This window comes from Phyllostomus hastatus, unplaced genomic scaffold, assembly GCF_019186645.2.
Source record: "Phyllostomus hastatus isolate PE091 unplaced genomic scaffold, TTU_PhHast_1.1 phas_contig_402, whole genome shotgun sequence".
In the NCBI taxonomy this organism is placed as follows: domain Eukaryota; kingdom Metazoa; phylum Chordata; class Mammalia; order Chiroptera; family Phyllostomidae; genus Phyllostomus; species Phyllostomus hastatus.
The window spans coordinates 3227959-3669457 of NW_025333873.1; the positions used below are offsets into that span (position 1 = coordinate 3227959).

The 441499-nt window shown below is 53.4% G+C and overlaps 19 protein-coding genes, 1 long non-coding RNA gene, 2 other non-coding genes and 2 pseudogenes across 46 annotated transcripts; 8 read left to right on the forward strand and 16 right to left on the reverse strand.

The window, feature by feature from the left end:
- Nucleotides 1–651: 651 nt before the first annotated feature.
- CAD (carbamoyl-phosphate synthetase 2, aspartate transcarbamylase, and dihydroorotase) lies at nt 652–24527 on the reverse strand. Of its 6 annotated transcripts, none has more exons than XM_045844445.1 (45): nt 24261–24527; nt 23858–23997; nt 21863–21992; nt 20235–20377; nt 19944–20085; nt 19570–19741; nt 19181–19366; nt 18882–18994; nt 18234–18379; nt 17838–17969; nt 17460–17693; nt 17106–17327; nt 16743–16931; nt 16353–16477; nt 16058–16188; nt 13372–13484; nt 12659–12903; nt 12208–12454; nt 11882–11980; nt 11467–11691; nt 11202–11384; nt 10781–10999; nt 10340–10507; nt 9395–9577; nt 9186–9290; nt 8547–8786; nt 8246–8327; nt 7811–7977; nt 7487–7651; nt 7239–7370; nt 6852–7053; nt 6297–6487; nt 6067–6207; nt 5766–5867; nt 5239–5335; nt 4869–4928; nt 4541–4585; nt 4269–4438; nt 4085–4159; nt 3331–3543; nt 3033–3158; nt 2696–2851; nt 2500–2601; nt 2210–2304; nt 652–2089 (listed from the first exon to the last, which is right to left on the reverse strand). In XM_045844445.1, exons 1-45 carry the CDS (start codon nt 24340–24342, stop codon nt 1987–1989), a joined length of 6738 nt encoding a protein of 2245 aa, XP_045700401.1. In that variant the 5' UTR covers nt 24343–24527; the 3' UTR covers nt 652–1986. The 6 variants fall into 6 exon arrangements, with proteins under 6 accessions (XP_045700401.1, XP_045700400.1, XP_045700406.1 ...); XM_045844444.1 differs by having other exon boundaries at nt 4269–4441; nt 24261–24526; XM_045844450.1 differs by lacking the exon at nt 4869–4928 and having other exon boundaries at nt 5248–5335; nt 24261–24526.
- A 167-nt stretch (nt 24528–24694) lies between these two features.
- Nucleotides 24695–29105, reverse strand: ATRAID (all-trans retinoic acid induced differentiation factor). Its single transcript, XM_045844456.1, has 7 exons — nt 28933–29105; nt 28152–28273; nt 26381–26452; nt 26101–26172; nt 25879–26000; nt 25264–25361; nt 24695–25036 (listed from the first exon to the last, which is right to left on the reverse strand). The coding sequence occupies exons 1-7, from the start codon at nt 29029–29031 to the stop codon at nt 24932–24934; spliced, it is 690 nt and encodes a 229-aa protein (XP_045700412.1). The 5' UTR covers nt 29032–29105; the 3' UTR covers nt 24695–24931.
- Nucleotides 29106–29208: 103 nt separating this feature from the next.
- Nucleotides 29209–42602, forward strand: SLC5A6 (solute carrier family 5 member 6). 5 transcript variants are annotated; one of them, XM_045844454.1, is made up of 17 exons: nt 29209–29345; nt 29861–29927; nt 34513–35058; nt 35420–35485; nt 35817–35868; nt 36249–36316; nt 36619–36773; nt 37106–37246; nt 37456–37585; nt 38098–38186; nt 38535–38647; nt 39219–39286; nt 39642–39728; nt 39877–40058; nt 40265–40368; nt 40594–40709; nt 41079–42602. In XM_045844454.1, the coding sequence occupies exons 3-17, from the start codon at nt 34666–34668 to the stop codon at nt 41229–41231; spliced, it is 1917 nt and encodes a 638-aa protein (XP_045700410.1). In that variant the 5' UTR covers nt 29209–29345; nt 29861–29927; nt 34513–34665; the 3' UTR covers nt 41232–42602. The 5 variants fall into 5 exon arrangements, with proteins under 5 accessions (XP_045700410.1, XP_045700408.1, XP_045700409.1 ...); XM_045844452.1 differs by having other exon boundaries at nt 29315–29453; XM_045844453.1 differs by lacking the exon at nt 29209–29345 and adding an exon at nt 29494–29647.
- On the reverse strand, nt 33024–33810 carry LOC123822472 (annotated as a pseudogene).
- A 3005-nt stretch (nt 42603–45607) lies between the features above and the next one.
- On the forward strand, nt 45608–52167 carry LOC123822418 (annotated as a pseudogene).
- A 19541-nt stretch (nt 52168–71708) lies between these two features.
- LOC123822419 (sodium-dependent multivitamin transporter-like) lies at nt 71709–72492 on the forward strand. Its single transcript, XM_045844327.1, has 2 exons — nt 71709–71819; nt 72190–72492. Exons 1-2 carry the CDS (start codon nt 71709–71711, stop codon nt 72490–72492), a joined length of 414 nt encoding a protein of 137 aa, XP_045700283.1.
- Nucleotides 72493–72561: 69 nt separating this feature from the next.
- Nucleotides 72562–79457, reverse strand: TCF23 (transcription factor 23). The gene is made up of 3 exons (XM_045844548.1): nt 78633–79457; nt 77662–77904; nt 72562–76267 (listed from the first exon to the last, which is right to left on the reverse strand). The coding sequence occupies exons 1-3, from the start codon at nt 78852–78854 to the stop codon at nt 76088–76090; spliced, it is 645 nt and encodes a 214-aa protein (XP_045700504.1). The 5' UTR covers nt 78855–79457; the 3' UTR covers nt 72562–76087.
- Nucleotides 79458–88732: 9275 nt separating this feature from the next.
- On the forward strand, nt 88733–90040 carry PRR30 (proline rich 30). Its single transcript, XM_045844328.1, has one exon. It carries the CDS (start codon nt 88733–88735, stop codon nt 90038–90040), a length of 1308 nt encoding a protein of 435 aa, XP_045700284.1.
- A 1256-nt stretch (nt 90041–91296) lies between these two features.
- On the forward strand, nt 91297–95223 carry PREB (prolactin regulatory element binding). 2 transcript variants are annotated; one of them, XM_045844308.1, is made up of 9 exons: nt 91297–91659; nt 92249–92441; nt 92638–92858; nt 93048–93128; nt 93231–93355; nt 93553–93726; nt 93867–93939; nt 94130–94289; nt 94474–95223. In XM_045844308.1, exons 1-9 carry the CDS (start codon nt 91525–91527, stop codon nt 94566–94568), a joined length of 1257 nt encoding a protein of 418 aa, XP_045700264.1. In that variant the 5' UTR covers nt 91297–91524; the 3' UTR covers nt 94569–95223. The 2 variants fall into 2 exon arrangements, with proteins under 2 accessions (XP_045700264.1, XP_045700265.1); XM_045844309.1 differs by lacking the exon at nt 94130–94289.
- Nucleotides 95174–100683, reverse strand: ABHD1 (abhydrolase domain containing 1). The gene is made up of 9 exons (XM_045844307.1): nt 100207–100683; nt 97305–97465; nt 96789–96971; nt 96551–96596; nt 96304–96416; nt 95996–96169; nt 95840–95888; nt 95577–95742; nt 95174–95453 (listed from the first exon to the last, which is right to left on the reverse strand). The coding sequence occupies exons 1-9, from the start codon at nt 100480–100482 to the stop codon at nt 95242–95244; spliced, it is 1380 nt and encodes a 459-aa protein (XP_045700263.1). The 5' UTR covers nt 100483–100683; the 3' UTR covers nt 95174–95241.
- Nucleotides 99611–117833, forward strand: CGREF1 (cell growth regulator with EF-hand domain 1). 3 transcript variants are annotated; one of them, XM_045844315.1, is made up of 6 exons: nt 99611–100018; nt 115430–115541; nt 116549–116614; nt 116700–116770; nt 116894–117018; nt 117233–117833. In XM_045844315.1, exons 2-6 carry the CDS (start codon nt 115435–115437, stop codon nt 117641–117643), a joined length of 780 nt encoding a protein of 259 aa, XP_045700271.1. In that variant the 5' UTR covers nt 99611–100018; nt 115430–115434; the 3' UTR covers nt 117644–117833. The 3 variants fall into 3 exon arrangements, with proteins under 3 accessions (XP_045700271.1, XP_045700270.1, XP_045700272.1); XM_045844314.1 differs by lacking the exon at nt 99611–100018 and adding an exon at nt 104617–104767; XM_045844316.1 differs by lacking the exon at nt 99611–100018 and adding an exon at nt 106082–106209.
- Nucleotides 117834–118924: 1091 nt separating this feature from the next.
- KHK (ketohexokinase) lies at nt 118925–130118 on the reverse strand. 4 transcript variants are annotated; one of them, XM_045844310.1, is made up of 10 exons: nt 129704–130118; nt 126071–126187; nt 125639–125780; nt 123783–123917; nt 123453–123587; nt 121587–121659; nt 120731–120877; nt 119592–119680; nt 119305–119462; nt 118925–119206 (listed from the first exon to the last, which is right to left on the reverse strand). In XM_045844310.1, exons 1-10 carry the CDS (start codon nt 129741–129743, stop codon nt 119121–119123), a joined length of 1122 nt encoding a protein of 373 aa, XP_045700266.1. In that variant the 5' UTR covers nt 129744–130118; the 3' UTR covers nt 118925–119120. The 4 variants fall into 4 exon arrangements, with proteins under 4 accessions (XP_045700266.1, XP_045700267.1, XP_045700269.1 ...); XM_045844311.1 differs by lacking the exon at nt 125639–125780 and having other exon boundaries at nt 129704–130103; XM_045844313.1 differs by lacking the exons at nt 123783–123917; nt 125639–125780 and having other exon boundaries at nt 129704–130064.
- Nucleotides 130119–130606: 488 nt separating this feature from the next.
- On the reverse strand, nt 130607–138445 carry EMILIN1 (elastin microfibril interfacer 1). The gene is made up of 8 exons (XM_045844626.1): nt 137844–138445; nt 136802–136927; nt 136098–136318; nt 132987–134954; nt 132511–132627; nt 132046–132063; nt 131743–131880; nt 130607–131364 (listed from the first exon to the last, which is right to left on the reverse strand). The coding sequence occupies exons 1-8, from the start codon at nt 138011–138013 to the stop codon at nt 131027–131029; spliced, it is 3096 nt and encodes a 1031-aa protein (XP_045700582.1). The 5' UTR covers nt 138014–138445; the 3' UTR covers nt 130607–131026.
- Nucleotides 138446–144372: 5927 nt separating this feature from the next.
- On the forward strand, nt 144373–145537 carry OST4 (oligosaccharyltransferase complex subunit 4, non-catalytic). Its single transcript, XM_045844417.1, has 3 exons — nt 144373–144378; nt 144482–144619; nt 145290–145537. Exon 2 carries the CDS (start codon nt 144483–144485, stop codon nt 144594–144596), a length of 114 nt encoding a protein of 37 aa, XP_045700373.1. The 5' UTR covers nt 144373–144378; nt 144482; the 3' UTR covers nt 144597–144619; nt 145290–145537.
- A 141-nt stretch (nt 145538–145678) lies between these two features.
- On the reverse strand, nt 145679–165574 carry AGBL5 (AGBL carboxypeptidase 5). Of its 8 annotated transcripts, XR_006786346.1 has the most exons (17): nt 163911–164026; nt 163468–163558; nt 162546–162806; nt 162153–162324; nt 161668–161831; nt 160916–161093; nt 160461–160639; nt 159575–160031; nt 158922–159091; nt 158470–158605; nt 157607–157806; nt 155970–156184; nt 148566–148721; nt 147238–147350; nt 146898–146944; nt 146285–146415; nt 145786–145918 (listed from the first exon to the last, which is right to left on the reverse strand). XR_006786346.1 is itself a non-coding variant. In XM_045844409.1 (16 exons), the coding sequence occupies exons 3-16, from the start codon at nt 162758–162760 to the stop codon at nt 145747–145749; spliced, it is 2574 nt and encodes an 857-aa protein (XP_045700365.1). In that variant the 5' UTR covers nt 162761–162806; nt 163468–163558; nt 163911–164026; the 3' UTR covers nt 145679–145746. The 8 variants fall into 8 exon arrangements, 7 of the variants coding, with proteins under 7 accessions (XP_045700365.1, XP_045700366.1, XP_045700369.1 ...); XM_045844409.1 differs by lacking the exon at nt 146285–146415 and having other exon boundaries at nt 145679–145918; XM_045844410.1 differs by lacking the exons at nt 146285–146415; nt 163468–163558 and adding an exon at nt 163624–163677 and having other exon boundaries at nt 145679–145918.
- Nucleotides 164411–164483, reverse strand: TRNAA-AGC. Its single transcript has one exon. It is a non-coding gene; the product is annotated as a tRNA-Ala (tRNA).
- Nucleotides 164843–164931, reverse strand: TRNAY-GUA. The gene is given in 2 exon segments: nt 164843–164878; nt 164895–164931. It is a non-coding gene; the product is annotated as a tRNA-Tyr (tRNA).
- A 4471-nt stretch (nt 165575–170045) lies between the features above and the next one.
- Nucleotides 170046–178571, reverse strand: TMEM214 (transmembrane protein 214). Its single transcript, XM_045844530.1, has 17 exons — nt 178097–178571; nt 176983–177182; nt 176262–176412; nt 175851–175985; nt 175526–175608; nt 174933–175038; nt 174740–174821; nt 174361–174462; nt 173846–173987; nt 173306–173397; nt 173006–173054; nt 172699–172812; nt 172348–172468; nt 171719–171815; nt 171432–171588; nt 171148–171287; nt 170046–170946 (listed from the first exon to the last, which is right to left on the reverse strand). Exons 1-17 carry the CDS (start codon nt 178239–178241, stop codon nt 170820–170822), a joined length of 2043 nt encoding a protein of 680 aa, XP_045700486.1. The 5' UTR covers nt 178242–178571; the 3' UTR covers nt 170046–170819.
- Nucleotides 178572–181361: 2790 nt separating this feature from the next.
- Nucleotides 181362–225644, reverse strand: MAPRE3 (microtubule associated protein RP/EB family member 3). Of its 2 annotated transcripts, XM_045844461.1 has the most exons (7): nt 225481–225644; nt 185814–185941; nt 185048–185193; nt 184233–184434; nt 182798–182952; nt 182518–182670; nt 181362–182255 (listed from the first exon to the last, which is right to left on the reverse strand). In XM_045844461.1, the coding sequence occupies exons 2-7, from the start codon at nt 185932–185934 to the stop codon at nt 182187–182189; spliced, it is 846 nt and encodes a 281-aa protein (XP_045700417.1). In that variant the 5' UTR covers nt 185935–185941; nt 225481–225644; the 3' UTR covers nt 181362–182186. The 2 variants fall into 2 exon arrangements, with proteins under 2 accessions (XP_045700417.1, XP_045700416.1); XM_045844460.1 differs by lacking the exon at nt 225481–225644 and having other exon boundaries at nt 184278–184434.
- Nucleotides 225645–240860: 15216 nt separating this feature from the next.
- Nucleotides 240861–318562, reverse strand: DPYSL5 (dihydropyrimidinase like 5). The gene is made up of 13 exons (XM_045844715.1): nt 318446–318562; nt 284895–285159; nt 262432–262590; nt 260948–261127; nt 260255–260323; nt 258551–258595; nt 256988–257063; nt 255751–255907; nt 251250–251391; nt 249950–250092; nt 248235–248442; nt 245248–245416; nt 240861–243500 (listed from the first exon to the last, which is right to left on the reverse strand). Exons 2-13 carry the CDS (start codon nt 285153–285155, stop codon nt 243415–243417), a joined length of 1695 nt encoding a protein of 564 aa, XP_045700671.1. The 5' UTR covers nt 285156–285159; nt 318446–318562; the 3' UTR covers nt 240861–243414.
- Nucleotides 318563–324953: 6391 nt separating this feature from the next.
- Nucleotides 324954–332869, reverse strand: CENPA (centromere protein A). Of its 2 annotated transcripts, XM_045844569.1 has the most exons (5): nt 332555–332869; nt 327404–327510; nt 326945–327022; nt 326493–326642; nt 324954–326123 (listed from the first exon to the last, which is right to left on the reverse strand). In XM_045844569.1, the coding sequence occupies exons 1-4, from the start codon at nt 332709–332711 to the stop codon at nt 326508–326510; spliced, it is 477 nt and encodes a 158-aa protein (XP_045700525.1). In that variant the 5' UTR covers nt 332712–332869; the 3' UTR covers nt 324954–326123; nt 326493–326507. The 2 variants fall into 2 exon arrangements, with proteins under 2 accessions (XP_045700525.1, XP_045700526.1); XM_045844570.1 differs by lacking the exon at nt 324954–326123 and having other exon boundaries at nt 326607–326642; nt 327345–327510.
- A 4176-nt stretch (nt 332870–337045) lies between these two features.
- On the reverse strand, nt 337046–352363 carry SLC35F6 (solute carrier family 35 member F6). Its single transcript, XM_045844573.1, has 6 exons — nt 352146–352363; nt 343509–343581; nt 342609–342780; nt 342130–342342; nt 341239–341349; nt 337046–339771 (listed from the first exon to the last, which is right to left on the reverse strand). Exons 1-6 carry the CDS (start codon nt 352220–352222, stop codon nt 339302–339304), a joined length of 1116 nt encoding a protein of 371 aa, XP_045700529.1. The 5' UTR covers nt 352223–352363; the 3' UTR covers nt 337046–339301.
- Nucleotides 352364–374584: 22221 nt separating this feature from the next.
- Nucleotides 374585–411045, reverse strand: KCNK3 (potassium two pore domain channel subfamily K member 3). Its single transcript, XM_045844719.1, has 2 exons — nt 410620–411045; nt 374585–376702 (listed from the first exon to the last, which is right to left on the reverse strand). Exons 1-2 carry the CDS (start codon nt 410900–410902, stop codon nt 375756–375758), a joined length of 1230 nt encoding a protein of 409 aa, XP_045700675.1. The 5' UTR covers nt 410903–411045; the 3' UTR covers nt 374585–375755.
- On the forward strand, nt 410772–425838 carry LOC123822622. Its single transcript, XR_006786382.1, has 3 exons — nt 410772–410848; nt 420329–420467; nt 424412–425838. It is a non-coding gene; the product is annotated as an uncharacterized LOC123822622 (long non-coding RNA).
- The last annotated feature ends 15661 nt before the right edge of the window (nt 425839–441499 follow it).

Genomic DNA, 441499 nt, shown 5'->3' on the forward strand with positions numbered 1-441499 from the left:
AGGAAAGCCTGGGGACGGGTAGTAACATTAGTGGGACAGGAGAGATCTCAGCTCCCCAGAGGGGCTGATGGCCTTATAGCCCGTATCACCCTTGTTCGAACAGCAGCGCCTGTGGTTATGAGTTACTCTTTCTGTTGGAACCCATATCCGAACCTCTTGGTCTGGCTCTTCACACCCTCCACCCTAACTATGCAGAGTGGGAACACCCTACCGGGGCCGGGGTGCATCTCCTCACTGTGCTGCAGGCTCGGACCTTCCACTCCTGTGTTCAAGCTTCTCCCAAAGTTTCTCCATCCCCCTCCCACCCACCTGCACAGAGCACCCCCTCCCTCCTCAGGCACTCGTGCAAACCCCGGCGCTGGGCCTCCCTGAATCCAGGTCTGTACCACTCTTTTCTGAGAACTGGCTCCCCCGACACGGTGGACTTGTCCTCTGGTTGGCTAGATTTGTGTGGCTGGTCTCACTGTTGTTTTTTTTTTAAAGACTTGTTTATTTTTAGTGAGAAGGGGAGGGAGGAAGGGAAGGAGAGAAACACGCCTCTTGCACATGCCCTGACCCAGGCCCCACAACCCAGGCATGCGCCTTGACCAGGAATCGAACTGGCAACCTTTTGCTTTGCAGGACGATGCCCAACCAACTGAGCCACACCGGTCAGGGCTGGTTCTTTTTATTTTAATGGAAAGATGGGTTTGAAGTAGTCCTGTGTGTGATTCTAGCCGTTACTGGGTAAGCCACCCAACTTTTCCGAAGCCAGTTTCTGCATCTGCAAAGTGGTTGGGAAGCTGGCATAAGATTGTGCGTTAAGTTCTTGCTCACACTTTCAAAAACGAGTTTCTTCTCCTTTTCCTATCGCCGTAACGTGCCAACAGCACTCTGCTCGGAGGAGGCTCTTCCCGGACGACGCTGGAGCGGTCTGGACCGCCACGTGCACACGTGCTCGCTCAGTCGAGTCACCGATGGATGCCTCACGCCTGAGAGGCTTCCGGACTGAGGGGAGGACTATCCTGCTCATCCTCGCACTCCCCTCGCACACGATGCTCGTGCCCGGAGGGTGCTAAGTGGAAGTCTGTTGGGTCAATACATGCCTCTGATGCTGCCGAAGTTGGTGGAATGGAGCAGCACAGCTCGAGCGATCCGTGGAAGCCCTAACGGGCAGACGTGCGAGCTACTCCACTCCAGTTCCCTACCCCAGAGTTTCCGAGCCAAGGCGCTCCTCAGCCCTCCATGGCACCCACCCCCCGCCCCTAGTCCCTTCTGAAAAGTCCAGTGTCAGGGGGAGGCCCCCAGGGATAATAGGTAAGCGGGGCTCCTGGCGGTGCTGGCAGCTGAGCTCCGAGGCCAGGCTGGGAGGACGCAGTGGCTGCCTCGCTGACTGAAGGAGAGGACTAACCCGGCAGCCGAGAGAAAAGGCCCGTGGGGTAACGAACCTCACCAGTCCGGGTCTGGCTGCTCAGCCTTCCTTTCGCCGTGAGTCACACCGGGACTTGGAAGCGCAACTTAATTGAGGAAGGAGGGCTGGACACCTATCAGCGTAGCTCAGGACGGAGAGCACCAGCAGAACAGCCTGTTCTGGCCCCAAGCCCCAAAGGGCTGCGACTCCGACGATGCTGAGCTTGGCTGCTCAGCCCTGGCCAGGGCAAGAGCCTGCCAGTTCTCATTGTCTAGAAGAGAGCTCTGCTTATTGCACTTAGCGTCCTCTGCTGAAGCCAGAACCACCGTAGGGAAGCAGGAACCAGAGGCAGCTAAGCTATTTATTAAGTCAGTAGAAAAACTGTACAGAATCAAGGTACAACAGGGAGACAGGCCGGCTCTCACGCTGGAGAGCTCGAGTCCGGCCCAGTGGCCGAAGTGTGGTCTGCACATGCGTACCTATGAGCCTGTGAGCTACCCACACGCCCCAGAACATCTACTACTAAGTGTGCTGCCCCCGTGGGGGGCACTGGATTCCGCGCCCAGCGGCTGGGCCTGAGGCGGAAGAGCTGGGCCCTAGAAGCGGCCCAGCACGGTGGCCAGCAGGGCCATGCGGATGTACATGCCGTTCTCGGCCTGGCGGAAGTAGGCTGCGCGGGGGTCCGAGTCCACCTCCACACTGCGGGAGAAGGAGAAGAGTGACCGTGAAGCTCTCGATGGCTAGCCAGGACTGAACGCCCTCCCACAGCCAGCGCCCCCCCCAGCCCCCCGTGCATCCTCAATTCTGATGGTGTGTCACCTTATCTCGTTGACTCGGGGCATTGGGTGCATCACCACCATCTTCTTCTTGGCCCGGGTCATGATGTGGGGAGTGAGGATGAACTGGCCAAAGCACTGTGAGGCAGACGGGCCCGTCAGCACCCCAGGGCAAGGGTGGCCCTGAGGACACGAGCCTGGGCTGGGGCCCCCCAGGCCCCCTCCACACCCACACGATGTTATCACGACCAAGGGACCATGACCGAGCTCCAGGGGCCCAGCCTGCCTGGCCTCCAGCCCGGATGCCCGACAGCCCCCAGCCCTGGCACTCACAGCTTCATACTCCTGGGTGGAGCCAAAGCGCTCCTTCTGGATCCGCGTCATGTAGAGCACGTCGGTGTCGGGCAGCGCCTCCTCGATGCTCTCAAATTCCTCCTGGAGGGCGAGGGTGAGGCCAAGGCAGGGTAAGTGCAGCACTGGGTTCTGCCTGCCTGACCCACGCGTGCCCCACGGCCTTCCAGGGTCTCACCTGCTTGGTGCCGCGGGAGGCCACAAAGGTCCACACGCTGGATGGCATGCGCAGGCTGGGAGGTGCCACGTAGCGCAGGCTGACACGGTACTGCGTGAGCAGGCAAGCCAGGGAATGCACCGTGCGTCCATGCTTCAGGTCCCCCACCATCGTGATCTAGGGGAGGAACCCAGTCACCAAGAAGGCCTCCAGACTGAGCACCCCCCTTCCCATTTCAGAGCTTTCAGCCTCAGCACCAGGACGCAGGCCTCCCTGGTGCAGTAAGGCCCGGCATAAAGGAACTGCTTCCCAGCCGCCTCCCTCGCCAGACCTTCCCTGGGCAGGCCTAGGCCCTCACCGTCATGCCGTTGACAGTCCCCAGCTCCTCCCGGATGGTGAAGATGTCCAGCAGGGCCTGGGTGGGATGCTCTCCCACCCCGTCCCCGGCGTTGATCACGGGCCTCCGGCAGTGCTTGGCTGCCAGCTACAGGAGGGGGCACAGGGAAGGAGAGTCCTGGCTTCTACACCTTCCTGCCTCAGTCCCGCTCGCCCTGGGCCCCCTCACCCATCTGACCCAGTCTTGAGACTTGCAGTCACAGGAAAGGTCAGCAGAAGGGCCCTCAGGCCCCTGGCACAGGTGCACAGGCCGGCCTCACCTCCACTGCTCCAGGCTGGGGGTGCCGAAGCACCACGACGTCAGCGTAGCAGCTCATGGTCTGCACGGAGTCAGCCAGGGATTCACCCTTTTGGACGGAGGACGTGGCTTCCGAGAAGCTGAGCACGGCACCCCCCAGCCGGGCCATGGCGGCTGCGAAGGAGCTGCTGGTCCTCGTGCTCACCTCGTAGAACATGGAGGCCATCACCTTGCCCTGGGGGCGGACAGGATTCAACGTGTATGTGTGTGTGTGTGTGTGTGTGTGTGTGTGTGTGTGTGTATGCACACATATGCATGCATCTTGGGGGACCCACAGGCCGCTGCTGGCCTTCGTCCCACAACCCTCCACTTACACAAGAAGAAAGCTGAGCGAATCCTTCCCCCCAAACCTCCCCGTGAACTGAACTTCCACTGTCTACGTTGCTCTGAGCTAAAGGCTCTGCCCCCAAAAGGCCATTACTAGGTGTCTGAGTGAGACACACTCTCTGGGAGAAAAGGGAAGACCCCAGCCCTCTCCCTCGAACGCGTCCGCACACACCCAACGACCGGGTGAGGGGGCTGCTATCAAGGCTTTGTGAGTTGGCCGCAGGTTGATAGGAGGACAGACAGACAGGGGGACCCGGAGCAGCAGGCCCTTCCAGAGCAGAGAAGCCGAGTTACAGTGGGAGGTTCGGACTCACACAAGGGGCTTACGGCAGGGGGTGGGAGGCCCTGCCGACAGACTGGGATCGTCAGCCCACAGCCCTGGCCCTGACCTTGAGGATGTCGAGGCTCCGCTCCTTCTGCACCATCATACGCAGCGTGTGTGCCACGTTGAAGAGGTGAGACATCTAAGAAAGATCCCGAGTCAGCTGGAAAGGAGAGGTCCCCGGAGCTCCTAGCCCCAACCTGCCAGATCCTCAGAGCTCTGGGTGTTCCCACCCTCCCTCCCCCAGGCACCTGATCCTTGGTGAACTGCTGGACGGACAGGATATGTTGGCCCACTAGTGAGTGCAGCAGGGGTGAGGTCTGGGGGTGCAGCAGGCCAGGGGGCCCCAGGTTCTGGGGCGACGCCTGTCTAGGTACTGGTTGTGGAGGGTAGCAGGTGCCATCAAGGGTTCCCATCAACTCTGCTGTGAGGGACCGGGCAGAAGAGGCGGGTCAGAGAGCTCCTCCTACCCAAGCCGGATCAGAGGCCCCGAGGTGAGGCCTGTTCTGGGGGAGCCTCTCACCTGGCTCAGCTGCCTTCCGGGTCGCCTTTTCCTTTGGCTCTTCAGCTGCAAACGGCAAGAGAACGGACGGACAGATGTCAGCCTGCAGCCGAGGTCTGCGAGGAGCCCCGGTGCCCCAGGACTGAATCACAGTGTCTGTTAAACCGACTCACACCACAGTAGCTCTAGCAGGTTAGGGGAGAGCAGGAGGTACTAGCAGCTCCGGGGACACACACATGATTTCCCACGGGTGTCGCTGTGTGTGAGCAGTGCTCCCCTCCCCGGGCCCTCCCAGGTGGCGAAGGCGTCCTAGGGAAGGGGGATGGCTAGGCTCACATCAACAGGCCACCTGGATTAGCCCATGCTCTGCTGCCCCGTGGGATCCCAGCTCCCGGGCACAGGAATGCAGCTGCCCACAACAAGAAAGGGCCTGTGAGAAGAGGCTGGGGGGGGCGCCTACCCTCCACAGGGCAGACAGATTCAAGCAAAGGCGGGTACAGTGGGTCAGACCGGGGTGTGGGGGTGGCGGGAAGGACAAGGTGGGTGGACAAAGAGGAGGTGCTGGGAGAGGGGGGCCTGGATCAGTTCCTAGGCCACTGAGCCCCCAACCCTGGTCCATCCAGGACACTGGGGGTGGGGGGGTGGGCAGAGAGGGGCCTGTCCATGCACATCTCTAAGTCCAGGTGGCCCACCCCCCACATGATAGGACGCTCTCTTACCAGGCAGACCTGGGTCGGAGGCGCGGTGGATCCGGGGTGGCAGGTGGAACCGGCCGTCGGGAAGCCCAGGGATGCCCCGGCGGGGCCTCTCGGGCGTCTGGACAGGAAACATCGGTCTAGTGTTTTTCTGAAAACTACTGACCCGACCCCTTCTCCAATTCACCCCTCACGAAAAGCCAGGCTGCTCCCTGTCCGAACGGACCCCATTCTCCAGCACCGCCCCCATCACTACGCTGTCCCCAACAGGGGCAGACACGCTGGCCTTCCGGAGCTGTGTGCTAGCCCCGTGACGGGCCCCAGCTAGAGCTCTGGTTGGGTTAATGGGCTTGTGTTTCCCAGAGGTAGCCTCCTAAACTGGGACTTATTCTGTGTTTTGTAGGAGACAGAGAGAGGTGGGTGGTGGGGATTTTAACTGTCAAGTGCAGAGCCTTCTGCCCCTGAACCACCAATGAAAACCCTTGTGCCCTTAGCCCGGCCCTGGCTGCAACTCCTGACACTCCCGCCCCAGCCCCCAGCAGTGTGTGTACCGTGGTGACCTCACTGGCGGCAGGCGCGGAGGGTGCGAGCTGGGGAACAGCTCCCTGAGGCCACTTGCGCACATCCTGTCCATAGCCTGGGGGCACCAGAACCTGCGGACGGGAGGGAGCGGGGCAGTGAGGAGACAGCCTGGCTGGGACTGTGAAGGAACGTGAAGCAAGGAGAACAATGCCCTGGGGGACCTGTGCCCACTCACGGAGAGGGCAGCTGGAGGGGACAGTGGCCACACAGACGGGCTGTGGTGGGACGAAAATGACACAACCAGGGTGGGTGCAGGCCACACACACACACCTGCCCGTCAATATAGGCGACCTCTCCTCGCAGGACCACGCGTCGAACGGTGCCTTTCACCTTCTGCCCCTCGAAGGGTGTCCAGTGGGCCTTGGAGAAGGGCATGTGGCTGGGGACTGTCCACTCGTGCTCCAGATCCACCTGTCCAGAGTCGCGGGCTACATTAGGGCAAGGCCGCCCCGTGGAAGAGACCGCGGGACGGAGAGTCCCCCACCGGGCCACCCCCGTACCTCCACGTAGGTGTCCTCCTGCGGGGGCAGGTGGAAGATCCGCCGGGGGTTGTGGTGCAGCCGCTGTAGCAGGTCGTCCAGACTGAGCCGGCCCTCGCTCACAGCCGTCAGCAGCAAGGGCAGCATGGTCTCGAGCCCGGGGAAGCCAGGGGGTGGCCGGGGCCCACACTTCTCCTCCAACGTGTGGGGAGCTGGGAGAAAGAGCATCGCCCTCAGCACCGATCACCCCACGTCTGGGGAGTCACACCGACCGCCAGGACTGCCCCTTACTCCCAACACCAATTTCTGGGAACCAGAAAATAGGGAAAGAGGGACTATTGCCATCCTCTGGGCCACACTCTTTACCCGTACTCTCTCATTTACAAGTTTGCTCATTCGTTCTTCCAACGAACATTTATCAAGCACTTGTCACAGACCAGGCAATATGTGAGAAGCTGGGGAGCTACATAGGTCAGGTCCCAGTCTTCATGGAGCTGGGGTCCTGGCCCAGACCCCCCGAGCGGGGCACAGGCTCTGCTGGACGAGTTGGGGGGGATACACTGTGGGCCCTCTTACCGTGATCCGAGGCAAAGCAGTCAATGACAGCCATGTTCTCCCACAGGGCCTCCACGTCCTGGCGGGAGCCAAGCTCAGGCCGGACCTCCCCCTTCCCAGGCCCCAGGCGTTCCAGGTCGTCGCGGCTCAGGAACAGGTGGTGGGGTGCCACCTCGCAGGTCACGGGCAGCCCTCGTGCCTTTGCGGCTTTAATCAGCAGGATCTGGGGGGAGAGCGGGGAGAGCTAGAGGTGCGCCCCTGTGCCCTGCCCCACGAAGCCCCCACAGCCAGAAAGCCGAGGGCTCTGGCCCTAGGCTCGCCCAACCTGCCACTGCCCCTGGGGACTCCCCCAACCTCCTGGTGTGACTAGGAAAGCAACTGGGCCCCGGGACCTCCGGGGTGGCTCACCTCTTCCTTCCGTGCCACGTGACAGATGTGCACTGAGCGCTGGGTCAGCTGAGCCACCATGAGGATGGCGGCCACACTCTGCCGCTCTGCGTGGGCCACAATGGGCAGGTGGCAAGGCCAGGTCTCGAAATGCTGGGGGCAGAAAGCGCCGTCAGGGAGCGCCCATCAGAGCCCTCGTGGTTCCTCGCCGCTGTCGGCCCAGCTGCCACGGTGGGCTGGCCGCCTCCTCCCACGTGCCCACGCCCTACCTCCATCCACTGGGCCACACTGTCCAGCCGCAGCTCAGAGAAGGTCTCGTTGAGGTAGAGCTTCAGCCCTGCAGCAGACCCCGCCACGGCACCCAGGGTCCCTGCATTTTCCGACGAGGCTCCGAGGAACAGGGCAAAGTCACAGCGGGCGCCAGCCTCTGCCAGCTGGAGAAGACACATGACACAGGGCCTGTTGGCGTCTGTGCCAGCCTGGCACCAGCAGCCTGGGCCCCAGGGCAGGGGCAGGGGGAGCAGAGCTCAGGGAGGTGGCGGAGGCTGGTGGGGACACGTGGGTTACCACGAAGCACGAGTGCAAAGGCTCACCTTCTGGGCCAGGGCCAGGGAAGGGGCGTCGATGATGGGGGGCCGGGTATTAGGCATGGCGCACACCATGGTGATGCCGCCGGCCAGAGCAGCAGCTGTGCCCGAGGCAAAGTCCTCCTTGTGTGTGCCGCCCGGCTCCCGCAGGTGCACATGGACATCAATCAACCCTGGGCGAGCGTGGAGGTGGGAAGATCAGAGGAAGATTCAGGGACACGAAGTACACCAAGGAGGCGGGTTGAGGCGGCAGGAAAATACAAGTGGGTGGTGCAAGGTTCCTCAGTCAAGGGCACCCAGATGGAGGGATAAGAGCCCAGAGGGACAAAGCCTCTGGGGCCTCCACGCTCTACACAGCCCAGGGCAGGGCGTGGGCCCACAGCCACGTTCACCACACTGGGGTCTCTGTGCGGCTGTGCCAGCGTGCAGGAACCGACTTACCGGGTAGCCGCACAAGCTTCTGGGAGGTCATGCAGTCGACGTGCACCTTCATAGGAGGGGCGGGCCCGATCTGGCCCAGGGCCTATGGACGGAAACTGTGGTCAGCCCTGACGTTAGGGCATCCTGGGAGCTGGAGGGAAGGAGGGGTTTCCCACACACCCAGCGCCTCCCTCTCTCTCTGCAGCCACAGAGCTTGCTTATTAGCGTGGCTGCTTCACGCTGAGGTCTCCTGGCCGATGGCACGCTCCCTCCTCCCCCATCAACACTGGCTGTCCCCCTCCCGCGCCCAGGTCTCAGTCACCTCCACGAACAGTTTGGTGCATTTGATGTCAATGATGAGGGGCACGGAGAAGTCAGCGGCCAGGCGTCGGGTGCGGTAGCCCTTGGTGACAAAGGAAGACAGACGGCGGCCCCCAGCGCCGCGCATCGACAGGTTAATCACCAGCTCAAAGTGGTTCTCAGCCAGCTGCTCCAAGATGCTTCGCTGTGGTGGGCACTCCCCATCCACGGCCTCCTCAAAGTGCCAGTCAACAGCCGTCACCTGAGGCCCAGAGACAAGGTCAGGGGTCGGGAAGCCCAGCCCGAAGGGAGGGGAGGTGGCCCGGGAGCCCACGAGGAGAAGACTGAGGACCCACAGGGTGGGGACATGGGCCGCTTCCACTTGCTGGTGGCAGAGTCTATTTCTTAACTGGAAAGATATCTCTAAACTTGGTTACCAAGGACTCTGTGCAGGACGAGCACCCCCCGGACCCCCACACACATACATTGAGACCAAATTCTGGAAGAGAATTTACCAGAATGCTTTGCTGCACATTCTACTTTCTCTGCAGAGAACAGACATGATTTGTCTAGTAACAACAGAAGCACAGGAAGAGGAACACTTTGGTGCTTTTGAACCCCGGAAGGAGGCGGCGCAGGGCGGGCCGTGTGGCCCCCGTACCTTGACGCCGTGCTCCGTGTAGAAGTCAGCAGTGCCCAGGCTGGCGTAGAGGCTGTAGCCCAGGCTCTCCAGCAGCCGCACGGTGGGGAGCAGCTCGCTTTTGTTCTGGACCGAGCAGGAGGAGGGTGAGGCTGTGTTTCTCCCGCCTTCCCCGCCAAGGTCGGGCCATCTGCCCCCATCTCTCTGGGTGCCCCCCTTGGGCGCTGTACCTTATAGCTGCCAATGGTCAGCAAGATGTTCTTCTTGGGGATCTTGAAGCCGGTGCTCAGCATGGCCTTGAGGTAGGCCTCACAGCGGCTCTCCCCAAAGCCAGCCACTTCCCCGGTGCTGGTCATCTCCACGCCCAGCACCACGTCCGCACCCGCCAGGCGGGAGAACGAGAACTGGGGCACCTGGGGGAGCAGGATGTGCGAGAGGCCAGGGTGTGAGAGACCCGCCTCCCCGCAGTGGGAGAGGCAGCCCCGGCCCCCTCTCCTTGGTCCCGCCCTGCTGCTGCTGCCCTGTGCCCACCAGCCAGCTGCTCCCTCAGCGCTCCAGGGCCTTGCCTCGGGACAGCTCCTCAGCAAGCTCTGCAACTCCAACACCCTAATTCAAACGCCACCTCTCCTCTCACACCGTCCCAGGTCGCCCTTTTTGGAAGTGGCACCTGCCATCTCTAAACTCCTCTATTAGCATTTTGTTTACATCTCCATTGTGTAGGCTTATTACAGGCTGCTCTATAAACAGCCTGTTTTTGGACCCACCTTCTCTTGCCTCCCATTTCAAGAGTGTAACTCCTCCAGGGGCATCCAATGTACGGCCCGCGGGACCACATGCAGCCCGGGATGGCCATGAATGTGGCCCAACACGAAACCATAAACTTCCTTAAGACATTATGAGATTTTTTTGTGATTACGTGTCACAACGTGTTTAATGGGTGGCCCTGGACAACTCCTCTTCCTCCGGTGTGGCCCAGAGATGCCCGGAGGTTGGACACCCGTGCAGAGGGACAAGGCCTCCTCATCGCTCTCACGGCCGAGCAAGGCTCAGCCCGCAGTCGGTGTCAGGTTGACAACTTGACCAACAACCTGTGCAGTGAGGGAACTCTGTCCTGTTGTCTGTCCTACTGTCTCCCTGCAGCTGACCATGAACCTCAGGGTTTCAGACCTCCTCACCTTGACCCCCACGACTCCAGAGCCGGTCATGAGCCCCACAGGCTCCACCTCTTCCCCCATGATGACCCGTGTGGCTAAGGCGACCAGGTCGACACCCAGCGTCTTGGAGACGAAGGGAAAGGAGCGAGAGACGCGCACATTGCACTCGATGACTTTCAGCTGGTCGTCCTGGGGCAGAGGGGATGCGTCAGGCCTTCCGCAGGCTGGGTTGCGGACACTACCTCCTGGACCTCAGTGCCTCCCCTCGCTCATTGCTCTGGGGGGAACCGACCAGGTGAGAATCCCTGCCAACACTGTGGGCCCTGGCTGCAACCGTCCCTCCAGCCTGCCTGCCGATTTTCATGGGGGGGCAGGAGAGTGCAGGGCTCCCTGGCACCGGGGCCGGTACAGGACGAGGCGGTGCCGTGGCCCGAGTCCCTTCCTTTAGCCCCGCCCCCCTACCTTGGCAATGAGCTGCAGATTGAAGGGTCCCGTGACCTGCAGCTCCTGGCCCACGGCATGCACGATGGTTTGGATCCGCTCCAGTGTTTTGGCAGTGATGTCTTGTGGTGGGGTCACCAGTGTGGCATCCCCGGAATGCACGCCCGCGTTCTCCACGTGCTCGGAGATGGCGATGGCCACCACCACACCATCACAGGCCACGGCGTCCACGTCAATTTCCTGGTGAGGGGCGGTGTGCAGGGCGATGTAGTGCAGGGCAAGGGCCTTTCCCTCCCGCCACTTGCCCGGGGGTGGTCCCTTCCCTTAAGAGCGCTGGTACTGCCCATCCTTCCCGGCTCACTCCCGTAGGACCTGAGGGGGGAGGGCCTCCTCTAGGGCTGGGAGCCTGCCCTCAGAGACGTCTGGGTCTGCAGCCTCCTACCTTGGCCTCCTGGATGAACTTGGAAATGACCACAGGGTGCTCCTTGGAGACGGCTGCGGCACTGCTCAGGAAGCGCTCCAGGTCCCCGTCGGAGTAGGCCACGTTCATAGCAGCACCGCTCAGCACATAGGAGGGGCGCACCACGCAGGGGTACCCCACGCTCTGGCAGAACTGGCGAGCGGACTAAGGGCACAGGGAACTTATTAGCTGGATTGGTCATACTCCCCGGAGACATCCTCCAGCCTCCCACCAGGCGCCAGCCCACCTCAAGGTCGCTGAGCTCCCTCCACTGAGGCTGGCTGATCCCAATAGTGTCAAGGAGCCGGGAGAACTTGAAACGGTTCTCGGCTGAGTCGATGGCTTCGGGGGAGGTGCCCAGCACCCGGCACTGCTGCCGATGCAAAGCCATGGCCATGTTGTTGGGCAGCTGCCCCCCCATGGAGAGGATCACGCCTTCGGGGCTCTCCAGCTCGTAGATGTCCATCACCGCCTGCGGCGCAGGACGAGAATCGAGTGGTGGTGACCAGTGGGGTCGGGGGCCTCAGCCTCCTGGCCCACTGCTCCTCGCCCTCCACGGACACCCCTGCACATCCCACAGCTTCCTAGGAATCTTAGGTCGGCCAGCCGCTCCCGCCTGACCCTGGCCTCTGGGGCTCAGGGGCGGCCCTCAGCCCTCGCACCTCGAAAGAGATCTCATCGAAGTAGAGTCGGTCACACATGTCGTAGTCAGTGCTGACTGTCTCCGGGTTGTAGTTCACCATGATGGTCTTGTACCCCATCTGCGGCGGAGAGGGGATGATGGTAGGTACGAGGCGTTGGAAAGGGGACACGTGCCTTGGTGAGACACAAGGCAGGCGAAGGGGACCCTGCCCCCAACCCAAAGCCCTATAACAGACGTGAAGAGTGGCGATGAACAGAAAGTGCCAGGATCAAGCATGGCTGGAAGGCACTCTCTGCAGCCAAACAGAAGAGCAGAGAAAACAGCACGAGAGACGGGCGCTTGGACCTTTCGGAGCTGCTGGATGCAGCCCACGGCACACCAGTCGAACTCGACGCTGGAGCCGATCCGGTAGACGCCGGAGCCGAGGACCAGGACGTGAGGCGTGCGGAAGGTGAGGTCGTGGGTGGTGCTCCAGTACGTCAGGTACAAGTAGTTTGTCTGGGCTGGCCACTCAGCCGCCACCGTGTCGATCTGTTTCACCGCCGGGCAGATCCCGAGCTCCTGGCGCAGCTTGCGAACAGCCAGCTCGGTGCTGGAGGAGGAAGGGCAGAAGCATGGGCCCTGGGAGCAGGGTACATCTGAGCGGGGGAGCAAGACCCCAGGGCAGGGATCACAGAGGAAGACACCCTAGGGATGAAGGCCAGAGGCCTCCAAAGCCCCCCACTCTCCCTCCTTTCTGAGGGGGAGTGCACTGCCCCTTGTGTCCCGGCCCGAGGCCCTCACCGCCCTCTCTCACCTCAGGACCGCGAGGGCAATCTGCTTGTCTGAGAAGCCCAGGCGCTTGGCCTGGTGCAGCAGGCACGGGGGCAGGGGCTGCCCGCGGTGCTGCTCCAGCAGCTGGGCGTGCGCCACGATCCCCTTCATGCGGTGCAGGAACCAGCGGTCGATGCGCGTGAGCTCGTACAGGCGCTCCACTGAGTAGCCGGCCCGCAGAGCAGCCGCCACCACGAAGATCCGCTTATCTGTCGGAGTCTCCAGCTCCTGACGGGGAGAGGGCAGACAGATGGAGACAAGGGATTGTGCTGCGGCAGGAGATGGCAGCCCTGGAGCACAGTGTTCCCGGTCTATTGTCAGCACCTCAAAAAGCCCGAGAGCGTGACTGCCATCATCATCTCGGAAAGGGAAACTGCAGGCCGCAGCAGAGGCTCTGCAGCTGCAGAGGCCTGGACACAGGCCCTGGCTCTGCCGCTTCCTGCCTGAGGGGCCCTGAGCGTGTCCCGCAGCCTCGCGGAGCCTCAGCTGCCTCATCCATGAAGACGAGTCTCGTGACACGTCCTCATACAGTGACAGCTGAGATGGCACCACGACATTTTCAGCAAAGAGAAAACGCAGCGAACAGTCGTCCAGCAACGACTGCCGCCACTATTCCTGCCGACGGGCTCTTGGGCTGGGGACAGAGAGTAGCGAGGTCCGTTTCAGGGGTGTTGGCGGGGGCAGGGGGCCACGTACCATGTCGCTGACTGGCTTTACTGTGTGATCGAAGCCCACGCAGTTCTCGTCCACCATGCGCAGAGCCTTCTGGAAGGCCTCCTCGAAAGAACGCCCAATGCCCATGACTTCACCTGGAGACACAGGATGTCAAGACTGAGCGTCTGGGGTTGGGGGAGGGGAGCTGCCCGGGATGTCCATGGTTTGCAGTCAAATCTCCAGGAGGCTCTCAAGTCCAGCCCTGTGGTGGTGGTGGTGGATTCATGGAGTTCCATTAATGAAAAAGCTTAAACTTTCAGCTCTTCTCCCCTACGATTTTCATGTTTTGTTTGTTAGCGAATATGGAATTAAAATGCTCAAAACGGACATGCAGGTATTACAACATGTTGCAGTTTATCACAGCGGCCCAACCATTGACAGCTATCCAGGTGTTGGGTTTGTTCTACTCCTCCCATGAGGACGCCATCTGGAATCGGACTTATGCCTGAAAACTAAAAAAGTCTGGATAATCGGAGGATGAGCCTGTTTACTCACTGAGTCTACCCAGAGCTAGTCACATTTACAAGTGTCACTTCAGAGTGTTTCTTCCTGGATTTCTGTCATGTGTCGGTTTCCCACACGGTGACAGTGCACACGTAATTCCCACTTCTGTAGTGCACAAGTGCTGTGCAATGTACAGGAGTGCACCCTGCTGTCTTTCCTCAGCATAAGCACGTCCCCACATTGCTCTGTGGCCGTATTATCGGCAGTTTGATTCCTGCATGATTTACCACAATTTAACTGCTCACTCGCTGAAGGACATTTAGCTCTGCAGTGCTTATTCTCCTGAGTGAGGCTGCGATGTTCTCTGTGCTTCGGTTAGCTCCGTAGGATAAATTTCCAGACGTGCAGGGGCCAGAGGTAAGACAAATTTCCTGGCTCTTGGTAAGTATTAATTGCAAGGGAAGTTTGACCTTTGTAATACAAAGTATAAGTTTAACCAAATTTCTAAGTGTGCGTAATCATTTGAAACAATTTTTGCTAATAAGCAAAAATACTGTCTCATTTACCTCGATTTCTATTTACCAGTAAGCGGGAGCCTCCCCCGAGTCTGCTCACTGGTTTCCTCTTTTGTAAGTTTTGTTCGTGTCTTCTGGCAATTTACCCTACGGTCTTCACGTCTTTCTTACCAATTCTTTATTGACAATGCTAATATTTGTTTTTGTGAAAAGAATTTACAGCACAAAGGTGCTAATGGTAGTGTTAAGAAAGTAGATTATGAGTGATTTTTAACTCCTTTGTAATGGGGTTATATTATAAATGCTTTTATTTTGGGTAAAAGAAAACCCCCAAACACACCTGTTGCATGCCTAGAGAAACCCTAAAATCATACATATGTCCCAACTAGTCTCTGTGTGACAAGACGACAGGTGACCGATGGGTTAAACCGTCTTTTCTAATGTCTTCATGATAGATGTGTATTACTTGTGCAATGGAAGTTACCCAAGATCACATTCCAAGAATACCTGAACAGACAATAAAACACTGAAATGTCTCCTCTAGGAACTCAATCTCGGATCATCTTACTTTCAATCCACTTCTTTTCGCCACAATTTAATTATGGCTTCATTCCCATGTTTATTCCAATTTTCATGTAACAGAAACTCATCTCCAGAAGGAACAACTTGGCAGTCTTAGGAGATTTCTAAAAATTCTGAAATAATATCCACGCTTAAAACTTAACTTGTTTAATTGAAGGCTACTCCTGCCCTCAGCGGAGATCTGAGCACGAGAAGCACTCTCGTCCTTCCCTGGCGGCACTTCGGTCCGCGCGCCTGCTGGTCTGGGCCGAGACGTCCAGAGGACAGCCCACGGCAGCTTGAAAGGCCCCCGCAAGGAAGCACGCTGCCTCCAATCCGGCACACTGCACCACTGCCCGGAGGGTGCCCCCTGCACCCATTCCCTGCTACCTACTCAATTTCCTTGTTTTTATGGGGAAAAAAAAAAAAAAGAAAAAAAAAAATCTCTGAAATTCTGCTCTGATCTTACACGTTGAGCTAAAAAAACAAACAAACCTCATTTAGTGACCACGGCAGAAAGTGCCCAGAGACGGAGGAGATACACCAAGAATGCCCGCCACGGTGCTGACGTGGGTTTAGAGGGTTGGCAGCGGCCACGGTCTGCCCCAAGTGCCGGAATTTAAACTAGCCAAGAAAACAAACAGTAGCTGCCATGAACAGCCTCAGGGCCCTGGGCAAAGCGCCACAAAATGCTGTGGGCGGGGTTTCGTGGAACCAGCCTCACTGGGACGGAGGAGCACTAGCGACCGGGCCTAGTTTTCCATTCGGGGCGCAGCGCTCTCTCCGGCCACAGCACTTTCCTTTCGTGGGCACCTCGGTTACTCAACGGTAGAATAAGAACGACGGGACCGCCCTGAAGGCTATCGCCCCCTCCCAGAGATTCCACCGTGCCATCTGGGCATGCAGGTGGCGTGAGTACTCTGACATAGATTTCCAGATGCCTTTGATCCCCACTCCTAACAAGAACTACTATCCCAGTTTGAAATGTTAGCTCTGAGAAACGGTGTTCCCAAGAAGCTGCTGCTACAGACGCTGAAAGGCCATGCCAGGGAACGAACCCCATGACATTCTACATTCTTGAGACCGGTGGGACCCTGTGGGATGATCTGGGGAGGGGGAGGGGGGGTCTCTTGGGGTTTGTCTCTCACCGACGCTCTTCATGCAGCTTCCAATCTTTGTGCTGACACGGAGGAACTTGCTGAGGTCCCAGCGAGGAATCTTCACCACGCAATAATCCAGGCTGGGTTCAAAGGCCGCGGTGCCCCCTGTCACCGAGTTCCTGGGAGCCATCAGGTGGGGGTGCCAGAGGACAGAGCAAAAGACATAAAGGGTGAGCTTCCAGATAGCTCTCTCCACCTCCATACATCCGGGCCAGTGTTCTCTTTATAGTCCCTGCCCAGAAACGTCTGCTTTACCTCCCTGATCTCCCCCCCAACCCTGTACCTGAGATCAGGCAGAGGGATGCCCAGGGCCAGCTTGGCTGCCACGTAGGCCAGTGGATAGCCTGTGGCCTTACTGGCCAGCGCAGAGCTGCGAGAGAGCCTGGCATTCACTTCGATGATGTAATACTGCAGAGAGAGAGAGAACAGAGCGTCACTGGGTAACTGGGCTAGAAGGCCCGCCTAGGAAAGATCTTAGAAAGGCAAGCAAATAAAAAGCCCTTGCCTAAGGGAAGCTAGCAAAAGCGCCCTACCCAAGGCCCAACCCTACCCAAGACAATGCTGGCTTCTTCTCCAGTCTGTAGCGCCAAAAAGGCCTCTTGGCCTTGAGGCCTCAAAATTAGGGTTGGAAGCCCAACAGCTAGAATGCTCACCCTGGGACCTAGAGTCTCACCTGCTCAGACTCGGGGTTCAAGGCATATTGCACATTGCACTCCCCAACAATTCCAAGGTGCTGGGTCACCTTGATGGCTGTCTGCCGCAGGAGCTGGTACTCTCTGTCATTCAGTGTCTGGCTTGGAGCCACCACTATGGACTCACCAGTGTGGATGCCCAGCGGGTCCAAGTTCTCCATGTTACACACCTGGAAAGAGAGGGTCCCAGAGAGGTCGGTGCCAAAGGGGGTCAGGAGAGACAGAAGGCTGCATCCATCCCGGGCCTGAGGGACACTGAACGCTCCAAGGTCTCAGCCCTGGCCTCTGCTCTCACAAGGGCTCATACCGCCCAATACCACTCCCACCCCATCTCCGCCGCTCACCGTGACACAGTTGCCGTAGGCGTCTCTCACCACCTCGTACTCGATCTCTTTCCACCCCTTCAGTGACTTGTCTACCAGGACTTGGCTGGTGTGGGCAAAAGCTGGGGCCACGAGGGCAGAGAGCTCCTCCCTGTTCGATGCAAAGCCTGAGCCCAGGCCACCTAGGGCAAAGGCCGCGCGCACCAGCACAGGGTACCCCAGTCGCTCGGCAGCTGCCTGGGCCTGCAGCGAGCAGAAGAAAAGAACCAACAGGTCAGGCCTTGACTCCTGTGGCTCGGAGGGTGCGTGGACCCAGAGAAAATAAGACACAAAGAAAACGATGCCATTCTGCCTCCCTCCTACCACCTCTCCAACCTGTTCAAGGGAGTTTGCTGCCTCGCTGGGGGCCACGTGCTCGCCGATCTCGGCCATCCTGGAGGCAAAGGCGCGCCGGTCCTCAGTCAGCTCGATGGTCTCCACGGGGGTGCCCAGGACCCGGACCCCGTACCGAGCCAGCACCCCAGCCTTGGTCAGCTCCACGCCACAGTTCAGCGCCGTCTGGCCCCCGAAGGTCAGCAGTATGCCGTCTGGGCGCTCGTTGCGGATCACCTGCAGGGGGGGTGGGGCAGCAGGCATTGAGACCTTGGGGTCCAGAAATGCAGCAACGGAAATGTAGCAAAGAAACCCAGCGTGAACACTGGATCCCCTGCCCACATGGGCTGCCTCCTCAGTCCTGTGTTACCCTGGTCATACCTGGGTAACGTAGTGAGGTGTTATGGGGAGGAAGTAGACCTTGTCGGCCAGCCCCTGGGAGGTCTGCACTGTGGCGATGTTGGGGTTGATCAGCAGTGTCTGGATGTTTTCCTCCTTCAGCGCCTTGATCGCCTAGGGAGACAGCAACGGCACGTCAGCCTCGGCTGCAGAAGCAAGACTGTAAGCAGTCTCGGGCGGGCATCTCTCTTCCTCTTCTTGCTCCCTGTGCTTAGTCCCTGACAACCGACTTCTATCCCTCAGCCCCTCACCTTTCCGCACATTCCCCCGACTGCCTCCTTCATTTTCTTCCCACAACCAGTGTTTATACCTTTTCCTGTAAGACTCTATCCATTCCTGAGGCTCACACACCCAGAGGGGTGGGTGGATGTGACTTACCTGGGAACCTGAGTAGTCGAACTCTCCGGCCTGGCCGATGGAGAGGCCCCCTGAGCCCAGGATCAGAACCTTCCGTGGTGGGGGGAGCCCAGAGCCTGGGCTGGGAGTCCCAGGCGGGCAGAGGCGCTCAGCGAGTCGCTCTCGAACTACGGAAACAAAGGAAGTCACAGACGCCCTGGCCAGACGGCTCAGTTGGTCAGAGCATTGTCCCAATACACCAAGGCTGCGGGTTCCCTCCCTGGTCAGGGCACGTGCAAGAATCAACCACTGAATGCATAAATATGAGAAACAAATTGATGTTTCTCTCTCTCTCACCCTTCCTCTCTCCATACATAAAATCAAAGAGAATAAAATGAAAGTCATAGCCTGTTAGAACTACACATTTAAGAGAAACCATCTGGATTAACCCCCCCCCCCAACTTGACAGAAGAATCCAGAACAAGCCGTGCCTCTAACGAGTGGCAGAGTCAGAATCATGACTTAGGAGCTGCTTCCAGGACAAGTACCAATAAATCATCTTGAAGAAATCATCTTGGTCTGGCTGCCTCCCTAGCCCGCCCACTCTGCCTCCCAAACACGCATCAGTGGGTCTGGCCTCGGGCCAGCCCTGTTCTTCACTCCATAATGCAGCTCTACTCAGGTGCTTACCTGTCTGGCCCGCAGGGTTTCCAGCTACGGCTTCTTTCACTGTTTCCAGAAAGATATCAAAAAGAAGCTCCATATCCGAAGGGCCAGCGTGGTGCTCTGGGTGAAACTGGACACTGTCGAAGGGATTGGGTCACAAAACCCGTCCCCATCACTGGCCTGGGCACGGGCAGCCCCGGAGGTGGGGAGAGGGACCAATGGTGGGGAGCCCCACTATTATGCTTTACTCTTTGGTCTTCAAGTCCCAGGAGGCTTCAGAGCTGGACTCATGCGGCCACCCCGCCAGAAGCACCCAGGCTCACCTGAAGAAGGGCAGGCGGTCGTGCACGATGCCTTCGTTGGAATGATCGTTGGCGTTGGTGAAGAGAGGACGCCAGCCCACTGGCAGCGAGTCTGTTTCCACGGCAAACCCATGATTCTGGGACGTCAGAAAGCAGCGCCCGGAGCCCACCAGCAAGCACGGCTGGTTATGGCCTCGGTTCCCGTACCTGGAAACGGAGGCGTGCTGAGTCACAGGCCCCTCCCACCCTCCTTTGCCGCTGGACCGAACCCAACTAACTCTCACTGATCTCAGGACTCTCGCCAGCCCCGCTAGGTCTGGGCACTAGCAAACACCGACTCTGTGCCCGTTCCCCAGACGCCCCACCCCTCACGTCAGCCGTGCGGGCCCACCTCGCTCCGTAAGTCCCACCTCATCTTGTAAGTCTTGGCCCCGATGGCTAAGGCCAACAGCTGGTGGCCCAAGCAGATCCCGAAGACAGGCCGGGGGTTAGGCTCAGACAAGACACGGCTCAGTGCGGATATCACATTGGGGTAGGCGGCGGGGTCGCCGGGGCCGTTACTCAGGAAGAGGCCCTCATATTCTGGAATGGGCAGAGAAGAGGACATGGAAACCAGTCTTCCGCTAGAGACACATGTGAAGCCCTCACCATGTGAGCAAAGGCCCCATCTCCATGTTTTCACCGAGACTCACGCTGACTTCCAGCGATTACACCAAGGGACGACGGACCTTCCACCCGTGCTGTTTGTCTGGGGCCCTACAGAGGAGAGGCCCCGGCCACTCACCCTGGCTGTCCAGCGCGTGGTTCCAGGGCACCACTGTGACCTCAGCCCCGCGCCGGCACAAGCATCGGATCTGATTATACTTGAGGCCGCAGTCCAAAGCAAGGATCCGAGGGGTACCCCCTGCATTGAATACCCGTGGCGCCTGGGAAATAAAGGGCAACAGCTGGCCGCGGCGATCCGTGGGGACAGACACGCACACACCAACCCTCACCTTTGGTGGCCTCTTCTGAGTCTCCCTCAAGTGTCCTCCCCGGTTATGGGCAGACTGTAACCACCGCGCTGCTTCTGTACCTCAATGGAGACCTCTGGCACCAGGGGGCGGGCGTTGGGGTCCACAAATGACAGGGATAAAGGCTCTGTCCCATCCTGCACCAGCTTTCCCAGCAGAGACCCTTGTTCTCGCAACTTCTTAGTCAGCTCCCGAGTGTCCACTCCTGTTGAAACAGCACGCGCTGAGAGATCGCGCTCCCCGACCCCGTCGCACGGGAGGGTAAGACGGTGAGGAGCACTTCCGTCCCACAGCCCTCAGCCACACACAGCTGTTCCCTGGGCATCCAAGTCCTGGGCCACCCTGATGAAAGGGCACTACGCTCAGGTACGCTCGCCAACAATATCACACCCGAATTGTACCATGACTCTAGATCTATCGGTTTAGAGAAAGAACATGCTGCCCTGGCTGGTGTGGCTCAGTGGACTGAGAGCCAGCCTGCAAACCAGAGGGTCATCAGTTCAAGTCCTAGTCAGGGCACATGCCTGGGTTGCAGGCCAGGTCCCCAACTGGGGGTGCATGAGAGGTAACCACACATTGATGCTTCTCTCCCTCTTTCTCCCTCCCTCCCACTCTAAAAATAAATAAATCAAATCTTAAAAAAAAAAAAAAAAAACATACTAAATAACACTGAAAAGAAAAACTGACCTGTTTTTGTCAAATAGGTTACAAGGCCCATAGATTAAAAAGATATAACTAAATGTAATATATGGATGTTTAGATCCAGATTCAAATAAACCATTAAAAAAAATTAAGATAACTGGGAAAATGTTAAACCCTGCTTGGACATTTAATGATATTAATTAAGGAATTACTGTTAATTTTTTTAAATGTATGATGTTGCCCTGACTGGTGTGGCTCAGTGGGTTGGGTGCCATCCTGCAAACGGACAGTTAGATTCCTGGTCAGGGCACAGGCCTGGGCTCCAGGCCGGGTCCCTGGCTGGGGGTGTGAGAGGCAACCGATCAGTGTTTCTCTCTCTTTCTCCTTCCCTTCCCCTCTCTCTAAAAATAATAATTTTTTTAAAAAGGTATGATGTTATTTGGTCATGTTTTTGTTGTTTTTAAAAAAGATTTTATTTATTTACTTTTTTAGAGAGAAGAGGAGGGAGAAAGAAAGGGAGAGAAATATCAATGTGTGAGAGAGACATGGTTGCCTCTCACACAGCCCCAGCTGGGAACCTGGCCTGCAACCCAGGCATGTGCCCTGGCTGGGAATCAAACCAGCGACCTTTCGATTCGCATACTGGTGCCCAGTCTGAACCACGCTAGCCAGGGCTTGTAGCCACATTTTTAAAGGATTTCTTTTTTCATAACTATTTAACTATTTGTGGATGAAATGACACAATGTGTGAGATTTGCTTCAAAATAATCTGTGGGTTATAGTAGTGGTGATATAGTAAGTTTAGCCCTGAGTCGGTGGCTAAAGAAGCTGGGGGTTCATTATGTATTTCTCTCCTTCTGTATGTTTCAAACTTCCCCCATGAGCAAGAGCTCAGTTCCTTGCCCCAGACCCCAATCTAAACCTTCAAATCAGGTTCGTTTTTTCACAGCCTTGGAGTCAAGTCCCAATAGGGCACAGAGATGTGCTCTTGACTCTTTCCATCCAGGCACCCGAGCTCTGCCCAAACACACTGGTGTCCGCACCGTACCTTGCAGGCCAGGTATGCCATGCTGCTGCAGCCACTCGTGCAGAGTGCGGCTGGCACTCCAGTGGCTGGGTGTGGGGCAACACTCTCCCACCACCAATCCTGCCACATGGATCCCCGAGGATTCGAACCACTGTTGATGGAAGGAAGAGACTGTGAGTAGCCTAGGGCCGTATATCTTCCTATGTCATCTTGCCCTTGCATGGCACGGACCCCTGTCTGGTACATCGGCCACACTGAATCGTTGCTCCTTAAACACACCAAGCACCTCATGCTTTTGCCCTTTACCAGCAGTGCTGCCCCCGACACGAAACACTGAACACATGGGCCCAGGGTGCCTGATTGTTAATTAATCTTCCTTTCTCCTTCCTTTTCTTTTATCCAAAACTGAGATCACAAACCCCCTTCTGTGAAGCCACCCCCCTCACCCCACTGCAGCTTGTGCCTCCTCCTCAGAGCTCTCCTAAGCTCACTTCCTTTCCATTGTTCTTGCTATTTACATGGTAGTATGAATGCCTTTACGTCTTCCTCACAAAACTATGAGCGCCTCAAGATCAAGGTGACTGATACTTGGTAGCAGTCAATAGACATTTACTGAGTGCTGGGAAAGAAACAGTGAGCATGAAAAAAGACAAGGTCCTTAACAGTCACAGTGTTAATTTGTTATGTTACTTAGGGAGCATGAAAATTAACAAGGTAACATGTAAATAAACAAGATCATTATTACAGAGTGTGATAGAAACAGTGTATGACAGGTAGATGCACAATAGTTTACTACATAAAAATAAAGGTTCATAGAATAATACCAGGGATGATTATACCCTTCCCCTTCATAGGGGAAGTTTGAAAAGGTAACACAAATTTGTCATCCAACAGATAAGCACTTAATAACCAAACAGAGAAACAGGTCACTTATGTGGGAGGGAGTGACATATTCTATTACACCTGCTGCATGGAAGATTTAAAGAAAGGTGGATATTGAGACTGTTATTTAGGGATTGGAAGAACAGGTTGGTAGAACCCTCTGTGTCTAGGACTCTGTGCACATGGACAAGTGTGTTTACAACATAGGAGCCACGAAAGCATCCGTGGTGGGCTGGTGGCTCTAGGAGGCCTTACCCTAGTTCTATCAGGGCCTCGATTCTCCAGGTTTATTAAACCAATTTTGTCAGTGTTTCCAGTTAACAAAGCTGGAGATCAATAAACGCTGACCAAGTTACTGCATTATAAACTAGAATGCCGTGTATTCATAGGTTTGTGATGAGGAATGGTACTTTCCAGGAGTAACACGTGTGTCCCTCACCTAGAGTTTCCTCTCCCATGTGGAAGGCAAACTCGTAATGAAGGACTAGTGAGCCTGGAATCAGGACAAAACAAGATTGAGAAAACCTGCATCTAGGCTATGGTGACTTCCCCTCTTAACTTGTGTTTCTTTATTCTTTTTATTATTGCCTGAACTCTCAGAGGACAACTTAATTTGCAAATTCCAGGAGAGGAGGGATATGGGAAACCTCACTGGGAAAAAGCTGAGTTTTCTTACCTAGATGTAAGAACTCTACTGACAAGTGGGAGAAAACGAGGCAAGGTAAGGAAAGTAGGTTTAGAAAATAATCATCAATTTCATTGGTTTGAACTGGGACCTGCTGTCACTGGAGAGGGTGTGACCCTAGTTTCCAGTCTCTTTCCCATTGATCTATGTGATCTATGTAATCTGTGAAGGGAGCAGCTCCCTTCACAGGACTCTGCTGCTAAAAAATCTTAACTGCTTCCTTTTTTTTTTTTTTTTTTTTTGTCATTGGTTCCTAACCGAGGCGCAGGCTCGGGCGGCTGTGCTGCTCAGGGTACTTAACAAGCCCGGCCCAGCACTTATTTTATCACTTTGGTATCTCTGTCCACTCCAGGGTGCCTAGCAGAATGTCGACGTTTTCACTCCATGAACAGTTAATAATTACTAATTTGATAAGGAACACAGATAGAGAGCGCATCGGGTGTGGCTACCTTGCTGAGACCGAACTCATCCACTTCATCTGCGGGGATGCCATAGTTGCCGATCAGAGGATATGTCAGCACTAAGATCTGCGATTTGTAGGAGGGATCAGTGAGAGCCTCGGGGTAGCCGACCATGCCGGTTTGAAACACTGCAAGAAAGAGGCAGGCCTGGGGCTCAGGCAGGGCTCCCTTCATACATCACCGGCCCACACGATGAAAATGCCCCAGTGGAGGCTGCCTGAGCTGTGAGAGATTGAAAGGGCTGGGTTGGGGACTTGGGAGCCGAAAGGCTGGGGGGAGGGGGCGGGGGATTGTGCAGGCGGGAAAATGGCGGGGTCTGGACAGGGCAGGCTGGGCAGACAGGGCCAGCAGAGATTGGGATGGGGTCGGCAGCCGGACCGGGCTTGCTTACCCACTTCTCCGGCAGTCGACACAGCGGCCCCAAAGGCCTGGCCCCGCAGGACCAGCCCATCCTCCAACACCAGGGTCGCCATGGGAACGGAGCTCAGAGACGTGGGAAAATAGAGCTGGAAGCGCAGCAAGTTTCTGCCTTTGATGGAACCACGTGGACCGTGAGCCCAGATCGGTACACGTGGCTAGCGGCCCCGAGCGCCCGAGTAGGCAGCGGAAAGCGCAGAAGGCCTAGGCAGGCTGGGTGGCGGGCAGACTGCGGCGGCGCGGGAAGCAGGGGACGTGGAGGGCGGGGCTGAAGCGTAAGGGGCGGTGCGAGGGCGCAGACGGAGTTACCGGCGCCCTTCTTCCCAGGGAGAAACCGGTGATACAAAGCCGATACCCCCCGAGGAGTCTCTCCCACCCCAACCAAGAAACACACAAAGTCAGGGCACCTTCCCTAAAAATAAAAAAAAAGTTTATTACAGTTAACAGCACAAAAGGGAACTGGTACTAGTCCACTCTCGGGTTGGAGTATAATTCTCCAGCACTGTGCGATGTTCCATCTTCCTTCCAACCTCGGCCTCAGCCTCAAGGAGGACCCTCTGGCCAGTCCGTGTCGGAAGCAAATGTGCCTGGCTGGGCTAAGATAGATTGGGACGTTCTTTAGGTCAGCAGCAAGACATATGTGGTTCATGAAGCCTTGGCTTTTCGGCGTTGGGTCCCCCAAAGCAGGATGGAGATGGATAATGTGGTGGATCCCAGGATCCCAAAGAACATAAGCAGCGAGAACGAGCCCTGGGAATAAAAGGATTAAAAAAAAATTCCTCATACAGGGTTACACCAAGGGCCACATCCTAACACCCAGTTCTTTCCTAGTATATCCATCCCCTCATGCAGGGCAATTCTCTTAGTTTCCTTCACTAGGTGATTTGCATCAGCTCCTGGTCTTTCTGCTCTTCTTTCTGGGAGGTTTTTGCTCTATGCATTTCTCTTAACCCTAATTAGAAGGTTTAATTTCTCACCTGGCGCATACACTTGTAGCCATGGAAACCATCGACACAAATACACTGCAAAAGGCCTGGACCATCAGGCACACAAGATCCATTCTCAGGACATATTTCTGGGAGTCAGAGAAAAACAGAACATCCCTAGATCTCATTAGACATTTCTCAAATATCTGCTTTGAATTCTCTCAATTGTTTCTATGTCAAAGGAAAGAAGACTACAGATGTTCAGAGCATAAATAATATTTCAAGACCTTTTCTTTCCAAGCGGTTAGAGCCTCAAAAACCTACACAAAAGGTGTGTAAGCAATTTTACTGTCTTTCTTAGCTAATGGGGAGAATATAAAGGAAGAAAGGCATAGCCCCACAGGGTAGTTCAGTTGGTTAGAGTGTCATGCAGATATGCCAAGGTTGCAGGTTCAATCCCTGGTGAGGACACATACAAGAAACAACCAATGAATTCAGAAATACATGGGACAACACATCAATGTTTCTCTCTCCCCTCCTTTCTCTTCCCGCAAATCAATAAAAATTTTTAAAGATTAAAAAAAAGAATTTAAATTAAAAAAAAACACCCCAAAACAAAACAAAGGCGGAAAGGGGTCCCAAAAGGGTGGAGGTGAAACAGCATACCTGCATCCCCAGTGCTATTGCAAAAGTCCCTTTGCCCTTGGCAGGTTTGATAGTTTGGGTAAGACGTGACAACATTCCAGGCATTAATACCTCCAGGACAGTTGACATCTTGTGGTAGTATCCTGAACACAACACAGGCAGTCTTACTATGCAACCCAAAGTTGCTGAGCTCACAGCACCGCCTACCTTTGATTTTCTCCTCAAACCCATACCCTTACTCACAGCGTCTGGAGCTGGGTAAAGCCACGGAAGGCGTTGGCCAAGTCATCCTTGAGGGGGTTTGCTTGCAGGTCTCTGAAAAGCACACACCGTTAGCATTGTGCTTTAGGAAAACATCCTACCGCCATTCACGCATCTTCCTGGACCGGTATTCCAGTTCTCATTCTGAGTTGTCCAAGTTTAGACATCAGCATTCCAACATCTTTTTAGGAATGCATCCTCAAAGACTTTCCCATCAACCCTTCGCCACAGCCATGTTTTGATAGGGAAAATAACCACTTACATGATGACAGCAGTATGTGCCTGAGAAAAGTTTGGACCAGGGTCCTTCAGAGAACAGTTCTGGAGATCCAGCCTGAGGAAATAAGGTAAGCAGTGTAACTTTGTGTCTCTCCTCTTTAACCACTACAGGCTAATGCAACCCCTTTTCTGCTAATATTAGTTGAACAGCTATGTTCAGGACCACAAACTAAGTGCTGTAGTAGATGTTTTAATTCGGCACAGTCCAATTCAGTCACCACTAGCTAGCTACATGTAGCTATTTAAATTAATTTCAATGAAAAACATTCAGTCCCTCATTTGCATTAGCCACATTTCAAATGTCCAAGAACTACTAACATGTAGTTAACAGCTATGGAGAGTACAGATATGGAACATTTCCAGCACAGTAGAAAGTTCTTTGTGTCTGTGCACATATTGGAAGAAATTTCTTTGTTGTATGGATTAGTGAATCTCACATTATGCTATGATTCTCAGATTCACAAAGGACCTTCCAATGGAAAAAAAAATTCAAATCACATAAAAGAAAGTTTTTTTCCAAATGCATTTCCTACCACAGTTTGGATATAAACTACTGGATATTAAGGACCATGCCACATTATTTTCTTCAGTATCTACTGCTGTCTGTTCCTTTATTCTACACATATTTATTGAGTGCCTACTAACTGCAAAAATTTGGAGTATCAAAACAACCCCTCAGTATCTTAGCTTTCAAAAAGCTTACAATGTAGTAGAGGAACATGATCACCAAAAGTAAAAACAATATAAACATTAAATTATAATATGAAAGAAATCACAAAACAGTATACAAATAAATTTGAGCAGTAGACACTAAGGATTAGTGGAAGTAAAACAAATATTACTCTGGTATTTAGTAGTAAGGAAAATTCACAAAAGATGTTGCAGTTAAAGAATGGACATGACTTTATGTGGTAGAGGAAGGCAGTTTCAGGTAAAGAGAGAAGCCTGAATAAAGAAAGGTACAATACTTTCGGAGGTAGACCGAAGCCAGACCCTCATAAAGGGTTTGAGTGGACAAATAATTGGAATTCTAATTTTAAAGCCACAGCGTGATAATGGAAGAAATTTGGTTTTCAGAAAGTTTAACACAGAGAAGTATTTAGGTAGGTTAGGGAAAGAAGGGAATGGAAACAAGACATGATATCTCGAGTCTGAAGCGAGGGTGCACTCAAGAGGAGATGTGAACAGGAAGCTAGAGGTACATCGCTTGGAGAAAGGGAAAACGATACTAAAAGAGATCAAGTTTTGGTAGACACCTACATGGTGGGTAAAGGTAAAGCTGGAATAATTACGTGGATTCTCGAGAGGGTAAAAGGAAAAAATGCAGGACTAACCTGGATAAGAGGACAGGAAGAGGCATGTGCCTCAGAAATAAACATAAATTAATCAGAAAGGGAAAAAATAACACACATTAGCATACTGTCCTGGAGGCTACGGGGTCTTTTCACAGAGACACACAGTAAACAATCAAAAGATATGGGAATAAACAAACAAACAAAGCTCTTTTAAAAAGCAAAGCCATAAAAGCCTTTAAAGTAAAACAGGCAAAAATTAAAACTTGTTTGTAATTTCAACCAGAAAGAACTGTTGACCCAGTCAAAAATGCTATAACAGATTTAAAAGACTGAGAATCCTGGTTAATATGCCTCCAAAAGAGGCACAAATATTTATCCCAAACGCCAATCAGGCAAGCCTTGATGAATCTAGGTTGGGAACTCTTTTCCACTATCCAGGGATGCCTTTTCCTCCCTCACCCCAGAATGGCGCCCTTCTGATTCAGGCAGCAGCGGGCTCGCAACTTCAGCTCTGGTGTATGCTTACAGTAAGAGGCCACTTCTGACAAATTTCGCACACTCCCAGGGCAACGGACGCAGATCTGCAGAAGAAACAAAACTATTAGGACTTCAGAGCCAGGAACAAACAGGAATCAAAACTTAACTGCCAGTACACCTCTCCAGAATTCCTCTAACACACAGAAGGGAAGTGTCCTACCATTATATCAGGTTTGACTAGATGATGCATTTCTTCCCAGGCGCTAAATTAGCGCACCAGACTACGTCCAAGGAAGGCCCTCATCTTTGAGGATTACTACCCGAACACATAATATTACGTTCTCTCCAGTGACTTTCTCAATCTGACAGCCCTGGTTCGTCCGGATGTAAAAGGACTGCAGGTACACAAAGAACTCATCAAGCATTACAGAAGTACAGTCCTGACACCGTACGACATACGACTTTCGTGCCTGGAGAGACTGAGAAGAGTCAAAAGACTTTTTTGTAGAAAAAACTTAGTTCTTCAAAGATTAAGGAGCGAGGAGGTCAGAGTGCAAATGGACGTGGGCTGGGGCTAGGACGCAGGGAAACCTGCGCAGAGTGAGTAATCGTAAGCGGGGGGCCAGCTGGGCCAAACGGCTGGGAAGGCCTCAAGGGCGAAATCAGAGGTGCTGTCCCGCTGCGGGGAGCCGAGACCAGGCGAGCGCGACACCAGCTGGCCCAGCACCTCTGCTTCAGTCCGACTTCTGACTTGCTTCTGTACCTCGGGTTGCGCCAGATCCCTTTCCACGCCCAGAGCGAGGAGCAGGGCGGCAGCCCAGGGTAGCGGGATCGAAGGACTGCAAGGACCGCGAGGGGACATTTTTCTGCTCCCTTCGTCCTTCTCAGCAGCTCGCGAGACTAGCGCATGTGGCTCCGCCCCCAGGGGGCGTGGACTAGTGGCGCGGGCCAGTAGGCCGGGGGTGGGGATGTTGGGTGCCGGGGTTGCTGTTGCTCGCGGGGTCAGCTCTATGCTCCGTGCGGCCCAGTCCTCGTCGGAGGAAACTTGGCAGACCCGTTTCTTTCTTCCTCTTTAGCGAAGGCCTGCCAGCCGCCGCTCTTTCAGCCCTGCGTTCCTCGCGTCGGACGCCGAGGTCGCGTCTCCGCAGCCTCTCCGGGCTGCTCCTTCAGCCCTCAGTAAACATGGCGGGGCGGGCAGGGGGCGGGACCCTGCTGTCACTCGGCCGGCGTGCTGTGGGCCGGGCTCTTCGGCGGCGGCCGTACCCAAACGTGGAGACTTGGCAGGTGGGCCGGACCCGGGCGAGCCGGCACGTTGTGGGCTGGTACAAAGAGTCGCCGGAGTTGCGCCTCGGAGCTGAGGGAGGGACAAGGAGGAGAAGGGCGAGTTTTGCCTGTCCTCCACCTTGAGGGGCCCGGGAAAATCCTTGGTGCGGGTGGCCAGGTGATAGTGTTCCCGCCACCTCGCACGCGGAGGGAAGGTGGGAAGCCAGGAAATAAGGAGGGTGAGAGTGATGGAGGAGTGAAAGGCGAAGGGCAAAGCCCGGCGGGAGGGGACGAGCCCGGGGACGCCTTGGGCACTCTATACCCTTCACCTCGGTCCGGAGACCGACCACGCGGCGTGCGGAGCCCTGGCGAGGAGGTAGGGCCAGGGTAGATGCGTCCCTAACCCCTCACCTCTTTTGCTTTCCCAGAGAAACGGAGCCATGCTGATCTCAGAAAGAGCGACGGGACCTTCTTAGCCCTGCCAGAGCCACGGAGGTAAGGGGAAGGCGAGCCTTGGTCCCGTCTTCCAAGGTGCAGGGTGCAGGGTGCAGGGTGGCGATTGTGAGTGAAGCCGTGCCTGGAGGGACTGGGTATGAAGGCTTTAGAAATTAAAAGTTAGCATCACGTTTTAAATTAAAATTAGCATTTTAATGAGGGGTCCCAAAGCCTTTCAGACCTTGAGGAATTCTAGGCGCAAGACCAGATTTTGAAGGAATATTTTTTGGGACGTTTTGTCTTGCTGTGGCCCCCTTCCTTTTGTAGCAGTCAAAGCGGTTCCAGTGAAGTTTGTGACTGAAGTTAGGCTGGGGTAGTGGGAGAAATTTTCTTGTTTTAGGCATTTGAAAAGGGCCCCACCCTGACAGGCGATTGAGCACGGGCCTGCAAACCCCAAAGGTCGCTGGTTCAGTTCCCAGGTAGGCCACATACTTGGGCTGTGAGCAGGTCCCAGGTTGGGGACGCACGAGAGACAAAAATATATATATATGAAAAGGGTCCCATTTGTGCCCTGTGTATTCCAGTTTTCTTTTTTAAAGATTTTATTTATTTATTTTCAGAGAGAGAGGAAAGGAGGGGGAAGGAGAGGGACAGAAACATCAGTGTGTGGTTGCTTTTTGTGCGCCCCCTACTGGGGACCTGACCTGCAACCCAGCCATGTGCCCTGACTGGGAATCGAACAGGCGATCTTTTCATTCACAGGCTGGCACTCAGTCCACCAAGCCACACCAGCTGTTCCAATTTTAATGAAACAACTCAGCTCTTACTTTTGGTTCATGGCCTCTCAGATGCAAGTCCACAGGGTTTAGATCAGTGTAGAGTTTTAGAAAGCTACTAACCTGTTCTTAGAATTATGTCTGGTTAAGACTTTGTTGCTGGGTCAGGTTTTTCCTGCCCTGTCCAGATCGCTGTCTTCAACATCTGGAAGAATTTGCCACACCCCATACAAACAATTCCATCAGGGAACCCTGCCGGTTTACCCTAGCAGTTCCCAGTTCTCTGTGTCTGTGTTTTAGTATACTGGAATCTTTATCTCTCTTTAACTACCTGCCCATCCTCATCACTAATCTTTTATCACTACACATTCTTATCTGCTCACAGCAGCTATCTTTTACATTCCAGTAATTTCCCTCATCTCTGTCATGGCAGTAAAAAAAATTTGCTGGAGGAGTGAGAAAACTTGAGGTGTCACAATTTACAAAGTCCCAGGGCATCTTTAGGTTAAACCAGAGTGGCCTCCTGGGAAGGTGGTTCTGAGGACTGACATTTGTCACATGTGATCCAAGAATCGCCAGCTTTTATGTCCTCTTTTCATTGGCCCCAGGAGGTTTAGAGTTCAGGTTTCATCTGTGTGAGGCCATATTATTCCAGCTAGACAACATCTGCCTAGAGTGACAGTGTGGGAGAGCCAGGAGACAGCCAGGCGTATCTGTTTCCTAGTGGACAAGAACAGAAGACATAGCTTATAATGATCTGTGACTACGTTGGTTGAAATTTAAGCTTAGCTCCAGGAATGACTGACTGCAGTTAACATTCTGCTTCTGTCCTCGTTCTGGGGATAGCGAGGATGGAGCCCTGGGTGACTAACCTGTTCTGCCTGCAGATAGGACTGTATCTTCCTCCTGTGTTTTGTCTCGTGCTGTGTGACCTCCAGCAAATTCTTTGACTTCTGTAAATCAGTTTCCTAGAGAATGTTTGTGTAAAGTACCTAGCTTGAATTGATGGTAGTTCAAGATTGGTAGCTATGGTTATATCTTCACTTATTTTAATTATTTTTTATTTATCATAATTAGTTATTAGTAATGTCTGTAATGTACACAGCATGCTGCTGGGTTACATAGCAGGTGTTCAAAAATGTTAAATTGTCATCATGTTAAGCCATCTAAATTAATGTCCTCTTCTCTTTTTTCCTCATACCAGTAAGTACCCTAGGGCAGTGGTTTTCAACTGGTGTGCTGCAAGAGGCACACCAGTGTGCCGCAAGAATTTTTAAAACATGCAATCCCTGGCTTTTGGTTACGGGCACTGACCTCTTTTCCAGATTGTCAAATAAAAAAATGACAACAGTCAACACAGCAGTAGTCATCTGGTGTGAATGAATCAAACTTCTACGTATTTTTTTTGGGGGGGGGTCAGGCGTCAGGTCAGCAAAAATATATTTTTTTGGTGTGCCACAGAATTGTAGTAATTAGTTTATATGTGCCATGAGATGAAAAAGATGGAAAATTGCTGCTCTAGAGGATGGTTTCTGAAGACAGTACGGAGAGTGGATGGATGGGGAAATCAGTAGACCTGGGCTCTGATCTAGCCTTTGACAATAATCAGCTCCGTGGTGTTGACAAGATCAATGAGTCATCTACGTCTCTGTGTCCTTTGTAAATGAGGGTGTTGTCTCAATACCTAGTTTTATAATACTCTGACCTTGTCCTTGTTCTAAGGATAATGGTATATCTTTTGAGGATTAGTATTTCTTGTGCGGGAGTCAGAAGAGCAACTTCCCCATCTTCTCTCAGCCCTTCCTCTCCAATTCCCTCTGGCACACAGTGTCAAGTATGACTTAGAACGAAAGCCTAATCCATCCAGGAATGTTGTTGACTGTGAGCTCCCTGCTCCCCATTCTGGAGCTGGAGTTTGGGGGCCCTAGGGTGATAGGGCCATTTGGAGCACAGCAATTGGTTCCCTGAAGGGGCCAGAACAAATAGCTTCTGAGTTTCACTCCGCCCCCAACTCCTGGTCTCACTGTAGCTACTTACGGAGCCAGGCTGTCGGTCTCTGGCCAGCCCCAGACACACAGCCTCTCCAGGCAGCTCCGCCTCAGAGCAGGGATTGCTTCTCTCGGTAAGGAGTTTGTCCCAGCAGGATAGGGCCACTCGCCCTGGTTGTGCCTCTTGCCCTAGCTCCCTGGCTGGTGTGCTTCTCCCCAAGTTCCCGTAAGTGTTAACTCTGAACCTCTGGCTCCAGGATGTTGCCCTCTCCCCTTTTTTATATCCCACAAGAAGCCATAACTTTATTAGTGATAGAAACAGTACAAATTTTAAGCAAAGCTGCAGTTAGTCTTTTGAAACACCCAGAAAAGGGTCCTTGTTTTTTAGGCGGTTATATTGTTAATCCCAAAGTAGCATTTATAGTATCATTACTGCTGTTCTTCAGGGTTTGGGCTGCCTTAGCTCTGGATACAGTTGCTTGTTACATGACCAATTTTATGTCCTTAATTTTCATACTTGTTTCATCAGTCTCTTCCTCTTCACTTTCCTCTTGCACAGTTGGAATCTGTGTGTTTTCTTGAATGTTTGAGACAACTTAACCTTGAACTTTGAGTTTCTCGGCAGCTGCAAACTGTGCCTGCTGAGGTAAATCCTCAATCTTAGCTTCCCCCCAAACTATGTAGGTATCTGAAGCTGGGCTCTTGTAGGTCTGGTTTTGTGATGACAAAGAGGATACTCTTAGATTTTTAACCACGACCCCCAGTTTCACTGCGCTAACAGCTCCCCTTCTCAGCACTGACACCTTATGAGATCGCCTCCCCCGCAGCCCCAAACTCCAGTCCAGGCATCCCCAGGTCAACCACTCCCTTCTCCCAACACAACTAGGTAAGCCCTGACACCTGCCTCTCAGCTACTCTACTGGTAACGTGTGGAAGACCCAGTTTAGACACAGTCTCATGTGCCTTTTCACTCCAGCTCTGTTTTGCTTCGCTGGCTGAATCTTCATCCATTTCAGCTGCCACCACCAGCTGAGCTTGTTGTGTGGCTGCTGGTGTGGAATCTTGTTCCTTGAGCTCTGGGACTGATCAGACATCGCTGTCAGACTCCGCGCTCCAGGCCTGGGGCTGTGGCAGCTCCTGCTATGCAGCAAGGATGGTTTCTGTGGCTTCACTGGGCATTTTGTGTGGGGAACCCCTCTCCCGTTGAGTCCCACCCCTCTTTCCAGAGCTGCTAGTGACTGGCATTACTGGGAGAGCAGCTGAAAGGCAGGTGTCAGGGCTTACCTAGTCGTGTTGGGAGAAGGGAGTGGTTGACCTGGGGATGCCTGGACTAGAGTTTGGGGCTGCCGTGGAGGTGATCCCATTAGGCATCAGTGCTGAGAAGGGGAGCTATTAGCACGGTGAAACTGGGAGTCATGGGAGCTGAGGCTGGGGGAAGAGAGGAATGGAGGAAGCCATGCTTTTGTTATTAGTCTCCTTTTCTTCTTCCCCGCTGGGCTGTGGCGCCAGTTTGGGCTCTGCTGGCTCAGTACTCTGTAGTGACTGGGTTCTTGCCTGCAGGAGGGGGCGGGGCAGTCTGCGAAGAAACATGGGCTACAGTTGACTCTTATTTTGTTGTGGGGTCAGGACCTAAGAAGTGTCTTACATTTCATAGCTCTGCGTGTTCAAGAAGGTGTTGGCCAAGTAGCTGTCTCCTGCCTATTTCATTCTTCTGCTTCCTACCTCCTTTTTTCCCTGCCAAGTTGCTCCTAGGGCTTGCGGGCTTTCCAGGTCTGCCGCCGAGCTGGCTGGGCCAAGTCTGGTGGGTGTGGGGTGCGCAGGCCTGAGGGTGGGTGGCCGTGAAGGCAGGATAGGCCTGACTGGGGGCTGGTCCCTTTGCAGGTCACCCTGGACAGTGTCACTTGGTGGAGGAGAAGGACTGTGAAAACTTGGTTGAGAGCCAGGTAGTAGCCACTTGCCTGCCATTGCCAAGCCAAGTGGCAGCCCAGAACCCAGGAGCAGCAAGTGGCTACAGGTCCTAGACACAGAGAGGACATGAATGTGGGGGTGACCTCCCCCGCGCCCCTCCCCACAGCCACAGACCCAAGCATGGTAAAACCTGCCTTCTCCCTTGTGGACTACGTGGTCTTCATCCTGCTGCTGGTTCTCTCCCTCGCCATCGGGCTCTACCATGCCTGTCGTGGCTGGGGCCGGCACACCATCGGGCAGCTGCAGATGGCCAACCGCAAAATGAGCTGCCTTCCCGTGGCACTGTCCTTGCTGGCCACCTTCCAGTCGGCCGTGGCCATCCTGGGCGTGCCGTCTGAGATCTACCACTACGGGACCCAGTACTGGTTCCTGGGCTGCTCGTATGTCCTGGGGCTGCTGATCCCCGCACACGTCTTCATCCCCGTCTTCTACCGCCTGCACCTCACCAGTGCCTACGAGGTGAGCTGGGGGGAGGGGCGGGGCGCTCTGGACCCTCAGGCTCAGGCCTAGAGGGGGAAGAGAGCACATGTGAGGGGGCTGGGCCCTCCGATTCCCTCCGCCCACTGAGGGGCAGGGACACAACATCCCCACGAACTTTGAACATCAGACACGAACTTTGAACGTCAGACAGGTCGAGTGCTTATGGTTCGTTCCGGGTGAGGTCGGCTTGGGGCTCCTGTGCTGAATGGGGCCAGAGTGGATGTGAATTGAATAGTCTCCGATGTTTCCAGACCTCTTGAGGAAATTATGTATGAATTGTGGGGAGTGGAGCGAGGTGGGGAGAAATACCTTGTTGTTGTTGTTTTATATTCCTACTTAGTACCTGGAGCTCCGATTCAATAAAACTGTGCGAGTTTGTGGGACCTTGACCTTCATCTTTCAGATGGTAAGTGGAATGAGGCTGGAGCTGAGCCTGAGGCACGGCAGGAGACCTGCGCTCAGACATGCTGAGGCAGTCGGAGCCTTGTCTGCTCTCAGACTGGCAGGATTGAAATCCCTGCTAGCGGTCAGTGTCACGGATATGTCCAGAAGCATCCTGCTTTCCGTTCCTTCCAGTTCCACAGATGCTGTGGTGGCAGCGAGCCAAAATTTGGAAGAAGGGAGGAAGCCTAGGTGAAAGGAGGCTGTTGGACATTGGAGCTGGGGTCCCTCTTCTCTCCCCTGTCTGCCCACCGTTACCTCCTCTTCCGCTCACGTTCTCTTTCCGTGCTCAACAGGTGATCTACATGGGGGTGGTGCTCTATGCGCCGTCGCTGGCCCTCAATGCAGGTGAGGCTCAGCCCCTGGCTCCCAGCCCCAGCAGGCTGGGAAGGCACCTTTTGGAGGGGTGGGTGGAGGGGAGTGTACAGGAAGGAACTGGACCTTGGCCTAGGAATCATTTCACCGCATGGCCCTTGGCTGGTCTCCCCCAGAGACGAGGGCAGGCTTGCTTCACTTCACTGGAAAGCTAATCAAACATTACCAGGCCCCGTCTGAACTGGTTAAACACCACCTTTTGGTGGAGCTCTGTGCACATTGTTTTCCACTGTGGTGAATGGTTTATTTCATCCTGAAGGACCAAATGCTTTGTGTCTTACCAGGGCTGCTTTGGCCTCCCCACTGGGAAGTCCTCTTCCAGATACGGGAATGTGACTTTTGTCTCTTCACAGTGACCGGCTTTGATCTGTGGCTCTCAGTGCTGACCCTGGGCATCGTCTGTACCGTCTACACCGCCCTGGTGAGTGCAGAACGTCGTGGGGAACGAGGGGAACAGAGGGAGCAAGGAGGTGGAATGGCAGGAAAGGGGAAGGAGGGATGAGTGAGATAAGATAGGCGAGACGGTGGAGTGAAATTCTAGGGCGAGATGTAGGAGAGGGGGCGGCCTGTGATGCTCAGGGAGGGGGTGGGGTGCTGTCCGCAGGGATTCAGCAACTGTGTCCCTGGCGGCAGTGTAATGCAGTGCCCTTGCTGGCGGTGTCGTGTCCTCACTGGTGGAGGGTTCTAAAGACGTTTGTGTCAGACGTGCTCTTTTTCTTACAGGGTGGGCTGAAAGCAGTCATCTGGACAGATGTCTTCCAGACACTGGTCATGTTCCTAGGGCAGCTGGCGGTCATCGTCGTGGGGTCGGCCAGGGTGGGCGGCTTGGGGCATGTGTGGGATTTGGCTTCCCGGCGCGGCCTCATCTCTGGGATCAAGTAAGTATGCCCCTTGCCCTGGCTGGGGTCTCCAGTGCTCAGGAGCCGAGCCTGTCCTAGGGCCTGAGCTCGGGGTTAGAGTGAAGAGAAGGCAAGCCGTGGAAGCCTTGGGCACAGCATGAGACGGGTGGGAAGCCAGCGCTGCAGAGGCTGATCACAGCGGGGCAGCTGATGGTTAAGGAGGGTCAGAAATTTTTGGTGCCTGGAATGAAGCTCTGGGTTGGAGAAATGAAACCCTTCCTCCGACCTGCTACACCGTCTCTTGAGTCCACCCAGTGCTTGCCATCAGTAGTTTCTCAGCCCCTCCAGTGACCAGGTGGCGTTTATTTCAGCCTAGACCCAGACCCTTTCGTGCGGCACACTTTCTGGACCTTGGCCTTCGGAGGTGTCTTCATGATGCTGTCCTTGTACGGGGTGAACCAGGCTCAGGTGCAGCGCTACCTCAGCGCCCGCACGGAGAAGGCTGCCGTGCTGTGAGTGCGGGGACAAGAAGATGGGGGAGCGAGGGCGGGGTAAGGGAGTGGGCCCCCGTTCCACAGAGGCAGTTTGGGTGCGGACAGGATGTCAGAGCACCGCCCACCCCCCACTGGGGTCAGGATGCGAGTGTGCTTTCTGGGGCTCAGGGACATGCTGAGGGCACCTGTTAAGCCCCACCCTCGTCTGACCCTGGCCTCTTTTGCAGCTCCTGCTATGCGGTCTTCCCCTGCCAGCAGGTGGTCCTCTGCATGGGCTGCCTCATTGGCCTGGTCATGTACGCCTACTACCAGGAGTATCCCATGAGCACACAGCAGAGTCAGGCAACCCCCGACCAGGTGAGAAGGCCCTTCTGGCCCCTTCTGTGCCCAGGAGGGGCTGACCGGGGCCCCTTAAGAGGAGTGTCTGGGTGGCTACAGAAAGGACTTCCACCCCGGGGGGAGAGCAAGTAGATTTAAATTTTTTTTCATGCTGGGATTCTGTTGATCTAAATGTGAGGACCCTAGCCCTGAGCACCCCACCATCACCTTATCACATTGCTCTCACCCTGCTGGGTGGGGACCTGCCTTCATTGACTCACCAGTGTGCACCACCTAGTCCCATGAAACCCTCCCAACAGCCTCCTTCCATAGAGAACAGAGGCTCAGTGAGGTGGCCAGCGCGCTCGGATCATACTGCGAGTCGCCTCGGAGCTGGGGGACGAACCGGGTGCTCTTCCCAGAGCCCATTTCCCCTCCTCACCGTGGGGCCACTTGCAGCACTCGGCCCCTCTTCCTGGCGCTCCCCGCACAGTGCGCCCTGGGGAGGGGCTCCCCTCTCAGGGGCCTGTGCGCTTCTGCTCTGCCCGCAGTTTGTCCTGTATTTTGTGATGGATCTCCTGAAGGACTGGTCAGGCCTGCCCGGACTCTTCGTCGCCTGCCTCTTCAGCGGCTCCCTCAGGTACCCTCTCCGGCCGTTTCCCTCCGGCTGGGCGCGGCTGACCTGTCCTTGGTGGAGGAGGGATTTCTCGTTGTGCCCACCCATTGGGAGGTGACAGGGGACAGCTCATTTGTGTAGGACGGAGCATGTCCCCTCCAGGAGGAGAGTTGACCTACTAAACGAAACCTGTACCCTACTCAGAAAAGGACAAGTGTCCTTGCCTTCCAGGCCTCTTCCTCGGCTGCCACGTGTGAGGAAGGCTCCTTGGCCTCACGTGTCACCCCTGCCTTTAGGGTGCGCTCCCTCAATAGGGTCCCTTGTCAGTCTTGTTTCTCTCAGCGCAACTGGGCTTTCTCTTCCTCCTTCCAGCACCATATCCTCCGCTTTTAATTCCCTGGCCACTGTTACGATGGAAGACCTGATTCGACCCTGGTTCCCGCAGTTCTCAGAAGTCCAGGCCACCATGCTTTCCAGAATCCTTGGTGGGATTGTGCTTCCTTATCTCCTCAGTCATGCTCCTTCTTTCTTTTCTCTTTTTAAAGATTTTACTTTTTTATTATTAGGGGAAGGGAAGGGGAGAAACATCAATGTGTGGTTGCCTCTCGTGCGCCCCCCCCCCCGCCCCCACACTGGGGACCTGTCCTGTAACCCAGGCATGTGCTCTGACAGGGAACTGAACTGGTGACCTTTCCGATCGCAGGCTGGCACTCGGTCCACTGAGCCACACCAGCCAGGGCCTAGTCATGTTCTTTCAAAGATGCAAACAGTGTCACCAGTCTTCTTTAAAGCACCAGCTGTAGCCTGGGCTCAGCACTTGCTGGTTACTGAATGAAGCACATTGCCTTGCCCACTGCTCAGGGTACTGCCTGGTGAGCTCTCTGAGTCAGATGGGGGTGCGGACAGGCTGGGAGGGACCTGGAGCTGGGGCGTCAGGCAATGCGCCCTGTGTCCAGGAGCACAGACATAGTGGTCCGGCTGGGGAAGGAGCTTCGCTCTACTCCCCCCCCCCCCCTTTAGCGTGTTTACTCACATCTTGTCTCCTCTTTGTCCCAGCCTTTAGCTACGGGCTGCTTTGCCTGGGAATGGCCTATATTTCCTCCCAGATGGGACCAGTGCTGCAGGTAGGTAACGACTATGGGGGGAAAAAAGCAATTCTGGGGGGAGAAAAGAGCAGACTGAAGCTGGGAATTGAGGAAGACAGCTGTTATGAAGGGAATAAAATAGGGACAGGTATCAGAAATTCCCTCCCCTTTGACGGGCTGCCACTGGCCGTGAACAGACTCAAGTAGCCAAAAGGCCCAGAATCATTCCTGGGACATTGTTGGCTCAGAGACACTGCAGGTCAGCTCCGAGGAGAGCCCGAAGCGCTTTCCCATCCTCACCCCCGGCCCTGGAACCCTGCCTCGTGCTGGGCCCAGGCCGAGGAGGCGGGCTCTGGCTCAGCCTGCGTGTTCGTTTCCCACCCTGTCTCCGCAGGCGGCCATCAGCATCTTCGGCATGGTGGGGGGGCCGCTGCTGGGACTCTTCTGCCTCGGCATGTTCTTTCCTTGTGCCAACCCTCCTGTGAGTGACCCCTGTGGCTCCACAGCCCCGTGTAGAGATGGGCCTGGGGGTTGGCTTGGCAGGGCTCTCACCGTGAGTTCCGGGAACTGCTGTGGCAGTTTGGTAGGGCTGGCGTCGTGACAGGAAAGTGCGCTGTGTGTTTGGGCAGGGCGCCATTGTGGGCCTGCTGGCTGGCCTCATCATGGCTTTCTGGATCGGCATTGGGAGCATAGTGACCAGAATGGGCTCCGGTATGGCATCCTCACCCCTTAATGGGTCCAGCTTGTCCCCGTCCAGCAACCTGTCCACCATCACCATGACCACGCTGATACCCTCAACCACCCCCTCCAGGTGAGTTGGGTCTCACTGTCCCTCTTTCAGGAGAATAGCTCATTTTTGAGGGACTCCCCAGGGGGCTTGCTAGGGAATGGGCCACCAGAAGCCTCGGGGAAATGTTGGGTGTTGGATCTCCAGACCGTAGGTCCGTGCAGGTGGGTGGAGACGGGTGGTCAGAATACCCTGTCAGAGAATCGTCCTCATTGCTCTGTTCTCCCCAGGCCCACGGGGCTGCAGCGGCTCTACTCCCTGTCGTATTTATGGTACAGCGCTCACAACTCCACCACGGTCATTGTGGTGGGCCTGGTTGTCAGCCTCCTCACTGGTGAGAGGGTGTGCGATGGGGTCGCGGGAACACAGGGTGGGCCGAGGGAGGGCACTCGGGGACTCTGGGCATTGCAGGGAGAATTGACCCTTACCCTCCAGGCTCCTGGTTTCTTTAACAGTCGGGTTTCTGGGCTGAGTTCCAGGAGGTGGGAACCCCAAGAACAGAGGGCTTGTTGGGTTGTACACTGGTTACTCAGTAAGACTCAGGCACCTTGACCCTCAGGGGGAATGCGGGGCCGGACCCTGGACCCTCGGACCATCTACCCAGTGCTGCCGAGACTCCGTGCTCTCCTGCCTGTGTCCTGTCGGAAGCGACTTCACTACAAAAGCTACAGCCAGGTAGCACCCACATTGTCACATCGCCCCCCTCCTCCCCTCTCCAGACTACCACAGGGCCTTCCTGGCGCCCTTCCCTCCCTCTGCTTTCTCCCCGCACCCAGCACCCCTGTCCCTGATGGTGTGTCTGAGCCTGGACCATCCTGCAGCAGCTGCCCTGGCTCCTGCCCACGGGGCAGCGCTGCTGGGCGGGCAGAAGGGTCTGAGTGCAGAGAGGCTCACAGCGTGCTGGCCCCTCCTCTGCTCCCCTCCTCGTGCCACCCCCCTTCTGGCTGGGGTCCAAGCGGGCTCTTCCCCCTTTTCTGCGTGCCCTGCTTCCCCGGTCCTGTGTCCTGCTCCTCAGTCTGCTCCCTTTGCTCTGCCTGTGCCCAGGGCCCCTCTGTGGACACCGCGGGGTCCCCGGAGAAGATGAGCAATGGGACGCTGAAGGGCTGCGGCGACAAGGAGGCCGTGGCCGTGCCTGAGGAGGGCCCAGTCTGCCAGGGCAGCAGCCCCACCTTCACCCTCCAGGAGACCTCACTGTGACGTGGACTCGAGAACCAGCCCTAGTCTCCTCTGTGGTACAGGGAGGGCCTAGTTGATGTGTTCTGCAGGGACTGGATGACCTAGCTTGCACCAAAGGACCTTGTGCCTAGGGGTCTGTGCTGCGGTAGAAGCCTCCAGGGAAAGGGAGGTATGAGGACAGGACAGGACAGGACTTTGCCAGGAAAGAGGATAGCAGGGAAAATGATAATGGCTTCTGGGAATCCCCTGGGAAAATGGTAATGGCTTCTGATGGAACTCCACCAAGCTCTCTGAAGTGGATGGGAACCGCAGTGCAGGTTCCAGCTGCCGTGGGGCCTGATCTGACAAGAGTGACCGCCTCTTCCCTAAACTAGCTGTTGCTCCCCTCCTGTCCTCACCTAAATACAGATCCTGTCTGCCACTAAGGGCCTCTGTGACCCTTATGTTCAGGTTGTCTGTGACACCCAAACCCCCTCATTCTTACCTGTCTACCTCCATTTTTGAGAGGGAGTTTTTGGTGTTCCTGGGAGGCCTTTTTGGATAGACGGATACATTCGTCTCCTTTGTGTCGAGTAGGGGAAGCTTTCCACCTCACTGCCCCAGCCCCACCTCTGATGGGCACTTGGGGATGGGGCAGATGTTGATCCAAGAAACCAGGCATGACCAGGTGCACTGTGAAATACCCATCTTGACCTCTGAGCCACACTGCCCTAGTACCATTTTGTCATTTGTGCTCCTGTTAACGTTCGGAGTTTCTCCCCCACATACCTTTGTTCCTAGGGAATAAAAACTAACATCGGAACTGGAATCTGGGCTCCTGTGCTGTCTGCAGCTGCTCTTGTCCACCCCAGCCCCAACCCTGGAGAGGTCAAGAGCCCTCATTTCCCACACATAGATCTGCTAAGGAGAAGCAAGACTAGCTGTGGCTCTGTGGTGTTTACAGTCATGTCCCTGGTGTGTCTGCAGGGGGCAGCATTCTGCTCATCAGGGCGAAGGATGCGCACTCTCTCCACTTGCTGCTTCTCATCCCCTGTGGCTCAGTCTGTCCCCTTGTTGAGTCCCAGGAATGAGAAGCAGCAAAGGGAGAGAGTGCATTTCTTCACCTGCTGCTCTGAGATTTTCACTTTTGAGGGTAGAAGAAGAATGCTGCTATTTGGCTTTACAAATAGAATATCAATCCCTGGCTGGTGTGGCTAGATGGATTGAGTGACGGCCCGCAAGCCAAGGGGTCGCTGGTCCGATCCCAGCTGGGGCACACGCCTGGGTTGCGGGCCAGGTTCCAGGTCGGGGACGTGCGAAAGGCAATCGATCCGTGCATCTCTTGTACATTGCTGTTCCTTTCCCTCTCTCTTCCCTTCACCTCTCTAAAAATAAATAAAATCTTCAATTACAGTTTACACTCTTATTCTTTAAAAAACAGAGTACTCAAGGTGGACTTACAGTGTCTGTGAGACATGGTAACACTGTTCACTGCCACCCACACCCGGCCTCTACCGCCACTTCGTCCCATCCGGCTGGCCGGCAGCAAGTCTGCACAAGCTCCTTAATCTTAGGATTTAAGGGTATCTATGGAAAAGTTCTACAGCAGAACTTTACAAACTATAATCAAAGTTAAAGCAAATGAATTCTCTTAACTATCATCAAAGTTTTACTTCTGAAATGATAAGAGGACGTTTATTGAGAAAGTCACAGAGGTCGTAGAAGTGAGCCAGCCGGGCTGCGTAGGCTCAGGCAACGAGACACAGAGGCTGGAGAAGGGCCCTCGGAGCCCGGGAGGGAGAGGGCAAAGGTGAGGTGCCTGCGGGTGTGTGGGGGGGGGGGGGTTGAGGGCGTGCCCCAGAGAGAGTGCTCGAAACTTTTCAAAATATATTTTACTGATTTTTTTTTTTAGAGGGAGGGAGGGAGGGAGAAACATTGGTTTGTCCCACCTATTTGCATTCATTGGTTCCCAGGGACTGAACCACAGCTGTGGTGTGGTGGCATGATGCTATAGTGCCCAGCTGCCTGGCCACAGCTTCCTTTTTTTTTTTTTTTTTCTTTTTAAAGGAAGTGTTGAAACATTCCCTCCTTGAGATCACGAACAAGATAAAGATGCCTGCTGTTACAATTTCATTTCTTGATTGTACTTGACATACTTGATATTCTAGTCAGTGCAGTCACACAGAAGCTCAAAACAGGGAAAGTGATGAATTTGACCATATTGAAGTGTAAAACTTCAGTGAAAGACACCATTAAAAGTGAAAAAGACAACATAAGAAAGTGGAGAAAAATCGGTGTCACATGCAACTGACTTAAAGAACATGTTATAAAGAACATCTCGTGCCCCGGCCAGGCAGCTGGGTGGGTTAGAGCGGTGTCCCAGCACACCCAGCTTGTGGGTACCGTCCGCCGTCAGGGCACAAGGAACAACCAAAGAATGCGTAAATCAGTGGAACAACAAACCGATGTTTCTCTACCTTCCTCTCTCTCCCTCTCTGTAAAATCAATAAGTAAAAACTTAAAGACCACCTCACAATGTAAAAAAGACAAACTATCATGTTAAAAATGGGGAAAAGATTTGAACTGACATTTTGTAAGAGTTAATGCAAATGGTCTATAAATGTGAAAAATTCATTCCTGTTAGTAATGAAGGGTATGCTAATTAAAACAAAAATGAGATACAATTATATACTTGGTTGGCCAAAAATGACTTTCTGTACAGTTGGGAGCCATCGATTTGATTCTCATTGAAGTTTTACTCATTGCCTTGGTACCATTGCTGCAGTGTCCGCAGAGCAAAAGGAGCACATTACATCCTAGCATCGGAACAGAATGGTTTTAACTTCCATGATAAATAAGGTCCTTGATAAGTTCCCAGGGAACCCCAGAGGGTTCACTGACCTCTCTAAAAATGGTTGCCCTAGATCAGGAGAGGTGCAGAATCTTTCATAGCAACATAATTACCCCAAACTGGAGACAACCCAAAAGTCACTAAAAACTAGTGCTACTATATTCTCACAAGAGTGCTATGCAGCAATGACAAAAAATTAAACATAGCCACACATGTCAACCAGCTGAAGTGTTTTAATTCTTTTATCGATTGATTTTAGAGAAACACTGATGTGTTGTTCCCCTTATTTACACATTCGTTGGTTCATTCCTGGGATGTGCCCTGACCAGGATCAAACCTTCAACCTTGGCGTATAGGGATGAAGTTCTAGCCAACTGAGCTACCAGCCAGGACAACAAACTGCAGTGTCATCCATCAAGGGAGTCATAGAATAAAACACTGTGATCTCATTCGGTATAGCTCAGAACAAACAAAGGAAGCTCTGTCGTTTATGGATCCACATGAAGGTGGTAAAACTATAAAGAAAAGCCAAGAGGGTGGTTACTTTGAGGGAAGAGGGTGAGTGATATCATTAAGGAGGGGCTTTGTAGATGTTAGTTCTTCACGGGGTGGGAATATAGTAAAGGTTCACTTTAAGCATGATAAACATGTTTTATGTGCTCCATGTGTATCTTGCAATAAAGATTTTACTGTACTTGTGGAGGATACCGGCCAGCAGTATCCATCTCCGCTGCTGATGTTCGTCAACATGCGAGAAAAACATACACAGAGACAACCAGGTCCTGTGGGGGAATAGGAACAGCAGGGCCACTCCTCACGCGGGGAGCCCGCCGCTTGGCCACCCTCCCCGGTGGGGAGAGGGCGCCGTTCTCCCTCCGGAGAGGCTTCTTATTGGTTTCGTTTGAATAAGAATTCAGGTAAAAGCTCATTACTCATTGCTAGGAAGTAAGGATCAAACAACAGATAACAAGGAAGTCTGAGGGCCTATTTTGAGTCAGGATCAAAGAACTGTAAAACTCTGAGGAACAAACTTACTTCTTCCTTGGACCCTTATCATTCAACTGAGAGCATTCTAAACAAAGCAGGTTTCACGGGATTTTACATATTCTTTCTTAGGCCTGATCACCTGGGGAACCCGCCCTCTTCAGCACAGTGCTACACCACCCTGTCATTGTTTCAGGCTTAGGTGGAGCAAGGGAACTAAGGCAACCAGGAGATAAGGAGATTTTCTCCCCGACGATGAGGACTCAGGCTATGTCAAAGCCGAGGAGCAAGGGTCCATCACCCCCTTTTGCTGTAGCTCCCAAAGTCCTTTCTTGGGGGCCTCCTACGTGATCGTGCCTGTCTTAGGTCGTTCCCCCCTTGGGGAATCTTACCCGTCATTGGCTAACCGACCAAGCACTGGGGTTCAGTTATGAATGAAGCAGCAGAAGCAGTGCTTCTGCCAGGGAAATAAACTTTTGTCTCCTTGCTGGCTTACGGTCCAAGGCCACTCCTTCAGCCTTGGCCTTGGTGGGGGTTACAGCTTCTGATACCAGGCAGGGCAGTTCCCAACATCTACTGATACATGATAGTCATTGACATAGCTCGTTTCCAGGACATGAAGAAGAAAGGCAAGATGAGGGATCATGTGATATGCCACCTTTTGTGAGTGATGAGAAAAATGGCACAATGTTTGTGCACACTGACTGTCTCTGAAAGGGTACAGGAGAAACGAGTTTGAGTATCTTTTTTTTTTCCCTTCTTCCTCCCCCTTCTCCTCCTTTTTGGGTTTGGATTTTTCTGAAATTCCTGGTCAGAGCCTTCATCAATTGAAATAATGGTCAAGATTCTGCATATATTCTGGATATTAATTCGATACAACAATTTTCTCTCACTCTTTCCCTTTTCTTTTAACTTTTACTATAGTATTTCTTTGAAAAGAAGTTTAAATTTTATGACAACAAATCCTTCGGGGTTTTTTTTAATGGCTCTGGGTTTTGTATCTTATCTAGGAAAGCATTCTCCACCCCAGGATTATTATTAAAAATAACAGTTTAAAGGCTTTGAAAATATTTTAAATTTTTTCCTAATTAAGAAATTTAATTAAGGAGTTTAACTATGCATGCCATCCGTGTTTGAGATGAAGAAGCAGGAGGTTCAGTCTAGTATTTTCCTCTGATTGTTAGCCAGTCATCTCACGTGGTTCCCTGAAAAAGCCACTCTTCCCTCACAGATTTTAAATGTCCTCTTTATTGTAAGCTTCATTTGCACACGTACTTGGATCTGTTCTGCACGTTATTCTATTCCACTGATTTATTTGTCTACTTTTATCCCTTTCATTTTGTATTGCTAAATCTAATCTATTTGTACTATATCTATATATGTTCACATTTACATTTTCACATATAGGGAGAATCCCCACTCAATAAGTTTATTCAGATTTTTTTGACTGCTATTGAACATTTTCCAGAAGAGAAGCCAAATTCTTAAATTCCAATTTAACAATCCTGTTAAGATTTGGTTGGGATTGTGTTAAATTTATATATTTAATTTGATTGTCCTGGATGGCGCCAGCACAGAGTGGCTTTCCGGGCAGAGTGTCCTTTGTGAGTTTCATTTGATTCTGACAGGCAATCCAAGGAGGTGTAGCTTTGTCTGAACTGTGAACGTGGGTGGGTGTCCTCAACACCCAAAGTCGGACAAGTCGGACGGTGTTTACAGCGGGCTCATCTCTCCCTCTTTGGACGGGCACTATAACTAAAGAAGCGGCAGGCACACTCAGATGCAAAAGCTCCACCTAACTTGCAATATTTCTTTTTTTTTTTAATATTTTATTTATTTATTTTTAGAGAGGGAAGGGAGGGGGAGAGAGAGAGAGAGAGAGAGAGAGAGAAAGAGAGAGCGAGAGAGAGAAACATCAATGTGCAGTTGCTGGGGGTTATGGCCTGCAACCCAGGAATGTACCCTGGCTGGGAATCGAACCTGGGACACTTTGGTTCCCAGCCCGCGCTCAATCCACTGAGCTACGCCAGCCAGGGAACTTGCAATATTTCCATGCAGAGATACAGGAGTAATCCTAGTCAGCCTCTGCTTGACCACCTCAGCATACTGAGAGATGCTGTGCATTTACTCTGCAAAACATACTGACCAAAACCCACTAAAACCCCAGAACTAACAGGCTACTCTCTGAAGCAGCCACACACATGATGTGGTTCCCACTGGTTGAGTTGTACACGTGCCAAGAATCAGTTGCATTTTTTTCCTCCAACCTGAATTTGCCAGTTGTGCCTTTTATTGTGATTACTTACAGTCACCTTGCTGTGAAGTGGGAGTGATGTCCATGTTCCCCTGCCCGGGTCCAGGCTCAGGGGGGTCTCAGGGTCCCCAAAGGATGCACAGCACAGGTGAAGCGACTGGAGCGAGACACCCGGTGGAGTGCCGGAGGACAGCCAGGCTCTCTAGGCCTGACCGACTCGAGAAAAATGAATCTTTATTTTTATAGGGGAGGTTGTACAACATTCAATGCATAGTGTGATTATCAAAACAGAAACGGTTACCATAGAAATAATTTCTAAAAACAGAAGGTTTTACAGATCAATCATGTTAAACAAAGAAATAACTGAAAAGTACGGGAGGTCCCACAGATCAACCATATTAAACAAAGGTTATTTTGACCAAGAGGGTCATCAATCAGATAGCCAACGAAGCTATATGGGCACAAACTTTCAGGTGCCAATTAGTAACTAGGTGTCTATTAAGATTCTAGGGATTGGTCTAAATTAGAAGGGTGCAAGGGGTGATTTATAGGTATATAGAAATCAACTATTGTCCATTGAAGTTAAATTTGTCTAGGTTAGGTAACTTTTTTGCCTAGGATTTTTAAATATACATCTTGGGGGAGCCATGTTTTGTGTTTGTTTCCATGTATTGAGATGAATATTTTCAACTAGAACTCCTTGCTTCTTTACACTCCTGTCTAGGGTATGGGAGGGGTAGCGGCTCTAATAAATCTTAAGCTTTTGAGTGGTGACTCCTTAAGAAACATTCCTAGCAACAGCTTCCTCCAGTGTTCTGGCAGTTGGTCTGCCCATAGTTTAATTTTGTCCTTAACTTCCCAGGTGGGGGAAGCAGGCAGCATTAGGGTTGTTAGGGATTTCTGTTCTGTGGTCAGCAAGTCATTTCACGCAGAATCAGAGACATCATGCAGATTTTTTGTTATAACGCACAGGTATCTAAAAATCCCACCACCTATTGCTCGCAGGGACAGGCACACAGGAGGAGACAGACAGGAGATCTGGCCACAGTCGCCTCTGCTGTGCAGATGCGTCTCATCCGTCCCGACTGTGTCAAGGGTCGGCTGTCGGTCTGCTCCCGACATTCCCCACTGAGTCTGTGTTCCTGGCTGGGTGCTCCCTAGATCTCCAGTGACACTGGACGTGGGGTTCTACTTTCCACCTCTATGGTTCTGTGTATTTTGAATATTTCGTATAAATGGAATCATAAGATATGTGGTCCTTTGTGACTGGCTTTTCTCACTTTAACATTTTCAAGGTCTGTCCATGTTGTAGCATGTGTCAATACTTATTCCTTTTTATTGCTGAATAATATTCTGTTGTGTGAATATACACCATTTTCTTTATCTGTTCAACAGCTGATGAACATTTGGGTTGTTTTCACTTCTTGGCTATTGGGAATAATGTCGCAATGAACATTCATGTACAAGTTTTTATGTGGATGTGCTTCCAATTCTCTTGGTTATAGACCTAGGATTGGAATTGCTGGGTCATGTGGTAACTCTATGTTTAACTTCTTCTGTGTCAGGAACTCTCTTTGAAACCCCTACTGTCCCAACGCCATAAGGCTCTGCTGCGCCCTTGCCAGTGAAATGGGTGTCCTGCCCCAAAGCCCATTTCCTCCTGGGGTCCCTTTCTGCTTTGGAGACGGGCATGGTTGGTGGAGCTGCAAAGGAGGTTGGATAGTGAGTTTTTTCTCTACAAACATGAGTGTACCAATGGAGCTGGCCAGCCAGAAAACACGATGATGTCCCGTGCCGTGTCTATCAATAAACTGGCTACTACATTGTGGCACAACCACACATTAGAACACTCTGCGGCCCTTGAACAGAGTAAGACAGCTTAAAAAATAAAGATGTTCCCCCGACTGACGGGGCTCAGTTGTTGTCCCACAAAGTCAAAGGTCACTGGTCGCGGTGTGTAGAGAGACAGCCAATGGATGTTTCTCACCCTCTGTTTCTCCCTCTCCTCCCCCCTCTCTAAAAACAGATAAATAAAGTAATTTTAAAAAAAGTAATGGCCCTGGCTGGTGTGGCTCAGTGGACTGAGCCCTGGCCTGCAAACTGAAAGGTCACCAGTTCAATTCCCAGTCAGGACACATGCTGGGTTGCAGGCCAGGTCCCCAGTTGGGGGCGTGCGAGAGGCAACCAATCGATGTGTGTCCCACAATGGACGTTTCTCTCCCTCTCTTATTCCCTCCTCTCCCCTCTCTCTGACAATAAATAAACAATCTTTAAAAAAACAATGATGTCAAAGGATCTCCAAGATATGACGCATGTGTATCCCATTCTGCCGTTTATATTTTAAAAGGAGCTGTACGTATCCATATATCTGTCCATGCACACGGAAGGCTGGGAGGCTCCACGAGAGACTAATAACAGTGGTTACTTCTAGGGAAGGAAAAAGGGGACTAGGAGGGGATGGGGGCTCGCTGGTCTGAATTCCGTATATGCCACACGCATACATAATTTATTCAAATTATTTAAAAATAAAAATGTTTGCCATACACACAAATTGTGGCTATTAAACATTGGGTAAATTTTGTTCATTTTAGAATGTTTGGAAATAACACCAACAAACTGGGTATTATTTACATTGTGATGAAAAGTGACAGCACAGATGCCATTGATGTTAATGATGCCTCAGGATCACCCACCTCGACTCCTGGGTTCAAGGTTGCCTTTCTCACACCCACAATCAAGAAACAGCACCATCTGTTCCATAAACTTGGCCTGCCTGGCTAGCACTTCCCTGTACAGCTAGTAACACTGGGGACATAGAGAACTCAATAAAAATAACTCTTCCATCCTAGGAAGCAAGAAACACTGTCTCCTACCCATCCGCCCCATGATCTGTGGGAGGGTTTCTGAGATTCCTTTGTGAGAAGTTGAGAAAGACACATGTGATACTACTAGGCCAGTGCTGTTATAATAAAATAATTATGTCTGGGTAGGATAAGGTTCTTTAGCTGAGACAGCTGAGACTGGGGCTATCAAAACCTGCTGAGTGAGATTCAAAGCACTTTCGGCTGAGTCACTTAGGATGCCTCCAGCAGCATAAACGGAATACCCACCTGAAAGAGGCTCACGCAGTGAGGACACCGGAAACAGGAAGTCTGGAGAACAGAATCCAGAGCCGCCTTCTTCGCCTTCTTCGGAGGTTTACCAGTGTCAGGGCTCTGGGCCAGTCTCCCACGGTGACAAAAAGACCTCTGCTGTTCCCTGCACCACCTCTTCCATGAGATTATTTCAGGCAGGAAGCATGAAGCAGTCCCACACTGGTTTCTGTGTTTTTAATCAGGGAGGGAAACCTTTCGCAGAAGCCTGCAGAAGATTTCTCCTCTGGGATGACATTGGGCAGAACTGAGTTATACACCCACCACACACACCAGTCACTGGCAGGGGGAAAGAGATCACCACGTCTGGTTTAACCAATCACAGTTCATTTTCAGAACCTGGGGATTAAGATTGTCTATTCCTCGTTTCCCTAAAATTTGTTTATAACTGGTTTCATATATATATATATATATATTTTAAAGAAATTTGATCCATTTCCTTGTCAGTTTTTAAAAATTTTTTAAAGATTTAATTAATTTATTTTTTTAGAGAGGGAAGGGAGGGAGAAAGAGAGAGAGAGAGAGAAACATCAATGTGCGGTTGCTGGGGGCCGTGGCTTGCAACCCAGGCATGTGCCCTGACTGGGAATTGAACCTGTGATACTTTGGTTCACAGCCCGCGCTCAATCCACTGAGCTACACCAGCCAGGCCTTGGTTTCCTATATTTTTATTTGCTAAATCAGACAACCCTACTGGGGACACCCCCATCTTTCTTAAGTCCATTGCCAGCCAAAACTTAACAAAATCCAAGTTCCATTGGCAAGAAGAGGAAGGTAGTGCCTAAAAGAAGCGATCGACACCCCGTCTCACGGCTACACGAGATTTCCTATGGCTCCCATCAGGAAAGTCCTGGTTCATCTCTCTGCCCCTCCCAGCATGACAGACAGCCACGCCCCCGAGGGGTGATGGTGAGGGCTGGAGTAAATGGGTTTGGCCGTGTTGGGTGCCTGGCCACCAGGGCTGCTTTTAATGCTGGCAAGTGGACATTGTTGCCATCAATGAACCCTTCATTGACCTTACCTACATGTTCCAGTATGAGTCTACCCCTGGCAAGGTCGATGGCACAGTCGAGGCTGAGAATGGGAAGCTTGTTGTCAGTAGAAAGCCCATCTCCATCTTCCAGGACTGAGATCCCACTAACATCAAATGGGCTGATGCGGCGGCTGGATATGCTGTGGAGCCCACTGGTGTCTCCCCTGCCGTGGAGAAGGCTGGGGCTCACTTGAAGAGAAGAGCCAAAAGGCTCATCATCTCTGCCGCTCCTGCGGATGCCCCCATGTTTGTGATGGGTATGGACCACAAAAGGTATGACAACTTCCTCAAGATTATCAGCAGTGTCTCCTGCACCGCCAACTGCCCGCCTCCCCTGACCAAGGTCATCAGTGACAACTTCAGCTCCGTGGAGGGACACACGACCACAGTCCGTGCCATCACTGCCATGGTGAAGACCGTGATGACCTATTTGAGCAGCTGTGGTGTGAGGGCGGGGGGCTGCCCAGAACGTCATCCCTGCCTCTGGCCCTGACAATGCTGTGGGCGAGGCCATCCCTGAGCTGAATGGGAAGCTCACTGACACGGCCTTCTGTGTCCCCACCTACAAGGCATTGGTCATGGGTTTGAACTGCCATTTGGAGAAAGCTGTCAAATATGAAGACATCAAGAGGTTGGTGAAGCAGGCATCAGAGGGCTCCCTCAAGGGCATCCTGGGCTATACTGAGGACCAGGTTGTCTCCTGAGATTTGAACCCACTTTTCCACCTTCGATGCTGTGGCAGGCATTGTCCTCAGTGACCGCTCTGTCAACCTCTTTTCCTGGGATGACAATGAATTTTTCTACAGCAGAGGATGGTGGACCTTATGGTTGAAATCACTTCCAAGAAGTAAGAGCCCAGCCTCAATGAGAGGCCCAGAGCAAGAGAGACACCCTCAGCTGCTGGGGAGTCCTTGCTGCAACTTGACCCCCGACACTCTGAGAACCTTCTGTCCTCGAAAGTTTCCACCCTGAACCCCTGAGGAAGGGGAGGAGCTTAGGGAGTCCTGTGTTACCATGTACCATCAATAAAATACAGTGTACCATCAGAAAGGAAAATCCTGCTTGACATGACCCAGAAGATCATAGTTTTGTAATATAAAATAAAACCTAGGCCCTGGCCAGGTAGCTTAGTTGGTTAGAACATCATCCTGATATCCCAATATGCCAAGGTTCTGGGTTCAATCCCTAGTCAGGGCACATACAAGAAACCATCAATGAACGCATAAATAAGTAGAACGGCAAGTTTGCCACTCTCTCTCTTGTCCACAAATTTTTTTAATCTAAAAAAATTATAAAATAAAATAAAACCTAAATTGCTAGGGTCAGCTGGCAAAGACAGTGTCAGATTAGTTAAAAATAAGATGTGTGTAGGGCATGTTACAACCTGCAATTTAAGTTTGTGGCACCCAAAGTTTTAAAAGCCACCACCTGCCTTGTGAGTGTTCTGTAGCTCTGTCAGGGCAGCTAACGAAGAGGGAAATGCCAGCCCCGCTGTTCCTGGGCCCCCGAAGCTTCCTGGGTGTGGAAGATGGGAGCACTGCAGCCTTTCCGGAGACCCCTTGGGACGGAGGAGCAAGGCGCTGCAGAAATAATGACAGAGAGCAGGTGTGATTCCTGTGAGAGTCAGTGCCGTTTCAACACTATTTTTACCCGTTTACGTCAGGGGATGGTTGTGGCGTAAGTAACAATTGTTACTTACTGGGGCTTGAACGTTAGCGTGACTACAGGATGCTGCTCACACACACACACAGACCCGCAGCTCCCTCGCCCAGGCACCAGCTTGCCGCTGTGAGTGGGCTGCCCAGGTCCCAGAATCCTGTGTGAACCCCCTGGTTTGTCAGACCCCCTTGGATGCTGGCCCAGGCTGCGGACGAGAATTCTGGCTGCCAGACCTGAAACTATGTGACAGCTCTCTTACGTGTGTCCACTCTAGGAGACAAAAATCTGAGGGCTGGCATGGAGATACTTACTGGGACCATGTCACGCAAACGCCTATGCGTCCTGAGGTTGGCCAGAGGTAAATAAATAAGTAAATAAGAAGTATATATACATATGAAGTGTATGAATGAGAAAATAGTATCTATTTCCTAACTATATGTTTCAGACTTGTGTAAGTAGACTGAATGTGCGCTTACCTGTTCCCTCCCAAATCTTCATCGTATAAAAGTAAAGAATTAAAAAGACCATAAAGCCCTGGCTGGTGTGGCTCAGTGGATTGAGCACCAGCCTTCCAACCAAAGGGTCGCCACTTTGATTCCCAGTCAGGGCACGTGCCTGGGTTGCGGGCCAGGTCCCCAGTTGGGGGTGTGGGAGAGGCCACTGATCGATATATCTAGCACACTGATGTTTCTGTCTCTCTCTTTCTCCCTCCCTTCCCCTCTCTCTAAAGAGTAAATAAATAAAATCTTTAAAAACCCCATAAACTCTTAGGGTTAAGAGAAGGGAGAAATAATGACAGGGGTCAAGAGACGTCCTCACAGTTTTGGAAAATGAAGGCGGATGGAGGAGCCATAACTACTAACGTGCGAATGTGGAGGCTTAACCCTAAGGGGGCTAGTGGGAGGGGTGCTGCGGGGGGCAGGGGAGGGGGGACACAGCGACAGAGAGAAAGTCCGCCGTCCCAGCGGAACACAAGAAAGGGGCAGCAGCTGAAGACGCAGCCTGTCCCTGGCAACCATCCATCGGTTCCCTGTCCCTAAATTTTTGCCTTTTCCACAAATTTACATAAATGAGATCATGTAATACGTGGTCTTTTGAATCTGGCTTCTTTCATTCAGCACAACGTACTTCAGAGTCACCTGCGTCGTCACCTTTGTGTCAATACTTCCTTCCTTTAATTGCTAACCAGCGATCCATGATATGGACGGGGCACAACGTGTTGGACTGTTTCCAGGTTTGGGTGGCTACACACAAGGCTACTGTATACAACATGGGCGGCGGTTTTTCAGCTTTGCTGTGAACACGGGTTTTCGGTTCACTTGGGGAAATACCTAGGAATGGGATTCTTGAGTCGTGTGCTATGCGTGTGCTCACGCCTGTAAGAAACCTCCACACCGTGCCCCAGACGGGCCTTCCTGTTCCGCATCGTATCAACAATGTGTGAGAGTCCTGTTTCCTCCACGTTCTTGGCAGCACTTAGTCCGTCACTTTTGTTTTATTTACTTTAAAAAATTTTAGCCGTTCTAGCAGATATGGGGTGGTATCTTCCTGTGCTTTTTTTTTCTAAGTGCAAAATTCAGTGTTTTTTAGTATATCCACCAAGCTCAACCATCACCACTGTGTGACTCCAGAACATGTCCATCACTCCCTGCTATGGACTGAATGGCTCCCCAAACGTATATGTTGAAGCCTTCTAGCCCCCCACCGTGAAGGTGTTTGGAGATGGGGCCTTTGGCAGGCGATCAGAGAGAGATGAGATCAGTTGGGAGGAAAGGATGAGACTGGTGCCCTTACAGAGGAGGGAGGAAGCTGTCTCACTCTCTCCTGCGCACACGCCAAGGAAAAGCCCTGTGAACGCACAGCGAGACGGCGTCTGTCTGCAAGCCCAGAGCGAAACCTGCCTTGCCAGCCCCTCGATCGTGGATTTTCCAGCCTCTGGAAGCATGAGAAATAAATTTCTGTTGTTTAAGTCATCCAGTCTACTGTCTTTTTTTATGGTGGCCACAGCTGACTCAAATACCTCACAAGAGAAACCCCCCACCTCCAATCCCCTCATGCCGGGGTCCAGCCTCGGCGGGGTCTCGGGGTCCCCGAAGGATGCACAGCACAGGGGAAGCGAATGGAGTGAGACACCTGGTGGGGGGCCGGAGCACAGCCAGGCTCTCTAGGCCCGACTGGCTCCCTGAGAAAAGTCAATCTTCATTTTTATAGGGAAGGTTATACAACATTCAATGCATAGTGTGATCATTAAAACAGAAACGGTTACCATAGAAATAATTTCTAAAAACAGAAGGTTTTACAGATCCATCATGTTAAACAAAGAAATAACTGAAAAGTACGGGAGGTCCCACAGATCAACCATATTAAACAAAGGTTATTTTGACCAAGAGGGTCATCAATCAGATAGCCAACGAAGCTATATGGGCACAAACTTTCAGGTGCCAATTAGTAACTAGGTGTCTATTAAGATTCTAGGGATTGGTCTAAATTAGAAGGGTGCAAGGGGTGATTTATAGGTATATAGAAATCAACTATTGTCCATTGAGGTTAGATTTGTCTAGGTTAGGTAACTGGTTTTTTGCCTAGGTTTTTTTATTTATACATCTTGGGGGAGCCATGTTTTGTGTTTGTTTCCATGTATTGAGATGATTATTTTCAACTAGAACTCCTTGCTTCTTTGCACTCCTGTCCAGGGTATGGGAGGGGTAGTGGCTCTAATAAATCTTTAGCTTTTGAGTGGTGACTCCTTAAGAAACATTCCTAGCAACAGCTTCCTCCAGCGTTCTGGCAGCTGGTCTGCCCATAGTTTAATTTTGTCTTAACTTCCCAGGTAGGGGAAGCAGGCAGCTTTAGGGTTGTTAGGGATTTCTGTTCTGTGGTCAGCAAGTCATTTCACGCAGAATCAGAGACATCATGCAGATTTTTTGTTATAACGCACAGGTATCTGAAAATCCCACCACCTATCACTAGCAGGTTCAGGCATACAAGAAGAGATAGACGGGAGATCTGGCCGCAGTCGCCTCTGCTGTGCAGATGCGTCTCATCCGACCCGACTGTGTCAAGGGTTGGCTGTTGGTCGGCTCCCGACACCCTCAGCCCCCCATCCTCTGACTATAACTAATCTACTTTTTGTCTCTATATGGATTTGCCTATTCTGGGCAATCCTATAAATCAAATCACATCACACAATGTGCAGCCTTTGTGTCTGGCTTCTCTCACTTAGCGGAATGTTTCCAAGGCTCACCCATGTCGTAGCATGCATCATGCATCAGTAGTCCATTCCTTTTTGTGGCTGAATGATATTCCATTGTGTGGATGTATCACCTTTTGTTTACCTGTTCATCTCTTGGATATTTAGGTTGTTTCCTCTTTGGGCTAGTATGAACAATGCTGCTGTAATTATTTGTGTACAAGTTTTTGTGTGAACATGTTTTCAGTTCTCTTGGGTATACCTGAGGAGCAGAATTGCTAGATCACATGGTAACTCTATGTTTAACTTTTTGAGGAAAACGCCGAACTGTTTTCCACAGCACCTGTGACCTCTCACAGTCCCCTTAGTGGTGTACTGAAGTTCCAGTTCCTCCACATCCTCACTGACACTTAGCAGTGTCTGTATTTTGATCACAGTCATTCAGTGGGTGTGCAGTGGTACATAACTGTGGTTTTAATTCACAATTCCCTATTAATGCAGTTGAGCACTTTTTAACGTACTTATTTGCCATCCATATGGCTTCTCTGGTGAAGTGTCGTTTCAAATCTTTGCCCGTTTGTTATATTGGTTTGTTTTCTTTTCATGGAGTTTTCAGAGTTCTTTAGGTATGTTGGATGCAAATCCTTTGTTTGACATGTGATTTGTCAATATGTTCTTCCCATTTGTTAATTGTCTCGTTATTCTCTTAAGAGTATCCTTAACAGAGTAAAAGTTTTACATTTTGGCAAAATCCAGTTGGTCACTTGTTTCTTTTATAGACTATGCTTTTGGTGTTGAGGCAGGTTAGTAAGAAGCTAGCAGTGAAAAATTTGCTGGCAAGTGGAATGGGGAGACTGAGGCAAATCGCTGAACAAACTGAGCAATTTACAGCCAAATAATAAACCCGAGGGCTTATCTTCCCCAACGAAGGATGTTTAGGAGCAAATAGGTTACACATTCCAGACGATGCTGGGGCAGAGTGACCTCAGTCTGGTCGCTCTTCAGTGACATTCTTTGAAGGTGAAACTCACCAGAAAATGACCTCGCTCCCTCTGGGTGCTCATTTTGGTGCATCAGCATACCACCTGGAGAGCTAATTAACATTCTGCTGAGACCTCCCCTAGGTTTCCGGCCTGTGGGAGACAGACAAAAGCCCTCCAAACAAAGGGTGCTAGCATGCCCTTCTGTAGGGCATGCACTTTTTAAAAAACAGACTCGGGGACCCCCACGGGACTTGCAACCAGTGGAACAGCAGACAGCAGACCCCTGAACCTGTCTCCAAGGCCCCTTGTCTCTGACTTTTGGGTGAGCCAATAGCAGCCCCGCCTTGGCTCACCCTCTTCCTATCACGTTTCTAGGGAGCCAGAGCAGCCCCGCCCAGCTCTCCCTCCTGCTTCTTCTGTCCGCAGCCCTTCCTGGCTTCACTGTCCCAGCTTTAACGCATGTCCTGTCAGAATCACCTGGACGCATGTTGAGACACCTTTCTTGCGTGAGGTCAAGAATCCACATTACCTGCTGGCCCCCGGGCAGACGTGCTCCAACCTGGTCCCTGTCTGGTAACAATGTCAGTTCTCAGAGCTTTTCGCCTAACTCCAGGTCACAAAGATCTTCTCCTGTCTTTTCTTTAAAAGTTTTTTTGTAGTTTTAGATGTTACATTTAAATTTATATCCATTTTGAGTTAATTCTGTGTAAGGTGGAAATTATAGGTTGAGGTTAGTTTTTTGTTTAGTTTTCTTTCTTTCTTTTTCTGGAGGTTCATTTTTTCCAAGTGGATATCTAGCTATTCCACTGCCATCCATTGGAAAGACCATCCTTTCTCCATTGAATCGTCTTTGCACTTTGGTCGAAATCACTTTCGTTGGTCAATTTCTGGACTCTCCGTTCTGTTCCATTCACCTATATATCTGTCCTTTAACCTACTGTGTCATTGGTTCTGCTTTTGATAATAAAGTAATTGCAATGAACTGAATGTTTGTTCCGCCCCCCAAATTCGTATGTTAAAATTCTAACCTCCAGTGTGACGGTTTTAGGAGGGAGGGCCTTTGGGAGGTGATTAGGTCACAAGGGTGAAACCTCCATGAATTCGACTAGTGCCCTTGTACAAGGGATCCCAGGCAGCTCTCTTGCGCTGTTTCCACCCCGTGAGGATACTACTCGAGGATGGGGCTTAGCAACCCAGAAGAGGGCCTTCACCAGAACCCAGTCGTGCCGGCATCCTGATCTTGGACCGCCAGCCTCCAGAGCTGTGGGAACACATTCTGTTGTTCATAATCTGTCATACTTTCAGTAGAGCAGCCCGACTTAACTAAGACGGAGACATTGGTCTCCTAGACGGCTTGGTATGTGTTCTCTTCCTTGTCCATTGGCCTTTTTGTCACATAAACTGTCCCTCTTTGTCTCAGGTATTTTTCAATGTCCCAAAGTCTACTTTGTCTGACATTAATACAGCAGCTCCAGCTTTCTTTCTTTCCCCAATTTTTTTTATTGTAGTAAACTACACATAACATAAAACTTACCGTCTTAACCATTTTTACGAGCATAGTGTAGTGGTATTAAATATACTTGTACTGGGGGGAGGGGTGGGGAGAAAATACAGACAACTGTAATTAAACAATAAAATAATTTAAATATATGTGTGTGCATATAAATATATATTGAGTGTGTACATATATATACACACACACTCATACTGGTGTTCGACCAACACCACCACTGGAAAGGACAAAGCTGGCGCCATTTGCCAAGCAGGCCTACAACCTTGTTAAACATGATGCCATTCTACTCTTCTGAGCTTCTGCCTCCAGGACTGGAAGTTACTGGAAAGCAAGAACGACCATGGCTAGCTGCCCCCCACCACCACAGCCGCAGGCAGAAGATGACACTGGAGCAAACTGCAGCTCATGCAAAACCACCCGAAACCTCCAGTGTCGCGAGGCCCTCACAGCGCAGGAGCCACACCACAGCAGCCACGGCCCTTCTATAATCCAACTACAATCCATTTAAAAACTCAAACGGCCTACATTCCACTGCTGGTGTATCTCTTCACACCATGCCCTCTCCTCTCTTGGAGAGTGAATAAGAATTTACTCTGCACTTTCTCCTCTTTGTGAGTTCTTTTACAGCCCACCACACTGAGCCCTAACACCACCCATTTCTAGCTCTCTTTTCATCTTGCAAAAACTCGACCCTCTACCCATCAGTCAGGAACTCCTCATTTCCCACTCCACCCAGCAGCCTCTGGCAACCACCATCCCATTTTTGTCTCTGTGACTTTGACCCTCTAAGTGCCTCCCATAGGTGGAATCATACAGTGTTTGTCTTTCTGTGACCGCCTCATTTCACTGAGCTGAATGTCTTCCAGGTTCATCCATGCTGGAACATGTCATAGAATTCCCCTCCTTCTTAAAGGTGAATAATAGTCCACTGCATGTATACGCCATGTTTTGCTTATCCATTCATCACCGTGGGTTTACTTCTACATTTTAGCCTTTCAAATCAGCTAGCTGATGGCATGGCTTCTCTTGCCCAGCCAGAGCACATTTTGAATGGTGGATGAGGTGCTGCAAATGTTTAGTGACAGCATTCCACTTTAATCTCCATCCCTGCCCCGCCTCTCTGGTAATACACAACCACCGTGTTCACACATTTCACATGAAATAAACTCACGGTCATTCCGTGTGGCCGGGAGGATTCCCATCAAGCGAGTGTGTGGGAAATGTGTTGTAACATCCTGCATGGAGGCTGCCAAGCAGCCATTGCACCATGTTCTTCTTCCTGGCACTTCAGATGCTCTTTAGTCACCCTTCCGATGTAAAAACAGTTCTCTGCCAATTAGTTTTCTCTAAAAGAGACAGTCCTTCTGAGATACAGAAACACACACTATTTTTGCAATTGTACACATAGGACTCAGCAGTCATAGGGTAAATTTCAAAAGTTTCTGGATACTGTTTTAAGAAAACAGGATTCTGTTTCATATCATACATAGCGATTTGCCTTCTATCATCTATAATGCCACTTTGTTGCGTCACTGCCTTTGCTTGGTTTAGCTTCCCACACTGAGCAACTGTCAAGCACAGGATCTTTTATTTATGTATTTTTATAGATTTTTAGTTATTTATTTTTAGAGAGAAAGAGAGGGAAATATCGATGTGAGAGAGAAACATCCAGCGGTTGTCTCTTGCGCACCCCCAACCAGGGACCTGGCCTGCAACCCAGCCTTGTGCTGAATGGGAATCAAACTGGTGACCTTTCGGTTTGTGGGACGATGCCCAACCCATTGAGCCATACCAGTCAGGACTAGCACGGGATCTTTCAAGCTGTCAGAGTTGGCCTTTGGTGTCATACCCAGTCAGGGCACATACCTATGTTGCAAGTGAGTACGGGAGGCAATCGATCGATGCCTCTCTCTCACACCGATAGTTTTCTTTCCCTTCCTCTCTGTCTCTAAAAGTGGTGAAGAGCCCTTGGCCGTGTAGCTCAGTTGGTTAGAGCATCATCCTGATAGGCCAAGGTTGCAGGTTTGATCCCTGGTTAGGGTACATACGAGAATGAACCAATGAATGCATTAAAAAGTGGAACAACGAATTGATGTTTCTCTCTCTCCCTTTTCCTTCCTCTCTCTCTCCAAACTCAATCAAGGAAAAAAAAAAGAATTCTTTAAAAGCAGTGTTCTCGAGTGAGGATAAAAAAAAAAAAAAAAAAAATGGCTGCGGCAATTCCAGACCGTGCACGAAGACTTGATTTCCTCCAGCAAATAAGAGAAGGCATGCTCCTTCCCGTGCCTCTCTTTACATTAGAGCAGACACTAAAACCTCTTAACCCACATTTTAAGACCATTAAAATGTCATATTAGTGGTTATATTAATAATTCCTTGGCGAAAGGAAGAAACCCGCAAAAATAACTACAACTCTTTTGGCAAACAACAGAGTTCCAGACACTTAAGTAGGTACAGATTCCAGACCGACTGCCCTTTTCCAAGATAAATTCATTGGGAAGGCTTAGAGATTGGTAGCTGCACTCTGCAAGGCACAGTGTGAAACTTTTGGAGGCCAAATGCCTACAAGAAAGCTCTCACAAACAGCAAAGACGTTTTTAGGATTACAGAAAACGAACGAGAAGATTAGAAGACAGTTGCACAGGTAAAATTTCTACAACGGAGTCCCTTTCTTGAATGTAGGTCGCTCAGCTCCCCCTGACTGGATGTGTCTTCGACATCCCTTCCGGGGCGGGGCAGAGATCTGCATCGTCTGTAGGGCTCTGGGGCGGTTAACGCTGGGAACACATACATGGAATCACACGATATGTGGCCTTTTGCGTCTGACTTCTCCCACCGAGCGTGTTCCCAGGGCTCATTCATGATGCAGGCATGTGCTGTTGTGTCATTCCCGGTTATGGCCAAGTAACACTCCCTCGTGTGGATATACCAGCAGTCGTTTATCCGTCCATCACCCGATGGACTTTAAGGTTGTTTCCACTTTCTGAATAAGGCTGCCATGGACATTCATGTGCAAGTTTTTACTTGAACACTTGTTTTCAGTTCTTTTGGGTGCATACCAAGGTGGGGGGTGGACTATCGGGTTGTACCATAATTCTATGTTTGACCTTTGAACATCTGCCAAATTTTCCCATAGCAGCTGCACCATTTCACATATGTTATATGGGTTCATGTTTAAAAACTTATTAAGGTTTAGTTTCTGGCCCAGAACAGGGTCCACTAGCAATGTCCAAGGGTTCCAATTTCTCCACTTCCTCACCAACACTCGTTATTTTCTTCATTATTTTTAATTATGGTTATCATAGTAGATGTGAAACAGTATTGATTTGCATTTCCCTAATGTCTAATGATGTTAGTTATTGTTTCGATAGTTGATTTGGTTGTTTTCTTTCTAGCAACTAAAGGCATCCGACTGCAGCCAGTGCTTCCGGTGAAGGCGGTGGTTAAAGCAGGCGGCAGTGCAGCCGACGCCCTAGTGAAGCTCTGAGTCCTCGTATGGCCAAGTCGGGGATCCAGCGCAGAGTACTCAGCGAGGTGGACGCAGGGATGGCGACGCTCCTGCCGATCTTCACGAGTGCCCCTCAGGGTATTACGGACCTGTGAATGGTGCAGGACCCAAGCGCAACTCAGGGTCCACACTCCCTGCTTGTAATAACTCCCTCACTTCCTCTGAAGATGAGACACATTTGTTTGTGTTCCTTGAAGCAATGCGCATAGAAAGTTCACCCAGAAACTCTTTGGACCATAGTTCTCTGTTTCTCTTTTTAAAAAGTAGGTGAACCAAGAACCAAATAACCTAAAAGGCATACACTTTAAAGACTCACTTTCCCCTTATTCCCTACATAGCTAGTTACCATTCCAAGAAGTAATTTATTGGTGTGTGTGTCTCTCTCTTTCTTTATGCAAATACAAACAGAAGTCATATATGTTCTGGGAGCATAATATACAGCATGCCAGTTTGTACTTTTCTGTTTATCCATTTAAAAGTCTATCTCAGAGATCTTTTTATAGTAATGTCACAGCAATATCTGAGACCTGTTTTCTCACAGGGCATGTTGTCAAACTTCTGGATTTTGATCAGTATGATAATTGAAAATAATTTTTTGGTGGAGTTTTCATCTTTATTTCTCTTTATTACTAACAAGTTTGTCTATCATTTTGTTTTTTAAAGGGTATTTGTAACCCTTTCCTGAGATCTGCCTGTTTATATTCTTTCTCCATGTTTTATTGGGTTGTTTGTTTTTTTCTTATTGATTTCTATGATAAAGACAAATCTCTTTAAATGTTAGGGAGACTATCAGTACGCCCACGACCACGTAAATACTGTTATGAGATAATAGAAAATGTATAAAGAAGGAACTCAAATAGTTCTTTGATTTAATGTTGTTTTGTTAACAGCATTGATGAGACACCTAAGAAGGTGATTCTTTTTTTTTAAGATTTTATTTATTTTATTTTTAGAGAGGGAAGGGAGGGAGAAAGAGAGAGAGAGAAACATCAATGTGTGGTTGCTGGGGGCCATGGCCTGCAACCTAGGCATGTACCCTGACTGGAAATCGAACCTGCGATGCTTTGGTTCGCAGCCCGTGCTCAATCCACTGAGCTATGCCAGCCAGGGCAGAGGGTGATTCTTGTGTGTATGGATTAGCCTATTGTAAAACTGGTTTCACTACACATTCTTTCCCTTAAAGTAGCAGAACCTATTGATGAGTTAACTGAGGACTTAATATATATTGGTCTTTGCCCCTGGGTCCTGGCCCAGAGCTCCTAAAGCCCTTGCAATTTCTTAAATGATAAGAGCACTAGAGGCACCTTTGGTTCTAACAAGGTGACTCTGGGTGAGCCCCGGGTCAGGGCAGGTCGCCAGAAAGCTCAAGCTGTGATTAGAAGCTTAGAATTTTCAGCCTCACCTTTCACCCTCTAGGGAGGAGCTGGGAAGTCCCATAAAATCCCAATAGTAAGGGATTCCATGAGCTTCCAGGATGGCAAACCATATTGAGAGGGCAACAGATCCCAGTTCTGCCCTTTGGACCCTCCCAGTCCTCGCCCTAAGTATCTCTTCTTCTGTCTGTTTATCTGTATCCCTTATCATATCCTATAATAACCCCGGAAATGTAACTAAGTGTTTCCCTGAGTTCTAGGAGCCGCTCTAGCAAACTAATCAAACTAGGTGAGAAGGTCCACAGCCAGCTGTTTGGAAGCACAGGTGATAACCTGACTGGCACCTGAACTGGCGTCTGGAGTGGGGGTGGAGTGGGGTGCCGTCTTGTGGCACTGAGCCCTTACCTGTGAGATCTGGTGCTGTCTCTGTCGCGTCAGAATCGAGCGATACTGTAGGGCACCCAGCCGGTGTTGGAGACCTGCTTATCACTGTGGGGGAAAGCCCCCACATACATTTGGGGACCAGGAGTGTCGGAAGGGAAGTGTGTCCTGTGAAGGCCGAGGAGGCACCCAGGAGGAAAACGCACAGTAGCGAAGAGCTGGGTTTTCCCTTAGGTAAGAAGGGAAAGCTGAGGTGGGATTTTTCCCCCTTGGCAACTATTGTTCATTTTTTCATTCACCTTGGGACTGTGCTTATGATAGGGGGCTCAAGAGTTGGAAATTTTTAGTTTAAGGTAAATAGTTATAAGCCTAGTTGGTGATGAGTATGTTAAAGCTATTGGTCCAGGAACTGAAGGAGTGACCCACCCTGACTCCAGGAGACCAGAAGCCGTTCCACCTTTGTGCCTCAAGGCTCCAGCGACTCAAGATGGTACCTGAGCCTTCATCCTCCAGGGTGAGATGACCACCGCCCAGGACAAGAATGCGGTAGTTTTTTAAATCAGATGAACTTTTCTCCGAATTCCAAACCCCTTACCTATGCTTTGTTCTCCTTATAAAAAGGGCCGTTTAAAATTGGAATTTAGGGCCCTGGCTGGCATAGCTCAGTGGATTGAGCACGGGCTGCAAACCAAAGTGTCACAGGTTTGATTCCCAGTCAGGGCACATGCCTGGGTTGCAGGCCACAGCCCCCAGCAACCGCACATTGATGTTTCTCTCTCTCTCTCTTTCTCCCTCCCTTCCCCCTCTAAAAATAAATAAACAAAATCTTTAAAAAAATGGAATTTGAGCCCTGGCTGGTGTGTCTCAATGGATTGAGCAGATGCCCAAGAACCAAAGGGTCGCTGGTTTGATTCCCAGTCGGAGCACATGCCTGGGTTATGGGCCAGGTCCTCAATAGGGGCCATATAAGAGGCAACCACACCTTGATGTTTCTTTCCCTCTCATTCTCCCTCCCTCCCCCTCTCTCTAAAAATAAATTTTAAAAATTTAAAAACAGATGTTGGTTTAAAATAAAAAAATAAAAATGGAATTTAAAATAATCTGTTAGGGTATGAACCCACCACTGTCTTCTCAGATCACCAGCCACCTAAATAAAGATCCAATCCCTGTCTCTGCTCATTGGGTTTGGTATGTGACTGACAACGCCGGTCTTTCCCGGTTTCCCTTACAGTGATTTTGGCCTTGTTAATTTTCTCCATGCTCCATTTACCTTACAAGTAAAAGGGAAGGGGCCAGGGAGAAGACAGGGAAGAAACAGTTGGTTAGGAAATCTAGAGAAATATTTCAAGGACAGAGGTGCCAAAAGGGTCAAATGGTGCTTAAAACAAAACAATACACGAAGATGAGGCCATCAAACGAACCGGTTTGGCAAAAAAGGAGGTCGTCAACAAATGACCTTCCCAGCGCGGTTTTAGAAGTGAGTTATTGATGGATGCCTGATTGGAGTGAATGGGTGAGGAAGGACAACAGAGAGGGGGTTTGTTTGTTTGTTTCGTTTTGTTTTTAAGTTTTGCTCTGCAGTGGGGCAGAGAAATGTGGTCATGAAAAATACATGCCGGCGGGGGGCGGTTTCCGGGGGCGTGCACAGGTGGACTGGGTTTGTTCTGACTTTTGATGGTTGGTACAAGCAGTGGGGAAAGAGCCCTGGGAGATCCGGGCCCATCAAGGTCTCAGCCCGCGTAGTTTTGCTTACGAATTGCACAAACTTCTTGTTCCTTTGTTGGGCAAGCTCTGCACACATGTTTACAATCTGGTTAAAGAATCAGCCCTAGCGATGACGTCATTAAATACACATGTACACAGTGGTGGCCACAGTAACAGCACGGCGCTGCAACTCAAATTCATTTTCCTCAGCAACTTATCTGGAAGAAAGACGCCGTTTTCCATTTACAGGATCAAAAGAAGCCCGGCCCTGTCGTGTCCACAAAGGTTGCTGAGACCGCAGTTGTGCTCCCAGGAGGAGGTCACAGCGGTAGAGACCCAGGGTGTTCTGCTGTCTTCGGCTCTGGTCGATTTCTGTGGCCACGTCGAGGAGCCATCCACGATCAACCAAGCAAGGATGTGAGGATATGCCAACCTTATCAACCATTTTGAACTCCTGAGGTTCCCTTTATATCTTTTTTTTTTAATCCTCACCTGAGAACATTTTTTTTTTTTCATTGTTTTAGAGAGAGAGGGAGGGAGGGAAAAACATTGATTGGCTGTCTTCTTGTACATGCCCCGACTGGAGATCGAACTTGCTACCTGGTTATTTGCCCTTGAAAGTGGAAAAAACAAAGAAACAAAGAAACCAGCATTCGTGCTGCCTGTCACGAACTGCACCCAACAAGCAGAGGCAGGGGCTGAACCTGTACAGATGCTTTATGCAGATGGCCGGCAACCTGAGAGGACAGTGGCGGGTTCATCCCCTAACAGACCATCTTAAGTTCCATTCTAAAACGGCCCTTTTTATAAGGAGAACAAGTGTAGGTAAGAGGTTTGGCATTCGGGAGAAAGTTAATTGGATTTAAAAAGCTGCAGCATGCTTGCCCCCTGCGGTTGTCTTGGAACCGTGTCCTGGGCAGTGGTGGTCATCTCGCTTTGGAGCACAACGGGTCAGAGGCCATTCGAACTGCTTGCAGCCCTGAGGCACAGAGGTGGAACTGCTTACGGTGTCCGGGGGTCAGCGAGGGTCATACCCTCAGTTCCTGAAACAGTAGCTTTAACATACGCATTACCCACTAGGCTTATTAACTATTTACCTTAAACTAAAATGTTCCAATTCTTGAGTCCTCTATCACTCTGACTCGGAATTGAACCCACAGCCTTTCGGTTTACAGGACAACCCTCCAACCAACTGGGTCACACCGGCCAGGGCCCTGAGATTCTCTGTTTAAAAGAGAAATGAAACTCAATTCATTGCTGGTCAGGAGGCCGGTCCGATGCCAAACAACGGAATCTTGGTCACATCCGTTTACGAGCATTATTTTAACAGAGGGAGCTTATTAACGAGGCCCTCAAAGGCTGAAGGAAACATAGAGGTGGCAACTGAAGGAAGCCCAGGAGATGTTAGGGTTAACAAAGGGAAGAAGTGGGGGTCACTGGGATCCAGAGCTTGGAGGAAGAGCCTGAGGGGAGGTGGAACCCAGAGGAAGAGTGCTGGACAGTTGGTGCCACGTGTTCAGGGGCACAGTAAAGGCTGGTTCTGAGAAGTGGGGGAAGCTGGAAACTCGAATCTAGTTCAGCTGCCAAGGTAAAGAGCTGTTGCCACTAAGATACTCCAGGTGCCTGATGCAAGTCCCAACTCGCCTCCCGCCTTGCCGGCTTCCTCTAGCGCCCCCTACTGGCGGAGCCTCAAAAGGTGCCGGTGACGCGAAGAAACGCAGTTTACAGAAGCCCAGCTCCAGCAGCCTTAGGGGACGAATACTCGTTTCCAGTACCAGGCTGTTATAGATAATACTGTTTTGAGCATTACTGTACATATCTTTTGATGTACTTGTGCACTCACGTTTGGGGTTATACACCCCAGAGTGTCCTTGCTGGATGAACAGGTTCATTTACTAACCAATCTGGTGAATGCGTGGTGCTATCTCATTGTGATTTCAATTTGCATATTTCAAATTGCTATTGAACTTGACCAGCTTTGGCCACCTGGATATCCTGTAAACAAAGGTGCCCGATCAAGTCTCTAGGCCACTTACAGTTTTCTTACTGTTCAATGAAGACTTTTAAATATATTCTTAATATAAGCCCCTTTTGATTTTATGTATTGCAACTATCTTCTCCCAGCCTGTGAGCTTGCCCTTTTCACTCCCTCAGCGGTGTCTCGTGATGAACAGGTGCTCTAGTGTGATGTAGTACAATTTATTGGTCTTTTCCTTTAGGGTTAATGCTATTTGTGTCTTCTTTAAGAACTACTTTCCTAAAAGAAAAAAAAAAGAACAACAACAACAAAAAAAGAACTACTTTCCTGCCCTAGCTGGTGTGGCTCAGTGGACTGAGTGCTGGCTTGCAAACCAGCGGGTCGCTGGTTTGATTCCCAATCAGGACACATGCGTGGGTTACGGGCCAGGTCCCCAATAAGGGGCATGTGAGAAGCAACCACATACTCATGTTTCTCTCCCTCTCTTTCTCCCTCCCTTCTCCTCTCTAAAAATAAATAAGTAAAATATTTTTTTAAAAAATTTATTTATTTTATTCTTAGAGAAGGAAGGGAGGGAGATCAAGAGAGAGAGAGAGAGAAACATCAATGTGCGGTTGCTGGGGGTTATGGCCTGTAACCCAGGCATGTGCCCTGGCTGGGAATCAAACCTGCGACACTTTGGTTCGCAGCCCGCACTCAATCCACTGAGCTATGCCAGCCAGGGCTGAAATATTTTTTTAAAAAGAATTATTTTCTTATTCCAGAGTCATGAAGATATTCTCTTACATTCTTCTTTTTCTACTTTCTGTCTCTTTGTTCATATGCACTGAATTCTGAATAATTTCTCCAGACCTATTTTCTGACTCTCTAATTTGTTTTTAACAGTTTCTAATTGTCCACTGGGTTCCTGATGAAAAAATATATTTATTTTTAATTTCTACGACTTAAATTTTTCCCTAATTCTACCTGTGATAGCTCTTGTTCCTGCTTTGTCTTTTCAAATTACTCTTTACTTCTTTAAACATATTTAATATCTATGTTGCACCTGAAAATGAAACCATCTGCAGTCACTGCAAGTGTGAGTTTACAGCTCAGTGTCTCTGCTGCAGCTGGCTTATGGCGGCACATTTCCTTTGACTTCTAGAACTGCTTGCTATGAATTTTGAAGTTTGTTAGAATGTTATCCGTGGGAATCTTTCAAATCCTGGTTTTAAAGCACGTTCTTCCAGAGAAGAATGTTACTTGCTTGTGCCTAGAAAATCAAGGGCCCTTGAAATTGTTGCCTTTGTTCCCTCCGCCAAAGTTTAAGGGTTTAGAAATCCCTGAGAGACTCCCCCCACTCCCACCCTGAGCCAAGACCTATATGAGTAAGAATCCTTGTCTCTCTTTTACACGCTGAGGGTGTTGCCTTTTGGGGATCCCAGCTTGATGACAGGGTCTCTGACCCAATATACTGTTTTGTATGGGCCTTGGGCTTTTTCTCTGGTCCCCAAATTTGGTGTGTTAAAATCTGATCTGGCCTTGGGCACCCGGAGTCTGCAGGTGCTGCCCCGGCAACACTGGCCTCGGTGCTGGCTTACTGTTTTTGGATTTGTGCTCTTGTTTAAAATCCCTTCTGTTATTCCCTTCCCTTATCTTTCTGCCAGCCCAACAATGCACTTAATAATATGTTTGTAATATTTTACCCATTATTTTGAATGTTTCTCCATGCATCCAGTCCACCATATTTTCAGAAATGAAGTCCAACAGTTTCTCATAGAAAACACGTCCCTCGTGCAGGAGTCCTATACAGCAAGTAATTTCGTCAGCAGTAGGGCCAGTACGTGTTACAAACCCACGTTGTCTCTTTCCTGCTCTATCTCTTCATGTTTGTTTACAATGTCTCTGGAGAAATTCCTTCTCCAACTCGTGTAGTTGCCATAACTGAGCACACATTGGATGAAGGCTCTATTAGAACAGTAATTATTGCACAAAATAACGAGACGATTATCCAGGACCACACTAAGTTGGGGAGAAATAAAGGCTGCAGGAGAGCTGATCTTTGACACCCTTCTATCAAGATCAAAGCCATCTTCTTTCAAGATCTTGCGATTCAGAAAGAGCCAGGTGTTGTTTCCAATTAGATGGTCTCCCTGATTGGGGGTGCACATTCAAGTGGAGGAGAGTTTGCCAAAGCTGGAGGGAGTATTTCGACACAGAGACTTTGTCAATGGAGTCTTGATGGGCAGCTTTTGAACAATTCCAGTTCTGACCTGTGCAAAGGTCATCCTTGCAATGCGTTAAAGAAAAAAAAAAATCCTTGGCAATAAAGCTGCCAATCTCTGTGTCTTTTCTAAGCTGGAAAGAACATTTTCATCCTCTTAAAAGGGCTGAAGGAGGACCAACATGTAATGATCGACTTAGGATTTTTACTGTTTCTCAGAGGCTGCTGAGGGCTCTTGCTTCTTTTCATGAGCACGAGGCCAGCCCTTTTCTGTTCCAGATCTTAAACGAGCAAGGCATTAGTAACACACCCCATCACGTCGCCGCAGGGGTTTCTAACGGCTGGTTTTGTGGGAGGGTTTGCAATATCAAGATCTCTTCTACAAAGCGGCACTGCCTCTCACAAAGAGCTATTCAGTCTTCTCCCTCACTGCCCCGCCCCACCGTAGCTCATACCTAACAGGAACCCCATGAAAAATCTGTTAACCTGTGGTCCTGTAGCTATCCAAATAGACCCCAGAAGTTCGTAAGTTCTTAGTAACGCCATTTTCCCCCACGGAGAGTTCCACCTCTCCAAGGCACGAGCAGCTATTTAATTTATAGCCATGTATGAGGAGCCCACCTGTCTGGGTAGGTATTTCTATGGCAACCTCCCAAAGTAAAACAGGTGCGTCCTGGTCTGCCCTTATGTCCAGGGAAACAGTGGCGGCGGCAGGTTGTTGCCAATAGGCACTTGGTGAGGCTGGTCGCAAGGGAGCCTCCCTCCCTGGCCAGTTGGTGGAGTACCACAACCGTGTTTGCGGGGCACGCTCCGCCGGCCTCGGCTGGAGAAAGGAGAGGAACTTCGCTCGCGGACATGCCCCACGCCTGGCAGCCCTCCCAGTGCCCCGGCCAGTGGCTTCTGCGATGACATGCAGTCTGCCCGGCAGGCTCTGCACGTGCCCGCACAGTTACAACTGAGCTTTGTTTCAAGTTCTAGTTAGTGGCACTTTCCAGAGCATCTCAGGTCCTGACAGTTTTATATTCAGCTGTCGTAGATGTTGTTTCAGCTACGCCTGGTTCCCTCCCCAAGCCCTGTGCAGAGTCTGCCCCTTGGGAGAGTGACTGCACTTTCGCCAGAACGCCAGCGCCCAGGGCCTCCGCCCGCCCCGGCGCCGTTCGCCGTGGTTTCTGGGGTGGGCCGCACAGAATCTATTTCCATCCAGTTTGGGCCCCACCCAGGGGCGCTGACCGCCCCGCCTGCCTGCCCTGCAAGGCCTCAGGGTAACTTGGTATTTAGGCCAGCCTGATTTACTCAACCATTTTTCTCTGTCCGGGAGGGTTGTTTCTATTCTGATGACTAGATCATGATTTTTTATAATTTATCATTAGGTTAAAAATAAAACCCTCAGTCACCTTTGCCCCTTCGTACCGTCTCAGCTCGTGCAGTGGCACGGTCCTCAGTTCCTGCTTCTGTCCCCACCCCTGTCTCACCCACGCCTGCTGGTCGGCTCTCCCCTCCCTCAGACAGGTCCTGTCAGTGCACAGAGCCCCGCCTCTCCTGCCCTCTTGTCCTTCCTTTCGCTGTTCAGCCGCTGACCCCTGGCTGAACTGGGTAGGGGGGGATTTTCTCCAAATTTGAGGCTCGGGAGGCAAGACCCCCAGAGAGGGGAAGTGCCCATCTACACGTCCCCCCTCCCCCCACCCTGCACAGAGGTAGTTGTTTGGTACACTGGTTACTCAGTAAGACTCAGGCACCTTGACCCTCAGGGGGAATGCGGGGCCGGACCCTGGACCCTCGGACCATCTACCCAGTGCTGCCGAGACTCCGTGCTCTCCTGCCTGTGTCCTGTGGGAGGCGACTTCACTACAAAAGCTACAGCCAGGTAGCACCCACATTGTCACATCGCCCCCCTCCTCCCCTCTCCAGACTACCACAGGGCCTTCCTGGCGCCCTTCCCTCCCTCTGCTTTCTCCCCGCACCCAGCACCCCTGTCCCTGATGGTGTGTCTGAGCCTGGACCATCCTGCAGCAGCTGCCCTGGCTCCTGCCCACGGGGCAGTGCTGCTGGGCGGGCAGAAGGGTCTGAGTGCAGAGAGGCTCACAGTGTGCTGGCCCCTCCTCTGCTCCCCTCCTCGTGCCACCCCCCCTTCTGGCTGGGGTCCAAGCGGGCTCTTCCCCCTTTTCTGCGTGCCCTGCTTCCCTGGCCCTGTGTCCTGCTCCTCAGTCTGCTCCCTTTGCTCTGCATGCGCCCAGGGCCCCTCTGTGGACACCTCGGGGTCCCTGGAGAAGATGAGCAATGGGACGCTGAAGGGCTGCGGCGACAAGGAGGCCGTGGCCGTGCCTGAGGAGGGCCCAGTCTGCCAGGGCAGCAGCCCCACCTTCACCCTCCAGGAGACCTCACTCAAGCCCCAGGCCTCCGGCCACACTCTGCCAGGCACTCCGCTGACCCCAAGCTCTTTGTCCTCAAAGACCAAGACCGATTCACTGTGCCTGCCCGAGGCGGAGGGCAAAGCTGTCACACACAGGGCCGTGGGGCGAGGGGGGATCTGTCCTTGACCATCGCCTGGAAGAGCTTTTGCTTTTGTGAGTTATTTCTAGTGACAGTCACCATATCAGAAATGAAAATGATTTTTAAAGACTATTTATTTTTAAATAGCATTAACTCACTCTGTGTGAACATATATAACAGTTTTCTGAAAAATAATTGCTTTCCACGTTGGAAAATATTTAGTGAGAAGAGTGGCGTTGCTTTACATTTTTGCAAACATCTGTCATGTCTACTGTAACAGACAGCTGGACCCTTCTGTCAGACTCTGCGTCCCATCTGCTGTTGCAACAGCGCATGTCATATGGTTTCTGGAAAATTCCATTACACTTGTGAGAGGATAGGTGTGGAAAAAGGCAAACGGCATCTTATGAAAATAGTTTCAGCCACTGAGAACATGGAAAGGGTCTCAGGGACTCCGCCCTGCCCTCTCGAGGTTCCCGGCCTCACTCTGAGCATCTCTGATCTGGAGCGGGGGTGAGCAAGCGTCTCCTGTGACTACTGAAGGCTTCACAGTCATTCTGTCGCAGCTGTCCCACTCTGCCGTGGCATCAGGAAGCAGCCACAGGTGATACGTACACACATGGGGCTGACTGTGTCCTAATGAAAACTGATTTACAGGAACAGGTCGAGGGGGACTGGATTTGGCCCACTGGCCATAGTTTGCCAACCCCTGATCTCGAATCTCAGCTCGCAGGGTCCCTGGGTTTCGGGCATGTGACACAGAAGGGAGAGGAGAGTGCCATCTGACTCATCCTGGAGATGAGACAAGGAATTTTTCAGAGAAGGCTGGGTTTACTATATCTAATTACTGTAGTTGCCAATTTGGTAAGCTCTGCAGCCTCCACCTCAGCACTTAGATAACGCTTGGCCAGCTCTGCTGCTCCCACAGCCCAGCTGAGCCTCTGCCCTCGCTCCTGTGGCGCATCCGAAAGTGGTGCACACCCGGCCCCGGCCCCGCTCCGGGAAGCCGTCCTCTCCCTGCTGTCCCCAACCCTCCTCGAGTCAGGGGCACCGGGGCTGGCCAGGCGGCACAAGACCACCAAGCAGACCAGCCGTCCCTCTGAGTCCTGAGCCAGGCCGCCTTGGTGTCATTTTGTCATCTGTGCTCCTGCTTCCTTTTGGAACCTCCTTCCCACACACCAGTGTTCCCAGGGAGTAGGCGCTGTCTTTGCACCTGAGTGTCAGCTGCCTCCACCTGCCCTTGTCCACGCCACGCCCCCAGCACTGGTCGGAATAAAGAGTCTCCCACGGGGCAGGTGTTCTTCCTTTGCTGCAGAGGCAAAAGTGGTTACTCCCGGCTCCGGTGTGTTTGTGGATCCGAGTCTCCGAGCTGACACTTCCTCTGGTCATGCTCGTTCACCCCCGTCCTTCCCTGGACTCGACCCGTGCCCCTCTCGGCCCTTGTGCTCCCTGCGCTGGGTGCTGTCTGGCTGGGGAAGATGGCCTCTGGACCGCCGGGACTGTCCGGGCACTAAGGGACACGGCTTTGCCTGGAAAAAGCCTGAGGCAGCCTTAGAAAGTGTAATGATGGTGGCCCCCAGCCAGCCCCTCAGCCCCTCACTAGCTTCACCTTTCCTTTGCTCTCCTTGTCCTCTCTTCCAGGGTGACACGGTCACCCCCCGAAGGACGCAGGCTTGGGTCTGAGCTGGGCAGGTCGGGGTATGCTCCCAACCAGAGTCCCCTCGGTTGTCAGAAGTCTCATGCTCTAGGGGGGAGCCCCCACACGCACACACCCAAAGCCAGCTTTCCCAGTTTCATCCCCAGAAAAACACTGCATGCCACCGGCTTGGGAAGAAATTCATCTGCCCCTCTTCCAGTCACCCTCACACTCAACCAGGAAGATACTGCTCTTTGGCTTTAAAAATAGAACTCTCGAGCTGGACTTTTATGGTCTTGTGAAGAAATGGTCTCGTGCCCACCCACACCTGGTCTCTGCCCTGGCCGGCCCCGTCCAGCTGCCCAGAAACAGCTCTGCACAAGCTCTCCGGGCCCCTCAGTAGATTTACGAGCTCGGCCTTGGCTGCGGCCTTCTCCCATGGCTCCCGGCCACAGTCCAGCTGCTCTCCCACATCCAGTGCAGCCGTGGCTAGAACGTTCTGTGTCTCCTTTCCTGCCTCCACCCCGACGTGCTGAGTCACCCCATCAGCCCCCTTTCCCCTGCTGCCCTGGCTGGCCCTGTGGAAGGACAGCAACTCGTCACACCAGCGACCCCAGCCGCTCCCAGCCTGCCCCAAACCTCGTTCATTCTCCTGGTGGGGCTGCTGGCTCTGTCTAAGGCTAACCCTGCTGGGACTCTATTTGTCTTGGCCCACCCCCTCCCACTCCGAGGCCCTGAAGTTCCCCCAAAACATGGCTCCTGCTCTGTCTGGACTTCAGGCATCTGGAAGATCATTTCCAGTAAGCATAGACTCAGTGATTAGTCCTTAGATCATTTCCTTAGGACCAGAGGTAAACTGCACCGGAACTATCGGATTCCTGGCACCCTAGGGCCCGACTTAGGGAGTGCCTGGGAGGGCAGTATGTGGGGAAGGGGCGGAGCTGGCCCTGGAAAGGTCATTTGTAGACAGATTGTAAAAATAACTCCAGAGCCAGTGAGGCCTTCGTCCAAAATCACTCAAGGAGCCCACTGAACCCGGGCCTTGTTTTCCCTGGAGGTTAGGTTTCTAACATAATGGAAAAAGAAGACTACAATTATTATTCCCTGGAAGAGATACACCTTCTTCCAAGGTCCTTCAAGGATGTAACTGACTCCGTCTGCATTCTTCTTGAGAAAGGCCTCAGGGTGCCAACTAGCTCAGTCAGGGTGGAGCTGCCTCTGGGCCGAGATCGTCTCAGACTGGGCAGCAGGGGATACAAGCGTTTCTGGGAGCTGGAATGTGCGCAATGCGAGCTTTGTGGCTGAACCTGTAAATATAACTCATATCAAGAGAAGCGGGCAAGGGTGCAGGGCCCAGCGAGGGAGAAAATGTCGTGATGAGGGGCATCTGGAGAGGCCGCCATAATGCAGAGACAAGCCTCCTAAATTCCTTCCTGCTTCTTTGACATCCGGCAAGCACGTCGTGGCAAAAAAACCGACCACGTTCCCTTCTTCAGCTTCCCCTCTGGTGATGTGACCCCAGCCCAGCCCAGCTCGGTTCACACTCGACAGCTGCCAAGAGCCAGTCTGGCCTGCAACTGTCCCGTCAGCCCCTGCGGCTGCCGCCACCCCAGGCTGCTACCTCTGCCCCTGTGCAGGAAGGCCTGTCTGCTTGCGATCTCCAGAGGGTTTGCGGGAACTTTAGGGGGAGGGGAAGCAAGGGGTGTTGCCCTAAATCGGCTTCCAACCCCATCAGACCACTTCCTCTCCCATTTCCCTTGCAGCTGCCGTGGAAGAGCCACCGTGGAGTCACCCCCTGGGTGCCAAGGATGGAGACCCACTCCCTGGTGCTCCTGAGTTCTCTCCATCACAGACGCGCCCACGGCTTCGCCTGATCTGCAGGCCAGAACCTGGGAGCTGAGTCAGATCCAATGGCTAAGAGTCAGAGTGCAGACAGGCAGGGCCTGGTGCAGAAGCCAGGCCCCTAAGCTTGAGTTGCATTCTAGGAAGAAGGGTGAGCATGAGGATCATTTGTCCCCACAAGCTGGAGAGAGTGGCCTGGTCGGGAAGAGAGCATCTGCCTCTCCAGAGGCTCGGGGCCTGGCCTCAGCCTCCTTTGCTCTTTGGCCCAAGGTGGCGGCTGTGGTGGAGTCAAGGCCAGAGCACTCCAGGCCTCCGGCATAGAGACGGGACCGCATGGGCCACTTCTGCAAGACACGGAGACAGAAGGTGAGACAGAGCAGTCTACTACAGCCCCTGGTGGTTCTCAGCACCCAAAGATTCACCTTTCCTAGCCTCCCTCCCTGAGACCCTCGCCTGCTGCGACCGCTCTGACGGCAGAGGACTCTGGCTCACCACACACTCTCCTGCCCACCTGAGCCTGGCAGGGACGCACTTGAGGAGCCGGCTGAGGAGCAAGGTGCCCAAGAGGAGCCCCGGCAGTGAGGAGGAAGATGCCGGCAGACCCGGCTGCAGCCAGGCTGGGGCTGGGGTGTGGGGAGGGCCAGGAAAGACCCCCGATGCCGAACTGTCCTGACCCCTTCTCTTGCACAGCAGCCCCGCACCCAAGTGCCTCTGGCCCCAGATGTCAGTGCTGCCCACGCCCTCTAAGCTGGGGACCTCCCAAGACTGTCCGTCCTTCCAGCAGGGGCTTGGGCAGCCCCAGAAGATACCCTGAGGTCTGCCCTCCTCTTGGCAGCCCCTCCACCTGGGGGTGAGGGGACACTGCCCCTGCCTACCCAGCTGCACTGACCAGCTCCCATCTGTGCACTCCTGAGCGTGTTATCCATCGCTTCCTCTGGGCGACGGCCTTACTTTGGTCACCATCTCACTGGGCCTGCGCGGGAGCCGTGAGCAGGGGCAGTGGGGAAGTGGGGGCTCTGAAGTCAGACACCCTTGGGTCCAACCTGCATTCAGCCGCTTCATCTCCCTGAGCTTGGGCTTCCCCATCTGGAAAGCAATCGTCCTTCGGTTCGTGTGTGGGTTCAAAGGTAAAAATGCGCTAAAGCACTTAGCCCAGCTCCTGGCATAACTTTAGCATCCAAATAACGTTAGCTGTCACTGAGATGGTGATTTATTGCTAGCTGTACCCTTCATTCACACTCTCATTTCACGCCCTGGAAGAGGAGTCAGGCCGATGGCGCCCTTCCTTCACACCCGACAGAACAGAGGTGCAGGGGAGTTGGGCCGCAGCCGGGTGAGTGGTGCTGCCCCCCGCCCCGCCCACCCTGCCCGGAGCCTGGTGGCTTCTAGATTGATGCTTCTTAGACTATTGTTCTCCCAGAGGGGGCTCTCTCCTGCGACAGAAGTCCAGGAGACACCAAGGCCTTGCACAGTGGGATGGTGCCCTCCCCCCCAACTCCAGGCTCTCCCGGGTGCAGCTTCCTTTCCCAGGCTCCAGTCCTGGAACCCGCTCCTTTCTCTCCCCGTCATTGGCCCGCATAGCTGGGGCCTCCATGGCTGGCCCTGCTCTTGGAGGAGCCTCATTCTCATGAAGTCATTTCCAGTCACCACTCCCCACTGCAGGCAGAAGGACCCCGAGTCCAGTGTCCCTCCCACCCAAACCCCCTTCGCTGAGGCCCCGGCTGGGCCCGTGACCTACCTTGAGAGGGTGCAGGTAGCAGAGTCCATGCAGGAAGGGTGGCCAGGCGGGGCCGGGCAGCTCCTGGCCGAGTGTGCGGGTGAGGTGGGCTATGTAGCTGGTGGCCAGCACCAGCACATCCAACTTGGAGAGCTTGGTGTCAGGGGGCACGGCAGGCAGAGCGGCCTGCAGGGTCAGGAAGGCCTGGCGCAGCGTCCGGACCCGGCTCCGCTCCCGTGCTGCGTTCTCGGGACTGGCCTCGCTCTGCACAGAGGACCCCCAGTGAGTGAGTCTGACTGGACCCCCATCCGTCTCTGGCTTCTAAGGGCAGGCTGGTGCAAGGTCTTCTGCCAGCGCGGTAGCACCCTGAACAGCGGGGACCGAGAGCATCACCCCGTTGTGTCTGTTCTGGGCCCTGCTCTGCCTCACAGCTGAGTGCAGGCCTTGCCTGGGGTCAGAGGGAACAGGATGGCCTAGCTCGGCTCAGAACCTGCTCTCCTTCTAATTCTCCACTGCACCTCATCCTGGCCCTCCTTCTGTCCACACCCAAGTCTGCAGCCTGCTTATCGGGGTGCCCTGGGGTGCCGGGAGCACAGCGCCCTGGCCTGCTCCGTCGGAACGACCCTTGGCCCAGCCAGGTCCCGTGAGGAAGAGGCAGCTGTGCCGAAGAGGAAAAGACACCAAACTCAGGTCGAATCACAGGCTGAGCTCCTGGCCCTGCGGCTGACTGTGGCTTGGGATCTTGGGAGATTCACACCCCTCCTCCCGGCCTCAGTGCTCCCGTGAGAAGTGAGCCGGGCCAGGTCTCTCAGCCACACTCTGGTTCAGGCCCGCTCGTGCCAACCACCGAAGCATGGGGCCTTAGAGTCCAAGGGCCAGCGTCCCCTCTTTAGAGTGCGGATGCTAACACTGAATGACGCGCTGCCTTCGGAGGTGACCTCTCTCCAACCCCTGCCTCCCCAGCGCCCCCTGCAGGGCCAGTATTTCCTTACCTTGCCACGAGACAGGCTTCTGGTCCTGGCCCCTCTTGGGGCAGGGGCTGCTCTGCTCCACCTTTGGCTGCTCCAGCTGGTCTCTTCCCACAGGTCCTGCCTCGTCCTGCTCTGGCGGCTCCTCCTCCTGTCGGTGCCTGCTAGCAACCTTGGCCTGGCCTTCGCCGGGCTCTGCCCCACTCCGGGCATCGTGGGCGACCCTCTGGCCTTCCTCTGTGACATGCCACACCTTAGGGATGTGGTGCCACAGCCCCCAGGGCGGGAACACGGTGCCTGAGGGAGCCTTGGGCTCAAGCGAGCTGGGGCAGGCTGGTCATCCCACCAGCAGTGTCTACATCTGAGGGAGCTGGCGCCAACTCAGTCCTGCTCCGGGAAAACCGCCCACCCGGCACAGCCCCCGAGAAAAAACTCCTGCCTGCCTCCCAACCAGCGGAGGGTGGGGGTGCTGGATGCTGGGAGTGGCCAAGCCCTGGGGGGAGGCCCCTGCTGGAGAAGGCAGGAGGATGGTGGGAAGGGAGCTTCTTCCTGGAGGCTCGCCTGACCCTGACAGCAGTCCTACGATAGACCTGCAACTTCAGCTTTGGGGTTCAAGTTCATGGAAGGGCCCTGGACCTCCTTCTCTGTGCCAGAAGCCTGCCTGCGCACATGCCAAAAGGACTTTTCCTCCCCTTGCCAGTGAACGTGACCTTCCAGCCATGGGGCACTACGCCCTAGGCTCCAGGCATACCTCGGATTTTCAACCCAGTGCCTTTCCTTCTACCTGTCTGTCCCTGCAGAATACCTTCCTCCAGCTCTGCCAGGGGGAAGGGCTGTCCCTCCTGCAGGTCACAGCCTTCACTTGTTGAAGCCGCAGAGCCCAGAGCCTGTGTCTTCCCGTCTGATTGGTGCGCCTGCTCCTGCAGGACCATGCCCCGGCCTGTTTCCTCACAGTTCAAAGTTCTCAGATCAGTCCACACCAGCCAGCAGTGTGCTAAGCACTTTACTTGTATTGCCTTTATTTCTCAGATCAACCTTTTAAGAAAAGAGGCTGACATCCTCATTGTACAGATGCAGAAACTGAGGTATCGGGAAGCAAAATAACTTGCCCAATGCCAAACATCCAGTAAGTGATGCAGGTGGTATGAAACCCAGGCAGCTAGTGGACTTGGAAGGCTGCCCTCGCCCTATACGGTTCTACCTTGGATGACTTACTCACCTGTCTGTCCCCATGCTAGACGTGAGGTGTTTGAGGGCAAGGACCAGGATGTTTGCTGAGGGCATGGTATCTGCCACGTGGCTCGTCAGCAGGAGGCAGGCTGAAGAAACAGCGAATCTGCCACGGCAGCCCCTGCCTGTCTTCAAGTTACCACCTCTGCCGGCAGCAGGATTGTCTTGCACGACCCTTGTCCCTCAATCTGGAACTCCAGGGGAGACAAAACAAGTACAGGGAAAGTACAGAGGGGACACAGGTGGCTACAGATACAGTGAGGCAGACACCCAGCCAACCGGAGGGAAAGGGACAAAGAAGACACACAAAATTGACCCGAACTTCCCCCAGGAAGGAAGAGATGTGAGGTAATGGACAGAACAAGACAGATCTCTACATAATGACATGGAAAACCTCCCCGAGAGGCACCGTTAAGTGAAAAAACCTGGTTGTGAATCAGTCAGTGTGTATAAGAAGACCCAGCCAGGATGAAACACATACGGGACATACACACTCAAAAGCCCACAGAAAACCAAAGCTGTAAGTGTATGCACGTATGTGAACATACCAAAAAGATGCACACCAAGCTTCCCTCCAGATGCAGGGAAGTACACACACTCCTCAACGCGCGGCACTCAGAGTGTTCGGCACACACAGGCCGATGGTCAGTCTCCCCCCACCTCCCTTCCTTCTGTTTCCTCGACCCCGTTCTCGTCATTCTTCCCTATCAAAGGCAGCCATCTCAAACCGTTGGATGTATATTTTGTTTGCATGTGTGGCGGCTTGAAAATAGGTACACAACTTCTTTGATATCCCCCTCTTCAAAAGGCGAAGCCTGACTCCCTTCCTGTATGAGCTAGGCTTAGTGATTTGCTTCTAACAAATAGAACACGGTCAAAGTGGACTCGGTTCTCAAACTAGATTAGGAAAGGCAGCATAGCCCCTTGCTCACTGCCGAATCACTCAGGTTCCTCCTGTCACTTACTCTGGGAGGAGCCAGCTGCTGGGTCACGAGAGAGCCCTGAGGAGGGGCGCGCGTGGTGAGGAACCGAGGCCTCTCACCAACTCACACAGGGTGAGTGCATCTCCTTGAAAACAGATCCCCGGCCCCAGTCCGGCCTTCTCATGACTGCAGCCCTGGCTGGAAGTTTGAGTGCGACCCAGGACAGCCCCTGAGCCAGCGTCGCCCACCTAAGCTGCTTTAACCCATAGAATTCCTGACCCACAGAAGTCATGTGAGATAAACGTTTTGGGTTTTTTTTATTTTTGCTTTTTTTAATATATTTTATTTTTTTATTTTTAGAGAGGGAAGGGAGGGAGAAAGAGAGAGAGAGAGAGAGAGAGAGGGAAAGAGAGAGAAAGAAACATTAATGTGCGGTTGCTGGGGGTGTGGCCTGCAATCCAGGCATGTGCCCTGACTGGGAATCAAACCTGCGATATTTTGGTTCGCAGCCCGCGCTCAATCCACTGAGCTACGCCAGCCAGGGCTTATTTTTGCTTTTTTAAAAGTTATTGATGCCCTGGCTGGCGTAGCTCAGTGGATTGAGCGCGGGCTGCGAACCAAAGTGTTACAGGTTCGATTCCCAGTCAGGGCACATGCCTGGGTTGCAGACCATGGCCCCCAGCAACCGCACATTGATGTTTCTCTCTCTCTCTTTCTCCCTCCCTTCCCTCTCTAAAAATAAAATAAATAAAATCTTAAAAAAAGTTATTGATGAGAGAGAGGAAGTGATTGATTTGTTGTTTTACTCATTCATGCATTCAGTGGTTAATTCTTGCACGTGCCCTGACTGGGGATGGAACCTGCGACCTTGGTGTATTGGAACAATGTTCCAACCAACTGAGCTACGCTACCCTGCCAGGGCTTGAGATAAGACATGTTTATTGCTGTTTAACTTTGGTGGTTATTCGGTAAGCAGTATGTGGTAGGTTTTATTAAACCATGTGCATTGTTGTATGAATGAATTTTAAATTCAGTAAACGATCATACATTTATATTATAATATATAACACAATACTACTTATGCATTCAGTATTGTACTATATACTTCGTTGTTACTTCTTCCATTCAAGCCTCTGTTTTAAGTCCCTTGCTTCCACCTGCCGCAGAGGACGCCACGGTGTGCACCCATCACATTTTGAGCACCCACACCCCCAGGGATGAACCCCCAGATTGCCTCCAGCTCCTCATCGCCCCGAACAGTGCTGTCACGAATACCACTGAATCCAGGTAAGGTTTAAAAATATGTATGTCCGGGAGCAGAATGCCGGACTAACTGACTGAGTCCAGCTGGGGGGCCTTCCAGAAGGGCTGCAGGCCTGCCTGCCCGACAGCACCGCGCGGGGCCCCACAGCCTCACCACCAACGCCTGGCGTTAACCAGAGTCCTGGTTTTACAGTTATTGTAATTTGCCCTTATCTGATTACTGATGAGTTCAAGCACCCTTGGTGTGTGGTGCTTGGTGGAGATTCAGTTTCACTTTTCTCCATATAGGGAGCCAGTTTTATCATCGCCATGTAGGGAGACTGTTTTCCCGACATCATCCCCTAACCGGCCCACTCTCTCCCTGCTAGGCCTCAGCTCCCACCTTACCGTAGATTAAGTTTTCGTATATGTTTGTAAACAAAGTTTGTAAAGAGCTCAGAAACTGAGCTCTTTATTTTGTTCCACTGATCTTTTTGTCTGTATTTGAGCCAACATCATGCTGATTTTATTATGATGACTTTGTAGCATGTTTTAATATTTGGTAGAATAAAGCTCCCCTCTTTCCTCTTATTTTTCAAGGTTGGCTTTGTTATTTCTGGACCTTTATTTTTCCAAATACATTTTAGAGAAAGTTTATTGAGTCCCTGAAAATTCAACTAACATTTTGACTGGGATTTCACTGAATCAATGGATTAATTTGGGAAATTCACCATCTTCATACTTTTAAGTCAATTTTTCTAAAAACATGGAATGTCTCTTGCTTTATTCCAATCATCTTCTATAGCTTTTACTAGTTTTATAGTTTACACCACAAACATCTGTGTATTCCTGCTTCAGTGAAATTGTTTATAGTTTTATTGTACTAAATAGCTCATCGTTTTTGTTGCTCTTGCAAATGCTTTTATTCTTACGTTACCTAGTTGATTATGGCTATAAAAATGCTAATAAATTTTTAAAAGCTTGTCTTGAAACCAACAACCTTGTTGAACTTCATGAGTCTCTAAATCAACTCTGTTGGTTCTGTTGGTTTTTCTAAGTAGATATAATAAAGACAATTTTATCTCTTCCTTTCCAATCTTTATAATTCCCTTTTCTTTCCTTAGAGCATTGACAAGGGCTTCCAATACTGTGTTAACCAGAAATTGTGATCGTGGGCACCCTTTTCTTCTAATCTTAATGTATCTATATCTTCTCCATTAAGCATACTATTTGCTGCAGGTTTTTCTTTTTAAGATTTTATTTATTGTTAGAGAGGGAAAGGGAGGAAGACAAGAGGGAGAGAGGCATCAATGTGTGGTTGCCTTTCAAGCGCCCCCTACTGGGGACCTGGCCCAAAACCTTGGCATGTGCCCTGACTAGGAATCGAACCAGCAACCCTTTGGTTTTCAGGCCAGCACTCAATCCACTGAGCCACACCAGCCAGGGCTGCTGCAGGTTTTTTACATATGACCTTTACCAAGTTAAGGCAGTATACTTCTATTCCTCATTTGCTAAGAGGTATTTGGTGTGTGTTTTTTTTTCAATCATAAATATGTGTAGAGCTGTATCAAATGTTCTCCTGCGTTGATTGAAATAATCATGATTTTTCTCTCAGCCAAATAATATGCTAAATTATGCCCTTAGATTTTCTGATGAACAGTCTTCTTGAAGTTCCTGTGATAAATCCCATCTGCATATGATTCATTTTTAAAACACACTGTCCTATTCATTTAGTTCATATGTTATTTAGGATTTTTGCAACTATTTCATAAGTGAAATGAGATTCTAACTTTCTATAACTATCACTATTTGGTTTTGGAGTCAAACTTACACCAACCTCATCCAACAAGCTGGGTAGCTCTCACTCTTTCTACTTCTTCAGACAGCTTTTTACACAAGACAGGAGCTAATCCTTCTTGAAAGTTTGGTGGAATATACTTGGGAAACCACTGGCCCTGAGTTTTTTCTCTGATGGATAGAAGAAGAAATTGTAACTTCTATCTCGATTTCTTTCGTTTCTTATTGGTTAATTCAAGTTCCTTATTTCTTCCTATAAATCTTGGGTGTTTTCTATTTTTCTATAAATTTGTCTACTCCATCTGGTAGCGATAGGGGACAAGAACAGAAGCCTTCCCCCTCCCCTTCTGGAGCAGTCACCCGCACCTCTCCCAGTGCCTCCGATGAGATAGAACCCCCTGTGAGCTCCACCACTGCCAGCCCCAGATGGGAACCCACTGTTACTATTTTCTCATCTCCCTTATGCCTCTAGATAGACTCTCTTTTTTTGTTCTGTATTTCATTTGCACCAGACTCTCTTTTTGTTCTCCATCAGTGTTGCCAGAACTATGCTTAATTTATCAATCTTTTCAAAGACTAGCCTTTGAGTTTAATCTTTTGCATCTTTTAAAAGTTATTTATTTAAAAATTGTGCTAAAACACATAACATAAAATGTACCATTTGAACCATTTTAAAGTGTACAGAAACTCCACTGGCATGAAGTACCTTCACATCGTTGTGAAAACATTGCTGCCACCCCTCCACAGCAATTTCATCATCTTGCAAAACTGAAACTCTATACTCGTTAAATATAATAACTCCACATTCCCCTACCCCTAGCACCGGGCCACCAGCACTGAACTCTCTGTCTCTCTCTGAATCTGACTACCCTTAAGTACCTCATATGAGCAGAATCACACAGTATTTGTCCTTTTGTGACTGGCTTATTTCACTCAGCGTGTCTGCAAGGTGCATACATGTTGCAGCACGTATCGGAATCTTCTTCCTTTTTAAGGCTGAATAATACTCCATTGTGTGTCTACATCGCATTTGGCTCATCCATTCATCTCATGGACATTGGGTTTGTTTCTACCTTTTGGCTATTTTGAATAATGCTGTTACAAACATGCATGTACAAATATCTCTTTGAGACTGTCCTTTTGATTCTTCTGTATATCCCAGAAGTGAGTATACCCAGAAGTGAAATTGCTGAGTCATACAGTAATTCTATTTTTAATTTTTCGAGGAACTGCCATGCTGTCCTCCACAGTGTCTGCACCATTTTACATTCCCACAAACAGCGCACTAGGGTTCCGATTCTCCACATTCGTGTGTATGGTTCCACTTCAAGCATCCACTGGGGGTCTCGCAACATGGCCCCCGTGGGGAACAGGGACCATGATGTGCCTCTTCCAGATGTCTGCATGTTCTCCAAAAGCTGTTTTACTCGAACTCACCGGTACCCACTGAGGTCATCCGTGTATTTCCCTCCTGAGCTGACATCCGTTTTGTTCAGTAACCCAGTTCCAAATTGTCCTGGCAAGCAACCACACACTGGCTGGTTTGAGATTCTAGAATGTATCTTTTTTCCTTGTTTTTGAATATTGACCTATCTGCAGTTGTCTGACTCCTATCTTATAATCGTGATTTCTCCAAGAATACTCCGGTAGCTCTGCCGGCAGCCCCTTCCTACCATATTATAATGTACAGCCCAAATGAAGAAGAGAGAGAAAAAGTGCTTTGTTAACTGTCCATTTGCCCATTTGTTCATCCTCTCAACCCACATCTGCAGATTTCTGGAGAAGACACGCTGCATCGCATTTGAAAGAACAAAACACGGTGTTCTTGCTCAGGTGTGGAGCAGTCGGGGTGGGTAGTGTGTGGTAGATAAAGTCTACAATGGGAACAACTAGCAAACACAAACTACTGTGTTACAATGTCACTGCTTCAAGTTGGATGCCAAGTGTCTACCTCACACCATATATAAAAAGTAACTCAAAGTGGCTCTGGCTGGTGTGGCTCAGTAGACTGAGTGCCAGCCTGTGGCGAACCAAAGGGTCACCAGTTCAACCCCAGTCAGAGCACATGCCTGGGTTGTGAGACAGCCAGGTCCCCAGTAGGGAGCGCTGGAGGGGCAACCATACATTGATGTTTCTCTCCCTCTCTTTCTCCCTCCCTTCCCCCTCTCTAAAAATAAACAAATATATTTTTTAAAAAAATTAACTCAAAATAAATCACAGACCTAAGTGTAAGAGCTAAAACTAAAAACTCTGAAAAGAAAATTTCACAGCAAATCTTTGTGACCTTGGGTCAGGCAATCATTTTTTAGATAAGACAGCAAAAGCAAGCAAGAAAAGAAAAAAATACATAATTAGACTTCATCAAATTTAAAAACTTTTGTGCATCAAAGAAGACTATCAAGAAAGTAAAAAGATAACCCAGAGAATAGAAGAAAATATTTGCAAATCATATGTCTAAAAAGGGACTTATGTCCAGAATATATAAGAACTCTGACGATTCAACAATAATACAAAAATCTGATTAAAGGATGGGCTAAAGATTTGAATAGACATTTCTCCAGATAAGAAAACAAGTGAATAAGCTCATGAAAAGATGCTCAACATCACTAGTCATTAGGAAAATGTAAATCAAAACCACAATATCATACTACTTTATATCCACTAGGATTGCTAAAGTCAGAAAGACAATAGCCCTGACCAGTGTGGCTCAGGTGGTTGGACATTGTTCCACAAAGCACAGTGTCGCCAGTTGGATTCCTGGTTAGGGCACCATCCTGGGTCATGGGTTCCGTCCCTGGTTGGGTGCATACAACAGGCAGCCAATGGACCTTTCTCTCCCACATGGATGTTTCTTTCCCTCTCTTTCTCCCTCCCTTCCCCTCTCTAAAGATAAATAAGTCAAATCTTAAAAAAAAAAAAGATAGACAATAACATTTGTCAGTGAGGACAGGAAAAGTCAGAACCATTACTCCTTGCTAGTGAGATTGAAAAGTAGTACAGCTAATTGGAAGAAAGTTTGACAGTTCCTCAAAATGTAAAACATACACTCACCACGTGACTCAATAATTCCGCTCCTAGGTATCTTCTACTCAAGATAAATGAAAACATATGCCAGTGTTCCAAGCAGCCTTGTTCATAATCGCCAAAAAAGTAAAGACAGCAAAATGTCCACCAGTGGATGAGTGAGAAAACAAAATACGGTATATGCATGTAAAGGAATATTATTTGGCAATACAAAGGAATAAAGTCCTGCTACATGCATGCTCCAACATGAATGAACCTTCAAAACCTGTGAGTCGAAAGATGCCAGACACGAAAGGCCACACATTGTGTGACTCCACTGACATGAAATGCCTAGAATATGCAAATTCGTGGAAACACAAAGTAGATTTATAGTTTCCAGGGACTTCGGGGAGAGGAATGAGGAGTGGCTGCTCATGGGGATGGGATTTCTTTTGGGAGGGGATCCAAAAGTGTTCGAAAATTAGATTGTGCTGATGGCTTTGCAGCCCTGTGAGTACACTAGGAAACAGTGAATCACACACTTTAAATGGGTGGATTGTGTGGTATGTGAATTATATCTCAAAAAAGCGGTTAATAGTTATTAAAGTATGTAAGTACATCCTAAGGGGGCTTGGGGAGCAAGGGAAAATGGGAAATTGAAGGGAGGGTCCAGCCCAAATAGGCTGCGGGGCTCAGGGGCACCTGGAGTGGAGGGAGTGGCATCTGGGTGGAGAGCGGAGGTGGGGACTTCCACCTGGGGGAGAGGGGACTGAGTGCCCGGAGAGTTTCGTTTGCTTCAGTTTTGTCAAGGGCTGGCAATTGGATGGTCTCTGAAAGAAGCTCCCAGAGCCTTGAGGTGGAGAGTCTATGATGTCAGCACCTGACCTTTGTGACACAGTCCCTGGACGTCATGGAGAACTGCCCCCAGGAATCGGGGCTCTTAGCTCCCAAGAGGGGTGGCAATGCCACCCCTTAAACAAAGTCCCAGTCTCTCAGAGGCTTTCACCAGCTAGGCCCACCGCCCCTGCTGCTGCTGGGTGTGATAAGCCATATCGGCCAGGGCCAGGCTGAGCCAGAGGACATTAGCATTAGTGGCAGTAAGGGGTCACGGGGACGAGAGTGGCAGGAAACCAGGATGCTTACAGAATCCCCGATTCGGGTTTAGGAGAACAAAAGCCTGGAACGGAAGACCTCCATCTGGCCGAAGGAGAACCGAAGACAAGGCTCAGACAGAAATCTGGGCCTCGGTGAGTTTAGGATAAAGGATGCTGGGGGCGGAGAGGGGTGGACCCACTCTTTGGTGACCGATGCTCTTTCTCCCAGGTCCCCTCATTGCCGAGGTGCCTTGTGAAACACAGCCCAGAGGGGCCCTCGTGGGTAAGAGCTTACCATAGCAGCTACCCTCGATTCCCAGTCTCATCCCAGCCCCCATACCCCACACCTCCTTCTTCCACTCCACACCCCACCCCCCTATTTCTCTCCTCTTCAGCTCCGACCTTCCCTGGAGCACTTTGCCAGCTCTTTCGACCCCAAAGGTGACACAGGTTTACGGCCCTAGTGAACCAGCCTGGAAATGGCACCTGAGGCAGAGCCAGAAATGGACCGATTCTCCCAATATCTGGGGCTCTGTTTCTTTCTCTACAGGTCCTATGGGCTGTGTCTTCCTCCCTGGCCCATTCAGATCATTGCTGCTGCCCCGAAGCTCCCGAGAGGCAGCTGTGGTTCTCCAACCCTCCACATCCCTCATCCATGGCTGACTGCAAAGGAGGGAGAAGCCAAGTTTAGATCCAAGCTCCTGCCCGAACACCCAGAGAGCCTGGTGCCACTGGGCTGGGGGTCTCCTAGGCTGCAACCAGAGACACTGGTCCTGATTCTGCCAGGTCTCTAATCTCTGGTCTTGACGCCCCAGTCCTTTCCGGATTCAAGGCCATGTTGCCTCAAAACAAGGACCAAGTGCTGCTACAGAACACAGCACCCTCTGGGGTTCCCCCTCAGAGCCCCTCACAACTCGTGGACTGCCCTCCCCATAACCTCCAGCCTCTGCCTCCTCAAAAATCACTCTCTCCCTCCCTCCCACCTTGCTCCCCTCCTCCACAGTCCCACTCTCCTGGCTCCGATTTCTATTCTTCTGACTCAAATTCGGACTTTGTACTACATCCCTACGCGTCCTCCTTCCCAAGATCCCCCGCTTTCTTTCATCAGAATTACCCGTCTGTCTCCCTTTCACATTCCTCCGCTCCCTCCCACCAGCTACACCCTTCTCCTCCCCCTACGCGCTCCTCCAGCCCCCCTCAGCCACAGAACTCCTCTCCCCCACACTGCCAGTCTGGTCCCAACCCCGGAGACCTACCCAGCTCCACTCTCACTTCCCCGAGGCCCAGCCTGCCTTCTCCGGGGATCCATTCTAATAGACAGGCATGGCACTGGCATCAGTACCACGACACCAGGTCCCCTGGGGTGGTGGAGGGATGCGTGGCAAGCGAGAGGGACGCTGCAGAGTTCAGGCACCCAGGAGCCCTGGCCCAGGCCCTGGTGGTTCACCTGGGGCACCACCGTATTGCGCACGACCTTCGGTTACTGCTTTTGCAGCGCCTGTGGCTAGGCAGAACCGGCCCGGCTCCAGTCGTGGAGTATCCCATATGCCTGGTGTGTCTCCGGCCCCGTGGTCCCTCTTGCCCCATGCCCAAAAACAGGACTGGACCCCGGCTGCTTGCCTTTCCCCAACTACTGCCCTGTGCACAGGGCCAGGAATCCAGACCACTCCGCATAGGCATCGGGTTTGGCCTCCGCCTGCCCCGTGGCCAGGCCAGGGCTCTGCATCTCTTGCCAGAAAGAAGACCAGAGGAAGTAGGACTTCAAGGCAAGGCCCCTCAGGCCCGTGGGTATCAAACCGAGGCTTCGCAGGCCCCAGCAGTTCCAGCCCCAGCCTCAGCAGCTCAGGCCGAGGCAGATTCAGCCCCAGGCAAATCCTCCCAGACCGGGAGCCTCAGGTCTGCAGGCTTTCAAGGGCCAAAGTCTACTCAATGTCCAGGACCTCCACCTCAGGCACCAAAACAGGACACTGTCTCCCTGAAGCCCAAGTTTTCCTCAGTTCCAAAGACGCCTGCCTCTCCAAAGCCTGTTCTACAAAAGTCACCACCCCAGTTCCAGAGCCACGGAGGATCCCTGGAGCACCTCCTCCAAACACAGCAGTTCCCACCAGGCCCCAGATCTCAGGAAGTCCCCGGCACACCCTGAAGGGCTGGCTGGCTGGAGGTCAGGTGTGTTCTCGAGCGCTTAACCCAGGAAGTCCCTTGTGGAGTCTGCTCTCCCCTGGCTGAAGAGGAACAAGGGCACTCGAGGCCCCGCTCAGCCTTCCATGTATCCAATAAAGCTTCACACTGCAAAATTCGCATCTGCGCCCTGCTGAGCAGACTCACTGGGTACCTACAGCAGGGCCAGAACCCGACAAGGGGCGGGGGAGAGTCAAAGGACATAGAGTGGCCAAGAAGAGTGAATGCCATGTGTCTGAAAAGGCAGGAGGCCGACAAGGCCTGAACACCTGGGTTGTACAGAAAGCCCTGGTTGGCCCTTCACACATTTAATTCAATTTGATGAGACAGGAGATGGCATCCCCTGGCATCCCCAAACCTGAAACAACTGGGTCCCTCCTTCTGGGTGCACCTTAGGTTAACGAGGGTGCATGCTGATGAGGCCAGGGGAACAGCAAGAAGTGTCTCTTGCAGGAAAGGGCACTCCTAGCATTCCCTTGCAGGAAACCAGGACCCTAGATAAGATCTGTCCTGCTGGGGGTCAGGTTGCCTGCCTCTGAAGATGTCACAGGGAAGCAGCCCCCACCCAAAAACCCTGGAGGGTTTACTTATTTTTAAATATTTTTAGACAGAGGGATAGGGGCAGAGGGAGAGAAACGTCAATGCGTGATTGCCTCTGGTGCGCTCCCCCACTGGGGACCTGGCCTGCAAACCCCTGACTGGGAATCGAACCAGCGGCCCACACCGGCCAGGGCAATTTCGGGATTTAAAGCCAGGTTTGTTTTCAAGTCCGCATTGCCTCCATTAAGAGGCAGGAGACACAGGTCACATTTCCAGTGTATGAGCTTGGGACAAACCACTGCATCTCCAGGGTAAAACGTCAAGGCTGTGCTTGTGTGAGGTCTTGAATCGGTCTTGAAGGTAGACAGCCCTAATCCAAGGATTTCTTTATTAAACCTTTACAGCACCGGGGGTCTTATCCTGGCCTTTTCCGGGGAGGCCACAGCCCTAACGCAAGGATTCTCTCTCAACCTTTTTTAACTTCCCGCCTCCTCCAAAATCACCAAGGCTGTTCCAGCGACGCGAGAGCTCCCGACTCCCGCCCCGCAGAAAGATGGCGGAACCTGACGTCACAATGGGGCGGAGAACAAAATCCTCGCGCAGGTGTTCGGTTGCCGCTGACCAACTAGTGCTGACGCGTATTGGCGGCTCTGCGCCTGCGCGAGGAGAGGGCACTAGGCGCGCTTGCGTACAAAGCGTCAGCGAGACCGGGTTTGACCGCCCGGGGCGGAGATAGGAGTTACCGTGTGTGTGGTTCGAGAGTGGGCAACGTCGGGGGTGTGAGAGGGGTCGGGAGTCCTCCCGGCGGAGACCGAGTCGGGTTCAACAGCGGCCAGGGCAAGAGTCGAAGGCCGGGAGCGACATGTCCTGGGTGCTGCGGTGCGGACAGTGAAGTGCGCGGCGAGCGGAATGGGTCGGCGCCGGGCGCCAGAGCTGTACCGGGCCCCGTTCCCGCTGTATGCGGTTCAGGTCGACCCCAGCACCGGGCTGCTCATCGCTGCGGGCGGAGGAGGCGCCGCCAAGACGGGCATAAAGAATGGAGTGGTAAGAGCGCAGTGCCACTCTGTCCGGGTCACACCTTGGGCAGAGGGCGATTCCGGGAGGGTCGCGGGGGCGGGCCGCACTCCAGCTCCCGACCCTACCGCTGCCCAGTGGAAATTCCTGGCAAGCCAGGCATCCCGACGCGAATTTCAGCGGAGAACTTAATCATAGGGCGATTGAGCGACTCCTAAGGTAGAGTGAAAACTAACAGTGCTGCTTAGGCGCTTTAGCTCCACCGCAGGAGCAGCCCCGGGGGTCTTATCCTGGTCTTTTCCGGGGAAGCCACAGAGGCCGCCGGTCCTCCAACAGCAGCGACGGTGCTGCATTTGGCCCTTAGGCTAGCTTTTCTTCACTTTCCTAAGCGTCGCCCATTAACTCTGTGAACTGGAGGCAATGCTCCCAACCCTGCCTTGCTGTACAGATTGGTGAGGTTCAAGACAAAAGGGGGGGGGGGGGCGGTAGAGAAAGACTTGTAAACTAAGAAATGCGGTAAACAAAGGGGTAGGGTATCAGATCCTAGGATGCATGTTTGCACTTGGGGTAAACCCCGGACAGCCCTGGATCTTGCTCAGCCCGCTTCCCTCTCCCACAGCACTTTCTGCAGCTAGAGCAGATTAACGGGCGCCTGAGTGCCTCCTTACTACACTCCCATGACACAGAGACACGGGCTACTATGAACTTGGCCCTGGCTGGTAACATCCTTGCTGCAGGGCAGGATGCCAGCTGTCAGCTCCTGCGCTTCCAGATCCAGCAGCAGAAGGGCAAAAGCAAGGCAGAGAAAACAGGTGAGAAGCTGGCTCTCTAGCTTTGGGAAGAGTGTTAATTGAGTCAGATCACTCTGATCTTGGCCTCTGAAAAAGTGGGGCTGGAAGTGGGGTTATGGTAGCAGGGGGGAAGCTGGGTGTTCACCAGACCTGTAGAGAGGGGGCCAGTATTATTAGCTATAGAAGCCTGGAACCTGGTGGGCTCTGTGTGTTGCAGGCTCCAAGGAGCAGGGGCCTCGGCAGAGAAAGGGGGCAGCCCCAACAGAGAAGAAATCTGGAGATGAAACCCACCAGGAGGGGGCAGAACTGAGAGTAGAGAATTTGCAGGCGGTGCAGACAGACTTCAGCCCTGATCCACTGCAGAAAGTTGTGTGCTACAACCATGAGAATACCCTGCTTGCCACTGGGGGCACGGATGGCTGTGTTCGTGTCTGGAAGGTATGGTTCGGGGGGTTAGGGAAGGGTGCGTGTTAGCAGCAGCATGACCAGAATTGTGAGAAACTGAACGTGGGTTCCGGGAACTTGTGAGGGAAATCTGCACTGAGTGGCCCTTGGGAGAGAAGAGGGTGGAGGTCGTGGCACTCTTGCTGGGTACCCAGGCTGACCATGGTGGTGGTTTGACTGTAGGTGCCCAGCCTGGAGAAAGTGCTGGAGTTCAAAGCCCACGGAGGGGAGATTGAGGACCTGGCTTTGGGGCCTGATGGCAAGGTGAGGAGGGGAGAGGGTGGAGAAAGTAGGGGGTTATGCTGCTCATTTTCTGTAACTGGATCTTCTAACTGTCCTTCCTTTGGGATCTTGATTCCTGACTAGTTGGTGACTGTGGGCTGGGACCTCAAGGCCTTCGTGTGGCAGAAGGATCAGCTGGTGACACAGCTGCACTGGCAAGAGAACGGACCCACCTTCTCTAACACGCCTTACCGCTACCAGGCCTGCAGGTGGGAAGGTCCTGGAGGGGGGCCAAAAGAGGCTCAACCTAGATGTGGTGGGGGAGCAGGAAAAGACTGGGGGGAGCTGGGGAGGGTTGTGGCCTTGGCGGTGTGACCTCAGGCCTGACCGGGACACAGGAGGGTACAAACTCTTGAGCGGGGCTGGGCAGGCCCCACAGGCTCAATGGCTTCTCGCCGGCTCCCAGGTTTGGGCAGGTTCCAGACCAGCCTGCCGGGCTGCGACTCTTCACAGTGCAGATCCCCCACAAGCGTTTGCGCCAGCCCCCACCCTGCTACCTCACAGCCTGGGACGGCTCTACCTTCCTGCCTCTTCGGACCAAACCCTGTGGCCATGAAGTCATCTCCTGCCTTAGTGTCAGGTTGGAGACAGAGCTGGCTCGGCTGGGTGTGAGGGTGGCTGGCGGAGCAGCAGGAAGAGCCCTGCCTGGGGGCTGTGGCTAGCGAGTGAGCGTTGCTCTACGGGCCTCAAGGACAGTGCGCATTTTATTGTTTGTTGCAGTGATTCGGGTACCTTCCTAGGCCTGGGCACGGTCACTGGATCTGTGGCCATCTACATAGCTTTCTCTCTCCAGGTAACGGGCAGAGGTGGGCACAGCCCAGAGGGCCCTTTGGGTGGGAACTCTAGGCCTTCTTCTGCCCTGGGGGCAGGAAGGAATCTGGCCCAGCCTGTAGAGCGAAAGCTTTCTGGGGTGTGGGGGCATGCTTTCCAGAAGGAATGTTCCCAGCTGGGGCTTCTCTCCCTCATTTTCCTCCTGTCGCCAGCGCCTCTACTATGTGAAGGAATCCCATGGCATTGTGGTGACGGATGTGGCTTTTCTACCTGAGAAAGGTCGTGGCCCAGAGCTCCTTGGGTCCCATGAAACTGCCCTCTTTTCTGTGGCTGTAGATAGTCGTTGCCAGCTGCATCTGCTGCCTTCACGACGTGAGTCATCGGGGTGGGCAGGTACCACCCAACCTTTATCTGTAGCAAAAATTTGCTTCCTGGAACAATGGGCTGCTTGTTTATAGCCACCTGCCCTCTCCGTGGATGGAGTCGGTCGAGGGTTCTGTTTGCTGGGCTGTGAGGCCCTTTGCCCACTGACTTCTTCTTCCCTCACCCCCTGCAGGGAGTGTTCCTGTGTGGCTACTGCTGCTGCTATGTGTCGGGCTGATTTTTACGACCATCCTGCTGCTCCAGAGTGCCTTTCCAGGTTTCCTTTAGCCTCTTGCTCCCAGGGAGTCAGCGGCCTAGACCCAGCCACCTTCTGGACTAAAGTGGAAGCCTGGATGCCATTGCTCACTCCACCTCTGCCTGGGTCCACAGCTGAGGTGGTCTCTGATGGGACTTGACGGAACTGTCTGCCCTGCCCAGTTAAAGCTTGACTGTGGCCCTGCGTGACTCTTGAGTTCTGGGAAGCCTGTGTTCATCATCTTTGGATCCACCCAGGACAGTGGTGTCTGCAGCCCAGGCCACAGCACCTGCCTCCTCTCCTCTGCTCACTGGGGGCTCCTGAGCTTATCCTTTCTCCAGAAATATGTGAAGATACCCCAGAATCTGGAGTCAGTGCTGTCCTTCCTGCAGAAGCAATCTGTTTCTCCTCCTCCCTCACAACCTGGGGCCAATTGCTCTTCCCATGAGCCCATTGCACTTCCTGGGGCAAGCACCGGCCTGGGACTTGGCGTGAGAGAAAGAAGGGGCAAAAGGAAGACCCAGGCAGTAATCTGTGGGTTGAGCTGAGTAGCTCTAGGCCAGCCAGGCTAAAGATGCAGTAAGTTCCTAGGTGGTCCACCCTACCCTTGAGAACAGGGAAAGTGAACCTCAGCCCATTTGACAGGAAAAGCTGATATTTAATAAAAAAGGGAAAACTGAACTGAGACCCTAAGTGGCACTGTTGTCAGCTCTTGCCTCCCTTGGAAGTTGAGAGAGCGCCGAGGCCGAGCAGCTCTGCCGGGTGCTGGAAGACGGCTTTGGCGTACTGGTGGAAGAGGCGGCTCATGTAGCAGTGCTGCCAGGGGAGCAGCCCTTCCAGGAAGCCGATGTGGCCACCCTGGGCTGTGACGAGCAGTGCGACATGGGGAGATTGCTGGGCAGCCTGTAGCGGGAGGGCTGGGGGAGAGGGTGGAGAGGAGGTCAGGAGCCCAGGCCTCTACCGAGAACCCAGGCTCTCTCCACTTCACCTCACGGCTCACTGTCCTTGGCGCCTAAAGCATCGAGATTGAGCATGCTCACCATGGGCTGGGGAGAAGGGGTCGTCAGCTGCATTGAGGCAGAGCACAGGTGTCTGGATAGCACCTACTTTAGTTCTTGGGCTTGCTGCGTGGTAGTATGTAACACAGTCTTTATATCCAAAGGCCACAGTTGTGTAGCGCTCATCAAATTGGCGGATCGTGCGGGCCTGTGGGTGGTGGAGGGTGGGGTAGGCTAGGATAAGGGTAGGGAATAGGAAGATACTGGAAGAATTGGGTGGAGGAAACGTGGTTGAAAGACTATACCTGTAGCACAAAGTCTACATCGACCATCTTTTCCATCACCTTTCTGTTCCTGCAAAAGAGAGCACGGGTTTGGCCCTGCTCCTCGACACTGGGAGGACCTGGCACGTCTGCCATCCTGCCCAGTCTGCTGCCCCATCCCACTCGCCGAGACCCTACCGGTCCACAACTTGGCAGAGCCCCGCAGTGAGGCGCTGATTAAAGAGCAGTGAGTTGAGTGGGGTCTCCAGGGAGCTGGTGGTCTCAAAGGGATCCCAGCATGCAGACAGAGTCAGTGCCGCCACCAGCCCTGCAGCCCGTCCGGTCCGTGCCAGGTGGTTCAGCACTAATATCCTGCAGGGTTGGGCCAGTGGCCGTGAAAGAAGGGCTTGCGTTAGTGAGTGGACGAAGGAGGCGGGCGGGGAGAAGACGAGGAGGAGGAAACAACGGGAGGCCTGGCGTTGGGGTTAAGCCCAGGCAGCCTTTACCCTCCGAGAGAGATCCCCACAGCCAACAGCGGAGCACGGGGGTAGCGGTGCTTTATGTGGCTCACGACCGTCTCCAGATCCTCAGTGTTGCTGGCGCAGAAGGCCCTGTGGGTCTGAGGCAAACCAGGTCGTTGGGTAGGGAGGGAACCCCGGGCCAGATGGCAGAAAAATGGGAGGGCAGGTGAACAGAGGCCAGGGGCCAAGGGTCTCCAGGGAAGGGGTGAAGAGCCGTTACGACGGTACTCACCAGCAGTCCTTCCCCACGGCAGCCCCGGTTGTTGAAAACGACAGCCCTGTGGCACACACAGGTGCATTTTAGCCAGACTCTCCCTAAAAGCCGCTCCTCTTCGGCAGCTTTCAGAAAGAGCCCAGCCAGAAGGTACCTTTCATAGAGCACCACCTCCCCATAGCTGTCAATCTGAATTGACCTCCCTGTTACCAGTTCTTAGATACCACCCCACCCCTCTGGGTTGTGCCATCCTTACCTATAACCGTCCCTCAAAGCTTGGTCAGCTAGGTGCAAGATGTAGGTGGTCTGGCTACTGCCCGTTATCCCGGGAAGCAGCAGTACAACGGGCTGCGTGGCGGGGGTTGGGTGCCGGTTGCCGCCTGGCCTGCCGGCCCAGTCTAGCAGCAGCTGTCCTCCGTCTGGGGTCTGGAGAACTTCACTGTGGTTTGGGGGAAGGGGCACCCCGATACCATTAGGAACTCTGTGTATTTAAGAGGTTTACCCCCGCCCTACCAAACAACTCCCATGACTTCCCATTAGCATCGTGTGAGGGCATACATCTGGCCAACCAAGGCTTTAACAAAGTGTAAAGGGGACAGAACAGGTTAAATGTTACCTCACGGGCAATTAGGTAGCCCTCCACAGGGCCACTCCCGTTGTTACCCTCAACACACTGAGGTAGGTGGGGGCCAAGATTGCTTTAATCTCAAAAGAGGTAGACAGGGTTCCCCTGTACTTGCAACTTGGTGTTGCCCCTTCTGACCCTTCTTACCTCCAGTAAAGGACTAGAGGCCGAGGCTGCAGTATGGCTCGGAAGATGGTTTGTAGCCGCCCCTCAAAACACCACAGCGTAGGGTAGAAAGTCTCCACGGTGATTGGACAGTGTTGCTCCAGGAAGGCCAGAAACCGGGACCCTGTCACCAGTCGAGGCTTCTGCAATCACAACACAATCTGCCTCACTCTCCCGATTTTTGTGCCAAGCCAGTGAGGGCGCTTGACACCGGTGACCCCTCTCCAGAGGGCATCCTGGAGGGCACTGCTGCTGCTGGCGATGAGAAGTCTAGCATACCTCGGTCTGGAATGGCCGAGTCACCTGTTAACATAGTCCAGCTAGAGGCCGAAAGGACTGTGGTCCTGGAGGGCCACCTCTCCAGGACCGACCTTGCACTGGCTCAGAACCAGGGCTGGGAGCTACCGCAGCCGACAGGGGCTGACCACCCCCCCCCCCAGCCTATCCGTGCACCACCCCACTGTGGAATTAGCAGGTAACGTAGGTAAACTGCCTGGCCGATCCTGGCAGGAAGGGTTGGGACCCCAGGCAGAAGCTCAAGAAATGCAGCACCGTTGGATCTGTGAGCTTTGCCTCGCAGTTGAAGTTTCCACACTGTCAACCACTGTCATCTTCCCAAAACAAGCTCTGGCCACTGGCTCCCCCTGATTTTAGCACCGCGTTGTTGCATACTTCTATTCCCTACTGGGTGTGCTCACCACTGAAGGGCGTCTTCCTACGCAGCACCTCACTTTCTCCCTTGGGCCCCTGCCGTTAGGCCACATGAGCAGATCTCTTCCTTCACACCAGCCAGGAAGAAGATAACACTAGATAACTAGTGTTATCTAGTTATCTAGTCACTAGATAGGGCGGGTGGGCTGAGTGGGCCCTGAGGCTGACTTACAACCCCTCTGCTTGGTGCTCCCGGGCAGACCAAGGGAGTGAGGGGGACTGGCCACATAGAGGGCTTCTGAAGGAGTATGCTGTGCAAAGCCAAAAGACTTCAGACTCAAGAAACAGAAACTGCGTTTCTGTTGCAGGACCTAAGGAACCCGAGGACCAGACTCTTAACTCTTCTGCAGTCTTGGTAGCAGAGGAGTCTAGCTAAATCGTGAACTAGAGAGGCCAGGTTGGTAGTGCGACTGCTGTGAGATGTGAGTTGAACCCTGGTTCTCGAGCCCTGGGATAATAACACCTGTGATTCATTCATTGTGTGCTGCATGCAGGCACTAGGCTAGGCCCAACCTTATGAGACAGGATACGTTATGAGTGAAGAAACTATGGCTCACAAAGAGATGTGGTTGTTTCCCAAAACCACACAGCAAATGAGGCAAAGCAGAATTAATAATAGTTATATCACCACTAATACTAGTAGGTAAAATTTGTTCAGTGTTCTTTATGCTCCAAGCATTGTGCTAAGCATTTTACATAATAACGTCCCGTGATCTTCATAACACCTCTTTGAGACAGGTAATGTGATCCCTCTGTGGATACAGGTTTGAAAGCCAAGTAATTTGTCAAAGGTCCTGAAGCTTGCCAAGGCTAGTTAGTGGGGGAGCTGGAATTCCAACCCACGTCTAGAGTTTGTGCTTAGTCACTGCACTGCATTACTTCCTAATCGCCAAGATTTTCTGTTGTCACCAATTTATTAAGTCCTTGTCAAACAGCTCAGTAGTGCAGAATAAGGTGCCAGTAAATTAGGTGACAGGTTTGATTTATGTGGGTTAGTTTCACTTTAACTATAGTGAAGTGTTTTTTGACTCATTCCTGAGAATCAATACCCGTCCATCGTGCTGGGCAACCCAAACGCCATGTCTTCAGGGCATTCCACAGTGACACTTTCCCTGCATGTTAATCAGGACGGAAAAGTCAAGGAAGGGTTTGGAGTGTGAAGTGGCAAAGGTCTGACTTCAGTGTGGCTTGTCGCAAAGGCAAATGTATAGTTCAGGTCTGAAGTGAGTGATTTTCCAAATCAGACATATTGTATAAAGTAAGGACTTATACAGTATTTGTGAGGTTTGAATTTTTTAAGTTGTTTTATTAAGGCAGACTTGTTTTATAAAAAAAAATGCACATGAATGCTGAAAGCTCTGAAAAGTCAGGTAACATTAAAATTCCCTATTGATCTGTTTAAAGGGCTTGAATCAATAGATTTCTTGTTAGACTCATTTACTTGGAACAGAATTTAATGAGGATAAAAAGATTTAGATTTTTCTGGATATGTAAATTAGGTATTTAATCTACATTTCAGTGAGAATATAATCTCCAAATTCATCAAAATCAACGCTTCAGAATTTTTAACTGCACTGTACTTGGAGAGCCTAGAACTTAAAACAAGGCTGAATGAGCCAGCATAGTTAGGGTTATCCATTAATCCTGAGCCAGAAGGGAGTGGAACTTCCCCCAGCCCTGAAGGACGCAAGGCCCTGCTATCTGATGGGGTGGTGTTGGGAGTTGGCCACAGCCCCGCAGGCCTCCAGGGTCCTTCATTCAGTGCAGCTACTGAGAAACGTAGCTATACTGCGGAAAGGAACGGGAAAGCCTAGTAGTGTGCACGTCTCCCTGACGCCGCAGGACGCCTTCCACCCGTCTTTCCCCGGATGTCTGTGCACGCCACAGGGAGCAGCAGCCCTCTGATGCCGGCAAGGCCCAGATGCATGGGAAGCATAAGAGCTGCAGAGAATCTAGGCAGGCAAAGAAATGACTCTCCTAAGGTGGTAAGCAAAGAGGAGCCTGGCTGGAGCGCAGGGCCAGGGTCTCGGTGGGGTTGAGACGTCCAATTTCACCTGGGGCGGGAGGCCCAACCATGCCAACTCCCGCAAAAGGCTTGAGCTCCGGGCTGGAAGCTGTCCCCTAGACCCGAGTACCCGCTACCCACCAGCCAGAGCTCTGGACCCTCACCCACCTGGGGCACATATGCCCAGTAGTAGCCCAAGTAGAGGGCAGCGCCAAGACCCAAAAGCAGAAAGAACAGCTCTGTCCAGGTGCCGCTCGGGGAGAAGCTCAGCATAGTGCTGCTGGGTTTTGACTCGCAAGTTCTTGATTGGCCCCAGCACCGTGACCGTGACTTGTAGGCCTGCAGGTACGCGCCCGGACCCACCCGTTGCGCGCTATTGGATGGCCCGCGCAGGTCCCGCCTCCACTGCCCGGGGGGGGTGGGGTCCAGTGACCCTGGCCCCATTCGCCGTGTGTGAGCCTTGAGGGGCTGCGCTAGGACCGCGAAGGGTTGGGGGTGCTGCGTCCGGGGCCCAGAGGTTCGACCGCGGAGCCGAACCCGAACCGAGTGACTTGCAAATGGCTTCCGCGCCGCGCCTCCCCGCCTCCTGCTTCCGCGTCGCGGTCACTCGCGGGACAGCCCCTGGGAAGGACCGGCGGCCGCCCCTGCCGCCGCCATCTTGGTGAGGGCCCCTCCAGCCCCTTCCTGGCGCTCTGCCCGGGTGGCGGCAGGCGGCGAGTCAGGCAGCCTGGTCACCTAGGACACAGCGGCTCCAGGGTGACGTTGTGCCGTGTCACACAGAGTACAGCCATGCACAGTGACCTTTACTCTCGGGACATGGCCGGTTCCCGTGGTAACCAACACCCTTCCCAGTGGTCCTCACACTGGACACACCGGGCGCGCTGCAGCACTCACTCCATAGTCACATAATCAGGCTTCGGCTACGGAGTGGGCAGTGGGCGGCTTACACATGGTCGCGCTTACACACACACACACACACACACACACACACGAGTCAAAGCCACTCACACAATGTCACTCTGTGTGATGTAATCCCTGTCAAGGAAATACAGCGGATACTTGCCCCCCACCCAGCCTGTACCAGGCACTCGGTGCACCCCAGGGGTGCCGTCCCTGTCTTCACCGGACGTGGAAACAAGTCAGCCACAGGCCCAGTGGCTCTCAACCTTGACTGAAGATCGGAGCCATCGGGGGTTTTAAAAACTACCAGTGTCCAGGCCCCAACTCCAATATAGTTGGTCTGCAGTGGAGACTAGGTAGCAATGTAACTGAGAAGTTCTCTGGAAGATTCCAGTACGCGGTCAGGGTTGAACCCCTGCGGTGGGGTGGGGTGCTAGGTCAGGGAAGGTCCAGCTGCAGGGGGAGGTGGAGGAGGGTTCCGGAAGGCCATGGGATTGGAGAAAGTGTACCCAGTATTAAATGACAATGCATTTTAGCTGAAACCGAAAAGTGAGGAGTTTCCCAGGCAAGGGGGAGGCAGGCAGAGTAGTTGTTCCAAGAGCGGAAACAGCCTAAGCAAAAGCCCAGATGTGAGAGACTTCTTAAAGGAAACGAGAAATTGGGTCTGGAGCACACGAGATGGTCAAGGAGCCGGGTGTGAGTAGCTACATAAAGATGTTCGAGTTTTTTCTAAAGGTGGAGAAAAGCCAACAGAGTTGTATGAAGGGGCGGGCAACATGATCGGAGTTGTTTTATTTTTAAAGATTTTACTTATTTGTTTTTAAAGAGAGGGGAAGGGAGAAAGAGAGGGGGAGAAACATAGACATGTGAGAGATACGTCAACTGGTTGCCTCTCACACCCCAGCCAGGGACCTGCCCGCATCCCAGGCGTGTACCTTGACCGAGGATCAAACCCAAGACCTTTCGGTTCTCAGGCCCGCACTCAATCCAGTGAGCCACACCAGCCAGGGCCAGAGTTGTTTCAGAAGAATCATTCAGGGTACTTGGAGAATGGGTGCTGTAAACAGAACTTCGGCAGAATGATGGCTGCCTGGATGGGGGGGGCGGGGCGAAGCTCTCCAAGCTGGGAGGCCGCATTCACAGTCGGTAGGAGGTGTGGGGAGAAGAAGGAGTCATGGATGGCCCCAGCTTTTTGACTGCCCTGGTTCACGGATGCGTGGCGGTGCCTGTTTCTGGGATAGGGAAACTGAGGGGGGGATGGTGCAAGGGATAAGGGGACACACTCTGGCTCAGACACTTAGAGGCTGGGGTGCTGGTAGGTGTTCTAATTGTGTTTTCTTGGATCCTGTACTTGTCTGTTTGGTGTTCATTACCACTAAGCCAAACTAATGGCCAAAGTTGTTTACATCACCCCAGAGTAGGACTCTGGATAGAGTCACTACTCTGAGCCCTTCCCTCATCTAATGCACACACACCAAGCCAGCATCCCCTCTCTCCTGAATGGATACAGGGCCAGGTACCAGACAGCTAGGGACAGCCCCTTTCCTCCAAAGTCCACCAGAAATATTCAAACTAGCCAGTCCAAAGGTGTCTTCCATGCCCTGCCTTGCCTTTCTCACTTAGTAAAGGCTGTGGCCTACATCCTGCCCTTGCTGCGTCCTGCCTCCTGCCCTGCACTGGTGCTCCTCGCTGTGGGCCTGTGGGCAAGCGGTGCCTCTTATTTCCAGAGGAACTGTAACATCCATCTTTTCTTTCAATGGCATTGACCTCTCCATGTTGTCACTCCGTCACCTTGATGAGTTAAGATTCAGGCACAGATCAGCAGGCTGTTCAATTTCTGATGTAGTCTGGAGCTTAGAGACTAGAATGTGAGGATTGGTTGTCATTGGCATTTAGATAATACATTAGTTTGCAGGGTTGCTGTAACAAAGCACCACAAACTGGGTATCTTAAACAACAGAAGTTTATTATCTTACAATTCTGGGTACTAGAAGTCCAAGATAAAAGTGTCAGCAGGACTGGTTCCTCCTGAGAGCCGTGAGGAAGAATCTGTCCCAGGCCTCCTCACTAGTTTCTGATGCTTTGCTGGCAACCTCTGGCCTTCCTGGTCATGCAGAAGCTTCACCACAATCTCTCTCTGCATCTGTACATACTGTTCTGTGTGTGTGTGTGTGTCCACAGTTTTATATGGATACCAGTCATATTAGGAACCCACCCTACTCCGGTAGGATGTCATAGTTACTAATTATATCTGCAGTGACTCTACTTCCACAGATTACATTCTGAGGTAGTAGGGTTTAGGACTCAAACACATACATTTTGAGGATACAATTCAACCCATAATACAGAGCGATGGCAGTGACATGAACAGATGAACACAAGGACAGATGGAGAGTGAGGAAACCGCCCAGAGGAATTCTGAAGCATGGAAAAAAACTAAGAAGAAATGACTATAGAGAGAAAGATGGTGCTGATTAAACCAATGAAGACTGTGATCCAAGGAGGTAGTGTCCATCAGTGTCCACCCAGGGAAGAGGACAGGATGATCTTGGTGAGAGCAGGGGTGGATGCTGATGGGAAGCAGCTGTTGGAGAGGCAGAAGATGAAGATTCCAGAGAGATAAGAAGTCCATTTATTCAAAGAACTAAATCCTGCCCTGGCAGGATAGCCCAGGTGGTTAGAGCATCGTCCCGATACACCAAGGTTTCTGTGGCCCAGGGCACGTGCAGGAGTCAGCTGGTGAATGCATGGATGGGCAGAACAACAAAATGACGTCTCTCTCTCTCTCTTAATTCCTCTCTGTCTCTAAAATCCATAAAAAAAAAAAAAAGAAGAACTAAGTCCTTGGGCCAGTGGATGAGGATGCAGTCTGGAGCCTTGGTGGCGGACCGACACTGTGACGAGAGCAGGACACTCCATTTTGACCACAGAGCTGCGGCCACACTCTGCAGCACTCTGTGCCAGCCAATGACTACCGCCATCGCCCTCAAGATACTCTCCCCAGACCAACCCCCTCTGTGTCTCATACGGAGCCACTTCCCAACGATGTGCATGGTCACAGCCACACAGTGACACTGTCACTAGAAAGCAGCAGGCACTGCTGTCACTTGAGTATCTCAAACAACTCAGCAAGAGTTCACCCAGACAGCCTAACACACATGACACCGACATCCTCCGGCATGGTCGCACACAGTCAGTCACACATCGGCCATACTCTTTCAAGCTCACACTATCACACTGGTCACGCAGTCACACAAAATACCGCCTACTCTGTCACAGGCTCGCCAAGCACACAGCCACAGGCACCACTCGCACCCGCACACATTAACAGTAAGTTGCATTCTGTCTTGTCCCTGCAGGAGCGGCACCCACAGCATCGCCGCCGCGAAACAAACACGCTTGTGATTCACGCAGCCTCACCATCTGCCTCTTAGTCTCGCTGTCTATCTAGTTGTCAGCCTCTCTCTCTCTCTCTCTCTCTCTCTCTCTCTCTCTCTCTCTCTCTCTCTCTCTCTCTCACACACACACACACACACACACTCACACACACTCACACACACTCACTTTCGGGGGACCCAGCGGAGGAAGACTGGTGGAGGCTGCGGAGGCCGGGTTCCCGGGTTCGGCGGGTCAGGGTGGGGCGGCTGCCCTGCCCTCGAGCTGGCGCCCAGGACTCTGCCCGGGCCAGGGCGGCGGCTGCGGCCCGGAGGGCGACGTGGAGCGGCCACGTGGAGCTGCCCAGGGGCGGGCAGGGCGGCGAGGAGCTTGGCCCACAGCCGCGAGCGACGCCGAAGCCGCCCCCAGCCGGAGCCTCCCCGCGCCGCCGCAGGTGGGTCGGAGCCCCTGCCCGGGCCGGCGGGCTGCGGGTGCCGGCCGGGGACCCCCACCCCAGGCGGCGGGGGCGGCCCCCTGGCCTCTGGGTCTGGATGCTGCGGGCATGCCCGGCTGCATCCGCGCGGCCGCTGCGGAGGCCCTCGCCTCCGGGGAGAGCAGGGGGAGGAGGGAGCGGGAAGCTGGCGACCCCCCTGGGCCTGCCGATGAGGTTTCGCGGTGATCCAGGCGCTTTCCCTCCGGTTGTCTCCGCTGTCGCCCTGGCCGCGCCGGGGAGAGGGGCGCCGGCGGGAGTCTCAGCCGCATTTGACAGATGAAGAAAAGGGGACGGGGAGGCGGAGGCTGTCACCCTGCTGGAAGCGGCAGGACGGAGCCCGCTCCCAGCCACTGGAACCCTGTGGCTGCCACAGCCACTGCGCGTTTTCTTGGGCTGGGGGTGGGGGTCTGGGGCTGGGCGTGGGAGTGGGGGCTGGGGGGGCGGGGGGGCGGGGGCACTGGGCTGGGGCTGGGGCTGGGGGGTAGAAGGCGGTGCTGGGAGGCACGGGAGGCACCAGAGAGATAAGTAAAGGGAGAAGATTCAGTCCCGAATAACTTCCTGGCGGACTTAGCCAGCAGAGGAACGGATGCCCTGGGAGGTGCTAGGCTCGCGCCCTGGAAAGTCAAGCGGAGGCTAAGGCATCCCCCACAGGGATGGCGCGGAGGAAGCTTTTGCGTTGGATGGGAAGTTATGAGGGATGCAAGGCCCCTGCCACATCCTGGAGCCTCTGAGCCGCTCACGGAGCATCCGCTGGCCGCCAGCCATTTAACCTGCGTTACCCGCGGCATCCTCCCCACGCCCCTGGCAGGCAGAGGCAGCTCTGTGGCCTTTTGTGGCTGACTTGGAAGTCAGGCGGCATCATTTCATCTACTCAATAGAAGTGGGTCGTTAAGTCCAGCTCGTGCACGAGGAAAGGTGCGTTAGGCTTGAGCTTTTGTGGGGCAATGTCCAAGAATTCGTAGACCTGCTTTTCAAACGGCTCAGTTGGCTTCGCGAGTGAGTAGTCTGGTGAGATGTGGTGGGTGCTTCCCCTCTGCGCCTGAACTGCTACCACAAGAGGTATTCTTTGTTCTCTGAGAGAAGACGGCTGCTAGCGGATGACATGTGAAGCCTGAGGAATAGGTTGTGACAGCCCGGCGAGATTGAAATTACTCCAGAGCCTCCTGTTGGCCTAGGTCCCGGCAGCAAACAGATGGGGAGGAGAAAGCAAATGCAGTTTTTCAGGTGGGGAGACCAGGATGGTGGGTGTGTGTGCAGCCACTGCAGACAGTCAGGAAAACTTCCAGAAGGAAAAAGGCCAGGCATTGTGCTCTACACACCTTGTCTCTGGAACCTGACCACACACCCCCGCCCCCCCATGAGAGGTTACACGTGGAGAACTTGAAACACAGAAGTCACAGCTGGTGAGTTGCAGAGCCTGGATCTGAAGCCAGACAGCCTGAGGTCGGGACCCAGACTCTGGGCTTGTGCCACCTATTCCTTAGCGCTTGTGCGTTTCTCTGTCTTCCTCTTAATCATTGATTTAACATTCGTGTATTCCCCTATTTGTGCATTTGCAAGCTTTAAGGAGAAAAAGTAATTCTACTTTATATTAATTTATAAGATTGCGCCTCACATATAGTAGGTGCTTAACAAATATGAGAGAAATGAATACCATTTATTGTCATTCTACAAACTTACATTTACACTTTCCTTCCCTACGAATGTTCGCCCTCCTGGTCTTTGTCACCAAAGGTCTTAACTTCTGCTGGCGCCTCCCATGGTGTCCTCTGTGGCATCCAGGTCCATGGGCCATACCGTTTGGCATTCCCCTTCTGGCCCGCTGGCCCTCTCAGTCATTATGTGCCCCTCCTTCCATCTTGGAGCCTGGAACCCTCAGCTGACCCCTGCACGCCCACCCCTCAAACCAGTAGCACTGAATACAAAGAACTGAGTGAGGTAGCCATTCACCTAGCCCCTCCTTCAGCCGCTGCTTCCTGACTGCACAGGTGCTCTGTGGGCAGGGCCCTCTGTGTAATCTTCCTGGATCGGGCACGAGTATGCAGTTCTTGGACTTCCACCCGGTCTCCTTGGGGTTTCTATGGAGATTCTGTCTTCAGGCCCCGGCTGAGGCCCAGGTGCTGGTGAGCTCCTCCCCACTGAGAACCCAGGTAGCCCGGAGCCCTAGCTGCGTTCCCTCCTCTCCTCTATCATTTGTCTCCTTATGGTATCTTTCATGATACAGAAGTTTAACTTTTTAAAAAAGATTTATTTATTTACTCGTTAGAGAGAGGGGAAGGGAGAGAGAAAGAGAGGGAGAAAATATAAATGTATGAGAGATACATTGACTGGTTGCCTCTTACACACCCCCAACTGAGGAACGTAGGCTGCAACCCAGGCATATGCCCTGACTGGGAATCGAACCTGCAACCTTTTGGTTTGCAGGCCAGTGCTCAATCCACTGAGCCACACCCAGAAGTTCAAACTTTTGACATGCTCAAATCTGTCCATTTAGCCTTTAAAACTTATGAGTTTGAAAATCTTGCCATGTTTGGTGGCTCCGTCACATAACATGACTTGCTTAGCCAGTGCCTAAGTGTTCCCCCCAGTTGTTTTCATTTCTCTGATGAATTAATAGCATAGCTTGTAAGTACTCTTATACCTAACTTCTTTCCCACTCATATTCTTCTTTATGTGATTCCCAGGATGATATTGTTGGATCAGTTTCACAACAACTAATACACTTTTGCAGATTGCTCTCTAGAAACAGTTAAGGTTTATAATTCCTCACACAATATATGTTAATATTTACTGGTTCTTTAATTTCTTTAATAATTATTGGACTAAAAAATTGCTATTTTTTGCATCAGTTTTGCTTTTAGGTTTTTCTAGGAAATTGACTGTATCTGCTAAGTTTTCAAATTTCTTCTTTCTGTAGTCATGTTCCCATTTTCATTCCTAATATTTTTTTTCTTTTTTCTCCACCCTTTATTCCCCTCCGCCCTGCACACCCCCTCCCACCTGCATTCCCCTGCTTCCGTTCATGTCCATGGGTCACACACACAAGTTCTTTGGCCTCTACATTTTTTATACTATTCTTAACCTGTCTATTTTCTACCTACCATTTATGCTTCTTATTCTCTGTACCTTTTCCCCTCTCTCCCCCTTCCAGTCCCTGATGATATCCCTCCATGTGATCTCCATTTCTGTGATTCTGTTCCTGTTCTAGTTGTTTGCTTAGTTTGCCTTTGTTTTTGTTTTAGGTTCAGTTGTTAGTAACTGTGAGCCTATTGTCATTCCACTGTTCATATCTTTGATCTTCTTTTACATAGAAGAAGATCTTCTTTGATCTTCTTTTAACATTTCATATAATAAGGGCTGAATAATGATGAATTCCTTTAACTTGACCTTATCTGGGAAGCACTTTTTCTGCCCTTCCGTTCTAAATGATAGCTTTGCTGGATAGAGCAATCTTGGATGTAGGTCCTTGCCTTTCATGACTTTCTAGCCTCTTCTTGCCTGCAAGATTTCTTTTGAAAAATCAGCTGATAGTCTTACGGGCATTCCTTTGTAGGTGACTCTTTCTTTTCTTCTTGTTGCTTTTAAGATTCTCTTCTTATCTTTAATCTTGAGTAATGCAATTACGATGTGCCCTGGTGTGTTCCTCCTTGAATCCAACTTCTTTAGGACTCTCTGAGCTTCCTGAACTTCCTGGAAGTTTATTTCCTTTGCCAGATTGGGGAAGTTCTCCTTCATTATTTTTTCAAATAAGTTTTCAATTTCTTGCTCTTCCTCTTCTCCTTCTGGAACCCCTATGATTTGGATGTTGGAATGTTTAAAGTTGTCCTGGAGGTTCCTAAGCCTCTACTCATTTTTTTTTTTTAATTCTTGTTTCTTCCTTCTGTTCTGGCTGAATGTTTATTTCTTCCTTCTGCTCCAAACTGTTAATTTGAGTCCCAGTTTCCTTCCTGACACTGTTGGTTCCCTGTACATTTTCCTTTATCTCACCTTTCAGAGCCTTTATTTTTTCCTCTAATTTGCTACCATATTCAACCAATTCTGTGAGCATCCTGATTACCATTGTTTTGAACTGTGCATTTGATAGGTTGGCTATCGCTTCATCGCTGAGTTGTATTTTTTCTGGAGCTTTGATCTGTTCTCTCTTTTGGGCCTTTTTTTTTTTTTTTTGTCTCAGCTTGCTTGTTACGTAGTAACGGGTGGGGCCTTAGGTGTTCACCAGGGCGGGGCAACTCCTAATATTGTTTATTGTGCCTTTTTACTTTGTTCTTAATGAAAGTTGTCAGAACTTTGTCTCTGTTATTAGTCCTTTTAAAGAAACACCATTGTTTGGTTTTGTTGCTCCTCTCTATTGTATTTTTCATTTCTGCTTTTATTATTTCCTTTCTTTTAATTTCTTTAAATGTATCCTGTTTTACCAGCTTCTTGAGTTGAAAGCTTAACTCATGAGCTTTAGCTTTACTTCTACTGTAAACTTTTAAGTCAATCCGCTTTCCCTCCAGTACTGCTCTAGCCATGTGTCTTGTTTCGATGCACATTTCCCAATATTATCTGATTCTAAGTAGATAACAAGTTCCATTATCTTCTTTGATCCATATGGAAGTGTGCCTTTTAAATGTCTCTATATATGAGATTTTTCACACCATTCTTGTTGATTTCTAGTGTAATTGCATTTTAGGTATGTAACATAGTGTGAGCCTAATTCTTTGATATTCATTGATCCATACTCTGGCATCCTACTTGTAGGTTTTTATAAATATTCCACGTGTTGAGAAGACCATGCATCTGCTAAGTGATTGAAGTGGGATTCTCTATTTCTCCATTAGCTCAGGGTTATTGAATGTTTTATTCAATCTTCTATATTCTTAGTAATTTTTAGTTGGCTTAATTACTGAATGAGATACGTTAAACTCTCCCACCATACTGGCTGATTAGATTTTTCTCCTTGTAGTTATGCCGGGTTTTCTTTTTAAAGACTTTATTTTTCCTTAGGGCAATTTTAGGTTCACAGCACAACTGAGAGGCAGATACAGTGACTTCTTGTTTCAGCCCGTACCCACACACGCATAACTTCCTCATTACCATCATCCCTGCCCACCACATGGGACATGAGGACCTGGTGAACCTATCCCGGTCATAATCCTCCAAAGTCCATAGTCTACCTTCGTGTGCACTTTTGGTGTTGTTTGTGCTGTGGGTTTGGACAAATGCGTAATGACCTGTATTCATCATTATACTCTCATACAGAATCTTTTCACGGCCCTAAAAATCTGTGCCCCGCCTATTCATCCCTTCCACCCCCAACCCCTAGCAACCACTGATCTTTTTACTGTGTCCATAGTGTTGCCTTTTTCCAAATGTCATATAGTTAGAATCATACAGTGTATAGCCTTTTCAGATTGGCTTCTTTCACTTAGTTATATGCATTTAAGGTTCCTCCATGTCTTTTCTTGGCTTGATAGGTCATTTCTTTTCAGTACCGAATGATATTCTGTTGTCTGGATGGACCAGTTTATTTATCCATCCACTTATTCATCCATTGAAGGACATCTTGGTTGCTTCCAGGTTTTGGTAATTATGAATAAAGCTGCTATAAATATCTGTGTGTGGGTTTTTTGTGTGGGCATAAGCTTTCAGCTCCTTTGGGTAAATACCAAGGAGCACAATTGCTGGGTTATACAGTAAGAATATGTTTAGTTTTGAATGAAGCTGCCTAAGTGGCTTCCAAAGTGGCTGCATCATTTTGCATCCCCACCAGCAACGAGGGAGAGTTCCTGGTTTCCCACGTCCTTGGTAGCAACTGGTGTCCTCCGTGTCCTGGATTTTGGCCATTCTAATAGGTGTACAGTCTTATACCAGATTCTTTGAGGTGTTATTAGATACATACAAGTTTAGAATTATATTTCCTAGGGGATTAACCTTTTGTGCATTTTGTAATAAAACTCTTTCATCTATATAACACTTTTCTTCTTAAACTCTAGTCTAATGATGTCATTAAAGCTACGCCAGCTTTCTCTGTCTACTATTGCTTTATATATATCCCTCTTCCTTTTTCTTTTTTTTTTTTTTTGCTTTCAACCTATCTGAGTCTTTATTTTTTAGGTTAATCTCTTAAAAATTGCATATAACTATTTTGTTTTATATACATGTTGGTAGTCTTTATTTCTTAACTAATGAGTTTATACAATTTATATTTATTATGATTACTGATATATTTGAATCTACTTACCACATTATTTTATGCTTTCTATTTGTCTTCCTTTTTATTTTATTTTTGTTTCTTTTTTCTCTTTTCCTGACTTCCACTGCATTTATTTTTTTTTAATTTTAAAAAAGATTTTGTTTATTTTTAGAGAAAGGAGAAGGGAGGAGAAAGAGAGGGAGAGAAATATCAATTATGGTTGCCTCTCATGTGCCCCACACCAGACCTGGCCTGCAACCCAGGCATGTGCCCTGACTGGGAATCGAACTGGCGACCATTTGGTTTGCAAGACAGCACTCGATCCACTGAGCTACACCAGCCAGGGTGAATTGATTAAAAAAAATCCATTCATTTTATTCTATGCTGGTTTGAGGTCATGTATTCAATTTCTATTTTTTTAGTGATTATCCTTAAAATGTTTACATGTTTATTTAACAAAGTTGATCCGTATGTCTATTCTCTTCCCAAACAACCATTGTCACCTTAAATCTTATTGTAGTCTAGTACACTAGTGCAATGCACCTTTTCTGCCTCATGTATTAACATAATTATCATAGTTTGGGACCCTAACAGGATCATTTTTCTTTTTCCTGAAATAGATCCTTTAGAATTTTTTCTAAGAATTCATAATGAGAATTTTATTTTTTAAAAACCTTTATTGCATTTTTCCCATTACCATTTAGTCCCCTTATACCTACCCACCCCCAGATTTTTTTTAATGAAAGAATGTTGGTGGTAAGTCCTCTAATTTATTTAAAATTATTTTTGTTCCACCCAATTTCTCAAAGATAATTTTGCTGAGAATAGCATTCTAGAATGGCAATTTCCCTGACCCTCCCCCAACAAATTGAAGTACTGTAGTACTACTACTATACTGGCATCACTGTCACTGTTGAAAAATCAGCTGTCAATCCTCCTTTTTAGGTGACTTGTCTTTTCTGACTGCTTTTAAGACCATCTCTTTTTCTTGGTGTTCTCTGGTTTCACAAAAGCTCTAGGTATGCGTTTCTGTTTATTTAATTTGCCTGGGACTGTTGAGCTTCCTGGACTGGCGTATCAGTGTTTTTCCAACATACTGGGAAAATCTCAACTGTTATTTCTTCAAATACTGCTTCTATCCAATCTTCTCTATCATCTTCTCCATCCTCCATGCCACTTAAACTTTAAAATATATTTTGCATGTCTTTTACTCAGTGGACTTGTGGAGGTTCAGAACTAGGTACTTCTGTAGTACTTCTGTGGTACTCGGATTGTTTTGAGCTAAAGGCAACTTCAGCTGCAGCTCAGGAGAAACTTCCACCCTCCCTTGATGACCTGGAAGGATTTGAATTAGGGACCTTGCTAGCAATGGGAGAGTTTCAGAGATAACCTCTTTTGACCTATCTACTGGGCAGGACAAACTTCTGATTACTAAACACCTGCTCTTCTTGTCCTGCAAGGACCCTTTGAAACCCCAATGTGTATTACCTCCTCCCTAGCTCAGAATTCCTATATGCCTGATCTCCCTTTCTCTCTCTGAACCTCCCTTTTGTGGGGGGGGTCTCTGACTGTCTCATGTATGTGAAGTTCCCATACATATATATACATATATATATATATATTTTAAAGATATTTATTTATTTATTTTTAGAGAGAGGGAAAGGAAGAAGAAAGAAAGGGAGAGAAACATGGATATGTGAGAGAGAATTGCCTCTTTCATGCCCCCAACCGGGGCCTGGCCCCCAACACAGAAGTATGCCCTGACTGGGATTTGAACCTGGGACCTTTTGCTTCACAGGCCAGTGCTCAATCCATGGAGTGACACCAGCCAGGGCTACATATATTAAATGTGGTTATTTTCTCTTGCTGGTCTGACTCATGTCTGATTATTAGACCAGCCAGAAGAACTAGAGAGGAGAGGAAATTTTGTTCCTCCCCCACAGACTGTGTTCTGGCTAATATATTCACATCTATTTTCCATTTAGTTAATTCTCACATCATCTGTTTAACCACTCATTGCATTTTTTTAAATCAATCTTTCCTTTATATTTGTATGTTATATTTGGTTCATCTTCAAATCTACTGGTTGTTCTTATGCTTTTATTCCTTTCTCATAGTTTAAAGCTTCTCTTTAATTTCTTAAAACATATGAAATATTCTTTATATTCTGTGTGATAATTACAATATCTTTAGTCTTTGCAAGTCTGGTTTTGCCTGCTCTTGTTTAGCTGGCTCTTATTCACAGTGTCTTATTTCCTTGTATACTTATGACTTTTGGCTGTGAATTCATGCTCCTTGCGCATGACTCCTTGAGCTCCTTGAGCTCCTTGCTCAAACTTCCCCTGTGGAACTTCTTTGAGCCCTGGATTGGAGTTGTGTTGTCTCAAACAAGGTGCACATTTTTTCTGTCCGTCAACCAGGGGTGCTATCAACCAGGTACCACTTCAAAATAAATGACCTGCTCTAGGTTCTTGAACCACAGAGGCAGCGCTAACTTGGCCCCAAACCCACATTAGAGCAGGCTTCTTACACATTCTCCGGGAACATATTTTTCTCCTTCCTACCCAGCTCCAAAGTCAAACAAAATAAGCATGACTCTGTGATGCCCTTCTTCAGAGTAAATTTACTTTCTGTTCACCCTTAGGTGAGATCTGAGCTGTTTGAATCCCAGCTTTATGTGGGTAATCTCCTATTGGTCTCCTCCCATAGCTTGGGTCCAGGCCTTCTCTCTGGTCTCCTCTATCGCACAAAGCGCCCAAACTGGTAGCTCCAAGTTCACTGGGGTTTGGTTTGCTGGATACTCTTGAGGCAAAAGCCGACTTCCAGCTGACTTTTCCTTGGGATTACTGGTTTCACTGTGCTTTTGTTCTGAAAATTTCTTGTTTTCTTGCCAGCTCATTGCATTTGAAAAGATACTTTCTATTTTTATCCAGCTCTGGAGTTACTTGCACTGGGACATTTACTAGCATTCTCCCAGACATGGAGGCCTGGCTGTTTTTCTAGTCCCCTCTTTTACTGAAGGGTGTCCACTGTGGTGGGACCTCCAGGGGCCCCCAGTTACTATGGAGATCTCAGTTCCAGCGGCCTCCCTGGTGTGCATGCATCCCAGACCTGGTCTCCTCCCCTGGGCGCTACAACTAAAGCACACGGACCTAGGCTGCCGGCCGATGTTTGTGAACCCCTTTGGGGCAGCTGTGGCTTCAGCACCCATCTAGCCTCTGGGGACCGTGCAGACTCGGGATATCCTTGGGGTCAGCATATGCATAGAAAACTGCAAACAGTTTCGAGGACTCTAGGTAGCTTCACCTTCGTGGGGACTTCCGTGTTTTGCTGCTGCGTCCTCAGGGCAGCTCTGCTGGCACAGTGACGGCCAGGTTCCCACATGTGTCTTCCCGTCAACCAGATGCTCGCCGCTCTTCCATCTCCCGGGAGGCTGATGTGCACCCTCGCAGTGGCTCTGAAAGTTGTCAAGGTCACGGAACTCTTTCAGACTCTGCCGACAGCTATGGATCTTTCTCCAGGAAAATCCAGTGCCGGCCACTATAGGGAGCCGTGTCAGAGGGCTCCTCATTTTCTGCCCAGCCCATGCACTCAGTGATTTGTCTACCTAGAGGTGGGCGCGGGGTCTCAGGCCTCAGCTTTGCTGGGCCTCTGCTCCCTCAGGAACTCACATGGTGTGTACACAGCCTGGGACTAAGCAGAAAGCCTCACGCTCCGTGGTTTTGATTGAGCCTCTCTGTGTTTGGCTGTTTTCATATAATCAGGTGACTGTGTTGCCAGTGGGCCTATACAGGGTAGGCCTAAGGGGAAGTTTTTGTTTTTTCCTTTGTATTGGCATCTGATTTCCTGTTTGCACTTGGTAAATAGCAGTTCCTGGGCCGCTGCTGGCTTGACCCTGGTTTATTATGTTTTCAAGCCCCTACCTGAGTTTAGACCTATTTCAAGGAGTCTGAGCCTCTTTTGATTTGTTCTTCGGTGAAATTTTAATAAATGCTAACTAACAAGATGCCTCTCTGTTTAACTCCTGGTCTTCTTGTGACTCTCTGCGCTTCCAATTTGGCTTTTTTCTTGACCTCTCTGAGCTAGCTTCCATCTGTAAAAGCAGTAGACCAACCTGGATCGGATGTACATTTGTAACCGGCCCCCCGTGCCCCCCCCCCCACCCCCGCCCCGTGAGTGCCTCGGGGTTGCAGGGCAAGAGGAACGGGGTGCAGGGAGGGGCTCCAGCCACAGCGCCACTTCCACCAGAGCAGGCCTCTGTGCATGTCCCACACTGGATCTGGAGTAAAATTCATTTTGAGCAGAGCTCCATGGGGATCACTGATGCCCCTGTGTTCTGCGGCCTGAGCTGCAGGTGGAGGCAGGGAGAAATGTTCCTTGTGTGACCCACTGGTCCCCACTCTGTGGCAGACACCACCCCCCTGACTCCCTAACTCTGCTCCTAGGAAAGATGTTACCCGCTCCAGTCCCAGGGAAGATGCTACCTCTGACGATGAGGATGTTCGTGCTGCTGCTGCTGCCCCTGAGTCGGGCCGCTCCCAAGGATGGAACCATGAGGTAACGGGATCCAGAGGTCGGGGCCATGGGTGGGGAGCGAGGGGCCTTTGGAGAGTCCCAGGCTGTGGTGGGCCCCTCGGGGAGGCAGGCTGGGGTGTACGCTCCCTAACCTCTGTAACCCTTCCCACTGCCCTCCACCTCTCTGCCTTGACCCTGTTCGGGTGCCCCACACAAAGTGGGCACGCAGTGGGTGTTTGCCGGATGCATTTGGAGCTCAGGAGCTCCAGGGAGGTGTGAAGCTCAGGGGAGAAGCTGTGGGCGGGGAAGGGGCTGCTGTCCTCTTATGGAGACCTGAGTGTGGGGGCTCCGAAGAAAGAGAGGTCGTTAGCATGTCATCTCCACTTTCTTTGACTAGTTTTTCTTGTACCTGTGCAGTGTGCATCCTGGGCAGGGTGGGGGGCAGACGCGGGACAGCAAGGGCTGGCAGCAGTGACTGAAGCTGCTGCAGCAGCTTTGCCAGCTCCGCTGCCCTCACGGGTCTGGGCTGACTTGGGCGAATGGGTAGCCTCGCTCAGAACTGAGAGCCAGTCTGGGGCTTTAGAGACTGACCAGGAGACCCTGAGCAGACTGAAACTCCGAAACCAGCACGCATGCCCTCAGCCTGGGGGACCAGGGAGTCCAGTTCGTGTCGTTGTGTCAGTCAGCTCTCTACCAAAGTGGGCTGTGCCACTGAGCTTGGCCAGACACTCGCCCCTCGGGCCCAGAGTCAGAGAACTGTTGCCCCTCACTGCGCTGTCTTCTTGGGTCTCCAACTTGTATCGGTAGGTGCGGCCTCATCCAGCCTCTGTCCGACCAGATGTTTTATGGAGCTTTTCCCTTCCCACTCAGTTAGGAGTCTGCAGACACCGTGTCCGAGGGAGGAAGGCTCTGCTCCTGAGGACAGCAGAAGGGCCTCCTCCCCCAAGGGTCTGGGAGAGAGAACTCTGCCAGGACTTTGGGGGTGGGAGGCCGGTCCACTGGGCCCTCAGGGAGGCTCTTGGTGAGTCTGGTCCTCCCCTCTCCTCCAGGCTGGACTCCGAGGTGCAGCAGCAGCCCCTACCCAACCCCTTCCAGCCAGGCCAGGAGCAGCTCCGGTGAGTAGCCTGGGCTGGGGGCCTGCGGGTGAGGCTGGAGGCGGTGGACCAGCCTCTCGTGGGCTGACCAGCCGCTTCCCATCAGACTCCTACAGAGCTACCTGAAGGGGCTGAAGAGGATGGAAGAGGACCCGGAGCACATGACCCGGGAGCAGGGTGAGGGCTGGGCTGAGGGGCTGGTGGACGGGCAGCTCAGGGCGGCCAGAGCTGGGGCTGACGCCTCCTGCCTCCACCACCTGTCCCTCTGCCGCCTCTTCTGACCTGGCTTCTTCCCCTTAGTCCTGCTCTACCTCCTTGCCCTCCACGATTACGACCAGAGCAGACAGCTGGACGGCCTGGAGCTCTTGTCCATGTTGACAGCAGCTCTGGCCCCTGGAGCCTCTGACTCTCCTGCCACCAACCCGGTAAGCCCTGCTGGATGGGACCCTCCCCCTCCTCCCTGGAGGAGACCAGCACCCTGGGGCTTTGGTCCTTTTCATCATGACTCATGTGGTGAATCCCCAGGAATGCTCAAAGCCTGTAGGACGGGGGTGGGGGCAAGGGGGCATTGGGAGGGTCAGGGCTCCGGAGACCCCCTCTGGGCACTGTGGACCCCATAGCCACGGGGCATTCCCACAGGTGATCCTGATGGTGGACGAGGTACTGGAGACTCAGGACCTGAACGGGGACGGGCTCCTGACGCCTGCGGAGCTCATCAACTTTCCGGGAGAGGCCCCGAGACACTTGGAGCCACAAGACGTGGGCAGACAGTCCCTGTTGGCTAAAAGCCCGTCAAGACAAGAAACACAGGAAGCCCTGGGTCTCAGAGAAGCAGCTGGGGGACAGGTGGAGGCCAGAAAGGAGTCCTCGGAGCCTGTACAGGAGGCTGGAGGAGAAGCCGCAGGCCCTGGCGGGGAGGCTGGGGGACAGGCAGAGGCCCTGGACACCGGAAAGGAAGCAGAAGGGCTTCTGGGAAAAACGCCGGAGTCTCAGAACACCCCAGGGGAGTTTGAGGTTCACGCGATACAGCTGGAGAATGACGAGATATGAACCTTGAGGATCCAGGTTTGTGCCCCTAGAAGTCTCGGCGCCGGAACATAAGCTCCGAAGGGTGGGGTGTGTATGTTGGGACAAGGACCACCTCTTGCCCCCTTCCTGGCCCCATTAGGTGGCAGGTCTTTCTGTGCAGCTCACGGAGACCCTAAGTTGAGGACTGAATAAAGGAATGAAAAAACTCACCCCCCTGAGCCATCTGTCTACTGGTCTAGCCCAGCCTCTCGGGGAGCAGGGATTCAGCTTTCCCAGCATCCCCAGCTGGTGCGGAGACACAGCAGAGGAGGGCTCCAGGCCGCAGCCAGCTGCAGACAACCTGGAAGAGAGCTCAGCCTCTCCCCGTCTCCCTGGGGCCCGAGCACACCTGTGCCCCCCTCACCTGGTGTCCAGACACCCAGTGTCCCCTGCAGCTCGAGGCAGCTCTTCCCCATCACCCTGTATCTCCCCCACCCCATAATATTGACAATATCCACCGCTGGTCAACAACCTAGTACACACCAGCATCACACTGGGCATCTCGTATACTGTGGGATTTTAGCCTCTCGGCAGTTCCACGAGCAGATAGAATTAGCTCCGTTGGACAGATGACGACATCGAGGAAGCCTGAGTGCAATAATGCACCCAAGGTGACACAGCTAATTAAGAGGCAGATCTGAGTTCAGTTCTGTCTGCGGCTTCGCACGCCCTGCTCCAGCTCCGCCGCCGCGTCAGCCCTGGTCTCCCCCAGGGACAGCAACAGCTGCATCCTGGGTCACATCTGTGGCTGAGACACTGCCTTAACTACCAGGCGGCTCCCAGGGCGGAGTTCCCAGGCTTTGGAGCGGTCACTGGGAAGCTATTTTTGGACGGCACAGGCCCCACCAAACCACAGAGTAGGCCCCCTGCCTGCTGGCCTGTCAAGCTGTCAGCCCGAGCCACTCCTGGGGCCACGGAACTGGAGTCCTGGGACAGCACAGGGGCCCAGAGGGGCTTTTCTCATGATCTGCGGTTGTTTGGAAGGTTCCCGGGGGTCCAAAGAGTTTAGCATCCTCCCTGGCCAGGATGGCTCCCTGTCACCGTGGATGCCTGAACTGGGCCCCCACCACGGGCACAGCTGGTGGCAAGCCTGGGGCATTCCTGCTGCTCCAGCCTGGGCAGCCCCTCCTTTGGGCCTGGGTAGGGAGGTGGGCGGGGGGAATGGAAAAAAGTGGGGGCAGGGCTGTAGCATCCAAGCCCCCAGAAGCCCTGCCAGAGCAGTTTGGACGCCGAGGACAAGCAGACTGCCAGAAGGAAGCAGGCTCCGGGGAATCAGATTTATTGGCTCTGTGGCCTTGCAGCGTGCGACGCCAGGACGCAGGCGGAGCCCTCCTCTGCCCCCGATCTGCCCGGGAGCAGGGCTGCCCGGCTGCCAGGCTGGATGGAGGGGAGGCGGCACTGGCAGTCGCTGACGGAGGCCCCCACGGGGGTGTGTGCGGTGCCTCCCGCTGTGGGGCACTCACACGATGCCGTCGAAGCCCTGCAGGCCACACTTCTTGCCGGCCACCTGGCAGCCGAACCTCAGAGCCTCCTGCATGCTCTTTCCTGGAGGGAGGCGGGCGGGGGAGGGACGAGTAGCTGACTCAGCCTGGCCGTCTGCACAGGGCCAGGCCCCGCCCGGTGCCTCCTGCTGGGGTACTCACCCTGCGACAGGCTGAAGATGACCGCGGCATTGAAGGTGTCGCCAGCCCCCAGGGTGTCCACCACCCGGGGCGGCGGGAAAGCATCCGAGTGGAACAGCTGTCCATCGGGGCCCAGGGCGTCGGCGCCCTCCTCAGCCCAGGCACAGATCAGCACAGCCCTGCAGGACCCTCCGCTCAGCTGGGTGCGGCCCCCTGGGCCCCGGGCTCACGCCCCCCTCCCCAGGGCAGACCGGAGCCCAGGCTGGCTTGGTTCCCACAGCTTTTCTTCCTGGAGTTCCCCAGCTCACCCTCTCCTCACACGACTGTACAAGCCCCTCAGGGCCTCCACCGCTGATCGGAACCCCAAGTGCTTGGCTATGTCTTTGCTGACAAACACCTGTGGGCAGTGGAAGAGAGGCTGACGGTCACCCAGCTCCAGTCCCGGCCCAGCCACTCCCCGGCAGCAGCCCAGCATCGCCCGCCCACGATAACCCTGCTCCTCCAACAGGGCCCCCCCCCCCACCCCCAAGACAGTATTCCACCGCCTCACAGGGACACGTTTTCATCCTTGCTCACGGTCTGCCAGAATTCAGCCCTGTCCACCGGGACACACACCCTGGTCTGTCTGTCCTACCGTCAACGAACTTCTTCCGACCCAAAACCCAAAGCGAGCCTTGAGCGCCATCTTGGGGTGACATCTAGCATTTCGGCCAAGTGAAACTGCCGGCGCTCCGGAGCATTTCTGCTTTTGTTACGTTTGTTTTCCTCTCACAACTCTGCCCTCTAAGCCTGGCTTCTTCATTGAACAATCCAAGGGGTAGGGGCTCAGAAACTCCCTCAACACTTGCCACACAGTACAGCCATCCGAGACAGCGTTGTTAAGAAATCCTTGTGCCCAGGCCCCACCCCTGCCACACAACAGGCATCCACATCTTTTATCCCACATCCCAGGCTGGGGGCCAACCAGCTTCCGCTGAGTGGCACTGAGCTTGTCAACCAGATTCCATTTAGACCCTGCTCTGCTCAAATCACCTTGTGCAAGTCCCCTTCCTATCCTCCCTCACCTGCTAGTGCCTCCCACACCCTGTCACTCACCCCAGAGTCAAAGGACGCCTGGGAGGACAGTCCTGTCCTCTCACTGGACAGAGAAAAAGACTGAGGAGGCCCAGGGAGGAGATGCTTCCACAAAGGATTGCCCTGTCCAAGCCATTTGGCTACCTACCCTCATACCTACCCACCCACTGGGGCAGAGAAATTCTCCTTGGCCACGGCCGATGGCTGCACCGGAGCCCAAAGCGGGGAGTGGCCTCTTTTCTTTGTTCCCTCGCTGCTAACACCACCAAGCCCTGAGTAGCTAGCCATCCAGGAGTGGCAGGCAAGACAAGGGAATGTTCAGGCTCCTTCTAAGAACCAAATTAGCTGCATGTGGCCAGGATAAGATGCTCACCACGTCTCCATAGCCAAACAGCGGGAACAGCTCCTCTCGGGGCTTCTCCACCTCCACGGACACCCGGATCTTCTGCCCCGGAGGCTGCCGGGCATTGTGCTGGTCTATCCGCTGCAGCATCTTCACCTGCTCCGAAGCGTTCCGGCCCTGGGCAGGGTGGGGACGCTCAGGACCAGGTGCGAAGGGCCCAGCTGGTCCAGCTCCTTCTTCCCTCCCTGCTGAAACTCTGGGTGAGGGGGGCGGTGGGGGGCGTGGTGGAGGCTGGGCTAGAACCCCATCCTCGATCTCAAAATTCTAGAACTATCATGGACCTTAGAGGCCTTCCCATTTCACAGATGATAGATGAGGAGACTAAAGAATGAAACAGATTTTTCTTGCCCATAATAAGTTAAACAACAGGGCTAGGATTAGAACTCAGGACTTCTTGGGATTTTTCTCCTCCCTTCTGGACTCCAAAGCTTCTCTGGCAATGGAGATTCTAGTTCCCTGTATTTGGGAGCTGGGTTGGGCCTTCCCCTTCCTGCCTCCCAGAGGTCAGGCCTCCCGCAGCCAGGCCCCTGCCAGCGTGCAGGGCCCGGGCGCAGGGCAGCCTGTGACACAGGAAGCACGGGACTTCGCCTGAGTCAGCATCCTGCTTCTGGCGCTGCCTCCTGCTGTGTGACTTGAGTAAGTCACCCAACCTTTGTGGGCCTTAGTTTCCTACCTAAAAACATAGAGTAGGATGATGGAAAGGGGACGAGGAGGGTCGTATTTATTGATCACTAAGGCACTTCATGGTTCAAAGAAACCAAGAAGGGGGCAAAACACGAGGAGGGGCTGGCAGGCTGAGCCCTTCGAAGCGCAGGAAAGGGCTTGCCTCAATGTGGATCCACTTGAACCGAGTCAGATCGACTTTCTCAAAGTCCAGAGCAGAGACATCTGGCAGGTTCCTAAGTCACAAGACAGAAAGGACAAAGAATGGCATGGTGAGGATGGCCAGGACCGGGGTCCCCAACAGGCTGCTGGGGCCCTTACGACCGGCCCTGACAAGCACGGCAGGAAGCTAGATCTACAGCACAGGCTTCTGAGGCTCAGCTCCGGACCGACTCTGTCCCTAGCGGACCTCACAACTACTCCTCGCCCCACTCGACGCCATCCAGAGAGGGCATCGGAGGCAGTCTGCTCGCACACCCCTTTTGGTGTTTGGGGCTGTGATGTTCTCTAAGGGCAAACAGTACCTGTCTGTTGGGGAGCCAGTTTTGTGTGCCTTGGAGACCATACCTCCCAGAATGCCCTAAGAACACTGAGGACTACAGTTCCCAGAATTCCAATTGCCAGCAGCACACTCCGCTCCCAGCGGTGCCCCAGGAAACTACTAAGGCCTGGCTGCTCTGCCTGGAGCTCCGGTCTGGTTCCACTCACTCCTGGCACCACAGCAGGGAGTTCGGCAGCTATGTGGTGCAACCGTGAGGTTAAGCTTAGCGCTTGAGGATGAGTTTAATTTGGCTAAGTTATGGGTGGACACCCCACAAGGGTCCATCCACCTTGACCTTCCTTGGCCAGAGACCTACACACAGCCGAAGTCCTGTCTGTATTGCAGAGCTGAATCCTTCTTAACCAGCTGAGCGACCTGGGCCTTTCCAAGGCTGCTTTCCCCATCGGTCAACGGGGCCCAGACCCCCAGCCTCGCAGGCACCCTGCGGGTTTTTGGAGGGGATGCGATGCCTTTGGCTGTCCCTGCATTGAGGACGGCGAAGAGCTCCCGTCCTGTGAATACGCATGCTGCATCCTTGATGGATGTTGCTACAGGCTGTCGCTTAACGGGCAGATGACCAGGGCCACCTGATGTGAATCTGTCACCAGCGTGCGTGCCCACTCACTCGCTCGTTGGGGCACACAGAGCCCAGGGACCGTGGGCCGAGAAGCCTGTCCTGGGAGGACGGCCCCTCCCCTGATGGAGTGGTTGTGCTGGGCAGTCAGGATGGCCTGAACCGCAGGGCGGCTGAGCTGGGGCCACTCAGCCCCAACACAGCACCTGACAGATACCTGGTTCTCAGTAGCTACACCCCTGAGACTCTTCAAGAGGGAGTCTGGGGGAGATGAGGAGAATCTGAGCCCCCAGGGCCTCCCCCCAGTACCTTGGGCCCTAAAGGGATCCCCTCCCTGTCGTTTGGCACTTCCCTGGACGACCCTAATCTGCTGACCCCGTGCCCCCTCATCAGTGACTGCAGGTGGGGTGTGGGGTGTGGTCCGGCTGCATCTCGCTGGGAACTCAGCAGGGCCTCGTCTTTTCTGAACCCCAAGCCCCAGATCCTTGGTGCCAGGCTGCAGGCTGGCCACTCTGAGGCTGACCCTGGAAGTCCCACTGGGTCCCCGCCAGGGCAGAGGATAGTTTGAATCACATCTCCCGCCCTTCTGTCCTCAGAACAATGTCCCCACACCCAACCCGGGCTGCTGATTAATGAATTATGGAGGAATCACACCATAAATTACGTTTTGTGCAGGCACGCCTGCCCATCCTCGGTGCTGACCAAGGCCAAGTTGCCAGGCAGAGCGAAGCCCTTCCCGTCCCCACCCCCTCCTCCCCCTAATTGAAAACAATTCAGAAAGCACTGAGCAGTCGGGCATACGGACAATTTCTGGTACAGAGAGAGGCCCCAGAGGGTGGGCAACTGGGATGCCCATGGTGGCAAGTGAGGGAACTGATTGGTGGGTGTGGCAGGGTGAGGCCAGGGGGCCTTACGTGTCATACAGCACAATGGTACGGGAGCCACTGGAGTTGTTGACGATGCAGCAAGAGCATGGGGTCTCTCCCCTGCTCTGCCAGGCCACCTGAGACACGTCCACACCCCGCTGCCTGAAGTCAGCCACCAGGAAACTTGGGGTGGAGCCCGAGCCAAGGGAAGGGCAAGGAGACACAAATTAGAGCCTACAAACGGCCTGAACCTTCCACGGGGTGGGGAGGGGTGCCGGAGCATATGGGTGCTGAGCACCCCTCTTCCAAGAGGAGATCCTGTTCTGGGAATCCAGTGATGGCGGCGGCAGCTGGCGAGGCGCAGACAGGTGTACAAACCTGTAGGCGTGCAGGATGGTGCGGCTGCCGCTGGCCTCGTTGACGATGACCGTGGCGATGGACATGGAGCCTGTGGCCTGAACGACCATGTGGCGTAGGTCCACGGAGTAGCGGCGGAAGTCATCCAGGACAAAACTGCCGGGCAGAGTAACCCGGGGGGAGATGCAGTTGACAAGGTTTGGGGGCTGGAAGGTAGCTGGCAGGGCCACGAGGGACTCAGGCTGCAAGCAGAGGGGGCCAGGAGGGAACTAGGAATCACCAGCTGTCACAGGCTGTGCGAGGAGGAGGGAGAGGCAGGAATGCATAGGCGGAGCTCAGCGAGAAATGCACCAAGGGGCATTGTCTTCGGTCCAGACTCGAGGCAAACTCCAACCCTGACACTGCCCTTCACTTTGACTCAAGCTGGGACGGATGCGCTTACACTCAGACAGCTGCCGGGGCAGACTTGGGGTGGTGGCCCGCGCCCTCTTTGACACAGCAGGGGAGGGGACCGTGGCCTGTTTCATGCAAAGCCCCGGCAGAATTAACAATTACCAAGGTGATACTTTGCCCACCAGCTGCCCTCAGCACACCCACCCCCGGGGCACTCTGCTCTCTGAAGTCCCTTCCAGCCCTACAGTGAGTCCTCTCACTCCCCACCTGCTGGCCGGGAGGCGGTGCTGCCTTGGTGTGCCCGCTCACTGCCCTCTCCCCTCGCACCAAGGCGAACCCTTCCGGCCAGGGAACGGGCTCCCGGTGCCTGATGCCCCTCGGTGTGGGCCTGAAGACTGCACCAGCAGGGGGACAAGGAGGCCAGTGCTACCCTTCCGGGCCGTCTCTGGAAGGTCAGTGTCCTGTGCCCAAGACCTGGCATCACGCTGGCCAGCCACCATCCCAGCTTTTCTCACTATGGCGGACCCCACTGATGGCAACGCCAAAGCTGGGCAGTGCAGATTTGTGCAAAGGTGAAGACAATCACTCTGGGAGAATGGAAGGGAGCAGGAAGGGGGAGACCAAACGTGAGACGGAACGACTCCATAAAGGAAGCCACGGGAGCTGAGCAGGGCTGGCGAGGACAAGACACTGGGGGCATCCCTCAGCCATGGGGTTACCAGGAGGTGGAGCCAACTCAACAGCCTGTGACAGACACGAAGTCAGGACACTGGTCCCTGTCTTACACCTTGAGGGCCCTTTAAATAGTAGCTTTCCCATAGCATAGAACACATGGTTGGTTTACCAAATAACTTTGTGTACCCACAGAGCCCGGCACATGGCAGGTGCTCATTAAATGTTTGTTGAGCCCACAGGACAATTTGGAATGGCCCAGCCATCGGGGTGACTGCTGCAGAAAGGCAGGTCCACCACCCTAAGTAAGGACCAGTCTCACCTCCAGCTGGGAGGGAAGGCAGCTGCTGGAGAGGGTTAATAAGCGACCAGCTGTTGGCCCCGGGTCCCTGTCCCACTGCACAGACGGGCTCTCGCCCCAGTGTGCTTCCTGCCAGTTCCTCAGGGAAGGGAACCTGGCTGTGGCCGAGGGGGCTGGGCGCTCGCAGCAGTCCCCCTAAAGCAGGGTTCAAAGGGCTGTGCTTCACAGGCCAGCAACCTGGAACCTGCCCCGGTGCCCACAGTGGGCAAAGTGTGGGTCTGATAAGCCCTCGCTGAGTCAGCAGTGCCAGAGGTCAAAGAACCCGTGGGTGCCCGCCGCAGCCATCATGAACGGCACGTGGGCCCCTTTCGGGCTGCAGCCTCTCAGCCATGAGCTGGGAGGCATGGGTCTAGGCCCAGCTCCAGCACGTGGTTCCAAGGTGCCCCCGGCCAGGGTGCTCTTGCTGCTTCAGGGAACAGTGGGGACATGAGCACTGGCCCTGCCCCCTCACCTGGGAGACTGTGAGCCTGGACCTTCGGACCATGGCTGCCCGACACCCTTGAGGGAGGATGGGTACATGTCCCTAACTGCCTCTGCCTCAAGCACAGCCGGGATGAGGGAGTTAAGAAGGGCAAAGTCACATCCACCGAGGCCTGTTGGAAGCAAAGAAGGGGAAGGTGGGGGAGCTGAAGCAGGCTCCGGAGGGTGGCCAAGGAACCAGGCTGTGGAAATGAAACCTTTCGCAGGAGCAGCGTTAACATCTGAGGAGCGGGCAGGCCACACCAGGGAGGCTCGGGAATGCTGGCGCTCCAGCTGCCCACTTCGTCCCCTCCCACCCAGGTCTGGGGGCCACAGCCGTTTCTTACAGCCCACCCACCCAGGGTTAAGACTGCCTTTCCCCCCACCCTGAGGGCGGGCCTCCCCTGCCCCCTCTTCAACTCACTCAGCAGCAAAGCCGGGGGCCAGCGAGCCCATGAAGGCGCAGGGAGCCCCGAGCAGGGAGAGGACGGTGCAGGAGTTGGACGCGTTGCCCCCGCGCTGCCACCTCTGGGACAAGCACCTGTAAGACACAGTGGGGGGTCCCTGCAGCTCCAGCAGGCTCGTCCTGGGGTGAGCACGGCTGACCTCGGTGCCCTAGGGAGGGCCCGCAGAATGTGAGCGCTAGGAGAACCCCCCCAGAGGGCATCCAGGCCAGTCTTCTCGTTTCCAGGTGGGCCTCCAAGGCCAGCCAGGGCTGTCTCCCTAGCCCAGGCTAAATTCAAGTTTACAGCAGTTAATTTCTATCCCCACCTATTCTTATGACATCAGGAAACCACTCAGTCAGGTTCATTACAATTTGGGGGTTTCGGTCCCTGCGGGTTAGTGTCTCCTCAGTGTCAATGGCCCACCTCCCCCAGGTGGAGCCGCTGCGTCTTCGGCCTCCTCTTGAGAGCTGGATAACGCCAGGTGCCACTTTCCAAAGATATCAAATCTACTACCCGCTCCTGTCTCAGGAGAGTTGCTTTGATAATAACTCAGGGTAAACTGAATAAGAGAGGTGAACCTGGGCTTCGTGATCATGCAAGCAGAGGGGAGCTAAATATTACCATGTCAAAAGCTGAAAAGCCCTGGCTGGAGTGGCTCAGTGGATTGAGCATCAGCCTTCGAACCAAAGCGTTGCCAGTTCAATTCCCAGTCAGGGCATAGTAGGGGGTGCATGAGTGGCAACCACACATTGATGTTTCTCTATCTCTCTTTCTCCCTCCCTTCCCCTCTCTCTAAAAATAAAGAAATAAAATCTTTTTCTTTTAAGTTGAAAAGATTATTGGGTGAGTATCCGTTTTTCCTCCACCTTTTTCATTTATTTGTTTCCTTTTTTTCAACTTTATTGAAATACAGTTGACACATAACGTTTTGTAAGTTGGAGAAGCACAATGTGATTTTGATATACGTACACGTTACGAAATAATTCCCACAATAAGGTTAACTGACACTTCCATCACCTCACATCACTTTTTCTCCTCCCTCTTTGCTGAAAGTCTAACAAGAGGAAAACAACTCAAAGTACATCTGTTTGGCTTCATGTCATCTTCAACAACAACAACGAGAACTTATGCGTACAAAGTCAAACCACTTCGGTGATTTCTCATTTGCGCTCCAATAACACTGCGAGGGAAACAGTGCAGGCTGCTATTTCTCTTCTCCCAGCTCCAAAATAACAACAACAACAACAACAAAAACAACAACAACAACTGTGGCAGGTTATAATAAGAGGAACGAGTACCAAAGAATCACTCCTTAAGGGAAATAAGAGCATCAGAATTTTTGGACGAAGATGTACTTGTACACAAAACTTAACCCTGAGCTTCCCTTCCGCCTTGGGAAAAGGGAACCACCATCGTTTTAGAAAGAAAGGTCTCTCACGCTACGAGCTTTAGAGAAATTCTCACTCGGAGAAGAGAGAAGAGCCTGGGGTGGGGGGGTCTGCCTTGCTCGAAGTCACCCCGCAGTTAAAGACAAAGCTGGCGTCGGAACCCAGGTTCCCCGCTCCCACACCACTGCAACGCACTCTGTATTTGTGAATGGAAGGTAGTCAGGCCCCAGCTAGGGTGAGGTTTCAAAGAATGAGTACATACTTCTACTCTGTGGAAACCCCTCACAGTCACACCGATACCCAACTCGATGTGCAGAAAGGCTCTGCTGAACACAAAGGTGCTTTCTGGAAGGCTCTTCTCGGCCTGGTCCCTGGGAGGCAGGGCCATTCTTCAGGGGGCCGGCCCAGCACCTGGGGGCTGCTCCTGAGAGTCCCCAGCTGTCTGTGGAGCGCAGGCAGCCTGGGACAGGTGGGGCTGAGATGGCCGAAAGGGACTGCCCCCCCCCCCACCCCCAGGCTTGCTCATCTGGGAGGCACGACAGCATCCAGAAGCTGGGCTGGGCGCGATGGGAGCACACGGGAGAGGCCCTCAGGACAACCACAGGCTCTGCAGAGGAGCAGAGCGGTGGGTCTGGGGCAGCGGGAGGCCCACCCTGAAGGGCAGGGGCATGGGGAACGTGGGCAAGGTCTCTTCGGAGCGGCACCTCACTGCGCCTGCCTTCGGAAGCAGCCCCAGGCAGAGTGGCAGGACCCCCCCCCCCCCATTCTAGCATTCTAGCCTCCATGGGGCACCAGGTCTGGTTGAAAGAGGCACTCGGGTCTTCCTCAGGCCCGCCACAGTCCTCAGGGGACCTGAGGCTCCGAGGTGTGCACTGCTGCCCTGAGAGCAAGCCTAGCTCCCCTCTGGGCACCCTGCCCTAGGGCCGTCTTCATGTCGGAGAGTGGGCGCACCCTGTGCCTCTCTCCCACTGCCCCTGCACCCCTGGCAAGAGGCTCTAACTTCTGGCAAACAAAGCAGCCCAAAGCAAAGGGTTGGCTCCACGAGACGGGCAGCAGCAACGGGAAAGAGAGCACAAGAGATAGCGGAGAGCTGGGACACGAGGTTCGGACTTAGGAGGCTTGGGCTCTGATCCCTGCTCCGCCATGCACGGACCTCATGGCCTCACAGAAATCATTTAATTTCTCCACATCTTCCATATCTATAAAGAAAGGATCTGACTGGTCCTTTCACACTTCCCACGGGCTGCCGTGAGGAAAGTGTGGTAACACGTGTGACCGTGCTGGGTGAGCACCGTCTGGTCTCGCCCCTCAGCCTCACGGCTGGGAGTGCTGTCGCGTCTCGCTGAGCTCGGCCTTGAACTGGCCTTTCATCCAGGTCTTGACTGAGACAACTGATAGCCGAGGAGCAACTCTTCGTATTCCAAACATTGGCCTTTCCCAAGAGAAAGCCCTGTACTTCGCCCACAGAAGTGCTTTCCTGGGATTACAGCATAACGGCGTAGTTCTTATCAAGAGTAAATATAAGAACCAACAAACTCTCCAACTTCCACCAGACAACCGAGTTGGATGTTTTTTCTCCACTACATTGCCAACTGACTTGTGTAAAAAGGACTTCTGGTAAACTCCTTTCGGAATTTAGCACCAGGGAGAAGTCTGTGCTTGCACATGCCTAACCCACAGCACTTTAAGGGTCATCCCGGTGTCTGCAAGCCCTGAGCTACAGTGAAGTTCAAATGCCATGGCTTTAAATCTTCTTGCCCATCTAACTAACAATACATACTTCTTATTGTAAGCTGCCTCATTTTTTAAAGGAAATAGATGAGGCATATAGGTGGCAAATAAATTAGAAGCAAATGCTAATAAGAGGCAAGGGCATAGGTCTTGTTAGGAAACAAACACATCGGTCCTGCTTGTACTAGGTGCGCGTCCTTACATAAACCACTTCGTCTCTCAGAGTCTCTACTTGCTCGTGGGTAAAATAGGGATAATCATGCCTGACACAGTCCCGGGGGTGACATGGGAACTGGCGAACACAATGCTATCTGGAGCCTGGGTCTTGTCACTAAAGGACTCCATTCTTTCCCCAGGTCCCAGACACAGAGCAAGGGGCATGGGCTCCCGAGGACGGACTCGCATGGCCCCAGCCCTGCAGTCTTGAACGCCAGGCACAAATGCGGGGCTGCCGTGGCCCTTGGGGTCTCTGGGGGGCCCGGGCGCCCCTACCTGCTGTCCGAGTCCTCCTCCGGGTACTTGTCCACCACATTGATGATGTCCAGCACCACTAGCCCCACACATAGGATCTGCTTCTCTTCCATGAGGTCGCTCCCAGTACTTTCTGCCTGCTGGGCTGCAGGGATTGCTCCCGGACTCTGGCTCTTATTCTGCAAGATTACGTTCCCGCGCCCCGAAGCCGCCCTGGCTCCTCCTCCGAGTCCCGAGCTCCTCCCCCAGGGATCCTCCTGCAACGGCAGGGTGTGCAGTGGGGTGCAAAGAACGCAGTAGGGCCCTAACTCCCTACACCCACCGACCCAAGAGGGCCTGGAAGCGCAGGCCCGATGTCTTGGTCCCCCGGCCTCGCTTTAGCAGGTTGCGAGGCCCAGCAGTTGGTGACGCCTCCCACTTCTCGGCCTCAGTTTCGTTGTGTATCAAACGGACTCGGTGCTAATGCAAACCTGTCTAAAGCATTGCTAGGCAACCTCATGACTGCAAAAAAAAAAAAAAAAAAAAGGGCTGTAGACCCTTGCTCTGCCGTCTCCTGCATCACCGACTCCCACTCTACCCACTAGACCCTTGGGTTTGAGCTGGCCTCTTAACTGCGGCCTCTCGGAGTCGGAGTCGGCTAAAGCTTTGCAGCCTGCCTGCTCCCCAGGCACAGCCAGTCCCAGCCCGGGGCGGGAGGGGGCGGGGTGACAAGGTGAGCGGCGGTCACGTGACCAGAGACTGCGCTCCGCGCCCCCTGGCGAACACTCGCGGAACTCGTGTGACCCGGAAGAGGGTCCCAGTGGGGCGCTGAACCGCCCACGCTCCTAGCGGCTGGGCCACGCTGCCAGTCTGGAACCCGTGGCTCCCCCATTCTGTCCCTTTGTGCTCCTGTGTACCCCCGAACATACTAAAGCAGACAGATGGTGTATTTCGTTTTGTTCTTTTTTATAAAAACCAAGTGTCTTTATTCCTGAATAGTTTAGTATGGCGGTGGGAGCCCGAGCACCCTCAGGAGACCCGTGGAACCCAGGAAGTCGGCCTAGAAGCCAGTTGGGGGGGTTTCTAGGCTACCAAGATCTGCTCCTCCGCAGCCGGGTCCTGCAGGGGACACCGGTCAGGCCAAAAGTCTGGACGAGGGGACTCCGGAGATCCCAACCTGACGCACTCTGTTCGTGGGGAGTGGAGAGGAGGCTGCACCGGCGCCTTTGCTGCAGCGGGTCTGGAGACGGGGACTCGCCGAGGACTGGGGTGCGGAGCCAGTGCCCAGTCCCGCGCGGGAGCCCGCCGCCCCCCATGGCTCTTTTGCAGGCAGAGACGCTTCAGGCCGGTCGACCTGCCCCCTGCCTACGCCTGTTCTAGCTCCAGGTCCCCGTAGAGCAGGGCTCCGCTGAAGATGGTGAGCGGCTCCTCTGAGTGCGCCAGCTGCCCCATGACCAGGTCGATGCAGACCGTGTCGCCAGCCTGCAGCGGCAGGATGAGGCTGAAGACACCCAGGGCGCCCGGGCTGGGCTGGCTTTCGGCCACGGGCTTATTCTCCAGGCCCTCAGGCTCGTAGCCACCGGAGTCTATGCGGGCCACGCCCAGGTTGGAGCGGGACAGAACAGCCTCTACTTTCTCGTGCCGGTGCCCAGTCAGCACTGCGCTCAGCAGGTAGCGTCCGGCCAGTGGCGCGGTGAATATGCCTGGGGACAAGGAGGGCAGTCAGAAGAGACAGGTGGCAGGGGCTGGGAAGGCTTCCGGACTCAGAACTCCTGGACTAAGAGCGGTCTTTTCCCTTCTCTTCCACGAGAGTGTAAACTCCACGAGGGCAGGACATGCGGGTGTTTTGTTCATTACCGCATCCCCCGCACTCAAAACAGGGCCTCGGCAGGAGCAGGCCCCCAGTAAAGAGCTGTTGAAGGAATGACTGCCCCCCGCCAAGCTGTGGTAAGAATGAATAAATGCAAGAAAGAATAGGGTTCTCCCCAAATCAGAGCGTGAAGAGATTCACCTTGTCTCAAGGGGCAAGAATGAGGCCGTGCCACTGCACAGCTTCTCTGCCCCCATCCCCCAGTGCTCACCGGTCTCTGGGTCGTAGTAGTCCCCGTCATTGAGCAGGACTCTGTCGAAGGGCACTGTGCCTGGTTCAGACCGGGGCAAGCTCAGGGCAGCTGAGAAAGCCACCCGGGGCACAGACACTGCGGGTGCCCCTTCCACTCCTGAGTGAGAGTAGGGTGGCTGTCAGAGTGGATGCTCAGTGCAGAGCTGCCCAGCCTCCTCCCCTCCCCCTCCCCCTCCAGAGTCTCTACTCCAGGGCTGCCTGAGGCCTTCCATCCTCTGCCCCGGGTTCAGCTCCCCTCCTCCAGCACCAAATGAGAACTTACCCTGTTCACCTTGGGGCCCTGTGGGAGGAGGAAAGGGAGCAGTGAGAGGTGGAGCGGCTCGCTCTAATTCACTCAGCAAACACCTGCTGAGCCTGTCCAGCAGCTGTGCTAGGTGCTTGCTACACAGGCTCTAAGGCAGGAATGGGGGTACCAAGAAAAGGAGGAATAGGTCCAGGCTACTGAACTGCTGGGCCTGTGCGCTTAGCCCCCAGCCTTTCACACCTGACCCAGTGCTTGTGGGCTCAACCTTGGTCTTCAACTCAGCAGTGAGGCCGCCATATCTAGTTGGCCAACACAGTGACTGTCCCAGCTCCTAGTCACTTTCCTAATCACTATCAGCCATTTAGGACCCCCAATTTGTGCCCCTTTCCCCCTTTCCCTGTCAAGTTCAAAGGGGAATGTCAAGCCTGGGGCTGCCCCGAGGGGCGGTAACCTTGGCTGTGGCAAGGATCTCTGTCCACATACCTGGTGGCCCAATGGGCCCCTTTTGTCCATCCTTGCCTGGAGGTCCTGGAGGTCCAGCAGGGCCCGGGGGTCCCTGTACTCCAGGAGGCCCTGGGGGCCCAGCCTCACCTGCAGGCCCTACAGTGACAAAAGTCTGTTGAAGAAGAGCCAGAAAAGGAGTTTCCAAAGGACAAAGAGGGAGAAGCCTCCACAGACAGGTTGATGGGATCCCTCGCTGCCCACGCGGGATACATGGTGGGCAGAGCAGCACCCCACCCCCACCCCCACCCTCAGCCTGGTCTGAGCCACCAGGGGAGGGCGGGGAGCTGGGGCTCATCAACAAACCAACCCTGGGACAGTGGTGGGTCTGCAGTTCATGCTGGGCCGAGCAAGGCAAAAGTAGATGAGGTTAAGGCTGAGCTGTTGTGACGGAGGGAGAAAGGACGTGAAAGGGGTTCCCCCCCACGACCACCCCAGGCCTCCTCTTGCCCCCTCACCAGTGAGGTCCTTCAGGCTGAGCTGGTGAAGCTGGTCCTCCAGGAGCAGCAGCGAGCTGTTCAGGGTACTGAGTCGCCTTCCCAGGCCCGCCTGCCCTCCCAGCAGCTTCTCCAGCAGGGCTGCCTGTGTCTGGCTGGTGCTGTTGGTTTCCCGTAGCCCGGCCCAGAGCCCCGCCACATGTTTGGAAAGGCCCTCGCGTAGGCCCTGCAGTCCCCCAGCCACCGTGTCCAGCCGCTCACAGACTCCCTCCAGACGGCCCAATCGCCCCTCTAGGCTGGGGCACCGGCCAGCCTGTGCCTGTCCCTCCTCCAGGCCTCGGAAGCGCTCCTCACTTTCCATGACGTGTTCTGTGGCCTCCTGCTGCAGCCTGTTAATCTCAGAGATGATGCGGTCCTTGGTGGCTCCCAGGTCCGCCAGATCAGCGCCCTGGCCCTCCACCGTGGTCTGGAGCTCGTGCAGTGAGTCGTTGAGGGAGCTGAAGGTGAGGATGACTTCGGAAAGCTCTCCTTGCAGGGCCTGTAGGGCTGAGCCGGAGCTGCCCCCGAATACGCTGAAGCCATCTAGAGGCCCACGGCTTGGCCCCCCAACACCTGGGCCAGCCCCAGGGCTCCGTGGAGGTAGCAGGGGGCAGGAGCAGCGCTCCACCCCATCCCGAAGGCGGCCCAGTTCCTCTTGGACGCCACCGCAGGCCCCGCAGCCCTCGTCCCCACGGGCCTGCAGCAGACCCTCCAGCTGGCCCAGCCGTGCAGCTGTGAGGTTCAGCTGAAGTGTGAACTCTGCAGCTGTCTCATCCTGAGCATCAACACGACCCTGGAGCTGGCCCACGACCCCTTGCAGTCCCTCCAGCGTGGCCTGCCGGGCCTCCCCGGCTGCTCCCACCTTGTGCAGGCCCGAGATCGCCAGCCGCAGCTGCCCCTCGCTGTCTAGCACCCTGCGCTCCAAGGCACTGAGGGTCTCTCTGACCTGGGAGTCCTGCTCCCCCAAGGCTCCAGAGCAGAGCTGCCCACATGCCTGCACAGACCCCGCCACCTGCTCTTCCAGCAGGTCCAGCCGGCCACCTAGATCCCCGCTCACATTGGACAGCAGCCCCTCCAGCTTCTCTAGTCGGCCCCTGGCAGCAGGCAGCCAGTGACTCAGTCCCCCAGGACGCCCAGGCCAGCCCTCCACCTGCTCCTGCGAGGGACCCAGGGTAGAGTTGAATCGGTCCTCCAGGCGGGAGAGGCGGGATGCTAAGTTGGTGTAGCCTGGGGGATGGCCTCCGTGCCCCTCTGCACCTTCCAGCTCGGAGCCTCTCCGCCCACTCAGCACTTTCACTGAACTGGCCACGACCTCCAGCCTCCGATCCAGCTCCGCCAGTCTCCCGCCCAGCTCCGGAGGGCAGCATTCCTGAGGGGGCCTGTGGCCCACAGCCTGCCTGGCCAGCTGCCGCTGCCGCTCCTCCACAGAGGCCAGTGACTTCTCTAGTCCACGCAGCCGCTCCCGGTCCTCCTGCTGCTGTCGGCGGAAGCCATCCAGTCCCGCCAGACACACGGAGCAGGACTCTTGCAGACGCCGCTCCATCTCCCGCAGCAGCTCCTGGCTGTGGCCAGAGGAGGCTGGGGCTGGGTCCAGGGCTCCTCCACCACCGCCGCCTTGGCCACCACTGCTACCACCACTGCCACCACCACCACCACCACCGCCACCGTGATGGTTGTTGAGGTGGCCCAGCTCCTGGTCATGGGTGGAGACACGCTTGTCCAGCAGCTGCAGCTGCTGCTGGATCTCGTTGAGGGTTTCATGCACACCAGGGCGGGCGGCTGCGTCTGCTGGCTGCTGCCTCCCATTAAAGGCCGCCTCCACGGCCTTCTGGACATCTTCTGCCAGGCGCCCACTCAGTCCCTGCAGGACATCCCGAAAGCCCTGCAGCTCCTTGGTCAGGCTTTGTACCTGCTCCTCCAGCTGCTGCACCTTCTTTGACTCCCCGGGACCTGGCAGAGAGAGGGAGGACATAAGGCAGAGGGGCCTGTCTCAGTGCTTGGTGCCCACCTCCTGCTCCAGCTCCCTAGCTCCCAGGGCAGAGGTCCTAGCTGATTCAGCCACCCCTTAGCTGGGTGATTTGGACAAGAAAAGACAGAAGGAAACTCTCATTCACTGAACGCCTCTGGGCCAAGTCTTTGCGCCTTATAACAGCTTCATCGGGCAGCTAACATTAGCTGTTCCCATTTTGTAGATTGGGAAACAGAGGACCGGAGAGCTTAAGTACCTGGGCCATGGATTACAAGTTAATTAAGTGGCAGAGCCGAGGTTCAAACCCAGGTCATCTGTCTGACCACCAAGCCCATGCCCTTGTCACTGCCCAGAGGGCCTCTTAACTTTATGGAGACCGTTTCCTCATCTGTGAAATAGGTATGACACTATGTCGCTCCCTCAGGGCAAGTGGGGTGGCACCGTGGGCTGCAGGATGGTGGCTGTCCCTGTGCAGCACCTCCACACAACGCCACAAGGGACAGTGAGGTTCTGCGGTGAGCCTGTGGAGGCTCTCGCTGGATGGGGGAGAGTCAGCCAGAAGTTCCTGTTTCCATAATTACAACATGGCTTTCTCGCTGGCAGGCAGACACGGCACATCCGCACATCCGCACATCCGCAGTGCCCGGCACACAGGCAACAGGGCAACAGGGACCGCTGCATTCTGGGACCTGTGGTCTCCAGAGGCCACCAAGGGGCCTGGGACCTGTAGTCAGCTGCAGTGCATGCTAGGACTTGTAGTCTCAACTGTCCGGCCCCTTGGACCAAGCTTCTGAAGGAATTCCCCCTTCTTCCCGCAGCTGCTCCCTCCTGGGAAGTATCTTGGCCACACGTGGGCGTGCATGCGTGCGTGAGCACATCCACTCTCTATGCCTCATTTTTCTCCGGCCCCTCCGATCTCTCCGTCTGGTGTGCACACGCGCGCACACACATGCACAAACATGCGAACGCACACGTACACACGGGCAGGGAATCTGAGGGATCGCATTAACTCTTCTCTGTCCCTTCTTTCCTGACTCGGAACATTGGGATTTCCCCAGCAGCCTGGCCCCACATTTCCAGCCCACACTGTCTCCCACTTCTTTCTGCGGGGGTCCCACACTCACCTTCCCCGCCCAGCCCACTCAGGTGGCTGCCGGCACTGGAGCCGGAGAGGTTGGGGCGGCCCGGCTGGGGCCGGGGCCGTGGCGTGGCCGGGGCAGGGCCCAGCGCGGGGCCGGGGCTCTCGGCACAGTCGTCACCTGAGTACCCCTGACAGCACCTCCACTCCATGTCCGTCACCGTTTTGTAGGCCACGCGGTAGCGCGGTCGGAGGAAGTTGCGGTACCTGGGAGAGGCGGAGGGAGGGTTCTTTGCTCCTCGCTGTACCGTCAGTGGCCGTGGCCCCTGTCCGCAGAGGTGGGCAACTGCGGTGGGCAAGGCCTGTCCCTCAGGTGGGTCCCCCTTACCGTTCAGCATGTGGTCTTGCTCAACTGACAGCTGTCAGCTTGCTGGCCAAGGGCCAAATTCCTGTCCCCCCGGCCACCCCCCACCCCGTGTCCTGTGCAGGAGCCTTGAACCCCTACCCCCCTCGCTGAGAGGACTCGGCCCAGAGAAGGCATTCTGGGGCTGGCGGGGTGGTCTAGTGAAGTGTGCCCTCCATGTCCCTCCAGCCAAACCGCCGCCTCGGCATCTCCTCTAAGTGGCTCTGACTGCAGCCCCTGGCCCTGCCCCTCGCTACCTGCCTCATACAAATTCCCTGAGTTGGCTGCCCGCCTGCTATCCCAGCCTAGCCCTCACCCAGCGCCCACTCCCCAGCGCAGGGGCTCACGTGATGCTGTGGGTGCACTGCGGCTGGCCCCAGGCACAGGGCTGGTAGTCGGGCTTGACGAAGGTCTCCACTCCATCCTCAAGGATGCAGCTCACTGTCCGAGTCACCACGTAGGCACACCAGTTCCTGCAGGCACAACCCACCTAGGCCTAAGAGCCAGAGACACCCCCCCCCCAGGGGAGGGCTCCGGGGCTCCCAGAGCAGCCGAGGGATGGTCAAGGATGAAGGACCCCCGGGGGCAGTGGGAGCAGGGCTCTGGCGGCGGCGGCAGCTCCCCCCACGCCTTCCTGTGCTGCCAGAGTCGATAAAGACTTTTCAAGACAGGAGAGGAGGCACAAAACGGAAAACCACAACTATGAGCAGTTGATCCTCGTGGCTGGGGAGTGGGTCCCAGGGAGCCTCTGAGTTCACCCATTCATTCATGTCCCTTTTCTGTCTCAGCCTCCAGCTTGGCGTGGCCCTCTGGTGACTCCCCGGATGCCGGCTCCCACCCACCCCTCAGGGGAGAGGACCGGGAAGGCAGGGGTCCAGCTCAGGGGGAAGCAGAGAATAAGCCGTTGACAGGCCCTGTCCCCCTGGGGGTTGCGGTTCTGCACCCTCGGGCCCGTTCATGCTGCCTCCGCTCAGCGTCCGGCTGGAGAGCCGGGAGGAGCAGAGCAAGAGCGGCGTCAGGATCACGGGGGACTGGATGGGACAAGGAAGCCCCAGGAAGAGATGGATGGAAGTCCTGCCGGAGGATCCCAGGCTGGTACGCAGCTGACAGGGAAGCCGGGCCCGTGCCCTTCGGGGCAGCCTCCTTGGGCACCCAACTGCAGGTCCCATGGGGGGGGATGCGGGAGCTGATTCCCCTGAGGTCAGACAAGGGTACCTATCTATTCAGGGGGCCCTGGAAACACCCAGCAAGAAGGTGGGCGTGTGAGGGGTCATCTGATGGATGGGCTTCCTCTCCTCCTCTTCCCTGCCTTGGGGAGGTAGCCAAAGCGGGGCCCCCAATACCCACCTTCTGACCCACCCTCCCGTCTACCTTCAGCCACACGCTTACCTGTGGCGGCTGGCAGGCCGGCGGGCGCTCTGGGCCTGGGGCCCCCCGGGGCTGAGAGCCCCACCGTTTCCTGTGTAGAGGCTGTAACCCCGAGGAGGGTAGCTAGCTGCCCCCACGGCTGTGGTCAGTAGGCAACAGAGGTAGCAGCTCCAGAGGGTCCTGGGGGCCATGGTGGGGGCGCTCCGCTGTGGCCCTCAGAGGCTCATCCCGCCTGACCGCTGGCGCCTCTGCCCGGAGCGGGGATGCTCGCTGCTCCAAGGGTCGAGGGTCGGGTCCTGTCCCCAGCTTCCTGCCGGCAGCAGCCCCCAGCCACACGCCTCCTCCGTGGCCTCCTGGCCTGACCCCTCTCCCCTCCTCTTTCCTCCTCGGGCTCCCGCCTGTCCCTCCCTCGGTTCCTTCCGTTCCCCTCTTCTCCACCTCTGAGGGGAGTTTGTTCTCCGTGCCCCGGCCTCCTGTGCCTGGTCCCTGCCCCTCTCAGACGCGGCTTCCTGGGCACCCCCTCCCACTCGCCCCAGCTGGCCCTCTTCTGGTCTCCTTATCCCTTTTCCCCAGTGACCGGATCCCGGGGATGACAGGACTTTACCCTGTGGCTGTTCAGAGGCGCAAGAGTGGCTGTGCGGGGCGGGCCCTGGCCTCCTGCCTCCCTCTCTTGCTCACTCCCCTCCCTTCCCCCCTGTCTGGCTGGCGGTCCAGCCTCCCCCTTCCTCCCCCCACCTCTCCAACCATCCTGCGCCACATCTGCTTCTTGTTAACTCCGGGAAAGAGAGGGAAAAAAAAGGAAAAACAGAAATGTGGAGTTGCCTCCGGGCTTGGGGCCAGCCTCTCAGACGGGCCACATGGAGTGGAGTCGGGGCCAGGGCTGGGGAGGAGGCCCAGGGCTGGCCGCTTAGACAGGGAACAGGAGCTGGAGCCACAGGTCTCCTGGGGCTGGGGCAGGGCTCCCCTGGGAGGGAGGACCTGAGAGGGGGCCCCAGAAGGGACAGGAAGAGGGAAAGACACAGCTGGACATCACTCGCCATCCAGTCCAGCTCTCTCCTTTCACAGATGTGAAAAATTGAGGCCCAGAGAGGGAAAGTAACTTGTCCAAGGTAACACAGCAGTCAAGAGCAGAGCTGAGATTAGACTCTAAACACCTAGGTCAGTGACTTGGGAGGAAGAAAGGGAATAGGAGAGGGCACTGAGCTAGGGGGAAGAAGGGAAAAGGACTCCTGAGGTCAGCAAGATGTTCAGAGAAGCCAGAAGAGGAAGGAAGGGATCTGGAAACGGGGGAGCAGCTTTCTGTCAAGTATGGCGAGAACAAGCACAAGAGAAGATCCATTCTTTTTTGTGGTTGTTGTTTTTCATCCTCACCCGAGGATGTGTTTATTGATTTTAGAGAGAGGGGAAGGGAGAGAGAGAGAGAGAGAGAAACAATGTGAGAGAGAAACATCAATCGGCAGCCTCCCTTAGATGCCCCAGCACCCTGACCAACTGGGGATCGAACTTGCAACCTAGGTGTGTGCCCTGCTGAGCCACCGGGCCAGGGGGTGGCGGGGAGGGGGAAGAAGAGAGAGAGAGAGAGAGTCTGTCATTCCTAAAAGGCCAAAGGAACAGGGGCCCCAGACTAGTTCTGGCGAGGGGTAGGCCCTGTCCGTGCAGCACAGGAAGTCGCTCCCTAGCCTGAGGCCCGTCTGAGAGCCTCTGTAGCAGGCCAGGCCCCAGTCAGACTCAGCGCTCATCCTGGCCCGTTGGCGCCTCCTGAGATATGGGAGTCCGTCAGCTGGCCCCTCTTCCTCAGCCGGCCCCTCTTCACCAGCTGGCCCTCGGTGTCGGTGTCGTGCTCTGGACTGGGCCCCCCTGGGTGGCGGGGCCCTCAGGAGAGCTCGGCGGAAGCACTGGAAGAGAGTGCCGGGTGCTGCGCGCTGGCGGAGGTGCCCAGGGCAAAGGCACGTTTGTATGAGACTCAGTTCTGGGGAATGGGACACAAGCCCCCAAACAGAGAACCGGCACAAGGCAGGACAGACGGAGCGCCAAGAGGGCCAGACAGATGCATGCGGCCGTTCTGGGGCAGAGGAAGGGAAAGGCAGCTGGCTGCTGGGGGAGGCAGAGAAGAACCCTGGGAAGACGCAGAACCTGAAGAGTGTTGGCGGAAAAGAGCGAAGAACAGAGGGGAGAGGTTTCAGGCTGTGGAAAGTGGTCTGCCTCAGCGTCCTCATCTGTCACGTGGGACTAACAACAGCACCCTCCTTCTGAGGTCTGTGAGGATTAAGTGAATACATGCAAGGCATTTAGAACAGTCCGGCATGTGGGAAGTGCTCAGCGTACGTTAGCTCTTATTTGTGTCGAGAAGAAGTGGCAGAGAAGGCGACTGTGGAAAAACCAGGGAGAGCCTCCGGTGACTGGCTAAGGGCTTGGGCCGCACGGTGCTGAGTAGGGGTCAGCGCACGCACAGAGGGAGGACGCTGTCGGCAAGAGCGATGGGCAGGGCACGAGGATGCCGGTCCCCATGGCCCCTTGGAGCAGTTTGACCACTTTGAGCAAGTCCCGTGACCCCACTGGGGGTCTGTTGGCTAAGGCCCCTTCCAAGTTAGACGTTGCAAAGCGATGCAGACCTGAGAGAGAAGGTTTGGTGACCACCTGGGTAATGAGGGGCCGGAGGGAGGGAGACACCGGAGAAGATTCCAGAGTTCTGGCCAGGGTGGGCGAGCTGAGAGGAGAAGCAGGTCTGGAGAAAGGAAGATGACCTTATTTAAAACATCCAGGCATCTCACTTGATTGTGCTTCACAGATGCTGCCTATTTTTTTACAAATTGAAAATCTTGCAAATTTTAACAAATTTTACTTCTTCCGTCAGCAAAAAGATTATGGCTTGCTTTACTGCGATGCTCGCTTTATTACCATGGTCTGGAACGGAACCTGCAATGTCTCTAAGGTGTGCCTGTACTGAAGTCAGGATGAGATGAACACATCTCAATGGAATTAAATGGCCAGGATATGATTAGAAATGGGGGGTCTTGGCTCTGGGAACCACCTGCAGGGCGATCACTGGAAGCCATGAGGGTGCCACCAAATCTTCAACGTGACTCTGCGTGAGCTGCCTCTGAGGTTCCTCGGCCCGGAATGGGGTCCTGAGGGCGGGCAGGATGTAAGGAACAGGCAGGGTGGTGAGAGTGCGCACTGGAACCGGCAGGAATGGAAGTCTGTGGCCGCCCCTTAGAGGTGCAGCGACCAGCACGCGGGGAGACTTGCAGGAAGTGGTCCTGGGAGACCCCGAATTCAAAGCTGCTGCCAGTGGAAAGTTCAGCTTTCAGCATCAGTTCTAGGCCTGGCCCTGGCAGGAAGCCAACCGCTTCCCCACAGGTTGCCCTGGCTACTGCTGTGGGTTTTCTTTTTCTGCTGGTTCCCCTCTTCTCTCCCCTCAGGGGGCCTCTGGCAACCTGAAGAGTCATCCCAGCCACCTTATCACTGCCCTGCTGTCACCCATTCCTTTGCCTGACACTTTAAGTTTAAAAATCTGTTACGTCTTGCCCTGGCCCAGCTGGATTGAGAGCTGGCCTGCAAACCAAGGGGTCACTGGTTCAGGTCCCAGTGTACGGCCCATGTGCCCCTGGGGGGCATGCAAGAGGCAACCACACATTGATGTTCCTCTGCCTCCCTCCCCTCTCTAAAAGTAAATAAAATCTTTAAAAATAAAAATCTGGTACATTTTAAGTGTGTCAAGTCACACATGTTGGCTTTGAGACACAACTGCAGTAGGTCACACATCCTGTAGTCCTATAATGAGGGGCCATGACCTAGAGACTGACATGCATGTCTGTGAAATCTCAGATGAATCGGTGGCCCTGGGTGCTCTGGGGAGGCCCGGGGTACAGGGCAAGCAGGGTGCAATGGAGACCGCGGTTAGAGAGAATGCAGTGTGGTAGCTGTGGTGCTGGTATTGGCAGATAGCCACGCTTTCCAAAGCAATTGGATTCCAAAGAATTCCTGAGATCAAAATAGGCTGCGTCCGTGGGGCACTAGGACAATATCTCTTTTATAGGCTCTCCAAGGGTCTAGCGCAGAAGGCTATACTAGGAGCTAACTCTGTTCAGTCAACCAGCGGTCCAAGCAGGGAGCTCAGGTGCCCAGGGCCAGGACGACCAGGGGACACCGGCAGTAGGGAATGTTTTATGTCTAACATTGTCTGTCGAAAGACTGAATATTGGGAAGGAAGAAGAGGGAAGTATGAACCGGGTCTTGGGTCATGCAAACCCCGATGGAAATGGAAGCCTGTGGGGACTCCTGGGCACAGGGCCACCCCTCCTCAAACGCACAATTCCCTTTTCCTCCCATCCTCCCTACACACGCAGTCCTGTAGGTGCCAACCGCCCTGGACTCGGGGGCCAGCCCCCTTTTCTCAGGCCTTGTTGCTTTTTCTCTCCTGAGTTTAATCCTGAACTTGTCTTTTGCTTGGAAATGTCACACTAATCACACAGTAACCCCTCCAGACAGGTTTCACCTGTCTCATTTCCCACATACTCTTCCCCCAAGCTTTTGTCAAGTTTTATTAGTTCTTAGCTGAGTCTAGTCTGGTCCTAGAGACCATTTTTTATGTCAGTTCCTCCAGCCACTGGACCAAATGACCCATTCAAGGCTGATATAGTCTCACTGACATAGGCACAGGTAGTTCTGGGAGATGAAGGACATTTCTGGGCAGTTCTAAAATAAATCCTTTTCTTCTTGTCCCTGGCCCAGGATAAGCTACTGAGTCCACAGTCTGACACACAGCATGGAACAGAGAGTCAGGGGACCCTGTCTCGAACCAGTTGTAGAACCTTGGTCAAATCAATGACCTCTGAGCCTCGGTCTCCTTCTTCATAAAATGATCCTGAAGGCGCCCTCAGCTTTGACAGTCTGGGAAACTGGACACCTGGCTCAGCTGGTTTCAGGACAGCCTTGAACATCGGAAGCGCCTCATGCCATCTGCAGTCTAGAGCGTCTGCTTTCCAGGGCCTAGTGCTGTTCCAACAGTAGGACGAAGATCTGGTTGGACTTGAATCTGCTTCAAATTTCCAGGAGACAGGAAGCATAATGTGTGTAATCCTTTAAGACCGTGAAGACCCTCACTCTCCCGGAACAGAGCTTGGAACAGACTGATCACCGAGGGACACCTGAGGAAGTACATTCTGGGGTTTCAAGGTTATGTGGTGGAGACACGGGCTTGGGACTTAAATAGGAAACTTCTGGGAAATGCTGGGTAGGGGCTGGAGGTGAGCGGGGGCGACCAGAGGTACTACAGACTACTACAGGCAGAGACTGAGTTTAGGAGTCACTGGGCTGGAGCATGGAGGACAAATTGCTGATGGTCTCAGGCCACAGAGGGCCACTCTGGGCTAGTGTACCCTAGCTCACTGTACATACAGGCGGCACGTTGGTCCCCTGATCCAGTTGTTCCAGACCCATAGCAGCTCCTGTAGTTTTCTTTGGCTCCAAGAGGCAGAAGCGTCCCCTGAGCCCTGGCCCCCTTTACCGCAAAGCAACTGGCTTCCATTACCCTGACAGCTCCAGAGCAACAGCCCAGCCCAGCCCGGCCCCCAGCCCCCGGCCCCAGCCTGGCTCAGTGCCGTTCCCTTTTATGGCTAAACTGAGGGAGAGCAAGGAGTGAGGGGGAGCAGTTTCTGGCTAGGCAGAGGGTTGTAGAGCCCCAGAGCGCCTCTCCCCTCACTGGAAACCCTCCGACATCTACCCAGTCATCTCTCTTCTTTCTCCTCCTCCGTGACCCATTCTGATCCGACCCCACAACCCTTTCTCCTCTCTCCCCTCCCTAACATCCGGGGGGTGATTTCCCACTTGGCCGAAGTCCCAAAGTTTGGGTTTAGATTTCAGGAGGGTCCGCCCTATTTCCGACGCCTACTTCTCAGAGTGGGGTGGTGAGGAGGAGGCAGGGTAGGGAGGCACTGGTTAAGATCACAGGCAGGATCGGTCAGCTTGTTGGATGTGGGGCAGAAAGACTGGTCTGAGAAGAGCACCCAGTTGCCCCAGCCCTATCTCCATTCTGCACCGCCTCTCATCGCTCTCCTCCCCTGCCGGGGCCAGGGAGGGGACCCTCACGGCAGAGCCCAAAGGAAGCACCTGGTTGGGCCGGGCCGGGAAGCGAAGGGTGGACAGCATCGCGGGGGGTCAGGGCAGGAAGCGGGGTCAGAGTCTAGGGTCAGGCCGGGCCTCTTGAACGGCCTGCCGCCGCACCCTCCCCCTAGCGCACCCCTCGGTCTCCGGGGAGGCGGTCACAGCGCTATTAACCACTTCCCCAGCTGCGCCAGCCGCGGCCAGCTGCGACCAGCTGTGCCTTGCGCCCCGACGCGTGGTGTGTCTGCGCAGCCCCACCCGAGACCCCGCCCCCTGTGAGAGCGCAGGAGGGAGCAGGCGAGATAGGCAGGGCTAGAGAGACCTATCACTCTGCGCCACACAGCCGGAAGTGCCTGGCCCGGGACAGAGCTGGTGCAACAAACTTCCGGTTCTGGTCTCCTACTTCGAGCTAGGGCGCAGACCGCGTCAAAACCAAGCCCCAGCTGGTCAGGTGAGAAGCACGCAGGCGCGGCCCACGGCCCATTTGGTGCTGGCTGGGCCGGGGAGGTGAGGACGGGTCCGGTCGGAGGCTCAGTCCGTCCTTTTCTCTGCAGGATGATTACAGACGTGCAGCTCGCCATTTTCGCCAACATGCTGGGCGTGTCACTCTTCTTGCTTGTCGTTCTCTATCACTACGTGGCCGTCAACAATCCCAAGAAGCAGGAATGAAAGTGGCGCTTTCTCCGCCCCAGGTAACTGTCCGGGGCTGTAGCGCCCAGCCCCTGGAGAGTGGAGTGGCGAGGCCTTGCCAGGGCATACAGGGATCGAAACTTCAAGTCAGAAAGTGTTGGGCCACGCACGATACAATCCAGAACCGGGCCTCTGTATCTGCGCAGGGAAGGGCGAGCTTTGCACGGCCCTGCCCCTCGCCCTTACACTGTCCCCCTGCTAGAATGGGGGTAGGTTCCCTAATTCCCCTCAGTCCCAACTTCAGGTGGTCCCCGGACGCCCTAGTTGGGGGAGTGAGTACAAGGAGGCCCTGACACCGCTAGGAATCAAGAACTGAGGATGCCACTCACGAGTGAGCATTTGAGCTCTTCACTTAAATAGTCCTCACTTTTCCAAGGTTATTTAGACTTATGTTTAGGCAGATATTTTTGTGTGTGAGGGATTGTAAAGATACAGAATTCTTGTTCCATGTTCTGGGGCAAGGGGCGCTGAGTAGGGATCGGCGACTGTAGACTCAAGTCCTAGAGCGGGGGTCGGGGGGGGGGGTGCGGCTGGAGGGCTTGTAAACAAGCCTTAGGTGTGGGTCAGAGTGTAAAGCGGCGAGAGGCTGGATGGGCGTGGATTCCTGAAGGATCTCCCCAGGGGAACGCTGCAGCGTTTTCCTTACCTCGGGTCTTTCCCCCTCTTTTCTAGGGTTCCAGGAAATAGTCTGAGGCAAGATGGAGGGTGTGAGGGGCCTTCACACTTCACTTCATCCCTTCTACCCAGCACAACATGTAAAGCAACTACACCTGGATTTTTCCAAACAACTTTTATTTCCTCAAAGTCTTCCTTAACCCTATGGAACAAGAAGCTGCCACTGAGTAGGGCCCAGTATAGGGGCTTTCTTTTCTACTCCCTCCCCCCCCGATATAAAAATATAGATTTTTTGTGGTCCCAAAGTCTTGTGCTGTTGAGGGAGGGAAGGGGTGGCATGTTCCCTGCTGTGTCCTGTCTCAAGGTGACGCTCTGCGATGCCTCAGGACAGTGTGGCTGGCATTCCCAGGAGCTGCCGTTGTCCCATGGAATCAGCAGCTGAGGGAGGGGACTAGCACATTTCTCACTGTGTCCCCCATCTTGTGGCTGTGTCCTGGGCATGAAGGTCAAGGCATCAGATCCGGGGAGAAACAGTGAGTGGGGGAGATTTAGGGGCAAAACAAACTTCAGGGTGGCCCAAGGGCCCCCCGCTGTAACAAGTCCGAGGCTGGGAGTCAGAGGGACTGCAGGAAGTAGGAGAGAAGGCAGGGGCAGAGTGGGGCCGCGGGGGCCCGGCCCGAGGCAGCCTGCAACAGAGAAGAGAGGAGTCAGGTTGGGAGGCTGCCCTTCTCCTGGTGTGGCGGCCAGGGGCTGGGAACGAGAGCGGCGCGGAGGGTAAGGACAGGCCGGGTGACTGCTGCCCGGTGTTCTGATGCTGGAGCCGGCAAGCTCCTGGGCTTTAGTCCCTAACGGCTGTTTTCTTGTACACTGGAGTGGAGACTGAGGCCGTGATGGGGGGAGGGATCAGGGAGCTAGATTTTAAAAGGACATTTAGTCTTGTTGGGGTCAAAGGGAGTAGGGAAGGAAGATGATGATTCTGAATGGCAGAAATGAGAATGAAGGGTAAAAAAAAAGGTGGGGTGAGGGGTGAGGGAATGGACCCTCGGGCTCACCCTGGTGCCGACTGGGGTCCTGGCTCTGGCTTACTGCTCTCCCTGGTCCGGGGGGTAGGGGATGTGGGGCCCGAAGAGCCTCTCATCCCTCTGCGAGTCGGCGGTGAGCCCCGGCCCAGCCTGGGCCTAGCCTGTAGATAGGGGATGGGCTAAGAGGCTGGGTTCTTCCATGAATATTTTTGCTTCTAGAGTTTCCATGAGTGAGGGTATGGTATAGCGGTCAGCACAGGTACTGGGCCTTGAATTCCTGGGCACTGCCCCTAGCTGTGAGGGTAAGGCAGGATACTAAGACTCTAGGGTTCAATCTGTAATAACTATATGTTGAGTCTTATTTAACTAGGGGAGGCAAAAGGATCTGCCGTTTAACCTCCGTGGCCACACTACGGCCAGGATCTGGCTGAGTAGAGCAGTACTGTGTAGAAAGACGTTGGGGGAGTGGTGGGTCTTCGTTAGGGCCTTCTGTGCCTCGGCCTGGCCAGGGCAGCTTAGTGCTTCACCCATCATCCAGTCACCTTTTGCCTGTTCCCAACTTTAGCCAACCTAACACAGGGATCGGGACTGAATCAGAGTTGGTGGCACAGCTGTTCCTAGGAGCAACAACCAGATGTGTTACCTGGGGAATCCGGGACCCCTCCTGGCGGTAACTCTCCTCGGGCAGGTCTGGGCAGAAAGAGAGGAGAAGCTAAGGGCAGGGGCAGACGAAGCCAAAACTAGCAGGCTGAGGTTGGGGTATATCCAGCAGGAACATGGGTTGGAAGCAAGCAAGAGACCTGGCTGAAGGACACGGGAACACTGGACAGACAGGCACTCAGACACCAGAGCAGCTCTGATATGGGTGGGGACAGGTAAAGCAGTGCTAGGCCTTCTCCCACCTGCTACCCCGCCGAACAGGTCCTCGCTGGGCTCTGCCAATGCTGTTATGCTGCGGGCGGGGGAAGACCTGACGACGTTACCTGCATCCGGGTCCTGATACAGGGGATCCGAGGTCCAGTTCCTAGTAGACTTTTCCCAATCACCATGACAGTCTCTGGCTTGTCCCCTGAGGACAGGAATGAGCAGCTGTTTCCTAGGGAACAAAGAAAACTGATTATCAGCCCTGCCTGGTATGGCTCAATGGATTTGGTGCCAGCCTGCAAACCAAAGGGTTGTGGGTTTGATTCCTAGTCTAGGGCATGTGCCTGGGTTGCAGGCTAGCTCCCCAGTAGGGGATGTGCAAGAGGTAACCACATATTGATGTTTCCCTCTCCCCTTCTCCTCTATAAAAATAACTAAATAAAATCTTTTGAAAAGAAAGAAAAGCAAACTGATACCAGGCAGGGACCATAGAGAAGCAGCGGTAACTTCCTTTAGATCAAGGTTTCTCAATATTGGCAACATTGACATTTTGTGCCGTTGTGGGGTATTTAGCAGCATCCCTGGCCTCTACCCCTTCCCTGTTTGTAACAAATCAAAAATGTCTCCGGACATGACCAAATGGAGTGGTTCTCCTTGGTGGAGAAGCTTGGTATGCTCTAGTCTGGTCCGAGGGGTGCAGCAACAAATCAGAGCGTGCGTCAGCACTCACTCAGACTAAACTATGAATCTATAGACCTCAGAGCCTGTTCCAATCAGATGTGTGAGCATTTCAAGATCAAGTCGGCAGTACCCACAACAGGCGGGTTGAGGGCTGCCCAGTGACGAGAATTAACGGACTAGGAGCAGCAGGCTCTGAGGGAAGTACGAGATGCTGGACTGGAGTCTCAGAAATCATCCTCATCCAGTCGCTTATACAGCTGGGACATAATGAAATGAGAGCAGGCGGCCGGGCTTTGTGTGGACAATATGGTCGCACGTGTGCAGTGACGATGGGAAAAGCCTATGCTTGCTTTCACGCTGCAGTGTGTCGGTGTTGCCCAGCTCTCGCAGTCAGGGAGCTGCAATAAGGTAAGAAAAATCCTGAGGTTTCTCAACTGTAAAAGTGGGAATTAACTGAGAGGGCATGCTTAGAGCAGTCCCTGCCATAGAGTAAATGCTCAGTAAATGGTAACTGTTATTATACCAAGACATTCATTAAATTCCAGCTTCCTGTACCAGGGCGTGGGTGGCCGGGGTTTAGGATAATCTGGTAAGATAACTGATGCCCCTAGTCTGGAGTGGCCTCTGTTACATCAAGTCGAGGAGGAGGACCAGGTCAGGTGGTGATGAAGCTGCAGGGGTTTCCTCAGGCCTGGTCAGGAGCCTGCTCCACGCCCTGCGTGGTAAGGAAGGACGCTGACCAACCTGGATCTGAGTGGGCACCAACCTGATATGCTGAGTGAGTTGGGCAGTAGGCAGGAGCCCATGTTGCGTGAGGAGGCTGGGCCAGAACTGGGTGGAGTTGGGGACGGGGCCAGGCTGCTTGAAGTCTGGCGATGTGCTTGTGGCTGCTGTCGCTGTCTCCTGTCCTGGTTTCGGGGCTCTGCGTGGAAGGGACACAAGCAGATAAAAGGACAAATAAGTGAGGCACTGTCACTCCACTGCCCCGCTAGCTGTCCTTGGTCAGAAGAGGCCTGTCGTCGAGCCTGTCATCACACCGGCACCCCTTGTCTGAAGTGTATCTGAGATGAGTGGAAAGACCTCTGATACCTACTGCAGTTACCCAGGTCTGGGCCAGCCCTCATGTGCCGCTTCACCGCTCTGGAGATAACGAGCTCACCCAGCAGTTCGTTCTTCTTGGCTTCCTAGGCTCTCCTCCTCCCTCCAACGGCTCCTCTTCAACTACCCTTCTGCCCCTGAGCTGGCGGCGGCTGCCCACTACTCATTTGCTCCTTGGTCCTCTCCTGCTGAGCACACCGTCACCTCCCAAGTCTCCCTCTAGCCCGTTCTCCCGAACTGCAGCTCTAAGGGTCCACTGGACAGTTCTGCCTGGCCACCTTTCACGACCCAAACAAAACCCATTTTCTCCCCCCATCCTTTTGTTCTATGTTCATGAAGAATCTGCTGGAAACGTCGCTTCATCTTTCAACTCTTCCCTCACGCTGAGATTTGTGTTTAACCCAGTCAACAGTCCTGCCTCTGCCTTCATTTGAATTCCCTCTTTATTCTCCCCTGCCATTGACAGTGTCCAGACACAGGTCTTTCGTTAATTCAGGCTTTTGAAAAAAATTCCCCATCAGTCTCTTCCCTTTTACAAGCCATCCTTTGCACAGGTGCTGGAAATTGTTACTCTGAAACACAGACCTGACCCAAAAAAAGTCCTGTTGGCTCAGACATGGGGGAGATAATGAAGATCTGTTACAGGACAGAGTCTAAACCTTTGCACATAGCATTCACATCCTGCTCACTGCGATTCCAGTCTGCACGTCCGCAGTGGGCTGCCGAGCGGTCCTGCACGCCCTCCGCTACAACCTCTGGGGCTGCTAGCCGTGAGGCTCCTCTGCAATGTCTGTTTCCTCCTGGACAGCGTCCCATCTCAAATGTCACCTCTGTGAGGTCTCCTTGACCAGTACAGGTAGGGTGCATTGTTCTCTCTTCATTGTTCTTTGTTTACCTGGCTAGTAGTTGTTTACGGTTTCTGTCTTCTTAATTAAATTAGTACATGTAAAAGACTTAAAATAGTACCTGGCATATACCAAGTACTCAATAAATGTTTGCCAATATTCTAATTAGAATTTGAGTCTAACACTGTGTATCCCAGTGCCTGTTGGACAAAGACCTTGAGTGTTTTGTTTACTAAAGCGCAGACACCCACTGTAGACCACGCACTGGCTCAGTCCTCGGCCCAGGGCCTGTGGTTATGCCCCCCGGGCAGAAGCGGTGACTAGATGGGGAGGAAGGCTTTCGGGTTTGGCGGGTCCTTCCTCAGCACAGAGGGGTGGCCGGTGCCAAATGCTCCCGAACTGAATGAGCTATTAGCATTCATGGAGCTGAATTCGATGGAAGTGTCAGGATGCCAGCTGACACCTGATGAAGCAACATATGTCACATGTGAAAAGCCTTAAGAAGTAGGTGACAGTAACTTCATCTTGTCTAGCTACACTGAGCAGTAACTGGCAGTAATAAGGCAACTTCTGGGAGGTCCCAAAAATTAAAAAAAAAATGATACTTACATGAATAAGGACTAGAAGAAAGGGAGAGATCTGAAGATGGAAGTTACTCTAACTTTGAGTTTGCTGAGATGCTGGGTACCAGTTAGTGTCTAAGACTACAGCCAAGGTTCAGAACAGCCAGAACTTAGGGGGCCAGTAAGAGCTGGTACAGCAATGCCAGTAAGACAACAGAAGTCAGAGAAGCAAGCCCACAGTCAGGTAACCCGAAACGTTACCCACCACCAATGACTTGGGGATGCTGTCGAACCCAGGCCTGGGCCGTTCTTTGGGTAAGACGGATGTCACCGTGATGTCCAAGGGACGGTACACAGCAGGCAGAAGCAATGAACTTGGTAAAGGGGGAAACAGCAGGTTTCCAGATGGCCTGAGAAACCTCCATACACAGAAGCACATTGAAAATATACTAAGGGGTGAAGCCTCGCCTGTCCCAAGGAAGGATGAGAAAGAACAAGCAAGGATGGGTGAAAGCCTTTGGGACTTGTAGGGTCTCACAAGAAACTGTGTGATACCCAAGAAGGTATGAAGCTAAACAAGCAAATGATGTAAAAAAAAGTGTGAAATGTAGGGATCATGGGAAAGATACTAAGGCTACAACTCAGGAGTCCCGCCCCTAAGGAGTTTCAGGATAGAAGACAAGGTCTGGTTTAGGGGAGAAGCCTGACTGGGAAAGTGGAAGGCATTTAAAGATAGCATTTCAAGTAATAACAGACTCTCTCGAGACCTGACCAGGCCTGCCTGTGAACTTGGCAATGTGAGCACACAGCCGTTTCTCGAGTTTTGGCTTTTGGCCTACTTAGTCCCCTCAGAGACAAGAATTAAAGGGAGGAGCCCCAACCCGGTTGTTTCTTGGTCCCGAGTGGTAGAAACAGTGGTTTAAGAGTGACACATGATTAGCTCTGTTTCCAGCGGTTGTGAGGTGATGTATTTTATTTATTTTTAGAGAGAGGGGAAGGGAGGGAGGGAGAAATGAAGAAAAACCTCGATGCAGGTGAGAAACATCAATTCGTTGCCTCTCACATGCTCCCAGCTGGGGACCCAGCCTGCAGCCCAGGCACGTGCCCTGACCGGGAACCGAACCGGCCTCCTTTCTGTTTGCAGGCCGCAGCCACGGCGGCCAGGGCGTGAGGTGATGTTTTATGGTAACCAGCTGTGGGTTCTACTTTGGAATGTCAGGGTAGTCCTGAGAGGAAGAGCTAGACTGACCTCAGCACTGTATGAACCAGAGTGGGTGTTCTAAGGTCTCAGATGAACAGGGGCAGGTGTATGACTTGTGCCTAGGTCCTGCGTCATCCCCCCAGACACCCTGGGAACTCTCCCGAGGTGCAGCAGCCCACATCTTACTGAACCCCCGGGATGACTGCAGACCTGATGCATGCCCCCCCCAAGGGGTGGGAGGGTGAGACAAGCATTCATTCACCTCCCAGCTTGTTGCCTTTTATTTGTTCAGCAAATATCTGTTGATCATGCAGTGCCAGGCACAGTGCTAGGTGGTGAGGGAATAGATGGATGTGCCAGGAGACGTCTCCTGCCATCGAGTAGGTTTGGCTGTGCTGTTTAGCACGAAGCTTTTGTTTGCAGTGGACAGAGTAGAAGTGGTGACAGTGGAGAGGCCCTCTTCCTGTGTCCTTTGACTCACTTCTTGAAGGACCTCCACCCACCATTGGACTTGAGCTTCTCTACCAAACGCTATCAGCTGAGCTCAGATATCACCGAGCTCAGAGGCTGGGAAACGGTTCTCGTAACCTCAGGTGTAAGCGCCAGAGCTGGGAGGAGTGAGAGTCGCGGTGACAGGACGGCAGCTGAAGACTTCAGCGTTAAGTCCCTGGTCTTCTACCCCAGTATCACACCGGGTGGCTTTGAGGGCCAGGGCATATGTTTCAGTTTTTAAGACTGCTCCTTGAACCCAGGGCTAGGACTAATCTGGATTAAGTAAGGCATCTAGGGTGCACAACGTAAGGAGGCCCTTGCCTGAGCCTGAGAGCATGTGCCTTCTTAGACTGTGTGTTCTGGGCATCTCACTGCCCCTGCGCCACCCCCCCACCCCCAGTCCTTGCCCTGTTTTCGTCAGTACATAACCAGTAAGAGGTGCCGGTTTACCTCGCCGCCCTCCCCCAGTCCTCCTCTGAGCTCTGTTTGCACCCGCTATCGCTCCGGTATCCTGCAGACTTTTGACTGCCTCACTCCATCACTGCGTTAGGTACTTCCCAGTGACCTTCCCTCCTCCTCCTCCGCAGCAGCTGCTGCTAATGCCGTCTTTGCTTCTGAGCCAGTGCATGGGAACTTGACCACAGGTCTGGGAAGGCAGTGCTCACAGCCTCTTTGGCAGCAGGGGAGGAGGAGGTAAAGAGGGTCCTGGCACTGTGGTCAGGGGCGCCAAGAGTCCAGGCTTCCTCAGAGTCCTCCAGCCTTCTGCCCCGGGAACATTCCTGTTCGCCGCAAGTTGGCTACTAGACCCCTGAACCTCTGCCTTAAGCTTCTGACTGGGCTGCCTAGATCTTTCCTGAAATTCCCTGGATAGCCCAATCTCACGTTTTGTTCTAGCCAATAAAGGATAGTCACTAATTAAATGTATAAACGTGATACAACTTTGTATACATTAGTGGAAATTTCCTTCTAAATAACTTCACAAGACAAAAAAAATCCTTTATCAAATTGCAATCCCATTTTGGGGTTTGGAAAGCATAGCTGCTTTATAGTTAGACCTCAGGGGCGTGTTCTTCCTGTCTCGGAACACCGAGTGTGTTCCAAGTGTGTCTAGATGAGGCAGAGGCCAAGGAGCCAGATGTGCGCACCAAGGAAATGTCCCGAAGCTATACTACAGACACGTCACACTAGACAGAGAAGTTGTTCCAAGGGCCCAAGACGCCAAGTCCAGACACCACGGTTTGCGTCCCTGTCCCGAGCCAGGGCAGGCTCCCGTCCTGGAGTCGGAGCAGGGACTTGAGACGAAGCAGCAGAACCGCAGCACCGGCAAATGCCCAAGAGAACACAGGAGGCGAAATTCCCAGGACCTGACCTTTCACTCCTCAGATTCCTGGTTTGGTACTGTTAGCAAGCCTCTTGACCCCTCTACTTTACAGACATAGTTTTTTCAGTTCTTACAAATATTTACTCAAGCCCCTGGGATGTCTCTTTACTCAAACCAGCTCTCTGTTCTGGCTTCTAAGCTCATTCACCCTGGGGAACACAGCTTCTCCCTTGGCTTTACCTGCACCTGTGTGTGGGGGACTCCTAGGTCCCACCCAACGTCACCGTTCGCACAGCTTGGCCCTTCTCTGCCTGCAGAGCGTCTCCACATAGACAGTCCGGGCTGTCCACGCAGGTCTGCGGGAGACGGAGTCACAGTGATAGGATTTTCCTCCCAGCAATGCCCTGCGTCACCATGGTCTTCTGTCTGAGCTGGCAGCCCCGAAGCTGAGTTTGTGTCTCTTCCCGCATCACTGAGCCCTGCCACTTCCGTTTCTAATACATGTGTTCGCCTCTCCTTGCCCAGCCCTGGGACAGGCGCCGGTCTTCTCGTGTATAAACCCCTCCGAGGGTGCCGCCTCTGCTTCCCTGCCCGGTATGTACGGTTCAGACGGCTCTTTTCACGTCTTTCCTTTATCACAACTCTCTTGTTCCCATCATCCTCAGAAGCACATCTGTCTTGTTAACTCATAGTCATTGTCTTCAAGACATGTCTTCTTCCTCCCACCTCTTTTCACCTGACCTCCGCAGGAAAGGGCCTGGCCCCCGAGCCAGCGAGTACGCTTTTTGCCCTCTCTGCAGAGCAGCGCCGGTCCTGGCTGTCTGTCTCGTCTCTGGAATGTTTTTGTCAAACCACAGACCGCCACACATTCGTCAAAGTCATTTCTCAACTAAACATTTTTCGGCTAATTGCTCTTGTGTTTATCTGTGACAGAGGCTTCCCGAGTCCCCTGAATGTTTATAATGTGTGTGTGCTTCTATGTTGTGTTCGCTGTCCTCTATATCCTATTAAATTTCAAATCAGCCAACTAGGAATCACTTTGTACTGACTATGCCTATTTTCTGTTAGTTGGGGAAGTAACAGAAACACAGTTCACGTCCCTCACTCAAGGAGCTTAATACAGCGCTCTGCATTGGGAGGGAGACAGGGAGGGTGTTCAGAACTGCCCGGAATCCTCCAGTGAGGACCCAGAGCAGGCTCTTTCCTCCTTCCCTTTTGTAGGAAGGGAGGGAGAGTTTACAGTGCTGATATTCCTTCCCAAGAACTATGAGTTAGGAGGAAAAGAAATGAGAAGGAAAAAAAAACTTTATCCAGATTTAAGATGGGAAACTCGGGTATACCAGGGCATGAAAAACCTACATGTGAACAACCCTGCCACTCAACAGCTGTGCAGCCTTAGACACGGCACCATCAAACAGCCTCCGTTTCCTCACTGAGAAAGACACCAACACCGTTCAACCCACAGGGTCCTCGTGAGGGTTAAAGGAAATATATGTGATGCTGTTTTGTTCACTGTTTAGTGTTACTTAAATATAAGGCACTATTATCACTTCACTGCTCCTTCAAGCACAGTAGGCGAAAGTGCCCTTTTCCAGTGAAGACACACTCTCAAGGAGTGGGGCCCAGAACAGAAGCCGAGGTAACTACGGTGCAGGTTGCAGGTCGAACATTGCACTGGTCAAAGCTGGGAAGGACCGCTGGCTCTCTCCTCTGTGGCCGCTCTAACTAGTGCCTGTTGCTGGTGTGCACCCAAAGCTGAGGCGCAGGAAGTGCTAGCAAGGACGAGTGCAGCTTGGAGACCAGGAAAACGTAACACTTTACAAGCCTCCGTGCTCTGGCAAGGCTTCCGTGCTCTGGCAAGGCTTCCGCGGCCCTTAAGCTGCAGACAACGCTGACCTGTGGTTCCATGTGCTTCCACAGGTGGCGCTGCTCCAGCCTCGCCCCCAACGGCCGAGAAATGGCTCCATAGTCCTTTTCTCCTCTTTCCCTAAAGGACCCTCTGTTTCTGGAATACACTGTGACCCAGAATCTCTTGTCTTATCAGGCAGGGTCTCATGAGGCCAAACTAGGGCTACTGATGCCAGGCTGAGCAATTGTGGCCACTGTTGGAAGAGGCTAGCCTGGTGCATTTAAGCCTCCAACAGAATCCGTCTGTAGTTCCCTTTTTCTTTGGAAAAGTTGGAGTCCTTTTCGTAACACTTTCTGAGCAGGCTCTGAAGCCAGGAACAATTTTGGCTCATAGGACCTGGGATAGGATTCTCCGCCCTTCTACACTGCTGTAGTTTGGGCTGTGAGGGCATTCCTTACGCTTCCTCCCACAAGACGGCCTGACACTGTCGTGGAAGTGGGGACTCCACGTCTCAACGGGCCCTGCTTCCCCTAGTGGTTTACACTTAGAAGCTCCCGTCTCCCAACACGTGCTGGAGCGCAGACACCCAGGACACCCGCCTGTGCCGCACACAACACGGCTCTGGAGCTCGTGCCGCAGGAAACACCAAGGTCGCAGGAGAGGCTGCAGATTCTGCTACAAACTAATTTTATTGATTCACTCCTTGGCACCAGTCCAAGTGTGTATCTTGACGCTCTCACTGCCCCCAACAATGCCCCAAACAACTGAACACCTGTCGCAGGGGCTCCCAGACTAGCTTACCTCTCACGGGGCCCAGCACCCGGTGGCTGACCTTTTGGGTGCTAGAGCCCAGGCCTGGCAGCCCCGCAGACCGGCTGCCATGAAAAGGAAAGCTGGGGGAGTTCTTCATCTGTGGAGAGTTTTGCTGGCTGCTGCTGCTCCCGCCAGCACTTGTGCCAGTGCTAAAACTGCGCCCTCGGCTCAGCGTGTTTTCAGAGCAGGAAACAGGCAACCCGCTGCAAAGAAGCACGTGGGAGTTCACTGTGGGCCGGGGTTGCGTCCCAAGTCTCTCCCCGTGGTCTGGTGCTCAGTAAACCTTCACCTCTGGCGTGAAAAGGCACAGAAACTCATTCCATGGGAGAAGGGAAGAGTTCTTATGATGCCTGAGGTCTCTAACCTGGGCACACCCACTGAGCTCAAGAATGCCTAGGAACCCTTGTTCATATATATACATGCTCCTGCAGAAAACACCAAGAGCCAGAGGGCCATTCCTGGGCTGCTTCAACTCCCAGGAGATTCCTCCCTCATTGCCTTGGTGAGGGCCTTCGGAGCCCTTAGCCAGGCATTCATGACAGCCAGAGGCCAAGCACCCCTCTCCCCACCCCCCACGACTTCGTGCAGGGCTCTGGAGCACGGAGACCCCTAGCCTGGCTTCAGGTATCTGGGAAGTGTGAAGTCTGTCCGGAAAAAGGCCAACGTCCCTACCCAATTTAATTTTCTCTCTTACATCTCTCAATTAACCACATGGCATAGAGTTTTAAAGATAAAAAGATATACAGAGAGAGTTACCTATATATTTAATATACAAGGTCTGTCCAGAAAAAGTCCAGCCATTGTTAATCTAATGAGAACAGTTTGCATGACATTGATGTAGCCTGGCAGCCAAGGAGAGTGGACTGGAATGCGCATGTGTGAACAATGACGACTTCACTGCACTAGTCAGTGGGGGCAGTAGGTACCATTGAGTGAGCTTGTGTACTGTGTGGCCGTCACATTCAAAATGACTGAGTAGAGCAAAGAGTCTGCATCAAATTTTGTGTTAAGCTCTAACGCTTCTCTGTGCAAGCTATTTGGATGATTCAGAAGGTCAAAGCTGTGGACACCTGGCAATTGGCAGCTTCATCACAACAATGTACCCACTCATGTGTAAAGCTTTGTGCATTTTTGTGTGTGTGTGTGAAACATCAAATCACCCAGGTGACTCAGCACCCCCTACGGCACCCTGTGACTTCTGGCTTTTCCCAAACTAAAATACCTTTGAAATGGGAGAGATTTCAGACTATCGATGAGATACAGGAAAATATGACGGGGGAGGTAATGGCGACTGGAGAACTGTGTGAGGTCCCAAGGTGCCTACTTTGAAGGGGACTGAGGTGTCATTGTCCCATGTACAGCGTTTCTTGTATCTTTTTTAAAAAATGCCTACTTTTCAGCTTACATGGCTGGATACTGTCTAGACAGACCTCGTACATAGTTCAAAATAAAAGGGAAGAGGATCCCGTTTTCAAAAAATGAACGAATCTTACTAATTTTAACCTACTCTGAAAATATGTGGTCCTTTTGGAAGTGGGAAAGGAACACAAATCCCTGGGAGTTCCTTGCCCTGGAGCCCTGCTCCACTCTCACGCCCTTCCCCCCTTCCGCCCTGCTGGTCTTACTTGTTGGCTTTGGGCGGAGTTCGAGAGCCTCTCTTCTTGACACCCACGTTCACAGTGCTGCTCAGGCCCCGAATGCCGCGCACATGTTTCAGCATCCAGGCCCGGAGGTTCGTGAGGCTGCTGTGCTCCGAAAGCACGATGCGGGGCCACGGGTTGCACTCTGCCATGTCCAAAGCCGCAATGGCCATCGCTCGTCCCACCTGTGGGGGTTGCTCGGCTCAACGTCTTGGTCTTCCAACCAAGGCCGCGGTGTTGGGGAGGCGGTGCACAGCACAGTGGAAGGGAAGGAGGCCAGACCTCCTATTTGTCCCATGGGTACTCTTAACTTTTACGCTCAGGCTAGGCTGTTCATCACAAGTGGATTTAGAGTCACTTCCTCGTCACTGTTCACTTGGGGGCCCTCATCCATTATAATCTGGGACAGGTGTGCTTTCTGGCGGGCGCCAGGAAGCTGTCCCAGCAGAAACCACTTGGATCTTTCCTATAACCCGCAGCTCTTTCTACTCCTCTCGTGTGCCCTAGGACACCAGGGACCACCAAGATCACTGTAGAGGGGGTGATTTTAGCCAGGAGTGAACTAATCCATATTAGGAAGACAAGCTCAGAGGCCAAGAACCTGACTTAGACATACTAGGGGGTTCTCTGTGCTGGGGGGCGCCGGCGTCAGGAAGAGTGCCACTAGCACCACCCTCTGAGTACTAGTGCAGTCAGGGGCCTGCTCTGTTAGCTGAGAAAATAACCACTGCGGCGAGAGGGCGACAGTGGCGAGCCTCTCTCCAGGGGACATGAGTCAGGCAGCAGGCACAAAGGCTTTCCCAGACTCTGAGGGTCTCCTCTTCCCCATCTATCCCACGTGCTCATACCTGCTCAAACAACTCCATCGTGTATCTGGAGGGGAAGGCCGGCGGGGGCGGGGGGCTGGCACGACCGTTGTCATGGCAGGCGGGAGGGATGCTGTTTACTGAGCGTCCAGTGTTGTAGTTGCATTCGAGTGTGTAGCTAGGACACAGAGACCCTTATCAGTGTCCTACCTGGGCAGAATCAGGACAGAGCTACGGGGGACAGCCTATGTGGTCTAAAAAGGACAAAAACAGGAAGTCCTAATTTCTAACGACCAGCAACTGATCTCAGCACTGTATTACACACCCGAGAAAGTCCCCAAAAGGCGGAGTCCCAGACTAACACCAATAATGCTAATTGCGGGCCTGCCTTTGGAGAAGACTTGGGTCGTTCCCTGCCCCTCAAACCCCCTGGACTGGGTATTGCTTTCTTTAGGGAAGTGATTTCAACAACCGTATCTGAGTTTCCTTCCAACCTGTGGACTATCCCTGAGGCTTTGTAGATCGCAACCCGGCCACTTCCCTCCTTAGACTGGCCGTCTCTGCGGTCTCGGGCATACATGTTCTTCTCTGAGAAATTGCAGCCCTGGAAGTCGAAGTGGGCTGAGTTCAAGGAGATGAGCTTTGGATACAGCATATTTTCCACCTGTTTGGGGGAGGAAAAGAGGAACTGAGAAGAAACAGAGAAAGAAGGGACAAGGGCAAGGAAGAGATGGCAAGCATGGGGCCATGTGACTTAGATACCTTCACAACCATCAGCAGTAGAAGCGTTTCTTGAGTTTTCACGGAATGTTTGACATTATTTCCAGGTGTTGGAAAGGTGCAATTCTACCTCTTTTTAAGCTCTGAGCTTCTTCTCTCCAATAATGCAAAATTTTCCTTCTCCCCTGGTTTCCCAAACTCTAGAAAAGACTACGATGCCGACAGCGTGACACTCTTGCAAGGTCATGGTGTAATTGGCCCCAGTGCCATCCCTTCTTGGCCCTTTGTGGCTTGTTCAGAAGTCGTCCACCTTTTGCGGCCACAGGCCTTCCTGCCAGAAGGTCACCTTCCCTCTGTTCACGGCCTAACCTTTATCTCCCAACCTGCGACACTCCCCACCCTCACCCTCAAGTCTGCGGGCTCCTACCTGGGTGCTCTCATCACTGAAGCTGTTCCCATACATGAAGCAGCCCCTCTTGGAAGCGTGTCCGTGCAGGTCCACATAGTAAGCGACCCCACTCTCTGTGGGGGGGATGGTGTCGGGGGCTGGCTGCTCAGCCCCAGTGGACCGTTGCGGCATGATCCACACGCTGTGCTCCTTCTCTTCTGCTGGCTCAGTCTGCGTCCAGGCTTCAGGACGATCCCCATTGGATGACTGCCCAAGGTGAGCCTCGTTTTGGAGATTGTTGGCTTTCTCGAGGTCAGAAAGGGGAGCTGCCGGGGGGAGAGGAGGACTGTGCTCTTGCCCAGAGGGACCCTGGGAGTTCAGGCGGGAGTGCACGTGGTGGTAGAGAAGCACCGCTTTCGCCCCGTAGATGGCCGGGTGCAGGGCCGCATCGGGCTTCAGGTACTGGCGATTCAGATTCACTCCACGCGAGTCTGTGCTGTGGGGAGACAAGGAGCTCAGAGCTGGTTTCCCTGCGGCAGGGTCCCGAGGGCTGCACAGCGAGGGAGACACTAGCGTAGGTGGAAGGGACACTCTGGGAGGCAGTACACAATGAGAGGCGGGAGCGGCTTCAGGAAAGAAAGAACCGAGGACAGGCCCTCTCCTCGCGCGGCCACCACATCTGCACCGAAGCCTAAGGAGAGCTCCCGGGTGCACCTGCGGCTATGCTAGCTCTGCCCCGCCCGGAGCGTGCCACTAGATGGAACCCCACTCCTTCTCGGGTCCCTGGACAGTTACACGGGCTTGCTCCTGTTGGGGTGCAAGAGGGCTGGGGACACAGGAGGAGGTAGATGACAGGCTGACAGTACTGAGATGTAGGGCATGAGGGACACCGGACCAGCCCAGAGAGATTGGGGAGGCTTCTCACCGGTAGTGGCCCCGGACGACACCATCAGGGTTCAACATGGGAATCAGCTTAAAGACAAAGAGGCGACGTAGGGTTTGGGCCCGGGGATCATCAGGCCGAAGGATGAAGTCCAGAAAGCCATTGAAGACAAAGCTAGATGGCGTCTCCCCAGGGTGCACCCTGCTGCTCAGGAAGAATACCTGACCGGAGAAGAGAGCAGTCATTAGGTCAGTCACACTTCGGTTCCACCAGAACTGTGCCGAGGGCGGGGGCAGGGGGTGGGATGAGGCCGGAATAGCAGCCACTGGATTTCCAGCTGGCTGAGTTGGTAAAGTGGAGTGGCAGCTGTCGCACTTGTCCCAGGACGCAGGCAGAGGCTGTGTCTAAGACGCCTAGAGATGACGAGGCCTTAAGCTATCAACAGTGCCCAGACTGGGGACAGGTCAGGGTCCTGCCTTTATTCTACTCCCACTCACCCTCTTGCCCGTGAAGCGGAATGGCCGGGGGGTGCTGATGTCAGGGAACAGCTGCTCTAGACGGGGCTCTCGATCTTGGCGAAGCCCGTGGCAGGAGCTGATCGTTAGCAGATCTACACGAAGTCCATCCAGGGAATAGCAGAGGGTCTCCCGGTGGTAATAGATGGTATCCAGGGGGCTGCAGGGGTAAAACTCATTAAGCCAGTTGAAGTCCCTAAAGTCCTAGCAATAGGTGGGCCTTGTCATGTCCCCAGGATTTGCAAGATCTGGTGCTTCACCCTGACCTTTGGGGCCTTACAGTTCCTCCCAGTGTGAAGGGAGGCCGAGGATCTGGACGGGTGTGCGCTGCCAGAATGCCAAGTAGAGGACGGGATGAACTTGCCCCCCCACCCCCCACCCCAGTTTATGGCTCTGGAGGACGGATTGCTGTGCACAGACAAAGAGAGCTGCCCTTTATTGGGACAGAACAAAGGTGTGCTGAGCAATGGCAGTGCTGGCCAAGTTCTGGATAACTGGCGGGAGCTGGGATAGTAAGGGCCTGACCTGGACAGGTGGGTGAGTAGAGTAAGTGGCGGTATGCTGAGCAAGGTCACACAGAAATGTATTTGTCAGAGGTACCCAAAGTCCCACATTCTGTACAGAGAAAAGAACTGATGAAGCTTTGGTTCAGGGCTCTGAGGGTAAGTTCCAGAAGTAGCGGAGGTGCTGTCTGGTCCAGGAGCGTGTGGCAGGAGTCAGAACGGGCCTGGCACCTGCTGTGGGTAGGGTGGCTCTCCAGAAAGCGCTGGTCTAGCTGGTTCAGTAAATCCTGGCAGTCACTGTACGAGAAGGGGTAGCAGAAGGCGAAGAAGGTGGTGGCCCCGCGGCCCTCCACGAAACGGTGAACGAAGGAGAGCACAAACTGCGTCTCTGTCATCTGAGCAGCAGAGGAGGAAAGGGGGGGGCCAACAAGCCATCAGTGTCACAACAAAGATCCCATTGAAGTCACCAGAACTGGTGACCTCACACCCCCACCCCATTTACCAACTTCCCTCCCTCTGAGGCTTCCCGTGTGACAGCCAGCTCCTCTGAGGTCTCCTGAGGCAGGGCTCATCTTGGACCCCTGCTAGCACTGCAGGCGAAGCTGGCACTGACACCCGGGGTCCTGCCTGCCTAGTACTCAGTACTGAGTCCTCTTCACTTTCCCTCCTCCACCTTTAGCACCCAAGTCTTTCTTTCCTCCTCATGGACAACTTACCTCAAAGGTGGGCCGGTCTCGAATGCGTTCCCAGCGTGGCCGGGTGGGCAGTGTACGCACAAAGGGGGCCATGCCCTGGGAATACAGCTTGCTTTGCTTGTTCATGTTCATAATATTGATCTTGATAAGTTTCCCTGGAGATCCTCCCCGAACACTGAAGTAAAACCACGACCTGAAGGCCAGAGTTGGAGAGACGGGTCATTAGGTCCGAGAGGGTTGGAGAGAGGACGTGTAGGAGAGTAGTAAGGAGGGAGGGAGGGAGGAGGGCTGGAAGAGAAGGCAGGGTGGGTGGTGTGTCGTTATGAGCTATAAGTCAAAGGGCTGACCACGGGTTTGGGGGCAGGGACATCCCCTCTCTGTTCCTTCTTCCACCCTCCTGCACTTTCCTCTTACCTGTTCCCATTCTCAAATTCTGTTTCAGCACAGTCTGGTCGGGTCCACACGTTGAACTCATAGTCGGGGGAAGAGGCAGTGCTGCCGGTGGGGGCTAATGCCCCCCCTGCTACTCCTTCCCCATCACTGGACACAGATTCCACCTTCTCCACGTGGGCGAGGTTCCCCGAATCAAACCGAGAACTGAAGAGCAGCCCCCCACAGCGCAGCTCCATGGCGGGGCTGGGAACGCATCCTCCTGCCGCACTCTGGCCCTGAGAGCTGGGGAAAAGGGGGCGTGGGTTAGGGAGGGGAGAGAGGAAAAATGAAAACGAGCTTTTTGGGTATCTCCAGATAAATGAGAGCTACTCTTAGGGAGTGCCCTAGGAAGCAAGAGGCTCTCTCCCTGCCAGAAAAGGTCTTCCATTGAAGGCCAAGCAGTATTCTGTCTCCAGACTAAGGGTTACAACTGACCTGAAAGGACTCCATTTTACCACAGCTTGGCTATTCCAAAATGAAATATTCAGTGGCTTAACTAGGTTCAGAGAAATACTAAGACATACTAGACTCTAAGCTTCTTTGAAGCCCAAAATTAGAAAATATAATTAGGTCAGATTGCCCAAACCTAGCTAAGATATTGATATACCCACCGCAACACATGGCCATCTTGAAAGAGGGGCCATTCGGGATCTCTGCTTCCTAGACTGCACCTCCCCCGCCTCCCCAGCAAAGCAGAGTGGAAAGAAACAAATTTCTAAGTTTGAATGGGCAGCTTCTTGTCTCCACTCCTTTGTCCTCACTAAGTACCGACCAGGCGCTCTTCTGTTGCTCCCCTGAGCCCTGGAAGGGCTGGTTTTTCCTTTTTTGTTTTTCATTATGGAAAAAACTAGAAAAGTGTGGTCTTGACAAGCCAAAGGAAACTGGGCAGAAGCCACTTGCTCACCTAGAGACTGCAGCTCAATTCCAATTAGCGCACAGGTCTGTTTCCACCCTTCTCCAGCCCTGTAAGCACTGGAGTCCCTGAACAGGCTACTCTGGTAGTTGGGGTGAATAATGGGTGTTGTCAGTACCCCCCAAAAAGTGGCTGGTCGAGACCCACCTGGGGACAGGGGGGTGACTTCTCGACTCTCAACTCTGAAGGACTCAGCTGGCCCTGGGCGGGGTGGGGTATGGAGGCATGGAATAGGTCAAAACAGACTCACAGTAGAGGGAGGGCGAAGAGGCCGAGAACAGGGGTCAGAGGTGAGCCCACCGGAGTGGGGGGGTGGGGCCGGGAAAGCAGGGTCGAGGGGCGGGTGGGATTCCAGAGGGGCTCGGGGCTGAAAGGGCAGAGAAGGGGGCGGCGCCGGGGCGGGCGGGGCCCGCACTCCACGCGGAGCCCCTCACCTCTCTCTGGGCCGGTGATCCCGCTCCCTCTCCCGCTAGCGAGGCGCCACCTCGGGCCCCGGCACCCGGGCCCTTTCCCCAGGACCCAAACAAAACCCTAGCGCCGCGGTGCCGGGACCCCGCTCTGCCAGGAAACAAGAAGTCTCGCGCCTATTGGCCACATGTACAGCTGGCTACCCGCCCAGTAAAGCTCGCTGCCATTGGCCAGTGCGCAGGGCTCCCTTGCACGCGGACCGGTGCCTGAGCCAGTGCCGTTTGGGGGCTCGGCCCGGCGGAAGGGTTCTGCCCGCGTTTTCTCGGAAGATAGTTAACGGCTTGCCAGTGGAGAGGAGGGAAACACAAAATGACCAGGAAGTAAACTGGAAAGGACTTACCTTCAAATAAAAAGGACAAAGTATGAAAGTTACCACTGCCTGCCGTGTCTCAGTGTACTACAAATGCGCCACCGGTTCGGTGATTTCCCGCTGAAAGGGGATCCTCTAGCGTGGGCAAAAACTAAGTGGAGGATGCGGGCATCGATCCCGCTACCTCTCGCATGCTAAGCGAGCGCTCTACCATTTGAGCTAATCCCCCGGCTGTTACTGGTGCTCTTCCCTTTACCCTACAGGTTGTTGCAAGCTGTGTACTAACCGGTAGACCAACCAAAATTCAGAATATTTATTTAACACCAGAGTACAGCGGAATCGTGGGCAAAACTTTAAAAAAGCAGGAATAACTACACGTAAGCAATAGTAATAAAGCCTTGTTTAAACTAAAACACATGTGAATGTCTCTGCATTTAACTCACAACAGGGTTGTACTGTACGTACCCTGACTACTTATTACAAATATATTTTACCGAACATCGGCTACTCACGCAAACTCAGTCTGCCTTTTTCCTCATGAGAGGACTGAATTAAATGGAAGTTAAAAGGGAAAAAAGAGACCCGAAGTCCTTCGAGCCGGAATCGAACCAGCGACCTAAGGATTGCCACAGCTCATCCACTACAGTCCTCCGCTCTACCAACTGAGCTATCGAAGGCTCGGCTGTTCCCGTGTTCGGCCGGCTACCCTCTAATACTTACCCAGGGCTCGATATTCGAGATGTTTAGAACTTTCTAGAGCCCAGACTCCACCTTCTAAAGAAGCTTACCCCGGCCGAGCCCCTCCAAACCACACAGAACAGAGCAAGCCGGAGACTATAGTGCGAGGAAAGCACCCGCTTCCCAACCCAAATGTCGGAAACGCGGGCAATACACTTCCCTTCCGTTTCCCTGCTTTCCACAACACCAAACAATACACAGACACCCGACACCCGACACCCAGCTTCCCCGCTCCCCCCCCACCCGCCCTCATTGGCTTCTATGGTATTGCTGACGCTTAGAGATCCCGCCCGCAACCCTAAGTTTCTGCGCAGCATTGACCAGCGGGTCCAGTGCGCGTGCTTGCTCTAGAATTGCAAAGCGCAAGCCGGGTTTGCGGCTCCGACCGCTTGCTTTTGCTATTTCGCGTTTTCTCGGAGGACGCCAATAAAATCCTACTGTTTTCCTAGTGTGAAACGCATTCACTCAATCAATTAACCAACGTTTTGTCAGGATCTGTCCGTCCTGACCAGGGCAAGAAAGATACAAACCGTGGAGCTGATCGAGGGCTGCAGAAAGGAGCGGGATCCGGTTGCGCCGAAACCCCGCGCTGCGGGACTGCGGAGCGGGCGGGGAGAGGGGCCCTGGGGCAGGGCCAGGCCCACTGGTCTCCCGCCCCTAACCGGCCCGGCCCCCGCCCCTATCCGGCTCACACCTGCACCTGTCTCCAAGGACCTGCAAAACCAGCCCGCAATCCATTGCCCATTAGAAGCTCCCAGGCTTTAAAAATAAAGAAACCAACCTAAAACCCAACTCTTCTGCGAAGCCTTGCTGGTGGGATCGGTGTGCGGGAAGACCTGGCCTCCATTTCCAGTTCTGGGGCCAACCTGAAGTCACGATGCCCTGGGCAAATCCAGGTGATGATTTCAAGCCCCTTGCAACTCCGACATTTCATGGGTTCTCCTAGTCTGAGCTTTAAATCCGAGGTCTGTGAGATCGTTGAGCACAACGCGGCTTTGTGCCCACCCGCAAAGCAGGAGGTTAACATCTTGGTTTAATTCTGCTCTCTTGCTATCCCAGAGCGTTAGCTTGGGGTGTTTAGCACTTGTTTTTTTTTTTAGGGGTGAGGGCTGGGAACAGAGCTGGGTAGCAGAACATATTTATGTTGCTTTTTATTTTTATTTTTTGGCGAAATTCACATAACACCATTAACAATTCTAAAGTATGAACAATTCAGTGGCATTTAATACATTCACAATGTTGTGCAAATTTCCACCTCACTCTTGTTTCGAAATTAGAACAAAATCCGTATCCTTTAAGCTATTACTCCCCACCAACATCCCCTGGCAACAACGAGTCTGCTTTCTGTCTGTATGGATTTGTCCATTCTGGAGATTTCATAGAAAAAAATCATAAAACATGACCATTTATATCTGATTTCTTTCTCTTATGTTATTGAGACTCTAAGTTGTAGCTTGTATCAGTATCACCTCCTTTTTGATGGCTGGATACTATTCCCTTCTATGGATGTACCACATTGTTTATGCATTCAACTGTTTTGATGGACATTTGGGCTATTTCCATCTTTAGGCTTTTATGAGTAATGGTTTTATGAACAATCATGCACAAGTTTCTATGTGGATATATGTGTTCATTTCTCTTGGTTATCTATCTAGGAGTACAATTGCTGGTTTTCAAGGTAATTGTATGTTTGACTCTTGGAGGAGCTGCCAGACCGTTTTCCAGTGTCTGAACCATTTCACATTCCCCACCAGCAATGTGGGAGGGTTCCGGTTTCTCCACTTCCTTGTCAATACTTGCTTTCTGTATTTTTATTATAGCTGACATTTCAATAAATTAAGCTCAATTAATTACAGGCATTTTATTATGTCATCACAGGTTATTTGGAATCATTTGAATTGCCATTTCTCATCCTTTAGTTTTACCACAATTTTTAAACATATTCATCTTTTTGTCAGATACAGTTTATATCCAAATTTTCATTGTTAATACTCCTACATTAAATGTTCTGGAACATAAACCTTTGTACATATTTTTACTCTTCTATTCTCCAGAATATATATATATATCTGGAGAATATATATATATAGTTTTTGTTAACTTTTTAAAGTTATTATTTTTACATATTTACATAGTTGGGAACCTCACATAATTTTGTACAAAATTATACAAAGTCTGAATATATTTTTAGAAATGGAATTACTTGGTAAAATAGTATGAAACTAAGATCTTTTGATATTACCAAATTACTTCCTAGAAACATTATATCAATTTCAATCATAGCATTCACTCAGTATATCAATTTTAAAAAATTCTTTGTTAATATATGCAAAAGTGGTATCTTATTTTAAATTTGCACTTTTTAACCAATGAAATGGTTAAAAAGTATAGTTTCAAGTCTATTGTTCATTTGCATTTATTCTATGAATTGTCTTTTACCTGTATTTTTATTATTGTTTTCTTCACTTATTGATTTGTAAGAGTCCTTTAACATTAAGGTTGTGTTTATGATAAGCTCATAAGTCCTTGATCAACACAGCAACTTGACCTAACAAACATACACAGAACATCCTACCCGACAGCAGCCGGACACACATTCTCCTCAAACAGACCAGGAACGTTCTCCAGGATAGCTCACATTAGGCAACAAGTTTCAACAAATTCAAACAGACTGAAATAATACGAAGTATGATCAGTGTGAACTGTGAACTTCAGAAGACAATGAGGCGTCAGCGTGTGGGAGAGGCTGAACAAGAGCGAGGGCAGGGGCCATGTGCTTTTTGCTCAACTTGGATGTGAATTTAAATCTGCTCTAAAAAATAAAGTCCATTAAAAACTTAATAACTGGCATGCTAACACAGTAAAAAAATTATACCAAAGCACACCCAAAAGTATGTCTGAATTCAACTTTTTAATTCATAGGCAGAATATTCAATATTCCATAAATATTCACTCACACCCTGAACCATAGAAACTCCCCACCACCTCCAAATTTCTTCTTACACCTCAAGTCTGGGGCAATGAAAATACTTGGTTTTAAAAGAAAAAAAATAGGAAAAGCAAAGTCCTTTGTCTCCTCAAGCCCTTTTGGGAGCAAAACCATGGATGGTATGCACAAAAAGGATGGATCACTTTAAGTGTTCACTTAAACTCAAACTCCTTTAGGAGAAATGAGACATACTAAAATGCTGAGGTCATCTAACCACTGTCATTTCTATGTCACTGACAACTGGGTTATTCTGGGGTGGGGCAGGGGAGGCACATCCCTCTCTGTGTGAAACACTCCACCCCAAGGGCGGTGGCATTTGAGAATGGACCAACAATGCTACAGGTGTGAGACCAGTGACATTATCTGCCTGGCCAGGTTCTCTATCTATAGTAAGGGCGGCTGGCCCATCAAGCTGGCCTGCTGTACAGCTGACGCTGTAGACTGAGTACAAATAACCAGAGGAATCTGGAAACGTATTTTGACTTAGAAAAACAGAAAGAAGTGTTTCAAATGAGTCATGTTATACAATTTGCAGGTCCACACAATTTGTAATAACTAAAGTTAGTAAGAGATAACTGTATTTAAACTGCCCCTGTTTTATGTCACGTTATCTGTAGAACTCCAGCTGTGTGTGAAAAGTCAAGTTACAATGTCCAGATGTGACTCTCTGAAGTGTCAGTGTACTTCTGTTCTTCCCGTAACACCAACAGTCGGTGTCTGTCTGTCAGCACCCGAGTGTGTTCCACTAGTCCACACTAGTTCAACGCGCTGGCTCGGTTTGGATTCCTGTTTGTTGAGTTCTGCAAAAATGAAACATCTGGATGTCTGGTATAGCCTTCACGGCCAGCAGGTGCAACTTTGGATGCCGCCTCCTCTGGCAGAGGAAAAATTCTGGGCAATCCCAATATTGGGTCAACCAACCGCATCTATTAAACAAAGCCAATTCAGGTGTCCAGTGTCCTTGTGAGAGGCCGTGGGGACCTCAGTTAACCTAAGTTGAAAGGAAATGTTGCACCCCAGGATCACATGCCAGAAATGAAATGAACCCAAGGTACAGTACACACATTAAACCCAATGAAGCACTTCTAAGTGGCGTTCTATGAAATGCTGGATTGAGAGAACTCTGCCCAGCAGCCTTGGCTGGACTCCATGTCATTGTTGGATAGTGTCATCACTTTCTTTCGCTGTTGCCAACCCAGGATCACCACACCAGCCCCTTTTTCTACTTGCCTTGAATATAGGCCAGTTCCAAAGCTTCACTACTAAGAATCAACCCCAGTTGTTTCTCCCATCCAAGTACTAACCAGGCCTGACCCGTCTTAGCTTCTAAGACCCCACTTGTTTCCGACTGGGGAGGAAGGAGTGAGGAAATGGCACATGTCCTGGGACCCTCGGACAGTCCTGCCCTTGTTCTTTGCCAGGCCTGGTCTCCAGTTTCTGTGAAAAAAGGCCATGGCTGCCCCTGGGACAGCAGGGTTCTGCCCACGCGGGCCATTTACTTCCCAAGGAGTAACATCCTAACAAGGAAAGGGAGCAAAAATGAGTGGGCAGTGCACCTCTATTGCTTCTATTTTGAAACATTCAGGAAACATGAGATGGAAACTGAAAACCCGTGCAGTTGACATACAGTCTCAAGTCAAAAATTAGAAGCGAGTTTCATGATAAACCCCTGACCCCGAGTTCTTAAGTTCCAAATCTTTCACTCACTGCTTTATAGAATAAACCAATTAATAAAGTCCTGGCAAGGAAGAAGGCACCCCAGTTGCTGGCCAAGAATTCCCGTAGGAGACTCTTCCCTGCTTTTCCCAGCATAAAATACATCAGCTGTCGAGGCCAATCACAACTGGGACACAAACTGCAGCTGTGAGACGGTACAGCTGGGGGAGCAGGACGGGACGGAAGTGCGTCTAGAACCCCCGCCAGGCCAAGTTCAGACCGACGGGTGTGGGCTTTCCTGGCCAGCTCGGCTACTGCCAGTGGCTACAAGGCCTAGGGGGGCAGGGGGCATATTTTGTTCTGTCCACAACTATGGGGATTCCTGTGTGAGGATTCAGAGAGGATGGCTAGAAAGCAAATCTGTGTCCTTTATTCTACCTAGCAGGCACACCCAGGAGCCAGATGCTGAATCCTGCCTCGACAGGCTGCTGGAAGGTTCCCGGGGCCCGAGGCACACGACTAACTGGGCTCTGCTCTCCAGACAGGTGGTAAGGTAGGCAGTAGGGAGAGCAAGCATCTGGAGGCAGAGGACCCCAGCACTGACAGGGATGGCGAGGGAGTCGGGTGACGATGTGAGGGCAGTAAGGGCCTTGAAGGGCCTGGGCTGGGCGTTTCAAGGCGAGAGGGCTTCCCACCCAGGCCCCCGTGTCCACACTGCATGCTGCCGTGCCCCATTGTGCCCTTCTTCTGGAAGTCCCTTTCCTCTTCCTGCCGTGGTGAAAGTATGGGAGCAGAAACGATTCATCGGGAACCAACACAGAAGCCACTTGCTGGAGTCCACCTTCGGGGAGGAGCTGTCTGGGGCTTCAGGAAGGAGACGGCAGGCAGGAGACGAGAGACGAGGCCAGAGAGGCCGCCAGCCCGAGGGTGGAGGCTGGGAGCTATGCATGTGCAAAAGGCCAGAGAAGGGTTCGCTGGAATCGGGGGTTGGAGGCCGAGATACCCCCCGGTTCAGGAACCCCTAAAGACGGAAGAACTGGTGCAGAGGCACCTGGCCACTTGGCTAGAAGACAGAACTCAGGCACCAAGTGAAAAAGACCCCACACAGAACTGCCTCCCTCTGCCCCCAGCAGTCTCAGATGGCCCGTCTCAGGTAGAGCCCAGTGGCCGAGGAGGGAGGGCCTATTGCTGGGATATCGTGGCAAGTGCCCAGTCCAAGAAAGCCACTGTGATGTCCTGTAGGCAGAGCCAGGTCCAGCGGGCAGCCTCGCTGAGCTGTGTCTTCACGCAGTCCCAGGTCACCTCACCTCTGGGAAGAAAGGAGCACGCAGGTGGGGGCGGGGAAGTAGTGGTGTGCGGCTGCGTCAAGTCAGGAGGCCGCCGCTCAGCCCTACACCAGCGTGGCCAAGGGATGAGCAAGGGGCAGGGCGGAGTGCGAGACTGAAGAGGAGCCTGGAAAAAGGGCATGGGGCCCCCGTGCTCCTGCGGGAGCCCTGGATGAGAGTCTCACCTGCAGGCCTCGTGGCAGCGCTGCTGGGCCTGGGCCAGGGCCTCCAGCAGCAAGTGCCACAGCGGCAGCAGCGCGCGGTGGTAAAGAAGCAGGAGCAGCTCCCTCAGGGAATGGAGCAGCTGGGTCAGGACATCAGGGAGCTGGAGCACGGAGAACGAATGGGGTTAGGGTGCCCGGGGAATCCATCCTGGCCCCGAGGACCCAGTCCACTGGGGCTGCCCCTCCCCAAGAACTCAGCTCCTGGGGAGACCAGCCCTTCTCTGACCTCCCTGTCTCTGGCTTACGCTCTGGGAGAGGATGGTGAGGCTGTCACTGAAGCAGGCACAGTGGGCAGAAAGGAAGCTGACTGTGGCGTTGATGTGGGTCCAGGCCAGCTGCAAGCTGGGCCTCACCGTGGTCAGCAGGTGAGAGCCCCAGGCCGGCAACGTCGCCTCTAGCCAGCTGTAGGAGACCGGGGAGAGAGGGGCTGAGCTTCCTCAGGCAGCATGGCTCCCCCCACGGACTGTCAGTGCCCTCACACTCTGAACGCCCAATCCCTCTCTCCCCACTCCCCTCCCCGGGAGGTGCTCACCTGTAGCCTTGCAGGCTGTAGGCGTAGATCTTGGCACACGCTTGTTGGCCAGCAGGCAAGAAACCGGACGACTGAAGCAACCGGCCAGAGAGGGAGGCTGGGTAAAGGGGGCCTCTGGTGAGCTGGGAAGTGGGGGGAGCGGGCCGAGACTGGGCAGACAGACACTGTGGGCTCCAGAGCACACTGGAAGGGGCGGCGCAGGCCCCGGGGTGGGGGGCTGAGCCATCTCCTGCTGGGCCCGGTGAGCAGGAGCGGTGCAGCCAGGTGGAGCCCTGGACTGAGGCATCAGAAAGCCTCCTGTCTGGCGTCTGCGTTCTACTCACCAGCTGTGATCTTAAAACTAATGGATACATCTTTCTGCACCTCAGTTTCCTCAAGAGTTAGAAAGGCGATAACACCTACTTAAGTGAGACCATGAACACGAGAGCATCTCTATACTGCAAAGCACTTGTTCAATCTGAAGTGGTAATGTCACAGTTGTGGACACAAGTGTCTGACTGAGAAGCGTTTGTTCTACAGCATCAGAGCAAAACTGTGCGGGGGCGGGGGGGCGGCGGGAACAGAGGTGCTACACCCAGCTCTACCCCCCACCTCCACACTGCCTCCGTTGCCTGAGGATCCCTGCTTACCCTGGAAAGAGCTGTGGGACCGGAAGTCGTGGCACAGGAAACCTACGACAAAGATCAGCACCAGCAGGAGCAGCCGCATCCAGGGCAGCCGCCGGAAGCCCTGAGCCTGCTGCAGCAGAGCCTAGGAGGCGGGCAGGCAGGAGCAGTGGTCAGAGGGAAGGGGCAGGTCTTGCCTCCCAGGCAGGCCTCAAGTAGGACTCCCAGGGCGAGGGGCCAGCCCCCATGTTATCCCAGAGGCAGAGGGGGCTCCAAGGACAGGTGGGGCAGGAATGCGACACAGGCCCAGCCTAGGGTGTGCCAAGACAGAGACGCGGAACAACGTGTGGGTTGGGGAGGGCCGCGTGCCAACACCTTGCAAGCGGCGTCACAGGGGACAACATCCTGGTTATTACAGCTGCCTTTCCTCAGCAGCTCCTGGTTGGTGAGGCTGAAGGATTGAATGGTTTCTTGCAGAGACTTCTGTGCCTACAGGATAAGAAACGTCTCGGCTGAGAGTTAAGATTTGGCCTGTGAGGGAACCCTGAGACGCCACCTTGCTTTACTTCCCAAGTCAAACGTATCAACAAAGCGCCTTCTCAGCGGAGCGGGGACCGTGGCCGGGGGTACGAACCCAGAACCCAGACAAGGCTCTGCCTGCCATGTCCTTCCAGCTCCTTACCTTCTTGGGGATCTGCTCCCAGGACCTGAGCAAATGCTCCAGCAGCAAACTGTGGGGGAAGCACAACCCCTTCGGATCAGGGGGCCTACTTGGCCCCTCCCACCCTCTGCCAAACCCCTGGCTGCTTCAGACTGAAAGACTGCACCCCTCCACCCCCCCGCAGCAGGCGAACAGCGTCACAGAGGCCATGCAGCAATGTTCCCCTCAGCCTGAGAGGCATGAGCCTGAGCAACAGTCACAACTGTCCCCCTTCTGCTTCTAGGACAGGGACAGGCTGGGAGGCATGACCCCACCACCTGCCTGGATTGTGACAGATGCTTAGAGTACAGCTGCCTCCAGACACTGGCGCTGAGGGGGTCCACCTTCAGGCATTCGGTCAGGCTGCTCAGGAGCTGCAGAGGAGACGGGAGCGGGGGAGACAGACTGCTGGGCTGGCGCTGGGGCAGGGGAGAGCATTGAGAAGCAACCCCCTGCTCCCAAGTGAGACCAAGGAGGCAACATTCCCACTGGAATGGGCGGAAGGGTGGAGAAGTCACGCCCACACCCCAGAAATCTCAGAGGCTGTAAAAGGGGAGGCTGGGGCCCTGAGCTAGACCTTGAGCTCTAAGATCACTCGTCCGCAAGGGGGAAGACACGAGAGACAGCCAGATGGGGACGTGCTGTCCTTTCAGCTCTGTTCTTCTAAGGGTAGAACATGGCGGAGTGGGGCAGGAGGCTGTTGGGAGCGAGCTGAGGGGTGTTCGGGAAACTGGTCCCTGAAGGCTGGGCCTTTGTCAGCAGATGGTGACCTCTGCAGCTGACCCCTGGAAGGGAAAAAGGAGCCTCCTGCCATTTCCTCACCTCTTTCTTCATTGCTGGAGGGCAGTTAGGGGTGGCTCTGGACAGGAAGGAGGGGAAGTAGATGTGCAGGGTGGATTCCGGCTTCGCCCCAAATGCCAGCACCTTCAGTCGGGGGTAGAGCTGACACAGCTGCTCCTGCAGGCTGGGGCAGGGGCGGGGAGGGGAGCCAGGCTTAGGCTCTCCATGGAGTTTTGTGCCCCGCCCCCTCTGCCTGCCTCAGAGTCCACACCCTGCCCGAGGAGGGGGCGTCTAACGACCTTGTAGGGGCTCTGAATTTTGTTAGACTCAGAGACTCCCTGGAAAATCTGTTGAAAGTCATGGACCCACCCCCCAGGAGAATGCCCACATGCCAACCACACTCAAGGGTCCATCTAGTTTCAGGGGGTTTCCTGATTCCTTGAACGTGCAGGCTGAGACTCTTAGATTTAGGGTGGCTGAAGAAGGGACAGGAATACACTGCTGCTTCTAACCCCGCGCTGGGACCCTTCACAGCAGGTGTGTCCAGGGTGGCCCACCTGGGTGTCAGGGAGTTGTTGGGCATATAGGCGAAGTCCAGAAGTGGGAAGAAGTCCTTAGGGCCAATCATGCCAAAGCCCTTGGTGAGATTGGGGTGCATCCTGCGTGAGAAGAAAGAAACAGGCTTGTTGGGGGCCCCCACCCAGGCCGTGAGCTCAGCTAAGACCAACATCTAGGAAGGAGGACATAAACACTATCCCGTATCTCACCCCTTAGCAGCACCCTCCCCTTCCTCCCTCACCACCACATTCTGAGCCGGGAGGAGTTGGTCCTGACTTTCCTCGAGTCTGTGAAGACCAGGATCCCAGCGTCCCATTTTACTGAAACAGCCACTTGGAGACACCTGGGCCCTCCCCTTGCTGTCCCCCCACGACTCACAGAAGCAGCCGATCCAGGTATGCAATGGCAAAGGGGGACAGGCACTTGATGCCCAGCACAGGCAGCATGATCCCCAGCCACACTGTGGAGACAAAGGTCGGGGGGGAACCTCAGGCTTAGACCCACTGAAGGCATTAAAGAGGGGCTTCCTGGCTCTAGGCCCATCCCTCTCCCTTCCCCGTGGCCTTGTTACCTCTCAGTCCCTCGGTGAGGTTGGCAAAGCCTGCTTGACCCAGGGCCCACATGATGGTCAGGCACTTCGTTGGTTGGTTCTGGTGGGACCTCAGCAGTTCTAGGAACTGAGGAGACCAGCGAGAGAGGCAGGATGGGATAGAGCAAAGCATCAGGGCCACCCTTAAAGCCAGGCAGGAAGAGAGCTGTCAACTGGGAGAGGAGGACAGGCCAAGGGGCGGTGGGCGCTGAAGCAGTGGGCGCTGAGGCAGTGGGCGCTGAGGCAGTGGACACTGAGGCAGTGTGGTGCAGTCATTCAGGGCATGGGCGCTGGCACCAGACTGTGGCCCTCACCCACGCTTGCCTCTTGCTAATGGACTGGCTCTAGGAAAGTTACTGAACCCTTCTGTGGCTCAATCTTCTCTTCTATCAAATGAGAATAACAGGAATACCTGCCTCACACACACACAAAACACACGGTAGGTGCTAACAGTGTCAGCTGTCACGGCTGGTCTTACAGGGCCCTCTGCTAGCTCTCGATGGGGCCCAGCAGTGTACCTGCCCAGCGCCCCCAGCCCTAGCCGCCTGGTGTCCCCACCACCACCCTGAGCTCACCTTGCCCAGGTTCGTGGTGGCAATCTTGGGCTTGTCTTGCAGAACAGCCTGGATACAGATTCGGTAACCGTGCAGTGACTCCCCTGGAGAGATGCACATTCTTAGGCCCACACACAGGAACAGGCTCCCGAACCTGAAACCTTCCTGCTGGCAGCTGTGAGCCCCGAACCCAGGCCAGCAAGTCCTAGCCTCCTCCTCCCTTTCCCCAAGTGTCAGGGTGAGCATGCTTCCCTCCTGGAAATGACAACCCAGCCGCTCCTGAAGCAGGAAAAAGGGAACAGGCCCCCAAGATGGGGCCGGGCCACCCCTCGTGGGCCCCTTGTACCTGGCGTCTTATCCAGCTCTTGCAGCATGGTGAACAGACAGTGGTCAAAAAAGAACTCGAGAGACCCCGCTGCCTTTGCCAGCAGTCCTCGGATGACCCCACGCAGCTCCCGGCTCACCAGGCTGTAGGGATAATCTGGGGCAACAGGCCTCCACGTGAGCGCCCAGGGCGAAAGCCTCTGCCATCTGAGCACACTGGTGTGCACCCTGAAAACGGGGAGTGCAGGCAGAGGTCGCAGCCTCCTCCCGACCCCAATAAGGCCCAGCCACGTTCATGGCCACGATGGTTTGGGAATAGCTCCACCCATGAAAGTCAGTGCACTGGGGTCTGTTACAAAGTAATGTGCTTACACGTAGCCATTTCAGAATTTTCTTGAACCTGTCTGAGCCTGAGGGAGTTGAGAGAACTAACCGTGAGTATGCTGGCTCAGTGTGGGTTCACTTGGAGGTGCCTGGAGCTTGTAGTTCAGATAGCTGGCCAGGTCCTTCAGCCACACGGATGGGTTCCCAGAGAACACACTCTGGCTCTTGTCCAGTTCCTTCTGTAGAGCTGCCACGTCCAGCTGCCAGGGATACAGGCCGCCCATGGTCAGTTGTGGGTGAATTGCAAATGCAGGAAAATTGGGCAGAGGTGGGAAAATGGTTGAACTAGGCGGTGGTCAGAAGAACAAAGGTGTCTGCTTTTAAACGTAAGTATGTGGAAGGCCACAGTTTTGCTGCACCCAGACCTTTAGAAAGTGTAGGACAGCTGGAATTGCTAATCTCAAGGCCCAGCACTCTCGGGCCTCTCACAGGTTCAAGGGGGAAAACAAAGGACAAGACGCACAATGAAAGATCACGGCTTCCCAGGGGCAAGGAACCACAGGCAGTTTCTCTAACCTCTTCCTGGTATCTCTGGGTTTCAAGGCTCTCTGCTCACCAATCCATGTTTCCCTACACAATTCTGACTCCCTTGTTATCCTAAGAGCAAACATTCTAAGCCTTGGGGTTTCCACCCTTGCCTGAATGCCTCCTCTCGACCAACAGTGTCCCAAACCCCACAGGTCCCTCAGCTGTCCGGCCCCCTCTGCTCCTTTCACCCTCCCTGCACCCCAAGCCCTCCTTCTTCCCCCCTGAAGTCTAGGCACACTCACAGCTTTCAGGGCCTCCTCCAGGCTGCGGAAGCGGCCCTGCTTCTGGTTTTGGTTGGTGAGGGTCGGCGCCTTCTTAGTCTGCTTTTTGTTCCCGGGTTTCTTGGGCTCCACAGCAGGGGGTGGAACCTGCTCCTTATTCTGCTTCTTTGAGATCTTCTCGAAGCCCCTCTCGTAAAGGGTGCTTGTCGTCTGGATGGGAGCTGACAATAGGCAGAGAAAGGGGGGCCATCCTTGAGTCAGGAAGAGTGGTCCCTTCTCCCACACTGTCACCTAACTCATATCCATGGAGGAGCGGCCACAAAGCCCCTCCTTGCTGTCCTGCTGAGGGAGCAGGCCAGAGAGCCCTTTTGGTTGCTTCTTTCGGTCAAACAGCTTCACAGAGATGAGGCCGCTGTTAGGACACCAAAGTAGGAGGGCACCAGCGGAGGGCTGGAGGCAGAGGGGCTGGCTTCTCTGGCGAGTGGTTACTAGTCTGGGAGGTCAGGACTTTTCCGAGTTGGTTCCACCCCGGGCCCTCTTGGTTCGGACATGACAACTCCGTAATCAACAAGTGGCAAACCTTCTCCACTGCTCTGGGAGACTTGGAGGAAAGAGGCGCCAGGCGCCACTTAGAATACGGCGCGGTGGGTGTCTAGCGTGTGCGGTGGGTCATTTCTCCCGGGCTGGGCCTCGGGTCCGTCCGCCCCTCACCCCACCTGCTGGCTACTTAAGGGGGCCGCCCGCGACAATGAACCAGAATGCCTCTTCCCAGGGCTCGGCCCCCTGCCCGGAGAGGCAAGCAAGGGCCGGTGGCAGCTGGTAGGGTGGGTGCCGTCAGCTGGGCGTCCGAGGACCGGCATCCTCGTGCCTTCGGACAGGTGGTCCTGGGCAAGGCATCTAACTTCGCCGGGCCTCGGTTCACTGGTCTGCAAAGCCAGGACGGCAGCATCCCTCGCGCTGTCTACCATGTGTGAGTCTCCCGAGACACAAGGCAAGGGGAGCGCTCGCCGAACCCGGGGGCGCCGGTCGGCGGAGAGCTGGCGCCGGGAGGAGCCGGGGTGTCCGGCTGCTCGGTACGCCCCAGCAGGGGCGGGCCCGGGCCTGGGTCCGGGCGGCGGGCCGGGTGGGTACTCACGGGTCAGGTTGTACTTCCACACTCCGTTCGCCTCCCCGAGCGCCCGGCGGTCCACTCCGCCGCCTCGCCCACTGCTGCCGGCCCCGGGCCGTCGCCCCTTCTTCACCACCTCCCAGCGCCCCCCACCCGCCGCCTTCGCTGCCATGGCTCAGACCCTCCTGTCCCCTGCGGCCACCTCCCTGGGCTTTCCGGGGTCGGTGTGGACTCGCCGCGCTTTGCCACGTCCCCTCGCAGAGCCTCGCGGCGCGAGATGGCACCCGCAAGGCAGCCTGGGACTTGTAGTCTTTCGTCTTTGCCAGGTTATTCCTAGCGAGGGGTCGGGCGGGGGCTCTGGGCTCCTTCGCAGCAGAAACACCCAGGCAAAAATGTTGAGTCGCGAGGCTGATACATTCAGGAGAATGTTCTGCAGCAGCTACTGTGTGAAGGCCACTGCTTCAGCGGACTTGGAAATTTAACTGTCGCGGTTTGCCTTTCTCGGAGTGTGCCAGAAGAAGGATGGACTGGACACAGTTCTTTTCACCTCCAGGAAGAGTTTGTAGATTAAATGCTTCCTTCCTTCTAGGAAAGTGTTTGTTTTCTATTGCTAGTGATTAAACTTTGAGGTTAATGAGCTATAAAAATCTACGGGAAGGAACAAGGAAGAGGGTGGAACTTTAGGGAAGAGGTCGTTTTGGCAGGGTGGAGAGTGGAGAGTCCCGACAGCAGGCAGAAAAGTCTGGGACAGCCAAGGCTGGGTTTCCCCTTCCAGGCAAAGGGAAAGAAACGGCTCTGGCTCCCACTGCGGTCGGTCCCAAGTCCCAGATGCGGCAGGGAAGTGATCAACAGCCGCAGACCTGAGGAACCTCTCAAACGGGTTCCTGCACAGACATTCACTACCCCTGGAGGGCCTCCTGCCTGCTTGTAGTATCATGTAAGACCACGAAACCTGACGCATCCCTGCTGGGGTGAGGCGGGACGGCCAAATGAAAGTAACTTATCACAGTTAAGGAAATGTGCTGTTCTGTGTACACTCCTACGTTTGAGGATGAGATTCATACCTGCCATACTGAGGTGCAAGGCTGGCCAGGCTTTACAGTGAGATTTAAGAGAGTCCAAACTCCCACAGGACGGACAGCTTAGGGAGTGACGAATTCCTTAGGAAGGGAGAGGAGAGAAGCTTCCTGAAGGAGATGGCATTTGAGATGGGTCCTGAGGAATGGGAGAATTTTCATGGGTTGGGGATCAGGACAGATGGAGGGAACAGGCCAGTTGTATGGATTTATTGATTTAAGCAAAGGCCTAGAGGTGGGACCAGGCAGGGCAAGGCAGGGAAATGGGAAGTGGTTTAGTGTGGCAGTGCTTAATGGGATTTTGGAGGTGATGAGATTGGAAAGGTGCCTTGCCAGCCAAATTTGGACTTAATCCTTCACCCTGGTGACACAGCTTAGTAAGAAGCTAGGAAAATTCCTTGGCAAGTGGAATAGGGAAGCTGAGACACATAGCTAAAAACAAAAACAAAGACAAAAAAAACTAGCTGAGCAATTTATAGACTAGTACAGAGGGTCACCAGGGAGGTAGGCCTCCTGGCAGAGGGGCAAAACTAGGGAAACAAGGACCTTACCCCCAGGGTAACCTCTCCTCCCCTGGCCTCCCTCCCTAGAGATAACATCTGAGTCTCGGTTGTATGGGGTTGGCCAAGGTTGACCAAAACGTTCATTTAGTTTTTTCCCTACGATGGCTCTAGTATCTCCTAGTTGTCTTTAACTTCATTCGGAACAGTTTTGTTAGATTGTATTGTGATAGCTGTCATATCAGTATGCATTAAAAAAAATCAAAACTGGTGAATTTTTGTGCAGCCATTTTAATATTGAAGATGGAAGAAAATATGCAACATTTTGGGCCTGCTTTTATTATTTCAAGAAAGGTAAAAATGCAACTGAAATGCAAAATGAGACTTGTGCACTCTATGGAGAAGGTGCTGTGACTGATAGAATGTGTCAACAGTGGTTTGTGAAGTTTCTTGGTACTATTGACATTTAGCCAAATAATTCTTTACTGTGGGGCTGTTGATGCACTGCAAGATGTTTAGCAGCATCCTTGGCTTCTACCCACTAGAAACCAACAGGAGGAGATAGCTAACACATGGTAAAAATGAAAAATATGTCTTTTATTTTCCAGAAGAAACTAAACGAACTTTTGGGCCCGCCCAGTATTTCAGCTCAGGCCCAGAAGAGCAGCAAAAGCAGACCAGCAATGCCCCCAGCTGCACTGAATAAGGACACCCTGCCCTGGCCCCGACCACCCCGAGGCCGGCCAGGAGCCCGAGAGGACACACCTGGAAAGCTGATGATATGTTCCCTGAAGATGAACATTGGGCAATGCTGACCAACTACCTTAGCCTTTTACAGTACCTACCTGGGATAATGGAGGAAAAGCCTTTTAAAATTACTCATGGGGATTAAAAAATCATAAAAACCAATAAAAATAGGCAAGAAACTTGGAGAGAGAGAGATGAAATGTGACCAGAATGTGTGTGTGGGGGGTCAAGGAGGAGAAGTGAAGGAGGGGCGGACAGTTGCTTGTTTTAGGCATCTGCCTGGAGTCATCAGGGACATGGAGGTGGTCTGGAAGAAGGGTCGTGGAGTGGGGCCACGGGAGAAACAGCCCCAACTGTACCTCAGGAGGGTGAGGAAACAGCCACCAGGACTAGCCTGAACCCAGAGGAACCTTCTGGAGGCGATGCCTCTGTGGTCGTTGGGGATGAGTAAACCAGGAGTCAGGAGGTGTGGATTCTCATCCAAGTGTTTAGCACCCTGAGTGAGTCATGTTACCCGTGGGCCCCAGTTCCCTTCCTCGTAAATGAGGGTGCTGGGCTACCGCCAGCGCTCTGCGTGGACGGGCCTGGCACCCACATTCATTCTGTGCCCTCAGCTCTTGCTGGGCTTCCAGGACCTTTGTCTTGTTACTACGGCCCTCTGCTGGGGACAACCTGCGGTCTCGCTGATGCACTTCTCTGCCAGGCAACCGCCCTCCCCCGGTCGCTTCACTGGGCTGCCCGTCCTCACAGCCATGGCCCCAAACTTTGTTCCTCCTCAGGGCCTGGGGGTGGGGCATCCATGTCTCCCCTTGGAGCCCTGGCACCAGTGTTGGGAGATAGGGCCCAGGTCAGGGAGGGTGGCGGTGGCACTGTGCTCTGCAGCCATCACTTTGTTTGGAGAGGGGAGCTCGCACTCAAGGTAGCAGAGCATGGAGACCCGGCTGGCTTAGCTGAGGGAGACAAGGCACGAACTTTTACCACACGAGTTTATTTAAATAAAAGTGAACACATATGCAGGCTGGGTGGCCCGAGCGGGCAGGGGTGGGGGCCGGTGGATGGGAGGCGGACGCACAGAAGGGTCTCAGGGAGTCTGTGTGGTATGAACGGGCTGTGGAGGGAGTGGCTGGGGGCCTCGGGGCAGTGCTTGCCTTTGGGGCTGGGGAAGGGGCGAGGAGGGGGGTGACTCTGGTGCCAGGAGGTCATGTTTATCCCTCGCATGCTCCCCTCCCACTCCCTGACTGCCCGGGGCCTCGGCACGCCCACCTCAGTCCCCTGATCCCTCTCCTGACATCAGCCTTCCCCTCAGCTACTGGGGAGTCAAAAGACAAAATAAATAAGAATCAGTGAGTCCTGCCATGGCCCGGCAACAGGGGAAGGGAGCCAAGCCAAGCACACTGCCCCGGAGCCCGTGCTGTGAGCCCTGGGAAAAGAACAGGTAAAGTGCAAGGAAAATCCAGTAAGTAAAAATATACCAATGACTTTGTCAAATATACAGCTGCTGGCTGTCAGGGGAGCGGGTGGCCGGCTGGGGCGGGCGGCAGGAGCACCCTGGGAAGTGTTGGCCGACACAGCACGGAGACAACGGAAATAAATAGGGGTGGGGAGTGGGCAGGCGTCCCACCCACTGGGCCAGGGCCCCTGCCTGCCCACCTGCCCCATCCCCTCGAGCCCCCCTTGCTGACTCCCCAGTGCTGCGGCACTGACACAAAGCACCCAGCCGACCGGCTGCAAGGGAAGGATTATAATGTGGGGGAGGGAGGGGAGGCGTGCAGTCAGCCAGGGCCAGGGCCGCCCTCAGTACTCGTCCTGGTCGTCTTGTTGGTGCTCCTCAATCTCGTCGTCCTCGGGGGGTGCAAATCCTTCCTGGAGGCGGGAAGGGAGGGGAGATGGTGAGGCAGGCAGGCCGGGCCAAGGATGTGGGCTTGTATGGGGAGACTGGGAGCAGGGGCCCAAGTTCTAGTCCTGCTTTCCCTGCTAGTCAGTGCTCTCCGTGACTTGGGCTCGTGACTTCAGCTCCCTCCCCTCATGGGTCCATGCTCTCCAAGGCTCCTTCTGGTCTTAGGGCTGGTGGCCAGGGGTGGGCCCAGTGGGTCCCTGGACAGGAGCAGGGGAAGGCAGGGCTCACCTCGGTGGCGTAGAGGATGCTGATGATGCCCGAGATGACGGGGCTGTTCTCGCTTTCGTGTTCCTGGCAGATGAGCTCGATGTCCCGAAGTTTGCTGAAGTAGAAGTCGCGCTCCTTCTCCAGCCCGTCCACTGTCAGCTTCAAGTCCAAGAGCTGCTTGGGGCGAAGCGGGTGTTCAAGCCAGAGCTCCCTGCCCCAGGCTCCCCTTCCTGCCCTGACACCCCAGGGGCCTGGCTGCTGAGGCGGGGCTGTCTCAGCTCCCCTGGCCCGCCCCGCTCACCTGCTGGTTCAGTTCGAGAATTTGGGCGTCGGTCTCATGGCCGCCATTTCGGGCTGAAGGGGGATTCTTCCGGAGGATGCAGGGTGGGGCCACGTTGCTCAGTCGGCCAGAGGTCTGCATGTTTTTGGGGCCTGTAGGGGACGTCCTCTGTGGAACTGCCCGGGGGAGAAAGTTCGAAGGGGGCCGTGTGAGCCCGTGGCTCAGGTGGCAGGGGACCGCCTGGTGTGACGAGTACAGCGGCGGGCCTCTGCAAAAGGCAGGCACGCATGCCCTCCCCTCCTCTCCCACTGGGGGGCATCTGCGTCTAGGCCTCAAGCCACGGCCACACTTGACACCACAGCAGCTGGGCAGCCCCGCGGCAAGCCTGGGGACGGCGGGGACCACGGGGAGCGGATGAGGTGGGAGGCGCCGGGAGGGAGGAGAGCAGGTCTGAGGGAGACATGGGGGGAATGGGGTGGGGGACTTGGGAAGTGGGGCTGGGAGGGTCGGGGGCCCTCTTGGACTGACCGCTGAAGCCTGAGGGACAACAGCTGGGGCTCGAAACTAGCTCTCGCTGGGCCTTCCCTGACCGACGTCCCAAAGCCACCCACACGGGGGACCTCAGACTGTCGGGACTGGAGGAACAAAGGAAACCGGCCCCTGCCCCTATCCCCCCCGGGGCTCCCGGCCTCAGGGTGGGCTCTGTGCCCTCCGTCGGGCCTGACTCGGGGAACAGCATGCTGTGACCACGTGTCCTCTAGCCGGACAGCTCCCACACAGAGCAGGCTCCTAGTGCAAAGCAAGCAGGTGAGGGGGGCCGGCCCGGCGGGGTGGCAGCGCAAACGGGAGGGCTCTGCTATGACGGGTTCAGATGCGGGCTGGGGGGACGCTCCTCTCCCTGTCTCTCCCAGCCCCCGTGCCCCGGAGGCCGCACTGCTTCGTTCCCTTCTCCCCTGGAACCCAGCTTTTCAGAGACTCATCTCCGGAGGCCTTGGGGCTGCGGGCCTTTGGAATAGGGGAAGGTGCAGACACGCATGGCGAGCCCCTGTCCCCAGGCGTCCAGTGGGCAGGGGACAAGAAGGATGCGCAGTGCTGGCACCAGGCCCTTGGCCTGGCTGGGCCCGGACAGAGGAGCTATGCCGTGTGCTGCCCCGTCATCCCGAAGCAAACACGTTGCTTAGCTCCTGTTACAGAGGGAAGTGCCCTAGGCCCCCACCGCCAGCTGCCACCTCGGCTGGTGCCAGTGGCTCTCCGTTTGGAGCCAGCTTTGGAGCCCTCTCCTCCCTCCTGTGGCTCCCCCAGGCTAAGGGGGCAGCAGGCGGCGTCATCTGAACTCCGTGATAACAGTCTCCTCTAGGCTGGCAGGGCCGGGCCGGGTGGCCCAGGAGGCGCTCCTGGCTGCAGAGCCCTGCCGGCCCGGCCCCCCACACTCCCTCCCCCGGCTCGGGCACGTTACCTGCTGTGCCAATGAGTTTCTTGGATTTGTTGAAGATCTGATCACCTGGGTTAGGAGGTGGCGCTACGTCCTGGCCCTGCCGCGCCAGCAGAGGGTTGTATTCCTTTCCATCATAGTTTGCGTCAAAGAATTTCTTAAACCACTGAATAAATTCAAAATTATCTTGGAATTTTCCTTTCACTAATTTCTCTACGGGAATGATCTGAAATAGACCACATAAGCAGAGAGCTTTAGCCGCCTGAGGCCGGAGGGCTGCCTTCCTCCGTGAGAGGCCCCTGCTCTCGCCACAGCCAGCCCCGGGGCTGCCGGCTCCGCTGCCGGGCCGCCCTCCCGTGGCACCGGAACAGGTGGGGAGGCTGCCGGCCCCCGCCTGGGATCCAGAGACAGCCCTCCTCCAGGCAAGGAGAAACCGTGTGGGGAGGAGTCCCTTGGTGCTGCCGCCTCCATGTGGGGTGGGGGCTGCTGGAACCAGGGGCCTGGGGCCGTCGAGGCAGTAGAGTGAGCAAGAGACTTTCTTGGGCCCTGGAGGAGGAACCTGGTAGGAGCAGCACACGGAGCCTCAACTGCTGGGATGGACAGGGTCCAGAGAGGAGGGAGGGGCAGGAATGTCACCAGCACGGGATGGGAAGTGTAGGGATTTTCACTGTGCCTTGAGCGGGGTGGGGGGGGCACACTCCCTCTGGAGAGCTGGGGGTGGGGTGGAGAGAGGCGTGAGAGCCGGACGACCCTAGCAGCCCCCTTTGCCCCGCTGGTGGGCCGTCCTCTTCCCCAGGGTCACACAGCTCCTCAGGGCCCCTGGGAGCACAGGCACCTACTTTGTCAACACCCATCTTCTTGAAAGCTGCTTGCAGCACCTTGAAGTTATGGATGTACTCGTGCTCCAGCTTGGCCTGGAACTTCACCTTCCTCAAGTGCACGCAGCCGGGGAAGAGCATGTCCATGAACTGGCAGTAGGCTGCCCCTGCGGGGAAGCAAGGTTGGCTGAGGGTCCGGCCGCTCCCCCGCTGAGGCCGCGTGCCTTCCCTTCAGCCAGGCCCTGTCCTGGCCTGCTCCCCCACAGCGCCCCTTCTCCTCTCTTCTCTCCTCGTTCCGGGGCTGCGGCCAGCCCTACGTGCAGGACAGACACAGCCAGGATCCCCACAGCGTTCCCAGAATAAGGGCGATTAACTATTTCCTGATGCAATTGCTATGCACCGCCGCAAACGTAATTTAATCTAACAGCAATCCTAGGGAGATGGGTGACATCATTTCCATTTTACAGGTGGGAAAACTGCGGCCTAGCGAGGTGCACCGCCTCACCCAGGGTTGTGCCACCAGAAGAGCTGAGACTCGGACCCAGAGTGCTAGAGGAACCTCGTGCTGTTAACCTCCGGCTTCACTGCCTATCCCCACGGCCCCGGCCCTCCTGCAGCCCTTCCCTGTGTCTCCCCTGCTCTTCCCGGTCCACGGAGACCCTGGCTAGCTTAGGGCTGTGCGGCTCTCCTCCTTCACTCTAGTTACAGGTGACATTCTCCGCTGTGGCTCCCGCCTTCCCCCCCCTCCCTTCAGCAGGGCCCATGCCCCCCATTCCCAGCCTCCTACCTGAACAGAGCTGTTCTATCTTGGTGTAGTTGAGGTGCAGGGAGTCGTTGACCCATGCAAGCATATCATGGCGACTCAGATTCTCACTGGTCACGGATGTGGAGTACACATTGACGGCCATACCCCAGCTGCAGAGAAAGGAGTGGTGAGGTCAGCACCAGGGCACTCGTGCTGGGCTTTAGCTGTTCAGGAATGCAGGCGGCTGGTGACCCCCGGGGAAATGAGAGGCGTCTCCCTGCAGACAGCCCTGCGGCTTCCCTCCCGGAGAGGGGCACCTCTTCCTTCTTTACACATTTGACGATTGTCTCCTAGATGCTAGGGTGTGCCAAGATCTATTGCAACAGAATTAAGTGAAGTGGTTTCTACCTTCGAGGAGTTTAGAGACAGGCAAACCCCCACAGCAGGGCACGCACAAAGGTCAGGGATGGCACAAAGAAGGGGGCGATCGCTTCTGATTGGCAGGGTCAGCAAAGGCTTCAAAGTGGAGACGCTGGAGCAGGGAGGGAGCGGGAATTTTCCAAACACACGGAGGGACGGGGTACAAGGGCAAGCAGGCCCCACGGACCAGTAAGAACAAAGGCATGGCTTATTCCAGGGCTCCGAGCTGCTGGGCAGGGCTGGGCTGCAGGTTCCGTGCTGGGGCAGGCCACAGCGAGGTTGGCAGGGAGGATCTCCAAGGGCTTTGTCTGCTGTGGGGCGGAGTTTGGGCTTTCTGTTTAGACAACAGGGAGCCATTAGAGGTGTTTAAGCCGATGTATCCCGACCAGATCTGTGTTTTAGCAAGCCGGCTGACCTCCGCCTGACTTCAGGTCCCACATTCCTGGCAGCCTGTGGTCTGCTGGCTGACCCGGGGCACCTAGGTTCCACTTGCCCAGAATCTTCCCTTAAAACATGCTTCTCCTGCTGTATTCACGATCCCGGTGACTGTCACTACCAGTCGCCCAGTCACTGTGTTAGAGACCCATGGGGTCATCCTGGAGAGCCTACTCTTCCTCGTCCTGGTGTCTAATCAAGTCCCTCTGCCTTCCCAGCGGGCCCTGCTCTGCGCCACCTCTCCTGCCACCTCGGGGTTACGCAGACACTCTCTCCGGCCAAGGCCCCCGGAGACCCCCAGGAGGCCTTCCAGACTCCGTCTGGCCCTCCCTGACACGGCTGCAGTCGGCAGCTCTCTAAAAGCAGCCCCGGCCTCCTCCCTCCCCAGCTTAAAGCCTTGCAATCAGCAGTCACGCACTGGTCAGTCACCCGCTGGCCAGGTCTGCCTTGCAGTCTTGAACTCGTTAACACTCACAGTGTTGGAAACATTTTTGAATCAGTGCCCGATATTTTAAAGTCGGGCTGTTTCACACAAACAGTTTGGGATTTCCGGCTGCTTCTGGCGATCCTGGACCTATGTATGCTCCCTGCACAGCAACCTATTTTGGAGCTGAGCAGAGGCACCCGCTCTGGCTAACAGGTGGCAGCCCCTCCCCCCATCTCCCAGCAAAGGCCACGTGTCGGCACTGCTTATCACTGACATGCACTGTTAGGGGAAGAGGGGAGTCCTTCTTGTAACTAGGCTTTATCAGAAACGGAGAAACAGAACACGGACCGAAAGGACTGCGTACTTGAGAACTGTGACGGTGTGTAGTTCTGGGGTGAGGACTGTGTCTTGAGGTTCACTACGCAGAGTGCCCCGGAAGGGACAACACACCCGCTTCCTTGCCCCCAGCTGCTGGGCTTCCTCATCGAGTCTGGTCTGGAATCCAAGGTGAGTGGCACAGAGCCAGCCCCGTGCACCCCCGAGGTTCTCACCAGGGCAGCGCCTCAGACTCTCCTGCAGAGACTCCGCCGTAGGCGGGGTGGGGCCCAGGAGTGTGCGTGTGTCTGACTGTCTATAATATCTACTTCCCTGTATAATAGATAACCTGTGTATAACTGTGCATAACACACTATATAATACACTATGTAGAACACATATATATTTACACACACGCAAATACACACACACACATATTATATCAATGTAATTATGGCAGGTGATTCTGGGGCGCGAGCAGACCAGGTGTTGGAACCGCGGTCCTCCTCTGAAACCAGGAGCAGAGCCCTGTCCCTACTCCAGACTGGCTCAGGTTCGCCAGGGACGCTGTCTCTGCCCTGGCTGGGGGTGGTTTTTGGCCCGGGAGGACTCGTCCGAGGCGCCCAGGGGTCTCTGAAAGGATTCTCTGCCATGCTGGCTCGGAGACCCTGCCCTGGCCAGGCAGCTCAGCTAGTTGGACCGTTGTCCGGATAGGCCAAGGGTTTGGGTCGAATCCCAGGCAGGGCACACACAAGAGTCAACCAAGGAATGTGTAAGTAAGTGGGGCAACGAATCAGCGGTTCTCTCTCTCCCTTCTTTTCTTTAAAATCAATTTGTTAAGAGAAGGCCATTAAGGACACAGCTTTCCACTTCCTTGACCCCTGTCACCCAGGGAGGGCAGGATGCCCTTTAGCTCTCCTCTCGGGGACTCGGCCCCGCAAATACAGCTACCCTACGGCCAGCAGGTGGCAGCCAGGGCCTGAGCAAAGGCTCCTTTAAGTACTTCCCCCTCCTGTGAGCCCCTCTCCCTAGCTCCATGGAGGAGAGGAGAGCCCTACATTTGACCTGGTCCCCTAGAGAGGGAGCCTGGAGGGGTCAAAGGGGGTGGGGTCAAAGGTGGTGGTGCCGGGGCAGGGCCTGAGAGGACCAGCTGGGGCGGCTCAGAGGACGGGGTCTGCTCTCAGACTCTGGACGGAACTACACCAGTGTCCCCATGCCCCAAAGCCACGTGTTAAACTTATCAACACATCCAACTTCTGAGGACTTTGTTTTTTTTTTTTTTAGACTGGGGGCTGACTCAAGCCTAGACTGAAACCAGATCAGCCTCTGGGGGCAGAGGTTTATAAAGCATTGGTCCAAGCATCTGCCCTAAGTGCACCAGTTGCCTCCAATTAGAGTGGAGATAGTCTGAAAAGACTGTTAAGGTTAACGTGCCCAGTACCAGGGGCCGCGTCCCGCTCCCTGAGGTAATGGGAGGCAACCCAGGGCTGCTCCGGTGGGGTCTGCCGGGCCAGTGCCCACGTTTCCGCCGTCACCTCCGGCACACGGTGACTGCAGGAGAGACAGCCCTGACCTGGTTGTGGCACGTGGTCCCAGGGCACTTGAAAACCCCACTCAGGATCAGACCGAGGACGTGACCTTGGGGACAGCCTGCTCGGAGGGGTCTCGACTGCTGTCACGTGTGCAGTCACGGGAAGGAGAGGTTGAGGGGGACAGTCTGGTGGCACTGAGAAGCATTTCCCCACTTAGGCCTACAAGCCTCACGGTGCCTTCACTGACAACAGTTAGCTCTCAGCAGGAGGGGTGGAGCTCACGGTCACTCTGCAGCCTGAGGCTGTGCAAATGGTCATGACCGAACCTCACCGTCCTGCGGCCAGAAGAGTTTCGAGAGACCATGCAGCTTCTTCCCAGATTCGGAGGGCTGCACTTGGATCTGGGGATTTATCCTCCTGAACCATAAATGAGTGTGCATGACTCTGAAATCTCCCATTTCATATGTAAGAACCTTATCATCAGACTAAATCTAGTTTTTGCTCTTTAAGTCTTCAGTGGAAATCTATCTTCCACAAACATGTCTTAAAGATAATTCAGGGCCCCATGGTCTGCTCCAATTCTCTGGTCCCTAGAAGACTCCGGTGCAGTCCCCAGGCCTCCGGCCCCCCGCCCAGTGTGGCCACGGAAGGCACCTCAGACCCCGCAGCCCTGCAGGGGGCGCGGGGCTGCCTCCTGTGGCCCCAGAATGCCCGGCTCTGGCTGGTGCGTCTCTCCACACGGGCCGCTCTCCTTTCTCGGACAGTGAATAAAAACTTCACTCTCTCCACACTTTTCTCTTTGTGAATTCTTTCACAGCCTGCATTACCAACCACCCTAACATCTCGGTGGCCCTTACAGGGACATTCCCCAGTTCTCCCTCGCCTCTGCCTCCTGAGACTTGTGAACAGGGGGACAGGGGGCAGCGGAAGTTCGACCTGGGCTGACCCCCAGTCCTGTGTCTGCGAGGTTCAGAGCAAGGATCCTAATGCGCCTCCGTCTCTCTGGACTCTGCGGACCGCCTCCTCCTCACCCACCTGCACGGCCAGCAATCACCCCGTTCCCAAAAGCCGTTTCATTAGCCAAGTCTTTGTTTGGAACGTCCTGATCGAAAGAGTCATGCCTGGGCTCTGGACAGCACCAGAAAGCCTTAAGGAATTCAGGTTGACTTTCGAAGCCAATAAGAGCCCCTTGGAGAAATGGCCCGGTACCTCGCTCGCTCACGTGGTTTATGGCAGTCTTTCCAGGACTGGAAATTACTGGGAGCAAGAGCAGAACTAACCACTCCCTACAGCCGCAGGCGGAAGGTGACATTGGAACAAACTGTTACAACGCCCCATCAGCCCAGGGGCCACACTACGGCACCCCCACCCTTCTTCAGTCCAATTATCGTCCATTACAACCCCTCCATGCTGGTGTATCTCTCCACACTATGCCCCTCTCCTTTCTTGAATAAAGACTTTATTCTCTAAGAAAAATTAAAATTAAAATTAAAAAGAATACATGGCTCTCTAGTCAGACCACCTGGGTTTTAATCTGGGTTCTACCAAGTCCTAGCTGCTTGACATTGGGCCTCAGTTTCCTCATCTATTAAATGGGAACAGCAGGCCTGACCAGTGTGGCTCAGTTGGCTGGGTGTGGTCTGGCAAACCAAAGAGTCACTGGTTTGATTCCTGGTCAGATCACATGCCCAGGTCGCAGGTATGGTCCCCGGTCCGGGCATGTATGAGAAGCAACCGATCAATGTTTCTCTGTCCCATCACTGTTTCTCTCCCTCTCTTCCCCTCTTCTCTAAAAAGAAAATAAATAAATAAATAAATAAATTTTAAAAAATGGGAACAAGAACAGACCCCACCTCATGGAGCTGTTATGAGGACTGAGTAAGCCACACACACACAGTGCTGAGCAGAGCCTGGTACACACTGGTGTCTGGTAAGTGTTATCAGCATTACTGGGCCAAACACTGAGAACTCAAGGGCACTTGTTTGAGAAGCAGGGGCCCAGCACACATCCAGGTGCGGGCGTCCAAGATGCCAGCCCAGAAGGGAGACGGACTACTGTGCTTTTCTCTGCTCTTTCTGCCTGGAAAGAGCCATCCAGGCTCCTGGATGTGGGCCCGGGACCACCGTACCCCCGACTCCCGGCTTCCCGAAGATTCCACTTTGTAGATGCCGTCCTACCAGCCGGGAGAACCGGAACAGCTGCCGCGGGATCCGAGGAGGAGGAGGAGCTCTGTGGAGCCTGCCAAAACGTTTCCGGCTCCTGACAGGGGGCTATGCCCATTGTCACTGGGCTACCCCTTCCTGTCCAGGCCCAGCGCGGCTGAAGTCACCTGTCTGGGAAATACGCAGAATTGCTAGCCCTTGCCCTCGTGGATCACACATCCAGGTTATTCTGGGCTGCACGGAGGCAGCGTGTGCTGGCAGGTGTGAAGGGTTCTGAGGGACGGAGGGAGCCTGGCGGGCGGGTCACAAAGCCCTGGCAGACCCAGCCAATCACCCTCTTCTCACGGCTGAGCACAGGCCTGACTCATAGGGAAGCTGGGCCTCTCGGAGCTCAATTAGTCAAAGGCAGAGAGTGGGGGGCAGGTGGGGTAGTTCTGGGCTCCAGGGAACCAGCACATGCCCACCCAGCACGGAGCTGGGTGGTGTGGGTTCAGGTGGGGACTGGAGCTCTTCCACGATTCTGTTCCCAGAACACTGGGAGGGCGTGTAGCTCTTCCTTGAGATCCTGAACCCCACGGAGGTCAACGACGAGTCCCGGACATGACCTGCTGAACAGCAATCTGAACTCTTAATAACGAGGCTTTCCCAGGCTGGTCTGGGTGTTGCGGCCAAACCCCCTATAGCTGCTGTCCCCGGGAAGGCGTCCTTCGGGAGGTTCTGGCCAGGCTGCTCGAGCTGACCACAACTCAGAGGGTTAGGGGAAACCCAGCAGGGGCGTAAACAGAATTTCTCACTTGCTAAAATTAGTCCATTTCAGTAGGGTCCTTCTAGGTGGGCAGACAGTACGGTAAGGCTTTCTCCCTGAGGGCTCTCCACTGGAGTTCTGAGGGCCTCAAACACCTGCTAAGTCAACAGACCTCCAGGGTGGGGGCCATCTGTCAAACCAGGGCGGCCGGCAGCAGACTCCTGGAAGCCGTGCCGTGTGGCGCAGTGAGGTTTAATGGCAGAAGATGTGGCTTGGCTGGCAGCGGGCGCTGCCACTTACTGGCCGGGAGACTCTGAGCAAGTGGTTTGAGGCTCCCACTGAGAATGGGGGTGATGATGCTGTGGAGCACAGGGTTGTCGTGAGGTTGAGGAGGGGCCCTGTCCGAGGGAGGCGGAGGTTCACCAGCACTCTGACTTTGGGGGCTGAGCAACCTCTACAGCAGGCAGAGAATTTGCAAGAGGGGAAAGGAGGGAGAAAGAGTGGGAGAGAAACACTGACGTGTGAGAGAAACATCTATGGTTGCCTCTCACACGTGCCCGACTGGGAATTGAACCTGCGACCTTTCAGTTCGCAGGCTGGCACTCAGTCCACTGAGCCACACCAGCCATGGCTGATGGGCATATCTGACTCACATTCTCCTCTCCAGCACCCTGGACGAACTCCCCAGAAACTTCTGATCAGGGTCCTCAGCAGGGATAGGCCTGGCTTTCAGCCGTGGCCCTCAGGCAGAAAGACAGCCGAGCTTTTGAAGTCTTGTGGCCTATTTCTTTAATTAGCATTGGCTCAGGGCCCTGCACACAATAGCTGCTCAGTAAATATTTGTTGAATGAATGAATGAATGAATGAATGGGAGAGGTTCAACCACAGTGTGGGGTTTCATAGGTAGGCTCAGAAAGGGTGGTTTTCTGGCCTCATTTCTTGTTTGTCAACCCGAGGAGAAGGGAGGAGAGTAGAATACCAGCTGTACGCTCCAGCCACATAACCAGACGCAGCACGCAGCCCCTGGACACTCCGCAAGAGATTTACAACACCTCTCCCTCTGATGCAAGTGAGAGAGAGAGACTGTATAACAGGGTGTTGCCAGGCGCCTCGGAGCAGGGTTAGGGTGGTTCTCGGAACAGAACGTGGTAATCTGCTGGGAGCCCGCCTGGGTCAGGACACAGGGTGGGGGAGCCCCTCTGCCCCTGGCCTACTTTGGGGGGTGGGTTGCTGGCTCCTCTGCAGCTGGTCTGAGGATAGAGAGGGAGCAGGGCCATGACGTGTTGGGGAGAGAACATTTGTTTCTCCATCCCCAGTGGGCCTGCTGTTTCCCAATAGCCCTTCACGCTTCCAAAGCACTCTTCCATGTCTGGGGGGCACATGTAAGCTGTGTTACATTATTTTCCCTTAAAACGATGTTTCTTCAGACTGTGTGGCTTACAGTAGTCGTTGAGCAAAGTGGTGCGTTTGCCCTTCCTCTGAAGCAGCTGCATTCATCATTGTTCAGCCTTCTTGTCCTTGACCCCAGGCCCAGCCCTTCTCTGCTCTCATAGCTCTGCCACCCCACGGCCACTCCCTCTCAGAATCCTCCAGTTTTATTTCCTTGCCTTTTTGACAGACTGTTCAGATAATCCTTTAACCTTTCCACCGCTGTGTCTACTCTGGCGATGTCCAGAACGAAGGTGACCGTGTTCGGTGTTAGGTTTCCTGTCCCCTCTCTCACCCTCCGAGACCCCGCCCACCTGCCTGCCCTGCAGGAGGCCGGAGGCCCCATTAGCAGCGACGTTCAGGAAGGGGCACCCGAAGGCTTGCCTAGCTTCACGCAGCTTCTCTCTGGGCCTACCACGGTGCCGAAGTTCCCACCACACAGGCCGCTCTCGTGGATTATAGCGCTTGTCTCCAAAGAGCCTTAGTTATTATCTTGATTTTGCATATAAGGAAATGAAAGCTCTGGGTTCAAGAGACTTGCTCAAACTCAAGATCAACCACCGGCGAGGCCAGAGCCCACGCCCAGGCCTCTGGGCCCAAGCCCTGCGCTCCTCCCAGAGCATCCATCACACTGGGGCAGAGGGGAGAGCGATTCGATTTTGCACAGCCCCAGTCACGATGGCTCGCTCTGACTCAAGCCCCTGAGCATTGGGAGAAGGAAAAGACAATTTCAAAGGTTTTCCACTGCAAGTGTTTGCTGAGCACTGCCACAGCGGGCTGAGCACTCCACGAGGCACTGCGAGGACACAGTGTCATTTTAAGGCACGGTCTCGTCCTTAAAGGGCCTTCGTTTGGCTGAGGACACAAGTCATCATGAACCGAGGGGCCCGAGAACCAGACTACTTGAGGCACTACCCAGCGGAAGGCCGCCTGGCCCCCAAGTGCTCCAGGGGAGTGAGTACGAAGGACGAGGGCGGCTCAGCAGTCAGACGGCTCCTGGGGGAGTGAAACCTAGCTTGGGCCTTTAAAGGTAGCAGAGTGGCAGAGAACAGTGAAGAGAAAGTGGAAAGTTTGGGACATGGGAAACATGTTTATCATGACTTTTGTTTTTAAAAATGAACATAAAGCCAATGACCAAATTGTAGAGGAATGCTAGGGGACACGATCAGGAGAGGAAGTGGGGGAGGCAGTGGCGTTCCCGGAGCCAAGGGAGGGACCCGTCTCAAGGGGGAGGCCACCTGCCCGGTTTAATGAAGTTACCAGGCTGTCGGTGGAGAAACGGGCATCAGATTGTGCAAGGAGCGAAGAAACCCTGAGTCACTCTGCTGGAGGGTGAGCACGGGAGCTGGACCCGCAGACACTCTAAGGCCGGGTCACTCGCCCACGAGGATGCTGGGAGGGGAGGTCAGGAGTTGGTCATCCGGGTCATCTGTGCCTGCTGAAGCACGGCAGGTGGACTGGAGAGTGGCTGGGTGCGAGGTGGAGGGCACCTGGCTGCTTTTAGTGCAATTTGGAAGCGATACACAGATTTCTCAGAAAAGCTGGGTTCTTTATCGCGACATCTCACCCCTCCTCTTCAGAGTTCCCGCCCCGCCCCCGAGTTCCAGGTCTCAACTGTCCAAGGAAGCCAATGGGTGCAACCTCACGGTCTTCCCAGAGCTTCCTACCACACTGTGTCTCGAAGGAAAAGAAAGAACGGGGAAAAATCTAAATATAATAATGTCTTAACTAGGTTGAATGTTTTAAATATTAATTTACCATTCTGTGTAACTGTGGTTGATCAGAACCGCTTTAGATCTCTGAAGATTACTAAGGCAGGGTAGACTAAACAAAATGTATTCCTGAGCACTTCAAGAGCCTCAGACTCCCTCACTCGTCTCTTGGAGTGTGTGTTCCAGGCGCTGAGCCAGGCGCTGAGCCAGGCCCGGGGCCCGCAGGGACACTGGCTTCCACAGCCCTGGACGAGTGAGCCCCAGCCCTGGCCCCCGAGGAGTTCACGGACTGGGGTGTGAGCTGGACGAGCGAACAGAATAACCAAAGTTCAACACGTTACTCCACAGCCCCCAGAGGGAGGAATGGCACGCGGCTTCCTGGGTCAGGGAAGGCCCCGTAGTTTGAGTTGGGTCTTGAAAGAGAAGCTCATCAGGCAAGCAGGGAGTCAGGAGTCAGGAGTCAAGAGGAAAGAGGAATGGGCTGGGAGGGGGGAAAGCACCACGGACAGTTCACCCAGAGTGCATGTTGGGGGCAGAGGGCGATGTGGTGAGAAAGGAGGACGGAATCCACACACCAGCTGTGCGGGGAGGTGAGGGGCTAGTTCGCCCCGGGGGGAAACTCCCCAAGGGGGTTTTCCATGTTTGTAACACCACGAAAATATCTGTAACAATACTACATTTAAAGTAACTGAGCATAATTTCCAGATTCAAATTACGGCAAAGGAAATCACAATGCTTAGAATAACTGCATAAAATTTATAATTCTTGAGGCTTTATTTTTTGTAGTAAAAGCTGAGGAGATTCCCAAGTGTGCTGGCAGAAATCAGGGCTCCTATCAATTTTTATAAACTCTTTATTTTGAAATAATTTAGACGCATGATTGCAAAATAGGGCAAAGAATTCCCATGTATCTTCCTTCAGCTTCCCCAGTGACATCTTACATAACAATTGTTAAGGCCAGGAAGTTGACATTGGCACATTATTAACTCAGCTACAGACCTGATGTGGATTTTATCAGCTTCTACATGCATTTTTTTTGGTGTACAGTCTGTGAAATTTTTATCACATGTACAGATTCATGTAATCACCCCCTACTAGGACACAGAACTGCTGTACACCCTCCATGAAATCTCCTGATGCCAGCCCATCATGGCCACGCCCCCTGCCAGAGGTTACCCCTGGTAATCACAGGTCAGTTTCCATCACTATAATTTTGTAATATATTTTTAAGGGTTTTATTTGTTTATTTTTAGACAGAGGGCAAAGGAGAGAGAGAGAGGAAGAGAAGCATCAATGTGTGGTTGCCCACTGGGGACCTGGCCCACAACCCAGGGATGTGCCCTGATTGGACATTGAACTGGTGACCCTTTGGCTCTCAGGCCAGTACTCAATCCACTGAGTCACACCAGCCAGGGCTAATTTTGTAATTTTAAGAATGTTATATAGGCGGCCCTGACTGGTGTGGCCTAAATGGTTGGGTGTCCTCCCACAAAGCAAAAGGTCACCGGTTCAATTCCCAGTTAGGGTACACACCTGGATTGTGGGTTTAGTCCTGGATCAGGGCACGTGCAGGAGGCAGCCAATCAATGCTTCTCTCCCACATCGATGTTCATCTACCTCTCTTTCTCCCTCCCTCCCCTTCCCTCTAAAAATAAATAAATAAAATATTAAAGAAAATAGAATGTTACATAAATAGGATATACAGTAACATTTTGGAGATTGGCTTTTTTTTCTCAGCATAACACCTTTTAGTTCCATCCAAATTGTTGCATGCATTAGTTTCTTTTTTATTGCTGAGTAGTATTCTAAACAGCAGTGCAGGTGTGAATGTACCACACTTTATCTGTTCACCTGGTGAAAGGCATCTGGCTTGCTTCCAGTTTTGGGCAACTACAAAAAAACCCTATCAGAACTTTCCTTAGTTTCTTCCTGCTTTGTCCATGAGAGTCTCTCTCTAGGCAAGATCTCTCCACATTTCCCTGCTCTTTGGAACCACAAATCAGGTTGCGGGTTGTAGATGGAAGGCCCAGGCATTAGGCTGGTGGCAGGAGACTGAGGAAACACAGGTGTACAAGCAACTCTTTAAACTATTCCCATAATTCTCAGTTTGTCAAGGTCTAAACCTGTCTGTGCCTCTGAAAGCCAGATTCTTGCTGCTTTTTTTTTAAGAGTTTATTTATTTATTATTAAAGAGAGGGGAGGGGAGGGAGAAAGAAAGGGAGAGAAACATCAATGTGTAGATACCTCCTGCACGCCCCGTTACTGGGGACCTGACTTACAACCCAGGCATGTGCTCTGGCAGGGAATTGAACCAGTGACCCTTCAGTTCTCAGGTCAGCACTCAGTCCACTGAGCCACACCAACCAGGGCCAGATTCTTGCTTCTTACATGCACTTACACTATAGCCCGGATTTGTGAATTATCTTCCTGGTGAGCAGCTCACTTATCTACCTTTATTTTGAAAGTCCTGGCATAATTTCACCAAGGAGATTTTAGGATTATAGTGGACAATTCAGGGAGCCTTCACTATGAACAAAGTTGAGAGAATAGTTTGAAACATCCAATTGTTTGAGGATTATTGGGGCTGAATCCAAGGTTCAGAATGACCTGTCTAAATTTCAACCCAAGCCCTAGCTGGTGTGGCTCAGCAGTTTGAACACTGGCCTGCAAACCAAAGGGTCACTGGTTCGACTCCCAGTCAGGGCACGTGCCTGGGTAATTGGGCAGATCTCAGGAGAGGGTGTGCGAGAAGCAACCACACATTGATGTTTCTCTCCCTCTCTTTCTCCTTCCCTTCTGCTCTCTCTAAAAAATAAGTAAATAAATAAATCTTTTTAAAAATCATAAAAAAATAAATTTCAACCCAAACGTGCACAAAATCCTCTTTAAATAAGAAGCTAAAGAAGGATGAAAACAGAAGTATAACAAAGGACCCATCACGTCTAGAACAAGTCCTTGTAACAGCCCTACCCTCAGTCAAAACACCCAGCGGAGGGACAGGGGCTCACGCGGGGCCGCATACGCGGGACAGCCATTCCCTGACCGGAACCCAGCGCTCTCTCTCCTCCAGTGGCTCCCGAGGCTGCGCGTTTTATAGCTGTAGACTAAGTTCTGCTTTTCCTTTTAACTGTTTCTTTTGACTGAAATAGTCAGTAATTGCTTGCCTTCTTCTGGGAAAATCAACAGCATACCTGGAGTGTTTTGCCCCAAAGATCTGCTGAGGCTTCTCCTCCTTTTCGCACGCCCTCAGCCGCAGCCTCGAGGGCCTCGAAATGCCCCGCGATCCTTTATGGGGAAGACCTTCCGTGGGAGCCACAGCTGAGTAAGCGCTGGGACGGACTCTGGTTATCTGTTGTTCTCTTTCAGAAAGGGCGTGAGATTTTCCAAGGAAAGTTACAGTTTTGTCAAAGTGAAGTTCATCACCAAGGACCCGATTTTCCCCAAGGAGGAAATGCTATATACTTCTGACAGACTACAGGCCATTCAAAACTCTTCACCTTTTCTGAAGCTATCACACTCCTAAGTGAACCGAGTCCAAGGTGCGCACATCGCTTCCTTAGGAACCTGGACAGGAAGGGGTCTTCCGTGAGCTCACCAGCCCTTCAGCAACCTCCCACTCCGGGCTCACCCAATTACCATGAGCACCCCTACCTCGGTGTGCATGTGAGGGCTGCACAAACCTCGGGTGTCACGACTCAACTTCACAGGACTCGCCAGACGTCAACAGTCCGCTGCGGTCTCCCCCGACTTGTGGCAAAACCTCCTCACCTCTCCGACGGGCAAGAGCCCCAGCGGCTAAGCTAGGGGGGGCTTCTGCACACCTGGCATGAGGGTCCCTTTTAAGCGTGAGGGTATTTCATGCTGCACACCATGGGTAGCTCACCGAAAACATGCACGTCTCTCAGTAAACAGGCCCACCGCTGGGGAAATCCTGTTACTTTCTCCCCGCATATTTCTATTTGTGGTGATGATGCTCTGAATCCTGCTGCCTTACTTTCAGACGTCTTGTTTTCAAAGAGGCCATTTGGGCCCACCGGGGTCCGCGCAGGAAGAAGAGGCTGTCACAGAATTCCGGCAGCAGGAGGACTGGGCCTTGACCGAAGAACCGAGCTCTGGCCACTCTGGACCCCAGGGTTGCGTTTCCTCTCACGACGCAAAGTTTTGTCCAGACCTCACATGTCCATGAACTTCAGTGTCTCCTCCTTTTCTCTCCTCGTGGTGACTGTACTGACGGTAGCTCCTCATGCTCGGGGTGTCCCCTCTCTGGAGGTCAGGGGAAGGTCCCGAAGGGACCACCGAAACAGAACCCTTATCATCTCCTTCCTGGAATCAGAATTTGGGAACTTCCCTTATTTCAGAGGGGGCCGGGGGGGGGTGCTGGGGGACTGTGCCCATGTTCCTGTGGCGGCAGGAGTCCTGCTTGGGCTCACCCTTCGCGCCTCTGCTTGCGCACGGTCATGTGCCCGCACACGGGGTGCTGAAGCACCCAGTATGTACATGTGTGGATAGTACGTGGGTGGAGACACACCGGCCGGAGGAATCCTCCTCTCATCCACGCGAGGCTCCTTGCTGACCAGGACTGCGCAGCGCAGCTGACTGCTGGCTGTCGGACAGTGATGACTTCGAAGTGACATGCAGGGACCACTTACTCCTGTGACCACCCACCCAGGACACAGCAGCAAGTTGCAAAAGCAGTTTAATATGATTAAAATTCCCCTAAAATCCACTGCTATTTGTCTTCTCAGTCTTCTCGCTGCTACAGATCGTGAAGTAGGCCCACGAGGCTGGCTACCTTCCCTGAGGCACAGCAGGAACATCTGGTGTGAGTGGAATGTCGCCGTGGGGAGGGCTGTTTCAAAAGAGGCCAGACACCAGGTACCTCGTTCCCCGACAAGCCAGGATGGCCTTGAACTAGGACTAAGATAGGACAAATGATGACTCCACAGCGGCAAACGGGCTTTCAAAATAAGGATGGCCGAGTGAGGTGCCTGCTCACCAGAAACACGAGTGCCCTGCAGTACCTGTCAGGCGGAGGGCCAGGCCGGCCTCCTGAGTGCACAGAGCACCCGGATCCTGGCACTTCCAGGCGGAGGAGGGTAACGGTGGGGGTTGGCCGAGGGTCTCAGGGTCCCTAGTGGTTGCTGGGCACTTGGCAGTCTGGTCAGGGCTAGTACAAAGTCAACTCCATGTAACAGTCATAGGATGACCGCTTAACAGTAAACAAGAACCTGTTATTGAGGGTGCAGGGAAATGTACTCTTTTTACTTTTTTGAGGATTTTTTAGAATATAGTTTAGGGCCAAGTCAATTACATGCCAGGAAGCAAAATCTCAGATGCTTCCTCGAAATGTACTCTTGGAAATATGGTTGGTGAGAGTGTAAAATTGCCTTTTGGAGGGCAATTTGGTAAAAAAAAGAAATTGTATTAAAAGCCTTTATGTTTTATATACTCGTTGACCTTATTTCTACTTCTCGGAATTTTATACGAAAGCAGTAATTGTGGGTGTGTATGAAGCTTCAGATACAAGCATATTTGTAACAATGAAAAACTGGAAACAAGTGAGATGAACGATACAGTAACGAGTTACTGTATAAATCACGGTGCACCTAAACCACGCAGCTGCTTAGGAGAGCAAGGCTGTTGGAGGCTGTGTAGTGGCTCTTGGGCACGGCGGGCCGGCTGCCTCAGCACCCACTCCCAGCGCCCCGGCTCCCGGCCGGTCTCCACGGCGGAGCCTCCCCAACACACAGGCACACGCACCTCTCCACAAAGAGACCCGGGGGTGGCGAAGGGCTCCCCAGGTGACTCTGGTTTGCTCTCCAACCTGTTTGAGAACCACTTCCTTCTCCTAACCCCATCATGAATGACGGCTTTTCCGTCCCCATTTATTTTTTCATTTATCTCTTTATATGACTATAAAGTCACAGAATATTTTACTCAGTGGGTTATAATGCATTACGACGATTTATTTTGATGTTCACATTGTCCCAGCTTTGGCCACTGGGAGCTCCTTCCAGCTGGCCCCTCTTTCTGACCCGTCCCCACCATTCTTGGAGAAGTCCTTACTTTCTGGTGCAAAAATATGTTCGAGGCTCAACTTATACTTTCCTTGCCTCAGTCTTGGAACAAGCCATTTCTCTAAGGATTCCTGGTCCTTTTTTTTTTCTTTAAAGATTTCATTTATTTTTAGAAAGAGGGGAAGGGAGGGAGACAAAGAGGGAGAGAAACATTGACATGAGAGAGAAACATTGATCAGCTGCTTCTTGTGCGCCCCCCAACCGGGCACCGAACCTGCAACCCAGGCACATGCCCTCACAGGGATTGAACCAGCGGCCTTTCACTTTGCAGGAGGGTGTCCAACCAACAGAGCCAAACTGGTCAGGGCACCCTGGTCCTTTTAGGGAAGAGTGAAAATCACTTTTGGAGACTTAAGCATCATGTTAATATTTATGATAAAAGAGGACCGAGTACAGTCAGGAAAGAATAAGAAAGAGCCCGCTCTGTGATTATGACCGATAAGCAGGGGTAAACAATTATGAGCTGGAGCCTTTTTAAAAATAAAGTTTTACTGGAACACAGCTACGCTCACTCATTAACCTATTGTCTACGGCTGCTTCCATTTTACAGCAGCAGAACAGAGACTGTATGGCTTGCAAAGTGTTACATATTTACTATCTGATCCTCACAGACAATGTCTGCTGACCCTAGCTAACAAGTATCTACAGGTTACAGGCAGGATCACCTATCAGAAGGAGTAGTGTGACTCAGAAATACGGCAAATAAGACCAGTATGTCTTCCCAGATGTTACAAGGTTGTACCTTTGTCAATGCAAAATAAGCCACAAACCTGGAAAAACTGCAATGTCTCACGACGTAGCCTCTGGTTGTAAAAGCAATTATAGACAGGGGGAGTGGCTACCGTGGAGTGTAGAAAAAAGGACGGCTGGGAAGTAGAACCGTATCAGTGCAATTTTAACATTGTCCAGTGGAGTGGCACTCTGGCGAGTTGACATCGGTATTCTGGTCACTAGGACAGTGTCTCCTCCAGTGGAGAGGGGAGAATTAATCAAGCCTGACTACAGTGCAGATGACACACCATTTCTGAACGCCTTCCAACTCTATTTGCCTTGACTTTGTGCTTGCAACGCAAGCTCTGGTTCCCTGTCTGATTTCCAAGACACCATCATACAGGGAAGACGCACGTCCCTCGCTGTATTACATTTACTTTCTGGTACAAATGTGCCTGAGCAAATACATGTAAGTCAGTTTTCTCAGGCCTCAGTGACCTTAAGGAGAGCTGATCATTAAAATACCAACTCTAAAGACACGAGAGATTAGATCCTGAACTGTGTCAGCTCCCTTAAAACACAACTCACGATAAAACAGCCTGATTGATCATTACATTTCTCTCAAAATGCGCGATGCAAAAGTATGCTGAAATGTTGGACAGCTCCCACCCTCAAAGATTAGGCCTCCGGCCAAATCCTGAGGTATCCTGGAAGCGTTCTTCTAAGTCAGTGTTCTCAAGATTTCCATTAGAGTTCTGTCTTTCCTGGCAGACATGACCTTCCAGACCCAGCCAGTGGTCCGGACCAAGCTGGGCCTGCAGCCGTAGGGCAAAGAACCAGGGCTGCCCTACTTCCCAGGCCCAACAAACATGAGCGCTGGCGAGTCTGAAACCGGGGTAGAGGGCTCACCCCTGGTCCTCGCCACGCCCTCCCACTGGGCAGGGAGCCACACAGAGCGTATTAAAACTCTCATATTTGTCTTTTTAATTCCAAAGCTTGGCTCAAAGTAGGTGCTTAATGTCTGTTGAGTGATCTGTCTCCTCTTCCCGCAAACGATCCATCTCCACCTCCTAGAACAAGTCACTATTTTTAAAAAATTATCTGAGAACATTACTCAGTGAGAATGAGTGTCCTATTTCCTCTGGAACATGACTTTAAAATTGTGTGCTTTTTCCCCAACTGGCGAACTATTCTTTATTACTGATTTTCTTGACAAAAAGTTTTGCTGTAGCTTGTAGGTATAAATATAACCAATGTAAACACATCTCATTTATTCTTCGCCCTTAGTTGCAGGAGTAGTATCAGTTTCTGATTTCCCCAAATCATGACATTAGACAATCACACACACCTGTGTCTCAGAGGAAGTTGGCCGAAAGGAAGGACAGATGTGGGGTGGTGGTGGTGAAGGTCAGGGAATCAGCTCTCACATGTGTGGACGAAGAAGGTCAAGGTGACAAGTCTAGCACGATTTATGACAGCGAGTTATTTCAGTAAGGGGAGGAGAGGGGGAACGCCCATTAATTTCAGTGGAGTGGAGAGAACACAGTTATTGTCTGTGAACCTCTGGCCTGATTAAGAGTTCCCGAGTCTGGTAAGGCTGGGAGGGGGTGCCTAGAAGCTGCCAGGGCCTCCCGGAGAGATGGTTTAGGTGATCTCATGGTTGCAGGATTCTGGAGGGACAAAGATAGAAAGGAGATACTATGGCAACTGCGTGAAAACGAACTCATTTCCTTTTTATTTCTGTGGGGCTCTGCAAAGTGAATGGGGAGTTTTAATTATTTATTTTTTAAGCAGGGGCTACTCTGGAGCTGGCAGACAGGGATCATAACTACTGAAAGCCGGGACTTTCAGTGAAGCCAGTGGCAATGACCCACAGGCCTTTTGTGGCCAACTGCTACCACCCCCAAAGGTCCCTTCTCCCCATCGCCACCGTCCGTCAAGCTCTTTATCTAGTGATCAAGGCTGTGGGCAGTAATGGTGCAGTCACACTGTCACTTCCTTTCTGCTTTGTCCTTCTGCCGGGGTGACATGCCGTGTGCTGGGTAGGCTGTGCCTCAGCGGCAGAGGCAGACCCGACTGCCCCCGGGGCTGACCAGCCAAGCCTCCCAGACTCTCTGCTTTAGAGCCCTTCAACCCCGTAAATGTGCACTGTGTGCCGGCCGAGTGTCAGGGCCAGTGGGACACTGGTGGCAGAGAGATGAACCGAACAAGGCCCCACAGCGTGGAGAGAGACATACGGAGACATATACGAAGGCCAGGACAGCAATCAGTTCTTCCCTGGTAATTATTTGAACAATTATTCTCTGGTAATTAAGTGTTATTGAATTTGAAAAATTGTGAAAGTGGTATTAAAATTCAAATAATATAGATGTGTATAAAATAAAAAAGCAAAATCTCCTGGTATCGGGTGTGTGTATTCTTCAGACCTCTTAATGCACATGTTCAAAACTATACACACACACATTTTTTCCATTGTTTAAAAAAACAGAATTAAAATGTAAATATTCTGTGACTTTTTTTGCTTTGAAAAATATGGTCATTTTCTATGCAGGGCATACAGAGTCACCACATTCTGCTTCTTGGCTGCATTTTCATTTGTATCCAGAAATAATTAATTTCTCTGAAAAGGTTAGGGAATGCTTTGGACAAAAGGTGGTATGTGACCTGGGCCTTGAAGGAAGAGCTGGAGTTCATTCAGGAGTAGGCAAAGCCACGGGAAAACGCTCCTGATGCCTGCGTGGGCAAGGGGCTGGAGGGAGAGGTGGTTGGGGAGTGGGGAAGGGCCGAGCACATAAGAGGGTGTGCAGACATACGGCATCTTCTTCGGGGACCACCAGCGGCCTGGTGAGGGCATGCTGTTCCTTACATTTTGATGTGCAACACAGTCACCTTAGGAATTTCTTTTCTTTTTTTTTTTAAGATTTTATTTATTTATTTTTAGAGAGAGGGTAAGGGAAGGAAGAAGGGAGAGAAACATGAATGTGTGGTTGCTTCTTACAGTCCCCACACTGGGAACCGGCCCGAAACCCAGGCATCTTCCCTGACTGGGAATCAAACCCGTGACCCTTTGGTTCGCAGGCTGGCACTCAAGCCACTGAGCCACAGCAGCCAGGGCAACCTTCGGAATTTCTTAAAGCTGCAGCTGCCCCACTCCCTACCTCGAGATTCTGATTCAGCAGGTTGGTGACTCCAGAGTCTCTGCTCTCCACCCGCTGCACCAGGCTGCTTCTCCATCCGTGACAGTGAGCAGCCACACCGTTCTTCACACGAGCAAGGCAGAGGGAGGCCCTGAACGCCCCCGGGGGGCAGAGTACGAAATCTTGACATCCCTACATTTTGCTCTCACTTCGCCATCTCATTCTTTGCTTCCAGCATCCTCTTCTGCACCAACTCTTTACATTGTAGTTTCATATCATCTCTCATCTGAGAAGTTTAAGGTACTCCCAACACTGACCTCATGACTGGGCAATGGGGGCAGGCAATAACTCATTTTAAAGGAGGATAAACAGACACACCAGCAAGCTCACTTCCCTACCACGGAGGGTCGACAAGCCAAAGACAGAACTCAAGGCTGCCTTTCATTCTGTTCACGAAGTTATCGCCCTTTCCCCTGGATTACGCGGACTCTGTGTCCCTTTGTCATTAATCGAGGCAGTGCATGGAAAACGGCCTGCACAGCGCCCAGCTCACGGCAGAGACAAGTCATTTCTCTCCTTGACCACAACCAAGCCGGGGCTGCCCAGGCACTCCAGAGTTTGGTGGGCATTTCATGATGTTCTGCAAAACAGCCACCAGAAACCCACAGAGGCTTTCTTCTAAGGGTGCCAGGAAAAACTTGAAAATGCCATCAAACAATGAGGACAGCTGCACCTCCAGGCTTTGCTCCCGTGTCAGTAGGGGAGACAGGGGCGCTGCCATTGCACAGCTGGCGGACAGCGGGAACAAGCAATGAACAGGGACTTCGCAGCACGCAGCGGTGCTGAGGTGGTGTGCAACTCTCTCCTAGGTCCGAGGGGACACGAAGGGAAGAGCAGGATTACCTTTCTGCTAAGGGGTGGCAAGGGTCACGTCTGACTTTGGATGAAGCCTTTCAAGCCAAGAACCGCCACCCATTACCTGAAGAAGGAGCACTCTCTAGAAGAGAGCTTCTCAGAATTGAGGGTGCACAAGAATCATCTGACTGGCCTACTACTAACGCAGATCTCTGAGCCCACCCTCAGTGGGGACAGTGCTAGGCTGGAGCCCAGGAATCTGCACTTTCATAGGCTGCCGGTGAGTCAGTTGCAGGATCACACCTGAAACCACCCTGCCCTAAAGAATACACGCAAATACCCCATCCACCTGCTCCTGTTAACCCGCCACCACTGTTAACCAGTCAGTGGCCTGCCCAGCACAAAGCTGAGTCACGGAAAGCACATGTTCTGTTTGTTTGTTTTTTACATTGCAGTGTTCCTCATCTCCAACAACTTTGGTCTTCTTTCTGGTTGGATTCCAGAATCTCAAAATAGAGTAAAGCAACTTGGGGAACAAACACAATGTCAGTCCAGAAGTTATCCAGCCATGTAATATGAAAAACAGAGACATTTATTGAAGAAGATACAAGATACAAGAAACATTGTACACAGGACAATGGTGCCTCATTCCCCTCAAAGTAGGCACCTTGGGACCTCACACAGTTCTCCCAATGTCATCATCTGCCCTGTCATATTTTCCTAAATCTCACTGATAGTCTGAAATCTCTTCCCTTTCAAAGGTGATTTTACTTTTGGGAAAAGCCAGAAGTCACAGGGCGCCAAATCTGGGCTGTAGGGGGCTGAGTCACCTGGATGATTTGATGTTTTTCAAAAAAAATGCACAAGACGTGATGCATGAGCAGGCACGTTGTCGTGATGAAGCTGCCAATCACCAGTTGCCTGTAGCTGTGGCCTTCTGAATCACCTGAATAGTTTCCGTGGAAAAATGTTCAAGCTTAACACAAAATTTGATGCAGATCCGTTGCTCTACTCAGTCATTTTGAATGTGACGGCCACACAGTACACATGCCCACTCAATGGTGTCTACTGCCCCCACTGACTAGTACAGTGAAGTCGTCATTATTTACATGTGTGAATTCCAGTCCATTCTCCTTGGCTGACAGGTTACATCAATGTCACACAAACCATTCTCATTCTATTAACAATGGCTGGACTTCTTCTGGACAGACCTTGTATAAAGAAATACACTGACTTTCCATATGGACATTGAAAAATATTTCAATGAAGGGTCGCAGCTATTAACGAGCACTTAGTTAATTGGTTTCTTCTGTCGCCATTGAAAAAGCAGCTAAATGTATTCCGTGTTCTTTCCTGATAATCACGTACAAATTCAGAAAAAGAGCTAGAGACTAGCACAAATACTATCTCACACCGTCACATTCTGCTGAGAGGCTGGAAGGGTCCTGCATGAAAAATCGTCCAGGAGGAGCCCCTGCTTCCACCAAGTCAGGGCACTGGTTCTGTGGAAGCCACTGGTGCCATATCACCGCAGCTGCTTAGACCAGCAGGCCAAGAGACATGCCACGTGACAATGACCCTGGATGTCAGAACTTGACCTCCGGCAGGCCCTTCTGCCTAGGGTGTGGGAGTAGAACTGTCAGCTGAGAGGTGGCCCCGGGGTGGTGGGTTCTTTTGGTCCCCTACCTTGAGCTCTGTCCTGTGAAGACAGCAAGTACCCAACAAGCTGCTTGTTTTTAAAGTGAAATTAGTTGATTGGCGTTTCGGGTCTTGGTGTTATGAACAGAGGAGCTGAAGCAGAATTAAGCCATTAATTATTTGGCAGGATTCCAAGGCGCTTACCACAACACCCCGCATTTCACGGGCAGGCAGGACGCCTCTGTCTCACGCCTTGTCCTGGAAGGGAGTGTGCGTGGTCGGGGACACAGACGTTTCTGTGCTGACAATGCACTCTCCTCTGATCCCTTTGCTGGCTGTCAGATCTCTTTGTAAAACTCTGTAACTTTATATTCAACCACCAGAAAATTTCCCAAAATAGGCACACAATGTTTCCTAGTAGATAATTCTAATGTGGAGAATTAAGTCTCTTCCCCAGTCCCAACTCTACCTCTTTGAAGTCAGCGTGCCTTTCATCTGTAAATATGAAAATAAACATTAATAATGAATGCGCTCCCATCCTCTCCAAGTAGGAAGTTTCATTTACTTCTGAGGAAGAACTGATCATTTCCCAGAGCTAGGAGACAGGCAGAAGCAGAACGGGAACTCTTGCTTTTGGTGGTCTTGATGCAGAGGCAAGCCGCCTCAAGTAACTCCATTTGCCTCCAAGAACAACTATCACTGGGTTGCTCCCCCCTGAGTTCCCGCCTCTTGACGGAGCACTCCTGGTCCCCTCTGAACAACACCCCCACGAACCACTTCCGTCCTTAATGAAGGGAGCCGTAGTATCTCGCACATGCCCTGTAGCTCTCCCGGCACAACGAACTTGCCCCATTAACTTCGAATCCCAGTACCAGGCACACCTTTTGTGACTCATCCTTCAGCTCATCGCAGAGGGCTGTGTCTCCACAGGCACCAGCTTTACGACTGGCGGCTGCATACCATGCCCTCAAAGGCCCATTCAGCTTCGTCTGTCTGACAAGCACCGAAGGGGAGTGCAGTGCAAGGCCCCCACTCCATACACATCACCATCATCTCAGAAGCTTAGCGGGAGAACTCCACCTTGCCTAGCTCACATGCATACGCCCACCCTAACAGCACAGCTGACACTGGCCTTTCTACATCGTCTGCCTGTAAGAGCCTGTGAGGGCAATGCATTCCATGTCTCCTGCCTCTGCATAAAGAAGGGTTCCCTTTGCTACTGCTGTTCTCGCGTCGAGGACCAGCATCTAACTTGAATGCTCGGGGATGTGGTGGACAGGGCCAGCACGCCTACCCGCACCTGTCAGAATCACACAGGTTGTGGCAGGCCCCCCGGAGAAGTCCGCGTCGTCACTCCTCGGACCTCTGAATACGTTACTCTCAAATGGTCGCGGGGCTTTGAAGGTGAAACTAAGGGTTCTGTGGTGGGAAAGTCACCCTGGATTACCCAGGTGGGCTTAATGTAATCACAAGGGTCCTTGTAAGGGGAAGCAGGAGGGTCAGAGGGAAGACGCGACGATGGCCGCTGAGAGCGGGGTGACGCGGGGCCACAAGCCACGGAGCGCCGGCAGCCTCTAGCTGGTGGGAAAGGCAAGGGGGTGTTTTCTCTTGGATCCCCCAGAAGAAACAGCTTTGCCGGCACCTTGATGTTGTTAGCCCACTGGGCTGTTTCCCGTGGCTGCTTTAACCAATTACCGCAAGGTGGGTGGCTTCTCACAACAGAAACTGGTCCTCTCACAGTTCTGGGGGCCAGGCGTTCACACTCAGGGCGCCAGCAGGGCTGCGGAATCCCTCCGAAGGGTGCGGGGGAATCTGTCCGCTGCCTCCTCTGGTTTCTGGTGGCTCCCGGGGTTCTGCGCCTGGGGCCACGTCCCTCCAGGCTCTGCCTCTGGGGTCACACTGCTTCTCCTTTTCTCTCCCCAAATGCCCCCCGTCTTCCTCTTGGAAGGGTGAGTGTGGTTGCACCTCGGGCCCACCCAGGTCCTCTAGGGTAAGTCTCTCCTACTGAAGTTCTTAACTTAATCACACTTTTTGTCATAGAAGGCCATTTCATTCTTTTTTGTCATGTAAGGTAATATTCACAGGCTCTGGGAATTAGGAGTTTTTTTGGGAGCTACCATTTGGCCCACTACACGCACCGACAAGGATCTTGGACTACTGCCCTCTGGAACCACAATCAGTCTGTGTTGTTCTAAGCCACCGAATGCGTGGTGATTTGTTACAGCAGCAACAGGAAACTAATACACGCACGGATCACATCTCCTCTCGCTTGGACTCTCTAAGCTGAGGAGTCTGCCTGTGTTCTCTCACCCGTGGAGCTCACTCTGGGTTATGTCGACTGCCCTGTGGCAATGGCACTCGTCTGGGCCACGCCTGACACGTGGGCTTCCCCTGTCTACTTCCGACGTGTTCCTTCTGCGAGAGTGGCTTCACCCACTCAGATCCACACTGTCAGAACCCTCCTTGGCGAGGTGTTGTACACGGAGCAAGGTGTACAGATGAGAATCTAGAACCAGAATATTGTGAAACATCTCATGAACCGGGAGAATGGCCCAGGTGGGACTGTCTGGCTTCCAGGGCCAACATCCTTCCCCAGAGGGGAGGAAAAAAAGAGTTCCAACGCGTCCTAACCTGCCTCCGGGCTGAAGCACACCCGTCTAAACAGCACTGCGCAGCTGGTGCCAAGGCTAGAGAAGGAAGATTACAGTATCTGGGAAGTCCCTTTCTTCTCTTTTCCAAATGTTTTAGTAAACTTAGGCAACTAAGCCAGCAGTCCTGCACTTTAGACACACGTAGGGCAGTCTGGCTAAGGCAAAGTTTTATCTGCTCTTGCACAAGTCACTGCCCCTGTGCTTCAGCTCCTCCGCCGGCGCCATGAAAGCATCTCCCCGGGGTGGGCTAAAACAAAGTTCCCTGACGTGTTATTTCAGGTTCTTGGAAATAGTGCTACTGGGGACAAAACCAAAACCAAAACCAAATATGTGACCTGGGCAATGGGAAATGCTTTCCACATGTAGCTGGCCCTGGGACTTGGACATGACCACTGGAAAACCCCTAAATGGATATGATTCTAATTTCGTTAACGGCTGGAAGAAAATGCAGTAATAACGTTCACCATAGTCGAGAGCAATGGTGGCGAACAGTTTTCTGAATGGAGGGCCTTGGGCCGGTAATCGGGTGGGAAGAGAGGCAGGAGAGGGTCCTGAGGCTGCGTCGGCTGGACCAGCGCACACCGGCATCTGGGCTGCGTGTGTCCTTGGGCGGCTCGGGGACAGGCCGGCACTAGAGACCTCCCGAGCCAGCTCTTGATGTCACATTCTCATTTATTCTTTTCTATCTTTTCCAGTTTTTCTATAGATAAAAAACAGTAAGAGCCCACGTTTTCAAAAAGAAAGCATATGTTACATGTGTGTAGGAGAAAAACTGGAACATTCAACAAAACAGCGGCAGGGATTCTCTTTGGGGGGCAAGGCTACGGAAGGTTTCTCCTTTCTGCTTCACACATTTCTGTAGTGTTTTCACCTAAAGATATTTTTAAGGCAATTCTGACTTACACTTGTTACCCCAAAAAGGGTTTTTTTGACGAGTGCTACACACTAGAGGCATTAATTAGACACACAATGCTCTTAAAAGTTTCTCTGAAAATATGGGCAAGGTGACAGTGATTTCTGAGAATTTTTAAAAATTCTCGGGAAAGCGAAAGCACGGATGCGAATGAGGGCGTTTGGATACTAGTGTGAGGGTGAGACAAGTGATAGACACTCTCACGACAACTGAGGGCTTTGCATCCATTTGAGTGATCTCTGTCCAAGCCCCAAGTCCCCGCGGAGGAGGAGGGACAAGCGGGGGAGGTAGCTCCTGCTCCAGGCCGACCCTAGGGCAAAGGCTCCTCAGCTGTTTGCGCGGCCTCCCGCCTCCTGCCCTCAACAGCCCGACTGCCGCTCAGGTGCCTGGGAAAGCTTCACTCAACAGCTGAGAGGCTGCCTCTTTGGAGAGGCTGCTAGGAGGGGCTGTCAGTTCCAGAAAATCAAGTTGAAAGCAACGTATAAATTGAGCTGTTTCAGCTGACAGCTCTGGGAGCTCTAAAACAACTAGCTACTCCCTCGCCCCTCCCAAAGAGGTTATCTGTTCTGGGAAGCAAGCAGCCTAATTTCCACAGAATAGCCAGATGTTGGCAGAACCGTTCAAATGATGAACTTTAAAGAGAAAGGGGTAAATCAGACCCCCTAAATATTCCTGACAAAGCCTGTGCCACCGTTGGGTTCCCAATGCCCTCAAGAGGGCCTCAGAAGCACAGGTCCTCTTGAGTTATGAGCTTCAGTGCATCCGAGAACAGTCCCGGGCCAGAGCAGAGCCTGGCTGCGTCTTGCTGATGGGGCCTTCCAGCCCGTGGGAAGTTCTCTGGGCTACAGTCAGAGGCTTGCTACGTCGGGGAAGGCACAGGTACTCATTCCACCTGTCGGTAGACCGGCCAGTTCAGACAGACACCTTGGGAGCAGATCAGCCCTCCGGGAGTGCTGGCGTCAGGGTTGGGGGTGCTGCAGGGGGCAAAGGAGCTCTGGAGTCCACAGTGGGACCCAGTGGGCTCCTGGGCCAGGACCTGGTTGCCCATGACTAGGGGAGAGGGAGGGGAGCCCTTGGGGAGGTTACACTAGACAAGCCGACTTCCCCTTCACATGGGAACAGTCTGTGTGGCAGGTTCGGGTTCTGAACGGCCTGTCCCTACCTCACTAGGAAGTCACCTCTGCCCAGGTGAGGCCTGCGGACTAGGGTAGAGGAGTGGCGTCCTCTTCTCCCCCTTTCTCTGCGAGGAGCTGGTGTGGGCTTCCTGCTCTCCAGGGCCGCCCCAACCGGGAGACGGAGAAGTCACAGAACTCCTTCTGGCACTCTTGTCCACCCGGGGTGAGTGGGAGGCCCCCTCGGGCCGTCACTGCAGCCGCTGTCTGCTCCTCCCAGGAACCACCTCGCAGGCGAAGGATGACAACACTGAACAGCCCTCGGAGATACGCGCGTCCGGCAGTCCTTCACTGGGCCTCCATTGTGTCCAGGTCTTACGTCGGTGAGTCAGTCCGTCTCCGTCGCTGACTCACAGAGCTCCTTATGTTATCCAGTGAAACGGATCATCGGTAATCAAACAATCACACAAGTAAGTGTATAATGATAGTCACATTAAGTGCTATGGAAAAAAATACAGGGCTGGAGTGTTTTAAAAGCGATGGCTTTCAACCTTTTAGTCGGAAATACATTTTACATTACAATCCAATATATATACAAGGGTAACGCATGCATATATATAATAAAGTTTCATTAAACAATTCTTACTCTTACTGTAAGCAATGCACTGATATTTTCTGGTCTATTCATTTAAAAAATGCTGGTCACGGAGGGGAAAAAACAAACAGACCTCACAGCCACAGACAACAGAATGGTGACGACCAGAGGGAGAGGGGGCGGGGGAGGAGAACGAGGGTGAAGGGGGATAGATGGCGATGGAAGGAGACCAGATTCGGGTGGCGAACACACAGTACAATGTACAGGTGGTATATCACAGAACTGCACACCCAAAATGTATATAATTTCATTAACCAATGTCACCCCAATAAAATCAATTTAAAAGAATGCTGGTTACAACCTGATACACTGATGCACGATGAACTAATGGCTGGGGTACACGACCCAGTCACGGGGGCCCCAGCTGGAGCGGAGCTGGGGCGCAGGTCGTGGAACACAGCCCTGAGGGAGTGGCAGTAAAGCCGCGACGTGAGAGGCTGAGGACGGCCAGCCAAAACAAGCCGGGAAGTATGTTTTCGGCAGAAGGATGGCACATACAAAGACCCCTCACTTTATAGAAGAAGGAACTGGGGATCAAGGAGAGATTTGATTTCTTCAGGGTCATATAGCCCCAAGCCCAGGTCTCCAAACTCCAAGTTCAAGGTTCTTTAAAGTACTGCAGCCTATCAGATGTAGCCTTCCTCTTCATTTTACTAATTATGGGTCAGGGACTAATTGTTCTCACCCAGCTCCCTAGGAGAAGAGAAAAGAACAAAGGCAGGAGGCTGTGTTTACGAAGAACCCATTCAATTCTCCATGCCAAACAAGCACCTTAGCGCCTCCCCCACCTGGCGCGAGGCCTGTGCTGCAAGCCTCTCCGTCCTTCCTGGTGGGGCCTGGCAGGGAGCCACGCTCCTGCTCAGTCCACGCTTCAACGAAAGGCCGCTTATGGAATGCCCCAGCGAGGCTGAGACCCAGCCGCAGGGCCTGGAAAGAGTGCTGAGTATTGGTCCCGGCTTTTCCATCTCCCCATGTTGATGCTGCCCCTGACTTTCCACGTGTTTCCCCCCTCTCTTGGTCCCCTGCTGTCTGTCCTGGTGACTGCCGTGCACGGTTAGCCGTGCAAACAAATGCTCGACCCATGCAGCACGAAGGTAACATGAACCCTGCGCGTGAAACACAGGCCACGGCCCAGGGAGTCAGTCAGGGTCAGGGTCGAAGTGGATGGCCTAGGAGGACGTGAGAAACAGAGGGGTCAGAGGAGGCACAGACCTCAGGCCAAGTTTCGAAACAGGCCAGAGAGAAACAGGGCAGGGTTGTGCTGTGCAGTTGCTCAGCCTGTGCGCTGCAGGGGGCAGCCAAGGAGGGGAAGGGATGGGGTGGGGAGGCCAGAACAGGACCCGCACTCACAGCACTGCACTCAGGCAGGGGTTCACCTGCCGCCTGGAGGGGGAGCCTTCCCTCCCAGAGGCCGGAGAGGACTGGCTCAGTGGGGCGGCTGGTCAGAGAGTCCGCAACAGCCGGCCCCTCACAGGGCACATGGAAGACAGGACTGCCACTCGCGGGAAGGTCTGCCTCCTCAGGTTTTAAACCTTACTCGTGTGGGGGATGACGGCCACAGGCGCCACTGGCTGACAAGCAGAGACACCTCCCGGTTCTAGCCCCTTTTCCAGCCAGACTCTGCGATCCCCTCCACCTTCTCCTCTCCTTCACCAAGCTCCCAGTCATCCAGCCACACCCTGCAGGCACAGCCTTACTCCTGAGATGTTAATTAGTAGTTTAAAAAATGTTACTGGTAATACATGCCCACGTAAAAAATATCCAAACATTACACAAAGGTAAATAATTAAAAGTAAGAACAGCCTCTCCCAAGTTTTTAAATTAGAATCTTTCTCTGTCAATAACCTCCTGACTGAGCATTCTTCTCACTGCAGCCTGTAATTACTCTGCCCCCTCACTCCGCTGACAGCCAGCGCCTGTCTCGGGTGTGCAGTGCTCCCCTCCACCTCTGACCCCGGGGCCAGCCGCTTTCCTGCCGAGTTCAATTCTGCCTCCTCAGGAACCTGGCCCCAAACGTGCCGAGCCACCCCCCGCAGCATCCTGACGCTCCGTCACTCACTGCTGCTTCTTCGGGCGAAAGGACTTCAGAGACTCAGCCCATTATGAACTCACGAGTCCAGCCCAGCCCTCACCCCGAGCAACAAGACTCTTATTCATCTTGCGTTCGCCCAGGCTCATTTCTCACAGTGGTTCATTCAGGCCCTCAAGCCCTCACCCCCTGCCTCAGCAAGCGGGGAAAAGGTCTTTTCTTAGCAGGAACTCCAGTCACCCCCCCTGGACTTCGCCCTGCAAGTCGGGGGTAGAAAGAGCTGCACCCACTCCTACCAGTCTCAGGGGAAGGGACCCGCCCCGCCCCTCCCCTGCAAAGTTACCTCCTCCCTGGTGTCCTCAAGGTCATTCCTCTGTGCTCCCTTCCTCTCTTGCACCTGGATCCCTTTCCTCAACAGTTTTTCCTTATTATCAGAAATCATTCCAAGTCAACACCAAACTCCTATTCCAACTGTAAGTTGGTTGGATCACGATGGAGAACAATGTATAGTAAGCCTATTTAGAACAACAACAACAACACGGAAGCAACCTAAGTGTTCATCGATGGGGGAAAGGATAAACATGTGCCCTGGCTGGTGTGGCTCAGCGGATCCAGCACCGACTGGCCTTCGAACCAACAGGTCGCTGGTTCGATTCCCGACTGAAGTGGTTCTCTCCCTCTTTCTCCCTCCCTTCCCGTCACTCTAAAAAGAAATAAATAATAACAAAGTTGCATTGTAAAAGTGACTCAACACTCCCACCTGCCTTATAAATAATTCTGTTCCTGGTGATCTTATAAGAGAAAATGTCACACACACACACACACACACACACACACACACACACATTATTCTTCCATAAAAAGAAGGAAATCTTGATGTGTATGACAACACGACAGACCTTGAGGGCTTTCTGCCAAGTGAAATAAGTCAGACAGAGAAACACAAATGCCATATGGTCTCACTTATATGTGAAACTAACTCATAGCTACCGAGAAAAGAACGGTGGTTGCCAGAGGTGGGGTGGGGGGAGGCGGCGGGGGGGGGGGTGGTGGTCGCAGGGTACAGACTGCCGGTTATAAAATAGCTAAGTCCCGGGGATGTGACGTGCAGCATGGTGACCACAGTTAGCAATACTGTGTCATACGTTTGAAAGTGGCCAAGAGCATACCTCTTAAAAGTTCTCATCACAAGAAAAAGAAATCGGTAACTGCGTGTGGTGATGTCCGTCAACTAGATTTACGGTGGTGATCACCTCACAGAATGCACGCACACGGAAGCGCCATGTTGTACACCTGGAACCCACAAATGCTACAGTCTCTTCCATCTCGATGAAAAAACAACAGCGACACTGAGTGTGCCCTCTGCCTCTGTAATTCCACGCTGTGGGATGTGTCCAAGAAAAGCGACTCGGGCAACAACGTGCAGAGTGGAGATATTTACACTTGCAAATTGTTGGAGATACCCCCACTGCCCAGCACCAGACCGGCGGCTAAGCCTGCTCTGATATCAGCACCATGGGACACCACAGAAGGAATGGGGATTTGGGGTGACAACCATGAATTATGTTGATACAGAGCAATCGGCAGACAAAGCACATTTTATGCACAAAATATTGATATATATAAACAAAATACATGCTTCTTACAATCTTGTATGTTTTCTGATAACAAATAGAATTATTTAGAACAATAAAAAATTTGATCCTGACTGCTGTGGTTCCGTTGGTGGGGCATCATTCTGCAAAGCGAAAGGTTGCCCGTTCGATTCCAGGTCAGGGCACAAGTCTGGGTTGTGGGTTTGGTCTCTAGGTCGGGGAGCGCACAGAGGCAACCCAGTGATGTTTCTCTCCCTCCCTCTCTCCCTCCCTTCCCCACTCTCTACAGAAATAAATAGATATGCAGATAAGTAAATAAATAAGAAATTTGATCCCACTGCTCCGGTTACTGTTTTTCCTCCCTTCCCTGCTGCGGCTGTCTGGTGACCATCCATTGCCTCTGCCTTCTCTCTACCCAGTGTCCCCCTGAACGCTGTGCAGCCCGGCTCCTCCCGCAGTGTGCGCACTGGGCTGGCGGCGGAGCAGTCCCCGTGATTTCCTCCTGGACAAACCCTTCAGGCTAGTCAAACTGGCAGCACTGAAGCCCTCAGCAGCTTCTCTTCCCTCGAGACTAAGGTCCCCACATCTCTTCACTTTTTTCCTAATTCTGGACAGTTCTCCGAGTTTACTATTTGGACCTCTGGTCCTTGCGTTCTGTACCCAAGACCTCCGGATAGAGCCCCTTTCAGGGAAGCCCCATCTCTGCTGTGCTGCTGCCCCCCACACCTGCAGCCCCATCCCAGCCTCGCCCTCGGCTTCCGGTTCCGTGTGATCCAGCCACAGACGTCTCCAGCGGCCCCTCTGGTTCTCCATGTCTAAAACTAAACTCATCTCCAACTGTCTCTTCAACTTCCTAACTTCTGGTGAATGTCACCAGTGTTGTCCCAAGCTCAAAACCAGCTCATACCCTCAGTTTGGTAAGGGCGACCTCCTGACCGCCCCCCGCCCCACGCACTCCCGCTCTTCCTCGGGGAGGCTGTGCCCTGCGCCCTGGCTGTGGAAAGCCCTCCCTGGCGTCCTGCCTGCTCACTTTCACGGCAAGCTCAGGTTCTGCTTCCTTGGTGACGTCTGTTCTGATTACCCCAGTTCACAATGATTATTTTCCTCCCAGAATCCTTTTTGAATTACACTGTGTAGTACCAACAATACACAACACACTGTTCTTTCCATTTCTTTGGCCTGAACTCTCTTACGCATTCACCAGTGCTCTGGCGGGCGGGATCCCGCATCACCCTGCACCGTCAGCTCCAGGGTATCTCCCGCTCTGCAGCCTTCCTGGTGCTCACGGGCTCAGGACCACTCTTCCTCCTGGGTCACCACGGCACGCCCGCCCATCGCTGCTGGAGTTCCCATCCCCTTGTGGGGAGTGACTCATATCACTTGTGTGTAGCTCACGCACCAGAGTGTCAGCTGAGTGTCCTAAGGGCAAAGACTGTGTCTCCCGCAGTAAGCGCCACAGATGCATTCATGACGTCTGGTGTCATACACACGAATCAGCCCACCCATCCATCTTATCTTCCACACCAGACTGCCATCTCCTTGTAGACAGGGGCTGAGTTTCATTTCTCTTGCACCCCATGGTGATTAGGAAGACAAGACAGGAAGGACGTGGCGGGTACTTACTCAGGGTGTACTTAGAAGAGGCCTTGCGAGGGCAACATGCAGACTTACACGAATGACCTGTAAACCTGGAAACTATACTTGCTGGGGAATACAAGTCTTATCAAGCCTCAGAACATTGCACCTTGCTATTCTGGGGCCAGCATAACACCTCTCCATTCTTAGCAGTGGTCCTGTCACTTAAAGGTGTTAATAGGATGCCAACCCTGGGAGCTTTCTGCTGCGAGCAGTACCCATCTAAAATCAGAACAAATCAAGAGACTGAATCAGAGGCCCTGATAAGTGGCTGGAATCTGCAGGGAAGGGGGTGGGCGGGGGGGGGGGCAGCAGCTCTCTGCCAAGTGTCTGGTGCTGCAGAAAAGTCTGGCTACACAGCGCACACTATACCGCCGGAGATAAGCCCTCAGCGAAACACTCCTCCGATGGGAAAGGGTATTTAATTTCACCCAGTGGTCCAAGGCCTGCCCCTCTCACACCCGACACACGTTAGTCCAGCTACATAGGATCCTGCTGACTCAGAGCAGCTAAGATGTCACATGTAAATTACAAGGTGACTAGGACAACACCCACAGGAGGAGAGGAATGCTCCTCCGACAGTCACTCTCTCGGAGCAGCGGAGCGTCTCCAGCAGCCCTGCCTCAAGACTTACTCACTAATAATCCCAGGCGGCAGGGAGGGCCTCCACCCCGCTCGGCACCAGTGCTGGGCAGTCAGAACCACCGGCAAGAAGGGGCAGATCCTGCCTGGCGAACACCTATCACAGTCCAGGCTGAGCTGTGGGACGGGCCACATGGCCCTCAGCTCCGCGGCCCAGATCCCCAGCCCTCAGAGCTGGGCACACTCCACCACCAGCAGGAGGCGGGGACCGGGACCAGGCTGGGCCACCGAGGCAACATACAGCGTGTGCGTGTGCGTGGATGGAAGGGATGAGGTGAGAGGGCAGCCCTCCCTCCCGTCACACTCAGCAGCACTGGGGCCCTGAGGCAGCAAAGAAGGAGGTGCCCCGCTGGCCGCTGCAGAGGGCTTCTGCCCATCAGGCGGCCGCCGGCGGGCACTCGACCTTCTCTGTCCCTGGGAGAAAGGGGGTCTCTGAGCCGATGGCTGGTCAGGACACACCCAAGGGCAAAGGGAGGGAGGTGGCTGGAGCAGGCCTGGGCACAGCCTTTCCAAATAGTTCCCACAGGTCCACAGCCACCAGACTCGGAAGTCTCAGCTCAGGCCCCCGAGACAACGGGACCCGGGGATGCGGGGAATCTGAAGAAATGGGGGAGGAAAGCCCACTCAAAACAGCCCTGTGGTATTTAGGGTTTTACTAAAACCTGGTCAATTCTGATAAATGAAAACAGTAAAAGTTAAGAGACGAAGTAAACTACTTTAAGTCACCTTCTGTTCATAAATCTTTTAAAATCTCATCTGAGTCAAGACAGATGACTTTGGATAGATGGACTTGAGTTTTTAGGCTGTGTTTAAGTCACAGGCCCACACAATAGTACGTCCGGCACACTCTCTCTCCAACAGGGAGTGAAATAGTTATCTAAGGAACCACCTTTGAGCCCTAGCTGAGTGGATTGAGCGCTGGCCCGTAAACTGAAGAGTTGTCGGTTCGATTCCCAGATAGGGCACATGTCCGGGTTGTGGGCCAGGTCCCCAGTTGGGGGCATGTGCGAGGCAACTGATGGATGTATCTCTCACACATCAATGTTTCTATCCCTCTCTTCCTCCCTCTCTTCCCCTCTCTCTACAAATAAATAAATAAAATGGTATCATTCTTGACGTACTATTTTACATCCTACTTTTTCATTGATGATATCAAAAGTTTCTGATATCAATAAATATCCTTCTAGAGGCTTTGTAATGCTTGTGCAATATTTCATCTAGGTGAACCTAACCAATCCCCAATTGTTGACCCTTTTGGTTGTTTCAAGTGTTTGATATTAGTAACGTTGCATTAGTAAAAATCCTTCTACAAGTATTTCTACATACACCTCTGGTTTTCTAAATAGTCCTGGAGTGACAAGTTCTGTTCTAAGGATATGTGTCTTTTCCAAGTTTGTGGTATATATTGTCAGAATTACTGAGCAGATTCGAAGCCACGATTCTTGGTTATTTTAAAATATCACACAGTGGTATGTATTTCCTAGATATAGAAATCAGTTGCAAGAAAAAAATAATCTTAAAAGCAGTCAACACACTTCAGATAGGCCAAGTCTTTATTTACTTCAGGAAAATGAAATGTCTTGAAACACTGATATTACGCTAAAAAAGCCTAGCAAAGTTGGTAGGGCAAGACGCTTGTCAGAACAGTATCCAGGGCTTAGAACAGTATAGGCCAGTCAACTCTACAGAGAGAAAAAGCCGTCTTGGCCAAAGGGTGCCTCACCAACCTCCGCCAACTGTCTCGCAAATGTGTACTCTCAGCCAAAGGGAAGATGGGCTGAAGGAATGTAGGTTACTCAGCAGAACCCCTCCTAATTCCCGGGTAAGCGAGCACGCGTCCAAATGATAGGTGTGTCATCTTTCTATAATAAACAGGACATCTAGCTAGGAGACACAAATAACCAATACGTGAGATGATTAAAAGCCCAATAATATTTAACAGAGTTGTCATAGTTTATCAGTAATTCTTAAGAGAAGCACTTAATACATCTGTGTGAAAGGTGTGCTCTACCGGCCAAGTTGTATCTAAAACGCAGCCGCCGTAACGGTGTGCCAGCACGTCAGCCGGGGTTCCTGGGAACTTCAGCCCTCTTGATGTTAAGAGGCATGGGTTTTTCATCCAGATCGTACGCTCATATGGTCTGAGGCTATTTGTACAAAAACGTACTTCCTGAAAAACAGCCACTGCCAATTCCATTGGTCTCCATTAAATTGCAAAAGCATACATGATTCTTGTAAAAATTCACATATAAAAGCAGACATAGCCCTGGTGTGGTTCAGTGGATTGAGTGCCAGCCTGCAAACCAGAGTCGCCGGTTCAAATCCCGGTCAGGGAACATGCCTGGGTTGCAGCCCAAGTCCCCAGTGGGGGACACTCGAGAGGCAACCACACACTGATGTTTCTCTCCCCGTCCTTCTCCATCCCTTCCCCTCTCTCTAAAAATAAATAAATAAATAAAATCTTTTTTTTTAAAAAGCAGACATAAAGTAAAAGTTCCCCTTTGAGTCTCTTTTTCCCTCTACCACAACCAAATCCCATTTCCCAGAGGTAAACACTATTGAGTTTCCTTTTTTCTGTTTTCTTCCAGTCTTTGGATGCTATTCCTGGATATTTTCTTCCCTCATGAAATTTACAGGAATTGAAACTCATTTGTGTTCTCCCATCTGAATGGCCCTGGCTCATTAATTACTTGGTAGTCTGCCTTGAGCCCATCTGGAATCGCTGCCATCCAAAATGACCTCCCTTTCCCTCTGCTCACTGGCGAGTAGGTTTCCCTCGGAAGATGGATGGCTCCTGCCCCTGGCCCTCCAGGTCCCCTGGTTGCAGGAGCCGATCTGAGCAAAGTCACAGATTAAAGCTGCACCTCTAACAGCAGAGGAAGTAAATGCGGGCCATGTGAGCTTTACTCACAAGCAAGAGCTCAGGGGCTTTTCCATTTCAAGTTAAGATCACTCCCCGGACTGGCCTCCCCACTGGGAGGACCACCCGCCCCCACCACGCACACAAACACGAGTGTGTGCCCTTCCAGTCCACGGCTCCAGCTCTGCCAGTCTTTCAGACAACCAGGTCAGCTGAATACATGGAGACAAAGGGGCATTTCATATACTCTTATTTTGGCAGTTAGAATAACACTGCGAGTGCCAGATCTTCACGGGACAAGTCTCTCTGTGCATGTCAAACACACCGAGAGGGCTGCTGGGAGCGGGGGCTGCTGAATAGAGAGGGTCCAAGATGGATTTAAGTCACAATAAATTTCGAAAGCGTTCTTTATTATTTTATGCTTTAGTAATACAAAATAGTGATTGCTACTTCTTATTAAGCAGGTACTCTATAAGCTTTCTTTCATTTCAACCTCACAGCCACCGTGTAGAACAGTTATTTCCGGGCTGGCAGGTGAGGAAATCAGTACTCAGCGGACCCACAACTCGCCCGAGGCCACACAGCCAGGAAGTGAAGCACTGGAGTGGATCAGGAGTTCCCGTGGCTCCCAGGAGCTGAAGAAGCTTACATGCTGGGAGCTGGAAGAGGATCCAGCTTCCTCTCCTCTCGGCCTTGCCTTTTGGAATGCAGCAGCCTCACCGATAGGAAGTTAAGAAGACTTCAAACACCCACCTCCACATTTGCTTTATGTTAGATGATGCAAGTTCGAAACAGAACAACCTTCCTGAATTCGAAAAGCGTAAGGCCAAATTATTATTTTTAAGGTGGCAGGAATAAATATTTAATTAGACAACGCGCCACTGAATTTTGCCTGGCTTTGCAACATCTCAGACAATAAAACAAGTCCTTGTCTACAGGGCTAATTACAGATGACTAAATGATTTTTAATAAAACCTTCTGGAATATTAAACATGAGGGATGAAGCAACATGGTATTGCAGAACAGCTCTAGTCTGGCAATCTAGGTTCTAACCCTGACTCAGCCACTAATAACCAGCAATGTTTATGTGCACAGTCTACATAGTTTACAGTGTTTTCACGTACTTGCTCCATTAGTTGGGTGACCTTGGGCAAGTCACTTAACTTTTGGAGTCTCGCGTCAAAATCTGGATATGAGGACACTGAACCACACCACTGGAAGTCCCCTCCACTTTTAACATCTTGAGGGAGTGGCACACGTGTCTTTGGATCTCTACAAATGTGTCTGTAAGCAGATCAGGGCAGGCGCGTTCTGGTTTATACAAATTCTATTTTCTGTTCAGCTTGTGAAAGATGGTGCTTGGCTAAATCGAAGTATCACTCACGAGACATTGCTCCCAGCTTCCCAGGTAGTTCGCTCGACTTCAGGAAGGTACCATTAAGGCCCTGGGCTGGATGGGAAGGTTCCCCACATGGGAACTTTCCACTGTTCAGTAGCCAACTGCCACGCCTAACGCCAGCCAATCATCGTAGATACGTGGCTTGGTGGAAGGACTTGCAGAAATCTGTCCTCACAGTGCATGCATCTCAGGATGCTAAGTAAGTAATGGCATCATCACGCACCAAGGAATGTTATAAATATCATTCTTTTTCAGTCCTAAGACACACCAAGCCCTCTTTCAAGTCCTGCCACTCACCGGCTGTTTTCACGTTCCAGAAATCAGGATGCACCTTAGAACAACAACACATACTTTGATCTGATAGTGTTCAGTTATTTTACCTAAAAGGTGTTGGTAAATTACTGGTGTGTCTTAGAGTCAAGGAAATATAGTCCTAAAAAACCACAACATAGATTACACAGATTTACTTCTAACTTGGTTCAAATAATGTCTCTCTCCCCGATCTTAACAATCAATGTTCAGTAACAACTGTATAGGTAATGTGTAAGAAACAGGTATTAGTCCTGTTTCCCAACAGCTGCAGTTTAAAAGGCATTCCATCATTATCTCATAAAATACTGGTATGGATTTCAAAGGCAAATTAGCTCATATAAAAACCCATGTGATGCTCTGAAAATTTACTATCCCACAGCAAATTGGAAAGGGAGCATTTTACTCACACCCTCTTGATCTATCTGGCCTTGACACATTTTCTTGCTTCTTAATTCACAACCCTCCACCCCAGTAATATTGCTGATTCCCAAAATACCCTTGACCCAGGAGGAGCAGCTCTCCAGCACAGCTGTCTGCTCCTGCCCTGCCCGGGTATTTCCGTGAGCTATGTGACACAGAGAGGACCACACCGAAGGAATGTAACTCTCAGGCCCCACAGTTCCCATCGCCCCACGGGCAGGTGCATCCCGCCAAACCCCAGACTGGCATTCGAAACAGAAGAAACTGCGCCGCTGCATGGGGGCTGTAGTTTTCCTGAACTCCATCTCTATGTTTAAAACTAGGGCGACAGCCGTCTTTGCTACTGTAAACTAATCTGATGGGCATGGGGGTGGGGAGTGGCTCTGAGGAGGCTGCCAATAGGCCATGAGTGAGCAAACTCAAGGAGCAAAATCGTTATTTCTCACCGTTCGCAATCCCAGAAACTCCACGTGAGAGGTTCCTTCAGCATGGATTTTAGGAGTAAACCACCTACTTCTTTTGCAGCCTGGAGTGAAAAACCACAAAGCCTCATGCAGAGTGTAACTGCTTCATATTTACACATATTTTTCTAACAGTACACTGAAATCTGGAAGTCAGGGGGAAAAAATCAAAGGAACTTGGCAATGAGGTGCACACACAGTAGTCAGGAGCCCTCGAGTTGAGGCACGTTTATTGAGACAGCTTCCGGCTGTGGACAACAACTCTGACTTCAGCTCCGTTTCTGCTGGAAAAATAGTTTGGGATCTGCCTCTAACCCAAGATCAGGGAATGTAAGACAGGCAGGTGGATGGGGAGCAAACATCACCCAGGGAATCACCCAAATATGCTAGAACCCCTATCAGGTGTCAACCCCCACAGAGACTCACAGCTGCAGGAGGCCAGGGGTACAGGCCTCCTGACTAGCTCAGTTCCTCTCCAATCCGCACATGTTATGTTAAAACTCACTATTACCCACTGGGTTACCCCATGGAATTCACAGGCATCAAAGATCAAGTCCTGCCACAACCCCTCAACGTACAAACTGTAAGCACTTGCTACGGATAACACCAGGCCTGTCTCCAAATCTCATAGTATACCAGGGTGATTCTACAGGGGGGGAAAAGGGCATTTCAAAGAGTACTGCAAGATGCTTATTCACGACAACACACCGCAAGCGCAAGAACTTCAGCTCCCACACGCAACCTCCCCCCCTCCCCTTCTCCACGGTACGCGCCAAGGCAATACTCAGCCCACTAGCAGGCCACCGTGACTAGCCGGTGTTCACTCAACAGAACACGGCGGGGCTGAACCCTTCTCAGCAAAATTATTCCGAAAGCCCCACAAGCTCTCAGCAGCCAGTGAAAACGGTCCGGACCTGCTTCCCACCCCAGCCAGGGCAGGAGCGCGTGAGTAAGAAACCTGAGGCCCCGCGGTTTGGGCAGGCCGTGTCCCCCTCCCCCAAGTCTCCCCTCGCTCTCTCCCTTGTCACTCTTTTTCTGGCATAGCACTGGGGAAAACCAGAGAGGCCGGAGATGTCAGGCCCGCGAGGAGTAGGGAGAAGGAGCAAGGGCGGACGGGAGGCAGTTGGGGGGACAAACCAGGCCGGGGCCGAGGTGCGGTAGCGCCGCATCTCGTGCAGAAGGACCCCCCGAGGTGGGTCTGGAGGGAAAGGAGGGGAGGGGGAGTGGCTCGCGAAGGCCTGACGGCGGTGGCCGCAAGAAGCCGGGGAGAGCGGGATGCAGGGACCGAGGCGGGCGAGAGGGAGACGAGGTTGGGGGGCGGGGGCGCGGGTAGAGAGGCGAGGGGGCAGCCCGGTTCCCCTCCCCCAGCCCGGGCCCGGGCCTCCCGCTGACTCAGCCCCACGGCGTCGGTCGCCTGGACGCGGACTCACAGTGCGCGAGGCGGCTCCGGCGGAGGCGGCGGGGTAGGGGACAGGCGGCGGGGACGCTGCGGCTGAGGCTGCGGCTCCGGCCGGCGGCTCCGGGGCGGAGGGTCCTAGCAGAGGCCGCCGCGGTCTCCGGCTTCAACGCACAGAGACTGCGGGGGACGAGAGCACTGCGCAGGCGCGATGCGGCCACCGCTGTCAGTCCGAGCGGGGCGGGGCCTGGGCACCCGCCGTCTCCAAGGCAACCAGGCGGCCTGGGAAGGACAGCCCCTACCTCCACCTTGTCGTAGCAACAGCGGCAAGAGATGGGGGGCGCCAAGAACAGTCCTTCTAGATTGCCATAGCAACAAGAAGAAGAACCAGCTTCATAAATTTACCGCGGTACCGAGGGAACGCTCTTACCTTGTCACCATAGCAACCGGGAACAGCCCCTTCCTTTTTCCTTAGCAACAGGGTAACAATTCCTTCACCCAGCCCAACTAATCGCAGAAGAAACAACCCTTTACACCTGATTCCATAGTAGCCAGATGACGATTCCTATCTGTCTCACAGCTACTGCAAACGAAAAAGTGGAGAATATTTCCTCTCTTTCAACACGAGAGCTAAGGCTAGGTATTATCTCCACTTTTGGTTTCTGGCTTTGAATCACAGCCTGTTACGCTAATCCCCAAATTCGATTTTCCTCTGCTTGTATTAAATATTCCTTATTTCCTACCAGGAAGTCCACACTTTTACTCCTAAATTGAGCTAAGAAACAACCTTCTTGTTTCTCTCCCAATGCATTTGTAAACAGTTCTTGTTTTTTCATCTCGTCCACTTGCTGGTTCAGATTCTACCTCCTCGCAACCAGCTCCCTGCTTAATCTGTTCATTGGTGTTCCTGAATCCCATGTCCAGGTCTGCTTGTATGGCTCTCCTAGATCCCTTGCCTGCCTGTCCATGCCCACCGTTACTGTCCTTCAGCGTCCTGCCCAGGGTGCCACTTTGTTCACCCCCTTTCCAGTTCTTTGTGCAGATGACTCCTGGCTCTCCCTCCTTCAGCCCCGACTTCCATGGATATAAAGAGGTCACCTGTGTACTCACATTCTACAGCATTGTCTCTGGGTTATGTGTCTGTCCCCAGTCAGACTATGTGCCCCTTGTGGGCAGGAACTCTGTGGTCAGCATCTGGGGTACAGAATGGAACATACTGTGGAATTCCAATAAGGGTTTATGTAATTGAATCAAGTGAAGACAAAGATTTTTCTTCAAAGATTCTTCAAACACTTTCTTGGACCCCGGACAAATGGGTGAAGGGGGTCAAAAGGTAAAAAGAAAAAGAAAGATTTTCATTCTTCCTCACTTTCTCTGACCTAACTGCCCTGGAGTCTCAATGAACAGTTTCCTTATAATTACATATACTTAATCTGTAAGCACTACTGCTACTACTATAACTCTCTTGCTTCCTTAGCTCTCCGTCTGAATGCCCAAACTCTAGTCATCTGTTGATGGAGACTCTGGCATTCTTGATTTCCCGAGTCCTCACCTCTAGCTAGTCTCCCTTCTGCAATATCCCAAATGTTTCCACTGAAGTAAATTTCCTCACTGGGCACTGACCTCCTCCACGATCCCTGCCACCTTCTATAATCAGTAGCCTCTTCACACCTTACCATTCTAATTGCTTTCCAACCCAGCTTGGATGGAGCCCTTTGGGTGATCATTGCTGGATTCTGCTGGGCTTGTTGAAAGGCTGGAGATGCTGCATTCTCTTGGGATGACTCAGAACTAGGAATTTATAGGCCAGCTTTCTTCCCCATGCCTCCCTGTCTAGCTCTCAGAGGTTCCACCCCAGGAATATTAGTGTCAGTGGGCTCTGACTGAGCTTACTTTCTCAGGGGAGAAGGAGAAGACAGCTAATTACAAATAGAGTTAAAAAAAAAGAGAGGGACACAGTCTACACTGACTCACACCCCTGTCCTCCATCCAAGACAACTCTCATAAAGGGGAGGACAAATCTGTTCCTAGCAGAGGACAATTCCCAGGACAAATCAAGGAGTTAGGAGAGTGAAAACCCAGGCTACACTTTTTCTTCGCCGCAGAGCTGGAGAACTGAAGGTGTTCCTAAATGTACCTACAGGGTGTCTGGGCGACACAGAGACATGGGAAAATTTCAGACTCAGTTTCTTTACTTGTCCATTCTGAAGTGCCAGCTCGGCCCCATGGTTGAAGGTACAGACTTGAGCGGTGCAGACTACGCTGAGGAATCCCAAGGACAGACTGTGCTCCCGGAAGCTCCATCCAGTCACCACACGTGGGATGGAGGACCATTCCTGCACGCATTTGGCCTAGGTTCTCCACACGTTAACATTTTGCCATGTGCCAGTTAGCTCTTGCTACAAAACAGTTCACTGCAACTTAGTGGTTTAAAACAACCACCATTTTATTATCTCCGTTTCTGTGGGATGGGAATTCAGGAAGAGTTCAGCTGGTTGGTTCTGGCAACCCTTTTTATGACAGCCTCAGACGGCACTTCTGCCCTATCCTATTGGTGGAGAAAACCATAAAAGACTAATCTCAAAGGGAGGGAACACAGACCCCGCCTCTCAACAGGAGGAATATCCATGCCGCCTAAGAACATGTGGATGAGAGACACTGTTGCAGTCATCTTTGGAAAATAGGATCTGCCACGCTCTACCCTCTGATGACACCAATTCACACCCACTCATCCCCTGATGCAAAATACACTCACCACCCCCCCTCGAGACACCCCTAGTCTCGTTCCATAATAGCATCGACGTGAAGTCCAGGATCTCATCATCTAACTCATGTGCCAGTGTGGGTAGGGCTCCTCAGGTCCAGCTCCTTGAGTACCATCCTGAAGGCATGTGAAGTAAAAAGACGTCATTTGCCCCATGCACACCTGGCATATTTTCTGGTGGCACAGACAGGATAATTGCTGCAGACATCATAATTTCAAAGAAGGCAAAAGCAGTGTGCACACGCAGCAGTTCTCAAACTCAGCCAGGCACGTGCCGCCAGGTCCTGGTTTAGAGCTTGGACTCACAGCCATTTATTTATTTATTTATTTATTTCAGTGTGGACATGGATCCCCTCCCCAACCAAGTTGGTTATAATCCTTTCCTACAATTACTTGTTTTGATGCTCAGTTTGTCACAGGTTTGGCCAGTGAAAGAAACTTCAAGCTCCTGGGGCCTTTGCATTTGTCCCATCATTCTTTGAACATTTCCTTGCTTCCTGGCACAGATGTCTCAGGCGCACCCTGTCCCCTCCCGGCCCCAGGCCTAGAACTGGCCACTCCCCAGGGAGCCATGGGTCCTCCTGACTTCTCGGCATTCTTCTTCTTTTTTTTTTTTCCGTTTTTCCTTGCTCCCTAAATCTTCCCTCAAACAATGATGGTTCCCAGGGTCCCCATCTCAGTTTATTCGCGATTCCCTCCATTTGCACTCCATCTGCAGTCCCATCTACCGCCTCGACTCTGGATCTGTGTGTCCGTTGCCATCAGTCCTTCCAGCTGTCAGACCTGCACACGTGATTGCCCTCTAGACATGCCCGACCCCGTGTCCCTCAGGAAGCTCAAACTCAGCGGGTGTAAACTCACTCAGCCTTCCCCCCAAAGCCTACTTTTCCTATCTTCCTTATTACTTGTAATGGCATCACTATCCAAGAAAAAGAGGGAGATCCTAACCACTTGAGGGAGATCCTAACCATCTTCTCGCCAACTGCCTGTAACAGAACAGTCTTCTAGTACTTCTGTTCCACCTTTAAATGGCTTTCAGATCTTTTCTGCTTCTTTATCTCCATCACCTTTACCATCTTTTGTCTGGATTATGGCAGAGACTCCCACCTGCTCTATCTGCCTCCTGTCTCTCCTATGTTTGGCCCATCCTCAACATGTTTGCCAGAAGGCCCTTTCCAATAGGTAAGTCTTATTGCACCACTCCCCTGCTTCAATTTCACGGCTGCCCTTCTCAAACTGGCCGAAGTGACTTCTGAGCATGGCCGGGGATGGGGTGGGGTGGGTGAGGGGGTCCCTGTGAGGAAACAGAGTGGAGAAGGAATGGAATAGTTACCTCTCCCTCAAGTTTCATTTTCTGAAGAATGCAAGAATCACATGATTTGAAAGGCAAGACTTTTAGCCCTGGCTGGCATAGCTCAGTGGATTGAGCGCGGGCCTTGAACCAAAGCATCGCAGGTTTGATTCCCAGTCAGGGCACATGCCTGGCTGGGTTGCAGGCCATGGCCCCCAGCAACCGCACATTGATGTTTCTCTCTCTCTTTCTCCCTCCCTTCACTCTCTAAAAATAAATAAATAAAATCTTTAAAAATAAAAAAATTGAAAAATAAATAAATAAAAGACCCTTCCATTAAAAAAAAAGGCGAAACTTTTAAAGAGAGTCTGAACTCAGACACCTCCGTGCCTGTACTGCTTACTGCTTTGGGGATTACTTGAGCGGAAAGCTTGAGGAACACTGGCTTTAAAAGGTAAGACTCCTTCACACGGTGGGCAAGCTCTGTTACAATCCGGCCGCTGCTAACCATTTCCAGGTCGCCTTCCATTCCCTTTAGGCCCCAACCTCATTATCCCTCCACCTGTGTGCCAGCCACACAGGGCAAGCCCTCGCAGTGGCCGAGCAAGCAGTTCTGTCTGTTCCGTGGCTGAGCCTGCCTGACCGGGTTCACCCTGCTAGAAGTCTCTCCTTTCCCGTCATCGGGAAAACTCCTACTCATTCTCCAAAACCAGCCTTAGAGTCATCTCCTCGGTGACACCGTCACGGACCTCCTCCGGAGAGTTAACACGCTACACTCTCTTCGGCACCAGACGCTTTCTACAATCATGGTTCCCACCGCATGGTGTTATCATGTTGTTCACATCTCTCCCCGCCAGGGGTCCTCACCCTCAAAGACTATCTGATTCAGCACCCCACGTGGGACTGAAGACAGCCAAGCAAGTTAAAAACGATCTGACCTGTCTGTACTTTTCCCTGGGTGACTGGGGAGGCCAGGTGGTGGAGGGAGTAGAAGAAAGTGGGTTAACTCTGGCCAGTGAGGGTTTAGATTTTAGATCAGAACCCGCAGGGCGGTCCTGCCTGGGTGTGAGCTGGAGGCAGGGCAGAGCTGTGATGCTGGTAACTGTTAACGACGGTGTTCATTATTCATTCGAAAGTAGCTGAAAGTGGGACAGGACACTCAAAGAGGACTGATTCCTACACACAGGAAACCCTTGACTTGGTTTTAAAGTTTACAAGGACTTGTGTAAGCAATATGTAATTTTACTGAGGAATGCATTTTCATCACACGACTTGCCAAAAATGAGCCCTTATCTAGAGAGTGAATCTAACCCTCCACCCTGCTGGAGCCACGCTAGCATTGGGTCCAACATTTCCTGGTTATGTGACCTTGGGCCTTGGCGTTTCTCCTCTGCTGTGATGGTTAAATGCGATAATATAAGAAAAACGCCCAGCAGTGTCTCGTACACAGCAAATACCCAATAAATGGTAACTCTCAGTAATAACCGAAACTTTCATTAGGGTCAAGAGGTCACTTGAGTTTCCTTCTCAGGTGTACTCTGCTTCACTATACAGGAAGAAATATGCAAATTTGGAATTTGCAAAGGGCTTAAGACAAACCTCCTGTGAACATTAACGACCCACTGTATTCAGAATGAACAGCACCTCTTGCCAGTGACTTAGATCTCGAGAAGCTACCCTGCTTTTTGTGGAAGACGCCCACCATGATGGTGAGGTGGGTGGTGAGGACCTGGATTAACTCTGATGAGTTCAAGGTGGCCTCAGGGTCCCCGGACACTTCTCTTTCACCCCTCTCAGGCTTTGCATCAGCACCAGCTGCCCCGGCTGCTCAGTGGGCACAAATAGTGCCTCTCTTCCTAGTGATCACCAACTCGAATGTCAAGGCCAACTCATGCAAAGGCAGCATCAGACAGAGGTTAGGAGCATGGGTTAGGGTGCTGCATGGACTTGAGATGAAATACTAACTCTGTTACTCACTTGGCCTGTGGCGTGCTATTTAATTCAGTTTCTTCATCTGTAAAGTGAGGATAATAATAGTACAGACCTCAGAGAGTTAATATAAGGATTAAGTGGGGTCATGTTCATCAGGCGCTTTGGACAACACTTGGCATGTTGTGGGCATTCAGTAAATATTATTGGCTAGTACTCTTATTTTAAAAGTGAAGTGTTACATTCTGTGTATACATCTTCCCAGAGCAGGTGAAGTTCATTGCTTTCATGGCAATTTGAATTGTCTCTCTCCCACGTTGTTTCTTATTTATAAAGGGGAAATAGCATTCGTTCAGCCCCCACTACAGCCAGGCATGAAATGCACACCATTTCCTATAACCCCCCTGGTCATTTCCTGAGGCTGGCAGCATCTCCATGTTCACAGTTAGAAGCAGCGGCCCTGAGAGGTTAATTCACTTGCCTAAGATCACACAGCTAGTGAACACCAGAAGAAGGGTTTGAACCTAAAGCCAAACATCTTTCCTTACTCCATGCTATCTGCGCCTTCTGTACTGTAATTACTTGTCAAAGTGTCTTTTTCCCAAACCAGTCTAAACGCAGGGGCTGCACTGGCTCCATCTTTGTACTACCTAACACATGCCCTCCAGGTGTTCTGCCAGCACGCATTAGATGGGAGGTGGAAAAGATGTAAGTAAACCTAAACTACTGATCTAGTGTCCAGATCAATTAAGATGCTGAGTTAAATTTACATTGAGGTAATTAACAAATCATTTTTATTTTTTTAAATGGAGAGCGAGAGGGAGAGAGAGAGAAGGGGGAGAGAAAGAGAGAAATGTCAATTTGTTATTCCTATTACTTATGCATTCATGTGGTTGATTCTTGTGTGTGCTTCGACTGGGAATCAAACCTGCAATCTTGGTGTGTTGGGATGCTCTAACCAACTGAGCTGCCCTGCCAGGGCACAGATAACATTTTTAGTGTAAGTGTGACACAGACACTATTTGAGACACATCTACACTAAAAACACTAAACATTATTTATTATATAAAATTCATATTTAATAGAGCATCCTTTATTTTTTTAAGATTTTATTTTTTAAGTTTGTTTTTAGAAGGGAAGGGAGAGAGAAGGAGAGGGAGAGAAACGTCAATGAGTAATGTTTCTCTCGTGTCCCTGAACTGGGGAACCTGGCCCACAACCCAGGCATGCTTGGGACCTGGAACCAAACCAGCGACCCCCTGCCTCACAAGCCGGCACTCAATCCACTTAGCCACACCGGCCAGGGAGCATTCTGTATTTCTATTTGCTAAATGTGACAACCCTGAGATAGGCCTCGCAAGGGACAACTTCTCCAGGGGTTCTCTTGGTACAAGAAAGGCTGCTATGGCCTCCCATCCACACTCAAGACTGACCAGATCCTGAGCTGCTCTGGGGAGCTGGGATTGAGAACATGGTAACCTAACATACCTGCTTTTCTTGGGCTTTAACCTGTTCACGGGAAAGTTTTAGGGTCAAAGAAGTAGCCACTGATGAGCTTAAAGCGCCATCTGGAGGCCTTTATGGGTAGTACAGTGGTCAGGGGCCATCTCAGCCACCCAAGACTTCGGGGAGCAAAGCCAAACAAGGAAGAGAGAGGGTAGAAGGGGAGGCCGGTCTGGAGACAGGCAGGGGAGTGTACACCTTCCTGGAATTTTCAGTTTACAGCCGCTGCTCTGGCGGCCCCGGGAACTGAAGGCACGGGCTCTCCGAAAGAGGGCGTTGCTCAGGGCTTCCCTTTCCCAAGACCCTCTGCGTCTCCAGCTGTTCCCCAGGCCTCGCAGTTGCCTGCACCGTTTTACATTCCCACCAGCAGTGCACGAGGGTCCCAATTTTCCACGTCCTTGCTAGCTCGCGTTCTTATCTGTCTTTTTGATGATTACCATCCTAGTGGTCGTGAAGTGAAATCTCATTGTGGTTTTGATTTGCATCTTCCTAATGATGAATGATGAATGATGTTGAACTTCGTTCACAGGCTTATTGGCCGTTTGTAAATCTTCTTTGGAGAAATGCCTATTCAGATCTTTTGCCCATTTTAAATTGAGTTGTTTATCTTTTTTATTATTGAGTCATAAGAGTTGCTTATATATTCCAGATACAAATCCCTTATCAGGTCTAAGATTTGCAAATACTTTCTCCCATTTCGTGGGTTGTTGTATCGCTTTCTTGATAGTGTCTTTTGAAGCATAAAATGTTTTAAGTTCCGATGAAGCCAGAGCAATCTAGTTTTTCTTTTGTTGTTCCTGTTTTCCCATCATATCTATGAATTCATTGCCAAACCCGAGGTCATAAAGATTTACCCCTGTGTTTTTTTCTAAGAGCTTCAAAGCTTTAGATCTCACATGTAAGTCTTTCATCTGTTTTGACTTAATTTTTTAAATTTTATTTATTTATTTTAATTGTTGTTCAAGTACAGTTTTCTGTTTTGAATTAATTTTTACATGTGTGTGAGGTCAAGTTCCAGTTTTATTCTTTCGCATGTAGATGTCTAGTTGTTTAAACACTGTTTGTTGAAAACTGTTTTTACCGATTAAATCACCTTGGCATGTTGGTCAAAAATGAGTTGACCATGGACACATTTTTAAAGAATGACTTTCAGTCCTCTTTGGGGGCTCCGTCCTCGTGCCAGTACTAAACCACACAGTACTGTTTTGATTACCGTTGCTTTTTGAAGCCAGGACGTATGATCCCTCCAACGTGACTGCCGTCTCTCTGTCCAGTCCAAAGGGCAGCAGTTTGTCCTTTGTCCTCCCCTCTCTTGCGGACCCAAGAATCATTGTTGATTTTTCAGCCTGTCCAGTTCTTTGCTTGTTGTTAGGACGGAGTAGAGACTTCCAAACTCCTTACATGCAGTACGGGAAAGTGCCATAAGCACTTTATGGTATATCTATTACACTCAACGCAAAGCATTTGAATCGAGAAAAAAGATACATCTCTAGTATTTTACTGGACAAACACTGGTTCTTTACAGATGCATGTTTTGTTACTCTTTCAAATAGACTTTTTGAATTTTGCTTATAACCATAACATCATCCACTCTGCTTCCCCGGCTGTGTCTGGAGGTTTTCTTCTTTCCTCTTCCTGGGTTTTAAAAAGCCCCCTCCTTTACTAGCCGTGAGCCAATTCCTGGAAGGGGTCTTCGTTTACACCCACGGGTATAAGAAAGCCTATCCTTTCAACTGTTAAGCAACAGAGATGTGACAGTCATCAAGTTGCCACTTGGTGAGGCTTTCTTCCTACCTGCGTGCACACTGTCAGTAAATGGAAAAACTTAACTTTAAATTCTGCACCTGTGGTCTTTTGGGCAACATTGTAACATAGTTGCGGCAGAAAGTGGCACCACATGGAGCCCGATGCCGGTGGCAGAGGGTGGCCAGATGAGGCCCGAGTGCACATGTGGCGAGACCTGCCCACGTCCCACTCTCCAGGCATCTTCCATGCCTCCCTTCTGCCCCTCGGGTGCTGTGGTTCGGCGCCACCCTTGGGTGGTTTTAGTTCAAAAAGCTTTGCCGCATAAGGTAGGCACTGGCATTTTGATTGGACAATTTTTATTGTGTGTGTGTTCGGGAGAGGCTGCCCTCTGTATTGTAGGATGTTTTAGCAACATCCCTGGCCTCTGCCCACCACATTCTGTCACACCCGTCGACCTAGTTTTGACAACCAAAAGTTGTGTCCAGACATTGCCAAGCATCTCACGGGAGACGAAACCCGCCCTGGCTGAGAGCCGTTGGGCTGGACTGACTAAGTGGGTTGTCTCAGCCCCAGGGGTCAGAAGGCAGCCCCTACCCCTGCTGAGACGCGGTTCAGACATTATGAACCCTAATCTATTACAGTTGTTTAAAAATTGGAAACAGTATAGCAGAGATGTCCAAAATTACCACCTCAGCCCGATCGTTCCTGTGACCGAGATGCCAGATGGAGGCGTGTGTGGTCGCACTGAAAAAGTGAGAATTACAAAAGGAAAGCAAAATCCTTTCACAGCTTCCCATACAGACCGATACCCAGGAGAAAAGACAGAACCATTTTTGTGGACATCAAGTAAAAACTGTAAGGTGCTCCCAAAGCATAAGCCCAAACCCTCACGACTTAGACAAGATACCGGCCTGGACTGTGCCCCCAGACCACACTGGGGAAAATTCAACCGTGAAGGCCTGGCCGTTGGGAAATTGAGGGCTTCCTAGGCCTCAGCAACCCCCACGTGGGGCCCCTGGTGCTAAGACACCCCGGGGGGTCCCTGCAGATTTCTCCTCCTGCGGACACCAGGAGTTCTGTTGGAGCACTCTGGGACAGGGATAGGGCCTCCAGACCCTGCCACCGAACTCTCCTTTCCCTGAGGGCCCGAAATGCCGCAGTCCTCCCTCACGGACATTGTTCCCCAGCGCCTGCGGCTCCCACCGCAGTGGAGGGATGGAAGGCTGACCCCGGGAGAGGACTAGTTTACCAAGACCTGCTCCAGCACTTGACATGTGGCGTCTTTGGAATGGACCAAAGGGAACATCTGGCCGCAAGGTGAGCCTGGACTGCAGACCTTCAGAGGCTAGTTCCCGACCAGGAATCTAATACAGCAAGAGGCACTGAATAGGTGTCGACATTTAAATATGCATGACCGTAAGCGACTGGTTTTCATTGTGAGGCTATCTTTGATTTATGGAAGAATCTGTTCCCCCCCAAAGGGGCTCAGAGAGCTGTAATTCACAGAACATGTTGTTCCTCTGTAGAAACAAAAATAGTGTTCAGTAAGCCCAGGGTCTCCAAAATGATTGTTTACTGTTAATAGTAAATATGTGGAGAATTTGCATTTTGAGGAAAATAGTCAACACATTTGTGTGATTCAAGCCGGAAAGCCGATATGACAGCTTGAGTGTATTTGGGTAAAGCTAAAAACAGTTAATTAAGAGACTGGTGTTACAGAGTGGAAATAAAAAGTGTGTGTGTAAAAAGGCCTAATTTTGACCCACGTGTAAAGGGCATTTTAGATAAAACCTTAAGAGCCTATGCTTATGTGAGTATCTCTTAACCTTGTGGCAGTCTAAGATACTAATATCTTCTTGCTCTCTCATTCAAAAATGAAAGATTTTACAGCTGACACTGAATTTGAAAAAGCTTCTAACTGGGGGGGGGGAGTCATTTAGCACACATCCGCAAAATTTAGTACAACTCATAGTATGAGATACATAGTATTTAGTTGGTCAAGGAAATTGCATATCATAATAAGAGAACCGTGTAGCTCACAAAAGGGAATAATGCAAATTTAAAAAGCTATCCCAGACTTTACCCAGGCAATCAAGGTCAACTTCAATGGTGACAAATCAGGTTGATGTAGGAGTTTGCAGCATAAATGTAACGTAGTGAAAAGAATGCTTCTGTGGCCCTCCTCCTGAAAACCCATTGACACCAACCAGCTTAATTTTGTTTGTTTGTTTTGAGAGATACCGCAATCAAATTCCAAGAGAGGAACATTCTACAAAATACCTAACACTACTCAAAACCATCACGGTCATCAAAAATGAGGGAAGCCTGAGAACCGCCAAAGCCAAGGCACACCGCCCCCCCCCCGCCCCTAGGAGACCGCCGACCAGGCGAGGTGCTCTGGACGGGGCTCTGGGACAGAAGGAGGACGTTCGGTAACAGCTGAAGCATCGGAACGCAGTGTGAGCTTTAGTTCAGGAGAGCGGATCAGCACTGACTGTCTCCTTGGCTGCAACGGAGGCACCGCACTGACGTCAGACGTCAATCACGGGGGCGCTGCGGACCTGCAGACGGAGTGTGGGAACTCTCAGCGTTACCATTCCAATGTTTCTGCAAAGTCAAAATCGGCTCTAAAAAAGTCTAGTTTTTTAAAACAAGAAAACTATACAGGGGCAGAATTAAGGTAAAATTTAAGGAAACCTTAACATGCAAAGGATTTAATGTGTTCAAACATTTTAAAGGAGGCAGAATCCATTTGGCTAGAACTCGTATGTGAATCTTGCACTAAGAACCATGCGGATGTGCATGGCCCAGACGGTGGCACAGTGGGGACTCTGGGACCTAACTTCGGAGGGTTGAGCCACGTGAGTGGGGTCAGCCAGCAGCTCTTCCCTGCACCCTGTGGGAGCCGACTCGCCTCGAGGACAAGACTCAGAGCCAAAGCCCACGAGGACTAAGACCTGGCAGAAAGTACAGAATCGAGAAAATAGAGATTTTAAAGCACCAACACCATAGTGTTAACATGTTTGTAGTGAGAGAGAATCTGGCCCTGGTTGGGTGGCTCAGCTCATTGGAGCATTGTCCTCTACACCAGAAGGTTGTGGGTTCGATCCCTGGTCAGGGCACATACAAGACTCAACCAATGAATGTATCAATAAGTGGAACAAAAATTGATGTTTCTCTCTCTCTCTCTCTCTCTCTCTCTCTGCCCTCTTTCCTCTCTCCCTAAAAATCAGTTTTAAAAATTAAAAAAGAGAAAGGATCTGCACATATTTGGCATTTTATATATTTGTTAAAGAAGATTTTGGCTTATTAGAGTGAGTGCCTCGTGACTAATTTTACATGTGTAACTTAAGACTTACGACTTTAAGTTGAAATCTTACTGAGTTTATGCTTAGCAGTGAAACATCCAAACCAACCCTTAAGCTCACTATTTTTATAAGCTTAATTTATTAGATTGGTAAAAATTATTTAGCATTCAGGAAAGATACTAAAAAAGGAAAACGAATTTTAAATCTTGTTTAAAATGTAAAGTGTTTAAGTTTATAAGGGGGATCAAAGTCCCCTTAAAGAGAAATGACAAGCCTCGGTAGGCTTACAGCTTTCAATGGGACAGTGAGGTCTGTGAGCTCAGCTGAAATCTCAGGAACGTGCCCCCAGGCCTGCACCGCTCCGCAGCACCCGCAGCCCCGAGACCTCACGAAGCCTCGGGGAGCTGTGCGCAGACTCAGGGCCGGTCCCAGGACACCCGTGTCCCCACCCACTCCAGGAGCACCCACTTTCCCCACTCCCACCGCACATGGCCCCTCATCGCTCAGCGATGGGAAATTGTAACTCCTGGGCAGGCGTGTTAACAGTCTAATGAATACATAGGTGCACATAAGGTGACCGTGACATTTGTTATCCAAAGCAGGACATATTTGAAAGTGGGAGGTGGCACTATTAATAATTGTCCTAGGACAATAGACTTAAACCAGAACTGTCCTGGGCAAACCAGGGAGGCTTCCTGCAGGTCTAAATGTGTGGTTTGCAAGTACACAAGGGGAAGAAAGCGAAGAATCCAACTTCCATCCTAAGACCATGTCAAACGTCAACAGAATGTTAGATCTTTTAATGTTTTACTGGAGAAGTACTAAGAGCTCTTCAAATGTGTTATTAGCAACACTGTTGAACAGCCTTTTATTAACCTAGGACTATATAGGTCTGTCTACCCTCCCTGTGGCATGATGTTTTTTCTTCCTTCCTGGGGTGTCTCAAGACCATCCCTCCTTCCCCAGCTACAATTTCTAAAGATTTCATTTATTCATTTTTAGAGAGAGGGGAAGAGATGGAGAGAAATATCAATGTGTGGTTGCTTCTCTCGTGCCCCGTCCTGGGGACCTGGCCCGCAACCCAGGCATGTGCCCTGATTGGGAATTGAACTGGTGACCCTTTGGTTCGTAGCCTGCACTCAATCCACTGAGCCACAACAGCCAGGGCTACAAGGCACTTCTTAGTGTCAGGTTGGACCTGTGTGTAAAAACCAACCTGTAATTCTGAGTAAAGAAATGCAGGGTGATGTTTGCCTAGCAGCTGGCTGGTTCTGGGTTCCCAAAATGCAGATTCTCAGGCTTGATCAAGCCATATTTTACTGTCTGTGATCTTTTCTATTACTACATACACACACACACAAAGGCATTAAGTGTGTTCCTGGGTACCTTTTATTTTTTTTATCTATAAGTCACCTGCGACTGCAACATGGCCTGCCAAATGTGTGCTCGCCGCATTTTTCATCTGAACACAATGGATTTTTGGCAGTTAATCAAATTCTAGCGTGCCTCCATGTTACAGGGAAACAGTAACACAGATGCTCTGGCTCAGGACCGTCTTGGGGCCTCGGCACCCTGCACGCCGGGTCCGGGCGCCTCCATCTGGCTCGGGAACCCCACCGGGGCCTGTGCACACAGCTCATTTCCTTACAAGCCAGTGCTTCGCCCTAACAGCGGGGCTCCGGGTGTTCCTTTGGCCTCAGCCTGCCTTTGCTTGCAGGAGGCTCGCTGCTTTGCTGAGAGCTGGGAAGGTTCCCCTGCCCCAACCATCTCCCTGCACGGCCTAAACCCCCTCACTAGGGTTTGTCTTCTGGGGCTAAGGAATAAGTACAAGTATGTCTACAGCACTGGAAGCAACAATTCCACTCACTCCTCAGTGTGAAATCATTAGAGCTGCGCGTTCCTCCCAACTTCTGGCTGAGACCTGGAGAAAGGGCAGAGGAGTCTCGTTGCTAGTCGGCTGGGGTTTGCAGGTGTTCAGGCCAGTCCAAAAGTGAGGCTCTGGGGAGCTGGAAATAGCCTGAAGGTCCCACACACTGGCCTCAGGACCATCTTTTGTCATGTGATTTTTGCAAGGCCATAGTCCCAATGCCTAGAGGGCCCGCTGTGGGAAGACGGTTTCCAAAGTGGTAGCTGTGAGAATAGGTGGCGTGCTTCCCCCTAACTGTCCCTGTTTCAGGTACCTCAGCAGCGTTGTCCCGGGAAATGTGGTGCCACAAACCTTGGCATTGTTCCCACCAGGAGACAGAACTAACTGTGAGCTTCTGGGCCCCCAAGGCTCCCATCACTCAACTTTTTTTTTTTTTCCAAGCCTGCAGACCCTGCTCAGGCCCCCTGGAAGCTGCCACCTGCCGGCACGGGCGTGGAACACCGAAGCCGAGTCTTCTTAGCAGCTTCGGCGTCCCCCCAGCTACTGTAGGAGGGGTCTCCGCCGAACCCCCTCTTCTTAGAAGAAACACAACCGAGACTGAGTGAGAAGTAGCTACAGTTTAATACAAACCTGCACCAGAACACGATGTGTCGGGCTGTTTTGTTTTGTTTTTGCCTCAAATGGGGGGCCAAAGCACAGGACCGTGTGTTGTCTTGGGGTTCACACAATCTTAGCACCATGACTTTTACAGAGGAGTGAGGAAGTCACTTGGGTGCTGGGGGGCTGGAGGCTCCGTCCCGACCCCAGGCTGTGCCTGCCGCCTGGGCAGCTGGAGGGGGTTGGGTGTTTGCGTGGTTCTGTGGTTTCTGGGTCAGTATGGGAAAAGCCCTCGTCACGGCATTGGCTTGACAGAGACCTACTGTGGACTCCTAGCACTACACACACACACACACACACACAGGAGCACAATTTTCTGTAACTTAACCCCACACACCTAGAGAGCAGCTAAGGCAAGAACGACAGTATTTATTCAGCAAGTACAAGACCAGTTTGAGAGCTGCATTCAGTGCAACCAGGGACCCTTTCATTCCAAGCAGGGAGGAGCCAGCGGTGCTGGAGGCAGAGCTGGCCGGAGCTCTGCACGGGGGCAAGGAGTGGGTGGTGGGGGCTGGCCATTTATTTGGTTCCTCGACCCTCCCTCTGATTTTCACCTAGAAGCTGCTGGGCAAGGGTGGGGTCTGTGTCAGGGTCGGGGTGGATGGAGTGGAAGGCCATGGCGGACCGCTCCCAGGCGTGGTCTCCCAGATCCCAGGCCGTGCATCTCTCAGGTGGAGGCACTCGGAGGAGGTAAAGCTTTCCTAGCCCAAGCAGGGACGCCCTGCCCGTGGGCCGCCACCACTGCTCGGCTCTTTGGCATCTGCCCAAGTCCCATGACCCAGCAAGGGCTGGAAGAGAGAAAGATGCTGCGCGCTGCACCACGGGGTCAGCGTCAAGGTGTCCCTGGCCCGGACCCTGGCACCCATCCCTGTGGCTGCCACCCTCCGTGAACGCCTTTGCTGCCTCTGCCCCCTGGGCTGCGGTCTCTGTCGTCTCAGCCCCGGAGTGAGGAAGATGAGCGTGAAGCGACAAGTGAGGGTGTGGAGGCGGCTCAACCCGCAGGGCAACCCCCCCAACAAGGAACTAGTTCTGGCTCACACAGTGAAGATGCATTAGTTTGTCCAGGACAAAAACCTACCTATCTGTGCAAAACAAAGCAAAATGCCTACCAGGGTGGTGAGTCTTCTAACCGGTTACACTCTCGGTAGGGTCTACAAGGGCCATCATCCCACTCGTCCTCTCGACGGCCGGGGCGGACAGCCACGCTCCTAAGGGTGGTCACGGACACCTCCGGGGTCAGAAGGCCTAACCTTCCCGGGCCTCGTCTTTGAGAGGGGGAGAATAACGCATGCCGTGCTATGAGAAGCAATGGAGAGCTCGTGTATGGAAGTGCTCTGAGAACATGAGAAGCACAACAGAAATGTGCGGGGCACAACCACTAGCCCAAGAGCCCAGCAGCCACGCGCCGCCTGGGGCCTCACACAGAACGTGCAACGTGAAGTCGCTTCTTCGAGGGGAGGACGAGGCTTCCAGAGGGCGGGCAGCTGGGTCACTTCCCAGTTCATCAGGGTGGAGTTCACCCAAGCCCCTAGTGTTTCCATGGAAACCCCCTGGCCCTTTGGAGGCAGGGAGGGCCCAGCTGGATGTGGGAGGCGGCGGCGGCCACAGCAGGTGAGGGCAGGGTGCTGAGCGCAGGAGACTGGAGCCCCGGCGCAGCAGTGTGGGTTGTACAGTCAGGTCTGCTGGGCTGGTCTCCTCCCCTGCACACACGGGCCGGCCCCCTCCCCCTAGCCCTGCTCCCCCTCTCTTAGCAGGCACCAGGCGCCATGCCAATCACACAGGAGGAGCAGCCAGGCCTCTGTGTCCCCAGTAGGGGGAGTTTACAGGAAGCTGGGTTTACAGGTGGTTGGGGGCATTACTGCTGGGAGTGATCAGGGCCAGAGATGGGCAAAGGTCTCCTCGCTCCCCAAAGGTCCCCAGGGCCAGCATCCCGTGCACCCTGTCAGAATCTGGGGAACTAGACCAGGAGGGGGAGGGGTGGGCATAGGGCCTGGGATAGAGCCTGTGCAGCCTGGAAGACTCCTGTGGGGAGAAGGGGGGCCTGCAAGTCCAGCGGCCTCCCCGACCCGTGTTCCGGGCCGTCTGGTTGGTGTCGAGTGCAGCGTCTCCTAAGGTCCACATCTATTCCTGTTTCTATGCTATGCTAGTGACACAAAGCACCGTTATTTCTCACGGGATGCACAAACAAGTTGAACCAAACCACGGCGCAAACCAAACGTGCAAAACAAATCATGTACACGCGCCCGGCACCAGCCTGGCACCCCGCCCAGCTAGCTCTTCTGGGCGCGACTCGCGGAGGGCGGGGTGGGAGGAGGAAGGAGCTGGCAAAGGGTGCAGAGTGTCCCAACCACACCCACACCCAGGATGTCCCATCCGCACCCACACAGGGCCGGAGTCGCGTCAGGGAAAACGGGACATTCTGGGCATGGCTGGGCAGCCAACACCTGTCTAGCTTGAGAAAGGTGACCCCGGGGCCTACGGGGGTGGGGAAGGGAGTCCTTTTAAAGCACATATGCTAAAGTGCTCCGGACAACTGGCGGGTCAGCCAGGGGCAGGGCACTGCAGCCTGGGCCTTCCTGAAGCCAGCCCGTGGGGGCAGGGGAGAGAGGAGGGGCTGGGCCGGACTCTATGCGTTGGGCTCTGTGCATAGTGTGAGCTTCCCGGGCCCCACGAGGCCGGGCAGGGAAGGACTGCAGCAGGAGGAACACATCTCAAAGTGCCTGTTAGGGTCGGCTCGAAGCACAGTGAATCGCGTGTCAGATGTGGGGAGGGCTCCCGGGTCCTGTGGCCCCTCAGGTGGTGAGCTGCCCGGCCCAGCCTCTCCCGCCCCTGCAGCTGCGGCTGGAGGGTGTGCGGGCTGGTGGCAGCGGTGCATCCTTGCTTGCGGGGGCTGGTTGGTGCCTTTACCAAATGCCGCTCGACCTGCCTCCAGGGGGAGCAAGGATTCGAGCCGAAGCTCGCTTTGGAACGTGGTCGTCAATCTGAGAACCTGCAGGGTAGGAAGCAGAGGGTGAGCTGGGCTGCTCCCGCCTGGGTCACAGAAGCAGGGCCTCCTCTCCTGGTGGAGGCTGGGCAGCCCTCCTGGGACAACTCCACCCCATTTTACAGATAAGGACACAGGCTCGGGGAGGTTGAATAACGTGCCCGATGCTACAGTGTGCGAGCAGCAGAGCCTGGATTTGAACCCAGGTCTTCCTGATTTAGCACCTCCATGATTAACTGCCCTACTATGCCACCTTCACTGCTCCCAAACCTGGACATACGGTCTCTTGCCAGGAATCCAGACTGTGGACTGGACTATTAGTGAGTGGGCCTCTGTCTATATGCCTCAGGGAATAAGAGAGAAAGAAGGGAGTTCCCATTGTTTTGGAAAAACAAAGAAGCACACTCCAAAGGTCCCCACGTCTAGAAATCCCAAGACTTATTTAGAAGAGGAGGCCCGGTCCCCCAGGGAGCGCAGTGGGATAGCCTTCGGCCCGTCCCATCCTGCACAGACAAGGTTTGGGGCAGAGGGAAGGTGGGAGGCTGCCTAACGTGGGCCGAGCCCGAGAGCTCTGCCCCGAGACCTGGGGTGGGAGCAGGGGCAGCCAATGGCCAGTGGGGCCCGAGGCTCTGGGCGCCATGCCCAGGCAGCCAGGGGAGTCCACACGTCCAGGATTGGCAAGGCCGAGGGCCCACAGACACTCCACACCCCGGATTCCTTTCTGACTCCCGTCACTCGTGTCCTGTCGCTGGTGAGAGTGGTAGTGACCCTCAGGGTTGGGGAGCAGTTATCTGGGTATTGAGAGGAAGAGGAGTGGCGAAGAGGAGCCCTCCCCACAGGCTATCGGGTCCTCAAACAGGAAGCACGTGACGTCTGCCCGTAGCTGCCCTGAGCACACAGTTGGCCACAGAGGAGGCTCAGCAGGTAGCCCTGGGGTTAGTCCTCTCTCAGGCGAGGAGGGTTTGTATGCAGGTCTCATGCCACGCCCCCACCCCGCCCCACCCCGCCCCCAGGGAAACGCAGAGCTCCCAGGGGATCTGGGTCCTGTTGCGGTTCTGCCTAGGACGGCACTGGCAGAGCAGACGCATGCTGGGGCTGCGCCTGGGTGAGACCCGCAGGCTGTTCAGGGAGGTCCGGCCCCCCTTCCCAGTGCTGTCCGTTTCCATCCAAGTGCCTGCAGGACCAGCTTGTTCTCCACTGAAGGTTACCATCTCTGCGGCAGTGACCACGCCCCCCACCCCGCCCTTAACTACTGCAGAACGCCTGGGATTCGAGCTGTTGACAGGAAATTTCCTGGGCAGTCACATCCCACACATTACATACACACTGTATCACATGTAACACAAACCCTAGCAAAAAAGGTGAGGGAGGAAAGAGGAAAAGTGAAAAGCCAGGTCTTTCAGAGAGGCCGGAGGAGAGCGGGGAGGGGAGGGGGAAGGGGGGTACCGTCCCACGTGGCACAGAGAGGGTTACCCTTCCTGACCTCGGACCTTCTCTGGGCTGCCATCCGTGTGCACGGCCCTCCAGAAGCTTCCAGGGACCGAAACAGCAATCACGCGGAGATACTCCTGTAGTCCAGGCCTGTTACGGTGGCGCACAGGGACCAGGGGAGCCCTGCTGCCCCCCAACACTTGTGTGTATTTAATAGTGGACTCCACACTCATCATTGGCCATGCGATAGGGAAGGAAGGAAGAAGACAAGAGGACAAGCAGCACCAACCCTACTGCCTGGCTGGGCCGCCCATGCTCTTACCAGAGAGGCTGAAGCTGGATTCGTGAAGGTCCCTCATGCCCCCGTGTCGGGTCACGGGCCGGGTAGGAGTGTCTGCGAGAGGCGTTCCCATCTCTTTTTTCCCAGGATGCACAACCACAGCGACGTCACCCAGGTAGGGAGTGCGGTCCACTCCCCTAACCTTTAAGGTCTGGGGTAGGGCGGAGGAGGAAAGGGGAAAAGGCATCATCAGAGCCCAGCCAGCCCAGCCGCCCCCGCCCCCCCCCCCGAGCCCCCGCCCATCCTGGACCCGCCCCCGGGGCTGGCAGGACTCCAGGGCTGCCGTGCAGTGCAGGCCCCAAGTTACGGGAACAGAGGCTTCCTGTACCCTGAGCACCAAGGGCGGAGAGTTCTTTTCCTCTACCTGCTAAGTAGCACCTGTGCGTGTGTGCCCGTGCCCTTGCGCGTGCGCCGAGAGGAGACTCTCCCTGGGTCCCCCCCAACACCGGTGGAGCCCCTTCCGGGCGGCAGCCGGACTTCGGAGGCATCCGGCCTTCCGGAACAGCCTTCCTGTGGAGCCGCGTGGGTCCCCTCACTGGCCCGGCTACAAGAGGCCCCGCCTTTCACTGTGATCCCGCGGCTTCGCGGGGACAGGGGCTGCCTACAGCTGATTTGTAGACCGGAGTCCCCCAGGAGCAAGGCCAGCTCCCCGAGTGCTCACGAGGGCCACGAAGCTAAGCGCCCGCACTCTGAGAACAGGCTGCCTGGGACCAGCCGCGGCCCCAGAACGCCACGCTTGGTCGGAGCTCTTTCAGCCTCTGCCAGGCTGCCCTTGGGTGTCCACTTCAGGGGTCGGGGTCCCAGGGAGGGGCAGGAGCAGAGGCCCTGGGAGAATCCTGGTGACTGCCAGCAGAGCTGACCTTTCCACTTTTACACTTTAGATCATTGCTGTTCAAATATCAGTTTTATGTGCCTCTACTTGGTCGAGAGTGGAGGGACCCCAGCAATGGCAGCACCTCAAGGCCCACCAGCCTGTGACTCAGGACCTCGGTGGTCACAGACACTCACGTTTCCTTCTTATGCCTTTAGGAATTCAGGACTCCCGCCCTGCCCTGTCTGCCCGATCACTTAAAACACCATGTGGCTCTCAGACGGACAGAGGAAACCAGCATTGCCTGATGCCAGCATTCCCCTCGCCCGCCTCACTCTCCCTCTCAGAGTGCGCTGGGCCGGAGGGTGGAGTCAGGCTGGGGTTCTTGTGAATGAACCTGTGGCAGGGGCTCCACTGAGGACCAGGCTCAAGGTGAAAGGAAGTCTGGGTTAGGAGACTGAGAGAGAGCATGACGGCCAACCTGCTCGCCACCCCACCTCATGGACACGTCCCTCCTCCAGTCCTTGCGTCGCCCCAGGGCCGGGGCTCACGGGCCAGCAGGAGCGAGGGTGTTCTCAGAAAACAGGGAGGGTGGAGTCTGGAGGGGTTACTACTGAAAGCCTCTGGGTGGCCGGCTCCAGGAGGGACCCAGGGTGGCACAAATCAGGATGGCCTGAGGGACTCAGAAAAGGAGCTTGGCTTTTGCAAGAAGGATTAGAGAACTAAGATAATAAGAAAATTTGGGTGAAGAGAGGTCACGTGGCCACTCACTGGCAAGCGTGCCAAGCCAGAGGCAGCTCTTGTAAGGTCTATTCCTTAGACAATATGCAGCAGATTTCCAGAGCTCAGTAATGTGGCGGCTGAGTCTATTTTCAGCCACGGTCCTTTAAATCTCCGGTGCCCTGCTGGGCGTCGGAGCCAGCCGTGAGTGGAGAGAATGGGGCCTGAGAATGGGAAGCCGATGCTGATCTGTGAGTGGTCACAGCATGGGGAGCAGGTGGAGGGTGGAGATCACCTGGAAGCGGCCCAGAAACCGTGGCCCCTGGGCTGCTACTCAGGGCCTCTGGCGAAAACACACACGCACACCATTTCTGGGTCTCCCTCCCCGGACAGAAAAGCAGCGGCTGACAAGGCCAGACTGTGTAGGTTCCCCGACTCCCACAGAAACCATCACTGCCACTACCTCCAGAAGACAGGTTAAACACCTGCTGTGTGTAGAGGACTGGGATATCCAGGACAAAAGGGACAAACAAACAGGACACGGGAGACGCTGGGTGAGAACATTTTAAAAAGTGTTTTTAAAGGACTGATATCTCTTAAGTGTGACATGCCTACAGCAGTGGCACCCCAGGGCCCGGGCAGGAAAGGGCCGTCCCAGCCAGGGAGCGAGGCATGGGACTCCCAGGCCCACACGCGATGCATCTGGGAGCGTTCGCCCATTTAGGTGGCATCTGCAAATAGCCAGGCAGGAGCGTTCTGAAGCCCCAGTAACACGGCTTTAGGCCAGAGGGCGGGGGGGGGGGGGGACAAAGAGCAGGGTGCTTTTGGCTGTCTCTCTGTCAGACTTGCTGTTTTCTGATGACGTGGCCGCAGGCTGCAGCCCCCGGAGCTGTCCGTGTGGATCCAGGACTGGCTCTCTAGGGCAGCGCTCAGCCATACGGCTGGACGGCAACCCCCAAGCAATGGGGGAACAGCCAACCTTCTTCCGGGTGCGACCCTGGAGATGTGAACTACTCCAGACCCGGCCCGACCACTCCGTGTTGGGGGGCCCAGACTCCCAGAGCCCACCCAGCCCACTGCGTTCGGAAGGGAGGGGGGAGGTTTCAGAGAAAGAGCAACTCCAGGCCGTGACAGGGACCCCTTGCCCTGGCGGACGGCAAGGATCCTCCCGGAGACCACATGTGGGGACAGCCAAGCACAGCTCATAGTATTCGTTCAGCTCCAGGGGAATCGGGGACCCTCCCCAATACGTTTTACTTTGTCACAGGCGCTTCCTCCCTACTAGGTATCATTCCCGAAGTGGCCACTGCAGGCAACAGGATTCGGTGGGAAGAGAGAGTGAGGACGTCTCTGAGGTTTAGAGCCATCGTGGGCGGGGGGTCCCCGACGGGGGCCGCAACCTCCGCTCACACATCTTCCTCCCCGCCCCTCCCCTCACCTTTTCTCTCTGGACCAGCTTCTTGTAGACGGTGTCCGGGAAGGACCGCAGGGGACAGAACTTGCCGGTGCCCTCGGCGCACATGAAGACACCGTTCTCGTACACGACCCGCCCCCGGCTGATGGTGACCAGCGGCACGCCGTGGCAGCGCATGTTCTCGTACAGGTTGAAGTCTCCTCCCTGCACCTGCGTGCTGGCTGAGATGGTCCTGGCGGGGAGGCAGTGGCGAGAGAGAAAGCTCTGAGAAGAGGGGAAGTTGCTGCAGCTTAATGGGAACGGAAGATGTTCAGGGGGAGGGGGTGATGCTCGGGGGGGAGGGAAGGTGCCCAGTGAGGAGGAATGATCCCCAAAGGCTGGTGGTTGTGGACTGAAGTTTGTAGCACCCCCCCCCAAGTTGATATGTTGAAGCCTTAACACCCAGTACCTCAGAATGTAACGGTATTTGGAGTTAGGGCCTTTAATTAAAGCTAATTACAGTAAAAAGAGGTCACTTGGGTAGACCCTAGTCATTTCTGACTGGCGTCCTACTAAGAAGAGCAAACTGAGACACCAGGAGGGCGCACGCAGAGGACATGCGTGTGAAGAGGGGAAGACAACCTTCCACACGTCAAGACGCCTTGGAGCAAGATCAACCCTGCCGACACCTTGGTCTCAGGCTCCCGTGCTCCCAGCTCTGAGAACACAGGTTTCTGTTGTTTCAGCCCCACAGGCGGTGGCACTTTTTAAAGCAGCCCTGGCAAACTAATGCACTGAGGAAAGAACTCTGGGGGTCTTTCCTCTAACAGGCAGACCTCCAAGGGAGACCGGGACCAGCCCCTGGGGTCAGGGTGCAGAGTGGGGCTCCTCAGGCCCTAATGGAGGGGAGAGTGTTGTGGGGGAGATCCTGGTGGTGCCTGGAGTGAACTTTCTCTACAATCCGACTTTTATTTTCCATGTCCCAGCACATTTTTGTCTGTCTTGTACCCTGCTGGCTTGTGCACCTAGAAAAGGACCTGCGAGACAACAGCATTTACCACACACAGGGGTGGGCAAAGGTAGGCTTACAGCTGTCAGTGTGCAAAAGCTTATTCTTGTATTATCATTGATTATTATGTTATTTATTATTATTATCAACCAACTTTTACCCACCTTTGTATTTGTTGACTGAATGAACTTTAATGTTAAAAAATGATTCTCATTTCTCCTGCCCAAATCTCCAAGTAAAAATGATGCTCTAGCTTTGGCTGGTGTGGCTCAGTGGATTGAGCGCCAGCCTGCAAAGCGTCACTGGTTCGATTCCCAGTCAGGGCACAAGCCTGGGTTGCGGGCCACGTCCCCAGGAAACCACACATTGATGTTTCTCTCCCTCACCTTCTCCCTCCCTTCCCCTTTCTCTAAAAATAAATAAAATCTTAAAAAAAAAACAGTGAAACGAAAATAAGAACTCCAGGTTTGTGCGCTTCCCAGGGCGGTGCGTCAGGTCAGAAGAGGTAACGACGTGAAGTGGCTCTGAAACGCCACCAAGCGCCGCGCGGAGGGAGCGGTTCACTGCTGTGCTCCCAGCGCCCGGGCTCTGGGAGGCCCTCAAACGCGTGTTAAATTGAACACGCCCCTCTCTGGGCTGGAAGTAGTGCAAAGATGATATGCCTTTGGAGTCTTGTAACACAAGTGCCTTAACACCCCCAGCCCCCCAGCCCCCCAGCCCCCCGGCCCGGGAGCCCAGCAGCAGGTTTTACTTGGTGGCTTCCGGGTCCCACACCACCACGTCGGCATCGGCTCCCGGGATGATGCGGCCCTTGCGCGGGTACAGGTTGAGAATCTTCGCGGCGTTGGAACTGGTGACGGCCACAAAACGGTTCTCGTCCATCTTTCCTCCAACCTGAAACATTGCGGGAGCGTCAGCCAGGCCCCCTGTGTGCCTCCCGGCGCCGCCCCCTGCATCCCCCTGGGCTCTGGCCCACGGTCTTCCAGGCGGTCAGAACAGTGGTGCTGGGGTGGACACACCGCGGGCGCCCTTTCCGGAGAGCCGGCCTGCTTGGCTTGGCTCCAGGACCTTGCTTGCTTCTTTCTCCTTCACGCGGCAACAACAGCGCATGGGCCCTTGTTCCAAAAGGCTGCCTACCTGGTAGAAACTTACCTCCTGGACGTACGACCAGCTCTGCCCATGCGCCCTCTACGGAGGAGCCAAGAGCCTCCCTCCTCCGCAGAGGGACATCTATTCTGTGCTCTGGGAAAGCACCCCACTGCCCCACTCCCCCCGCCACCCACCCTGACAGCACGGTGGACTCTCTGCAAAGAGGGTTCCAGAGCCATCTCCTGGGTCCTCCCTGAGCTGGTGGCTTGGGCGAGGGCATCAAACCTCCTTGGGCTCCTACTCTGGGCGGCGCCTGGTCTGTGACAGGTTAAGACCAGCAATGCATGTTCTTCACGGGCAGAGCAGGCGGGATTCTAATGAAGTCCCAGCCCCTGTCTTTACTGAAAAGTAGCTGAACAAGATATATCAAGAGCCTTAAACACGTTCATATCCCGTGGCCCGGAAATCCACTTCTAGGAATCCGTCCTCAGGAAACAATCAGAAGAGCTGGCACGTGCCCATGAGCAGAGAGAATCTCTGTAGCATCACTTTTAGGGGCAAAAAGTTGAAAGCGCTGAAAGCTCTAAACATCAGGAAAGGGTTAACTGAAGTACGGTACCGCCGCTGGAGAAAATATTGTTTAACCATCAAAAAAGATGTTTCTAAAGAATTTTCACTGATAGAGGAGGACACTCAAGAGATGTTATATGAAAAAAAGGGATGAACCCAGCTATTAAAACGCAGTACATCATAGAACTAGGAAGAAACATATTAAAATGTTAAGTTCAATTTCTGGGTGTGGAATTATGGGAAAATTTTATACTAGGCCTTATTAGCTTTCTGATCAGGAAAAAAAATGTTTTCAGTTCTCTTTTTGAGGGAAACAGGAGCTGGGGTGGACCCGCCCTCCTCAGGGCGAGACTCCGCCCAGACCCGAGTGGGGAGGGGCCTAAGGAACGTACCACGCCTCTCTCCCAGATGACGCTCATGCGGTCCTGCACGCCACTCACGCCGTGCGGGATCTTGGTGAAGTCCTCCTTGCCCATAGCTTTCTGCTTGGTGGTGAAAGGCCGGTGGTCTGACGCCACGATGTTCAGAGTATCGCTGGGTAGAGAGAAGGGTGTGCCCAGTGAGGGGAGCAGGCCAGGGTCCCAGAGGGTGGTGACAGGTACAGGAAAAAAGTCTGTGCTTAAGAACCAGGCAAAGCTGACTTCAACCTCGGCTCTGCTACTTAGTGGCTGTATAACCTCTAAAGAGTGATTTAAACTGCGAGGACCTCAATTTCCCCATCTGCAGAGTGGAGCAGGTGCCGAGGGTGGCGCGGACCATCAGTGTTGCAGGAGACATCGAGGCTTTGGGACGGTGACTTTTAAGGGTAAGGATATTGGGCAGAGAAAAACTGAGCTTAAGAGTTTAGCTAGAGTAGAGGGAGGAGGTGGTTTTACCGCCATGAAACCACGTGAAAATTCCCTCTCATCCCCGCCCTCAAATCCCGCCAGTCCCTGCTGGCAACAAGCACGTGCTTGGTAAAACACGCAAGTTCAAATAACTCTAAGCCTTGGCCTTCCTAGGATGTGGGGACTCTAACGGCCCAGAAGGGGAAATGAGGGACAAGACGGAAAAGACTGTCTGGTAAGCCAGCAACGGTGTGCAGGTCAACTGGGTCGCTGTCACTGCCAATGACCACCATCCTCAGACGGTTCCTGAGGCCGGTCTCCACGCCAGGCGGTGGGTGGCCAAGCACGGCCAGGCCCCTGAGGGGCTCGTGAGCTGACTGACTACGGACTTGGGGCTGAGATGACGGTGAGAGAGGGCACGCGGTGGCAAACACTCTGCCTGATGAGGGAGGCGGCCAGCTGGCCCATGCTCAGAGACTGCCGGAGGCCTCAGAGATGGTGAGGGGCAGAGAGACATTTCTGTGTCATCCAGGCCACCAGAACAGCTCAGGGGGGCAGGGAGGGACCTGAACGGAGCACAGAGGTCACGTGAGACAACTGCTTGGACCACACACCGGGGACCTCAGAGTCTAATTCTGCTTGTGGGAGGCACCAAAGCCATGTGCACAGGGCCTTCTAAGGTGCCCGCTTGGGAAGGGGTCTCTGGGAACAGAGGGCATTATTTCCCTTGGTTGAAGGGGCCTGTCTAAGGCTCTCAGATGTCCTGGTCAGGCCGCATAGAGGGCTTTCTCCGCTGGGGCCCGGCGGGGCTCATCAGTCACAGCTAAATGACCGATATTCTTGGCCAAGTCCGCAGTGAGATGACTCAGCTCTCCCTGCGGCTTGGGCTGCTATCTCCCCAGGCCAGAGACACTGTCAGACCCTCTCAGAGCCTCCTTTCATCGGGCAGAGGGTTTTTCCTAGGGTCCTCCAGGGCTCCCCACACTCCCCAGGCATGCACCAGAGATGCATGGGATCTTTAGGTTTCATGTTGTGCTGGGGGTCCTCCAGACACCTGGGCAGGGCTCCGATCAGGGGAGGCACCCGTCAGTGTCACGGGCTGAGGGTCCCTGACCCTCTGGGCAACTGGCTCAACTCCCATTCCTTAACCGGCAAGTCTTATTGAGCACCCACCATTCCTTTCGGGTGCCCCCGGGCAGGTGAGAATGGGTGCAGTCGCACATCAGGAGGGCCTCTGAGGTTTCCCAGTGCTGCCCTGAATCTGGGCGATACAGAACACCCACCCCTACTCTTTCAAGTTTAAAATATGACTGGCTCTCTTAAGTAAAATTTTACATGTTCAAATGAAAATAATCTGGTCCCCTTAAGAAGTCAGATTTTAAACAGAGGACAAATCCTTACCTCTAGGGGTACTTTTTTACCCTGACCCATCCTAAGAAGTCACATTCTAAAGTAGCTCACCATGCCCTGGCTGGGGTGTGGCTCAGTGGATATCGGTTCACAGTGGCCTGTGAACCAAAGGGTCGCCGGTTCGATTCCCCGTCAGGGTACGTGGCTGGGTTGCAGGCCAGGCCCCCTGGTCAGGGGTGCATGAGAGGCAACCACCTATTGATGTTTCTCTCCCTCTCCTTTTCTCTCCCTTCCCCTCTGTCTGAAAATAAATAAATAAGACCTCTAAAAATAAATATGTAAAGTAGCTCATTAGGAAGATGCTCACGTTTTCTTACAGGAGCATAACTGGCGTCTGGGCTTCCTATCAAGTGTGTTGTATAATATCAACCATCACCAAAAAATGTGTCATGAAAACAAAATTACAGCAATCATAAGTTCCTATAAATAATTAAAATATTAAAACCGTGCTCCAGACTGTAAAATTGCTCATGTTTACCACATGCACCAATGAGAAAAGGGATTCAAACTATTCTCATAGTAGTTCACGTGAAGTGGCAGTTCTGTTTAAGTGGATAGAATGCATTCAAATAATTTAATAAATCTGGCAAAACAGGCTGGGTACAAAACTCCACCTCCTCAGTGACTAGTCCCCTTCCCCCCGCCACACCTGCCTGCGTGTGCACATCTGGGCACTGTGGTCTGGGTGGGCGGAGCACTCACTGCGTCTCTCTTCTTTCAGTGCATTTGCCTGTGGTACGCAGAGGTTTTTTAAAAGATTCTTTGACCTTAGAACCGAGCCCAAATGATTATAGTAGATCCTTGATACTTGTTTGTTCTTGTTGTGACAATAACGGTTTTTCCCAACAAAAAGCATTTTTAAAAACAACAGCTGACCAAGCGTTTATTTCTCTCTTCATCCTCTCTTACTCTCTCAATTTATTTAAATCTGCTTAAGAGCCCTGGCTGGTGTAGCCCAGTGGATTGAGTGCTGGCCTGTGAACCAAAGGGTCCCCGGTTTGATTCCCAGTCAGGGCACGTGCCTGGGCTGCAGGTCAGGTTTGGGGGTGCATGAGAGGCAACCACACATTGATGTTTCTCTCCCTCTCTTGCTTCTTCCCTTCTTCCCTTCCCCTCTCTCTAAAAATAAACAGAATCTTAAATTAAGAGCTGCTGGTGCTCAGTCTCGGAGCAAAACTATGGTCACTGCCACTGTGACACCTCCAGGGGCCGCCATCACCTGGCCCCCACACCCCACACCACCCTTTAGGTCATTAACACAGCAGGATGCCAAGTGGGAGTTTCCTGGCTGTTGGCACCCAGGACTGAAAACTAAGAACATGGGTAAAATAAGGGCTCCGTTACCTAAGACAGCCCCCTTCCCCTGGGGCTGGCCGCCTCCCTCGGCTGCCCCCCACCGTTAGCCTGGGAGAAGTTTATCGGCACCCGCCCCCCAGGTCCATAAAAGCAGAAGACCAGGGAGGGGGACTGAGCTGTTGGCAGAATGCAAGTCCTGTGGCCTTTTTCCCCTTTCTCTTCTCATGGCCGAGGGGTGCTTGCCTGCCCTCCCCCCACCAGTCTACCTCAAAGTCAAATGGGGGGCATTTTCAAGAGGTTCGCCTGTGGAGCTGAGGTGAGAGCAGTGGGCATCTGGGTGGGAGCTGGACCGGGGGCCTGCCTCTGGGCCCCGGGTGAGGAGGTCGGTGGCCTGGGGACAGCCCACCCTCCCCCGCAGGCCTGGCTGGCTGAGTTTCCTCTGAGCCCCAGACACCAGGGGAGGTGGGCAGGCTTAAACTGCCACGCCGGGGTCCTTGTTCTCAGGGACACTGCTAGTTCTGGAAGCTGGAAGGTACAGGTAAATGAGGCCAAGCTGGGGTACGCCTCCTACATCTGGGGACCGTGTGAGGACGGCACAGGAGAGCCCAGGCTGGGCATGCGCCCTGCACCGTGAGGGCCCCAATGGCTAGTCCCTTTCAGCCCGAGGAGCCATGACAACTAATGCAGGACTGCAGGTGGGAGCTTGGGTGTGGAGAAGAATCGCCCCACCCCATTTACTCCCCGTCTCTCTCCCCGTCCCAGTCCTGGGCTGGGGTTGGTGGCGGGGAGGGGAAGAGACTGACTTTTGAACTGAACTGGGATTTAATAACCAAAAGGGCAGAGAAGGCAGTGGCCTCTGCCCCAAATGTCCCCAGAGCCGAGAAAGAAGGTGTGAGCAGTGATTGAGACAAAATGAAATCTTTTCACACGTGAGCCCCACCGCATCCAGACGGTCACCAGGCCATTTCCTGTGGAGTGGGATCCCGAGGGGAAGAGCAGCACCAGAAAAAGAGCAGCTGGCCAAGAGGAGACTGGAGGGAGAGGAGGAGGGATGGAGGGAGAAAGTGCAGAAGAAAGAGGGGAAGGGGGAGGAAGCGGCACAGGAGAGAGGCACGCACCGGAGAGAAGACTGCACGGGGAACAGGGTGGGGAGGCAGAGGTGGAGACACAGAAGACGAGGCCCACATCTATTCCAGGATAAGTCTGAGGCCACACCCTACAGTTTCCCGGCAGTCTCCAGTGTGAGCTACCAGTGTCCTCTGGAATTCTGGACAACCGCCGCTCACGGGTTTCCCGGGAGGGCCTGCGCGAGAGTCAGTGACGGGCTACGGGGCTGCGGGGTCCTGCGCGGGCGGCTTACTTGGCCAGCAGGCTCATGAGGTAGGTCGAGGTGTTGGTGTCCAGTCTCAGGGGAGGCACTGTGACGTAGGCGGCCGCGTGGGACCAGTCCTGGTGGTAGTAGTGTAAGCCTGTCAGCGTGGCGTGCGCGGTGGTGGTCTCGGCCAGCACGACCTTCCCTGGAAGGAGGAGAAGGGTCAAGCCGTCACGAGGAAGCCAGGGAACCTGTGGAGTCATTGGTCTGGGCATCTCATGTGACAGGTAACAGGTGAAGTCAGAGAGGAAGGGACTTGCCTAAGCTCACTCGGGTGTTTTAGAGCGCAGCTGGGTTCAAGGCCAGGGTGCTCGCTACCTGGACACTGAGTCCCCTCCAAGTGAGGGGAACGGAAGGGCAAAGCCACCGAGGCGGGACAGCACCGACAGAGCCTCATGGGCACAGGTGCTGGGGCGTGGGTGCTGCAGGGTGCAGCAGGAGGACGAAGGGCTGAGGAAGCCAGGCCAACGGGCAGTCAGGACGGTTTCCTGAGCAGGCAGGTGCTGTGAGCCCCTTCGGGAGAACTGCTGGGGGAGGGGTCTGTTGCAGGGGCTAGAGGGCAGGGAGACGAAGGTGGGATGGCCAGGAGGCAGAGCAGTGGAAAGGCTAGAAGCCCTCGCTCCTGATGTATGACCATGACTCTCAGGTTTATGACCATGACTTTGTCTCCCCTGTCTGCAGGCCCTCACTCACTGGCACCCCGACCAGGCCGGCACTGTGAGCAAGTACAGAGCCTTCAGGTGCGCTCTGGTGCTCGGCAGCAGGAGTCCCTTCAGGTGCTGCGCTCGCACACAGGGGGCTGTAGGGGAAGCGGGGTCCGCACACTTATTTCTCTAGGGGTGTCCCAGGATCCCCTGAAATGTCCATTGGACCTGGTCCAGGATTTCATGCTGGTTAGTTACCGAGGCAACCACTCGTAAAACCCAAAAGACCATCAAGATATCAATGAATGAGTCAAAGAAAACTTCAAAAGTTTTGCCAGGCCTGGAAGAGGTGACAGACACTTCCAAGATGCTGCTATGCATGCAAATGGACAGGGGGACACCGGTCCTGAGGGACTGAACCGGGGCTAGTGCAGGTCGCTGCTAGGAAGACAGGTGGGGAAGAGGGAGGGCAGGCATAGGGTCCGGCCTCGAGAGCCAGCTGCGGGGTGCGCGGAGCTAGGGCATCTATCTGGCCCCAGCCCCACCCCGAGTGCCCTGTCCATCCCAGCTCAGGGACTCACCTTGCATCTTAGCAGCTGCAATGACATCGCCGGCCGAGATGCTGGACACGTTGACCAGGTAGATGGGACAGTGAGTCTGAACACGGAAACACGGCGGGAAGGAGACAGCATCAGCCCCACAAACCGAACGGGCACCCATGTCGCCCTGGCACCTCCCCCGGCATCGCTCAGCCCCACCCCCAGGGTGCCAGTCTCACGCTGGGAGTGCAGCCCTGGCGGCCGCTGCACACAAGCCGCAGGAGAAGCGTGTGCAGCAAGGAGGGGCAAGCCGCGCCAGCACCAGGGCCCAACCGAGGATGCATGTGGGGCAGGATGTCGGGAGCTGAACCTTGTGTTTTCTACCAGCCGACAAAGTTTTTTTTTAATAACTTAAAACTATCTTAGTTTGATAGCCGTGACTGTGGTGACTCAGAGATAGTTGTATTACATTCCGTGTTAAAAACGGCAGTGGCTGCTGCTGAGAGCTGCCTTGTCAGCAGACAGAACTCGCCCTGGAGCCAACAGAACACGGAGGGCTCAGCGTCCAGAGTCTACACCAGACAGGGCCGGTCTTACACAGAGACACCCGGGTTTCATGTCGATTAGCTGTCTCTCCCCCAAGCTGTGTGACCTCAGCCCACGGCTCAGCTGCTCTGGACAAGCGCTGGAGTGGAAGGGGAGGGGCTGCCCTTTCGCTGTTCAGACCCTTCCACTGGGAAGTCGCTGACACAACGACAGTGGAACAATGTCCTCATCCAGCCCCCAGATTCATCAGCTGCTGACGGGAGACCGTGTTTTCCCTAATGCTATCCTCAGGCCTTCCGTGCGTGTCGCACTCGGACAGAGAGTTTAGGAGCCGCCCCGAGTTTGATGTACTTGGCACTGGTTTGTAGCTCTGAGACCAGCTGGATTTCCAATCTCGCCGTGTTCCCCCGGGGATTCCTAACAGCGCGCCCTCCTGTTTACATCCTTCCAGGGAGCCTGGGTCTTTCCAGGAGAGAGATTCTCCAGCAGGAGTCGCCGGCAGGCTTGCGAAAACACAGATGGCTGGGCAGTGCCCCGAGCTCCCGATTCGGTGGGCTGCGTGGGGCCGGGAACTTGCATTCCTACGTTCCCGTCTGTAACCAGCGACACTGCTGCTGCCGGTCCAGGGATCACACCTGGAAGGCCAGTATCTGAGGAAGGGAACTCAGATGATCTGAGCAGATCACTCCAGTGACGTCAGAAAGAGAAACGGCCTTTGCACAGCGCTTTTCCTCTCACCACTCCTTGGTGAGGACTGATGCCGTCACCCCAATTTTAGGTGACAAAGCAGTGTAACAGAGCCATCGAGTGCCTTGCCTGCGAGCGAAGGCTTGTATCGGGTGAAGGCCCTGCATCTCTGGCTGGATGCCACCCCCACATGCACCAGCGCCCCAACCCCCCTCACCAGCACCCTGTCTCCCTGGGGAACCTTTTCCTCTTGAGCAATGATGCTGGCACTCAGGACAGAATGGGACTCTGCTGGACAGGTTGGTTTCTGACCCCAGATTCAAGAACAGACTTAGGGTGAGCGGTGTGGGTGGAGGGGTGGGGCCTACTCACCCTGTTCGCAATGGTGATAACTCGGTGGGTGGCTTCAGCTTCCACCTGTTAGAAACGAAGGACAGGAAGAAAACAAGCGTCACCGTCTCTCCCAAGCGAGCCCACATGTGGCTGAGACCCACCTCCTCGCAGGCACGCTGCGATGTCTGGCACAGAGCCAGAGGGGCCAATGGCACCCACCGGGCTGGCCTGGGTGCAAGCTCTGGGCCGGAGCCCAAGCTCCAGCCCCCTCTGCTCACCCCGAGAGAGTCCTAGGGCTAGGTGTGCCGGGCGCACCCTCGCTGGGTGCTGTTGGGGCCTCACTGGAGTGGAAACTAAAGCAAACGGAAACCTGGAATTCCATTGCTCCCTGTTTCCTGGTGTATTCAGTGTCTCCGCAGCCGCCACAGCACGGTGGCCAAGGAGCAGCATCGACTGACCTCAAGCTGGAAACCAGCCGAGAGCAGGGTTTCTGAACCTCGGACTACCGACATTCCGGGCCGGGCAGTTCTCTGTGACGGGGAGCTGTCTGGGGAAGGTGGGATCTTCAGCAGCATCTTTTGCCTCTACCTGCTGGATGCCAGGAGCACCCACCCCTCAGCTGAGATCATCAAAAATATCTCCAGACAACGACAAATGGCTCCTGGGAGCCAAATCGCCCCCCGCTGTAGACCCAGGACCCTCCCCTTGAACCAACGGATGACAATGACGGTCATTGTTGCTATTGCTGCCACTCCAGCCAAGCGCTGCTCTTCCACTTGTGTAACTGAACGAGTCCACTCCTGTGCCCACCCCCCGCCCACCCCGGCCTCACAGGTGCAATATTTACTTTGTTGAATCAGGTGCATCTTTCTTGGGCAATTCTTAGGTGTCAAAGCGGGAGCTCTATTCAAGGACTCTGGCAGACAGGGGCAGACCGGGGGAGAAGGAAGGTTGGGACCCCTCCCTCCCAGGCTGACCCACCATGGCCCGACTTGGTTCTTGTCTTATGGAAATACTATCACACACTGCCTCCAGCTCCTCACCCCTCTCGGCCTCCCCATGGGTCCCTCGTGGACAGCCAACCGCTACTCGGCACTTCAGGCTTTGCAGAAATGCAAAGCAGCTTTCCCCTCACAAATGGCCAGGGTCATAGGGCAGGAAGGCATTATCTGTCTAATGCGGTCCCTCTAGAGCAGATTTCTTTATCGGGGGGTCCTGAGGGATTTGTATGGGTGTCCTGCAAACCTACACAAGGACAGAACCGGCGGGCAGAAGCAGACCAGGGCTCTCGGTGAGCATTCCAGTGAATAATAAGGCACTGGGGTGGGGGGAGGGAAACGGAGCGGAACCTCTGGTTTCGGTGGGGAAGAGTCCAAAGTTTTCCTCAGATACCTAAAGAATCTCATCCCCCAAACGCTGAGTCACTGGCTTATAGCCTGAAATTTCTTCTAACGTCTGAAGAGACAGACCTTTTCAGTCTGTCTTTTCTCTCCCAACCCAATTTTGGGCACAGCCGCCCCTGGGGTGCTCCCATTGTCTCCCTCAGACCCTTGCAGCCCGATTCAAAGGAGGCCACGTCAGCCTCAGCCGGAGGCAGCTGTCCCTGGAGAAGCTTCCCCGGGGACCTTCACCCGCAGAGAAAGTGACGCAGCACCACGGACGTTTATGGGCGTCTCCTCCGCCCTAAAGACCCTGTGGATCTCCGGAGAGACGCCGCCACGGACGCACGGGGGCCTTCCTCACCTCTTCCGGGCGGCTGATCTCAATGCCTTCCGGGCCGGTGATGCCCAGATCCAGCGCCTCCTTAGCGCCCTGAATAACGGCAAAAGGTAACACTGAGAGACTCGTAGAGACATCAGAAAATACCAAACCCAGGGGCGGCGAAATGTGCTAGACACGGCCCATCCGAACAGGCTTGCTGCACCTCTCGCTTGCTCCGAAGAGAGGGCCGAACAAGCACCCGCTCCCGGTCGGGAAGGGTCTCCCGAGCCTCGCTTCCCCATAATCAGTGACGTCTTTCCCTTTTGAAAATGCAGCCCCATAACCAGAGACCGGGTCTGGGACACCAGAGACAAGCATTTTTTTTATTGATCTGGAAGTCAGACTTTCCCTGCTGGAAATCTCATTAAAACATTTCTTAGAGCTGCTTTAAATTCCTTCGCTATAATGGAATTTAAATAGAGCATTAGAATAAAGACATCATTTAAGACGCAGAACCCCTTCTGGACTCTAAAGAGAGATTCATTTTTCACAGACAGTAGGAGAGTTGCAATTTCCTGGCAGAGATCTGTCATCCGGGGCGTTAACTTGTACGGCTGGTTCTGTCTGAGCATCGTGGGGTAGGCATGGTGGTCAGGAGTCACCCCGAGAACCCTGGCGCCCCGGCCCCCTCTCCCTTCCCCCTCCCGTCCCCCCCAGCATCCTCCGCCGCCTTGCCTCGGCCACCAGCTCTCCGTTCTCGGCGTGGACTCGGGCGATCGCCCCGATGTCTCTGCAAGCGTGAAACACTTGGTACAGCTCGCTGTCCCGGAGCATGTACAGGTCCTTGTAGGTCATGAACATCTGGAACGAGTTGACACCCTTCTCCCTCACCAGCGTCTCCATCTCTGCCTTCACCTGGGGAGTAACACGCCGAGGCCACGTGAGCACAGGCGTTCAGGAGGCGGACCCGCAGCTGCCCGCTGGGGCGGCGGAGATGCGGCTCCGCCGGGGTGGGGGGTCGCCGTGTGGGGGTCACCACCCACCACCTGGCAGCGTCTCGCTTTCCCCGCAGCTCCCAGGCTGCTCCGCGGTCCCGTGAGCAAGCGCAGGAAGACGTACTGCGAAAACTGTCAAGCATGACACACACACAGGAACTGTACTGTCACCCTCTGGGCCTGCCCCTCCCACCATACAGGCTTGTCCTGCGTTTCCGACTCCGCATCGGCCTTACTCACCACTTTTATTCCTGTGGCCTGTCCCCCTGACCCCATAAAATGGTATCACAAAGAAGACACAGTAATGCTTAAAATTCAGAGGCCCGGGGAAAGATCTAACGCAGGAACAAAGCTATGTGGGTAAGCAGAGTCACCCTAACATTATTTATATTGGGAAAAAATGGAAGCCACATTGGCCCATGAGAGGCAGGAAGCTGAGGTTCCCCTGCTGGACATCCAGGTTGCTTCCCTGGGGTGATAAGCCATCAAACTCCAGGAAGAAAGCAAAAGCTACCTGCATGTATATGTGTTTTCAGAGAGAGCAAAACTGGGACTGTGGGGAGAGCAAAACTGGGACACGGGAATGGACGCTGGGCCTGGGGCAGCTGGACGACAGTGAAGCCAGGCGCCTGGGGCACGGGCTGAACTGAGAATGGGCTCGGAGGGAGCCAGCCGCAGCCACGCACCACGAGCAGCCTCAGTCGGGGCCTCGGAGCAGGAGCGGGGTCCCAGTGAGAAAGAACTGCCCTGCGCATGCGTACCAGGCAGCCCTGAGCCAGGCCGGGGCTCCCTGTGCTGAAACCGCAGCTCGGTGTTGTCGCTCTCAGCACAAAAACGTCTCGGCCTTTGGAGCCTGCCCCTGCCTGAGCCCAGCCCTCAGCAGCACACGCAGCAGGTGTCAGTGGCACCTAATGTCCGGCACCAGGGGAGGCCGAAAGCCCTGGGGTTGGGGCAAGGAGCCAGTGCGCTCCCCATCTCAGACTCTGCGAAACCCGGCTCCGGCTCAGGCTCAGGCTCTGGCTCCGCAAACCCAGCAGGGCAGGCCCGCCCCCACCCACTGCCTGGCGGAGCCCTGAGTGCTTCATCTTTTGGCATTTGGGGGAGTTAGGAGGGTGGCGGGAGGCGTGTCCCACGCCTGCGAGAGAGCACCCCACCCCACTGGCTCCCGCCAAAGGGCCCTCTGCCTAAAGAGCATTTGTTCATCTTTCAGGATCCCATAGTTACCTTTGGGGCCCACCAGGTGATCCCCACGTGCAGGGCGTAGTCACAGCAGACCTTGGGGTCGGCCAGCCCCCGGCACTTCTCGTAGGCGTCCACAAGGGAGGTCTCCTTGTCCGGCAGCACGTGGCCGATGATCATGGTGGTCCCTCCGACGAGTGCTGCCTGAGGGGGCGGCAAAAGCAGTCTCGTCACCTCTCTTCCCCCACCCGAGACTCCCGCACGGGGAGGCACGGGGTCCTCAGGTGGACACGCAGGACATCCACGGACCCTACCACCCAAGAGGCTGAGGTCCGAAGGCAGCAAGGTTTGGGGAGCCTCACGCTGTCTGAAGGCGCGGGGGCCGGCATGTGGCCACCGTCACTGTGGGCCCAGCACACAGACGCGCTGCTTCCTCACCCCGGGCTGCGGCTCGGCGCTGGGAAAACCAGTGCGCGTGCTGCCCAAGCCCTCGGCCGCCCCGGCTTCCCAATGAGAAGACCCCGGTGCACATTTTTTGGCCAATTTGAATATACAGGTGACAATCAAATATCTATATGTGATATAATATAGGATACAATACAAAAGATGATCAGATGTTTACTTACAATAGTTACTCATTTAGTTGCACATAAACACTTAAACCATAATAAATAAAACGTTAATTTGGATGCATTGTTTTGTTTTATGCTCTCAGATGTCATGAAATAATTCTACTTCAAGTTTTCTTTTGCATCTTCAGCATCGGGGTCCTTGTCTTTAGTTTTCCGAGCGCATTAACTTCACTTCCATCCATCTGTCTGAGTTTATCCGTGAAAAACTGTCCTACTCACAATCTCCACAACATACCACTTAGAAAGGACGCCTTTGAAAAGCCCCACGTGTGGCCACAAAGCACACCTCCAGGAATGATCACTAAACCTGTGTTAAAGATCTCCCCATGCCTGGCCCCCCCACTTTTGTTTAAAACCGAAGTTGATCGGGCAAGTTCCACAAGTTTCCAAAACCAGAACTGACCAAAGGCTGCTGTTCCCGGCTCGTGAGCTAGTCTCAAACAAAACTGCATTAAAGTTAAACTAATTGAGACAGGACCCCATAATATGAGAGACTTTCGGGGGGCTCTGATGATATGAGGCGCCCCTCTTTTTCCTGGCGAGTAGAAGGTCCATCTGTTCGGGTCCGTCCTCCCAGTGACCGGGAGTCCAATCCAGGTTCCACCCCCGCTCTTCCACTCCCAGCTCGGTGACCTCGGCCAGGTGCCTCGGCCTCTCTGAGAGGCGGATCCTTTACCTACGTGGTGGGGATAGCTTCCTTCCCGGAGAGCTGTGAGCGTCAGGTGAACACCACTCATAAAGTGGACTATGTGCAGCCTTGTCCTAACGTGTGTGTTTAATCACTCAGAACTTAGCGGTTTGTCTGCGTTCTGTCGGAGAGAAATGAAATCGTCTTAATGATTTCGTGCTCCTCTGTTCAGTTAAGTCCTTGATCGCAAACCAGAAATATTGCTGGGGAATATGGACCGGAAAGAAAATTAGTTCAGTGGCCAAAAAAACAATTAAAATGAAAATTCTCGCAAAGTTGATTTTCCAGGCTGATTCTTGGTGGGCCAGGCTGCCGTGGGAAACCCAGGGGTCTGACTTCTTGCAGAGCCTAAAGCGACCACCAGAGGGCGCAGTCCTGCGGCACCTGTGGAGGAAGCGTGCCGAGGGCGGCGGAGAAAGGGACAGAATGGGGAGAGCAGCAGATTGTAGCTTTACTAGCTGGCTTCTATTTCTGACTTGGCTGGATTGTGCTGGGCTGATTCATCCCCATAGCAGGTGGTTGTACTCTACGTATTCCGTCCTGAAATGCGTTTCTTGCTTTTACACATGGACATGAGGGTGCCTCATATATTGGGATTTCAAACACTAAGTTATTACATTTTTCTGTGGTTCCGGATTGCCTTTCCTTGCACCCTCCACCCCAGTAAGACAGTAGCCTTAGATAGTAAAAAAGGGAACTCGGGAACAGGAGTGTAATAAGACTGCTCTTAAAATCTGTGGGTCCCAGAGCAGGAGTGGAAAAGGAGGTCCATGCACCAAATCTCTAAATCGTTAAGTGACAGATCTGGCTTACACAGAACACAGCCCAGCCTCTTACTCAGCCAGCAAACTGCCACAATGACCACGAGGCCAGGCCGGAACTTAGACTTCTCGGAGGCCCTGCAGTTCTGAGCTACATTGTAGGGGAAGCTGGCCTATGGCCTCTGCACCTGCCCCTGGCCCACACCCCCTGACCCAGGATTCAGATTCATCCTGCAGCCCCCAAGTCTAAGCTCTGCTCACCCCACCCCCCAAATGCTGCCTTTGAGCCCAGGCGGGCACCTACTGGTGGTCTGGCCCGGAGGAGGACAGACTTAGGCCCTGGAAGAGCTCAGGCCTTCCCAGGGATTCCAGGGACCCAGAGTGTGGTCTAGGCAGACATGCTCTGGGCTCTAGGCAGACATGGCCCCTCTTGCCTGGGTCTCAGCATGGTCACAGAAGGGGTTCTGGGAGGAGTCGGGAGCATCGGAGGGTGGTGCTGACTTTCCCACTTACTGCTGCGTGCCTGCTCTGCACCTCCCCCCTTGGGGGCCCGGAGAGGGTCACATGGGAATGGGTGGGAGAGCACCGACAAGCTGGGAGGGGCACATAAATATCTGGAACAGTGACTTCTGCTGTCACGCAGGCCTCAAAATAAGACTTGAATGGAATCAGCAAATACTCCGCCAGCTGCAGGTTCAAGCACGTGCTTCCTCGCTGGCGAGAGAGCCACGGAGCTGGCGTTTTAAATATGCACGGCTCCTGCCCACGGGACGAATGCCCATGGGCTCAGTCTCCTCGGGAACGTGATAGCACAGATGTGACAGACCTCTTCAGTGTCACCCCCACAGAACAGCCCTGAGGAAGGCGACAGCACGCGCGACCCACTCCTGCTCCTCGGGCTTCCGAAAGGTTTATGTTTACGAGGATGTGACTGCTGAGTGCTCGCAACTGTTTTTATGCAAAACGGTGCTGGCTAAGCAAGCTGTGGCAGATCTGCAGTGGAAGTCAACAGAAATGATGCTCGCGGAAGCTAAGCTATCGTGTCACGGAAAAGGGGTGATGTTACAAGGAGTGAAAGAGGCAGAACTCAACATGTGTATCCAAGATGCTGGAGAACTGTGTTTGAACACACACACTCCCACGAAGCACTATGTTTAAGCACACCCCCTACAAGAACAAAAATGTTTGAACACACACACCCCCACAAAGGACCAAGAACAAAAAATGGAAGGAAATATACCAACACATTTAACAATGACCGTTTTGGGGTGCTGAGATTCTGAGCAATTTACTTTTTATAATTTTCTGAAATGTATTTAATAGGATACATGACTTTCACAATATACATTTTAAAATAAATTTGGAGGAAGCTGAAACTGTTTAAAATTTGGTTATGCATTTAAAATACTTTTAAAGTTATGAAACATTTCAACCATATAGTGGAAATATAGAAAATAATACAACATATACCCATGAACCCACTAGTCAAATATACGAGGTTAACATTTTTGCTGTATTTACTGTGTCTTTTTTTTCTAAAAGATGAGATAAACGATTCCCAATATAACTGAAGCCCTCCTCCCCATTCCCATGCTTCTCCCCGAGGTTGATAAAATTCTCCCCCACCCATGTTTTTATGCTTTGACTATACTTGTTTTATAAGTTTTAAAAATGTATAGAACCCTGACTAGTGTGGCTCAGTGGGTTGGGCGTCATCCCAGAAACCGAAAGGTTGTGGGTTTGACTCCCAGTCAGGGCACATCCCTGGGTTGCCAGCCAGGTCCCGGGTTGTGGGCCTGTGAGAAGCAATTGGTTGATGGAAGGGGGAGAAAATAAAATAAATAACATTCCCTCTCTCTAAACATAAATAAAATCTTTTAAAAATGTATACAAATGGTATCGTATTGTCCATTCCTTTTGCAACTTCCTTTTTTAAAATTCAATATCATTAAGATTTATTTATGTAGACTTATCTCATCCATTTTAATTCATTGTATGAACACTCCTCCAGGTATGGAATCATTTCCGAGTTCGTGACATTTACTGCCAGGCACGGTGACTGGAATCAGAAGAGCATCTATCGTAGATGAACAGATTAAGGGCAACTTGGTCCCTGAAGAGGGAACACTAGCGCACTGAGAATAGACAAATACATGGGTGTGCTTTGCAAACCAAGTGCAGTGCGAACATCTCTGCGTTTCTGAATGCAGTTGGGAGAGCCATCATTTGTTCAGATGGATCTGCTTCCCTGGGAATTGCTGAACCACGTCCTTTTCCTTTCACATGAAAATGATCCTCCCAAAGTACAAGAGAAGGAAAATGAACAGCTGGATGGTTTCTCTCCCTTCTCGTCAGGGATCTGTTGGCTGCTTACTGACCCTCTGGAAGGCCAGCTCTCTCTCTTGTTTTTTTTTTAAAGATTTTATTTATTTATTTTTATGGAGGGAAGGGAGGGAGAAAGAGAGACAGAGAGAAACATCAATGTGCAGTTGCTGGGGCTGTGGCCTGCAACCCAGGCATGTGCCCTGACTGGGAATCAAACCTGCGACACTTTGGTTCGCAGCCCACACTCAATCCACTGAGCTACACCAGCCAGAGCTCTCTTGTTTTTTTTTTAAATTAAAAAATTTATTTTATTTGGTTTTAATATTATTGTTAATATTTTATGAAAGCAAGCATTTAAGCACCACCACACCTTGGGACATGAAAAACTCCCCTAAGAAGGACCTGAACATTTATTTCACCAAGCGAGAAGGTGCACGTGTGGTCCTTAGAACCAAGCCTGGCACTGAGATAGCGCATCCGGCTCCCTCCTCCCCCACCCCTGGTACTGAAACAACCCCCCACCCCACCTGGCAGGCAGGGCCAGTTTCCTGGGCTTGTGGCCCAGGCAGTCCCACAGGCCCTGCATTTAGAAGGGCTCCATGCTCAGTGCCCTGCTGTTGCCACCTTGAAATTCTTATTAATACTCTTTTAACAAGGAGTCCCTCGTTTTTATCAGCAACACTGGCCTGAACTGGGGAGACCGGGCTCTTAGCAGACTTCCACTGGTCTTCACTGACAAGTCAGCCAGCTCCCCGGGGCGGGGGGCCAGGACGAGGACCCTTTCTCTGGTCATTCCCTTCCCGGCTGCCTCATGCTGACCACAGCCTCGCCCTTTTTTGGAGTCTCCCCAACGCCTTCTACCAAATGCCCCTTTTCTTTGAAAAACAAACAAATAAACACAACACACTGACCCCCACCCCCCCGAGCTTTTCTCCAGGGCATCCAAGTGATGGGTTCCGCGGGACCATCCTCCCCGTCCCTCTTCTGGCCACACACGTTTCTCCAGGGGTTTCTTGACCCATCATCTGCAGCCTGTTGAGCTCCTCCCGCAGCTGACTGGTTTTCTCCAAACTGTACATTTGCAATTCGTTGCGCCCTAAACTTGAACTTTCCACTCCTGGGGTGCGCAGCCTCTGCTACCTCATGAGGGCTCGGTCCTGACTGAGCGATGCTCTCACTCCAAGCGTCGCCATTTTTGAAACTCACACTTCATTCTTCGACCTTTCTACACGGGAAACGGGCAACGTTCAGTCCACAGTACGCTTTGGGAAAGGGACCTTTTCCCACACTTACTGTCCCTGTCCCTTAAAGTCACATTATGTAGCTAAAGGCAAAAGAGCACAGCGACGAGAACCAGACTTGATGGCAGGCAGATTAAGGTCTGAATCCCAGCTCCAGCCCTGGCTCCCTGTAGACCGGGGGCAGGCTACTGAATCTCTCTGAGTTTCATTCCCTGACTTGTGAAATGGGGTGATGACACATCCCTTCTGGGGTTACTCTGAGAATTAAAGGGGGTGAAGGATGCATGTAAAGCACCTAGCATGTCCCTGCACACAGTAGGAGCCCAATAAATAGCAGTGATTTATAACACTGTGATAACACAGTTAACAGATATGCATCGTTTCTGGCAGCACGAACGTGCTGTCTGCCATGTGTACAGGACGCTCCGGATGAAGGGAGAAATGCAAGCACCTTGAGGGAGCTTAAGAGCCCATTTGGCAAACAGGACAAGAAAACAGTTCGCTTTTAATAGAAATGACTTCAAAATGACAAGAGTCCGTGGCATCACCAGGTAAGGTTCCTCATAATGACCGCAGCATCAAGTTCAAAGGAGCAGAGGACGACGGGAAGGACGCCTTAGGATGGGTGGGCTGAGAGCTACACGGTGGGCGTGACGGAGCACGCAGGGCCCGCAGGCGGCGTGGGGGAGCCGGGGCGCAGCTGGAGGAGCGAGAACAGGCTGCTCCGCTCTGGCTGACGCAGGTCTGGCCGGGGCCACACTGAGTGCGTGCGCCTTGTTGTGCACCTGGATTCCCTCTGGTCGGCACAGTCGAGCCACTTGTGCTGATGGAGGTGACAGTCATGAGGGAGCTCGGGGAGCGTGGGGTTCGGAAGGAGTCTGGCCACACCCCCCTCCCTGGACACGTCGGTAGTCCCAGCAGGCTTGTGGGCGGAGGAAGCCAGGAAGTCAGCCTTGGGAACCTGACTGTGGCTGCGGCACGCGAGCTCAACTGCAGCGCCGAGGTGCCAGGCCCCAAGTCCAGGGACGGGATGGCGAGACACGCGCCTGTGACACCTGCTTCCGGGAAGAAGCGAGGTTTGACGACAGAAGAGGGGGTAGTGTAAACAATGGGGGAGGTTTTACGCTGTGTGGCTGAAAAAACACTATTAGGAGAGGAACAATCGAATTTAGGGGGAAGAAACTTCCAGGCATCCTGAGACAGAGCGGCTGGAGGGACACTAGGGTGGAGATGAAATCTCTAATTACGACCAACATCCACTGAGCATTTCTTCTGTGCCTGTTTGATTTTCACAACGGCCCTGTATAATGGCCCATCATTATCTCCATTGTTCAGATGAGGGGTCTGAGGGTTGATATTCATACCTACTAGGCTGAGAGAGACACCTCCTCCCATCCATCGGGAGGGGGGGCAAATAAGGGGAGAGGTGATCAGAGGTGACACAGAGGAGAAATGAAGACGCCCAGTTCCTCGGTCTCAGACTTCTTAGCAAAGCAGGAAATAATGCCAACATCCCGGAGGAAAGGTTTCAGGGAAATCAGGAGTATTGGTCTGAGCGTGGACGAGGCTCGGGAAGACCGTACGGGAGAGGCATGCAGAGCTGACAAGTACACACCGTTGTAACGGGCCAGGTCTGCAAAGCCAGGAACAGTGGCAGAGAACCCGGGCTGAGAGGCTGGGAACCACTGAACCAGGGGTGGCTGGCAAAGGGGTCCAGGCGAGGTCCAGCGTAGCCAACCAATGGGGAGGGGTCCCAGAGTTTGACATTTACGTTTTTAAATTAGTTAGAAATGCAGTGCAATTCTCTGACGGTGTATGGAAGCAGGATGCTTGGGTGGGAGAAGCCTCAACTCCGGAGCCTGGAGACCTGGATTCGAGTTCTGACTGCACCGCTGAGGAGTCCTGTGGTCCTAGGCAAGTGAGCGCTGGCTCGGGAAGATGGGGTGCCATTGCCGGAAGGAGGGTTCCCTGGGAGGGGAGTGGGGTTCTGGTGGGTGCACCGAGTTTGGGGGAGGTGACGGAGGTGTCTAGGCTGTGGCTATAAATGGGGGAGTCATCAGTACCTGATTTGGTAGACAGAGGTGGCTAAAGGGAGGTGAACTGGGATAGGACACTGAGAGGCAGCCACACAGGGAGGACTGAGAAACATACAACCAGGAAGGAGACCGGGCAGAAACTGCGAAGAGGGAGGGGGAAGCCCGGGCCGGGACGGGTTACGGAGGCCGAGCCAACCTTCCTACCGAGGTCAGAGGCCCCGGCTCACTGGCTCCCGGGGGAGGTGCGCTGTTCTAGCGTCAAGGTGCAGGCCCTCCCGAGAAACACAAGGTCCCCTCCCTACAGGTGAGTGACTCAGGGCAGCTTTGGGGTCTCAGGGACAGTGAGCACATGGGCTCAGAAGGCCTTGATTTAAGCCTGCCTGGCTCCTGCCCGACAGGGAGACCCTGGGTGCGCACCGCACTGCCAGCCGCCACGCACTGAGAAGAGAGGAAGGTCTGAAGTTCACATGAAACCCCCGTGTGCCTTCCTCCCTTCAGCCTCATTGTAAAGAGCAGGACTGACTGCCATGCTGCAGGGAGCAGCTGGGGCGTGCAGGGGTCGCGAGGAGGGGTCACAAGAGCTCCTGCCCCCTTCCCTCTGCCACACATTCCTAAATGCAAAGGGGAGCTGGCTTTCTCCAGGCTGCTCATGCACCGGCGCTCATTGGGCAGCAGAACCACCAGGCCAGCCCGGCAAGGCTAATTTCCAAGGATCTGCAGGGATCCTGGGAACCAGGATGTCACTGCAGGAGAGGCCATGGCAGCAGGAGAAGCACCCCTACTGCAGACACTTTTGGAGGAAACTGGACCTGAGGGAACCTTCCAGAGAGCTGCAAGCCAGCCCGAGGGCCTGGTCCCTTTCTCCCCCAAAGCACGCAGCGTGGGTCATCGGCAGCTGCCGTCACCTCATCATCACAAACACCACAGGGGACACGGTTCATCACCTCGGGTTTTGGAGTGAGCTGAGACCAGGATCTAGGTATTTTTGCTCCAAATCCCATACTCTTCTGTAATACTGAGGACAGATCTGATACTGCTGAGATAGTAAATAAACCCTGAATCTCACAGCCTGGGGGGATCCCCCTGCAGCAGCTTTGGGGTCTCCCAGAGGGTGCCCTGGAAATAGACAACTGATAAGGACGTATATAAGCATCAGCCCTAACGCTTCTCATTTTGGAACTAGGAATACGTGATTACCGACCAGTGGAAGGAATGTGAAAACAGGCATGGTTTTATCGTGAGACTTCACGCACATTTCCATACTTAAGACTTTCCCTTTAAACTCTGGGATGAATTGTGTTCCCTCCCAGGCACGGCTGATTAGCATGTCCCAGGGACACAGGAGCAGCCTGGTAGCGAAGAGTCGAAGAGTGACACCACCTCACGGAAGCCACTGGACCACGGTGGCAGTTAGCTCCTGCACCGAAGTCACTTTCTGGAGAGAAAGCCATAGTTATGGCTACTCTGTGCGAAGTTCTTAACATTCATTACCCCACCGATCCTCGGAGTGGCTCGGTCACTGAGAGCAGGGGCTCAGACACTCGCACCCCCACGCCCACAGCAGCACATTCAACACAGTGTCCATACGATGGAATACTATTCAGCCTCGAACAGGAGGGACATTCTGGCACAGGCTACAGCATGGATGAACCTGGAGGTCATCACACTAAATGAAATAAGCCAGTCACAAATGGACACATATTATATGGTTCCACTTACGTGAGAGACCGAGAGCCATCAAGTTCACAGAGACAGAACGTGGGGTGCACGGTGGCTTCCAGGGGCTGGGGGAAGGTGGGAGCGGGAAGTTAGTATGTAATAGGCCAGTCATTCCAGCTGGGGAAATGAACAAGTTCTGGACATGGATTACTGGCGTGGCAACATTGTGAATGTACCTAATGCCCCTGAACTGTACACTTAACAATGACGAAAAGGGTAAATTTTATGTGCATTTTATCACAATAAAAATGTGATTCCGTGGGGTGCAGGTTGCTCTTACTTCACAGATAAGGACACAGGCTGGGAGGACTTCAGCCAGAGTGAGTGAGTGAGTGAGGGCCATCAGATTCTAGAGCCCCCAGGTTTCCTGTACATTAAGCTGCTGCTTCTAGAGCTCCTAGAGCTGGCCAGATGGGGGGGGGGAGGGGGAGGGGAGGGGAGGGGGATGTGGGGGGGGCAGGACTCCTGGCTCCAAGATCCCTCCCTCAGAGTGAAGTTGCGCCTCACTGCAGTTTGGAAACAGAGGGGTAGGCGTGGCTCGGGCTCGAATTGCAGGGCTAAAACTGAGCATTGTGCCAACATGGAAAATTATGAAATGAGGAGCTCCAGGCTTCTCTCTAATCCAGAATGAATATCTTCACTGCTGAGCATCCAATTTAAATTCATTGTGTTTAATACAAAGCCACAGTACAGAGCCGGCTGTCTCCCGACTTGCAGTTGCCATGGAGACTGGCGATGATCCTCAAAGGGAGTTATGTGGCACAGAGAACGTGGCTGCCGGCTTCTGAGAAGCCCAGGGGCCCGGGGAAAGCATTCGAAAATAGAGCCACACAGAGGGGCCCTTTGTCACCCTTCCTCCTTAGCAAAGCCCCCTTTGAATCCCAAAGTGGGAAAGTTGACAGGCCAGCAGGCCACGACCACCTTCATGAAGAAGAGTCCAGGCTGCCCACAGATGCCAGACAGGAGGGACTGGTCAACAATCCAGAAATAAACCACATGTAACCCCACTTGCTCTTCTTCCCTGTGAGAGGCCTCATTTTGGTCCCAAAGCTAAGTGACAACAGTGCCATCAGACTACTGAGAGAGGCTGCCCTGAGTCCCCCCTGCACACTGGCTTGGGGGACTGGGGGGCCAGGCAGACCTGTCCCTGCACTCACTAGCCTGGCGAGTCACTTCACTTCCTGGAGACTCAGCTTCCCCGCCTCCCTGGAAAGGAGGGATACTAAGTCAGGCCTGCTTGAGGGGACTTTAAAGATCAAAATAGGCATATAAGAATAAAGAAGTGCTCGGACAAGTGGGCCTGGGGTCCAGGCAGGAAGCTCAGCAGCCCCATAGTAGGGGCAGGGAATGGAAGTTCAAGTGCAGGTCCCTTGGGGAGTCATGAACAGCCAGGTGCCACTTGGGGGGGTCTGGGATCCTGGAGCCCCTCAGGAACTCAACAAGCAGAAAAAATATCCTCTTTGGTGGGCCCCTCAATCTAGGGCTTACAGGTGCAAAACCGGGGAGCTCTCCTAAACGTGGGTCCTGGAGTGTCGTAAGCCTGGCAGAGCGAGAGCCAGGGCGCCAGACCAGGCAGGAGGAGCCACAGCCCAGGCCGGTGGTAGCACAGGGCGCTAAGCTCGGAAACGTGGCGGGGGTAGAGGAGAGGGTGGCAGTGGCTCTGCAGTGAGAGCTTCAGTCCACGGAAGTTTTACCCTAATCCAGTCCTCTTAGGATCGCCAGTCCACCCCTGTTCGCCACTGCCTCTCAGTGGGAGGCAGAGAGGGAGCAGGATGCACACTTCCCCGAGACATCACCACAACTCACTGTGCATGAGGATGCAGGTCAGGGGAGGATGACACACCTACACCGACAAGCAGCCCCGCAGGATGATGTGCTTGGGGACCTCATCTGGACGCTAACACCTAGTCCGGGTCCTTTTTTACCACGTGCTTGATTAGTACGCTCAGTTCACGGTTCTCCTACGCTTTTGGTTTACAGCCTGCACTGAAAAAAGTTTGCTTGCAAGGGCATAGGAGAGTCAAAACAACTTTGAAGAAGAACAAAGTTGCAGAACCTACAATACCTGCTTTCAAATCTTATTGTAAAGCTATGATAATCGAGACTGTAATATTGGTGTAAAGATGGATGGACAGATCAAAAGAACAGAAAGGAGAATCCAGAAATAGACCTGTATGCATTATGTGGTCGGCCGGTTTTCGGGAAGGGATAATCTTTTCAGCAAATGGTGCTGGACAATTGGATAGCCATACGCAAAACCCCTGAGCCTTATCATACACCACATACAAAAACTAGCTTAAAGTAGACCTAAATGTAAGAGCTATAGTTATCAAACTTCTAAAAGAAAACAAAAAATTCTTAGTGATCTTGGATGTCACAAAAACTTCTTGATTACAGCACAAAAAGTGAACTATTAAAAATCCAATAAAAATCAACAAATTGAACTTGAAATTCAAAAATGGTTGCTCTTCAAAAGACACTGTTAAGAAACATAAACAGAGTGGTAGAACTGTTTGCACCCCATACCCGACACATGACTTGTAACTAGAACACACAACTCTGACAGCCCAATAAAAACAAGACTAACAGCTCGAAACATTAGCAAACAAGAAGTTTTAAAAATGTGAAGACTGCACCACAGACACAGAGAGGGCACATTAGCCGTTAGGGAAATGTAGGTGAAAACCACACCACACCACCACTCGCACCTGTTAGCACAGGTAACATTAAAAAGACTGACCGACCGTAACAAGTGACGGCAAAGACGTGGAGCCTGGAAGGAATATAAAATGTCACGACAGCTTTGGAAATCAGTTTGACAATGTCTTTAAAAGCTAAACAAACACGTTTCTGCTGCCCTAGGCATTCCACTTCCAGGTAATTATGCAAGGGAGATGGAAGCGTAAGTATACTCATCACTTACACAGATGTTCAGAGCCGCTTTATCTGTTTTAGCCACAACTTAATAACGCTGAGAGAACTCAGACCAAACAAGGCATACATACTGTATTATTCCATTTACATAAAAATGTGAGAAAACAGCCTAGGCTGCTGTGGCTCAGTGGGTTGAGTGCTGACCTGCAAAGCAAGGGTTGCTGGTTCAATCCCCAGCTGGGGCACATGTCTGGGTTACGGGCCAGGTCCCCAGTACAGGGCATGTGAAAGGCAACCACACACTGGTGTTTCTCCCCCTCTGTCTCCTTTCTCCTCTCTCTAAAAATAAATAAATAAAATCTTCTTTTAAAAGTGAGAAAATACAAACCAATCTGGTGACAGAAAACAGATCAGTGGTTACCTGGGGTGGGGAAGGGTTACAAGGGATACAAAGAAAATTCTGGGGGTGACAGGTATGCTTATAATATTAATGGTGATGGCTTCCCAGTGTATACATATGTCAAAATGGATCAAATTGTACACTTTAAAAATGAACAGCTTATTGTATGTCAATTATAACTCAATCAAGTTGTTGAATAAAAAAAGTAACACATTTTTTAAAAAATGGTGGCTTCCTAGATTAGTTAATCACGACCTCCTTCATTCTATATATATTCTTCCCAAGAATAGAGTTCCCAACATACATCAAGTTTAATTTCACTTTTTAATATTAATTAAGAATACCATGGAGAGTTTAAATCTAAGCAGGGAAGTTATTAATGGATTAGGGGATGAACTCATTAATATCTAATGATTGCTCCTTCCAGCTCTAAAATTCTGTGTATTAGTGAATGTGAGTGTGCAAATGTGTGAGCATGAGTATGTGCAAGTGTGTGAGTGTGTGTGTAATATGAGAGATCAACCCTGGCTAATGAGAAAGTTCTCACGATCGTTGGCCCATAGTTTTATATTCGTATAGTCACTAATTAAAGACCCCACAGCTAATTTTTAATTAACTAGAGACAGAAAAGGACCACAAGGAGGAAGAAACACGGTTGGCTGCAGTGATGACAACCTGAGGGAACAAGAAGGCAGGAATCACCGGTGGAAATACGGTGCCGGCCCACATCTCTACCTGTTCCTGAGCCATTCTAGGGCCCTTACACTCAATACAGGAATACGGCAAAGCTCAGGGAAGTCTTGCCATAGAGATATTGCCAACTGAGACTTTTGAAGCTTTCCATAATATCATACTCAAATATTTCTTGAAATGTTAAAAAAATATGCAAGCTTTAAGAAAAAGAAAACATGGAAAGAATGCCATTCATGTACTACATGCATCACTGAGGTATGTGCACATAATGTGTTTTCCTTCTTTTTTCCCTTTTTTTAAACCCCCAAGGATGAGAGGATAAAAGCAGAACTTGTACGAAGTATGAACAGTTTTCAAGATGCCTGGGCTCCACCACAGAGGGTGCGTTTCTCTCTATTCTTTAACCAGAGGTTTTTAAAAGGCCATTGTCTCTCTGTAGATAAAGTCTTTGCAAATACTCTCGATTGTAAGAATGGAGGAGCTGCTTGGACTCCATAGGGGATTCTTTCCAATACTAGATGTGGAAACGTGTAAGAAACGATAGATCTCCTCTCTTCCATTTGTTCTAAGAAGGGTCGACCTGGCCTGCATTTTGGCTTGCCCACCGACACAGATGCGGTATAAAGGTTGCCGGCAAGGTCTTGCTAATGAACAAGTTAACTGATTTGAAGCAGGACACCTTTAAATAGCTCTGACGCCTGCAGAGTTCAGGACTGGCTATTTCTGCTTTTAAGAAAGAGAGAAAGTTGACTAGAAGTCACCATCATTACCATCGGGATCCACATGGAATCTAAAGCACACACAGTCAGCCCTGGGAGTCAAAATGGAATCCAGATTTTTTAGTTTCCATTGGACGCTTAGCAGTTTAATACCCAAACTCCCGAGGAAACCGCGCAAACGGATTTTCCAGGGGTCAGTCCCCGAGCAGCAAGATCGATTTATTTACTTAACAAGCACTCGTATTATGCTTCGTAAGCACCCAAGACTATTTTAAGTTCTTTACAAAGAGTCGTTCGTATTCACAAAATACTAGTGTAATCTCCATGTTTCAGAGACGGACACTGAGGGACAGAGAGATGAACTCACCCAAATCACACAGCTAGTAAATGTGGCGCTGAAATTCAAACTCCTCCTGAGTCCTCAATTCTGCGTTTGTAAGGGCACGCTACGCTGATGTTCCTCTATTTCTGGAGCAGCTACTATATGTTTAGAGCTATGCGAATTCTGTGGTGAGTCATGAGTTAAATATAAATTTTGGTCTTTTCAGGCTGGTGTGGCTCAGTGGATTGAGCGCTGGCCTGAGAAATGAAAGGTTGCGGGTTCGATCCCCAGTCAGGGCACATGCCTGGGTTGCAGGCTGGGTCCCCAGTTGGGGGCATGCAAGAGGCAACCAATCGATGTATCTCTCACATCGATGTTTCCCTCCTCTTTCTCCCTCCCTCCTCTTCCCTCTCTCAAAATAAATAAATAAAATCTTTAAAAAATTTTTTTTTGGTCTTTGCCCCTCCGAGAGTGTCCAGTCTAGCTGAGAGATGAACTCTGCACAGGACACACTGTGAAAGCCCCAGCACATTTCGGTTGGTGGCAGGAAAGGAGGAGTCTGGGTGTAAGAATGTGGCAGGGATGGGGCAGGCCTGGAAGGAAGGGTTTGTGGGTGGTGGGGGCGGGAGGGCCGCGGGGAGCATGGACCTTCACCGGGGAGGGGCAGGGGTGTTCATGAGAAAACCCGCCTCCTGACGGATCGGCACTTGCTGGGGAGCAGCTGGGAAGGGTTGGACGGAGCACGAGGTCCGATGGGCGCGGCCCAGGGCGAAGACCCAGACATCCAGGCCTGCGGTCTCGGTCAACAGGGCGCCACTGCGGGTTCTCCAGCAGGGACATGGCATGAGGCACAGGATGCTGTGAAGCAGAGGACGGCCGAGGTGACATTGGATGAAAAAGAAAAGGTAAGTGTGGGATCTTAAAAAGGTTTAAGCAGGAGATGTACCAGGGCAAAACGCCTACGGGACAGCCGTGTTTCAGCATGTGACCGCCGTGAGGCAGGCCAGTGACTCCCCGTGACCCAGCCTCCGCACAGCCCCCTCGAATTCAGAGTGGGGGGAGCCCTGTGAATGCGGGCGGTAGCACGCCCGTGATTAGGTTGTGTTGTATGGCACAGCCGACTTAAAGGAAGGGAGATCATCTCAGTGGGCTAGTCAGGTGGGCTCTTAAAGGGGCGGGTTCTGCCTGTAGAAGGAGGTTCTGAGTCAGAGAGGTTTGAAGCGAGACAGGGATTCACAGTGACAGGGTCTGTGTCGCTGGCTTTGAAGGTGGAGGGGCCATGTGGCCACCGAGGCCGACAGCCTCTGGGAGCAGAGACGGGCCCTTAGCCGATAGCCAGCGAGGAATCGGGGACTTGAGTCCTTGAACTGCAAGAAGCGGAATTCCGCTACCAGCACGTGAACTCGGCAGAGGACCCCGCGCTCCGGTGAGAGCGCAGCCCCGCTGGCACGGTGGCTGCAGCCCTGTGAGACCCTGGGCCGAGGTGAGAGCCCAGTCCCTCCGTGGCCAGACTGCAGACCTACAGAACTGTGAGCTCATAAACGGGTACTGTTTTAAATCGCTAAATTCGTGGCAATTTGGTACAAAATAAGCGAAAACGAACACAGGCCCCGTGCGGGTACGAGGTGCCACCGGAAGAGGCGGGGGAAAGGAAGTCCTCCCAGGTGGCCGGGAGGGGCAGTCACCCCGCGAAGCGCTCGCGGAGTTCCAGGGCGACCGCGGGCGGCTCGGAGAAGACAGACCCCAGCCAGCACGGCCGGACCAGAAGGGCGGCAGGGCGGCGGGGAGAATGGGCGCCGGGGGGCAGCCTCTGGCGGTGCACACAGGCGGCACCGGCGCTAGACAGCCCGCGGAGTAATTCCGCTGCAAAGTCCCAGTGGGCGGATCCAGCAACCTTAGCGACCGGCAGACGGGCAGCCTAGGCCAGGCCTGGGGCCCGACCTTTACCGCACGCGTCCTCTGTGCCAGGCACCCTGCGCAGTGTTTTCCATGCATCACCCGGTTAATCCTCACATCACAGCACCCGTCGGTAAAGGGTAAGAACGTGGGCTTGAGGGCACTGACGTCAGCGTTACTCCCCCAGTGGGGAGTGGTGCTTTATAAAGCTTCGTCTTAGCTGTCGGCCGGTGCATGTCAGTTCCGAGGTGTCTTCCTCTGGTCCAGGCAAGGTCACTGTCAAGGAAACTGTGTGTGTGAAGCCCACCAAGAAGCCACAGACTGTCTGAAAGCCGGGACTGTCCAGCTCCGGGGTTTCAGGAGCCCCTGAGTGGTGTGGTGAAAAGGGCCTCAGACCGAGAAACTTGCATTCTGGTCCCACTCCCTGTGGAGTTTGGGGCAACTTCTTCATCCTCCGATCAATGGGAAGGGGGGACCAGATCTCCATGGTCCCTTCCAGCTTTATACAGACACATGTGAACTTGGGAACATCAATCCATGAGCAAGATTCTGTGAGTCTAGATCCCAATAAGTAGAAAATGTTATTGCAGAGCTTTACAAAAGACTAAAAAGACGTTTTAGTCGGAATGAAACAGAAATGGACAGAATACTGGAGTCAAGCAAAACGAAGGGGAGTGAGGAGCATTTAAAGATTTAATTCCAAGACCGCAAAGGCGAAGAGCACAGCCTGCCCAATGGGTAAATGGGAGCCTTGGGGAGGAGGTTGGCAGGCAGGGCACCACAGGGAATCGTTGATGTCCTAGCCCGTCACATCTCAGGACTCCACGGGGGAGGAGAGGGCGTGTCAGGAGCCCTCCCCGGGAGCTGGGATGCGGCCAGCCGTCCTGGCTTGCTTACGCCGTCGGACATTCCCTGGGCAGACGGCACGCTGGCCGAGCGCCCTCCCGGTGAGGAGCTGGCTCCCACTGCAGGCTGACTGCAAGAATAGATGTCCTGCTGCTACTGCGTTTGAGCTGGTGGGAGGTTGTCTCTGTGACCAGATGGCTCTGGCACAGGCAAGAGGGAGTCTCTGGGCCCTCAAAGAAGAGGGAGAGACCCAGCCAGACTTCCGTTCGATGGCACCTCTGCCGCGGCCAACTTCTCTCTCACGGAGGGTTTCCATGGGACATAGACAGGAGGGCAGAGCACAGGGCCGGGGAAACTTAGCAAGTACAGGGCGGGGTTTGGGAGCCCGATGATGGGACCCTGGGATGCAAGCAGGAGAGAAGCAAACGAGTGAGACTGGCAAGGCGAGGCAGGCCCATGCTTTCAGAAAGGATTCAGAGGTCAGCCTGGCATGTAGGGGGAGGGTCAGTCGGGCAACAGAAGTAACGGGCAGGTCGATGTGCTGGTCAAAATAGCTGAGAAAGTTCCTTAATAACGTGCCTGCCGGTGTTAGAATCATCAAAGATGCTTTAAAAAAATACTGATAGGGTCCTGGCCAGGTAGCTCAGTTGGTTAGGGCATCATCTCGAGATGCCAAGGTTGTAGGTTCAGTCCCCAGTCAGGGCACATACAAGAACCAACCAATGAATGCATAAGTAGAACAACACATCAATGTTTCTCTCTCTAAAATCAATAAGTCAAAAAAAATACTGATGAGGGAGAGGCAGACCCAGAGACATTGATTTCATTGGTTTGAGGTGGGGCCTGGACACTAGTATCATTTAAATTAAAATTCCCCCAAGTAGTTCCAATGTAATTTGCTGCCAAGGGTTGAAAACCATTGGCCCAGACAGTGGTTATTAATATGCTTTGGGGGGAGCAGGAGGCAGGAAAGGCATCTAGGAAGCTTGTATCCATCGTCCACGCCTACCCCCACAATCAACCTCTCTCAGTGAAGGGGTAAGGGGTTGTGCCTGTAGTTTAAAAAGCCTGGTTCTGATGTTCCCACCGGCCGTTGCAGAGAGCCCTCGGTGGGGTGCACTAACAGCCTTTATTATGTAATATGAGATGTACACTAAGGAATAAATACAACTTGCAAGTTAAGCAGAATAATAATAAAAGACCCCATGACCCACCTGTAATCCTAGACCTTAATTGACCCAGCTGGTGTTACTGGTTCTCTCTCCTCCCCTCGTCCCCCTGCCCCTCCACAGGAGACAACCTCTGTCTTCGGTGGAGCCTGCGATAGTAACAAGCAGGTGGTCCTGGCACCCGTGGAAACCCAGGTACCGGGCCTTGGGGAGGATGTGGGGCGTGGGAGGAGGCTCAAGTGACCAGCTAGCTGTGAGCAGGAGCCCCAGAGCCAGGGGCGCCAGGCAGAGCCTGCCACAGCCTCCGACAGAGGCGCAAGCAGGCAAAGCGTTTGTTAAGGGAGCGCTGGAGAAATCCCTTTAGACCCAGCACAATGGAGACCCAGATGCTCTCGGAAAAGCCAGGCTTTCAACGGTCTTGTTTTCCCAGCCTTGGCTGGTGCTGCCAAACTGACAAGCCTGCAAGAGCTTAGGGGGTGCAGAGTTCAAGGTCCCACGGATCTGTCAGACAAGAACAAAAAGATGCAACTTGATCTCTCCTTTTCTCTAGGCTAATCACGGGTGAGCTTTTCCTTGGGATTATTATTATTCCATTATGAACTCAGGTGCTTGAAGTGACTCCACTGCTACCTTTCTTAGAAGGTCCTAAGTAGGTCAGTGGCAATTTATCAGGGTGCAGCCTGTGTGCGAGAGCCCCAGGCCGTGTAAATAATTAAACCCACACGTCCCTGGGAGCAGTGTTGCAACAGCAGAGCGTTTTCTCTCCCCAGAAGACTGTCAGGAACCAGAGGAAAGAGGAACCCAAAATATCCAGCGGTAGGAGCACCAGTGTGGAGGGGAAATCCTGGAAGGGAGGGGGTTCCGGGGCAGGAAGCCAGTTCTCAGGAGGATGGGAGGCCCCGGGCAGGACTACTCTGGGTGGGGTCCACGGAAGGGGTCCGGGAGGACAGGGCCGTGGCTGTGTTACAAAACAGAACTCAATGTGAGCAGGGGGACAAGGGCAAGGTGCAGTCTCACTTAGGGGATGGATATGACTGAAGGATCTGTTTAGGTGACACTAGCAGCCAGGGTGGCCAGGGTGTTCTCCACATTCCCTACAACTAGGGCCTGGCACCGGTTAGGGCTGGGGTGCCTGAGGTAGCCTGAGCCTGCAGGCACTGGGAGAACTGGGGCCTTCAGTCACACGGGGGCTTTTCTGTGTTTTGTAGAGGCAGCTGCTTCTGCGGACGAGAGGCCTGGGGAAGATCAAGACTTACCCACCACCTTGCACCGAGACACACGTGCAGAGGCCTTCATGGGCTATAAAGAGCTAAAGGCTCTCAGGGGAAAAGCTGTCACTGCGGGCTAATGAGGCCCTGGCAGATGACAGTGTAGAAAACAAGACAAAAGAAGGCCAGCCTGCCTTCCGAGGGTAGTGACACTGCGGCATCCGGCCCTGGGCTAAAGGTCTCCCAGGTGGGGAAAATAACCAGAAAGCTACATTTAAAAAAAAATTGATTTTAGAAGGGGAAGGGAGAGAGAAACATTGATTTGTTGTTTCACTTACTTACGCATTCATTGGTTGCTTCTTGTATGTCTCCGACTGGAGAACGAACCCACAACCGTGGTGACACTCTAACCCCTGAGCCACCTGGCCAGGACCAAGCCACAAATTTTGGTGCAAGGCCTGAGCATTGCCACAGAAGGGACCCAACATGGGCTGGTGTGGGTATCAGCATCGTGCTGATGATAAATATTGTGACCTCTCTCACATGACGGCTGGGAGTATACACCGTTTCCATCACTTTGGAACATGATTTAGCAGTATCTCCTGAAGCTAAACATATGTTACCTATGTCCCAGCAATTCCACTCCTGGGAATACGCCCGGCAGAAACGTGTGCAGAAACGTGTCTGCCAGAAGACACGTATGAGAGCGCTCACAGCAGCAGTGTTTGCGATCCCCTCACACTAGCAGCTGCCCAGGTGCCCACAGGCAGCAGAATGAGTAAGCGCTCTACGTGGTACATGGTGGAGTGGAGCTCTATAAAGCAGTGAGAGTACATGACACACGACAACGCGGGGGAATTTCACAAAAGCAGTGCTGAGCCAAAGAAGCCAACACAAGGGTACACACTGCCTGATTCATTTACACAACAGCCAAAAGCAATTTATGGGGAATATACTAAAGATCACTGACTTCTACACTTTAAATAGTAGATTGCATGGTATGTGAGTCATATTGCAATTCAGCTGTTATTTAAAAACAAACAAACTGTGGCATTAGAAGCCAGGACAGTGGTCATGTCTGGTGAGGAGCAGTGACCGGAGGAGGCGCAAGGAGGGGCTTCTGGTGCTGGCAGAGTTTGGTTTCTCCATTTGCGTGCTGGTCACAAGGTGTGCTCAGTTGTGACGATGCTGTGTACTGAATATTTATGCACTTGTTGGTGTTTATGCTGCACTTCAATAAAAATAACAGCCATGACCACAAACAACACCAGCCCGGCCTGGCCTGGTGCATGGGATGGTGGGCCAGGTATGCTCACTGACTTCAGAAGGCACCGACTGCAAGAAAACTCTGCCAGGGTATGAGGGTGGGGCTCCCCACTTCACCAGTGAGGCACCACCTGCAGGGCCCAAGGGCAGTCTCAGGAGAAAATAGGGAGGGTCTGCCTACCCCCGCTCTTCCCCCGGCTCAGCTGCAGTGGGCAGGTGTGGCCCCAGATGCTGGAGAATTAGGCTTAGAAGCACCCTTGCCTCAGCACAGCCTTCTAGGGCTTGGTCCGTTGCTCCTGGATTGGGAAGGGGGCATATCCTCAGGGAGACGTTAAGGGCCATCTGCCTGAGGTGGGCTGGCCCATGGAGCTGTGACCCCAAGACCAGCCCCTGTCTGTTCCAGCAGCCCCGACCATGCTCTTTGGGGGTGTGTGTGGGGGGCCCTGTCAGTGGTTGTCGGCAGCAGGAGTGGCTGAGCCCCCAGGAAGATGGATCCCGGGGGCGGGGCGCGAACCCTAAGCATGGAAAAGGGCTCCCTGAGAACTCCAGGCAGAACGGGGTGGGATTTTAGGGTGCAGGGGCAATGCGGATTTGAGGCTGTGGGCTAATGAAGAACACAGGCCTGCAGCTGTGGGACCAGGAGCTGGTGGGTCCTTCTCGCCCAGGAAATATTACAGGCCAAGTCCTTTGTAGATCAGACAGGACAACAGGCCGCTGCCAGGGGCAGGGGCTGGTGGCCCTTGAGATTCTGACTTAGTTCTGCATTTAAAAAATCTTCACAGGTGACTCTGCTGCATAGCTGGGTGCAGAGGAGGCCCGCATGAGTAAGCATCCCTCAACTCATTCACTCAACAAACACTCACTGGGTACCTGCTCTGGTTCCAGGTCATTGGGCCTTTAAGACGCCCATCATCTGGTGCCTAGGGACAGGCTGGTGTGTGAGAGGTAATTACAATGCGAAGAGGTGACAGCAGTGACAGAGGTTCTGGAGCACGGTGGCAAGGTACAAGAACCCACTCGTGTTTCCTTTTGCAACATGTAATGTCCTCCTGATCCATTTGTTTCACACGTCTGCATTTTTGTACCTTGTATTCAGGAGCATGCAGTCATGGAGGCTCAGCTCAGTAACTTCAATACGGTTCATGATAACGCCCCCTGAAAGAGGACCCACTACCGGGATTTTTCACGCTGTTTTTAAAAATAGCAAACAAGCTAGGAGAGATAATAGAAGATAGTACCAATAGCCATGTTGGTTTCATCATTTCTGCCACTAAAATCGTCTAGAAGAAACATGTATATTTTTCACAGTCTTTAGGGAATTGATTTTGCTCTTCATGAAGGAGTCCATCAGACCAACCCCCAGCCCCTGGCACATACACAGACAATAAAACACATTGGCGAATTCTCTTCTTCCCCTCGGTCTGTATTACGTAACATAAAAACATAAAACATCAGTTCCCAGGCCGGGTACAGAGGTAAGTAAGCAATGTAATCCGCAAAATAGGCCTCAATGCACCCTTTTCTGTAACCATGGCAATCCATGACATCTAGCCTGGAGTTTCCAATTTTAGTTGCCAGAGTGGCCCCCCGAGAGCACCCTCCTCCTCTCAGCAATGCAGTGGGGACGGCCGGTTCACCCGGGCCTGGTCTGGAGCAGCCCCAGAAACAGAAGAAGCCGAAGGGGCGGGCCCCTTCGGCAAAGGGGCGTGTTACCTTGGTCCCGTGGTAGAAGTCGTCCACGCAGGTGGCGTTCATGAAGGTCTGGTGGAAGTGGGTGCTGGTGTCGATGCCGCCAGGGATCACCAGCTTCCCGGTGGCGTCGATCACCTTGGCCCCTCCGGGGATCATGAGCTCGCGGCCCACCTGCTGGATGATGCCATTCTCGATGTAGACGTCCGCCTCGTGGGTGCAGTCGTCGTTCACCACCTTGCCTCCCTTGATGAGGATCCGCACGCTGGCCGAGTTGGCGAGCATGTTCCTACGGGAGGGGAGAGGGGTCAAGGTCAAAGTCCCTTCCCACTGCCACCGAGGTCCCAGCCTTTCCCATCAGAGCCCAAACTCTACGGTTAGAGTTCAGTGAGTAGGGATGAGGAGGGAGTGTCTCCACAGCCTGAGGACAATGGTCCCGCAGCCAGGTGGGCCCCCTGACCTCACAGTGGGACTTCCTGGGAGTCACAACACAGTGGCAGGCAGGGCGGAGCCGGGGCCTGAAGAAACACAAGTGTTTACCTTCCTGAAATGCCGTGCGGGCTCTAAAGCCTTATCGTATCTACTATCTCGATTTGTTCCAGAGAAAGCCTGGGGACTGGCATTTTACAGGCGAGAAAGCCGAAGCTGCCGAGTGAGGCATTTATGGCTACTAAGGAGCTGAGGCAAACCCAGATGTCTTGTATGGCCGACGTCCCCCACAGCACGTGGTCCTGAAGATATCGGGGGTCCTGGGGCGTGTCTCAGAGAGCCAAATTCCCCAAACCCCACCGCTGCTTAATTCACATCATTCTTCAGAGGGATTCTGCTCCAGTTCCCCCTCCTGTATTTGCCTCAAAAAGTCTGCTACCTCCGCTGGTTGCACATTAGTAAGCTCATCTAAGGAGCTTTTGGAAAGGAGCTATGCTCAAGCCCCACCCCCAGAGATTCAGATTTTTATGTTCCAGACTGGGTCCCCAGGGTCCATATTTTTGAAAGCTAGAGAATTTCCTCAAAGTCACACAACTCGTTTGTAGCAGAGTAGGGACTGAAAGCCACACGGTTGTCTTCAGAGCTGTTACGGACAGAATGTTTGTGTCCCCTGAATTTCCAGGGTGGCTGTGTTAGGAGCTAGGGCCTCTGAGGATGTTTTTAAGGTTGAACGGGCTCATCAGGGTGGGGCCCTGATCGGACAGGATCAGTGCCCTCTTAAGAAGAGACGCCAGGGTGCTCTCTCTGCGTCCCCCTCCTACCCCAGCACCGTGCACATGTCCAGAAGACCCCGTGAGGACACCACGAGAAGACAGGATGGCCATCTACCAGGCAGAAAAAGAGCTCTCATCAGAAACGGACCGTCCTGGCATCTGACTCAGACTCCCGGCCTTCAAACCGGCGAGAAATAACTTCCTGCTGTTGGCGCCCCCTTGCAGTCGACAGACAGCCGACATTCCTGTGCTCCTCACCTCCCCCAGGCATCGCATTAGCACAGCATCCCTACAGCTCTCTCTGCTAGTCTTCGCTAAACTAAAGGGAGAAAAGACGTTGCTGACATCCTTTTCCACAGCCTCTCTGTTGTCTGTGTCCCAGCGTGTGCATAGAACAGAGTGAGGTGGTTGGGGAGACACCTTGGATGTCTCACCCCAGGGAGAGGCCCCCCAGAGGGAAAGAGCCTGAGCCCAACTGTTAAAATGCACACTCTGAGCCCTGCACCAGCCACCGGCTGTGAGTGTGTCCCTCTGCTCCGGGGGGGACGGCACATGCAGACAGCATTCCAGTCAGGGGTGGTGGTCCAGAGGGGGTCAGTGTCAGTTTCACTAATTTGTGATTGATGCTTCGAGTCACCCATTTTACTCCAGAGCATGAGTTAGCTGGTGAGCCAGCACCTGGCCCGCTGGCTGACTTCATGCTGTGGAGTGAAGGTTTATGTTCCCCTCACATTCGTGTGTTGAGGCTCTAATCCCAGTGCGATGCCATTTGGAGACGGGACCTTTGGCGGGTATTCAGGTCAGGAGGGTGGGGCCCTCATAACTGGGATTGGTGCCCTTGCAGGAAGAGACATGTGATCTCTCTCTCTCCACCACATGAGCACAGGGGAAAAGACGACTGCCTGCAAACAAGCAAGAACGTCCCCACCAGGAACGGAGCTGGCTGGCGCCTTGGTCTTGGATGGCCCGGCCTTCGGAACCGGGAGGAACACGTTTCCGTGGTCCAGGCCACACCGCCTGTGGTACTATGACGGCAGTTCACGCTGGCTGAGATGCCACATGAGGCAGCAATGAACAGTATAATCCAACCATCACGAAGTAACTGCTGGGCCCTCAAATAAATGTCACCGCCTGGGAAGACTTCTGGCTGTATCGCACATTCCCATTTGTTTAATCAAAAACTTTGATCATCCAGCTATTTTGTCTATGCAAATGAAAGAATTCAAACCATATGTCTGTCCTCCCAGGCAGAAATAAAAAAATGTGCCAGATAGTTGAATGCTATCAGAAAAACATAAGTCAGAGATATGGAATTCTAGAGCCGTCGTGCTTCGAGTCCCCCTTTCAGTCTGTTGGACTTAACCAACAATGACCTTGACTCAAGGGAACCACTCTAGGACTAATGGGGTGGTGCTATGCTGCACATATAGGGATTTAAATTTTTTTCATTTATTCAAGGAAACAATGATGTCCCCGATAGCAAGACGGTGGATACATCTGACACGCCAAGATTTATCCGAATGCACACACTCGCACCCCCATTTCCTGATCCTGTGGCACGGGCTCCTTACACTCCGGTGCCAGTGAGGAGTTCGGTGACATGCAGGCTGGAGAAACAGGGACTTCTGGGTGGGGGCGGGGATAACGCTATAACTTAGGAATGCAGTCTTTCATGAGAAAGCCTCTTCGTGTTTAAAATAGTAACAGTTACTACTGCTGTCCAACAACTTTTGCTGGATACCAGAAAACCCCGGGCACCGCCCGCCCTCCCGCCTTTTGGCTGCTGTTGAGCAGCTCCGTCATGGAGCGGAGCGGCGCAGGGGGCTTCCTGCTGAGGGGAGCGAAGGTGACAGCTGCTGCTTCTTCTTGGTCATGACATGCACCCCCCCAACACTCCTAGAAGGCGCACGGTGTTAGCCCTGCCAAGGAAATGACAAGCCCAACCCTGTGATTTGGAGCTGCCTGCCTCTGTCATCACCTTCCCCAGCTCCCCTGCGCCTGCAGGGAGGTGCGAGACAAGGAGAGCCTGTGCGGTCTGTCCTGCCAGCAGCTCAGCTGGAGGACGCCGGGGGACCCGGGGGCTCGGCACAGACGCGGGAGGCCAGGATGGCGCACAGGCGACACTTCTTGCAAAAAGACCTTGACATCAGTCTGATAGGGACTGAATGAGGACATACATTTCCTCTCAACAGGCGTTGGTTTGGGACTCACATTTCCTTCTGGCAGAGTCCACAGAAAAACGTGTGATTTTACAGACAATGGTAACCGTGGTACCGAGGAACATAGGTGGCGAGGGCTACGCAACTGCCCGGTGACAGGAAGGACCTGTGGCACTTAAGCCAATCATAAGGGCAGACCGGGGTAGCGCGTGGAGGTGTGGAGGAGCCAGCCGAGGGCACTGGGGATGCACTGAAGGGCCTGGCTTTTCTCTCACTCCAGGCAGATAACGTTTGCTAAAGGAGCAAAGGACAACATACGGCAGTGGTCTGGCAAAGAGAATGAAAACACGCAGCTATGCTTCTTCTTCTGATCGGCACTTAGGGAAGAAGGACGGGTGAGCCGTCCCCAGAGGGGCTGGCGGGCGCCACACCTGCAGGGTCCTGGGCGACTCGGGCACGGGAGCCTCTCTGAGCTGGGAACCGGGAACCAGCGGAAGGCTGGACAGAGCGCAAGGGCCAGAGTGGGGAGTGGGAGGTGAGTGGGGAAACAGCCAAGCGTTAAAGTTCATACGTTCGATTTAAAAAATAATAAACTGCTCTCTTAATAGTAAAGCTCTAGACAATCTTAACGAATATTAAGGCACAGTATAATTTTATAATTAAGTCTTAACCGGCTCCATCAACTCTTGAGTCGACCTAATGAGATTTATGATCCACACGTGAGGTACAGAGACTAACGCCACGCACATGTATGAACTCACCATCGCTGTCGAAGTCCCTGCACCCTCTTCGTCCCACTCCACATGCCTTCCTCAGGGGGCACTACTTCCCTGGCCAGTGTGTGAACTAATGACTAGTAACAGTTAGGTGACAAGTTAAGAGGAAGAAGACGAGATCGCGGCTGTCACTGTCCCAGGCCCACCAGCCGTGACTCTTCACCTGCCCTGACCCATTTCTTCACCACCTAGTCCTCTGCTTTCCAGAGAAGGCAGGCATCCGAGAGCCTAGTCTCACAATGCCCGTAGTGCGGGCGTGCGGGCATTCCAACATCATTATCCAAGGGCCCGCCGGATCATTTGTGCTCCGGGGATGTCCACAGGCAGCGCACCCAGCCTGTCCCAAACCAGCTGCACCATCTCCACCCGCCACCCTGGAATCTGGGGCTCCGCTGAGCTCCTCGCCAACTCAGGGCGGCGTCAGCGTCCTGCAAGGCTGGTGGAAGTGGTGGGCCTGATTTTGGTCACCTGGGAGTTTCGTGCAAAACATTTTGAGGTGTTCTGTAAGTAGAAGCCAGCCAGCCTCGGGAAGAGCAGCTGGGGAAGGTCCATCCCTCATCTGGAGCCCAGGCATCTCCACAGACTAGTGGGGACCTGAGATGCAGGGCCTGGACAGGAAGAAGGGCCGCTCGGGCTGGCGGGGAAGCACATGGAGGGCAGACAGGCTGTGGCCGATGTCACACCCACCCTGAGACACATTCACCCAGGGCTGGGCAGGGCAAAGCCCCTGGGTGCCGGGTGAGGGCTGGCCCAAGGTGCTCGTAATCCGGGGTCACGTGTACAAGACCATAAAACAAATGAGTCTGGAAGACGGCCACCACCTCTATCCCCGCATAGCAGTGAAGGGAGAATGCGCCCAATGGGTCGGGAGAGCGCAAGTCTGCAGGAGCGAGCCCAGCCCCCAGGCCGCCCACCCAGGGCAGTTAGAGGAACAGAGGGAGGCCTGCCCCGGTCTGTCCAGGAGGTGGGCGCCGGCACCGTGAACAAGGGCTTGCCCCTGAGAAAGCGTGAAAACAAGCTTGGGACCGAAGAGCTGCCACAAGCGAAGCCCAGAAGCTGGCCTGGCTTCTGGGCAGGTGCATGTAAGTCCAGCGGGAGTGAGTTCTTAACAGGCTAAGATCAAGTAAGAGGTTTTAATCCCTCGGCTTCGGCGGACCTGGCCCGGCCCCGTGGGGCTGGGCGGGACGAGCAACCAGCAGCAGTGTGCGGGGGCAAGAGCGGCATTCCAGAGGATTAGCCAGGAGAGGGTGGTAAGGCGTGGAGCTGCAGACCACTTGTTCACCCCGATCCTCGAGGAGAGAAACGGGCAGCTGTCGGCAGACAAAGCCAGAATGAGGGCAAGTGTGCGGACAGGCTTCTCTGCGTGTTGACCCGGCCCACCCGCACAGGCCTTGGCACTGGGGCAGCAACCTAGCTCCTCGAGGTGCCCGCTCACTATCTGGGGTCAGGAGCTGTTGCACTCGAGGCTCAGGGGGACCAGGCACCCCGAATAGCAGGAAGTGCAAGCTCAGTCCCTACCCCCCCCCCCCAACCCCTGCAAGCCCAGCGACTGCAGGGCGGAGGGCGGTGCGCACAGGCTGGAGACCAGAATTCCTGACTGAAGCTGGAGCCAGGAAACCCCAGGCCTCTGGTGACCAGTAGAGTCGCCACCAGCTGCCCCTCCCCCTGGCTGACCCTCTGGCAGATTCCTCAGCCTGCTGCGCTCTCCGTGGTCCCCCCAGCTGTCTCCAGGCCCCAGAAGGAATTCCATTCCATCGCTGCCCTTGTAAGGGCAGCAGCTGCGGCTCCCAGGGTCCCTAGTGGCCCAGAGGGGGTTTCCTAGAATGCCAGCCCCAGGGCAGAGGGGCCTGCACCCACAGCCACTTCAGGGGTGGCGGGGGCGGGCACAGGCCCATCTCAGGCTAAGACCTGCATGCTCAGGTACAGGCTGGGGAAAGTCACAGCAGGGGAAACAATGCGTTTTCCTAGCCAGGAAAGCGTCACGAACCTGGGCTACCCGATAAAGTCTAGAGTTAGGGAAGACATTGAACAGAAAAATAATACTTCTATTTTTTTCTTTTAAACTGAAAATGAGTACGAATTACAGTCATCTACAACATCATGCAGACAATGGAGGGAAAGAAGCAAGACACAAATAGTAAATGCGGTATGATTCCATTCCCATAACATTCAAAATCAGGCAACAGTGAATGGCAGTGTTCAGGCCGAGTGGTAGAACATGAAGAAAACCGAGGAAATGATTATCAGGTAAGTCGGGGTATGGTCACCTCTGGGGGCGCACTGTGGGGCTGACTTTGGAGAGGGCACCAGAGGAGAAGCTTCTTGAAAGCTGCATCCACTCTCCAGTCTTTTACCTGGGGCCGGGGGCGGGGGAGGTGCACAGGTGTGTGCTTTAAAGTATTTGAACTCTACGTATATTTTCTGCTCTTTTCTGTACGTATCTTGTAAAACATTTAAAAATTTAAAAAAACAGAACTGCATACTAGTAAACTTTTTAAAGACATTTTTTACTAGCTTACTAAGAAACTAGTACAAAAATGAAATGTTCGATTCCCAGTCAGGGTACATGCCTGGGTTGCAGGCCACGGCCCCCAGCAACCGCACATTGATGTTTCTCTCTCTCTCTCTATCTCCCTCCCTTCCCTCTCTAAAAATAAATAAATAAAATCTTTAAAAAAAAAAGAAATGTTAGCTATTATCACAACCACATAAGCACATGCACACAAAAGCCAGACCAGCTGAAAGCAGACAATGGAGCTTTGTGTTAGGGGACTGGAGCTCATTTCCCCCTCTGGTTTTCCACGCTTTCTCTGTAAGATTATATTGATTTTACAATAAAAAGTAAATATGGTCATTTTAAACCATGCACATACATTTATATTGTTTGGAAAAAAATTGAAGTAAGATGAAAACTTTTGGGAAGTCTTGCCTTCACCTGCCACCTTCTGGAAGATTTCCAAGAAGCCCAGTACTCTTCCTTATTTCCTAAATAAAGACGACTTTCCTAAAGCCCAGTCTCCTTCCTTATTTCGACTCAGATAGGTTTCAGAAGGGCGCAGACTTTGCCTTGTGAGGTGACTCCTTTGCAGAGGTCCCAGATAGTGCATCTTGCACTTAAAATGAGCTTCCCGCTCTCTCTCCCACCTGCAATGCTTTTAGCTGCCATCGACGTCACTCCGCTCACGCTTCCCACTCAGCGACACCCTCCCTTCTGTGCCCCTTCTGTGCCCCTTCTGCCACTAGCTGCCTTCTCAGGGACCTGACCCCCCTCCGTCACTGAGCCGAACAGGCATTTTTACCCCGGTCCAGAATTCCTGGAGCCCGAGGAGCAGCCCTCATCGGTGCTTGTGGAAACACATGAGCAATGGAACCAGCTTTGAGGAGACGGGCAGCCAGGTGGGTGGGCCACCGGGGGCTTGCTCATTGCCCTGCCAGGGACAAACTCACAGAGCCGGGCTCCCTCGGGAAGCACCGTGCCAAGGGGGCACCCACAGGAGACTGAGAGAAAGGACTGGGGGTGACAATGACCTTGTGCCCCCGACTGGGGCAGCGGCACCACCAGCCCAACGGTGTCCGAGGTTCGGAGGGCCTATGTCAGAGAGCAGTGGGCGGGGGTGGGTGGGAACACGACGGATGCGAGGGGGGCGTGGGCAGGAAATGGAGGGCGCGATGGTAGGGCAGGGCCCGGAGCACCATACTTGGCCTTGGCCCTGGCCCTTGGGCTGCATGACCGTGGGCCGGCTCACAACCGCCCAAGCCCGTCTTCTCAGCTGCAAGGTGGGCACCACCAGCGCATCCTCGCTGTTAAACTCTTCAGGTGTCAGGCTCATGGGGCATTTCATACAAACCTCCTAACAGCCTTTTGAGGTAATCAGACATTATTATCCCCGTGCTGTGGCTGAAGGAACTGGGTTGGGATTTGTACCAATTAGACTGGAATTCCTTGAGAACAAAGCCTAGGCCTTCTTTCATCCTTCTAAGGGCCTGGCACGCAGAAGGGACCCCTTACATGCTAGCAGAAGGACCGAAGGAGGACTGATCAAATGAGACAGTGGTGTGAAAACACTGTGTGTGTGTGCCGGCCACAGTAACAGGCTATTAGTGATGGGAAGGAAGGCTTCTCAAGAGCTCTGTGCTGCCCTGGAGGGTGTTCTTGCAAAGCCCGGGGCAGCGGAACAAAGCAAGCAAGCATTCCCGGGGAGGGGGTGGAGTGGGGGAAGACTGGAGGCAGAAGCAAGCAAGATTGGATTGGGAATGGCAGGCAGACTATATATATACATGCAGCCCTGGGGCGGAGAGGTAAGACTGAGATGAGGACGCAGCTCGGAGAGCCAAGGTGCGAAGTCAGGGAGTGCAGAGCCAGAGGCTCAGGCTTCTCCAGGTGAGCCGGAAGGTGAGGGACAGCCTGGAGACTTCAGAGCGAGATGCAGGGGAGGGGGATGAACCGGGGCTGGTCTTCCTGCTTCTTTACCTGGCCCAGGTGGACGCATGCAGGGGTTGCGGGGAGGGCAGTGACTGCGGGGTCCAGGGGAGGGCCGGGGGATCAGCATCTGCAGTAACCCAGGTGTGAGGATGCAGCGGGTTAATTAGCAGGGGCCGCAGGATGGAAGAGGCAGGAGCAGAGCTGGGCAAGGACTGACCCCCGGAGCTCCTGTGGAGGGACAGGGAAGCGGACTGGGAACGACAGTGAGAATGGCGGCGCGGGGAAAGGGGCCGCGCGTGCGGAGACTGGTGGGGGCAGATGGAGACCAGCTGTCAGGACGCCTGTGGTCTGTGGGAACCAGTAATAAAGCTGACTTCAGCTTCTCTCTCCAGGAATCCTTCAGATCAGGGGTGTCAAACTCCTTCTCACCGGGGGCCACATCAGCCTGGCGGTTGCCTTCAAAGGGCCAAAATAATTTTAGGACGGTATAAATGTAACTACTCCTTAATTGTTAAGGAGCTGAAATTACATTCGGCTCTTTGAAGGCAACCACGGGGCTGGTGTGGACCCCGGTGAAAATGAATTGGACACCCCTGCTGCAGATCAGTCAGAAGACAGTAACTGACCCCATCGCCCGAGGTAAGGGGGTAACCCAGAACATGTACCCAGTGTTACTAGGGCCTATGAAGGCCCTTAACACGTGGCATTTAATTGAAAGCACAGCACACCTGCCCCGGAAGGTGGGATGCTGTTTCCACTTGCCAGACGGAGGTGATGACGACCCCGAGTCATACGACTTCATGGAAAGGAACAGAAGTGGGGGGGATTCCACAGAACCAGAAGGTCCGAACCATGCTAATGGGCGAACTCTTGGACTTATGCACATGCTGAACATTCAGGAGACGCTTCAGACAAGCAACCTCAGGCACCGTCTATTCTACCTACTAACTCTGTTCCTTAGCAAAGCCTCCTCCGATCAGGCCCCTGTCAGCTACCCGAACTATGACATCGCTATTACCTGGGTGCTTCTACTTTGTCTCCAAGCCTCTGCGCTGTTAGCACATTGCTAAGATGCAAGGACGCAGACGCAGGCTCTGCTCCTGCCACACGGAACTATACTGAGTGCCAGGAGCTGCACTCAGCCCCAGGAGCTCACGACTTCGAAACAGGAAGAAACACAACACCCAGGTTCCCGTGGGAGCGAAGAGAAGGGCTGTGTCAGGTCCAGAGAAGCACTTCTCTCTGACGGGGATGGAGGGCGGCTTCTCAGAGGGAGTGCCTGTGAGCGGAGTCTTGAGGGACGCTTAGGAGTGCACCGGGGGGGGGGGGGGGTGAGGGCAGACCCAAAGGAGGGCAGGCTAGACGGAAGCCAGCACAGGCACCGAGCTCGAGCCTTCGGGGTGGCCGGTGTATTGGGTGGATGAGGGTGGCGAGCAGGGGGCAAAATCAGCCAAAGGCTGGCCAGAGGCGCTGAGAGTGTGGACCCGCTACTGCGGGAGGCTGGGAGGCTTGCTGGTCTGGGGTAGCAGGCAAAGGCCTGACCTCGTTAGGGTTGCCTTTTAGGTAAAACATAAAGTACTGAAAGAAAACGTAGAAAGACATGTCTCTAAGTTCTGGATGGGGTAGCTTTCCTTAGCATAATCCAAAGCCAGAAATCATAAAAGACAGAATTGATTTTGATAGGACTATATCACAATGAAAAACTGTGATATAACAAAAGATATGGCAAGCTACTCTTAATAAAGACAAGTAAAAATGGATTATGACATGTTTGCAACCTATCACCGAGGATTAATATCTGCAACATGCAAGCGCACTTATAAATCTTAAGAGAAAGACAAATAAATATTTCAATATAAAAAAACAGGCAAAGGATACGAATAGGCAACCCACAGGGTTGGGTGGGGAGGGAATAAATAGCTAATAAGCAAACGAAAAGAGGTCCATCTATACTGATGATCAAAGAAATTCGAGTGGAAACGACAAGAGGGCATTTTTCACCTATCAGAATGGCACAGAGGACAGTGCACAAGGCCCAGGGCACGTGAGAAAAGCAGGCACTCTCTCCACTGTTAGCGGGAGCTGAAACTGACACAGTGGCACCTGAAGGAAATCTGAAAATCTGGGTGAAAACTTACAATGTGCATTCACACCTAAGATGTCTCCTAAGGAAATAATTGGACCGTTGCCTAAAAATGTATTAAGTGGGTGTTTCGCTGCATCGTTGTTTATAACAGCAAATGTGTTTTGAGAACAGGCTTAAGGTCTGTCGAGATGAGGGCTGTTTAAATACAAGCGGTATTGTCGCATAACAGGAGGCCATGCAGCCATTGAAAAGGGTTGTGTGGGGCTCTATGTGCTGACACGGGACACTGACCGTGACCCAGCAGAAAGAAAAGGAAGCAGCCCATGGAACAGGACCCGTGGTGTGGGTATCTTCTTGTGTATTTATATATATATATCCACATATATCTATGGAAACTCACTGAAATATAAGCGAGCTTTTGGCATAAAACATTGGGGAAGTTATTAACTGTAGGTGCCTCAGGAAAGAATCATAGCAAGACTCAATCTCCCTGTACTATTTAATTGTAAAAATATTCTTACAGCCCTGGCTGGCGTGGCTCAGTGGACTGAGTGCCGGCCTGCGAACTGAAAGGCTGCCGGTTCAATTCCCAGTCAGGGCACCTGCCTGGGTTGCAAGCCAGGCCCCCCCCCTTCCATTTGGGGGCATGTGAGAGGCAACCAATCGATGTGTCTCTCGCACATCGATGTTTCTCTCCCTCTCTTTCTCCCCCGCTTCTCCTCTCTCTAATAGTAAATAAGTGAAATCGTTTTAAAACGTTCTCATAATAAACCAGCTGCGGAGCCAACCACAGCTCTGGTGAAGGGGCAGCAGCAGCGGAGGGGGCTCTGAGAGCCTGCACGAGGGCGGGCAGTCCACGAGCAAGCCAGCATCTCCGCCACCGATCTGTACATCTGCTGGCCCGCGGGGCCTCTCCGCTCCGATGGCTCGCTCGTCCTTCACACTCGCCACACCACAACTAAGCGAATCGTGCTCTGTCTCCACACGGCTCCCCTCCCAGTGTCCCCCACCCCAGTGAAAGACACCGCACGCGCACCCCGGGAGCAAGCCAGCACCGGGGACATCACCTTCAGTGAGGAGAGCAAATGACAGGGCCACCGCCACAGGCAACAGCGACGGCCCCCTCCCTCCACTCCGTTTCCCGGGGCCCCAGACGAGGCAGCGCCTTCTCAAGGGGCTGCAAGCTCAGAGCAGAACAGCTCCTTTAACTCGGTCCACCTGGCTGCTGCTCTTCTTGACTGAACAGTCAGAGAGATAGAGCAATGGATTGTTCAGGGTTCAAAGGCTTTTTCTGGGAAAAAAATGGAGACACCTTCATTCACGTAAATAAAGAGGTAATGAGGCTTTCCTCGGAACCCTGGCTGGGCTGTGGAGCGCCTGCCGAGTAACTGCCAACAAAGGAGACGAGGCCTCCACCTCTCGGAAACATAAAGGGGGGTGATGGGGAGCCCGGCTGCCCGCCTGCCCACCTCCTCCACCCCCAGTGCCAGCATTCCCTCTTCACCTGCTCCTGCTAGCTGCAGTTGGAACTGATGACAGACACCTAATTACTTTCATAAAGACAATTTATTCCCTTCTGCTTCCCAGAAGGGCTGGCCAGGTTCCCGAGGTTCCAAGTCCCTGGCGGTGCCCTCCCCGTCCCCAGCACAGGCCAAGGACCGGTCCCGGAAGGCGGGTCCAAGACTCGAGTCCGACGAGCGGAGAGTCTGGGGCAGGACTCCTGGTGCCGGACAAGCCCGGCTGTGCTCCAGCTCTCCTGCTGCTGAGGCTCGGGCCCCAGATTCCACACCAGAACCCGGCCCCTGTGCCCAAGCCCCGACTGGTAAAGGGCCCACTCTGAGCCGCAGTCTCAGGAGGTCGGCACCCCCTTCCCAGCTGCCCATAGCCTTCTCTGGGAGGGCCAGGGCTGCCCACCCGGGTCTGAGGCGCCTCCCCCGTTGGCACGCTCTCCTGCCACCCACGCCTCCTCTCACCACCTGTGCCCACATGCCTGTCGCCCTGCTATGCCCACCCGTTTCCTGCCAAATGCCCGTCTGGCCTCGCTGCCAGCTGTGGTCTTTGAGGTCACCGGTTGTTTCGCCCAGGGGAACGGACTCCTCCTGTGCCCGTGACTGGCGGTCCCCTCGGCTCGCCCATTCCAGTCCTAGCCTTTCCCCATTGGCCTGATTCTGTGACGGTTCATCGCGACCCATTGCTTTGCTGACACCTGGCGGAAGGAGGCAGCTTACAATATTAAAACATGCTTAGGTCAAGAGGAAGGTGTAGGTAAACACACTGTATCTCCTTGCACAAGCACGGAAAGAATTACAACTAGAACTAAAAGCAAGGAACACCCAGAACAGTCAGAACATCGAGCTGTGTGGAAGGCTGACAACTAAGGGTTTAAAGAAGCCACATCCATCCAGACGGGTGGGCAGGGCGGAGAGGAGGAGAGGCATGGAGAGGTGCGGAGACATGACGTGGCATGGAGAGGCGGTGGCAGAGGCCCCACGTTCACGAGTGGTGGGTAGAAATCTGGAGGGATACCTTGGGAGCAAGCAATCCCAGCCCCAGGCCAGACCACACAGCCTAGGGCTCCAGCGCCAGAAAGATAAATCCCCATAACTTCTAGCTGTAGAAACCAGTGGGGTTTGGGGGTGTGGAAGACAAAGCCAGATTTTCAGGATACTCCGCTTGAAGGGTCAGCTTGGACTTACAACATATGAAGACGCACCCCCTCTGGGATCCAGCACCAGGGCAACCGCTGGAAGGGCACCAGCCGCATGTGGGGAGTAAGGGAAGTGACTGGGAAAAGAGTGAGTGCTGGGCAAACCCCCAGAAGCCAGGCGGCAGCACTGTCCCCCCTTTGAGCCCTCCCCCCACACAGAGCCACGAAGTGGTGAAGTGGGTTGCCCTGCCCTGTGATTACCTAAGACTCCATCCCACCCAATTTACGGGTGCCTTTTCTACAATAGGCCATGCTACTAAGACAGGGAGTCAAAGCAGCTCTACCTAATACACAGAAACAAACACAGGGAGGCTGCCAAGTTGAGGAGACAAAGAAATGCAGTCCAAATGAAAGAACAGAAACAAAACCCCAGAAAAAGAACTAAACGAATTGGAGATAACCAACACATCAGATGCAGAGTTCAAAACATTTGTGATTGGGATGCTCAACAAACTCACTGAGTATGGCAACAGCATAAAAAAGACCCAGGAAGGCCCTGGCTGGTGTGGCTGAGTGGACTGAGTGCCGCCCTGAGGACCAAAGGGTCGCCAGTTTGATTCCCAGTCAGGGCACATGCCTGGGCTGCAGGCCAGGTCAGGTCCCCAGTAAGGGGTGTGGGAGAGGCAACCACACATTAATGTTTCTCTCGCTCTCTTTCTCCCTCCCTTCCCCTCTGTCAATAAAAAAATAAAATAAAATCTTTAAGAAAAAAGACTCAGGAAGGAAATGAAGGTTATACTAAATGAAATAAAATTCTACAGGGAACCAAAAGTGGAGGGGATGATGCCAGAATTCAAATCAATGATTTGGAACATCAGGAAGAAATAAGCATTCTACTAGAACAGCAAAAAGAAAAAAAGAAAAAACGAGCCTCTGGGACATCTCCAAATGTACCAACATTAGGGATTCCAGAAGAAGAAGAAAAGCAAGAAATGGAAAAGTTATTTGAAAAAATGAAAGAAAACTTCCCTAATGTGGTGAAGGAAATAGACATACAAGTCCAGGAAGCACAGAGTCCCAAACAAGTTGGACTCAAAGAGGACCACACCAAGACACACCATAATTAAAATGCCACAGGGTTAAAGATAAAGGGAACCTTAAAAGCAGCAAGAGAAATGCAGAGTTACCTACCAAGGAGTTCCCTTAAGACTGTCAGCTGATTTCTCAAAAGGTACTTTTTAGGCAAGAAAGGGCTGGAAAGAAGTATTCAAAGTGGTAAAAAGCAGGGACCCACATCTAAGATTACTCTATCCAGCAAAGCTATCATTTAGAATGGAAGGGCAGATAAAGTGCTCCCCAGACAAGATAAAGGAGTTCATCATCACCAAGCCATTATTACCTGAAATGTTAAAGGGACTTAATTAAGAAAAAGAGGATCAAAACTATGAACAGTAAAATGACAACAAACTCACAACTATCAACAACTGAACCTAAAAAAACAAAGACAAAAATAAATTAAGCAAACAACTAGAACAGGAACAGAATCACAGAAGGAGAGATCACATGGAGGGTTATCAGCAGGGAGGGGGGAAATGGGGGAAAAGGTACAGGGAATAAGAAGCATAATTGGTAGGTGCAAAATAAACTGGGGGAGGTTAAGAGTAGTGCAGGAAATGGAGAAGCTAAAGAACTTACATGTACGACCCACGGACATGAACTGAGAGGGGGAATGTGGGTGGGAAGGGGTTCTGGGTGGAGGGGGATAAAGGGGAGAAAAAAGGGACATCTGTAATAACATATTCAATAAAATATCCTTAAAATGGCAAATGAGCACATGAAAAGATATTCAGTATCACTGATTACCAGGGAAATGCAAATTACAACCATAATAAAATATCACTGTTCATTAGAAGTATGAAATATGACCATCAGAATGGCTAAACATAAAAGGACTAATAATATCAAGGTTAGAACTGGAACTCTCACGCATTTCTGGTGGGAACATAAATGGCGCAAACAATCTGGAAAACACTCTGGCAGTTTCTGTTGAGTTAAACACACACTCACCAAACTACTGGTAGTCTCTAAGTATTTGCCAGAGAAATAAAAACGTGTGCACACAAAGACTTCTAGTAACTTTTCATCATAGCCCTAACTTGAAAACAACTCCAAAAGGTGAATGAGTAAACAATTTGTTAATACAGTACTAATTCCAAATAAATAAGGGAGTAACACTCAGCAACGAAAAGCAAGTTGCTCCCAGAGAATGGGAGAAAATTTTGCAAGTCATATATCTGATAAGAAACTTATTAAGAACTCCTACAACTCAGTAATAAAAAGACATGTATTTATAACCCAATTTAAAAATGGGTAAAGGATCTGAACAGACATTTCCCCAAAGATACACGGATGGCCAACAGCACAGGAATGATGCTCAACGTCATTAGCAATCAGAGAGATGCCAATCAAAACTCGAGGTACCACTGCACACCCACTAGGATGGTTACACTAGAAAAGACAGGTAGTGAGTGCTGATAAAGCTGTGGAGAGAAGCTGGGACCCTCGTGCACTGCTAGTGGAAAAGTACAAAAACACAAGCCCCTTTAGAACACACTGTGGCAGTCCCTCAAAGAGCTCTAGAATTACCATATGACCCAGGAATTCCACTCTTAACTATATACTCCAGAGAAATAAAAAACAAGTCCTCGCAAAAACTTAGGCATGAATGTTGGTAACAGCATTATTTCTAACAGCCAAAAAGTGGAAACCACCTGAAAGTCCATCGACTGGTGAATGGATAAACAAAATGTGGCAAATCCATATAGTGGAATACTAGTCAGCAATAAAAGTACCGATTTATGTCAGAAGCCAGTCACAGAGGGCTACCTGCTGAAACCAATTGTCGCTTAGGGGCTGTGCAAACACAGGCAGCAGAGGCTGGGTTTGGGCCATGGGCCAGCAGAGCTTCTCAGTTTCGGAGTAACTGAAATTTTTGGCTTGTTAATTCTTTGCTGTATGAGACAATCCTGTGTGTTTAAGGATGTTTAGCAGTATTCTTACTAAACATCCTATGCCAGTAGCTCTGACTTGGTTGTGACAACCGAAAATGTCTCCAGACACTGCCATATTGTCCCCGAGGGACAAATTCGCTCCTGGTAGAAAAATATTGATCTACATTGATAGGGCACTGGTTGGGGTGGGGAGGGTTGAATAGGAAGAGGCACAAGGGAACTTCCTGGAGAATATTCTCTATTTTGATTGTGGTGCTGATTTCTCAGGTATATAACTATGTCAAAACTCTGAAATGTACACTGAAAATGATTGTGTCTATTGCATGTAAATTATACATCAACAAAGTTTTCTTAACAATAACACAGACCGGGTGGGGTAGCTCGGATGGTTAGTGTTGTCTGGATACAGCAAGGTTGCAGGTTCGACCCCTGGTTAGGACACATACAAGAATCAACCTATGAATGCCAATGCATAAACAAGTGGAACAACAAATCGATGCCTCTCTCTCAGATAATTTAAAAAAACAAAAAAACAAAAACAAAACAAGGACACATTAAAGAGAATTGCTAAAGGGAAATCAGAAAAAGAAGAGCTGTAAGTTAGCAGGAATTGAATCCACCGCTAAGCTTCTGGGCAGTGCCAGCAGCAGCAGCAGCGGTCCAGGAAGGGGACTTCTCATCGTTGCACAAAGGGAGGCTGAGATTCCCCCCCCGCCCCAGGAAAGGCCGTTGAGCCCCAGGTCATTGGCTGGTCTCCCCCATCCCAACAAACACTCAAAATAAGGCTTCCCTCAGAAAGTTTTAGAGAAAGTTGGTCTGCTTCCTATGTAGATGAATCTAGAAGGAATTTATTGGATTACTATTTAAGGAAAATAAGGAACATGACAGATACATTTGACTGCCGTTTTGCAGAAGGCGCAGAAATATTTTTTTCTAATGGGCATTTTTAATATGGAGCACCATCAATAAAAGCCCAGGGAAATGCCATTAAATTGTAATTTAGGGCTGACATTTCTGGGGAGTGTGAAAGTGATAAGCCCAATTATAAATCTACATCTGGGGCTCTAACCTGCACCGTGAAGAGAATCCAGATACACCCTGCACGTGCTCTCGCGGGAAACGGTTAGAAAGGTGTCTGAATGTGGCTGCTCTGGTTCAGTCACACCAACCCGGTCACCACCGAGATCAAACTCATGCTCCCTGACGGCCTCTGCCCTCGGCCTGGTGTTCAAAGGTGTGTGTGTGTGTGTGTGTGTGTGCGTGTGCACGGATGGTTTCAGGGAGTTTGCCATTCCGACAGAAACGAGACCGACTCAGGAGCGAGGAGGCGGTCCCTTTTTCAGTTCGCTTTCTGTGCTACCGGTCACATCAGGGGCAACGTCTCAGTTGGCAAGTGCGTCCCGTCTAACACCCAGCCCTTGCTGAGTCCCCCTGGTAACGAAGCGAAGAGCGAAGTGTGGATTGTCGCTGGAATTCAGTAACATTGCTCAGCTTCCATTGTGCTTCTTGTTCTAGTAATGTACTTACGCATGGCAAATGTTTCCATGTATGATGTTGATAATACTTAAAAAAATTAAAGTAAAAAAGGCAAAACTATTTAAAGAAAAATATTAAGCATCAACCCCATAGATGGCATTCCCCTATGAAATGCCAGGAGGAGGGTATATGCAAATGACACAGGAGGGCAGACTAGACAATCCTCTTGGCCAGGAGTCTCTAAGCTCTTTCTGTAGAAGGCCGGGAAGGGAACACTTTCGGCTTTGCGGGCCACTCTTGGGCTCTGTCACATGTTCTTTTTCAAGTAATCCCTTGACGTCGTAAACGCCAGGCTTGGCTCCTCAGGCCGGCGGGCCGGCAGGACACTCGATGGTTTGCCGCTCCTGCTGCGGGAGCTGTGCTTCCCGAGAGTGGCCGCCAGCCGCGCGGGGCTCTTGCGCACTCGAAAAACGGCTAGTCTGACGCCTGAGAAACGAAACATTTAATTGCACATTTTAAGTGGCTAAGGCACTCCGCAGCGCAGCTCTAGCCAATGATTAAGGGAAAGTGTAACTATTTCATACCAGGGTTAAATGGCAACCATCGACGGAAAGCTAACTGCCTCTCGACCTTGACTTTCCCGGCCTCGACCAGCTCCTCGAGAGCCGTCAATAGGTTACATTGTGATGGCAACTCACAGGCATTTTAGTCAGGAATAAAGCAGGGCAGCCTTCCCGACAACGATTATTAAACAATGTTTGTCCTTTCCTTAAAAAATGCAGCCAGATGGGAAAATTAAATCCTCAAGATAAATATGGAAAAAAGAGAGAAATTATGTTATGATTGTATGCCTAGAAAAACTAAGAAAATTGGTAAGATAACAGATTATAAGATAAATATAATAAAATCAATGTACTTTTTCCTATACTAGCAGCCAACCAGCTAGAAATAGAAAAAAAAAGTTGTGTTCACAACAGTGAAAACCACTGCAGGACATTTACAGAGAAAGAATACAGCACGGAGCCTTGGCTGGCATAGCTCAGTGGATTGAGCGTGGGCTGTGAACCAAAGGGTCGCAGGTTCGATTCCCAGTCAGGGCACATCCTGGGTTGTGGGCCAGGTCCCCAATGGGGGCCACAAGAGAGGCAACCACACATTGATGTTTCTCTTTCTCTTTCTCCCTCCCTTCCCCTCTCTAAAAATAAATAAATAAAATCTTTAAAAAAAGAGAAGAAAGCGCAGAGAACGGTCCAGAAAAGGCGAATCTAAATATAAAGCATTTTCTCTATTTTGGTCTTTTTTTTTTTGTTTCGTGGCTACCCAGCACCTGGAATGGGAACAGGAGTGACTGCAAATGGGCCGGAGTTTTCTTTTTTGGGTGATAAAAATTTTATAAAATTAAGCTACATGATGACTGCACAGCTCTTTATACATATTAGTGATCAGTGAATTGCACACTTAAGGTGAGTGAATTGTATCGTATGTATTTTATACCTCCATACAGCTTCACACACAGGCGCACACACACAAAACTAAGGCACAGATTCTTATAGACCTTCTCAAAGTACATAAAATAGCAACTGAACAAAATGAAAGAAATATATTCTTAGATGGGGGAAGCTAATAGTAGAAAATGTCAGTTCTCCCAAAATATACATAAAGGTAATGCAATGCCTATTAGAATTCCTAATGGGCTTATTTAGAAATGGCTAACAATGAAATCCAGAAGTTAAGAAAATTACAAAAAAAAAGAAAGAAAATTACAAAAAGGAATGCCCCGGAGGAGGTAAAGGACTTCCTCGGGAGTAGGAAAGATGCTGCGTGAGATTGCTGCAATTAAAACTGTGTGTGTCAGCATACGATTAGACAAAGAAGGGAGCGGAGCAGAACACGGCGCTTGGTAGCAGATCTCAACTACACCCAACAAAGTGATTTTTCAGTCTGGCGGGGGAAGATGGATGGGGCTGGCGTCGCTGGCTATTTGTCTGGGAGAAAATGCAGTTGGCTCCTACTCTAGCATTTCCCCAAATCTGTGACCTATCTGGAATTTATTTCAGTGTAAAACATAAAACCATAAAAACATGAGAAGAAAGCCCAGGATACTACATGTACAACCTAGACATAGGGGAGTTTTAACTCAGTTGGGAAACGCAGAAGTCATAATGGAAAAGTCAGACTTCTGACTTCATACAGAATTTTAAAATGTGGTAAAGGAAATGATATCATAGAAATAAGTCAATAGACAACGCATAGCCCGGGAGAGCATACGCACACAATGACTCTAAGCTCTTACAAACTGATAAGAGTGCAATCACGAGAAAGACGGGCACAGGACAGCAGTAAGTGGTACGCAGAAGAGCAAATGGAATGAGTAGCCACATGGAAAGAGAAGTCCAACCTCTCCAGCAATCAGAGATGCAAAGGAAGCCACGAGGAGGTGCCACTTCACACCCATCAGGGTGGCAAAGCTTCCAGGGTGAGATACCTGGCACTGGCAGGCTCGGGGGAGGCGGGAGGGGGGCAGGCAGGTTGGGAGTGGCCATGGGGCAATGCTGATGGAAATGTGGATTACATGCTTTACAAAAACAGCATCGAAAGGCCTCTATTAAAATTTTAAAAAGATCTCTGGGTCAGCAACTCCACCCCTAGGACTCCACCCACAGAAATAAAAGCACGAGAACATAAGAGGGCAGGTACAGAGTGGTCCACTGTGGCGCTGTTGGTAGGGAAAAACAAACAAACAAACAAACAAACAAACACACAAACACAAAACTGAGCACCGGAAACAAACTGAGTGCCCAGCAAATGGGAATGGGTGCAAACCCCGTGGTACCATCCAAAGGATAACTCCTGCCTACTCGCAGCACTTCAACACTAACCATCTGGAGCTGGTGCAGACCCTCCCAGGGTAAAAGCTCAGTCCCACCCACTGCGCTCACTGCAGGTGCCAGTCTGCCAGTCGCACGTCCCAGGCTGTCACCTGTACTTCCTACCAACCGACTCTAAATCAGAGGCTCCCACCAAACCCGTCTTCCAGTTTGATAAGTTGCCAGGAGGACTCTCAAAGCTCAGAGACACACTTTACTTACTGTTACTGAATAAAACCTAGGAACAGGCGAACGGAAGAGATGCACAGGGCAAGGCCTGCAGAAGGGCCGTGGGGCTGGTCCTCTCGGGGCTCACCACCCTCCCAGCACCTTGACGTGTTCGACCCGGAAGCTCTCCAAACCCCTGAGGGTTTTTACGTGGACACGATGGATCGATGGATCGATCATCATCGGCCATGGGTGTGTAACTCCATCTCCAGCCCCTCTCCCCTCCCCAGAGGTGGGGTTGGGGGGTGGGAAGTGGGGCTGAAAGTTCCAACCCTCTAATCACCAAGTTGGTTCCCTTGACAACCAGCTTCCATGGCTCGGAGAGTCACCTCATTAGCATAAACTCAGGAATGGTTGAAAGGGCTTATTATGAATAAGAAAAGACGTTCCTCTTACCCTCAATCAATCAGGAAATTACAAGAATTCTAGGAGCTCTTTGTCAGGAACTGGGGATGAAGATCAGGTATATATATATATACATATATATATATATATGTATATATATATATGTATATATATATATTTATTTATTATATCACCATATCACATTATGCATGCCATAGGATATTATGCAACTTTTTAAAAGATCTATACCAACTGGCTTAAAGCTTCTTCCAAAGTGCAACAAAAAAGACAAACTGTAGAGATGACAGATTTTACCAAAGTGGAAATCCAATACATATATCCATGACATCTGTTTGTAATGGGATTCCATTCTGGTAAAATGAGTAAGGGCAAAAACTACCTAAGCATGTGTCTTTATCCAACATACAATGATGCACAAGAAGTAAAAACCATGGTGAAACACCCATTTACACCGATTACCTGGGGGTGAGGAGGTGGTACAGAGTTGGTGGAGAGAAGTAGAAAACAGAAGAAATGAGAGAAAGGGAAAAACATCCATTTTAAAAAGAAAGATAAAATAACAATTAAAAACAGAATGGATGCCTTCGTGTGTGTGTGTGTGCATGTGCGTGCACTTGCTCGCATGCACGCCTACACAAGTAGATGCACCAACAGTCACCAAAATACAAATGGTGGCTACCTTAGGGTCGTGGGGTTTCAGGGGACTTCTACTTCATTTTTCGTACAATGAACATTGCTTAAATTTTTCAGTGACTATAAAATCAGAGGCGGGGGAAGCGACCCCGCCCTTTTAAGGCCACTCACACCAAGCCACCGTGGTGTACCGTGCACATACCTCCTTCTAGTCCTTACAGCACAGTGCGATGCGTGAGGACAGCAGGGTTCGGAGTGGTTCAATAACTCAGAGGGATCACGCAGATTACTCGTCAGTGTGAAAGGCGAGACCTGCACCCAGATTTCACCCCTGCGCACTGTACTCTCACGTTACGGGCCATACTGGTCACAGGGCATTTACCTTCTCTCCGGCCAACCCATGTGCCCTTCACCCGCCGGGTGCCCCTCCCTGTCCTGGTGGAGGGCTTCGGAATGAGTGCTGCAGAACCCCCCACATCTCCACCTCTGCTAGCACGGCAGGCCATGATCACCAGGGTGGGAAGGCCTGTACGTGGGGGATCTTTGTGTTAACAATTGCGTTCATACTGGGCACGGGGTCTTGTAATGATGAATTTGCTGACCACTGCTTAGGAGCTGAAAACCACAGAGAAGCCCTGAGCTATGTTTTCCAGGTTCTTGACTGTCTCTTCACTTACAGGGTCTTTCTCGTGGGCCATACCCATTATGATGCATTTTTATACAGTAAAATATGCACTGATTACTCCAAGTTCACCATATACTTAAAAACCAAAAACCCAAAACCTACCTACACATCTTAATCGAGAACAGAGGATTCTACAATTAAGAGGAAAGATCTCATTTTCTGTGCTATTTATTGGCTATTTGCAGCATGAAGGATGTGAGCAAAGGCTCTCAGAGAAAGAATTAGCCCTGCCTGGTGTGGCTCAGTGGATGGAGTGCCAGCCTGCAAACCAAAAGGCCGAAGGTTCGATTCGCAGTCAGGGCACATGCCTGGGTTGCAGGCCATGACCCCCAGCAACCGCACATTGATGTTTCTTTTTAAATCTTTTTTAAAGATTTTATTTATTTATTTATTTATTTACTTACTTATTTAGAGAGGGAAGGGAGGGGGAGAGAGAGAGAGAGAGAGAAAGAGAGAGAGAGAGAGAGAAACACCAATGTGCAGTTGCTGGGGGTCATGGCCTGCAACCCAGGTATGTGCCCTGGCTGTGAATTGAACCTTCGACGCTTTGGTTCACAGCCTGTGCTCAATCCACTGAGCTACACCAGCCAGGGCCCCAAATAAAATCTTTTAAAAAAAAGAAAAGGGGGATGAGACTCACTATTTTAAAACTAACTTTAAAACAGAAAAAAGCACATTATATTTATGCACAGGATTTTGTTAAACACAGACTAAACTACATATATTTTGAAACTTATCATTGTCTTCATTGATTTTCACCAGTAAAAAAAAATCTCAGAGGGTGGTGTGGAAGCCCCAGGGAACTAGAATATAAATTCTCGCAGATAAAGACAAGTTTTCCTCAGTGTACACCCTCTCGGGCCCCATTCCTGTTACTCACCTGAGCAAACAGACCCACGGAGGGGGAGATCCAGGAAGAGACGGAGCAGGGGGTGGGCGTGTGCTCGGTCGCTCCTGCCCACCCTCAGGCCGTCCTGGGCCCTGCCCAAGCCTTTCCAGTCTGACATCTGCCAAACTCATCCTTGGCCCAGCCTGCAGTCTCACACCCACCCCTCTGCCCGAACGCCCTCGTCCCCCAATCCCACCAGAACGCCTTATCAGGGTTTTTCTTAAATCCTCACCCGAGGATATGTTTATTGATTTGGTATTTGATACACACACACACACACACACACACACACACACACAGAGAAAGATGGATGTGAGAGAGAAATATTGATCAGTTGCCTCCCACATGTACTCAGGGAATCAAACCTCCAACCTAGGTAGTGCCCTGACCAGGAATCGAACCCGAAATCTTCTGGTGCTCAGGATGACGTTCCAACCAACTGCGCCGACTGGTCAGGGCTAGAAAGACCTCTGAGTACCTCATGGCCAGAACTCTCAGCCTCGCTCACACCCTGCCACTTCTCCGACAGTGGTTACACAATCTTCAGGGTGGTGCCTCCCTCCACCCTTTCTCTTCCCACTGTGCTGAGTTAGCACGGTGCCTGGCTAGCGGCAGATGCTCCGGAATCTTAATCACCTCCCCCTTTCATCACCTAGGCAAAAAATCCTGCTTTCGGATTTCTACCTGCTCTGGATAGAGACATAAGGAGGCTGTCAGGACCAGCGAGGCCGGCCCTTTCAGACGGGGCCCAGGAGGGCGGCAGGAAGTGAGCCTTGGAGCAAACGGGGTGCCTCTTCCTACGGCACGCTGGTGGGTTCCACATTTTAACTACACATAACTTCCAGAATTCTTGGTAACTTCATATCAAAACAAAAAAAAGGTATATCATGAATTAGAGTGCAGACATTGTATTACTTTTTAAAAATATATTATTTATTTATTTATTTTTAGAGAGAGAGGGAGGAAGGGAGAAAGAGGAAGGGAAACATTGATGCGCAAGAGATATATTGACCAGTTGCCTCTCACGCTCTCAGCTGGGGACCTGGCCGCAACCCAGGCATGTGCCCCAACTGGGAATCGAACCACTGTCCTTTTGGTTCACAGGATGGCACTCAGTCCACTGAGCCACACCAGCCAGGACTGTATTACCTTTTTAAGATAAAAAAATGAGGCTTCAACCGCCACAAAAGGCCACATATGATTTCATCTATATGAAATGTCCAGAAAAGGAAAACCATTCGAGATAGAAAGTAGATTAGTTGTTTCCAGGAGCTGGGAGGTGGGGTGGGGATAGGAGGGTGGTGGAGGGGTGTGGGGAGTGATTGTTAATGGATAGGTTTCTCTTGGGTGATGAAAATGTTGTAAAATTAAAGTATGGTGGCAGTTGCACAACTGTGTGAATACACTAAAACCCACAGAGTTGTATACATTATGGGTGACTTCATGGTATGTAAATTGTATATCTCTAAAACTGTCAATAAGGCTTCAAGGACGTTCTGAACTTGTACCAGAATGCTTCGCGCTCAGACCCCAGGGCGACCTTTCGGAAGCAGTCACGGGAAAGACTGGAACCCCAGCCTGGCCCACAAATCAGGAAACAGGTTCCCAGGAGGGCACCGGGGCACAGCGATGGGCCCCGGGCTCCAGACTCCCCCCTGCTCCTGGCCAGCAGCTGCACGGAGCCAGAGTGAGTGGGGCTCAGGTGCCAAAGCCTGGCGCTGATTCTGGAAGTGGGTCTGTGAAAATTATGTGAGCATATGGACAGGGTTTGTAGAAAAAGCAAAAATCACATTAGCTGTATTAGCAAAATGGCCTATGGGTGATTTTACAATTGATTAAATGTTAGAATGTTACATTAATACATTTTAAAGTATAAAATTAAGTCCCATATTACAAAAGGTATGAAGTATTTAAGTGCATAAGGGACTCAGAATTCAAGCGGTAAATCTAGGTTTTAAGTTTGTCTTTTTTTTTTTTTTAGAAAGGGGGAGGGAAGAAGAAAGAGAGGGAGAGAAACATCAATGGGTGGTCGCCTCTCATGCACCCACCCCTGGGGACCTGGCCTGCAACCCAGGCATGTGCCCTAGACTGGGAATACAACCCTCGACCCTCTGATTCACAGGCAGGCACTCAACCACTGAGCCACACCAGTCAGGGAGTAAGTAAATCTAGGTTTGAAAGCAATGATAAATCTGTCCTCACTCACTCGCTTGTTTAAGCGCCAATATCAAACATGTTAGGGCATGTAACAAGAGAACATCTTTCTCAGCGCCAAACCTGGGCTGTGAATGGGTCTCACAAAGAAAAATCAGCCAAGTTAGGAATTCATGACTGCTCTGTCATGGTCCTTTGGCGGCACAGGTCTCATGACCACCGCCCTATCGTTACGACAAATTTGCCGGCCTCCATCTACTGAAACCTTGTTTATCACAGCCTCGGGGATGCAACAGGCTTGCCTGGTACCCACAGTCTGAGGCCCATTGTGCTCATCGTTCCGCCTCATCTGTATTGTTTTTCACTATCCACTGAGCTTTTTCCACTACAATCCATTTGTAAAAATCACTTCTGTTTTAAGTCTTTTTAGAAAGCCACAAAAATGGGATATATGCTATACTTTGAATTTCCCATTAAGAAATATGAACTTTATGATTCCAAGCTGAGACTTTGGAGGCCTTTTTTAGGCCACAGAAATCACACAGTTCAGAACTGTTATCTGACCTAACAGAAGAAATACAAAGTAGCAAACAGAATAGAAAACTCACTTGTTCATCTTGGGCAAGGCTGACAGAACCCCTCTGGAATGATCTTTAGATCCATGTTGCAGTTACAATCTGATTCTCATCTTTTCCTTAAGAAACAGGAGTAAGGAAATTGCTACAGCGAGACTCAGATCGAAGCACGGCCATTTAAAAATGTTCATTTCAGCTACCACGGAGTCAGACGCAGCTTAAAGTTCTATTTTTTTGCTGAAGAATGAGCTTAAAACAAATCTCTGAACAAGCCACACATTTTACCCACCTTTAGGGTTTCTAAAAATAGTTTAATCACAGCACTGCATACCTCAGAATTTTTTTTTTTATAAATTCACCATTAATCTTACTATTTAGCATGGTCTACTAAAAACACAACATACGCATATCCTAAACCAGTAATTCCATTCCTAAGTACATACCCAAAAGAGACACACATGCCCTGGCTGGTGTGGCTCAGTGGAGTGAGTGCCTACGTGCGAGGTCGCAGGTTCAATTCCCAGTCAGGGCACATGCTTGGGTTGTGGGCCAGGTCCCCAGTGGGGGGTACACAAGAGGCAACCACACACTGATGTTTCTTTCCCTCTCTCCCTCCCTTCTCTCTAAAAATAATCTTTAAAAAGGTTTTTTTAAAAGAAACACATATGTTCACCAAAGGACACATGTTAGAATGGTCACAATAGCACTATTCATGATAACCCCAAACTGGAAACTACCCAATACCTACAACAGCATAATGAATTAAAAAAGCATGGTACACTTACACAATGAAATGCTATATAGCAATGAAAATGAGCAAATTAAATGTAACACTGAGCAAAAAAAGAGCCACTTATGAAAGAGTGCCTCACTCTATGATTCCATTGTAAAAAGTTCAAAAACAGGCAGGGCGGACCTATGCTGGGTGGACCAATGCTGGGCAGAGTCAGGACAGTGGTTAGTGACCTCGGAGCAGGAGTAATGACTGGGCGGGGTTTAGGGGGCTTCTGGGTACTGGAAATCTATGTCTTGGTCTGGTGCTAACCACATCTATGTTTAGTTTTCAGAAATTTATTAAGATAAACATTTATGATTTTGTATGCTTTTCTGTATATGTTATACTTTACTGAAAAGTTTTCAAAAACCTATTTTTAAAACACACCCTCACCCGCCCCCCCCCCCAAAGTCACCATTTTATGTATGCCTATTGTCCACTTTTGGTAATATGGCAGATTTAAAACAATCCAAGGAACTGCATTCAAGTTGAGTTTCACAGGTGTTGGAAACAGGAGCAAAAGCATATTAAATGAAAAAAAAGAACAGAACGAACACATCACCTCACAACAACCCAACTGGTAAAGTGGTGGAAATAAGAAAGCAGGAGACCTCTCGGAGAACAGTGGTTCGAGCTCGGCAGAAGGACAAAGGGCAGGGCGGGGCCGGACAAAAGCAGGGGGAAGAAAGGCCCAAGGCCTGAGAAACCAGAGCGTGCCCACGGCGATTTGAGGTCAACAAAGGGGCCGTCTGTAACGGACACTGGAGTGTCGCGGAGATGGTGCGGCTGAGCGCTGGGCTCTGCCGCCCTCCGCAAGGCATGCGGGCGGTGACAGACCCGAGGACTTTGCTGAGCCAGCAAAGATGCACAGATGTCGGGGGTGGGGAGCGACACCGCCCCCAACTCACAATGCAGATGCGCCCCGTTTTTTTCAGGAAAATCTAGTCATTCATAAAACCTATATATCATGTGGGCAAAATTTAAATGCGGAGCCGGGGTCTCCATGACTGGGAAATCTTGTAAAATATCACCAAATCATTCAGTGGTTGATTCTTTCAATATTGTCTATTGAAAACACACTCAGACCACTACTTCGTGCTTGAGGCTCCTTGGTGAAAAAAGAAGCTCAAATTCTATTTGAAACTAGGTGAGAAGCACTATGGCATTGCTCCTTGCTAATGTATCTTTAGTTTATTGTAAATCTGATACCCAACGTGTAAGGTTCTTTGCTTGGGGTAGTGTTTAAAAGAGTGGACCCCATGATGGTTAGTTTTTTGTGTCCATTTGGCTAAGCTATCGTACCCAGTTATTCAAATACCTATCTACAAGTGTTGCTGTGAATGTATTTTTTTTGTAAATGTGGTTAACATCTACCATCAGTCAACTGGAAGAAAGGGGGGATTTTCCTTGACATTGTGGGTGGGCCTCGTGCAATCAGTTGAAAGGCCCTAAGAGAAAAGCTGAGGTTTCCCTGGGGAAGAAGAAATTCTGTCTTAAGACCGCAGCCTAACCTCCGGCCTGCCTGCCTGCCTGCCCGCCCTGTGCCTGCCGGACTCCTCAGCCGCCACAATCACACAGGCCAGCCCTTCCTGGTTCTGTTTCTCCAGAGAACCCCAACTCACACAGACTCTAAGCAGACTCCTGGGTTCGAAGCTCAGCTCTGCCACTTCTCTAGCTGGGTGGTTTCTGTACCTCTGTTGCTTCACCTGCAAAATGGGACTAATAACTAGCACTCAACTCGCAGGAACTAAACAGAACCCCCAACACAGAGTACTAGTACTCTGCAAGTGTTTGTTACATGAGTAATTCCGTGGTGGTGAGTTTACTTCTCAGTTGGAGAACTTGAGACGTTTTTATTCCCAAATATTTGCAATGATCTCCTTTCCCCCACACCAAGATCAGAACAGCCTCAGCACCGACAGCACCTCACCAGCCTCAGGCGCCTCTTCATTTAGACGGAGCAGGAGCAGGGTGACGCACCAGGCCAACTCTGCACACGGCCATGACTCGGCAAAGCTGGGGTCGGGGCACTTCGGGACCATTCTGAACTCTGCAGCTTCTCAGCTGCTGCCGACAGCTGTGCTGAAAGAGGCTCAGACTCAGCACAGAGCTATTTCTACTATTTGCAAAAGGGGGAGCTTCAGAAAGGGGTCCTAACAAATTCTCCCTGTTCCCACGGTGGATGCCCACTGCAGCCTGCCTGGTCCCTTGGGATGAAAGATTAAATGGGGAATCCAAATGCTGTTTTTGTGAGCACACGTTCTGGAGGAAGAGTGTGATGCTGGTGCCGATGGCGATAACGAATCTTCACTGAGCACATGCTTAGTACCAGACACTGCCCTCGGTGCCATGCATGTATCAACTCATATTATCCCCATTGCACAGGATCAGAAACTGAGTCCCTGAGAGAAAAGCAACTCACCTAAGGACAGACAGGCAGAAAGTGGCACAGTTGGCATTGGCATTGGACCCCAGGCTGTCTGGCTCAGATGCCTCGCCCTCCTGTACATGTTGCCTCTGAGCCTGGACTGCGGGGGGCAGGGGGGTCCAGATGGGAGGGGGCGCGGGAACAGGCGCCAGACTGAGCTGTGATGGACGGGAGGGCGGGAGGGGTTCTGGGGATGCTATGGTTAAGTCAACTTATGGTACGTTCAATGCGTTTTAAAAATTGACATAAAACAAATCATAAATAATATTCCATCATGAATTTCTTTTGTTAAAGTATATGATGTGTCTGCTCTTATAATGTAAACATTAAAGTTCATTAAAGATTCATACTATCATTTGAACCCTCATCTTCACATAAAAAATTTAAGGCAAAGCAGTTCTGAGGTGATTTCTCGTTTACTCACTAGAAACGCAATAAAATCAAGCACCTTACTTGTTATTCTCACTTGATTTCATACGATACCACCTTCTTCCCACAGGCTTTCACAGGCAAAGATTTTCTGTATCACTGTTCTCTTACAGGATCCTACAAACTAAGCCCTGAAAGACTATTCTGAAATATTTTCTTATAGCTCAGAAAGAAAAAATGTGTGCGTAAGATAAGATTCCACGAGAATTTGGTTAAGTTTTACACCGGAACGACAGACTGGGTCTTGGACACTCTTTTCTAATAATACCTACTTCTCTGGTTCTCAGCGTGTATTAAATACTAGTTTACCCCATAGATTTGTTCACAGTTGTGATAGCCTCTGGCCCACAGTTGCCCAGAGCTAATGACGGATGGCGCCGAATCCTGGCTTGGAGGAGCTGCTAGCAGGGAGGGGAAATTCTCAGAGGCCCGTGGCAGAAGGAAGACAGAGAAAGGTGGGGGTACCGACATGATGAAGCTTATTCCAAGTTCCCTACCCTAATTCTGACCAAGTGTGTGAACTTGCCTGGCTGTGTAACTGTTTCTAGAGGAGACAGCGTGCACTGCACTGAGAATGGTGATGCCGCCCTGGTCACATCTGCATCCCGGAGAGGCTGTGCTGGAAACAGCCAGGTCTTCCCGCCCTGTGAACCTCTCCTGCATACCCAGCCCAGGCCTCCAGGCTCTTGGAGATGAGAATTAGGGATGGCACCCCAGAATCCTGGGGACATGAAGCCCTTTTGAGGGCCACGTGCCTCTCCCCCCCCGCCCCCGGGCCCTGTCTCCCAGGCAGGGAGACTGTCACAGGAGGAGGGAAGGCAATGCTGCTTTCTCTCCATCTTCCCTGTGGCAACGGGCTGGCCATCGGGCATTCCTCATCTGTGAACTCCCCGCCATGAGGAAAAGACCGGGTTGGATGCTCACACAGGGCCTTGATAGAATACACCCTTAAACAAACCCCTAAAATTCTTTCCAAAAGAATAAAACAAGAAAACACCTCCTCCTAAAACTTTTTCCCTTGGGCAATGACATGAAAACACATCTCCCATTGGCACCTTGCCACAAGAAACACCCTCAGCACCAGAGTTCTGGTTTTTTAAACTGGGATACCTGGTTTTCATCTACACTGGAGACAGGGAGATCTATTTAGCTAAACACATACAATGGCAACATTCCAGCTAGTCCTTCCACACTGGTTTCGTAAAGTCTGAGAGCCACCATCCTTTTAAACCTGCAAGACACAGCTTACGGTACATCCCAGGCAAGAGACCTTCCCGCCACCTACTACCATACAGTATGGGCCAGAGCAAGAGCCCCACACACCCCTCACCTTAAGTATCGACCTGGTTAAGAAAGACAATCTTTCCAGGCTAGGTTAAGAGAGCCAAAGGATGCATCAGATAACTTAATGGCAAATACAAGCCACATCGATTAGTGCTATGATGCAGCCATTTAGCTAAGCTTCCTCCACTCTGGAATAAAAATGCTTTTGTTTTGCTTTTTTTATACTAATGAACGACAATTTAAAGTGATAAACCTCATGCTAAAGAGTCACCTTTCATACCAGCTAAACAATGATTGAAGAAAACCTGCAAAACAGAATTCTGGCTTGGGGCTGGCCTTTCACACGCCGGGGCACCGCAGCCTGCCGTGAAAGGTGCTCAGACCGCCAGCGAGACTGTCTGAGTGCCTGGCAAGGGCTGTTGATTCTTGTTTTGTGTTTCCACTGCTGTTTATCTGCTTTCCCATGGGCAAGCAGCCACCTGCTCCCACAGAGCCGTCCCTGTCTTAGGTCAGCAGACAATACCAGCGAAATCTGCAAAGGATCGAGGTACCGGCTTGGGTGTGGCCACTGGCAAAGCCAAGCCCTGGTCCCCGGGCTGCGAGCTCTAAGACCAGGAGCCGCACCCTCGGCCGGTCATCTCCAAGGCAGCTTCTGCTGATTTGACCAGAATCCCCACCAGCCTTGACTGCTCCCTCTAGGAACGCACAGCAGGCGATGTGGCCTCCTCCTCAGACAAAGCCAGGTGCTCAGGGAACCCGCTCTGCGCCGAGGAGACCTCCGGGTCACCGCCCGCCTGGTCGCCATGCCTTGTCTCAGCGGCTGGTCTACCGCGCGGGGCAGGGAGCCGGGCCGCGACTAGAAGGCACCGAGGCCGGGAGCGGCGGCGGTCTGCCGACCCCACCGGGGTCTGGGGGGACGCGCGACTCCCACCCGGGCATTAACGGCGGAGCGGGGTGCCTCACACACACCCCACGACGAGCACGTGCCCCGAGATTGCCCCGGGAGCATTTTCTGCACCAGAAAATTGCACACGAGGTCTAGGGGGCCCTAGCTCGCCATCGTCGTCGTCGGGCGGAGACCAGTGACGGCTATTGTTCTCCTGGTGTCCCCGGGCGGGAGACGGCCCCGTTCCACCTCCCCGGCAGCATCTGCCACTGGACCGAGCCTTTCAGCTCCGCGAATTAAAGGGTGTGCCTGTGGCGCTGCGGATTATCACAAAACCCTGAGTCCCCACGGGCTTGCGGCAAGCCGGGAGACAAAGCTCCTTGGGGGACAGTCCAGACGGGTCCGGATCCGCGTCTGTCTCCCGGTCCAAGAGCTACACCCAGGCGGCCACCGGGACCTCCAGGCCCCGCGCCTAGAGCTGGGTGTCCTCACCCGACAGGCCCGCCTCCCGGCTGCCTGCCCCTCCCTTCCCTGGAGACCTCCCTCCTCCGTACAGCTCGAGCCTCTTCCTCCCTCGCATCCACCCTCCTCAAACCCAGACGGTCTCCACCCTCCTGCATCTCCCCTCGCCGCCTTATTCATATCAGCCCCAGCTTCGCCTCGCGCCACCTGCAGCAAGCTCCCTCCCTCCCTCCCCCGACCCGCCCTCCGCGCTCTTTTCTTTCCCCCTCAAACCCTGGCCTCCACCTCCCCCTCCTCCCAGGCCCAGGCACCTGTCCCACCCAGCTGCCCCATCTCCCCATCTAGGCTCAAACGGTGGCCTCGTCTCCGCCCCTCCCATCCCAGCTTCTCTCCAGCTCCGACTACTGCCCCCTCCCCAGCCAGGCCTGGGGCGTCACTGTCTCGCCCGCCCAGCTCAAGGCTGCGGGTAGGGCTCCCGCCGTGGACTCGAGCGAAGCTGAGGGTCTTCTCTTGGCCCGGGCAGCGCCAGGCGGCCTTTGTGGTTCAGGCAGGTGCCTCGGAGGCGGCAGGCGAATCGTCCCAATGCGTCCGCTCCGTGAGCCGGACGGGTGGAACGGGCCGCCGGGTCCGGTCCAGGCTCGGCAAATCCCATCCCGAAGGCGAGACAGACGAAGGGCGTGTGGACGTGCGGGGACCGGGGACAGCGCCGGGCTAGGGGCTCGGGCAGGACGGGCCGGCATCCAGGGAAGCCCCCGCCCAGCCTTCCAGCCTTTCGCTGCACCTGGGCGAGCGAGGCCGGGCGCCGGGGGTGTCCTACGAGTGAAGCCCTTTCAACCGTGCCGCCTACTCACTCCAGTTCTTTGCAATCCCACGAGCAAACATTAAACGCCTACTGTGAACAAGGCACCGCACGCCGTTCTGTGGGCGTACAAAGAGGACCGCATTCAGACCCCGGTTTATCCCCGCCCGCCGCCCGCAACTCCAAACCATCCCCTCACCGCGTTCCCGGCGGCCCGGCCCCCGGGCGCACACCAGTCCCTGCCCTTTTGTGCACCTCTCCGAGAAACAGAGGTCGCGAGACGCACGCCCCAGGCCGGGGAGGAAGAGCCCCCCGCCCGCCCCGCCATCACCCACTCTTCCGGGATGCTGCGGCTGCGAAGGTCTGCGGGTCCGTCCGTCTCTCCCGGGTCTCGCCGCGGCACCGGAGCTGCGGGTGCTCGGGGCGGCGGCGGCGGCGGCGGCTGCACGCGCGCTCGCTCGATAGCCGCCTAGGCGCGCGGGGCGCTGGAGTCCCAAGCCGCGAGCGGGGGAGGGGACGTGGGCGGTGGCTGGAGGCCGCACCGGCCAATCACAGATCCGGAGGCCCCTCCCCAGTTCCCCCACCTTGCTCTAGAAGGTTGGGGGAGGCGGGAACGGGCGGCGCCCTGCATCCTCCGCGCCTCGCTCGGCCACCGCCTTGGGACTACAACTCCCGGCAGACCCTGCTGCCGGGCCGGGGTCCTTGAGGGGACAGAGGGCGCGGCCCGCGATCCGCCGACTCCCCCTGTTGACCTTCCCTGCGTTCCTCTGGGTTTCCATGGTGACTCCCGATGGTTCACAAAGCGCTGGCGCTTGGACGAGCTGAGGCCTGGGTCCCCAGGAAGGCTGCAAGGAGCGTCCCCAGGACGGACCGCCTCCCACCCTCCTGCAAAACCCCACCCGAGGGGCTGAAACAATGCCTGGTCGCCGCCTCTGCGGGGCGGTGCAGGCGGGGCTCCAGCCTCCCGGTTCCCGCCGAGACCCAGTCCCACGCCTTCGAAGTGGGCACCCAGCGGGATTCCAGGATGGAACGAGCAGAGGCGGTTATCACGGGGAAGTGCTCTCACTTACAAAGTGGACGGCCACTCTGGGCCACCTGCGTTCGCATCTTCCCCCTGCTGTGGCCTCCACCCGAGTTCGCTCCGGGTGGCGCTGCGCTGGGGCTTCTCCGTCCAGAGCTCTCAGAGTCAGCTGCCCGTCCTGACACCCAACTTATTCAGGGGCTGCTGAAGCCTCTGGGAATGTGTGATAACTCAACTCACAGTTACTTCACCTGTTTTCTTCGTGTTTTAAAAGTACATATAATTTACTTATTTAAAAAAATATTAAAAGAGAGAGAGGATCATTACGCCCTGAATGCCTCTCAAGACTTTACCGTGTGTTATTTAATGTAATAGTTTGCCTCGTTTCACTGAACGTCACTCCAAAGGCACTGCTACTGATAAGATGCTAAAATGCAGCGCTGAGTCCTTGCTTCCAACCCCATCCCGGAGTCCCTGGGGAGCCCCACTGAGCTCCTGCAAAGACCCCTCCTCTGCCGCGCCGGAGAGGGGGTGAAGACGAGGGAGCTCCCCTACTGCAGCCGCACAGCCCCGAAAGGCGCATTCCTCCGCGGGAGGCTTTCCAACAACATGGTGTTTCGCTACTCTGGAGAGCGCCCCCTCCCCTCTCAGCAGAATGTACAGGCGTGCTGGCCCGCAGAGCCCGCGGAGGTGAGGTGGCCGTGGGCCGCTCTCCTTGCTGTCCTCTGCGGTGGGCTCAGGGCCTGGATCGGGCCAGGCTGTGACGTTTGGGGGATGCACTCCTGGATCATCTCCCAGGGGTTTCCGCACCGCCTGGGCGGAAGGTTTACTTTCCTGCCCTCTCCCTACCCTCACCCAGTCGTGGGCTCATGCAGGGAGCCCCCAGATGAGCCTAGGGTCCAACCCACAGCACCCATACCCCAGGGGAGCCTAGGATGTGGGTGTGAAACTTGGGGGAGTCGCTGCTCCTTTCCCCACTGCTTCATGTTGGGGCACTGCCCTATGAGTTTCTCCAGGCGTTGGCCAAACTCCGTACTGACCCAGGGGTTTAGGCAAAATGGATCGCACCTCGGGGAGGCAAATCGGATCCCAGATCTACCTCCCCGCAGCTGCTGCGTCCTCCGGCACGGTCCATACTGCACTTTTTGCCTGAGGGGAGGTAGCCCTCTAGTGGCAGTCAATGTTTTTTCAACATTTATTGGACAACGTTTGGATTCTTGCTTCTTTGCTTTCCTGGGCAAAAAAGAGCTGCCCCAAAGTCATCTGTTGACCTGGGACATTGATGAAAGTCGCACCCAAACCCGAGATTGTAAATGTCCCCAGTAGTTTATTTTAGCTTTATTTATTTAGAATCTATTCTCTCTTTCCTGGAAAATAGAAAGAACACAGAGCTCAGGGTCACACATCCCTAGGTTGGAATCCTTGCGATACTTTCTGGGTACTTGACCTTGGAGAGTTACTTAATCCATCTGAACTACAGCTCCCCCACAGGATGTGAGGATCATAATAATTCTCTTAACTTTGTTGTGATGATTACAGGAGGAAATGCATAAAAGGGCATAGCACACCACCTGGCATATTAGCATGCACTCAACAAATGTAGCTATTATTATTCATCTACTCAACAACAAACAGTTATCAGACCAGCGTGAGGGACAGAAGAAAATGACTCTCCTGTTATAGCAGCCACAAAAGACAATATGTTTGACCTTTATTATAAAGCGCCTATGAGCAGTTTACACAAGGCAGAACAGAATTCAGGCAGGAGAGAAATCAGTTCTGAGCAGATCATCAGGGGATGGAGGGACTGAATCTGGATTTTCCCCAGATGTTGATCTGCTGGAGGGTTCTAAGCAGAGGTCTGAGGTTCCAGGATGAAGGAGTCAACGCTTGTGGGTGGAGAAGCTGAGGGGTGTTTGGAAGGCAGCTGAGGAAACCCCATAGCTTGAAAATCAAGTCCGTGAAAGGAGATGGTGGGAAGAGAAGGGACATTAAGGTAGGCTGGTGGGTGTTGGGGCCAGTCTCCATGAAGTTCATGGCTACTGGCTTTTATGAGTAAATGTGTTTGGAGTTCCACTTGCCTTAACCACAAGCCTCTGGATACTGGGCGAGTGAAGGGTCACCATAAAAGGGGGAGGGATGAAAGACTGGTAGGTGTTTTTAGAGCACATCATTTAATCCTTCCCACTCCACACAGCAGGTGGCATTGCCCATGCCCCACAGGTGCGGAGACGGGGCTTAGAGAGGTTCAGTGACTTGTCTGGAAGGTCACACTGCTGTAAGTAGCAGAAGCAGGTTTCCAAACTCCATCTTCCCGACGCAAGCTGGGCCCTTCCCGCATCCCCTCCAGAAGGCTGGCAGACGGTGGGGACCGTGAATGACTCTCAAGGAAAACCTGTGCCAAGTCACGGCACCCAGGTGGTCCTTCCTTTGCAGTTTCAACCTGTTCCTCCTTGAGGTGCCCTTTGAGAAAGGGTGTTCTCCAGCATTCCTAAGGAGCTTGACGTTTACCTAGCCACTAAAAAAAATGGTGAGCCAGCAGTCAAATCTCTATATGCAAGTCAGTGCCATAGGGTAAGATCCCCCAAAGAGTCTGGAAAACCCAGGCAGGGGGGCCATGGCGCAGCAGCAGAAGCACTGGTTCTGAATCAGACTGTAGTGAGCTTGAACCAGACACGTACTGAGAGCCTCAGATGCCTCGTCTATAACCTGAGCTAACAGTACCCATCTCTCAAGGCCACGGCCAGGGTAGACGGTGCAACACCTGCAGCGGTGGGCCTTTCAATGTATGATATGTATTATAACTTGGGCAATCGAGGAGGGTGCTTGGTGAGCAGTTGCAGGAAAGGGTGATGGTAAAAGTCTGCTTGCAGGCTCAGCAACAGCCACTGTGGATAATCCAGGGGAAGCTTGCGGGGAGAGGACAGGCGAGGGTGGCTAAGAGGAGGGGCAGCAGGGGAGGGGGTGGGGGGAAATTCTCCCAGCTTGGAGGACAAGGCGGTGCTTGTAGAAGAGGAAGACCATCCCACGGAGAGCAGGAAGCTGAATGCGAAGGGGATAAACATGGACATGTAGAAGGATCGAAGAGGGGGAGTCCTGGGGAAAGGGAGAGGGGAAGAGACTGGGAACACAGACGGAGTGTGGGGGTACCCTGGGAAGGAGACAAGGGCAAACACAGCAATGCACAGAGGACACCTTCCAGCCTGAAACTGGCTGGAGTCCCAGAGCCTGTCCGGGACTGTAGCTCAGTGACTGGGGCAAGTCGCTCAGTCCCTCTAAGCCCCAGCCACAGAGTCCCTTGCAGCTCCTGGGGTCCAGCAGATGGGAGGGGAAAGCTCCTCACTGAGGAACTGTGAGGATTAAACTTGGTGATGCTGGGAAAGTGCCTGGCACCCAATAAATGGCAGCCACTGTTTCAGTTAGGGTTCCATGGTCATGCCCTCAGGGAGGCCGAGTAGCCACATGGCAGAGGCAGGGCTTGACCATGGTGCAGACCCAAATCATGGGAATGGACACCCCAGTACCAGGTGAGGAGCACAGTCATGTAAACAGGGTGGTGGCCTTCACAAGGAGCCCCAGGGTGCATTGCAGGATGGTTCAGAGGGGAGCAGTCTTGGGGGCGAGGACTTGGTGGGGCTCAGAGATTTTAAGGGATCCTGAAAGGTGGTCACCAGCTTTGAACGAAATTGGTCACGCTCAGTTCCAAAGTGCGGGGACTAATGCACCATGACACCTTGAATTTATTCTCTGCTTTTCTGCCAAGAAGATCAAAGCACTTCACAATAATTTCCTCTACATTTTCCTGAGAAAGGAGCCAGTGGGGGGAAAACCCTTTTCACCTATGAGCTACGTTTAACATCAATCATCATCTTTGACATTTTATAATTCCTTATGGGGACCTGGCTTCTGCACGCTGGGGTGCACGCAGCCTCAGCAGCGCTCCAGGAGGCAGACCGACAGGCGGGATTGACGCCGTCTTACAGACGGGTGCTCTTATAGACGGGTGCGTGGGAGCCCAGCACCTTAGCGCCTTTCCCAAGTGAGACTTCCTGTCTCACGGCTGCACACACACTGGTATTTCCCACCAGGCGTCAAATTCCACACAGACCCCAGCAGGGCCAGCCCCCCGGAAGGCCTCTGAATGGAGCAGCTCATGACAGTGCCACCAGTGCCCCTGCCTGAATACATGGGGACGATGGAAGCAGCCCGGGCGGTGCTGAGCAGGGCCAGGGCTGTCCTGGCTGCAGGGGTCAAACTATTTATTTGTTTATTTAAAACATTTTATTTATTTCTTTTTAGAGAGGGAAGGGAGGGACAAAGAGAGAGAGACATCAATGTGCGGTTGCTGGGGGCCATGGCCTGCAACCCAGGCATGTGCCCTGACTGGGAATCAAACCTGCAATGCTTTGGTTCGCAGTCCGCACTCAATCCACTGAGCTACGCCAGCCAGGGCTTATTTATTTTTTTAAACAGAGGAGGGAGAAAAAGAGGGGGAGAAACATCAATGTGATCTACCCCACCACCGGGAACCTGGCCCACAACCCAGATATGTACCCTGACTGGAAATCAAACTGGTGACTCTTTGGTTCATAGGCCGGCCCCCAATCCACTGAGCCACACCAGCCAGGGCCAACATGGTTTGTTTGTTTGTTTGTTTGTTTGTTTGTTTACAGTTGTAGCCTAATTTAACTGCCTGCACAGCTGTGGTCAGTGTATGACCTAGCTGGATTCATTTTCCTTCAGGTTCTCTCCTGGGCCTGCCAGTGGAAAATGCTGGTGGGGGCCTGGAAAGTGGGAAGAACAAGGAGACATTTTCTTTTTTAAAGTTTCAAAGGGCCTTTGGTGGCACAGCAGCCACGGAGGAAAGGGCTTCCCCAGTGTGGGTGGGGTCGGAGCTGGGGCTCCTCTCCTGAGCTCTTGCTCAGCAGCAGCATGAGCGTGCGTACATGGGGCTCCAGCGCAGTGCCGGCCGGGCCCTGCTTCCAGGGCCCCGCTGAGCTGGGCTTGGGAGTGGGTAGCTCCCCGGGTTTTGAATGACAGCTCTCTTCCCTTTTGCTCTCCCAGCCCTCCACAACTTTATTGTGACCAAATCCCTTCCATTAAATTCCTCTGCTTGGGGCCCTGGCTGGTGTAGCTCAGTGGATTGAGCACGGGCTGGGAACCAAAGTGTCGCAGGTTCGGTTCCCAGTCAGGGCACATGCCTGGGTTGCAGGCCATGACCCGCAGCAACCGCACATTGATGTTTCTCTCTCTCTCTCTTCCTCCCTTCCCTCTCTAAAAATAAATAAATAAATACATAAATAAGATCTTAAAAAAAAATTCCTCTGCTTGAACTATCTAGACTGGTGGTTTCTGTTTTATGAGTAAACACTGACTGACTGGGATGCTATAAAAGATAAGCAAAAAAAAAAAAAAGGAGTTCTTGTATTAAATACGTGAAAGCAGAAGTAACAATTGAATGGAAAGGTTAGAAGACAGTGTTGATGGAATCACCCAGAAAGTAGAGATAAACAAAAACAAAAATCCAAAAATGTAAGTGCCCAGCTGTTATATACTGTTGTTATACTATGTAATAGTATGTAACATTGTTATCCTACAACAATAGTGTATAACCCTGTTGTGATATGTTACTTTCCTCATGTGACTGCTCCCACCTCCCGCCTGGCATGTGAATGTGACACGTGGACATGTGCTGGTTGAGGTGGTGTCCCGGTTAGTGCAATTTGGGAAAAAAGCTAGAGAAAGACAACAATCTTCTCATTAATAACACTCGGACAAGAACTTCAAATATATTCACAGATAAAATATATTAAAAAAATAAATACATTCGTACATAGACAAGCTTTATTTGAATACCTGCATAACTACAAGTCGAGGTCAAACAAGAAGGTTTTCCCAAAGGGTTCATTTGTATTAAATGATAGAAGTTGGTCCTCCCCTTTAGTTTGTCTCTGAGTTCAGATGACTAGTCTGCCCTCACTCATCAGTTCGACTAGACACAAAATCTAAGAATCTTCGGGTAGCATTCCCTATTTGTCTGGAAATCTCTGAAAGTGCTTTCAGCTACAGGAGAAGGGCAAGGTTCTCACCGCTCGTGTGCTACTCCGCTGGAGACAAAAACACACCCCTCGATGCTCATTTAAATTTTAGCTGTTTGCAAACAGTGTCCAGAGAACTTCATGTTAACGCGCAAAATATACATGTATGCTTTAACAGTAACTTTGCTTTAAACATTTTTCATTAAAGAATTATTTTTATTTTTACTATCTCTCCACGAAGAATTTATAAAAATATCTGTCAATACATTAAAACACTTGAAAATCTGGGAATGAAAAATTCTAAAGTATAAATTGTGCTACATCCTCTGTGATTTACAAATAATAAAATTCTACAAGCTAGAATTTCTGAGTGATCTTGATAGAAATTTACTAAGAAGAACCAGAACATCAAATCTTGATTTTCAGTTTTCACCCCAGATGAGTTCTGGAAAAGCTGTAACTTGAGGCAGGCGCAGGTCGCGCAGGCCCCTGCTGGCCGCCGCTGCCGCCGCCGCCAAAGCTGACCAGAAGGACAGAGGTCTGTGTGCGGACGCGCCAGGCTCCGCCCCGCAGCTGGCCGGAGTGCTCTTCTCTTGTCTTTCCCCTTCCGTGTCAAACACAAGTAAATATACATATGGTAAAAGCTTTAAATGGTCCAGGAAGATCTCAGACAGTACGCAGATATCAGCAAATCTGATGTCTCCAAAATCACCAAGCAGCCATAGGAATAATTTACAAACTGCAGTCAGCCTCGGAGGCCCTCTGTCTGGAAACAGCCCCCAGGCCCCTGGGACCACGCTGACTTTCTTGTCCGCGTCCTCAGCTGCAGAGGGAAGCCGGGCAGCGCGCCCCTTTTTAAAAGAACCAGTTACAAAAGCAACATGTGCACTCGACTCAGAAACACCAAGTCCAGCCAGCACCTCGGACTCCCAGCCGGAGTCCCTGGTATCTTCCCTGAAATGAAGGAATCTCATTTACTAACAAGGCATTTTCAAAACTAAGAAAACCTTCTCTTAATCAAAATGAGGTTGCCTGGTCCTTGTAAAATGGAGAAGCTTAACTCGGACAGACATTCGGGTCGTCTGGTCATTACTTTAGGGCGTGAACCACAGCGTCCCAAATATTCAAGGTAAAACCAGGTCAGACTTCTCAAGAACAAAGGGAAGGCAAGTCGGCAAAGGACTGAGGATGGAGTAGAGACGGAGTGTCTCTTCAGAGACACTCGCCCCTCCCCACTGATGAGGAGCCCAGTGCCCCCTCCCCACTGACGAGGAGCCCAGTGCTCCCCCGCCCGCCCTCCTCTGGTGAGCTGGACACGCATACCGGGGCAGGGGCAGCTCAGCCGAGCCCCTCCTCGATGCCTCGGATCCTCCTGGCCAGCTGCACATCCTTCGGGAAGAGGGTGACGCGGCCGGCGTGGAGGGAGAGAAGGTAGGCGTCCTCAAAGAGATGCACTAGAAAGGCTTCTGCCGCCTGCGGACGGAGACAGAAGCGGACTGATGTAGGCAAGGCTGCGCGGCCACTTTCCCCCCGGGGGGCCCTGCTGAACCTAGTCTCCGAGGGCTCCAAGGACCGAAGGAAAGACTGTCCCGGAACGAGACCGAACTGCCTGGGTTTCTGCTACCACCAGACCAGGCCCAGCCTCCAGACCCTGGGTGTTCTTGGGGCTCTTTTCAAGGAGGCTTGAGTCAGCGTGAAGCACCCCACCGCCAGCCCTGTGCAGTTCCAGAACATCCCATACTTGCCCCTCCCCCATGGCACTGTGGCCCCCTTACCTCCTGGAGGGCCAGCAGGGCGTGGGCTTGCCAACTGAAGTCCACACCACGAGTGAATTTAACACATATTTCTCTTGCCTGTGAAGGAGTAGAGATGGGAGGCAAAGGAGAGTGGGGGTGGGGGGTGGGGAGCAGAGTGAAAGAAGAGACTCCAGGGGAGATAAGACTCTCCAGTGAGCCTCCCGGGAGGGGAGGGGATCTCCCAGGGCGGGGCAGGGATGAGAGGGTTTCATTTACATAGTCAAAGGACACCCTTTCGAAGGTGGTGGGGGTTGGAGATTAATTCCATAGAGAATTGGAAGGACCCTTGGCGGGCCCTGTCTTTTAGAAGATAAAGAGTCCCCTATCAAGTAAGAGGTCCCTTGGCCATTTGGGCAAGAGACAATAGGGTCCCCAGTACCTTGGACATTTAAAGAAAGGACGCAGCCTAGGGGTAGGCGGGCAGCCCCCAGAGCTCACCAGGCGGCAGAAGGGGGCCTTCCTTAACAAAAGGTGTGTGCTCTTCTGAAGATTTTTGATCTCCCTCAGAACCAGATGTCTCCGGTACCGACGACGGAAGGAAGGGCCTGAGCAAAAAGAGTCAGGTCATGCAGGTGAGGTGCGGGGGGTGGGGGGGGGGGCAGTAGCTTGGTGGCTGCACAATATGGTTCACAACAGTGGGGTTCTGTCTGTTTTATCCACTGCGGCCAACTTCAGCGACCGGGAAACAGACAGCAGAGAGGTGCTAAATAAATACCTGTTAAATCACCGGATGATCCTTGGAGGGTCTTACTGACCCTCGATAGCGACCCCTTGAGGGTTTGAGGGTATTATCTTAAATGCCTTTCCTGACTGCCAAGCCCTTGCAGCTGATGGGTCACCTCCTGCGGCCAGGCTCCACAGTGCTTGGGACACCTCTTCCGCCTTTCCCGCCTCGACTGGAAACCCAGTTACTTTGTTTTAAGGTCTTTGTTTTACTTTATCTTTTGGAGCTGGAAGGAATCTCAGAGAGTATCATACAGTTCCCTCGTCCTGGTTACCCTCAAGCCTGAAGAGGTGAGACACGTGGCCGGAGCTCATTAGCAGCCACGGTGGGAACCTTGGAAGCGGCATAACTCAGCACCAATGCCGGGCCACTGGGCTCGACGGCTAGTTCCAACAATAAAAAAAAAAAAAAAGAAATCTTAAAAACCTTCCCAAAAGTAGAAATAAAAAAATTCCAACTCTCTGACTAGAAATTAAACATACAGGCGTACAAAAAATAAAAATTTTTCTAACTCTTGTGCTAAAGAGGAAACGTAATTGAAATGAGCGTATTTAGAACTGACTAAAAATAAAATTTTACATCTCAAAACTTATGAGATAGCCCTGGCTGGCGTAGCTCAGTGGATTGAGCGTGGGCTGCGAACCAAAGCATCGCAGGTTCCATTCCCAGTCAGGGCACATGCCTGGGTTGCAGGCCATGGCCCCCAGCAACCACACATTGATGTTTCTCTCTCTCTCTCTCTCTCTTTCTCCCTCCCTTCCCTCTCTAAAAATAAATAAATAAAATCTTTAAAAAAAGCTTATGAGATAGAGCCAAATAGTACTAGAAGAAAGTGTGTACCCTCGAGATCTGTTAGAAAACAAGAACATTAAAAGATATCTGACCTAATTGGTCAACCCAAGTTTTAGGAAGAGAATTAGTAAAACAAGCCGAAAGAGCCTTGACCAGTTGGGCTCAGCTGGCTGGGCATCGTTCTGCAAAGGGAAAGGTCATCGGTTTGAGTCCGGTCAGGGCACGTGCCTAAATTGCTGGTTCGGTCCTGATCATTGAGGGTGCGTTAGAGAGGCACTTGATCAGTGTTTCTCTCCCTCCCTTTCTCCCTTTTGCTCTAAAATACATACATAAAATCTTTAAAAAAAAAAAAGAGCCCCGGCGGGGTGGCTCAGTTATTTGGAGCATCATCCTGTACACCTAAGGCTGCAGGTTCGATTCCCAGTCAGTGCACATACCTAGGTTGTGGGTTCGATCCCAGGTCAGGGTGCATATGGGAGGAAACTGATCAATGCTTCTCACATCATTATCTCTCCCTTCCCCTCTCTCTCTCTCTTCCCCTCTCTATAAAATCGCTAAACATATCCTTGGGTGAAAAGGAGAAAAAAATTTTTAAGTAAGCCAAAAGAAGGTAGAGCCAAAGAAATATTCAATAAAATGAATTAACGAAAAAAGAGTAAACCAGAAAACATAGAGCTGATCCACAAATTAAATCAAGGACCAATAAAAATAAATGAACCTCTGATAAGTTGAATGAAGAATAAAAACAGAAAAAAAAGCCCACAGAAACATTTGGAAGGGGAAAATCAGCTTCAGAAATGTTACTCAAGGGGCACCCAAGAACAGAGAATCCACACCAAGTAGTTCAATAGAAGGGATTTAACCCAGTGACCTCATTGCAAAGGGTCAGAGGGGCTGTAAGAGCAAATGGGGCCGGTGGGGCAATGCAGAGATGCCCCGTGCCGAACAGCTGGTGGTGCGGATTTTCTCCCTGGATTGGGCAACATGGGCCAGAAAAGCAGGGCTGTGTCTTGGGCACTGGTGACATTCAGGAGAAAGAGGGAGGCACATACCCAGCGACTGGCACCCACCTCCCTCCTCATCACCAGTTAGCAGCCTGGGCCCTGGAGACGCCTCTAATACACAGGCAGCAGTCACAGAGCAGGACGAAAGGTCACATTTCAGAAGGCCAACACCATGAAACGAGAGAACGAAAACTCAACAAACGAGAGGAATCCAAGTCCGCAGAGAGAAGGGATAGAGACTTGGGGAGAAATGTCCATCAGAACCTCGGGGTGGGGGGAAGGGGAGATAGGAAGCCACAAGCCAGGAACAAGCGGTTAGGGAAGGCAGCCGAAGAGACAGCTCGTGGGAAAGGATGGGATTAGACATTCGGTAGTTGGGTCTGGAGTGCCAGCACGCACTGGGGTGATGGGAAGCCACGGAAGAGTTTTAAGCAGGGCAGAGAGGTGATGTGCTTACATCGTGAAGACCATTCCAGCTGTCGTGTAAGGAAAGGGGCACGCGTGGAAGGGGGGTAGCGGCTGGGCTACGATGCTGGTGGCTTGGACCAGGCTGGAGGTAAAAAGTGGGGTGGCTAAGGACACAAAGTGGAGGCAGAATTGCCTGGACCTATGTTTGGATTGGACATGGAGGTGACAGAAAAGGGCTTCTCCCAGGTTTCTGGCTGGAACACCTGGGTGGGTAGTTGTGCCATTTACTTAAGCGGGGAAAAGTGGGGATGAAGAGGTGGAGGGCAGTCATCAGAAGTTCAGCTTTTTCAGTACATTTAGTCTGATGCTCCCAGGAGCTCTCGGGAAGACAGGCAGTTGGCTGTAGGCATCTGGGCTGGAAACAGGGGTGCGCCAGTTGTCGATGTGTGAGTGGTACTGCAGTCGTGGGAATGGCGGGGGCGGGGGGGGGGGGAGACCACCTGGGGGAGGGGAAGAAGACCAGGGACGACCAGCATCCAGTCACCAAAGAGAGGCGGCCCGGCAGCAAGAAACGCCGAGTGGGAACTGCGGAGTGTGTGGTGTCACGGAAGCCGAGGGGACAGAGTGTTCCAGGGACACAGCGGTGCACTGTGTCAAATGCTTCTGAGAGGCAAAGTGAGAAAAAAGCACAAACACGTCTATTGGGTTTGGCAACACAAAAGCAGCTGCTGACCTTGGCAAGAGGAGTTCAAGTGCACTAGAGGTAGGGGTAGTCGGACTGAAACTCGACGAAGGATGATGGAGAAGGCGGGCAACAGACAGTGTGTGCAGACTGGAGTCTGGCTGTGTTAAACAGGGCAGCGCTGCAGGGCCACAGAGAGAAGTGGAGACTATGAGGGAGATGGACTAGGGGGATGAGGACCCGCCTCTGCCCTTTGTCTTTACACCAGAAAGGGCGGAGCCTACTTGCAGAGTGCAACCGCTAGGACTGCGAGTTTAATTGTGAGTGCAGGTGAAGAGGATCACACAAGCTCCTGGGAATGTGGGAGAAGAATATGACCAAGGGCCCAGTGGGAGGAGGAGTGGCTTTGGATAGGAAGGGGGACAGCTAGGTTCCCCGTGTGAGAAGATAAGGGGAGTCCAGTCTAGAGGCAAACTCGTTGCCAGCTGAGAGCAGGATGGGGGTCTGCAGTCGTAGGGGTTTCGAAGAGGCAGAACAAGGCACCAACTAGTCATCGGAGAATGGAAAAGCAAGACTGCTAATAGTGTTCAGTGTCGGTCTGAGATAAAACATTTAATGTAACCAGGAGTAGAGAGATGCTTCTATACAGGAAGGCAACAGCAAACATCATACCTAACGATACTTCCGTTAGAATTACAAATGAGACAAAGATGGCCAAAATGCTGCTCTTACTTTAATACCAGTCTCAGGGCCTCACTAATACAATACAATAAGAAATGAAATGGCCCTGGCTGGTGTAGCTCAGTGGACTCAGCACAGGCTGTGAACCAAAGGGTCGCCGGTTCGATTCCCAGTCAGGACATGTGCCTGGGTTGCAGGCCAGGTCCCCAGTGGGGGCTATGTGAGAGGCAACCACACATTGATGCTTCTCTCCCTCTCTTTCTCCTTCCCTTTCCCTCTCTCGAAAAAGAAAGGAAATATTTTTAAAAAGAAATAAAATGCATACAAATGAAAAAGATTCAAAAGTCATTATCTACAGACAATATAATAGCCTACTTAACTTCAATAAAATGACTAAAAGATTATTAGGATTAACAAGAGAATTCAGCAAGTGGGCTGGGTGCAAAGGTTATTGATATTTAGGAAAGAAAAAAACCTCCCATTCACAAGGGCAACATCCATGAACAATCTAGAACATGCTTTCTCCCACGTAGCAGAAGGCAAGCAGCCCACACAGTGCGGCGTCTGGTCCCCAGCCTGCAGCCCAGGTACGGAGGCCCGCAGGCCGGCGCTCCGTCTGGGCGCACACCTCCCGAAGGGAGCAAGGTGAGAGCTCTCTGCCGGAGTTAAGAGCCCGGGTTAAGGCTCAACACAGCCCCTCACGGAAGGAAGAACAAACAAAACGAACCTAGAAGGCAGGGCATCTAACAGTAGAACTGTTGTTTGAAATAATCACAAAAAGCAGCCAGGAATTTCGCAATTAAACACACACACACACACACACACACACACCCCAACTTGTTGAAAGCCTGTGCCCGCCAGAACAAGCTGTGCGACCTTCTTCACGTCACCTGGCCTGTCAGCGCCTAAGAGTTCTCATCTGTAAAATGGTCACAATATAAAGCGGAGATAAACTCGCGTGCAGAGTTTAGCAGCACAATGCCTAGTTAGGGGTGTGCACTCAATAAATGCGAGTAGCATCAAGAATTAGCATTAGGAGCCGGGTAATCTGGGCCAGACCTCTCTCCTCCTCGGAACTACCTTCCCCAGTCCCTTGCACGGCGTTGGAACTTGGGACCTGCCGCTAGCGGATGCTGGAGGGCCTGCGGACCAGGAGCCGGGAGATCGGGCTCCTCCAGGCTCAGCAAGGAGCCTCGGTTTTCTCGTCTGTGAAATGGGCGCCCGCACTCGGCCGCGTCCAGCTCACAGACAGGCTGCTGGGAGGCCGGCTCGGAGAGACAGGGGCCGAGGTCGGTTACCTCTGGAAGGGGGCGGACGTGGGGTGCCGGAGGTCGGACGTGGGGTGGCGGGGGTCGGACGTGGGGTGGCAGGGGTCGGACGTGGGGTGGCGGGGGTCGGGCTAGCGGTGCGTCTCCTTGGTGTTTCGGTCTTGCGCTTCCGGCGGCGCGGGCCCATGGCTGACGCGGAGGGTCTCGGCCCCGCGGTTCCTTCCCCGCCTTCTGGGTTCGGGGGTCGAGGCTGGTGTCCAGGTCAGGTCTAGGGGCGCCCCGGCCACGTGCGCCCGCAGAATAGTGCGCCGACGGCACTGTCTGGGATTCAAACGGCCCGCTCTGCAGAGTCGGGCTGGCGTTTTTTAAAACCCGAATCCTGCGACTCCCAGTGGCTGCGGGGGAGACCAATGAGAGCACAGGCAGAGAGGGTAACGGCGGCGGTGATAGGGAGAAGAAGCGGAGATCTGGCCGGATGGACGGTGCAATTAGCCAATCGACACTTGGAGAAGTGAAAGGAGGAGGGAATTTCTCCCGCCCTCTACTTGTGGGAGGTGCCCGTGAGACTCACGTCCTCGGGTGCCCTCTGGTGGAGGAAAGAGCAGCTCAATTCTGGAGATGCAGCTGTGATTGTAGAGCGCTTTTCTCTAGACAAATCACTTTGCTCAAATATATTGTGTTTTGCCTTATCAACCCAGTGATGGCATTTAAAGATGAGGAGAAGACCAACAGAATGTGACAACCCCTTGTCGCGCCTGTGACACTGCTAGGAACACCTTGCGAATATGACTCAGAAGCTGGTTTAACTGCATGTACGTTATTGATGATTAGGGTCCTGGCACAGCCAGGACTGGGGCTCTGTGGATGGGGTCAAACCATCCAGGCCTCAGCAGGGTCACACTCTTCAGCATTACAATATAATTAATAGGATCGTCCCATGGAAACGTCACCCTCCCTTCCTGTTGCAGATAATGGGCATTCAGGTCAAATGTACAACTGGGTAGTGAGCATAAAGGGGATTTTACTTTCTAGGCTGTGCTTTCTTGCATTATCTAAATGTTCTACAGTTAACATGTACTATAATCAGGAAAAAGGTGTTTACAGAATTAGCGATTTTGCAGAACCCCCGGGGTTCACTGCAAGCACAGTGGAAAACGACTGCTCAAAAAATTAAACATAGAATTAGCATATGATCCAGCAATTTTACTTCTGGGTATATACTCAAAAGAACTCAAAGCAGGGACTTGAAAAGTTATCTGCACACTAATATTTATAGCAGTGTTATTCATAATGGCCAGAAAAGTCCAAGTGGATGATTACATAAACAAGTTGTGGTATAAACAATACAATGGACTACTATTTAGCCTTAAAAAGATAGTAAATCCTGGCACATATTACAAGGTGGATGAACCTTGAAAGCATTCCGTTAAACAAAATAAACCAGACACAAAAGAACAAATATTGTAGGATTCCACTTGTATGAGGTGCCTACAACAAATTCATAGACAGAAAGTAGGGTGGTGGTTGTCAGGGAAGAGGGGGTATGGGGGTGGGGGGAAAGGAATGGGGAGTTAGTATTTAATGGAGACAGAGTTTCAGTTCAGGAAGATGAAAGCATTCTGGAGGTGGATGGTGATAGTCGTGAACAATGTAAACATTATTTAATGCCACTGAATACACTTAATAATGGTCAAAATAGTAAGTTTTATGTTGTGTATATTTCACAACCAGAAAGAAATAGAAGGGGGGAAAGGGAAGGAATGTCTAATTGAATCCTTTGAGGTGCAATCAAATCACAGAAATATGATTGGTTGTCAGTGATCCGGGTCAACACAGAGACAAGAAGTGTGGCACCCCCAGTCCTCAGCACCCACGAATCAGACAAAGCAAATCTTCACTCATTAATTCTGCTTTAGACATAGAGCTCCTACCTTGCTCTATTGGAGTAGAAAAAAAGGTAGAAGAAAGGATTTTTTAAAAAACCCTTACCAGAGGATATGTTTATCGATTTTATGTTTTTAAAGCTTTTATTTATTTTTAGACAGAGAGGAAGGGAAGGAGAAAGAGAGGGAGAGAAACATCAACGCGTGGTTGCTTCTCATGAGCCCCCTACTGGGGACCTGGCCGGCAACCTAGGCATGTGCCCTCGTAACTGGGAATCAAACTAGCGACCTTTCTCCGTTCGTAGGCCGTCACTCTATCCACTGAGCTACACCAGCCAGGGTGGTTGTTTATTGATTTTAGAGAGAGGGAAACGGGAAGAGAAACATCAACATGCAAGAGAAACATAGATCAGTTGCCTCCCATATGCACCCACCTGGGGACGGAACCAACAACCTTTTCATGTACAGGATAGTGTTCCAACTAACGGCCACTGGGCCAGGGTGAGGGTTTTTTAATTATTTTTTTTAGATTCCACATAGAAGAGTGATCATACTGTATTTGTTTTTTTCTGAACGAACGTATTTCACTCAGCATAATGCCCTTGCACTAGCAATTTTCCAACCGCTTTCATCTCATGGCACACATAAACTACTTACTAAAATTCTGTGGCACACCAATGAACATATTATTTGCAGATCTGAGCAAAAAAAGATACAATTTTGATTCATTCGCACCAGATAGCTATTCTTGTATTGGCTGTTGTCATTTTTTTAACTTGACAATCTAAAGGAAAAGAGGTCAGTGCCCCTGACTAGTCAGGCATTGCATATTTTAAAAACTCTTGCAGCACACCAGTTGAAAATCACTGCTTTACACAATAGAAGGTCCTCCAACCAAGGCCCCAGAAGGTCGGTCTTCTGCTGGAATGCTCTTCTGCACATGCTCTCTGCCATTTCCACAGTCCAGACCCTAATCAATTAGTGGTGATCTTACTGGCCTTCCATACTTCCTAATGCTACCCAGATCTGTTCCCATATCACAAGATGACCTTCCCAAACAGCCAATTTAAACCATGTCCCTCCCTTACCTAAACCTTCCCTGGGCACCCTCGTCTTCAGAGCCCTGACGCCTCAGCAAAGCCCGAAAGGCACAGCACTATCTGGGCACCTGCCCCACTCTGGCAGGGCCTCTGGCCACTTATTGCCAGGCATGCCAGTCTACTTACCTGCGGTTCTCGAATACATCACCTTGTGACACAGGTTTCTGTGCTTTTTGCAAGCTGTTCCCTCCTCCTGAAACACTTCCTCTTTCTCTCCCCCCAACACTGCCTGCCCAACCTTCTGCACCCCATCAGGTGGAGCTCTCTCCGAGTTCCAGGCAGGTAGCTGATCTCTCCTGCACCACCTGCCCCGTGCCCCATGCAAAGGCCTCTCGTGCACAGCGGGCTGTGCTGGAGTTCTTTATACCTCCGTCTCTCCTGTTTTCTTTGGTGGAGCCACATCAAAGAGCACATCAGTTCTCAATAAAGTTTGAATTCTGGGACAGAAATTCCTCATTAAAATCTTTTTTGGACAAGAGTTCTTAAAGAAGAAGGGTGATTTATAAACTTGCGTGGCTACAGAGAGAATGCCCAGCTGACTTTGGGCTTTGAAAGGCTGTAGTCAACAAAAGGCCAGACAGCCTCTAAACCAAGACCAGTACAAAAGGGTGATACCGGTCTAGAAGTGGGTTGGGAGAGGAACGCATTAGGAATGCTGGGAATTTTGCCTTTTTGGGGGGTAGCCCAGGTCTTGAGAGGTGAAATGACTTGTCCAAGGGTCACCCAGTCAGGTAGAGGCGGGGCTGCGGTCACAGCTCCGACTCCTGACTCTGCTGCTTTCCCCTCTACCACGTGATCCTTGGCTCCAGTCCTCGGCCCTCCTCACCAGGGGCCAGAGCTCTGACCGCCCGGACTGCTGTTTGCTTACACTAGGCAGAGACCTTTGGACAAAGTGAAGGTGAACAGAACCTGGCAGGGCCCTAAATTTCTGCCCTGTGGGCAGATTCCTGGGGAGAGGAACCTGAGGGGTAGCTCAGGGCTGGCAGGCAGCCCTGCAGGAAGCCCCAGGACTGCCCTGTGAGGGCCCTGGCCTGGTCAGTTCACTACAACTCGGAAGGCTTAAATTACACTGTGTGTGAACCAGTGTTTACAGAAGTCTATCAGTCAATCCTGATTTGGGGGCTCAGGGTCTCCACGCCAAACTCCTGCCACTCTGGGCCTCCTCCCTCCGCTCAGAGCGGCAGGGTCACAGCTACGGACGTCCCCTACAGTCCCCCAGACTCAGCTGGAGGGTGGGGGTCCTCACCCTCCTGCCCACGTGACCAGCACCACACAGCACTTCTCGAACTCACCCTCCAAAGCACCCCTGACAAAAGGCCGGAGTGAACGCGTCCTGGGGGGTCGGAAGGGTACCTACTGCCAGCATCAAGTCTTCTTCTATTTGATCCTCTGATCTATGAATTCTGTGTTCCACCACATGAGGGTGTGTACAGTGAAACACGTCTTCTGAGCAAAGTGGTGCACCCGTGTGCTCAGCAGGGACCTCAGTGCCCGAGAGACCCCCTGGTGGACAGAACAGCCTCACATGACACCCCACGTGCATTGGCCTTTACAAGCCTCTGCAGTTTATTAATCTTGGATAATTTTCATGCTCACCCTGCCGGAGGGAGGCCGGCTTCTCCACTTCCGACACGTGCAGACCCAAAACTCCAGGAGGTAAAGCGATCTGCCGGAGCTGGTGGCCGGCCTGATGAGGTGGTCCCCCTCCCCACGCCCTGCCACCCCTCCAGTCCCATGATAAATCCCCCCAACCCTTCAACGCTGAAATCCACACAGTCCCCCATGGTGGCACTCGGATACAGGCGCAGTGCTCCCCGAACACCCCCTGAGCGGCGTGCTCGGCTGAGGCACAGGCTGGGCACCCCCTGCAGAGAGAGGGCAGCCCCGGTTTCCCGTACAGGCTCCCCCTGGCCACGCTCCCTGCGGCAGGGAGGGATGGGCGAGGGCTGAACCGGGCATGCGGCTTTGCCGTCTCTGGCGGTGTGACCTTGGGAAGTTCTTTCCTCTCCCTGGGCGATCGTTTCTTCATCTGAATAATGTATGAGGGGCTGGGTGACTTCTGTGCTCTGGTACGTCAGCGCTTTTCCAGTAACATTCTAGAGGCGATGCCCAGGGCGGTCCCAGCCCTGGCACTCCTTTCCTCATTAAAGAAAAGTCCGTACTGCCAACTTCCCCCTTTTAACATAAAGCCTAAAAACAACATCCTAAGGTAGTTTTTTTGGACAAGGCGGCTGTCGTCCCTGCCATGTCCTCCTGCCTGGGACACATACCTTGGCCTAGGGACACTTGGGGGCCCCTGGGGCCCAGAGCTGCTGGGATGAAAAGACCTTCTTCTCCCAAAGAACCTTAATAACCTGTTGGATTCCCATGCAGCCTGAGGGTTTTCTTGTCAGAGATTCCTTCCCCCAGAACCTATTCTAAGGAAGGCATTTGGTGTTTTATGATTGAGCCGCCCAGAAAAACGGCCTGAGGCTCCAGAAATTGCCACAAAATGAGGAGGGCCACTCAGCTCCTTGGGGTCCCTGGTGCCAGGGCCCTCTCTTGTGGGGGAGGGGAGTTACTGGGAGGACACCAGCTTGTGACGTTTCTATCCCACCCACAGGAAATTCCCCCAAAGACCCAGAGTGAGACCAGTACCAGTAGGTAGGGCTACAGACTGGGAATCAGGCAAACCCTTCTTGAATGCCTGCTCCACAAGGAAATCATTTAACCTTCTTTGGGCTGCAGTTTCCTCATCTGCACCCACCTGTGCAGGCAGTTACGCAACAGAATGAAAGCCAAGCACTTCGTATAATGCCTGGGCTACCAGAATTACTCCGAATGGTGGAATCCTGGGCAACCCACCCCCCTGGAGGGTGCTCTGCGGGGTCAGGGGGCTGCGGGTGGGGCTGAGAACCAGCTGTGCTCTAGGTCCCAGCCCGTGGCAGGATCACGTGGCTACATGGCCGGAGCCCAGTGCAGGACACCCCTCTTGCCAAACAACTTATAATTCTGGGCTTCAGTTTCCTCACCTTTAAAACAGGAGGTGCAGAGTTCCTAAAAGCTGCCATCGAGGGCTGCCTGGAATTCCCCTGTGATCTCCTCCAGGAAGGGAGGCCCTGAGGGGTGCGAGCAAGGTCACCCGACACCAAAACAAGCCTGGAGAGGAGGCGCTGTGGGCAGAGAGGAGCCGCCACTCCCTTCCCAGGTTGGTAAAAACAGGCCCGCAGAATGGGCCCAGCTGGGCTGGAAGGTGCCCAGGCCACAGTGTCAGCACCATCCGCTTTTCAGAGCAGGGCCCCGAGGCCCCGAGCAACGAGGCTGTGGGCTGGGGAGCACACCGAGCCCGAGAAACCCAGGGCTCCAGGCAGGGTTAGGGGATACCTTACAAGTTTTTTAAAAAAATATGGGACTTAGTTCTGCTTTGAATTTGCTCGCTGACCTCCCTTTTTTGGAGAATTAATTTTGGCTTGATTTAGAAATTCCTGGGGTTATTAGTTCCTGCAATTCCACTTTGCGATTTTGCTCTAGTGCTGCCACAGGGGCCTGGGGGCCTGAGGGCCTGGGGGGAGCTTGGTGGGGTCGGTCACTGCACTCAGGCCCGTGGGGGCTGGGTAACGCCTTTCAGCAGGAGGTGCTGACACAGGAGGACTTGGGTGTCCATCATATTCTGAGGCGGCAGCTGTCCTGGGGGTCTGTGGGGAGGGGCAGGGCGAGACCTCGGGGACGGGGACCTTGAGGCTCACTAGCCCGTGTGCCTCAGCCTCAGGGTGAGCGAGGTCCATCCAGGTGGCAGCAGAGGCCCCGCAGGAGGCTCAGCTGGTGTCGTTGATGGCAGTCCGCGAGGCATCCAGCAGTCTCTCTCGCTCGCCCTCGTCTGCTGGAGGCTGGCCTCGGGCCAGGCGGGCCAGCAGCGGGCGGTGCAGTCCGTTGTAGAGGGCCGTGCCCATCAGGAGGATGAGGAAGCCGAGGATCTGCAGCGCGTGGAAGGCCTCCCAGCCCAGGGCCAGGCTGAGAGCCCAGATGACGACGGTCCGCAGGCTGTCCAGCACCATGCGGGTGGTGGCACTCAGCTCCTTGGTGACGCTGATACCCGCAAAGTTGAAGAAGGTGATGCTGCTGATGTTGCCCAGCAGCGCCAGGGCGATGAGCGGCTGCCGGCCCACTTGGCAGAAGGCGTCCAGCGCATCCTCCAGGGTCCCTCGAGGGTTCCCGCTGAAGGAGCCGGCGGGGATGTAGTACATGGGCACCAGCAGCAGGGACAGGATCACGAAGCCGAAGAGGCCTGCAGGGGAGGGGGCAGCACGTCACACTCTCCGCTTGGCCCCGCCTGCCAGCCTGGGGGGTCCGCAAGGCCTCCCCTGATCTGCTGCCACCCCTTCCTAGTGGCCCTCCCACTAGCACCTCCCACCAGCACGGTCCTGGAGCCCAACGGCTCTAGCTGTGGCTCTAGCTGCACCTTCTCCACATCAGTCTGCCTTTCCTGACTGGCCCAGGAGTAAGAAATATATTGTGCCCTGGCTGGCGTAGCTCAGTGGATTGAGCACGGGCTGCGAACCAAAGTGTCGCAGGTTCGATTCCCAGTCAGGGCACATGCCTGGGTTGCAGGCCATGGCCCCCAGCAACCGCACATTGATGTTTCTCTCTCTCTCTCTTTCTCCCTCCCTTCCCTCTCTAAAAATAAATAAAATCTTTAAAAAATTAAAAAAATATATATTGTGACCAGAATATGTGTGCACAGGCACACACACACACACACTTTCACAAAACAAGAGCTATCCCTACAGTGTATGCTGCTGTCGGATACTTTCAAATTCTAGCCTGTTCATTTAGAAAAGAACTGCTGGTGATCACTGCTACAGCGCTCACCGCTGTGGAAAACATAGCTCTCTCATTTGGAGCCATTGGTCTGTGATAAGGAGCTGAACCACAATGTAAATCAACGCACTGCTTCATTCAGAAAGTCTTGTTAGAAAGAAAATGAGCAGAAACAAACAGTACGCTTGCAGATGTCACTGATTAGTTGATTAACATCCTGCCACAGCTGTCAGCTCGCTGCGGAGGGGCCACAAACAGCACCCTGGCCCGCCCACAGGCCATGCTTCCTAGTGTGGCTCCAATGCTCCCTGCTGGTCTCATATGTTTAAAGCATAATTTTCATAGTGATTTCCCTGCTCAAACACCCGTGATGGTCCTTCCCTGTCCATCACTTAAAGTCTAAATCCACTTGCCTGATGTTCCAGGTTCTCCACGGTACGATCTTGACCTGATCCTTTCCCAAGGCATCCAACCTGCATCTCACCCGAAGGATTCCTCACTAGCTTCCAAGCTCAAGTCCAGCCCCCCGAGTCTCCGCTCCGCCTGGAGCGCCCTCCTTCCCACTCTGCCTGTGGAAACCGCCGCTCAAACGCCACCTCTCCTGGCCCAGGACGCTCAGGTACGCCTGGCAGGGGAGACGCCACGTGAGAACAAGTGGTCTGCGCTCGAACGCTCTGCTTGGTCCTTCCTTGCTGGTCGGCTCCGGGGAGAGGCTTACGACTAGTTCATCTTCAGCCCCGTGCTCCCTGAGCTCCTGGCCACGCGCAGGACCGGTGCCAGAGGATCTGTACACACACACGTGGTGAAGGGAGGGAGGACAGGGCAGGATGCTCACCCCCTCCCGTGGTCCCTGCCCTGGACCTGCGCCCCTACATGCGCTCCGCTCCCCGGGCTACCGGACCAGTGCCCGCCCCCAGCCCCCGTGCGCACACACCCTCAGTGCCGACGGCCCGCAGGGGGTGCACGTTGTGCTTGTAGACGAACTTCTCCTCCAGCACCATCTGGATGGCGACGATGACCTGGGCCATGATGATCAGCAGGTCCCCTGTGGGAAAGCACCAACCGGGCCGGGGGTGAGGGAGGCAGGGACACAGCAAGGCCCCAGGGCTGGTGGCAGGGTGGCAGGCCCAACGCTGAGGGGAGACAGCTCCCACAGGGACAGGACAACAGCCCCTGACTTTTGCAGGCACCACACAGTCATGGCTGCCCTCCCGCCCGGCCCCGAGGCCACCGACAGGCGCAGCAGGTGGACACGGCAGGTACTGGCACACACTCTGGGCACAGGCCCCAGAGGGTCCAGAGGCCTGCACAAAGGGGTGGGCGGGTCTTTCGAGCGGCACAGGCCTGGAGACAGACATTGCTGGTTTAATCCTACCTCCAAGCGACCAGGGCGGTCGCTTCATTGCAAAACGGGCTGCACTACTTTCTTTCAGGGGTTGTGGGGATGTGAAGACAAACACAGCACCCGGCACCAAGCTGGTCACACAGTAAGTGCTCAATAAACATTCATTTCTCTCCTCTCCCAAATGCAGTGGTTTGTGTGTAGAGAGGTTCATCACAGCACAAGCCTCTGCCTCCTCTGACATCCAGCTCCTCCCCTACCCATTTCTCAGGCTGCAGGGCCTCCGGCCTTCCCCACACTCTGTCGGTCAACTCAAGAGCCAGTGCATGCCCACAGCAGCCAGTCCCCCGCGCCCTCACCCAGGGCTTGGCCTACAGCAGAGCTTGTCGAAGTTTGTTGAATGACTCTGTGCCGGGCTCTTAGAGAGGACAGGACAGGACAGGACAGGAAGGGCAGCCCCCAGGTCCCCGCCCCCGGCCACACCTGTGATCACTTCGCTGAGCTTGTGCTGGTCGTCATGCTTGCTCAGGAGGTCGGCCAGGCCCACCACCACCAGCCCCGCGATGGTCGTGAGGATGCCCAGCCACTGGCTCAGCACCAGCCTCCGCCCCAGGAAGGCCACTGAGAACAGGCCCGTGAATATGATCACCGCTCCGCGCAGCATCTGGAAACTGGAGGCGCTGGTCATGTTCAGGGCTAGGAGAGGACAGACACCCGGCATTAGCTCCCGAGGGCCGAGGCCGTGTTCACTTCGGTGTTCTCAGGGCTGAAGGCACGCCTCCCACAGCGTCTGCGCTTGGTAAATCTTGGGTGAGTGTGATCTGTGAACGCCTGTGGGAGACGGGCAGGTGGGGGTGAGGTGAAGATGAGCTGGGGGTGGCGGTGGGGGCGACTGCTTCGTCAGTGGCCCCCGTGGGTCGTGGGCCTCATGGAGCCCTATTGCTCCTGGCCTTCCTACCTACCCACATACATGATGCTGGTCCCGGTCATGTCGCAGAGGGCCGGAGGCAGGAAAAGAAGGGGGTTGAAGGGCTGCTGGAGATCTACGCTGGCGTCCGGGTGCCTTGCAGCTCTGCACCGGAGTAGGTAGAAGGCAGCCAGGCAGGAGAACTCCCCCAGGAACATGCCCACGGCCTGCAGGGACAGAGCCCGAGGAGTTTAGAGCTGGAAGGAGGACCACCTTTAACACAACGTTTCTAACACAGCCTTTCTCCCAACGAGAGCTTACCTACAACCCTAACACACACGACAGGCCAAAGCAAAGCCGCTGAGTGCGGGAGGCCAGAGGCTGCCTCCTGGGTCTGCCCCGAAGCCCCTTAAACATCTTGACACAAACCCTAAGGCTGTGCAGGGCCCCGTCTGAAAACCACCGACATAGGCCAGCCCCAGGTCAAGTTCCAGATGGAGAAACTGAGGCCCAGAGAGGCTCAAGAACTTATTCAAGATCACGGAGCAAGTTGCTGGCAGAGCTGGGCTGGAATGTGGGTCTCCCGCTCCCCAGATGAGCAGCGAGGTGCTTCCTGTTTGGGGTGCCTGCCCTGTTCCGGCGGGGCCTGGGCTCCCCCAGTGGGTGGAGTGCAGGTTTTGCCACAAGGGTTGATGTTTTCCAAATGCGTCCTGACTCACACGTGGCGAGGGCTGGCCTCGCGGTGCCCAGGGCACGACTGCTCGCTCAGGCCTCTCGCAGAGGCTGTGCCCCTGCCCCCTTCCAGGGCCACTCGCTCTCTGGCCTCTGTTCAGGGGAGGGAGAGCGAAGAGGACAGCTCTGCTGGGAGCAGGGGAGGGCTCCACTCCCAGGTGGGAAAACAGCAGGGCCTCCGGGGCCCCTGGCCTGAGGGGAGGTGGGAGGGGACGGCAGATACCTGGAGGAAGGGATGCTGGAAGCTGTGCTCCTTGCTTCCGCCGCAGCCCTGGGCCACGAAGTTGTCTGCCCACCTGCAGCAGGGAGAGAGAAGGTCAGACCCACGGTGCGGCGGGTGCCTGTGGACAAGCTCGCTCTCTTCAATGCCGAGAGGCCATGCGTAGGGGGCTTGGCCCAGGGTGGGGTTCCCTCTCGAAGGGGCAGTCTCCATGGCAAGCAGCCTCCCACCGGGATTGTGGGTAGAACGTGGGGGCCTGGGGACCGTCAGCTGAAATGTCATGAACCTTTAACTGACATGAAGCATTCCCTCAAATGATGAATGCAGCACTGCAGGCCTGCGACTTGGTAACACGGAAATCACAGCGATTCTCATTATCACATTGGAGTCATTGCGGATATTGTGAAGTATCATTTACACTCATCACTCCAAAATATAGTAATTAGATTCGCTGCTTATAATTGTATGTGTTATGAAGTGTATGAACTTATGATATTACTATATCACAAATCTGCCTTTTTAATGTTTTGATAACTGAATTTCTGTAATCTGCAGTCTTTTATTTGCATTTTTAAAAGACGTATTTATTTTTTTTAGAGAGAGGAAGGAAGGGAGAAAGAGAGGGAGAGAAACATCAGTGTGTGGTTGCCTCTCGTGCACCCTCCCCTGGGGACCTGGCCTGCCACCCAGGCATGTGCTCTGACTGGGAATCGAACCAGAGACCCTTTGGTTCACAGGCTGGCACTCAATCCACTAGCCACACCAGCCAGGAATATTTGCACCTTTTAAAACACGACTTTAGGCCTCACCAGATGATCAAAGGGCCCACATGGCACAAAAATATCAAGAGCCACAGGTCTACAAGGGCACCTGGGCCCCAGGAAATGAATGCCTGACAGAGACCACCTGGTCATCTTCAAGTAACCTGAAGGGTCTGGAGGGTCTTTCTAGTGCAGACTGTAAAGCAGGTGGCAAGTGTCCGGCACCAGCGGAGTGGCCTCCCTGCCAGCACCCTGGCAGACGGCATAACTGGTTATGACACGCTTCCCCACTCAGCCCACACACAGGCCCGGAACCCTTCACCGCGCAGCCACCACCAGCATTCTGCATTGTCCGCCGTCTGTGCGCTAGAGCTCCGCCCCCAAGTTTCATTTTTGATTTTTGCTGGGCTCCCTGGTGGCCCTGTGATTTAGTCCGATCTCTTTCATTTCAAAGCCCTTCAGATCTCTGGAGACTTCCCACCTTCCGAATCTTCTCATCTCCGGGCTAAACAGCCCCAGCCTTCCTGACCTTTCACTTCCCTGGCTGCCCACTTCTGGAAGCGCTCTGGTGGGTCTAGGCCCAGGGCCAAGGGCATGTGATCCGGTCCAGACTGCGCCTGGCGAGAGAGCGGCCCCTCCCTCGGCTGCACATCCTGGTCAGTTGACATGACTCGGACTGTGTCCGCTGACTCGTTAGTTGACACAACTTCAAGGGCATCGCGCTGCTGACTCTGGTCAATGCAGACCCGGGCGCGGCTTCGGGTGGGCACTGACCTGCAGCCTCTGCAGCGCCCCCAGCAGGCAGCGGCTGTCTCTACACCGAGTCAGGACTTCACCCTCTTACACGTCTGCCAAGGGCGGTCACACTGCAGGGCCCAGCCCTGCTCCAGTGGCCTGTGCACAAGCCTGCGCTCCTAAAGGGCAGGGGCGCCTTCTGCTTCCCGTGTCCCCACAGAGCCCCAAGCAGGGGCCACTGGTTGGTCGTGCCAAGTAGTTAGGGTCTGAGTTTGACAAACATCCTGTCCAGAAATCCTGTCCTCGCTTCTCTGCATTTGGGGAGGGAACAGGAGGCTCTTTCCCCCAGCCCAAGGCAAGGGCGTCAGGCCTGGATGCGCGAAGTGGGAGGGGCAGGATGAGCCGTGGTGGAGCTCCTGGCCAATGAGAGCGTAGCACAGACCTGTGAGGGGGAGACTCCATCTGCTCAGAGATCTGAACACCTACCCCCCAGGGAAAGTCAGCAAACAGGGCTAAGGCTTATCTCACCGAGGGAGACCCGCACCTGTTCCCCGAGATGTGGAGTGAGAGGGGCAGTTAGGAGGGCGCGTGGTCCCTGGGAATGACCACGCCCAAAGGAGAGCTGCAGGGCGGGGAGTTCGGACAGGACTGGCTGGGAAGGCAGAGAGAAATCTGGGTCCGGGGACCAGGCCAACACCAGCGCCCGGACCGACAGAGAAAGGAAGCCCTCCCTGCAGAACGAAACCACCTGCTGTCTGGGGCATTGCTTCTGCCTGATCTGCCACAGGTTCTCGTTCCTAGGTCCCCAGGGAGGGCAGGGCATGGGAGGTGGGTGGGGGCCGCAGACACACCGTGGCTCAGGGCAGGCCTACTTTACCACCAGGCTCACTTTTGCCCCCGGGAAGGCCTGGGCAAGGCAACTGAGCGAAACAGAGGAAAAGTGAAGAGGTCAAACTTCACCAAGGGCACAGAGCCAACTTCCCCGGAGCAAGTGAGCAGGTCAGAGAGGTGGGATTCCTGCGGCAGGAGCCAGGGCTCCTCCAGGAGGCGTAAGGGAGGTCCTGCCAGGTCCATGCGGCCAGCGGGTGGCTGTGGGACCCCTCCTCGTCTGCTCATTCCCGAGCAGGGACTGGCAGGCTCAAGAAGACCCCCAGATCTAGTGGTGGATCCACCTGCAAGCCCCCCCAGCCCCCCACAACTACTGCCTACACAGCTTACAGTAATGACAACTCACATCTGTGTCACTTTCTGGATCCACAGTCACTGTCCCCTAAGAGTGTGAGTCTAACACCCAGCAGCTTCCACATCGCTCAAGCCTCTGCTTCTGGCACATTACTATACAGACGCTCAAACAGTTTTTGGCCGAATGAACGAGACTTCCAGATCCCTCCAAGCAGACGGGCAGATACTACACAGAGTCCAGAAGCAACGTCTCAAGAGTCCTAATTTTGCACCTGGTCTGAGGTGCAAAGCTGAGTGGGACAAGCTGAGCCTGTCTTTTCCCAGGGTGGGACACCGGGTGGGGGGCTGGCTCTAGGGTTGGTGCTGAGCTCCCTTCCTCCTGCCCCAGAGGGCTGTCTTCTCCAAGGGGTAGGTCTGCCCGAACAGGTCGGGGCTGGCGGCATTCCCAGCTGGGGAAAAGGAGTCTTCTTGTATCTGAGGGCCTGGGGACGGTGCGTGGCCCGAGGGATTAGGTGTCGCCTGGAGCGTCTGCCCTCCCCAGCCTCTCTTCAGGCCAGAGAGCAGGTCAGGCTGGGGAGGAGGTCAGGCCAGCAGGCACGCTGGGAGGAGTCAGGCTTCTCTCCCGGCCCAGAGACAGACTTTAGTTCATGGTGCAGGCACCGAGGGGCCTTGGGCGGCACAGAACAAGAGCCAAAATCCAGCCGCAGTCCATCTGGGGATGACAGCAATGACCCCCAAGGTGGGACAGCACTCGGCCATCTGCAAAACCTGCCACTAAAAGGTTTTTATAAGCAGAGGATTCACTGGGCACTGACTTGGTGCCAGGCCTGTGCGGAGCACTTCATGTGGGTGGCTTGTCTGGTTTAGGCCTCGCTTCAAGGATCCTCATCCGACGGACGGGGACTCCAAGGTGAGGGGCGGTGGGGTGGAGAGAGGCGCATTCAGGCTCACCCAGTCAGCGACAGGCAGATCAGGCCCAGACCCAGTGCTTGAATTTACATTCGGAAAAGGCAGCAGGCTACTCGGAAAGCTGATTTCGAGCCTCACAGGCTGGACGAGTTATAGTGTTCTTACCATAAAATGGGGATAACACCGATGAAGTGTCAAAAGTAATAAATAAGATACACAAGACCTGGCACATGGCAGGTTCTTTCCTGCCCCTCCTCCCTGTTCCCCTCCATGGAGCGGCAGCCACAGCCCCTTGTGCTAAGTCAGGCTTGGCTCTAGCCCGGGGGCTTCTGGGAGAGCAGCCATTCTCTGGGACCTGCCCTGCTGGCTGAGGCAGAGGTGGCCGGGAGGCCTCCAGCTACTGCCCCAGTAGGTCCGTAGAGCCCCAAAGTGCTGCAGGAGGGGGAGAAACAGCCATCACGCCCTGTCATGAAGCTCCTTATTACTTGTATGAGGGACCAGACAGAGCTGAGGAACAAGGCTTTTGAGATGCCCAGAAGGGCGGGTGCCCAGGAGTCTCCGCCTCCAGCTCCACACCCTCGTCTCCCCTGGCTGAGATGGGGAGGAGCCAGCTCTGCAGTTGCCCCGCTCCATTCTCTGTGGATACTGTATCCAGGGAAAGCCGTGGCCTCCAGGGCAGGCTGGGCAGGGCTGCCCTCGATGCCCGGTGAGTCACTATACACATCCTTGCCCAGGCAAACCCAAAGCTCAGCATTCTGAGAGCGGAGAGTATCTGCACATGGGCTGGGGTGGCGGAGTGAAACGGAGGAAGTGGGTGATGTGGCTGCCTCAGACCCGCTGGCTGTGTGGCCGTTCCCCGCAGAATCTCTGCCGTTTCCTCTTCAGTGCCCGGCTGGTCAGGCCCAGTGAGTCAGCTGCTCTCTCCCGCAGGGATCTGCAGCAGGGCTGCTCCGCTCTCCAGGGCAGCCCTGGCTCGTGCGGTGACAAGTGAGGACGAGCCCTCTCATGTCTAAGTGCAATGAGAACACCTTCCCCAGTAGATCATAACCCGTGTCTGGGGGAGAGGTGGGAAGTCACGCCCATTTTACAGATGAAGCTGAGGCTTGGAGAGGCCCTGTGACTCATCTGGTCCCACAGCTTCCGGGTCTCAGGCTTTTCCCACTCTCCTGCGCTACCACACCCCCCGCCCCCCCACGCCAGGCTTTCTCCAGCTGGCCCAGGAAGCCTTTGAAGCAATTATCCCATGCCAGCTCATGGGACCCAAGGGTGGGGGCAGCAGCCACGGCAAAAGTTAGAGCTGGCACAGAAGGGATGATGAGAGTCCTTCCTTAATAGGGGCCCAGTGGTCCCAGCCCGCCTGCCACTTTCCTGGCAGGGTCCCTGGACCCAGTGGGCCTGGCTGGTGGAGGGGAAGTCACCCCACGGCCCCTCCCTGGCTGGGTGAGCTTCACATCGCGCAGACGTTTGTTTAGGAGGGGATCTGAGCCTTCCTTAGTGAGTGTCTACTTGACCTTGGCTCTTTACACGCAGAACCCCGGCTGGCTTCAGGAGAGCAGGGCGCAACCCCGGGGACAGGCGCTGGGTCAGGCAGACAGACCGCAGCAGTGCAGAGGAAGGCGAGATGTTTGGTCTCCAGGAGCCACATCAGCAGAAGTGCCTGGGGTGGAAGCGGCCACAGAAAGGAGAAGGAGCCACTTCACAGGAAGCGGCCCTCTGCAAAGACCCAGTGACAGGGCCAAAGGGGCAGCCTGCTGGGTGGGTTACCCTCCCGTGGGTATGTGACGCCCACCCCCACCCCAGCCAGAGCACGCCCATCTCTGCCTGCAGCGCCGCCTAACCTGCTGAGTGGGCAGAACGGCCCCTCCAGCGGGGGGCTGACCTGTGGTCACAGCAGGCGGCACGTGCTCCTACTCACTTCCTCATCCCCTCTCCTTCGTCCTCCCAAGGAGCCGGGGAGGGAAACTCGCTCACCTTCCGGGCCAAGGAACCGCAAGAGGCTGCTAGAGACTCTACACCTGAATCTTGCATGGCCTCTGGCTAGAGGGGGAAACCAAGCAGGGTGCCAGCAGGGTCCCCTGGGCTGGGATGGAGGCTGGTTGCCCAGCCCCAGGGGGAGGGTGCTCTGAGAGAAGGGCAGGGAGGTGCCACTTAAAGGATCGCCCCTTCCATGGGCACCTCTGTCTGTCCTTGCCTGGGGAGATGGGACAGAAGAGCCCAGGGGAGAGGGACTCCAGGTACTGCAGTCGGAAGTAATGGGGTTGGGCTGCAACGCTGAGACCCGGGTTCTGGTCCCGGCTCTGTGTGACACTGGCCAGCGGAGTCACAAAAAGAAACTTCTCTTGGGACTCAACTCTAAATTGTGGGGATGAGAATGGGTGATTTCCACGTTTCTAATGACTCCAAGTGCCTCGAAAAACGGCCAGACGCGTCCCCAGCGCCATCCCACAGTGGTGATTAACAGCATGGATCACAGAGCTGATTATTTAGGCTCAGATATAAACTTTCCAGATGAGTTAAACTTGGGCAAGCAAGTCCATCTTCCCACGCCGGTCTCCTCATCCAAGGACAACGAGTCCGTCTACCTCACAGGGTGGTTCCTGGAACTCATTAAATTAACACACGACAGGCGGCCAGAGGAGGGCCTGGCACGCGAAGCTCCGTGTGGATTAGCTCATCAGCACTTGCCATGATCGCGTTCTTGTCTGTCTGTCTCCCCCGCCCCCCCCCCCCCGCCCCGCCAGAAGCTGCGGGTCAGACTGTGACTTCAAACTGATAATTAATTCGTATCGGGATGTATGCAGCCACTTTCCCAAGTTCTTTCTCGCCGAGAGCATCCTTCTCACAGTCTGGCCTTAGAACACGATTTAGAGTCCAATTCCGGGGCCCGTCTCAGGCTATCAGGCCGAGGACAGATCAAGGGTTGGGTCCCACCCTGGGAGACTCTTTCCTGCCTCTCAAGGTAAGGCCCCCTGAGGCTGAGGATCCTCTAGCTTCCTACCTGACCTGTTTGGAGCGTTTTAAGGAGCTGAGTCACTACAGTTTACCCCGGTACTCACTAGCAACCTCATCACTCCTTAGGGACAGCAGCCCTGGCAGCCACGCTCTAAGCACCTGACTGAGATCTTGGCTGATGCTACAGACCGATGGACAGTGACTCCTTCTGCTGCGTTCAGATCCGAACCGGAGATAGGGGCCCTCAGGGTGAGGCTCCTGTACAGCTAAGGGCTCACGCACGGCAGGAGTGACCTTCAGGAGGCCGCAAGGCTCGGGACACCAGCAGAAGACAGACACAGACAGCTGACACGGAGACAAGGTGGGCCCCGCCCAGAGCTCCGCTTCCTTTGGAGAAGGGAGGCCATTGCCAAGTGTGAACACATCTGTCTCCTCCACCTCAGGTTCTGAGCATCTCAAAGGCAGGGACCATCTTTGAGTCACTTCTGTCTGCTTCCCCGAGTCCAGACAGGGCCTCACACCCTGTAGGCACCTTATACGTGCCTGCTGAGTTGAACAGGATACTTCTCTCCCTGACCTCTCTTCAGGGCCTTTCTCACCTCCCTGATGGAGTATGCTAGGAACACAAGACTCAAAAACGAATATGCTAGGACTAGCCAAGGAGCACAGGCCAGAAGGTGACTAGGGTGACTCCCCTTTAACTCTGGAGCCTGGCAGGGGAGAGGCAGAGGTGAGGTCTCACTGGGAGACCAGTCTCCACTGCTCTCCATGCGTGCCTGGGAATCGGTTCAGAGACAGGCCAGGCTCTGGGTCCAGGGGCTCTTCGATGGTGGGCAGAGGGAGGGAAGGCCCTGCTCTGAGGTGGGGGCAGAGAAAGAGGCAAAGGGCTGCCAGAAGAAGGGGCTGCCGCCTGGGCCCCGGTCCTCCTCGCACATTACAGAGAAGAGGCTACGTCGGGTCCCTCTGCCTGACAGCCCTGGGTCCTCAATCCCCAGCCTCCTGAGGACCGTTGCCCTCCCTGTTCCAGCAGCACCGCACCCTCACACATCATGGCTGACCCGCTCGCTGGCCTACCTGCCCTCCCTGTCGGGGTGAACGGCACTCCTGTGCTCTCAGAAACCCATTGTCTCTTGAGCCTGTGGGTCAGGCCTTGCAGCTTCATTCTGCACCTGGTCTCTCCCACCTGCCTCTTCCTTTCCCACCTCCTAGTTCCCCTCATCTACCACGCAGCAGCCTTGGGGTGGTTTTCCCCACACCAAACTACTCTTCACCTTGACCACCAGGTGGGTCATCATATCACTGTTAGCATGTCACTCCTCTGCTCAAAAGCCTCTCTCTCTCTCTTTTTGATTTAATCTTTATTGTATATTGTAATTCTTTATTGTATTGTATTCTTTCCCCCATTACTATTTAGTCCCCTTCTACCCTCCTCCTTCAAAAGCCTCTCTTTGATTATGGGATAAAATCCAGCTTGGCCATTAGTTACAATCTACTGTCATCTGGCCTTGCTGTTCCCCGCCTCGATGTCCCCCGCGCACCCCCGACCCTCCACACATGTAAACTCCAGCTGTAACCCTTCCTCCGTGAGGGTCTGAAAGGGCAGCCCCTTCTCTGCCCCGCAGCCCTCTACGCTCACCGATCACTGGGCTTCCATGGCCTCTACTGCAGCTCGCAGGCACCAGTCTGGGAGCCTCCTTCCACCCCCACCCACCACTCCCACAGCTCCTGGAGGGTAGGGCCTCCAACGCCACCATTGAAAGGGGTACTGGAGAGGAACTGGTCTAAGTCTCCCGTTTAAAGATGAGGAAACAGGCGCGGAGGCGTGGGGTGGCTCGCCAGGATCAGGCACACAGCGAGTCAAAGCCGGGGCTCGGGTCCGCCAGATGCGGACAGGAACCCGCTCCACGGTTCCCCAGGCCTCATACCCCTTGGATGGTACATAAACCAAGTGAACCGACCGGAGAGACTGGACGAGCGGGTAAAGCTGGGAGGGGGGAGCTGAGGCGTAGGGCGGGGAAGGTGTGCGGGGGTCGCCAGCGCCCGCGTGGGCTGCGGCAGGCCCCGCGGAGCCCCCTCCTCTCCCCGCTGGGCATGAACTCACTTTGCCGAGAGTGTGTTGATGGAGCCGGTGACGAGCATGAGCCCGGCCAGGAACAGCTGGTACTTGGTCCACGCCATGGCGGCGGAGGAGGGGAGCGCGACACTGCAGGGACCCTCGCGACCTCCACGGTCACGATAAACTGCAGCCCCTGACCCGGTCACTCGGGGGTCTCGGGGCTAGCGCTTCCGGGCCGGGCGTCACGTGACCCGCCCGGGTCCCGCCCCCTGCCGGCTCGCCCCGCCCCCCGCCCCGCCCCGGGAAGGCGCCGGGTCGGGAAGCTGCGTTAGCCCAGCCCTGGTGCCCAGGTTCTCCAGGGCTGGAGCCCGGCGCCGTTTCCCACGGGCTAGGTCTTCTTTAGGAAAGAAACTGATGGGATGATGCAATGAGGATGCATCTTGGATGTTAGAGCGTTTTGTAAACCGTTTAGAGAGGCTGAGCGGAATCATGTCAGAGGCAAACGACAAAGTGTTCCTGTCCAGTGTGGCAATCTCCTCTTCACATGGAACCCCGGGAACTCCCAAGAGGCCTGGGGATTTTCTCTAGGGATCCCAGCCCGCGGTGTTGTTCACCTCTTCCAGAGAGGTCGTGTAGGAAGCTAGTCCCCGCTCACTGTGAGACCATATTATAGCTAAGGAAATGAAATTTAGAGCAGCCCAGTGATTTGCTTATGATCATGCTAGTGAGTGACGGGGTGAGGAGCGGCATGCAGATTCTTCAGTCCACTGCTTCTCGTCGGTCCCCAAGGTGCTCAGAGGCAATCGCGGCAGAAAGACCTGGGTTTGTTTGCAGGAGCTCTCGGGCTTTTACAACACTCCTCCTGGTTTTCAGGCCCCCGCTGCACTCTGTCCTCCTCTCCAGCTTTCTAGTCTGCACCCCATGCCTGTCACACCACAGGCTGGAGCCCAGGGCCTTCCAGGAACCGCCTCAGACCCAGCGGGCACATTTCCCGAATGGCTGCAGATTTTGTTACTGAAGCTGCAGAGATAGGGCCTGTTTGCCAGCTCTTCCTGCTTACCTACCCTAAGGCTGAACTGGTGAAAATGACCAACATTGAATCAGAAAAACCCTCAAGGAACCTCATGAGCCCCTTTTATTGCAGGGAGACCTGCTGTAGGAGGTCCCCTGATAGACAGGGAAGGGGTTTCCCAGAGGAGGGAATGGCACAGACCTACGAGTGGGTGTGCAGAGTGTCTGACCCGCAGACCATCCGGCACTTTCCTTCTCTGGAGCCTTTTCTCACAAGTCGGCGGGGAGAACGGGAGACCCAGAGGAGGTTTCTTCTGAGCTTCTTGTCCTCAACAATATCACGAGTTTCAGGTGACTTAAAAGGAATTAATTCAGTTATCCAAAGATAATTACTGAGACTCTGGGGTCTGTAGAGGTGAGCGAAGCACAGCCTCTGTCGCAGGGGGTGGGTGGGTGCAGCCCACACCGGCCGGACAGCCCCATCGCTTCCGGAAGCAGTTCCTACAGGTCACAGTGACATGCTCTATGGGGCTCTGGACCACCTTTCCCCCGTGTCCAAGCCAAGGGCACTATCTTGAAGTAAACATGATTAACGATCGATAGTGTCACCAGCCCGACATGATGTCACTAGTAGCGTGGTCTTTGTCTGTCTCTATAACCACATCATAAAATGAATTTTAATTTATTACCGGGTTCTGATCATCCATCAAACTGCTGTCCCTGGAGCCAGGAGACAGGAGGGTTTGTTTGGAAATGTACGTTTAGCCCACTCAGTGCCAGGCCCAGAGCCAGACGTGAGACCCCAAAGACAGCCCTCGAGGAGTTCGGGATTTTGTGGAGGAGACGGGTGAGCACCGGGGTGGCCACGTAGCAACGTGGAGGAGGCAGAAGGAGCTGGGATAGGCATGGGGTTCTTCAGGAAAGGCAGGGGCGAGGGCATGGCAGTGACCATCAGAGCTGTGCTGGAGCCAGCACCCCCATCTGTGTCCGCTTGTGCTGGGGGCTTGACTGCTGTGGTCTCCGCTCTCATAGCCGCCCTGTGCACCGGAGGTCAGGGGGGATTCGAGCAGGGGCTTGACGAAGGAACAGAGTTGCTCCAGGTGGAGAAGAGGGTCATGCGGGGCAAAGACCACCACATGGACATCATGGGCAATGACCTACAGTGATGCTCCCAGTCTCGGCCAGCCTGGCTAGACTGGGCTTTATAGGCGAAAATCAGGGTTGACATTAGTGTCCTCAGGTAGCTGCGAGCCTGGGGTTGAGGCCTTGCAGCCTCCAGATTCAGGAATTCTGAGAGCAGTAGAGAAGGATCAGCAGAGAAGGTGCGTTCATTCTCAGGTTTTGCAAAAATAATCCTTTGGGTTATTATTTAATTGAATTCAGGGATAGAGGTTAATGTATATGTCGGATACAAATTTACCTCATAAATTTAGACACTGTGATTTCCTGGATTCAATAACCTGTCCACGATGCAAACCCAAGACCCTGCCGAGCCTTTTTAGAGGGTCAGAGGTGGACCGCTTCTCGGCCTTTTGGCTAAGATCAAGTGTAGAAGGTCAGAGGTGGGCCAGCCCCTTTGTGGGGGGGCTTCCTAACCGCTCAGATGTGACCGTCCTGATTAAGGACTACTGCTTGCCTGCAGACCATGAAGGTTGGAGTTACATGAAAGGGAGCAAATTTTCAGCAAAGGGAGGAAATTTGCTGAACATAGGGTTGGTGTGGTGGACAGAGATGGAAATTTCTCCATCTCTGCACCCCAAGAGGACAGAATCTTCCCATGTGGAAATGACATCTGAGCAAGTTGTCCAGACTAGGGGAGAGAGAGAGGGATCTGGAAGGGATCTGTTACTTCGAGCAAAGTGACCGTGGTTCCCTCACTCAAAGCACTCCTTTCCTGTTTGTAAAATGGGAAGAATAATATTCACAGCTCATTGTGTGGAGGGAGAGAGGACAGACGTGGAAACGCTGCATTGGGGGAGGGGGAGCATTGGGGGAGGGGGAGGTGGCCATGGGAGAGTTAGTTCAGTTGCTGTGAGGTCAGGGCTGGGCTAGCAGATCGGGTCAGAAAGACCCGACACCCCAGACACCCCAGGCTGGGCGTTAAAGGGCACTCCTCGCGACTTGTGTAAGTGCCTCTTTTCCCACAGTCAGGGACATTTTGAACAAATTTGTACGTTCCCCTCCAAAGAGCCTCTAATTTCCAGAGTCAAATAAAACACATCCATGCAAGCCCCTGCATTTGTATTCAAAGCTTACTGCCAGCCTGTGGCTCGTCTGAAAGATTGAACATTTCCTCAATCAATTTAATCACATCCTGGATTAGTCGAGGATTGTTTTTTTTTTTTTTATCCTGGGAAGGACAGAGACAGCCCAGCCAGACAGGTTTTGTTTAGAACAAGTGTTTGCTGTTTGTCCTTGGGCGAAATCCCTGCTAGGTAGCCTCTAGCAGGAGGTAGCTTCCTCTGGCAGGATGGGCAGGTGACAGGTTAGTCAAGCTCCTGAACCTTCTCCTTGGCCCCTCTGTGTGCTTATAAAATCTGGTTTTAGCAAGAACCCTGTAAAGTCACTTAAACCAGGACACCGCACCTCCCTGTCTGATCTCCTTGTCACCTTGTCCTCAACTGTCCCCATGGGGATGTTTGACGGCCATGACCTGCCTTCAGCGTGGATCCCGTTGGGTCAGTTTAGCCACGTTGACCTGTTCCCGCTTCATCATTTTCCTCCCTTGACCCCACCCACCCTGCTATTTGGCCGTAGATGACACCCGCCCAGGCTGCCTTTGGGGCTGAGGTCTGGATGGCTCTGCAGAAACGGAGGTCCCTTTCCCCCACTGCAGTATCATTTTTGTCGCTTTAGCTACTGTCTGGTTCTGGGTTTTCTTTGGCACAGGACTGCGTATCCAGTTGCCTCTCCCAACACCGTGGGCCCTTCAGGGCAGCCATCGGAGGCTGTGGCTGGGGAGAGGAGCCGGGGCCTTGGAGGGAGGAAGGCAGGGTAGGTCCTGGCTGTCTCCTGGGGGAGACATTGGGACAATGAGACCAGGCCTGACAGGACCCAGCCAGGGAAGGGAATGAGGACGGTCGGTATTGGTGGTGAGGAGGTAGGTACTGTTTACCAGGTCTTTCAGGCGGATTTGGTGGTTTGTTTCTATGGTGACTGACTAGGATAGGATCAGGAGTCACCTGCTCCTTCTAGCTTCAGGCCCTCATAAGGTCATTCTCAAAACTTTCCCCTTTGCCTTCCTTTCTTAACGTGAATCCGCCTTGGGGTGGGTCCCTGGATCCTGGAAGCCCGAGTATGGCTTGGTCCTCTGGGAGCAGGATCCAGTCAGATCCAGATGAAACCGGGACTGCTGCTTAAATTCGATTCAGATCAGAAATGAAAATGAACAATTGTTTTAATGTAAGTATATTCTCCATATCGTCTGGGAGCATATACCAAACAATGATTTATTATTTATCTGAAACTCAAATGTAATCGAGCATCCTGCATTTCATTTACTCGGGCGGACGGCCCCACGGGCCAGGCACCCAGCGCTCCGAGAAGGTGGACTGTGACGTCAGCGGCTTGGAATCCGTGCGTCTCAAGTGCACGTCTTCCTTTGAGTACGCTGTCGAATAAGCTCACGGTCTTTTCTTCCTCTGATTCGGTGAAGTCTCTAAATGGACACCAGTCCCCTAGGAGGCGAGTCTCGCACTGGGGGACCCTCAGGTCCCTGCGTGCAACGCCCTTCTGATTGGAGATGAGGGACGGCGGCATCTACAGGGAATTCCGAGGCAGGCAGCGGGGAGGGCCCTGCCCTCTTGCGCCGTTTCGGGGTCTTCTCAGCTCCCGCGCAGCCCAGGCATGGGTGCCCCGGAGGAAACGTGAAACAATCCAACCCTCTTGCTGTCCAGGTGAGAAAGCCTTGTCCCAGAAAGGAGGCGACTTGCCCACGTCCGTAGTGAGTGGTAGGTGGACGCTGTTATTTATTTAGATTTGGTGTTATATTAATTTAGCTTAAGCTGAATAGTAATACAATACTGGGCGGGCCTCTAAATGCTTCATAACATTAAAAATGATACAACCTGCGAACAAACGACTGAAAAAAAATTTTTTTGAAATATCTGGGAGACACTGAACTTGGTTTCCCAGGAAAGGGAGTTCTTGCTAATTTTACTGGTTGTGTTAGTTTTCTGTTGCTGCTTTGACAAAACACCACAAGCGTGGTGGTTTACAAGGACACAAATTTGCTATCTTACTGTTCTGCAGGGTAGAAGTCTGAAATGTAGTCTCCGGCCTGACACTAGGACCGTGTTCCTTCTGGAGGCTCCGCCAGGGTGCCCGCCTGCGTCCGCGGCCGTGTGCAGCCCAGGATGGCTGTGAACGCCGCCCAACACAAAACCGTACACTTACTTAAAACATTATGAGATTTTTTTGTGTGATTATGTGTCGCCATGTATTTAGTGTGTGACCCAAGACAGCTCTTCTTCTTCCAGTGTGGCCCAGAGACACCAGAAGGTTGGACGCCACTGCAGAGGAATCTGTTTCCTGGCTTTTTCTAGCTCCCAGAGGCTGCCTGTGCCCCCCCGCCGCCGGCTGCTGGCCCCACATTGCTCAGGCCTTTGTTTCTCTGGTCACATATTCTTGAGTCTGCCCCTCTTGCCTCTATTAAAAATTTTTTTTAAAGATTTTATTTATTTATTTTTAGAGAGAGGGGAAGACAGGAAGAAAGAGAGGGAGAGAAACATCGACATGTGGTTGCCCCTCACACACCCCCTACTGGGGACCTGGCCCGCAACCCAGGCATGTGCCCTGACTGGGAATCGAACCAGCAACCCTGCAGTTTACAGTCTGGCACTCAGTCCACTGAGCCACACCAGCCAGGGTTGCCCCCATTCTACAAAGACAAAATCCTTGCGATTTCATTGGCTGCATCTGGATAACCCAGGATAACCTCCCATCTCAAGAGCCTTAGTTTAATCACATCTGCAAAGTCCCTTTGCAGAGGCTGCGTAAGGCGATGATGGGGGACACAGGAGTTAGAAAATTTTAGTTGAGGTAATAGCTAATAAGCTTAGTAATCAATGAATGTAAAAAGCTATTGTTCCAGGAACTGAAGGCGTGACCCACCCCAACTCCAGGAGACCCACTGTAAGCAGTTCCACCTCTGTGCCCCAGGAGCACTGCAAACCATTCAAGATGGTATCTGAGCCATTGTGCTCGGGGGTGAGATGCCCACCACCCAGGACACAATTAAAGACCACCTCCCAGGACCCAGATAAAAGGATGCTGCAGCTTTTATCTGATTAACTTTTCCCCTGAATTCCAAACCCCTTACCTACTCTTTTCTTCTCCTTATAAAAAGGGTCGGTTTAAAATGGAATTTAAGATGGTCTGTTACGGTGCATAACCCATTGCCTTTTCAGATCGAGGGCTATGTGAATAAAGTGCCCATAAAGATTAAAGATTCAGTCCCTGTCTCTGCTTATTGCCTCTGGTGGTGACAAGAGACACAAACACTGGCTTTTCCGGTTTCAGGAACACATTTTGGGAATTAGGACATGAACACCTTTAGGGGGGCCATTATTCTGTCTACCACATTGTGATAGAGGCTTCCTGATCACATCAAACAAATCTTGAGCTATCAAAGAGTGAAGCGATTACCAGTGAAATGATTTGCTTTAAAATATTCATTATGAACCGAATGTTTATGACTCCTCAAAATTCATTTATTGAAGCCCTAACCCCTTTTGTGATGGTGTTTGGAGGTGGGGCCTTTGGGAAGTAATGGGGGTTATAGTAGCTTAGAGGGTGGAGCCCTGGTGATGGGATTAGCAGCCTGATAACAAGAAGGAGGGAGAGTGATCTCTCCACGTGCACTCGTGCACTCGCCAAAGGAAGGGCAGACTGCGAAGATGGCACCCGTAGTGCAGAGTGCAGGCGAGAGCTCTGCAGCAGACACGGGGGCCAGCACCTTGATCTTGCACTTCGCAGCCCTCAGAACTGTTCTTAAACTACCCAGTCTCCAGTAGTTCGTTGCGGCAGCCTGAGCAGACTAAGACAACTGTAGAAAAAGAAAAAGAAAAAGAAAAAAAAAAAGGAAAACCAAGAGCAAAAAATAGGAGACAAGGAAACCAGAAAGATGGTGGCTGTCGAAGCTGAGCTTTGGGTACGTGGAGGCTCACTGTACTATTTTCTACGATTTTCCACACGTTTGACATTTTCCAGGATAAAAAGTTAAATACTCAATCTTTATGATACTGGTATATGAACAGATAGATAAATACATGGACAAGGATAGCAAGTTCACAATTTCTCCCAAATACAGGTAGGAATTTAGTAAACAAAAGCATGGCATTTCAAATGAGTGGGGATTATTGGAACAGTGTTGAGATAATATGGTAGCTACCTGAAAAAAAGAAGATTGTATTTCTGCCTCTCACCTTACACCAAAATCATTCAATGTGAGAAAAGACTTGACTGGGAAAAAAACTGTAAATTTTCTAGAAGAAAATATGGAAAGCCATTTAAAAAGCAGTAGTAGTTCCGAGGTGGGCAAGATCTTCCCAAGTATGATACCAAACCTTGCAAAAGGGAGAAGACATAGACTCAGAGATATACGAGAGTCTGTGAAAAATATTTGCAACTCACGTTGTAGTTCAAGGGCTCATGTGCTCGGTAAGGACCGATGACCCTCATATAAAGAGGCCTTAAACATCAGTATGACAGACAGACATTTCTCCAAAGCTGGTATTCAAATGGCACATGAAAAGATGCTCAACCACATTAAACCATTAGGGAAGCGCAAATCAAATCACAACTACCACTTGGCTATAATGAAAGAAATGGAAAACAACAAGTGTTACAGAGGATGTAGAGAAACTGGAATCCTTGCGCACCGCTGGTGGGTGTGTAAAACGGGGCAGCTGCTTTGGAACACGGGCTGGCAGTTGCTCAAAAGGGGGAATGCGGACTTGCCGTATGACCCAGCAATTCTGCTCTGAGTTGGTACCAAGGAGAAATGAAAACACAGGTCCACCTCAAAACCTGTACGTGAATATTTAGAGCAGTGTTATTCATGATGGTCAAAGAGTAGGAGCAACTGGCAGATCCATCAACTGCTGAACGGATAAACAAAATGACACATGATATTCGTGGAATATTCACACAATGGGATATTAATCAACCACACCAAGGAATGAAATGCTGATACATGTTACAACATGGCTGAAACACGAAAACGTTATGTTAGAGGAAGAAGCCACTCACAAAGAACCACACTGCATATGATTACATTTGTGTGATCTGTCCAGAATATGCTAAACTATGGAGAAAGATTAGCGATTGCTTAATTGTGGTGGAGTGAGTACGGTGTTCCTTTTGGTGGGAAAGACAAGATGTTCTAAAATGAAATTGCAGCAATGGCTGTGACTACACTAAAACCACTGAACTGTACACTTTATGTGTACACATTTGATCATATGTGAATTATATCTTAATAAAAGTATTAAAACATTGAATACAAACAAGACCAGAAAAACAAAAGGAAAATGGACAATGACTATAGCCAGACAACCCAGGGAAAAGAAGACACTTCATTTGACTTTACTCGTAAGAACAATGAAAGTTAAAAGTACAACGGATACCCTTTTCCCCTACACAGTTGTTAGATGTGAAACAAAATATGGTGATGTGGTGTGGGCCAGGCTGGAGGAGATACTTCGAGCACTGGTGGTGGGGACCGAGGACTGAGGCAGCGCAGCCTCCGAGGTGGGCAGTGTAGCAGCGTCCGTGCTCGCCCTTTGCCCCAGCGTGGAGCTGTCACGTGCCCTCGGACTGTTCGCCTCCAGACCTGCTTTATGGGAAGTAATGAGGCCATAGGCATTTGCACTCTGATGACGTGGCGTTGTCTGGCATCTGACACCACAGTGAATCATAAATGAGAATCTCAGCAGTTCCACTTCCTCTTCTAGAGGTTTTCCCATGTGTGTCTGTTACAGCATCATATGTCCGTCAAAAGGAAAGGAGTTAAATAAGTGATAGGACCTCCATATACAGCACACAAGGAATGCTATTTGGCTTTACAGAGGATGCTCTTTTTAAAATGATCTATCCATTTATTGATTGATTGATTGATTGATTGATTGATTGAGGTAGGAGAAGAGGGGAGAAAGAAGGGGTAGAGAAACATAGATGTGTGAGAGATACATCAATTGGTTGCCCCTCTCATGCCTCCAACTGGGGACCTTGTCTGAATCCCAGACTCATGCGCTGACTGGGAATTGAACTGGCAACCTTTCGTTCACAGGCCAGCACTCCATCCACTGAGCCACACCAGCCAAGGCCAAAGAATGCTCTTTACATGCTGATGTACAGTGACCTCCAAGGCAGCTTGTGTCCTGTGTAGGAAAGGCTACCATTTGTGTAAAAATTTAAGAAAGCAGTTTAAGACATATGGTCTCTGGACAGACATGTAAGAACTGATGACCATGGTTGCATCTGGGTGGTGGAGGCTGGGGTGAGAGTCTGACTTTCCACCGCATACTCTTTTTGTACCTTTTGGACTTTATACTCTGTACACCTTTACCTATTCAAAAATGGTAGACAGAATAAAGGGTGCAGTGCTAGGGAGATGGTGTACCCTGCAAAACAGACCCTTCCTTTACTTTTGAAATGATGGGAATTGAGAGCTGCTTCCAGCCATGCAGCTTCCCCAGAGCACCAGGGGAGTTTGGGCAGCACGGTCTTGCTGCCCGAGCTGCATCATGGTCCTGGAGACTGGACACTAACTTGCTATGTGCCTATGGGTCGGTTACTCTCCCTCTCTGAATCTCAGCTGGACCACTTGACAACCTAAGAGCCTTCCAGATGCCAGGCTCTGCTCCCGCAGGTCCGCCAATATGAGATTCACTTCACGGCCACTAGGTGGCGTGTTGTCCTTGCTGCTAAAGGCAAGGCGCTGTGCCTGGGGCCCATACCTCTTTTAAAAACTGAGTCACCGGGTTTTGAGCAGCACCAAGGCAGTCGGTGAGAGCAAGCGCCTCACAAAAGGTGGCAAAAGGGAGAACCAAGAAGAAAGCGGATGGTTCATTTTCTAAGAAAGATTGGTATGATGTGAAAGCACCAGCTATGTTCAATGAAGAAACATTGGGAAAACATCAGCCACAAGAACTCAAGGCACCAAAATCGTCTCTGACGGTCTTAAAGGTCTGATGGTTTTTGCAGTCAGCCTAGCTGACCTGCAGAATCAGGAAGCTGCATTTAGAAAATTCAAGCTAATTACTGAGGCTATTTAGGGCAAAAACGGCCTGACTGGTTTCCGTGGCATGGGTATTACTTAGCTGAGACAGAATGTGCTTCCTGCTCGAAAGATGGTGGACCGCGGCTGAAGCTGGCGTCGATGCCGCGACTACTGATGGGATCTGCTTTGTCTATTCCGCGCTGGTTTTACTGGAAGATGAGACAATCCGTTTCGGAAGACCTCCTGCGCGCGGCATCAACAGGTCTGCCAAATCCGGAAGACGATGATGGAAATCTCGACCCGGGAGGAGCAGACAAATGACTTGAAAGAAGTGGTCAATAAATTGATTCTAGACAGCGTTGGAAAAGACATAGAAGAGCCTTGCCAATCTATTCGTCTGCTCCGCGATGTCTTTGTTCGGAAGGTCAAACTGCGGGAGGAGCCCAGGTTCCAAGTGGGGAAACTCACGGCGCTTCACGGCGAAGGGAGAAGCTCTGGACGAGCTGCTGGGGGTGAGGCGGTGCGGCGGCAGAACAGGCTGGCGGCCGTGAGCCCCGCCCCCCGTCCGAGAGTCCGTTTAAAATCCAGACTTTCAGCCCTGGCTGGTGTGGCTCCGTGGATCCAGTGCCGGCCTGGGAACTAAAAGGTTGCCGGTTGGATTTCTAGTCCTGGTGCAAGCCTGGGTTGCAGGCCAGGTCCCCAGGAGGAGGTGTGTGAGAGGCAACCACACACTGATGTTTCTCTCCCTCTCTTTCTCCCTCCCTGCCCCTCTTTCTAAAAATAAATAAATAAATAAAACCTTTAAAAAATTAAAAAATTCCGACTTTTAATGGTGACAAATAAAAAAAAACCCTTCTTATGAAAAAAACTTAAGTCACCTGAGGGAATTTTAACATAAAAAAAGCAAACCCACAGTAGTATCGGTAGTATCTTGGGCATTGTAGGGTAAGTGATTCAAAGAGGCAGAGTAACAAAGAAAAAAAAAGAAAGAAAGAAAAGAAAAAAAGAGGGCTAACGGCTACGCGCTCTGGGCTCCAGCAGTGGAGGATGCGGCCAGGTGTCCCTGACCAGGAGGCAGGTGGACCGGCTTAAGGGGCTGGTGGGAGCCCGAGCCTGGTGTGAGGTTTCATCCTCCCTGTCAGTCCAGGATGCCTTGGCCGAGCGGACAGCCTTGGGAGGCATGGGCCGTGGCGTCACGGTGGGCTGATGTGCTGACCTCTCTGAACCCTTGTTTGGTTCCCATCTGTGGAATGGGTGCAGTCGTCATAGTGGCCTTATAGCGTTGACCCGGCAAATCAGCTCGTCTGTAGCTCTCTTGGCAGTCTGTCCCCTTCGCATGCTACGAGAGGTCGGAAAGTGTGGCTGTTGTGCGCACAGAGAATGGAGGAGACTCCTCTTCAGAGAGCACCTTCCCCGGGGGGTCGGGAACTGCGGCACGGAGTCCAGAAGGGAGGCACGGGTGCTTCTTGGAGGAAGAAGTGCCCCGGTTCGAGGCAGCAGAATTCCAGGCTATTTTGGAGACGGAGCTAAGCGCTGCTGGGCTCAGAAGGCATTCCCTAGTCATCCAGTGTCGATGGTTCCCAGATTTTACTTTTTATGGGGACATGCGAGGAAAGTGCTGCGTATCTGTGCTTAAAAGCAGTTCTGTTTAAATATTATAAAATGTAAACTCTATGGAATAAGAAGGGACGATGGCCTTTTAAAGAAGTTTTGGCCAAAGCCAGCATTTGAAACTGCTGGAAATCAGCAGGGCTGCTAATGTGTAATTTTTAGCGACTCTGGGCAAAATGACCTTTTCTCCGAAGCAGAGATGGGCTTCCGCGGGAAGGGGCAGGCGGGGTAACTTCATGAGGGAGAACAGTCTTCTTGGGGTGAATAAGGACCCTGGGGGAGGGGCATCAGGCACCTCCTTGCTCTCTTTCCTTGCTGATCGGCTCCCCAAGCTATGCGCCTGGAGTAAGGGGCACCTTCTTTTTTCCACCCAGAGAGGCTGCTTGTTTACCAGGCGAGGCTGTGCCTTCCAGAAGGCACTCCTATTCCCCGGGCCGCCCCAGCTTGCTTTAGCCCTGGGAGAGTGGAGGGGAAATTCATTTTCCCTTCTCCAAAGTGGTCGGGCTGGTTGCCCTTTGCTGACATCTGTCTGGCTTGTGCGGCAACACCCCACGGGGCCTGCCTTTGCTTGTCACGTCCATCTGCCTGGAGACAGATCTGGCATCGTGTGACATTGGTGACAGTATGCTTACAGCCATTCTGGGTCGAGTGGGCATTGGTGGCCTCCCCACTGCGTGAGCCATGTTCAAGGCCTCTGCACCTTGTTTTTTTATAGAGCTTTTTTTTTTCAGATAACATTGACATACAGTAAACCGTGCATATTAACAAGTAGAATTTGATAAATTCAGTGTATGTACCTATGAAACGGCCAGCACAGGCAGACAGGGACAGTCTCGAGCACCCCAAACCTCCCCTGGGCCCTTTCACAGGCCCCTCCTGCTGCCGCCCCCCTCCCCAGGAACTGTGGGCCTGCTTTCTGTCCCTCTTGGTCAGTTTACACTTTCCTCGGCTTCACAGGAGCGGACTCCTATAGCACACATTCCTGTTCCTGTGACCCTCACTCCGCGTAGTGACTTGGGACTCGTCCCCGCTGCACAGACCACCGGTGCCCTCCTTTGGGTCGCCGAGTAGGAGGTCGTCCTCGGCACAGGCGCACTCAGCTGGACCACCCACTGCCCTGCTGTGGACCTTGGGGCTGTTTCCGGTGTCTGGGTGGTACAAGCTCTGCAGCTCGTGCTGATGGGGAAGGAGCACTAGCCAGGGAGCCTGGAGCCCCGGCTTGGCCACCCGCTCGCTGCATGCACGGCCCCTCTTCTCTCTGAGCCTCATCGCTTGCTTCTGAAACATAAAGCACTGGACTCGTGGTCGGTTTCTCAAGGCCCTCCAGTTCTGACAGCTGCTGCCTGTGTTTCTGCATCGTTCTGGCACCCCATGGCCCAGCCCCCCTCAATGTGCTCAGGGTGACAGTGTGGCCAATGGGTGGAGGCCCGGACTGGGCAGGGCCTGGGTGCTTCGGACACCGCACTGCCCAGGCCTCACTCTGGCGCTCCAAGGAGGAAGTCCTGGCTGCTCACCAGTCCCACTGGACCAAGGCTGGGGAGTCTGGCATTTGCGAGGACTACCTGACGGACCCATAAATCCCTGCAAGGCTTGCCCAGGCTCTGCTTGAGCACCCCAGTGGCGGGTGTCTGCCCCCTGGTGGGCAGAGAGCTGACCCTCCATTTCACTGGCCCTGGGGGGCCTGGTGGGGGGCGGCAGAGCTGGTTCTGCACCTCCTCCCTCTCCCTGGCCGACTGGCCACCCTCCCTGCCTCCCAGCAGCCTCAGCAGTGCCCTACTTAGACCCCGGGAGGAGGGGTCTGCCCATCTGTTCCCCGCGCTGGGCTGCAGGGGGCGGGGTGGCCGCACGTTCACATCGCATCTGCGGTGCCAGATCCGGAAGATTAATCCCAGATCACCCGGGTCTCGGGGACACTGGCGTGGCTTCCCTGCCGCCTGATGTCACTCCGCCAACCTGCTGCTTCCCCCTGGCAGGTCAGGAAGGACTGTGCTCAGGCTTATCCTGTCTTCCAGGGGCTACTGAAGCAGCAGCTGGGGCCCGTTGTCTGGGAGGGGCACCTGGGAGGAAGAGAAGCCAGTGGCACAGCAAACCGGAGCACGTGGTGGCCAGCGCGGAAGGCGGAGCACACAGCCTCAAGGTCAAAACCTGGCTCTGCCACTTCCTGGTTGGGGGACTTTGGGCAAGTGATGTGATCTCCCTGAAGAATCCCAGTGTCCTCACCCAGGAGACGGAGCAGCTGTGCCTGTTTCCGCAAGGCTGTGCTGAGGGTCTGGTGACACACTTAGCCCCCCTGGTTCCACAAATATTCTTTGCTCTGCGTATCACGGCCCCGACTGACCGGGGACCTTGGACGTTTCCTATGGCAGATTGCAGTTCTCGGGGTCGTCCCAGGTGCCCCAGTGACTGTCCTCCTGCCTCCTCCCCCAGGGACAGGCCCGTTGCCTGAGACAGATGCTGAGGCTGAGCTGTGGCGGTGACTGGAGGGCAGTGCCCGGCTTGGGAGCTGGGGCCGGGGTGGGGGCGGGGCGGGCCCGAGTGAGGTGGTGGGAGGGAGGGGCTGAAGGCTGAGCCGGGCAAGGACCCACCTGTTTTCGGGAAGTGCCCACGCCCAGCCCAGGCCCCTGACTTCCAGGGGGGCGAGCGAACGGTGGACTGGCGCCCAGCCACCTGTGAGCTTTGATGAAACAGACAATTTTGGAGCACAGATAAAAGGAAGTGGTAAGTAGCCGGTGCCAGAAACAGTTCACCAAGAACATGCCGGCATATGTGTCTCCCTGAACTGAGGGTCCTCTGTGGGGGCCTGTTCTCTTTGATGTTTTCATCAAAGGCTGGAATAATGGCACAGAAAGCCAGATTATCAGATCTGTGGGTGACACGGGCCCGGGAGAGAGCAGGACGGAACAAATGGGGGAGCCAGGCTCCAGCACCTGGAGCATCATCAAAAGCCGGGGGCCGCGCAGATGAGCTCCAGTGGGACTAAGTCGCTGAGACGTTGCCCTGACATTAGAAGGAGAGACTGCCCGGCTTCCGTGCAGGAGAGGCCTGGCCCACGGGGTGCATGGAAGGTGCACATTTTTCTCTTACCCTGGAATTTGCTAGCAGAACACACACCCAGGGACAGAGAGAGGTCCTCAGGCCTCCCTGGCCCGGACAAGCAAGCAGGAGGTCGGAGAGGGGAGGGAGGGTCTCTTTAGTTGTGAGTGGTGAGCCCGGGAGAAGAATGCTGTGGTCCCCCACTCCTCCAGCCTAGCCGGGTCGGGGCAGCAGGCTTCCCGCTGCAAGAGGGGGACCTGGCATCTTCTTTCTGGGTTGGAGGTCTACTTTGGAGACGAACTTGCTGTCCTCCCCTCTGCCCGTAGGAACAAGGGTAAGGAGCACTGGGGACAGGTGGCTGGGTCACTGGGGGACTGTCTGTGCTCCCACTGCCTGGGATGGTCAGGATATGTGAGTGTCCTCTGGGCCAAGTGGTCACTGGAAGGTGGCCGGGGCACTTTTGGATTTTTACAGGAGTCCACCCAGGAGGGCTGCTATGGAGCTAGAGGAAGCTGGGGTGAGGGCGAACCCCAAGAGCTGGAGCTCTGGGGACCTTGAGTGACTCTCTGTGAGGACACTCCTGGGCGGGCTCTGCCAACCCCACAGGAACCCTGGAGGGTGGGCACTCGGAGTCAGGCCGCCTGGCAGAGTTGGGGGGTCCCATTGTCTTTTCAGTCCCTCTCCCCTCTGTGGAGCAGCCGGAAAAAGCAGGCGGGCTGAGGGATGATCTATTCTGGGAGCAGGAGAACATTAGCATTCAGATGGATTTGAGATTAAAGTTTCCAACTGGGCTAGACTGGACTGGACCTCCTGACACCCAAGAGTGACCACAAAGCGTTGAAATTGGCCCCAGCTGTTATTAAAGAAACAAGGATGGCAGACTCAACTCAGTGTGGCTACTATGAAGGGAGGGGAACAAGGCCATTTCCCCCTTGTGGTCTGGCGGGTTCAGACAGGGCAACGATCCTGCGGCAGGAGCCAGCGCGCTGTGGCCTCGGGCTGTCAGTGAGGGAAAGTGCATTGGGGTCCCTCACTTCCCCTCTCCTGTGAGAAGGGGTCCTGAGGAAAGGGGTTCCAGGGACCATTCAATGTCTCCTCCTTCTGTCATTCACACTGTGTCCACGATGTCCTCTCTCATGGTCACAGGATGGCTGCCACTGTTCCAGGTATCACGAATGGACCTGGCGGTCCAGCTGGAGGAGAGGAGCACTTCCTCCACTGTGATTCCTTTTAGGAGGAGAGCCTTTCACAGGAGCCCCAGCAGAATTTCCCCGAGAACCCATTAACCAGAATTGAGCTCTCTCACTCCTAATCCCATCTTTGGGAAGATGCCTGGGGTACCCCTAATTAGCTTTGCCTCTGGAATGGGGGTTGGGGAAGGGTGAGGACCTGAAGAGTGTCAGCTCTTCGTCACCAAGGCAGAAGGGTGCAGAGATGGCTCTTGATTAGATAACCAATGGTGTCAGCCACCTGACAAACTCCAGTGGCGGGGTGGGGTGGGGGGGTGGGCTGCAAGCTCAGTGCGGTTGCCTACAAGTCAGATGCATGCTTAGGCTGCATTAATAGGACACTAGCATCCGGAGCTGGCTGGGCCACACACGGTGTGCATCAGGCTCTGAACCGGCTTTGGGAGGACGCTGAAGCTCTTCCAGAGAAGGCAACCAGGCTGGTGGGGGTGGGGTAGAGGGGTGGGTCTAGACGCACTGTCTGGAGGGGTGGGGCGTTTAGCCTGGAGAAGTGAACTGTCACAATAGAATAGGGCACTTGACTTGGAGAAGACTGGGAGGCCCCTGTCCATGAGGGGCGCCATTCTGAATCCACGACAGAGGGAGTTCCTTCATGTGGCCCCAGCGGGCACGGCCGGAGCTGGAAGCAGTTCTCATCTCACGAGAAGGAAGACACTTATGGCTAGTAGAGCTGCCGCTCAGTGAACGAAGGGGCTGCCTCAAAGAGTGGGGGTCCTCGAATCGAGGCTGTAGGACCTGTTAGGGGAGCTGCGGAGGCGATCCTTGCTCTGAGTGGTGGTGGGGGGGGTGGCATGGCACAACTGAGCTAGATGCATGCCAGGCAGGGATCTGCAAGGAAAAGTGCCTGAGCATTGGAGTCAGAGGGTCCCCGGGGGGGGGGGGGCCTTGCCACTTGATAGCTGTGTGACCTTGGGCAAGTCACTTAACCTCTCTGAGTCTCAACTTCCTCATCTACCAAAATGAGGGTGACTGCCTGTCTCGCAGGGTGTTTGTGAGATTTATTAAGTCTATGGGCACATAGTAGGTGCTCAGTAATGATGGAGCCTTAGTGCTCTGGCATTTCCCTTAGGAGAAAAGCTGGCACTAGTTGTACAGTAGCCCCCGGCAACCAGAAGTTTCCAGAGGGTCTTTTCTGGCCTGGAATGAGGGCAGAAGGAGAGTTTTTACCTTGGGGGTGAGGACAGGGCACACAACAGCAGCGCCCCTGGACCTGTGCGAACCGGAAGGACAGTGCCACTCGGAGCCCAGGGCTGGGGCCAGGACAAGTCCAGGAGTGTGGGCCTTCTTCCTGCCGCCCTGCTCCAGCGGCCAGACCAGGCTATTTTGAGGTCAGGGAGGCCCTGGTCACGCGCTCCCTCTTCAGGGAACAAGAACCGGGAGAGCGTGTTGATCAGGGCAGTTGGCCTGGGTCAAAGGCATGACCTTTTCTCCAGGAAGGGCCAAGGTCAGGGATTGTTAGCCGGACATTCTGCTGCCCTTGGTTCAAAGGCCAGGGCTCTGGGCAATGCTGGACAGAGGCATGTGGTGGAATGGGCAACATGTTTATAATTCCTTGTCTTCTTTCACTGATGGGTTCTGCCAACCGCGTCTGCCTGGGGGCTCCGCAACCCAGGGGATCCAGTTCGTCAAGCTGTGTGTGATACTCGCTGGGCTGTGCTGCCAAGAAAATGCCTGGTGGTCTAGTCAACACTCAGAAGCGGAGGGGACTGTGGGACAGACCCTCCGGACCCTGGGTCTGTCTGAGCTTCAGTGTTCTTGTCTGCAAAGTGGGTGTGTTCATCCTTACCAAAGTCACAGACTCATCCAGGGACTAAATGGGAGAACAAAGTGAGAGAGCTTTGGAAACGGAAAACGCCGTTCATGTGGATTCTTGGGCAGTTCATGACCAGAGAAGATCGTGGAGGTCAATTCTACTGCAGTCCCTGCCCTAGGGGGGCAGCGCCACCCGCCAGGCCCCCTCCCCTGCAGCTGGGAGGCTGGGGGGTGGAGATGCGAGTCTCTCAATGTTTGTCCAGACCTAGATGTGGGAAATTTCCAGCATGAGAATGACTCAACTGCAGAGATTAGCAGCTTTCTTCTGAAATCAGAGTCAGAGAGGCTTGGGCCCTCACTCTGCACGCTGGTGGGGGTGGCGGGGGGAGGGGAGGGTGGAAAGTTAGGCCGTCTGGGTACTAATCCTGGCTACACCATTATCTTGGTTTGTGACCTTGAGCATTTCACTTCCTCTCTGTAAACAAAACTCCTTGCCTTTGGAAAAGAGGAGCTGGGCCAGGGGTCTAGAGACGAGTGTGTGTGTGTGTGTGTGTGTGTGTGTGTGTGTGTGTGTGTGTGTTTCTTCCCAACCTTTGACAGAGGTGGGGGCAGTGCCTAAGGCTGTAGTTCTAGCACCGCTGTCGTCTGGGCAAGAGAAGGGGATGGTGTCCATCGCAGCCTGGGCTCTTCGGGGGCCCCTCGGAAAATGGGGTCTAACTGGCTTTGGGAGTCGGGGGGCGGGCATCAGCTTCTCAGGCGATAGCGAGCTGTGCCCCGGAGAGGGGTGACTAACAGCCAGCGGGGCAGGTACTCTTCCCTCCGGCAATCTGTCTGTCCTGAAGAAGTCCTTCCCTGGCTTCCTGGGATGAGCTGTGGGAGGCTGTCGGGCTTGGGGCCAATGTGGAGCCTATGAAAGAGCTGGATCCTAGGTCCTAGGTGTGGTGGGGCAGGGATCTGGGTGGGACAGGATTTCTTACCTCCATTGGAATCTGCCACCTTTGACATTTTAGGTGACATTTGAAGTGACAGCCTCCCCTCTCACCACGGTTCTGCACAAGAAATGACATGTCCCACAACAGCTCTGCGGCTTCTGGCAAACCTTCGTGGAAGACTCGGGCCAGCCTGGGGACAGGACAAAGGGAGCTGGGTGACTGCGAATGCTTCACAGCCACTGCGCCTGGGCTCAAACGCCCGTTCTGTCACCAGCCCACTGTCCGATCCCGGCTCTGAGCCTTGGCTGCAGCTGACACATGACGGAGAATAAAATATGCGCTTGGTAATGTCACGGCCTTCAGTTATAGAAAGGCTTATAAACAGAACTCTTTTTAGAATTTGTGAAGGGGGAGGGCCGGCCTTCTCTCTTCATCAGACGAAGAGACTTCGATAGACCAGCATTCCCCCGAGCACGCTCAGTGGAGTGTAGGACAGGAAGAGATACCACAGACACAGAGGGGCCGGTGTTGGGCAGGGCTGGGCAAGGCTGGGGTCAGCTGGGTAAACAGCCGTGTTCGCTGCCTCGCTTTTCAGAACCTTTCTACGCTCAGATGCCGTGTGACGTTCTGTGCGTGAGTGACATGCACAGAGTTCCCCCAGGTTCCTTGGACCCAGGAGCCCTCTCCCACGAGGAGTATGGTGGGACACGTTTGGGGGCGAGCTGTGGGTGCAGGCCTCTTCCTGTCTGGGCTCCCAGGAAGCTTCTGTCTCCATCACGGACACTCACACGGTGTAACCGTATCAGCCAGGATCTTGGTATATTGATGCCCACCCCCACTCTGCTTTTGGCATTGCTGTACACATAATTTTTAGTGCAGGATGCCTCAGATGCTCTGTGGAAGTGAGGAGGGCAGGCTGGCATCACCTGGAGACAAAGAGCCCACGCTAGGACCAGGGGCAATTCTGAGCCCTTAGGAGCTGTGGGTGGGGTCTGGCGTGCAAATCACTGCTGCCACAAATCTGATCACCCTTCCGGGATCCCTTTGAGCTTTGGTTATTTTGTCTTGGATGAGGAAGAAAGGATGGCAAGCGTCAGCATGTTTCTGTCCTGCAGAAACTGTTTAAGAAAGTAAAAGCAACCTTGTACTGGTCACTGCTGACCTCAGAAATGACATTTCTGCTGCCGTGGCACTAAGAGAGACAGAGGCAGCTCATTGGGCCGTGGGCAGGAAGCCCAGGCTTTTGATGAGGTGGTCTTAGGTGCAGGTGAACCAATGGGAGCTGAGGCCACAGGCCAATGAGGACTCTGTCCCGGGAGCCTGCCTGCAGCTGCAGGGAGCAGCCAGGAGCACTGTCACACCGTGTCCCGCCTCCTGGGGTGGGGTGGGGGGAGTGGTGGTGCAGGTGCCACTGCTTCTTTCTTTGATCCTTGAATCCCCAATAAATAGTGCGCGCTCTCTCTCTCTCGCTCTCTCTCTCAGTTGACTTATGTGGGTGGGTGGGAAGACTGGGAGAAAGTGCCCCGACCCCCACGCCCTTTATTTCTCAAGTGTATTTCATTCTGCAGGAAGCAAACCATTAGTGGGGAGAGAAATAAATTTAGTAGGTCATGACCAGCATTCTATAGCCTAAACTAGAACAGAATGTGGTAGAATGCCTTGCCTGTAGGAGGGGTTAGGCATTGCTCCAAAAGGAGAGGTAGGTGGGTGCAGGGCTGCAGTATAAAAGGCGTTACTCTGGGTGGCACTCAGCGACATCTCGAAGCCGATTCTGGCTAGCTGATTCTGGGGGCTGGCACCAGCTGGTCAGGGGGCATCTGCCGTCCGGGTCTGCCCTGGGCTCCAAAGAGAGGTGCTTTTGATGTGTGTCCCTTTGAAAGGGGCATTTTTTGTGTGTGTGTCAGTCAAGTCACCAAGCCTGGAAGGCCCTCCTGGAAGGAAAGGGCCTTCCCACTCCTGGCTGTCACTGTCAGCTGGAGGGTGTCCAGTCAGACTCTGCAGGCCGTTAGAGAAGGGGGAGCACTGGACTTGGCACCCCCAATTCTGGCTCCAATCCTGGGCCTGCCGCTCACTGCTGTGTGACCCAAGGAGAGTGACTTACCCTTTCTGGGCTTCAGTTCACTCATGTACAAGGGGAGAACTGGACCAGGTGATTGTTTTTCTAAGGTTTTGTTTTGTTCGTACAGTTGTTCCAGGGCGACACAGAAAATCTGGGTCTTGAAGGAAATCACAGAAAGGAAGCCAGCACTGCCCCCAGGCTGCTCCCCAAGGAGAAGCCTCTGGCAGCAAGGGTCTAGCCGGCTCACGGTGCATCGGCTAGGTGGGTCTGCAGACCCTGGCAAGTGTGTAGCGGTGGGGGTGGGGCCGCGGATGGCCGCTCCCTGGCATCGCTCAGGGTCTGCGGCGACAGAGGCAGCTGAGTCGGAGCCTGGTCTCCATGGACAGCATTTATTAGGCGCCATTCTCAGTGTGAAGACAGATAGGCAGGAGGGGCTAAAAGGAGGCCATGGCAGCCGCAGCCTTTGGGGTCCAGGGGCTGCCCGGGGTGGGGGTGTGGGCGTGGGGGCATGTCACCCACACATATTGCATATTCTGTGGCAGTGTGCCCAGGCATAAGGCATCGGGGAAGCAGAAAGGCTGCCTGCAGCGGGAGGGGCGGGGGGAAGCGACACTGGCCTTCCAGGTCCCTGGGAGAGACCCAGCCGGAGACCAGAGACCGGAGGCCGAGCAGTCTGCCTGCTCAGCCAGGGCCGGTCAGCCTCCTTCCCCACCAGCTCCCTGCGACTTTGGTTGTGGCTCCCTCGGGACTGACAGGACGGGACCCCTCGAGGGCAGGGTCACACACAGGACAGAGGCAGCCAGCACTGCTCCCCACTCCGGCACAGACACAGAGGGCACCCCCGGCTCCTGAGCCCTGCTCTCCTTGGCACGTGGGCAGCCAGCTCCTCCACACTGAGACAGGACTCACACACAGGCCGGGCCAGACTTCTTCCCTCCCGGGGTTCCCAGAGGCTGAGAACGTGGCCGGGGCTGGACTGAGGCCGGGGCTGGACTGAGGCCGGGGCTGGACTGAGGCTGAGCGCCCTGTGGGCCCCTGCTCCAGCCTTCCTCAGTGCCAGGGGTGGCCTTGCTTAGCAGTGTTAAGGAGCTGACATGGGAGGAGCATGAGGGCAGTACTGAGGGGGGAGAAGCCCCTCAATCACCCTCTGATGCTATCCCGAGTCACGGTACCAGCTCCAGCCGTGGGGCCCCATCCACTGCTCTCTGTCTGGGCTTCTGGGTTGCAGGTGGGGTAGGCAGTGGGCACACCAACTCCAAGTCCCCCAGCTGGGAGGAGCATTCGTTGCTGCAGCCTTAGCTTATCTCTAGCCCCTTGGGACACGGGCACCAACACTGGCCATGGGGTCAGGGATAAGGTCCCTGTAGGACATGCCATGCTAGCCCTCTAGGCCACTCTGTCCAACTCCCAAGCTTTTGGAGCCCCAGCTTCCGGCCTTTTCTCCGTCAGACCCCGCTGCACTTGCTTTGGTCCCACGGCCCCCCCTAGTTGTAAGCAGGCAGTCTAACTCAGGGGTCCGGCCCTGCCTCAGGGGCTCATTCAGAGCCGTGCCTCCTGGCCATGCAGCAGAGGCTGAGTCGTCCCCCCCCCCGCCCCCCCCCCCGGGCTCAGTCCCGGGAACTGGGCCCATTTTAGGTCCCAGGTGCCCGCACGACGCCAGTGCACAGGGCAGGGGCTTTGCTTTCACGCGTGGGCACAGCAGCCGAAAGAACAAGCACTCAGCCCGGCAGCAAGCAGCCTGGGTTCTTGTTCCCCTTCGCCTTTTGCTGTCTGCGTCCCCTCGGGCAGGTCCCCAAGCCTGTCTGTGTCTCCCTGTTATCTGTAAGGGGGTGTGAGAACTCCTGCCCTGGTGACCTCACTGGAGTGCTGTGGGGCTCAGATGATGAGTAGTCAGGGTAAGGTTTTCAGAGGCTCACACTGACTCCAAAACTTACTGTGTCCGAGTTGGTGACCAGGACGGCAAGCAGAGACCTGTTTGATCCAAGGGGAGGGTCTGGAAGGCTGGGCTCCACCCACCCCCTTTGAGAATCTGACGGAAGGCCACTTAGTTCTCACCTGCCGCGGGACCACCCCGCAGACAGAGGGCTGCTGCCTCGGCCCTCCCTCCGCTGCCCCTCCTGTAGCTGCCTGCCCTTGCTTCTGTCCGCCTGCCCTCTGGGGTCTAGCTTTAGGGACTGCTGGGCTTCCGCTGTCTCCATAACTGCAAAGCCATGCAAAACAACACAGAAGGTGGTGGGAGCTTGGGAGACACAACGGGGGTGGGGAGGGATGAGGCGAGATAGTGGACTGAGGGGGGGTGACCTAGACAAAGACACCCTGGCCTTGAGAGCCACGGGAGGGTGGGAGACCTGGCAGGAGAGAGGTATAAATAGAGATGCAAACGGACGAGGAACACACACGAAGTCCCCTCTGGACAGAGGAGGTGGGGGTGGGGTTGTCTGGGTACCAGCAGGGCCTCTGAGAACCGGGGAGCTCCTTAGATTTCTAAAGGGATGGGAGGCTCCCAGCTTCTGCTTTCCCCTCCCTTCCCCCCAAGTTTCACATTTCTCGGAATTTGCAGGGCACAGATAGGGGCTCCAGGGGTCCTCAGAGCCCCAGCTCCTGCTGGCTGGTGCGAGCAGGCACAGTCGGAGATGGGTGGGGGAGATGGGGAGGGTGGTGAGGGATGTGTAGGTGGCCCACGGGCTGAAGGCGGCTGGGGTGGCCCCCTTGCCGACCCCTGCTGCTCCTCCGACCAGGAACCCCGCCCAGCCCGCGCTCCCAAACGCTCCAGGCCCCGCGGGACGTTCACACGGAGCTCCTGCGCTTCATGAGGCCGCGGAAGGTGGACAGGCTGTGCAGGCCTGTGGACACGGAGCTGATGGCAGAGCGCTGCGCCCCGCTGCACAGGCAACGGTGCGAGGGCGTGTCGCTGTAGCGGCCGCCCCCTCCCGGCGACGAGTGGCTCTGCTCCACGCACGTGTCGGACGTGGAGAGGTCCCGCGGGATGATCATGGGGATGGAGTACTGCAGCTTCTCGCGGCTCTTGTACCAGAGGCACGAGCACATGGACTGGAAGTGCAGCACCTCGGCGTAGACGTTTCGGAAGCCGCCGCCGCCACCGCCGCCGCCACCACCGCCTACCGCGGCCGTGGAGGAGGCGGTGTCGGTGGTGTGCGCGCTGCCATCCGCGCCCAAACCGCCGCTGCCGCCGCCGCCGCTCCCGCCGGCCTGCCCGTTGCGCGTGAGCAGCGCGCGGTGCTCGGCGTCGCGCTTCTCGTCCTCGGCGTTCATGGTCATGAAGCGCAGCACCACGAGGTTGAGGAAGGCGCCGATGACCGTGAGGCCCGTGAGGATGTAGACGAAGCTGAAGGCCACGTACTGCGGCTGCGTCTGCAGCGCCTGGTCCTTCTGCAGCGCCACGTAGTCGCCGAAGCCGATGGTGGTGAGCGTGATGAAGCAGTAGTAGTAGGCCTGGAAGAAGGTCCAGTGCTCGTAGTAGGAGAAGGCGGCGGCGCCGATGCACAGCGTGCTGATGCACGAGAAGAAGCCGATGAGCACCATGTTGGCCATGGACACGTCGGCGCGCCGCATGCCCAGTCCCCTCTTGGCGCGGTGCAGCAGGTACTTCACAAAGGTGTTGATGCGCTCGCCCAGGCTCTGGAACATGACCAGCGTGAGCGGGATGCCCAGCAGTGCGTAGAACATGCAGAACACCTTGCCGCCGTCCGTGCTGGGCGCTGCGTGGCCGTAGCCTGGGGGAGAGCAGTGGGAGAGGAGAGAAAGCAAGAGTTACGGCGCTGCCCTTCCAGAAACCCTGCCCCGCCTGTCTTCTCTGCCCTTACCTCCCCCACCCTGCGGGGTCTGGCCTCTCCTTCCTTCTAGCCAAAGAGAGGACACACACAGTTGCGGACATGTACTGTGCTAGCTCCTTGCTGTTGCTTTTCGATGACTCTTGTGTCCACTCCGTAGAGTTGGTAGAAGGTCACACTGTTTGGAAGCAGAGCAACCAGGGTTTGACCTGCTTGGTTTCAAAGACCTGACCTGGTTTTTTCTGCCTGGAGAAGGAGCTGACCTGTGGGCTGTTGGGAACTTCGCCCAGAGGCAGGGGTGGTGTGCAGGGTGCTGGCAAGTCGGTGGGGAGATCTGGGCTCTAGCTGGTGCCTGTGCTTTGCTCCCATTCCTTGTCCTCTCTGGGCCTCAGTTCCCTTGACTCTTAAGAGGGGAAGTTTGTACTGAACAGCGCCCGACATCCTGTGATTCAGCGTGGAGGGAGGGAAACTGAGGCATGGATGGCTCCCTGATGACTTCCCTTGGAGACACGCCCCTCCCCCAATATCCTGGAGGCAGCTGGCCCCCCAGTACCAGCGAAGGAGAAGGGAGACAGTGCCTTCTCCTCACTCACTCTGCAGCTGGATGAGTCAGTGCTCCAGCGTCCTCATCGGCCCCCAGTCTGGGCCTCAGGGCCACTCTCCATGCCTGGCCCCAAAGCAGGGTTCATCCTCATGGGGGGAGTGGCACTGTCCCCATCCAAACAGGAGCCCTGGGTGTCCTGGCAGATGTTACTGTCACTAGCAGAGACCCCTTGTCTCTACCAACTCTTGTCCCTACCGACCCCATCGGCCCCACCGGCCCCCACAGAGCCCAGGAGCCGGGCAGAGGCAGTGTCCCCCCGAACCCACCATCAGATGGCCTTCAGCAGCGAGTTCTGCCTGGAGACCAGGAGGGGAAAGGACCCTGGGTGGGAACTCGGAAGACCCGGGCACATGTTCTGACCCTGTCCCCAATGGCTGTGTGACCTTAGGCTGTTACTCCCCACTCTCTGAGTGCGTTCCCTCATTTGTCAAATGGAGACAACTGGTCCTGGTCTTCTTCCTGCTTTGGGCTGTTAAGATATTTATTACTTGTATTAATGGGATTATTATAATAAAATAATGCTGGCAGCCGTTCCATTTTTCCCCCCTTTCTAAGCCTGCTCAAAACTTAACCAAATGCTGCTTCTTCCATGTAGTTGTTCTGGGTTTTTCCCAGCTGGCAGCGATCGCTGCTTGGAGTGGCACCGAATGTTCAGCTTTGGACTCCAGGCCAATACTACGCCCCTGCCCCCGCCCCGCTCTGCCCCCAGGGCCACCAGCCACACACAGACAGTGAGACACGAGCTTAGGGCGGTAGGGTGGGCACTGCTGGTTCCCGCCGTGTTCCTTTCCAGTCCATGCCCAGGGGATGTGCCCAAAACACGTCTGAGGAGGCAGGGCAGGGTGCTGTGTGCTTTGGTGTCTGATCTGCATTCAGATCTTCACTCTGTCATGGACTGTGTGTGTGTATGTGTGTGTTTAAACCTCTCCAGGCCTTTGTCTCCACATCTGTAAAATGGGGCTCATGAGCAGCACCTGCCTCACAGGACCTTTGGGGAGAAATGGTGAGATAACAGATTTAGCACATGTAGCCTGGGGCCTGGTACATACAAAATGCCCAGTAACAGCTTACTCTGACGCGTAATGGGCGAAGACCCAGATTGCCCTCACGTTGCCAAGAGAGCGCCTGGGCTGGGGGTCAGCTCAGTTCCAGGAAAGTGGGCATCTCTGTCAGCCCTAGGTCATTGGAGTCTTAAAGCCCAGGAAGGTCTGGGGACAGCCGCTGGGGTATGCCAGGCTGTGGGCTACTCTGAGAATGGGCTGTCCCGTCTCCCTAACCCCAGCATCGAGCTGGCGACTGTGTCACCCTTTGCCAGGGGCCTGGACAGCTGAGCTGCTGAGCCACCATGCCTGCCCCTCCACGTCTCAGCAGAGTGAGAACAGATTGTGCTCGCCAGCTCAGCCATGGCAGCCAGATCACAACTCACCTCGACAGCTGGGCAGGCCCCGAGCCAGAGCCGCTTCTCATCCCGTCCTTCCCTGTCCCCCAGGCCAGCACACCGTGCAGGGTGTGGGGGAGGGCCTGGCACTGTGGGTGGGGCTGGATAGGGATTGGGCGGCACGGGCTCAGTCCCAGCCTGACCACGTGCTGGTTGTGTGACCTTGGGCAAATCCATCCCCCTCGCTGGACCACTCTTACCTTTGTGCACTCTGGGGGGCGAGGGGAGGTGTTGAGCTACAGCTGCTAATCCCTGCCCTGGCCGCCTGGCAGAGCAGCCTTCAGGGGGAAAGGAGAGACTGCATGTGAAAGGACTCTGGAATCGGTGGAGTTTCTGACAGAAGCAGCAGTGGGGGGACCTCACGGGGAAGCTGGCCTGAGAGTGCAGTCCCGGGGTGGGGGAGTCTCTGCAGGGCCAGGCAGCCACATCCCACTGTCAGGGCGAAGGACCCCCTCTGGCTAGCACCACCCCCATGCCCCATGTTTGTTCATAGGCCATGACTTTGCCCGGCCCAGCATCCTTTAGGAAGACCCAGTGTGCACCCACCTGGTGGCCTTGCTGCCCTCAAAGCGCCCCAGCTTCAGGGGCACTCTCCCCGATCTGAACACAGCCCACATCCCAGCAGACAGGACGGCCGCCTTCTTCCCCCACGAGGTCCTCACAGCGTCCTCCTCCCCGCCTCTGCCTGCCCAGGTCCTGAGTGCCTCCATGCTTTCCCTGTCTCCCAGCCAGAAGGGCCCGCCTCCTGCTGAATGTCACGATTTTCAAAGCAAGCCGTGCATCCAGGCTTAACCGAAGGCTCCGCTCAGGCCAGAGCCTCACGCCTCACTGCGGCCACTGTCCTGGGCAGGGTGGCCCCAGCCTGGGTGTGCCTTACCCTTGGGGTGCTCCCCGGGCCCACCCTCATTTCCTACCACAGGCTGGGGCTTAAGGTCTTATCCTTCAGGTCCATTTTTAACTTTAATTCTCAAGAACGTCCCACTATGAGGTTATTATTATGACCCACTCCATTTGCTAGTAGGAGTGCTAAAGGCTGGAGAGGGCTTGCGCGTTGGCCAAGGTCTCTAGGACTTTCTGACTCATCACTCATTCCGATGCTTCAGAGCCAGTTCATTGCCCAGGAAGGTGACTAGGATGGGAAATGGGGGCCCCAAGAGGGGAGCCCTCCACTTGGGGCCCCGTCACTGGGCACCGCTCCGAGCTGGGCAGGGCGGGAGTGGCAACAGCAGCACCGCGCCCAGGGACTCAGACGCTGCTCCAAGCATCGGGCCCAGGGTCAGCACACCCCTGCCCCTTCACCTCTTCCGCTGTCACTGGGCAAAAGGGCAAGGGAGCTGTGAGGGCCTGCTTACGTGGGCGCTGCGCTTGGAGGGGAGCCCGCTGGGGTGGAGCCCTTCCCAGGGGACCCTGGAAGGTCTGGGAAGTGACTGGGAGTTTGGTAAGGCCTGTCTGCCTGCCAGCCGGCCCGTTGCCTGCCTGGTCGATGTCCATGCCGGGCTTGGGCTTACGAGGGAGAGCGGGGCAAAAGGTAGTTGCCGTCTTCTCCCTCCTGTCCAGCCCTGCGACTCCCGGTGAGGGGTTCCATCTGTCCTCGTGTATCACTGATACACACAGAGGCTGCCATCTGGAGACCCTCCTTCACACTATCCAAGGGACTGACCAGCCAGAACTCTTGCCCAGACTCCAGCTGCCACTTCTCAGAGCGCCGACCAGGGCTGTCCCCACCTCCTCAGCCCCAGCCACCCTGCCCAAATCCTCCAGCAACTTAAAGGTTCTATGGGCCAGAGAGGCCCTTAGTCCTATGGCTCAGTCCTTATATCGTGCAGCCAAGGAAATGGAGGCCCAGAGAGGGAAAGTGACCTTCTTAAGGTCACACAGCTAGTGAATGGCAGAGCCAGGACTATAACCCAGCATACTGAGTTCTGAACTCAATGCTCTGTCCTCTGGCCTCTGGCTCAGCACGACCAGGGCTGCCCTGTTCACTCCACCATGGCCCAGCAGTCCCCGAGAGGGAGCGCCTCGGCTAGGAGGGGCTCCTGGGACCCAGCTGGAGGCATGCCCTTCGCCTGAGGAAGCCAGGTGCTGGACATAAATATTCCTTATGAACATCTGGGGGCAGGAGGAAAAGCGAGAAGTGACACGGGTGTCCCTGGGCCCCAGTTCTCCTGCTTTCCTCCCAGCGTCACCAAGGAGCTCAGAAACCAGCCGGAGCTCTGCCTTCTAGGGAGATGCAGAAGGCTGGGGGCCCAGCCATGCCTCCTGGTGGGCTTTCTCTCCCTGTGGCCCGTTTCCTTCTAGTCAAAGTACAAGTGACCAGTCTGAGCCTTGGTGATGGCCTCGGCTGGACAGGGCTCAGCTGCCTGCTCCCCACGGACCTCAGATGTCCACTCTCCATTGACTCATGTGCCCGCCTGCCTGTGTGGCTGAGCTCATGCCACAAAGCCAGAAGGCTGGCCACAGCCTGGGGCGGGGAGGGAGCATGGGGCTAGGAGGCAGGAGATGGGGGGAGGGGCGGGGTTCTGACTTGACCCTGACCGTAACTAGCTTTGTGCCTTGGGCAAGGCCTTTCCCTTCCCTGGCCTCAATTTTCCTCCTCTGTGACAGGGGAGGACAGGACAAGAGAAAAGATTCCCACCTTTTTTCCTTGCAGTGGGTCCCTTTTATTATTTTTTCCTGTTCACTTATATAAAGCCTCAATTTTGAAAGATCTGATTTATGAAGTACTATGTGTTGATCAGGGCAGTGTAGCTGCTACATAGAACAGGCACCAAATAAATAACTTGGACAGCAATAACTAATTATTTTCCCATCAAAATCAATTAAGAACACGTCCGCCAATCACCACCTTTGACTAGCATGGGATAACTGGTTTTATGAGACTGAATCAAGGTATTATGACGCTTTTGAAATACTGAAAACAGGTATTTCTATTTTCTGCAGGGGATCTGGGCAGATCCGTGCCGTAGATGCGAGTCCAGCCTTTGGGCCAAACAGCTCTCCACTCCGGCTGAGGCGCCTCAGCTGACGGCCTCGTCTCCCTCGTCCGTGGGGCGGGAACTCCACCTCACAGGGTTGCCGTGGGGATTGGGCGCGTTAGTAGACTTAAAATGCTTAGGGACTTGGGATCAATAAATATGAATCATTAGTATGAATATTTTGATGGACTTTTCAGTTCTTTTCAGCATCCTCATTCCAAGATAGTGTTTCCCAAAGTGAACTTCCTGGAAGACCGGTTTCACGGACAGTTAGTAACTGTCGGGTGAGAAAAGAGTTGCTCGGTTAAATGAAATTGGAGGAAGACTGAATTTAACAGCATTTATTGTCATTTCATCTGTGTCGGCTTTATCAGAGCCATATACCTGTTTAAATACACGAGGTCAGTCCAAGTTGGGAGAAAAGGCTACATTTCCCCACTTGTTTGACCTTCCCACACTTTCCTCACAATGCACGTTGCTAGACAAGGGTTCCCCAGAGCACAGTTTGGGGAACTCTCCTCTGGGGCATCAAGAGCTCTAAGCCCTTCCAGGACCTGAGATTCTCTGATGTCCGTCTCTGGCTGGCTCAGCCCGTCTGTAGATCAGGGGCACGTGGCCTGGGCAGTGCCTGGCTGCAGCTGTTTCCTGGTTCCCTGCAGACCTAGTTATCTAGTGTAAATACGGGTACTGGCCGGGCTAATGTTTGCCCGAAGGGAAGATGGAAGAGGGACCTGTGGCTTGAGGTCCCCAAAGACTGTGAACTCTGGGCCGAGCTGGGCTGATGCAAAGCTGGACACGGGGAAGGGGCCTGACCTGAGGGTGCTGCTTGGGCCTGGGACCCCGCCAGAGAAGAGTGGGGGTGGAAGGAAGCAGAGGCAGCTCCAGGGGACTGGTTGTAAGACACAGCTACCCCAGAGGGGAGCCGGGCTCTCCCTGAGCCGGAGTGGCACCTCAGAAAGGCCCACCAAGGGCCCTGCCTCCTCAGGGGCCTGAGGCACGGGCAGGGAGCTGCCCCCTTGCTCTGGAGACAGCAGCAGGAAGTAGGATGGGGGCTCCAAGAAGCCTCAGGGGTGCGGTCAAGGAGACCAGGCAGAAGGCAGAGGTGCCCAGGCCCTCAGGAGGGACAGAGGGGGCTGTCCTGCTTGGTGCAGTGAGGAGAAGTACGAGCCTTCTCCCTCCTCTAGAATCCAGTGCAGATGCCTCCTTTTCTAAGAACATTCCTTTCCAGAGCTGGAGGGGCCCATCTGCCCACCCCCAAATGCCTGGAACCTGTGTACTCAGGTTTGCAGATGAGTCCGGCAGAGCTTGAGCTCCTGGAGGGCCAGCGAGTCCCCTCAGTGTCCTGCACAAGGCCTGCTGGGAGCAGCGGCTCAGCCAGACAGCCCCAAAGTCTGGCATGTGGACAGGAGAAACCTTCCCTTAGACACCAGCAGGGGACGGGGCGGTGGCCTTGGCAGAGGGCCTTCGGTGACTCATACCTCCTGCCCTCCCTGTGGCCCCCGGGCCCTCGCAAAAGGGGATCAGCTTCAGGCCCTCGGAAGGAATCCCCCCTGCCCGGGGCCTGGCTAAGGCCTGTGCTAGGCCTGGGAAACCACCAGGGCCTCAAGGACCTGGGCTCAGGGGAGGGACCAGTGTGCAGAACTGGGTCTGGAGTTTGTCCCCTCCAGGCCAGAGCTCCTGGGAAGGACAGCTCTGGAGCACAGCACCCTCCCTCCCTCCACCCTGCCCCTTTCTAAGGCCTCTCTTCCCATCTTCCCGGCTACTCTTCCAGCTCTTCTCCCCACTCCCCACCAGCGAGTTCTCTCTTGTGCCTGCTTTCCTCCCGGACTTTGCAGTGCAGGCCCACAGCTCTCTCGTCTCTCTCTCCTTGAGCTCGCTACCATCCACAGGTGCTTCTATTACTCCGATTCAGGGTCGCCTGGTATGGAACGGCCTTCATCACTCCCATCCCCCACCCTCCCCAGACCCACAGGATTAGGGGGAGTGGAGGGGGAGGGTGCTGGTGTCATGGAAAATCCCTGCGGCAGCCAAGGTCAGTGTTTGTAGACACAGCCTGGCCTGGAGCCAGGCCCGCCTCCCCGGCCAGCTCCCTCTGGCCTGTCCCAGAGGATGGCTTTGCACAAGGGGCCCTTCAGGGGCACCCTGGGGCTGCTCTGGGTGCCTGAGGCCAGGGGCTGCAGGGGCAATCAGTTCTGAGTGTGTTCAACTCACTCATTTTATAGATGGGTAAACTGAGGCCCAGAAGTGGGCAGGGAGCAGCTCTAGGTCAAGGTGAGTCCGTGATAGAGCCAAGACTGGAACCCAGGGCCCTCTGTCCCAGCTCAGTCCTCCCTGCAGAGGGGGTGTCCTAAAGTCTGTTCTGGTGGGCCAAGGAACAGTGAAGGCTTCCAGTAAATCAAGGGCTGGACTTGAGGCTAGTGACGGGGCCAGATTAAGTAAATAGACCCAGAGGATCAAACCATGGTCCTTGATCTCAAAACACTTCCTGTCTGAAAGCGAATCAAATGAAATAGCTCAGTGGAAGCACTTTGAAAGCGTCCCAGACAAAAGAAGAGGTTATGATGACACAAATGTTGTAAATGCATGGCAACAGTGGGAAATGTTTTCAGAAGAACTTAAGACAGGGGCTGAAGGAGGGCTAGAGGTGGGGAACTTCAGTTGGTGTATCAGGAAGGGCTTCACGGAGGAGGTGGTCTGGACCCTGAGCTCTGAAGGATGGACGAGAAACACAGGGTTCTGGCATAGGGAGCGGCTGAAACAGAGACACAGTGCAAGGGAGATAGGTGGAGTGCTGGGGCAGAGGAAATAGACCTTTCTGAGGCTGGCGGGCGCTCTCACATATCGGTGGGGGGGGGGCGCGGAGGGGAACGGCACACTCAGGCAGTCAGCTTCACGATACGCACTGGGGACCTTAGCCATGCGTCCACCCACTGAACCTGCAATGCCGCTTCTAGGAATCTATGCTGGGAAAATAACCAGAGAGCGGAACAAAGATTTATGAACAAGAATATTTATAGCAGCATTTTCATTGTGAAAAATTGTAAACAGTCCTAATGTTCACGATAGGGTTTGGTTAAACATATTAAGGTATATTTATGTGTTGAAATATTGTGCAGCAATTAGAGCGCTGTTCTTGAGGAGTCTCTTAATTACACAGAAAACCACCACAGAATGTTAAATAAAAATGGTAGGACGGAGCCCTTTCCGTATGATGGGATCCCACACTGATTATAGAAACATAAAAAAAGCGTCCACACACACACACACACACACTCTCAGAAAGAGAAGCTAGAAAGAAATATACTAAAAAGTTCATAGAGTTTATCTCTAAAGTATGGGCTCACGATTAATTGGCATTTTCTTGGATATATTTTATGCTTCCTACAGAAACCTACCACTTTTATAAGTAAGAAGTAAAGAGTGTTATAAACGGAACAACAGCAGAGAGTCTGGTTTCCCTGAGCAGAAAGCTCCCTGGGCGGGGAAGGTTGGTAAGGTGGGCAAGGGCTACAGTGCGAAGGGCTTTGAAAGGCAGGCGCAGGAACTCCAACCTCAGCTTGAGGGCAATGAGGAGTCACTGACGGCTCTGGAGGAGGGGAGGTGCATGTCAAAGAGGTATCGAGGCGAATTTTCCTGGCATCCCTGTGCGGGACTTGGCAGTGGGATACGGGGAGCAGGAGGATTCATCAGGAGGCCTCTGCAAGGTCCATTGTCAAGGACTCAGCAGCGCACTGAGCTCGGGAGGGGAGGGGAGGGAGGAGAGCGTGGACACACCGTGTGTGTGCTGCTCTCGCATTTGTGGGTTCCAACTGTAACCTCCCTGAGGGCAGGGGTTTTTGTCTCTTTTGTTGTTACTCTAGTCCTCGCACCTAGAAGAGTGCTTGGCTGGCACAGAGCTGGCATTTGACAAATTTATGCTGAGAGAGTGGATTAAGGAGGGGAGGCATCAGAGACGAGCCTGAGGGTGGAAAGGGGTGGAGACAGGGAAGATGGACAGAGCATGAGAGGCCTGGAGTGGGCAGTGTCATGGAACAGGGCAGCAACCCAGGTGTCCTGGGCTGGGCACCAACCTGGGGCCCGTGGGGCGTGTTCCAGGCCAGCTGCTGCACCAGGTGGCCACGGCCCATGCCCGTTGTCTGTCTGCATCCTTATGACCAGCTGGACAGGACATGTGTGAACACAGAACTTCTAACAGATTGGATCTGGTGGGGTTTTAATTACATGAATCCACCAGGGACAGCCTGGCATTGAGAAAGGAATTCTACGGCGCGATTTAAAGTGGACTCAGCCATCTGCTGAGACGCCAGCCCTCCTCTGCACGCTTCTCGAAAGGCTGTGCCTGTAACTCTGGCGCCCGGCTGGCCCGAGTCCTACACTTACACTCTCTGGCTTTGCCCGTTTTATTCACGGAGGAAAAGCAGGTGCCTGTTGGCATCTCCTTGTCAGCTTTCCCCGAAAGGGGCTGACCTGCCCCCAGCAAGGAGCCCTACTGGGTCATGGGGCACAGCGGCCAGCCCAGGGCTTCCCTCTTGGCTGCACCATGTGTCCTGGAGCCGAGCCTGCCCAGAGGCTGGCTGCCTGAAACCTCACCCTTTGGGCCGTGTTGCAGGGGTGGGGTGGGGCCCAGAGGGGCGAGGGTGAACAGGGTTAAGGAGCACCCAGCTGGGAACTGGAGGCCTGGCTCCCATCCCAGCTCTGCCCCATCTTGCTATAGTCCAGGCAGTGGAGAACTTTCTTCTGTATAGAACCAGGCAGTAAATATTTTAGGTTTCATAGTCTGTATGTTAACTACTTAACTGTGCCATTATATGAAGAAAGCAGCCAGTCACACACAAATGAATGGGCGTGGCTACGCTCCAATAACACTAGTTATAAGAACAGGTCGGGGGTCGCGTTTGGGCCCCGGTTTGCTAAGCCTATGGCGGGGCCTTTGGTGAGGCGTGTCAGCTCCTTGAGCCTCAGTCTTCATACTTATCAAATGGGAAGTTAGGTTAGAAGGTTATTTCTGTTGAACAGATTGCTAGCTCCCTGTTGGATGCAGTGTACAACACACAGGCCCGAGGAGAGAGATGAATGTTGAGTGGGGTCTGGAGCCCCAAACTGCATGTGGAATTGGTGTCCGCAGCCCATCGGAGGGCCGCAGCTGCATTTCCACATTTCCGGGCACTGTTCCTGTTTTTATTTTCCCTCCTGATGGGCTTCGACTCCTTCATCAAAGCTCATCTCAAAAGTCACCTCCTCCGCGAAGCCTTCCTTGATCCCACCCACCTAAACAAATGAGCATTCCTGGAGCCCTTGTTCATCACTCACAATGTTCCAAACACTCATCCATTCAACTAACAGACGTTTCTGAGTCCTTAATATACACACCGCTCTAAGTTCTGGAATACTAATAAATCCTGTGTTCCACTTCCACAGGGCTTTGCCATTTACAAGCAATTGTATGCCTTCTATTGTGTGAGTTCACACATCCTTCCTGTGGGAGAGGTGTTGTTGTTATTATTATCCTATTTTACAGGTGTGGAAACTGAGGCTCGGAGACATCAGAGGTTTTATCTCAGCCCATAATGCTAGAACTGCCCTTGAAATTCTAAGGCAGCTCCCCGTTCACTGTGGGTGGCTCCCCCAGGACTCCTGCACAGGGATGGACGTCGGAAGACCTGGGACCTGGTTCTAGCTGTGCCACTGTGCCGCCACAGGCAAGATCCTGCCCTTCTCTGGGCCTGGAGCCTCTTCTCTGGAACATGAAGAGGCCGGAGGAGATACTCTTGGGGCCCTGCAACCTTCTAGGGTCCTGGGCATCTGGAGTGGCCATGCGCCCTCATCCACAAACAGTGGAGAAAGCAGGCATCTCAGAGGGACTCTTTGGTTCTCAAAGTAATGGCACTGAGCCTTTGGGTACGCAGTAGATCTACAGCGGCTGGGGCCCACGTGTCTCTGCAGAGCTGTCCCAGTTGGCACAGAGCAGACGCTGTGGACGGGGTGGGGGGAGGGGAGGGCCGGAGCCGGGCCAGTCTGGTCAGCGCTGCTCTGAGTAACATGCCCCCAGTGGAAGCAGAGGGGCAGCCGGCGTCGGCTCTTGAGAGACACAAAAAGCGCGTCTCTTCCACTCCACTTCTATACAGCCTCCGAGCACCTGCAGCCACGTGGAGGCAGGAAGAGGGGGCCGTGTGGCCCTGCCTGAGCCTGCCTGGACGGAGACCAGCCAGAGCGCTCAGGAAGTCTCCTTGGTCCTTCGGTTCTCCCTACTGACTGCTGAGCCCTGAGGGGCCCTTACCCCACCTCCGTCTCACCTAGAGACCGGTCTCCTGGGGCTTTGCACCTTTGCTTAGTTCAGCTGCTTCTTCCTTCTTTCTTCTTCCCTCTTTGCTCTTCCTCATTACCTCGTTTTGTCCTCTAAGTCTCCCTCTGGGCACTGAGGACGGGGATGGCATCTGGGACCTTTCAGCAGCTCCGGGAGCCCACAGCAGCTGACAGTAGTGGTGGTGGTGGTGGTGGTCAGTGGTAACAACAGTGGGGGTGGTGATAGTGGGGAGCGATCAAGTTCACGTCCACTGAGCATCTGTGCACCAGGCACTGTCCTGAGTGCTTTAGTCACGGCCTTTCATCGACTCTTCAGAAAACATTTTATGAGCTAGGTATTATTTCCATTTTACAGATGAGGAAACCGAGGCACAGAAAGCTTTCTGTAACCCATTCTAGGCCACGCAGCTGGTGAGAGGCTGAGTCAGGGCACCAGCCCAGGTCTGTGGACGTGTGCAGCCTGACCGACGCCGGGTGATTAGATGCCGAGTTCTGGGCAGCAGGGGCCCTGGCTGCCCACCGAGTGGACTGAGCCGAGTGGCTGGGTGACTCGGACAAGGCCACACAGGTGTGTGGCCGAGCCAGGCCTTCCTAGGCCAAGTCCTGCTCTCTTTCTTCAACTTCTCGCTGGCCTCCAGGGTCTCATGGACCCAGGGACTGGGGTCCTTGGCCCATCTGAGTGTGCTTCCTCCACCTAAAACTCCTCCTCCCTCTCATCTGAGCCCTTCTTCCAAGCAGCTTGGCCTGAGAGTGCACTGGCCGCCCCAGGAGGTGCGCTCCACCACCCTGAGCCAGCTCCAGGAGAAGGGATGTGCCACCTGGAGAGGCTGAGGGGGCGGAAGGAGCCCCAGGGAGGCTGTAACCCTTGGCTGCTCTCGAGAATATCAGCTGGAAAATCAGTGAAATGAAAATGGCTTCATTCCCTCTTAGCTTGTCTTAATTTATTAATTGAGCAAACATTTCTTAAGCACCTACTGCTTTGTGCCAGGAACTTGACTAAGTGCCGGGAGAGAGGAAGCAGAGACCAGGATGGCTCAGCTTTGCCCTCTGGGAGAAGAGACACTGCGGCGGCGGGCGAGTGAGAGAAGGCTGTCCCTTAAGTACAGCCTGGCCCCAGGGCGGACTGCGTCTGAGCCAGAGGGCCACACTGCGGGGCGGGACCACGGCGGCCACCTGGCCAACACTCCCGGGACTGGGAGCGTGGCATGCTCTGCTCCCCGTGGCCTTCAAAGGTGGCCCTGGACACTTGGAAGCATCGTTTAGGGGAGGCGTGAATGCCTGGCTGGTCCGAGGAGCTGCTTGGTCCCAGCTGTCACCGGGCATTGGATCAAGGTCACCGACTGAGGACAGGCTCTCGTTTCCTCCCTTTCTCCTCCTTCTTCCTCTTCTCCTCCTCCTTTTACCATTCACTATTTTTAAGTAAACCTTTTCTCTCAGAACAACTTTAGGTGTTACAGAATTATCGTGAAGACCTTCCTTCCTTTTTTTAACACTCACCGCCCCCCCTGTGTTGACGCATCACCGGCCGCCGCCGTGCGCCCACCTCCATCTCCGCTGCCTGCTCCCAGGAAGGCTCCCTCCCGCTCTGGCCCTCGCGCATCCCCAGCTCTCGGCTCTCCACACCGCATCCCTCTCCGCCACTCGCTCGGCCTCCCTTGGCGCACACTCCCTGGCATGTGTACCCCTCTCCTGATGCACAGCGATGGCTCTGCAAGCAAAGGATGTCTCCCTCTAGCCAGTCTGCCTGCGCAGGATGTGGGGAGGGGAGCCGGCTGGCCTGGGGTCATGCTGGACACCGGACAAGGCTTTTGGGAGGTGGTCAGGGCCCAGGCCCGGTCCCCTGCCTGGGGACTTGCCTCCTGGCCTCTCCTCTGTGCAGCTGGGTCTGGGGTGGCAGGTGGGAACAGGGAAGGGATGGAGTGAAGAAGAAGGAAGGGGAGAGAAAGCGAGGGCGTTCAAAGGCCAGAACAGAGCCTGTGCTTCCTCTGCTCTTAATGCCTCTCCCGGTAATGGCAACAGTACCAGGTGATCCAGAGACCTGTACTTTGTCAGTGTTCTCTAATCTTCACTCTGACCTTCAAGATGGGCATTATTCACTTCTTTTTGATGAGGACACAGAGACGACTTGCCCAAGGTCAGACCGATAAAGGTTGACAAGGCTAGGATTCAACCTAGATCTTTGGACATTTAAGCCCCCGCACTTTCAGGTGCCCCTGGGACCACTCACTCCACTGCCGAGCGTGGTGTCCTGCAGGCCATCACCCTAAGGCCAGTATGAACAGACCCCCAGGGCAGGATCTGGTTGCAGAGTCTCGGTGCCCTGCAGACAGTGGGCGTTCTGACCCCAGGAGTGGGAAGATGGTGTCCCTCACCAGCCCCTCCCCATCTAGGTGATGAACCCAGAGGTGGAGGGCCAGTCCTTTCTGTCCTAGGGAGCAGGCCCTGGAGGCCCCCAGGGATGTGTCAGTAAGGCCCTGCACCAGACATAGCAGGAGGGGAGGAGGGGGAAGCTGGAGGGTGGGCGGTAAGGGCACTGGGGGCGGCCCCCGATGGTAGAAATGCCTAGGGTGCCTGCTCCCTTCTTGCCTCTTTGGAGCTCTTCTTGCAACAACCCTACTCAAGGGTGGGCCTAGGCAGTGCTTTTGTACCAGGTGACCCTGGCCCAGGTCCCAGTGGATTGGGCCAGAGATGGACCCCTGATCCAAGAGGACCCAAGCTATTGGCTGCACTGAGCCAATCAGGTTGTCTCTCCCAGGTACTGTGATCAGAGGCTGAGTGGCTGGTCCTAGCCAGGACCAGGGTGAGCCGATGTCACATGCGAGTCAGCGTGACAAGGGAAGAGGAGCTAGGGTGATCGGGAAGAGCAGAGGCAGGGACGGTGTGGCCTGAGAGGGGGAGAGAGAGGCCTGGGCTTCTGACTGCGGGCCTTTGACACTGGCTAAGTGATACCGTTTCCTTCCTGAAGTCCCATTTACTCGCAGTGGTCCAAGGGGGTCACTGTGCCCAGGCTGAGCGCTAGCCACTCCAGTGAGGGGGTCAGGCTCCCAGCGCCGCACCCAGGTGTGTCTGCAAGGTGAGCAGCACAGCAGAAGGGCCCCAGCTGGGCTCAGGGGGTCCACATGGACGCGGCCCTCTACAGAGTTTAGGAGCATTCCCGTTGGTCTCCATTCGACAGGTGGGGACAGCAAAGCTCGGAAACACTGGGTCTCACCCAAGCCTGCAGCTCCAGTGCTGGCCCTGGGACCCAGGTGCCCCGACTCCAGGCCCGCTGCTTCTCTCACAAAGCGTCGCACTGATGCTTTGACCCCCATCTAACTAGGTAGCTGCGTGCCCTTGGGGGTTAGAAATACAGTGTGTAATGTACTTAGCATAAGACCCGGCACGTGGAGGGACTGAGGAAGAAGGGGCTGTTATTAATTGGATTATTTCCTAAAGTACAGACCTGAGCTGCTACTCACCACTCCGAAAACCTTCCTTAGTTCCCCGAACGCACATAGTATAGTCTGAGGGCTTCCTGGTCCAGCTCGAAGGCTGGCCATCCACAGCCTCACCCATCCCCTACCTGGCCTTCCCTCTCCTGACTCTGGCCACCAACCTAGTCCCCTCTGTTGCAAGGGTTCTCTGCACCTGTCCATGGATCACCTCTGAGGACTTCCTCATGCAGTTGGGGGCTGTCTGGAGCTCCCTCCCTCATCTCTTCTGCCCCACAAGGACAGCTCCAGGAATACGTTCCCCTGTCCCCCAGCTTCGCGTGGAGGAGGGGTCCCTCTCCCATTGGCCCTCCTTGCTCAGTGTCCATGGTGGCTCCCCAGCAGACACATGAAGCCGGTTTTGGTGAATGGATTGTGTTTGGTGGGGAGGGCTTGGAGCTCACGTGGCCCCGTGGGCCCTGTCTCCATCACCTGCCTCCCCACTCTCCTTTCTGGTCGTGGCTAGTGGCCCAGAGAGATCTGGGCTGGCAGGCAATTTGGCAGCAGATGCCAGGAGATGTGAAGGAGGTTTTTCTTAGGCTCGGCACCCTCCCCGGGGCTCAGAAGCTCAGATGGTATAGGTTGGCATACGGCCCAGGAGGAGAGGGAGTCCCGGCAACAGGGACTTCAGCCTGGAGGCAGCTGCCAGGACCTTCTCGCCTTTTGAGCCAGCCTGCAGACGTGTCCCCTCCTGCACACGCACTTCAACACCCCGCATGTCCCCGTGCTGGCCTCTTGGCACAACCCCCTCCACCGCTCGGGGCAGAGTGTGCAAGAACCAGATGGGCTACGGGGCGAGCACGCCCAGGGAGGCAGGGCAGCCTGCATCTCCCTAAAGGGAGGAGAAGCCCCCACAGGACCTGGCCTCTGGGCCCTGATGATCCTTCAAGATCTACGCCATTAGGAATCTGAAGAAGCCACCAAATCCAGCCCTTCCCCCACACAGGCCCAAAGGACCTGAGAGGCTCTTCTCAGAGGCTAAGATTCCACCACTCTCCATGGAAACACACTGCACTCAACCCTACGCCCTGTCTGTTGCAAACACTCGTTAGGCAGAAGGAAGTGGCCAAGGCTCAGGCCATCCCTGCTCAGCCTGTCTTCAGTGGAGATAGCAAGCAGCTGTCCCCATCCTTGGGGACACTGCCCTTCACCAGAGACACAGAGGCAGACGCTCATTCCCTGCCGGCCTCCCGCTGCCTGACTCCCCCTGGGCTTGCCACCCCTCTCCTGACCTCTGGTTTCCCAGCCTTTTCAATTATCTCCGCTACTCCACCCGCCGCCTTCAAGCCCTCCATCCGCACCGCTGTTCACAGCCCAGGATGGGACCACAGACTGGCCGGGCCAGAGTATAATAAGAGCATGACTTCATGGCTCCTATGGCTTATAGAAGCTGCCTATTTATGCGTTGGTGTCCTGAGCTTGCTTTTTATGGTGCCAAGAGCTCTAAGCTGGGCAGTGGCCCCAGGATCCAGGCAGTGTCCCCAGGACCCAGCTCTCTCCAGCTGCTGCATATAGTTTGCCGTGCCTCTCCCTCCTTCCCCTCGACTCCAATGTGGAATCCGGGAGAGCTGGCTTTTTCTGCACTTGACTTTATTCAAATGATTAAATGCCTCTGTCACTGCTCCCTCCTCCCCAGTTCAAAACAATACCAGCGGACCTTTATATAGTGCTTACTATGTGCCACCTGCTCTAAGCCAGTTAATCCTCAAACACCCTATTCGGTAAGTACTATTATTATCCCCATTTAAAGATGCAGGAATGGAGCGACAGAGAGATTGACTTGCTCAAGGTCATGTAGCAAGTACATGGCAAAGCCAGGCCTTCCCCATATGGCTTCTTTTACTCTCTGTTCTCTTTGCTTTGCTCCCTTCCCCCTTCCCCTGTCTCAGAGGAGGCCGGGTGTCCCGCTCCAGGCTGGTCCCCTCACTGTCCTCTGCAGGGACCCTGTGCTCTTCCTCTCCGCCTGCTCCTGGAGGTTACCCGATTGGAGGGTATTTTCAAAATGTCCTCTGCTGGCTCCTCAAGATGGGCCTCAAGTCTTTTTTATTTTTAAGTTTATTTTTTATTGTATTTTTTTCTCATTACCTTTTAGTCCCCTTATACCCCCCCTGGCCTCAAATCTGAGAGAAAAGGAATGGCGGGGAGACAGAAGGAAGGAAGGGGGCAGGCCTCCCGTGCCTCACCCGCCAGCTGTCCCCACTTCATCCACTGGGACTGGTCTCCCCAAGAGCATCGGTAATTTCCTGGGTCCCAGACCCGGTGCCCTGTGGCCAGGGCCGCCCTAGCTCCACGACACTCCGGGACACAGGAGGACAACATGGGCCCATCTGGGCAGATGCAGCCCTGGGGGCGCCCAGGTGGGCGAGCGGGCTGGGCTGGAGCAACGCACACCCCTCAGCTGATCCCTCTGCGCAGCGCATGCCCGGGGCCGTCCCACACGGTGGCCTTGGCCGTTGGCTTCCCCGTTCTCCTTTATATTCTGGCCACACTCAGCCCTGAGGGCCAGTCCTCCTCCTGTGGAAGCCCAGCCTTCCCGCTTTCCACTGGTCCTTGGCCGTGTCCCCGCTGCCTCTGCTTCGTTCTGCACTCTGCCTGCGAGCAGGGGCCACGGCTTTGCCTGGGCGCTCCAACGCCGGCTCCAGGGAGAACCCCCTGGAGGAACCTGCCCTCTTGCCCTGCTCCACGCGGGGCCTCTCTGTGCCACCCAGTTTCTGAGATGTTTTCATTCCTCGGTCAGCCGGGTGCAAACTTCGTCTTTCCCTCCTCTTCTTCCCTCACACCAAGTCTCTGCCATCGCCCCTCCCCTGATTCTGCCCTTCCTGCTCCTCCAGCCACCCTCTCCAGGCTGGGCTCGGGCGGCAGTTCCTAACCGTCGTCCCCCCGCAGCTCCCAGCCCCCTCTCCCCTAATCTTCCCCACATCTCCTTCCAGCTTATGCCTCACTCGAAACACGCCACTCCTCTGCTCAAAAACCTTGCATGGCTCCCCAGTGCCCAGACTTGCAGCCTGCTTTTGACACCCCTGCCGCGTGTCATACCTCTGCAGCCTCAGCTACTGCTGTGCCCCCTGCCCCCACAAGGGGACGGGTTTCAGGGCTAACTTTTGGCAGGTCTCAGGGCGGGTGGGGAGGGGGTGAAGGGGACAGAGGAGCCTCAGACTGGGAGTCACTCACCCAGAAGAAAGGGCCTGGCTTGGAGGGGGGGTTAGCAGAACCGTGGGGGCAGCACGTAAGCAGGCAGGGGGTGTTTGTGCAGCATTTTAGTTTGTCGCTCACTTTTAAGGGTTTGACAGTCGGAGAGGCAGACACCACTGTCACACACCCCACTGAGAAGTGAGGGCGCTGGGGCTTGGCAGGTGAGGTGACCCGGTCAAAGACAGTGATGTGGGGGTTTCCTGGGGGTCCCCCACTGCTGGCCCACCTGCTCCCTGCAGGCCCGGCCCAGGCTTTGGGCACAGCAGGAACCTCCTGGCTGTGCAGTGAGGGGCTGGTTGACTCTGGCACTCAGTGGGGGCCTTGGGGAGAGGTCAAATTTTGTCCTGATCCATTCCTGCCCAAATTGGCGGGAGCACCTGGCAAGGGCAGCCAGCCAGCCATGTGCCAGTGTTATTTTAAAAATAACCCAGGGGATGTGTGAGAAGCTAATTACTGCTGCAGCCCCCTCTCAGGGCTTCGGGAGAGTGGCTGGGCCCCAGGTGCCCGTGCGTTGGGTTCCGCCTGCTCCTCCCTTCCAGTGGGGAGCCAGGCAACTGGCCCTCCCAGAGCAGCCTGGGGCGGACGAGGCCTCAGGATCTGATGGAGGAGCTGGAGGTGGCTCTGGACATCCTGGGCGGCCTCCCCGAGAAGCTGGGGAGCAAAGGGGGCGCCGGGCTGGCAGAGAGCTCCATGCCCTTGCTCCTGCCGGGGCTTCTCTACCAGCCGGGTCTCCGGGCCTCATCCCCGTTTCCCACTGGCACCACTCAGGCTCCAGAAGGGACTCCGAGGTCCAGAGTGCCCTTCCCCGCCGCGCCGCAGTGCCTGTGGTGGTGGTGGTGGTGGGCAGGTGGCTAGTCTTGCCAATTGCGTCTCCCTGTTTAAGGCTCCCAGCCACCACTTCTCGTCCGTACCATTCTCTTGAGAAGAAGTCTGAGCCCCATCTTGCCCCACTGGGGTAAGGATGCATGGCCTCTCTGGCCGCCCACTCCTGGCTGCCTCTTCAGGCACCCTGGCCTGGGATCTCCCGTCTCCGGACCCTCAGGGCCGAGCAGGGGCTGAGCTGCCGGCTGGCCAGGACTGAAAACCCCCAGGCTCTTCACAAATGGCAGTTAAGGAGGCAGAAGCCACACTCCCATCCCACAGGCCCAGGCACTAGGCTCTCAGAAACTCCTGCAGGCCCTCCACATTGGTGCGAGGTCAGCTTGCCCATATGGGGTCGGGGTGGGGGTGGGGGTGGGGACATGACGCCCAGCTTAGGATGCAGCCAGGACAGATGTGCAGGATCAAAGAGAAAAGCAGAGCTTTCGGGGAGGGGGGCGGGCGGGAGGCGGAGGCCAAGACTCCTGGGAGCTGGCAGAAGTGATCAAAGGACAAGGATGCGCGGGTGGGGGGAGGGGAGGTGGGCAGAAGCTGCGAGGAGAGGCAGGCGGAGCTGGCAGCTGGGAGGTGGAGGCTGCTGCACAGTGCGCAGGGACTTCGCTGTCACACGGGCCTAGACTCAGGTCCCTGGCTGGATGCCCTGAGACGATAACCTTGCTGGGCCTTGGGCCTCATTTGCATAATGAACATAATGATAACTGCCTCGTGGGCCACTGCAGGAGGAGGTCTGCAAGGCTCTTATGGAAGGGCCTGAAACCGATCGGTGATACTGCTCTTTCCCTCCCCGGCCTTTCCTGGACCCTGGCTCTTCCGTTCAACTCCAGGCTGGACATGCACAGAAGACTCCCCTACTGTCCTCACCTTCCCGTGCTCTTGGGACGCGCTGTTGAACGTCACACCGTCTCTGTGGTCAATGTATGTCTCTCTCCAATGGCTACCATGTTGCCAAGCCCACTGGTTCTTTGTCTGAGGCCATCTGACCCCATGGACAGCTCTCTTTCCCGAAACACTCCTCCTGGCTCCCACACACCGCACTTCCCAGGTGTCGTGGCCCCCCCCCCCCCCCCACCCCCGCTCCCGTCCCCTGGCAGCCCCTTCCGCGCTCCCCCTGCTGGTGCTGGAGAAGGGGCTGGCCCCGGGCACCTATCTCCCCAGCTGATCTCATTTAGCTGCATGACTTTAAATATTATTTCCACCTGATAACTCCCAAATTTATCTCTCAGCTTTGGCCCCTGTCCCTTGAGCTGCAGGCTTGTCTCTCCAACCGCCTTCGTGGATTTGTAACAAGCACCTCAAGATTAACCTGCGTGTCTAAAATAGAAGTCTTAAATCTCATCTTTTTACCAAACCTATTATTCTCCAAGTTTTATTTCCCTGCTCAGAAGATGCTTACTGTCCACCAAAGCCCATCACTGACGGCCTTCTCCCCCTGACTCCCCCCGCCCTCTCCCCGCCTCCTCTCCAGCACAAACGACTCCTACCCATCAGCAGGGCGGGGCCACGTCTGCCTCGCAAACACGCACTCAGCCCAGCCCCCCACCGTCGCCGCCAGGTCCAGCGCTCCATCACCCGCTCTCTCGAGTCACGGACCCGCAGGCAGCCCACCCAGCCTCCCAGCTGCCCTCCCCTCCTACGCCCCTCTCGCCTCCACAGAGCAGCCGGGGTGCTCCGGGAACATTTAAGTCACAGCATATACAGCCCTGCCTGAGACCTTCCGGGGACTTCCGTCCCACTTAGGATAAAATCCAAGCTCTCGATAGGGGCCTCCACGGCCCCACAAGACCTGGCCCTTCCCAGTTCCCGCCTCTTTGCTCAGGGTGCTGTACCCACGCCGTTCTTCCCGCCCCCGTTCCTCCAGCACCCCAAACTCCTGCCTGCCTGGGGCCTCTGCACTTGCTGTGCCCCCAGAGGGCTCTTTTCTGACCTTTGCATTACACAGCGGCCCCCCCACCCTGGAAGGCTCTCCCAGACTGCCCATCCCTCCTCCCCATCGCTCTTTACACATCCTCGTGTGGACTGACTCCTGGCGCTTGTTACCACTGAGATGACGGTTTATTTGTGACCATAAACTTTCTTGACTATCTGCTTCCTTGGAAGTGTAGGCGCCATGAGGACAGGGGCTGAGGCCCTGAGGCCTAGAATGGTGCTGGCGCATGGCATGGCAGATGCTCAGAAAAACGGAACAGAGGGACAACCGTGGGAATGCCTGGAGGAGTAGAGTCAGGAGGCCTGGGTTTGAGGACTGGCTCTGTCACTGCTCCTGACCCAGCAACAGAGCCCCAGTGGCTGGGGTGGGCCGCTCCCCATCTCTCCCTGCACCCTGTACCCTGCCCTGGGTCTCAGTCTCCTCATCTGGAAGAGAGAGAGGTTGGAGTGAACCTGTGGTTCTCAAGGAGCCCGAAGGACCCCAGGCACTGCCAAACTGAGCCCTGATCCTGCATGGGCATGGCAGTGTCTACCCCCTAAACTGACGCCCCTCCAGCCACCAGCGGAGGAAGATGCTTGCCGTGACCTGCGTTGGCCTGTGTATGTTCCGCAAGGGGTAACCGTGTACTATCCCTTAATGTTCTGAGATATCCAACCATTGTGAGGACCCATGGGGCTCACGGTCTACCAGGTCCCTGGTCTGGCTGGGATGTCCAAGGCTGATCCACGAGCAGGACCTTAGCTCCCAGGGCCCTGGGAGGCTCTGAGTCAGCCCAGGGCCTGGTCTGCAGACCCGGCCACCAGTGCACTCTCCCGGGGCCGGCTTGGGTCCGGGGCAGCCTGGGGAGTGAGACTGCCTGCCACCTCTCTGCGGGCTGCGCCTGTCAGGAAGCGCTGGCTGGGGTCAGCCCACTCTCAGCACCGTGGTTCTCTCCCACACCCCACCCAAGGGCTACTGTGGGAGCTGCCTGCGTGAGCGGCCGCCCCTTCTGGGTGGGAGGCTCCTGCGTTCCAGCTGCCCCAGGGGCTGGGGCAGTGCACTCGCTCTGCTGATAGCGGGGCCTAGGCCACAGTCAGAAATGCTTTCTTTCCCTAAGGGGTGACTTGGAGGTCCGGGACAGAGCTCTTTTCTTGAGATTGGACACAGAGGAAGTCGCTCCAGGGCTCAGCCAGCATGGGGTGAAATGGGGACAAGAGGGTGACCTGGGGGAGCGTGCTCCCTGGGAGGGGCTGGGAGAAGCGGAGGTCCTGCAGAGGCCACCTGCACTGTAAGGGTCCTGCACACTGCCAGCTCAGTCCTCGGCAGAGAAGCCCAGGTGGGCTGTGACTTGCCATGGGTGTCACGGCCAGGTGGTAGCAGAGGAACAATGGAGGGGACCGTGTCCCCCACTTTCCCCAGTCAGCTGCACAAAGTCAGCAGTCACAACCCTGAGAAAGTCCGAGGAGCCCCTGCGAGTGCACGGGACAACCCTGAGGGGCAGGCGGGCACATCAAGGCCTCGGGTGCCCCAGGGAGAAGAGGGTGCTGAGGACTCGGGCGCTGAGCTGAGCAAGACCCCGGAGAGAAGCAGGCTGCCCTGGAGTCTGGTCCGGGCGCCTTCCCTCTGGCCCCCTCTGGAGGTGCACCAAGGACCTCGAGCAGCTCTAGAGGGGCTCACTGTCTCACTATTGCGGGGGCAAACCCACGAAGTGGGCCATGTGGAAGAGGGCGCCCCATGGGCTCAGCCTGGCCCCCTCCCCCCTCCCCCCTCAGTGTGTTCCCAGGCGACGGAAGCGCACGTGGCTGAAGGCGGCCCCTGGGCGGACTCCCTTCCCTGGGGCTGGTGGAGAGCAGGCCGAGATGAGAGCCACGGCCGGCCGTGAGCCGTGAGCGGGAGATGCAGCCTGTCCCCAGGGCCCCCACTGAGGCTCCCAGGCCCTGTTCTTCCCAGAGGAGATGGGGGAAACAGACCTTCTCCACGGACCTTCTCCGGGGACCACCCCCGGACCCTGATATCCCTGCCACCTGGCTCATTCCAAGCCGCTTTGGCTGGTGAACCCCCAGGGTTTTTCCCCAGCTGCCCCTGGAGTGTTTCTTAAGCACCAGAGAAACCCAGGGAGGAAATGCTAACTGCTCGCAAGGGGCCCAGCCACCCCGCTGCTGAAGGCCGGTCTCGAGAAGCTCTCTGCTCCCCTGTGCCCGGGGGCAGATGCTCTCCCCTGGGGACCGGTGAGAGCTCACAGCCTCCTGGGAGCAGCGCAGCTCTGATGAATCCACTCTTGGGGGCTGGGCCCTGACCCTCACGGCTCTGGCCCACACAACGGATGCTCCCGGGACAGGCTCCCTGCCAGCACACAGGGACCATCTGACCCCCGTCCCCAGGGTACTGGTAAGTGGGTGAGTGGCCTGTCACCCCCAACAAGGTCCCCTTTCTCACTCACTGGCCACTCTTAAGACCCTCACTCCGTTCCCATTTCTAGTGCCAGGGTCCTGTCCCACTCAGAAGGGTGGTGTTGGCGTGGAACCGGGGCCACTCTGTGACGACGCCACTCCACGGCCCTGCCTTTGGCCCTCTGTGGGCTGACGCGTGCTTCTCAAATGCACTGGCGTCCATACAGGGCAGTGACCTGCCTTCAGCCCTCGGGAGAGAGCTCGGTATTAGGGTTGGAAGGCCTGGATTTGACTCCTGCTCCCACAGCTACTGGCCCTGGGTCGCAGGAGGTAACCTCGTGTCCTCGAGTCTCATGTCTCTGTTGGCAAAGTGGGAACCCTGGCCCCTACAGCCCCGGGTTGCTGTGCGGCCCTGGAGAGGACCCGGACGGCCACGTGCTCCATAAACCAGGTGCTCTGCCTGCTTTGTGCAGCCCTGTTCTGCCAGCTGTGTGACTTTGGGAACATTTCCTAACCCCCTGAGCCCAGGGTCCCCCTCTGTAAAACGGGGATTATATATAAGAGTGCTGCCGTCCTCAGGGACTGAGGGCTCAGTGAGACGCCTCCGAGGGAATGGCGGGCAGCCTTGGTTCATGACAGTGGACGCCGAGGCAGGCTCTGTGGGGAATGTCGGGGCTGAGATCTGGACGCAGCAGTCCAGGGGAGACTCCTCCGTTGCCCTGATCTGAGACTGTCTTCTGTCTGGAGCTGCCAGCCCCCTGCCTGTTCCCAAGGCCTCGGGGAGCTCCCCTGCACCCCAGGAGGACCAGCCCCGTCCCAGAGGAGAGGCCGCCTCCTGTCTGAGAGCCTGGCGTCCCTCTCTCCGAGCCATTCCACTGGGCCCGATCATTTGGGTCTCTGGAGAGAGCCCCCCACGGGTCCTGTGGCCGGCAGGCGGGAATGTGCCTCTCTGGGTGTTTCTGGGATAGTTATTTCTGCACCGGAGCTGTGGTCAGGAGAGGCCCTGCACATTCCTGACCAGGGACACGGATCCCGCGCCAAGCTGTGGAGCCCTGAGCAGAGACGAAGGGGGTGTGGGAGTCGCCTGAGGCTGCCCTTGCAGAGAACATCCACAAAGTGTCATCTCGTTTAGCTCCGCACGGTCCCGGGGGCTCCCGCACGCCACCCGTAAGACCGGGCTTGGTCCGGGCTCTAGAGTGGACCTTTGGTCCAGAATAGGAAGCGTATCGGGGGGAGGGGGTGGAAGCACTTCCTGGGGGCTGGCTGAGGTCTGCTGAGTGACCAGGAGAGGGTGAAGAGGGGCCATCAGGATTCAGGTCGTCATTACCCTCTGGTTCAACTGGAGTCACGGGGGCACCCCTGAGTTCAGCTGAGCAGACAAGGGCACCCACTGTTTCAGCAGGAGCCGTGGGGACACCTACTAGATCCGCGGAGCTGCTGAGGGTAACCATTAGTTCAGCTGGGGTCATGGGGACACCACCGGCCAGGATCCAGGCGGTGCCTCCAAACACAGGTTGGAGCCTCTCACTTCCCTCCTGCAGCACCTGTTAAATCAAGTCCATCCCCCAGAGTCCAGCACTCAGCCCCTGCCCCCCCCCAACCCAGGGCCTGCTCCTGAGCACCTTTCCTTGGCATGCTCACGCCCTTCAGCCAGTCGCATGCTGTTCCCGCACCCTGGAAAGCGCCGGCTGCCCATCTTCCCCTGCCGGAGTCCTCCCTCTCCACTCACACCTGCCTGAAGCACCTCCTGCTTCCGGAAGCCTTCTCGCGTCCCTGTTCTAGTCGCCCCACCAGGATGTAGCATACATTCCATTCAGCTCATAGTTTCAGGATTCTGCTGGACCAGAGGCTCCCTGGGGAAGGATCTGGGTCTTAGTTTTTCATTCTCTTCGTGCAGTGCCCGGCACTCAGGGGAGCTCAGTGATTTTTGTAAACTGGCTGAAATGAAGGCTGACCTTGGTTCTAAGGAGACTCAGAGGGTCTGGGGACCCCCAGGACATGCCCGAGTCCCCCTTTGGCTGCTCTAACTTTCCAGGCTGCCCCCTTGAAGATCAAGAAATCAAAGCATCTCACGGTTGGAAAGAGTCTTAAAAACCATTGAATGCAGCCCCCCATCTGCTCTGTGGGGGCAGAGCAGTGTGATCGTCTCTTTGATGTGTCGACTTGGCCAGGCTGAATAAAGCCCCTGGTCATTTGGTCAAACACTAATCTAGAGGTTGCTGTGAAGGCATTTTGTAGATGTGATTAAAGTCCACCATCAGTCGTCTTTAAGTAAAAGAAATCATCCTAGGTAACCTGCGTGGGCCTGACTCAATCGGTCGAAAGGCATTAAGAGTTGAGCTGGAGCTAAGGGTTCCCTGAAGAAGAAATTCTGCAGTGGACAGGGCCTCTGCTCATGCAGGGAGGAGTTCCAGCCTCTCCTTCCTGATGGCCTGCTGTATGGGTTTTGAACTTGCCCAGCCTGCCACTTGATCGTGTAAGCCAACCCCTTGTAATACATATCTTAATATATATATATATCTCCTACTGGTTCTACTTCTCTGGTTGAACCTTGACTGATGATACAGGTGACCTCTGCTGCATGCCCATCCTGTGTCTTTTGTATGCTTCCTCTGATGGGGAGCTCACCACCTCTTAAGATGGACCAAAGATGGTCCATCTTTGGCCAGGTTCAACTCTAACAAATTCTAAAATATATCGGACTTAAGTCTTTTTATGGGCTCTGCCCACTAGTACTGACTCAGTCCCATGTGGCCCATCAGCCCCAGGCTGATTCTTTTACCTTCCGAGGGCCCAGCAGAAATTGGAAGGCGGCACTCACACTCTGCAGGCCGGCCCCACCGAGTGCCCATCAATTGACATGCTGCTTCCCTCCTCTGACCCTCCCCCTGGGCTGTTGCTGTGCCTCTGGAAGTGTGCAGACACATGTGGCCTGACACATGTAGGAAGCAGTAGGCTTGTCCTGCTACCTGCATTCCACACTGGAGCTGGCAATAGGATGAGTGCATCTTGTGGCCATAGGACCGGGCGAGTTCTATGGGCCTTTGCTGTCTGGGTCCCAGGCCACAGAAGAAGAAGTGAGCCTGCCCCTCTTCTTCTAATGGGGGCTAGAAGCCTCCTACCCTGAGGCTTTAGGTGGATGCCACGAGGGAGGGGACAGGTCCCTGCCTTGATGTTTAATCTGCTACGGATCCAAGGCACTTCCCTGCCAGAGTGGGGAGGAAAGGGGGGACAGCTGAGGGCCAGTGGATTCTTGTTTGGAGGCTTCCCCACGGGCCAAGCCCTTTTCTATCCCTGTCCATCCCCCCTCTCCACTGCCCCTTCTCCTACGCACAGGGACTGTACAGCACGTGGCCCCGCCCAGGTTCCAGGGCTGGCTCCCGTGGGGCCCGTCACAGCCCCGCTCCCAGCCTCAGAGAATGGTCCATTAGCTCTGAGGCCATTGGCTCTAGCATTTCACGACCAGATTCCTAAGGATTTTTCCAGTTCTAAATCTTGTTGTTCTTAAAACCGTGGTCCACATGTCTGTGTATTTCCAGAAATCAGGTCTCCGGGTTATTTAGATCCTTGCTACTGAAAGTGTGGACCACGGATCGAAAGCATCAGGTATCTTGGGGCCCTGCTAGAAATGCAGAGTCTCAGGCCCCATCCCAGACCTGCTGAGTCAGAATCTGTATGTAAACGAGACTGACCAGGTCATCCCCTGGATCTGCTGTTGAGAAATAGTAACATAGAAAATTCTGTATCGCTGAGCTAGCCTGTATCAGTTCCCCTTGTGGTATAGCTCTGTACAGACGGGAAGACTGAGACACACTAGGGAAGTGTTTTTTCTCCCATGAGTACTGGGGCAGGTGTGCGGGGGGAGAGAGGAGGGGGAGAGAGATGGAGACAGAGAAAGAAAGAGAGGGATGGAGAGAAGGAGAGAGAGGGAGAGAGATAGGAAGAGAGAATGGGGGAGAGAGGGAAACAATTTGTCCAAGGGCCTCTCAGGGCAGAGAAAGAACCCCATTCCTACATTTCTAGCTCCTAGACCAGGCTTCTGCCTTGTATCCATAGCAACCATTGCCCCCTTCCCAAAGAGGTCCTTGGGTGTCACTGGAGGAAGCAGGGAGGGGGGTAGCCCCAGCTTGGCAGGGGTCCCAGGAGGCCACAGGACCAGGAGGCCTGGAGCTGTTCACTCTAGGCAGCAGCTCTGACTGCTGCAGCGAAACGGGAAAGCGAAAGCGTGACTCGGGGCGGTAGCTGGGGTGGGGGGCCCCAGGCGAGGAGCAGGGTCAGCTCCTGCACGACGGGCAAGTGTGGACAGACGTGAGGCAGTGGCATTAGCTTGGCCATTGGCTGCTCTCTTGATGACCTCGAGAGGCACTTGACAGGTGACTCTCTGAGGACCAGAGGCTCACAGAGGGATCAGGGGGAGGCCCAGGGCCAGCAGAACAGCCCGGCTGGCAGCTTGCTCTCTTTTCTAAGAGCGCGTGGGGCACCCAGGAACATGGGGTGAGGCTTCAGCAAGCGGGGCTCCAAGGCCAGCTCTGATGACAGCGACACGCGCGGCCTTTAGCGAGCCCCCGTTTCGATCTGAATTGCAGCTTCGGCGCAGGAAAGTGAGAGGGCTGGAGCTAAAACTCGACTCCTCTCTGGGCTACCTGCTGTACCCGCAGCCCCAGGGGCCACAGCTAGAGTGCCTGCCCTGCGTGGGCCCTGGTACCCATCTTCGTCATTTGTGGTGTTCCCACAGAAGGGTGGCAGAGGCTCCGTGGGGGGTGAGGGGGTGTGTGGCTCTGAGAAAAGATACTCCCCGCAGTCTGGGGTGCGGGCCCTGGCACTGTCATTTTACATTCACAGGGCCCTGGGTCAGCCTCTGACCCCTTCTGAGCTTCCCTTTCCTGGACTGCAACAAGGTGACAGTGCCGGCCCTCCCAGGACAGCTGTGGCAATGCAGGTGAGGAGAAGGGCCTGGGACGGTGCCTGGCGTGTTTGAGACACGTGGTTCCCCCTGCGTCCACGGCGGAGGTGAAGTGACTTGTCCGAGGCAGAGGGAGGCCCCCCCCACCCCCGGGCCTTCACCGAGGTTGCCCAAACTGATAATCGTCCCGGTCGGAGCGGGGGGCTCTTCCCTTCCTGCTGGCTGACTGCAGGAAAATCATTTTTGCATTTTGTAAAATTACGAAATCAACGCCCAGATTCACCGTTTGTGCTGCCAGCTGAGAGCTGTTTGTGGTGCGATTTGCACTGCATTCATCTGCGCTTGTTTACGTTTTCTTCGAAAACACTTATTGTGTTTGTCCTGTCCCCGCTGTGGCCAGCCGTGTGTCTTCTACGTCTGTCCGACTCCCACCCCCATTCCCTCCAGGTCTGCAGTCCTCAGTCGTGGTGTGTGGGACCCGGGCATGTCGGCAGGAGGCACAGTGGTCGGAGGGACCCCTGGTACAAAATACACCCGCTTTGTAGAGGAGGAAGCGGATGGTCACAGAGGGCCAGCAACTGAACGGAGCGGAACTGGCACTTTTGCCTTCTTGTTCCCACCCAGGGCAGGCCCTCCTACTGCTGTGCCCCTTGCTCTCTCCGACTGGCTCTCTGTGGCGCCTGGCTGTGCTGAGGAGGGAGCACTGCCGGTGAGCCTGGATGCCAGGCAGGCTCCAGGCGTAGGTGATGATCTTGAAAGCCTGGGGTGGGGGTAGGGGCGGGGGTGGGATTAGAAGGATGAAGGGCAGGGGTAGCAGCCTCTGGTTTTCAACCCTACTGTCCCCACCTGTGAGGAAGGAGCAGCGGCTGCTGTGGCCGTGGTAAAATCCACGGGAAACTGCAGTCCCCTTCCCGGGAGGGGGGGTCATATATGCTACACGGACAAGAATATTAAATCACACTAATACTCGCAGATACTGTTTATTAAGTGTCTGCTCTGTAGCAGGCACTTTCTGTATATTATCCCATTTAATCCTGGGAGGCAGGTTTTATCCACCCATTTTGTAAACGACAAAACAAGCTCAGAGAGACTAATTTGTTCAAGATCACATGGCTGGCGGCGGGGGCTGGAGGAGTGAGGGAGGAGGTGGGCTGAGAGGCGAACCCAGGCACTCTGGCTTTTCGGCCAGTGCCCACGTTTCTGAGCCACCCTCAGCCAGGGCTCCCGTGCTTGAAGCAGAGGGGCGGCCTGTGGGCGGGGAGGCAGGAAATGCCGGCTGAGAGTGGGCAGTGGGACTCTTCCAGGCTGGGCTGCCCTCCTGTCCCCCCCGGGAAGTCAAGAGAGGACTGGGGACAGGGGAGTGATAAGCAGCCGAGGCCCCGGTGCGAAGAAAGATGGGGGTCAGGAGGGGAGCAGGCCCGGGTGACGGGTGGGGGGGGGGAGGGCGGGGAAGGTGCAAGCTCTAACCAGGGCCGGACCTTCAACTGTCTGTACGACTTCAAGCACCGGCTCACCCTCTGGGCATCCAGATGGTTGCTAATGTTTCCTCTCACTCTTTTATTGGAGGACTTTGGGGTTGGGGGTGGCAGGTCACTTCTGCACTTTCCTCCTTCTTGGAAGGATGGAACGAGCACAGGTCCCTTCATGGGCTCCAGACCCTTAATCGGAGGGGCCCCAGGCCAGGTGGTGGGCAATAGGAACCCGTGCTCCGCTGAGAGCAGGCCAGAAGCCGAGGTAGGAGCAGGGCAGAAGCCTTTCTGCTCCAGCCACCTCAGCTAGTGGGTCACCTGGTCTCTCGTTGCCTTAGAGCCGCAAGGATCTGGGGGACCTGCAGTGGGAGAACGGGCACCTGTGAGCCCACGGCGCGCTCAGGGAGGCCTGGCGCTGGGCACTGGGTTGGTCAGGGGTCAGGACTTGGGAAGGCAGCAGGCTGGCTGTGCAGTTCTGGAGAGGGCTTTATCAGGGGGAAGACAAGCTGTGGCCACTCCATGCCCGTGAGACACAAGGGTCTGGGCTGAGTTCTTGAAGCAGAGGAATAACTGGCAAAATATCCAGGGCATGAGCGTCAGGGAGGCTCAGCTGGGTCCGGGCAGGTGCCTCCTTTCCAGCAACAAGGCCATGGGGGAGTCATTTACACTCAGAGCCTTAGGTTCCTCTGCTGAAAGGTGAAGGTAACAACGCCCACCTTGAAGGGTCAGCAAGGGAATAAAGTGAGAGGGTACCAATAAGGAGTTTTGGATGGAGCCTGCCACAGGGTAGGCATCGCCTGGGGGCTCCTGTTATTGTTGTTGCTGCTGTTAATAATAATAACAAATAGGCATCCTGGACAAGGGGACAACGGAGTGGGGGCCTGGGAGGCTGTGTGACTCCCGTCGCCTCTCGGTAAGAGCAGGGGTGGCACCAGCTGATCTCAAGGCCCCTTCCTGCTCTGACAGCCTCTGGGCTATGAATAGATGGGGCTGGGGCCCCGGAGGAGTTTAATGACTCAACAGCAGAGAGAGGATAAGCTTCCCAGAAAAGAGTTTCCGTTTGCATTTGATGAACTTAGGGCCCAACAAAGGAAGGGTTTCCTGGCTGGGAGGCCAGAGATGAGGGAGCTGAGGAATCCTTGCAGCCGGCAGAGACTGTGACTAACCAGGTGAATGACTAACGCGGACCCTGCTGACCCGCAACCAATCAAGGCTGCCCGTGGGTGTCCTGCAAGCTGGCACCACTGAGCACATCTTGGTCATGCCAACAATCCCGGCTGGCTCGGGGCGTCACAGCATATGGAGGCAGAGGACGCAGCGAGAGACCAGCAGGGAAAAGAGCACTAGGCCTGGAGTCGGAAGACCCAGCTTCTTGCTCTACCTCCGCTGCTCACCAGCAGCATTACAGTGGGGAAGCCCCTCCCCCTCCCCGGGCCTCCACGCCTTCATCTGTGCAATGAGCTAAGCACGCCTGCCCTGGAAACGCCCCTGAGCTGTGAAGGCTGGGGCTCGAGACCTGAGATGAAGGGGCACTGGGATCATTAAGGTCCTGAATGAAGGAGAGCTTCTGTCACTATTCTACCCCGATGGGATTACTGGTGCCTCAGGAGACCCGTTAGGGTCCCCAAAGGGAGCAGGTGGAGAGAGGCTGCTGCCTGTGGGTGTTGGGTCAAGATCACTCTAACAGAGGTCCCCTTCCAGCTGTCTGATCACAGCCCAGACAGGTTTTCCTTAGGGCAGAGCTGTCGACAGCTCCCAGCCGGGCAGCACAGCCAGAGCGAAAGGCGACAAAAAGCCAGCGATGGCTGAGTGAGTCAGGGAGTGGGCAGTGCCAGTCTGGGGGCCCCACGGAACAAGGGTGGCGCTTCGCTGCTGTCTTTCCCCATGCCCGCACTTTGTAAATAAATAATCACCAGAACCACACTCTGTCGGCCTCTCCCTCTGTCTGTCAGCTTTCAGCATCTCTCCTGGTGAGGGCTGTGAGCGCTTTGGGAAGCGGCAGGGACGCAGGGAAAAGACCATGCCCTTTCACTTCCGTACAGCTTAAACCCATCGGTAGCCTCCTGCGAGGGCTCAGCTGTGCCCCTGGGTACTGTGCCAGTCCGGGGAGCACGGAAATGGGCGCCACGGGGCCCTGCCCACGTGGAGGTTAATTACAGTGCGGTTGAAGAGAGGAAACACACCCCCTTAAATGTCAATAACCATGCACAAGAGCCTCTACCGTCACCCAGGTCATCCTGACAGTAAGCCTTGTGGTTATGCAGAGCAGAACACTGGCTTGGGATGTTCTGGGAGCGTTTAAGGAGGATGTGGGGTTTGAGCTGGACCTGCAAGTTTAGCCTGGACAAGGGGAACAGCAGAGAGAGGAACAGGCGTGTCAGACAGGCACGCTTATGGCGTTCTCAGGGGACAGTCTGGCTGCAGCGGAGGGACAGGTCAGCGAGAAGCGAGAAATGCAGTTGGGCACAGAGACTGGAGCCAGGTATAAAGGCCCTTACATTCTGAGATCGGGAGAGCGTGGACCAGATTCCACGCATAGGGGGAGCCCTCGAGGGCTTCTGAGTAGGGTACTGCTACGGTCAGGGCTCTGCTTTGGGGAGGTTCTTTCTGGCGGTGTTGTCCGGGGTGAGGGGGTGGAATGAGACCGGAGGCAGGAAGGTGAACTGGGGGATGACTGGGGAGCAGAGAACAGTGGGACTGAGCAAAAAGGGGGCACATAAGCAAGGGTATGATGTGTGGGAAGAGGGAGAGGGAAGGCCTGAGGACGTTCAGTGCTGCTAAAACCCTGGCAGGTGGCAGTGTGGCATGCGAAGGGAGCAGACCCCCGGTCTGGTCCTTCCTGGGAAAGTGAGCTGCTTGATTTGGGGGCAGGCCCAGGTGTGATTATCCTGCTTTAACCTCACGGGGTCAGCAGAACCTGGAGGTGCCCCTACTTGGGCCACCCACTTGCGGCCCCTTTTTTCCCTTTTCCAAGAGAAGAGCCCAGAAACCACACAGCAGAGCTCCACGTGGCCCTGAGAGCCGCAGAGCCTCGGCACAGGGCCCTGCAGTGGGGAGACTGCAGGGCCCGTGTGTAGTCCTGCCTTTTACCCTCTCCACTCCTGTTGACTCCCAGGAAAACACTGCCATCTTGTCACGGGCGATGCCAAGTGGCAACGAGCCCCTGGGAGCTCAGCCAAGGCAAGGAGGGGACCGGGGAGAGGAGAGGGAACGGGAAAGATGGAGGACACAGCTCCTGGAGGCATCCCAGTGGGGTCTGGGGAGAGGTGAACTGGGAGCGCGTCAGGACTGGGAGGAGCCCTTGAGATCATCCCAGCCAACCTCTGGCTGTCGGGAGGGGAAGCCCGAGACCCGGGCAGGGGCTGGGACTTGCCCAAGGTCACACAGCGGGAGAAGTGATGGAGCTGGGCTGGAATCCGGGTCTCAGGAGCCGGTAAGGTGTTTGCTCCGGCCTGGACACTTTTGAACAGCACCACAAGGGCCTCACTGGAGACATCTTTCCTGGACATCTGTTTGTGTGCTACGTGTCTGTGCCTGTGTGTGCACCCATTCCTGAGTTGTGAATCCGGGTGTGTGTGTGTGTGTGTGTGCCTTCCGATGCCTGCTGTTGGCCTTGGCTTGGGGAAGAGAACTGGGGCCATTCCTGGGAGGTGACTGTTTTCCTGGGACAGCAAAGTGGGCGGACAAGGCTGGATCTGGCTTCCTGCACCACCTTTGTTACCCCAACGACATTAAAGGCACTGGCTGGTGGTGCCCAAACTCTGGGAACTGGACACACACACACACACACACACACACACACACACACACTAAGAGGCACTTACAGCCTGCAGTTACAGGGTGTTTCAAGCGCCCAGAGTGGCCCAGAGTGCCGAGTACCTGCATCCACGGGTCTCCCTGGAGCCCCGCGGCTCCGGGTGTGGAAGCCCCTCTGCAGGGACCCGGAGGAGTGCAGCACTCCCGGCGGCTCCCTCCGAGCGCCCTGCTCCACGGCCTGGCCGGGCCACACCCCTCCTCCCCAGCCTCCGCCGGTCGCTCCTGCCCCTCTCACACACTTCAGAGTCCCCCGGGGCCCCGCGCAGCCTGGCAGGAACAAGTTGGGGCTGGCCCGGCTGGAGAGTCAGGGCGGGAGCCAGGAATCGACGCCTCCCCTGAGTCCCGTTCCCGCGGAGCAGACACGCCAGGCTGAACTCGGGCTTCTGGGCGCGCGGGGTTCGGCGCCTAGACCCTCTCCCGGGGAAGCCCCCCTCCCGGGACAGCCCCTCCCGGGTCGGCCCCGGACTACCAGCCCCAGGGTCCCCGCCCCCTGCCCCCCGCCGGCGAGTAGTTACCGATGGTGGTGATGACGGTGATGGCGAAGTAGAAGGAGCCGGCGAAGCGCCACTGCACGCCGGCCTTGTGCGGCTTGAGGAGCAGCACGACGCGCTCCAGCTCCTCGTAGCCGCCCTGGCTGAGGTTGTAGCGCGCCCGCAGCTCCTGCTGCCGCAGCTCCAGCCGCTGCCGCTCCATCATCTCGGGCTCCGACTCGAGCGCGTCGAAGACCGCGGCGCCCACCAGCAGGTAGGTGAAGGTGCACACGATGAGCGCCAGCGTGCGCACGTTCTGCCGCTTCATCGTCCCGCCCGGGCCGCCGCCGGCCCCCCGGCGCCCCCGGCCCGCGCCCCGGCCTCGGCCGCCGCTGCTGCTGCCCCGTAGGCGGCCTGGGGCATGGCTGCGCTCGCCGCTCCCCGCGCCGGGCACCCGCTCCGCGCCCCGGGGCCGCCGCCGCCAACGGCGCCGCCGCCGCGGAGCTGTCCCTTCAGCACCACCCACCGCCCTCCTCCGCCCGGCCCCGCTCCCGCCCTCCGCCCCCCGCCCGCAGGCCGCCTCCTCCCGCCAGCCCTCCCGCCCAGCCAAATAAGGACTGGGGAGACGCGCCGAGGGAGGGAGGGGAGGGGGGCCGGCGGAGGGGGAGGGGGCGGGGAGCCAGCCGGGCCGCGGAGAGAGCAGGCAGGACGGAGAGAGACACCCAGAGAACCGGAGAACTGGGCAGGGAAACGCAGGCAACTACCGAGGGAGAGAGGGAGAGAAAGAGGCGGAGGGGGTGTGACGGACTCGGAGATAAAACCCGAGGTAGACTCACAGACACAGAGGAGGAAGAGGCAAGCAGAAAAACACCGAGGGAGAGAGGCAGAGAGCGGCAGACCGTGACAGCGAGACCTGGAGAGCTGGAGATAAACGGATAACACAGCAACGGGAAAGCTAGGGGAGGAAAGGCAGAGCGAGCGCCCACCCCTCCCCTCCCCTCCCCTCCCCTCCCCTCCCCAGAAATCACAGATGCTGTGGCTGGAAGGGACCTTGGGCCTTGCTTCTGCCATTTGTTATGAGGATGAGGAAACTGAGGCACAGAGAGGTCAAGGGGCACGCGAAGGCACACAGTGAGTGAGTCCCAGCGCCCAGACTGAGCTAAGCTTTCCCCACTCCAGACCACAGCCCCTCCTCTGCGCCAGGCTGCCGGCTCTCTCAGGAACAGGAGGGCACAGCTGTGGACCCGGGCACCTGTGGGCCGACACCCAAGGGACAACCCTGCTCTCATAAAACGTGTCCCTTCCCAGGGGAGCATGGCTCCCGGGATTGGCTGAGAAAGCGCAGACGGTAGCCCAGGCCAGGAGCACCCAGTCCCAGGGCCTCCTGCTCTGCTGCCCACGGCCTGTCGGGCTCTTCGGACTCATTCGGGGCCCCTGTCCGGCACCAGCAGGCCAGCCTGGGCTTGGGCTTCCAGGACAACGCTGACACCAGCACGGGGCGCCCTCGCAGAAGGGATATCTCTGTGAAATAGGGCAGGCGGGGCCCAGATCTGGAGGCTTGCCGACAGAACCGACAGAATCGGGAGGCCTCCCTGTGCCTCAGTTTCTTCATTTGTCGACATGGTGGCAGTGGAGGTGAGGCGGGGCAGGCTGTGGGACCACAGGCGAGGCGTCACTGCCCCTCTCAGAGTCTCGCTTCCTTATCTCCTGGATGAGGTGCCGTGGCAGCTGATTCCACAGGCCTTGCTTAGCTGCAAACAGCTCCGGACTTGGATGGGCTCAGTGAGCAGAATGACTGGAATGCAAAGCCCACTGCCAAGGAGGGTCAAAAGTCTTCCATGGGACCCTGGCACGGGCCACGAGGAGAGACATGAAAGAGGTCCCAAGGCCCCCGACCCAGGGGAGGCCCAGGAGGCAGCCAGCTGGGGCGGGGACACCATCTGCCCACAGCTTGGGCTGGCCCGCCGCTGCCGGACGCTACACGGCTTTTCCTGGGAGGGCCACCAGCCCGTTCTTTCCTTCGACAAGTGTGTATCAAGCATCTGCTGCGTGTCAGGCTAGGTGTGTTATCACATTCACTATCTCTGGTCCTTTCCACAACCCTGACATGGTTACGTCCATTTTATAGATGGGGAAACTGAGGCTAAAGGCAGTGCGGAGAATCAGCCAAGACCATTCAGCTGGGAAGGGACTTCAGCCCGCCTCCTGAGCCCACACTCTTCTCCGTCATGAGTCCTTGAGGCTCAGTTTGTAAAGACCTGGAAGAGGATAGGTAGCCGTGCTCGCTTCCTGATTGGAAGGCCACACGTGTGCAGATCAGGCGATATGGGCTCTGTGGCATCTCCTTTCCCCAGGACTCAGGTCTCTCATCCACCTCGCCTCTCCCCATCCCATTGGCACTCCCTTCCCTGCAAGATCTTCAATTCTTTGACGACACAAACTTTCTGGCCCTGCCCCTTTGACCATGAGCCCAGCCCACTGACAGCCTTCCCCATTGGCATCTGCTGGCTTTCTCGCAGAGAAACGCTGCCTTTCTTGGCTCCCAGGGGCAGGGGTACACGTGGGGTTCTATGCTCCTGGCCACAACCCGCCCAGAAGCCGGTCTAGAGGAGCCCGGTGGTTGGCCAGACCTGGCTTTCGGTGTGGAAGGCCGTGTGTTGAGGGGCTGTTTGCTTCTGGCCACCAGGACAGGCTGCTGTGCAGATGAAAGGCGATATGGTGAGTGTAAATGCTTCAGAAAAGGGAAAAGGCTGTCTTCAGGGGCAGGACATTTATTATTCATCATGAAGAAGCTTGTTCTCACAGCACGTCAGCATGGGAAGGACCTCCAGAGACTGTCTAGCCTAACCCTCTCAGGTTACAGATGAGGAAACCGAGGCCTGGAAAGTAGGAAGGGTCCTGCCCCATGGTCGGGGGTCTTTCCTGTAGCCTCCATTATGTGTGGGATTAGGATGCCTGACAGTGGGGGCAAGGCAGCGCACCCCCAGTGCACCTGGAGCCCCGGAGGGCAGCCCGGGTCTTCTCCTCCTGCCCCTCCTCCCCCTTTCTCCTAAAGTGGGGGCACGGGTGGGGGATTCAAGCTGGTGCCCATATAAGCTTCTTAGTAGCCTTCGGGACCTTTAGTCAAGAGCCCCATCAGCCCGCCCTCGACCTGGGCAGGGGGACTGTGCCAAAGACCTCCCAGTCTTTCAACCACAAACCCTTTCAACCAAGATTCCTAGGTCCTGCCCACACCTGACGGGCATGCCCCACCCCCTTCCAGGGCCAAGGGTCAGAGAGCACCTCCATCAACCTTGTCTGTTATACACGAGAAAGACTGCTCAGCTTCACGTTTCCACGATCTTTTTCTTTTTATTCCTCTCCATTCCATTGGTGACTTAAGTGGAGGACGCTTTGGGCCAATCAGAGATTTTTTTTACATCTCTCAAATTACGATATCGGTCCGCCTTCTGCGTGATGACTTCCTGAAGCCCTGGGCAGGAAGAACAGAGTGGAGGGTGGGGCAGCCTGGGCTGGGTGCTGTGGGGCTGTGGGACTTGGGGCCAGTCCCTCTCTCTCCCTCGAGTTGCACACCCAGAATGGAAGTGTGCACACCCACAAGCGGAGGTGTGCACACCCACAGCGGAGGGGTCAGGGGCAGCACACGTCTGTGCTCCCTTCATTTGTAACACCCCGTGACCCTCCCGGCCTGCTTCTGCCTCCCTAGTTCTTCCAAGAATAAGGGGACAGGAGGTTGCTACTCACTGCTTTTAAGGCTTTAGTTAGTGAGGAGAAAGATGCAGTGAGAGTTATGATAAATGATACGCAAATTAATTAGAATTTGTTGTTGCATGTTGTTATGCACACATTATTTTCCAGCTTTATCTTTCACTCCCTCCCTTTCTAAGCTCTAGGCACGTCCAAGTACTTTCACATTCCCCTCCCGGCTCCCGTGGCTCCCATAACCTGGGGTGCGGGCTCCTCCGTTTTCTGTCTGTTGAACTCCTATTCGGGCTTCAAGACCCAGCTCAGAGGCCACTTCCTTCACGAAGCATTCCCTAGTTGCCGTCTGTCAAAACTACTGGCTTCATTGTGCTTCCAAGGCACCCTGTCTAAACTTCAATTCACTAGTTACTTCCCCTGCGTAGGAGACTAGTCAGCTCGTTAACATGTGCCTCCTGCACCGGCTCATTGTCTTCTCCGGGGTGGAGGCCCTCCTTACTTGCCCTGTGCCTTCCGCAGTGGGGAGCCCGGTGTTTTGCATGTCAGAGTTGCTCTGCGTGTTTTCTTGTGCACTCAGTAGCATCCTTCCTACACCTGCTGGGCTAGAGACCAGCAGTGTCAGCAGGGAGAGGGGCACAGACGGTGGCGTCCACAGGCAGAAAACCCCAGCAACCTGCTGCTGTGAGTCTTTGCAGACAGACACTTCTAAAGCTGCCACTGGCCTGGACCGGTTTAGGGGAAGGGGATAAAGACAGATGTGAGGGTCCGAAGGCCGGAGGAAGCCCGTGGAGACTGCACTGGACTGGGAGCCCAGGGCCCTGGGGCTTGGCTTCAGGGCCGCCACCGACTACCTACTCCCTGCAGGGACTTGAAAGAGCCACACAGCCTCTCTGTGGCTCAGTGTCCTTTTCTGCAGAAGAAAGGGTTGACTATCTCAAAAGGTCTCTTTTTGCTCTGATGTTCTGTGATGGTAATGACAGGCCTGGCCCTGGGAGCAGCAATGGCCGAGAATGTGATCTGAAGGATGAGGGGCCCAGAGCCCTCTCTGTCTATTGCTCTGAAGCCCCTCTTTGTCGGCCAGTTCAGCTGGAGGGTGGGGGCAGGGGGCAGAGAGGTAGGGAGTGAAAGAGTTCACCCTACGTTAGATAGCTGAGTCCACATTCTGACTCCATCAGTTACAGCTGGAATGCAGCCCCACATGGAATTCTGGTCCACCCTGTCCAGACCAGACCATACTGGGCAGGGAAGGGGCCTTACTCATCCCTGTGCCCCTCAACTCTCGGTACAACACCTGATTCAAAAAGGCACTCTGTAAAAACCCTGCACCCACTCCAGTGGGCCTGTCTGGGCTAGGCGGGTTGGCAGGGCTTGGGGCCCATGGTTTGCTGGAGGAAAGAATGTTCAGAGTCATCTCAACATCAAGCCAGGGGCAGGCTGGAGACGGGAAGGGGCCCTGCAGGCCCAGGAGCTGCAGCAGAAAGACAGGGGAGCAGCTGACGCCAAGAGCTGCACCAGGGCCCCGGAGGGCAAGTTGATGGAAGTCAGGGTGCTCTGGGTGTGACTGAGGTGTTTCTTGGTGTATCTCTGTAGGGAGAGAGACACGGAGGATTAGCCTGCGTTTACAGAGCAGAACTGGTCCCAGTGCAGCCGGCTTGCGTTTGTCAAGAGACACTATTTGTTTAATTTCTCAAGCCCAAACCAAACACGAAAGTCAGCTGTTCACAAAGGAGAGGCTCTGGGAGCTGTTGGGGAGACAGCAGCGTGCTAGGAGGCAGACACCTGGCTCTGTTCTCAGTCCTGCCCCACGTGAGCGGTGGCCAGCTCAGGATGCAGACTCAAGTGTCCTAGTGCTGAGGGCGGGGGCCAGGCTGTCTTCATGGAGCTGCTGTGGGGGTCAAGTTCACTCTCCTCATTAGCAGAAAGCCTTAGTCCAAAGTCAGCACCCACTGCCTTTGACAAATCCCTTCCCCTAGAGAGGGCTCCCTCAGCAGGCTCCTCTGGTTCTGAACCCCACGCCGAGATGAGCGTCCTGGGGTGTGCGGCCTCAGGGACTGAAGGGAGTTTGCACTGGGACACACACCCGGAAGTGTCACAGTGCTTCTGCCCCACTGCGTGTCCAGGCCTCACGTCTTACTGGGCCAGAGTGGGGGGCTCAAGTCCAGCTAATGTGACTCCCAGACCTTCGCTACTAGATACGTTCCCTAAATTCACCCCCTTCCCATTGCAGAAATGACTTACCAGTCTCTTCAGCCTGTCCTCTGCCGAGATGCTGGAGCAGCCATGGCTTGTCTTCCCTGACAGACAAGCGTGCTGCTGCTAAGGAAGAAATGAACCCGGAGATCTAGTCCGCAGCCTCACAAATCTTGAAATCCTTCTTTGCAGGTTTATGGCTTCTGAGAATTGAGCAAAGGCAGCCTGTTCTCAGCACTAAACACAATAATTATAATAGCACTTGCGATGATTAATCAGCCAGTGAGTATCGAGTGGTCCCCGGGAGTGCTCACAGCATTGTGTGTGCGCGTGTGTGTGTGCGTGCATGTGTGTGTGCGCCCGGGTAGGGGAGAGGGCATGAGAGGTGACTTCACTCCTGGTGAGTTGTAGGTGTCTTTCCCTCGGTGGAGCAGCTGGCTTGCCACCGAGGCTCTCCTTGGGGAGTGTCCTGTTCCAGCTGTCGCTGCACTTCTTTCTGCTGGCAGAGGAATCCTGACCCCCAGGGTGCTCACTGCAGGGCTCCTGGCCATGCTGGGTCTGGAGAGGAATTGACAGCAGAAGCAGGCCCCAGGCCCATCGGCCAGATTAACGAGGGTCTCACCGGCATGATGTATGTGGTACAACCGAAGGAACTTGGGATACTGTGTCTGCAGAAAAGATACAGGGGACATGTCTGCTGTCACATGCAAGAAGGATTAGCTTTGCTCTGGGTGGCCTAGGAGGGGGCCAGTGATCTGCGAGGAGATGCTGCAGTGAAAGAGCTCACAGCCCCAGAGAGACGGAATATTCTCTAAGCCTCCGAAGAAGGAATGGGCTGCCCAGGCTGTAACGAGCTTCTGGCCCATGGAAGTATGCAAGCATAGCTTCACTAGCCCTTTAGGACCCCAGGGGCCTTTTAGGAGGATCCAAGGAGCTAGTATAGTTCTTAGCACATAGTAGGTCTGCCAGAAATGCCTTTGGACTTGATTGCTGAATGTGCTGAATTTGGGGCTGGACTAGATGCCCCTTGTGGTTCAGTTGGACTCAGTTTGAGATTTATGGAGCGGTCCCTCTGTGCCAGGCTCTCTGGCCCTGCAACCGTGAAGCACTGTAATTCCCTGGCCTCAGGGGGGGCTATCACTGAAGTTCTTGCTGAGCTTTCTTCCAGCTTCTCCTCTCTTGCCCAATACCCCGCGCCCCCTCCACATGTACCAGACACCCCGCTGTCTGCAGAGGCCCCACGCTCACAGGTTGGAGTAAAGGCCTGGAGGCCAGAGGACTCCAGCACGGGAAATGGGCCTCTGGCAGGCTAATTACTGGGAGCTGATTCTATTAGGCAGATAGCTCGCTCTAGGCAAAGCAATTACATCTAATCAGCCCCTTGCAGTTTGAGCCAGACACATGTGTGAGTAGGAGCATCAGAGCAGCCTGAGGCTCAGGGGCGGGCAGGTGGGCAGGTGGGCAGGGACCATGGCTCAGAAAATGGTCCCTGGCGCCTTCCCCAGGCTGCCCGGACCCAGGCCACAGTGGGGCCGCAGAACTGTGCAGGCAGCACTGAGTGTGGACTCAGAGACCTGGGCTGAAACTTGGCTCTGCCACTAAGAAGCTGAATTTCACTGGGGAGAGCACTGCTCTGACCTAAGCCTCAGTTTCCCTGTCTGTCAAGTGGGTAGGGTGGACCGGAGGGATCCATTCCCAGTTTGAAACTGCAGTCCATGTCCATCTCAATAATGTATTGTATACTTAAAAACTTCCCAAGAGGGAGGATCTTGGGTAGTCTAATAATAATAATAATAAATACATATGATCTCACCTTTAGCAGGAACCTAAACAACAAAACAAACAAACAAGCAAAATATAACCAAAGACACTGAAATAGAGAACAGGCTGACAGTGAGCAGAGGGGAGAGGAGAGGGAATTTCAGGGGAAAAGGGGAAGGGTTTACAGGAACAAGCGTAAAGGACACATGGACAAAAACTAGGGGCGGGTGGAAATGGAAGGGAGGTGGGGAGGCCTGGAGGGGGCGGGCAGGGATGGGAGTAAAAGATAGAAAACTGTACTTGAACAACGATTAAAATGAAATTAAAAATAATAATAATAAATCCAGAAGGTGGAAGGAAATTTCTAGAGGTGATGGATATGTTTACGGCATGGATTTTGGTGATGGTTTCACAGATGTATACTCATCTCCAAACGCATCAAGTTGTACACATTAGATATGCGCAGCTTTTGGCATGTCAATCACACCTCGATAAGTGGTTTTTAAAAACCAAAACAGAAACGCTAGCTTCTAGCCCGATGTGAAGGGAGCTGACCGGCTGGAGAGCCTGCCCGGGATCTGCAGACGCAAAGAGGACGTGCTGCAGGATCTAATTATTCAGGCTATGGTTTTTTAAAAATACTGACGTCATTTTTAAAAATTATGAATGCCCGCTGGCATTCTTTTTTCCTCTAGAAGTGTAATGAAATCTGTGTTCCCCAAAAAACAGCCCTGATTTTTTTTGACCATGATTTATTCTGAGCCCTGATTTTTTCAACTGTGATGTATTTTGAGTCCCAGGTTTTTAAAAAGTATTTTATGTATTTATTTTTAGAGAGAGGGAAAGGGAGGGAGAATAAGATGGAGAGAAACAGGGGTGTGAGAGAGAAACATCCGTCGGTTGCCTCTCATGTGCCCCCAGCTGGGGACCCGACCAGCAACCCAGGCATGTGCCTCCATCAGGAATTGAACCACTGGCTGGAGCTCAGTCCACTGAGCTACACTAGCCAGGGTTGAGTCCCAGATTTTCTGAGGAAGTTGGGTCATGTCAGAGCTGGAGGAAATGGGAGGGGAAATTTCAGAGGAAAATGAGGGGATGCCAAGCAAGAGGAAGACAGGTGAGACTCTAGGCCACAGCAGTCTCCTTTCTACCTGCGCCGGGCTCTCTCCCTGAGGAAGGACTCCCTGAAAGGTGTTTGGACACTGTCAGGATGCTGAGGAGGGGTTTGGAACGTCATTTCTTTCCCCTGCTGAAATTCTAGGATTCTGGGCTGGTACTAAGTGACTAGTGTGGCCCACATTCTCCACACAAGCAGCCTGGTGGAGAGGACCGGAAGCCAGGGGACCTCAGCAGCGAGCAGCTGCGAGCAGGGCACAAGCCACGGCCCCTCTCGGAGCCTCAGTTTCCTCCTCTATCCAACAGGGAAGAGCGAGGAGAGCAATCTCTCTGTGGCCTCACTCACACAGCGGTTGGGGGAGTCCAGGCGCGATGATGAATGCGCAGCTAAGGCTGATTAATTAATTCTGGTAAAAGGTGGGAATGGAAACGAAAAGACTTCTGCATAGCATAGGCACCATCAACACAATGAAAAAGCAACCTATGGAATAGGAGCAAATATTTGCGAATCATATATCTGATAAGGGGTTAATATCCAATATAGGTAACAAAGAGATAGAACTCAATAGAAAAAAGCCCACAAACAACCCAAATAAAAAAATGGGCAGATATCTGAATAGATGTTTTTCTGAGAAGATGCAGAGATGGCCAACAGGCACATAAAAGGGCTCAACATCTCTGATCATTGGGGAAATGCAAACCAAAGCTGCAGTAGGTCTCAGCTCACACCTGTCAGAATGGCTGTTATCAAAAGGTCAACAAATAAGGTGTCCGGGAAGACGGGAAGACGGGGAGCAAAGGGGACCCTTGCACCTGCCGGTGGGAGTGCACATTGCCGCGGCCACTGTGGAAGGCAGCATGAAGGTTCCTGGAAAGTTTAAAAACAGAACTACCGTAGGACCCGGGAATTTAACTTTGAGGTATTTATCTAAAGAAAAGGAAAACACAAACTCAAAAGCTATCTGCACCCCCATGTTCTCTCCAGCATTGTTCGCACCAGCCAAGACGGGGAGGCAGCCTGCCCACTGGGAGATGCGTCGGTAAGGAAAATGCAGTACGAGTGTACCAGGGAGTGTCCCTCAGTCAACAAGAGGAAGAAAACCCGACCGTACACAACGACACGGGTACGCCTGCTGGGTGTTATGCTGAGGGAAGTAAGTCAGAGAAAGACAAATGTTGTATGAATTCACTTATATGTGGAAGCTGGAAAAAAATGAACCTATAAGATACAGAGAGCAGACTGGTGCCAGAGGTGGGGGTCAGGGGGATGGAAATTGGTGAAGATGGTCAAAAAGTATAAACTCCCAGGTGTTGAGGTGCTGGGGATAGAGTACACAGCACGGCGAGTGTCGTTAATAATCCTAAATTGCATGTGGAAGTTTGCTAAAAGAGTAGATCTTGGAAGTTCTCCCAAGAAAACAATCCTAGCTATTTGTGGTGATAGATGTTAGCTAAATTTATTATGGTCATCATGTCACTACATAGATATCAAGTCATTGTGCTGTATACCTAAGACTAATGCAATGTTCTATATCAATTTTATCTCAGTTTTTAAAAAAGAAAAATAGGTGAGATTGTTATTAACAGCTGAGACCCAGATCTCCCTCTGCTACGCAGGCCTTCTCTCTGTTTTGCTTTTTGTGGCTGCAGCTTTGAGAGCAGGTTGGCCTTGCTGGGGCAGCCTGGGGCAGCCTCCTGACGTCCAGCTTTCCCTGGCCTTGGCAATCTCAGATGGCTGGTGCTTGTGTTATTAGACCAAAGCCTTGGTCTGTCCTCAAAGAGGAGTCCTGGCGTGGCTTGGCAACCAGTGGCCTTGTGAGGCCACGCCCAGCCCTTGGGCATTTGTGGGCTGGGGGGCGGGGCAAGAGAAGCAACACTGGGGTGGAGGGGAGCTGATTCCCCAGCAGGCTGGCGGGGGAAGAGAAGGAAGGAGGCAGGATGTGGGGCAGGTGCAGGGGCACCACGCAGGCCTGGATTGCCCTGCTCCTCAGCACCCATTAATCATTTGCCAGGAGAGAGGCTATAAGGAAGAAGCCGCTGTATTTTGCACACTGCTCCGGGAGCGGTGGGAAGGCAGGCTGAACTGCGAGGCTGTGGGAAAGCCTGGGGAGCCAGCCAGAGACATCTGTACTGCTTCTCGGAGGCGGTGGAGGCACAGGTGCTCAGGCAGCGCTGCTCCCGCAGCATGAGACTCAGATCTAAGTCTGCAGCCCTTGGCTCCGCCCCCGGTCTTGCCCGATCCCATCCCCTCGGTACCTCCCGCCTCTCTGGCCTTATCCCCCTTACTCCACTTAGGGCTCTGCACCAGCCAGTTTGCATTCTCTGCAGTTCCTCCATATGCTCCAGGCTCTTTCTTGCCCTTCTGCCAGAAATGCACATCATGCCAGCATATACACAATGGCCTTTCGTGCTCCTGACAGCCCTCGGGATGGCAGCATTCCCCTTTTACGGCTGAGGAAACTGAGGCCCACAACAAAATAACTTGTCTGAGTTCTCGTGGGTAAGTGGATGACAGGTCCAGATTCACACCAAGCCCACACTTGCCCCTCTCTGCCACACTCCCTCTCTAGCAAATGGCTGAGGGCAGAGCTAGGCAGCCAAGGGGAACAGAACAGAGGGTGCTGTCAACCAGCCTGGCACAGTGAAGAGGCTTGACAAACAGCGGTTGTGTGAATGAATAGGCAGCTCAGGGAGGAAGGCTGTGAGGAAGGCCAGGGCCCAGAGTCTGGGTTTGCCCCGGGAGAGATAGGTGTTTGACTTTGAGCAGGGAACAGCACAGAACTGTGGGCAAGGCCGAGGGACTCCAGCTTGCAAAGGGGCCGGGAGTCCGGACTGTCCACGAACCAGATGGATTCAGGGGTAGATCCGAGGAGGAGATGAAGGAAGAGGTCGAGTCGTCGCTGGCCCAGGCCCAGCACGGCACCCAGGCGCCCAGCCTAGACAGGGACTCAGAGGGTCTCCACCGATGTGCACAGATCGGAGGAGGCCTTTGAGTTGGGTGTTTGGGCAAAGAGCAGTGTCTCTAGGGCACCGAGCCATCTGAGGGGGCGTTACCCTGCAACCACATGGACGAGGGCTGGTCACGGTGCCGGGTCTCTGGGGTGGGGGGGCACAGGTGGTAGCTGGGGTCCGTGCTGGGCAGCTCTCGGGAGACCCACAGATGGCGGAGCCCTGGGATCCACGGAACCCACGGCACGCCCGCGAGGTGGAGATCAGCTGGGAGACAACGCTCAGGCAGAGGGGAGATGGAAAAAGTGATGTCGTTAAGGAACAATGTGGCCAAAGGAATGAGCTGTCGTTTGCTGGATCCAAGAGCACAAAGGGGAAAACGGCGGCCAGAGGCCCAGGGGTGTCTGGTGACGGCCTGACACTGCCCTGTGGGAGGGCCTGAGCCCCAGCCCGGGGGGCCAGAAGGGAGTCACCCCTCAGGCTCCGTGGACCTTCCCTGTCCTCTAATGCCCCCCCGAGCAAACCTTCTGGTGTGTTAATACAGGCTTGCTGAACTGAGTTAGGACAGACCACCTGGCCAGAAGACCCGGCCTGTTTCAACTGAGTGGATCTAAGGAGGCCGTCAAGAGAGGCAGAGGGAAGAGCTCAGGTTCTGGGGTTGGAGTTCTCGGGGGGCCCACCCCCGCCCAGCTGTGTAACCCACCTTCTTCAGGCGGGGCTTGGGAGCTTTAAGTCCAACCAGCATGTTGCAAATACCTTCCCCCTTTCGCTCTGTTTCCTCTCTCCTGGACAAGGGCTGCGGAAGCCACCCCCAGGAAGCCAGCCCGGAGGCTGAACAGATCTGCTGGGAGAAGGGCCCCCTGGGTCTGGCCCGGGGTGGGGGTGGGCGGGCTGTGGGGAGACTGCGCCGATTAGAGGCAGACACTCCACAGAAATGTGTCATTTGAAATGAGTTCCAAGGGCACCTTATGTGTGTGGAGAGGTGTCATTTGGTCTACATTCCCACTTACCAGGCGAGGAAACGGAGGCCCAGAGCGGGTCAGGGTCAAGGGCATGTAACACAATGATGGCGCTCGGGTCTTGAGTTCGAGTGTTATTGCCGGGTGTCCTCATAGGAAGGAGCCCTGCCTGACAAAGAGATGGTGGCGTCCTAGGCGGTGGCCAGGGCACCAGACCGGAGAGAAGGACTCGTCCTGACCTGCGGAACCTGGAGAAACCAGAACCTGCTTTTTTTTACAGTCAGAATTGCTGAGAACCCAACTAGCCCGAGGCTGGACCCCAGCTCACCTCCTACTCTGTGGGCCCAGCGTTCTGCAGAGTTGGGGCGAGGGGTCTCCCCTGGGAGTGTCAGGTTCGTGGGTGCAGGGTCTGGGGGGCTGGGATGCCAAGAGGTGGTCGATCCCCATGAGATTGCCTGGGTGATACAGCAAGACAAGACCTCCGTCTGCCCGCAATGGTGACCCCAGAAACACATGCTCCTGTTTGCCGAGGGACCTGTTTTTGAGCACACCCAGAGCGCGTGTGCTCACACTAGCTCCACTTTTCCGAGGAGGGAGGATGGCTCCTGGCGGCCAACGGGAAAGTGGGGCTCCTGGGTTGTTTCCCACAATGCACTGCACCTTGTGCCTCTTCCTCCCCTCTCTGCACGCACCTCCAGAGCCTCCCCCCGGGTCTGCGGTTCTCCTCGGCTGCCAGGCCAGGCCCCCTGGATCCCTTCGATGGAAGTCCCACTTCGCACCCCCTGTGGCTGAGCCCTTTTGCTCTTGGGCCAGACCAACCTTCGCAGCAAGAGCAGGGAGAGGGATGCAGGAAGGGAAGCCCCACAGACCTGTACAGAGAGGGAAACCGAGGCACAGAGCTGGCCTGAGTCTAGGACAGGGTCCAGGCATGCCTGTCCCTGGGTCCAGCAACAGAGGCCTGGCGCTGTGGGGAAGGCAGCCGGCAGAGAGACACCGCTGTTTTTTTAAGCTCTCAGTGGGACTGAGAACACCAAATCCTCTTTGGAAAAACAGAAAAGGATTTAAAAAATCAAGATATTAACCTTGTGAAACTGGATATGCCCCATGTAGAGATTAACTTCTTTCCTAAGCATTTTTTTCCATTTCTATATATATCTTAGTTCATGCCAGCATCATGGCCAGCCTGGATTATGGATGGATGGAGAGACGACAGCCTCGACTCCATCACACGTGTGCATGCACACACACCTGGAGCAGCAGGAAGAGCATTGGAGGAACCTGAGTTTTCATTCCAGCTCCACTACTGACCCCGGGCCTCAGTCTCCTCATCTCTAAGGGGCGTGGTTGGACCGGCCGTCTTCTAAGACCCCTTCCCAGCACATTCTCTGGAGCAGCTGGGGCCCGCTCCCTTTGCTTATTTTCCTCTTCCTCCCTCACCCCTGCTTCTCAGGGCCCTGCCTGTCCCCCCAGAACTTCTCTGACTCCCGCCAGGCCTGGACAGCAGTGGGTGGGGTGGGGGGAGCATGCATTCTGGCTGGGGGAGGCTGGGGCTGCTTCCGCGGTCGCTTCAGCTTCGCTCCAGAGGCGGTCCGTGTGGAACCCCGCAGGAGGCCTGCACGCACTGCAGCTGCTCCCAGAGTCCACTTCCCCTTCCCCCTTCCCCTTCAGCCCACCCGTCCGGCATCTGAGAACAGGTTGTTCTCAGCCACTGGAAAAGCCAGGGGTTTTATTTTATTTTTTTTAGTTTCAGGTTCCCCTCAGCCTGTCACGTGGTTCCAATCAGAACCCTCATTCCCGTTGCTTTCAGAACCCGGGCCCTGGGACTGGCCTTCAGGCCCCTTGCAAGCCTTCTCCCTGCCCCTCTCCAGGCTGGCTTCGAGGTCTGCTCGCCCTGCCCCTCTGGGCTTTGGGAGCACTTGTTCAGGTCCCCAAACCCACTGTGTTTCTTCTGTCTTGGCCCCCATGGAATATCTATCTCTGTCTGGCTCCTGGCTCTGCCTCACTTACAGCTGCTCCTCTGACGGTCCCTTCCTCCAGGAAGTCCTCCTGGACCCGAGGAGATTAGGCGCCTCATGGTCCTCTCATCCCAACACCACCACCACAAAGAGACCCGCTGTGCCACAAGAACTGGATGTCTGTCTGTCCCACTAGACTGTAAGCTCAGGAGGGCAGGGACAGATCAGTGTGTCTCTTCGGCTCAGTGCCGTCTCGGCAGGACCTCCGTGGTGACTGGGGCTGCAAAGGTCCCGAGGAGCATATGAGTGAATGGCATCTAAAACTGCCCTAAGAGACACCTGAAACCAGCCTCAGCACCGGGCGTCAGATCGGGGCATTGCATTCCCTCAGCCAGCTTCACTCCTCTCTGGGTGGATGGCTGGCCTCCCCTAAAGCTCTCCCCTTTCCCCTCGTGACTCTGCAGATTCTCAAAACCGCAAGTCTCTTTTTAAACTTATCTCTGATCTGCCAACATTCGTGGCCCAATCAATCAGCAGAGCTCAGACCCACGTTTCGGTCCTTCCCGCCTTCTTCTGACACGTCCAGGCATTTCCACGCCTTGATGGCCGCAGCCAGTTGCGATTACTCAGGGGACTGGAGAGGAGGGTAGTTGTGGGCCAGCCCTGAATCGGAGAGGACCAGAAGGGAGATGCTGAGGGTTCTCACTGGCCACGGGGAGGGGTGGGTCACTGCAGCGCCTGGTTCTGGCTGGAGCAGAGGTCATGAGAATCCGTGTTTGTCAGTTTGGTCAATATTCCTCAAGGTTTCTCATGGAACAAGGGTTCCTTGAGATATTCTACAAAAGAAAGGCTCCTGGGCTCATAGGCATTTAGGAAACTCTGAGCATCCCTCAGAGTTAGTTATTTACAAGCATCAGAAGCCGAGTCTGCTGACTTAGCTCATAAGGGATTTATTCAACTACAGAATCTCCTGTAGGTCAGAAAGACAAGGGCAGGGGCAAAGCAACCAGGATCAATGCCCAAGGCCATATCGTAGGACAGACGTCAGGAAGGCCCCACTGCTGCCACCACTGGGCACAGGCATGTTAGCTTGTGCCACCAGCTGCACCAGCACTGGGTGTAGCCCATGGAAACAGATGGCAGCTGCCACCACCACCCCCTCCAGCAGGGCTCTGCACAGCCTCTGCTGCTTCGGATCACACACCGTGAGCTCCGAGCCTGGGGAAGTGCCTCTAGGTGGAGAAGGGAGGTCACATGCCTGCACCCTAGCTCAGGAGAGGCGGGGACGATGCGAAACCGGCCACCCTCAGGTGCTGTATGGGGAGGCAGTGGTTGCTTCGCACCACGGGAAACCCTCACGCGCAGGAAGGGAGAGCAGATGCTGCGTGGCCCCGAAGAATGACAACTGTTCTCTCACCGTGGACCTTACACACTTCCCCTGGGGGCTTGTATGCTCCGGGGTTTCTCACGCCCCGTGCTGCTGACATTCCGGGCCCGACTTCTTTGGGGTGGGGCTGTTCCGTGTGCACTGTAGGGTGTTGAGCAGCCTCCGGGCTGCTAAACCTCTCCGGCTGTGACAGCTAAAAGTGTCTAAATGCGTTGCCAAATGTCCCCTGGGGAGTAAATTTGCCCCCGCTGAGAACCACTGCTCTAAGAGATCTGCAGGGAATTTGTAATATGTTTAAGGATTGATTTAATCTGCTTTCCCAAACTTAGTTGACCATGGAGACACTTTTTTTTCTCTCTTACAACCGTGGACTTCATTTCACAGAACTGACTCTGGGAAATGCTAGGCTGGGAACAGGGGACCTCGTTCTGTGTTTCACGAAGGTAAAGGGTGCACAGGCCAAACGGCACTGCAGGCTTCCCATGGGCGCCGTCCCCGGCTCCCCCGCTGGGGGCCACGGCTGGGCGCCTCGAGGCCCCGCTCTGTGAAAGCCCCGGGGAGTTGCTCGTGGCTCTGGGAAACAGCCCCAGGGCCAGGGGGCGAGTCTGTGGAATGCCACTCAGCTCGTAGAGCCTCTGCTTCTTGACCTGCAGACACGGGCATGGCTCTCGCCACAGGGATACTGTCCCGGGGACAAACCCCCTGCCGCTGACTGCCCACTGCAGCCGCCTGCACAGTTTGACAGAGACCCCACAAGATTCGGGCTCCGGCCCGGTGGGTCTGCAACGCACCGCCCCGGCTCTCCGTCTGTGTCTCACGCCCATTCGCCAGGTCAAGGGGTTATTTCTGCACAAGGGATGCCCGAAGGTCGAGTCTGCCCCAACCCAGGAAACATGCCCACCACTGTGACGTGAGATGAGGGGGTCACAAGCCCCGGGAGGTTGGGGCCACCACCCACTGGCCTTGCCTTTGGGGAGGAGCTATTGGAACAGCTGCTGCTGGGCCGGGAGAAGGAGCGTGGGGAAGCGAGAGGCCTTGGCAACTCAGCGGTCCATGCTGGGGCCTTCCCCTGGGACCTGGCCGCGTCCCCGCAGGGTGGCCCCTCTCCCGCTCACCGCTCCATCAGTGGAGCTGCCTGACGTGGCTCAGGGAGTCTCTCAGGACCTTGGCTCTTGACCTTGGGAAACGGGTGCCGTGGAAATGCAGTGGTGTGGGGGCTAGACGGCCTGCGTTTCATCTTGGCTGCACCGCTTATCAGTGGAGCGACCTTGGACATCTCATTCTTCTCTCTGAACTTCAGTTGCACCGTCCCCGTAGGTTTTTAAAAAGCGTTTTTCTTGCTCCTATGTTCTAGAATTCTATATTTTAGGTGCCGAAAGGTGGTTCCTAGGTGGGGCTCCCTGGAGCCTCTCTGAGAATCTAGGGACCCATGCTCTGGACCCCAGGGTGCATCTTCATGGGGCAGGGGAGATAGCTGGAATGGAAAAAAAAAGGCTTAAAAATGCCTTGGATCCCAACCAGCCAGAGGATGCGCAAATGGAAAATTCCTGCTGAGTGTCAGAGGCCCACCTGGCCTCGGTGACAGCCAGCCCAGCCAGACACGCAAGCCCTGCTGCCTGTTTAGACAGCACTTTCCTGCCCTGGCCAGGGCTCCCCCGGGCCCTCACCAGCGCTCGTCCTCGGAAAGTGGGGAGGGGTGCGGGGGCCCGGGCCAGGCTCAGGAATGCTTCCTGTCTCTCTGCTGCTGAAATAAGAACCGGCGGGCAGGAGGAGGCCTAGGTTCGGCCCAGGCTGCCCTGAACTTGTCTCCGTGACCCAGCAGGAGCCATGTCCCCAGTCCGGGCCCCAGGGCCCTCGTCTGTGCAGTGTGTGGTGAGGGCAGGGGGGCCTGCAGAGGCCTCGCCAGCCCTAGTGTTTGGCCAGAGGAGGAAGGCTGGCCTTCCCTTGAAGATTCCATGTCTGCCCCGGGCCAGGCCAAGCCCTTTTTGTGGACTGCACCTGGGCCCACTCTCCCAGCTGCCCTTGGAGACTCGCGGGCCGAAGGAGTCAGCAAGCGGCTGCCCTGGGACCGATGCTCTCGGTGCCCACCCAGGTGCACTGGGGCGATGCCCGAGAGGCAAGCTCGGGGAGAGTGCAGCGAGAGGCACTGACCCCCTTCAATGACTGGGGGCCGGACAGGGTCGGGGCAGTGAGCCCAGGAGAGGCATGAGGAGCCCTGAGCCACAGGGGCGGTGTTTGCCCAACACCAGCTGGGGGCAAGTCTGGAATCTAGAACTCCCCCGGGGACCAGGCCTCATGCCCTGCTGCAGGCTGGGAAGGTCACTGGGCCTCCCAGGGCCGGGACAGAGTGCCCCTCGGACCTTGCACAAACCCTACATTCTCGGCCTCGACTGTCCAGGGGGTCCAGAGCCAGGCCCTCATTAGGGTTGAACTCATTGGCCGAGGCTGGTCTGTAGGTCCCCAACTCTTGGGAGTTTGATTAGCAAGCTGGCCCCACGGACTGGATTGGTTCTGAGACCCTGACAAGGTCTGGTCTAGGATAATGTGCAATCTACCAGGTTAATGCCACTGGAGAGGCCCCTTGGTCAATGTTACTTGGCCTGCTGGACTCCCACCACCACGCGGCTTCCATGAATCACCTCTTCTTAGCTCAGCTTCCCACCGAGAGAATCCCTCTCAGCGTCTTTTCCCCTCTCCCCTGGTGCCGAGAAGACGTGACACGTGCTGACCCAAGGCCACCGCTGCTTCTGAATCCTGCCCGTCCGCAGCCTACCTCCGCCCAGACCACTCCTCAGGCAAACACTTACAGGAAAGCTCTGCAATGACACTGCACACCAGTCCGGGCAGGGACAACCCTGGCCCGCACAGGCCACTCCGGCCGGTTGCTGCGGCCCATTGAGAGGGGCTCGCAGTCCCCACCCTGGCCCGTCCTTCCTCCCATCCTTCTGCCTAAGGCCAGAGCCCTTCCTCTGAGCGCCCCCAGTCACCCAGAAGGAGTGGTCTTTGTCTCAGCACCAGGTCAGCCCTACTGAGCAGTGTGGCTTAGCGCCAGGGAAGCTGCCCCTCTGGAGGGCGGTTCCAGGACCCCCTCACTCAGGACGCCCCTTCCCCTGCTTCTTGTGCCCCGTTTCCAGACACGCTTTTCCCTCTGCCTTTCCCTACACGCCCCCAGAGATTCAGGCCACCCGGAAGTCTCACCCTGGCCTCCTCCGAGGCTCAGCGTCGACATCACAGGGTGCAGCTCAGAAATCCAAGGGTGCTCCAGGGTGGGTATAGGTGGGAGTGTGGGGTGCACGTGTGTGTGTTTGTGTGTGCATGGGGGGGGGAATTCACATGATCTGGGGATAGGCTTGGTCCCCAGAGAGAGCACACTAGCTTTCCTTTTTTACAAAGGTGCTCAAAGACTCTGCCCCTCCTCCTTCTGAGTCAGCCAGGTCGGGGGAGAGCAGGTCCCTAGAGGGCAGCGGCACCACCTGCCCCCTGTCACGTCACAGACCAGGGCATGGTTTCCAGAGCCCCGAGCTTTCAGCCCTGTCACGGGGCCCTTTCCACCCCGTGCTGCTTGGATACAAAATATCCTTACAGGGCGGGGTGGGGTGGGGGTAGTGGCGGTGGGAGGTGGCTTAATCCTGGGGACCGGTCTGAGCTCAGTGGGGTGTGGGACAACGTTTGGAAGTGGTCATCAGGAGATTCACTTACTTTTCCAGAGCGTTCCTTTGGTCCCACGGCTCAGGATGCACCCTGACTTATGGAGCCAAGATCCCAGCAGTTCTGGGAAGGGCTCTGCTTTCTGCCACTTGAGCTCCCAAGCAGAGGCAGAAGTGGGGGGGCCTCGCGCAGGAATGTTAGGAGTCAGGAGGTCAAGGGGGCAGAGCCGATGGTAGGTCTGAAGCAGAGCCCAAGGATGCTTCCACCTGTCTTGAGCTACAGACCCTCGGGCAAAAGGGTGGGACCCCCCAAGGCCTGCGGGAAGCAGTGTCCTCAAAGCAGGCGGGCTCCCTGGGCCAGCAGCAACTCCTCCTCCCGCTGTGGTGCCAGCTGCTTTCGCTTAGAGACTGAGCTTTTCTGCCACAAAGCACGGCTGGCCGTGTTCACTGAAACCACAGACATGCTGTGTCTGCCATGCACTTGCTCCCATTTAACAGATGGGGAGACCAAGGCCCTAGGTTCAGAGAAGCTAAGGGGTGCGACCGAAGTCTCACAGTCGGAGAGTGCTGGAGTCAGGCTCCAAGCCTACGCCTCCGGATTTTAGGATCCGTCTCTTCCCACGAGCACACGGCAGCAGGGAGTGGTTGCTTACGGGGCATGGAAGGAGGGATGCCCAGCCTTGAGGCAGTCAGGTCTGGGTTTCAGTCCCGCCCCCTGCTGATTGTGTGAAAGTGGGCAAGTTTCTGAGTCTCAGTTTCCCCTTAAGTAAAGTGCGTTCGGTCAGTGACGCACTGGAGCTCATCCTGGCTCCCGAAAGCCGGCTGTGTGCCTCTCCTTCCAATTCCACCTGCAGTAAGTGAGGCTGGTCAGCTGGCTATAGGCCACGGTGGAAGCGTTTACACCACAGAAATGAGCAAACTCGACAAAGCCCCGCCTTTCTTCCCATCAGTGAACATTCACAGATTGCTAGCCTTCTGCCTCCAACTTGGTGCCAGGGAAGCAAAAAAGAACAAGGGAAAGTTTTATCCTCAAGGCCTTCACAGCAGAGGAAGAGGAAGGAAACATGAACAAGGGCCATCAGGGATCGGTGCAGGGACAGAGGGGCGGTCTCCGTCTCTGCAGCCATCGCCCCCGGCCACCCCAGGCGCCCCTCACTGCGGAGTGATTCCGTGATGCAGAACAACGTGTCATTTCCCTGAACATCGCACGTCCTCTCATGCTGGGTACCTCTGCCCATGCTGTTGCCTCCAGGAATACAATCTCCCCACTGTTCTCCCTGGAAACTCTTAGTCACCCTTCAAGTCTCAGCTCAAATGCTGCCTCTGGGTCCGTGAGGACTCCCCTGGGTCATCCTGGGGACTTTCTCCTGCGGAGAGATTGGTATGCACCACCCAGGAGGCAGCGAGCAGCTTTGTTTTGGAATTGCCAGTTCAGGAGCCTGCCTGCCCCCCAGCCTGGGGGCGCCCTGATGACCATGGGCAGGTTTTCGTTCAGCTTTGGCTCTCCAGAGTGTGGGGCACACAGGAGGCCCTCGGCAAACATTTACCGAGTGAATAAATGGCTCTGAGACTTCGTAGCTTTGTAGCTTTGGTGAGTCAAATAATCTCTCCGAGCTTCAGTTTCCCCATTAGTGATTATAGCTGCACCTAAATCACAGCATTTTGAGGAGGTCAATGAGATCGTGAACAGAGATCAAGCTCTAAAGTTCTAGCCAAGTTTTCTAAAATGAAAAGGTAGAGGTTCCAGTCTGGAGCCCAGCAGTGGCTGCCAGGGCCCAAATGGCCCCGGAAGACCCTGGGTCCGTCCAGAAGACCCTCTGGAGAACGTCCCAACTCCAAGCAGCTGCTGGGGTAGCTGCCTGCCTTTTCTGACTCCTCCTGTGCCACTCGGCAGGGCTTGAAGCTCTGGCACTGGGAAGGAGATAGAAGCTTCACAGATCTTCACTCTCCACTTGGAATAAGTCAGCAACAACAGTACACTTCCAAGCCAGTGGTACTGAGAGAGGAGCGGAGGGTTCTCCCAGTACAGGGAGGCCTGATGAAGGACACCTTGCCAATTGGACACTGGACTAATCTGTGGCTCCTCTTACAGGCGAATCCTGCACAGGGATGCCCTGACTCTACAACCCTTGTCCCAGTTCACATCCCATCTCCTCCAAGGCTGGTCCCTCTTCTGCTGGCTGTCCGAGGAGCCTCTCCTCCCTTCCCAGTCCCACTTCATTCTCCAATAACGTCTGCCAAGCTCTTCCTCAGTCACCTTTGTCTCCCGGGAACCAGAAACTGGAGCTTTTCCTTCATTCTCCCTTGGTTCCAAGTTCTCTGGAGGCCACAGTATTGTTTTTTCTTCAGTCCCATCTTGATGCCACTCAGAACTTGGGGGCCTTTTTGGTTATACCAACACATAGAGCTAGCCACTTCATGGAAGAGTTTATGACTCCAGAGTCCCTTCCTCCGCTACAGTATATGGCCTAAAGCACTTCCTTTAACATCAAAGATGTTTAATGACCTTTCAGTGTATTTTCATCAGACCCCTCCTTAACTCCAGGTGGCCTGGCTTACATTCTGACCATTTTGCAGAACTTCTCATGCTTTCTTTAAGACCTATGACACCAACAAGCTGCTCTTTGCCAAGTTCACTGGCCTGGTATAGCCCTTTGCCCTCAAGCTTTAGGCCCAGTCCCCGCCATTTAGCCGGCACCCAATACAAACAAGTCCTGGTGAAAGTCCAATATTGTAGAGACATAAATTTTCCCGAATTAATACATAAATTTGGTGAAATCCCAATAAAAACTTAAGAGTTCTAAAAATGGAATTTAACAAGCTCATTTTAAACATCATCTAGAAGAGAAAAAAATGCACATGAATAGCCAGGAGAATTTTGACACAGTAAGAGCAGTGTGGAAGGAACAGCTCTTCCATATACAAATTTTTACTATAAAGTTGTCAATACAGAGGGATACTGGTGTAAGAACAGATAATCTAAAAATGGAATAGAGTAAAAAAAAACATATCCATGCAAATCTAGTTTACACTAAAAAGGCATTTTAAATCCCTAGGAAAGGGGTGGCTGTTCACAAATGGTATGGGGACAAGGTTACCCACTCGGCAAAAAAAAGATTAAGTTAGATATTATATTGGTGATCAGTTTACTTCCTGAAAGAGAATTTATTTTGGCTATTTTAATCAGAAAGGAGTTTATGGAAGGAAGGTATGAATAGCTGCCAGAATTGGAGGGAGTGTGGGAGAAAGACTAAAGGTTGGGCTGACCAGAGCAACTTCTAAAGCCACAGTGCCGAACCAAGCCGCTGAAGGAGATGTCATGGCTACAGTGTGGAAGCTGCCAGACAGCAGCATGTTTTTGCCATGGGTACTGTTCCAAAACCATACCGACTCTGCCAGAGTTTATGCTGGTGAAACAGAGGCTCTGTTGCCTTTTTCTCCCTACAACTCAAAGCTTCGTGAAAGTTGTATCTGCTTAGGTCTCCTAGGAAGCAGACACCAACGTGGAGTATAAAGGGCCAGAGATCTATTGGGACAATGCCTACAAAAGATAAAAGGAGGGAAGGAGCAGTCCTATTTAATATTGTGCTGAGAGACCTAGCTAATGCAATAAGACAAGAAAAAAAAGATATACAGGTGGAAAGGAAGAAATAAAACCGTCTTTGTTTTCAGATAACATCATTGTCTAGGTAGAAAACTACAAAGAATGAATAAAAAACTCTTGGAACTAATAAGTGATCATAGCAAGGTTGCAGGATACAAAGTCAATATACAAAAATTAATTACTTTCCTATAGATCAGCAACAAGTTGTTAGAATTTGACATTGAAAAACACAACACCATTTACATTAACACAAGAAAGAAAGAGAGAAAGAGAGAGAGAGAGGAAGAAAGAAAGAAAGAGAGAGAGAAAGAAAGAAAGAAAAAGACAGACAGACTCAGGTATATTCTAACAAAATTTGTGCAGAACATATATAAAGACTAAAAAAGTCTGATGAAAGAAACAAAGAATATCTACACAAATGGACAAATGTTCCATGTGCATGGATAGGAAGACTCAGAATTGTTACGAAGTTGGTTCTTTTCAACTTGGCGCATAGATTCAATGCAATCCCAGTCAAAACTCCAGGGAGCTATTTTGTGGACATCGACAAACTGGTTCAAAAGCTCACACTGAATGGCAAAAGGCCCGGACTAGCTGACCTGCTGAAGAACAAAGTTGGAGGACTGCTATGGCATGATTTCAAGACTTACTTTAAAGCGACGTGATCAAGACATGGTGTTGATAAAAGAATACCTATATCAATGGAATAGAACAAAGCGACTACAAATAGACCCGTACAAACATAGTCAGACAGGCTTTGACAAAGGAGCAAAGCCAACAGGGAAAACATAGCCTTTTCAACAAATGGCGTTGGAATGATCAGACGTACACATACAACAACAATGAATCTAGATGGAGACTTGACACTCTTCACAAAGATTAACTCAAAATAGATCAGAGGCCTAAGTGTAAAATACAAAATCACAAGTTTTCTAGAAGATAACAGAGGAGAAAACCTAGGTAACCTGAGTTTGGCAACAATTTTTGACACAACACCCACCCACGAAAGTAATGTTGCCAAGCTGGACTCCATTAAAGAGAAACACTTCTGCTCTGTGAACGATACTGTTAGGAGGATGAAAAGGCAAGCCACAGGCTGGGAGAAAAATCTTTGCAGAAAACATCTCATAAAGGACTTGTATCCAAAATATACAAAGAACTCTTAAAACTCAACAGGAGAACAACCAATCCAGTTAAAAAATGGAAGAAAACAAACAAACAAACAAACAAACCCTGAACCGACGCTTCAACAAAGAAGACACACAGATGGCAGATGAGCATGAGATGTTCAACGTCATGCATCACAAGGGAACTGCAACACAAAACAACAAGGAAATACCACTACACATCTACTAGAATGGCTAAAATCCCAAACACTGACAACATCAAATGCCGATGAGGATGTGGAGAAACAAGAATGCTCATTCATTGCTGGTAGGAGAAACAAGAATGCTCACACCATTGCTGGTGCAAATGGTACAGCCACTTTGAAAGACAGTTGGACAGTTTCTTTAAAAACTAAACATAGGCTTACTATACAATCCAGCAATCCTGCTCCTAGGTATTTACCCAGATGAATTGAAAGCTTTTTCTATCCAAAACTTTCACACAAATATTTATAGCAGCTATGTTCAAAATTAGTCAGTAACTAAAAGCGACTATGATATCTTTTAATAGATGAAGGGATAAAGAAACTGTAGAACATCCACACAATTGAGTCTTTTTCAATGATACAAAAGGCAATAATGATAAAAAAGATAAAAAATGATATCCTTTTCAATGATATAGCTATCAAGCTATAAAAGGACATGGAGGAAATTTAATGCATATTGTTAAGTGAGAGAGGTGAGTCTGAAAAGGCTACATACTATATGATTCCAACTATACAATATTCTGGAAAGAAAAAAAAAACTATAGAGACAGTAAAAAAAACAATCAATGTTTGCCATGAGTTTTAGGGGAGGAAGTGAGGGATGAATAGGCGGAGCACAGGGCATTTTTAGGGCAGAAAAGCTCCTCTGCGTAACACTGTAACTAATGGTGGATACACGACACGGTGCATTTGTCAAGACCCGCAGAACCGCATAGCAGAGAGCCAACACTAATGTGAACTATGGACTTCAGTTAATAATAATGTATCACTATTGGCTCATCAACTGTAACAAATTACCACACTAATGCGAGATGTTAATAATAGGCGAACTTTCTGCTCAATTTTTCTATGAGTATAAAACTGCTCTAAAAATAAAGTCTATTTAAAAATGGAAAAATAATCAATATACTTGGCCAAAAATTTGGCAGCTACTGTAACAGACAATAATACGGCGGGTGTGCAATTTCGTTTTCTCAGGGCACTTTGCTTTACCCCTGTCATCCTGGTGTCCATCTGGTTTAACATGTGTCATTCTCAAGAGTGTTTTGGTATGAATGATAAAAGGTTATTATTGATAATAGACAAGAGCTTATTATTGATAATATATAATGAACTCCTAGAAAGCGATAAGAAAAAAACAATCCAGGAGAATAATGGGCAATACAAATGAATATCAGTATTAGTTTGCTAGGGCTGCCCTAAGAAAATACCACATATTGGGTGGCTTACACAACAGAAATTTATTTTCTCACAGCTGCAGAGTCTAGAAGTTCAGGATCAAGGTGTTGACGGGTTTGGTTTCTTCTAAGATCCCTTTGCTTGGCGTGCAGATGGCTCTGTCCTCACTCTGTCCTCACACGGCCTTGCTTCTGTGCACACAGTCTGTGTGCTAATCTCCTCTTCTTGGAAGGACACAAGTCACGTTGGATTAGGGCCCACCACATGACCCCATTTTACCTTAGTTACTGCTTTAAAGGTCCTATCTCCAAAGACAGATACATGTGAGATGCTGGGAGTGAGGGCGTCAATTTACAAATTTGGGGAGGGCACACAATTCAGCCAAAAACAATAGAAAATTCACAGAAGTACAAATGGCCAGTAAATAAGTCAATATTTTAATACGATCAAAAACCAGAGACATGCAAATGGAGAACAATAACTGACAACCTCCCCACTAGAATGACAACAAAATAAAAATAAAAGAAGGTTGATTCTATGTAGGTTTGGCAAGGATTAGGGAACTGCCATTTCTTGGTGGAAAAAAATAGATACAGCTTTTTTGGAGGGCAACTTGGCGGACTCTATCAAAATGAAAAAGTGCTTATCCTTTGACCCAGAAGTTTTGCTTCTGCAACTTGGTTCTACAGAAATACAGAGATACAAAGAAGCATGAATAAAGATGTTTATTGCAAGGTATTTGGTAAAATTAAAAAATGGAAAATTACTTAAATTCCTATGAATTAATAAGCTGTGATATGTCCATACTATGGAATACTGGACTGAGGTTTAAAAGAATGAGGTAGACCTATGATAACATAAATATCACATGATAGCTTATGAATAAAATAGACCTCTAATAAAATGATATCACGGAACACATTAGGTAACTCAAAGAAGAAGAAATCGAGAGCAAAGAACAGATGGTGCACACAGAACCCAAACAGAACAACGGCAGATTTAAATTTACCCATATCAACAATCATATTAAATGTAAATGGTTTAAACACCTCAATTAAAAGGCACAGATGATAGGACTGGATTTCTTTAAAGCAAGATCCAAGTACATACTGCTTACAGAAAACTCACTTTGCTTTTTTAAAGATTTTATTTATTTATTTTTAGAGAGAGGGAAAGGGAGGAAGAAGAAGAAGGAGAGAAACATTGCACCAACCAGGGACCAGGCCTGCAACCCAGGTGTGTGTCCTGACCGGGAATTGAACTGGTAAAATTTGCTTTGTGGGACGATGCCCAGCCAGCTGAGCCAGGCTGCCCAAAACAAGAGAGTCACTTTAAATATAGTCATTAACAGGTTAAAACTGACAGGTTGGGCAAAGATAGGCCATGCTTACACTAACCAAAAGAATCCTGGAGTGGATGTATTCATACTGTACAAAGCAGACTTCAAAGCAAAGAGTGTTTCCAAGGATAAAGGCTGTTTCGCAGTGATGAAGGGATGAATTCATCAAGAGAGCATAGTCCACCTAGATAGACGCATACGCACCTAATAAGAAAGCTGAAAAACACACCAAGCGGGACAGAACCACGAAGAGAAACAGAGAAACCCACAGTTACAGTCAGAGAGGGCAAATTCGCTTGTCCTCCATCCATAATTTCCTACTCTAGCTCAGTAGGCCTTGCTTTATCTCTTTACACTCTTAGTCAAACTTAGGGTCCTTTTCAGATCACTTTCTAGTTTCCAGTTCCTCTGGTGTGAACGATTCCCATTTGTGAGGGCAGAGGGATGACTGTTCTGGCTGGCGTCCGACTTCCCCGTGTGTTTTATAACTCTTGTCCTGAGTTCATCTTCAGCAGGGGCTCTTTCTCACAACAGTCTTGTAGCTGCTCCGAGTCATGAAGGTCTCGTGTGGGTTGATTTCACCATCGCCTCTTTCTTCTTACTGCTTTTGGGGTGTGTACCTTTTGACTCTCTGTGGGTTTCTGTGGGAAAAGTTCTAGTGGTGCCTAGAATTTTCCTTTTTCTTGCTCTTGGGCTCAGCTATGGGCTTTAACTAACTAAAACGTTAAAGAATTTGCAAAATTTCACTGTTCGGAGCAGGTCTGGAGAATTGCCATCCCCAGCCAGCCTTCGGTTTGGACGGAAGGTAACAGCAGGTCTCCCGAGACACACCTTGGAAACCGGCCTTCTCTCATTGCTCTCCTTGTTGTCTGTTGTCCTGGAATCACAAAATTACTTTGCAATGAGTTTATAATAAGTCAGTTTTTCTAAAACTGGAAAAAATGCCCTTTAGCTGTCTGCCTTTTAGGACGGAGGCCACAGTTCGTTTCGTGGAAGATGTCCCTTTGTTTTAGAATGACCCGTCTGAGTTGGCCTTTTCAGCTCTTTCGGTGTGAAGCAAGGGCCTACTTATCATTCTTGGTGAGCAGGGGAAGGCACTGACGGGGCCCCGAGAGGGATTTCTTAGTCTGAAATGTTAACACCCTTCAGTAATACACGCTGAGTGAATTTGTGGAATTCTGCCTCTGAGTATTGTTTTATTTGGACTGGCCAGAAGGTCAGGTGCAGAGTTCTGCCTGTGAGCATCTCCTAATTTGGAATCAGACTCCCCTCTACCTGAAATGGGTGTGTTCTTGACAGGCGGTGTGTGTTTCTCCGGATCAGTTGTTTGCACGAGATGCAGGCTGGGCTGGAGGAGTGTGTGGGAGAGAAGTGCCCACTTCTTCAGCTTAGACTGGAGAGAACAACTGTGCAGATGACCCTGACCGGCACAGCCCAGCTTGTACCTGGGGGTTGGTGTTTCCCATAAGGTTCCATTTTAACCTGAGTCCCCCAACTTTTGAAAGATGTCCTGACAGGTATTTTGTTTTGATAACCTCTATCGTCAGTAAGGCATTATATGGAGGAGGCAAATTCTGGGAAAGGTCAGGAGGGCTTGAGATCTTAGGTGTGGGCAAGAAGGAAAAACTAATTCCAAGGGCTAGGGTGGGGCAGGTGGTGGGAGGAGACTGGTCCCTGACCATGTGGAGGCAGCTGGCAGGTGAGCTGGGCAGTGGGCTGGTGACGAACTTCAAGGTTCACGTGGGGTCTCAGCAGAGCCACTCCTGAAAACACTCCAGGGGTACTTTCTGGTATGTGCTTCCTTCTGTCCCCTCAAGATTTCTGGCAGTGTTGAGAACATGCCTTTGGCTGTGGGCTAGAGAATCAGCAGAGAGCCTGGCCCGTGATTTGGGGGGAAGGACCCAGGCCGGCCTGGCTCTGGGCGCAGTGGTGCTGCGGGGGCGGGACAGAACTGGGCAGAGAGCGGCAGGAGGCAAAGTTGGGTGGGGACCCAGGGCCAGGGCGTGGGGGGCTTCGAGAGCCATTTCAAAGAACTGGACTGTATCTTGTAGGCCCTGCAGAGCCACTGCAAGATGGTGACGTGATCAAACTCACATCACAGAGAATGAAAAACACCCCAGACTCTCTTGTGAATCTGTAGACAGTTATAGTGGATCTCTGCTATGTTGGGCCAGTGCCTCTTCTGTTGTCCTGCAGTAACAGCTCCGCTCTTTCCTGCAGGCACCCAGTCCATGTGATTAGGACGGAGCTGAGTGCCATCTTCCCAAAAGCAGGGAGTGTGCCTGTGACCCAGGCCCGGCCAACAGGCACACCCGACCTGCTGGCCACAGATACCGGTTCAGGGAGGGGCCTGTTCTTCTAATGTGGGCAGTCAGTCAGACCCAGGACTTTTCTTATAGCTGTTGGGGAAGACCACCCAGTGAGGTCTCTGAACTGAGAGGATGCGAATCTAGGGCTCCTGGTGGTCAAGAAGGCCTCCTGCTACTCGGAGAGAAAGCACCTGTGAGGTGGCATGAGACAGAGCCCTCGGGCTGTTGTCTGAGGCACAGGACCCAGCCATGGGCAGTGCCCGCTGGGAAACAGTTGGAGGTAAGGGAGACAGAGACCCCAAGGACATCGCTGAGCTCTGGATCCCGCCACTCCTGCAGTCTACACAATCAACCCTCCCTTTTACACTAGCCAGTCACCTAATTTGTTGCATTCATCTTACGAGTCAGAGGTCTCACTTACAGTTACGCATCTCCCTGATTTGCTCTTCCCTAGACTCAATCTTCTCAATTTGCCTGACATTTGATCTGACTTCTAGACCCCCTGCCCCCATGGTCATCCTCTTCTGGGTGGGCATGGCCGTGCTAGTGTGGGTGGGGTCCTTCTCTGCAGAAGTTATATTACAATAAAGTCCACAATGTCATCTTCTCTGAAGAAATCGAGGTGGAAGGTTGATACCCGCGGGTCAGGTCCAGAGGCCTCTCGGAGGGCCCCTGGTCATGGCCATGCACACTTCGAAGTCTCTCTGTTTCCATAAAGAATGAAGCACCCTGGCTCTCCCACGGGAGTGCTCAGAGGCCGGCACCTTGAAGCACTTCAGTTCCTGAGAAGAACAGTAGAGAGGGGCGTGTCCTAAGTTCTTGCCGAAAGGATCCCGGGGCTGCCCTGAAATATAGATGAAGCCACTCAGTCATCTTAACTGGCTGGTAACAAGCTGATCCATCACGTAAAGGCGGCTTTAAGAAACAGCAGGAGGGAGGGGCAGGGAGACGCTTGGGCCAGACCTGTGCTTAGGACGATCCGGGCAGAGGGGCGGGGGGCGAGGCGTGCTATGTGAGCCCCCTTGCTCCCATGTTCTACAGACTTCCAGGACCCCCTTGGGCAAGGTGAGCTGAGGACGCCACCTTCCATAGAACAGGCCCGGACGTAGGCCCTTAGATGACCAGTCTCCGCAGGTGCCCTCACAGACAGCTCCGAACCCCACACGTCCTCTTTCTTCCTCCCGATCGCTCCGTGAGTTACACACAAGACTCACATCCGCATGGCTACCGTTTGGGTGTTCCTAAGTCCCATGGCTTTACGGAGTCCCTGCGCCTCTTAATATCCAAGAGGAAATGGATCAAACCCTCAACCCACAAAAGAGGGAAACCAAGGTTTTCCTTCAATACTTCCGGGGATTTGTTCTCTACTTACTTACTCTGTTTCTGTCTAATTCCCTTCCTTCCTTCCTTCCCTCCCTCCTTCCTTCCTTCCTTCCTTCCTTCCTTCCTTCCTTCC

What these genes read in the sequence shown, in the direction of transcription:
- PRR30 (XM_045844328.1), top strand. Translation starts at nt 88,733, where the DNA reads ATGTTGCCTCAAAACAAGGACCAAGTGCTGCTACAGAACACAGCACCC.
- ABHD1 (XM_045844307.1), bottom strand. Translation starts at nt 100,482, where the DNA reads ATGGGGCCAGGGTCACTGGACCCCACCCCCCCCGGGCAGTGGAGGCGG. An exon ending in ACTGGGCATATGTGCCCCAG is followed by an intron (nt 97,466 to 100,206) that starts GTGGGTGAGGGT and finishes TTGTGATTGCAG; the next exon opens with AAGCCTCGACTGGTGACAGG. An exon ending in CCCCTTCTCCCCAGCCCATG is followed by an intron (nt 95,454 to 95,576) that starts GTGAGCATGCTC and finishes CCTCTCCCCCAG; the next exon opens with CCCTCCCGCTACAGGCTGCC.
- LOC123822419 (XM_045844327.1), top strand. Translation starts at nt 71,709, where the DNA reads ATGCGGGGCCGGACCCTGGACCCTCGGACCATCTACCCAGTGCTGCCG. An exon ending in ACTACAAAAGCTACAGCCAG is followed by an intron (nt 71,820 to 72,189) that starts GTAGCACCCACA and finishes GCATGCGCCCAG; the next exon opens with GGCCCCTCTGTGGACACCTC.
- ATRAID (XM_045844456.1), bottom strand. Translation starts at nt 29,031, where the DNA reads ATGTCCCCTCGCGGTCCTTGCAGTCCTTCGATCCCGCTACCCTGGGCT. An exon ending in GGGATCTGGCGCAACCCGAG is followed by an intron (nt 28,274 to 28,932) that starts GTACAGAAGCAA and finishes TTTCTTCTGCAG; the next exon opens with ATCTGCGTCCGTTGCCCTGG. An exon ending in GCACATACTGCTGTCATCAT is followed by an intron (nt 26,173 to 26,380) that starts GTAAGTGGTTAT and finishes TGTGCTTTTCAG; the next exon opens with AGACCTGCAAGCAAACCCCC.
- DPYSL5 (XM_045844715.1), bottom strand. Translation starts at nt 285,155, where the DNA reads ATGCTCGCCAACTCGGCCAGCGTGCGGATCCTCATCAAGGGAGGCAAG. An exon ending in ACGGAGAGCTGGTGGCCGAG is followed by an intron (nt 260,324 to 260,947) that starts GCAAGGCGGCGG and finishes GCCGTTATTCAG; the next exon opens with GGCGCTAAGGAGGCGCTGGA. An exon ending in TGGGACCCGGAAGCCACCAA is followed by an intron (nt 248,443 to 249,949) that starts GTAAAACCTGCT and finishes CCTCCCCGCCAG; the next exon opens with GACCATCTCAGCCAGCACGC.
- SLC35F6 (XM_045844573.1), bottom strand. Translation starts at nt 352,222, where the DNA reads ATGGCGTGGACCAAGTACCAGCTGTTCCTGGCCGGGCTCATGCTCGTC. An exon ending in GACCAGCATCATGTATGTGG is followed by an intron (nt 342,343 to 342,608) that starts GTAGGTAGGAAG and finishes GTCCTCTCCTAG; the next exon opens with CCCTGAACATGACCAGCGCC. An exon ending in GCGGGCCGTCGGCACTGAGG is followed by an intron (nt 339,772 to 341,238) that starts GTGTGTGCGCAC and finishes CCTCCCCTGCAG; the next exon opens with GCCTCTTCGGCTTCGTGATC.
- KHK (XM_045844310.1), bottom strand. Translation starts at nt 129,743, where the DNA reads ATGTGGTGGACAAGTACCCGGAGGAGGACTCGGACAGCAG. An exon ending in GAGGAGGACTCGGACAGCAG is followed by an intron (nt 126,188 to 129,703) that starts GTAGGGGCGCCC and finishes TGTGTCTTACAG; the next exon opens with GTGCTTGTCCCAGAGGTGGC. An exon ending in CATCTTCAGCCTGTCGCAGG is followed by an intron (nt 119,207 to 119,304) that starts GTGAGTACCCCA and finishes GCCTCCCTCCAG; the next exon opens with GAAAGAGCATGCAGGAGGCT.
- PREB (XM_045844308.1), top strand. Translation starts at nt 91,525, where the DNA reads ATGGGTCGGCGCCGGGCGCCAGAGCTGTACCGGGCCCCGTTCCCGCTG. An exon ending in CGGGCATAAAGAATGGAGTG is followed by an intron (nt 91,660 to 92,248) that starts GTAAGAGCGCAG and finishes CCTCTCCCACAG; the next exon opens with CACTTTCTGCAGCTAGAGCA. An exon ending in GCTGTGTTCGTGTCTGGAAG is followed by an intron (nt 92,859 to 93,047) that starts GTATGGTTCGGG and finishes GTTTGACTGTAG; the next exon opens with GTGCCCAGCCTGGAGAAAGT.
- TMEM214 (XM_045844530.1), bottom strand. Translation starts at nt 178,241, where the DNA reads ATGGCAGCGAAGGCGGCGGGTGGGGGGCGCTGGGAGGTGGTGAAGAAG. An exon ending in GTGGAAGTACAACCTGACCC is followed by an intron (nt 177,183 to 178,096) that starts GTGAGTACCCAC and finishes GCCTATTGTCAG; the next exon opens with CTCCCATCCAGACGACAAGC. An exon ending in CTCCAGCAATGAAGAAAGAG is followed by an intron (nt 173,398 to 173,845) that starts GTGAGGAAATGG and finishes TCTCCTCTGCAG; the next exon opens with CTCCTGAGCAGCCTGACCGA.
- TCF23 (XM_045844548.1), bottom strand. Translation starts at nt 78,854, where the DNA reads ATGTCACAGAGGAAGGCCAGAGGGTCGCCCACGATGCCCGGAGTGGGG. An exon ending in GAAGCCTGTCTCGTGGCAAG is followed by an intron (nt 77,905 to 78,632) that starts GTAAGGAAATAC and finishes TCCTCTGTGCAG; the next exon opens with AGCGAGGCCAGTCCCGAGAA. An exon ending in GCTACCTGCACCCTCTCAAG is followed by an intron (nt 76,268 to 77,661) that starts GTAGGTCACGGG and finishes CGTGTCTTGCAG; the next exon opens with AAGTGGCCCATGCGGTCCCG.
- CENPA (XM_045844569.1), bottom strand. Translation starts at nt 332,711, where the DNA reads ATGGGCCCGCGCCGCCGGAAGCGCAAGACCGAAACACCAAGGAGACGC. An exon ending in AGGCCCCCTTCTGCCGCCTG is followed by an intron (nt 327,023 to 327,403) that starts GTGAGCTCTGGG and finishes ACTCCTTCACAG; the next exon opens with GCAAGAGAAATATGTGTTAA. An exon ending in CCCTGCTGGCCCTCCAGGAG is followed by an intron (nt 326,643 to 326,944) that starts GTAAGGGGGCCA and finishes CTCCGTCCGCAG; the next exon opens with GCGGCAGAAGCCTTTCTAGT.
- MAPRE3 (XM_045844461.1), bottom strand. Translation starts at nt 185,934, where the DNA reads ATGGCCGTCAATGTGTACTCCACATCCGTGACCAGTGAGAATCTGAGT. An exon ending in GATAGAACAGCTCTGTTCAG is followed by an intron (nt 185,194 to 185,813) that starts GTAGGAGGCTGG and finishes GCTTCCCCGCAG; the next exon opens with GGGCAGCCTACTGCCAGTTC. An exon ending in AGAAGATGGGTGTTGACAAA is followed by an intron (nt 184,435 to 185,047) that starts GTAGGTGCCTGT and finishes GGTCTATTTCAG; the next exon opens with ATCATTCCCGTAGAGAAATT.
- SLC5A6 (XM_045844454.1), top strand. Translation starts at nt 34,666, where the DNA reads ATGAATGTGGGGGTGACCTCCCCCGCGCCCCTCCCCACAGCCACAGAC. An exon ending in ACCTCACCAGTGCCTACGAG is followed by an intron (nt 35,059 to 35,419) that starts GTGAGCTGGGGG and finishes ATTCCTACTTAG; the next exon opens with TACCTGGAGCTCCGATTCAA. An exon ending in TGACCTTCATCTTTCAGATG is followed by an intron (nt 35,486 to 35,816) that starts GTAAGTGGAATG and finishes CGTGCTCAACAG; the next exon opens with GTGATCTACATGGGGGTGGT.
- CAD (XM_045844444.1), bottom strand. Translation starts at nt 24,342, where the DNA reads ATGGCGACCCTGGTGTTGGAGGATGGGCTGGTCCTGCGGGGCCAGGCC. An exon ending in TGGCATACCTGGCCTGCAAG is followed by an intron (nt 20,378 to 21,862) that starts GTACGGTGCGGA and finishes CTGTTTCAACAG; the next exon opens with GAGTGGACACTCGGGAGCTG. An exon ending in GACCGCCTGCCCTTCTTCAG is followed by an intron (nt 18,995 to 19,180) that starts GTGAGCCTGGGT and finishes TCCCTTCGACAG; the next exon opens with TGTCCAGTTTCACCCAGAGC.
- KCNK3 (XM_045844719.1), bottom strand. Translation starts at nt 410,902, where the DNA reads ATGAAGCGGCAGAACGTGCGCACGCTGGCGCTCATCGTGTGCACCTTC. An exon ending in CACCGTCATCACCACCATCG is followed by an intron (nt 376,703 to 410,619) that starts GTAACTACTCGC and finishes GCTCTCCCCCAG; the next exon opens with GCTACGGCCACGCAGCGCCC.
- EMILIN1 (XM_045844626.1), bottom strand. Translation starts at nt 138,013, where the DNA reads ATGGCCCCCAGGACCCTCTGGAGCTGCTACCTCTGTTGCCTACTGACC. An exon ending in CGGCCTGCCAGCCGCCACAG is followed by an intron (nt 136,928 to 137,843) that starts GTAAGCGTGTGG and finishes TTGTGCCTGCAG; the next exon opens with GAACTGGTGTGCCTACGTGG. An exon ending in CTACTACGACCCAGAGACCG is followed by an intron (nt 131,365 to 131,742) that starts GTGAGCACTGGG and finishes CCTTGTCCCCAG; the next exon opens with GCATATTCACCGCGCCACTG.
- CGREF1 (XM_045844315.1), top strand. Translation starts at nt 115,435, where the DNA reads ATGTTACCCGCTCCAGTCCCAGGGAAGATGCTACCTCTGACGATGAGG. An exon ending in CCCAAGGATGGAACCATGAG is followed by an intron (nt 115,542 to 116,548) that starts GTAACGGGATCC and finishes CCTCTCCTCCAG; the next exon opens with GCTGGACTCCGAGGTGCAGC. An exon ending in GCACATGACCCGGGAGCAGG is followed by an intron (nt 116,771 to 116,893) that starts GTGAGGGCTGGG and finishes TCTTCCCCTTAG; the next exon opens with TCCTGCTCTACCTCCTTGCC.
- AGBL5 (XM_045844413.1), bottom strand. Translation starts at nt 162,760, where the DNA reads ATGGAGCTGCGCTGTGGGGGGCTGCTCTTCAGTTCTCGGTTTGATTCG. An exon ending in AGCCACCCTACCCACAGCAG is followed by an intron (nt 161,094 to 161,667) that starts GTGCCAGGCCCG and finishes TTACCCCTGCAG; the next exon opens with CCCCCTGGATACCATCTATT. An exon ending in GGTGCTGGGCCCCGTGAGAG is followed by an intron (nt 148,722 to 155,969) that starts GTAAGCTAGTCT and finishes CCTTCCACGCAG; the next exon opens with AGCCCCGAAACCAGGACAGG.
- OST4 (XM_045844417.1), top strand. Translation starts at nt 144,483, where the DNA reads ATGATTACAGACGTGCAGCTCGCCATTTTCGCCAACATGCTGGGCGTG.